This window comes from Camelus ferus, chromosome 7 (assembly GCF_009834535.1).
Source record: "Camelus ferus isolate YT-003-E chromosome 7, BCGSAC_Cfer_1.0, whole genome shotgun sequence".
Taxonomy (NCBI): domain Eukaryota; kingdom Metazoa; phylum Chordata; class Mammalia; order Artiodactyla; family Camelidae; genus Camelus; species Camelus ferus.
This window is the reverse complement of record NC_045702.1, coordinates 48551817-49033740: the sequence shown is the minus strand read 5'-3', so window position 1 is coordinate 49033740 and position 481924 is coordinate 48551817. Positions and strand designations below refer to the sequence as shown.

The following is a 481924-nucleotide window of genomic DNA, read 5'->3' as shown; positions in this document are numbered from 1 at the left end:
AAGCCAACTTAGATAAAATAGAAATCAACCCAGCAGGGCCATATATCACAAATTTGTAAACTGTGCTCACCCTTTAGCAATTTATTACCCTTGCCTAAGTACTGTTACACTATTCTGAAACCATTTAATCATCATTTCTCCTGTTTTCCCTTTTGCTGCTATTCAGGTTCATCTCCATTCTGATTTGTAATTAAATAAGTTGCTTCTTGGCCTGAATAATTACTCAACTCTGCAACCTGAGACTGAATTTCTTTCAAGAGGAATCAGATTTATCTCACCTAATGAGTCATTAAGTTTCCCTTCTGTTGCCAAATACACATTATCTTTTATTTGATATGATACGCTGAATCCAGAAACTTCCTTGAATGCCAAAATGTCATTTCCCTGTCTCCACACTCTTTCTCCAGGGATTTACACATTTCTGTTCTACTCACCTCAGCCCTGATCCACATGCCTGCTATTTCCATCCCAGACATCTCTGTGAGCTGTCAATCACACTGCACTTGGCTGGAAGGCTTGGGGCTTTGAATCTGTACAGCCAAATATCCAGACTAGGTTAATACTCCACCCAGCACTTTTGGATTTTGATTTCAGCATTAAGTTTTCACACAGACTTCCAGAAATTAAAAGTGGCTTCACCAAATCCCCATGCCACCTGTCTCCTTCCAGTTAATTATATTTTGCATTTTCCCAGCTACGACGTAGCTGCCACCCTGCGAGGAGATAGCCGAGACCCTCGAGGATGCACTGAGTTTCAAAACAAATGCGTCTGCCTAACTGCTCATCAGGGACCTCATTTAAAAATAAAAAAAAAAAATTTTTACAGTTTTGTGTTTCCTCCCAAGCCACCCCAGTAAGAGCTTTTCTTTTGAATTTCAGTGGTGAGGAATGATGACAGGTTGGCATGATGCAGCTTTTACCAGTTGAATAGAAAGAAACTTAAAGACTTTGGAGAAAATATCTAGGAACAGCCAGAGATGACATCCATTGAGAACTCTGAGTAGTTCAGCTGAGTGACTGTAAACCACTACAGGTAGCCTATTTACTTCTCACAAGTGACATAATCCTTACTTCTTCTCAACATTTGAAATGACAAGTGTTTGGAATTAGCAAATTACTATGTTGAATTACCTCACATCTATTGATGCTTAATTATTAGTATATATAAATACCAGGCCAAAGGGTTGAAAATATCATTTCATCAAAGACAACTTGTTGCTTATGCCTCATGAATTAAAAAAAAATTCATTTCATTTACTGAATCCATCCCTCTAAAATGGAAGATTTAGTATTAATTAAAACTATGTTCTGCACCTAGAGGGTAGTTTTACTACCACTTTTAAAAACCAGGAGTTTAAGTCATCACAGATACCAAATGGGGACAGCCTTGTAACATCCTCCCCATGCAAGATGAGAAGTCAGAGTTACAGCACAGTAACTCCCAGTGGCACAAATTCGACACAGGTGTTTCAACTGCACATGGACTGAAATACATCTGCATGTTTCTCTGTGGACATGGGAAGGTAAGGCTGCTGGCCGTCTTATGATGACACCCATGGGGTTTCTGAGTCTTAATGGAGTTGTCATAGTGGCTTGGTTTTTGGCTCTCAGCTTTCTGTGTCCAAGATGTCAATATACCATTTCTCTGGTGAGGTCTTGGGGAATTTGTGAGTTTGATTATACATGTATCAGAAATGAACTTATAAAGCAAATTTCAGGCACATGTTTTTATTTTGGTGCATGTTTTTCCAGTAATCAGAAAGATCGTTTCTACTATACAGGATATCCCAGTCCCAGTATGAAGGCACTTAGAAATGAAGTTAGCAAGCAGAGGTTGTGTGGGGAGTGTGAGGTCACGCAGAAGGCCTGGAGTGGGACTGACGAGTTCTTCATTAGGTCATTTGAACACCATTGCTCCACAGATTGCTCCTTTCTGAGAACCAGAATATGTTACTTGAATCTTTTATACACAATCAACCTCTCTCACACGCTCTCTTGTTCTTTCTCTCTCTTCTTCTCTTCCTTTCTAAAACTGTTCTGATAACCACTAAAATATTTCTTTTTCTGGCAAGCTCTCTTTTTCCCATATTCCATTATAACTGCCTTTCGTTTTCATCGCCATAGGACTTTTCTTCATTTCAACATACTTTCATACTATGTTACAATTCACAAGGGCATGAGTTTTTCTTAAAATTGCCCAGCAGTTACTATTCTCCATTTTAAAAAGGATTAATCCTCTCAAGAAACCATTTCCAAATACTTTTTCTTTTTGCCTTGAATAATTTTGTAGAAGGAATCTACAGTGTACACAGTCTATTTAGCTTCTCTCACAATTGCTGACATTTCCCTTGGGGTTCATTTCTTTTAGACTTTAATCCTTACACATCCCCTAAACATCTCCCTGCAAATGGCTCTTTGACAAGAGTCATTGAAATTAGAAGAGCCATCTGCAGGGAAAATAAACTAGCTTTGGCTCCCTTAGCCATAACCAACAGTTATATCGAAGGAGGAATAGATGAGAGGGGCAATGTTGTGTGCAGTTTAGAAACCTAGCTTTTTTTTGTCAGAGATTTGGATTTGAACCACAGCTCTGCTGTTACTTCAGCTATAGAATCATTGGCCAGTTCCCTCTCTTAGTGTTAGTTTCTGATTTATAAAATGTAGACAGTAAAACTCTCTTCCCCTCCTATTCCCTCCTACACCACCACTGGGGTTGTTAGCAGGCTTCTGTGAGAAAACATATATGAAATGCTGAGCACAATGACTGACAGGAGTGGGTCATCGCAGTAGATGTTGGCCAATGTGCTAAGATCTGAAACAGGGTAAGGATGCTGGGAAGGACTGTCTGCTGCCACCTCAGCATTTATATCTACAGCTTCTAAGGTCTGGGAAATTGTATTCCTCAAATTCCCCTTCCCTATTTCATTATGGGTAGAATTTCCCTTTGAGAGGAAGTTGTATGAGGTTTGGGCAGCAGATGAGAAGTGAAATCCGTTATCCTCTGGATGTGGTGGCAGCCAGATTTGTAGGCAGGCATGAGAGTCACAGCAGGTTTTCAGCGAGGGCATGAGAACCACCCACGGCATTGCTACACGTGGCAGGCAGAACTTGCCTGACTTTCCAGCTGCGGTGCCCACAATTTTCCACGGCAACTCTCTGATCTTTCCTCCCCAGCTCTTCCAACATCCGTGTAAAGCTGAATTTCTGGGTGAAATTTAGAGATGATTTTGGGGATAGTTAGAGTGGCTTTGTTTTCCTGATCGATCCCAGGCAGATAGAGTTGGCTATGGTCAGCTTCAGAAAGCTGCCTGAGAGTAGAAGTCACCCAGAACAGGGCAACTTTGGAGATTATTTAGAGGGCTTATTTAGAGATTATTTGAACAGTATTATTCTCCCCCACTAGATTGTGGCACCAGTGCAGTGCTGGGCACATTGTAGGAACTCAGTAGACGTTCGCGTGTGGCTACTTCCGTTTGTCCCACCGCCCATTCCCTTTCTCAAATGTGTTCTCTCTTCCTCTCCCACTGTGCCGACTATACCGCAGGGTTGAGCAAGAGCCACGATCCCCTCAGCCCCTCCTCTTCTGATCATGTGTCATTGTTCCTCGTCTCGTCTGGCTAGTCAAAACCTCTCTAAAGAGTTTTTTGAGTGGAAACAAATAGAAGGGCCTCTTCCTGCACCGTAACAGCCTGGAAGCTAGCTGTAGCCATTGTTTTAACGATGTGGAGAAAATTTGTCTGGAAAAAATGAAGTGAACATGAAAATGGTAGGCCTGTGAGATGATGAGAGAATCCTGTCACTATTCAGATCTTCAAGCTGCAGTCGTCCACAGTGAGTGACATACTCCTCACCATTACAGTTTGGTCGTGAAGGACAGTATATGACCTTTCTTGCCTAGTCAAGTTTGAGTTGAGTTTCTGTTATTACACCAACAGAATGATACCTGATTTATTTGCTTGTATCCCAGTGATTTTATTATGCCCTGACTCCTACCTTCACCTTTGGCTATGCCCTTACCGTCCACTTTTGGGAGGAAAGAAATGATAGAGGCAAAAGTTAAAGAGTTGAGTTAAAAGAGAAAATACGGTCACCTCTACAAGGGAAGCCAGGAAGAGTGTGTCTGATTGGTCTTCAATGGCTTAAATGTGAGAGAACAAAATTAATACTAGTTTTTAAAAAGTTTTTAAATGAATGCATCTTGCTCTGGGCAAAAGAACCAAGAGCTAGTGTGAGGGCAGCCATTCAGTTTCCCATTGTGTTAGTTACCTTATCCTCAAGACATGCTAACTTATAACTCTGTTGGGTCACACACTTGCCTTGTTATATCACAGTTGATCTACCTACTAATCATTCTGCTTCATTAATCTGTTGGGAAGCAGAGATCGTATTTTATCCATATTCACATGCCCAGGATCTGACATATTGCATATCCCACAGTAGGTGATCAATAATTTTATGCTGAATGAATGAAATGTGTTTAAATAAAGTATATAACAAAGCAGTATCTGTGTTTGACCCACACCTTTTAAAAAAACATTAAGGGTCACATTCATTTAAAGGAATACTGGACACATTATAGTTTAATGAAAAGGAACTTGGACAGCTTCTTGACAGTTTGATTATATAAGGGAAAAATATACATACACGTGTATGATGTATGTGTGCGTATGAGGTAATTCTCTGATGTCTTTTTCCTATGTCTATCCCTCCCTTTCTTCTTTCTGAATGCAGGTCATATGGTGTAGGAGCTGTGGATAGTAAGATGTATAAGCTCTCAGTCCTTCCTTAAGACCAATGATTAAGTCTAGTGGTACAGAGTAGAGACAGACACACTGACATTTATCTATCTATCTATCTATCTATCTATCTAACATACTTAGAGTTATTAGAAATAAATATTGTTTTATTACCAAATTAACAGTAAAAGATAAGTAGCAATAGTGAGTTTGTGTCTTGGAGTAAAAATTGACTAAGTTTTCAGTCCTCAAAATATTGAAAGAGGCTGTAAAAAGTTAACCACTTAAACAAAAGTGGAACAAGTATATTGAAAAGAGTTCCCAGGGTGACTGCTTGGGGATAAGAATAATAGTGATAACAGTAATGTCTAATATTCATAGTATTTACCAAGTGCCATGAGTTCTGCTAATTACGTATGTTGGCTATCGTAGTCTATGCCTACAACAGTCATATGAGATAGAAATAAATTATTACAAACTTTGCAGATGAAGAAAACTATGCTTAAAGGTGTTAAGAAGTTTCCCAACGGCATGTAACTAACGTGATGCAGCCAACATTCAGACCGAAAGGTGTCTGTCTGCAGAGCCAGAGTTCTTCCATAAAATAGAGAGGCAATGTTTAAAACCCACACTTGACAAAGAGGAAAATCATGCAGTTACCATTGATGAAAATATTGATAGAAAAACCATACTGTTACCATGGAGTATGGACCATAAGGAGCTTTGTGGAACAGGGACTAGCAGAAGCCTTGTGATGGAAACTGTGCATTTAAGGGAATTGAGATGGAGTTCAAATATATTTGAGATGACCTTAGCAGGTAGGGGCAGAGATGCATAGTATCAGATGTAGAAAAAAGACTTCAATATTTAACTGAAATATAGCATAAATATACTACTATAGAATGGATGATAATCTTCAACAGGTCAGATCTCAGGGTTTCCAAAGGCTAAACAGAAGAATATTCTTTAATCTATTTTAAAATGTATGCTCTACAAATATCTAGGATCCCAAGGCAATAATTTAGAAATATACAGACTCGCGCCAATGATACTCCTAGGTAGAGAGGTTCCATTTAAGCTACAAGGCCTGAGATTTTGGGAGAAAGTTCATGGAGGGAAATTGGATCTCTCTTATCAAAGAGTGCAATGCTGGAAAGGACCAAATAAAAGCAGTTGTTTACTTCTTGTAGCAGTTGAAATATCTGTCTGAATTTGTCCAGAATATTTAGCTGGAGTTTTGAGTCAACATGTGCTCCTGGGAACCTTCACTCCACCACTTTTTTCTTCCTTCTTGGCTTATGTGTGCTTCGTCACTGTGGCTTTAGTCTCAGTCTGTTATATAGGAGATCAGATGTTAGGGAAGGAGTACCAGAGGAAGAGTCCTGACTGCCAGGCAAGAATATAGATTCTTTGATTTGGCTTCAGTTCATCAAACCTCAATTGAATTTACTCTAAATCAAAGGAGGTAGGGGACTCCATGAACCCATTCAGTTTTAAGATTCCACTACTCTTTACTGGTCCTCATCCCTTAAATTGTAAAATCCTTTTCCTAAGGCACTCATCTCCCAAATCATCCTGAATTTTTACCTCTTTTTCTTGTACACATTAGCATATGGACTTGTGGTCTCTGCCAAATAGGTTTTTTTCAAGTTTGGAACAGTTATTTATTTGAACATATATACGTCAGCTTGGCTCTGATTTTTTTTAAGTGCTATGAACATTATATACTGCCTCAAATACATATTAAAGGTTCGACATATAGTTGTTTAATTGATTAGAAACTGCCAAGCCACTTCACTGTCTCTTACAACGAAAACCAAAAGTAAATCTGCCTCTCAGAACAGCTTTTATCATTAGAAATTAATTCATATAGTTTTATTTTACAGAGGCGTAAACTCAAATAAGGGACAATTAAGATTCTTATCTCATGTGTTCTGATTTTAAATCTATATTTCTTCCATCTGTATCACATAACTGTTTACTAAAAATGTATGTTTGAAATGAACAGTCCAGCAAGCCGATTTTCCTTCTGAGTGCCTCTCTATTTATTCATCTATCGTGAGTTTTGTACCTACTGTGTATCAGGCCCTATGCTTGGCAAAGGCAATAGAAAGAAAGAGTCCAGTGGTTGCTGTAAGTTGGCTTAGGAGGTGGTGACAGGGTGCACAAGGCAACAACATGGCAGTAACGATAGCATGAGAAGTAGAAGGATGAGCCAGGGTACAGTGTAGGAAATACAATGTAGAGACACCTGATCCAGACGCACGGGGACAGGAAAGGTTTTTCTGGAGGTAGTGATAGCTAAGCAAAATCTAAAAGGGTGATAGAGATCAGCCAGGCATAGGAGGAAGAATGAACATTTTAGGCAAATGAAGCAGCACACACAGAAGCAAAAAGAGATGCAGGTGCCTCATACCTTCAGATAGTAGCAAATGGTCAGGTTCGCCAGGGCCCAGGGACAAAAAGAAAACTCTACATAAAAATTCTTCTTTTGTAAAATAATTAGATAGACAGACTTTAAAGGGACTTGCAATTAATCACAAAGTTAAAATGTTTTTTTTTTTTTTTGAAGGGAGGTATGACAATAATAAAAGGCCTGAAAGAACAGGCAGGATCAATCCCAGAAGGAAGGAAAATGAGGCAGAGAAGCATGAAAACAGCTTGACCTTTGGTTGCTAAGAAGCAGAAGGCCTCTGGTCCCCTCAGCACAAATCAAGTCAGCCAAGGTGAAAGTCACCTGAAGAAACAGACATAAGTCACTGTGTGCGTTTATTTTCCCTACCACAGTCCAGAAGGAGGACCAAATCAAGTCAGAATCCCAGAATCCGTGGCTTTGCCTGCATAAGTAATAGCAGGTCGTTTTCAGTGGGCCAAGTCCAGCACTGTATTTATTCAGCATTGAAACGTAGTGAGGAAATATAGTGAGGGAACAGAGAATTGGTAGACTTCCAGAATTATGAAATAAAACATTTGGCCACAAAATTAACCAAATGAACAAATGTCTTCTGAGGTTTGTTGTAGTAGCTGCATTTTGCATCAAGCCTACTTTGGGATATATATATATAGCATTTTCATCTTATCCTACATCAATTTGCCTCAACCAATGAACATCATTAATGTCAGAATACATGATATTGTGTATTATGAAATCCCCAGTCTTTCCCCTGAAACCCAACAAAAATCGATACCTGGATCACTGTTAAAGAGATTTGCTCTCAACACTGGCCATCTCTCCAGGGAAGTAAGTCTCTTAATTTTTTTTTTTAAATCCCCGTAGCCAGTATTAACACACACCTTGAAGTTCTTATTCACCTAAATTCTATCAGTTTGCTTCGTCGGCTGAGGTTAAAATTGGCTACCCAACTAGACGTAATTAGGTTATATTTTCTTAGCTCTGGATTTTATTTGTATTTAATCAATGTCTGATAAAATGGGATGTGCCCACCTACTCTTATCAAGATCTCTAAATTAGGAAGGAATGCAGTAAGTGACTTTCAGTATTATTTTTATTCCATTGTGAATTTCAAAGAATGATTCTAAAACACAATTTTGAATAAAAGCTATAAATTATCATTTTGTAATAAGAACTATAAATTACCATTTTGCAATAGCAAAAGCAATTTCTTGTTTTAGTGTATTTCTACTATACTCTATTTCTGTGTTTAGGATCAGAAGACCTGTTTTTTCCCCTAGATCTGGAGCTAACCATACTTTTTATATTGAACAAGCCAGACCTTCCTGTTTTTCAAATTCTTCCTGTGTGAAATAAGGTGTATAGACTAGATGGCTTCTGTGATTCCTTCCTATGATTTGCTAAATGTTTAAGACAAATGTAGTTGATTCAAGCCATCTATTAAAAGAGAAATCTAGAGACAAAACATATCTTACCATGAAGTCACAGCATCAAATCATTTTTGAATAGGCGTCATAGTTGTTGTGATAATGATAGCCACAACTATCATGATATAGCATTTATCTAATGTCTGCATGCTCACACCACCCTGCTAGACACTAAAATATATCAAATAAACTAAACAGATACAGTCCTGGCTAGACTCCTAAGAGCACAGTAGATAAAAAGAGAAGATGGTTTCCCACATGAAAGTGCTCCCTCCAAGGAACTATTCTTCAGGCTTTTCCTTCAACATGATTCATGATGTGTAGTATTCTGTTTACTTCCAGGTTAAGAAAGAATAACCAAGAACAGAACTGACAAATTAAGTCAGTCAGTGCCACCTGCAGTTGGAACACTGACATAAATCCTACCACTTTTTACAGGAAAAATTAATTGAAAAATTTTGGAAGAAAATCATGGAGGCCATCAAATATTGGGTACCTGCTAGGTATAGTTTTTGGAGGGAGGAGGTGGGGAGTATAAGATGAAAATCAGTACCTTATGCCCCAGGTAGGAAGTGCACTTATGCCCTAGGTAAGAAGATAAGATGTATGATTTCAAATTAAAATTGACTCCAGAACTTAGTCATCATTTTCTTATAATAGTTGAAGCTTATACACATAGAAATATGTATCAGTGAACACAAGACCCAATGATTGGAATAACAGAAAATAGTCTACAAGCTGACCGTAGAATGACTGCTATGATCTTTGTAAAACTCATGTGCCTTGAATGAGGCAGGAACATAGGATATCTCTCCATTTATTTGTTTCCTCTTCAAGTTCTTTTAGTAATGTCTTCTAGTTTTTAGTGCACAAAACTTTAATCTCTTTAGTTAAATTTGTTTCCAAGTGTTTTATTATTTTTAACGTTTTTGTAAATGAGACTGTTTTCTTAATTTCCTTTTCAGACAGTTCACTAGTAGTATACAGAAATGCAGCTGAGTTTTTTTTTGTATTGATTTTGTATCCTGCAACATAAGTGAATTTGCTTATTAGCTCTAAAAGATTTTTGGTGAAGTCTTTAGAATTTTCTATATATATAATATCATGTCACCTGCAAACAGAGACAGTTTTACTTTTTCCTTTCTGATTTGGATGCCTTTTCTTTCTTTTTCTTACCTAATTGCTCTAGCAAGAACTTTCAGTACTATCTTGAATAAAAGTAGTAAGAGTGGGCACCCTTGTCTTGTTCCTGATTGTAGAGGAAAAGCTTTCAGCATTTAACCATTGAGTATGTTAGCTGTGGGTTTGTCACATATGACCTTTATTATGCCATCCATGGCATAATATATGATAAATTTCTTCTATACCCAGTTTGTTGAGAGTTTTTATTATAAATGGATGTTGAATTTTGTCAGAGGCTATTTCGGTACCTATTTAGATAATCATATGGTTTTTATCTTTCATTTTGTTAATGTTGTATACCACATTTATTGATTTGATTAATGTTGAACCATTCTTTAAGCCCAAGAATAAATCTCACTTGCTTATGATGTAGGACTCTTTTAATTCACTGTTGAATTTCATTTGCTAATATTTTCTTGTGGATTGTTGCATCTATGTTCATGAGGAATATTCACCTTCAACTTTCTTTTTTCTTGTAATGTCCTTGTCTGGCTTTGGTATCAGGGTAATGCTACTCCCACAGAGTGAGTTTGGAAGTGTTCCCTCCTCTTCAATTTTTTGGAAGAGTTTTAGAAACTTTTTGGTTTGGTATTAATTCTTTTTTAATTGTTTGGTTGAATTTGTCAGTGAAACCACCTGGGTCTGGACTTTTCTTTGTTAGGAGGTTTCTTGATTATTGATTAAATCTCTTAGTAATAATGGCCTGTTCAGATTTTCTCTTTTTTCATTATTCAGTCTTGGTTGATTGTATGTTTATAGCAATTTATCCCTTTCTCCTAGGTTATTCAATTTGTTGGAGTTATAGTTAGTAGCCTTTTATAATCTCTTTGTATTGAGATCAGTTGTAATGTCTCCTCTTTATTTATAATTTTGTTTTGGTAGTCTCTCCTTTTTCTTGTTCAGTCTAGCTAAAAGTTTGTCAATTTTGTTTATCTTTTCCAAAACAGCAACACTAGTTTCACTGATATTTTTCTGTTGTCTTTATAAGTCTCTAGTTCATTTATTTCAATTCTAAGCTTTATTATATCCTTCCTTCTGCTAGTTTTGAGTTTTGTTTTTTTCTCTAATTCCTTGAGATTTAAAGTTAGGTTGTTTATTTGAGATCTTTCTTTTTTCTTACTATAGACATTTATTGTTGTAAACTGCCCATTTAAAACTGCTTTTGCTGTATCCCATAAGGTTTGGTATGTTGTTTTTTAAATTTTGTTTGTCTCAAGATAGTTTCTAATTTCCCTTTTGATATCATCTTTGACCCAGTGGTTGTTCAGTAGTGTGTTTGATTTCCATGTATTTGTGACTTTTTCAGTTTTCCTCCTATTATTGATTTCCAGTTTCATACATTGTGATCAGAAAATATGCTTGATATGATTTCAGTCTTCTGAAACTTGTTAAGACATGCTTTGTGGCCTAACATATGATCTATCCTAGAGAATGTTCTGTGGGCACTTGAGAAGAACATGTATTCTGCTGTGGTTGGATGGCATGTTCAATATGTGTCTTTTAGGTCCGTTTGGTCTACACTGTTATTCATGTTTGCTGTTCTGTATTAGTTTTCTCTCTGATGAAGTGTTAGAAAAACTGGATATCCATATGCAAAGGAATGAAAGTGGACCCTTACTTGACACCATACACACAGAAAAAAACTCAAAATAGATTAAGGACTTAAATGTAAGACCTGAAACCATAAAACTCCTAGGGGAAAAAAAGGAACAAATCTGCTTAGCATTTGTTAATTTGGCAATAATTTCTTGAATATGAGACTAAAAGCACAAGAAACAAAGGCAAAAATAGACAAGTGGGACTATATCAAATTAAGAAGCTCTTCACAGCAAAGGAAGCAATCAAGAAAATGAAAAGGCAACCTATGGAATGGAAGAAAATAATTGCAAATCACATATCTGATGAGGTAAATATTCAAAATATATACTGAGCTCATACAAGTCAACAGCAAAGAAAAGAAAAAAAAAGAAAAATTTTAATGGACAAAAGACCTGAATAGACATTTTTCCAAAGAAAACATGCAAATGGTCAACAGATACATGAAAAGATGCTCAACATCACTAATCAATAAGAGCCACAATGAGACATTTCCTCAAATCAGTTATGATGGCTATTAGCTAAAGAAGGAAGGAAGGAAAGAAGGAAAGAAAAGAAAAAGAAGATTAATAGTGGTGAGGACATAGAGAAAAGTGAATCCTTACACACTGCTGGTGGGCATGTAAATTGTTGTAGCCACTATGGAGTTTCCTCAAAAATTAAAAATAGAACCACCATAAGATCTAGCAATCCCAATTCTAGATATATCTCCCAAAGAATTGAAATCAGGTTCTCAAAGTGATAACTGCACTCCCATGTTTATTGCAGTATTATTCATAATAGCCAAGACATGAAGGCAATGTAAATGTCCATCAACAAAAGAAAGGCAAAGAAATTGCAGTATATACTTACAGTGGAATATTATGCTGCCTTTAAAAAGGAAGGAAATTCTGCCATTTGTGACAACATGGATGAACCTAGAGGACACTATGCTGAATGAAATAAGCCAGAGACAGAAAGACAAATGCTACCTGTTACCACTCATATGAGGAATCCAAAATAGTCAAACTTATAGAAACAGAGTTGAATGATGGATGCCAAGGGCTGGGGAGATGGGGAAACAGGGAGATATTAGTCAAAGGGTACACGATTTTAGTTATGCAATTGAACAAGTCCTGGAGTTCCATTGTACAGCATATTGCCTGTATTACATGCTTAAAAATTCACCACATGGGCATATCTAATATTGTTTTTGCCACAGAAAAATCTACATACTGCATTATTCTATAGAGACAGTATATAAAGACAGAGAATAGATCAGTAGTTGTAAAAAACTGGTTGTGGAGAGGGCTCTCTACAAAGGGCACAAGTGAATATTTAGGGTGGGAGGAGTGGGGGAGGGTATAGCTCAAAGTGGTAGAGTGCATGCTTAGCATGCATGAAGCCCTGGGTTCAATCCCCAGCACCCCCTCTAAGAATACGTAAACCGAATTACCTGCCCCCACCCCCCCCCCAAAAAAAAGAAAAAAAGGAGTAGGGTGGGAGGAGGGAACTGTTTTATATCTTGATTGTGGTGGTAGTTAGCATTATGGCATACATTTGTCAAAATGCATAGAACTGTACACCAAAGTGGTGAATTTTATTGTATATAAATTGTATGTCAACAAACCTGATTTAAATTTATATATATATACATATATATATACATATACACTTAAATATATATATATATAAATTATGAGAGAGTCAGAATGATTTTCTAGGGAAAAAATCTATGAAACACAAAGTAGGCAGTATTGGAGGAGATGAGAAACAAGACATAAGACATACAGAAGACAAATAGTAAAATGGCAGAAGTTATCCTTCCATTATGAGTAATTTCTTTAAATGTAAGTCAATTAAACTCATCAGTTAAAGGACAAAAATTTACAGAATGGAAAACAAACCAAAACATGATCCAATGTTATGCTGCTTACAAGAGACGCAGGATAGATCCAAAGACACAAATAGATTGAAGGTGAAATGATGGAAAAAGATATTCCAGGGAAATAGTCACCAAAAGAGAAGCAGTACAGCTGTAGTAATACCAGACAAAATAGATTTAAAGTCAAACACTTTTATAAGAGACAAAGGAGGAAATTATATGTTAATAAAAGGGTTAATTTATCAAAAAGATATACAATTATAAACAAAAATATGCATTAAACAACAGAGCCCCAAAATATATTAAGCCAGCATTGACAGAATTGAATAAAAAAATAGGCAATTCAGCAATTATAGTGGGAGACTTCAAAAGTCCAATTTCAATAATAAGTGGAACATTTAGAAAGAAAAGCAATATAGAAATAGAAGGTTTGAACAATCCTGTAAATAAACTAGGCCTAACAGTTATGTATGACCTAATAGTCATATGCAGAACACTTCAAACAACAAAAGTAGAGTGCACATGGAACATTCTCCAGTTTAGAAGATATGTTATGCCATAAAACAATTCTCTATATATTTAAAAAGATTGGAATCATGTTAAGCATCTTTCCAACTACAATGGAATGAAGCTAGAAATGAATAAGTGAAGGAAAACTGGAACATTTGCAAATACATGGTAATTAAACAATCAGTAGGTCAAGGAAGAAATCATTAGGGAAATTATAAAATACTTGGATATGAATGAAAATGAAAGCACAAATTACCAGACATGGGATGTAGCAAAAATAATGATCAAAGGGAAATTTGTAGCTATAGATGCTTACATTAAAGAGGAAGAAAGATTTAAATGCTGTTGAAAGGAACAAATTTGTATCAACACAAATCACAAAAACCAACACAAGAAGAAATAGAAAATCTTAACAGACCTATAACAAGCAAAGAGATTGAATAAGTAAGTAATTGAAAACCTTCCAGCAAAAATTAATAATCAAATGACCTCACTGCTGAATTCTACCAAACATTTAGAGAAGAATTAACACCCTATCCTACTCAAGCTCTTCCAAAAAATGGAAAAGAAACACTTCCTATCACATTATGTAAGGCCAGCATTATTCTGATATCAAAGCCAAAGACACAAACAAAAAAAAAAAACAAAAACAAAAAAAACCCAAACAAACAAAAAGAAAAGATCAATATCTCTTGTTAAAATAAATGCAAAAATCCTCAACAAAATACTAGCAAAACAAATCCAAGAGCACATTAAAATGTTTATACACCGTGATCAAGTGCGAGTTATCTCAGGAATGAAATAATGGTTCAATTAAAAAAATCAATCAGCAACATTGTAAACTGACTATACCTCAATAAAAAAATCAATCAATCAAAATACCACAGTAATAGAATAAAGAACAACAACAAAATAATCATCTCAGTAGATACAGGAAAGAAAATTGACAAAATCCAACAACTACATTTTGTGATAGAAATGCTTAGCAAACTAGGAATAGGAAGTTCCTCAGTGTAATAAAGGGCATTTAAGAAAAACCCACAGCAAGAGGACCACCACACTTAATGGTGAAGGAGTAAGTACTTTTCCTTTAGGATCAAGAATAAGACCATGATGCCTGTTTCGCCAATGCTATTCAATATTTTATTGGAAGTCCTAGCAAGAGTAACTAAGAAAAAGAAATATAAAGTTTCCAAATGAAAAGGAAGAAATAAAACTATTTCTGTTGGCAGGTAACATTCAATATACAACAAGCAAAAACCCTACTGGAGCAAATAAATTCAGCGAAGTTGCAGATTACAAAATGAACATGCAAAAATCAATTATGTTTCTTACACCAGCAATAAATAATCTGCAATGAAATAAAGTAAACAATTCTGTTTACAATAGCATCCAAAAGAATGAAATACCTGGGAATAGAGTTCACCAAGGAGGTGAAAGACGTACTGAAAACTATAAAATATTGCTGAAAGAAATTAAAGGAGACCTAAATAAATGGAAAGGCTTTCCATAGTCATGGGTTGGAAGACTTAATATTGTTAAGATGGCAATATTCCCCAAAGTGATGTAAGATTTAGTGCAATCCTTATAAAAATTCCACTTGCAGAAATGGAAAAGCTGACCCTAAGATTCACGTTAAATTTCACGAGGACCCAAAGAGCCAAAACAACATCGAAAGAGATAAACAAAGTTGGAGAATTCACATTTCCCGATCTCAAAACTTAGTACAAACTTAGCGTATTTTAAAAAGTGTGATACTGGCATAAAGATACAAATAGAAAAATGGAATAGAATTGAGAACCCATAAATAAGCCCAAATATCAGTGGACAATTAATTTTTGACAAAAATGCCAAGATCATTCAATGGGGAAAGAACAGTTCTTTAACATACAGTGCTGGGGCAACTGAGTACCCATATACAAAAGAATTAAATTGGACTCCTTCCTCACTTTATATTGCAAAAATTAACTCAAAATGGATTAACAACCTAAATATAAGAGCTAAAACTATAAAACTGTTAGAAGAAAGTATAGGGTTAATTCTTGATGATCTCAGAATTGGCAGTGTATTCTTAGATTAGACACCAAAAGAAAAGGAAATAATAGAATAGATAAACTGGACTTCACAGACATTAAAAACTTTTGTGCATCAAAGAGTATGATCAGAAAAGTGAAAAGACAAGCCTACAGAATGGGAGAAAATATTTGCAAATCATATATCTGCTAAGGGTTTAATATCCAGAATTTATGAAGAACCTCTAAAACATAAAGACAGTCATTAATAAATGAACAAATGACTTGAATAGACATTTCTACAAGGAAGATATACAAATAGCCAATAGTGCATGAAAGAAATATTCAATATCACTAATCATAAGGAAAATGCAAATCAAAGCCACAATCAGATACCACTTCACAACTACTAAGGTGGCTATTATTAAAAACAAAAAACAAAAACAATGGAAGATAAGAGTTGACAAGGATGAGGATTGGAACCTTCCTCCATTGCTAGGGGAAATGAAAAATGCTGCACAGAACATTTTGGTAGTTCCTCAAAAAACAAAACATTAGCACTACCATATGACCCAGCAATTCGACTTCTAGGTATCTACCTAAAAGAATTGCAAACGGGGCTCAGATTCTTGTATGCCAATGTCCACTGCAGCATTTTTTGCAGTGGCCAAAAGGTGTAAACAACACAAGTGCCCATCAGTGGAGGAATGAATAAATAAAATGTGGTATATAAGTACAAGGGAATATTATTCATCTGTAGAAAAAAACGATATTCTGATACATGGTGCCACATACATGAACCTTGAAAATATTATGCATAAGTAAAAGGAGCCAGACACAAAAGGTCACATATTGTGTGATGCCTTCTATATGAAATCTCCATAATAGGCAAATCCATAAACATAGAAAGCAGATCAGTGGTTTTCTAGGGACAATAGGAGCAGAGAATAGGAGTGATTACTTAATGGGTACAGGTATCTTCTGTGGTGATAAAATTTTTGAAACTTAGAGAGATGGTAGTTGTACGACATTGTGAATTCATTAAATGCCACTGAATTGTACCCTTTAAAATGAGTAATTATGTTCTATGAATTACACCTCAATAAAAATTGCATTGACTAAACATAGAAATGTTGGGCTTCTTAGCACTCTGCAATTATAAAAAGAAATACTAAACAACTCTTCAGCTCTGAAATAACTGCTTTAAATGTCACCTTTCTCTTTCCAAATTGGAATTTGTCTTCCATTACTATCTTAATCTTGACTCCATATACACGCTGAGGTTGAAGTGAGAAGCTGGGGAAAGTGTCCTTTTTCTTTTACATTTGCTCTATTCAAAGCTCTAAAGTTGAAATAGTTTGAAAAGGTAGGTATGCCTGAGCAGGGGTTCTGATGCATTTTGGTGTAAGTCACAAGTAACACCTTCACATTTCAGCAATCTGATGGAGCTCTGAAATGTGAGCCACTGGATATTATTTCAGCCAGCTTTCTTTATTTTCATGCATAAGTGTCACTTGTGTTTGTATTGTATCTGTGCTCCTGCCCTCAGTCTCAGTAACAAACAAGGGGGATCAGGCAGAGAGATGTCACAGAGATGCAATTTCATGACTGCACGATCCATAGAAATTGCCCAAGTACCCCTGGCTTCCAGGTAGAGCCTCTGTGCTTGCTCTGAGTTAAAAGCAGCATTGAGTAATTGAAAGGAGACCGCTTTGACTGTAGTCAGTTAGGAATTATTTAAAGTCAATAAATTAACTTTGTTTTAGAAAGCCAAGTCACTGGCATAAAGATTCTAAAGCAATTTAGTAGGACAGCAGTATTTTCAAAATAGTGCAGTGTAATTCAATAAATTTTTTTCAACGCAAGCTGAACATTCTCACAATTAATACGTATATACAAAATATAAGTCAATCAACAATCAATCATCAGAACAATAGACTATGCCATGATTCCTGCCTTTGAAGAAAAAACGTGCACAATTACATAAAAATTAAATGTCATAAAATCTCCACAGGGTTGGAATACATTTCTTTGCTTTCTACTGTTGGGGGCCACTGAATGTTTAATATTTGTTCTTAATTATACCTGACTAGTAATTCAAATGAGTCCTGTAGTGTTCACCATTCACTAAAACCCTATTTCACTGTTTATCTACCTAACAGAATGAATCCAGTAGGAATGCATGGTGTAAAAAGGTCCCATATATAAAGCAATACTCCACCCTGTGGTAGAGTATGAAAAATGCATAGACACTTTTTCAACAACAAAGAAATGGTTATAAATTCACTGACTCTAGGCCTTTTTCTTCTTGGTTTTTTCTCTTTTAGAAAATACTAAAAGATGTATAGGTTTTTAAATAATGATTACTCAAAAAATGATCACTCAAAAGTGAAATTTCCATTTAATTTTGAGAAAACAGACCTTAGAGAAAAATAAAACACTATGTGATATTATTGATTAATTTTAATATGCATATATTGATAAAAATATATTTAAATTTAAAATAAATTAGTTTTCTCTAATGATGAAACAAGGCAGAGACTTTTCAAAGTCTAAGAAAAGTCAAAATTAAAAACTATAATTAATACCTATATGTATGTATTCTATACATTTATAACATTAATGAGTTTCTAAATCTTGTTATACCATAAGGAAAAGCATACTTAATAACAAAGTATCATTTATGGTGGAAAAAAAACCAATGTTTAAAGTACACTGCAAAAAATATTATCCTGAAATCTTTAAAGCCATTACAGTTTCTTTTTGGTATACATTTTTCTTTATTGAAATATAGTCAGTTTACAATACTGTGTCAATTTCTGGTGTACAGCATAATGCTTCAGTCATACATGAACACACACATACTCGTTTTCATATTCTTTTTCACCATAGTTCCCTGTGCTATACAGTTTTTTAATAGAACTATAAGTTACCAAATTTTATATATTTTATATACAAATACAAACAACATATTAATTAATTCTATCACTGATAGAGAATTTGGATGTGTTAAAATAGTATGTGCATTATCTTTCTTATTTAAAATAGTGTGTGCAAAAATAGAAAGAGAATAATACTTATAAGAATGATATATTGAATTGTAATATTTCCAACCATAGAAATTTTATGACCCTAGTATTTTTAAATTAAATATTATGAAATTGATTTTCCTGATGCACAGTTTTTAATTTTAATACATAGAGAGATTTATATAAGTAACTCCACCATCAGAACAATTTAAACCCCCCCCCAAATTTTTTTCTTGCTGTCTATTTTTATTCAAACTGTGTCCTCATGGCTCAACTTTGGCAACCACTAATCTTGTCTTTGTCTCTATAGTTTGACCTTTTCCAGAATGTCATATAAATGAAATCACACAGTATGTTTGAGACTGCTTTCTTTCACTCAAGACACTTCCATTGACATTCATCTGTATTGTTGCATATTCTAATGACTCATTTCTTTTTATGCCTGAATAGTATTCCATTGTATGAATGTGTTATAGTTGGTTTGATTCACATATTTATCAGGGTACCGTTTGGACTATTCAGTTTCCGATGATTATGGTAGAGCTGCTGGAAACATTCATGTATTATTTTTTACATAAGTTTTAATACCTCTAGGATACATAACTAGGAATGGGATTACTGAGTCATATTGTAAGTACATTTTTGAGTTTATAGGAAACTGATAATCTGTTTCCCAGAGTAGCTGAATGTTTTCGACTTCTACCAGGATCTGTGAGATATTTAGTTGTTGTATATCCTTGGGAGCACTTGGTATCATCAGTTTGTTTCATGTTGGTTGTTTGTTTAGCTTTTCTAATCGGTATGTTCTGGTAGCTCATTGAGCTTTTCACTGGCATTTCTCTAGTGAGAATAACAAGGTGGATTATCTTTTCACGTGCCTATTTGCTAGTTCTATAACTCCTTTGATGAAATATCTGTTCAAAACTTTTGCCCCACGCCTTTAATTAAAATTTTGATTTTTTTTTTTTTTTTTTTTACTATTAAGTTTGAGAGTTCCTTCTATATTCAGGATATAAATCTTTTGGTGGATATGTGATTTGAAAATACAACTGAACCTCATTATTTGCAGATTTCATACCTGCACACTTGCCTACTCATTAAAACTTACTTGTAAATCTCAAATCAGCACATGCCTTCTTCCTACGGTCATTTACAGACACACAGAATGGTAAAAAAATTGAATTAACTGACATGCACATTCCCAGCTGAGATCAAACAAAGCAACACTCTGCCTTCTTACTTTGGCTCTTATACTATAAAAAGTGCCTTTTTCTCGGTCTACTAAGTGCTACATTTTTCTCATTTTTGTCCGGTTTTTGGTAATTTCACTGTTTAAAATGGCCCCCAAGTATAGTGCTGAAGTGCCCCCAAAATAAATGCACACCTACAATTTGTGTCAAAGATGCAAATCAATTCAGAGGGGAAATGGTAGATTTTTTTTCAACAAATGGTGCTGAAATAATTGGATGCCCATAAGCAAAAAATATATACCTAGACACATACTTTACACCTTCATTAAAATTAACTCAAAATGGATCATCGATAGAAAGGTGAAACACAAAAGTACAAAACCTATAGAAGAAAACACAGAAGAAAATATTTGAGCTTCAGTTTGGTGATGAGATTTCAAAAGCATGATCATGAAAGAGAAAACGTTGGGCTTTATTAAAGCTAAAATTTTCTGCCCTGTGATAAGACATTTAAAACAGTGAAAATATAAGCCACAGATGGGGAGAAAGTATTTGCAGAACACATGAATAATTGATGACAAATTGAAATTGTAATGGAGTAATCATAGTTCAACAGTGGTAAGTCATGTTGATACGGGGATGAGAACCGCACTTTATATCTTTACTCATCTTCGAGAAGCCCATAACCCTGATCTAACTGTGAAAAAATCCCAACTGAGGGATAGTCCATAAAATATGTAACCAGTACTCCTCAAAACTGTCAAGATCATCAAAAATAAGGAAAGTTTGCAAAACACTGTCACATCCAAGAGGAGCCAAGGGGACATGATCACTATCCTGAGTGGGATCCTGGAACGGAAAAAGGATGTTACATAAAAACTAAGAATATCTGAATAAAGTGTGGACTTCAGTTAATAATAATGTGTTAATATTTGTTCATTAATTGTGACAAATGTACTATACGGTATTAATAGGAGAAACTGGACATGGGTATATCTCTACTGTCTTCACAACTTTTTTGTAAATTTAAATCTATTCTAAAATAAAATGTTTATTAAATGTAAAAAATCAACTGCCCATATTTGTATGGTTCATTTTCTGGACTCTTATTTCCCATTGATATTGAGTCTTTCTCTTCAATACCACATAGTCTGATTACTAAAGTAATATTTGTATTAAATATTTAATTGTTAAGTGTTCTCAAATAATATTTTTCTTTTCTACTTTTTCTATTTTATTTCCTTTATCTTACCATATAAATTTTACAATTAGTTTGCCTATAGTTTCAAAAATATCCTGCTAGGATATTGATTGGATTTGCATTAAACTGTAAGTCAATTTAGAGAATTCTGAATTAAAAAATTTTTTTCATTATTAGTATGTAGAAAAAGGATTGGACTTTTTGTATTGGCCTTATATCTTAAACATAGTAAATTCAAATATTGGTCATACTGCCTTTTTGGTAGCTATCTATTGATTTTCTGTGTAGACAAACATGGCATTTTCCAGTATGGACTGCTCTGTTTTTTCTGTTCTGATTTGTATGCCTGTTCTTTCTCTTCCTTGTATTGTTATTGCACTGTCTTGGATTTCCAGTACTACGTTGATTAGGAGGGGTCAGAGTGAACATCTTTTCTTTTTCCCCAAGCTTCGGAGAAAAGCATTCTGTCTTTCATCGTTATGTAAGATGTTAGCCAGGGGTGTTTTGTAGATTCAGTTTATCTCTCTTGCTAGTTTGCTGAGAGATTTTTTTTTTAATCATGAATACATGTTGAATTTTGTCAAATGATTTTTTTATATCAACTGATACAGTTGTGTGACTAATCTTAGCCGTTAATATGATAGATTACATTGTTTGCTTTTTGAATATTGAAATCACCTTGCATTCCTGGTATTAACCCTGTTTTATCTTGAATTTAGACTTTTTATATATTGCTTGAGTCAATTTATTCATATTTTGTTGAGGATTTTGTGCCTATGTTCATGAAAAATATTGATACATAGTTTCATTTTCTTGTACTCTCTCTAGTTTTGGTATTAAAGTTAGCTTCATAAGATGGATTGGAAGATGCTCTCTCCTTTTCTATTTTCTGGAATAAATTATGTTAAATAGTGTTATTTCTTCTTTAAATGTTCGGTAGCATTTGTTAGGTTCAAACAGGAAGTTCCTGCCTGCCTTCGGTGGGCCGTAATTTCAATGTCAGTTCAGTTTCAAAGTGCTACCCAATAGCCAGCGTGAGACCTGAGTTCTCTAAACCCATAGTTCAGTTCTGGAAGCCTTTAGTATGCTGTTTAGGGTTGGATCCGTGCATTTATAGCTAGAGGGTAAGCAAAAAAGCTCGTACAAAACTTTCTCGAGCTCCCTTCTCTCTGTTTGCTCGCAACTGTGTCTGACTCTCTGAGGCCCCTCTTTACGAAAGGCTGTGGCTTTAGTTTCCTTGCTCTGCCACGCATTCCTGAAACTGTGTGTGCCTCCAGAGCCAAGTGGTGAGAGGGTACAGAGAGAAAATAAAGCAATGGGCATCCTCCCCGTGCTCTTGAGACCACGATTCCTCTGGTCAAAGGAAAAAAATTCCTCTCCGTTTGAGTTTGCCCTCATCCAGCCATTGATGCTGTTGCTGCCGCCGTCACCACCGGCTGGCTTGGAAATCAGAGCTAGAGGGAATTAAAAAAAAAAAAAACAAAAAACATTTACTCTACTGTCTCACAGGGCCCTCTTTTCCTACTCTTTGGATGGACTAGAAATAGAAATTTTCTCCTGGAACTCTTTCTTTCGGCATCCAGTGGACAGTTGTTGATTTCAGGATTCCTTTAAGTGCCAATCAGGAGAAATCGCAGGAAAAAGAAATGGGAAACTCACTACTGGTTCCATGGTACATTACTTTCTGTTTTCCTTCCCCAATCCACCAGCTACCATTCCTCTCTGAAGTCCTCAGATAGTTGCCCTAAGCATTCTTCCCAGGGTGTTTAAGTGAATTCAGACAGGGTGAATATTGCTTATTTGATCTTGACCAGAACCACCTCTAAAAATTTTTAAATACAATTATTTTTTATGTGGCAGCGTTTTGGTTAAGATATTCCTAAAGATTGGGAATGTATTTCAAGAGCTAGAATTTTTTTTATGGCTAATAATTCTATGGAGAGAAGAGAATAAAATAGATAAGGTACAAGCGATCATTTCTCAGCAAAATTACATGAAACTTCCACATGTATTAAGGACTTTGTAATGAAACATTAATAAGCAAAGCATTGATAAGTTCATTGAGGTATGATTTGTATGTGGATAGACTAATCCAAACAAAATAATATCAGATAGATGAATAAATGAAGAACTGATTTGTACTTCAAGTCTCCAAGTGAGAAGAGAGGAGGGTAGAGAGCACTCATCAAATATATTAGCATCTGTGTTCATTAGTTTTCTCCTTTTATAAATATTTATTTTAATTTTTAATTTTTTTAGATGATTTTGTTTTCCTAGAGAAGTCTTAGGTTCACAGCAAAATTAAGGGGAAGTGAAAGTCCACTTTTGAGTAACATTATACTGTTCAATGGGTAGATGAGTACCTTGTAATAACAAAATAAGTCTAATTTCTATTTCCTGTTCCTTGTATCATTATTTTCATTCATTTTATTATATAGAAGCATACATGTGTATGTGTACTATAATAACAAATTAATAATAGTACCAATATATTTGCTTAGGTATGCTCATATATTATATATATAATACTTGAACATGTATGTAGCTTTTAAGTATTTTATATGTAAATATATAAGCATACCTAATCAAATACACTGTTGCCATTATTATTTTGAACAAATTGTTATCTGTTAGATCAAATAAGAATAAGTAAAATAAAAGTTCATTTTACTTTCACTTATTCCTTCTTCAATGCTCTTCCTTTCTTTATATGTATCTGAGTGTCTGATCTATATTATTTTCCTTTTGCTGAAGAACTTCTAACATTTCTAGTAAGGCTAGTCTACTGGCAATACATTTTCTCAATTTTCGTCTGAGAAAGTTATGTCTTCTTTACTTTTGAAGGATAATTCAACAGGGTACAGAATTCTCTCGACACTTCAGTTATTTCACTCCACGTTCTTACTTGCATGTTCTCTGAGGAGGAATTGAATGTAATTCTTATACTTGTTCCTCTATAGGTAAAGTGTTTTTTCCCTCTAGATTCTTTCAGGATTTTTAAATTTTTCTTTGACTTTTTATAATTTTACAATGACATGCCTGGATGTTTTGTGGCACTTATCCTGCTTTGTGTTCTCTGAGTTTCCTAGATCTGTGGCTTGGTGTCTAGTATTAATGTGGGCAAATTCTCATTAATTATTGTTTCAAATATTTTGTTCCTTTCTTTTCTTCTTCTGATATTACCATGATGTGTATGTTATACCTTTTGTAGCTGTTCCACAGTCCTTAGATATTTTGTTCTAGTTTTTCAGTCTTTGCTCTCTTTGCTTTTCAATTTTGGAGGTTTCTATTGAGATATCCAAGTTCAGAGATTCTTTCGTCAACCATGCCTAATCCCTGATAAGCCTATCAAGAGGCATTCTTTGTTTTTGTTACAGTATTTTTGATCTCCAGCATTTTTTTCTTTTTGATACTTTCTTTGGATTTCTGTCTCTCTGCTCACATTATCCATTGGTTCTTGCATGTTATCTATTTACTAAAACGCTTAGCATATTAATATAATTGTTTTAAATTCCCAGTCGGATAATTCTAACATCCTCACTATGTCTAGTTCTGATGCTTGCTCTGTCCCTTCAAGTTGTTTTATTATTATTATTTTGCCTTTTAATGTGCTTTGTAACTTTTTTCTTTTTTTTGCACTGTAATCCTAGATTTATTCAACACAATCCTTTTACTCTACAAAGTACAAACACAACATTATCTAAAATGTTACAAAGTTACAAAACTCAAAACAGATAATTTATAGTACTGACTGTACAATAAAAGCCAAGAAAAGCAATGTACACATTGCCAAGGTAACCTGCAAGACCACCGTGAATACCAGTGTAACGGGGGTTCTGTGATGACACTGGAGATCTGGCTTTCAAGTTGCTCACCAGTTTCAGCGAGAAGGGGAGACGTCGGGTGTGTGTGTGTGCGCGCGCGCTCGCACGCATATGAGCACATGTAAAAAGAACCATTTTAGACAAATAGCGAAGTTTTTGATACTCAAGGTCAGAAAAGGACTCAAGCAGGGGAGCAGGGCCAGGCTAACAGGAACACAGCTGCGTAAAAGTAGAGCCTTTCCAGGGGCAGCGAGCCTGAAGGCCAGCAAGTTAGGACATCACCAGGCCACCAGGTTGTCCCCGGGACGTGTGGAATGAAAAACATGCTCCCGGGCTGGGGCTGTACCACCTGAAGCCCCTTGCTCATCCCTGCTGGCTCTGCCACCGAACTGACAACGTGGGAGCTTTCTAGCCAGAAAACTGGAGGGCATTTTTATCGGCACAATCCCAAACCAACAACAATCCTGCAGCTGGAACTCTGCTCCCAGAGGAAACGTCTCAGTGGCTGCTTTCGCCTTTCGCCTGCCCCTGAGTGAGGGATTCCTTTCCTACTGATAATCTTCCAGCTAGAAGAGTTACAAAACTGAGTTGGATGAGATAAGCCACAGGGGTAGAGCTTCCGTGGCCCTTCTTATGGGGAGGAGTTGGAGCTGGAGCGAATCCTGGGGCTGCAGCCTGGGAAGCGGGATCGCCGGCTCACGGGGGGCCTGCGCCGAGGGGAACGTGATCTTCTCCGCCTCCGTGGGGGTGACCGGCGCCTCAAGGGAGGTGGTAGCAGCATTCTCCTGGGATGGCTGAATCGCCTGGAGGGTGGCCGAGGCCAGGGGGCCAGCACAGCAGTGGCAGTGATCGCCTGGCCATCGATTTTTCCTCCGCCCATGCGCTTCAGCGCCTTATGGGCCTCGTCTAGATTCTCAAACTCCGCATACGCACAGCCTTTAGATAGGTGGGGGTGCATCCTTTCTACAGGCATGTAAGTCAGTTTAATTTTCCCATAGGTGGAGAATATCTCCATGATGTGATCCTTGGTTACATTGCTGGCGAGCCTCCCAGTGTGCACTTTGGTGGGTTTACAGGAAGTGCTCCGCCTTTTCCTTTCCTTTTCACGTCTTTTAGGTGGTTTGGATTTGGAGCAGGACCACCGCCTATAGTCGTGTCTGCACCGAGAAGGACTCGGAGAGCTGGAGGAGCTGCTGGAGCTAGCAGGATATACTGGAATTTTCCCAGCGGCTTGATGCCGAAGATGAGCTACAGCTGCTGCTTGAGCGTGTGCTGGTAACTTTTTCTGGATATCTGCACGTGATGTACCAGGTGCAAACAACTACTGTAAATAGGCCTTTGGTCATGTGATGATAAGATACATGTGGAGGGGGAGTATTATAGAGTTCTGTGATGAGGTCTCAGTTTTGGTGAGTCTGTGCCTCTGTGAACCTTTCAAGTTTCTCTTCTCTGTCCTCTCTGTCTCTGTGTCTCTGTCTCTCTCTCTCTCTCTCTTGGCTGGGGTTGGGTTTTCCCCTTCTCTCACATGGAAGGCTACAGCTGACTACTGTTGGTTATTTTCTTTCCCCTGAGTCAGGCTCTGATTATGCCCTGCAGGTTGGGTTGGGCTCCACTTAACTAGTTTCCCCTGAGCGCAGGTTTTATTAAGAAGAGCTGAGGACTCTAGTCTGTTTCAAGATGGCTCCTTTTCCCTCTCCCGGGTTAGAAGCATGAAGGGATTTCTCTCCAGTATTTGCTGCGGAAAGCTGGTCAAGCTTCTGAAGGTAAGTCTTACAATATTTTGGGGACCCCCTATGACTGAATACCCCTGGAGTTTTTAACTTTCAGACTCACACTAAGCCTCCAGTAATTTGTCAGTTATGGTTTGGGTTTTCCTGCTCTGGCCCTGGTTCCCCCGGAGGGGTTTGCATTTGTGAATTCAAGCTCTGGGAAGTTCTGTATTCCACTGTCTGTCTCCCCAGTCTTGGGGGCAATAGTTTGCCCTGTGTCCTACCCTCCCTTATACAGCCAAGAAAAGTCATTGATTTTTTTCAGTGTTTTCAGTTTTTTGTCTTTTTTTTTTTTTTTTTTTTTTTTAGCTAAAGAATGCCACAGTTTATTGAAGACTACAAATATTTTGTTCCAGGTTGAAACTGCATGCCTTCCAGTAATCAAAAGCAACAGCAGGTGTGTGCGTTGATGCTTCAGAGGTGCTGCAGTGCTTGAATTCGAAATGGGTAAGACAGGGTCAGACACATGGGGGAGAGGGAAATGGGAGAAGGGCAAGTTCAAAAGCCCAGAAGGTATCCACCAACTTATTTCCCCAAGCCACACAGGCCATGGCCACAGCTCAGAAGACTCTCCTCCATGGTCTGGTTTCTGAAACAAGACTTAAATGTAAATTTATACTCACACACAAAACACTGCCCTCAGCCTTGGGCCAAATTAGCTCTGTGCCATTCAGAAGTGCTTGTAAGCGGGTGGATATTTTCTTCCAGTGTTGTATCCGTGAGACACATATCCACTTGGCTGTTGGAAAGGGGTGGCGGATGCATTCACACTAACATTCACACCAAGCTGCTTGGAAGAGGTAGGAGCCACAGGGAACGCAGGAGGCCCATACTGGAAGGTGCAGGGGAGGCCTGGAACCCCTTTGTAGGATGGCAGGCTGGTGTAACTGTAGCCAGGAGGCAGTGCTGTGTTCAGGAATGTATGCTGTGTGGTGTCGTGAGTCTGCGTCTGGTTCTGTTGGGGTTGGGCCAAGGTTGTGGCCGCGCCCAGGCAGGAGACTTTTTAATTACTGTTAGCATGAAGTGGCGACTTCCAAACTCCTCATATGTGGGAGCAGGAATTGCAGTTCCTCTGATGTGTTTATTGATTTTTAAGATTCTTTTGAGTACTTAAGTTTCTCATAATTTAAGTGCGTTTATGAGAGGCAGTAAATTAATGGGAAGAGTGATATGAAAAAAAATAATTACATTGTAGGTTTAGTAACTATAGGGGATTTCAAGGGGTCATCTGCTATAGGAAGGAGAATTTCCAATATGCCAAAGATTCAAACAAGGAAAAATGAAGAAAAATATGGGAGGGGTGGAGAAGGCGATATGACAAAAGAGTATCAGTGGAAGGATATGAGAAAGTGAGAGGAGTTAAGAGACAAAAGAACAATGAGAAATGTGTTACTATTATATTCTGGGAATTGTGAAATTGGAATGCTTGTTTACATTCTCTACCTAAGGAAAAAGTTATTAAAACAGAATGGAATGCATTCTCTCAGGTGCAGATATGAGACACAAAAAATCCTTATTAATGGTCTCGCATCCTCACTTACTGACGTTGTTGGGAGGGCTCAAGAAAACACTTCTACTTCCTTGGCCTTATTCTATTCCCAGAAAACCTGAGCCATTAGGACTTGTTTCCTGGTCACCACCAAGAAAAATTATATGATGTTTATTAAGTTTGTTTCACATATTAAAAATAGTAAAAATGCAATTGACTTTGCATAAATAAAATCACTTATTTTGGAAGATAATTAATAATCTAGTTAATTGTATCATTATGGTTTGACCTAATGTTTCATCAGTTTTTTGTCCAGTTTTATACAATTATAATCAGTTTCTGCTTTAATTTTTACATGTTCAAGTTAATTTAGTGATTAATTTACCATACACTTAACTGTAATTACTATTTTTGAGTTATTAAATTATGTTAATCTTACATAAACCTCTCTGGTTCTTAATTATTTCTATTCTTCTCAAAATAGCCTTCAGTTTGTTAGCTATATCCAAATTTTTGATATGCAGCTTATCATGTGTCTGGCTTTTCTTTGATCCCATACTGGGGCATCATATTTTTTTTTATTTAAGTATAGTAGGTTTACAGTGGTTCGGGTGTACAGCAAAGTGATTCAGTTATATATACATATATATATTCTATTTTAGATTCTTTTCCATTATAGGTTATTACAAGGTACTGAATATAGTTCCCTGTGCTATACAGTAGGACTTTATGGTTTATGAGTTTTATATATGGTTGTTCGTATCTGTTAATCTCAAACTCTTTAATTTAATCCCTACCCGCTTCCCTGTTTGGTAACCATAAGTTTGTTTTCTGTGTCTGTGAATCTATTTCTGTTTTGTAAATAAACTTCTTTGTATAATTTTTTTAGATTCCATATATAAATGATATCATATGATATTTGTCTATCTCTGCCTGACTTACTTTACTTAGTATGACAATCTCCAGGTCCATTCATGTTGCTGTAAATGGCAGTATTTCATTCTTTTTTATGGCTGAGTAATATTTCTCTGTGTTTGTGTGTGTGTGTATGTGTGTGTGTGTGTATTACCACAATCTTTATCCATTCTTCTGTCATGGACATTTAGGTTGCTACCATGTCCTGACGATAGTAAATAGTGTTGCTTAGAACACTGGGGTGTATGTATCTTTTTTTTTTCTGTTGAGTTATAGTCAGTTTACAGTGTGTCAATTTCTGGTGTACAGCACAATTTTTCAGTTCTACATGAATATATATATATTCATTTTCATATTCTTTTTCACCATGAGCTACCACAAGATCTTGTATATATTTCCCTGTGCTATAAAGTATAAACTTGTTTATCTGTTCTATATATACCTGTCAGTATCTGTAAATCTTGAACTCTTAGGCTGTCCCTTCCCACCCTCCTCCTCCCTGGCAACCACCAGTTTGTATTCTATGTCTGTGAGTCTGTTTCTGTTTTATATTTAAATTCATTTGTCTTCATCATTTTTTTTTTTTTTTAGATTCCACATATTAGTGATATCATATGGTATTTTTCTTTCTCTTTCTGGCTTATTTCACTTAGAATGACATTCTCCAGGGACATCCATGTTGCTGCAAATGGCATTATGTTGTCATTTTTGTGGCTGAATAGTATTCCATTGTATAAATATACCACACCTTCTTTATGTAGTCATCTGTCAATGGACATTGTTTCCATGTCTTGGCTATTGTAAATAGTGCTGCTGTGAACATTCGGGTGGTGCACGTGTCTTTTTGAATTAAGTTTCCCTCTGGATATATGCCCAGGAGTGGGATTGCTGGGTCATATGGTAAGTCAATGTTTAGTCTTTTGAGGAATCTCAATACTGTTTTCCACAATGGCTGCACCAAACTGCATTCCCACCAGTAGTGTAGGAGGGTTCCATTTTCTCCACAGCCTCTCCAGCATTTATCATTTATGGACTTTTGAATGATGGCCATTCTGACTGGTGTGAGGTGATACCTCATTGTAATTTTGATTTGCATTTCTCTGATAATTAGTGATACTGAGCATTTTTTCATGTGGCTATTGGTCATTTGTATGTCTTCATTGAAGAATTGCTTGTTTAGGTCTTCTGCCCGTTTTTGGATAGGATTGTTTTTTTCTTATTAAGTCATATAAGCTGTTTATATATTCTGGAGATCAAGCCTTTGTCAGTTTCATCTTTTGCAAATATTTTTCCCCATTCTGTAGGTTATCATTTTGTTTTGCTTATGGTTTCCTTTGCTGTGCAAAAGCTTGTAAGTTTAATTAGGTCCTATTTGTTTATTTTTGTTTTTATTTCTATTGCTTGGGTAGACTGCCCTAGGAGAACATTGCTGAGATGTATGTGAGATAATATTTTGCCTATGTTTTCTTCTAGGAGGTTCATTGTGTCTTGTCTTGTTTAAGTCTTGAATCTATTTTGAGTTTTTTTGTGTATGTTGTGAGGGAGTATTCTAGCTTCATTGATTTATATGCTGCTGTCCAGTTTTCCCAACACCATTTGCTAAGAGAGTGTATGTATCTTTTTGAATTAGAGTTTTCTTCTTTTCTAGATACATGCTCAGGAGTGGGATTGCTGGATCATACAGCAACTCTATTTTCAGTTTTTTAAGGAATCTCCATACTATTCTCCATAGTGGCTACACCGATTTACATTCCCACAAACAATGTAGGAGGGTTCCCTTTGCTCCACACCCTCTCCAGCGTTTATTCTTTGTAGACATTTTGATCATAACCATTCTGACTGGTGTGAGGTGATACCTAATTGTAGTTTTGATTTGCATTTCTCTAATTATTAACGACTTTGGACATCTTTTCATGTGGCTGTTGGCCATCTGTATGTCTTATTTGGAGAAATGTGTATTTAGGTCTTCTGCCCAATTTTTGACTGGGTTTTTGTTTTTTTTTGTATTGAGCTATATGAGCTGCTACTATATTTTGGAAACTAATCCCATGTTGGTTGCATTATTTGAAAATATTTTCTCCCATCCCATAGGTAGTTTTTTCATTTTGTTTATGGAATCCTTTGCTGTGTAAAAGCTTTTAAGTTTAATTAGGTCCTATTTGTTTACTTTTGCTTTTGTTTCTATTACTTTAGGAGATGGATCCAAAAAATACAGCTATGATTTATGTCAGAGTGTTCTGTCTGTTTTCCTCTAGGAGTTTTATAGTATCTGGACTTACATTTAGGTCTTTAATCCACTTTAAGTTTATTTTTTTGTATGACTTTAGAGAATGTTCCAGTTTCACTCTTTTACAGGTAGCTGTCCAGTGTCCCCAGCACCTCTTATTGAGGAGACTGTCTTTTCTCCATTGTATGTCCTTGTCTCCTTTATTATAGGTTAATCGACCGTAAGTGTGGGTTTACTTCTGGGCTTTCTATCCTCTTCCATTGATATGTGTGTCTGTTTTGTGCCAGTGCTGTACTGTTTTAATTAATGCAGCTTTGTAGTAAAGTTTGAAGTCAGGGAGCGTTATTCCTCCAACTCTGTTCTTCTGTTTCAAGATTGTTTTGGCTATTTGGGATCTTTTGTATTTCCATACAAATTTTTAGAATTTCTGGTTCTAGTTGTGTGAAAAATGACATTAGTAATTTGATAGGGACTGCGTTGAATCTGTAGACTGCCTTGGGTATTATGGCCATTTTAACAATATTGGTTCTTCCAGTCCAAGAACGTGATATATCTTTCTATCTGTTTGCATTGTCTTCAGTTTCTTTCATCAGTGTTAGAGCGTTTTAGGAGTACAGTTCTTTTGCCTCCTTTGGTAGGCTTATTCCTGTGAATTTTGTTCTTTCTGATGAGATAGTAAATGGCATTGTTTCCTTAATTTCTCTTTCTAATGTTTCACTGTTAGTGCATAAAGAAGCAACATATTTCTGTATATTAATTTTTTCCTGCATTTTTACTGAATTCATTGATGAGTTCTCGTTTTCTGGTGGCATCTTTAGGATTTTCTATGTATAGTATCATGTCATCTGCAAACTTCTTTGTTTCCAATTTGGATTGCTTTTACTTCTTTTTCTTATCTGATGGTTGTGGCTAGGACTTCCAGAACTAGAGTAGACATCCTTGTCTTGTTCCTGATCTTAGAGACAGTGCTTTCTGCTTTTCACCATTGAGTATGATGTTAGCTGTGGGCTTGTCACATATAGTCATTATTATGTTGAGATCGTTCCCTTTATGCACTTTCTGGAGATTTTTTTTTTTTTTTTTACCATAAATGGATGTTGAATTTTATCAAAAGCTTCTCCTGCATCTAATGAGATGATCATATGGTTTTAAATCTTCAATTTATTAATGTGTTGTATCATACTGATTGATTTGTGGATATTGAAAAATCCTAGCACCCCGGGGATAAATACAAGTTGATCATAGTGTATGATCCTTTTAATGTATTGTTGGATTCAGTTTACTAGTATTTTGTTGAGAATTTTTGCATGAATGTTCATCAGGGATATTGGCCTGTAATTTTCTTTGTGTGTGTGTGATATCTTTGTCTGCTTTTTGTATCAGGGTGATGGAGGCCTCATAAAACGAGTTCAGAAATGTTCCTTCTTATATAGAAGGATAGATGTTAACTCTTTAAATATTTGGTAGAATTTGCCTGTGAAGCCATCTGGTCCTAGGCTTTTGTTTGTTGGGATTTAAGGTCTTTTTCATATTGACTTTTAAGATTGGAGAATATATATATATATGTGTGTGTGTGTGTGTGTGTGTGTGTGTGTGTGTGTGTGTGTGTGTATATATATATATAAAAATATATAAATACACACTATGGCCCACTGGCTCCTCAGATTATCCATCCCCACATTCAGCTGACTGAATCCATCCAGTTGTAAATCCATTGTCATAACCCGTGTCTCTGAGCTATAGGCAGAACCTGTGGATATGGAGGGAAGACTGCAGCAGGCCGTTTTATACAAGGGACTTGAACATCCTTGGATTTTGGTATCTGTGGGATAGCTTGGAACTAATCACCTGGGGATTCCAGGGGACACTGCAATTAACAAAATGCAGTTCAAAATACCTTCCTCTCCCATATTCATCATATCATAGATTTGCAACCTGAACAACAAAAAGTTAGGATTGAAATTTAATAATGTTACAGATAGTAAAAAGTGAGGGTGAATATTAGTATAAACCTTGATCCATCTTACAAAATAACTCATTCTTCACTTCAGAAAACATGCAATATTTCTACGTTATTTAGTAATCCACCAGTTGACTGACGATTAAAAACACTGCTAATCCTCTCCTTCCTCCCATGTGCACATGTTTTGGTTTTTGGTTTTGGTCTCTAAAAGACTAACATAAATCGTGCTGTTTGGTGAAGAGTTTAAGTTCTTTGAGAAATTTGTTAAATGTTATCTAAAAATCATATGACTTTTGGACTTAACCTACACATCTTGCCCATTTTGTGAGAGAGGTGACATCAGCCTTCTAAAGCTGGGTCACCACTGTAAGAGAATGTTAACAGCCTGCATTTTTTGGCCATCATAGTGAACAAAGTTTGAATTAAAGTCACACAAACCAGAAAGTGGACCATTCCTTTTCAAAAGATTTTCTTTATTCCAAAAGTACTCAAAAAAAGAAGGAACAATGTGGATACCACCTGTTAATCTCATTTGTAGTCCTCTTTGTATTTAACATAAACCTGCAAAGAGTAAGCTTTTAATACACTATTTTTAAAGTTTTAAAAATAAAATACAGTACAAAGCTTTTCCTCTCATCAGTGTTCTTCATATACTTTGGTCTCTCTATCATAAAATGGGGAAGAAAGGAAAAAAGGAGGTAGTTAGAAGGAAAGTTGTTACATTTTCAAGTGACTAAAGTAATGAAACCCATTCACATCCAGATGAAGGTAGTTACAATTCTAGCTACTTCCTGTAAGCAGTGAGTGTACTACTACACTCCCAAGTGTGACTCTGCAGGGCCCCAACGCAGCAAGGGAGCTCCAAACTCAACTTTATTCAAATGAGGAAGGAGAAGAGAGATGCCTTCCTTATTTCAGTTCTGTGTATCTATCAGAAATCTGAGCAGCTTTCTATCATATTTAAGTATTTTAAAGGCCTAGTGAAACAGCGCAACAAGTTACTTTATTGACTTAAACTCAATCCTGACAACAACCAGTCCCTAACAATGGTAAAGGGCTCTATGGTTGCAAGAAACAGAACCCCCTCAAAAGAGTTCAAATTAAAAGCATGTTTATCATAAAGAGAATACTCTCATGGAAGGCCAACAGCGGGAACTACAGCCAGGCCTTACTTGCAGTAGAAATCTGGCTGGCAGCCAGCCTCTTAAACTCTGTTCTTCTGGGGACATTCTATTTATCATCTTCTCACAGAAACCTGGCTCTATTTGAGAGGTCCTGATTTTTGTTGGTCAGTAATTTTAGCTTGCACCAGAATCTCGCTGGTTATTTTCCTGACAATGTCTCTACTCTCCATGAATTTATAGCTCAAATTTCCCTCTAATATGCTGACTCAGTCTGTTTCTCTATCCAAAGTTCATCAGAAAGAGGACATGATTATTTCAGCTTGGATCACTATCCACACCTAATTAATGAACAAGGCTAGAAAACTGTAGTTATATGATCCAAAGGCTGCCCTTAGTATAAGGGACTATGGGCCAGACTTGATTGGATCAAAGGGGATGTACATGGAAAGAGAGAACTTCATTTCTAAGTGCATTTCTCTTAACATTTATTTTAACAATATTAAATACTTCCTTATGCTATTAACTCATACAATTCCATTGCAATACTCCCTATCAGACTCGGTATTTTTACAGATTTTTATATGTCCAAACATATAAAGAAAGCATACCTGAATCAATAATTTAAACTTACTGAAAGATAAAATAACCAAAATTTGACATCTGGAGGCTACCACATCATCTGTTAAACAGGAGTGATGCTATTTGATCTAATTCTGATATACAAATTGAAAACCCATGAATGTATTTGTTTTTTTGGTAATTTGAAACCAAAACAGATAAGGCATACTTCATGTGACACATAACGTTTTAAATAGTTTTTCCCAATTACAGGTCTTCAGTTATCTTTGATAGAATTGATGTTTGAATAATTATTACACAGACACCATTCATTCCTTCAAAGTAGTATCTTTAGATTATTGGCCAAGGTTAAATGATATCAAAGATAGAAAGATTTGAAATGAAAAATTATCTTTCTCTGAACTCATCACGTCTCATTTTCCACCTTGTTCACTCTGCGATAGCCACATGGGTATCTTTGGTTTGGAAATCCTCCCATCTTTGGGCCTTTTCACTGACTATGCCCTAACTCTGAAATTCTCTATCCAGAATCCATCTCTATCAGTATTTGATCTAATTTCACCTTTACTGAGGCCTGCATTTACTGTGCTATTTACAGTTGTCATTGTAATCCTTACCACACTGACATGTCCTCTGCTTTATTTTTCACCATGATACTTATCGTTGTCTGACATACTTCCTACTTACCTGTCAGTGGAGGACAACTAAAATACACCCTCCATTGGCAGGTAATTTTGTTTTGTTCTCTGATATAATTCCATTGCCTAAATCAGACTCTGTCACATAGTAGGCATACACTAAATATTGGTTGTATGAATGAATGGCTTGGAGGAAAAAAAAAAAAAAAAGAAACCTGTCTGAATATAACAAAGCAAATGGCCTTTTAAGATGAGAGTATATTCATATTCAGCCTCACTAGATAACTCGGGGCTACCAGAGACCAAGTCTAGACCTTAAGGTACAGCATCACATGATACCAAATAGGACATGTAGGCTGAAACCAAAATTAACAGAAAATAATTTTTAGTAAAAAAAAAACCCCACATATTTTACATGATATGTGCAATGTAAAACTTCAATTTTATTGAGGTTCTAAATATCCTTCCAAGAAAAATTGATAGAAGCTCCTAAGTTGTGATATATAGAACCGTGCTGATCTCTATTTGAGATTAGAGTTGTCACTTTTATGACTTGAGTTGTTTTGGCCTATAAACTCTTATTTGGGAAAAAATCCGAAGTCTACTTTAGAATGTAGGTGGAGGAGTCTAAGTTTACTTACTACTCCAATCTTCTGTCTCCTCTTTAAATCATATGTGATATTCTTACAGCCAGTAGAATAGACTGAGAAAGAAATACATGCATGGAAAATACAGTTTAAAAATTTGTCTTGCTACATAAAAAAGGTGCTCCAAAAATAAAGTTGGTTATGTCTTTCTTTGTCTTTCTTTTCCTTTCTTTTCCTCCTCCTCCTCCCCCCCCTCCCCCTCACTTTAGTTATGTCTAGTCCAAGTCTGCTTCTTAAGTGTTCTTTGGACATTTTGGTGACCGAGTTGAAGTTTTGATCATTTGCTTTTTAAGTGTGTTAGCAGCACAGGTTTTCCATGTTTTGAAATAAATCAGACTCAAATGCAGAGACAGTTAACAAAGGATCCTGAATCTAGGCTGTGTGCACATATTATTTCTCTTTTCCTGTCAAATGTGGATTGGTAATACACACAGAATCTGCAACATTTGGCTGGATGAAAACAATACCTCTCTTGGATTTCCTTTAATCTGCTGATATACCCAGAGAGGCACTTTGGCAGCCCTCTTTGTTTTTCATTTGTTTTCCTTGCACAGACCAACAGTGTGCCAGCATCACAAACCACAGCCTCCAGGGTAATGAAGGCAGATTCAAACAATTGAAGGGGAAGACAAGAATAAACTGTGCTCCCCCAGGGCTAGCTCTAACTAATGAGTGATTTAAAAAAATAAATGGCTTCTTTCCCATTTTTTAAAATTTACGATTTTTGAAAGGGGGAAATGGATGACCCATGTATTTCATACAATAAATACAAACTTCCAGCACTAGAACTTAATAAATTTATAAATGCCTCTCCTGATCCTCCCACAACTTACGACCCCTTGTGATGACACAGGCATATTACCTCTGGGTTATAAAAACAATGTACATCTTCTCAAAGCTACACGTTCCCAGAACTGATTCAGTTAGCAATAGCCTGAGCCTGCACTTTGCCGGTAGGCTCAGATGCTAATGATACATGGATTAGGATGATTCTCCATGACTATAATGTTGCTGCTTCTGTCTTATGTCTTTTTCACTGAATAGAAGATGCAACTCAGTTAAGGACTCTATGGGGAAAGAAAAAAAATTTTTACCATTTCAAAATGCTTATTAAGGTGAAAATATGTTTATTGGATACCAGGTGTGGAAGTCACCCATTGGAGTATCTGCCAGATAACAATGACCCCCCTTTTTGGGGGGACTTGCTCTTACAAGGCTTCATAAATCCCTGTAAGTGCTCACAAGTCTGGGAGCTAGGCAGCCATGCTAGTACTACCTGGAATGGACATCATCCGCAAACTGGGCCAGATTCTTTCTCCTAAAATTTTGCCATTTGGACTGAGAGCCAAGGAATTACCTCTCCGTGTAGCTGGGACTGCAAAATGCAGGGAGTACCTCTGACCAAGAAAAACTCTTGGTACATTCCAGTAACTTCATCTAATCTTTCTTGAAGTCTAGCTACATTCTTACTCTGGAATTTCAGTGGCGCCCCTCAATTTTTATAGGAGCTCTAATTCATCCTTACTTAAAAAAAAAACAAAAACCCTTAAGTAAATTTGATAGACGTCATTTGCTTGGGGAAAAAAACTTCCAAATTATAATATGGGATTATGGGGAGAGAAGTCAATATATTGTTTTTAAAATTCTTATTTGCTCCAACAAAGCCTGTCAAGGTGGAAAATGTTAGTTTAATGGGACAAGGCAGTGTGGCTCTAAGAAACAAAGCAAAACAGAAAGGTGGTTATTATTGGCATATAGCTCTGGAGAGTAAAACCTGAAATACATAACATTCAAGTAGACTTAATAAGTGCTGTTCTCTCCTAAGGGTGGCTTACTCAGACCCTTTTCCTGCCTTCAAAAGGGGAACAGAACAGAGATTCTGCTCAGTGGAACTCCTACACTGAAATGTACTTGGCTCCATGGCCATCCTCTGTAGTTCCGTAATAACCCAGCCTTGAAGTGCTTAGCGAATGCCGAGAGAGGAGTTGAAGTGTAAGTTTTTCATTCATTCAACAAATATGTATTGGGTGCCTACTGGGTAAACAGCAAAATACTAGTGCTTGGAATTCAAAGGCAATCCAGAACAGCCATGTTTCTGCTGTCTTGGAGGGATGTAAGTAAGCTCCCTGCTCTTATGGAAAAGGAGAAGTACAGAAAAGAGAGGGAGGAGATTACCTGGTTTATAGAAATCCCTGAAGACAGTTCTGGCTTCACGTTGACTGTAGTTCAAAGAATGTTACCAGTTTCCTCCATCTCTCTGGCTCTATGGTCTTATGTTTTCCTGATTCTCAGTAGACTCATTCTACGTGATAATCAAAATTGTCACCATCATCTTTAGATCCTAACAGCAAGTGATCTACGTTAGTCAGGTCCTCCAAGAAAAAGACGCCTAAACATGATTAACTCTGCAAGGATTTTATTAGGAAAAATGCCTGTGAGAGAAAATGGGGAGGGAACTGGGGGAGACAGGGTAAGCTGTCGGATCACAATGTAACTCTGAGCCAAAAGGGAATAGAGGAAAGGAACGTTAGGCAGAAGTGTTCCAGGTTGCTGTGTAATCTAAAGAGGGTTCAGGGAAAGGCCACCAGGTTGTTTTCAAGTCAAAGTTGGTTGTTGAATCAGTGTCTCCCAGGAATGAGTCTGCCTTCCTATTCACGCTGCTTGCCATCATTGGCTGAAAGCAGCAGTAGAGAGGATGGTCTTGATGCACATGTGATGGATTTGGATTTCAGAGTGAAGCAGTGAGGGCACCTAGCATTAAACACCCTATTTTGAAGGACTGTGAGGCATATTCCCATGGAGGTTGAATGGTCCTGGAGATAAGAACACAACCCCCTCTCCTACAGGATAAAAATTAGGACTCCCAAAGCTCCCCTGCCATTTGTGTAATCACTTGGTGGTTTCAGAGCCCATGATTCATGGGATGGGCTCAGATGGGGCCCCAAAACTCAGTCCCATGATTTCACAATGCTTTGTGAATTCATGGAGAAGTGGACAGGTGGTTTCTAAAAAGAATGTTAGACAAATTAGCAGATACCCACTAATACGTGTGAGTGCATATATGTATAAATGTGTGTGTGTAATGCACCAAGGTGTTAGTATTTGGATTATGTGTTAGTTTTAAATAATAACAATAAATAAAAAGCAACTTGAAGATGTTGTCTAAAGATAAATCCATTAGATAAAAAGCATTAGTGAATAATTTGGTATTAAAGTTGTAATAATGGATTCTACAATATTAGTGTATTATATATATATTTGGATAAATTGTATCAATCTGCAGTGATATTTATATATATATAAAAATTAGAGGATATTAATTCACCTTAATTTTTGGGATGAACTGATAGCACAGGACAATTTTCCACAAGTCTCTTGCATTTCTGCACATCTTGTAAACCAGAGGCACTTACAGCTTTTGCTCCAGACTAACTTTTCAAGGATGTTTATATAGCTAAAGTCTTGGAAAATAAAAACAGTAACTCCTTCCACAGCAGAGGCCGGTTTGTTTACTGTCCAGTAAGTGAATATAATATCTCCTACTGAGACAAAGTTTGGGCAGCTTTGCTTGCAACCATTATAAAAGATTAGTCACTAAGCATAGGGTTTTTAGCTTGACACAAGCTTTCATCACACACAGCATCTATTTGGGGCCCTCAGCATTGTCCCCACTGGTTTTACAGGGCAAAGGGAACTGACAAATAAGAAGTTCATGCTTCCTGGTGTGCGATGAGCCATAAAAGTCCTGTGTCTCTGACCTAGGCATCTGACGTCTTATGCCAGCATCCATGATACTGTGGCAGACTAACTTGTTAGCTTGCAAATAGGTTAAAAGCTCAGACTCTTTATGGTTCTTAACAGATGCAAGTAAGTAAGTAAGAGTCCAAGTATGTAACATACTATTTAAAATAGCATTATCGATGACATTTGGGATTTTATAACCAAAAGGATCCTATAGATCATCTAGCTCCCAACTCAGTGTTCTCATTTTAGAGGTAAAGGACCACATCCTAAAGAAGAAAGTAAAATTATTCAAAGGAACAAATTGATAAGAATCAGGAAGATTCACTGTCAAGTTTGATTTACACAACTCCCATGAGGTTAAATTACTGCAACGTAACATGCAAAAGTTATTTAAAAGTAATGAATAAAAAATGGGTATGAATATCTTAGAATACTAGGCATTGTACTATTTTTATAGTACATTCATTTGGGAGGGTTAGTATTCTTTCAGGATTCCTTGCACATATGTATGAATACTCACTTAAATAAAATACATTTTTATGATGCCTTTAAGAATCTTCCTTAACTGGTGATCTGGCCTACAGACAGCCAAATCGGAAAGAAATTAGACTGTAACAAAATGTGGTGTGATGAGAATTAACAGGAACTTTGTTCATGTACTAGACATACTGTGTTTATTTTATTGAAGTATAGTCAGTTCCTACGTGTCAATTTCTGGTGTACAGCCTAATGTCCTAGTCATGCATATATATACATATATTCATTTTCATATTCTTTTTCATTAAAGGTTATTACAAGATATTGAATATGGTTCATTGTGCTATTCAGAAGAAATTTGTTTTTTATTTTTATATATAGTGGCTATCATTTGCATATCTCAAACTCCCAAATATATCCCTTCCCACCACTTTCCCCTGGTAACCTGCAACATTGTTTACTATGTCTGCAAGTCTGTTTCTGTTTTGTAGAAGAGTTCATTAGTGTCCTCTTTTTCCTTTTTCTTTCTTTTTTTTTTTTGAGATTCCACATATAAGTGATACATGGTATTTTTCTTTCTCTTTCTGGATCACTTCACTTAGAATGATGATCTCCAGGTCCATCCAAGTAGCTACAAATGGCATTATTTTATTATTTTTATGGCTGAGTAGTATTCCATTGTATAAATATACAACAGCTTCTTTATCCAGTCAGCTGTCAATGGACATTTAGGTTGCTTCCATGTTTTGGCTATTGTATATAGTGCTGCTATGAACATTGGGGTGCATATATCTTTTTGAATTAAGGTTCCCTCTGGATATATGCTCAGGAGTGGGATTGCTGGAACATATGGTAAGTGTATTTTTAGTTTTTTGAGAAATCTCAATACTGTTTTCCATAATGGCTACATCAAACTACATTCCCACCAGCAGTGTAGGAGGGTTACCTTTTCTCTACACCTTCTCCAGCATTTATCATTTGTGGACTTTTGAATGATGGCCATTCTGACTGGTGTGAGGTGATATACCTCAGTGTAGTTTTGATTTGCATTTCTTTGATAATTAGTGATACTGAGCATTTTTTTCATGGGCCTATTGGCCATTTGTATGTCTTCATTGGAAAATTGCTTATTTAGGTCTTCTGCCCATTTTTGGATTAGGTTGTTTATTTTTTGTTGTTAAGTTGTATGAGCTGTTTATATATTCTGGAAATTACGCCCTTGTCAGTTTCATCATTTGCAAATATTTTCTCCCATTCTGTAGGTTGTCTTTTTGTTTTGCTTATGGTTTCCTTTGTTGTGCAAAAGCTTGTAAGTTTAATGAGGTCCCATTTGTTTATTTTTGTTTTTATTTCTATTGCTTGGGTAGACTGCTCTAGGAGAACATTGCTGAGATTTATGTCATAATGTTTTGCCTGTGTTTTCTTCTAGGTTTATAATGTCTTACATTTTTTAGAGTTTATTTTTGTGTATGGTGTCAAGGAGTGTTCTAGCTTCATTGATTTATATGCTGCTGTCCAGTTTTCCCCACACCACTTGCTGAAGACACTTTTTCTCCATTGTATATTCTTGCCTCCTTGGTCGACGATTAATTGACTGTGGGTCTGTGGGTTTATTTCTGGGCTCTCTATTCTGGTGCACTGATCCATGTCTATTTTTGTGCCAATACAACATTGTTTTTATTACTGTATCTCTGTAGTATCATCTGAAGTCTGAGAGGGTTAATCCTCCAGCTTCATTCTTTTTCTTCAGAATTGCTTTGGCAATTATGGGTCTTTTGTGATTCCATATAAATTTTAGGATTATTTGTTCTAGTTATGTGAAAAACGTCACAGGTAATTTGATAGGGATTACATTAAATTTATAGATTGCCTTGGGCAGTATGGCCATTTTAACAATAGTGATTCTTCCAATCCAAGAGCATGGAATAGCTTTCCATTTCTGTAAGTCATCTTTAATTTCCTTAATGTTTTGTATTACTTTATGTATAAGTATTTCACCTCCTTGGTCAGATTTATTCCTAAGTATGTTATTGTTTGGGATGTGATTTTGAAAGGGATTGTTTCTTTACTCTTTTCCTCCAATTTCACTGTTAGTGTAAAGAAATGCAACTGATTTCTGCATGTTAGTCTTGTATCCTGCTACCAAGCCAAATTCTTTTATAAGCTCTAGTATTTTTTGTGTGGAGCCTTTACGGTTTTCTACATGTAGTATCATGTCATCTGCATATAGTGACAATTTTACCTCTTCTAATTTGGATTGCTTTTATTTCTTGCCTGATTGCTGTGGCTAGGACCTCCAAAACTATGTTGAATAGAAGTGGTGAGAGTGGGCATCCTTGTTCCAAATTTCAGTGGGAAGGCAATCATTTTCTCACTGTTAAGTATTACGCTGGCTGTAGGTTTGTCATAAATAGCTTTTATTATGTTGCAATGTGTTACCTCTATACTAACTTTGGTAAGAATTTTTTTTTTTAATCATAAATGGATGTTGAATGTAATCAAATGTTTTTTCTGTATCTATTGAGATGATCATGTGGTGTTTGTTCTTTGTTTTGTTGGTATGGTGTATCACTTTAATTTATTTGCAATACGTTGAACCATTTTTGTGACCCTGGGATGAATCCAGTTTGATTGCAATGTATGATCATTTTTGTGTTGTAGCATTTGGTTTGCTAACATTTTGCTGAGAATTTATGCATCTGTATTCATCAAAGGTAATGGCCTGTAATTTTCCTTTTCTGGTAGTGTCTTTGTGTGGTTTTAGTATAAGGGTGATTGTGGCTTCATATAATGACTTTGGGAATGTTCCCTCCCCTTCAGTCTTTTGGAAGAGTTGGAGAAGGATCGGCTTAAGTTCTTTATGTGTTTGGTAAACTTCCTTAGTGAAGCCATTTGATCCTGGAATTTTATTTGCAGGGAGTTTATTATTATTACAGATTCTATTTCACACCTAGTGATAGATCTATTCAAATTCTTTCTTCTTGAGTTTTGAGGGGCTGTATGTTTCTAGAAACTTGTCCATTTTTCTAGGTTGTCCAATTTGTTGGCATGTTAATTGTTCATAGTTTTCTCTAATGGTTTTCTGTGTTTCTAGATTATTGGTTATTTCTACTCTTTCATTTTTTATTTTATTTGGGCCCTCTTTTCTTCTTGGTGAGCCTGGCCACAGGTTTGCCAAATGTGTTTACCCTTTCAAAAACCAGCTCTTGGTTTTGATTTCTTTTCTACAGTTTTTTAAATCTCTATGCATGTCCTGTCTGATCTTTATTATTTCCTTCCTTCTGCAGATGTTATATGTTTCATTGGTTCTTTTTTTAGTTCTTATAAATGGTAGGTTGGGTTGTTAGAGATTTTTCTTACTTTTGGAGGAAGCCTGTTTGTTACTGTGAACTTCCCTCTGGACTGTTTTTGAGCATCCCATAGATTTTGTGTGGTTGTATTTTCATTGTCATTTGTCTCATGGTATGTGTATATATATATATGTATGTATGTATGTATTTTTTTTTAATTGAAGTGTAGTCAGTTTACAGTGTATCGATTTCTGGTGTACAGCACAGTGCTTCAGTCATATAGGACATACATATATTCTTTTTCACCATAAGTTACTACAAGATATTGACTATAGTTCCTTGTGCTATACAGTATAAAATTGTTGTTTATCTATTTTTATATATTAGTTAATATCTGCAAATCTCAAACTCCCAATTTATCCCTTCCCACACCCTTCCTCCCCTGGTACCCATAAGTTTGTTTTCTATGTAACTCTATTTCTGTTTTGTAAATAAGTTTTTTTTTTTTTGATTCCACATGTAAGTGATATCATATGGTATTTTTCTTTCTCTTTCTGGTTTACTTCACTTAGAATAACAATCTCTAGGTCTATCCATGTTGTCGCAAATGGCATTATTTTACTCTTTTTTATGGCTGAGTAGTATTCCATTGTGTAAATATACAACAGCTTCTTTATCTAGTCATCTATTGATGGACATTTAAGTTGTTTCCATGTCTTGGCTATTGTAAATAGTGCTGCTGTGAACATTGGGGGGCGGGTGCACGTGTCTTTTTGAATTAAGTTTCCCTCTGGATATATGCTCAGGAGTGGGATTGCTGGGTCATATTGTAAGTCTATTTTTAGTCTTTTGAGGAATCTCCACACTGTTTCCCACAATGGCTGCAACCAAACTGCATTCCCACCAACAGTGTAGGAGTGTTCCCTTTCTCCACAGCCTCTCCAGCATTTATCATTTATGGACTTTTGAATGATGGCCATTCTGACTGGTGTGAGGTGATACCTCATTGTAATTTTGATTTGCATTTCTCTGATAATTAGTGTGATACTGAGCATTTTTTTCATGGGTCTATTGGCCATTTGTATGTCTTCATTGGAAAATTGCTTATTTAGGTCTTCTTCCCATTTTTGGATTGGGTTTTTTGTTAAGTTGTATGAGATGTTTATATATTTTGGAAATTATGCCCTTGTCAGTCTCATCTTTTGCAAACATTTTTTCCCATTCCGTAGGTTGTCTTTTTGTTTTGCTTATGGTTTCCTTTGCTGTGCAAAAGCTTACAAGTTTAACTAGGTCCCATGTGTTTATTTTTGCTTTTATTTCTATTGCTTGGGTAGACTGCTGTAGGAGAACATTGCTGAGATTTATGTCAGATAATGTTTTGCCTATGTTTTCTTCTTAGAGGTTTATAGTGTCTTGTCGATGAAGTCTTTAAGCCATTTTGAGTTTATTTTTGTGTATGGTGTCAGGGAGTGTTCTAACTTCATTGATTTACATGCAGCTGTCTAATTTTCCCAACACCATTTGCTCAAGACACTGTGTCTCAAGCTATTTTTTAATTTCCTCTTTGAGTTCATCAACCCACTGGTTTTTTTCATAGCATGTTTTTTAGTCTCCATATAATCTTCTTTTCTCATTTCCAGTTGATTTTAATTTCACACTATTGTGGTCAGAAAAGATGCTTGAAATAATTTCTATCTTTGTTGAGGCTTGTTTTTTGCTCTCTTCTGTGGTATATCTCAAAGAATGTTCCATGTACACGTGAAAAGAATGTGTATTCTGGTTTTGTTGATTGATTGATTGATTGATTGATTGATTGATGGATGGATGTAATGTCCTGAAAATACCAAGTCTAACTTTTGTGTCATTTACAATCTGTTGCATTATTGATTTTCTGTCTAGAAGATCTGTCCATTGATGTGACTGGGGTATTAAAGTCTCCTACTACTATTGTATTCCTATCAATTTCTCCCTTTATGTCTGTTGCTATTTGTATTATATATTTAGGTGTTCCTATAGTGGGTGCATATATGTTGACTATATCCTCTTCTTGTATTGATCCTTTCTTTATATAGTGTCCTTCTTTATCTTTATTTAAAGAAATAAGACCTTTGCTTAAAGTCTATTATGTATGATATGAGAATTGCTACCCCTGCTTTCTTGTCATTTCTGTATGCATGAAATATCTTTTTCCATCCCCTTTCAGTCTATGTGTGTCCTTCACACTAAAGTGGGTCTCTTCTAGGCAGCAATATTGTAGGCACTTGTTTTGTTATCCCCTCTGCTACTGTTTTGGATTGGAGCATTTAGTCTATTAGACATTTAAGGTAATGATTGGCAGATGTATATTTATTGCCATTTTTTAATTGAAAATTTACAGTCAGTCAGTTACAATATGTCAATTCCTGGTGTTCAGCATAATGTCCTAGATATGCATATATATATATACATATTTTCATATTCTTTTTCATTAAAAGTTATTACAGGGAGTTAATTGAAGGTAGCTAGAGTTTTTAGGTTGCAGTACCAGAAAGGAGAGAGCTGCACCAAAAGATATACATGAGGGCCCCTTTGAGTATTCAGATGAGTACTGAGCAACACTCATGGATACAAAACTACCTGAGATCAGAGAATGAATGAACTGAAAGGTTAAGGGTGGTCAGAGGGAGCAGTATCTAGAGCTCACACAAGGCCACACATAGTGCCTGTGCACTGACTGGAAAGTGGGTCATTGAATTACTTAGATTATTTAGTAGTGTCTTAACTGAGTAATGAGGAATTAGGTCTAGACTAAATGAGTAAAAAGTAGACTGTGATAAGTGAAAGATTATACTATATACTGTAAATGCTAAAGCAGTGCTAAAATAAAACAGATCTAGTTAAGAAGCCAACACAGGAGATAATGCAGAATCATAAAAATGTTCAATTAATGCAAAAGAGCACAGAAAAAGTGGGACTATGTAACAAAGAACAAGATGATAGCTTTAAACCTAATCATATCAATGATCACATTAACTGTCTAAATACCTCAATTTAAAAACAGAAATTGTCCAACTTTATACTGCCTATGAGAAACCCACATTAAATATAATGATACAAGTAGATTAAAAATAAAAGCATGGAAAAAAGATATACAATGCTAACACTAATTAAAAGAAAACTAGAGTGACAATATTAATATCAGATAAAGTAGATTTCAAAGCAAAGAATATTACAAGGGATAAAAAGTCATTTTATAATGGAAAAAATGTCAATTTATCAAAAGTAAACTAATCCTACATTTTTATGCTCGTAATAAAATTTCAAAATACATTAACAAGGAGAAGCAGATAAATTCACATTTTTAGTTGCAGATTTCAAGACCCATCTCTCAATATTTGATGGAAGAGAAGTAATTATTAAGGATACAGAATGTGAGAAAACCACATCAAACCACTTAATTTATTTGACATTGATAGAAAACCAACTATACAACAACAGTAGAATAGACATCCTTTTTAACTGCATATGGCTACCAAGACAGGCAATATTCTGGGCCATAAAACAAGTGCTAACACATTTCAGAGGATTCATTTACCTCAACAGAATTAACTTAGAAATCAACAAGAAAGATATCTGAAAAGTGCCCAATTTTTGGAAATAAAATAGTACTTCTAAGTAACCCATGAGCCAAAGAAAAAAAATCAAAAGAAAAATTAGGAAGTATGTTAAAGTGAATTAAAATGAAAATGCAACGTATGGAAATTAGTAGGATGCCACTCTGTAGTACTACTTGAAGGGAAAGTTATAGTACTAAATGCCTATAGAAGTAAAAAAAGATCTTTACTTTAAATCTAGAGTAATACAAATTGGCATGAAGATAGATTTAAAATGTCAGTGGAACAGAGTCCAGAATTGGACCCACACATATTTAGACACCTGATTTTCAGTAAAGATGAAAGGAGAAAGAAGAGTATATTCAACAAATGGTACTAGAACAATCAGATACCCAAATACTTGAACACACAGACAAGAACTTCAGTACATATCCAAACCATAATTCAGAAATTAACTCCAAATGGATTATAGAGCTAAATGCAAAACCTGAGGTTGTAAAACTAAGTTAATATAGGAGAAAATCCTTGAGCTCTTGAGTCAGACAAAGATTTCTTAGGTGTGATACTAAAAGCAGTTCATAATGGAAAAAAGTGATAAGGTGAACTTCATCAAAATTAATAACTTCTGATTTTTAAAAAATTCTTAAGAGATTAAAATGGCAAGCCACAAGCTGGAAAAAAAAAGTGAAAATATTTATATCCTGAATATGTAAAGAGCTCTCAAAACTCAATGATAGGAAAGCAAACAACTCAATAGAAATGGGCAGAAGATGTGGACAGATACTTTAGCAAAGAATATATCCGGATGGTAAATATGCACATGAAAAGATGTTCAGCATCATTAGTCATTAGGGAAGTACAAATTAAACCACAATGAGATATCATTGAATACCTATTAGAAAGGCAAACATTTAAGAAGACTTATACCGAATATTGCAGAGAATCTTGCTGGCAGGAATGTAAAATGGTACAATTACTTTGGAAAATTCTTAGAAGTTTCTTAAGCTAAACATTACCTACCGTATTATCCAGCCATTCCACCCTAGGTGTGTACTCAGAGAAAATGAAATATATGTCCATATAAAGACTTGTACCAAAATCTTCATAGCAGCTTTACTTGTAATAGCCAAAATCTGGAAGCGGCTTAGATGCCCATCAGCAGATGAATAGATGAATTGTTGTCTGTCTATACAGTAGAGTATTATTTAGCAATAAAAAGGAACTATCTAGTGATACTTGCAGCAAGCTAAATCTCAAAATAATTATGCTGGGTGAAAAAAGCCAGACAAAAAGTGTGCACTCTGAAACAGAGGCTAGGAATGTGCAGGCTTACCTTATAAGATGGAGGGTTCTCCACATGCTGCAAGGATAATTGGATACTGGATAGGTAAGAGGAAGAACAGTCAACATCCAGAGTCAGGGATGCCCTTAGACTTACTCTCAATGTCCCAGTGTCCTTAGCTAAGAAGGGGGTATTTAAGATTTCTGTGACAATCAAATGAGATCATATATGTGGAAACACTTTACAATTTTCAGTATAACGTAAATGTTATCTTTTAAAAACCCATAAAACTTTGGAACTGAACCTTTTTGGGCGCCAACTAAAGGCTTTTTAAAGGAATAAGTAAGAGTTAAATGGCTGAGGGAGAAGGCTCAGTGAACAAGCAGTAGGAGACTCTAGAAGAGGCAGGGCTAGATAGCAGGTTGTGAAGCAACCCGCAGAGGGCCCAAAAGAGGGGAAGGACAGGGAAAGCTGACTCCCTGAAGGACATCCTTCTAAAGGTATTTCTGTTGCTTTAAAATAGGATCAAGATGGGTGTCTTAGCAAAAGCATTACAGTTAATACATTCATTCACTTTGAAATCTGGTACATACCTATTATAAATTAAGTAAAATTTTAAAAAGTTTTTACAAGATATTGAATATAGTTAGTTGAACAGAAATTTTTTTTTTTTTATATATAGTGGTTAGTATTTGCAAATCTCAAACTCCCAAATTTATCCCTTCCCACTCCCTTTCCCCCAGTAACCATAAGATTAAACCTTACCAGTTGACTTTGTTTCTTCTTCGTTCCTTTCCTTTTCCTTTTGTGGTTCGATGGTTTTGTTTTGTGTGGTGCTGGAATTCTTTTTCTTTTTTGTGAATCTATTTAATGTTTTTTGTGGTTACCCTGTTTTTCAAGTATGTTCACCCATTACTCTATCTAAAAAAAAAGAAAATTCTACATTTTAAAGTTCCCCTCCCCCACACTTTGATTTGATGTCTTCTCTTACATCTTCATGTTTAAGCTTTTGTTGTTCATTGTAGTTATCATTGCTTTCAAAAAATTTTTTTGATTTTCCTTTTTTAATCTATGTACTGTCTTATTTAAGTGATTTACTTTCCAACTTGTCATTTCCTCTTTCCTATAGATTTCTTGCTTCTTTTCTTTTTGGAGAAAACCTTTCATTATTTCTTTTAGGATGGGTTTACTATTGCTGTATTCTTTTCTTTGCTTGTCTGAGAAATTCTTTCTCTCTCCTATTGTTCATGATAATCTTGCTGGGTAGAGTATCCTATGTGGCCAGTTTTTCCCTTCTAGGATGTTGAATCACCTTGCCCCCTCTCCTGGCCTGCAATAGTTCTGTAGAGCAGCTGATAGCCTTATGGGGGTTCCCTTGTGACTTAAGTCTTTTTTTTTTCTTGCTGCCTTTAGTATCCTGTTTAACTTTTGCTATTTTAATTAATGTCTTAGTGTAGGTCTATTTGGGTTTATCTTGTTTGAGACCCTCTATACATCCTGTGTGTGTATATATATATATATATATATATGATTCCTTTTTTATGTGTAAGGTTGGCTTGGTTTATGTTGGTCCATGGGCTTCATATATTGCTTTTTAAAAAATCTGTCCCCTGTTCTGTTTTATTTCCATTATTCCATCTTCTAAATCATTTATTCATTCTTTCACATTATTTAGATTGCTATTTATTACCTTTAGCTTGGCTGTGGTCTCAGTAAATGGGTGTTCTCTATCTAAATTGCTTCTCTTTATAGGTTCTAGTTCTTATTACAGTGATCTGCATTTCTATTGATAGACTTTTTAACTTTCTTCAGTATCTTCATGACCTGCTTTTTGAACTTGGGATCTGGTAGACTGCAGAGGTCCGTTTTCACTGTTCTTCCCAAGGGTTTCACTTGTTCTTGTATTTGGGAGTGGTGTCTCTGTGTCTTCATTTTACTTAACTTTCTCCTAAATTCTTAGGGTCAGAGAAATTTATCTACTGTGGTCTTGAAGAGCTGTTTTTATGTGGAAGTGTCCCTGTGTAGGCTCCAAGTCCAATATTTTTGGTGCAAGGTCTGTTTTTAGTATGGATGCCTGCCTCATCTCTCCTGAGTGTGTGCTGGCTATTATTCCCTTGATGGGAGTGTGAGTGGTGTTGTGGTGACCAGATTCTGCACTGGATGTTGAGTGGGTCCTCTTCTTTTCTCTCTGGTTGTCACTGTTGGGGGCAGGGTCTGTTCCCCAGTTGCTGGAATACAAGCCCCAAAGTCCATTGGTGAGCTCTATTGTGAGGTTGTCAGGACTGGGGTAGTTCTGCCTGGAGAGGAGCTGCTGAGTGTTCCTCTGCAGGAGCTGTGCATCGGGAAGTCCACTCTGTGATGTCACCTGTCATGCGTGTTCAAAGTACCCTGTTGTTGACCCTGCCCTTGCCCCCATTTTAGCTGTAGGAATGCAGGCAGTCAGCCCAGATGTCCATCAGGTGCTATGTTCACAAAGCTCCCAGCATAGGCCCACAAGCACAGAGCCATCAAAGTCAAGCACCAGGACCCACCAGTCACACACGTGGGAGCTATGGAAGCAACCCAGACCCTGGCCGCATCTCTTGTGCAGGCACCCACAATGTCCACAGCTGCCAGTGCTGGACCTGCCCCAGCCTCGGGAGCACTAATAATCTGCTTAGATGTCCTACGGGTGCTGAGCTTACAAAGATGCTGCCAAAGTCACACAATTTGCAGGAACATGGCTCAGATTTCAGTTCAACTTCCAAAGTAATATGCACCCTGAGATCAGCTCCGACTTCAGCCCTGCCTCCCAAGGTGTGTAAGAGACTGGGGCTTGCATGCTCCCAGTGCTTGCACCGGCAGAGCAGAGTGTCTGCTATAAGCATGACAAGAATGAGGCTGCTGTGGCGGGTCCCACACTTCCCTTTCTGCCTGTGTTACACAAATGGGGCTTCAACAGCAGATCCAAGCACCATCCTGCGCACAACCCCAGCTGCAGCCAGGACCACTCCAGCCCCTTCAGGCTACCTCCACACAGCCAACAGGAGCCCTCTCCCCAGGTCTGTCCGCTAAAGCCTAAGCTTCGCCACCCAGCCCCTGCACTCACCAGCAAGGTGGCCAGGACTCTCTGAGCTGGTCTCTTTTACCTGCCACAAGCCAGTTGCTGCATTCTCCTCTGAGGCTTTGAAGCTCCCTTTCTGTCCTGGATCATCTCCCAGCCAGTGAATGGGGTTGCCAGCACGAGGGAACCTTTCTTTGACAGCTCCTTCCCAGGGGCTCAGGTCCAGTCTCGATTCCTTTATTTTTCTTTTGTCCTGTCTAGTTATGAGGTGTTCTTTCTTGCAGCTTTCGTTATATGAGATCTTCTGCCAGTGTTCAGTATTCTGTGAGAATTGTTCCACATGCTAATGTATTTCTGATGTGTTTGTCGGAGGAGGTGAGCATCTTTTTTAGTAAGAAGAGCCAGTGACACTGAGTTGAACATTAAGTGAATTTTTCATGAATTACCCAGGAGGAATGCCCAAAGGAGTCAGAAGGTATGCAGAGTTATTCATTATTTTTCAATTTTTTGTCACGGTACAGTATTTTAAAACAGTGATTTGTATATTTTTAAAAAGAAATATTCTTTTTGAATGACTAAGGAATAGTTTTTAAATATGACCAAAGTCTTCTCAGTTTCCCAAAGTGGAAATCTGAGCTTACTTTTGAAGACCACAATGCACAAAACAGCTAAAAACTAACAACAATTAAAAGTTAGCAATAAACATCAACAATGAAACATCTTAGAAATTTTAGCACTACTAATCTAAATAAATCTTAGATCAAAGAATTCAGAGATATCTAGACGTCAGAAACAATGAGAACATTACATATGTATCCTTTAGGATACATACAAGACTGGGATCAGAGGAAGATTTTAGGGTCAAATTCTTCAATTAAACAATGAGAGCTTTAAAAATTAAATGAGAACTAAGATCTTGGTTTAAGCCAAGGAGAGAAAAAGTAAACCAAAATACAAGTGAAGAAAAAGTAAAACAAAATTTAGTGAAGAGTAGGAATTAAGGAACAAAACAAAAATTGGCAAACCTGATAAATAAAACCAGTGGTGATTTGAAGAGGCCAATAAAATAGACAAAACTCTGGCATATCTGGCCATGTAGGTTAGTATATAAAATCACTTTTTTGTCAGTCATTACTATTTAGGGAATGTAGTATCTTAACAGACAAAATTTAGTGCTACTGAAGAATGTAACAGACTTGAATAAATGAAGACCTAACATGTTTATTGACTAGGAAAACTAAGTGCTTTACAGAACTCACTGTCCTTTAATTTCTTAGTCTAGAGCAATTTCTTCAAAATCTCCCAAAGCTTCTTTTTCTAGCTTCACAAAACTGACCTTTAAGTTTATCCAGAAGACTATATGCAAGATGAGTCAATCACGTTGTTAGTGTACAATAAGGATGATTTTAACCAGATATCAAAATTTACTACAAAGCTATGTGTATTAGTGTGTGATAACTGGTTAAATAGCCATAGAAAACTTAGTGGCTTCAAACATCTATTCAGTAGTTTACAGCTCTGTTGGTCAGAAGTCTGCCAGATCTGTGTGGGTTTTGTGCTCAGGATTTTCCAAGCATGAAATTAAGGTGTAAGCTGGCTGAATCTAGACTATCCAGGGGAAAATTTGCCTCCAAGGCCATAGGCAGAACTGAGTTTCTTGTGTATGCAGGACTGAGGTCCCTGTTTCCCTGCTGGTTGCTGGCCAGGGGTCACTCTCGGCTGCTCCTTTGCCACATCACCCTTCATCTTCAGTAAAGGAGACTCTCCCTCCAGTCAGATCCTTCTCATACTTCAAATATCTTACTGCTTTTGCCACGAGCTAAAGAAGACTAAAGGGCATTTAAAGCTCTTTAAAGGGTTCATATGGTTAAGTTTAGCGCCACCTCTTTCTAAAAACCTGCTGTGCCATCTAATATAATAATCATGGAGGTAAAATCTGTCCTCTTCAGTTAAGAGAATTAGGGTGGGAAATCTCAGGGGCCATCTAAGAATTCTGCCTACCACATTAGGGTAATAACAGTGTGGTCCTGTACCAGAATACATAAGCATACCACAAGAGAAACAGGACCATTTCTAGTATTGCAGTGTAGTGTAGGCTAAGATAGGTCTTTACATCTTCACATCCAGAAAATATGGATTAATTAATAACTTGGGGACATATGAATATCAATTTAGGGAAAAAAATTTCTAAAGTCACATATCAATTCCAGGTAAATTAAAATTTTATATGTAAAGAAAAGTAATAATCTTATTTTCTTCCAGTAGTTTTATCTTATAATCTTGGGACAGAAGTGCCTTTATAAGAACACTTAAAAGAGATAACTGATAACAAAAATAAACATTTCTGAACAGCAGATGATAAAATATAAATGACAAATTAAAAAAACTGAACATGAATAGAAAAAAAGCATTATCATCCTTAATACGTAGAAAGCTCCATGAAAAAAAGAGTAACAAAAAAAATTCCCTAAGAATGATCAAAGGACATGAAGAGAAATTAAAACAAATGCATAGACAATAAACATACAAAACTGGTTCACACTAGTAACCAAATAAATTACAGTGTAATAGCATTTTCACCTATCAGTCAAACATTAAAGTAATTGGTAATTCTCCATGTTGCAAAGTTGTCAACCATACGCTGCTGATAGGATTGTAAACTAGTACCACTTTCCTGGAAGATAATCAGACAATCTATATCAAAAAGCAAAATTATTTATTCCCTTTTATACAGCAGTTGCATTTCTAGGACTGTATCAGTCAAATAATGAGGTATGTACATGTATGCTCAATGTGTATGTTTAATAAGAAGGAAAATATATAAACAACCTAAGCATTCACGATTAGGAAATAAAACAAATTATACACTAAAATTCTGCAGACATCAAAAATATGTACACTTCTATATATTAATATGGAAGTAATCTATACCAAATGAAAGTAGGTCCAAAGAGTGAATAGTTTGATTCCCTTTATGTTTCAAAATGTTTTAAAATCCCTTTAAAAACAACAGTAACTACACACAGAATTGACAGTAGTTATTTCTGGAATGTAGAATCACCCCTGGGGGTGGGTTTCAAGGAGAAGGGATGAGGAAGTTAGATCAGTGGGAGGGTAGGGAGATACTCTTGAACTTTTACAATAATGAATATGTATTAATTTTGTAACACAAAATGTCTTTTTTAGGAGAGAAATGTCCAAAGATGATCCTCGTGCTGAATGTATAAAAAAGTAAGTAACTCAATTTCTACCATTTCCATCTAAGCTATCAGTGACATCATGATGGAATAAAAGTATTGAAAACCACATCATGTATAGACAAAGCACTTAATGCATTTATGAGATGTGTGAAAGAGTTAAGTATCATATCAGAGGCAAAGTGATACCATTTAAAGTGTGCTTTTCATTTCATCAATTTATAAGTAACTGTTGATGCTGTACAAAGGGCCCATTGCTAAATAGTGTACATTAAGGCAGAATCTCAGCCATCAAGGTAACATCATTTGGTCAAGATAAAGTTGATCAAGAGACAAGCTGCTTAAACAGGTCAACAGCTGGAAATAGTAATGCAGAGTGCTGTAAGAAAAAATCGACTAAAAACAATTATGATTACAAACCATACATAGCCCACGTTAGCCTGGAAAACCTTATGTAGAAGGTAGAGTGAGGTTTTCTGCATTAGATACTTCTCAGGCCTCTGCTAGCTCTCCCCCTGGAATGCCACGCCTCCTGCCCTTCTCCATACATCAGAATGCTGCTGGTCCAACAACCAGCTCAAGCATTACTCCCTGCCTCAGCGTGCAGAACTGGCATTACTCAACTGTTTCCACACTTGGTTCACACCTTTCATACTTACCACTGAGTTACACTCTGCTGTGTATCTCACAGACAAAACTTTAACTGCTTTGAAAACAAAAAACATTCCAAACATCAGTTTATTTCCAATGATTAATGAGGTGCTTTGCAAAGTTGATGAATAATATGAACTGAAGAGAAGGGGTTTAGGCTAGAGGATTTTAATGAGCAAATTCTGAGATAGTAAAGGAAAAACCTAGATTAGCACAGCATGTGAGAAATGTGTTGAAAAATATATGGAAGATACATCATTAGAAGTTTCTGTACTAGGTAAAAACAAGTCACTGTATTCTAGGCAAGGCAAAAGACCAGATCTGCCTTTTCAAAGCTACTGACATTATGAAAAACCATGAATAAATCTAGTTTCAAGTTCAGCATGCTTCTTTCTTCAAAGATGCAAATTATTTTAAAATACAGTATGACTGACAGAAGCAGCAACTGAAGCAAAATACAAGTAACATGTGGGAATTTGCTTATTTTGCTGAACTGCAATGTATTTTTCCAAGAAGAGCATTAATTTGAAAGCTTCCTCGGTATTTACCAGGAGAGATTTAGAACTGTTTCACGAAAATTAATTTTTCATAAGTCAGATGTGATTATAATTATTCAAATTTTAAATTTTTATAAAACATTTTCTGGTTATGGCACTATCTTAAACTCTGAGAATATAATATAGCTTGTTCTAAAATCTTTTTCAAGTCATCCTTCCTTTAAACCAGTGCTGTCCAAAAGACAATGTGGGCCTCATACGAAACTTGAAGGGAAAAAAAAAAAAAACAGGAAAAAAAAAAGCTGAATTAATTTTTAACATTTTATTTACCCCACTATGCCAAAAATATTCTCTCACCAATATACAAAAATTGAGATATTTTTACATTCATTCTTTGTACATCTTCAGTCTGATATGTATTTTATACTGATACCATATCTCAATTTGGACTTAGCCACATTTCAAGGGCTACATAGACAAATGAAACTAAATTATATGTAAAGACCAACTGGCCTGCACATGTCTACTGTCTTGTATATCTGCTTGTAAACAGACACTGTGACTGACAGCCACTCTCCAAATTCTATATTCTGTCATCATAGATGTGCATCAAGATATACTACTAGAAGAATTTAAGACCAGTACTATGTCTGATACTAGATAAATGGCAATAAAAATGGATGCCACATGGAATATTCATTCATCTGTTTACAGATTCTAACACAACTAACAGTAAGTAGATAATTTTTTTCTTTATAGCACTTACTGTAATTACTAATTTTTTTACTTATATTCTGTTTGTGCAATCTGTTTCTCCAATGACATTCCATTAGGGAAGGAACGACCTGTACCTTGTTTTCCATTATACCCTGGACCTTAGTAGAATGTGTTTACACATAGTAGTTAATCGAATACCTGTTAAATGGATGAACACGACCTCGCATTGAATATCAGCCTGAGCCAGCTTGTCATTTCATTGTTTTCCAATAGTTAAGATATATTCCACATTTTCTTACTGAAAGCAGTGAACAGCTGTTTCCTCTTAACAGTTTCTAGTAGCTTAACTCAATTATTAAAAATTGGGAAATTCTCCACTAGTAAGTATCATACTTTTCCTGTCTTCGTCAGACTCTCCTCCTCCAACACAACAAAAGCAGAGTGGATGAGGCACAAATGAACAAGTGTAAGAGAACAGCCTCTCCATCAACCTCCTAGAGAAAAAGGAAAACACATGCACCTAGAAGGAAAAAATAGTGAATATTGTTTCCTACCACAGTCAGTAGTGGCAAGGTTCTTATAAGCTCTGGAAACTTCAGAAACCCTCTGGCAAACCATTCTAAGTTCCACAAGAGAACTACTGTAGCAGCCATGAAAAAAGAAATCCTAAAACTGGTAAACGCCTTGAATTTTAAAGTAAAATAAAACAGGCATGTAATACCACAACTAAATGCTAAACCTGTTTAAAAACACAAAAACCCAGGTTCAAAATACGTATGATCAAGTCCTGCTAGCCTTGAGCCTGACTTAGAAATCATTTTACTTAAAATGTATACACTGGAAGAATGAAAGAGCTCTTGCCCTTTTATTCTGTATACAATAAAATGGTACTTTTAATACTGGTATTTCCCAAATGATCAGTTTTATAATTTTAGCACCAAAAACTCAACTCCTAATCAAATGTTTCCTGTTTTGCAAACTACTGGAATATAAAACATTTCATATAATTTAAACATTTAGTCATCTATTGTATGTAAATCACTCTTTTAAAAACCAAATCATATTTAAAATGCACTAGAGAAAATTACTTTTCCCTTTTCTTCTTAGGTACATGTTCCAAAAGTGGTGTAAATTCAGCCTCCTCACTGTGCTTTCTTTTCTTTTTTTTCTTTTTACGGTCGCTTTGGTAACCACTGGAGTCACTGCCTTGGAAAAGAGGGTCCTGGTCCTGATCTTCCTGGTGCTTTTTCTTTTTCTTTTTCTTCTTTGGCTTTTCCTCCAGGAGGCCATTCACATTGTTATTCATCTGCATGTCTGTCTCCTTCATGGTAACATCTGCAAAATCTGCTAGCTCTGTGGTACCACCTTCCACTTCATATGGTTCTGGGTCTTTCTTCTTTTTCTTTTTCTTCTTTGGAGGTTTTTCAACAGCTTCTTCAGTGCCAGTTCCTGTTACTTCTTCAGAAACTGCACAGCGCTTGGTTTGTAAACTATGAATTAACAATTTAAACAATTTGCAGAACATTAAGCAAAAATTAAAAAAAATAAGATCATGAATATTCCAATGTGCTAGTAATTTTCTAAATAATGACAGTGGTACAAGATAATATAACTCATAAGCTTCAAATATTCTACCCTATTAGCCCTCAGCACACTGAAATGTCTTGGAAATGTTGAACTTTTTGTTTCCCAAGTACTTCTCCCTCTGTTACACACAAAAATGACATAAATTTTGTCAAAGTATGGCTTCTAAATTTTAGTTTAATGTTCAGTGTTTTCTGAACCAAAGATCACCACACCCAGGCTTATTAGTCAAACCACTAACATTCGATAGAGAAAAATATACTTCTGGTTATTATCAAAGTAATGGCGTTCCTTGTCTACTATCTTAATTCTTGTTTTAAGTAACAGTACATTGTTCTTAACCAATGCTGAAGCAGTATTAGTTCAAAGTTAATTATTTTGTATCACTAAAATAAAAACAAGGATCAATGTAGGAGCCCTCTCTCTATAGAAGCGCAGTCCGATACAGTAGTACTAGCCATGTGTAACTATTTAAATTTAAGTAATTTCAGTAAGATAACTTTAAAAATTCAGTTCATTTTAATTGCACCATAGTGAGGCTACTATATTTCACAAATATGGCACATTTCTATCATCACAGAAAGTTCTACTGGACAGTTGCTCTAGAACTTTAACCCATACTCTTGTTACTTAACAAGGCAGAATCTGGAAAAAGTTTTTAACACAGGAAGTACTCCAAGAGTTTTTTTCCTACCCTGCCATTAAACTTGGCTCCCATGAATCTAGGCTTAAGATCAGAAATTCTTAGAAGAATTTCAGACCAGAAAAATACAGAAATTAAATGATCTGCCTGGTCCAGTGACAGTGACCAAATTGTTTTTGTTTCAACTGTATAAAAATAAAAGCAGACTAATAGTTATGCAAAATGACTCAGCTGTTAGTTTCAAGCTCAGGGATCAACTTTCTAAAAAATAAACAATACTCAGAAGAAGAAAGTTATTAAAATACACAGCAGTTAGCTAAATGTAGAGCTTTAGAGTATTTAATGCACTGTCATTATTACACTTAGGCGATTCCTACTTACACTGACTTTATAGTTTGAAGTACAAATGGACTAATAAAATTATTTCTAAAAGAGGGACTTATGTTCCCTAAATTCAGAATTAAGTAAAAATGATTATCAAAATGGTAGTAATGTGTTTAGGAACTGACCAAGTGATACTTAGTTTTCCCCGAATGCAGAATACTCCAGCAGCGTCTGAATCTAAACGAAATACTTCGAATTCAAGTTCATCACCCACGTTTATCTCCAGAGTCTGCCACTGCTCAGGTGCCATCTGCTCAGGTTTAGGGATGGAGGCATTGAAGCACCCATGTACCAAACAGCCAATGTGGCTGGAAGATACTTTATTAACTGTACCCTGAGAAGAAGGAAAAAAGAATGTTTCATCAAGAAGAGATCCAGAGTTAAAAGGTGAATCAAACTCAAAGAGAAAATATCAAAATAATGAAATAATTTACTTTAGAAAAAGTTTATCTCAAAACCTACCATTAAAACATCACTTTAAGAATACTAAGATTTTAAAAACCTCAAACTTTATTAAATAAGAATTGCATATCAATTGCCTAACTGGATAAACAACTACCTTATTCCCTCTCCCTAGCTAAAAAAAGAAAACCCAAAACCCCTACCTTAGCAGCCACTGGAGGATTCCCTGGGAAGGGGGTTACTCTATAACCATATTGAAACCAAGGAGCAAATACTCTGATATGACCTACATGTGAAGAGACCTCAAGGTAAGAAGCATACGCTTTTTGTAACTAGGATCCACTTTTTTTTTTCCTATAAAGTCTGAATTTCAACACTTAAAGAGCATTCTTTAATAATTAAACTTAGCATAATGGAAGCAGTCCTATTAAAGGACAGCTTACCTTTATATGTAAATCTTGAGCATGGTTATTTTGACTAAACTACAACATTATTAGAAGCTTTAAAACTAAAGTGTAAGTATGTGTTACATGGTGTTAAGTTTAAAATGAAAATTTCCAAGAACCTTAGTTTTCCATTCTTCCCCTTCAATGAAAATCTGAAAAATTTTTTTAAATCACATATTTTGAATTATAGAACTATAAATAATACTAGCATGTATACAATGCTGTTTAATGTCAGCAACTCCTACATGTGACAGACTAAAACTTCTTTGTCATTATCAGGAATCTGGAGTCTCCAACGTTATCTGCTGGATGGTCTGAACAACCTGGTATATCTATACAATGGAATATTATTCACCAATAAAAATAAACAAGCTACCAAGCCATGAAAAGATATGGAAGAACCTTAAAAACATATTGCTAAGGGAAAGAAAACAATCTGAAAAGGTTACATACTGTATGATTTCAATATATGACATTCTGGAAAAGATAAAACTATGGAGACAAAAAACAAAAACACAGTAGTTGCCATGGTTTCCAGGGAAGGGAGGAAGTGATGAATAGGTAGAACACAGGATTTTTAGAGCAGTGACCAATTTTTCCATAGGATACTGTAATGTTGGATACATGTCTTTATACGTTAAAACCCACAGACTGTGCAAAGAGTAAACTCTAAACTATAAACAATGTATCAATATTGGCTCAACTGTAACAAATGTACATTTGTATGTATGTGTCAATAACTGGAAAAACAGTATATGTGTGTTATTTTTTGTGGGGAAGTGAAGAAGTATATAAAAACACTACTTTCCACTTAATTTTTCTATATGTCTAAAATTGTCACAAAGATAAACTTCAGCAATTAAAAACATAGTGGGAAAAGTCTTTTCAAAGTATGGGTTTACAACAATGAATATGGACAAGAAAATGGATCTCAAGGGCCTACCTCACACAAAAAACTAAGATTGATCACAGACCTAAACAGAAAGGTAGAACTACAAAAATTCTAGAATTTTAAAAAAGAGTATCTTAAAAACTGAGGGGTACACAAGTTTCTTAGGATCCAGTAAGCAATAACTACAGAAGTACAATATGACACACTGGACTGCATCAAAATTAAAAGCTGCTGTTTATCCAATGATACCATTAAAAGATACAGACTGGGAAAAAAATATTGACAATACATTTAACTGAAAAGGATTTGTATTGTAACTGTAAAAAGAATTACTATACTTCAATAACAACACACCCAGTTAAAAGGGGACAAACTACTTGAACAGGCCCTTCTGACTGAAACACAGGAAAAAGGACTAATGAGAAAAATACAAATTAGAACCATAATGAAAAACAACTATATGCCCATCAGTAAAATCAAAAGACTGGTACACCAGATGTTGGCAAAGATGCAGAGCAACTTGTTAAGTGTTAAAAAGAGAAATTAGCTAACAGTTTTCCACAAAGTTAAACACACATTTACCTTGTGACCTAGCAATACTGCTTCTAGTTTTCACTTAGGAGAAATGAAAATATATGTTCACAAGAGCTTTATTCATAATAGTTCCTGATAAGAAACAACCAAAATGTCCACTGATGAAGATGGATAATCAAACCGTAATATATTCATAGAAATGAATACGACCAACAATTAAAAGGCAAAAATTACCAATATACATAATACCATGTATGGAACTCAAAAATACGCTAAGTAAAAGGGGCCAGATTTTAACAGTGTATAATGAAAAACTGCACTACCACAGAATTACAGAACGAGCAAATTTAATTTATGATATTGAAATCGTAATAATGGTTGTACCTAGCATAGAGAGAGGATTGACCAGGAAAAGACATGAGGATCACTTCTAAGACAGAATGGTGTATGTATATGCACTTGCCAAAATTCACTGAACTGCATACCATAATCTCTGCATTTTGCTGCATGTAGATTAAATCTCATTTTATTGTATGAAGATTGTATCGTGTTAATTAAATACAAATTAAAAAAAATTGCTCAAATGTATTTGAAGACTGGATCTTATTAAAGGAGTAGAGTAAAAGGAATAATTTAAGTTTTCATTTCACACTTCCTAAACAATTTGAATGTTATTTCTGTGCACGTTTATGATGAAAGTGATGAAAAGGAAAAGCCTACAACCAAGAACTCTATTCAGCAAGGCTCTTACTCATATTTGACGTAGAAATCAAAAGCTTTACAGACAAGCAAACGCTAAAATAATTTAATTAGCAACACCCAATCAGCTTTACAACAAATGTTAAAGGAAGTTCTCTGGTGAAAAAGAAAAGGCCACAACTAGAGCAAGAAAATTATGAAATGAGAGGGAGAGATCAAGACAGTAGGACACAGCTCATCTCATGCCACAGATACATCAAAAATATATCTACATGTGGAAAAACTCACAGAATACCACCTACTGATGTTAGCAGAAGAACTCATACAACCAAAGCTACAAGAAAGATCACCATGTAACCAGGTTGGACAAAAGGAAAAAACAAACAAGAAAAGGAATTGGAACTAGACCTGTGTGCCTTGGAGGAAGCTGTGAAAGAGGAAATTTCCTCACCCTGGGAGCTCCCTTCAAGGCTGGAAGATCAGCCAGGACAGAAAGGGAGCTTCAGAGCCTCAAAGAATGTAGCAACTAGCTTGCAGCAGGCAGAACAGAGAATGACCAGCAAAGAGTCCTGGCCACCTCCTTACACTCCCCAGCCTGAGTCACGCATCTGCTGGTGTGTGCAGGGGCTGGGTGCTGGAACTTGGGCTTCAGAGGACAGCCCTGGTGAGAAGACTGTTGTTGGTGGCATGTGACAGCCTGAATGGGCTGCAGTGTGGTCTGAGCCACAACCGGGACTTTTTGAACACAACAACAGAGAGAGATCTGGGCTGACTGCCAGCATTCCCACAGCAGAGGTAGGGCCGAGGTCAAGGCCAACAACAGTGTACTTTGTGAATGCACAAAACAGGTGTCAGGCAACACCAGAGTGCACTTTCTGGTGCAGAGTCCCTGTACTCACTGCACTGTGCACTCAATGCACAGGAATACTCACTGGCTCCATTCCTGGAGGAAGTGCTCCCTTCAACCTCACACTGGCAGCTCAGAAACAGACTTGGAGGCTTCTACTCCAACAACTGGGGAGGAGACCCTGCCCCCCAGCTGGGCTGTGACAACCACAGAGCAGAGGAGACCCCTCTCAACACCTGGTACAGGCTCTGGTCACTGCAATACCAATCACACGCCCATCTAGGAGATAACTCCCAGCACACTGAAGAAAGATGTGGCAAGATCCGTAATAAAAACAGCCTTTGCACAAAAATGTTAGACTCACACAGGCTACACAGGGACACTCCTACATAAAAAAGCCCTTCAAGACCAGAATAGATGTTTCTCCTGAATCCATAGAGTCCAAGAAATAAAGTAAAACGAAGAAGCAGAGGAACCACTCCCAATTAAAAGAACGAGAAATCTCGGAAAGAACAATTAATAAAACATCTCTCCATTCTACTAGTTCCCAAATTCAAAAGACGCAAGGAAAATATTAAAGAAATTAAGAAAAACTATTGGTAGAAATGAAAATCACTGTAATAAGAACTAGAAACTACAGGGAGTAGGGGAAAAGAGAAGATGGCGGAGTAAAAGGACGCTTGTAGCTCACCCTCTCCCACAAATGCACCAATACTCACATCCACAGACCCACTCAGCCAACCAGAGCACCTGCAAACTCCGACAGAACATCGCCCTCTTCAAAAGATAAAGATGCCAAAAATCTGGTAGGAGAAAAGGAAAAAACAAAGAACAAAAGGCAAAGCAGAGCGGACGGGTCCCGCGGGGAGGGAGCGGCAAAAGAGGACTGGCGCTCGCTTGCTGGGTCTCCCCTTTCCAACTGAGAGGCCAGCGGGATGGAGGGGGAGCCTCTGAGGCTCGGATCTGTACAGAGCAGCCCTTGACCAGAACTAAGTTAAACGGGCACAGAGGGTACCCGCAACACCCAGCCCGAGATGAGGGCCGGCAGCTGGGGGCAGGGCCAGGCTGCCCAAGCCGGGTGGAGGACGGGGGCGGCTGCACTGAGGCAGCCCCGGGGGACTGCAGGGGGCTGTGTGCCGTGGCTGTGGGTGCACAGGGCAGAACAACCTGGGCCCTCCATAAAACACGGTTGATGTGCCCTGGGGGGAAGGGTGCACACCCCCATCTCTGAAAACCGTCGGGAAGTTCTGGGGGAAGAGAGGCGGGGCTCAGGCACAGCTGCCATCGTCCTCCGGTGCTTAGCACCCAGGCGGGGGCGGGGGCGAAACCTGCATCCGCACCTAAGGACTTAGCAGCCTCAAAGTCCAGACGGAGACTTGTCTACAGCCCGAGGCAGACAGGATCCTTCCATCCTGGTCCCTCAGAGAACTTGCTCCGCCAAGACAAACAAGGAGCAGGGACAAGGCTGTTCTCTCCCTTCATCGAGCCCACCTGCGAAGTGCCAACCCGAGGCAGAGTGCCCAGCGGCACAGAGCAGCAGAGCGACCGGCGCTGGAGACGGAGGGCGGCCCCCCGCCTTTCAGGCAGGAACACAACCCCTGACCACAGTGCTGGGATGGGGTGCGACCCAGCCTCCCACGTGGCCAGTTTGCAACATATGATTGCGGCATTGCGAGTGGCAGTGACCCGCCTGCCCACAGCAAAGGAGAGCTGCACCTGACCCAGTGTTGGGAGGGGGCGCGATCTGCTTGCCGACAGGCTCTGGAGCAGCACAGAGGAGGGCGCCAGTGGAGGGCCTCTGGAAACAGCAAGCTGAGCTTCCAAAACAGGACGAAGACAGAAAGACTGCACATTAAAAGCACACAGTCTCCAGGAGAACACCGACCCCAACCCTTTTTCTTTTTTTAAATGTTTTTACCTGTTCTATTTTCTATTACCCTCTTAATTTTTACTTCTTCATTTTTATTTCTCTTGGGTTTTGATGTCCTGTTATTGATTATACACAGGTTTCAAATACATCTTTTCTCCTTTTTTAAAAGGTTTTAAAAGGACGTCTCAACCCGATTGCTATTCTGCTTCAACTTGCTCTTCTATTATTCATTATACACTGTTTTCAAACCTTTTTTTCTCCCTTCTTTTAAAATTCTTTCTCTTTTCTTTTTTTTTCCTAAATCTTATTCCTACATAGGCATTAGATAGATAAACTCCTTAAGGACCACAATAGACAACTGATACTCCATAAACCACAGTGCCAGAGAGGTATGAGCAAGATGAATAAGCAGAGAAACCACTCCCAATTAAAAGAACAAGAGAAATCCCTTGAAAGAACGATCAATGAAATAGACATCGATAGCCTACTCAAGATCAAGATTTCAAAAAAGGAGTGATCAAAGTGCTGAAGGAACTAAAAGAGATAGTTTAGAGATATAAAATATGTCAAAGATGAAACTGAAGCTATAAAGAAGAGACAAGTAGAATGGGTAAATTCATTGACTGAGATGAGGGATGATCTAAAAGCTGTGCAAAGCTGACTAGATAATGCAGGGAACGAATCAGTGACCTAGAAGACAGGACAATAGAAAGCACCCAATCAGAAGAGCTACAAGATAAACAAAAACAAATAAAAATAGCATAAGGGAACTATGGGATAATATAAAGTGTGCCAATCTTCGCATAATAGGGGTCCCAGAAGGAGAAGAAAGATCAAAGGGGATTGAAAAGGTTTTTGAAGAAATCATGACTGAAAACTTCCCAAACTTAAAGAAGGAATCAGATATCCAAGTACAGGAAGCTCAGAGGGTCCCAAACAGGAAGAACCCAAACAGACCCACACCAAGACACATCATAATCAAGATGGCCAGAGTCAAGGATAAAGAAATGATTCTAAAGGCAGCAAGAAAAAAGCAAAGAGTAAGTTACAAGGGAACCCCCATAAGGCTCTCAGCTGATTTCTCTACATAAACACTACAGGCCAGAAGGGAGTGGCAAGGTATATTCAAAGTCCTGAATGAAAAAAAGATGCAGCCTAGGAAACTTTATCCAGCAAGGCTATCCTTTAGGATAGAAGGAGAGAGAAAGAGCTTCACAGACAAGAAAAAGCTGCTAAAAGAAATATTGAAAGGTCTACTCTAAATACAAAAGCAGCAGGATGCTACAGAAATGAGAAACTCACAACTGGAAAGGTGATAACTCATGAATTACAAATAAAATAAACACAAAATTATAAAAGACATACAAATCACTGAGAGTGGGAGAGGGAGGCAGGGAAATTAGAATATATTTTTTTCTTTCTTTTTTAAATTTTTTTAATGGTAGGATGGGTTTGAAATCATGTTACTATCAGTTTAATAAAAACAGTTATAGTAATGGGCTAATAGATTTATAAAAAAGGGTAACCACAAGCCAAAAACTTAACAGGGAGTCACAAAAATTAAATAAAATCCATGATACTACAAAGGAAAATTACCAAACCACAAAAGGAAGAAGAAAGGAACAAAGAGGAAATACCAATTCAACTGCAAAGATAAGTTCAAAATGGCAATAAACACACATCTATCATTAATTACTGTAAATGTTAATGGACTAAATGCTCCAGTCAAAAGACACAGAGTGGCAGACTGGATAATAAAGCAAGAACCTTCAATATGCTGCATACAAGAGACCCACTTTAGGGAGAAGGACACATATAGACTGAGAGTGAAAGGATGGAAAAGGATATTCCATGCAAATGGAAAAGCCAAAAAAGCAGGTGTTGCAGTACTGATTTCAGACAAAATAGACTTTAAAACAAAGGCCATGAAGAAGGACATTTTATAATGACTAAAGGAGTGATACAAGATGAGGATCTTACACTTGTTAATATATATGCACCCAATATAGGAGCACCTAAGTACATAGAACAATTACTAACAGAAATAAAGGGGGATATTGATGGGAATACAATCATAGCTGGAGATTTTACCACCACATAAACATCACTAGACAGATCTTCCAGACAGAAAATAAATAAGGCAACAGATAAATTAAATACAATAGAAAAATTAGATTTGGTGGATATTTTCAGTGCATTACACCCCCCAAAAATAGGATATACATTCTTTTCAAGTGCACATGGAACAGTTTCCAGGATTGATCATGTACTTGGGCACAAAAGAAACCTCAACAATTTTAAGAAGACAAATTATCTCAAGCATCTTTACTGACCACAATGCCATGAAACTAGAAATCAACAACAGAGAAACAAAGGAGAAAAAAAGGAAAGCATGGAGATTAAACAATATGTTATTGAAAAAACAATGGATCAATGAGGAAATCAAAGCTGAAATTAAAAAATACCTTGAGACAAATAACAATGAAAGAAGCACAACCATTCAAAATCTATGGGACACAGCAAAGGCAGTGCTAAGAGGGAAGTTTACAGCGATTCAGGCCTTCCTCAAAAAAGAATCTCAAATAAACAATTTAACCCATCAGCTGAATGAATTAGAAAAAGAAGAACAGAAAGCCCCAAAAGGCAGCAGAAGAAAGGAAATTATAAAGATTAGGGAGGAAATAAATACAATAGAGGTTAACAAGACAATAGAAAAAAATCAGCCAAACCAAAAGCTGGTTTTTTGAAAAAGTAAGTAAAATCGACAAACCTCTGGCCAAACTCACAAAGAAGAAAGAAGAGAAAGCACAAATTAGCAAAATAAGAAAGGAAAATGGAGAAATTACAACAAATAAAATAGAAATACAGAATATCATACAAGAATATTACGAAAAACTATATGGAACCAAACTGGATAACCTAGAGGAGTTGGACAAGTTTCTGGAAACATACTGTCCACCAAGACTGAATCAAGAAGAAACTGACCACTTGAACTAACCGATCACTAGAAAAGAAATTGAATTAGCAATAAAAAATCTCCCTACAAATAAAAGTCCAGGACCAGATAGCTTCAATGGGGAATTCTACCAAACATACAGAGAAGAACTCATACCAGTCCTCCTCAAACTCTTCCAGACTATTGAAAAGGAGGGAATACTCCCAAACTCATTCTATGAAGCCACCATCACCCTGATACCAAAACCAGGCAAAGACACTACCAAAGAAGATAATTATAGGCCAATATCACTGATGAACATAGACGCCAAAATCCTCACCAAAATTTTAGCAAATAGAATCCAACAACACATAAAAAAGATTATACATCATGACCAAGTGGGGTTCATCCCAGGAACACAAAGGTGGTTCAACATACGCAAAATCAATGTAATACATCACATCAACAAGAGGAAGGACAAAAACCACATGATCATCTCAATCGATGCAGAAAAAGCATTTGATAAAATTCAACACCCATTTATGATAAAAACTCTCACCAAAGTGGGTATGGGGGAACATATCTCAACATCATAAAAGCTATATATGACAAACCTACAGCCAGCATAGTACTCAATAGTGAAAAACTCAAAAGCTTCCCACTAAAATCTGGGAGAAGACAAGGATGCCCACTATCAACACTCCTATTCAACATAGTCCTGGAAGTCCTAGCCACAGCGATAAGGTAAGAGAGAGAAATAAAAGGGATCCAAATTGGAAAACAAGAGGTAAAAGTGTCACTATATGCCGACGACATGTTACTATATATAGAAAACCCTAAAAGGTCCACACAAAAACTACTAGAGCTGATCGAAGAATTCAGCAAGGTATCAGGTTACAAGATTAACGTTCAAAAATCAGTTGCATTTCTTTACACTAACGATGAATCAACAGAAAAAGAAAGTAAAGAAAGAATCCCCTTTAAAATAACACCCAAAGTAATAAAATATCTGGGAATAAATATAACCAAGGACGTGAAAGAATTATACACAGATAACTATAAACCATTGGTGAAGGAAATTAAAGAAGACTTAAAAAAATGGAAAGATATCCCATGCTCTTGGATTGGAAGAATCAATATTAAAATGGTCACACCGCCCAAGGCAATCTACAGATTTAATGCAATCCCTATCAAATTACCCAGGACATATTTCACAGAACTAGAACAAATCATAATAAAATTTATATGGAACCATCAAAGACCTAGAATTGCCAAAGCATTACTGAAGAGAAAGAAAGAGGCTGGAGGAATAACTCTCCAAGACTTCAGACAATACTATAGAGCTACAGTCATCAAGATAGCATGGCATTGGTACAAAAACAGACATATAGACCAATGGAACAGAATAGAGAGCCCAGAAATGAACCCACAAACTTTTGGTCAACTAATCTTCGACAAAGAAGGCAAGAATATACAATGGAATAAAGACAGTCTTTTCAGCAAATGGTGTTGGGAAAACTGGACAGCAGCATGTAAAACAATGAAGCTAGAACACTCCCTTATACCATACACAAAAATCAACTCAAAGTTGATCAAAGACTTAAACATAAGACAAGATACAATAAACCTCCTGGAGGAAAGTATAGGCAAAACATTATCTGACATACATCTGAAACATTTTCTCCTAGAAGAAATAAAAGCAAGAATAAATAAATGGGACCTAATGAAACTTACAAGCTTCTACACAGCAAAGGAAACCATAAGTAAAACAAAAAGGCAACCTACGGAATGGGAAAAAATTTTTGCAAATGAAACCAACAAAGGCTTGATCCCCAGAATATATAAGCAGCTCATATGACTCAATAAGAAGAAAATAAACAGCCCAATCCAAAAATGGGCAGAAGACAAAAACAAGCAATTTTCCAAGGAAGACATACAAATGATCAAAAGGCACATGAAAAAATGCTCAATATCACTAATTATCAGAGAAATGCAAATCAAAACTACAATGAGGTATCACCTCACACCAGTCAGAATGGTCATCACTCAAAAGTCCGCAAATGACAAATGCTGGAGAGGCTGTGGAGAAAAGGGAACCCTCCTACACTGCTGGTGGGAATGCAGTTTGGTACAGCCACTGTGGAAAACAGTATGGAGATTCCTCAAGAGACTAGAATAGACTTACCATATGACCCAGGAATCCCACTCCTGGGCTTATATCCAGAAGGAACCCTACTTCAGGATGACACCTGCACCCCAATGTTCATAGCAGCATTATTTACAATAGCCAAGACATGGAAACAGCCTAAATGTCCATCAACAGATGACTGGATAAAGAAGATGTGGTATATTCATACAATGGAATACTGCTCAGCCATATAAACCAACAACATAACGCCATTTGCAGCAACATGGATGCTCCTGGAGAATGTCATTCTAATTCAAGTAAGCCGGAAAGAGAAAGAAAAATACCATATGAGATCGCTCATATGTGAAATCTTAAAAAAAAAAAAAAAACCAAAAAACGAAAAACAAAAAAACCCAAAGCATAAATACAGAACAGAAATAGACTCATAGACAGAGAACACAGACTTGTAGTTGCCGGGGGGGCGGAGGGTGGGAAGGGATAGACTGGGATTTCAAAATTGTAGAATAGATAAACAAGATTATACTGTATAGCACAGGGAAATATACACAAAACGTTATGGTAGATCACAGAGAAAAAAATGTGACAATGAGTGTGTATATGTCCATGTATGACTGAAAAATTGTGCTGAACACTGGAATTTGACACAACACTGTAAAATGATTATAAATCAATAAAAAATGTTTAAAAAAAAAGCAGAAAAAAAAAAAAGAAAACACAGGCAAAACATTATGACATAAATCTCAGCAATGTTCACCAAGGCAGTCTACCCAGGCAACAGAATTAAAAGGAAAAATAAACAAGTGGGACCTCATTAAACTTATAAGCTTTTGCACAGCAAAGGAAACAGTAAGCAATACAAAAAGACAACCTACAGAATAGGAGAAAATATTTGCAAAAGATCAGACTGACAAGGGCTTAATTTCCAAAATATATAAACAGTTCATACAAATTAATAGCAAAAAACCAAACAACCCAATCCAAAAATGGGTAGAAGACCTACGTAATTCTCCAGTGAAGACATACAAATGGCCAATAGGCACATGAAAAAAATGCTCTATATTGCTAATTATAAAAGAAATCCAAGTCAAAACTACAATGAGGTATCACCTCACACCATTTAGAATGGCCATGACTCAAAAGTCCAAAAACAAAAATGCTGGAGAGGCTGTGGAGAAAAGGGAGCCCTCCTACACTGTTGGTGGGAATGTAGTTTGGTGGAGCTGTTATGGAAAACAGTATGGAGATTCCTCAGAAGACTAAAAGTAGACTTACCATACGATCCAGCAATCCCACTCCAGGATATATATCCAGATGGAGCCTTAATTTAAAAAGACACATGCACCCCAGTGTTCAGAGCAGCACTATGTACAATAGCCAAGACATGGAAACAAACTAAATATCTATTGACAGATGAAGGGATAAAGAAGCTGTGGTATATTTACACAATAGAATACTATTTAGCCATAAAAAATAAAATGCCATTTGTAGCAACATAGATGGACATGGAGATCTTTATTCTAAGTGAAGTAATCCAGAAAGAGAAAGAAAAATACTGTATGATACCATTTATATGTGGAATCTAAAAAAAAAAAAAAAAAAAAAAAAAAAGACAAACAAACTTATTTACAAAACAGAAACAGACTCACAGACATAGAAAACAAACTTATGGTTATCAGGGAGGGAAGGGGATGGGAAAGGATAAATTGGGAGTTTGAGATTTGCAGATACTAATATATATAAAATAGATAAACAAGTTTATACTGTATAGCACAGGGAACTATATTCAGTATCTTGTAGTAATTTATGGTGAAAAAAATATGAAAACAAATAAATGTATGTTCATCTATGACTGAAGCATTATTCTATACACCAGAAACTGACACAACATTGTAAACTGGATATACTTCAATAAAAATATATATATACCAAAAAAATACCAATAAAAGAAAGCAATATACAAGACCTATGGGATAAAATAAACTGAGCCAACCCATAACAGGGATCTCAGAAGGAGAATAAGGAAAGATGGGGATCAAAAATATATTTGAAGAAATTATGGCAGAAAACTTCTGAAACCTAAAGGACTCAGATATCCATGAAGAAGAAGCATAGTGTGTTTCAAACAAGACGAACCCAAAAGACCCACACCAAGACAAATTGTAACTAAAACGGCAAAAGTTAAAGATTAAAAAAGTAGATACTAAAGGCAGCAAGATAAAAAGAGTCAGAGGGAACCCTAATAAGGCTATCAGCTAATGTATCTACAGATATGTTGCAGCCAAGCAGGGACTGGAAAGATATATTCAAAGTTCTGAAAGGGAAAATCTGGCAACCTAAGATACTCTACTCAGCAAGATTATCATGAACAATGGAAGGAAAGATAAGAAATTTATCAGAGAAAGGACAATTGGAAAGTTTATCACTTAAAAAAAAGCCAATGCATAGATTAAAAAAGTCAAAATCAAAAAAATTTTGTGAAAGGAACAATAACTACAATGAATAGCAAAAGCATAAACATGAGAATGTAAGAGGACATCAAAATATAAAATATAGAGGGGAGTAAAAAAATGTAGATTATTTTGAGCTTGTCTGACTACCACTCTAAAGCAAGTAGGTATAGTAATGGTGAACATACTTGAAAACCAGTGTAACTGCAAATCAAATCCATACAATAGATGCATAAAAACAAAAAAGAGAACTCCAGCACAATATAAAAGAAAGCCAACAAACCACAAAAGGAAAAAGAGAAAGAAAAAGAAAACAACAAAGAAGAAACAGAAAGTCAACTGGTAACAAAGTTTAAAATGGTAATAAATACACATTTGTCAATAATTACCTTAAATGTCAATGGACTAAACGCTCCAATCAAAAGATGTACAGTAGCAGAGTGAATGATAAAACAAGTGCCAACAATATTGTTGCCTACAAGAGACCCAGTTGTGAAAGACACAGACGGAAAGTGACATTCAAACAGAAATGTCAAGAAAGCAGGGGTAGCAATACTCATATCAGACATAACAGATTTTAAAACAAAAGATATAAAGACAGATAAAGAAGGACATTATATAATGATAAAAAGATTAATACAAGAAAGAGTATAGTGTACTCAATATAGAAGCATGTAAATTCATATAACAAATACTGACATAAAGGAAGAAATTGATAGGAATACTAGGAGACTTTAACATTTTACATCAATGGACAGATCTTCCAAACAGTAAATCAATAAGGCATCAGAGATTCTAAATGATACCAGTTAGATTTGATATTTTGAGGATGTTACATTCATAAAAACCAGTATATACAGTCTTTTAAGTGTACATGGTACATTCTCTAGGATAGACCACCACAGTAGGACAAAAAACAAGCCTCAACTAATTGAAGAGAGCAGAAATTATTTCAACCATCTTTTCTGACTACAATGATATGAAATGAGAAGTCAACTAGAAATGAGAGAAAAGATGACTATACGAAGACTTAAAAAAAACATGCTACTAAAAAAACCCAATGGGTTAACTATGAACTCAAAGAGGAAATTAAAAAATACCTTTAGACAGACAAATGACAATGAAAACACAATCACACAACATCTAAGGGGATGCAGCAACAGCAGCCCAAAGAGGGAAGTTCAGAGTGATATAGGCCTTCTAAAAACAAAACAAAACAAAACAAAACTCAAATGAACAAACCTACCACCTAAAAGAATTATAAAAGGAACAAACAAAATCTATACGTCAACAGAAGGGAGAAAATAACATACTAGAGAGGAAGTAAATAAAAAAGAGATTTAAAAAATAGGAAAAAATCAATCAAAAATCAATTAAAAAAAAAAAAAAGAGCTTATTCTCTGAAGGAGTAAGCATACCTGACAAACCTGTGGCCAGGCTCACCAAGAAGAAAACAGAGAAGATGTAAATAAACAAAATGAAAACTCAAAGAGGAGAAATGACAACTGATACCACAAAAAATACAAAAAACCATAAAAGAATACTATGAACAATTATATACCAACAAATTGGACAATTTAGAAGAAATGGACAAGTTTCTAGAAATATATAGCCCTCCAAAACTCAGGAAGAATATATAATTTGAACACACCAGGAGAAGTGAAATTGAGCCTGTAATAATGAAATCCCTGTAAATGAAAGTCTAGTACTGAATGGCTGCACTAGGAAATTCTACCAAACATACAAAGAATAACTTATACCAATCCTTCTCAAACTCTTCAGAAAGGAACAAGAGAAGGGAACACTTTCAAACTCATTCTATAAAGCTACCATCATCTGATGCTAAAACCAGACAAACACACTACTGAAAAGGAAAATTACAGGCACTATCTTTGATGAATACAAATGCATAAACTCTCAACAAAATATTAGCAAACCAAATATACAACAAATAAAAATGATCATATGCCGTGATCAAATTGGATTCATCCCAGGGTGACAAAGATGGTTCATCATATACTAGTCAATCAATGTGATATACCACATCAACAAAAGAAAAGACAAACACTATATGATCATCTCAATAGATGCAGGAAAAGCAGTTGATAAAATTCAACATCCAATTACGATTAAAAACTCCTACCAAAGTGGGTACAGTGGGACTGTATCTCAACATAATAAAATCTATTTATGACAAACCCACAGCCATCATAATACTCAATGGTGAAAAGCTGAAAGCCTTCCCACTAAAACCTGGAACAAGACAAAGAATATCCACCTTCACCACTTCCATTCAACATAGTTTTGAAAATCCTAGCCACAGCAATCTGACAAGAAAAAGAAATAAGAGGTATCCAAGTTGGAAGGGAAGGGGTAAAACTATCACTATATGTAGATGATATGACACTATTTATAGAAAATCCTAAAAACTCCACAAAAAAACTACCAGAACCGATAAATGAATTCAGTAAGGTAGTGGGATACAAGATTAACCTACAGAATCTTGCATTTCTTTACAACAAAAAATGAATGTCAGAAAAGTAAAAAAAAAAAAAAAAATTATATAAATAAAATAAAATATTGAGGAATATACCTGAAGAAGGAGGTAAAAGACTTATATAGTGGGAAATAAAAACACTAAAAGGAAACTGAAGATTATTTAAAGAAATGAAAAGACATTCCATGGTACAGCACTATGGAGAGCAGTATGGAGGTTCTGTAAAAAACTGGCTATCCTATGCAAAGTAATCTACAGACTTAATGTGATACTTCTCTAAAACACATGACAATTTTCAAAGAAGTAGAAAAATAATCCTAAAATTAATATGAACTCATAAAAGACTCAGGACTGTCAAAACAATCTTGAGAAAGAAGAATGGAGCTGGAGGAATCACACTCCCTGACTTCAGGCTAAACTATAAAGCTACAGTATTCAAAACACTATGGTACTGCCACAAAAACACACAGATCAACGGAACAGGAAGGAAAGTCCAGAAAGAAATGAAGCACTTACGGTCATTTAATCTATGACAAAGGAGGCAAGAATATACAATGGAGAAAAGACAGTCTCTTCAGCAAGTGGTGTTGAGAAAGCTGGACAGCTGCATGTAAATTAATGACATTAGAATACTCCCACAATACAAAAATAAAAATAGCTTAAAGACTTAAATATAAAACATGATAGTATAAAACTCTTAGAAGAGAACATAAGCAAAACATTCTCTGACATAGACCACAGCAATGTTTTCCTAGGTCAGTCTCCCATGGCAACAGAAATAAAAATAAAAAAATAAATGGGACCTAATCAAACCTGTAAGATTTTGCACAGCCAAAGAAACCATAAACAAAACCAAGACAACCTACAGAATGGGAGAAAATAATGTGCAAACAATGTGACCAACAGAGTATTAATTCCCAAGACATACAAACAGCTCATACAGCTTAACATCAAAACCCCCCCAAAAAAACAAGTTGGGGAGGAGGGTATGGCTCAGTGGTAGAGTGTGTGCTTGGCATGCACAAGGTCCTGGGTTCAATTCTCAGTACTTCCACTAAAAATAATAACTAGGCCTAATTACCTGCCCCCTCCAAATAAAAATAAATTTTAAAAAATTAAAGAAAAAAAAACCATCAAAAAATGGGTAGAAGAACTAAATAGGCATTTCTCTAAAGAAAACATCCAGACAGCCAACAGGTACATGAAAAGATGCTCAGTATCACTAATTATCAGAGAAATGCAAATCAAAACTACAATGAGGTATTACCTCACACCAGTCAGAATGGCTATCATGAAAATATCTACATATAGTAAATGCTGGAGAATGTGTGGAGAAAAAGGGAACTCTCCTACACTGTTGGTGGGAATATAAATTGGTGCAGCCACTATGGAGAGCAGTATGGAGGTTCTGTAAAAACTAAAAACAGATTTACCATATGATCCAGCAACACCATTCTTGGGCAAATATCCAAAAAAGACAGAAACTAATTCAAAAAGATATATGCAGCCCTATGTTCACAGTGGCACCACTTACAATAGCTGAAACATAGAAGCAACATAAATGTCCATCAAAAGATGAATGGATAAGGAAGATGTGGCATACACATACAATGGAATATTACTCAGACACAAGCAAGAATGAAATAATGATGTTTTCAGCAACATGGATGGACCTATTGATTATAGTAACTGAAGTAAGTCGGACAGAGAACAATTATCATATTGCTTATATGGAATCTAAAAAAATGGTACAAGTCAACTTTTTACAAAACAGACGTAGGAAAGAAATTTATGATTACTAAAAAGGAAGGGGGAGGGAGGAATAAATTATGAGTTTGGGATTAACAGCTACATACTACAATATATAAAACAGACAAACAAGGACCTACTGTATAGCATAGGGAACTATATTCAATATCTTGTAATAACATAATGAAAAAGAATCTGAAAAAGAACACACATATACATGTATATATACATATATAAAAAACTAAATCACTTTGATGGACACCAGAAACTAATACAACATTGTAAAACAAACATAAAAAGAAAGGAAATTTCAAAATATCAAATCACACCAGTAAGGGCAAACTTACAGAAAAGGCAGGAAATCATTCACATACAAAACCAGTAGGGAGGTTAAAAGACAAAAGCAGTACAATCACTTGTATCCACAATGAGCAGTTCAGGGATATACAAAACAATTAAATGTAAATTATGATATCAAAGACAGTAATTGTGAGAGAATACAAATGCGGGATATTTAAAGTGCATCTGAAAGTATGAGATCAGCAATTTAAAACAATCACATTCGTATATAGACTGCTAAAGAAAAACCTCATGTTAACTGCAGACCAAAAATCTAAACTAGGTATTCACAGAAAAAAAAAAGGGGGGGGGGGCGCGGGATCCAAACATAGCACTAAAGATATCATCAAATCACAGGAGGAGAGAACAAAAAAAATTTATAAAAACAAATCCAAAACTATTTATAAAATGGCAATAACAACACACACAATTATGTTACATGTAAATAGACTAAATGCTCCAACCAAAAAACAGACTGGCTGAATGGATACAAAAACAAGACCCATATATATGCTACAAGAGACTCACTTCATATCTAGTCTCACATATAGAATTTAAGTGAGGGAATGGAAAAAGGTATTCCATGGAATTAGAAATTAAAAGCCAGCGAATAGTTGTATCATGCTAAGTAGACTTTAAAATAAAGACTGTTACAAGAGACAAAGACAGAAACTACATTTAACAATCAAGGGATCCATCCAAGAAGAAGACATAACAATTCTAAATATAGGTGCACCCAATATAGGAGCACCTCAATATATAAAACAAATATTAACAGACATAAAAGGAAAAATTGACAGTAACACAGTAACAATAGGGTAGTATAACAACCCACTTACATCAATGGATAGATGATCCAGACAGAAAAATAACAAGGAAATACAGGACTTAAATAACACATTAGACCAAATGGACTTAATTGATATTTAATTGATTAATTGATTACATCGGAAAGCAGCAGAATACACATTCTTTTCAAGTGCACATGGAACATGATCCAAGATAGAGCACATGCTGGGTCAAAAAGCAAACCTCAGTAAGTTTAAGAAAATTGAAATTAAATCAAGCATTTTTTCCAACCACATTATGAGACTAGAAATCCAACTACAAGAAAAAAACACAAACACGTAGAGGCTAAATGGCATGCTACTAAACAACTAATGAATCACAGAAAAAATTAAAGACAAAAATCAAAAAATACCTAGTCAAATGAAAACGAAAACAGAACGATCCAAAACCTACAGAACTCAGTAAAAGCAAGTCTAAGAGGTAATGTACAGTAACACAAGCTTACCTTGGGAAACAAGAAAAATCTCAAATAAAAAAACCTAATCTTACACCTACAGCCACTAAAGAAATAAGAACAAACAAAACCCACAGTTAGTAGAAGGAAAGAAAAAAATCAACATCAGAGCAGAAATAAATGAAATAGAGACTAAAAAGGAAACAATAAAAAAGATCAATGAAAATAAAAGCTGGCTCTTTGAAAAGGTAAACAAAACTAATAAACCTTTAGCCAGACTCATTAAGAAAAAAAGGTAGAGGGCCCAAGTCAATAAAATCAGAAATGAAAAAGTAGTTACAACCAACACCACAGAAATATCACGGATTATAAGAAATCACTATGAGTGATTACACATCAGTAAAATGGACAACCTAGAAGAAATGGACAAATTCTTAGAAAGGCACAATCTCCCAAGATTGAACCAGGAAGAAACAGAAAACATGAATAGATCAATTACCACTACTGAAATTGAATCAGTAATTTTTAAAAAATCCCAACAAAAGTCTAGGACCAGATGACTTCAGAGGCGAATTCTACCAAACATTTGGAGAAGAGTTAACATCTACCCTGAAACTATACCAAAAAATTACACTTCTAAACTCACTGCATGAGGCCACCATCACCTGGATACCAAAACCAAAGATATCACAAAAAGAGAAAATTATAGGCCAGTATCACTGGTGAACACAGATGCAAAAATTCTCAACAAAATACTAGCAAACCGAATCCAACAATACATTAAAAGGATCATATACCATAATCAAGTGGGATTTATCCTTGACGTACAAGGATATTTCAATATCCACAAATCAATCTACGTAATACACCACATCAACAAATTGAAGAATAAAAACCATCTGATCATTTCAGTAGATGCAGGAAAAGTTTTTGATAAAATTCAATATCCATTTATGGTAAAAACTTTCCAGAAACTGGGCACAGAGGGAACATACCCAACATGATAATAGCCTTAATATGACAAACTCACAGCTAACATCATACCCAAATGGTGAAAACTGAAAGAATTCTAAGATCAGGAACAAGACAAGAATGTCCCCTCTCACCGCTTTATTCAACACAGTTTTGGAAGTCCTAGCCACAGCAATCAAAGAAAAAAAATTTTTTAATCCAAACTGAAAAGGAAGTAAAACTGTCACTCTTTGCAGATGACATGTTACTATACATAGAAAATCCTAAAGTTGTCACCAGAAAGTCACTAGAACTCATCAATAAATTTGGTAAAGATTCAGGATATAAAATTAATATACAAACGTGTTGCATTTTTATACACTAACAACGAAATATCAGAAAGAAATTAATGAAACAATCCCGTTTACCACTGCATCAAAAAGAATAGCTACAGTAATCAAAACAGTATGGTACTGGCACAAAAACAAACACACAGATCAATGGAAGAGAATAAAAAGCACCAAAATAAACCCACACGCCTGTGGTCAATTAGTCTACAGAAAAGGAGGTAAGAATATACAATGGAGAAAAGACAGTCTCTTCAGTAAGTGGTGCTGGGAAAACTGGACAGCAAAATATAAATGAAATTAGAACATTCTCTAAAACCATATACAATAAACTCCAAATGGATTACAGACCTAAATGTAAGACTGGATACTGTAAAACTAGAGGAAAACATAGGCAGAACACTTTTTGACATAATCCCAGCAATAGATTTTGGATCTGTCTCCCAGGGTAACAGAAACAAAAGCAAAAATAAACAAATGGGACCTAACTAAACATAAAAGCTTTTGCACAGCAAAAGAAACCATAAACGAAACCAAAAGACAACCTATGGAATGGGAGAAAATAATTGCAAATAATGCAACCGATGAGGGCTTAACTTCCAAAATATACCAACAGCTCACACAGCCCAACATTAAAAAAAAAAAAAAAAAAGATTAAAAAATGGGCAAAAGACCTACATAGACATTTCTCTAACGAAGACATATAGGTGACCAACAGCCACAGGAAAAGATGCTCAACACTGCTAATTATCAGAAAAATGCAAATCAAAACTACAATGAAGTATCATCTCACACTGGTCAAAATAGCCATCATCAAAATGTCTACAAATAATAAATGCTGGAGAGGGTGTAGAGAAAAGGGAACCCTCCTACTCTGTTGGTAGGAATGTAAATTGGTGCAGCCACTATGGAAAACAGTATGGAGGCTCCTTAAAAACTAAAACCAGACTTAGCACAAGATCCAGCAATCCCACCCTTGGGCAAATATGTGGAAAAGACAAAAACTCTAATTAGAAAAGATACATTTAGCCCAATGTTCACAGCAGCACTATTTACAACAGCCAAGACATGGAAGCAACATAAATGTCCACTGACAGACAAAGAGAGAAGGAAGTCTTTGTGTGTGTTGTTTGGTGTATTCCACTCACACAATGGAATATTATTCAGCCATTAAAAAGAAGTAATGCCATTTTCAGCAAAATGGAGGGACCTAGAGATCATCATAATAAGAGAAGTTAGAGAAAGACAAATATCATATTGCTTATATGAGGAATCTTAAAAAAAAATACAAATGAATTTACAAACTTCTGGTTACCAAAGAGGAAGGCGAGGAGGGATTAATTAGGAGTTTGGGATTAACAGCTACCTACTACTATATACAAAACAGATCAACAACAAGGACGTACTGTATAGCACAGGTAACTATATTCAATATCTTATAATAACACATAGTGGAAAAGAATCTGAAAAACAACACATATATACATGTACATATACATATATATAAAACTAAATCACTGTTGTACTCCAGAAAATGACTATACTTCAATTAAAAAACAAAACAAAACTTACCCAGACTGAACTGATAGAAAATAATTTTCATTTTTTTCTTTAAAAATGATTTTCTGTTACCTACAATAATAATCCATGTGAATCCCAGGGTGTATAGTTCTTAAAAATTTCCAAATTACATAATTAAATAACTCTACAAAGAAAGCTAGGGAAGAAAGATACATACCATAAGCTTTTGCCCTGGTTCAGGGCAGAAAATAACAAAATCTGCTTCAATGTTAAGATGAATGTGTCCTTGATCATCATAAATATCTCCTAGTTCACCCACTACTTTGATATTATCATAAGCAATGGGTACACCTAAAAGGCTGTAAAATTAAAAAGGGAGAGAGAGAGAGAGAAGAAAATGGTATTTTTTTAATCCTCTTTTAAACTAGGCCTTTATCATACTGATTAGATATTCGGAGTCAAAAGTATACATCTCCTGACATAATCACCCACAGCAAAAACATAATAGTAATTTCATCAAAGGGTTACAACATAATGACTAACTTAAAAATAATTATTCAAGATAGGTATCCAGAAACAAAATGTCCAATTATGCAACAGCAGTAAGTTGATCCTTCTTCCTTAATTGCTACTCATTTGAATTCTAGTCACACTAGAGTTAAAGAAAAAATGAGACTGGCAAAAAAAAAAAAAAAAAAAGTCTATTTCTGTATTATTGACTCAAGCCAATTTTGGTATTATCCACCATTATCAAATTTCTATACTAGATGGTATATAGCAAGAAAAGTATTTGGGTCAAAGCTGAAGAAGCCCCTGAATATTAAAGCCAGTGACTTAATGAAGGAAAGTCTCCAAACTGCAACTGTCTTATAAAAAAATATTAAGAAATACAACTATACCATTTCTTTAGAACTGACTCTGACACTTTAGATAACATATGTTGACTGTCAGGATTAAGAGGCAACTATTTCCAAATGTCGTTTCCAAATTCTTAAAAAATTACAACTGCTAAGGATACTGAGCTGGTGGCTTCCCTGCCATAGCCACTTGTTCCAGAAAACGTCCCGACTCCCCCAGGCAAGGCTGAAATCACTCCTCCTCTACTCCTATAGGATTCCATGCAAAGTATTATCACTGCTCTTATTTATCTGATCTCTGTTTAAGTTTGGATTCCAGACAGGACTCTTAAGTCCCTTCAGAGCAGAGAACATTTTTGTTGAACTCTATTAACTTCTAAAATGAGTCACACAGAATTAGAGAGAATTTATCCCTAGTAGCAGTTGTTTAAGTAAAACAGACAGGAGCCACTGGAAAGGAACTTTATTAACTACCAAATTAGGAAAACTTATTCCAGAAAGCACTCTTTTGAACTGCTAATTTTTGCATGTGGTTTTCCTCAACAGGAACCATACCATCGCTAAGACAGTATTAGGGGCCCAGAAAACAGAGCAAGGTGGGATGGAAAAAAAAAAAAGTAACCACAATAATAAAAACAAAATTAAGTAGCTCACGGTGAAAAAGAATGTGAAAATGAATATATGCATATTCATATATGACTGAAACATTGTGCTCTACACCGGAAATTGACTCAACATGGTAAACTGACTATAACTCAATAAAATAAAATTTTAAAAAAAGGAAAAGAAAATCAAGACTTTGTTTCCCCTAATCAAAAATTAGAGAATGAGTCTCAAGTAGGGGGAATGTTGTCCCCTAGGAGGCATTTGGGAGTTTGCAGAACTAATCATAGTTGTCTCATGGGCAAAGTCCAGGGATGGGAGATATTCTGCCATGAAAAATGTTCCTAGCTCTACATGATTTAAATGAGAGGACAAACTTCATTTCATAAATATTTATAAACAATGGGTCACAGTATCTAACTTAAATATGTATGTACACATTTATATATAAAGTCATCTTTGCATGCTTTCAATGTAAATTAAAATTTCCAGGAATATTGCTAATATGTAAATTCAAGAGTAGACTGTTTTGTGTGGAACTACACTGAGAACTGCTCATTATTTTAGAATAGCATTTCACCACTGAAGACACTGTGTCATGTGAGTTGTCAACTCAAAACTTCTGCATCAATCTACATTTGCAACGGATACATTCACAATGATTCTAGGTATAGGTGCAAGAGGCATCTACTACTTCATTCTTCCCAGTTAGTCATGCATTGAGCATTATCACACTGAAACATATTTTACTATATTGTATTAGAGCACTATATGAATTTTCTTCAATTGTGTAGATAGGTTGTTATCTTTACATTTCATTTCAGTATAGTAAAGAGTGTTTTCAATGATAGTAAAGGCAGTACTGCAAAATATTTCTTATAATAGGAAGCCCTGGGTTCTGTAGGGTTCAAATTTGCTGACTAGGGAATGTGACCATAGAGCCTAACCCCAAAAGGATTTGTGTAAACCTAGCAAAATTGGGAAAGCAACTCACAGCATATAACTTACTAAAAATCATCAGGTAGACAACGACAGACACAACACTGTAACTCTTCCTCTTTTATTTTTCTGAAACCATCCTAAATAGGTTTCAGGGCAAGGTGGTAGCCTCACTTGAGATATTTAGAGAACAATTAAATTCAGAGACGCTTAGATTGCACACTTAATACTTTTCTAGAACTACTAGGAGGGAATATAATTGCCACCTTCAAATAACTCAAGAGCTGTCATTTACAAAAGAGCTAAGATTTTTTTGTTCCTTAATAACTTCTCAGAGATATAACTTACGTGACTTTAGAAAACTGCTTACTTTCTTTAAGCAGACTTTCCAAAACTGAAACGGGATGATCTTTTAAAAAATTCTGTCACTGAGGGAAAAGGTGGGCAATCCGTCAGACAGAGGATGCTGTTGAGATAACCTAGTAACTAATATGAGAGCCACTCTCAATTCTTCTCTTTTCCTCACTTCTTAAACAAAGAGAAGTATGTCCTTCTGATTCTACAGGATGGCCCCCAAATCTGGAAACATAAAACTATATATGAAAAATGGTTGATCAGTATTATAATTCTTGGTATGTTCAGTGTTTTATCCCTGACTAGTAATGCATAGTTCAAAGTATAGTGTTTGATATGCACAGAATAAACTGGAGTTTTTAGCACACCTCAGAAGTAATGGGAGGTAGGGTGGGGAGTCCATATCTGCTCAGGGTACTATCTGGGCCACATGGCCACAATGTCCATTTCAGTTATAGAAATGATCATCATCCAATCAGCTCCTCATCTCTGGTGGAATGGCTCCTATTCCCCTAGTCTGTGAAATGGATGTATTAATCAGTTACAGGATCAAACATGTGCCTCTGTTTCCAGATTTTATGACCACCTTGCATATCCTTAAATCTCCCAAATCTATCCTCTCTAATCATTTTTCTCTTGAACAGTTATAACAATCTCTTAATTGTTCTCCATATTTATTTGTCTCACCCTCCTTAAACCATCATCTAGTGCTAACAAGTGCTGTTTCTTAAACTGCAAATGTGATTATGTCCCAGACATCACAGTACCACCGTCTCAAAAGTGTGCCAAGTTTCAGAGAGCACTGAGAGGATGAAGTGCGAGCCCTGCTTCCTGCTTAAGTACACAAAACAAACAAAAACCCAAAACACCTGGCAAAGACAGGAAGGGAAGAGCAAAATGGCCATCCTCTCTGAATTGTCCTCCAGCCCGTCTTTAATCCACTGCCCTTCTCTCCAGCTGCACCCAATGTCTTTCCCCTATGTAAACCTTACTCTGATTATATAGTACTTACAATTTATCTGGTCAAAGTATCCTGACTACAAGGAGAGAGAAAGCTCTCAAATAACCTTTGAGCTAAAAAAGGGAGAGCAAATGAAGAAGACGACCTGTTAATCTTCCCCACCTGAACGTTCTGGCCCTCACTCCCTTCTGGCAGACTCCTTAAAATGAGACCACTGAGTCCAGTGACTTGAAGGCTTTCACCGGAGGCCCTGGCTCCACACAGCTGAGAGCTGTTCCAGGGTCGCTGCCCAAGGCCCTGTGGGAACAGAGGGTGACTTCCCACTCATGCTTGTAGCCAGACTCGTTGCTAGACCAGAGACCACTGCTAGTGCTGAGACGCCTTCTTCCCAAACTTCTCCTGGGAGTGGGTCGTTACCACCCTCCCCTTCTCTCTACTTTGACTAACCTGTGTTGTGTGTTATGTGCAATAATCGCAGTGATTCATTATCGGGGAAAAAAGAAGTTTTGAAAAACAGTATTGAAAACTTTGGATATTTGGTTCAAGAAAAGTGACAAAGAAAATTCCTGCAATTTCCATGGATTCATTAAATTCCTGAGGGGCAATAACGAACCCCCAGAGAATCCCTTTACCCTAGTTTTAGAACCCCTGCTTTCCAGCCAAGTAGTCTAGAGGACTATTAAAGCATATCTGCCCCCTCCCCCTGGTCCTCCACCCATGTAATTCTGAGAGTTTAAGTTATTTTCGAATATCTTAAATATCTTTAAATGCATCAGGTTTTTTTTTCACGTTCAAAAGCAACAGGGAGGCTCTCAAAAATAAAAAACAAAGTATTTATCTCATCCCTGATCAGGTCCAAGAGAAAAGAACCCAGGGAAAGTACCAGAGACAAAACATTCAACAAAAACCGCCCTTCGTGGTTTACAAATAAACGACTGTACTAAAGCTTCGAGTATAATTTTCTATAGGGTGAAAGAATCTTCTGAAGTACTGCATTCCAAACTTTCACTGTCAAATGAGAAAACATAAAGAGGCCTAACCGGTCTCCAGCCCCTGGTCTATTCTTACCCTTAAACCCCGGTTCTGGAGCGCGCTTTACTCCTTACACCGACACAGTTCGAGCCGTCTTAACGTTTTCTTTCTTGCTTACGAAAGGGACCCCGTACAAATCTTGACCAGGGAGGAACTGGCCCCTCAAGGTGGTAGCGACTCCAGAATGCCTCCGGGCTAAGCTCGCGGCCGGTGCACGTTTCTCACTAGCCCCTTTTCTGCTGCGCCATTAGTACGTACACCTGGGGCCCTTCTCATGCCCCAACGAAGGAGCGGTAAGCAACGTTATGGTGTTCTCCGCTCGGCGAAAGAAAAGCCTAAGAGACTCATACCTCTCGGAATAGCGCAGCAGTTCCGCATCCAGTTGTTCTCGGATACCGGTGCGTTTCCTGTTAAGGTAGCGCGGGGACAGTGCGATGTGTCTTCGGTGCGGCCCCGCCACCAGGCAAGAGTAGCGGCTGTTCAAGAGCGCACAAGCGGTAGCGTAGGTCGGCAGTTCTAGGCAAGGCAAGACGCCGGCCGGCCCCACCACCGGCCCTTCTGAGGCCGCCTTCGGCCGCGGAGCCTCTGAGCAACCCGCAGCCATGCGGCTTGTCAGGCTTCCTACGGCGCGCGCTAATGACGCATTCAACAACCGCCTATCTCCGGACGCCCGATTTCTACGTCATCCACCCGCTACCACGCCCCTAGGAAATTGCCTCTCCTTGCGCTGCAGTACGCAGTTCTGACCAGCAGGGGGAAACCGCTTTTTCACACTTAGATGATTGAGGAGCTAGGAGCCCGTGGGTAAGCACTGAGCATGCTCGAAGGCCAAATGTACCCCTCGTCTCTTAAGGGCGCACAGACCTATATTTTCGCTAATGTCCTCAGTGGATTTAATAGGGGTTTACACTTTGATCATATCCAGTAGTAAGGTGGGTTTGGTAGGTTTTACAAGCTTGGACGGTACAATAATAAATCTTTAAATGTTTACGGAATATATTTTCTGCAGGAATACATTCCCAATCTTAAAAAGTAGCCCAGGTATCTCAAATGCAACTCCTCTGAAAACAAACCCATCATCTCTCTCCAGTCCAGCTTCTCTCCTTATTCTGTAATCACTAATTCAGGAACTCATACCGCCGCTTTTCAAATGACTTAGTCCAGCTGTCATCCCAGGTGCCGCTCATGTACCCCCAAACATCAAATCAGCTCCAAAGCCTGTGGGGCCCCAAGCCGAAACGTCAGTCTATTCGGACACTTCTTTCCGTGTTCGATTCCAAAACTATAGAACTGCCTGTGGAAGTTTAGCTTTATGGTCAGAAGGACCCTGGAGCCTCCAGATCCCTGAAAGACAGATATGACCATAACTTGCCGCTTTAAACCTCCATACAGGCGACCCGTTTTCCTCAGGATAATAACTCCTTAATACGGCTCTTAAATTACCAGGCCACTTTATGATTTGCGCCCAGCGTTTTCATTCACCAGGCCCCACTTAACTATCTGCGAGCCCCACCTATGCTCAGTGAGCCACTTTCAGCCCACTCTTTCCCCTCCGCCTCCCCCTCTCTTTCCCGCTCTCTTCTTCTCTCTCCAGTCTTACACTGTTGCTTCTGCCTGGGAATAGGGTAGCTTTTCTCAAATAAGAAACTTCTCAGGTGTCAAATTTTAACTTAGATTTTGCATTCTCTTTCTCTGCAAAGTTTACCACCATCCTATTCTCTTTCCCACGAAGTGATTAAGTAGTTCCCCCCTTTGTAAATTACCACCATCAAGCTCTTGTTTTATGTTAATTTTATGTTAATTGCCTGTTTGTTCCCCTGTTCCTTACCTAGACCCCTATCTCACTAAGGCTGGGACCATGTTATCAGTCTTGTTCACCACTGCAACCCCCATATGACTGGAACAAATGATAAAATAAAATTTGTATTTTATAGCAGGACAAGAAAATTTTAAACATAAGAATTTTCTCCGCTAGTTTGGGCCTCCTCCCTCGCCTTTAGTGTGTATTGTGCATCTGCAGTAACCAGACCTCCGCAGGAGATAACCTTCTTAATCCTCTAAGGGGTCATGATGACCCACCATGCACTTTGTAGATGCATATCTGGATTGTGTAAACTATCAATCCATCATCTGATGTATAACCCTTTGTCTCAAAAATGTATATAATTCTGCTTTGCTGTCTAACAGGCAGAACAGTCCTCGGAGCTTTCTAAAAGACTGTCCCAGGTTATAATTGTCAGATTGGATCAAATATGATTTTCCATTTCTTTCTTGGATCGACTACTGATTAATTTTTTCATGGACACCATGCATCTTAAATGAATGAATGAAATAACAGATTTATCACTCACAGGCTAAGTGAAGAAATAGGATCTAAATATATAACACATATTAGACTGCATAAGTGCCAAGAGAAATGTCTATCAATTAGTAGTGTGAGTACCTACACACTCCCACCTTTCCTAGGTACTACAGAAGCCTCTAACCTCTCCATACCTGTTTCCACTTGTAAAAATAATACTTCTCCTGCCTACTATAGAGATGATAGAAGTTTCAAATAAGTAAAAAGCGTTTTCTTTAGTATTCTTTAATTGAATTCTAATTTAGCCTGAGATGAGAATGGTATGAAACAGCTTTCAAAGCCCAATGATAAACACGTGAAGTCCATAAAAGGGAACTATAACAGCCTTTACCTCGATGTTGCTGCAAAGTCCTCCAGCAGCCCTGTGCTGGACCCCTTTGTTCAGTGTTCTTATGCTTAGCCAAACATTAAAATCCCCTGAGGAGCTTTAGTATCACCTGATGCCTAGAAGGCACTCCAGACCAATTAAATAAAAAAACCTCTCCTTGAAGTCAAGATGCATCTAGATTGTCTGCAGCTGATTTGAATGAAAACAATTTCTCCAAAAGCAATTTAGTTTAAAAAAAAAAAAAAAAACGCTGGATATCAGGACAATTCAGTCAAAACAACTCACCTGAAATCAATTACCCCAGTAATGATTTTTGACAAAGTTAAAATATGGAGTAGTTTTGTAACCCTTTGTATGTACAGAGGTCAGTTAAAGATTTGCTTGTTTGATTTTGAAATTTGTTTTCTACTCTTTAGTCTTTTAAATCCTGGTTTGATGGTTAGCCACTATCCACACTCTGCATGATTTGAAATAGTGAAACAGTGATTCAGCCTGCATGTAAATGTTCACCACCATGAGGTGACTTTACCAAATTAGCCTGTTCCACCTACTAGCTCAGGGAAGAAGAAAACAAGGTACAATGTGATTCCTCCCACCCATCTCCCATCCTACACACGTACAAAGTTTATTTTATCAAGAACCTATAGTCAGTCTGCACCATCTTCTTTTTCTCTAAAATTTGATCAAACTGCAACAGAAAGTCAGGCATCGATGGTCCCAGTCTCACGAAAAGCCCTGTCAAGCCAATGGCAAGTCTGTGGTAAGAAAATCCCCTTTCTACAAGAAGAGAAGGTTAGAAATGACTTTGACCTCAAGTCCACTGACCCCAAAGGAATAAATGTTCCTGCAACTTGCTATATATATATATATTTTTTTTTTAAACCTCTGATTCCTCTCTCCAACACGCGCGCACGCACACACACACACAGCATGTTATGTGTGTTTCTATTTCTTGCAATCAGAGAATCCCTAGAGCAATGTAAATGTGCAATAATTTGGTGGTTTTGCCTAAATAAATTACAAAGTAATTTGTGCCACATGCTTTGATTTTTACAGGAAATATGCACACTTATATGATTAGAAAAGACTACGGATATAAAAATACCATGTGTTAATATTAGTTATCTCTTGAGGGTGGGTTGGTTTATGGCTTTGTTTTCCCTCAAGCAAATTTTTCATATATTATTGCTATGGACATACATTGCTTCATACTAAAAAAAAAAATCAGCAAAAGGATTCCTGTTGTTGAAGATTTTGGTTATTACAAGAAATTCTCTATTTTTAGACAGTTTAATGTAGTGCAAGGTGAAGAGCCTGGGTGCTAAAGCCACAAGCTTCTTTCCTTTTTTTTTTTTTAAAGCTGAAATTCTTAGAGCTGACTTTTATGAAGAAATTGAATTAGTCAGGAAGTGTGAACTGTGTGCAGATTTACACAAAAATTTCATGTAAAGGGTATTTCAGGCAAAAATGCTGTTTCATCAATTGGTTTTTGCTGTATAACAAACCATTCCCAAATTTAGTGGTGTTAAATAACAATCACAAATTTAACTCAAAACTCCATGAATACAAATTTGGGCTGGCCTCCCTCATGCATCTGTGGGCAGATGTGGCTCTAGACGTCTCTTACTCCAGCAGGTTAGAGTTGGCCTGCTTTCCTGGCAGCTGTGCACATTTCAGATAGAGAGTGAGAGAGAGAAACATACAGGATCTCTTGCCTAGGCTCTGGAACTCACACAATGTCAATCCAGTGCATGCATCTCAAGTATTTTGTCTTCGCCTAAGACAGGATGAGGGGTTACTTTTATCATCTACCAGATGGACACTGGAAATTCCTAAAAATGCCCATCCTGGACAAAAAGTTATAATAGGACTGATAGGAAGGGTTTCATCACCTTTCTGGGTTGATTTTACCAAACTGGTAGGATGAATGATGATTTTATCAACATCACAACCACCACCACGATCATTATCTTCAGCTAAGGTTTATTACAAACCTGGCAGGCACTGTGCTAAGTGTTTTATACAAACCATCAGCACAAAATCTTCATGCACTGTTGGGCTGTACCTCACAGGCCTATAAGGCCTGTACTTCCCCAGCTTCAAGACTGAAGAAAGAACCTGGAGTCAGCCACAGAGACATCCATGGTTTAATAAATGAGGGTATCTTACATATCAGAAGCAAGGTCCTGGAGAAGTACCCCACTGTGTGCAGCAAACGGCTGGCTGGCTGGCAGGACAAGGCGGCAGTCCTCGCTCCTGGGGGGTGAGGAGAAGTTAGCAGTTATAGGGGGAGTTGACATCAGGTTGGCTCATTGGTTACCAGGGAAATCAGCAGAGAGGCATGCCCCTCACAGCCCCTTTCATAAGCTTTCCTAGTGGAGATGTTCTGATCTAAAGCTAGAACAGTCATTAGCTGGGGCGGGGGCAAGTATGTAGGGAGGTCAGTTGTGTGAGTAGGTGTAGGAGAAGCAGGCACTAGTCCAGCAGGGGATGTACAGTGAGCAGGAGAACAGCCATCCTGGGTGGCCTGATATTTCACTTCCTGTAATTTTTATATATATTTCAGATAAGGAAACCAGATTCTAAAGAAGATCAAAAAATGTAGGCCCCACGTTGGTGGCAATTTTATCTGTATTGTTAACAGCTACAAGCTGACTGCCTACAACATATTTCTTGAGCAAAGGACTGACTTTCCTGAGGAGAAACAGCTGTTAATCAATTGAGGGTGGAACCCAGTCATGACTTATTTCACAGCTCATGCTGTGAATTACTAAAAATCTTCACTTTTCCTGGATACATGACTAACGCTGATAAAGGAAGAAATTGTAAGAGTCAGAGAAATGGGTGGCTTATTTTACTGAGCCTCTGCCTAAAAAAATATTAAAGTTGGAATCCGACCAAACTGGTAAATACTACTGTTTTAACAGGCTTGGGAAGATGTCAAAGGGACACTGGTTTTGGCCAAACTATAAGTATCGGCAGTCTCGCAGAAAGTAATTCAGATGACGTGACATGGCTTGTAGGAGCCAGATGCTACAGTCAGGCTGTCTGGGTATCATCTTTACTCTGTCACCTTGGACAACTTGCCTGGCCCCTTTAAACTTCAACTTCCTATTGAAAGCAAAAGATAACAAACAAAAAACTGCAACTTCCTAATTTGTAGGGTAAAGGTATGGTGATATGGACAGCCGTGAGGATGAAAGATGATAATGACAGTGCAATACTAGGCACAGTGACTCATCTATATGAAGTGCTGAAGAATAGATCTTTGTTTGAACCCATTTCAGTTTAATATGTTTAATTCAGTCTGATCAAGGCTATAAAGCTGAACATGGGAGCAGGAGTTTGTGATCTTTTTGAATGAAAAGCAAGGTAAAGCCCTGTACATAAGAGGAAACTTTGGAAAAGAGTATGACTGAAAACTGGGAAATGCCTTGGCCCCATCCTGGGAATGATTTTGTTGTTGCTGTTGTGTTTTGGGTTATTAGCATGATTAATTTCAGCTCCTCTTCAACGTACTGGCATTTTAAAGCAGTCTATTTACATAAACATGTGATTCAGCTTAAAACAATTAAAGATCTCAATACAGTAGCCTCTGAAAATGTTTTATTGATAAAATTCACTCTAGATACATAGTGACACAAATTTGCAATTTCTTTTGTCAGTAGGAAAAATTAAAATAGCGTCAGTACAAACTAGTTATTTGAAATAAATGTACTCACGTTGGGAAACAGTTCTAATTTAGTAGTTCAGTAAATTGTGAAATACAGCACTTTTAGGGAAAATCCATGTATGAAATTTACCTAATGGGTTTTGGAAATGAAACAGAAACCAAAAATCTGAACACTACACCAACCATGCAGACTACTTGTAATTCACAAATATGTCAGCAGATGGCAAACATGAACTTTAAATTGTAAACTTTTGCTTTAGCCCAAAGTACTGTAAGAATGGCAAAAATCAAGGCAACTGTTTATTGACAGTTGTTTTTACCTACGATCCTTTAAAAAAAAGGACTAAAGGACTTAGGATTAAGTTTTGACTCTGAAGGCCCTTCCTACCGGCTTACTAGATTGTTTAACTAATAGACATAAACCTTGTTTGCAATGAAGAAAAAGAAATAATAGAGCTCATTATATTACATTTCATTGAATAAAATAGATTTTTACATTTTGCAAGCTATAGCTGTTACTGAAAATACACAGAAATGCAATGACTCAAATGTATCTGTCTGTAAGTTAAGACTTGATTAATTTAATAAAGTTATATTTTATTGCTGGTCCTCAGTAAGGTCCCTGGACCAGCAAAAACTATTTCTAAATTGGTTAGAAATGCAAATTCTCAGGCCCCACCCAGGGTTCCTAAATCAAAACTCTGGGGATGGAGCCCAGCAATACCTTTTACCAGGCTCTCCAAGTGATTAGTATTACCTGCTGAAGTTTGAGAACCAGTGCCTCCAAAGAGGTTTGAAATACAGAAGAGAGGCTCTTAACTGATAGTTTTTAACTTAGGTATAATTGATATAAATACAGTGATAATCAATAATATATTTTATATGATTTAGCATTCAAACACAGTAAAGTTTGTAAAGTAAGTAACATAAAATAGTACATGACTTACACAGACTCAGACGAGTAGAATGCCATTACTTAATTTCCATGCATTTCTCATACCGAAAGAAGAATTTCAATTTATGTTCCCCTCTGCATTACACTGAAAGGGATAACATTCTGGTAAATTTTGTGTTAGAACCTAAATAATGAAACAAATTCAAACTAAGTCAAAATAGGATTATTTCCAAGGAGTAGAGAACAATCTTCATGAAGGAAAACAATTTTCTACAAAATGTGTGTTATTCTTATTTCTATTAACACATACTTATGTTCTCTTTTCTGAGGCACAGACAAATCCTTTGCAATCCGTGTCACTGAAATCAATGGCCCAGCCATGTTAAATTTACAACAAATACACTTGTGCACACTTTTCATTTGTAAATAAGAGAAGGCATACAAAATTGTTTATCTATGTGATAATTTCATCCAAAACATGACTATGCCTCAATTATCTTGCTACTTGAATTGCTTAATTCAAACTTTCTCAAAGAACACAACCTACTTGTTCCCATGAAGAGGCAGTGTTTACTCAACTTTTTCAGTCTAGAGGCAATCTTTTTTCTCATCCATAATATATAAATACAGTTTTCACAGTTTTAATAAATAGATTATTTGTAAATCACATTAGGTGCTTATGAGGGTAAGAAAAAGAACAATAAATTTAAGTACTCATCATATTTTCACCCTCTAGATATGCAGTTATTTGTGTCTGACTTTTGCGGTAACCAGATATAATAATGTTGAAACACCCTGATCTTTATGCTTGGATTTTATCTCCTGGCTGTAGTTTAGATGTTCTGAATATTACTGAAGAAAGTGTATTAGAATTCTCTCTCTCTCAAAATACAAACACATTTATACAAACACATACATGTATATATATGTTAGCACACACTTTTATATATATACATTTGTTTAAACCTAAACTTTAAAATATAGACTTAGATAAAATCATAAAATCATACCAATATTTAACTTTAGCCACCTGAGGTTGCAAGTATCTAGGTATCTATCAGTCATTACCAGGAAGGCACCTACAGAGCTCTTTTGGATGAAAGATTCTACTTAAAAAGGATCATCTTAATAAATTGAATTCAGGATGTGTGTTTGTGTCTGTGGGTGTACACTTGTAGGTGTGCACTGGTTTGGTTGGGAAGAGGTAAAGAAGGTCTCAGAAGGAGTGGGCTACTTTCTGAGGATTTGATGTCATCTTTACATAGCTTCCTGTCCTTTGATGAAAACTAGGGCTAGCATTTCTCCTAAGGCCCTGTTTCCTTCTCAGTTAGACATTACTGCAGCAAAATTTCAACACCCCTCTTGCAAGGTTTTCAAATCCAAGGAATCTGGCCAATGAAATTAACCATGGTGCTTTGCAAGGGTATCTGTGGAAATTCTCGTTTACTTCCATCTGTCTTTAGCTTGCTGCAGAACAAAAAGAGAACACTTTCCTTTTTTATGTTTTTGAATATTACTTTAAAGCTGTAGTTTAATCAACCACCTGCTGGCTGCAGAGTTTTGTGTAGGTGTATACTCGCAGATCTTTGACATTAAATATATTCCAAAGAACGTGGTATGGAAAGTTTGAGGGTGGAAAGTAGCTAAAAATGAAATTTAGAGATGGTGCATTTTGATACAGAATTTACTCTCAAGTCATTACACAAAATCCATATTAATAGATCATATTCTCCACTTCCTCTTCTGGCTACAGGGTGCCATCAATACTTTAAGGCTTTGGAAATTATTACAGTAAAGGAATTTATCTTTATCTAGTGGCAAAGTGGACATTCTCGGTTGTGAAAGAAAGCAACAGTGGGCAGAATTCGTGCAGGAAGACACTACATAAAAGCCGCATTTGTCGGTAAAATAAAACTCTGAAACTCCAAAATTCACATGGAAATGGGTATTTCTGGGTGAGGAGGACCAAAGTGTCTCACTTTCTCTTGATGTTTCTTGTTGTGGTTCCTGCTGTCATGCACCATACCTGCTTTAGGATGATACTTACGGATAGTGCTAGCTCTGCTTGAAAAAACCTCTTCCTCTGATGGTGATTTTTTTTTTTTTTTTTTTTTTTTTTGGTGCAGGTGAGTAGGCTAAAGATTTAAAAGAAAAGGCAGATACTACAAGAAATTAACATATCTAAAATATAAAGGCAGAATTTTGTTCATTATGAAATTAGTGTTCTTTGTAGCTTACTGATCTAACTCCCTTATGAAACCCAGGGGGGAAGTCATCTTGCTTTGGTTTCTCACTGACAGCTCCCTCACTACCTCCAATGACCTCCTAGATTTTTCAACTTCTTTACATTCAAGGTATAGAGAGCTCAAGTTCTCCCTTTAATTATCTGAGATCCTTCCTTTGAATTCCCATTTTCAATTTGAGCACATGCCTGTTTGCCGGGTAACTAACACCACTGAAGTCCTGTTAGTTTAGAGTGAGGTGTGTAGCTGCGATGGTCAAAGCTTGACAGCTAGAGAGATAAAGCCTCAGGTCCAAGAACAGGGGCCAGAAACTGAAATCAAGGCAGTGCCACACATCAGATATTTGGATCTGAAATCAGAAGCAGCAGAACAAGTCAAGTGGAGTGGTTTGTATGGGATGGAGTGGTGGTTTGTTTTTTGGACCTAAGTGTATATAAATTGCATGCTTTGGTTGAATGACTTTGAGATTCATGGATACAGAAACCAGAAATGACCTTACCTTTTAGGTGAAATATTGATGTCTTCCCACCTTTTCCATATTTCAAGTAAAATAAATGCTATTGATATGACAGAGGAATATTCACATTTATAGACAATGTACGTTATAAGAGTGCTTAATAAATGGCTGTCTTTTTACCTGCTGCACTGCCATCTTTTTTGCTGATGGATAGTAAAATAGGCTAATGTTACCTCTCTATCATGACCTGAAAACATGATATTCTTTCCAGAAATGTGTTTTATTATAGAGGATACAGAGCCTTCATTTTATTTTATTTGTTTTTCTCAGATATTGATGTGAAAGTATCAATATACTTGGAAGACAGAAAAGGCAGTGACGTCCAAATCTCAGAAGACTGTGTGGATAGTCATGGGGGCGGCGGGCGTCTAGACAGCTTAGAGGCCTTAGAGCCCGTTTATATGAAAGAGGTTGAGTGTTACCTCTTTCTTTGGCTGATTTACAATGAGGGGCAGGGCGAGGGACAGTGTTGGCTGGTGCAGCCACCCACAGAGTAACCTGTGGCTTTTCTTTCCCGGGGAAGTGAACTTGGAGGGCCTGGAGGGATTTCTTCTAGCCCTTCTTCCAGATGCTGTGGAATGTTTGAGGTCCATGGTCTTAGTGAGTAGTTAGGGACCAATATCCAGATTGACTAATAAGAAGGTGCAATCATGAGTCCTGATCCCTTGTGGTCAATAAAAGATTTGATGCAAATTTGACAAGATTTTAGGTTTTCCCGTGAAGCATCTAGTCTCTCTGGCAATCCTCAGTAACAACACATTTTGACTTTGAGGGCAGGGCTTGCCATGCGCTGTGAGGCTACAGAAGCAGAACCTTTGGATGTTAAGGCAGGAAAGATGTTGAAATCAGTAGTCTAGCTGATGGGAAGGAAAGTGAAGATGGACCCGAGTTCTGAAAGATTCCCAAGTAAATGAAAGTGATCTGACCGCAGTTAATCGATGTAGGTAATACTGAACTGTTAACATAGTGAAATAAATTTTTTTAGATCTAGAGTTTGACTTTTTACAGTATATTTCTTGGGAAATACTTTCCTAGTAAAAGACTTTGTATTCAGTAAAAAGAGTTTTTGTTTTTTTTTAAATTCTTCTGTATAAGTTTACTAGGCATACACATTTCCAGCAATTTCTGAATTGGTTTCCTCTGCTATGAGTAACTGACAACCTGTGATTTATGGACTTGGAATAATTGAATTTCTTGGCTGTCATATCCTTTGAGTAAGAAATATTACATATGTTTCCAGAAAAATGATTTAAGGGAGAAAAGAGTGAAGTGATGCCAAGTTCTGAAACTTTATTTGGAAACTCTGTTTTAACCAAATGGTACTTAAGATACTCTCTCTGAGTTTCTGAAATGTGTTTGCTAAATAATCTTTGAAAATGTAGTTCTAAACGTGCCACTTTTGTGCTAAGTGAACGAAATGAAAAAAGTGGAGGGCAGCATGTTGTTGTTCTCACCTTCCCAAGCCCAAGAAATGCAGAATTTTTCATTGACGCAGGGCGATGGGCTGAGTACATTTCTTTAAAAATAGGCGTTATGCAACATCTCACTTTACCTGTCAAACATAAAATATTTAGTGATTTAGTGGAATCTTTGCAAGAACAGATTTTTTTTTTAAACATGAAATCTCTAAAGCAACTTCTCAACTTTATTATGTGTTTGGCCTACACTGTATTTTTGCTAGTTTTTGCTAGCTTCGTTCAGTCCTTAGATTTAACTGGTTCATCAACTACAAATTCCACAAGTGTTTACCAACTCTTTTCCCAAATTCTATCATAATGAAAATTGGTTGACTGTGAAAGAACCTTTATAATAAGTACTGTGGGTGAGGGACGGTTCCCCTCAATGTACTTTTGACTAGCATCGTCCAGTAGGCTTTCTGAGATGTTGTCCATATGGCTGTTCAGAACTTGAAATGTGGCTAGTTCAACTGAGAAACTGAATATATTTGATTTTAATTGATTTATATTTAAATTTAAACAATCACATGTGGACAGGATTGTAGCTACTATATCAAATACTACAGCAGAACTTAGAACAGTGAGTTTATGACCCTGAGCAATTCAAGTCTCGACCTGTGAGTTGCACTAGCATTGGTCACTCTGGATCATGTTCAAGGGTTTTCCTCGGTGGTTCTAAATTAGGGGGCAATAGTTCCCTACCAAAGAGACAGGTGAAAGTTTGTTAGGATACTTTCAGTTGTTATAACAAAAGTGTCCTCCTGGCATTTAGTGGGTGGGGACCAGAGATGCTTAATGGCCTGAAATGCATAGTGCAGTCTGCACAGTGAAGTACTGTCCCCCTCAAATGCCAGTAACAACCAATCTGACAAATCTAAATAGGTCAGCAGAGTTCTCCAAATATTTCATTTAAAGGTTTCATTTGTGAGATTTGCAATCTCAGTGCTATCTCTAGTTGATTCTCTCTCCTATGATCTGTATCTTATTACCTCCTGCCTCCTCAGGGACCTCACTTTTTCATCATGCTTGTTTTGTCCTGTATCTTCAACCACTTCCTGTCTACATTTGAACATACTTTAATCTTTTCTATCTCAAATAATACCCTTTCTTAATTCTATATCCTCTAGCTGGGACTATCTCTGCTTCCTCATTTACAGCATCCTGTTCCCTCTAATCTCAGAACAGCACATTTATTCATCTAGCTATCGGGGGAAACTATTTTTTGTATCATGATGGAAAGAAAGCTCACACCAGTTAGTTTCAAAACACACCATTTTATTACCCAGACATAGCAATAGACTCATTGTACCATGTTCCACTTCTAAACAGTTGTATATATGTGTATGTATGTGTACAGAGACACACACATATATGTAGAAAATTTTTTAAGCAGAGTCCACTTTTATTCTTTTATACTTAAAATTACTGCCCCTTTTTGTAGCTAGTCTCGACAGCACACTGCCACATTAGTTTCACATATTTTTTCTAATTTAGTATCACATTACTTTTTCCCAAGGGTAGGCTCATACTAAAACTGTAAGATAGTCACTTGAAATATTCTAGTTCACATTTCAATTATTATGAAAATCAGATTTTCAAGTACTTGTAAAGTCTTTCTAACTTCCTTCACTTATCTCAAAAAGAATCACACTTCCCAAATAAATCACTCTAAATAAGTGAGTCCTGAAAAGATTGGGTTGAAATAATTACATTAAATATGTAGCTATACTTGGCTAAATACACTGTAGACTACTTGGATAATTATGATGATGACACCGCTTCTTAACTTTATGTCAAAGCAGTGATAGACCTACTTTTGTCCTTTAATGGCTGATTCCGTGTATTATTTCAAAAGGCATTAAAACATCTTACTGGTGTATTATAACTCTGTATTGTACAAATATGTCGACAAAGAAATGCCACCTAAAATTAGAGTCAGCGGTTAGTCCTTCAGTATAAAACTACATCCTTGCATAAATTCAATAGAACCATTTAACCACAAAATACATTCACTCTATAGTTTAGATTTTCAGTGACAAAGAGCATGGCTGATTATGGCATCAAATGAATAGTGATGATGTTGGTTCATTATTTGAGGCTGCATTTATGGGCAACTTCTATAATTTACTGGCTAATGAAGTCATTCATATGAGTTGGGAGACTTCAAAAACTATACCAAACAACATGGTCCAGTCATTTCTTTTAAACATATATAGCCAGATTTTGTTTATAAGCTGATTTAAATAGGGTAGGTGATGATCAAGTTATTCTAAAACTAAAAGACCTTTAGATTTCCATTAGTTGGAATTATTTGTACTTTGTTAGTACAATTAAAACCTATATATTGCTTCTAAATGATAACATGTTCTCATACTAGATATTAAAGGTGTTAATTTATCTATAATTCAGTAAGCAAATCATAAAAAATGACTTGAAAACTGCTTTGAGGAAAAATAAAAGTATACCATAAATACAGTGAGTTATATATTTTAAAACATTAGATTTCTTTATCTGTTGCCATAAGTTACATTCTCAGAAATATTTTCCAAGACCATGCTATTTTCTCACCTATATACATTGTCACAGGTTGCCATTCTAACATTCCGTTATGGAAGACAAGGATTGAATCTAGCTATATAAATTTAAGCCTATCTTTTTGTTTCCTTCTACAGAGAACTCTTTCAGATTCTTTGGATATATGCATTCTTAAAAATGGTCTGTCTGTATTTTTCCATGTGAATTGTAAAACAAAACAAAAAACCTAAATTAAATTCTAACAAAGCTAGTTGTAACTTCATCTTTTGGGCATACATCATCTGTACTTTTATATAATTTAATTTGGCTTATAGTGTTTGAAATATAAATATCATGAATAATCACAAGTCATTATGTCTATATTTATAATGTGGAAGTATTTGAATTAAAGTGGTTATGTTTATAAATCAATATTAATAATTGTTCTTACATAAATATCATAATAGTAATATAGCCAAATAATTAAGTAATCTATCTTGATACTACACTATTCAGATCACATAACTCCATAAATACCAGCCACAATGATATTTACACACAGCAGACATAATAAAAGCAATAAAAATGAAAAAATTTAGTAGAAATTAAATGTGACTTTGTAGGCACAGAAAAGCCTTGAATAATTGCTGTCTCATTTCAGTGGGAATAAAATCTTGATAATACCCCCACAGCATCACAATTTCTTTTCTACTACTTATTTACATTCATGAATGCTATAAATTTGTGCTATATATATTTTTTATATTTACAGTATATATACATACACATATACTTTATTTTATTCTTAGATTCATTCATGAACTTGCCCACCAACCTGCACAGTAAAATCAAACATATTTATTCTCCTTACGTGATATTCATTTACAACTTTTCGCTCTTGTGCAAAAATATCATACAGATTAATATTGTCTCTCTCTAAAAAAACCTCTTTTTTATGCTTTAGGTTTTTTGGTAATTTACAAATAAATTATGAAATATAGTTCATTCCCAAATTGAAAATAATTACAATGTTTTTACAACAAGGCATTGATGAAGTTTTGAATTGTGGCATTCTTTGAAGCCACCGTCTTTCAGAACGAAGACATCAATAAATTATTATGTCTTGATACTTGCACTTTTTAATTACTTATATGAAACATGTCATTACAAATCTAACACTCATGCTAGTCAAATAGTGTTTGTGTAGAATACGAACCTTTTTGTTTTATCCATTCCTTTTTTTCCCCTGAAAAGTCTTTTTTAGCACAATTTAGAAAGCCGGTTGATATTACATACTAGAGCATTTCTGGAAAGTTTCTCACCCAGTTAAAAAAGCTGAAGAAAATAGTGAGGCAAAATTGAGGAAGAATAATTTTAGTGAGTGCTTGGGAGGGATAACAGCAAATGCAAGAACTGTTTTAATTTTATCTCCTAGTCCTTTGGTATTCCCTTGCCTCATGAAAATCCTAAAAAATAATCAATTCTTTAAAACATTGATTAGACTCTTCCATTAAATACCAGTTGTGGTCCTCCATTGCTCATGTTGTCTGTCATTTCCTGTTAGGAAAATAACATGAATTAATTAAGATTCACTTTCAGAGTAAGACATTAATTTGGTTAATGAGTTTGCAAAACAGAAACTTCAAGCCATTGAAAACCTTGCTGAGTTTTGGGGGAGGACAAGGATTAAAACTGTTGCTGCATTTGAGGAAGTGAAGTTTCATGGCATCTTGGAGCACATGAAAATGCTAAAGTGACAGCCTGTCAGATCAAAGTCTTCTATCCATAACAACAGTTTAACCTCTACCCAGTCTCCAGAGTCTCCCCTTCTGTTCCTCAACTCTGTTTTGGAAAGAACTCACTCACCTAGGAAGAAAATGATTAAATGCCCAAGTTTTTCCAATGTACAGGCTTCTCTGCTGAGCATGTCAACAAAGTGCCAACAAATTCTAGGGGTTACCTTTATCCTACAGAAAAATGTGTGGCTTTTTTGCGAAGAACTGAAAAAGGCCCCCAAGGGGATCACTGCTTATCTGTAAGTGAGGATCAATAATCATTCATAGTGGGACAGATTGTTTTTCATGACACTAATGCTCATACAGTAAAAAAACAAACGGTAAAAGCTCTTAACATGTTTTTTAAGGGATCAATTACTAAGTAGTTAATAAGGAAAACTACATGGGAAGGCACAAAAATTTAGCTATAAAGGCTGAACTAACATAAAAAGTTTCATTTGCAATTTTAGAAAATATGTTAATTTAAGAAGAATTTAGATGCTTTGATTCATATGTTTTGTTAAACATTAAACTCTTCCCTATACAATAAAAGGTAATGAGAAGGTGTGAGTCCCATTCAGATTTATAATGTTTAGTTCACCACCATATTAATATTTAGGCTAAACTATCTAAAAATAGATGACAACATCTTTCCACAGATGAACAAGCCTATTTGCAAAAGTGCCATAAAGAAGACTCAAGTGGAAATTATTTTCTCAATGATCTCAAGCCTATCAGATATATCTAATTTCTGGTTGGGTGAATTAAAAATAAAAAGTAATGTGCTTGCTTTTGTAAATTTAGAAATTCTTCCAAATATCTATTTTAAAAATGAAATGACATCCATGTCTCATTTTTAGTCTCTTCTCTTTGAAAATTCAGTACGGGAGATGAAATAGAATAAAGACACTTGCTTCTTGTATTAAGTGGATTTCAAACTTGTTTTGGAAGATCAGTGAAGGACTGGAAGGTAAGAATTGGTCTGGTTTTGGAACTTTGCTTTTGAAAACTTTGTTGTCTTTTAGAAAATGAGATAGAGTTTTGTCCAAAAAAATTCTGAGAAAGAAGGCAATATGCAAAGAAGACCTTTCCTCCTTTCACATCAAGACCTCTCTCTCTGTGCGAAGTACCTGGCCTCTTCCAGGCCCTGGGGGGTTGTCTTGTATGTGGATATCCATTATACCTATCCTGGCAAGGTGCTGAGGAATTACCTAAAGCTGAGAACTCAAACCATTTGGGGGAAAGGCTGTGACAGAATGTGGAGAAGTTCTTTTGGAATCAACAGCCTGTCTCTATGGTCTGGTGATGGTTCAGTCTAATTGAGAGGCTAGCTCTGCTAGAGATATGCTGCTGAAAGTAGGTCTGAAAATACACTGGGGTTATTTGGCTGAAGTTAAGTTTATTGATAAGATACTTGATTTGAGGCTTCATTTCAGAACTCATTATGGGTGGCAAGAAAAACAGAAATGATCCCTCCAATATGATCTTTGACAAAATTCACTCATCTATCTTTTTCTATTCCTTCTATTAAGACAAAAACACAATTTTCTAATGAATTTACAAAAGAAAGATTCCCAGGTGACCTTTCTTCTCCTAAAATAACTTTGCATTCAAAAGTATCTTAAGAAACATAAAAAAATAATCCAAGGTATAATCTTATATTGTGGGATTAAGAAAAAATCCAGTTTTTAAAAATCTTACAAAAAGAAAGAATTTTTGTAACTATATTCACTCTAGTATGGACATAACAAAAGTACTGACAGGAAAAAAGAGTGAAAATTTGTTTTAAAATGGACGAGTATCTTCAGTTAATTTGCAAATAGGCATGTCCAATTTAACAAGAAGATTATACTCTAAATTTGGGCAGGACTCGATGTGATTGTTTGCCAATGGATATGCTTTCTGCAGTTGGGCCATCGTGTCTACATCACTTCCTATATTTCTAATTGTATTGTTTAACCAAAGCAAGAATGGTGACTATTTTCAGAAATCCATAACAAGGGAAATAAATTTGAAGTGTAGCACACCAGGTAAGTTTACAAGGAGAAAGCTTTTATACCGAATTTTTACTGTAGTAGTGTCAAACTTAGGTTATCCTGCTCATGCAACTTTGGCATGAGAGCGTTTGCCTTTATCAGACACATCTATTACTAAACACAGAACTCTGGTCTGTGAATGATGGTATCAAGTCAGATTCATGATAAAGCAGAGAATAAAGGAGTCACAAATCATCCAAGCAGAAGTGTGTTTGGATGCTTATGGGCAGGCTGAATATTTTAAATACTCAACCAACTTTCAAGCTGCAGGACTCTGCCATGTAGGTTTATGTCAGGTCCTCAGAGTAGTTGTCATGAAAGCAATACTTTGAGGAACAACATCACAGCATCAGTCCAGATGCTGACATCATGGCTTCCTAGAAGAGGCAGTGCTTCCTGCAGTGACATTACAACATGGTAACTCCCTAGAAGTCAGCGTACCTTGTAGGTAACTCTGGTGTCGGGGGCACCACCGGGCAGCTGGGCAAGTCGGTTATTTCAATAGCCCTCAATCTCTAATATAAATATAACAATCATACAATAAATATTGCACAAACATATACATAAAAAACTAAAGCACACTAGTACAAAACTAGAGCACAATGAGCCACTATCCAAATATATAATGATAACTTATTTTTAACAATCCTTTTTCTTTAAGTTACCAGTCCTATTTGTACTATTAACTCTTTTTTGGAAGGACACAGGTAGTTCAGCTTAAAATCACTTTCTTGAAACAATTTAAGAGCACCTACTCTCCTTATTTGAATGTATAGATTGTATATGAAATGGAAACACATAAAACTACAAAATGAATATTTTTTTCTTCAAAAGCACATTCTAAAGAAATATGCGGTAGCAACTCTTACTACTCTTTCTTCTATTCTGTTGTTATGCAGTTTTTTTCCATGATATCAAGTAAAATATGATGTAGCCATTATCTTAGTGAGTTTATTTTACAGATGTTTTATCTTTTCCTTAACAGACCCAGTAGCAGGAACTGAATTAAGAAATATGTACAAAATGTAGAAGAAACACAGACAGCTCACTATATCACTGTCATTTTATGCAATAAATGTAACTTCCTCTTTGAATGGATTTCATGAAACAGTTATGCAAGGAACGTTGTTTAAAATACAGGCAAAGCTACCCAAATATGCATGAAGTTTAGATAAGAACTAAATGAAGCTTTACATGGATTGTAATATCTGCACTGATAGGCAAAGCTTTTTGTCGTCTTATTAAAAGGCCTCTTTATGCTTGAAAATCTAATTTACATAATCAAATGCATCTACTTACAAGCACAAGGGGTGAGCTAGAAAGGAGAATTCATCGGATTGCTAAAACTGGCATTATTGACTTGAGAGTGTATTTGGTTTATGTTTTTCCACAGTACAACACATAAAAATCCGTATTTATAAGGCATTCAATATTTTATGAGATTCTATTTTAGGAACTGTGCTTTTACATAGATAGAGAGGCTACAAAATTACGTGGAAAATAGGTGTTCCTAGAATTACCAAGAAAAAAAATAATAAAAAATTCCTATTCTTAGTACAATAGGGCCAAACTCTTATAAAATACAATCCCTCAAATTCTCATCTAAGGCTACAAGTTGATTCACCTATTTTGACTGCAGTCTTCATCGCATGATAGCAGTGAAAGGAAAAGGTACAAAACTCACTTTCTCAGCCATTTCATGAGAGTGATGCAGAGAATGCTCCCTTTCTGAGAACATTCTCCTCTGTTCATAGCTGGCTAGTCGACACGTGAGCCATGAAGAGAGGGTGCAGCCCCCGATCCCAATGCACGCAAGAGACATGGAGGCGAGATGCAGAGGATACAGGGAAGAGGTCTTCTTTGTCACAGCCCGAAGGAACTGAACGTTCAGGATGCCCCCGATGAGTCCACAGATGCAGCAGGCGGAAAAGAGGATCATCTGACATGAAAAGAAAGGGGGAGTTAAAGTTGAAAAAGCAAGGCTGACCAAAACACAGCACCCTGCTCTGCTATACATGTCAAGGATAGCTGAGCTACCATAAACAGAAGGTGCTTTGGGTGCTTCTTAGAGGACAGGGGCTATTTTTTTTTTTACCAAGTTTCTATGCAATCTGGCTTAATAGAGAGGGCACAGACCACAGTGTTTCAGGAATTAATAGCTGACTCTATAATGGCCAGGAATATATCTCATGAAAACTCTGAAGTAAGCAAAATTTATCTTCTAGGTAGATTCAGATTTAATTTATTTAATATTTATTTAATTTATTTAATATCTATTGTGTGTTATTATGCTAGGAACTTGATCATACAGCAATCATCTCAATTAACCCTCCAAGTAATCCTCTGAGAGGTAATACACATTTTGGAAAATGAATGGTGAGCAGTTAACACTCAAATTTAGGGACTGAATCCAGATTTTCTGACTCGGAATCCAGTTTCACTGTTAATCCCCACAAATGATCTAAATACCATCTTGTTGAATTGTCACTAGTTCCACTGAGCTGCAAAACTTTGTAGTTCTCTAGCTGTGTGGGCTTAGGGAATTTGGTTAGCTCCTTTTTTTCGTTTAGAAGAATTTTATTGTTTTAGTATCTATTTTCCCAACAGGTAGTGTAGGGACTCTCTATGAACTTAGAGGTGATTTATTTTACAAATGATTTGTTACTCTGTGGCACCACACAACAGATATTCCCCAAATACTGCTTGGTTGATTGTTCTGGAGAAACACAGGGTGTGGCTTTGCTTTTGATTCTACTGTTGGCTTGATGTGGGTCTCTTTTAATACAGCTACGGGTTTTTATTCAACCCAAATATCATAAGATCCCTGGCAGAACCGAGCATAATGCCTTCCGTGTAGTAAATGTTCTGTGAATATTTAATACATTTAATTGAATGCTTCAATAGATTTAATAATTAAAATTTTTTTATTTTAACTTTTTTTGGGTGGGGGCTGATTAGGTTTATTTATTTATTTATTCATTTAATGGAGGTACTGGGGATTGAATCCAGACCTTGTGCATGCTAAGCATGCACTCTTCCCCTGAGCTATACACTACCCCAAGATTAATCATTTATTTTATATTTGTATCTTGTCTAAAGTCTCCTATGGGCTTTCATGATACGTTATAGTGTGATACTAATGTAATTATTTCCATTTTTCTTTGGAGCACAGTCTCTACTTTAGTCACCTCCCTCATCCCTTAATATAGCTTGTTCACTCCCACCTCATGACATGCTTCATTTCCTGGAAATTATTTTCTTCCTTCTTGAATCCCTAGATAGAAGACCCAAATCTAGCCCTAACTTCCTCAGAAAGCCTTCCTGGACTTTACTGGGCAAACAGTTTCATAACTTACTTTAGCATTCAGTTTTACATCATTAGGTACTACTTGCTGTTGACAGTTAGCTGAGGTAGCAAACACACATTGAGCACCCAGCATCTGTTAGACCGTGAGTGAGGCAGCAGTTGGCATTACAAAAGAGAAGAGCTCATAGTCATTCCCCTTGGGTATACATCACGGTCCTGTGTGAGAGAAAATCCAACATTCTAACGTGGTATGGCAAATATTCAGAAAGAATGATAAAAGTTTTCCCTCAGAGTAGGGAGGAGGGGAATTTAGTCCAACCAGAGGTTTCAGACAAGGCTTTCTTGACAATGTGTCATCTAAGCTAAGTGTATGTAGTTCCCAGAAAAGGGTAAGGCCATGGATGCATGAAACAGCAGGGTGAGCAGAAAGAAGTACAAGTAGTTCATTTTGTTTCTTTAACAATTCAGCATTCCTTATTGTGTCTGTCATAGAGTACTTATCACCAAGACTGAAACCCAGGGATGCATAAGTATAATCTTTTAATAGTTGATTAAACATAACACTGAATGTCGATTACCAAATAACTGAATCATCTCAAGTGGGAAATTGTAGCTCCTCATTTCAAACAGAATCAACCAGTTACATCTCTTTTTAAAGTACATTCAAATGGTATGTTGTTTCTTGAGAATATATTTTGCTGTTTACACTTTCTCAGAAAATATGGAAAGATATTATATTCTAGCCTCAAATAACTCTGAATTACTGTTAATTAATAAAGTAAATAACAAAGTTAATTGACTATTAGAGGAAAACACTACCTCTCCTGATGCTATTGCCATTAATTCCTTAAAGGCACGACACTTTATTCACAGAACATTCTCACCCAGGAATTAACATGTTAAAATCTGTACCCAAGTTTATAATCATACACTATTTTTAAATCTCACCAGACTAGAGATTCTAGACTTTAGAGATACTTGGAGTGGAGAAATTTTCACACAATTTGATTAAAGGGTAGAGAATCTTTGACAGTTAATGTCATCTGTGGGAACCTCAGATGTTACAGGAGGATAACCAGATGACAGTTTCTAAAAAGTTTAGATCTTATAATTTTTTTCTTTTATAACTTATAAGGAAATTAGAAAGACAGGAAAGACACCAGTGACCTTTTAAAAATCCCTTCCCTCCCCTTCTATGAACTGAACATTTGTGTCCCTCCAGAATTCATACATTAAAGCCAAATCCCTAATACTACAGTATTTGGAGGCAGGGCTTTGGGGAGACAATTAGATCATGATGTTAGAGCCCTTGTGAATGGGACCAGTGCCTTTATTAAAGAGATTCTAGAGAGACCTTTACTCTCATTTGCCACAAGAGGACATAGCCAGAAATTTGCAACCCAGGAGAGAGTCTGATCAGAACCCAGTTATGCTGGCACCCTAACCCTAACCCTAACTTCCAGTCTCCAGAACTGTGAGAAGTAAATTTCTGTTGTTTATAAGCCACCCAGTCTACAGAACGTGTTACAGCAGCCTGAACCGACTTGGACGTCTCTCCTCCCCTGCCCTCCCCTCTCCCTCCTTCCTTTCTCTCTCCCTTTTCATCACATCCCCTCCCTCCTTCCCTCTTTCTTTCCTTTCTTCCTTTCTTTCCTTTACTTTCATCCACCTTCCAAGAAATTGTTACTATACAGTCATAAAGAGTCATCAAAGAGGAAAAGTATAGAAAGAATGAAAACCATGCTAAAGAGAGATGGGAGAATTACAGATGCAAATTATAAGCCTCCAGACAATTTTTTATCCAAAAGTTTCTCTTAATGTAATTTTTAAAAATTACATCTTACCTATCTAAAGCAGTGGGGGCTTCATCCTTTTTGTCACAATAGGTATTCTCACAAAGAAGGTTGTGATTAGAAAAGGAACTGAACAAAATGACTGCAATACTCCCCCTTCCCTGGTCTCCTTAGATAACTGGCCTCCCCTTGGAAAACTCTTTTTAGTCTCAAAAAGATCACTTTCTAATGTCCATAGATAATATGAATTTTGCCAACATATACAGGTCTATGATCTTTCTTATTGTACTCAATAAAATAAACATGCTTTTTCCTACTTTCTAACTCCCAAAAACTGTCATGAAAGGCAGTGGGGAATCCATACTTCAGCATACAGAAATTCTCCTCCAGCCAATAGTAGAGTTAACTGGGAGCAAGGTCCATACCCCCTGAAACCTATGTTAGCACCATAAGACATCTGAGAATGATTTGCACTTTTACATTTTTACATTTGCATTCACAGTCACAAAATAAAATTAAATTAAAAAAACTTTAGTAATTAACTGCAACTACAACACAGCTGTTTTGCTGTTTTGCAAAATTAACTTCACAGTCCAAGCCAGTAGGCCCGGTTCCATATCTAAACTGTTAAATTTCCCATGAACTCAAGCTTGTGAGTGTCTGGGAGTCGATAAACTGGATAAGTGGAGACAGGCATCCACAGCAGTCATTGAGGGTTGCAGATTTATGTATTTAAAGGGTATATCAAAGCTTTTCTTTCTTTTTCTTTAGTCATAGTCTGTAATAATCTTGATGGCTTTCTTTGAAAATAAAAAGCCAGGATTTATGTGTCAGTTTTCTTTTTATCCTAAATTAGTAACATTCAGCCTATGAAGTTGGCTAGTCATCATTTCCATTTCTGAGTTCTTACATTTCCAATACTTCAACGCACAATACAAGCAAGGCAAAAACTTACGACGAGTCCAGATTTTTTTTTGGCGCACAGTATTCCACATATGCCGCAAAGAAGAAACTGAAAAGGAAAAGAATAATAATTATTTCATATCCAAAGATAAGAGAACACTTAGTTTTTAGCTCATAGTTCACTCATGACACTTGCTCCAGTGAAGCCTGAAAATTTTACATTCCCATCAAAAGCCAGAAAGGAAAATACGTCATTCTAAAATCGTAAGGGATAAAAATGTAAAATCTAATGAACATTTTTTGCAAGGTTGATATAAGGTGATTGTGGAATTTAAGCAAAACTTGAATCTGTTTACCACCAGGCAAAATGATCAAAGAGATGAATTTAGAGCTTCATTCCTCCTATTTATTTCACTGTCTTCTTGTCCCTTCCTCCTTTCTCAGGGAAAAAAGTGGTATGGTACATTCATTCATACCAAGAATTAGAACTCAGTGGGCTCTGCTATGGTAGGGAGTATAGCACAGTTGAAAAGGGAAGGCATCAGACAAGGAGATGTTTTTCTATAGAGATATTCTTTGTGTATTTCAAATTATGTCAGGTAAGATAGATGCCCCCTCATTCTACCAGAAATACTATCTTTGTGTATACGCCCGAAGAATACAAGGGGATGAAGCTTTTGATGGCATGTAATTTTTTTTGTAAATAAGCACATTGGTGACATATTGTTTTGCAAAAGCAGCTATATCAGTTCGTCTACCAGTGACACACTATTACACATTTTGGTTATCAGAAAGTGGTAAGTTGTTTAATTTGGAAAGAAATATTTAGGCCATTTGTGCATATTTTTGCTGGAAGTAAACGATATAAATAAAATAATGCATTCACTAATAAATAATAAGATTTTCAGAATAGCAATGAAAACCTTGAATATGGTTAAGGTTGTTTTTGTACGATTTTTCTCTTAAATTTTGCTATCTCAAGTCAGAACTAGCAATACAAGTGGTTTTAACTGAGTATTTTGTGCATGGAAAGATTTTAAAATACACACATCAAAATATTCCTAGGATTATCTGAAATAAACAACATGCTTATGGGATGCACCAACAAAATGTGATTTAAAATAATGGGTAAGAAAAGTCTCATTTTTCAGGGAACTTTCCGTTTAAGGGAACAAAATGGTTACAAAGCAGGCAATGACAGACCAGGGAACACAAGAATATATAAAAATTTGGTACATAATATAAATGACTTTTCAAATTGATGGGGGAAAGATCAGGATCATTTGTTCAATACATGGAATTAGGACAATTTGCTAATCTTCCCTAACATCATATACCAAATACCTATGGAACAGTTTGAATAGTTAAATGTATTTTTAAAATGTAGTAGGAGATGAGAAAGTTAAATATTTATATGATTTTAGAGAAGCAGGATTTTCTAAACAATATCAGCAAAGTCATAGACCAAAACGGAAAATAGTTACTAATACATAAAATTACAGTTCTGATAATAAACAATGTAACTCTCAAAGGCAAAAATAAATTGGGATTATATTCAGAAAACATATGACGGAGAGTTGATATACTATATAAATAGATCTAACAAAATAATTTTAATACCGTAAAACCATGAGAAGATAGGAACTCAGAACTTTATAAAACTTGAATACTTGCATGATTTTTTATAAGCCTTAAAAAGCTACTTCTGAGCGACCATTTCTCACACCTTTCTGTGTCCTAGGTCTACATGATCCTGTCCTCATATAGACTCTTTCTTACTGATCTCATCTCAGACCTCTCAAGGTTATGCTCAAGTCATTCCATTTTGGACCAATTCTGTGCCTGGTCGGTGCTTCCAAGCTTCAAATCAAAGCTTCAGTATGTCTTTCTCCTGCTTCCCTGACTAACCCATTATTCATCCTGAAAGTGCACTCACCTAGAACTCATTCTTGAAATAATTTGAAAGCAGTGCAGTTTTGTTGGACCTTTGAAATCTATAAACATTGTCATTATTTATTCACAGCAAAACCCAAGAGCACCTCAGGACCATAAGCAGAGCTTTCCAACACAGCTCTGCATCCACTCAGGTGGAACAACTAAGTGGCAATAAAATTCCTTCTTTCTAGTGTATCAGTAAGAAAAGGAGGTAAGTTTTCTAGAAGTTTGCAGGGACAATGGAAAGCTGAGGGTGAGGCACTGACACTGAAAAGAAGTTAAGGTAACCATAGCCCCTCCATTAATGGAATTTGAAGACTTGGTGCACCAAAGGTAATTACTATAGCAATAAAATCAATTCCTCACCAGAATGACTCCACCTTACACAGTAGCAGCTTAAAAGAAGATATTAAGATAAAATACTAACTATATTCAATATCTTGTAGTAGTAACATGGTGAAAAAACACAAAAACGAATAAATGTATGTTCATGTATGACTGAAGCATTATGCTGTACACCAGAAACTGACGCAACATTGTAAACTGCCTATACTTCAATTAAAAATATATATAAAAAGAAATAAAATAAAATAAAGAGATTTTGAAAAAATAACTTTTGAATTTGTGCTGCATATACAGCCAAACTCTCATTTACACGAGGGATCGTAAGAAAGATATGCTCATCTGGGAAAAAGAACTGTGATAGGCTGAATTATGGCTCCCAAGATATACACATTCCCCAGAATCCATGAATGTTACCTTATATGGAAAAAAAGCCTGTGCAGACGTGATTAAGTTAAGAATCTCAAGATGCAGAGATTATCATAAATTATCCAGTCAGGCGCGAAATGTAATCCCAAAGTCCCTTAAGAGGAACAGAAGGAGGTCAAAAGACCTCCTTGAATGAAGACACCGGGATAGAGAGAAAGAGATCTGAAGAAGCTGATGGCTTTGAAGATGGGGGGAGAGAGGCATGATGCGAAGGATGTAGGTGCCTGTGTGAACTAGAAATGGCAAGGAAATGGGATTCTTTGGAGCCTCCAGAAGGAATACAGTCCTGCACACCCATTTTAGACTTCTGGCCTCTAGAATTGTGAGAGAATACATTTCTGTTGATTTAAGCCACTAAGTTTGCAGTGATTTGTTCTAGCAGCAATAGGTAAGTAATACAGAGTCTAAACATTTTTTCACATGACAGTCTCTTAAAGAACTGGAAGCTATTAAAAAAAAAAAAAACTAGAAGCTGTTCTTCAGGAAAACAAACAGGGGAAGACATGAGTTAAGAAAGAAGTATAGTAGCAAAAGCACAAAATAAAGTGAAACAGTAAATATTTTAAATTGACAAGTATTGATTGGAAAAATTAGTATCTGTTTAGAATGAATATCCCAGGTGATGCTGGCATGAGAGATGGTGGGTTGGGGGTCAAGAAAATGTAAGTAAAATGATTCTTGTAAGTAAATGTAAGTAAAATGTAAGTAAAAAGATTCTTGTATCATTTAGCAGAATAATAGAGGAGCTGACTAGTGCTAGATATTGACAGAAAAGTAGAAGTTTAAATCAGTGCACTAAAATATAAAAGACCAGAAAAATAAAAATTAAGAGAAAAAATACATAGACAATACAGACTGAACCAACAGATGTCAAGAAAGTTTAAAAAATGAAAGGAAATAAAGTGAGAGTGAAACTATAAAATGAATTGGTATAAATAATTTCAATAATGTAAGCAATCAGAATATATGTGAATGTATTCAATTTCCCTAATAAGAGGGAAAATAGAGAGAGGGAGAGACACTCTGCTAGGAAAAGAAAAGAGATTTGTTCAAACTTTCCTAAAATGAATGAAAACCTCTTTCCTTACTCGTTTTCTCTTTGTCTTTCTCTTTCTCTCTCTCGCTGTTTCCCCCTTTATGTCAATCTCTCTCTCTCTGTGTGTCAGCACTGACCTAGATGCTATGACTTCCTTATTACTATTTCTTTCTGTCCAAGAAAGCTTATTTTGGGCAAGGACTACGAGTAAAAAAGGCTATTGTAGAATTTCTGTCTAAATTACATAATGGAAAATTTGGGAGCCTTGGCTGTAATGGAAACAGATAAAAGCAATGGTTCTATCAGCTGGATAGGAGAACAGCAAATGTTGGGCAGATGGGATTACGAAAGATAGTGGGCCAATCTTATTTTAAGACAGCTTATTAAATTTTTTCTCACATAGTATTTAACCACCTTAGGTGAAATAATTTTCACTGGAATTCACTAGCCATTACAGAAGACATACATATTCAAAAATAGAAATGGTACTTTTCTTCAAGATAGTGAGATGAACCACAAATTGAGCTTGATGCTTTGCTAACATTTAATGATTTATACAATTTCATTAAAACTAGTCAATTTCTCTAAAACATACAGAAGAACTATCAGGAAAACATATAGAAAAATATTAAATATTAAGAAACTGATTCAAAAGAAAACTATCTCTGATTAAAAGAGCATATTTCTCCTTGTACCTGGATAAAAGTTTGATGACTTGCTTTGCTATCATCAGTTATTGAATATTTTTACTCTACTTCAATCACCTGTTAAGAAATAATAACTGGAGTCTCTAAAAGGGTTATTTTGTAGTTTAGCTCCCAAAATGCTAGTATGCCAAAGTAGTTCATATTCTTCCTGATGTTGTGCTGATATGATTTTGACTTTCTTCTATGATACCTGGCTAGACTCTTGAGGACGTCCTCTCTGTCATGGACTTCTTTTCATTTGGGATCCCATTTCTCTAATAATTCCAGTATCAATCATCTGAGTAAAACTAGGGGAAGTTTATCAAGTTGGAAAGCCTGCCCGAAAGCAGTGATTCTCAAAACTGGCTGTTTATTAGCTTCTAAAATTCCTGATACCTTGACCAATGAAGAATCAGACCCTCTAGGCTGGGACTTAGGCATCAGGATTTTAAGCTCCCCAGGTGATTGCAGGGTGCTCTCATTGTCTGAAATTGCACACAAGGTGTCCACCAGTGCTTTGCCAGCAGGCCTGCTCATCTTAGAGCTCTCCTGAAGCACAGATGTTCCCCTTAATTACTCTCAGTGAGATATGAACAAATATGAAGCCAAATAAAGTGTTCTTCAAGGGAGAAACTCAAAGTCTTTGTTTATAAAATAAGGTAAAGGTCTCAGAGCTGTTTGGTCTCTAATGGTTCTTAGAAATAGAGATCATTACTTCATAATTTTTAAACATATTCTACCCAGTGCCTTTCATCATTGCTAATAGATTTTTCTCTTAAACTCCTAATCTTTTCTAAATTTTCTGTGATTTGTTTTAGTTAACTAGATCTAGAATTGGGCTAGATACACTATTATCTGGAAGAATTGGACTAATTTTGTATTGGCATATAGGCGTAAGAAAGACATCAATACAAATAAACATCATTGTAAAACCATATTGGAAGGAAATAGATTGAAATCAAAACAAGATCAACAATTAAAAAACAAACAACTGAATTAAAACTTGGGCCAAAGATCTGAACAGACATCTGACCAAAGAAGATCTAAGGATGGCAAGTATGAAAAGTTATTCAACATCATTTATCATTAAACAGTTATGAATTTAAACAACAATGAAATACCACCACACAGATATTAGAATAGCTAAAATTAGAAAGAAAAAAAAACTGGAGATATCAACTGCTGGTAGTGTGGAACAACAGGCATTTTCATTCATTCCTTATAGAAGTGGAGCTACTTTTTTTTTTTTTGGCTCATTCTCTAGGTTGGGAAAAAAATAAGTTTATTTCATTTTTTTCAAATATTTATGAGAACTTGCCTGCCCTCCTGCAGGATTCTGTGCAGGTTTATACTAACGCATTACAAGTGGAAACATGGTAGCCAATTAGTTCTTTTTTTTTTTTTTTTTAACATTTTTTATTGACTTATAATCATTTTACAATGTTGTGACAAACTCCCGTGTAGAGCACAATTTTTCAGTTATACATGAACATATATATATATTCATTGTCACATTTTTTTCTCTGTGAGCTACCATGAGATCTTGTGTATATTTCCCTGTGCTATACAGTATAATCTTATTCATCTATTCTACAATTTTGAAGTCCCGTCTATCCCTTCCCACCCTCTGCCCCCTTGGCAACCACAAGTTTGTATTCTATGTCTATGAGTCTTAATACAGCTACTTTTTTAATTTTTAAAATTATTTTGCCCATTACTGATGAACGCAGAAAAAAGGAAAAATCTATATGAAAACACCAACATTTACTGATTTGTACTACTACAACTACTATTATTAATATAACTATTGCTAAAATTATTGTACTTTTATCATGTCAGTCACTCTAATTGATTTACAGAGATTATATCATTTGATAAAAAAATCCCACTGTATTACTATATTTTTCTGATCTTATAGATGAGATAAATGAGGCTCAGAGAAGTGAAATGACCCATCCAATGTGATACAGCTACTTTGGAAGACAGTGTGGCAGTTTCTTACAAAGCTAAACATAGTCTTCCCATGTGATCCAAAAATTTTGCTTTTAGGTATGTACTAAACTAATCTGCAATATTATAACAGTGTTGTTCATCATTCACAAAAACTGGAAGCAACCAAGATGTCCTTCAGTAGGTGAGTGGATAAACTGTGGTACACTCATACAATGAAATACTATTCAGTGATAAAAATAAATGAGATAAAATGATACTCAAAGACATAATGAAATTAAAGTGTATATTGCTAAATGAAAAAAGCCAGTCTAAAAAGGGTATATACCATATGATTCTAATCATATAACACACTGAAAAAAGTAAACAATAGAGACAGTGAAAAGCTCAGTAGTTTCCAGGGTTTGGGGGAAGGTAGCCAAAGTTGTATAGTTGAATACGAGAAATTTATAAGGCAGTGAAACTATTCTGCATTACACTGTGGTTACATGATGCTCCAGATTTGTCAAAACCCACAGAACTTTACAGCACAAAGAATAAACATTAATGTATGCAAATTTAAAAAATCATTTAGAGAGTTATAGAATCACAGGATGGAATGCAGAATGTGACAAAGCAACCCTCCTATATAACAAATGCATGCAATGGCTTCACTGAAGGAGGCAGGGGAGATGATGCTGGCCTTGTAACTTTGGAAATGAGTGGAGTCTGTAAAACTAAAGGCTAAAGAAACCATATATAAGCACCATACTCTATCTGGCAAAGTTGTTCCCTACAGGGTTACTGGTTAACAATTCTGACCCTACTATACAGGTATTCTGAAACTGATCAATTAAATGGGGACGGATGGTGGGAGACTGGTTTCTTAGTGTTAGAGTGAGAGTTTATTGATAAGCACAAGGAACATCATAGATTGACCCATATGGTAATGGATTAGAGTTGTAGACAGCAGTATGAACTAACCTTTAGCTTCATATTTATAAACATAGTTACATATGGAACTATCTATAGGTCTGTGCATAAACACATTAGTACATGCATGTTTTCTTGCTCCGTCCTCTGAGAGGGCCTAGATGCTATGATACTAGTTGCAAAGAGCATAACCTATTGCTCAGATCTTGGTTTCTAATACTGTTAACCAGTAAAAGGAATCATTAATCCTCAAAGAAATGGCTGTTCCTCGGACTGTGGCAAGAAATATTTTATACAGGCTAGGAGCATACTATAGTGCCAGACAATATGGGGGTGCTCAAAAAACAAGCAAAAAACCCACACTGATTGAGGTTTGTCAGAGAGACTCAGAAGCCAACTGAAAGGGCTCCCAATGATTAAAGCTGCAACAATTCGAGCAACGAAATAAAGATGCATTGGATTGTGACCCAATGTCCATAATAAATATTCATGTGACCATACTGATATAGATGAATGATTGGATAAATTAATAAATAGACATAAATAACTATGGAGAAGAAACAAACCTATGCAGAAAAATTCCAAATAATTTATGTAGTTACTGCACTCTCAGAGACATGGTTCACACCCTAAGTGTGGTCCACACATAAAGACTTCCTTCCAAAGAGTACAGTACAGAAAGGGGGAAAAAGAGTAACTTAGAGGAGACCTAGCAAACACTACCTCAGCCACGTGTCCAAGGTAAACACCAAGAGCAATGTCATGTTGATAACATGTATCCCTGAAATGATGTGATGAAAATGGCAAGAATGCTCACTAGCACCACTTTTGTTGAATATTGAAATGGAGCTACAACACAAGTAGATAACCCAATTAAATAACAGAAAGAAATTAAAGGGATTAAAATTGGAAAAGAGGTAAAACTATCATTGTTTGCAGACACACGATTAACACACGAAATTCTCAAGAGAATCAACTCTTAACATTCACTGCAAAAAATAAGGCGATTTAGTAAGGAAGCAAGACACAAGTTAACATACGGAAACTAATGATATTCATGTATACAAATAACATCCTATCGGGAGCTATAAGGGAAGAAACCCCATTTTTAATAAGAAATAATAAAATTCCTAAAAATAAATTTAAAATACAGTGTTAACCAATAAAGATAAAACCTAACATTAATAAATAACACAATAGTTTTATGAATGGAAAAATAAAACATTATCTTGGATATAAAGCTTTAGTATAAGTATGCTAATACTTTATAATCTAATTTGTTAATTTAACATAATTCAATAAAAATGCCAAAAGAATCAAGTTTTTAATTGGAAAGGTGATCCTAAAATTAATATGAAAAAATAAATATCAAAATCTTCTCAGAAAAACTCTGATAAATATGAGCAATAATGGTAAATGTTAACATCAGATACCAAAAAATATTATAAATTCTCAATAATTAAAACAGAATGACATTGGCACATGAATAGAAAAATTGAACAGAAGAGTAGAATTATAAAATCTAGAAATATACTGAATGTATACAAAACATAATAAAATGGCATCCCTAAACATTTATGAAAAAAAGACTATTTCATATGTGGTGTTTGGACATCTGTGTACCCATCTGGGAAAAAAATGAAACTAGATCTATACTTTATACTATATAACACAGTAATACTCTAATGTACTTAATGATTTATTAATGATTAATGTACTAAATTTAGAAATAAATAATAAAAATGCTAGAAGAAAGTGCAATTCTTTTATTATTTTGGAGTGGCAAAGACCTTTTAATTATGATTAAACTCCATGAAATAAAAGATGGATTAATTCAAAAATTAGAGGAAGAATATACAAAAATTCCGGCATGGCAAAAATTATCATAAGCAAGTTCAAAATGACAAATGGGGAAAACATTTGCAATTTATTAACAAAAGACTAATCTCCCTAAAGTAAAATGAACTCCTGGAAATCAACAAGGAAAAGACTAACAATCTGACAGAAAAATAGGCAAAGCATATGAACAGATACTTCCCTGAAATACAAATGACTAAATATGAAAATGCTCAACTTCATCTATAGTGAGAGCAATGCAATTTCAAATGAACTCAGATACATTATTTTTCGTCTATCAGATTGGCAGGAGTCCTAAAATTTGATAATCTTGGCAAAGATAAAGGGAATCAAATCGTTATACATTGCTTGTAGGAAGATACAAGCAATGTTATACACTGCTCAGGAGAAGCCTCTACTGAGAGGAATTTGGCAACAATTACCAAAATTTCATATATGCACATATATGTATATCTCCTTTGCCTCAAATCCTGCATTTGAGAATTCATCTAACAGATATAGCTGCAAGTGTGCAAAATGATCTATGTGTCAAATTAGTATTTTAGTATTGTTAGTAATAATATAAAAGGAATAATCTCAAATATCAGTTAGTAGAGAATTGATTAAATTCATTGGATTTCTCTTCATCTATTAAAGACCTAAGAGAATGTTCTCCATACACTGATATGGAAAGTTCTCCAACATATATAGTTAAATGAAAAAAGCAAGGTACAGCATGGTATATGTAATAAACCACTTTTTGTGTAAAAAGACAAGAAATACATAATAATCTATACACATATTTGCCCTTACATGAATAAGGTAATTCTAGAAAAACATGGAAGAGACAAGGAACTGTGATTATGTGGGTGGAAGGAGTGATGACAATTGGATAAAGGAGACTAGGCTTTTCATCGAATACTTTTGGTTATTTAGTTTTAAACCATGTGCAGGTGTTACCTATTCAAAAAGTTAAAAGAGCGGCCTCCTATTTGCTCAAAGCAAAATTATCATTGAGGTGTTAGGAAACAATAGCCCATCGAGATTCAGCTTTACTAGTGAATGACTAGTAAAGGGGATAAGCAGGCAAGATACATAGATATACAGATTGGTGAATGACTGGAAGTTCCATGCTCCTTGTGGGTATTATAAAAAAAAAAAAAGCTAATAAAACTCCCCAACCTAATTGTTTTCAGAATGTGTATTTGGAAAGGAGGATGGCAGCCCATATTTTGGAGTCAAGGAGCTGTGTAGGTATCTCTTCAAACACAACACTAAGGCCATCATCTTGTCTGCTTTTACACAAGGCTTGATTTGCCTGTTTAATAGAATTGAATCTGGAACCTGCTATGGTCAGAGCTTTCAGGCACAAAGCCAAAAGTGCCACAGAGTAATTTACAAGAATTGAGTTCAGTCCTTTTGAAATAAATGGAGTCTATCATGGAGAATTGTGATTGAAGGCTGAATGTGGTTTTATTCTCAGTTAAATATAATGAATCATAAACCACTATGTATCAGATGTAGCTTCACCTTCAATGACTACCATATTTCATCTTTATTTAGGAGAGATTTTTGTAGTTCCACGCATTTATAATAGTAGCTGAAATAAAGCTCTTGTTTTGCAAAGCATTTTGATAGTCTTTCAATGCTCTAGAAAAAAAATGGATTGAAAAAGGGAATTTTGCTCTGTGATGGGCAAGTCAAAGAAGAAAAGAAAATATGGAGCAAAAGAATAATTTTGAACCTCGTGTTATACAAAAAAGGAATCGAATATGTTATTTGATTTGACATTACTGATACTGTTAGGGTGAGAATCATCTATTTTTATATTCAACTTTGCCATAGATCCTCAGACAAAGCTGTTCTGTTGAAATAAAGTTTTTAGATGACCTAATGGAATTTCAAACTGAATGAATGAATTAGTAGATGGGTGGATGAATGTATCTACAGTATGCAGGGGAAGGGCAGAAATTAATCAAGTTTTGCCAATTCCAAGACACATAACTGGGTGTAATTAGTCTTTTCACTGAATAAAATCCAATTAACTTCTTTTTTGTTTTTATGAAATACTCAAAATTGATCAGATTAGCTTAATTCTCTTCTGAATGGTAGTACTGGAACCTAATTTGTTTGGCGTTGACCTTTTAAGTGTCACAATTATAGCTTTGTGGGTTTCAAAAGTTTCTCTCTCAAACCGCAGATAATCTTGAGTTGTCAGCATAAGTAGACCTTTCTAAAAAAGAAAAAAAAAAATCACTGAAAAAGATGGCACCTTGGCACTGAGTGAAAATTGCCAGATTATTTTTAAAGATGAGAAGTGGCTTCCCAAACTAGAAAAGGCTGTATTCTTTAAAAAAAATAATTTTTTACTGCAGTATAATTGACATATAATTTTATAATTGACATATAACTTTATCTGAGTTTGTGTTCTTAGGTATGTGAGATAGAAAATAACTTGGGGAAGTAACCTATGAGTATATACCACAGCTGTTGGTTCAGAACACCAGGCTTGACTTCAGAACAGACCCAGAATAGCTTTTTCCCTTTGGTGACATTAGAAGTTGGACAATATCTTAGCACTCTCATCTGAATCCTATTACCTACTATCTGCTGGTCTGTTCTATAGTAGATTGTTTTGAGTGGTAATAGTTCAGTCTCCCCTTTACTCACTCTTTAACCTTAATACACACTATCTCAGTGCCATTCAGAAATTTGCTCCTGGAAGAAATCTAGACACTTTTCATTCAGTCAAGATCAAACGATGTAAAAACAATCAAAGGATATCACAAAAAGCTTCATGACATTTAATTATTAAAATACAATTTTTTTAAACATTGAGTCAATTACTTTGTTACTTTGTGGTTCTTTTAAGCCATCAGGTACTATACCTAACAAGCTGAGTCTGTCTGAAAGCAGAGATTCTAAAGCAAGAAGAGTATTTTCTGGTTATAAACAATGGGCTGTCCCAGAAGGGCTATGAGTAAAAGGTAGGTGACTACTGTCTTTATTGTATTCCTTCTGGGGAAGAAGATAATACCATGGTACACAGAATAGGAACTCTAAAAACAACTTCATCTAACCTCAGGGCTTATGTCACAATTAAAATAATCCTGAATTTATGCACCTCACTTAAAATCCTTTGTAAATTCTCACTCAAAGTGAACGGAGCTCTTCCTGTTTGAGGACATATGTTTCACATAATAATCCCATGTGAATATGTATCCATTTAGTTTCAAGTAACAAGATTTCCCCTCACACTCTTGGGATTTAGGCAGTGTGTAAAAGCTGCTCATGCCCTTTTTCATCTCCAAAGATAGTCTTCTGGAATATGCTTTTGGCTGTCTTAACAACTGGACCCACTTTAGCCCAAATGACCTGAGTTACAAAGTACTGACAAAAATTTTTCAAGGAATGACATGGTAGGTCACTTTATCAGAATGACATGAGGAAACTTATAAATGCAGTCACGGGCCCCACTGAATCAAATTTTGGTGGGATGGGTTCAAAATCTGCATCCTGGATACATTCCAAGATAAATGTTATGCTTCCTCTCGTTTGAGAACCTTAGCTGTAGAATCAAAGGAATGATTTAATTATCTAGTTTGGCTTAGATGAGCTGGTCCTCCCAGGAACTGGCCAGACGTGCAAGCTAACATAGGAGTAGTAGCCCAAAGGGAGCAGGAGAGGCTGTCCAGTACCAGACTCTGAAGACTCCCTGTGCTTATATGACGAACCAAGCTACTTCTCCTTCCTAAGTGTTTAGATTCTCACAGAGAACACTTCTCTCTCCATTCTCAGGTGTTAAGCCAGTTGTCAGGAGCACTCTAGCAGATGTAAGAGTGTTTTGTTCAGATATACCTCCATCAACCACGGGGGAAAGGAAGTTGGTGTTGCTTTCTCTGGATCCTACTGTAGACATTTCATGTCTTTGCATGGCAAGTTTTAAGTGATTTGTCTTTGACAGATTCCTTTCTTCCATCAAAGAACTGTTGGTATATTTGGACTTTTAAGGTCTTTTAAGCTTTATTTTTTTCCCTTTGTTTCCCATGATGATGAATCACTTCTGATGATCAGGACACCCAGACTGAAGCAAAGGCAGGACTATCAGTATTCCACAGAGAGCCTCTAAGGAATGAGAGAATTGCTTTTTTTAAAAGGGCATTAACAAAAGGAAAGTTTTCTTGCCCAGCTTCCTCTGTTCATCTCTTTCTCTGTCTCCCTCTCTCTTTTAAGAGAGTCTGGAGAAGTTGAGTAGTCTTGCGAAATAAACAGAGAATTTTACTTCCACTCTGTGGTTCAGCACTGTGTTTATATTACTTAGCCAGGCTTTCTCTGTTTGCTACAGTTCTTATAATGATAATTTTGGGTCAAGTAGGAAATCACAGTTTTCTTTCTGAATATATTTATGCCAGAGCTTGTCAATGTACACAATCAGCCTACGAAAAACCACAAGATTGTTAAGAGTCAACTAGAGTAAGGTGTTTCCATAAACCATGGGTAACCAATAAGTTGCATAGCACTAATTATAACTCACCTGAAATTTCTGAGGGTGAAGTGTCCTCCCCTCTCTCCACATAACTATTTAGTTAACTTCAAACTTGTTTTAAACAACAATCATGTATTACATCTTTCCTTTACTGGTTCAATTTGATTGCCAGAGAGCCCTAAAACCTTCACAAGTTACATAGGAAGACTTGTACGTCAATTTGCAAAAGAGGTTATTAGAAAACTTATAAAATTAAAAATTGATTATAAATTTCTCATTGCCTTAAAATTTCAAATAAGACACTAAAAGAACATGAATCAGGCTGTTAAAACTAGCAGATTTGGGGAAATGAGTCTGGAGAGTAAGATGTCTGAAGACGATTTTGGAAGGAATCATTGTAATTGAAGTGTAATAGTGGTGGAAAAGATTTATAAACTTAAGCTAATAAAGAACCCAGGGAAGTTGCTGAATTTCTGAATTTTTTCAGAATAGTGCTGAATGGTGGTTTCTGAGTGTCATTGATTTATGCTATAAATGTGATGTCTTTCAGCTTTCTCTGGATAAAGAGGACCACCATAAAATAATTTTGAATCCTTCTTCTAGCCTTCCACTGATTCATTTCTTTATTACTCAGCAATTTTATTTTGCGAGTAGTTGCATAGACACTTCTATGTCTTTGTAGTATTATGATACTACATGAATAAAAAATAACATACTCTCAGCAGAGCCAGATAATAGGGGTTGGCTCAAAGAAGCAGGAAATTTAAGCCTGACAGGTTTTCTATTTCCTGGAGTTTTAAGGTGTGCTTTTACTGAAAACTCCACAAAGATTACAGGAAGAAATAATAATGTAGCAAAAAGAAATAATTCAGAGCATAAAAAAAGCACTTGGCTTGTGGGCTTTGGAGAAAATCTTAAACGCTGCACTCTCCATTAATATCCTTCAGCACAAAGACTATTTGCCTTACTGGAAGAAAGTTTACAAGATGTTTTAGCAGATGAACATTTACCCTCATTATCCAGTCCCTTTATTTTGATTCCTGTTAAAGAACCCCAAATGGAAACACTTTGTCAAGTATCCTGTTGGTATAAATTCTCAAATTTCCATAGTTTACTTTGTCAAAAGTTTGCAACACTTACTATTTGGGTTCTCTCTCCCAGTATTTCTGGGAAGGCTGAAAAAATTCTTTAATATTTCCATTTTGTGGATACAGGGATTAAGATGCCAAAAAAAATCACACAGCAAGTCAGTGGCAGAAGTTCAATGAAAACTGAAAATTGGGGTTCCCAAATTATTGCTTCTCATGCGCTAAACTCATTTCACAATAACTCTAAGTATATTAGAAACACCTTGTCAAAAAAGATTCTTTTTAATAGACAAGTCATAAAATGTCTCCAATGGAAAGCTTTTTTGGGAAATCTCCCTGGTATGCAAGTATGCCTATCACCTTAGTTTTAACCTTCCCCTTGAAATTTCTCCTCTTTTTCCTCACAGTCACTTTCATACTTAGTTTCAAGTTCCTGGCTGTATCTCTAGCCTAGTTGTAAATAAAATCTAACATAAAATAAATTCATTTCTATTTATTCACTCAACACAACTAAAATAAACTGGTATTTTCAATGGCATTTGAGAAGAAAAAAAGGGGTACAAGGGCAAAATTAACAAAGAAATTGTAAGATGCTTGGAAGTGGTACCCTTCCTGGTGCATAACGCATATATATGTTCAGACTGTGTTCCATCCCATACTCTGTTTGAAGGACCTCATACTGATGATTCCAAGAGGATATCAAATCTTAGGAGATAAAGCGCAAGGGCCTCAGGCCACTTCTTTGGTCATCTGCTCCCAACTGAAGTCATCTTTTGGAGTACTCTGTGAGTTGATTTAATAAAAGTGGTGACGTTTGCATTTCATTCTGCTTTCTATTCAGATTTTTTTAAATCAAATAACTCAGAGGACCTTTATTTTTATTTATCTTACAGCGATGAGACCATAAAAACACCTGTCCATGACAATGCATGATTGCTGAACAATAAGCTACACAGAACAGGTATATTTTGTGCAGCAGGATATGCAAATTCATAGGATAAAGTTAGTATTATCCAAAATTCTGTCCTTCAGCCTATCTGGGAAATGCGGTAGGCTAAAATACTGCCTATCATTTCTTGATTTAAATGCTAGAATGAAGAATAAAGGATCGGAGTTACATGAATGGAGATTTCCACTCATTACCAGGAAAACTTTTCTAATAAACAAATCTGTCCACAAAGTAGCTTGGGTTTCCTCATAACATGCATGAGGTCCCTTTGGAAATGTTTGGGGAGTGACTGAAAGACCACCTCTTGTGGTGCAGAGGACAGGTGGGTACAGTTCTGACAAGGTCTTGAAATAGAGTCCTATGAAGTAAACTGACAGTTTAGTTGAGAGTAATATATCGCGTCTAGATGATCAATTTTCAGAGAATTGGAGTTTAGTGACAGACATGTGGCACCATGCTATCTATCTCTGATGAAAAAGAAGACATTTTCAGGCTCCTCAGTGTCCTGAGCTATTTATTGTCACGACCATATATCAGTGAAGACAATGTATAAATGTATAAACCTACTGATGAATTGAGGCTGCTGAATACAGAATGCCAGAAACAGTTTACAGTAACTGCAGAAACAGCCATGTTATTTTTACCGTTCTTTTTATTTAAGGTTAATAATAGATGACTCTATGGTTCCTAGCTTCTAAAACTGTAATTGGCATCCGTATATACATTTTATATTCTAGGCTACTTTCCCCAAATTAATTAATTCATATTTTTATAGCACCGTGTGAGTTAGGGGAGCTCAAAGGGGACTTGATGGCCTTGCCCAGAACCTCAGCAGGAAGGAACCACTGCCAGACCTACATTTAGAAGAGGGTTTCTTCATCCCTGTCTTCTCACCCTAGTTCTCTCTGGAGCCAGAGAGATCATAGAATATCCCTATCACGGTTGGCAAAGTTTGCTGTGAATTTTACCTTCTTAGCTTATAACTCTTCAGCATTGGGTTGAATCATATTCATATTAATTGTAAGGACAATAAGCAATTACTTAGGTTTGGGGAAGGGAAACGCAGTATAATAGTTATAGTAATAAAAAGAACAGGCTAATGTTTATTGAGCACTTGCTGAATACCAGGCTCTGGGCTAAACATTTTACGTACATCATCTAATTGAATTCTCTCATATTTGGCCAAGAAAACTGATCCTACGACCAATTTTATCACATCTTGAAGCTGGTAAGTGGCAGAACTAGTATTTAAATACCATCCTTTCTAACTCTGGAGGCTGAACTATATTGGGGTTTTCCAATCATGATTTTACCCCAGCTCTCTCAGCATACATCACAGTTATTTTTTCTTTTGTCTTTCTGTTTTAGAGAAAGCTTCTGGGACAGAAATCAAAATAAGCCTTAAGTGTTCTCTTTTAACAGGAGAACATTTCGGTAGCGAGGTAGTAGAAATCAAAGACAGCTGGGTGTTCCATGAAAAGCAGATCCTGAGTGGTTATGATGCAAAAGGAAAGGATGAAACAAATTCAGGTCCACAGGTAGTTACTAAATCATGGTAAGAGAGCTTTCCCTGCTACAGGCTATTGAATTCTAGTCTCTGAAGAAATATTTTATTACCACTTGGTGGCAGTAGCTACCAATTAATTCATAGGATTACTTTACAGCTGAAATACTGGTTTTTATTTCTAGCTGGGCATGATTTTTTAAAAATATTTCACCCTTTAACTAATTAACATTTTCATATAGTTCATTTACTTCTATAAATTCTTGTCCCATGTATATTTATAATAATGATGATGATGTCTTGGATGCATGCCTGCCTCTCCTAAGTTAAAGTCCTTTGATTTGCCTTTAGAATAAAGACTATACATAATTACAACAAAGAAGATTCCTCCATTCAACCTTATAGCTTTCAAAGTGTTCACTGGCTGTCCAAAACAGAGTGAGGACAGAACTAGGTAAAAATGGATAGTAGGGCTTATCAAACCTGAGTGAAAGGAAACTTACAATCATTGACTTAATAACTTATTAACACTGATTTACAATAATCAAGAAACTTTAAGCATATTGTTTCAAAATCAGTCCATTTTATAGAAGAAACTGAGGTTCAGAAAAATAATAGTGATCTTGTCCAAGATATACCTGGATAGTATATACAGTTAATGAATGGCAAAATCAGGATTCAAATTCAGAACTGTCTCTACAGCACACACACTCTTCAGTGTCTCATGCTAACACTGATAATGGTATTACCATGTCTAAGTAAAAAAGCAGTTATAAAAGACATCTAATTTTTAAGCTTAAAAGGGAATATCAAAATTCTAAGGATGCTCAGCTCTCTGATGTAGGGGCAAAAAGAAATAAATTTATTGGATAAAGAATATATTTTGAAGTCACGTAGAAAGTTGGAGCGGTCTACTAAAATGAACTAAGACTTATCTGGTTTAGGAGGTATAGGTAACATTAATCTTAAATAACTGTATGAAACTATATGAAAGCAGAAGACTGGACTAAAGAACTAAAATATAGTTTTTAAAATTGTGTTTACTTAGAATATCTTAGGCCATGATGAAATCCTTATAGCACTAATCTGACAAAATGGTGGAATACAAAACTTTATGCACTTTTTTATATTGCAAAAATTATTTTCATACAAAGCTAAGGCAATATATCACGATATAAACAGTGATTATCTCTGCATGGTGGGATCATTGGTGATTTCAGTGTCTTTTTTGTTTTTTTATTTTCCCAATTCTCTATGGTAAACTGCAAAATAATAGGACATTTCATTTAGTATTTCCAGAACTTTGTTCTGATCACACTGTATAAGCCAGTGATCAGAGGAGTTAATGAATATGAAAAAGATGGAAAATAAGACAGCAGAGGCAACCCTCCTTAAAAACAGAGAAGGATCTACTTATAAAGTGTAATGTGGAAAGGGCTAATCAAAATATTCCCTTCCTTGGCTCTAAATTCCCACCATGTGAATAATATGTTTGAATTAAGTCACAAAAACCCAAAGGCATCCATTTAAATTCTAATTTATAACTTGGGTGGGTTTTTACATGCAAAATTAGTATCCATATGGGGAAAACATTTTCTTGCTTTATGTCTATATAGAACCCTTGGTAATAATCCAGCAGAACAGAGCAAAATGTCCCGGAGAGTTTGGTTTTAGGTGAATGGAAAGGTCAAGGCCTTTTGAAGGTTAACCTTTTGTTCCCTAACAGCTCCTCCAGATTCCTCTCTTTCGTTTATCCTTCTGCTCTCAAATAAACAATGTTCACAAATCATTCTCCTACTTGCTGGGGCTAAGCTCAGCCTGTTGCAGTGAACACTAGGATATTAGTGAATCAGTCATAACACGTCCAACATTACTTTAGTATTTGCATTCCCTGCTTGACAAGTCTTTACAGTTTAGGATCAACCTGCTCCATCAAGAGAGCCAGCCTTTTTAATCTTTAAGTAACTGTTTGTCAGAGAGTTCTTTCTTTCACTAGCCTGAAAGCTTTATGCCTGCAGCATCTACTCATTGTCTACAAGTTAGGATAAGGATACCATTAACCCTGTGTTTTCTCTAGGGCAAACATGCCCTGGTTTCTTATTTCATGGTGGCTCTCTCCTTAATGTTCTATTGTCTTTCTTGACTGGTGACGGAATTGCCTGAAAAGCAAATCAATACATTGGCAGACCTTCTTTTACCAGGGAGAAGATTTCTTTCTAGCAGATTTCCAGATCATCAATGTCCTTAATCTTTATTATGTCTGGTCCACAACATTTACCTTCCCTACAAGTATTTGTATCTCAGAAGAATGAACACAGATCAGTCTTAAACTGGAGGAAATTTGCTGTTGGGTGAGATACTTTCACACAATGGCTCTCTGGTGTTCTTTGTCTATTCCAAGCCATTCTCTACTCTCAAACAGGACAACAGAGATTAAAATACTTGGGGCCTACAATGTTTAGAAATCTAGAAACAAACACCATCCATTATCCAATTCTTTTTCTTTTACAGATAGTTCTATTCTTTACAGAACTCAATAAAACCATGCCATTCCCTCAGAAATAAAGTGAGGCTTGCACAATTTATAACCAAAATACAGCTTTACAATCTCAGAGGGAGAAGCAATCGTGTATCATCTTCTTTTTAAATATTTGTTTTAGAGGTCACAATTTCCCCATGCTCATTTCCTTGAATAGTGTTTTGTTTCCACTGGTGTCTGTGAGCAATAACTATAATACCTGGGACAAATTGAGGGGAATGGTGAAAAATGCAATGCCCTTTTAAGTTTTACCCTGATTTTTGGAGGGAAAAAATGAGAGATTCTAATTAGAGGAAAAGGACATCATGGTTATTTTGTTTTTTAGGGCAGTACTGGAAGAAGCAGGTTGGCATGGTTTTTCTGCTAAATGACATGAACAAGAAACACAAATACTGGGAGAGAAAATAATCTCTTTCCCCTGACAAGACAGATAGCATGATGGTTGTGCATCAGCTAGCAGAATGGATTACACGTGGGAGAAAGGTATCTGCAGTGCCTTTTCATGTTGAGCTGCTGGGTACTCTGAAACATTAGAGGAGCCATAGTTAAGCTCCAGAACATTTTTCACTCTAGGATAAGATTAATTGATCTGTGCTGTTCACTAAGATCTGGGATATAGAACTAGTGCTTCTTTTAACAGCCAGGACTTGAAAAAATGGATGGAGTATAGCATAAAGGTTAAAAGCACAGATGTTTGAGTCAGGAAACATGGGTTTTAATTCTGGCTATGCCACATATTAGTGGGACTTATCACAACTTCTTAAACTCTCTGAATCTCAATTTCCCCATCTGTAAAATGGATATACTACTACAATTATCCTAATACTTATCTTACAGTGCTATTAAAATGATGAATGAGATTACCCTTATGATGTGCTTGGTGTAATTTCTAATACTCAATAAATCATGAACAACTGGAGCTATTAATAATAATTGTTAAAATTGTATAATATTTTCGAGTCACTGATGAGTTTAGACCAGTATCTGAATTCCTGACAGGAATTATGAAAAATATTTTATACATTTATTCTTTTTTTTTTGGTCTCATTCACAGACTCTTGTCTAATGCCAAAACTGTGTATATATTGGCTCACGTTTCTCTTCTTCATGGATGTGGTTACCCCACATCAAATCAGTATGTACTCAGGGATCTGGCACTATTATCCTCTCTTACTTCTAGCCCAGATATGCTGAGCTACAATTAACAAGACTTCAAAGCTCATAAATGGACTACCTTCTAGAAATTCATTATCAAATGTATTAATTTCTATTCAACGCAATGGAAGTCTTCTAAGTGTTGCCAGTAATATTCATCTCTGAATGTGATGTTTCAAAGCAAAAATGTCATGTTTAAAGTAGGTCCATGTTTCAAGAGACCAGAGAATAACACAGGATGTTGGTCAGCACAAAAGCTTCATCTATTTTTAGCTCAGCCTACAATCACTCCGCAATTCAGTGTGCTCACAGCCAGATGTATGGAAGTCAACAAAAGAGATCCAGCAGGGATACTCACCAAATGAGTTTTAAATCTGCTTTCATTCATCATTTTCCTATTTCTACCACTCTTACTACTGTTCTCTCAAAACTCAGAGGCACTTTGGATTTTTTCCCCCTTTCCGTATCACTCCCATCAGATCAATTACTATGTGCTATTAATTCTATATACACAATGAACCTCTTATATTATTCAGGCACTCACTAGCCCTCACCTGGATTAGCTAAGAGCTTTCTAGAGAGTCTCTCTGTCTTCTGTTTCTCTAGTATCATCTGAAATTCTTTCCAAGCATGATTTTTAGTACCTTACACAATTTTTTCCAATGGCTCAGCAAACTTCTTGGCCTGTCATCAGGGCTGAGGGTTCCAACCTAATTTGTGAACTGGTCCCTGCTGGTATCTTACAGCCAAGGTGGACTTAATAATCCCTGTACACTCTCAGTTTATCATCTTTGCCTATATTCACTTCTCTGCTTACAAAAATTTATACTTATTCTTACCTATTCTCTAGGGTCCATCTCAAATTTTCTGACCAGATGTGATCCCATCTTTTTTCTGAATTCTCATAGTACCTTATGTGCCTCTTTTTATGGTCCTTATTACATTTCCCTTTTATTATAGTTATTCATATGCTTATTATCTATATCACTAGACAGTAACCTCTTTAAGAAAGAGACTATTTTAAATTCTGGTTTATAACCACCTCCAGCACCTTACTCCCACCCAGAACACTTAGCATGGTGCCTGGTTTGTAATTCACACTTACTAAATTTTTGGAATGGAAGAGTAATGTCCTTGGTCACAGAACTTAACAATCAGCAAGTTCTCAGTTATTTGTTGCATAAATAAATAATACATATAGTTTTTATTCTCACACTTCACTAAAACGGCTCAAAGATTATCAGTGACACCCTATTGACCATTCCTTTGTTTCTGAAATAGGCTCCTCACTGGAATCCATAGCACTGAAATCTCCTTGCTGCCCTCCTACTTTTCTGCCCATCACTCCTCAGTCTCTACTGTTGGATTCTCTTTTCCCTCCTCATGCTAATGCAGCTATTCCTGAAGTTTCTGTTCTCCTCTCACTCTATGCTCTTTGTGGCTTTAACTATTACTTCTCTGCCTAGGTCTCGTGATGATATAATCTGAGCACTGCTGGGGTCACAATGTGAAAAGTAAGAATGAGGCCAACCAGAAGAATCAGGCACTCCCTTGCCTCACAAAATCCTTTACACTCAGAATGTCCTAATCATCTTCCCCTGAAAATACTGTGAGCATATTCTCCTGAAAATACTGTCATCTTCTCCTTGAAAATATTTTTCTCCTTCAAAATTTCTCACTTCCAGAAATAGCACAGTGACCACTCAGCTCTCTTTCTTGACATCTGAGATGACCTATTGACACCTCCTTCATATCCTCATGTCCCACAGTCAGTGAACCACACAGTATTCTTCTTGTCTCCAGAATATCTGCTTCTGTTCATTTCTATAGCTTCCACTCTATTCCAAACAGCTAACAACCCTCAAAAGTGTTACTGCAAAAGCTTTCAAATTGCTCTTTCTTTCTTTGTTTTGCCTTCATCAAATTGCCTTCATCAAATCTACTCTTGTCTGAACTTGTTACTTCCACATTTCACATCTTTTAATGTTAATGTCTTTAAGAAAAAAAAAAACAAAATCTTTACATATTTAACAAAGAGTTTCATGATCTGCCTTCTTCTACAGCCTCAGACTTCACTGATCTCTCTCTCAGCTTCTTGGAATTCATCAAATTCCTTCCCAGTCAACAAAAGGACTTGGAGTATACTGTTTCGTTAGCCTGAAATAATCCTATGCTTTGACTGGCTAAATACTATTCCTGATTTGAATATTACCTAAATATGACTGCCTAAATATTACTTCTTTCCACTCTAGGTTCTGATGGCACCCTGACTTTTTCCTTTATAGCATTGTAATTAATTGTTTCTATATTTACTTGTTTAATGTTTGTCTCCCTACCATAGACTGTAAGTGTCTTAAAGGCAGGGACCTTATCTTCTTGTTTTTTATTCTATTCCCAGTACATAACACAAAGTCTGTTATAAATTGATGCATGAATATTTCATGAATAAATGAATTAGCAAAGCACAACTTGTCTAAACTGAATTTGTTTTCTTGCCCTCCACATATGCTTCCATTTTTGTTTTCTTGATCTCAGTATACACTCTCATTCTCTTTATCTCAGGCAGAAAGTCAGCCTTAATTTCCAATCTCTTCAACTCTCATTTTTCACAACCTGTTTCCCACCAAGTCTTGTTGAATCTGCCTCCATAAAGTTGCTCATATGTGCTCTTTTAATTTCCATTCCCCCTGGAGTTATCTTCATTCTAATTCTAAAGTTTTAATATGAAATATATACACAATCCCACTGGCTCTAGTTCTTCACACTGCCTCCTAGGTGATTTTTTTCTAAAATACATTGACACTTGTAACTTCTAGCCTCAAAACTTTCAAAATATTTTTAATACATGTCCATTACTGGAAAAGTATACATTAAAATCCTATAGTATAGTACTCAAGTTCCTAACAGGACAAGCCTACCTCCTCCGATGCTCTTCCTTCTGTGCAGTCTGTGCTCTGAGAGCAGCATCCTCTCCCTTTCCCAAGCTCTCCATGGATCGTGTCTCTGCCAACCTGAAATGCCTTTCTCTCCTCACCACCCATCAAGCCTCCCTATTTTTTTTTCAGACTTGCCACCAAAACACATCCTCCATGAAGTGATCTGTCTCCCCACTTCACTCTCCTTTGTGCATTCACAGGATTTTTGTACACTGCATTCAGTATTTAATTATATTTATCTGATTTAGTAGGAGGCAATAGAATGCTCTAAAGTCAAATTGGTTGGGTTTGAATCATAGCTCCATCATTTTCCAGCTGTGAGACTGAGAAAATTACTTAAACATTTTGCCACAGTTTTCCCTTTAATTAGATGCACAAGATACTTCATAGAATTGCTATAAATATTAGATAAACTAGGAGGTGTCAAGCATTTAGAGGAATTCAAGTGTTCAATATCTCTTATTGTTTACACACATTTTCCTTCACCAGCTATAAAGTCCTTGGATCCAGAGTCCAAATAATTATCTACCTTCAAATTCTCAGCAAAGCACTTCATTTAAAGTAAGACCAGTTATTACTTGTAAAATTGATTTATTGGGAACCTCTAGGGTTGACCTGTGAATATCCTGAAGCTTATATTACCATCACTATCTCAATAAGATCAGTCCTATTAAAAATATTTAGGAAAGCAAGGAAAGAGGAGGGAAAATCGCCAAAATTTCAAAATGGGGAAATTATGTGAAAAATTGTCGATAATGTTATAATTGTAACTCTAAATAGAAGAATACAGAAAGGAATCTTGCACAAACAGGCTGAAAGTTTGCAACAAATAATGTGCAGGATTTGATATGTGTTGTTACCCGAGTGCAGCTTCTGATGGAATTGTTCTCTCTGGTCACGGGCTCAAGAAGCTGCCATGGTGCACTACTGAGGGAAAAGTGCACTTTAGAACAGAAGCCCTGGGCTCTCTTTCAGTCTACCTTTGTCATTTAACTACATTAGGAAAATCAATTGAATTCTCTGGGCTTCATCTTTAAAAGGAGGGTGTTAGATTGGATGGGACTTGTGATTTCCTCCTTGCTGTGTAAGTCTCTCATCATTAATCTAAAAGACCCTATTTTCCCCCATTTTCAGTAGACATTTCTCCAGAATTGATCATATATACCAGATATTTCTCCAGTTTCTACCATGACATACATCACAGCTCTATGACACTGAATGTATCATTTACAATGAAACGATATTCTCCATTCCTTTTATAAGAATGAGGAGACTAATATTAACATTACATGATTATGGAATTAACAGAGATAACCCATAGGATAGTGCTTATTCTTGGCTATCAGATATGGCAGGTACCAATAAATGTTTATTTTCTCCCTTTATTTGGAAAAGTATTTTTAAAACATCTAGATCTAGTGTAACTATTAAGTTTGTGAGGCCATTTTCAACCCTTCTGTGTACTCCTAGTCAGAACCTAACAAAATATATTCATGTCTCTTATAACACTGATGCACTGATCATATTTCATGGTAATTATTCACTATATATCTGTCATTCTAAAAGTTCCTGGACTCCTTCTCATCACATATTATATATTTAATCTCTAAAACTTTAGCCCTAACACAGGACCTCACTTACTACAAAAAGTTCAATGAATATTTGCTGATGAATGGATAAATGAATGAATTTCAGGTTAGTAAAAGAAGTGAGAAAAAGCCTCTCCTCTTCCAAAACACTTTTGATACCTGCCAAATAACATTTGAAATCCCTTTATCAAAAAGTCACACAGATTGATTTCACCATTTTAAAAGCTGTGGTTGAAAGGTTTGTGTCATGGGAGCAGGTAACTGAGGTGTCCATTTAGGGAAATGTTGTACTGTAACCCTTGGCTGTTGTGTTTCTAGCAGCCAGCTAAGCCAACTCAGCCTTCTCAGTTCACTAGTAACTCAAATTGTCTTAAAGTCTTTCTTCATCTACAGTTCATGTCTTAGGTAAATAAAGCATGAAGATTTTCTTGACCAGCTAGTTACTTTTTTTGATGAGAAAAAAATGTATCTAGATGAGAGCTGTCTAATAGAAATCTTATATAAGCCACAAATGCAAATCACATATGTAACTTTGCATTTTCTAGGAGTCACATGAAAAAAGAAAAAGGTAAAGATTTTAATAATATCTTTTCTGACTCAATTTATTCAAGGTATTGTCATTTTTCTATAAAATCAACATCAAAAAACCTTGAGATATTTTATATTCTTTTTTCATACTTAGTCCTTGGAATCCAGTGTGTATTTTATACTTGTAACAGATCTTAACTCAGACTACCCACATTTAAAGTGCTCAATAACCACATGTGGCTAGTGGCTACTCTACTGTGACTATGCTATGACTATGCAAATCTAGAGAACACCTAATTCTAGTTATGGTCACAAGCCAAAGAAAAACAAGCGCCCCCTACTCACAACAAATATCACCCAAGAGATACAATGATTTCCTAAGTTAGTTAATTTCATTTACGAGAGAGCTCTAGAGGCAGCTTGCTGTCCGTTGGTCCAGGTTTCCTGGTAACCCATTGCATGATGTCTGCCAAACCTGCAGCTTTTAATGCTGCAGATACTTCTAACTTGATATGTCATAAACTTCTCAAATAGCCCTCTAAGAGACTATCCTGAAGGTCTGAGGGCCGAAGATGTTTGAGCTGAAAAGACATTAGCAAAAATCACGAGTTGAAGTTACACCTCTTTCTCCAAAAGAACTGTTCCTCTGAGAAAATCCTCTAAGTACAACTAATTTGGGAATAAATGTAGTGAAAATTGCTAATCTTCCATAATGATATTTTAATTTCGTAACATCACACTAGAAAACTCAGCTCACCCTAATGCTAGTAAGTACACTCTGCTATATTCATGGCCAAGGATACTTTTATGGAAAAGAGCACTTTTGTTAATGTGGCCCTTTTAAGGGAATTTATCATTATAAAATATTTTGACAAGTTTTACAACAGTGTTGGATAAAGACATACTATACATGTACACATATTTTTTTTCCTAGCCATTTTAGGCAAATTGTGTATTAAATCTGACTGTTAATTTCTAGATGTGTGAATTAAAAAAGAAAACCCTTAGACAGAAAATATTCAGAACTACAGGCCTTTGACATTCCCTGTCCAAGCTCTTCAATTGTGTAAAGCTTGATAAATGAGATTCGGAGCCTGTTTTTAAAGCCTTCTTGAAGGCAATTTGCTTACTTACCTAAATTGATCACTAGCTTTTGCGGGTTTGGAAATATTAGCTAACTTCTAAAACTTAGCTTCAGTTTCCCAGTTGCTTTGGAAAAGCACCATGGAGAATATGTCACAATTTCTGTGGAAAGCTGTTTCTTTGAAACTCCCAAATGAGAGGAAACCCCTGAAATCTGTTAAAATAATTATTGTATCTCCATGATAGTTTAGCAGTGCCAATAATTTGAGATCATTCCTGTTCAGTTTGGGGCAGTAGCCAAAGAACTGCATTACCCTTTTGGCTGAATATTTACTTTAAGGATACTTAATGTTTTGAGGCATCTGTGGAAATAGTCTTGATCAAGAATTAGATGACTTGGACTCTTGTCCAGGTTCTATACTTAGCCACTGGTGCCAGTTCTCTGGGCTTTAGTTTACTTATCAGTAAAATGATGAATTTGGAATAAATTATTTTTATGTCTCTAATCCTGTCCATATTGTGTGACTTAATTATAATTCTCAATGGAGAGGGAGAGAAGACATTTTAATCATGTTCTCAGTGTCAAAGCAGACTTTTGACTCTTCTTTACCCTTAGCTATTGACAGATCTCGAATTAGAAAACACAGAAGCCATCAGAGAATCCTCCTTCCATTTGCCATTAGGTGTGACAAATTCTGCATCTTCACTCATCTTCATCTCGCTTTTTTATAGGAAACAAAGATACAACTTATCAACACAAAACCTCCGCTTTAGCTCTAAATTCAATCACCTTCCACCTCCTCAAAGACTTTCTCCCCTTTTACTCTCTCATTCTACTCCATTATTCACATCAGTATGCTTAAGTCTTCCAAAATCTCCCTTAAAAACGAAAGCCTTCCTTGACTCCAAATCTTTCTTACATTGTTTGCTCTATCTCTCCACTCCACCTTCCCTTTACTGCTGAGCTTCTACACTTAAGATTTCCATGTTCTTACTTCCCATTCTCTCTCAACTTTGGACTGGCTTATCCATCCACTGTTTTACTTCAGCCACTACTGCTAAGGTAAGTAATGATTTCCACATTTCAGCCTCATCTTACAAGGAACCTTTCTCCTTTGGGCTTCCCTGATACCACACTTTCCTGGTCTTCAGCATATTCTTCTGGTCACAACTTCTTAGTCTCTTTTTTCTACTTCTGAATATTATGGTAAATTCTGAGTATCCAAGCTTCTGAATATGATAATAACTAAACTCATTGTTTTTGGTTGTCTCAGCAAGTCACGTGGTTTTAAATACATTTAAATGTAGTTAATGTATTTACAGTCTACTCTTATTTTTGAATTTCTAACGCTGAAATTTTGACCCATCTAATAGCCCACAGCATCTCTCCATTTGGTGCCTCTAACATAACAGACCACAAATAAATCCTTGACTTCTTCCCCTCTACACAGTTACCTGCTAACACACGCACACGCACACACACACACACACACACAGAATTTTTCCTTTTCTAATTTTCTAGTCTCAAAAGAGTGAATAGGATCCTATCAGTTGCTCAGTCCCAAAGTCTGAGACTCCTTCTTAATACTTTACAATGGCATCTAATCAAATACAAAGTCTTGTCAACCCTGCATCTCAAATATCTGTGTTGCTTCTATTTTTATTTTATTCTTTAACTTTCTTCCATGTAACCATTATATCATACATCCCAGTAGCCTCCTAACTAGACTTGTGACTTAACTCGTGACAAGTTAAGAACTTGTCTGACTCCAAACTATTTTTTAAAAGGCAGCCCCAAGTGAGCTTTTTAAAATGCAAATATAATCTTGTCACTTTTTCCGCTTAAAATCTTTCAGTGGCGCCTATTATAATTAGGAGAAAATAAAAACACTGTAGCACGTGTATAACAGCCTTAAGTGACTTCCCCGTCCCCTCCCTGTTTGCCTCTTGCCCCGACCCAGTGCCTTCTATCTCCTCCTGCTCACTGGCCATACTCCAGTCACCCTGGCCTTCTTTCAGTTTCTCAAACACACCTAACGTTTTCTATCTCAGAGTTTTTACACATGCTGTGCCTTCTGGTTGGAATAATAATACTCTTTCCTCTCTCCATCTGGGTAATGCCTTGTCATCCTTCAGAAAGTATTGCTTCCTTAGAGATGCATTTCCTGATTGTCCCATTATTGACAGCTACTATAGTCTTCATAAGCCTGTATTTCTCCTATTTAATACGTACAACTTTTAATTGTTAACTTGTGCATTATTTGTTCCTTGTCTATATTCTTTTTAAAATTAAGCTTCAGAAAGATCAGGGGTCATGATCATTTGATTCACTGTTAAATCCTCACACCTAACTCAGCGTAGAACATCATAGCTGTCGAATCAATAGTTGTTAACTAAATCTGATAGGAAAGAGAATTAAGGGAATAAGCATCTGGCTCATGAGAATGGGAATAGGAGCTTGACACTCCTGATTTGCCACAGCTCCTCCCCAACACCAAGCTGTCGTTCCTCTTCTTGACTCATCCCAACCTAGTGGAGACCATGTAGCTTAGGCCCATCAAGTGCCTTTACCATTGACTTTAAAATTGATTTGGCCCCTTTTTCATAAGCCTAACCCCTGGAAATCCCAGGCCCTGGCTATGCTATATGACAACCCACATTCCTGGGCACTTCTCCTCAATGGCCTCTGCTATCCCCTCTCCCAAATCTTCTGCATCTTTAGCAAAGTGTTCGTTTTTAAAATAAGTCACTTTTCCACTCTCCTATTTATATTTCTTTCTTTTCTTAGTCCATGGAAAACCCTGCTAATTATGCAGTGTTCTTTTATTCCCTTAAGCTAGAACTAATTTCTTATTTTTCCACGCTAAAACAGAACTCTGAAATAAAGCAAGGCATTTCGTATACATTGATCCATATACCATATTTCTTCCCCTCCAGGAAATTTTGAAATTAAAAAAAATTTTTTTAAGTTCAACTGGGAAAAGATAAATGCACATCCTTATCAATAGAGCCATGACTACTCACAAATACAATATTCTTCACAGGAAAATAAAATACCAAGAGGATAAAATGTACAGGAGATATGTTGATGTGGTAAGCAAGGAGTCCTGCAGTAGCACCAGGCCATCTTAGTGTCTTAGCAGTGTGGGTAAGAGGCAACCATAGCAAATAAAGAAATTAAGCCAAAAGCACTCAAGGGAGAAATGGAAAGGAAAATTCCACAGTGATAAATGGGTATGCACAGTAGGTGGTGAAAGAAACCTTTGCAGAAACTGTAAAGTAAGTGAACAAAACTAATAATACACAAGAATAGATTTCAGAAGAAAGCATCAAACACTGTGTGTAGCTGATTGGCAGGTCAAGCTCTTCTAAACGAATCCAACTCAAAAATCTTAGAAACTTCCCACTGGCCTGGGACTCACATCCTTCAGGGTGGAACTCTTTCTTTCTTCTGAAAGAATCAGCCTTGATTCTCAGAATGCCATTCATTCCTTCACACCACCCCCTCAGTGTTCATGTAATGCAATCTTTCTTGTATTTAATACATTATGCATTGGGTCCTGTTACAGTTTTGCTTTGTGAAAGTTTTCCTTTTTTTAAAAATAATCTGTTGAGTATTTTGAGGATGGTAAGTAAATAAGGCTTTTTGATGTTAGGGCTATTTCTGCTTCAAAAGTAGCAAAGAAAATTTTAACTAAGTTTGTGAATTTTAGCAAGAGGAACTTTGAATTTGCAGAATATTTAAGTGTCAATTGTCCAATAAATCTTAGGTATAGTTATTATTCATGTTAGTCCTTAAGACAAAACAAAATAAAATTATCTCATAGATAGCTCTAACAAAATCAAAGGAGTTTATCTCCTGAGTCCAAATTTTTGTTATTTTAGCCAAGTACAATAAATAACTGTTAAAATTCAAACTTACATAAAAATATAAGATGATAAATAGATCTACAGGAAAGTAAAGGAAGATGCAATCAATATTGAACATCCAGATATAGATAATGTTGTCAGTAATAGTCTACTTATTAATGTAGCTTAAATTTTACGTTATATAGGAACTCTGTATATTTCATAATAACAATTTAATAAGTGTTTTTATATAACTTAAGGTAGTTTTACATTAATGTGTGTTATCCCAATTTGCATGATTTTCACTTATATTTTTATATTTAAGATTCCTTCATGTCATACATGAGTAAAATTAACTTAGATGCTGTGATATATTTGGGCAACATTCAAATATCAAGCCTACAACTTGATACATGTGGAAGATATAACAGAGTTCAAAATGTAGAAGATGGATTTGGTGAAGAAGAAAGAAAAAAAAAAGATACTTCCTTGGGTACATGCCAGCTTTGAGTTTATGATTTGTGACCTGTCTTCTCAGAGCTGAAAATAGCCAGGGACTCCAGAGGACTAGAGGGTAGAAGTTACGCTCTCTCTTCCCAAGAGTTGTCAACATCACAGACTGATGTCCATCCAATATGCCTGGCAGTTTCCGAAAGCCAGACAGTTATGGAAATAAGGGACAGCTGATAGAGGGTCACAACATTGTGAACTTGTCCCCAGATCAGGGCACAAGCAGCCTAAATGCAGCTTATATTGCGTATCAATGACAATGATCAACTTCTTCCTAGGAATTGTTTATCCCTCCATCTCTACTACACATGCATACACAAACACACACACATACATTTTTTTCTTCAGGTGATTTAGGTTTTTATCCTACTCTTGTAACTGACTGCACTTTCTGATCTTGTACCACTGAATCCTAAATCCTTTAGGTTCTCATCCCTTAAGTGAAGAACCTGTGTGCCAAGATGCGTGGTATAATGAAAGCAGTTGGAATTCTTAGGCAATGTAGTATATTATAAACATAAGCTGCCATTGCTATTATTATTAATGCTGTTATTATCATTATTATTTTAATTCCTCAGAGTAAACCATGTAGGAAATTAATTGGCAAGAAACAAGTAGAGAAAAAACCAAGAATTCCAACAACTCAGGCAAAAATAATGAGAAAATCAAGCACACATCTGTATTTGGTAGAATAAAAAAAATTATATCTCTTTATCCCAATATTGACCTAGAAAATATTCCTGGGACCCTGGGACATGTATACTAAATTACAACTATTAATGCTCAGAATTGGTTATGAAAAGTACATGAGAGGACACATGACCTAAATGTTACCAAGTCTTGAGTCCAAAGTCAATTTCATCAATGGTCTTACGATAAGCTCCCTTTCAGAAATGTATAAAAATAAAATGTTTATAATACATGATAAAAATCACATACAGAAAATGGATTTTCCAGAAATACAGCAAAATGCAGACATTGTTATGAGCGAGCCATATATTGAACACATATTAATCAAGCCCTTCGTATAAGTACTACATTTAATTATTAGAAAACTCCATAAGATAGGTAGTAGGATTGCTATTTTACAGATGAGTTAGCTGAATGCTCATTGACATAGCTCAGACTTAAACTAGAAAATGCTAGAGCTAGAATTTGAACCCAAGTATCTTAATACCTCTGAAACCTATTTTCATTTCTTGGTGTCATGCCAATGCCTCCAATTAAATAAATAAGCTCTTATTTTTATATGTCAGGCAGCTATGAGAATAACTGAACAAAAGGAGCTTATAGTTCTATAAATCCACCATCAATAATGGGAAAGCCATTTGAATTTAGGTTTGTAATGATAATTTGTACTTCACTCAAGTCTCAAGATTTCTCTCAAGTCTTTTTGATCTCACATACACAACCTGTTACCAAGGGCTGGTGTTTTGCCTTGAAGTTGAGCAGCAATGCCTGTACAATTGCCTTGGCCTTATGATCATCAAGTTCTACCCAGGAGAGCTCACCAAGCTTAGCTGAGAATCAAGAGCAGACTAGCCTTGCCATTCTTTCAGGACCCTTCTGAAGCTGGTCCCATATTTAGATGAAGTAGATCTTTACTTACTGGTTTTTATGTGAACATGTGTTTGTTCTAATAAGTTCAGTCTCCTCAAACCTCCACACATTCTCCATTTTATTGTCCCTACAGGACTTTACACATGTTAACAACTGTGCATAAGAACATCACCTTCTTTCCTCTGCCTACTGGAAAGCTGCCCTATCTCCAAAGCCTGGATAAAGTTCTCCCCCCATGAGGAAGAACACCCTTGATCCTTCATTGATATCTCTTATTTTGAACATATTTAAACAAATACATTGTTTTGTGTCTTCCTGATTTTCCCTCATATTATTCCATGATTATTTGAGATGTGTAACTCAGTTCTATTTTTTAAGGGTAGGAACAATTTAATCTAGTATCTCACACTCTTCTAAGAACATGGGGGTTGTGCTGTTGCTCAGTTAACTGTACCAGTCTCTTCTAAAAAATAGATACAGACCTGGCCTTTATGCCATCTTGACTGACTCATAGATTTGGGGGTGGGTGGGAGCAAATAATGAGGTCAGGTCTCAGCCAAGGACTTTTTTTCATGAAAATTCCCCATGTTCCACATAATGCAATAGAAAAAGTACAGACTTTGAAATAAGATTGCCCTGGCTTTAAATACTAACTCAGCCAATTAAAATAATGGTGGCTTCTAGGTAAGTTCTTTTTCCTAAATAAATTTTATAAAACACTACATTGTTTACAAAGTTGTTAAGATTAGAAATAGAATGTATATGACGCATCTGGGCCATAGTTAACTATTAATAATTATGTCTAGTATTATTTCTGCAGGATAAATAGCTGAAGGGACCCTGTCCCCCAAGGTAATTCACTTAACCACTAATATTTTCTTTTTCCCTTAATTAAAGGTGTTGGAGAAATGTTGAGAACCGGGGCACCACTAATGGGCTATAGGTCGCAGGGGTTCACGCAGCTGCACGAGGCAGAAGAGAGGAGCAGCTAATGCTCACTGAGCGCTTGCTCTGTGCCAGGCTCTGTACTGACAGCTTTACAAGCGTTGTCTTAGCTCCATAGCAACTTCACGGCAACCCATGAAATAGGTATTGCTATTCTCCTTGACTTGGTGAAGAAACAAGTTATCCAGAGCCACAGTTATATTGAGTGAGATGTATGAATCCCATCTGCCATTCAATATGAGTAGAGTATATATAGATGAGATCTGCATTCATGAGAAGGATTGCATGGCTTTATATTCACAGAGGAAAGTAGTCACACAGTTTCCTTTCTTTCTCTCTTTCTTCTAGAAAGATGCTCAAGGAGAGTCTTTATACAGTATCTTCTAACTATTCTGTTATCTGTGTGTTTCAACACGTCATTGAAACAAACATCCCTCAGCAGAATAACCACCTTGTAATTTGACTAAATTATTAGGACACTAAAGTTAAATATTTTGAACAACTCTGGGCTTAGTTATTTAGGTACAGAAATGACATTTGAATGAACAGGATTATATATTGATATATATAGCGCAATAAGATGAAATTTTGTTCACTTCATAAGTGAATGACCCAACATGATTTGAACAGAAAATTGTTGAGGTTTTCCCCTTTTGGTGGGAAATATATACTAGTTTTTACTGAATCTTTAAAGACAATCATTTCAGTTTGGATGGCTGAGTTATACCTCTCATCTACCAATAAAACTAGTATCTGAGGGCTAAGTGAATATACAGAAAAGTTAAATTGCTTGGCCATATTCGAAGCACATATTAGATGATCTGGCTAATAACTGAGTCAACACAAAGAGCCATCTTGAACATTTTAGGCAAAAACAACCAAATGCAAGGATTTGACTTTGTTTTAGATCATGTTTGTATCAAGAAAATTGTAAACAATTAGGTGACTAATGCCATTATTATCACTTATTCCCTAAAGTGAATATTTCTATGGCAAATTCTTCAAGATCAGTTATATCCTTGAATAAGGGTGAAATGATAAAATTCTGAAGCAGGATTTGCCATGTTTGTCATGGGCTCTCGACAGAAATTCCAACACATGTCACTCATATGTGGATGAAATATAGACTAAAACAAAAAGAATATCGTCAGATAATGGTAAAAGTCATCATTTTTCTTCCATTATACCATTATCAATCAACACCAGAAACAGGCATTTTATTTATGCTTCTTTTGACACAGAGTATGTTTCCTTGAATAGTAACTACACCTCCCAATAGTTTAGCTTGTCTAACTTATCTAATTCCCAGATATCTCAATGCCCTGATCCCAGAGGATAACAAGTAACACTTGAGAATAACAGTGTGACTCAGATAAGGAAAATATCCTTTACCTGGACTCTAGAGAGAGTCCACAGAGGGGCTTCCTTATATTCAGAAACTTGACCAAAATTAGTCTGTATGTTCAAACAGTACTATTTATTCCTGGAAAAATATCTGTGAGATTGCACACTAAATTTATAACAGTAGCCAATTCTGATGAGGTGGTAGGGAAGGTAACCTTGTTTTCGGTCCTGTTTTTAACACTTTGAAACAAGAATTACTTATGAATTACTTACATAATAAAAATTACTTAGAATAACATTCTCCAGTAACATCCATGTTGCTGCAAATGGCGTTATGTTGTCTGTTTTATGGCTGTATAGTATTCCATTGTATAAATATACCACATCTTCTTTATCCAGTCATCTGTTGATGGACATTTAGGCTGTTTCCATGTCTTGGCTATTGTAAATAATGCTGCTATGAACATTGGGGTGCAGGTGTCATTTTGAAGTAAGGTCCCTTCTGGATATAGGCCCAGGAGTGGGATTCCTGGGTCATATGGTAAGTCTATTCCTAGTCTTTTGAGGAATCTCCATACTGTTTTACACAGTGGCTGAACCAAAATGCAATCCCACCAGCAGTGTAGGAGGGTTCCCTTTTGTCCACAGCCTCTCCAGCATTTGTCGTTTGTGGACAACATAATGCAATTTACAGCAACATGGATATTACTGGAGAATGTTATTCTAAGTGAAGTAAGCCAGAAAGAGAAAGAAAAATACCATATGAGATTGCTCATATATGGAATCTAAAAAACAAACAAACAAAAAAACCCCCAAAATACAAAACAGAAACAGACTCATAGACATAGAATACAAACTTGTGGTTGCCAGGGGGATGGGGGTTGGGAAGGGACTGGGATTTCAAAATGTAGAATAGATAAACAAGATTGTACTGTGTAACACAGGGAAGTATATACAGGATCTTGTGGTGGCTCACAGCGAAAGAGAATGTGACAATGAATGTATGTACATGTACAACTGAAAAATTGTGCTCTACACTGGAATTTGACACAACATTGTAAAATGACTATAACTCAATAAAAAAGGAAGCAGGGGGTGGGAAGGGATAGACAGGATTTCAAAATTGTAGAATAGATAAACAAGATTATACTGTATAGCACAGGGAAATTATACATAAGATCTTATGGTAGCTCACAGAGGAAAAAATGTGACAATGAATATATATGTTCATGTATAACTGAAAAATTGTGCTCTATACTGGAATTTGACACAACATTGTAAAGTGATTATAAATCAATAAAAATGTTAAAAAAATAAATAAATAAAAATTAATTTAAAAATTGGATATAAATGTACATTTGTAATATTTTTCTGAGGATAGGGGCAGTGTTTTCATCTCAAAATAAATTATATGAGTCCCTTATGTTACATATTTTGACTTAGGAGAAAAATGATATATTATCTGGTCAGACACACACTAGCTTCAAATTTTGTACATTTGAAGTAACTGTTTGAAGGGTTTCTTTCCATTTATTGTTTTGTTTTTCCTTAAATGAACTGAACAGAATTAAATATTGGAAGTAATACTTTGGAGCAACTAACATTTATATTCAGCACCTCATTTGTGTTGCTATGGTTGGATCAGAATGTACAGTAGGTGAATGTGAACACAATCTTACAACTGGCTAAGTTGTTGCCATGGTGAATTCAGGAGTCCACATACTAAGTATATGACTTGATTATGCTGTAAATCTCACTCACCTAAAGTATCAGATTTATTAAGCAAACAAAGTTACAGTATACAGGTCAAGTATGCTCCAGAAAAATAAGCAATTAAAAAGCACACAAACTCTATATGATTTCAATAAAAAATCTGAATATTTTAAAAGACTATGTTTATACGTGGGGTAAAGGAGCCTAAGAAAAGTTCTTTTAATACATTAGTTAATAGACTGGATTGATATCAGCTATAGATAGGTGGAATTTAGCATGATATATATATATATGTATATAATACAACTTTAGTATCAGATGTTTTTCTGGACACTACAATCTGAATCTTTAGATTTTTAAGTGCCAACTTAGAGCAGTAAAATAAAATTCTCTTGGATCTGTGTACCACTAAATACAATACATTCCCATTACAGATGATGCACTAGAGACTGAGAAAGGGGACTATCACACAGCAGCTGGGAAACACAGCCCTGTCTACTTAACTCCCTGTCAATGTATCTTACACATCAATTATATTTCACTTGCCTATGTCTTTTCCAAAGTGGTTTACTCAATGGTTCATTGATTGTTAATAATGAAGTAATGTCTTCTTTCATGCTTTCATGAGGTGACTGTGTCAACTCTAACAAAGAATCAGGAAGAAGCCAAAATCTTATAAAGCATTTACACCTTTCTTTCTCTATGAAATTAGTTAAATATTTTTTTCCTTCTAATTGCCCACATCTTTTAGACTAATCCCAGGAAGCAACTTTTGCCCAATTATGAAATAGTGACCGGAAATAATCCATGTAAGCATTCATCTCATGGATTTTAAGCCCTTTTTCTTGGTACTGTTTTACTTTTAAGCCACCTTTTAAAAATTGGTCCAATAATGTTCCTAATAATACAAAAATATCCAATAATAATTTAAGTTCAAATAATCAAAATAGTTGCCTATTTTTTTTTAGTGCATTTGACCTAGATAAAAAGCTTATGATGTCAAAGTCCATACATAAGAAGTAATTCCTTCATAGTACAGTTTTTATTTCTATTGGTTTCTAAAATTTAATTCAGAAATATTGCAATAATGGTATTTACGTGTTGAAAAAAACTTCATGGCACCAATCAAAATACACTCTGATTATAGACTATTGACCTGACAGGTTAAGTATTATAAAATCTCATCTAGTATCTATAAATAACACAGATTTTTAATTCATAAAATACCAAAGAGATTAGTAGTTTTCAATCTAGTTTTCCTCTGCATCTCCCTGGAGTCTCTTTGGGAATTAAGAATTGGTATTATTATTATTATTATTATTATTATTATTATTATTATTATTATTATTATTATTATTATTACTATTACTATTATTAAAACTATGAGGAAATAAATCTATCGCCTTACACTGGCACACAGCCTCCCATGGTCTGGTCCCAACCATCTTTTCCATTCTTATCTCCCCCTCGCACAACTAAGATCCAGAAAAATACAAGAGCTTACTCTTCCTGAAACACAACCCATCCTGTCCCAGTTTTCTTGTCTTTCTTTTTGCTGCCTGAAAGTCTCTCCTTTTTCACACCCTTCACTGTCAGTTTGTGTGCACCCAGTATGAGGTGTTTGCATTTATTCAGTGCTTACTACATACCATGTATTTTACTAAGAGCATAATTTGATTTGTGCCTTCTAACAACCCAATTTTACAGAGTATGAGGACACTTTGGCTAGCCATCTAGATAGTAAATGGCAGAACTGGGTTTTGCAAACAGGCAGACTCGGAATTTATACTGTGATACATGAACACTGTGATATATTAATTCCAAGTTCCAATAAAATATAAAGGTCAAGAGAAAAATAACAGTTCTCCTATGGATCCTTTATTGACCGCCCCAAACTCTTTCCCTTTATGTACCCCTGTAACCCTCTGAAGTCAATTTCTCACCACTGATAAAGTTAGTGATGTACCCATCTTGTTTCCTCTGCTAGGCATTGATTCATCTTAATAGTCCTTGTTAAATACTAAAATGTCTTGCATATGGTAACTCTGTATAAAAAGTGGCTATATGAATTAATCACTGCCAGAATTGAGAAATAATTCTGACTGTATCACAAGTGACCTCTAAAAAATTATTTTAAAATTCAATTTAGGAAGGCTATAATTTGACAAACATTGATCAAACTTGGATATTTATTTCTTCACAAATTTGATTTTTTTAAATTGAGTTTATAAAAGTGACCAACTCTTTGGGCACTCTAGTTTCAAATCCATTCATTCAATCATACTGATTTATTTTACTGAATCAGACAATAGAAATTGAAACTATTATTTGGGAATCTTAGGTGAATTTTGGTTACTCAAAAGAACCAGTTAAAAATGGAAATAATTATTTATAATAATAACTGCAAAACTATTTTATTTACTTTTCACTGAGCTGATTCAAAATTTTCACTTTCTGTACATACATATATGTTGACTCATTTAGATAACAGTAAATAGTCTGGAAAGAGAGAAAAAAGATCATTCAATTATTTTTCTTACATGATGCCAAGCAAATGTAACCACTTTTTTATTCTTGAAGATAAAGTGGATTCTTTGATACTATTTAGAGACAACCTAAGTTTAGTTACCCAATTTCTTGAATTTGATTTGAGGGAAAGTGATTTGAAGAGTATTTGAGGCTTGTTCCTTATAAGCCACTAAAAGATCACATTTTATTCCCTTTGCTTTAAATATTGGCATTATATTTCATTTTAGAAGTTAGAAGATAGAAGTTTTAAAGCCTGACTATTTCTGTTTAAATAATAATAATAACACTAACTACAACTCTCAGAAGAATCACTACTACACATAAGATGTAAAATTTAGGTTTAAGATTTGCCTTTTGGCCATTCATACTTAAATTTAAAATATACATTGTTAAAAATTACATAATAAAGAAAAAGGTAATTATTTGGAGGTTGATGGTAACATTGAATTCAGAACAAGGATTCTTAGAAGAATTCAATGTTAGAGTTAAACACCGTTTTTCTCTTTTCTTTTAACTTCTGCAATTTAAAAACAGTCACCTCACTTTGAAAAGTTAAAATATAGAAACTAATTTTCTAAAGTACAGTTATACCAGTTTTAAAAATGCTAGAACTTCTCTCAAAAATGAATTATTTCAGAATTATCCTTCAATTCATAAGTGGTAACTTTTTCCTCAGTGACCTGAAGCACAAGTAAGCCATGAGTATTAATTATACTCACTTATTATCAGTGATAGAATAACTTCCTATTAAATTTGCCTAGAAAGTAGAATCAAGCTAGAGACCCAGAAGAATATGGATATTATAGCTATACAACTTAAAAGAGAAGAAAAATCTGATTTTCACAATTAGGCTTACACTAGCAATAGTGCTGAGTTATTTTATTGATCCTTGGTGGAAGGAATGAGTCTCTAAGGTTTTCCTGGAGATTCACTCAAAGTAAATAAACAAGAAACTTGCTAGGTCTGCCCTCTGATCTAGAGAAAATTATGACATTTTCTCTGAACATTATGTACTCTTTAAGCTGAGTTACTGTTCAAATAGAATGTTGTTACATATCATACCATTTGTTGTTTAACTTATTGCCTAGAACTTACAAATGAGTTTTCAGATATGAAGTATCAGAAAGCTAGCGGAAAATGAAGAGCAGCATTTTCTGGGAAAAAAAAATGCTCTTTTCACACTCATACCACATTTCTCCTTTTGTCATATTGGTGTTGCCTGTAGTATACCTTGGGCACTGTTGCCCAGAAATAAATGCATAACTCTATCCTCGCTCGTTTCTGGTATAAGAAAATGATGTAACACTTTCATTTTGATTTTCCTTGTAAAAGAAGGCTAAGTGAGCCTGCCCTTGACATGTGTGACCCTCGTAATCAGCATCACTGGGCAGCCTTTTGCAGTTTCAGCTGGTGGAGACTGCCCCTCCCTTCCAACTTTAAACAAAGCCATTTGATTTGGTATTAAGCCAAGGTAAGGAAAAACAAAACACTAATAAATAAAGGACAACGTAAAAAAGGCATAGCCTGTAAACATGAACCTACATGTAAGCCAGTGGCTATTTATAATTTTCTTCCCCAAGGAGGGGGTGACTAACGCACGCACACTGCCCATCACCGTAAAGAGGTAAAGAGAGAGTGAAATGGCTCAACGTACACACACCCCGCTCCATACCGGGGACGAGTCTCCAAGCTGCGGCTTGTGCTCTCGGAGGGCCAGGCTGAAGCTCACTGCCCCCACGGCCACGCTGGATACCCCCAGCCCTATCTCCAGCACAGAGAGCACCAAGAGGCTCCCAATAATCTGGCCGCTGGTGCACATCCTTCCTCGGTCATCATTCCTTCCAGATCAGAGACGGAAAACAACCATCCACCTTCTTTCTTCCACTACTTTCCTTACCCCTTCTGCCCCCTACCAGACCCCAAAACTTTTCTTTCTTCACCAGCAAAGCATTATCCACAAGGACTGGATTTCCAGCACCGGAGACCCTCTTCCTTGACCCAGCCAGAGGCAAGGAGCCGCTCCACACCCTGGCACGTTCAGACAGTGATCGTAGAAGGATTTTCCTGGGTTCGGTGGTCGAAGTCCAGGAGAGGAGAGTACACCGGTAGAAAGGGCTTTCAATAAGGAGCCGGAAACCTGGAGGAACCAGGGAGCTCGAAGCGACGCTTGGGAGGCGCTGTCCAGAGTTCTGCCGCGTCCCAAGTCTCCGCAGGGAAACCCGCTCCCTCCTTATCCTCCCAGACCCTTTCAGGCTCCCTTTTCCTTTGCCAAGTAGATGAGCTTTGCTTCCCCGAAATCCAAAGCGGAACGGCTCAGAGCTTCTCTCTCCCTCTCTTCTCCTTTCCTTTGTTTTCGTGGTAACACAAAGTGCTTCTACGAGTCCCTTGGTCCCCAGGCTGAGCGGGTGGATGATATTCAGCACCACGCTCCTCGCAGTTGCTGTGTCGCCAGAAAAAGCGACCTTGTCTGATGGCCTTTTTCCGTCTGGGTTTCTTCTCCCTCGTCGTCGTCCTCTTCCTCCCCCTCTCTGTTGATCTGATTCTCTCTCATTGCAGTGACCTCATTGGGATTTAAGAGATTGATGGAGGAGGGCAAATCTTGATCTATTTGTAGGTCCAGAGCCAATATTCTTGGCTGGCCCTTAATCAGCCCCTCCTCGGGACCCTTACCACAGAGATCCAACCGATCCCTACCCCTGCATCTCCCCCACTTGCTCGCTTCTGGGCTTCTGTCCAGATGGGAGGGGAGGGGATGCCTACGTCAACACGGGGCTCATTCTGTGTAAAACTTTCTTCTACGTGTACGTGAGGTGATTTGGGGGCGCAGTAGGTAAAGAAAGGCAGAGAAGAGAGAGCACGGGGGTGAAGAAAGGACATACTCATAAATTCACTAGGTCTCCGAAGGACCCTTACCAAGGAACCCCTCTCTCAAGAAGAGCTACACTCAAGCCTGCTTTAAGGAGTTAAAGCAATTCACTCCCCACTGTCACGACCTGTCAACTTCTGCGTCCAAAGGAGAGGAAGACGCAACTGGCTAGGGCCGCACTTCTGTAGGAAAGTGGCTATGGTCCTCCCCTGCTGGCAGACCCTCGCTCTCCCTTAACAGCGTAGTCACACATTCTGGGTAGCATCACTAGACCACACCCCTGGGACTGCATGTTCTCACTCAAATTCAAGAGATGTGTACATTTAAGTACTACATTGGAAAGGGCATTATTAAAAACAAAAATCTGGCTAATTGCACAATTGTTTATGACAGTCTGCCTTCGTCAGAATCATTAAGGCAAGGGCCAACTGTGGCTCAGGTATTTTTGTACTATATTTTGATGCACATGTGACTCTAGAAGTCTGCGGATCACTGAGTCTGGACCCCATTTTCATGTCTCTAATTTTACTTCATGAAAAATTCCAACATATTCCATCAGAAAGATGCAAGGAGTTGGGGGATGAGACTGTCTGCGGGTCATCTTTCTCAAAAACTGGTTTCTGAAGAACTTGAGGATAGTTTGAAGGAAAAATAGAAGAAAGGAGGATTGAGTTAGAACATATGATGCAAGACAAGGGCATCTTGACTTCTGAATACATGCAGACTACAGCAGTGCAGTTACCTCTGATTAGAAGTTTCTTTTTTTTAAAGCCCCAGTGAAGTTGAGTGATATAAAATATATATCATAAATGCCAGTTTCAGTTTCCTTAAATTTGATTCAAGGATTGTTTCATAGTTTAAAATTCAGTTGTACACTATAACTTACTTCCCTTATGATATATTTATATTCCAAATTAAAAAAATTGAGTCTTCTTCCCTTAAAAATATAAAAGCAAGGAAATAAGAATGATAAATTATTAGATTCTTAAAAATAAAAAAGCAAGGAAAGAAGAATTATACATTATTAGATTCTTAGTAAGTCTTAAAGAATCTTCAGTTATTGTGATATTTGGAGAGCTCAAATATTTATTTTGAATATTTAGTGAATTCACTTTCCACTTCTTGAAAACTCAGTCCACCAAACAGCTAATCTTTAGAATCTTTCAAATAGTTTTTGGCTTTAACTAAGGATAGTTTATTTTATTTAAACCTTGTAACCATTTAAATGATCCAATTTACATATAGAAATAATAAAATATCTATGTTGCCTTTTTATTTGTCTTTAGTCACTAAAGCTTTCCTTTTTTTACTTTTAAAAAAATTCTTCCCCATTGAAAAGAGAAAGCTATAGTAACTGTAAAATAGCTTGGATGATGCAGCCATATGAAAAGGAGAATAACTTACAGGAAGGGAAATTAATTTTTAGAGAACACAGAGGTAGTATTAACAATAAATGAATTTCACAGAGAGAAATAAATGTGTAAATCATTGATTATGACTGAATTTCCAGCTCTGAATATGATGGCTAAAAATGTATTTTCTTAAATACCTCAAAGCCTAATCATATCCTGAATACAACCAATCCTCATTTTTGAAAATCAAGTGTACATATAAGAAATTAAATCCATCTCATTTATAAATGACTACAAATAAGTCACACTAAAACAGGAATATTTATAGGAATAAGATAAAAACAATCATTATCCACAGAAAAAAATTACTGTTTTGTATTTTAAAACATGATGATCAATGTTGTTAGAACTTTCAAAGGAATCTTACGTTACTTGTTCTGGGATATGAAGTATATTTTGCATGCCCCTTTAAATGATGAAAACTCCCCACTCCTATGTAAATTCAGGACCACTAAACTGTACTCTTAATTGTGGAAATCATAGCAAAAAAAGGGTTCAAATTGGCATCCTCTATCTCTCAAAATTATTTATTAGAGAAAGAATTATAGGATAAAATAATAAATCAAGAGAAAAATATACAATGTACATTGCTATCCAAATATCAGTGGTTCTACAATGAGAGAGTTTAATTTTTTTTATGCCATAGTACACCAGAAAAGCTATTCATGAGATCCACTGATATAGGGTTCAATACTTGTACTTCTTTAATAGAGCAACAATATAAAAAAAATCTCAAGTTTGCCACCTGCTGGCTTATATAGGACACAGTGAATATGAATGTATAGATAATCTCAAAATAATTCTTACTTAACTTACTTGCTAATCAGAAAAAATCTTTCATAATTGCTTTCTTTAAAGACCTAAGTTCTGCCAATAAGTATCTAAAAGTATCTGAGATCTTCATGCACCCATTTACCTAAGCAGACATTTTTTCTTGAAGTATAGTTAATGTATAATATTATATTTGTTTCAGGTGTACAACAAAGTGATTCAACATTTATATACAGTAAGAACTGATCACCACAATAAGTCTATTAATCATGTCACCATATAAAGTTATTACAATATTATTGACTACATTTCCTGTGCCATACATAGAAATTTTAATACAAGGATAAAGAAAAATGCAGGAGTTGGTAAACAAATACCACAACTCAATATAATCAAGTAAATTGATAAAATAATAAATTTAGTTACTAATATAAGGTCAGTAAATGAAAAGGTCAAAATTTTAAACTGATTAATTTTGAGATTTGATTTAAAGTGTTTGTTTAAGCTATTAGACGCTAAATTTATACAGTGACCTTAGGCACTGGACTGAACGACCAATGCAGTATAGAAGATTAAGGAAAAGAAAAATCACTACAAACCATTTAGAAGTTTTTAAGTACTACAAGTCCACTTAATATTTTAGTAATCTTGTCAGTGTGCTTAGAAATAATTTACCTAAGATTTATCTAGGATTTTCTGCTAAAAAAGAAAAAAAAAAAAAAAGGAAACAACTTTCTAAAGACTTTTTTCCTTATTTAAAGCTGAATAAGAAGAGATAATTAAACCCAAGTTTATCTTTTCCCTTTTTTCCTTATCCCTTCTAGTGATAATATAGCTTAGAAGTCATTATTTAATAGCAACATTAGTGTTTATTAATTTGAGGAAGTATAGTACTTAGCACTGTATTTATCACAATTTTCCATTTATGTTTGAAACATCTTTTGCTTATTAATAACTTTTAAACATGTAAAAATTCCAAATGATGTATTTTATACTGATTTCTACTTTTTAAAAAAGGGTGTGAGCATCTCCACCTAGCCATTATGGAGTAATTAGGACTGGATTTACTCTCCTACTATATACAAGATATTCAGATAAACAGCATTCAGATAGTGTATGACAGTGCAGAAGTGTAATCCCTGGGAGAAGAGAAACAAGCAAGGTTTTCTGTCTTGGTCTTTTGACTATAAGCAACTAACAAACTATGTTACAAGAAGAGAGGTACCATGCAGAGCATGGTGGTCTTACAGAATTCAAGATACAAACAGCAGAGTTCTTAGAGGCTAGGGTAGTCAATATTTTCAGGATAGAGTACTAGGGAGGAGGGTGTTTAATGTTGAAAAGATCCATAAATCTCCATAGGACTCCCTTGAGTCTGTTGTTAAATCTAAGCCACAAAATCATGGGGTACAACTCCACAAGGCTAGAAATGGAATGACCAGAGAACTAAAATTTGAAGCTTACAAGATGTCTGGGAAACTTTTCAGGTTCATAATAGCCAACAACAGTTCTTGTTGAACACTCAGCCTTCAGTAGAGATCACAGGTGGAGTTTGCATAAGTAGTGGGGCTAAAGTATGCATGGGGTAAAGATAACTCTTATATCTGACCTAAAAATGCTTTAAAACAGGCTTCTAAAGTATCAATCTGTTTGATAAGTAACTCAACAAAGTCTAATACATCTTAAAGAAGATGACAAAAACCATCACTAAACAATGCAAAGCTCAAATCCACATTATCTAATTAATACCTGAAATGTGAAGAACCAGGAAAATGTGATCCATAACCAGGATATTAGAGATTATGGAATTAGCTAACACTTGAAGACCTCTATTATAAATATTAGAAATATGTTCAAAGATGAAGAAAAAAATACATTAATGTAATAAAGATATGAATTTTTAATGAAGAACAAACTATCATTTCTATAGGTGAAAAATTATATGTATGAAGTGAAAAATAGTAATCTGAGATTATTAGCAGATTAGACACCAAAGAAGAAAAAATCAGAACTGTGTTTATCACAATTTTCCATTTATGTCTGAAATATCTTTTGCTTATTAATAAATTAATAAATAAAATTACACAAAGAAAAATCACAATACAAAATAAATCACAGGGAAAAAAAGACTGAAAAAAATTAAGAGACTCTGTGACCTGTAGAACAATTCAAGAAGTGATTTTATGGACATAATAAAAGTACTAGAAGAATAGGTAGGTAAAAATATTTTAAGTAAAAATGGTCAATTATTTTCCAAATTTGGTGAAAACTACAAATCCCCATATCCAAGAGGCTTAATAAACTGCAAGTAGAATAAACACGACAAGGGATACCACAATCAAATTGCTGGAAACAAGTGATAAGGCTAAAAAGTTAAAAGCAGCCAGAGGGAAAAGGATGCATTATATAGAGAGGAAAAGAGGAAAGAATTTCAGATTTTTCGTCTTAAGTTATTTAATACAGAGGACCAGTGAACGACAATTTTAAGTATTGAAACTTAAAAACAAACAGAAAAACCTATTAATCTAGAATTATATTTCCAGCAAAAACACCTTAAAAAATGAAAGGTAAACAGATCTGTCAGACCAACAAAAGTTGAGACAGTTTACTTAGTACAGACATGAGATGTTCACTGTAAGAAATAGTCAAAGAAATACTCTTCAAACAGAATTAAAATATACCAGAAGGAAACTTGGGTCTACACGAAGAAATGTTGAGCATCATAATGGTACATATCTGGGTAGCTGTAAATAATATTTTTTTCTCAGTTTTAGTCTCAAACAGATTAAAATATATGCACTGAAACCAGAGTTGCCATGAAAGAAAGAGTTTGCAGTTCCAGCATAGCCAATAAAATTAACAGCTAAAATGAAGGAAATAATGTTTACTGAAGAAAAATAACAAAATCCAGAATCTTTACAAGTTAATAGTCTAAATATCCTAGATATAATAATTATCCAACATATGACAAGTCAAAAATTTTTTTAAATTCTCAAGAGAGAAAAACTCAACCAAATCTGACTAGAAAGTAAGCCAGATGTTGGAACTAACAGATGAAGATTTTCAGATAGTACTTACAACTGATCTAAAAGATAACTTTTTTTTTCAACCAATGAATATTTCAGTAGAGAAACAGGACACTTTAGCAAAGATAAAATCTATTAAAAAATGAAAATTCCAGAAGTGAAAAATACGATTTTTGAAATAAAAAATGGAAGTACTTAGCTAAATGACAGAGAGAAGTTAATTTGGATATATAAATAAAATTAATAATTATAATAAAAATATAAATATTTAAAAATGAATGGAGGTACAGGAACCTGTTAAAAGATATCAAATGGCCAAATATAGGTATTACTGGAATAGAAGGGGAAAGAGAATTGTACAGAAAATATTTGAGAATAAAATGAGTAAAATTTTAAAAAATTCTGAAAAAGAGAAATTCACATATTTGAGATGCTAAATAACACAAGGCAGAGAAAACATAAAGAAGTTAACAAAAAAGTACAACAAAGCCAAGTCAAATTGTTGAAATCCAAGGATAAAGAGCATCTCTTAAAAGCAACAAGAGAAAAATGGTATATGTGTAAGAATCAATGACTTCTCATCAGAAACCATGAAAACCAGAAGACAGTGGAACTTTTAAAAAATTACTTATTTTCAGTGTTTAAAGAAAAAAATTCAACCCAGAATTCTCTACAGAGCTAAAATGTCCTTTAAAAATAAAAACAAAACAAAAATATTTTCAGATAAATGACTAAAAATTCTTGTCATTCAGACCTGAACTACAAGAAATCACAAGCTCTTCAAACTGAGGAAAATGGTCCTAGGTCCTCAGATCCTAAGATAGGAACAAAGAACGTCATAAATAGTCAATATCTGGTTTATTATTTTTTTACTTTTTCCTCTCAATACCTTAATAAACCATATAACTGCTTAAAGCAAAATCACAACACTATCTTGTGGGGTTTATAATGTATATTTATTACACATAACAAATTATAATGAAAAGGATGGGAAATATGATTCTACATGTTTACAAGATTTTCATATTTAAAGGAAGTACTATATAATTGACTATAATGTATTATAGTCATTATGAAAAGTTAAGAATGTATTATAATTCCTAATTAACCAAAAGAAAATGCAAAGTATATAATTAAGCACAGATACATAACGAAGAAGTCAAACAGGAAACAAATGGAATTCTAAAAAATATTTTCAAATCCTAATATAAGGCAGGAAAGGAGAAAGACAAGGAAAAAATACAAGTAGAAATCAAAAAATAAAATGGCACACCAGTATCTGATGAAATTAATAATTAAATGTACTAAACATTAATGAAATAAAAATTACAACTAAAAGGCAGAGATTGTCCAAAAGAATAGAAGAAAAACAAAAGACTCAGCCATATGTTGTATACAAGATACACACGTAGAAGGAAAAAGAATTCAGATATATGGAAGGTGAATGGAAGGAAAAAGATATTCCATGAAAACAGTGGTTATATTATTAAAAGCTAAAATATACTCCAAAACAAAATTATTACCAGAGATAGGAATGGACATAATAAAAGGATAAAAGCATTAAGTCGACAAATATATGGCAGTAGTTAGCTTCTGACAATGTCTCACGATGATTTCTGCCTACTGGTACACAAATCCTTGTATAATACCCTCTCCTTGAATGTGGACTAGATTTAGTGAATTTTAACTAATAGAATTTGGTAAAAGTGATGTCACCTCTGTGAGTAGGTTATGAAAGGCTCTGACTACCATCTTATGGTCATCTTTATTGCCTTCTCTGATCATGTGTTTTTAAGAAAGTGTATTGATATGTTGGGAGGTCCATAAGACAAGGAATTGAGGGAAGCCTCAGAGCAATAGTCAATGAAGAATCAACACCCTCAGATCCTTGACCACATAAGCCTTGAGATGACTGCGTACCTAGCCCACACCTTGACTGCATGAGAAGACCCACCTAAGATGCACTCACATTCCCAATTTCCAGAAATTGTGAGATAATAAATGTTGTTTCAAGCCATTAAGTTTTGGCATACTTTTATTTTTTTTGTTTGCAAAGCAATAGATTAATTAATACAAAGACACAACCATCATAAATAAAAATTTTAGTAACAGAATGTCAAAATATGAGGCAAAATTGATAGACTTTAGAAGAGAAATGGAAAATTTCACCATATATGGAGACTTATAATACCCAATTGATAGAACAAGTAGAGAAAAAAAATCAGCAAATACATAGAAAAAATAAAACTATCAACCAACTTTCCTAAACTATAACCCAGAGATAATAATATCTGCTGAGACTTGCTTTCTACCGTAAAAAGAACCAGCTGCTTGGCTATTGAGGTTCAGTTAAATGCAGAGTTCTGCCCAAATTTTTTGCTGCCATAGAGTTTTCATACCAATTATTATTTCTGATGTTCTCTTAAATACTTTAAAAATGAGTGCTAAGGTATCTCATAATCATTTTGTTATACATTTATTACCTGAGCAACCATTTACATAATTATTTCAGAGACAAATAAATTGATAAGACGCTATTAGGTTACATTAACAGATATGAAAAGTAGGTTAACATAGAATGGTAGAGTTTATTGGGCCATAAATGCTCTCTTGTTAGATTTCATCCTATATTTAAATCCCTTCTATCACATTCTTGATCTCTTATTCAACTCTTCTAGTGGCTAGGAATATAGTGAATTTTTTTAAAGTGAATATTAGACCAACATCTACATTTTTTGTAAATTCCATCCATTACACTCAGTTCTATCCTCTGGAACAACAGAAAGCAAGTAAAAAATATTTTTGTTATCACAGTTGTACAAATAGTTTATAATTTTCATGCCTTGTGTCGAGTTCAACATTTACAGGAGAAATTTCTAAGTCCATTAAAGATCGTATCAAATGGTCCAAAACATTGACACTAGTGAGTCTTAATTTGTCCCTGTTTCTCTGAAGTAAAAACACAACTGTGTGAAGTATAACAAGTGTGTTCTGATAAGGACCTAGTAAGAAGGATAATTATCTCTCTAATCCTATATTTTGGTAAATGTGGCCTATGTTGATTATGGCCATTTTTGGCCACATTCTGAACTACTGATTCATACGGAGTTTTCAATCAATGAAAAACCCAGAGTATTTTTCCTGTGGACTATCCTATTTCCCCAATCGTGTACTTGTACAGTTGAATTTTTTTTAACCTAAAGGCAGGTCGATTTATTTATCACTATCTAATTTCATCTTGTTACCTTTGGCCCTTCATTCTTTCCTGTTGAGATCTCATCCCATGCATTAGCTATTCTTTCCAGAATTATGTCATATTCCCTCAAGCAGTGGGCCTATCCTGGCCTCATTCTTCTTGTTCTGAACATTTCTAACAATTTCACCTTTATTGTCTTTGGCATTTTTTACGAGCCTCTGCTCATTTGTGCCTCTTGCTTTTCTGCCTCTATATTTCTAGATTCTTGTCACTCAAAGGTTTATAATCATGCACATGCCCCACCTTTTAGCTTTTCGTATTTCCCTCAAAATTCATACTTATCTAAGTAGTCCCTGGGCAGGCATAAGACTTAATAGTTATCAACTTTTTATTTTCCATCAAATGAAGAATTTGTAGTTATAATCAGAATTTTGGTTTTAAGAGAATCCTGTCCAGTTCAGCTATCTTACAACTAGAGTATCTGCCAGGGTCTCATCTCAACGTATTCTAGAGATTGGGGTGTATATTTCACTATGTCAATGCTTGTTTCCCGTATGTTGAGCTGACATTAACTTGTAAACTAACTGAACAAATACTTAATAAATATCTGCTTAACAAATATGAGAAAAATTAGAAGAAAAAAGAATTGATGAAAATTGAGAGATAAGATATTATTTTTCCAAACTATCCATTTCAACTTCTTCAACTATTTACATTTAATTACAAAACAAATCACATCAGCATGGTGACACCCTCTCCTTGCTTCCTTCACTGATTAATTTAATATCAAATTAAAATAATTACTTGAAAAAAAAGTAAAACATTTATGATAAAGTTCTAGTTCACATATAAATAGCTATTTCAAACCAAAAAGAAAACAACATGATTGAAATAGTGTGTGATCAGGTAAATGAAATATTAAATACTCAATACCTAACATATTAAATACCCAAACAAAAGATTAAAAATAGCTAGTTAACATGTTAAAAAATGTTCATATGCAGTAGTAAATTAAATATGTAACTGGTCATTCATTCTCCTATTGGACTGGCAAAAACTTATTTTTAAATTATAATTAATGTTATTGTGGTAAATTTAAATGGTTATTCTCATAAATGAGTATGATATTTTAAAAATATTTAGCAATATATATCAAAAGTATTAAAAATGCTTATACACTTTGAGTAATTTAACCTTTCCATTTTTATTCTAATAAAATACTTGTGGATGAGCAAAAGGATTTACATATAAAAGGGTTAACAATAGTATTATTTTACAGAAAAACTTAAAATCAGCTTAATTTTCCAATTAAAGGCTAATAATAAAATAAAGAATTATAAAGTTATAAAATAGAATAATTTATTGTGATTAAAATTATATTTTAAAATCATATAGTATCTAGCTATAAATACCATTTGAAACTATACTTTAAAAATTGTATCAGTAAAAAAAAATCCTAATTTTCTTTAAAAGTATGAATATAAAGAACACTGTAAAGAATTACAAATTTTATTAGTACACTAATGTTTTAGATGTTTATTATTTTCTCCTTTATGCTTTCTGTACTTTTCAATTTGGGAACAAAAAACCTGTATTAATTTTTAATTAGAAAAAGTCATATGATAAGAAAAAGGAACTAAAATGCACAGCAGTCTGTGGTCACTTGACACGTGAATTTCAATACGTTCAGAGAACATCATTATATGAAAATTTAACTTAGAAATTTAAGTCAACAGTGATAATGTTTGGAAATTAAAGGTATGTTATGCTAAATATTCCCAGCTTAAGAAGCCAGGGGAATAAATCACAAGTTTTAAAAAGATTTTATTATCAGAAATCTTTAAGCTTTAACAAATACATTTCTCTACCTTTAAGGAATGATGAGGGAATATGGAAAATTCAATAGTATGAAAGGGTTTATTCCTCCAGTGACAGGCCATAACTGTAACAGATCATATGCCACAGCTATTGAATAAGCATTAAGTTTCTGAGAGTTCAGAGGAAACCCTTCCTACTCAGCCAACACTATATTCTTTCTGCAAGTATATCCATTGTTGGGAATAAATAGGAAGCATCAAAAGTTTTTTCATTTTTCAGGCCATTTAGACACCAGTAAAATTATTATTTTATTTCACTTCCTGTATCTTCAATTAGAAAAATCTTGAGAACTAAAAGAAGCTTTGACATTTCCTTGATAACTTAGGAATGAATGGTTTAGTTTGGAACTCTGTACATAGCCAATAGTAACTAAAAACCTTAGATTTAATGATTGGCTGGACCATCACATTGGCATTGTTTGTAATAGCAGAAGATTTAAAGAAGTAGTTCAAACTTTATTTTCAGTGGCTTGAGTTAGGAAGAGACATATTATAAAATACTTTAAAAGTTTGATTAAATCAATTTATTAGGAATCATTCTGATTAGTTTACCCTCACCCACATACCAGATCTTGACTTGGGGTTCTCTGTATGGGCTCAGACTCTGTGAACACTTTCTGAGCCAAAGAACAGGATAATACTGATTCATGCGGTAATGTTGAAGATGAATAATAGCTAATATTTATGGAGTGCTTACTATTTACCAGGCACTATTTTAGCAACTGAGGGTACTCCATAAATAAGACAGAATATCTGCCTTAAAACAGTTTACATTCTGTGGGGATTCACACAACAAATAAGTCAACAAATAATTATATGACATAATTTCAGATAGTGAAGCAAATTAAGTCAAGGTATGGGAATCATGTGATAGATGGGTAGTTTAGATAGTGTCCAGTATGTGACACGTGATCAGAGAGACCTGAATAAGGTGAGCATGTGAACTCAAAGAGGAACTGGAGAAAAAGCATAGCAGACAAAGGGCAGAAAGGAGCACTGAGTGTTTTTAGAACAGCTGAAACCTCATACGTTAGGGGGATAGTAGTTGGAAATGAATTTGAAGAGGTAGCCAGGGACTAGATTATTTCTGCCTACTTGACCCTGGTAATATTTTGTATTTAATTCTAAGCGGATAGATTGAGGGTTTTGAGAAAAGAAGTGACATGATTCATTTGTATCAAATAAAATCAATTTAATAAAATCAAGTTTCTAATACAATCCCCTGAAGGGTGGGGTCAGGATGGAAGCAATAGGAGTCTATTGAAATAATAAATGAAAGCATGGACTAGAGATCTAGTGTTAGGTGGTGAGAAGTACATTTCCACAATATCATGCAAGGGAGATATCTGAATTTACAAAAAAAAAAAAGTATAACCTTCAACTGCAATCTTATTTTATTGTGCTGGACTGAGAAACTGAAACCAAGCCAAGGTATCAAAGAAGAGACAATTAGGAAGAGTGACTCCTGTGAAATCGCCTAAGGCAGAGGTTGGTATTGGTAACTCACCACTTTTTAGCATGGTAAATGTGGTACACATGTGCCTGGGGACTATCTGTTGTCTCAGTCTTTAGAGTGCTTGGTAGGGTGGGGTGTTGGGTGGATGGAGCCCTTCCTTCTTACCCTCATCACCTTCCCCATACCCACTGCTGGATATTTCTCACTGCTGGATGAGTCTGCAGTTGCTGCAGGCAGCAGAGTGTTCAGTATCCCCTAGTACTTGCTGGTATGGTGTGTGATACTGAGCATTGCCAAGGAGTTGCTCTATCTTCTGGACATCTATTTCAGCAGCCAGGTGCTAACATATTCCATGAATAAAGTGGCTCATGGAGGAACCCTTACCCCAGGTGCCTAAGGATCAATGCAGCAGTACAAGGTGACGGAGTCAGGGAAAGGGAATGGTGGCCGGGTGGAAGCTTCTGAAGGGTGCAGCTTTAGGTTGTAGTGTCTTCCTGTTTATTAGAAAATTCCTTTTCTGACTCTTGTGCCCTTTCAGCATCTTATAAGCCAGTTGCAAGCAGTTTTATATTTATAGATGGTTATTAGGAAACACTTGATTTAAAAAATCTACTTGAATTTGAAGAGCATTCATATTATTACAAGAAATCTCAAAAGTACGTTTGTAAAAGAAAAGAAATTGCAGCTAGAATTTTTACATTTCAAATGTTATCATTTATGATGAGTTATAGTAATGATTTACAATTATTATCTATTTTATTTTGTATCTAGTAGTTGGTACCTCTTAATTCCCTTCCCCTATTTTTCCCTTCCTGCTGTCCCTCTCCACTCTGGCAACTACTAGTATGTTCTCTATATCTGTGAGTTTGCTTCTGTTTTGTTATATTCATTCATTTGTTTTATTTTTTGGATTTAACATGTAAGTGAAAATATACAGTATTTGTCTTCTCTGCCTGACTTGTTTTACTAAGCATAATACCCTCCAGGTCCATGCATGTTGTTGTAAGTGGCAAAATTTCATTATACTTTGTGGCTAATATTCCATTATGTGTTTGTATATGTATGTGTGTATATATATTATTATATATATACACACATACATATATGTATATCTCACATTTTCGTTATCCATTCATTTATTGATGAACACTTAGGTTGCTTCCATACCTTGGCTATTGTAAATAATGCTGCAATGAACACTGGGGTACATATATTTTTTCAATATATGATACAAGGATGTAATAGATAGCACAAGGAATATAGCCAATATTTTATAGTAAGTTTATACAGGATATAATCTGTAAAAATATCAAATCATCTGAAACTAACATAATATTGTAAGTCAACTATATTTCAATCAAAAGGAAAAATACCATACATCACTCATATATGTAATCTAAAAAAAAAGAAAAAAGAAGATGCTAATGAACTTATCAAAACAGAAACAGATTCACAGACATAGTAAACAAACATGGTTACTGGGGGAAAGGGGTGGGAAGGGATAAATCAAGAGTTCAAGATTTGCAAATATTAACTACTATATATAAAATAGATAAAAAAACAAATGTCTTCTGTATAGCAGAGGGAACTATATTCAATATCTTGTAGTAACCTACAACAAAAAATAATATGAAAATGAATATATGTATGTATATGTATAACTGAAACTTATACTGTACACCAGAAATTGACACATTGTAAACCGACTATACTTCAATAAAAATGCATTAGAAGCACATAAAAAAAAAATAAATTACCAACTACTGATCCAATACAGCTTTTTATCAAGAATTTGAATTTTAGCAAAGTTTTGATCAGGAATTATGTATCCATTTCATAGAAAAAAAGCTTGATATAATTTTATTTTTCCTAAACAATTTTTAGATTATATCTAAAAATTTTATAAAAATTCAAAATGTAAATTTTCTCTAATATTTTAAATGGTTTTAATCATAATTATGTTGTATAAAGGAAATGTAATGATTTTTTAGATCAAATCCCATATAGATGTCCCACAAATTCCCTCCATTTTTCTCCAATGGGCCATACATCTCCCATAATTTTCTCTATGTGCCTGACTTGAAGATGGTCTTGAAGCTCAGGAAATACTGTACCTCAGGAAAGAACAGTGAAGAGCATGGAGCCAGTTCAGATGTTCATGTCTAAAAAGACTGAGAAGCTATCTTGTCCTATTGCTTCTTAGTTATCTTCAAGAAAGAACAAGAGATAATTTCTTTCCTCTTTCAAAAGAGCAAATTGATCCTGAGACTACCTTTGCTCAACAGAGAGCCAAAAGGTTTTGTTTTGGGGAGGGGGAAGAATTGGAGGGCTTTTGGAAGATAGGTTGGAGAAGACTGGATTTGCCAGGATTAGAAACAGTGGAGGACCATGTGGATTTAGACCACCCTTTCCCAGTCAAGATTCTACAAGAAAACTAAGCTTAACAGTAAATAAATATTTTGTCTATTCTTCTAGGGATGATTTATGGGTAGTATCATTCCAGGAGCAAGGGAGAAAAGTTAATTCACTATACACAATGAAATATTTAAGGCTTTGGACTTAACTTTTACAGAACCCTTGGTTGAGAATTCTTGATTTGGACAATGACTTTATCAGGGTGGACCATGATGAATCAAGGACAAAATAATTTTTCAACTGTTTGGATTGTGTATGATCTCTTGAACTCTTACATAACAATTCTTGGGCAAAACAAAAATGTCTCCCTGCCCCTCCATCATATGACTTTTATTAGAATCTCTGGAAGTGATGATTTAAGTCAAAGTATTTGAATTAAAACACAATGTAATTTTTTTTATGTATAAACTTTGAGTAGAATGTATATCCTATTTCATGAATGAACAATTTATAAAACATAAGACAGCAAAAGAGTGAACAAATGCTTCTTTCATGAGAATGTTAATTATCCCATAAGATATTAATTAGTCTTAGATTTTTACCATCATACTTTGAATTATAAGTGTGACATTCACTTACAGAAGGGGATTGAGAAAAACTTGACAAAACAGGTTTCCCCCATGAGCTATCCCAGCAAAATAGTAACTTGTCCATTTCACCAAGTATGGTTTTGCTTATTCTTCTATATTGTCAATGGTATTTACAAAAAGATTTGGTAAGTAGAGCTTGGTAGAATCAGAAATTCTTATTGTACTTTTATTTCTACATAGGAAGTTTGATACTGCACTACTCTTTGACTTTCAAAGGGATTTAAAGGACCAAGTAAGACTAAATAACTTATTTCCAAATACATAAGGATTGAACTTATTCCATGGCACTTAAATACCCTAACAGAATCTAGGATTCAATATGGTGCTGAAAATTGGATTTGCATGGCCTAATAATTTGCCCATTTTTTATTCAAATATTGAGCCTAATTTAGGTTTATGTATTTTCCTCTATGTTCAGTCATTTCATCATTTATCCAAAAAACATATACTGCCTGCCTACAAAGTACTGGTTTTTGAGCTAAGAATAGAACTTAAAAACGTGTATTTTTTTTAAATCAAAACTTTAAAAATATAATTGGTTTAATGACATAGCAGAGACACATTAACATATTCTATAATATAGAACTTTCGGCTTTCTTATCTAAAGGCAAAAAATATACGTATTGAAAATTAGGCATTTCTTAGAATATTTTAAAATGAGACCAATTTTAGTATTTTAGATGCTAAACCAAACTAACATCTCTTCAGCAAAGTATTACCCCTTGTAACTTCCATGGCTGCTTAGCCTGCTTCTGCATGCAGTGTCTTGGGAAATGGGGCTCACGTTGCCTCTCTTAAATGAGTATTTCATAATTTAACTGTTACTCTGAGGAGACTTTTCTTTCTGATGTTTAACCCAAATTGCTCTTTAAAAAAATTACATCCTACTTCTCACAGATACACCTTCTTACACTTAACTGTAATCATTTACCTTTATCTTATTTTAGAATGTATACATTTCCCATATTTATGAGCTATTATGTTTATTCTCACTGACAAAGCAAAACTGTATGCATTTTTAACCCATCATCTTTCTTTTTTCTTTTTCTTACAGGCATGGAACATCATAGTTCCTAGGCTTCTTACCACTTGGTCTACTGCTGGAGGCTGCTGAGTTACCAAAAAAAATAAAAAAATAGTTTTCCAGGTGCAATTTTAACATAGCCATGTTGAAAGTGATAATAATCCTCTCAGCATGACACACTGCCCAAAACAGATTGGCATCCTTTGACACCATGAGAAAGCAAATTTTATTTTATCTTATTTTATGTCCACTTGGCAGACATGCCATGTGGCACAAGCTCATAAAAACAGAACTGCCTTGATGATTGAGCTTGAGATAATCATTCTCTGGATGAAGAATATGGAAAGTAATTGAAAGTGAGTAACAAACCATGCATTTCACCACATCACTGACACTGACAATTCAGCAGTCTGAAACCTATTACATAGGTAGGCATGGTTAATACTGGTTGTGTTTTTTTGTGTGTGATGTTTTCATATACTTTAATTTGATTTAATCCCCACAATAACATTGTGATATACTGTAAATGGGTAAACTCCGTTTCAGAAGTCAAGTAGCTCAGGCTCTTATAGCTAGTTACTGATAGCTTCCGTAAATGCAATGACCTTTACATGGTATCATGGTGTCCTGTATGTTTTTAACTTTTTTTTGGTAGTGTAATATATAAACAGAAAAGTGCACGTAAGTGTACCGATTGATGCGGTTTTGCAAACTGAACACATATGTAACCAGCACCAGACCAAGAGCCTCAGAAGCTACCCCCTGCCCATTTCTAGTAACTATTCACCCCACCATACTCCAAAAGTAACCAGAATCTGGACCTCCAACAACACACATTTTTGCCTACTTTTGTACTTTATATAGCAGTGGAATCATCAAAATCTCTTTTATATTTGGCTTCTTTAACATTATATTCATGAAATTCATTCATATTGTTATGTGTAGCTCTGTCTCATTATTCTAATTGCTGTATGCTATTCCATAAGTTGTAAATACAGCACTTTCACTTAGCAATATGCATTCCAATGCATCCATGTCTTTTCATGACTTGACAGCTCATTTCTTTTACCAATGAATATTCCATTGTATGGATGTACCAATTTGTTTATCCATTTACCTATTGGAAGTTGCATCTATCTTTAGGCAATCATAAACAGCACTGTTATAAACATTTATGTGAAGGCTTTTGTGTGGAAAGATTTAAATCACTTGAATCTTCAAATCAGATGAATTTTTCAGTACATGGTCATGGAATATCTTTTCACTTATTTTTATCTGTGATTTTTAAAATCATGGTTGTATAGTTTTCTGCAGCCCTGGTCACAGGTAGATCAGCAGTGACTTCAGGAAAAATGTCTTTTTCTCCATATTTGAGTTCTGTGTTCTTTTGCACTGTTTTTTTTTCTCAGACTGGCTCTCTCCAAGCAATGGCCTCAGAAAATCCACTTATTTTTAAGAAGTTTAGCAGCATCAGGAGAAAGAGATGCCTTTTTCAATCAGTGAAAGTTTAGGGCGAGACTTCTGAGTCCACGTTGTATCCTGTGCCAATTCTGGACAAATCATAGTTACTCTGATTAGCCAATGAAGCTAGAGGACAGGGTCAGTCTCATGACCACATAGACTGAGAGTGTAGAAGACTGATTCTCCAAAGGAAAACTGGTTACCAGAAATGACATAGGGCATTACTGATGCTGGCCAGACAAGACTGTACCACAGTGGGGAAGTTCAACATCTAGTCAAAATCTAAACATGTATGTAGTTTTGTTTTGTTTTATTTCACTTTCATAGTAAAGAGATTTGGGTTCTACTCATATAAAGAATAAGTAAGTGGTTAAAAAGAGGGAAAATGTCACTATGGGGGTTAATCTATGTATATGACAATAAACAACTGGTTTGGCAGATTTCTATTCTTAATTGATCCAATTATCATTGTAAAATATGGCCTTAGATTTCTACCTGCTCATGATTAATTTGTGATTCACAACCCTGCCTTTTCTAACAATTTGCTTTTAGAAATTTCCCCAAAGAAATGAAAGCTTAACAAATGAATATTAGCTAATTTGAAGACTCTGAAGCTCAGATGAAGGAAACACAGCTAATTTGTATAACAAGGCTCTGATTTATTCAACTTTAAAAGACTATACAAAACTTGGGCTCTTGAATTTTTCAGAATATGGCTTAGACATGGATTTGGTAGTAAATATTCATACCTACATTCATTATGTTTAATTATTATTCCAGTAGAGTAGATGAGGTCTTTAGTTTCATTTTAATTGATATATAATTGACATATTATATTAGTTTTACATGTATATGATTTGATATGTATATATTGCAAAATGATTACCACAATAAATTTAGTTAACATTTATCACTACACACAGTTAGACATTATTTTGTCTTGTGATGAGAACTTTTAAGATCTACACTATTAGCAACTTTTAAATATACTATACAGTATTGTTAACTGACAGTCACCATGCTTTACATTACATCCCCAGGACTTACTTATCTTATATGTGAAAATTTGTACCTTTGACAACCTTTACCCATTTTTTTCCTACTGTTCTTCCACAGCCTCTGTCTCTGGCCACCACTAATCTGTTCTCTGTACCTATGAGTTTGTTTGTTTTCTTCAGATTCCACATGTGAGATCGTACAGTATTTGTCTTTCTACGTCTGACACATTTTACTATGCATATTTTTAAAAACAAGTCTTGCTTCAGCTGTTCTTTCTTTGGAGGAAGCACAGACAAGCACTGCTCTCTCTTTAATAAGCAACCATAAGTAAAGTTCCCCAGTGTAGTTGATGAAAGAGTAGTCAACTAATATCTAATCAAAGTAGTGTTACTACATATCAAGAGAGCAGATCTGAATAAATCAGAAATACTCTATCAAATGAATGAGCAAGTTCATTTTAGAAATATCAATACAAATGTTTTCTGTGTGTGGCAGGCTCCCATGAACACAGTCAATAAAAGAGGAGGCACACGTTTAAAAATAGCTCACGTAAAATGTGAATTAGTCAAGAGAAGAAATATCATATTATTTGTTGAGCTGAAATCTGCACAGTAAACATTTCATCACTCATTTCATTCCCTTCACTCTCACTGAGCTTCTCCAGTATCCTTAGGAGGGAGAACACACTGAACATGCTATTTTTGTAACAGTCAGAAAGCAATAAGCTGGTTACAGAACAGTTTACAAGTCTGCAGTGATAGGAAATGGAACACATCTATGTTATTTTTTCTCTTGGTATTATTTCAACTCTTTGTCCATACTGATGTCTCATATTTAAAAACACAATAGTATATCCTGTCAGATAATTATTTTATCTTACTAAATATTCTTCCCTGAAGTCAGGGTTGAGCCTTGTGCTTGGGCAAATAACAGTCCTACCCTGTTGTGATCATGAACAAAGTAGCTTCTTTCCATTGTCTGGGAAGCCATGTTTCTAGGAGGCTATTTATTGGGAGTCTACAAAGGTCATGGCCTTGCTCTCAGCTAGCTGATGACTATGATCCCTTTTAGGAATAAATCCAGGACCCATCATTGGGAAGAGGGTCCATTAAAAAAGTAACCCAATTTGGGAAGTGTTTACCTATTGAGAGGGAGTATTTCACTCTCTCCCAAACCAGGTGGTGATTCAAAGCATATTTTGGCTCACTGTCCTGGATTCTTCCTTGTGAAACATTGTGCCATTAAACCCTTGCTTTATTCCATTTATGGATGCTTAAAAATACAGCGGAAGGGATTATTAATAACTTAAAATTTACTTTTAAATATCTAAAGTAGAAAGTTTGCATATGTGTTTCTCTAGGGAGATTATTTATTATAGCTGGTCGTTTTTTTCACTTCAGCATTCACTCCATCTCATACTTTTAATTCAATGAACATTTATTAATTATGGACTAGGCAGAAGATACTCTGCTGAGATGAATGGCACATGGTTCCTTCACTTACAATCCAGAGGGAAAAAAGGCATACACACAAAATGTAGAACAGAGTGCTGCACAATTTTTATATATATGTCCAGTTTGAGCCTCATAAAAATCACTGTCATCCACCTTGATTCTTCCATTTTCCTCCACGAGGGCAGGACTCAAACCTATCTTTGTCCTTTGTTTTTCTCAGTGTATAGGGAACATAGCAGCCACTCAGTACAGGCACACTGAATAACTGAATGAATGAATGTGTAAATAAATGATACATAATAAATAAGTAAACAACTAATAAATCAATCAAGAATAAAAAGGACAAGTCTTATCTGAGGGTAGTGGTGGTGACAGATAAAGGAATCCCATATGGTTCCTAGGTTTCTAATTTTGGTAATTAAATTGGTATTAAGGACAGGATTTGTTGAGAGGAGGTGATATACAGCTTTGGAAATGTGGGATGGGAGGGGGTAATGCTGCTGAGACATTCAGAATGTGATACACAGTAAAGAAAAATACATGGGTGGATCTCAGAAGAAGAGTGCATTAAATCAGGAGATATCACATGAAGTTATTGGTGCGAACAAGAGTATGAAACAAAGATGGCTGAGAACAGATCCTTTGGGAATGATCCTTTAAGGGCTAGGTATTACAAGAAGAAAAGGCCTTTCAATAGAATTCTACTGCAGGTTTAATTTTATAAGACAAAAGGTCCTGAACCATTGTCTAAAGACATTTTGGATCATTTTTTCCCTTGAGGTTTCAGATATCTAAGCATGATGAAAATCAACCACAAATGCAAAGTTTAGAAAAGAGCAGAAAAAAACTTAAAATAAGGTTAATGAAAAGAATTATGAAGGAAAATATATGCTCATCTGTTTATTTTGGAACAGAGATTTTTTTTTTTTTTTGCCTTTGGACCATTTCTTGAGATCACTCCATTAAAGAAGTAGAGGCTAGAGAGACAGAAAAAAGAGACCAATGCATGGGCCATGAGGAGTGAAGAACAGTATCTGGGATTGTGCCTGTGTCAGCAGCTATGAGTCCCTAAACATACATTAATTTCATCCTTTTAAATGTCTGAAGAGTACATATTACAATTGCTGTTTCCACAGAAGATGGACTATGAGAGGTAAGGGTTACCTGAAGACGTGTTGCTCAAAGCAGGAAACACGAAGTGTAGATCTCTCTCGAGTCCCTCCACTACTCCTTGAATGAATACTTCAAGAATCAAAATTTGTCATGACAATTCAGTACAATTGTATGCAGTTAATCAGGAATGTGTTTAGATGGCAATACAGTTTATTAATTCCAGTGGGATATTGACAAGGGATATATTTCAGCTGGTCTGTATCAGAGCTGCCATTCTGTTTGTTTATGTTAGCTCCTAATTGCTTGGTGGTCTGTTCTGATTGGTTGCTGCCATGTCGTATCAGTTAAGTAGTTTGAATATTTCCTCCAGGGATGATGAATACCAGGTAAGAAACTAAGTCTGTAGCAATTGATCTTGATAAATGTAGAAAAGAGCCATGTTATATGTAGAGAAGAAATAGAGAAATTTTTTTTCCTAAGACCTCTGTTATGGCAATTCAAATGACAGAATCAATTGGAAGATGAAATCTAGACTAATACAATTTATAGATGTATTATGCAAGAAAGACTAGAGACTGAATTTACTGCATTTTCAATCACTGTCATAGTGGATACATTATGGTTATTTTGAAGTCAAAACATCCTGTGTTCAAATCTTATCTCTCTTAACATGTTAGTTATTAGACAGTGAAATAGTGATTTTATCTTTCAGATCCTCAGTTTCATTGTATGTAAAATTAGTACAACAAGTCTATATTTGTAGGCTTGTTATGAGACATAAATAAAATGATATATTGTAGTGTGCTTGTCATAGCATCTGGGATATTACAGAGACTCAATGAATCACACTTTTTATATTATTAATAGTTGAAATTTGTTTTGAAAGACAGAAATTTAGGCAAGGGCATATAAACAGTTTCCTCTTACAGGAGAAGAAATGTCAAATAACTGAAGGTGATACATTTATCTTTTAGTAAACTAAGATAAATAGGAAATGAGACCAAAGGGTTGTGCAGATATTCCATGCCCTTTCTAATGCTGGTGTGAGAAGCATTCATCTTTGGCATTCCTCTGAAGAGGACTGTTACATGTTTAAAAGAGAACTGGCCCTTATATTGATCTGAACTATTGTACTCTCATCTACTTGATTGAGCTCAATCAAGTTCATTACATGATTCATATTTTAGCCGTTGTTTCTGAATTAAAGAGCCACACTTACAATGCTATTCAAGGTCTTCTAAAGACTGGAGTCAATATGTATTTCCAATCACTGTCTACTAATGCATTTCAGTCATTCTATGCTCTAAAGCAACAGAAGTGTTTGCTCTTTTCTATCCACATCCCACACTTTCCTACTTCGATTCCTTTTCCTTTGCTCAAGTTGTTTCTTTTCCCTAGTATAACTTTTTCATAATCTCTCTCTGTATCTAACCCATACTTAAAGGCCCTGCTTATGAGCCCTGATCTGAAAAGACTTCCTGCAAGCAGAAGTAATCCTCCCTGCCCTAAATTAATCTAATACTTTACCTTTATCCATCTGATGATATTTGCCATTTTCTTTATTAGATTATATTTAGGTATTTTTAGCTTCTCTGTGAGACATGATTAGCACCTAGAGGGGAAGAATTCTAGCTGATTCACTTTTGCATTCCTACAATGTCTAACATAGTGCCTGGATGCAATACAGTAAATATACAAACAAAAAAAGTGGAAGAAATAATTTATCTAGGTTTCATTTATATGCTGTATCCATTACCATTTTAACTTTGTTTCTAGGATTTTGAGGTCACCTATTTCCCACAGGATATGCAATAAATGTGGAGTCTGTCTTTTTGGAGAGTATATGCAATTTCTATGCCATAGAGGCATATTGACTTTTCAACTATCACCTGAGCTAAATCGATATTGAGGGATTTTCAAGTCCTTGATTACTTTGGCTGAAATTTAGTTTTTCTTTAGTAATAGAAGGAGTAACACCTTTTCCAGTATTGTTAGTAATAACCTACAATTTTGAAAATTCTGTTTTCTTTTAAAACATGTTAGTACTTCCTATATTGTTTTTTTCTTCTTCACAAATTTTAAGTATCTTTTGACAAAAATCCAATGTTTAAATATGCTATGGATAAAATTAAAAAACAATCCTTATGTGTTTCAAATGGACTAGTGGTTTATTATCTCTCTAATGCAATACAATTACACTTTGACACTTGATGTGTCAATCTGAAAATCTATGAAGAACACAAAAATAGAATACTCATACGAGTGCCTACTCTGTTACACAGCGTGACATATTTTGATTTATTTAATAATCTCATGTCTTATTTAAGACAGAATTACATTTGTTATTATTCATATGTTTAGTGTATAAACTTTGCATTATTAAAAAATGAGAAGAGGCAGCTTTCATAAACTGTAAAGTGATACTTAAAATGAACTATTCCACTACACACCTATTGGAATGGCCAAAATTCAGTACACTGACATACAAAATGCTGGCTAGAATGTGGAGCAACAGGAAGTCTCATTCCATTGCTGGTGGGCTGCAAATTGGTACAAACACTGTGGAAGGCACTTTGGCAGTTTCTTACAAAACTAAACACACTCTTGCTATACCTATGACCCAGCAATTGTGGTCCTTGATATTTACCCAAAGGAGATGAAAACATATGTCCACAGAAAAGCCTGCATACAAATGTTTATAGCAGCTTTATTCATAATTGGCAAAACTTGGAAACCAGCCAAGATGTCCTCCAGTGGGTGAATGGATTCATAAACTGTAGTACATGCAGATAACGGAATGTTATTCAGCACTAAAAAGAAATGGGCAATCAACCCATGGATGGACCTTGAAGGCATTTTTGTAAGTGAAGTAAGTCTGATAGAGAGACAAATACTATATGATCTCACTCACTTATGTGTGGAATCTCAAAAAAAAAAAAGCCAAACTCATAGAAACAGACAGGGAGAAGGGTGGTTACCAGAGACTGAGGGTGGAGGACATGGGGAGATGTTGACCAAAGAGCACAAACTTCCAGTTACAAGATGAGTAAGTTCTGGGGATCCAGTGTATAGCATGGTGACTATGGTTAACAATACTGCATTATATACTTGGAAGTTGCTTAAAGAGTTGACCTTAAATATTCTCACCACATACACACAAAAATATGAATGACTATGCACTGTGATAGATGTATTAACTCATCCACTGTGTAATAATTTTGCAATATATACATATATCAAATTTATCATGTTGTACACCTTAAACAATGTTAAATGTCAATTATATCTCAATAAATCTGGAAATTTTAAAAATATACAAATAAAGAACAAACTAGGAAGCAACGATACTCAAGACCAGAGAAGTAAGCAGAGGTGAGATCATGAAGGCCCTTAGAACTCAGGAATCTATGCAAAGGTGGTTCAAATGGCTCATGAACAAGGGTGACAGGATGAGATTTCCATTTGGAGAGTTTGCTGGCAATGTAGTATAATTTTCAGAGATTATATCAGATGGGAACTTATTATATATTTATATATACATATAATTATATATTAGGGAGCTCATTAAGGAGGATACTATGGAAACCCTGAGGAGAAAGACTAGTTTCCTAGGACTAGGAAGGTATCTTTAAGAATGAAAGGGGAATGGATTCTTATGTTTAGGTGTTAGAATCAATATATTTTAGCATTTGTTGATGTGTGAAGTGAAGGAGACAAAAGCATTAAATATAACGGCTATGTCAGAGCCTTGATCACTACAGATTGGAGTACTGGATGGGCTGGTTTGGGACATGTAGAGTTTGAGTTGCTACAGGACACTCAAATAAGCAGATAGATGGACAGTCAGGTAGACAGAACTACATTTGGGGTGGGAAATTTGATTTGGGAGTCACAGAGATAGCAGCTGAAGACTTAGAAGTGGATAAAACACCCAATAAGAGAAGAGGGTCCTGGATAGAAAGAACCTAGACAATCCCCAATATGTAACACCTTGGCATAGGAAGCAATGAAGACAATGAAGATTAAGCAGCAGTAACTAGAAATTCAAGGAAAGGAAAAACAGGAGGATATGGAAATCTATAAAGCAAGACAAAATGATCTTCAAGAAAGATGGAGTGGGCACCAGTTAATTATTGAGAGGTTACATAAAATATAATCTGCAAGATATGAATTATATTTGGTGTCTTATTTATTAAAATATACCACCAGTAAGAACATAGGTGATTATAATAATGGTAAATTATTATAATTGAATGGTAAATTATTATAATTAATTATTTTTACTATTTAATTCTGACCAGAGATATTTTATTTTCAACTAAGTTCTTATAATTTCAATTTTATAAACATTTTTGTCCATTTAACCTCTTAAAGTAGAATGAACACCCTTTATAATTGAACTAAGATGAATAATCATGCATACTTCAAAATCCAAAAAAATTATTCAGTTAATCATCTGATAATAATCTGAAGATGTCTATGGTGACACAAATTTTTAAATATCAAATAGCTATTGTTCTAGAATTTAAATTTAGTTAGCTGATGTTCTTAGAATGTGTTATATTGTTTGCACAGTGATTTATTTTAAAATGCTTCAGAATAAAAAGTGTGCTATATGTGTTTGATTTACTTTAAACCTGGGGAGTGGTTTTTAGAGTCTTAAGTTCCTAATTAAGAGTCAGTGCTCTGAAAATGGCTCTATATCACTATAAATATCATTATTAAAATTGTTATGAGGAGTATGTTAATTAGCAGAAAGGATGCCAGAAATAATTCAAGATGTATTGTTAGGCGTAAAACTCTACGACATATAAAAGCTTTATTTCTAAACTAAGGAATAGAATAAGCTAATATTACCTTTTTAAATATATAAAAGTTGATATTCTATAACACATCTAGAGATAAACGAACACACTTATTTCCTGTGTAAACAAAAAGCACAAATATTTTTAGAGATAACTGACAATATTCTTCAGCAGGATGAATTAAAAATCAATTTAAGATTATGACTTTGTTGAATTCAGTGGTGCTATAATTTAAATAATAAATTAAATGATAAATTACATGTCCCAAAATGTACATTAAGAAGTATAAACTTTTTCCAATTTGAATGCAACACTATTTATGTTTTAGACAGTGCACTACACTTTTTAATCTTGAAGATCAATGAGTATCTCTGATAAAATCCTGGAGTTAAAAAACCTCATTCCCTCCCTCTCCCTGATCCTTTACTCTCATGCTAAGGAACCCAAAGATGTTTAGCCTTTATTAATAAGCAAGAGAAGTCCAGGTTAAATAAATAACTCTCATAACTCTAATTTATCTGTGACTTCCAGCAGAATTTCATGTTAGCCACCTGAGAGACTTCTGGAGAAAGCTATTCTACATTCAGGGTTTTATGATCCTCAGTGTCAAAGTTTTTCTACATCTAATGCAAATACTTAACTGACAAAATCATTAGACCGACTTCCTCTCTTTCTACCACCAGGCAGCATGCAATACTGAGGAAGATGCTGTATACTTAGCGATTATTACTGAGCTGCTCCCTTGCTGGTTATTCAATGGATGGTGGTCATTGCTCACAGTAGCCTAACCCTAGTATTAGCTTGGAAACTCCAAGTAAAGGGGGGAGGAACTCCGGAGTGGGGAAGGTAATCCATCATTTCTATGGAGCTAAGGAAGAAGGCCCGATAGAGGGTAGCTAGCAAAAATCATAGAAGACAGTAGTCCATGTAGGGATGACAAGCTAGGTCCAGAAGTCTTCTGGCAGAGAGGAAAGAGGCAACCAGCGGGCTAGCCAGAAATAGCAGAGATCATGTACTTATTGGAGTGGTGTCATTCCCCAAAACTGCTGGGGAATTTTTTTGGAAATATTTTTTGGAAAAGTCTTCAGAGCCTTCAGCATGCTCATCTGTTTTCCTTAATGGAAGCAGATTTCCATCCATTAATGGCATATTTATTAAAGTTCCCCATAAACTACCTCAGAATCATCTAAAATACTAGGTGAATAGGAATTTCTCAGGTTAGGGAGTAGGAGTTTGCATTTCGTAGGTTTTTCAAGTTCTGAATAAACCACTATATTAAATAAAAGATGTTGGGTAAACATAGAGGATGCTGTGGGGCTAAATAAATGTCTGAAAATGGGTCAAAATGTCCAAATATGGGTCATAGGTACATATATATGACTATAAAGGAAAGAGATGGATTTTCTTGTCTTGCTTACCAATTACATTAGATTTTCCCAGATGAAAATTTCCAAATGTTTTTAGCAACATTGTTGATGGTAACAGTGAGGTCATAGCACTCTGAAAACTCTAAAGGTCCTTGAAAATACGTAAAGTATGATATATCTATTTTTTTAAAGTGCTATTTAAAAATAATCGTACCTTGCAGTAAATTTTTTAAAGCTTTTTAAGCCCTTGGCTGCATATTATTATAATATAAAAATATCCTGTTTTTCCCCCAGGAGTTTTTGACGTATCCCCTTGTGAAGGGCATAGAGCATGTTTTGTTGAGTATTACTATCTGTTTGTATTTAAAAGAGCAAGACTTATTTTTTCCAAATTTATAATAGTGTGATTTGGATGTACTTTATTGAACAGGCTATACTTGCTTCCTTTCAAAATTCTGATAATTCCCTGGAGAGTGTTATTTCTCTCCAGATCAGAAACACTCTCATACAATGTGGGAGGGAAACTGGAAAGTAAACACTGAGTTATACACATTTCTTTTTTTTTTCCCTCAGGCAAGTGTTGTCAGTAAACTTAGAACACCCATCAAGGACAACATTCCTGCCCAGCGTATGGGAGGTGCTGTTTAGCTAGAATTTTCCATGCTTACTGTGATCAAATCGATAATTATTTAATTTTCACTGTATTAAAGACTTCATTTATTAAAGACAGCAGTAGAACCTATCTTCTCTTACTGAATTAAAAGTGTTGTCAGTTAAGCAGTAGCAACAGGCAGTGTTCTTTTGTTTTTCCTGATGAGAAAAGATAAGTGGTATACACTTTGAGAACAAACTTTTCAAAATTTACCTTTTCAGCAATGTTGTCCCAGATGTTTGCTAAATCTTGACTATCCCAGTTCAGCTCAGGTTCCATCTTGGTATAAATAACAAAATGAAATTTTATGACATCCAGGTGCGGAGATGGTTGCTACTCTCCAGGGAGTTGGAGATCTGATTGGTAAGTCTGAAAATTAGTTTCTGAGTTCTACATATTTGCACTCTCTTTTTTCCGTTCAGCACAATAGTTTTCTTGTGCTAAGGAATCTTTGTTAACATGTAATTTAAGAGCTGATGAATGACATTCATTGAATGGGCAAGATTAAATTGAAATCTTAATGGGACAACAGGCAGATCTCAGACATAAAGTTTCCCAGAGACTCTAAGTTGGCTCATTTGGAGTTGAATGCTTGTGCTTGAACACGTGGGGAAAATTCACACCATGAGCATGCCGACTATGGGATCACGTGTGTCTCATCAAGATCTGGGTAACTCAGCCGCATTGGGAGGCATATTAATAAGGATTTTAGGTTGTCAAGTTTTTGGTATTCTAGCTGTTTATATTGACTGATTTTCAATATTTTTTTACACACACTTCATAATACTGTGTTCCCTGCAGCAGTTTCTAGTTAAAGCATTAATTTCTTGCACATTATTTTTTGTTTGTTTTGGTGGGCTTAATAAGATTATATTGTTAGAAAGCATCTAAATAATGAATGAAGTTCTTTTTACAGAATAAAAAGCCTCTTCCTCACTCCACCTCCCCAAAAGAGAAATATAAGCCACAAATGAAGGTGTCATTACTGTCCATGAGGCTTAGCTATAAATCAGAGAACCTGTTTCTAAATAATGGTGGTGACTAGTGTCATATATCTGGTTTGCATTTCATAGGGAAAAGGCAGGGAATAGGAAATGAATATAAGCTACCTGGATTCTTTTTTCTTATCTTTAATTGAAGTATAGTTGATTTAAAATGTGTTAGTTTCTGGTGTACAGCAAAGTAATTCAATTTTATGTATATATATACATATACACATATATATTTTTTCATATTCTTTTCCATTATGGTTTATTATAGGATATTGCATATAGTTCCCTGTGCTATACCGCAGGACCTTGTTCTTTATCTACTTTATATATAGTAGTTTGTATCTGCTAATCCCAAACTCCTAATTTATCCCTCCCATACTCCCTTTCCCCTCTGGTAACCATAAGTTTGTTTTCTATGTCTGAATCTGCTTCTGTTTTGTACATAAATTCATTTGTGTCATTTTTTTAGATTTCACATATATAAGTGATATCAGATGGTATTTGTCTTTATCTGTCTGATTTACTTCACTTAATATAATCTCTAGGTCTATCCGTGTTGCTACAAATGGCATTATTTCGTTCTATTTTATGGCTGAGTAGTTATCCCTTGTATGTATATAAATTGTATTTTCTTTATCCACTCATCTGTCAGTGGACATTTAGGTTGCCTCCATGTCTTGGCTATAAACGTTAGGCTGCATGTATCTCTTTGAATTAGAGTTTTCTCTGGATATATGCCCAGGAGTGGGATCATATGGCAACTCTATTTTTAGTTTTTTAAGTAACCTCCATTCTATTTTCCATAATGGCTGCACCAATTTACATTCCTACTACATTGTAGGAGAGTTCCTTTTTCTTTCTTTTTTTTTTTTTACATGTATGCATAAACTTATAATCTATTTTTTTTTGATTTATAATCATTTTACAATGAGAGTTCCTTTTTCTTCATACCCTTTTCCAGCATTTACTGTTTGTAGACATTTTGATGATGGCCATTCTGACTGGTGTGAGGTGATAACTCATGGTAGCTTTAATTTACATTCCTTTAATAATTAGTTATGTTGAGCATCTTTTCATGTGTCTGTTGTCCATCTGTATGTCTTCTTTGGAGAAATATCTATTTAGGTATTAATCTTATGTATATATGTATTTATGTTATTAAGCTGTATGAACTGTTTGTATATTTTAGAAATTAATTCCTTGCCAGTCACATTGTTTGCAAATATTTTTCCCATTCCATAGGTTGTCTTTGTTTTGCTTATGGTTTCCTTTTCTGTGCAAAAGCATATAAGATTGATTAGGTCCCATTTGTTTATTTTTGCTTTTATTTCTATTGCCTTGGGAGACTGACCTAAGGAAGCACTGCCACGATTTATGTCAGAGAATGTTTTGCCTATGTTCTTCTAGGAGTATTATGGTGTCCTGTCTTATATTTAAGTCTTTAAGCCATTTTGAGTTTATTGTTGTATATGGTGTGAGGAAGTGTTCTCACTTCATTGATTTACATGCAGCTGCCCAGCTGTCCAGCTTTCCAAATACCACTTGCTGAAGAGACTCTCTTTTCTCCGATGTATATTCTTGGCTCCTTTGTTGAAGATTAATTGACCATAGGTGTGTGGGTTTATTTTTGGGCTCTCTATCCTATTCCATTGATCCTTAGTATGTTTTGCTTTTTGTTCGTTTTGTTTTGCTTTGTTTTTGTTTTTTTGCCAATAGCAAGCAGTTTTGACTAATTTAGCTTTGTAGTATTGTCTGAAGTCTGGGAAGGTTATGCCTCCAGCTTTCTTCTTTTCCCTTAGGATTGCTTTGGCTATTCTAGATCTTTTGTGGTTCCATATAAATTTTAGAATTATTTGTTCTAGTTTTGTGAAAAATGTCCTGGGTAATTTGATAGCAATCACATTAAATCTGTAGATTTCTTTGGATAGTATGACCATTTTAACAGTATTAATTCTTTCAATTCAAGACTATGGGATATCTTTCCATTTCTTTGAATCATCTTCCATTCCCTTTATCAACGTTTTATGGTTCTCAGTGTATAAGACTTTTACCTCCTTGGTCAGGTTTATTCCTAAGTATTTTATTTTGATGCAGTTTTGAAGGGGATTATTTTTTACTTCCTCTTTCTAACATTTCATTGTTAGTGTAAATAGATGCAAAAGATTTCTGTGTGTTAATCTTGTATCCTGCTACCTTGCTGAATTCATTTATCAGCTCTTGTAGTTTTTCTGTGGAGTCTCTGGTGTTCTCTCCATATAATATCCTGTCATCTGCATATAATGACCAATTTACCTCTTCCCTTCTAACCTGAATCCCTTTTCTTTCTTTTTCTTGTCTGATTGCTATAGCTAGGACTTCCAATAGTATGTTGAACAGAAGTGGTGAGAGTGGGCAAACTTGTTCCAGATTTTAGTGGGAATATTTTCAACTTTTCACCATTGAGTATTATGTTGGTTCTGGGTTTGTCATAAATAGCTTTATTATGTTGAAATATGTTCCCTCTATAGCCACTTTGATAAGAGTTTTTATCATGAATGAAAGCTGAATTTTATCGAATGCTTTTTCTACATCTATTGAGATCATGTTGTTTTTCTCCTTTCTTTTGCTTTTGTAGTGTATCACACTGATTGATTTATGACCCTAGGATGAGTTCAACTTGATTGTGGTGTATGATCATTTTCATGTGTTGTAGGATTTGGTTGGTTCATATTTTGTTGAGAATTTATACATCTAGAGTCATGAAAATACTGGCCTGTAATATTCTTTTTTGGTAGTGTCTTTGTCTGGTTATATTATCAGGGTGATGGTGGCTTCATAGAATGACTTTGGGAATCCTCCCACCTCTTCAAACTTTGGGAAGAGTTTGAGAAGGATTGGTATAAATTATTTTTCGTATGTTTAGTAGAATTCCCCAGTAAAGCCATCTGGTCATAGACTTCTGTTTGCAGGGAGTTTTTTGTTTTTGTTTTTGCTTTTAACAGATTCTATTTCATGTTTAGTGATCAGTCTGTTCAAATTATCTATTTCTTCTTGATCAGTTTTGGAGGGTTGTATGTTTCTAGAAACTCTACTATTTCTTCTAGGTTGTCCAATTTGTTGGCATATAATTGTCCATAGTATTCCCTTATTTTTTGTATTTCTGTGGTATTGGTTGTTATTTCTCCTCTTTCATTGTTTATTTTATTTGTGTTCTCTCTGTTTTCTCTTTGGTGATCCTAGCCAGAGGTTTGCTGATTTTGTTTATGAGCTACCTAGTTTTTAGCTGTATTGCAGATTCCCTGACACCTTAGTAGCAAAGTTCTTGTTTTCTCAGATGGGGCAGTAAGGGTATGGAAATTATCACCTCCTGAGTTCTATAGGGTAAGTCTGGATAGATACTGAGTGAAGACACTTTGCATTCCATTCTGTTTCTGATCGTCTAGATGTAAAAGCTCTAAGGGGATGAGGGGGAAGAATGACTGTCTTGTTTAGGGTGGTAAGAGAGCTAGACACCATCCCTCCAGGGAAATGCACAACCCTACACCCTGAGACTATTATATATCTAATGATTTGCCTGTGTGAGTGTGTGTGAGTCATGGCTCTTATTCTTTATGCAGGCAAGGAATGGATATAGTAACATAGGCTTTCTGTCTTTTTGGAGATGTACTTGTTCATACTAGTTTTTAGGCTCCCTATATTATTTTTATCTCCTTTATTTCTTAAGAATAGGAAAAATTAAAATTTATTTAAGGCTTAGAGTGAGATTCTAAGGCTGTATGTTTTTCCCACTGAAGTACTTAAGATGATGTATTTCTGACCCATTACCATAATTTTCAGTATTATAACATCAAAATGACTTCTCTATGTATTCTCTATTATCTGAACAGACCACAATTCTGAATCAGCAAAAAAGGGTACTTTCCTCCTCCTCAAGGGCCAATGGATAATAAAGTTCTTCTCCTACTGTGACATCTGACATTGCCTTACTGAAATTACTCTCCTCTATGCACTTTGTGGGATAATAACATTGTAGAAATGTTTAACAAACTTCACCAGTGGATTGACCAGCTACATCATTTGGGCCTTAACCAGAACTCTCATACTTGGGAGAAAATAGCTCCACAAAGTTATTATCAATAGGTCCACTGAGATCTCAGTGCTGTTGCTTCTTGGCCTGGAAACTAGGAAGTTAACCACTTTAAAAAATAAGTTATAAAAAAAGGACAGGAAACTATATGTGTATTTTGATATCAAAATATTTGCATATCACATATCTTAGAAAGGACTTGTATCTAAAATGCCAAAGAAACTCTTAAAACTCAACAATAAGGAAATGAAAACTGAATTAAAGATATAAACAAAGATCTCACCAAAATAGATAGATGGCAAATAAGTATATGAAAAAATATTCAGTATAATTTGTTTTTAAGGATATGTAAGTTAAAACAACAATGAGATGCCACCACACACCTACTGGAATGGTTAAATACATAAAAACTTATACCAACTGAAGTGAGGATGTGGAGAGCTCATTCACTGCTGTGGGAATGCAAAAATTGTATATCCACTTCAGAAGACAGTCTCTAAGGAAGTTAACATAGTCTTAGCATGCAATCCAGCAACTGTGCTCCCAAGTATTTACTCAAATAAGCTAAAAACTTGTGCCCACACAAAAACCTACATATGAATGTTTAGAGCAGTTTTACTCATAATTACTAAAACCTGGGAACAACCAAGATCTCTTCAATAGGTGAATGGATAAACAAATGTGTACATCCATACAATAGAATATAAATATAAAAACAAATAAGCTATTGTACTAGTAGTTAGAGTTCTCCATAAAAATAGGATATCAACAGGATTGATCAATCTACCAATCAATCGATCGATCTATCCATCCATTCATCCATCTATCTATCTATTCAGAAGAACATACAACAGAAGGTAGAATTGGTTCACACAATTGAGGAGGCTGAGAAGTTCCTAGATCTGCAGTTGGAAGCTCAGGAAAACAAAAGTTTAGGTCAAGTTTAAATCCTGAAACTAGGAGAACAAATGGTTAACTTCTAGTCTGAAAGCTGTCAGGCTTAAGACCCAAGAAGAGCCCATGCATTAAAGGGATGTGGTTCCTGCTGACTGCATTCTGGATTCCAGCAGGAAGCCTGCTCGTAAGCTGCAGGGTAAATATATTTTGTATGATACCATAGTGATGGCTACATGACACTGTGCATTTGTCAAAACTCATAGAACTTTAAAGCAAAAAAAGTGGACTTTGGTGTAAAAATTTTATTTTAAATAAAAATCATTTAGGATTCATTCTAGGATGGAATGCATATTGTGATTTTTTAAATCTAATTATACACAATATGTGACATAACCTCACCCAAGGGGAAAAGATGCTGACCTAAGTAACTCTGGAAATGAGTGAAGACTGTAAGACTTCATCTTATACTATCTATATAAATTGTAAACAAGCACTGTTCTCTAGTAGATAAAGTTGTTATCCAATGCGGGGCACAAATAACAAGGGTTAACAAATAAGAAACAGTTCAGAAACAATCCATTCCCAAGTATAACAGTCTCCCTTATACTTGCTCTTCTTTTTGTTGTTGTTGTTTTTGTTTCCCCATAGTGTGCTTACAATGAGTAGGTTACCTCTTTATTTGTTAGGTTAATTGTCTATTATCTCTCATTATTCAAATTTGAGTTCTACAGAGTCAGGCATCTTGGGTCTAGATCATAGTAGGTTCTCAATAATTTTTTTAAATTGAAGTATAGTCAATAATATTTTTAAAAGTATAGTATAATGTGTGAATTTCTGGTATACAGCATAATAGTTCAGTCATATATATATATATATGTATGTATGTATATATACATACACATATATTTGTTATCATATTCTTTTCCATTATAGGTTACTACAAGATATTGACTATAGTTCCTTGTGCCATGCAATATAAACTTGTTGTCTATCTATTTTATATACAGTAGTTAATGTTGGCAAATCTAGAACTCCCAATTTATCCCTTCCCACCCCTTTCCCCTGCTGGTAATCATAAGTTTGTTTTCTATGTCTGTGAATCTGTTTCTTTTTTGTAAATAAGTTCATTGTCTTTTTTTTTTTTTTTTTTTACATTTCACATATTAAGTGATACCATATTTTGATGAATCATTTTGAGATAAACTGAACATGCGTTGTTAATATGAATACAATGTTCATTGGAGACACTCCAGCAAGATGGTTAATGTGGAGACTGCAGAGTTAGCTCACATAGAAGCAGATCCTGTCTCCAATACATACTTGCTCTACAACCCTGGGAAACTTACTTAAAATTTAGCTAGGGAAACTGCCATGGCATATGGCTAGAAAGCAGGTTCAAATATCCTGAAATATCAAATAATCCTCCTACCCATTTACTTAAATTTCATTTTCTTTGGGAAGTAAGACTGGCATTTTTTTTCTCTACCAGTAATTTTAGTATTATTGAAGTCAATATTGAGGCACAGAGGAAAAAAATAAACTATCATAAATTTAAAAAATGTATCTCTACAGACTTTAAAAAATCTATATTATTTTCAATGAAAAATACATGGACAGCCTGAAGACTCTGAAGGTGAAAAAATATATATTTTAGCTGACTTTACCTACATCAGAGTTCAGTCACAGCATTGTTTTTGCAAGAGCAGTGTAACGAGCAGATCAGTCAGCAAGGTTATTTGTTGAGTAAGCTTCCAAATTCAATTTTTTGGTTCTTTGATTTACCATATAGAGAGAACACAAATAGTATTGTGGAAGTAATGGCTTGTTCTCAAAATTGGGCCACTTTGGTAGTCATTATCATAGATTAGAATTGATTATCGTAGATTAGAATGGGGAGAGTCAAATAGCCAATTCTAATGAGTAAAGTATTAGCAGAAAATGATTGCTATTCTACTAACCACTAAATTCTGAAGATTGAATGCTAAAGATTTTACCTAATGTACTTAAGTTAACTTATTTACCTGAAAACTATTTTTTAATGTGTCTGAGAAAGGGACTGTAACTATTTCAAAACAGTATGATTTATTTTAAGTATCTTCTAAACATCTAAGACATTTAATCATATTAAGCACTAAGAGCTGCTAAATTTGCTGAATTTAAAAACAAAATAGAAATGATTTTTCTCTATTAGCTGGGCCTGAATGATAAGATAACCACAACCAAACAAATCTTCTAATACTATGTACACCATATATAAGAAAGAGCTTGTATCAATTTAGATCTTCCCAATGAAAATTCTACTAATTGATACCATAGCCCAAAAGAACGCATAAATGTGACCCTGACTGTAGGGCTTGATAGGGTATAGAGAGGGAGATGTGGGAAAGAGAAAGCCTTGAGTTTTTACAGAACATTTGACATATAATTTAAAACCAGTAAAAAAACAATATTGGATATTAAATCTGAAGGTCTATAGTCTTTGTGCTAGTAACACAGTTCTAGATACATATTTTATTGAAGAACTAGAAAATTGGTAAAGTTTTACATGCAAATATACTTAGAATGGTATTATTTATGTTAGTGAGAAAACCAAAACCACTTATGTTCAAAATTAAGAAAATGGTAAAAAAAAAAAAAAGGTGTATCCATAGGTATTATTAAGATATAAATGATTTTACATTGAAAAATATTTGTATTAATAAGCCAAGTAAAAATAAGACTTTATATTTTAGGATTGCAATAATATAAAGAAATATATATTTTTAATGACATTTGATAGAAAGAGAAGAATTACAGTAAAATATTAATTTATAATCAAACCATTCTGTTTCCTTGCCAAAGTGAGTCAGTGTTGCTGGCTATCTCTTGCAGTAGCAAATGGTCTTTACAACATTATGCTACCACCTGTTTTTCTTCTAACTTTCCAAGACCCTTGCTCTCTGACTAGCACAACCATAGTAGCTTAGTACAAAATAACCCCAAAGGTCATTTAATGTAGATAATAATCCTGAATGATTTTGCCTTCCATTAGTATGACCCAAATGCTACCATCTCTTGGGGGTTTGTTAACAGTATCCCAGAAAGAAGCCAAACTACAATCCAGATTCCTCAGATACTTAATGAGTGGCCTATATAAATATTCCCCAGAGGCTGAGACAGGCATTGCAGGTACAGAGGTACAAAAATGAGTAATACATTCTATCTGTCCTTAGGTTGTCCACAGTCTTCTAAATGAAATAGGGATGTAAGTAAATAATACAGTGTGATATACAAGAGTAGAACTGTGCCCAGTGAATTTTGCAGAGTGAAGACTGTGTTTAACAAGTCAGAGAGTCATGAGATCTTCAAAGAGAAATTCAAACATGTTTTTAATTGATGAATAAGAGTTTTATGCTAACAGCTTGGGAATAGGCATCCCAGGGAATAAACAACATTGACAAGGCATCGAAGGGGTATTCAGGGAACTACCAGTGTTTTGGTATTTCTAGTGCCAAAGACAGGAGACAAGGCCAATACTCAAGACCTGAGGTTTTTTGGGACACCAAAAAAAATTACCTGGTTGGAAATTAGTCACTGAAGTTATCTGAATCTGAGGGGGAGAAGAGAGGATTATGATCAGCTCAAGATTTCAGAGAGAACACCCTGGCAGCAGTAGGGATGATCAGCCCTAGGGAAGTGAGCCTGAAAGCATATGAGTTAGAGGCAGCTGCAATGGAATGGTGTCAGATGACAAGCATTTGAACAAAAGCAATGAAACTGGGGATGTAGAGAAAGCAGAAAATTTGAAATCAATTTAAATTAAACTGACAGAACTTGGTGATTAATTGGTTGTCGAGGTGGATTACAAAGGAGAGAGAAATTCTAGAAGGACTCTTGGAAACTTTGTGTACTCCATTAGTAAGGAATTGCCTTCTACTGCTAGTAACAGACACCAGAAATAACAGGGGTGAGAATAAGTAGCAATTTCTCTCTGTGACGAGCCAAGTGTGAAGGAAGCATTCTTGGCCCCGGGGAGAGCAGTGTGGTATTAACAGAGACCCAGGCTCCTTCAACCTGCTGCTCCGCTGTCTGTTTTTCTTCTTTATTAGAATTTGCATCATCCAAGATGGTTGCTGGAGCTCAACTATCATTTCCACATACCAGGCAGAGAACAGAAAGCTAAGGAGCCTAAAGCAGCACACCGGAGCCTTTTCTCTCACTTTTAAAAGGCCCACAGAATTCCCAGTAACATTTTGTCTTTGGCCAGAACTCAGTAACATGATCACACTTAGGGGCAACAGTGACTGGGAAGTGTTGTACTTTATCTGAACACTTAGCCACTCTGAATATATTTAATGTTGGGTTACCAAACAAGAAGGAGAAATGAGTATTAGAAGGACAATTACTTTCTTTCAAGTATCTTGTAATCAACAAGGAAAAGCATACTGAATATTAGGTGTGGGAATGAGTAGGGGAGAAAAGGAGTTAGTGTGTTAACTTTTGGGTATATTAAATATGGTACACTATTAGTCTTGGGGAATATACAATTGATATTGGTCAAGTATACAAATGTCTAATGGACAATTTAACTCTTGGTTTAAAAGGATAGCCATCTGAAAATACTGCAGATCAGCCAAACATTCCTTTTCTCATCAATATTAAGGCTAAAAACAAACATAAATTGCAATAATAGAGTCAGATATAATAATCACATTCAAGTACATTTCTATACCTCCCTTGGAGGGTGGATTTTATTGGATTTGAAGTATTATAAGGAATATGTAGAATATTCTCAGACACACACCAGTCTGAGGTCAGTAATATCATTGGCTCCTACGAAGGTATCATGACCATGAACTTGGGTGAAACAGGACACCTCTGCTTCTGCTCTCTCTCTGTTTTTAGGTTGAATTATTCTTCTAGATTAATGAGAAACAGACATCCTCTCAACATTTTTTTATTTAAATGAATGTTTTAAAAGCACCTATTACCAAGCTCTAGGCACTGAAGAAAAGGAAAACCAAAAAAAGATCTACATTACTTGACGAATATGACTCAATGCATGCCCTTTTATCAGTCAGCATGGAAATGAAAATAAGTAGCCTATTTCCTTGACATCCACATTCTTGTCAGAAACTTTCCACATCTATGACATGTAACAACAAAGGAGAGTTACATCTTGGGCATGTGTGGGAATTTTTATGATTTTTTTTTAATATCCCACTGTTTCAAAGAGTCAAAACACTCTTTTTTCTAAGTTGCATATTGGAGATAGATGAATATATATTGTATATTTATATTTATATCTTATGAAAGACCAAGCCTATAATTACAGAAATGATTTTCTGGCGGAAACTCTGAAGATATGAGGTTATAAACAGATTTGGTTGACTGTGTTCCTTTTGGAAAATTAAGCTTTGTTTTATTTGAAAATTTTACAACAAAAATGCTTTCCATGTTAATTTTTTGATAAGCTTCTTCAATAGACTAAATACAGTTTTGTGCTCTTTATAATGACCTAATTTTCAAGTACATTTCTTACACTTTGCTTATTTTCTACAAACAAGACTGATGTAACCAGTTTCTGGTATCAAAGTTCAAAACTTGTTTAGGCTGGTTCCTACATTAAAATCAGTTAGTCTTTTAAAGAGGCTTGGATTCATCTGAATAAGCTGAATTACTACAGAATCCAAATTCCATCTTATTGGCTTATCACATTTTGAAACTGCAAGGAATTTTAACTTAAAATTATTTAATTTCTCTGGAGATGATTCCTCTCTGTGCTAAGATTGAAACTCAACAGAACTGTATTATTGACACTAAGACTAGTGCTAATTTTCAGACATCATTTAACTGGTCCCTGTGAATGAATTAATACTAAGGATATGTGTGTATGTGTCTAAATTCTATAACTTGGGAATTCAAAATATAATGATGTTTTTTCCAGTTGTACAAGATAAATGTATTTGTTTGCTTACTTTCTATTCTGTTTACTGTTGACTTTAATAATATTGAACAATCTGGCTATCCTTTAAAGCATCAATGTAATCTTCTCATATGGGTAACTAGGTTTCACCAATCTTTTTAGTAATATAATCTTTTTGGTAACATCATACTCGAAGCTTTAATGCTGCAGTATTTAAGGAATTAAATAGAATCTCTCTGTAAAATCCCTGATATAATTTGCAGCAGTAGTATGCTCTAATCACTGTATAATTTCCCTCCTAAGTAAATTCTTTCTAATCCTCAGGACCACATTTCTAAATCCTTAGGACTATGCCTTTTGGAAAGGGATACTTTATTACTTATTAAATGGCTTTTCAAGAGCTTTTCCTCAAATAGATGATCAAACTAGATAAAACAGAAAAGGTTAAGGGAAAAAATTGTATTGTACTCATCAGCTATGAGCCCATGTATTTATCCTTTACATAATTTTGGTTAAAAATATTTTCATATTCTCAAATGCATAGTTATCTTCATGTAATTTAACAAAAATAAGCCTAAATGATAATAAAATAAGTCTCAAAGGCCAGCTCCATTTTAAACCTCAATTGAGTAGAGTGCTTAGTTTTGTTTAATTCCAGGCTATCCTTTGGTTTCAAACTGCAATTAAAATGATCTATCACATGCTTTATTGCTTTCTTGTCATAGTAAGAAAAATGAAATATTAAACATAATTAACTTTTATTAACTAATTAAGGACTTCTTAGTGTCACTATGCTATGGTCTTATGTAGTCACTCTCATGTGTAAGTGAAGGGCACAGATAAACTTTCATTACATCTATAAATGATTGTGTTTTTTCTTTTAATAAATAGTTGTGTAACTTGTTCCTTTTACGTATGTCCTTTTGACCTAAAATTAGAGCTGAAAAACATTTCAATAAAGTTCCTTGGTCACTGAATTTGAGTACAGTGGCATATATAACTCCAAAAGAAATAACAACATATAGTGTATATACCTACAGTTCTAAAATAATTACATACTTAGATTGAAGGGGAAATGTCTATTTATCTTCTGCTGAGTTTTATCTTAATGACTTTTCCTTTCGACTACTAGGGTAGAATATTAATGATATTTGCTTATCTATTATTTTTGCATTAGTTTTTCCTCTATTAAGATTCATCACTCATTAGGTAATTTTACCAATAGTACCCATATTTCAAGCTTGTTCTGAAGTTATCAGAAATATAACAGCTAGATATTTGATTTTGAATGTCCAAAATACTACCTTGTCATAAGAAAAAGACTCAAGGAGAAATCAGCTGATTACATATTATAACATGTTATACTGCAGAAGAGGGAACATCCAAATCCATAAACGCAAGACTTTTACACAATAGATAACTCCTGGAAGGACTAATTTGCTAAAAGAGAAAGCAACCCAAGAAAAGCTGTCAGCTGAGTACAGCACTTGAATTTCATTGCAGCATTTCTTTTGCACTGTATCTGCTGCTATAATTGGAAGTGAGAACTATCAGGGTTCAGAATTTTCCTCCTGACATCCGCGTTTTTGACATCCATGTTCATTCTACCTGAACTGTGTGCTTTGGTTTCTGTCATTGCAATCCTCGCCAATAGCTTTCAAACAGTTCATTTTTCATTGAGCCTTAAATATGATGTTTTAAAATATTTGGAACAATTATAGCATCATGTTTTGCTCTAACCTTCATTTAGAACATAGAGTATCATTTTTGTAGTCATTTAGGGTAAATGATTCCAGGAGTTTTTTTAAACATATTTTTAGAGACTCCCAGTTCTTTTCGATCAATTGCTCCTCCAATTATGCAGCATCCTCGTGACAAGATCATCACGAGGGAAAACAATTTGATCCTATTAGAATCCCCAGATTCAAACTAGGAAACTCTGTGTTGAGTAACTAAAAGATTATGTGTCAGGCTATTTTTCATGCATAGGAATTGAACCCTTTTACAAATGAAACCATAGACACAAGAAGATGAAATCAGATTCCTTTCTGAGTTGAGTCTTACAATAATCAAGCAGTTTTTGTATTACTAAATACATGCCTGAAGAAAAACAACAATACCGTGAAAGAATTCTGTGCGTTAGGCGTAGAGTGAGGTGGTGCAGAAGTATTCTGAGAATCAACCAAAAGAACAAATCTGAGGTTTCATAGTATTAAGACATTTCAAGCTTTTCTCCCAGGGCAGAGAAAGGAAAAAAAGTAGTCATCACATGACAAATGTTTGAAATTGGAGTTGATGATAAAGTCAAGAATTTTGAGTGCTCTCTAGCATGTTTTTTAACTTAGGATTTTAATTTCATTTAGCATTGAATTTTCCTCCTTCCTAAGTTCCTTTATTATATAAACGTGAAATAAAAGACTAACTGTCACATTTGAAAATGTAGAAGACTATGAATTAAAACTCTGAAGGCCTGAAATAATGAATACAAAGTACTGATGATAAGGATGCTTACTACTAAAATATAATTGGAATGAATTAGCAAACAACTAAATGCAAGTACTAAATATAAATCCTTCGTAAGTTTTTTTTTTTTTTTGCAAAGGACTGATCTAATTTGCCATTATGTTGCTGAGATGAATATTTGCTGTGAATAGCCCTACATTTGTTTAATGACATTTCTTCACTGGAAGCTAGTAAACATTTTAGAATGTTTCTGCTATTTCAGTTATACCTCATAGGGTAGCTGGAGCGGAATTACAGATGTTTTATTTATGGCTTTCTGCAGGAATCCTTCCCCTGGGATCTGAAGAATTGATATAATCCTAGATCATCTCAAATTCTCAAACATAGCACTATGTTGTAGGCCAAGGGTGGAGGCTACATTAGGACCAGATAACTGGAGAAATATACACTACTGACCTTATTTAATGGAACCTGGTTGGATTGTAGTGTGATAGGAAGAGGCAACATGGAAATGACACTGGAAAGTATTTTGTAATATCAAGGCTTTAAAAACATCTTTGCTTTTTTTTGCTTTTCCCTCACCGGGCGGAAATTACCATGTGGTCAATGAAAACCCTGTCTACCTGTCTCTCTCGGGTTCATAATTATCTTGGAACACCAAGCAGTCATTACATGGAGAGGACACTGTGGACACCAAGACAGGTAGGAGAAAGCAGTGAGAGACAGAAACTGTGAGCAACAATTGCAGGACTTGCAGGACGTGGTGGAGACAATCTTGACCACACCCATGACTGTGGGGATCGCCCCAGTCCTGGAAGAGGAATGCCCATCTGCCTCAGGGACATTACCTGCACAGTCAGGCAAACCAATCAAGGAAGGTGAGGCTCTTCAATCTCTCATCACAAATGTCTTCCCCTGCTTCTCAGCTGTTCCTGCCAGATACTCCCTATCTACACCTTCCAAGTAATACAAAACACCAAATAAAACTAGAGGAAGGATAAACTTTCCTCTTTCCCTTTTGATAAGGAACTATTCTTTAATAGAAACCCACATAACATCTAACAGGTAATTACATGACAGTAATAAAACTGCAGGCTTTTCTTTATGAGTATTAAGAAAGCAATGGGTAAAAAAGACCAAATCTATCATTTTAAACTGACCTGATCCAGTTGGCTGGTCAATGATTGGTAGCCTCTGGAGATCAGAGTGGAGTGTAAACTGCATGGCATCTGGCTATCAGGTTGTCTGTTAAAATGAAAATAAGTTTAGATCAAATATGCCAAACGAATCACATTTATTAATAGGAGGATACAAAACATCATACAACATGTTCTTGCAAACTTGGGGATGCATTTTCTGTCCTCAGGCAAACTGACAAGAAAACAAACACACCTGACAGCAGAATCAGCCTAGTTTGTAGTTGAATCTAACTATATTGTCCTCTTTGTAACATAAACCTTGGACCATGCAGAGTTCTAGGTATCACGTTTTACTCCAAAAATGTTCATCACCTGGGCAAACTGGATATTTACATACTGTTCATGCCAGAGCTATGTGGCTATTCCGATGACCTATATATCCTGAGTGTCACTAAAATTCATCAAACTAATTTCCAACAATCTTTGTTTTGATTTTCCCTCTGGTATACATTTAGATAGTTATTTAAAACCCCTTGCTGGTGAAGCCATGTGCTTAGTTGCTTCAAACCCTAACTACTTGTGCCTCCAGCGATGTACTCCACTTTTTTGCCATAGCACTTTGAAATAAATTATCAATATAATATTTATGCAAAGATTACATAGTATAAAAGAAGGGAAATATATTCTGAATAATCAAATGAAGTAAATCCAAAGACAGGAGGAAATTAATAATAAACATTCTGTAATATCAGGGAGATTGAAGGTTAAATTAAATCTATCAAAGAGAATCATCTGACATCAAGAAATAGTGACTCAGTTGAAAAACAGAATTATCAAATTTAACTGTGTCAGGGAGATCTTGAAGAACTGATAAGATACTATGGAAAATGAAGCCAATGAATTAGAAGGGCAGTTGTAGGAATTCTCCCAGAACACAACAGAAAAGAAAAGGTAAATAAAAAGAAAAGAAAAAAAAGACCAGAAATCCAATATATATGTAATATGAAATACAGAATATAAGAATAGTTTCTTATACTTAGGGAATTAGGGAATCCAAAATTGCCAACTGAATTACTTATTCAACAGTTAATCATGCTTATACCTAGACTAAAGTAGTTTAATTTTAATGCAGATTTGAATAATGGTTGTCACTCTAGATCCATACTGCCCAATATGGTGACCACACATTACAACTGGCTATTGAATACTTGAAATATGCCTAGTCCAAATTGAACGTGCTGTAAATGTAAAATCCACACTTATTTTAAACACTGACAATGAAAATATGAAATATTTTTTCGCATTTATTACATGTTAAAATTATTAAGTTTGATATGCTGAGTTAAATAAAATATTACTAAAATTTATTCATCTGTTTTTCACTTTTTCAATGTATCTATTAGAATATGTATCTATTAGATAGTGCTGCTCTACACAATTCTAACCTTGGAAACATTTAGCTACTTTATTTAGAATTACTTTCAAAACCTTGGGGCACATTCCTAGAAAACTTTTGAAGCAAATCTCACATGAATGTGGACTGGATCTTGGAAAACAGTCAAAAGTCATTTGAACAAAGCCTGTTAAGTGAAGTGGTGATAAACTTGAAAAACACCCTAGGGGTTAAAAACAAAGTTCTACAACTAAATACTGGACCTTCTAGTCTGGGGAGACTCATTAATTGGGTTGTACTATATCTCTTCAGAATTCAATTTCCTTTTCTATAAAATGAGAATTTCCTACTAGCATATTTCGAAGTCTCCTTCAGCAATCTTAGTAATTTTGTAAATAATTTCACATTAGACTTAATGGTATAAGACTGTGGAATTGGTTTTGGAATCTGCTGAAATATCTAAACAATTTTTTGAGCTATGTTCAAATCTATTGATAGAAATACTGAGAATAGACTTTAACCATCATGATAACAAGCCCAGTAAGGAAAACATTTTGTACTATTTCTTTCCTCTTTTGTGTTTGATTTCACTGGGCCCTTTCTTTGTAAATGAGATAAATGACTATGTAAAGGTTAACTCAGAATCAAACACTAAACTTAAATTCACCCCTATAATGATCCTTCAGATTTCACAAAATAGTTCTTACAATTTCCCTTTATGTTTTTAAACAATTTTGATTAATAAAAGGTATTTGCATTTTTGATTTATTGAGCCTGTATAGTTATACTTCTATTTGTCTTACATTTCGATAATTGTTTCTTTGATGACTTTAAGCATTTAGATAAGAACTGAAAGTAATAAAATCACTTCAAATGGTATTCAGAGAGAAGTCTTTCAAAGCTAGATGAATGGATTTTAAAGGTAATAATTCTTTGGCCTTTTCCTTGTGGTTCTGGCAGAGTTTGTAATAGGAAAATAAATAAAATTCTTTCATTGCAAATATATCTGTTATGTCTCTGAGGAGGAATGTACTTTTTAATGAATTGCTGAACGTGCATATGCTGTTTTAGTCAAATAACCTAAGGGTAAAAATACATATTCGGTCATAACCTCAAATATTCAAGTTTTCTCCTCCATTTTCAGTGAAGTCTACTATAATCACAGTTTCCCAAGGACTCTAGTGAAAACTCTGTATTCTTTAGACACTCTGTGTGTGGTTTATGTGTTTTGGGCTGGTGCAAGGTATTTTCATATGACCTCCAATGGATAATATGAAGACAGTCAACACGGAATAAAAATAATCAAAGCCATTTGTTAAACATTAAATATTAATTCTGAATATCACAATAGGCATTTTACCTGTGACCTCACATTCACAAATCTTGAAGAACAATTTCAGTTCTATCTCTGTGTGGTGATTAAGCAACTTGGGAAAATAATTCTTATTTCACAGTAGGGGCTCACAAAATATTTTTTGAGTGAATAAACCATTGAATTATGTTGTCATAACATAAATAACTGATGTTTAGTTAAGTGTTTGTTCTGTGCCAGACAGTGTATAAGAACACGATGTAATTTAATACTTATAATGACTCTGAAAGTTACATATTACCCCAATATGGTAGATGAGGAAAAGTAGCTCAGAGAGGTTGGGCAATTGACTATGGCCACACAGCTGGTAAATTAAGGTGCTGGGATCTGGGTCTAGGTCTAAAGAACTACAAAGATGGTCCTGACACTATCATCTGAACACCATTGTGTTTTGAACGTGTAGTTTTTGGTCAAGACATATCCAGGTATGGTCCGGCTGGCTGTAAATCACACTACAAGCATGAAGGGTTGAGAATGAGATGTGATCACCAAAATGGGGCAGGCAGTGAAGAACGGACCCAGAGCAAGTTCAGTACACCAGAGACCCTTTTTTATCCAATGTTAATGATCATAAAAAGGTGACACTGATTTCACAGTTTACACAATTAAACACGCACAGAAAATATACTGTATTACTTTTCATCATTGCTCTAACAAAAGACCATAAACTTGGTGGTTTATAACAACACAGTTCTTTGGATTAGAAGTCCTAAAATCTAAGTGTCAGCTGCATTTCTTTCTTGAGGCTGGAAGTATCGACTCCCCCGTTTCTAGAGACTTCCCTCCCTTCCTTGGCTTGTGGCCCTTTCTCCATCTTAAAAGCCAGCAGCATTCGGTTGAAACCTTTTCATATTTACCGTTCTGAACTTGTGTCCATGGTCACATATCTTTCTCTAATTTCTTAGCCTCTTTTCTCCACTTTTAAAGCCCCTTGTGATTATACATGGATTGGGCTCATCTGCATAATCCACTATAATTTCCCCATCTGGGGATCCTAATGATAATCACATCTCCAAAATCCCTTTTGACACATAAGGTAACATATTCACAGGTTCCAGGGACATTTTTGGAGGGGATCATTATTTTAGCTAACATATATACTAGATCAGTGTCCTCCACTGTCAGTATTCAGTATCACTAGCAGTACCAGTTTTCAATATCACTATTCCTTATCCTTCACTATTTGTCTCATGTGGCTTGAATTTATAAACTGTTGAAACTTGGTTGCCTGAAAAACAGATTGAGATTCTGATATTTTGGGGGAAGCATTCCTAGGCTCAACACCAGTCGGTGAGAGAAGAACACAGGATAGAAGTTGAACTGTGATGCAATTACAACCAAGGTCTTGGACACTCCCATAGGGTGCTATGGAGCTGGGGTGGCCCTTCAGAGCTGTCTCATCCTGTGACAGAGAGCTTGGGCCTTGATGCCCTTGCATCAACTGGTCATCAGATAGAGGCCACCTCTCCAACCCTCCCCAGAGTGGATGTGGCCTTGGATGAGGCAGTTTCATCAGAAAGACTCAGCTGAGAGCCCTGAGTGACCGAGATTCTCAGCACCTGAGGGAATGAGTGTCTCCATCTTGAAAAGTTGCTGCATGGTATCCATAACCCAAACTAACAAATTCAGGAGCAATGTGTTGTATCATGCTTATGCCACTATGCTTCATTGTAGGAAAATCCAGAGGGAAACACTTTGAGTTAAATATATTCACCAAAGAGCAATAGAACACAGTACCCATAAATTAAGTTGAACCTAGTTTCTTATTCTCCCTTGGCATAATCTATTTCGACAGGCACACCATTTATTATTTTTCCCTTTTTTTCCTAGCTGCAAAGTGCCACATGAAATAAAATGATGCCTCTTACTAGTGCTAATATGTTTAATTAAAGTATTTAATGATAGGCACTTTTTCAAAACAATAAGAACAGCAAATATCACTATCAATGCTGCAATGACTCACCTGTATTTCAATCATGAAAATGTGTTATTCTCTTCCTTGAAGGATGGTTATTTGGATAATAAAGGGGAAAATATTCTTAATGCTATAATACCTTGGATTCCTTATTTAATTCCATCAAATGTCCCCCTTTCTATAATTTTCTTTCATACAACTGACAGGAAAATTATCCCATCTTTCTTTGCTGAGCTGTATCTGTGTGAAGAGCTCCAGGAAAGAGCAGGAATAGAATAGGAACAAAGAGGGTCACTGAGTTGACATTCATTGTGACTTATTACCAAAAAAGGGGGAAATATGCTAAATATTGTTATCATTTGGGAATCTGAGAAAAAAATTAGTTTGAGGGCTCAGTGTCTCAGAAGCATATCAGTAGTTCTATGTCTGCAGGGCAGTTTTAGGTCATTTTGCTATTTTCCATGCAAAGGAGGTAATCAGGTAGAAAATGCACTAAGTAAACTCTATGTCAGAAACACACACACACACACACACACACACACACACACACACATACACACACAAAGACTTCTCAGGCTTAACTTTCACAAAGAAGTCAGATATTCTTGATATCCTGGGTAATCAACGATTCACTGACAAAAACACCCTTTTTGTGTGGGTGATGAGAAGATACAAATCATTTTAAATTCCTTTACTATTCGTAAATAAAAGGGAAAAATATATTTATTGATTTACTTGTATTCTCTCATAGATAAGTATTATGCTAAAAAGCATAGCAATTTGACATCACAGCATACAACAGTGTTATTAGTTTCCTAGCGCTGTCATAACAAAGTATTTCAGAACCAGATGGCTTAAAATCACAGAAATTTGTCTCATAGTTCTGAAAGCAAGAAGTCTAAAACCAAGGTGTCATCAGGGTAGTTTCCATATGAGAGCTCTGAGAGAGAATTCATCCCATGCCTCTCTCTCAGCTTCTGGGGACAACCAGCAATCCTTGGCATTCCTTGGTTGGTGGATGCATTACTACCATCTCTACCTCAGACTTCACATGGTGTGGTCCCTGTTTCTGTGTCCAAATTGCCCCCTTCTTAGAAGGGCACCAGTCGTGTGAATTAAGGTACACCCAAATAACCTCAGCTTAACTTGATTACCTCTGCAAGGATCCTATTTCCATATACAGTCACACCCACAGGTACCAGTAGTTAGGCCAGGAACATATCTTTTAGGGCAACACAGTTCAATCCATAACAGAAGAGAAGACTTGGCCAGGGGAGTGAACCACAGAGAGAAGAGATTTTCAGATCCAATGAGGGAAAGAGAATGCTCTAGTGACTGCCTTGCTCCTTAATCATAGTGTGGTTTGCAGACCAGTAGCATAGGGGACACCTGAGGACTTATTAGAAACGCAGAATCTCAAGCCTTATACCAGAACTACCAAATCAGAATTTAATTTTAATAAAATGCTTCATTCATTCAAATGCACCCATTCGGTTTGTGAAACATGCTTTAAGGTTCACAAACTAGAACTTTACTAGATACATAATGCTATTAACTAATGTCACTAGCATGCCATTTATGATTTTTCATCTGTATTTTTAGCTGCAAAATGACACTTGAGATAGAATAATCTTTTACCAGTGCTAGTATGTTCAAGTAGATAAAATATTTAATTATAGGTAGACAATTTACCAAAATGCCACAACAAACATCACTTTCTATCCTGCATAAAAATGTATAGTGGCTCACAATAGAAGTTATTTCACTAGCACAAAGTTCTGAGATGTTTCTGATCAGAGCAATTTTCCTCTAAGTGATGATTCAAAGATTCAGAAGCCTTCCATCTGGGGCTCTACCATCTTCATCATGTGGTTTTCACATCCATCCTGATCATCTTCTGTGAGCCAATGGACAGGGAAAGAGAAAGGGTGACTGCGAGGGAGGTTTTATGGTTTAGAGAGGCACTCATCACCTCAATTCCCTTTCCACTGGTCAAAATTCTGACTGATGGCCATGTCTTCCTGTGAGCAAGACCAGGAGATGTTGTCTAGCTGTATGCTTAGGAAGAAAAGGAAATAGGTTTGTTGTCCAACAAACCAACTCTACCTCAGGTATTTACATATGAGCTAACAGATTATCTCAGAGACCAATTTGTAAGATTGTGTCACGAATTCATCCTTAACATTGTAATGGGTCATTCACAAAGGGAGATGTAAGGAATTGAATGGCTATCTTAAAATCCAAACTACTACAGACTCCAAATTACTACAGGTAATGTGAGAATTCATTAAAAGGAGGAAATTAAAGAGATGAAAATTAATTGCCAAAGCCTGACTTTTCATACATTTTTTTCTACTGGTTTTATTGAGATAGAATTGACATACAGCACTATATAAGTTTAAGGTGTTGAACAATAATTTATAAAATGCATGCATAATTTGAACAAACAAGAATGTCAAAATACAGTGTAGTCATCCCTTGGTGTCTGTGGGGAATTGGTTTCAGGACTTCCCCTCGGATGCTGATATCCAAAAATGTTCAAGTCCCTTATATAAAATGATGTAGTATTTGCATATAACCCACACACATCTGTATATTTTGAATCATCTCTAGATTACTTACAATACACAATGCAGTGAAAATTCTAGGTAAATAAGTTGCCAATGCACCGCAAATTCAAATTTTGCTCTTTGGAACTTTCTAGAATCTTTTTTTGAGTATTTTCCTTCCACAGTTGGTTGATTCCGTGGATGTGTAATCTGTAGATCTGAAGAGGCAACTGCACCTGCTTTGGGAGGTTAGAGGAAAAGCGTTTTCTGAACCTCTCCATTGTGAACTGTGATGCTTACGCCACAGACCTGTTTTATTCTCTGTACTTCCCACGTATGCTATGGGCATGACCCAAAGGCGCTGCACTCATGCCTCAGCATGACTTTGTGTACTTGGAGGTAACAGCCAAAACTAGACTCTGCTAAGTGGGGTTAAATTCTCTGCCTCTTGTTGGAATAGGGTGCTCCTTTTGGATTAGAATTCGAGTAAGTTTGAGGAAGTATAGTTCCTAAATTAAGATGGGAAAAGTAAAGCTGCAATTTACTACAACCTCAAAAATTAAACTAGTCTGCATAACTTTTTCTACTCATTGGCAAAGGATCCATATTTCTCCTAACATTACCCTTTGAAATATATTAAGTGCCAGCCATGTACTGGCTTCAATACAAGGGGCCTTACACTATCCCCAGTACTCACAAAACAGGGGTTTTCATACTCATTTTAAGAATGAAGATGATGAATATCAGAGAGGTTAATTAATATCTTCTTTGTCACACATAGAGCGGTATTTTATGTCAGCTCTTTGGGACCCCCAAATTTGTGATCCCTCCATTAACTTTGCTTCATGATATCCTGCAATATCAGGAAAACCCTGTAAGATAGTTGGTATTACTAAGAACAAAATTTTATGGGAGCTTTGCTTATGACAAGGAATTTTGATACTTGTTTCTGGAAATTATTTTAGGAGTATCAAAAATTAATTTCTTCTCATTGTCAGAGATTATATAAATATTCTATTTCACATGTATCTTTTATCCAGATAAAATCTCCTTGAAAATATAATGTTCTATTATCTTGTTTCATTGATTCCAAGATATACTCTCCCTCCCTTCTTTTTAACATCTCTGAAATCTATGAAACAGTTTATGTTATCTTAAAATTGCGGTCATGCATTTTTCACAAAACAAGAACAAATAATTCTAAAATTTATATGGAACCACAAAATACCCAGAATTGCCAAGGCAATCCTGAGGAAAAAGAACAAAGCTGGAGGCATAACTTTCCCAGACTTCAGACAATACTACAGAGTTACATTAGTCAAAACAGCATGGTATTGGCACAAAAACAGACATAGATCACTGGAACAGAATAGAGAGCCCAGAAATAAACCCACACACCTATGGTCAATTAATCTACAACAAAGGAGGCAAAAATATACAATGGAGAAAAGACAGTCTCTTCAACAACTGGTGTGAAAAGCTGGACAGCTACATGTAAATCAATGAAGTTAGAACACTCCCTCACATTATTTACAAAAATAAACTCAAAATGATTTAAAGACTTAAATATAAGACATGACACCATAAAACTGCTAGAAGAAGACACAGGCAAAACATTCTCTGACATAAATCATGGCAATGTTTCCTTAAATCAGTCTCCTAAGGCAGAATAAATAAAAGCAAAAATAAACGGGACCTAATCAAATGTATAAGCTTTTACACAGCAAAGGAAGACATCAATAAAACAAAACACAACCTACTGAATGGGAGAGAATATTTGCAAACAATGTGACCAACAAGGGATTAATTTCCAAAATATAAAAACAGCTTATACAACTCAATATCAAAAAAAACAAACAACCAAATGAAGAAAGGGGCAGAAGACCTAAAGAGACATTTCTCCAAATAAGGCATCCAGATGGCCAACAGGCACATGAAAAGATGTTCAATATCGCTCACTATTAGAGAAATGCAAATCAAAACTGCAATGAGATATCGCCTCACACCACTCAGAATGGCTACCATGAAAATGTCTACAAATAGTAAATGCTGGAGGTGGTGTGGAGAAAAAGGAACCCTCTTACACTGTTAGTGGGAATGTAAATTGGTGCAACCACTGTGGAGAACAGTATGGAGGTTCCTTGAAAAACTAAAAACAGAGGTACAATATGATTCAGCAATCCTATTCCTGGGCATATATCTGAAAAGATGAAAACTGTAATTAGAAAAGATAGATGCACTCCAATATTCACAGCAGCACTATTTACAGTAGCCAAGACATGAAAACAATCCAATGTCCATCAACAGAAGACTGGCTTAAGAAAACCCAGTGTGTATATACAATGGAATATGACTCAGCTATAAAAAAGAATGAAATGTGCCATCTGCAGACTAGGAATGTCATACTAAGTGAAGTCAGACAAAGAAAGACAAATACTATATACTTGTTGAATCTGAAAAACAATACAAATGAATCTATATATGAAGCAGAAACATTCACAAACATAGAAAACAAACTGGGGGCTACCAAATGGGAAAGGGGGGATAGACAAATTAGGAATATGGAAGTAACAAATCTAACCTAATATACATAAAATGGATAGAAAAAAAGAGATTCACTGTATAGCAAAGGGAGCTATATTCAATATCTTATAATAATCTGCAATGGAAAATAATCTGAAAAAATACTATATATCTGTATCTATATATAACTGAATCACTTTGCTGTACACCTGAAATGAACAGGCTATTGTAAATCAACTATACTTCAATAAAAATAAAGTTGCTATCACTGCACATACATGAATTTGGTCAAGCTGATCATATTGATGACATTTTAAAATCATTAACACTGTCAGCACTACACATATTGAACTTAATTGACATTTTAAATGTAATTTAAAAAGATTATATAAACTTTTTTCATTGAAACAACAAGTTATTGTACACTCATTCAATCACAGAAGCAGAACAAGAGGGTATTTGTATCAATGAAGCAAATATGAACTATAAAAATAATTCCATAATTTTTTGAAAAGACTAAGTACTTCATAGGGCCTAATACAGCAAGATACCCACAACATGTTGGGAAAAAATTTGTTAACATGTTGTGGCAAGACAGAAGTGCTACCGTTAAAACTGGTACAATGCGTGATGTTTGGCTTAGAAAAATTCCATTATTTTAAGAGATGCTGCATCACCATTGGTCTTCATTTCAGAGAAGATGATAGTGGGAGAAAAATCTGGACATTAATGATTTGGAGTTATAAAGTTAATGCTATCTTAACCTTAACATTAGATTACTCTGTTTTCAGATCAGTTATAAAAGAAAGAAATCTAGAACATCTTCTCAATAGTCCTTAAAATATTTTTTTTTCTTTCTAGCTGCTTTCCAGAGTCTTTGCCTTTATAGCCATAGGAGTTTAGGCGCCTGGGGATATAGGTTTAACTAATTCACCCATAATTGTTTTCTGTTAAGAATATTGAACAGCAAAGGGAAATAAAAGTGTTAATGTGTTCAAAGGACCTTGATTTAACTACAGCTTACAAATGCGTACAGCATCTCTAGAGGATTTAATGTATTTGTGGAGCAAAGCTTTTTCATTAATTTTTAATTTCCAAAAATTGAAATTAGGGGCTTCATTACAGGTTTACATATGTTACATACTTTGGCATATTTACAAGACAGTAACTCATCAGAACTTTATTTTAAGGCATAATTTGCTGGTAAAAATATGAATTAGGTAAAATGTTATACGTTTCTAACATTCCTATCACCTTTTTGAATGTTCAAATCCAGGCAAAACACTGCAACTATTTATGCCTTCCCCTTATCTTCCCCAATGTGTCAACTAAAGACTAAAATGTTCTCCTTAAAAAGAATTTTTTATTAGATAATCTTAAAGACAGAAAATCCTTAACACTCAGTTGAGAGTCTAGAAGTGGATCAACCAGAATTTCACTCCTGGATGTAGCATTTAATTAGTTGTATGGTCTTGGATATGTTATTTAACTCTCTAAGTGCCTCAACATCTTTGCCTGTAAAATGGAAATAACTACTATCTTGCAGAACGATAAAATACATGTATTTTATATATCTTATATAGCTTGATATAGCCCCTAACTTTCAATAAACTGTAGCTATTTTTATTACTGTTTAAATTACAATACAAAAATTTTATGCCCTAAAATACATACAATTTTATTTATCAATTTTTCAATAAAATGTAAGCTCTGTAAAGGGAGAGACTATATCAACTTTTTCTCTCATATTTATGTCCTCAACATTTGGCACATGGTATACATGATTAACCTTTTTATAATAAATGGATAATTGCGTATTTAGACACAATGAAATGGGTATTTAATGGAAGTTTAACAGGTAACAAGAGCTATTTCTTACACCACAGTCAGCACATAAATGAATATCTTCAGATTTTCTTTGGTTTTCCTATTTATAGAGATCTGTGCCCCAGAAAGTTCTCATGATTTAATTCAGAGACTAAGTGAGCGATCTTCAGTGTTGGAAGATATAGTGTGAACATTAAATAGAAGCATGATCCTGGGACAGTCACATCCTCTGTGATTCTGTCTTTAAAATGACAGATTTGAACTAAATCACTGGTTTTAAAATATTTTCTTAGCAGAAGAAACTTTCTCAAAAATAGTCTATTATGGAACTCCACTAGAATAAAACATAAAACAAGAACTGGTGCATGAAATGGGTCTATATGTCTGTGTGTATATGGGAGTGGGGTTTGCCCCCAAGAAAGGCAGAAAATGGTCTATCAAGCATTATTTGAATCACACCTCCTGCCTCCTACTCCCACCCACCTGGACCATGCACACAAACCTGTTAGCCTCTGAGACAACCCAGAATAAATGCTAGAGACATACTGATCAAATTTTGGAAATGGGTAAGATGAACACTGGGTTCATTTACTCCTTTTTAAATGTTCTATGATATTGTGATTTTGAGGTTCAGAAGACCCTAGCTTCTTGCCTTCATTCATCACTGTTTAAAAACTGAGACCAAAAAATGGTAAAGAATAGGATTAAAGACTCCCTCTTAGTTTCAGGGAATTGCGGTAAGAGGTACCCCAGGAAAGACTGAAACAAGACAAGGAGGAAGGGGCTGGAACTGGAACCCCTGAGCTAACAGTTCTGTGCTCTTAACCAACTCAAGCTCAGACTGAGTCAGACTGTGTGTATCTAGTCCATGTTATCAGATTTACAGCATTCTTTTATGTAACCAATCAATATAGTTAGAACAGATGTCTTTCAAACTCATGGTGTGACTGAATTGACCAGCTGTTTGTCTGAATTGACTGTGCTGCTTCTAGTATAAGGTGGACACAGCCTCAGAGTTAGTGAAAGGTTGACAAGACTTTGATTTTTCCTTGTTTAGAGATAGAAAAAGCAAAAGAACTAGGAGGCATGGGAAATGCTAGGGAATGGTGGGTAGAAGAAGAATCAGCAGGGGAGCAATCAGTAGCCTACATAGGAATCCCAGTTACAATACTTGATTTCAAGGGAACTCCTCTCTACTTTAAAAGTTATTTTAAAATGAAGAAATGTTGAACAGAGATGATATGAAGCAGATGGAAGAAGCTAATTTAAGACTGAAAAATGATAACTTCAGCAATTAATACAGAAAACATCACTAAGAGTAAGATAATCTTGCTTGTCACTATGTAAAATTAATTTTGATTCTGTAAAGTTTCATGTATACATCAGTACTAACTTTTAACATAAGGCAAAAAGAAAGCTGAGTTGTTGGAAAATGTGCTAATATCACACACACACACACACACACACACACACACACACACACACACGTATAAACATGCAGTCTGTTCCAAAGCCAAAGAAAATTTCTTTGTGGCATTCTTTTAGCACTATGTGACCATTTATATTCAAGCATCAGCCCTGGTAACTTTGGAAGTAGTTGTTTCTACTTGGTTGGAAATTCTGCTTTGTTTCATTGTAAGCATGGAACAAAATCATCTTATTTGTTTTTCTAAAAAGGCAAGCTTCTTTTTAGCATACTAAAAAATGTAGATTCAAGCACGGGGAATTTTATTCAAAAAATATTAGTGAATATTCATGCATGGGTTGAAGAATATAAAATACGAAATATCAACTTTCCTGAAAGTCATGGGATAAAAATTTCTGTGGAAGACAATCATTACTTAAACAACAACAACAACAACAACAACAAACTTCATTAAAAACCCCAACACCACAGAAGTATTTCATGTTATTGGTAAATTAAGTCCTTTTAGGTAAACATAAAGAAGGAAGTGGCATGCTATTGTGATTATCATCAGCTATGATGTATTTATAAAGTGATAGTGACAGTAAGAATAAAAAAGAAATATTAAAACACATTCCAAAATATCCTTCTCCACTTTATTTTTCTCCATAGCACTTATCTCCTCTACGTTATCATTTCTAAGAGCATTTACACTTTTTTGTTTTTCTCTCTTCTCACTATTAAGTAGGTCTCCTATTATATAATTATGTTGTTTTGTTCTGTGCTGTATCCCCAACAATTTTTTAAACAGTTGGCACATAGTAGGTGACAAATTTGGGTAGAATGGATGAACTGATATGTGGTAATATGTGCCAAGAGATACCAAGTCAGTTTCCCTGATACAGTATAAAGAGAAAAGCCTTTTGAAGTTAAGGCAAAAAGATCAAGTTAACTACAGTGGGGGATAGAGTTAACCTGGTTTCAAATTCAAAGAACTTTCAATCCTGGAAGGCAATGGAGAGATGCCATTGGAGAGAAAAATGAGTTCAGACTGTGGTAAAGGTAAGTAGCTTGTATCAGGCTAACTATCCCACAAATAATTATTATAACAAAATAATATAGTTGAAGTTGAAGGCACTTTAGAATGACCCAAAGTGGTAGATTTCAACCCTTGCAAGAATAAATGGCCACTGAGTCAGATCCACATATATTTGACTTTTCCCTGAAGGCACTTTCCAGTTCATACAGCACAGGGGAGCTATAATCCAAGCAGAAATCTGCTGTTTTATCTGATTGAGGTGTTGGGAGAACAGAGTTGGGACTACCTGACGAGCTAAAATTGAAGAGGAAAATCTCCAGAAGGAAGGCACCAGAGGGAAAGAGTCCCTAACTCAGCATAAACATTTCCCTCAAATCCTTGGCTGATCTTTGAATGCACAAGGAAAATTCCCAGAAGTCTAGTGAAAACAACAGCTGGAAACTTGGAAAAGCTGAATAGACATCTTAGTTCCTGTCAACTACAGAAGACATAGAATATATCACCTGAGTGTTGTTTTATATACTCATGATTTCCACAGAAATTACAGAAAGCCATAATTGTCACATGAAATACTGTAAAAAAGACTAAAAATTTATCTATAGACAAAACTTTTTAGTCAAGAGTTTTTTGAGTAAAAACAAAACCAAAAAAGACCCATGTTTTAAAAACATAAGCCTAAAATGCTACATATCCAAGGTAATTCACCAGTAATATTTATTATTTTCTAACACAAAAGTCCAATAGTTAATAAAAATATTACTAGATTTGCAAAGAAATAGTAACATATTACCAAAAGTTAAAAGAAAGGCAACGAATAGAAAGAGACATTGAGATGATTGGCAAACAGGGTGAAGTGAGCTAAAACTAAAAGAAAACACTAATGGACAGGAAGGAATGAAGTGAGCATAAAATAATAAATGTGTTAAGTATAAAACACAATGCTTTCTCTCATTAACTTTTAAAAAGTAAAATTATTGAAAGCAAAAATATTTATAGCATATTTGAAATACATAACAAGTCAAATTTTCAATTAAATGCCCAAAATAACATTTTGTGTTGTACAATACCAAATCCAATTGGGCTGTGACCAGTTAAAATAATACTTTATAATCCTTAGAGAAACCATTAAGCCTACAAGAATATTTGTCTCAAAAGTCAGTATAGGAATTAAAATAAAATTCCAAAACTTATTTGATTAAAAAAAGGAGGAAAGAAAGAACAGCAGGATAAAAATATTTCAGAAACAAAATATCAAAAAATTGAATCCAGCAATATGTAAAGAAGATAATACACTATAAAACAAATGAGTTATATTGTAGCAATGCAAGTTTGACTTCACACTGGAAAATCAATCACTGTAATTTACCATATTAACAGAATAAAGAGAAAAACTATAATCCTTTCAATGAATACAAAGAAACTATGTAAAAAATTTCACTACTAATTCTTACTAAAAACTCAGCAACCTAGCAATAGGAAGGAACTTCCTTATTCCTATGAGATGCATCTATAAAAAAAAAACTGTAGCTAATATCATATTTCATGCTGAAGTATTGAATGCTTTCCTGGTAAACTTGGGAACAAGAAAACATTATCCATTTTGTTTGATCTCTTTTGGTTAACACAGTTCTGATGGTTCTAGTTGTACAATTTAAAAAAACAATAAAGAGGGGAAGCAGACAAAATAAAATAAAATAAAATTCATAAAAATTGGATAGGAAAGAATAAAGCTGTATTTACATATGGCATAATTGTTAATTTAAAAATTCTAAGAAAGCTATTACTAGAATTAAAAAGTAAATTTAAGAACACTACCACTAAAGGGTCAAGACAAAAAATTTAATAGTATGAGTGGTTACAATTATCAAATAATTTAAAAAATCAAATTAAAAAAGTCCATTTATAATAGCATCAAAATTTTTACTGAACCACATTACTATATATAAAATAGATAAACAGCAAGGACCTACTGTATAGCACAGGGAACTATATTCAATTTCTTGTAATAACATATAATGGAAAAAAACCTGAAAAGAAAAAATATGTGTGTATGTATATGTATAACTGAATCACTTTGCTGTACACCTGAAACTAACATTGTAAATCAACTACACTTCAATACAATTTTTTAAAAAAAGATGCATAATGTCTCATTAAATTTTAAAAAATATTTACAGTTGAAGTGATACTATTTTGGACATACTGGGCTAAACAAAATATGTTATTAAAATAATTTACTGAACCAAATTTGAGTCTGCTCACCTGTGTACAATTGTCTTGCAATAACTTTAATCAAGTATAATCTGTAAAATACTGAATCACTATGCTGTACTCCCAAAACTAATATAATATTTAAATCACTATACTCCAAAAAAAAAAAAAAAAAGAATAAAAAGAAGGGTTCAGTAACATCAGAGAGTAGAAACAACAGTAAGAGTAGGAGTGCTTGCAACAGTCATAAAAGTACTATAGGTAGTGAAAGCAACATGGACCTTAAGACAGAAAACATTTCTAGGGGAAGGGGGACAGTAATTAATATTACAGTTTTCCATATGTCTTTATAAACTTAAGACAAAAGTAACATGGTTTTAATTTGGGTCAGATTGTTATCTTCTATTCTGACTCAACTGATGTTGGAAATACTTTTAGCTATGATCTCCCCTGAAAGTAAGTATTCTTTTGCTCTAACCAAGGTTTCGCCTTTCTTGGAGGGTGGGGTTCTTGTTTTTGGGTTACCTCAGAGATTTGTATCATAGAGAGTGGTTACAAAATATCCATTTGCATAATTTTTACTTTTATTCTGTTATTTATCTCACTAACTTGATTAATAGATTATTAAATGTCCAGTATTTTCTGCATCTTTAGCCTTTATCTGCATTTTAGGATCCCATTCCATCTCTCAATGATTCTTCTTTCATTGTAAAATTTGAGAGGTGAAATTTCCATATTATCTTATTTTGGTTACTCCACTCCTCTTGGCATTAAAGTGGCATTCTTAATCTGTCTCCATAAATTGTGGGTAAGCCATCTCTATTTCTGAAGTATCTACAATAGTTTCCCCACAATTTAGATATAGGCACAATGTAATCAATCTGAATTTCTTTAATTGGCTTATAATTGCTGTAAGAAGCACCTGCTTCTATTTTGTGTTTTAGAATTTCAGCCTTATTGCCAAAATGTTTCTGTTTTATTATATATTCTTAGTCTGATTACCTATCAGCATTCTGTTGTTTTTCACCCATGATGAAGGAATCAGCTTAGCCTTTTGTGCCTTCTGCTGTAAGCCAAGCTCCTCTATCCAAAAGCTAGATTCTTTGCCTTGGTCATTTGTGAATTCAGATCAGGGTGAAGCCTTCATATCAAATCAAAATTCAGCAAAGTCCATCTCAACAGTAGCAATTTCATGATGCAAGGGTGAGACATTTGAAGGGCTGGATTTGTTCCATTCTAGGATGTCCCTTTTACACTTTAATATGGACATTCTGCTGAGCCACTTCTTTTACTTGTTACCTTGCTAATTTGGCCTACCGTGTGAGTGGCACTTGAGTTCTAAAATACAACCGAGGTGGAGCCAGTTAACAACTTGGTGCTTATTGAGGCACTATAAATGGCCTCTCCCAATTTTTCTAACAAAGAAAAAGTACCAAGATATTAACTCAGGCACCTTTTTGATTCAAAAACTCAATTGGCTGATATGGTTCAAGCCTAAATCCTAATGCTCTCAACTGTGAAGACCAGGGTCCATTCTTATTCAAGGTTACTTCCTCTAATTTAAAGTCAGAGTACTTTGGTGTAGGGATCAGAGGCATAGAAAAATTGTAACATACACTTGACTCTCTGTAATATTCTTTTATCCCTTTTTATGCATTTAAAATGTTGGAATTTTCTTGTTATCTTGTATAAGGATTTCCAAGTAAGAATTAATTTTTATAACAACAGATAGCACAATTTCATCTTCCTTTTATCTTTTAGAATGGCACTTCCATTATTTTCTGCATAACAAAAGAGGATATTTTTCCTTTATTGAATAATCAAATTATTCTTAAGAAATATATTAAAATTTCTGCCTATTGTACTTTTTCTTGTGCTAATGACCACTCCTCACTTTGCAAATACTATGTTTCCCATATAATATTAGTTAACAAATATATACTTGACAAAATATTAGCTTATCAAATCGAACAGTATGTGAAAGAGATTATAAACCCAAACAGTGTTCATCCCAGGAGAGCGAGGTTGGCTTACCATTTGAAAATCAAAAATTTAATTCACAAAATTAACAGGAAAAAGGATAAATCCCATATGATAATTCTAACTGGATGCTTAAAAATGCTTAGCAATATATGATAAACTAAGAATAATAGAGAATATCTTCAATCTAATAAGTTGCCTCTAACAAAAAACCTGAAGCTAATATTAAACTTACCCATGAAAGACTGAATTATTCACCACTAGGATCCCCTAACTAAGATCAAGAAAAAGACAATAATGTTTACTTTTACAACTTCTATTCAGTATTGTAAGAGATTTTAGCCACTGTAATAAGTCAAAAAAAAAAAAAAAAGAAGTAAAACACATAAAAGTCAGGAAGAAAAAAGTAAAACTCTATGTATTTATTAAGTTACTATACAGTAAAATGGACATATATTTGTGTATAGTTCTATAAATTTTAACACAAAAGTCAACTCTTTCTGAGAGTCCTACTTGCAATGAATCAATCAAATCAGCTTTTACCTCTCATACTACCCTGACCTTGGACACTATACCCTACTCCTTGACCAACTCCCATAGGAGCTGAGATTACAGCTGCTAATTTCACTGTTGGCAATACGGATGGATGATTAGTATAAAAAAATGGGAAAAAGAGGGAAAGAGTGACACTAAAAGCCTCAGAAAATGTTCTTACCTATCTTGCATGTAGGAGACAACTGTGCAACCACTTTGGTTAATTCATAATATATAGGATATACTGGTTATGTGAAACACATTTTCTTGAATGATCAACAAAATTGCATAGAAAATTTTACACTGTATTTGGATAATATCTTATATGCCAATAGTAAATAAAATCATGTGTTTAATCTATGTAGGAGACACTTGTCTTTGGGAAACACTATCATTTTTATGATCTGAATTAGCAAATGGCTTTCAGATTGCAGGGACACAGTTGGTTGCTGATTGCCCTGGGGGTAACTCCATCTAATCAACTTCTTTCCTAGTCTGATTTTATAGTAAAGGGATAAAATTGTGGATTTAAACTTGCCCTGAGCATTTGATGATATGCTCCTCAATATTCTTATTTTATGTACAATTGGATTACATTCATCCCTTTGATGGTTGTGGGGTACACACTCCCATGTCCAAGCATTTTTATAAAACTGGATTGAGCTACCATGAGATGTAGCACTTAGTAGGACTGTATATTAAACTAAGCAAGAGACTTTAACCTATGGCTATGAGACATAATCATAGCTAGCAGCCAACAGATGAAAGCACAAAGAAAAGAAAATCTGACATCTAACCTAATTTTTCCACCTCAGAATTTAATGTTGGAAAACAAGTTACCCCTCCCCAGGTTTATGAGAGACTGGGACCCAAGCCTTGAGGCTATGGCCATGACATAATGGAAATCTTGCTTTCAGTCTTATTTTGCCACTCAGAACTTATGAATGGAGAAAAACAGACCTTCCTCCAGCATGACAGAAATAATGAGGTCTGATTCTGTAGATAGCAACTCTATGGCACAGGGGACCAGCAGCTTCTGTTTCTGATCCACCACTTCCACATTTTACCAGGATTGCCTGTATTACCTGCTTAATTTGTACCTGTTTCCATGGAGCTTTTTGTCTTGTACCTTTCTGAGATACAGATACTGTAGATAGCAGTCTTCAAACTACAGACACATGTTCCTGCATTGTAAGTATCACCTGGGAAATTGTTAGAAGTTCAAACCTAATGAATACTGAGAATTTCCATGATGTTAGTATGATGTGCAGTTCCCCAAACACATTTAGCCACATAGGCATCTCTTTAGGCCTATGTTCTGTGAAATACTCTTAATAAAACAGACCTTTAGAGAATGCTGTTTGAACTGGGATGCAGTTCAAAATTATGTCTAATGATATTTCCTTTCCTTTAGTCAAACAAAAGGCATCCAATTGAAGAGCACGTTAAGAAATCAGGCTGTTTCTTCCGGAAATAAATACATTTATATTGAATGGATGAATAAATTCTTTCAGGTAACTAATGTAGAAATCTAGTTTTTCAAAAAATTTTATCTTCTGGTTAGTTTTAAATTTCTGAAATATGCCAGCATATGTTAACTTGTCCTCTTTTATTATATTCCTCATTTTGTAAGGTATTTAGCAAATATGGCTATAATCAAGACAAATTAGATTTTTAATTAAAGAAGTAAGGATAGAATAGTTAACTGAAATCCCCAGTTAATCCAAAGCTTTATTTTAACCAGTAGATTCAACTAAGCTTATAGCTGCATTGTATTCATGGTTAAATCATTAAGAATCTAGAAAATGAAAAGCAGATCTACTGTTACTGTGCATGTTCCCACAGTTTCAATGCCTATGAGACCCAATCTGCTGGAGTTTGTCAGTGTTCCAGGTTTTAAATAAGAAGATGTCTGCATACTTGCTCTAATGGTATTCCAGGAAGCTCTTAAATTGATTTTAACTGCTATGTCACATAAAAGTCACTTAATCTGAGCTGAGAACTGAATGAGTTTCTATCCAAAATCAGTTCTAAAACTAATGTGTTTTTGTACTGTCAGTGATGGCCCTTTTTCCATATTTCATGAGCTATGAAAATTCACAGTTCTATTTCCATGTAAAACTGGTTTACCAGTTGAATAATTAGAACCAACTGGAGATGGTAATTCAAATGAGAAATGCATTTAAATGTCAGTCATCTATCCAGGGAGGAAAAATGAAGACAACTGATCATTTCACTTTTCAAGTAAAATATTGGTAATTAATAGTCATCATCACCACAAATTATAGGTATTAATTATTTGACTATTCCAAAAATCAAGCTCAGCAGGTTAAATTATTAGTTAATTTAGAGAAGCATCCTTTCTCAGAATTTATCTGTTGATTGGAAAAACCTAAAAGATCATTAACAGGAGTTTAGTTAAGTAAAAATTAGCACATGTTTACAATGAAATACCATTGTGGAAACAGATCACTCTATGCTCATGTTATTAAATTTAACCTTGTTAACTCAATGTTAACTCGAGCCACAGGCTTCAAACTTCAGATTTGTGACAAAGCACATTAAAGGAATGGAAAATTACAGACACAAAGGTTTCAGGAGTGTTTCTCAGAACTTTTCTTTGAAAGCACAAAGCATGTAGATATTAAAACAAAAGAACTTTTAGAAGCATTGATTTCAGTGAGTAGGTATCGTTTTAGTGATAGTAGGACACGCTTTAGTTAGGTGAGCACTTGGTTGAAGAACCCCTGCCTCCTGGTCTCAGCAGTGCCATGATTTTGGACAAGTCTCTGAATTTCTTTGAGTACATTTTCCACATTAGTAAAATCATGCAGCTGGATCAGATAATCTTTCAGAATCTACTGCTATAAAAAATTCTGTAACCTCTCATTCATTGCCACTTACATCGTTTTCATTAATGTCTTTGGGAGATCATGTATTTAAGCCAATAAAAAGTCACAAAGAATTCCTTCAGAATCAAATACTAAACTATAGCCATATGTTCTTACTCCCAAATCCTCTGAGTGATGAAGAGGCTCCATGTTTATTGGGGAGACTGTATTGCTCATAGCGGGTCACTCCTGTGCACAGGCCCGATAGCAGATCTTAAGTATTCTTAAATGTCAAGCCTAGAATTATCAACTTATAACAGGAAGGATAGGAGATGTGGTAAGAATAGTAGATTTATAAAGGAGAGTTTTGGTCTAGAAAATACTTCAGGCTGGCTCAAGCTCCCTCTCTATTCTTTTTATGTAATACATTGTCTTTCTTTTGAAAATGTGTTTATAAAATTTGACCCAAGTTTCGCAAGCAGTTGATAAATATTAGATAAATAAATGTTAAACCAATGGGTGGCAAAATTTTTAAATTAAAAATGCCAGATAACTGGTGAAATTTATACAAGTGCCAGAAAATTATGTAAAATCTTCCACATAATTTTTAAGGGATATAATCTTGTGACATCACATGGAGAAGAGGTTCCTGGCAGAGGTAGGTAGATTTATAATGATCATTGGTGATTTAAACAGTGTTAATTAGATCAAATTACTGACAGATTATTCTCTTCTGGAGACCTATGGAAGCAGGATTTCTAAGTCAGAATTTATTAGAAGTGTAATAAAAAAAGAAACCTCTCAGGATCAGGAGCTCTTCCTGAATAATAGCAACAAAGGCACTAAATTCTTTATATAAATGTATTAAGGGGATTCTAACAAGCGTCATGCAGTTATGTTGCTACTGATTTCCTACAGAATCTCATTCACTTTAAAAGGAAGAGCAACAACAAAAAATATCATTGTTTTGCAATGCTACCTAATCCCTACACAAAAGTTGCCAGAAAAATAATACTGGACATAAGGAAGCTTTTCAGAAGAGTCCAGGTATGAAAACTATATTAAATCATTTTTCTAGCTTCTTTATGTTTTTATGAGTATATCTTTCTCCCAAGTAGCTCAAGTCCATATCATTGATTTATTCATCCAACTACTGTGATCACTCAGAGATGGACCTAAGTACCTGCATACACACTGCATGAACTAAAGAGATACAGGTGGGGCTGACAAATGGTCTCATTAAGCTACACATTGTAGCCATGCTCCAAGAGAGGCTATGGAGAATATCAGTCTATATTCCACTGGAAGTCCGTTACATTGGTAGATTCTAGGATTGGGAGATTTAGCCAATAAAAATTCAAGCTAGTCAGTTAAATTTGAACTTCAGGTTAACAAGAAATAATGTTTCAGAAAAGATGTGTTCTACATATTGCATGGAACTGAAACAATTTTTGTTGTTTATTTGAATTTCAAAGTTAACTAAGCGTCTTGTATTTTACCTAGCAATGCTAGCACTCGTCCCTAGTGAAACACGTCTCTTCATATCCACACACTTGTAGAGCCCTCATCCCTTACGTCTAGGCTGGGCCTGTGGCTTGCTACAGCTAAAAGAATGGGTAGAAGTCATAATTGCCACATAATTGCCTAAGTCTTGGAGAGACCTGGCAGCTTCTGCTTTTGTGGACTTCAAGTAAGATGTCCACCTACCCTGATGAGACTACATGGAAGTTTGCTCAGCTGACACCACGAATTGAAGCCCTAGACATGTGGCCCTGGTGGAAGTGCTCCAGTCAGCCCTATAGCATTTGAACCATCCTAGGAGAGGCACCAAATATGTGAGCTAAGAAGCCATCGTGGGTGTCAGGGCCTCGCAGATCACGTGGGGCAGACTTATCCTGCCTGCAGCGCCTGCAGTGCCCTGTGTGAGTCCTGACCCACTTTCATGAGAAAGAATAAAAAGCTTGCTGTTTTAAGTGTTAAGTTTTGGATTAGCTGTTATGTAGCAGTCGATGACCAAGACAGATAAGCCCCAGCCCTGACCCTACTAGTGACCACTTAAATTCCTCTAGGGAAGTTGTCTGACCTCTCCAGACCTTTTGAAAGTCAGAGGAGAACATCTGCCTACTTCATAGAATATCAAGAGAGTTTAAAAAAAACTCCCTTGTCTAATGTGTTTGAGAATATAAAAAGCTGTACAAATGTTAAATAGATATATGTGAGGGCTTTGTAAAACCAAGGCAAATATTTAAAGTAAGCAAATTCAATGTCAAAGGAATAAGTCTGATCATCAGGGGTGGAATACTCAGAGGAATTTTCTTAAAAAAAAATCCATTGCTTGCTTCTTTTTAAATTAGCTTTCTAGAGCTTGAATTTGAATAGGAGTCTGTAGTCTCTAATATTAACCTTGCTACAAACAATTTCTAATAGAAGATTTTAACTTTTGTCTCAAACACAAGAGTGAAAACTATCGAAGCGACAAGTCACAGAGCACTTTTTCACATCAAGAAGAGGGAAAGAATTCTCCATAGATGTTACAAGAGAAACAAAGTTGTTCACTGCAATCTTGATGAAAAGTTGTACAGATCACCCTGAAAACTGATTATTTTAATTAAAACTACACTTAAGCTGGATGAACCCAAAGATATCCATGATATCAATTAGGATGGTATTTGGCAGCTACCACCATAAGAAAATCCCTGAGTTGCAGGGAGTACATGGCAGTTCCACAAAGTGTTCTATCTGGCTTTTCACACAGTTGCATGCATTACCTCATGACTAATAATACCTGCTTGAAATCCAGTCATCACATCCACACTCCAGCCAGTAGGAAGAAGGAAGAGACAGAGAAAGGCATGCCCCATCTTTTTAAGGAAATATCCTAGATTTTTCACAAGGAACTTTTGCTTGATTTCTTTTGGCCAGAACTTAATCACATGATCATATGGTTAGGAAAAATAGTCTCTATTTTGAATGGCCAGATTCCTGTTTTAAATGGAGATGCCTATTTCCAAGGAAGAAAAGGAGAATGCCTATTGGGCACAATTAGCATTCTGTGCTGCATATGGCTTGTTTTGTTTTGGTTTTTTTACATTTCTTTTTTAAATTGAAGTAGAGTTAATGTACAATATTATGTACATTACAAATGTACAATATAGTAAGTCACAATTTCTAAGGGTTATACTCGTTTATAATTATTATAGAATATTGGCTATATTCCCTGTTATACAGTATATCCTTGTAGTTTATTTTATATACAATAGTTTGTATCTCTTAATCTCCTACCCCTATATTGCCAGTCCTCCTTCCTCTCTTCCCACTGGTTTATTATCTATATCTGTCCATCTCCTTGCCTCATTCAAACCTGGCTCATCCTCCACTCCAGGGCCCTTTCAGAGATCACTTATTTCTTACTGAGCCCAGTTACAGCAAATGTTCCAGCTCACTTTTTTTTTTTTTAATTTAAGTACAGTCAGTTATAATATGTAAAATTTGGGTATACAGTGCAATGTCCCAGTTATCCATATACATACATATATTTGTTTTCATATTCTTTTTCATTAAAGGTTATTGTAAGATATTGAATATAGTTCTCTGTACTATACAGAAGAAATCTGTTTTTTTAAATATATTTTTACATATAGTGGCTAACATTTGTCAAATCTCAAACTCCCAAATTTATCCCTTCCAACCCCCATTCCCCCAGTAACCATAAGATTATATACTATGTCTGCAAGTCTGTTTCCATTTTGTAGATGAGTTCATTAGTGTCCTCTTTTTTTCATTTTTTAGATACCACATATGATATCATATGGTATTTTTCTTTCTCTTTCTGGCTTACTTCACTCATATGATATCTCTCTAGATCCATCCATGTTGCTGCAAATGGCATTATTTTATTATTTTTATGGCTGAGTAGTATGCTGTTGCATAAATATACCAAAACTTCTTTATCCAGTCATCTGTCAATGGACATTTAGGTTGTTTCCATGTCTTGACTATCATATATGGTGCTGCTATGATCATTGGGGTGCATGCATCTTTTCGAATAAGAGTTCCCTCTGGATATATACCCAGGAGTGGAATTGTTGGATCATGTGGTAAGTCTATTTTTAGTTTTTTGAGGAATCTCCATACTGTTTTCCACAATGGCTACACCAAACTACATTTCCACCAACAGTGTATGAGGGTTCCCTTTTCTCCACACCCTCTCCGGCATTTATAATTTGTCGACTATCAAATGATGGCCATTCTGACTGGTGTGAGGTGATACCTCATTGAGCATTTTCAGCTCAATAATCTTTCTCCTTCATGCTAAACCCTTCCTCTTTGAGAAAGTAATCCCCTAAGCAAGTATCACTCTCTCTCTCTCTACTTTTCCTTACTATTACCATCTATCAATATCTCATGCTCCCTAATCCCTTAGAACTTTGGTATCTGCCTTATACTCTTTCTCTCTATTCTTTTGTAGGTTGTTTTGGGCAACCTCAGCATCCATGCACTTGACCGCAAAGCTTCTTAACCTCCTGGATTCCAATTATGTTTACCTTTACTGAATTTTAGCCACACTCATAATAGCAACATCTTCAACCTTAATATCATTATGAACAGAGAAATTTCTAATGTTTTATACTTTAGTGCCTAATATTTACTATCTGTCTTATAGCTTTTCAACTTTAACCAAGCCTTCAATTTCTTCTCTCTTCCTTCATTTGTTATTATTATTCACTTACATTTCAAACCTAATGTCTTTGGGGTGTAGGTACCACTTCAATCATAACCAATACTTTCAATCTTCCATTCCCAATATCAGCTGGGCATCCAGGGCAATGAATAGATCAATAGACACACATATAGGAAGGCAGATAGATTCTTTTCTTATTGTCCATAATGGTTATGAAACACATTAACTCCAATTAGATACTCAGTTCTTTTCCTGTCTCATTAGCTTATCAGGTGATCTTATTTTTTCTCCCCTAAAATTTGAGATGGTTATGTCTGAATACTTAACTTCTTGTCAAATACAAATTTACTCAATCTGCCCTCATTCCTACTTGCTTTTCCTTCTCTCAGAAAGGAGTCTCCTTTCTCCATTTCAAGTCTAGGTTCTCCCCTTGTCCTCTCTATGCCATCCTTCTACATCTTCAGGGTACTTAGCTCTGTTAGTATCCTCTCTATTCTCCCGTATATCCTCCCACATTTTAAGATGCACACCCCTCATGCTTACCCTTCCTTCCAATGTCTGCTGTCTTATTTCCCTTCTGTTCACAGCCAGGATACTAGAGACAGCATAGTTCATATTCACAGCTTCAGCATTGATCAGTCCTCTGAAACTGAGCTGCAATCCCATAGGCCCTTACTTTTCTTCTGTCATTGTCCTTCTCTTCCAAGACATCACACCACTTACCTCTTGATTGCTAAATTCAGCAAAGTTTAGTTCTGGTTAGCTTTCTCTGTAGTGTTGTATACAATTCACCACACTTGGCTACAAGAAACTTCCTTCCTCTGTTAGGGATTCCTTTCCACCTCTCTGGCACCCCCTTCTAAGTCTCCAAAAAGAGCACTAAGGTGGGTTAACTTTCTGCATTTCTGTTTTTTGCTCTCTTCAATCCACAAAATCTCCCTTGGTATCTCATCTATTCTCATCACTTCAATTGATACTGATATGCTCATAGATCTCAAATTTCTATTTCCAGACTGACAACAGAAATGGAAATAAAAGACACTACCATGTTTGTTGTTTTCGCCCAAGTAGTTTATAAACTTCCAGTGCAGGAGCTATGCAGTGCTTGATACAATGCTTTGCATACTGAAGCCAATTAGACAATGGTTTAACTGGTAGAAAACTGTATTTTAATTCTCTTGTGCTTAGAATTGTAGAGAAGTAGCAATGGTATTTCTATAAAAGTACTATTTTTAAAATTGAGATAGCCAGATTTGGAATTTGTTTCTCTTCTACAACTATAAAACAATTCCAAAAGTATAGTCTACAGTGCCCTTGAAACCATAAACTATCATTTAATACTTTTACTTAAAAGATAATAAGTCAAATGCAAATGCTTAGAGATGAATAGATTCATGCTAAAATATTTGCATTTTTGAACTGTGCCTTATTTCTGCAAAAGATGAACTGGAATCTGTACTTCTCACATTGCATCATCTCATAATGGAACTTACTCCAGTTACTAGAGGAATGTGCTTGAACTCCATTCTGCTTAATGAGCTATCTCTCAGTTATACTTACTGAGACTAATCACACATATGATTCCTCAACGTTTCTATTACTAGGCTGTGATGAACATGGGCTTTCTCCAAGGCCATTACTGAATTCATTTCTCCTCTCCTCTCCTGGGCATTATCCATGTATGCAACTTCATAACCTATAGTGGACTTGATCGCTTTCCTACCTTCCTGCATCTGAAAAATGTTCCTGCTAACAACATGATTCAAGAGTGTGTGGTCCCATTTTCAGACCCTGCGACTGTGGCCACAGTTGACTGATCCAGGTATGGTTACCTGTCAGCTAGATCCTTTCCTTGATATTTTCAAACTTAGGAGCACATAAAATGAGTTTAGTTCTTCTCAATGGAGAATATATGAATCTGGAGTTGTTGGTGGCTTTCCCAGCTATGTGAGAAAACTTGAAGAAAGTAAAAGCAACCCACAAAGAGAAGCAGAAATTAAGGGCTGCAGAGAGAATCCTCCCAGATTCTAGATGCTAGTTCTGAATGACCTTGAGGTTAGCTCTAGCCAGCAATTCCTACAGTTAGGTTGCAAGAAGCAATACATTTTCCTATTTCTCTGTTTTAGTTTGAATTAATTTTCTGTCAGTTGCAACAAGAGGCCTGACTAAAAGTATATTCTGTGAGCTTAAAGTTGGATTTGTTCATTTATTTTTATGTACTTTTTATGTTTCTCATAAGCAGAAATAAGTATTCTACTTAATTAGCTAAGAGTATTAAAATTGGGGCATACAAACTGATTATTTTTTTTCTGCAGAAGAGGATGGAATTGTTCTCCTAGGAAATCCTTGTATCTCCTTGCTTCCTCACCGCTCCCTGAAATTCCAAAATTAAAGTTTGTTCCTTCAGCTTGTGTGTCTATAATGAGGAACCACTTAGAAGTAAATGGTTTAAGGCAACATTTTGCCAGGTGGGATGTTTGCCTGGGATGCCCATTCTGGATACCAGAACTCTGATAGCATTGTTTAACTAGGACATGTTCAACTGAAAAACAATGACAAAAATAAAAAACAAACAAACAAAAATATAAGACTGTCAATAACAGTACCTGAAGGTTTATACAACTTGGGATTTTGTAAGAGTAACAGGTTCATTTAGTTCTGTTCATCCCTCTAAATCTAGTAAATTTAGAATTGCATAGCTTACCACACCATAAACATAACATTATATACAAAACAACAAAAACGGATATTTAGAAGTGCTTTGATGCAAATGTTTCAATCTTTTTGTCCAAGAATTGTTTTAAAAAATGTAACAAGGTAGAATAAGGGCATATTCATAGGTGGCTCAGTCCAAAGTTTCCATCTCTTTTGCTCCCCATTTTGATGCCCCTTGGGTTCTGATTTGTGGTAGTTTTCAGTGGAAGGTTTGCATGTTAAAAATTGCAGGGTGTTATCATTCTTGGCTGGTCCTATAGCTCTACCCCAAGTGCAGAGAAGTTACCAAATGATGGCTGAGGAGGCCATGGTCCACTAATGCTGCTCTTTTATTCTTCAGGAAGGAAGAATTTCTAGGGAAAGGTTTCTTGTTCCATCACTCAATCCCATGTCCTTTTTAGTATTCTAAGCTGTCTCTTTTTTTTCTGCCACATATCAAAATGGTAGGTAAAATTTTACCTCTTCAAATGCTAGCAACTTTTAAACCAACTTTGAGCTCAGAAGGAGTAACCTCTGCCCACAAACAGGTATAAGTCACTTCCCGGGCAAGTTGTTGAAGTGCAGATGCTTAGAATGTGCCTCTCTTATTTCACAATTACCAAATATGAGGGAAGCAGATTAGACACTCAAAGACCACTAAACTGGAAATTTTTGAAATCTAGGGAGAAATAAGGACTAGCATTATCAGTCATTCAGTTCTTGGCAGAAGAGTTCTATATTTTCAGGGGGAAATAGGTTTTATGAAAAGGAGAACGGAGCAACTATTAAGACATTAGCCTTCCAGGGCAATAGGTAAGGGTTCTAAAAAAACACCACAAGAAGTGGGAAGAGAAGAGTGAGGGTTTTCCCCTTCACAGTTTTTTCTATGACAGTCCAAAATAATACAATTCAAGAAAAGTAACTAATGTGTTTACTGGGCCACACCCTTTTTGCCTTTTTACTGAATCCATATAATTCTGCTAAACTGAATGCAGGATTTGCTGACCAGTCTAACAAATATAAAACTGATGCTCTTGGGTTTATAATAACTATAAGAAGGAAATATGGAAATATGATTATATATGTGGATCCTATGAATGTACCTGTGAATCATTTTAAGCAAGGCCATGTCTTCAAGTACCTTGAAATTCCCTGATTCCCTTACCTACGCAGATTCTAATACTTGCTTCCTCTGTATTAGAAAGTGCTTCACAAACTATGGAGCTTTAAAACATACAGATTCCCAGACTCTAGCACTAGAATCCAGGGATCAGCATATTTTATTTATTTTAAAGATTACTTAACATAATAAGAAAAATTTTAAAAAGATGTCCCAAATTCCATCACTAATTCAAATCAGTGTTTTTATATTCCATGTTAATTTAAATTTTTTCTACATGCATATTTTATTTTAACATATATTGTAGAAATGGTAGAAATGTTAAATGCCATATTTTTCCACATTTGAATTTAAAATTATACCATGCATATTTTTCTAATGTGCTTTTTTTTTTGTTACCCTCACTCTGTTTCCTATTCTTATTATTCCCTGTGGAAATAAATATTAATTGCCTTATGTCAATCATCCGCACCTTTCCCCATGCTTGTCCAAATGTATACTGCAGTGTGCTTTTATTTCTTAACAATATATAATAGACTGTGCCCGAATTCAACAGATATAGGTGTAAGTTTATTATTTCACATAATGGCATAATATTCCATATTTTGAAGTACTGAATTTTTTCAGTTATTTCTCTATTGATGGATATTCAGAGTACTTTAGGTTTTTTCCCTCTAAATATAAACAATGTTGCAATAAACTCCTCTGCTCTTATATATAAATATCTTATGTACTGGTACTTATATTTCCATGAAATATATATCCAGACATTAAGAATTTTTATTTATGCTTAGGCAGCTCATGATCAATTAACTGTCTGAAATGAACTCCAATATTTCTATGGATCTTACAATCATTTTGCTCTACCCATCATGCTTCTAAAGCTAAGAGAAAGCCCCTCAGTGGAAAACTTGTGTGGCAGCCCTATGCTGGCTATAAGAGAGATAAGTCTGCTCTGGACACCATAGGTTCCAAACTCTACACTGACCATCCACTGGATAAGACATTGACATAGCTGCTTAAAGGGTTCTTCATGGCCCATAACAATGATCTCTAAATGAAAAAGTCACTTTCCTGGGAGTAAAATGAATTGCTATTTTAAAATTTTTTGTCCCAAAACTTGCCTCTTGCATATCTTCATTTAGTACCTCTGTTCCAAGGCAGTGGGACTCCCAGGAAGCTCTGGGTCTGTCTTCTAAACCAGCTGACAGATGATTGTAAGTCCATGGCATATTCAGATGGGAACATACAAAGGTTACTATGGAAACTCTCAATGGTTCTACATTGCAGTATTTTGGAACTGAGTCCTAGAAGGTGGTCTGGCAAAAGTCTCAGAGGGAATTGGGCAACAGTGATTATCCCATTAAGCTAAAGTTCAGCAGAGTTATATTTTTTAAAGAAAAGAAAAGAAAAGAAACAGCACATGGATATCTAAGAGTTTGCTTTATAGATCTGATCAGCTATGGGATTTTCTTAGATACACATCTTTTGTAGATGTAATACTGGAGGCTACCACTACATAGCAATTTTCTGGTTCCTGTAAAATAGCTGAATGTGCTATGTAAGTTATAAGAGCAGATTTTTCGTGGTCAGTGTACTCTAAAAATATAATATTATATGATGTGAATACATAATCTTGGATACCAGTAGCTTAGCAAGTCAAAGTTTTCTTATCTCCTTCTTTAAGGATCTATTTAATATAATTGTTTATAGTTTTTAATACTAGCACACCTACCATATTCTCCCTCATAATTTCTACACTGAAGCTGGCTCATTTAAAAAATACTAGATATTATAATCTCTTGTGTATTCTCTTTGTGCCATATGAAAATCTTGAATAACCTCCTCATTTTCTCTCTCTCTTTCTAGTTATCAAGTCCATGATTGTGGATAAGCTTTCCTCAATTATATTTTTAAAAGAAAAAAACATAAATGACTACTCTTTTGTGACTTGTAATAATTCAGAAACCAACTCCTTGTTTCTTTTCTAGAATATTATCTGAATTTGAGAAATAAGTAAATACTATAAAAGCACAATTTTTTCACAAATAAAAATGAGTTGTTAGTTATCAGGACCTTTAAAACATTCTCTTCTCCACTGAGAGCATATTAAGAAAAGCAGGATACATATTTTCTTTTGTTCATGGCATTGACCATTTTGCTAGATTTCCCACAACATAGCTTCAGTAATTATTTTGGTTTAAAATCCCACAATGAAATTAACACCAATAACAGAGCTTGGCACTACAGAGAACACAGTAACAACTATGACTGTTATTGATGATGATTATATACAGTGTTTTATGTCCATGTGGTTTCCTAGTCATAACATCTTGTTTAGCATTCACACTGCATAGAACCCAGGAAAAAAAATCTATGAAGACATTTTGGGTAATTTATGAAGTACACGCATTTAAATAACAATGTATTTAAATTTCTAGAAGTGAGCCAAATTGTAACTCTGTTATTTTTACTCAGAAAACAGTTTCAGCATTTAAATTCACTCAAAAAAAAAAAAAATTGTTTGGGTACCGTGTGTGATTTTTCTTTTGTTTTTGCCAAGCACAAACTAGGAACTATAAACAGTCTGCCTATCCATAATGTTTTGCCTTAAATTTGTGTTTTTCCATCAAGGAAACCTTTTGGGCAATTAGGAATTGAGTTAACATATGTGACAAAAGAAATTAGGGACTGCTTGCCAAGCCTGAACTCTATATATATATATGACAGAGACTGAAATAGGATGTAATATCATGCCAAAGCACTTGGAGAGTTATCTAGAGAAATCAGCCTTATATAGCCCATAAGAATTTCACTTGAAAAAAATAAAACAAAACTGTACTGGATTTATTTGCTATACTATTAATTCTTTTTTGTAATATATTCATGATGGCAAAAGCATGTGTTGAAGGTTAAGTCATGACATTCCCAGCTTACGTATATGGAGATCCTAAAGGATAAAGTTTTACAACTAGCAGACTCAAAAGTCAATTAATTTGTGACAAAGGAGCCAAGTATATACAATGAGGAAAGGACAGTCTCTTCAATAAATAATTCTGGGGAAACTGGACAGTCACATGCAAAGAATGAAGCTGTACCCTATGTTATACCATACACAAAAATTAACTCAAAGTAGATTAAAAACTTGAATATAAGACTTGAAACCTTAAAACTCCTAGAAGAAAACATACGGAAAATCTCCTTGACATTGGCCTTGACAATGATTTTTTGGATTTGACACCAAAAACAAAGGCAACAAAAGCAAAAATAAACAAGTGGGACAACATTAAACTAAAAAGCTTCAGTACAGTAAAGGAATCATCAACAAAATTAAAAGGCAAGCTATGGAATGGGAGAAAATATGTCCAAATTATATACCTGATTTTGCATCTATGTATGTCCACAAAATATACAAAGAACTCATATAACTTAATAGGAAAAGCAAACTGACAAAACTAGGTAAGCTGATTAAATAATCAGCAGAGGAACTGAAAAGTATTTTCCCAAAGAAGTCATACAAGTGACCAACAGGTGCATGAAAAGGTGTTTAACATCACTAATCATCAGACAAATGCAAATTCAAACCATGGTGAGATACCACCTCACACCTGTTAGAATGGCTGTCATCAAAAAGACAAGAGATAAACATTGGCAAGGATGTCGACAAAAGGAAACCCTTGTGCCTTGCTGGTAGGAATGTAAACTGATACAGCCACTATAGAAGACAGTATGACTGCCACTCAAAATATTGAAAATAGAACTGCCATATGATCCAGTAATCCCACTTCGTCATTTATATATGAAGGAAATGAAAACAGGATATGGAAGGGATGTCTGGACTCCCAAATTTTTTGCAGCATTATTCACAATAGCCAAGACATGGAAACAGCCTAAGTGTCTATCAACAGAAGTGGATAAAGAAGATGTGATGCGTATATACAATGGAATATTATTCAGCCATGGGAAAGGAGGAAACCCTGACATTTGCAACAACGTAGATGAAACAGGGCATTATGCTAAGTGACATAGCCAGACAGAGACAAATGCTGCATGGCATCACTTACATGTGAAATCCAAAAAACCAAACAACAGAAACAGTCAAACTCATAGAAACAGAGGAGAAAAGAAGTTGCCAGGGGCTGGAAGGTAGGAGAAATAATGAGAGATTGGTAAAAAAAATGTACAGACTTTCACCTATAAAATGAATGTCTGAGGACCTAGAAAAAAGTCTGTTGTCCTTCCAGCTCCTTCTTATACTCATATCCATCTGGCCCTGTTTTCATAGGTATTTCAGGCAGTTGTAAAAAAAAAAAAAAAAAAAAAAATAAGCTGAATCTTAATTACAGTTGGGAAACCAGGAGGGGGAGCTCTCATGCCCTACCATAATAGCCAACTGCAACAGAAAGAAAGATTCCTTTTCTGCCAGCAACTCCACCAATGAAAAGCCAAGGACTCTTTGTTTAAAACCCCTTTGCCCCCTTACCCTGCCGCAACTTCTTCTTCCCCTCTATACAAGACTTCCTCTCTTGCCTGGGAGGACTTGCACCAGGCTCATTATGGTTATAGATCCCAGACTGCAATTCTTTGCTGATCACAAACTATTTTTTTTCCTGTAGAAACAACTGGAAATCTATTTGTTTTAGGTCAACAGCACTTATTCTGTCTCAGTGAAGTACAGCTGATCATCAATATCCTGCCTTTGTACAAGCTGTTCCCTGTCCTAGAATGCCATTCCTTATTTTTCTGTAGAGGGCTCCTACTCAGATTTTAAACATGCAGTTCAACTATTACTTCCTCCAGAGTAGAATGAGTAATTCCTATTTCTGGAGTCCTCCCAGTACTCTGCCCATACTTCTTGTATTTAAATGAAATCATTAAACATTTGTGTTCCTACTGGGTGAATGAAAATACATGCTCAAATGGAGACAGGGGATCTGTCTGTCTTGCCATAAATAAGGGCATTATACTAGCTCTATGCCTCAGTAACTTACAGCACATCACCATTCCTTATTCATGTCTACTTCCCCTGTCTCTAACACTGCACATAGAAGGTACAAGGTAAAAGTTAATTCAATGACATATGCAAGAAATATATATAAGAATGTAAGGCAACCATTCTAGATTTTTAATGAAAAAAATCCTACCAATTTTTTCCTAATGAAAAAAATCCTACCAAATATTACTGGGCACTATAAATTTAGAAATCGTTAGAAATTCAAATTAAATAGTCAAATGGTTATTTGTAATATTTAATTATTTCATAGAGTTACATACATATTTAAAACATATTAATTATACAGAATAACACGACTATAATTCCTTATCTATCCAAGTTTTATAAGGATATGAGAACTAAGACTTTTATAACTCATTTGATATGAACATTCATACATTTATTTCCTAAACATTGATTATTGGATTATAGAGTGTTTCCCTAGACCTGCTGCAGGTAATACACAATATACAGTGTAAATACTTTCTAAAGTCTGAATTCCAAAATATTAATTGTCTCAAAGATTTGGAATAAGGAATTAGAAACATGGTAGTTTTAAAAATATCAATTTTCTACACTTTACATTCATATGTCAATTTTATTTCAAACTTTCTTTTGTATCTTCAAATTTAGAATATTAGTAATCAGTGAAGCCATTTCTGAATTCATCTAACAGCTTTCTAAAGAGCCTGTCATGCTCATTCTATCTAAATTGTTTGAAATTCAGAAGCTTTTAAATTCATACCTGATGCTCTCACTGGATGTTTTCTATTCCAAGTACCAAACTACACCACCACCACCACCATCATCTTTGTTTATTTCGTCTGTTTATAGCTAAAAGTTGTGTTCAAAATATTTTTCAACTGGCATCGCATGTTCCCTAAGTACAGAAATCACCACAGTGCTGAAGCAGAGTTCTGGAGTCCTCCCTGTGCCAAGCACTATCCTGTCCTTTGTTTCTGGGTCATGTGGTGGTCCAAGAGGTCCTAGGGTAGGAACTAGGGCAGGACTGGGACTCTGAGCAACAGAGATTTATGAACCAGAAATTATTTTCATAGTTTGGCCACTGCCTCAGCTGTAGTGGTTATCTGTAGGTGAAACATCAGCTGGCCTCATAGCTACATCTTCAATGCTCTCCATAACCAATGTATCTCTTTTCTTGCTTTTGAAAATGATCTTAAAAAGGCTAGTTTACAGGAATATTCAATGTATGCAATTGTGAGGTCATCCTTCAGGAATAATTATTCAATCTTTGTTTAAACCCCCTTCACCACACCTTTTTCTTTTAAGATTAAAAAAAAAACTGGTTTTGTAAAGCAAATTCTATGACAGCAAAGTTAGCATTGAATCCAATTAGACTCAGGATTCAGCTTAGCATTGTGTCCAGATGGAACTTTGCTGTTCAAACCAAATTCAGTGAAAGGACAATTAATAATGTGCAAGACTTCAAAATGACTTAGATGTAAAGTAATTCTAATTCCAGAGGCATATTTTTGAAAATATACGAAAAACATGTTTTATATTAAGGCATATACTATATCTCCATCTCTATCTATCTATCTATCTATCTATCTATCTATCTATCTATCTATCTATCTATCTATCTATGACTTCTTATGCTAAAGCATGTTAAAACGAATTCTATATCAAAATTTCCCCCAAAGGGTAAAAATATGAAATCTTCTTTTCTACTGTCTTTAGAGACCCCACTAGTGTGAACTTAAGATCTGATCCTATGCTATTAGGTTTCCTCTTTTGAATTTTCTTCTAAGTCTTGCAACCTGTTCTAAGTTGATTATACCCCAAATATCTTGACTTCTGTTACATATAATGTATAGGAAAAGTGGGTCTTTTTCTTTTTTGAAAGTTGGGTAACGGACCATTTTACAGGTACCAAGAATATCCCCCTTTTTTATGCCCCTTAATGCATTAAGGAAACTGGGAACTTATTAACTGAGAGTGACAGGAAGTACAAATCATTGGTCATTGGCTACAAAATGTGGCCTTGGCTATAATAACAGGAGGAAAGATTTGGTACCAGATTATTTGTTGTCTGACTGTCAATAATTAGATTTGGCTTTTATTCCAAGCTTACATGAGTCTGATGACAAATCATAGAATGCTTTTGTAATCATAGAAACTGTGTTTTGGGAAAGCAAGTCGGGGACAAAGTGGAAACCGGTGCTGACACATTATATGACCTCTACTTTGTTCTGTAATTTAGGATTGCAGAGTTTTACAAAAATACAGGCTTGTAGTTAATGATTGTCAGCTGGTTTTCCCCAATCCTCGATTTTCTGAGTCTCCCTCAAGCAAAGAATGGCTTGATGTAAATTTGACAAGCTTCTGACTCAATGATATGGTCTTAAATAGGGGAAAAACAATCTTTTGGTTTCATTTCAAAGTAACTCATTGATTCCAGTTTGGGGACATTATTCTTTACTTTTTAAAAAATCCTCTTTTGTTATAATCATCTCCTAATTACAATAAACCTCTTTTTCTCAAGAGACTAAAAATCACATAGACCTTGCTATGTCTTCCACCAAGTGGGTGCTAACTGAGTCACTGTGTCGGAATACATCGTTGGGGGCATGTGTGGACTATAAAAGCTAAGGCTACAATGCACAATTTACAATGTCCTTCAGTTACCCTTCTTTGGAACAGGAAAGATTTACTCCGAAACAGCAAATAGCGTTAGGATTAGTCACACAGCAGTAGAACAGCTGGTCTTATTCCCTCTCAAAGTCTGTCCTTTCCCAGAAGGGGACAGTAAAAAAAAAAAAAAAAAAGACCTGGTTTGAATTTTCAAATGGGATAAAACATGAGGAGGGATTTGGTCAAAATACAGCTGTGGCTTTAACACTTTATATTAAGTAAGATGCCTGAACATTTTTGGATCAGAATGGTTTCAAAGAAGAGTCTCTTCACCTCAATGGCTTTAAATCCTGCCCTATGCCCTCACAGACCATATGAGATTGGCTAAGACTTTAGAAAACTATTTAAAGATCCCTAGAGGCATGGAAAGAGATCATTTAAGCCAATGGACATTCTTTTTTTTTTTTTTTTTAACTGATAAGGAAGCTGAAGCCCAGAAAAAATGAATGGATTCTCAAAGCAAATCATGAGCAATTCCTGAATCAAGACCAAGGCTTTGACTTTTAGTTCTGCTCTTTTTCCTTTGCTCCTGATGACCTCTCAAGCCTGGGAATCCTGAGAAGGAGGAATAGGCTACCTTAATAGCCCCATGGGAGGAAGAGGGGGTGGATGATTAGTTTGGCGTACTGACCTTTCACTCATCCCCAGTCCAAAACACACCACTGCTATGGTAACCAGGGACTGAGCCACTAATTTGCCCACTTAATTCACTAAAACATAGATTCCATTTTAGACAAACAGTGGAAATAAGGAGGAAAAGATAAAGAGGAGAAAATCAGGGATGTCCGATTCAGGGACTCCTGAGTAGTAGCTGAGTGACTGGACATACGGAAGTGTTTGGTTAATTTGTATAGGGACGAGGACACTTCATAATATGTAAAGTATTGCTTCTTGGTCCTTAATTTATATTCAAAGGGCTTCATAATTAAGATTTTACAAAATAAATTTACTATCTCATTGTACGCTGAAATGTTTATATGTCAGTGATGGGATTACTTAGGCTCTCATGGGATCTTCAAAGCCCTCTGAACTTAAAAATTTTTTTCAGTGAAATATGGTTTGAGGAATATACAAAACACGAAAAAAACTGAAATAAAAAAGTATGTCTGAGCATTCACCAGCTAAGTGAAGAAATAAAACTTTCCTATAAACTGAGACATTCCCATGAGTTCTTCCTTCATCCTATATGTCTTCCTCTCTCCCCACCAACCAGTGACTCTCCAGAAGTTTGTACTAATCACTACCTTACTGTTTTGAAAAAATACATAGTTTCATTACCGATGTATGTTTCCTGAAACAATACACTGCTTTAATTTGACTGCTTGTTAACTTTACATAAATGGAATCAGACATTATTCCACTGAGACTTACTTCTTTGGCACAACATTAGTTTTTTGAGTTCCATACATTTTGAGGAATGAAATTAAAGTTTATTTCACCAATATATAGTATTTCATGATATCAATATACCATAATTTACCTAATAATAATAATTACAGCGGTTGCACTGACTTAGACTTTTATTAGCCAATATATGTGAACTCTTATTACTTGGCGAATAGTGATGAACCAAAATTATTCCTTTTACTGTCATCAGATTTATCATCTTTTTCACTTATATTAAGTTAAACCTAAAATTATAGTTTTTGTTTTTAAGAACCAGATTTTCATCTTTCTTGTCCAAAAACTATTGAATATCCACAATTTCATGTAGTTCAACATAACAATTTGCAGATTTTTGCATCTTGTTTAAGATCACCTTTACATTTGACTTTATAATGACATATTTCCTCTAAAAAATTTAATAATTTTCCTCCTCACATTTAGTTCTTTAAAATAATTATAGTAATATTTTTGCGAGTTGAGGGTCCAATTGTATTTCTCTACAAGTGGTTAGCAAGTTGTCCAAGAAACATTTATTTCTCTTTGTTGGGAGATAGTTCTCTATGGGTCTCTTGGGTTTTTGCACATCTTCTAAAAGCTTTTGATGCACATTGTCTTTTCAAGGATGTTTTTATAGGGAACAGCCTTAGAAAATGGAAATAATATCTTTTCTCAGTTTGCACACTCACACATACACACATATGCACATTAAAAACATTTGAGGAGAGCTGACAACTTTACTGCTGAGCTGTCAATACGTGGGCACTGTACTTCTCTCCATTTATTCTTATCTTCTTTAATATGTTCAATAAAGTTCTATACTTTTCTCCCTCAAGGTCTCACTCACAAATTGCACTTTATATTTTTGAGGCTTTTTTGGTAAGTTGTATCTTTTAAAATATTTTAAATAGTATTTAATAAAATATTTTATAACTTGAGGTACAAAATTAATTTTTATATTGATATTTATCTAGAAAAGTTGCTAAACAAAATAAATCTATTTAAAATATAATTATGTCATTATGATAATTTGGTCTCTTTCCATAGTTTAGACTTTTTGTTTCTTTTTGTTCTTTTACTCTGTTAGCTACAATCTCCAGCAAAATGTTGAACAGAAGTGAAGATAAATAATATCTTAACTTGTTCTTTAAAGAAAATGATTTGTAATTTTACTATTTGCTGTGTTGTTTATCATAGAGTTTTTACAAATACATTTTATAAAGCTTTTTAAAAAGAAGTACTGATGTTGAATTATAGCAAGTGTTTTTTCAGCATTATCAAGATGATCATATGATTTTTTCTCTTTAGTCTATTAATGTTTTGTCTTAATTATTTCAGTGTTAACCTCGAATTTCTGTGATAACTCAACTTGATCTATTATTTTCTTTGGTTTATATGCTTTTTCTTAACTTTAAAATAGATATTGAGCTCTCTATGAAATGTTATTAAAAGTATTTACATTTCTACATTTTTGATGAAGAAATGTTTTTATTGTATTTATAATTCTGGCACATATTATTTTCATTATCACTTAATTTAGAATATTTTAAAACTTCAGACATTATTTCATTTTTGATCCATGGGTTACTTATAACCAACCATCTTTCTTAAATTCCAACTATAAAAGTTGTTCACCTCTCTGAGATTTCCTAGCTTAATTTCACTAGAGTAGAGAAAATGTTTTTTATGACATTAATCCTTTAAAATTGTTGAAATTTGCTTCATACCCTAAAATATGTTCAGTTTTTTGTGAAAATTTTGTGGGAGTTTTTGAAGTGTGTATATCCTTCAGTTATTTGCTGTTGGCTATGTCTAAGTAAGTAAATCACATTGTAATATTGCTCAGATTTTCTATATCTTTCTGAATACTTTGTCTTTATTTATTTATTACTTAAAAGGGTATATGGAGACTATTCTTTTATGAGGTATGTCTAGTTATCCTTTTATTCCTGATAATTTTTGCTTTATGTATTATAAAAATATATTTCTAACTGTTGACAGATTTAGAATTATTATATTATCCTGTTGAATGAAACTTTTCTTCTTCATGAAATGACCTTATTTATCTCTAATAATCCTTTGTATATTGAACAATATTTTGCCTAATATTAGTATAACTATACCAACTTACTATTTTTTATCCTTTTGCTTTCAAAATTTCTATAACCTCATATTTTTATGTGTCTCTTATAAACTGCATATAGTTAATTATTTTAAGTCAGTACTGTTTTGTAATTATGATTATATTTGGATTTATTACCACAGTATTCTTTTATTTTTATTTTAAGAAATGGACAAAAACACAAATTGGGGAAATTTTAATACATCCCTTTTGGATGAAGAAAAACCACCTGAAATCTTTCAGGCCCAGGAAGGTTTGAGTAGGGTTTCTGGATGACAGAAGCCTGGTTACCTGAATGTCTGTGTGGAGCCAAGCACTGCCACCAAAACCCCACATTAGACTAAAATGAAGAAGAAATAAAAACGTCCATGTTAAGCCATTAGGATTGGAGGGGGGAGCATTCTTTGTTACAGCAGTTAGTCTGTCCCTACTAATATAACTTTCTACCAAAGCCTATGGAATATAGCAAAAATTTTCTTTGAAGAAATACATATTGCTTCAAATATATTCTAATTTTAAAAGACCCAAATAAAAGAATTCTGTTCTCATCTTAAAAGGTCAGAAAAACTACTATATAAACCCCAAACATCAGAAAGTCCTGAGTTCTAATCATGTATTTGTGAAGCTGAGTAAGTTTCACAATTTGTCTGAGACTTTGTTTCTTATCCAAACAACATGTCTAATAATGAGTCTATAATAGAGTTTTGAGTGGATTAAATTTGGCTGCTGGCTTATAGAGGGTGCTCAAAAAGAGGATACATTAACTAAGGTAACTAATGACAGTAAGTATTAACTGTAATATTCTACTTACCATTATTTTTACTAAGAATATATCCATTACTATGCCAGTTCAATGGTCCCTGTTTTTCATGGAGTTACTAACCTAAAATGAAATATTTCATATGGGCACATTTGTTTTTAAAATGCATAGGGCATTGAATAATTAGCCCAGGTCAAATACAGAAAAACTTCAAGGTTCATTTAATATTGAAAAAATAAAACAATGTAACAAAAACCTGTTTCTGACATATGAGAGAGAGAGAGACAATGAACACTGATTAACAGGTCTTGCTGGCAACACATTCTGGGCCAGATGGCATTGTCAGCAGAAGGTTTTTGAGAAGACTTGTTGCTAAGTATTGCCAACAAGTTGGTCCCTTATGAGCACCTACATTCACAAAAGGTTTCTGTCACAAGGTCTGTGCTGAGCTGCCAGGAAAAATTCTTAGAAACTGTTTTTAGTACCTTAAATACCCTCCTATATACTATTGCTCATGATAAATCTCTATTTGTGAGCATATGTGTTCTACTATTTCTGTTAAATAATGACTTTTGTTTTCTATCAGCCTTTTTATTTATAGATTTGGTGGGGGGGGGGTCATTAGGTTTACTTATTTATTTAAATGGAGGTACTGGGGATTGAACCCAGGACCTCGCACATGCTAAGCACACACTCTACCACTGAGCTATACCCTTCCCCCTGTTTTCTATGAGCTTGATTGATATTTTTCTTTATGGAACCAGCTTTTCAGCATTTCCTAGACTCTTTTCAAAATATAAATGTATTCCTACCAGGAAGCTGAAGAGACAGAGATAGTTTGTTACTGTTACATCTGTGACTATTAGCTTTACAGAGTTGCAGTTAGAACACCTACTTATTGGCAATAGCTAAAATTTTATTTTAAATGTTTATATAAATATACACGTACAATCGCCTTTAAATTTTACTAGTAAGTACCTGATTATCAGTTTGTACTGACCGCTTCTGTCACTTCCCCTCCATTTGTTTGCCTGAACTAGCATAAGCGTAGATATCAGTAATTTCAAATAAAGTTTGGTTGGGTCAAAAGCTTCAGCCCTCCTGGTAATACAATGTTTTGTTTTTTTTTTTTACACAATAGTGTTTTTCCTTCTCATAATCATCTTTCCTATGATCCCCTGACAAGCACTAAGTCTAATGTTGACACATTTAACTCAATTTGCAAACTGATTCTTTTTTTTAACTTCCAGTTTCACTGAGATATAACTGACATACAGCCTGTTATAAGCTTAAGATGCATAGTGATTTGGCACATACATTATGAAATGATTACGCTAAGTTTAGTGAACATCCATATCTCATATACATACAAAATTAAATAGAAAAAAAAGGTTTTTTCCTTGTAGCAAATACTTTTAGGAGCCACTTTTTTTCTTTTGAAGTACAGTCAATTACAATGTGTCAATTCTGGTGTAGAGCACAATGCTCCAGTCATGCATATACATGCATATATTCGTTTTCATACAGGAGTCACTTTTATATGTAATATCCAGTAGTATTAATTATCTTATCATGCTGTACCCTACATCCTTAGTACTTATTTATCTTATAATAGGAAGTTTGTACCTTTGGACTGCCTTCATCCACTACCTGCCCCCCAACCCTAGTCTCTGGTAACCACAAATCTGATCTTTTTTATGAGTTTGTTTGTTTTTGAAGTATAATTGACCTACAACACTATGTTAATTCCTGTTATACAAAATAGTGATTTGGTATTTCTATACATTTCAAAATGATCACCACAATAAGTCTAGTTACCATAGGTCATCATACAAAAATATTACATAATTATTGACTATATTCCCCACACTGTACATTTCATACCAGTGCCTCATTTACTTTGTAACTGGAAGGTGTACCTCTTACTCTCCTTCACCTATTTTTCTCCTCTCTTCACCCCACTCCCTTCTGGCAACCACCTGTTTGTTCTTTATATTTATGTTTCTGTTTCTGTTTTCCTCTGTTCATATTTTGGTCTTTAAATTCCACATATAAGGAAATTATACAGTATCTGTCTTCCTCGGTCTGACTTACTTCACTTAGCATGATACTCCCTAGTCCATCCATGTTGTAGAAAATGGCAGGATTTCATATTTATGGCTGAATAATATTCCATTATACACATGTATATATGAATATACCACATCTTCTTTATCCTTTATCCACCTATGTTGGGCACTTAGTGTGCTTCCCTTTCTTGGTTACTGTAAGTAACGCTGCAGTAAACATAAGGGTGCATATCTTTTCAAACTGATGTTTTCATTTTTCTTCAGATAAATATCCATGAGTGGAATTGCTGGATTCTTTGGTAGTTCTATTTTAGTTTTTGTTACTTCACATCCTCGCCAACAATTTTTATTTATTGTCTTTTTGATAATAGCTGCTCTGACAAGTATGAGGTGGTATCTCATTGCAGTTTTAATTTGCATTTCTCTGATGATTAACAATGTTGCACATCTTTTCATGTGCCCGTTGGCCATCTGTATGTCTTCTTTGGGAAAAAGGCTATTTACATCCTCTGCCCATTTTTTAATCTGATTGTTTGTTTGATATTCAGTTGTATGAGTTCTTCGTATATTTTAGATATTAGCCCTTTATCAGGTATATCACTTGCAAATATCTTCTCCCATTGAGTATATGGCCTTTTTGTTTTGTTGATAGTTTTCTTCTTCACTGTGCAAAATCTTTCTAGTTTGATATTGTCCCATTTGTTTATTTTTGCTTTGTTTCCTTTCCCTGAGAAGACATTTTCAAAAAAATACTCCTAAGAGTGATGTCAAAGAGTGTACTGCCTATGTTTTCTCCTGGACGTTTTATGGTTTCAGGTCTTATATTTACATCTTTAATCCATTTTGAATTTATTTTTGTATCTTTTTTTTGTATTTTTATTTTTGTATTTATTTTTGAGAAAGTAGTCCATGATTCTTTTCCTTATAGTGGTCCAGCTTTCCCAGCACCTTTTATTGAATAGGTTCTTTTCCCCATTCTATATTCTTGCCTCCTTTGTTACAGATTAAATAACCATATAAGTGTGGCTTCATTTCTGGGCTCTCCATTCTGTTTCATTGATCTATGTGTCTATTTTTGTGCCAATACTGTGTTATTTTAATTGCTGTAGCTTTGTAGAATAGTTTTAAATAGAGAGTCATAGCTGTCCAGTTTTCCCAATGCCATTTGCTGAAGAGATTGTCTTTAATGCATTGTATATTCTTGCTTCCTCACACTATACACAAAAATAAACTCAAAATGGCTTCAAGACTTAAACATAGAAACTATAAACCTCTTAGAAGAAAACATAGGCAAAACATTATAAATCTTAGCAATTTTCTCCTAGGGCAGTCTATCCAGGCAATAGAAATAAAAGCAAAAATAAACAAATGGGGCCTAATTAAACTTATAAGCTTTTGCACAGCAAAGGAAACCATAAGCAAAAAGACAACCTATGGAATGGGAGAAAATATTTGCAAAAGATGAGACTGACAAAGGCTTAATTACTAGAATATATAAACAGCTCATACAACTTAATAATAAAAAAACAACAACCCAATCCAAAAATGAGCAGAAGACCTAAACAAGCAATTCTCCAGTGAAGACATACAAATGGCCAATAGGCACATGAAAAATACTCAGTATTGCTAATTATCAGAGAAATGTAAATCAAAACTGCGGTAAGTTATCACCTCACACCAGTCAGAATGGCCATCATTAAAAAGTCCACAAATGATAAATGCTGGAGAGGGTGTGGAAAACGGGAAACCTCCTACACTGTTGGTGGAAATGTAGTTTGGTACAGCCATTATGGAAAACAGGATGGAGAGATTCCTTAAAAAAACTAAAAATAGACTTATCATATGATCCAGCAATCCAACTCCTGGGCATATACCCAGAGAAAACTTTAATTTGAAAAGATATATGTACCTCAATGTTCATAGCAGCACTATTTACAATAGCCAAGACATGGGAACAACCTAAATGTCCATTGGTAGATGACTGGATAAAGAAGTTGTGTTATATTTATATAATGGAATACTACTCAGCCATAAAAAATAATAAAATAATGCCATTTGCAAAATATGGATGGAGCTGGAGATTGCCGTTCTAAGCAAAGCCAGAAAAGGAAAAATACCATATGATAACATTTATATGTGGAATCTAAAAAAAAAAAAGACAAACGAACTTATTTACAAAACAGAAACAGAATCACAAACATAGAAAACAAACTTATGGTTACTAGAGGGGGAAAAGAGGGAGGGATAAATTGAGAGTTCAAGATTTGCAGATATTAACTACTATATATAAAATAGATAAACAACAAGTTTATACTGTATAGCACAGGGAACTAACTATATTCAATATCTCCTAGTAACCCATGATGAAAAAGAATATGAAAACGAATATATGTATGTATATGTGTGACTGAACTATTATGCTGTGCACCAAAAATTGACATAACATTGTAAACTGACTATACTTCAATTAAAAAAAGAGTCATGGCTGTCACACCTTTGCAAATGTGCATGCTCTTATTCTGCATCAGTTCATAAATGGATTTATTAAGTGTGAGGTATTGTTTCAAAATACATGGGAGACACAAAGAACCATATAATGGCTCTTGCCCTCTTGCTCACAAGACCTCAATTTCGTTGAGACGAGAGACACGTATACCTAGCTCATCCTTGTGTATTTTCACATTTTATTTCTTCTTCCTGTGATGCTCTCCTTATCCCTCCACCTGCCCTCATCTTAGCTGACTCCTTTCCTTTCAGATTCTAATTTAAACCTTCACTTATTCCAGGAGGTCTTTATGATCCCATAGACCACCTTGGAATGCCTGATCTGCCAGCCAGTCAACAGCAACCTGCGTTTTTCCTTTTGCCATCACCCTTTACTTCAATTAGCTGCATTTTGGTCTGCCTTCTCCACTAGACATTGTGAGGGCAGGGGCCTCATTTGTTTGATTCACTACTACAGCTTCTAAATTTAGGAGAAACCTGATAAATATGTGTTGACTAAATGAATACGAATGATACATCATAATCTTTTGAGGAAAGGTAAAAAACAAAAAAACACCATTGGCATTTCCAGAAGGAAAGAGATGACTTTAGGTAATCAGGGAAGAAGACTTCATCCAATAGAGCAGGGTCTGGGGTTTTTATTAGTACTAAAAACTAAAAATGAAAGTAGAATCTGTCAGTGGTGATTAAAAAACAAACAAACAAACAAACAAACAAAAACTATGATTAAAAGTGTGGATTAACGCTTAAGGAAAAGTAAAAAGCACCATTCACCTCTGGCCTTGGTTCATTTCTAGACTTAAACTATATTCTGACATACTATATTCTGCACACAGCCAACAGCTCTAATTGATGGGCCATGTGTGTGCAGCATCAATGATTTGGCATTTCTAGATAAGTAGGAAAAAAGCTTTCTAAAAAGGTGAATGGTAATGGTAGAAACAACTTTCAGTTTTACTACTTTCAAGTGGCTTGATTACAGAAGCAGTGGGTATAAAAATATCAAAAGATTTGGGGGGAAAAAAGCATTCCTGCAGTTTTTAGATGGGTAAAAGATACAAATTTGATTATGGGAACTATTTTTTAACGGGAGTTTTGATCAAATTTATAAAGTTTTCTTCTTAAGAAATGTTATAGTACTAAGAATTTTTAATATCTAAAAGAATAATCTTGGGTATCTAAATCTAATATTACTTCATTACATTTTGGCTTCTCCATTCAGTAGATCATACTCTTCCCTGATAAGTACATTCCATGGGAATTTGTATTACTTTCCTTTATCAGAGAACAAGAGAAGACTTGATTGTGCTAAACAGATGGCAGTGCCCATTACAAAATAAGCTAGAACCAGAACACTTTCATGCAGTTTTATATCTTTAGAGTTATATTACCAGTGATGACTGAAATGTAATTTTAGGAGTTCCTCCTTTTATTCTGTAAGATATATACAAAATTTCTTACTGGTTTTTTGAATTGCTGTTTAATTTTTGCTTTGCTGTTGTCTACTAGACAGCAGAGAAAGAATTATTGTTTTCTAATATGATTACAGCATTGCTTAGTACTTGAATCTCAAAATGATTAAAATTGAGACTGTCATAAAACTGAACAAAAGCAAACAAATAAAGGGGTAATTTCTCATAAATAATGACATTTTCTAGTGATGATCTCCATCTAATAAACATAGCTCTTCAAATTTCCATCTGTCACCACTCATGGTTAACATAACTGTTTTGGCTAGGGTCTAGGTAAAAAGATTCTAGAGTCTGATAATAATTCACTTCATCATGGAGTTATTCACTGATAATGTATTTACTAAACCAACACTGAGACAGATACAAGAATCAGCTGGAATTTTAAAATAACAGTTCTTTAATTCTGTATTTCTACTACTTTCAAAAGTTAACGAAGGCCTCTGGTTAACAAAAATTGAGATCTTTGGCACTTGAAGCATACTATCAGTCAAAGTGTCCGTTTGAAATCTCTCTTTACACTGTCAGATATTTTATTAAAACCAAAGAGACATTAACCTATTTCTCTCCTTTTATTAGTTGGTAAACATCTCACAAGAGTACACTTCATTCTTTAGTCCCACACAATATGACTTTTGTTCCTTCTACTCTTCCAAATAGTTTTTATTAAAATCATTAATAACCAAATCCAAAGATAATTTCTCATCCTATTTTCTTTTATTGTCCAGTGGCAAGAAACTTCCTCTCATTTAATTCTGTGACCTGAATCATCATTTATAGTTCAATAGCTCTCACTACTCTGTCTCCAGACCAGATTTATTTTTCCCCTTGAGGTTCTAGCTCATATTCCAAACGCCTTTTGGATGCCTCCATTTGGATGCCTTATAGAAACTTAGCCCCTAAAGTCCAAAACCAAATACATTCTACAACTTAGTTCCTTTATTTTTAAAATTTGGATAGTAAAATGTCCTAATTCACAGAGCGTGGTGAAAATTAAATAACTTAGCCCCATGCCTAGCACAGAAAAAGCAGTCAGTAATATTAACTATCACTATTATTATTGATATCTACACTATTATTTCTAGTTGCTTATTTGATTCCAATCTAATATATCATCTCTTTTTTTTCTAATTCAGTATCCTATGAACACAACCATCATTACTTTCTACCCTTTACTTTCCTTTGAATATTATTATAGTTGTTTTTCTAGCATCTTAAAGTAAATAACTTTTGATTCTATCTATTTTTGTTGAAGTATAGTTAATTTACAGTGTTGTATTAGTTTCAGGTCTATAGCAAACTAAATCAGTTTATATATATATATATATATATAATTTTGGATTCTTTTCCATTATTGGTTATTATAAGGTATTGAATATAGTTCCTTGTGCTATACAGTAGGTTCTTGTTGTTTATATATTTTAAATATAGTAGTGTGTATCTGTTAATTCCAAACTCCTAATTTATCCCTCTCCCCTTCCCACCCACTTTTCCCTTTGGTAATCATAAGTTTGGTTTCTGTGTCTGTAAGTCTATTTCTATTTTGCAAGTAAGTTCATTTGTATCATTTTTCAAAAGATTCTACATATGAATGATATCATATGATATTTGTCTTTCTCTGTCTGACTGACTTCACTTAATATGATACTCTCTAGATCCATCCATGTTGCTGCAAATGGCAGCACTTACGTCACTTTTTTATGGCTGAGTAATATATGAGTGTGTGTGTATGTGTATATATATATCTCTCACATCTTTATCCATTCATCTGTCAATGGACATTGAGGTTACTTCCATGTCTTAGCTATTGTATATAATGCTGCCATGAACAGTGGGGTACATGTATCTTTTCAAGTTAGAGTTTTGTCTGGATATATGCCCAGGAGTGGGATTTCTGGATCATATAATAACTCTATTTTTAGGTTTTTAAGGAAACTCCATACTGTTCTCCATAGTGGCTGCACCAATTTACATTCCCACCAACAGTGTAGGAGGATTCCTTTTTCTCCACACCCTATCCAGCATTTATTATTTGCAGACTTTTTAGTGATGTCCATTCTGACTGGTGAGAGGAGATACCCCACTGTAATTTTGATTTGCATTTCTCTAATAATGAGCCATACTGAGCATCTTTTCACGTGCCTGTTGGCCATCTGTATGTTTTCTTTGGAGAAATGTCTACTTAGGTCTTGTCCATTTTTTGATTGGGTTGTTTGTTTGTTTGTTTTTGACATTATGTTGTATGAGCTGCTTATATAGTTTGGAAATTAATCTCTTGTTGGTCACATCATTTGCAAATATTTTCTCCCATTCCATAGGTTGCCTTTACATTCTGATTATGGTTTCCTTTGGCATGCAAAAACTTATAAGTTTAATTAAGTCCTATTTTGAAATTTTTGTTTCATTTCCATTATTCAAGGAAAGGATCCAAAAAAATATTGCTGTGATTTCTGTCAGAGTGCTCTGCCTAAGGAGTTTTGTAGTATCTAGTCTTATACTTTGGTCTTCAATCTGTTTTGAGTTTATGTGTATGGCATTAGAGAATGCTCTAATTTCATTCTTTTACATTTCATTGTTCAGTTTTCCCTACACCACTTGTTGAAGAGACTATCTTTTCTCCATTGTATTTTCTTGCCTTCTTTGTTGCAGATTAAGACCATAAGGACATGAATTTATTTCTAGACTTTCTATCCTGCTCCATTGATCTATGTGTCTGTTTTTTGTGCCAGTAGTATGCTATTTTTTATTACTGTAGCTTTGTAGTATAGTCTGAAGTCAGGCAGCATGATTCCTCCAGCTCCATTCTTCTTTATCAAGACTGTTTTGGCTATTTGGAGTCTCTTGTATTTCCATACAAATTAAAAAAATTTTGTTCTAGTTCTTTGAAAAATTGCCTCTGGTAGTTTGATAGGGATTGCACTGAATCCGTAGATTGCTTGGATAGTACTATCATTTTAACAAGACTGATTCTTCCAATCCAAGAACATGGTATATCTTTCCATCTGTTAGTGTTGTCTTCAGTTTCTTCCACCAGTGTCTTACAGTTTTTGGAATACAGATCTTTTGTCTCCTTAGGATCATACACCATGTTCAAGTGGAATTTATCCCAGAGATGCAAGGATTTTTTAATATTTGCAAATCAATCAATGTGATATACTACATTAACAAATTGAAGAATAAAAACCATATGATCATCTCAATAGATGCAGAAAAAGTTTTTTGATAAAATTCAGTATCCACTTATGATATAAACTCTTCAGAAAGTGGGCACAGAGGGAACATACTTCAACACAATGAAGGCCATATATAAAAAAACCCCACACTTAAAGTCATACTCAATGGTGAAAAGCTGAAAGTATTCCCTCTAAGATCAGGAACAAGACAATGATGCCCACTCTCACAACTTATATTCAACACAGTTTTGGAAATCCTAGCCACAGCAATCAGAGAAGAAAAAGAAATAAAAGGAATCCAAATTGGAAAGGAAGAAGTAAAACTGTCACTTGCCAATTACATGCTACTGTACATAGAAAACCCTAGAGATGCTACCAGTAAACTTCTAGAGCTTATCAATGAATTTGGTAAAGTTGCTGGATACAAAATTAATATAGCGGAATCTGTTGCATTTAGAGGAATATAGAGGAATTCCTGTTGTAGGAAATATCAGAAAGAGAAATTAAGAAAACAATCCCATTTACCATCACATCAAAAAGAATAAAATACCTAGTAATAAACCTTCTTCATCTCTTAAATATCCCATTTTTTTTTTCAGTTCATTACAGTTCAGTACAGTTCAGTTCACTCTCCCTGCTCTCAATCCTTCAGCCTAAGCAATGTCCAACCAAGTCATATTCTTAGTTATATTCTTAGCCAATATGAAATAGTCAATCTTAAAACAGCATCTCTTCTAACAAAGCATTCCCTCCCAAACCACCAATGGTAGTGGATTATCTTAAGAGTGCTTTTATACAATTAGACCATGACTCAAAACTCAAGAAGATGCAGTATCTATACAAACTTTGCAATCTCTTTGAAAAATTAGCCAAATCACATCCTATTTGAAAGTTTAACATCCTTTAACTCTCTGTGTAGCCTTGTATTTTATATTTCCTCAATCTTCCTCTCTTATTTCATTATTTCTTACTATATGAATAAAATATAATTTTATTAAATGCCGAATGGTCACTATGATGGAAATATGTCAAAATTATTTTTAGGGTGCACCAAATCAACCAAGTAAGTTTAGGCAAGTGTTACCAGAAAATGTATGAAATGACTAAGAAAAGTGAATGTAAAAAAGAAAAATCATTCATTTTCAGGGTCTCTAGTGGTATAGATACCCTGTTTACAAGGTAGCTGTTTTGACCACGAGGAACAGATTATACTCATGCATTGTCTTTGTCCCTTAAAAAAACGAGTTCTATTTTTAATGAAATCCTCAAGGTATTTCCTGTTTCCAAACAAGAAAATGAACAGACCAGCAGATGGCTTGTTTCTTTTATTTTGTTTTTTGATTCCCAATTTTACAATAGTTCTCTTTAAGTCTACATAATTGTGAGTTATTACTTTTCAAAACTGTTTAGTAATTGCTTACAACTGGGTCACACCACCTCATTCCATGGGATCCAATAATATTCAGGTAACCAAGCAGGGGTCTTAAGCAACCCAGGGACAGAGATGCTATGAAATGTGTTTTCAAATATATGGGCTTGTTACCTCCAGAGAAGTAGAGAAGGAGTCCAGAGGGACGGAGAGTTTAGTAATTTAAAACAACTAACACCCCATAGCTATCCTTAGAACAGTCATATACTTTTGGACAAATGCCAGAATGTTCTCTGAAGTGCTTTTTAATAAAGCCCCCAAACTCCTAGTTCCTAATAAACTCTGTTCACTAGTTATCATAGATAGACTATTTCCCCCAAACAGTGCTGTTTCCTGCAAATCACTTAAGCATATGCTGATTTATGGCTCTGCTACAAGCAAAATAAAACCCTTATTCCTTTAGTTCAAAACTCCAATATAAAATTACGTTTTAAAAACAGTATGTTCACATTATACTCTTGTCTAGTCATAGATATATAGTTAGTTTCCCAGGCCATTGGCAAAGTTCATGGCTCTGTAGTTATTATAGATTGTGGAATATGCAAGAGGGACCAAAAACATATGGGAACATTCTTTCAAAAGGGAAAGAGTTGAATGTGATGGTTCATACATTCTCTTAGGTAAATCATTGAGACTGGTTAATTGTCTTCCTTTTCAAAAAATCAGGCATGAAGATAACATTGAAATTCTGGCCAAATCAGCTACTGCTGGAATTTATAGAACAGATTTGGAATTACCAACTTAAACTTCATAGTTGACTGAGAATCCAGCTGTGGCAGCTCCGTCAGAGGAGGTAATGGAAGGTTAGACATATGACATCATCTGACACAACGCTACAAGGGGTCTAGAGAGTGGGGGAGGGGTGAGGAAACTTCAACAGAGAATAGTTCCTTTGTAGACAGTGATAGGCAGAGAGGGGTGATATTTTTTTTCTTTTTACATGGGAAATACACTCTTCACTGACATGAAAGGAAAACAATTTTAGTGTCAATTGTAAAAATAAGTGCCTTAGTCTCCAATTTGTGAGGTTTGGGGCAGCCAGCAGAGGACCACAACCCCCATGTCCCAAAGGTGTGAAAAGCTGTCTGCTTTGTACAGAGAGCCAAATGGCCAATTCAAGTGAATGTAGAAAGGCATGATGCCAAATAAAAACACATTTTCTGTGGTGGCTATTTTTAACTATGTACAATATCTTTTGACCTATTTCCCCTTGCTTGGCTATCTTCAATATTCACATTCCTAAGGATGACTCATCTGAATACTATGCAGATATTTTCTTCATTTCCAAGTTGGGTAAAAGAAAGTGGGGTAATGGCTGTGAAATAAAGGCTTAGCCACTTGGCAAGCTCAGACATGGCTTGTGGAGTTCACTTTTCCTGCTTCCCTAGTGATGTCTCTACAGTCTCTTGACTGGAGAAGTCCAGTCCTACTTCACATGTGCAGTGATGCCAGGTGGCACTTCTCAAACATCATTCACAGGGAGAGAGACATTTAAACAGAAGTCATCTTCTCCTCCTACTTTTTTATAAAATCACAAATGCGTTCTAGGAATGTTTGATTTGGTTTCTGCATTCCCCAAATGTTGAAAGGAATCTTGATTCTGAGTGTGCACATATATAAACACACACACAAGCACACATGCATCATGCAAAGGGGTCTAGTGGAGGTGCTTTAAAGGTTGGGGTGAGGATTTGGCAACTCCCTCAGGAGGCAAATACAGTATGTCTGCTTAGAAAGTCACCACAGAACCACATGTTGGAATGTGCCCCATGGTACATTCCTCTACCAAGCATTCCTGATTTTCTATCCCATGACCAGGAGAGGAAATAGGAGTGTTCCTCCATGTATATGGGCTGAAGGAGTTAATAGGACAGGACAGAAGGGTTTTCAGTTATTCAAAATCCAGCATTGAATATGGAGCTCACAGTTTGGGAGAGCTATGTGAGCATCCAAAATAATTTTCTCCTTGAGGCAGTCCACAAACCCCATTTGACCTTGGTATGTGAGTTGCTAAGTTGAACTTTGCCAGACCAGTTTGGTGCTGCCAAGGCAGTAAAAGAGAAACTCCCCAGTTCACCTTCTAGAAAATTCCAGCACTCTGTCACTGTGTGAGAAAAGATGGGAGTAAGCTCATGGTCACTTTAAAATGCATACGGATAGGGCTGTATGTTTGATAGCAAGAAGCCTTCATCTATCTTTAACTTGATATGAGCTTCCCTGGAATAAGGAACATTGCTACCACTCGTTATATTTGCAGAAAGAAATTTTTTATCTTTCCAAAGCACTATAATATTGGTTATCTTATTTAGACTTTGCACACCTTTGAGACAATTAGTACAGAAATCAGTACTTCCATTTTGAAAATAAGTAAATTAAGGTCCAAAGAATTTACTTAACTAATATAAGGTGATACAGAAAAAACAAGGTAATGGCCAAGCTGAATCTAGAACGGAGGTCACCAGCAATTAGATCGTTTTTCTCCCAAGAGGGTTGTATGGTCTGCCTTTGATATTGCAAGCAGATTTGTTAGAGACACAAATCAGGAAAGCCCACTCTGGGGCTTGGCCCTGCAATTAAGGATTGGTTAAAGTTGTTCAGCCTGGGGCAGCAACATCAGTAGGTAAGTCCAAAATTGAGTCTAAGAGAATGCTGAGGTCAAACAATTAAACGGTGAAGCCATGGGTTTCAGGTCAAAGAGAATAACATGGAATTGAGAACAGAGAAAGCTTAAAAGGTCATGATCCAGATAAATACAGGAAGAGAGTAGGCTGTGATGTCTTAGACTGTCTTTTTCCTCATTGGTTCTCAAACTGGGGTAACTTTGACCCCAGGGGGACATCTGGCAATATCTGAAGACATTTGCAGTAATCATACTGGGAATGAGAGAGAGGCTGCTATTGGCATCTATTAGGGAGAGGCTAATGATACTGCTGGACGTCCTACCGGGCACAGACAGCCTTCCACCACAAAAAGTATCCAGACCAAATTGTCAGTAGTGCTGAGGTGGAGAAACCCTGCTTTACTTAGGGTAGTCATCTGGCGGATCAGCTTGATTTAAAGGGAGACAGTTAGGATGCTTGACATTTATTCCACCAATCTGGGGAAGCCTCTGATTTGTTTCCTCAGAGGGCAGATCAAGCTGTAGGAGGCTGATGGAGAAGAGGACTCAAGGAGAAGCATGTATCATTTCTTCTCTCTACCCTGTGTTCACGTTGTATGAAAATAAGTTACATAGACATTGGTTTCTCCTTTCTCACTATACGTATTTTTTAGCACTGTTTTTTAATTTACTTCTTATCAGGAGAAGGAGTGGAACAATCTGTGATATAATTATTAGCCCATTTCATTTTAAGGGTTGTATATTTTAAATTATATTGTGTCAAATTTCAAAAACAGTGTATGATGGTAAGGGAGATGTTAAATAAATATTCACTTTTGTATATCCTGTTTTGGTTGTTCAGTAAATGCATGCATATACACAGATTCAAATCAGCGCTGACTGTAGAGAAAGAAAGCAATGTATAATTAAGTGGGAATCTACAAAAACCCATGGCTTTGCTGACTGGCTCGACTGAAAGCAATTGTGCCCCGTGTTTTCTTGCCTAATCCCCATTTGCAAGGAGCTCTCTGCCAGCAGCATCTTTCTCCTGCTGGGGAATTGGCCTTCTGCTTTGCACACATTTAAAAAGAGATATTTTCTATTTTCTCCTTTTGCATTGCTAGCGTGAGCTAAGCACACACAAGCTGCAAAAAATAAGACAATGGAACCAGGAAATTTAGGTTCATTTAATATTTACTGGAAAAGACACAGCACAAGGTGGTTTAAGGAAAGCTATCACTTGCCTCCTATGATCTAGACCTGTGCCTTCTAATTTGGTAGTCAAATGTGGCTGTTTAAATTTAAATTTAAAAATTCATTAAAAATTCAACTCCTCAGTTGCATTAGCCACATTTCAAGTTCTAAAGTAGTGGCTAGTGGCTACTATAATGGGTAGTGAAGATACAGAACATTTCCATTGTCACAGGAAGTTTCATTAGACAACGCTCTTCCAGGTAGGTGGATTCAACAGCTGATAACAATGAGGACACTTCTAAAGGCCAGAGAACAATTTCCTCAGCTTGAAAAGCACCTCTTGAAGGCTCGACCTAGTAGACAATAACTGTAGAGGTCTCACTTCATTTTTTTTGCATTTAATTCATTCAACAATTTCTTATTCAATATCTACTTATAGGCAAGGCAAAATTCTTGGCATTGGGTACAGAAATGAACAAAACTGATAATGTTCTTGGCTTCAAAGAGGTTAAATTCTAGTATGAAAGCCCAATAATATACAAATAAATAATATACCTACCTATATACATATACAAACATACATAAAATATACCAGGAAATGACCACTGTTAAGAAGAAATATAAGGGAATGTGAGGGGAGAAAGTGATGGGGCAGAGATGTTATTTCAAATAGAGTTGTCAAAGAAGACTCTTCTGAGGAGGTGATACTTGAGTAGATACCTAAAGACAGTGAGGAATGAACGACCCACAATAATATCTGAGGCAATGCACTCTAGACACAGGAAATAGAAAAAGCAGAGGCTCTCGGGTGGGAACCTTCTTGACAGGTTCAAGAAAGCCCAAGGAGGCCTGCATGGCTGGAGTAGAATGAAAAAGAGGAAGAGCAATAAGACATGAGGTTGGTTTTGGGTAATGTCCAGTGCGTGTGTGTATTAAAAGCATGTTAAATTTGAATTTTGTTGTAAGAAATATTGGAAAGTTTTTTAGAGTTTGAGTAGTAAAATGATATAACCCAGTTTACATTATTTAAAATTTCCTCTGCCTGCTGTAAGTGGGCAACAATGGAAGTGGTGTGACCAGTTAACAAGCCATTGCTGTAAACTGGGTAGGAAATGATAGTGGTTCAGATTAGAGTATTAGCAATGGAGGAGATGAGAAGTTATTCAGTTGAAAAAATACACTGACACTAAAGAACTAGCAAGGATTAACTGATTATTTGAATGTATGCTTTAAAATAAAAGGAGGGGGGTCAAGAGTGATTCTAAGATCTTGTGTCAATAACTAAGTAAATGGCAGTGTGGCATTTATTAGACTAGGGAGTCTGAAAGATTAGCAGATTTGGGATGGTGGTAATCAAGAGTTCACTGTGGGACAGATTTAATAAGAGATACTTGTTGAACATCAAGAAGAAATTTTCAGTAAGTAATTTAATGTAAAAAAGCCTGAAGATCATAAAAGAGGTTGGATCTTAAGAGAAACTGGAAGGTTAGCAACACACATATGGTATTAAAACTGAATAGCTAATGGAGATCACAAAGGGGTTAAGTATGGACAGGAAAGAGATACCCAAGGACTGAATCTTGGGACATTTCAATTTATAGAAGTTGGGAAGGGAAGCAGACGCAAGTACAGAAGACTAAGAAGTAACCGTTAATGTAGGAGAAAATTGGCAGTCTCAGAGGCCAAGTGAAGAATTTATGTTAAAAAGGAGAATGGTCAATTGTATTAAATAATTATAATAAGCTGATTGAGATGAGAACTGAAATTTTTCCATTTGTAAAATGAATACAGTTTTCCTCATTAATATTTGCTCTTTACAGGGATAATTTTTTATTATTAAATCCTGTTTTAAAAAATAATTCCACAAGAGGCTATCTACAGAACTTTGTATGGAAGACCCGCAGCATACTAAGACAGATGATTTTCAAGGGTAGAGGCAGCTTCCTAATAGCACTTCCTGAGCTTCTCAGCATATCCTTCTCTATCCGCTCTGCTGTTGCCCTTAGATCTATACATTTGTTAGAAACATTCTAAAGACACTAACTATGGAACTTCATTAATTCCACACATGAACATACTCTTATTTAGGATTGAATCACGTCCTCATTGTTAAACAAACAAACAAACAAACGAAAAACAGATCACAAATGTGACTACAGATCAATATAGGCACCACATGGTCCTGATTCACTTCAAGTAAGTATCGCGATACCAAAATAAACCTTAAATAGAAATCTCCTTGCTGACTTTATTAGAAACTGATTGGATTGATAATACACCCCATCAGGGCCTGTTATAATTAAGAATGAGGGAAGAGGTAAAAGGGGTTACAGTGTATTTCTTCTCTGCTCACCAAGAACAGTGATTGTGCAAACATCTATGGTATTCAGCTTTATATTGGTTATAGAAATATTTATACCCTGTAGATTGCCCGGCTATACAGAAAATCTGTCACCATCTCCCAGGGGTGGTGAAACGATATTGTCAGGACTAAAAATACAAATCTAGTGAGCAAAAGGATATAAAGTCCACAGCAGCTATTCCTCCTATACTAAACTAATTTCCAATAGAACATAAGCAATAAAAAAGCCAAAGGTGAGATAACCTTAGTGAATACAACCAGAGTGAAATCACATTACCACAGCTCGCAAAAGTGTCAGGAGTAACACAAGGGCAGAGAAAGGGAGTGCCAGGGGTCTCTTGGTTGATAAATTTCAATTAAATGAGCTTCTCTTATACCTGGTTAGGATAAATAGCTTGGCTTTGATTTAAGTCAGGAACAGAACCATGAGTTCTTGGTTTGCTTTAGTTTTGAAATTGATATTGCCCACCACCTAAATTTGGATCTCTGTGATTGTTAATCATATGTTCCGACAGGCCCCCCAGCACAAGCAGTTAAAATTTAACGGGTAAGCACTGCTAAATGTTCTGCGGCCCTTCCATCCAGCTGAGGTAAGAATTCACCATCTGCTTTCAAACCATACCGAGCAGACAAAACCTAGTGTAGTTAGCTTACATAATTATTGAAAAGAGAAAAGAAGCCTTAGGCCTGTAAATATCAAAGCAGCTGATTTCTCAGCATTGGTGAGTGCAGAGTCAGCAGTGCTGGAATGGAAGTTTGAAGGTGAATAACCACACAGTTCTGGAGCCAAGAGTCTGGGCAGGAGACAATGATTTTAAAAAAAATTGTATCTATCATTTGTTAAAAACCAACCTCTCAAGGGAATAATGGTTTCCTTCCTAAATTAGCTTTGCTTACATCTCCAAGGTACAAAGGACAGTGACAATGGATTGATGATTCTGAAATGCCACTTAAGTTTTTGGAGCAGAAAATAGGGTGGTGAGAAAGAATTCAATGACTGTTGCCCGTGGTTTCCCCCAAGTTAAACAAAGAAATCAAGTCATAAACACAATGTCCAAACACTTTGAATATTTATGGCTTCATTTGACAATTCTCCTTTTTGTTCAAAAATTAAGTTATTCACTAGATTTCTCCACCTGTGGTTTAGATTGCCCCTTCCTTATTAATTGGTTATTGATGTCCCTTGCAGCAGGAATATTGTTTTGCTTGTTCACAGAGTCCACAAATATATACCTATATTTGCCAGACACTTCACTAAGCACTAAAAACAAAAACTGAATCGGTACTTAGTAATTCTTTTTCCACCCCACATAACAGAAGTGCAATTCTTACAATAATTAATTACTGCTGATGTCTATAAATGTCCAAGTTGAGGGAATCTGGCAACTTATTAACTATTGAAGCTTCTGTTCTACATAATGTTTTCTTTAAGGAAAATGTTTATGAGAATCAGAGTGCTTCTTCTGAGAGCAATAGACAGACTCTAGCAGAATTAAGATAAAATGGAAAGTACTAGAAAGATGTGGCTGGATATGGGGAACTTCACAGGAGAGAAGAGACTGGAGAACTAGACTTGGAGCAAGCCAAAATCAAGCAGCTCTAAAAGGTCTCAGTAGCTCTGCAGTCTTATCCAGGCAATGCCACTGTCCTTACACCAGAAGTCAATTTCTGCCATTCTAGAGCTGTGGGGGACACAGTTGATTCATTAATTTTTATTTTCAAACTACTTATTGGCATAGTTTAATCTTTTTAAGACCTGTAATATTTCTGGGTATCTCTTTTTAAGTCAACTTTTTGAATATATAATTTACATACAATAAAATTTATCAATCTTTAAGGGTATATTCAATTGATACTTAACAAATTTATATACGTCTGTAACCTCAACTTAATCAGGGTACACAATTTTTCCATCACTACCAGGGTTACCCTGTGCCCTTGTCTAAACACAGCCTCCAACCTCTAGCCCTAAACAACCAAAGATGCTCTTTCCCAACTGTAGATTAGATTTGTTTGAGGAAGCCCTGAAAGACCCTTCTTCTTATTTGTTTCTCTCCCTGCAATGATGCGTAACCAGATTATAACAAATCAGACTGCGTCAGCACTTTGAACCTTCAGCAAACTGGCGTAAAGAGCGTGGTGCTGCCTGGGGCATGAGTAATTACTCATTGACATTCCACCCTGCTAAGTGGCTAGAACAACTTTACTGTTAGGATTAATCCTAATAGTGATACCCTGGAAGCACTGGAAGTACGGGAAAGTGCTAAGAAAGAACCAACTTAAACAAGTAAAGGTTGAAGATAAATATGAGCACTTGGATACATTACAGGAAGGTACCTTCAAGAGAAAATTTGCTTTGTATGGCTTGATTGAATCAGAACTTCTAGAAACACAGACCATAGAAGATTCAAGGAAGGTAGCTATCCCTATAAATCTATTGGGAAAAAGTCACAATACAAAAACCGTTTCAGAATCTGTTACATTAAGTGAGCTAATTTTATGGACATGTTTGAAAATTAAATATTCAATTGCTCTAGTGCTTTAGAGAAGACCTCTAGAACAATAGAGCAATTGGAATATCCATCTCTCTATATGTAGATAGATAGTGATAATATAGGGAACAAAAATGTATGAGAAACGCCCCTTAAGCAAACATATATATTAGAGTAAGAGAGAGAGAAATTCCTAAGCAAAGACAGACGGAAGGATGAGAGGGATGACAGATAAACTCGAGACAAGCTGACTTGCCATTAAAGCTCTTCATTTGATAGAACTCTTGGGACACTGTCTTTAAAAATATTAGTATTTTAGTATTAAAATTTTTTTAAGAATTCTTGTTATTTTTAAAACAAATACGAGGTTAAACATTGGTCCTATTTATTTTCTTTATCTACCCATTTCACAAGTCCTTACGCTTCTGCTTTTCAGGAAGGAGGAGCACCCTAAGTCTAGAGCAGGGTTCCTTAGATTGGGTTTTTGGAGAAGTCTCAGGGAGGCCATGCATCACCCAGTATTTTACGCAAAATGTTACTTGAATTTAATTTTATTTTACTTCAGTTTGTTTGGGGAGACTGTCAGTCACTGTGTTTCAATATTTTAAGAGGTTTCAAGTGAGATGATAAAAAGGAAGGATTATTCCTTTGCCATACGTGCCCTATTGCTTCTACCCACGTAGAGTTTCAGTTTGTGAAGTCCTAACTCCACCACAGAATGGAGATCTGGGCTTGCCTTTTGTAGGAGATGTCAGTGGTATGGTAAGAGGTCTGAAGTTCAATGTCATTTTAAGGATTTTGTTCCCATAGGCTTTGTATCTACAGGAAGCAGGTGTTTTTCTTCTCTGTTTTCACCAGCACCCTGTGGCTTTTTCAGGCTGAGTTTATGAAAAGTTACCTTGGTGTGCAGGGGTGAGTGTACTGGTACAAAAGAATTCCTTCTGACTCCAGGGTTAGCTTGAGTCTGCCTAAGGATCCTTTCTCCCTCTCTATCTGCTGAGACGCTGACTTACTCACTTATATTGGGACTGGGAAATCACCAGCAATTTGGTTCATATAAAATCATTTCAATGCTTGCTGAGGATAAAAAGGCACAGTAAATCCACAACTGACAGATAAATCCACAATTTGTCTAAGAATTTATTCCATGATTTTCTGAAGCAAGACTGAAGATTACCCTTCACGAGCTGGACTTGTTCTGTCCAATTTTATTTCTTCAGTAACCCTAACCTGTCAGCAGTGTATGGTCATAATTGTATTTTCTAGTCCTACTATTGTATCCCCAGGCCTGCAACATGAGAGGTGCTCAGGATAGATCTGTGGTGATTCTATTGGTGTTTTTGCTGCCATTTCAGTAACCTTCTTATTCACCTGACTTAATGCAGCAATTGCGTAAAAGCTGTGCATGAGATTACTTTGGCTGGCTCCATGAAATAAACAGATGTTTCTGCCAGACAATTCATTCTACATTGCCATGAAACCAACAGGGAAAGAAAAATGATATGTTTCATTAAATCATGGCAGCCTGATCCTGTGTTCATTAATTTATATTTTTCCAAAAATATCTGTTGGCCAATATGTAGGCATGGTCATAATAAATGTTAATAGCCTCTAGCAGTTTATCTTTCCCATCACAGTCATCCCTTTGCACTCATTCCAATTTCAATCAAGATACACAGATGAAGAGTTTATTGGGATGAGACAGGCTGGGGATTTATAGTCAATATACCTCCTACCAATTACAAGGAAAATACCCAAATAACTCTCTCATCCACACTGATTAAAATCTAGGCATACTGGGCCTAAAAGTAAAAATTGTTTATAAAATAAAAACACAATTATACTTCAAGATCAATCAAATTAGCATCTTGCACTTTTATTCAAAAAGTAATGCTGGTGAATAAATTTCTCTCCTTTGTCCTATTGATCAGTGGTGCCCTAGGAATCAGACGTTTCACTGACAATTTTATGGCAGAAGGTACCTAAAAATCATATAAGAAAAAATAGATATGTTTCTTAACGGTTGAGTATAGCCTTAGAGTTTAACATTTATTTACAAACAGTTGGTAAGAATGTAGATGAATGCCTTTAAAACTGATTTAAGCTGAGCTTTAGAAGTTCAGAAAACACACATTAGTAAGTCTTTGAATAAATTAAAGGAAAATAGATAGGTCTATAGTAGTGAAAACACTCTAACCTTCCTCTAGTGCCAGCATCCTGATTTTTTTTCTAAAAACCGTTCCTCCATCTCCTAATTAATGTGGTGTGACTGAAGCAAATGATCTACCCTGGCCAATCAGAGTAACACACCCTTCTGGTTAGAGTGGTGAGTTCATGCTTGGTTATTACCCAATCATAATTCAATGAGACTCAATTTTAGGACTCTTTTGAACCTCCTTGTTGAGGGAAGTGGAGCTGCTGAGAACAGATAACAATCTTGCGGTAGCTGCCGGCTATACTGCAATAATGTAGGGACAATATGAAAATGGATTAAAACAAAGAGTAGGGCAGAGAGTGGGAAACTAGTAATTAGGATATTTTTATTAAATCCCAGTCATGTTCTAAATTAATATTCTAAGGCTTAACAAAAAATTCTTTTGTTTTTAAAGTTTAAAAAATTTACAATTGATACATACATATATTCTCCTAAAATATTCAAAAAACACAGATAAAGTAGAATCACTAGAGATGTTCTTATCTGTCTTTCTTTCCAAATTCAAGGCTGCCAAATAGTCAAAGAAGACAGCTGGGAGTCTAAAATATGACTGACCATTGTCTTTGAATTAACAATTTAGCAAACAGAAACAGACTCACAGCCAGAAAACAAACTTATGGCTACCAAAGGAGGCAGGGGGTGGAAGAAATAAATTAGGAGTTTGAGATTTGCAGATACTGACTGATATATATAAAATAGATAAACAAGTTTATACTGTATAGCACAGGGAACTGTATTCGATATCTTGTAGTAGCTTACGGTGAAAAAGAATATGAAAACAAATATATGTATATTCATGTATGATTGAAGCATTGTGCTGTACACTAGAAGTTGACAGAGTATGATAAACTGACCATACTTCAATAAAAAAAGACAAAATCAAAAAATAATAGAATTTATTTCTAATTGTTAAAAAAAGCAATTTAGCAAAGGTCAGTGGTGACTGTGGGATAAACAGTATTAGTATTAAAAGGGATCAAAGTAGAAGGGGTCAATGTTTGATTGGAATGGATGTAATAACAATTCAGAAGAGAGAAATTGAGACAGAGATTAAGTGGTTTTCTTTGTTATTGTTGTTTTGTTTTTGTTTTTGTTTGAGGTTTGCAGCAAAGGAAGCAAACAAATTGGATGATGGTTGACAGGAGAAACTGAGATTATGGCAATTACTCTCGAAAGGATTCCAACCATGTATGACCGAAATTATACCATTTATCTGGCTATAATTTATTGCCCAAGAATTAGACATGATACAAACTGATGAATAGCAAATAATAATCTGGCAAAAAGGCACTGACTTATAGAGGTGATGATAAATAACTGGACCAATCTGACAGTCTTTCTAGAAGGACTTGAATCAGAAATATTGAATCAGAAAGAACTGACATGCTGGTGAAAAGAGAAGAGGCTCAAGAAAACATCAAATCAAGCAGAATCAGATAATATAACTTAGTGACTTTAATAGCTCACCATGACTACAAGGAAAAACAAAATGTTCTGACACCAAGTAAACTCTGATCTATCTTAGTCACTTCAACAATGGTGGATTCTGAAGGCCCAACTTCAAATTCTTCTTTCTTTTTAAATGAAGAATTTACTTTTTAAAAGGCAATGCATTCACATGGCACAAAATTCCAAAGGTAAAAAAGGGTTTATAGTAAAAAAAAGTCTCTTTCCCACACTAGTCCCTGAGTATTCAGTTTTTACCCAGAGGCGATAACTGTTAAGCAGTTGTCTACGTATAGCTCTAGAGTAGTTCTGTGTGTAAAATATGTGTGAATACATGTATATGTGAGTGTGTGTGTATGTGCATACACACACTTTTGCCAGTAAATCATGGAAATTAATTTATGTTAGCCCATAAAGAACTTCCTCATTCCTTCCCATGGCGGCAGATACAAAAAACCTAGTGTATTTAAACAGTCCATCCTGATGCACACTGCAGTATTTCCCATCTTTGGCCTTTACATACAAAACTGCAATAAACAATCCTGTACCCAAGTCATTTTGCATACACAAAGTTTATATGCTTAATATTTTTCAGAAGTGCAATTCTGGGTCAAAGGACACATATGTTTGTAATTCTGATAGACATTGCCTAATGGCTTTCCACAGAGGATGGAACAATTTACATTTCCATGAGAATTCATATTTCCCCACATACTGGAAAAAACAATTCATGATCAAATATGTTTTACAATATTTTCTAAAGAGTAAAGTAGTTCTTCAATACAGTTTTAAATTATAATTCTCTTACTGTGAGTAAGGCTGGGCAAGTTTTTGCATGCTTAAGAGCCACTTCCATTTTATTTCCTATAAAATATGTGTTTCTTCCTCCACTGGATTGGTGGTCTTTTTCTCATCAATTATGGGAACGCATTTTTTTAAATCAAGAATTTAATCCTTTATCTAATATTAGTTGTAAATACTTTTTACCACTTTTCCATGTACTTTTATTTCTCTATGGTACATTTTTCTGTGAATAAAGATTTGTTGAGTGTATGTGAGTGTTTGGTGGTTGAATCTGTCAAAGTGTTTCTTTTTTATGGCTTCTGGGATACATGTCATACTTAGAAAGGCTTTCCTCATTCAAAATTATAAAGCAATTCTTTCATGGTTTCTTCAAACATTTTTATGATATTATTATTATTATTATTATTATTATTATTATTATTATTATTATTATTATTATTTTACTCTAGTTGATTTACAATATGAGATTAGTTTCAGCTGTACAACATAGTGATTCAATATTTTTATGGATTATACTGCATTTAAAGTTATTTAAAACTTGACTATATTCCCTGTGCTATAAATACACCCTTGTATCTTATTTTATTACAGACCTAGTAGTTTGTACTTTTTAATAACCCCACCTTTTCCCTCCCTTTCTTTTTTCCCTAATAAATGCCCAGTTTTTCCAATACTTATTAAATTTAATCTTTTTACTCAGATTTGAAGTATTACCTTTAACATATACTGAATTCTAATATCTTCAGAACTGTCTCTGGAGTTTCTACTTATTTCCACTAATCAGTTCATTCACAAGCAATAAACTTAGTTGGTATAACTAATTACTATACACTAATTAATGAACTTTGTAGTATATTATAAATATGCAACTTTATAATATAATGTATAGTGCTTTCATTACTTTTTGTATGGCTTTTATTTTTTAACATATGAAATTTAGAATTTCAGCTGCACAGCATTAATTAGTTCTATTTCTTAAGCAAAGGCTAAAAGTTTGGTTATGATAAATCTGTGAGGGAAAACTTCCTCAAATATGTATGCCTTAACCTCTCTCTTTCTGAGAAATGATAAGCTCTCTTTTTTTCCTGGCTCCAAAGAGGTGACAACTCCTCAAAAGAAATGATGAGAGAACACAAGGGTAGTGGGCATTTGGTGTCAAGAGGACGTGTGCTCAAATTCTACCATTACATGTTACTAGCAAACTAAGTAACAAGCTCTCTAAGGACATTTACTCTTGCACAAATTAGGGTGGTTGTGAGCATCAAATGGTAGGGCGTGTGTGAAGGTTAATTTTAACCTGAAAACCACTGTACATTCTAGTCAGTTTTATGAGCAATGACCAAAAGGAATTAGAAAGATATAGTGCACAATACATAGTAAGACCATCTCCTCACAAGGGGTGTTGTTGAGGGCTCTCAGAAACTGTTCTGTTTCCTTCCCCAGCCTTGCCTTCTGTTCGATTGGTGCTTTAAGTAGTCATACTAACGACCTTAATCCCTCAGAGCCTTCCAGTTGACTCACACCCCACTGCATTTGTTCCTGGTGCTCTAACTGCCCCTCTCCTCTCACTCCCTCACTACATGTACTTCTACGGATCTAATGAACAAATTTGATCATGGCCTCCTCTTCTCTGGGTCTGTGCCGATATATCCCCTTTTCTTACCCCTCCTTGCCTACCTGAGGATCAGAATGAAGTCCACCTCACACTGGCTCTCTGGTAACACTCACTGCAATTATCTGTGTACATCATTTTGCCTCCATTGGATTGGGAGCTCACTGAGATTAGGTACTTTGATTTACTTATTATTAACCCCTAGTACCTCACAAAATATAACATACAACAGATGCTCAATAAATGGCTTACTAAACGAATACAACAATATTGAGAATGCAATAAGATATCTGTACAATCAAATGCACATACAAAGGAACAACAAACGTGTGTGGAATGTAACAGGCATAAACCTCACTTCTATTTCCCTGTTGACTCTTCCCTCTCCAGCCCCAGGAAAATGATATCAAGTGTGCACAAGCTCTTTGACTGTTGATAGACTCTATATATAGGGGAAAATTTTTTAAAAAATAGGGAATGCAAAGAGTAATGCTGTTTCAGTAGAGTTTACCTTTGGGAGAACTTTATTCCTCAATTTAGCCATTTTGTGTATACTCACATCTGGTTAGTGCTTATAGAAAAAGAATTCCATACTTTTTTTCCATTTGTAATTTATTTTCATTTTTACTTTTTTTTGTGTGTGGGGGGGGAGATAATTAGGTTTATTTATTTATTTTAATGGAGGTACTGGGGATTGAACCCAGGACCTTGTTCTTGCTAAGCATGCACTTTACCACTGAGCTATACTCCCCCCTTCCATTTGTAATTTAAAAATACCCTTAAAAAGTTTTCCAGACTTTTGTTTCCCATGTTACATACCTTTGCTTTCCAGTGCCATGGGAAATGTATGTGTGTGAGAGACAGAGAGAGAAACAAAGAGAGAGAGAGAAACCTATTACCAGATCCTTTAGATCCCATCTTCAGTGTAATTAAACTTCAGCAAATTGGAAAAGCCAGTGTGTTTTGTTTTCATAGATACATCCTTGAGAAAACAAATCAGACTAAAGAAAGAAGGTGGGTTGATGAAAGAGGTATGGAAAGATAGTAGCCCAAAGTGCCAAGAATATGTAAACAGAGTCATTTTCTGGTATTTCTTAATTTTCTTGTGACTTCTAAATAAATACACCTACATATTGATGCAGACCCTGAATATAGGGACAAAAATACTTCTAAAACATGTTTATCTGTTGTAAACATGCAGCCTCTGTCCCCTTTGTGATGCTTAGTAAAAAATGTCATTTAACATTGTATAATTTCCTTAAAGTGCACATACAGCAAGCAACAAAGACAGTCTGAATTATAGAACCATTAAAGCACTTGGTCATCAAAACTAGTAATCCTGAGAATGGGGCACATTGCTCTCTGCTAGCCTAGGTTCACCATGATTCAGATGAGATAATACTACTTAAAGAGAAATGTGACTCAGGGTCATAAAACTCAAGTCTATTCTTGGGCTAAACACCAAAGGCTACGCCATTCACCATGTGAGAACCAGGTACATTTATTCTCTTATACCAGTGATTCTCAACCAGGAGCCATTTCCCTGCCTCCTGGCCCAGCCTGGGGGACATTTGGCAGGGTCTGGAGACATATTTGCTTGTCACAACTGAAAAGGTGGTGTTACTGGCATCTACAGGGTGGAGTCTGGAGATGTTGCTAGACATTGTACCATCACAGGTCAGCCCACACAGCAAGAAAAGACCCACTCCAAAATGTCAATAATCCCATGGTTAAGAAACTTTGCTTTACAGGAACACTCAGCTGGTTGCAATCTGTGATATTGGGCAATACTGTTATTAACTTACAAGGTATTTTTGCTGCCCTGATTTTAACTGGAAAAAATCGTATTTTTAGTTGGGTTACTACCATGTGGAAATATTAATTATTTGGTGACATAATAAAATGACATTATAAATAATATTTGTGAGTAGTGAATCACTAACAGTTCAGGAAGTTACCAGAATCCCTGTGGCTATTACTATTTCATGCCCCAGTTTGCTAATGCTACAATATAACTTCTGGTGAAATTCTAATTACGAAGCCACTTTACAATAAAATTGGATCTGAAGCACTTCATTTTTAGTATTTTCCCATGTTAAGCTCATTTTTTATATAAATTATTAATTGTAAATTAACTGAGTTGTGATTAATTAGGCCCTCCCTTTGTTGGAAACAATTTAAGATTTATAGACTTTCATTATTTTTATTATAAAATATCATTTAAGCTGCTCAGCATTTAAAGTGAACATAAACCCAAAGAGTTCCTTTCTTAGAAAACCAAAGTGTATCCTTTTTAGTTTTAAGGCCTCTCCTCATAGGAATGTCACCTTCTTAATTACCTGCTAAAGAGAACAGTAGTTCCACATTGCTAACTTCTATCTGAAAAGAACAGTAATAGTCATGGGATTTGGATATTATGACGGTTCCTTGGTGGTCACCAGGTTTTTGTTTTGTTTGCTTAAATAACAAACATTTATTTCTCAGTTTTGGAGGCTAGGTAGTCCAAGATCAAATTACCAGCAAATTCTGAGTCACAGATGGCCATCTCCTTGCTGTGTCTTCACATGGTGGAAAGCATCAGGTTATTTTCATGTGTGAAACCTCAGTGAACCAATCATACCAGTAAGGGGCCCTTGTTATCTTTTAGGCATCATTTTGCACCTAGAGGATCTCATTCTGTCCATCCTATTCCTAACCTTCCACAGGATTCTAGTGGGATACCCCACGGTCATGCCCCTGACCCTTCTCTTCCCCCTCCATTTCCAAACTTAGAAACACTAAATCCCCAGCAATCCCACTCCTGGGCATATATCTACAGGGAACCTTAATTCAAAAAGATACATGCACCCAATGTTCATAGCAGCACTATTTACAATAGCCAAGCCATGGAAACAACCTAAATGTCCATTGGTAGATGACTGGATAAAGAAGTTGTGGTATACTTATACAATGGAATTTTACTCAGCCATAAAAATAATAAAATAATGCCATTTTTAGCAACATAGATAGACCTGGAGAATGTCATTCTCAGCAAAGTAAGCCAGAAAAAGAAAAATACAATATGATATCATTTATATGTGGAATTCAAAAAAAAAAAAGACAAATGAACTTATTTACAAAACAGAAACAGACTCCCAGACATAGAAAACAAACTTATGGTTACCAGGGGAAACAGGGTGGGAATGGATAAATTGGGAGTTGAAGATTTGCAGATACTAACTAATCTATATAAAATAGATAAAGAATACATTCATACTGTGTATCACAGGGAATTACATTCAATATCTTTTAGAAACTTATGGTGAAATAGAATATGAAAACAAATATATGTATGTTTATATATGACTAAACTATTATGCTATACACCAGAAATTGGCACATTGTAAACTGACTATACTTCAATTAAAGAAAAAATATATATATATACACACACATTCACAAACAAACAAAAAAAAGAAAATACTGGATCTCATTCCCTAGGACCCTTCCCTCAGATTCTCTCCCATGAAATTTCCTGCACTTAGGAGTTACTATCTCCTACTCTCAAGAGAACATACACTGTAGAAGCACCTTTAGGAAGGTGTAATATTAACCCAAAGAAATTTGTGACCCTCACATTTGTAATTTCCAACTCTAGTATTTGACTGGCTTTGAGAAAGACAGAGGGAGTTTAAGAAATTCATGATTTATAATATCATCTAGGCACCTGCCAGTTTTTACTATAATTGTGTCTGATGTGGAATGTGTCTACCTGATGAGACTGCCCTTTAAAACAAATCTTTTGAGACTTCTGACATTCAAATAACTCAGTTTTTATTAAACCTCTCTCAGTAAAATTGATGTTCATATTTATACTGTATTTTCAGGCTTAAAAATATGAGATCCTGTAAAATCCCATGTTTCTCAATATTTTTGCTTTATAAAAAACTTTACAAACTATTGCTGGTCTCACCAATAAACAAACTGCTATAGACTGAAATATGTCCCCCCAACAAATTCATGTGTTGAAACTCTAACCCCTTATATGATGGTATTTGGAGATGGGGTTCTATGGAAGATAATTAAGTTTATATGAGGTCATGAGGGTGCGGCCTTCATGATGGGATTAGTGCTCTTACAAAAAGAGACATCAAAGAGTCTCTCTCTCTCTCTCCCTCTGTCTCCTTGTCAACCCCGCCTTCCCCTCTGCCATGCTGGGACGCAGTGAGAAGTCAGCCACTGGCATGCCAGGAAGAGAGCCCTCACTGAAGAACTAAGTCAGCCTGTAACTCCATCTTGGGCTTCCCAGCTTCCCAAACTGTAGGAAATAAATTCCTATTGTTTAAGCCACCTAGTCTATGGTATTTTGTTATGGCAGCCCTGAGCTGACTAACACACAAACAAATAAATAGAGAAAGAAAGACTGAATTAACTGGCCTCCTTTATTGTCACTATAGGTATTAGAAAGTAGCACTATTTTCTTCTTGAAAAGTTTTCTTGTACAAATGATATCATAATGACACTGTCAGAAATTAAATTATAAAAATTAGCCATAAGAGCACAACCGCAAGTAGTGAGCTATTTTCTTTTAGAGCATTCTTTACTAAATTAGGTTCTTCATGAATTAGTCTAAAGTCTTTCCCCAAAGGGACTGAAAATGTTAGTTATGAGAAGAGTTCTTGTAACTGTTTGGGCAACACTACTTGCATTACCTCTCTGGCTACAGTTTACACGTCTGTGAAATGGAGGCTCTTACTTTGATATATCACAAAGAGTTGTAGTAAGGAATCTGGTACACATCGCCACGACCATGAGCAACACCAGGATGCTGCCGTAAGCTGTATGTAAGCCTTGAGATGTGTACATATGTTTACTTTATTTATTTTAATGGTTTACATTCAGAGCAGGGTAAAAAATCACCAAAGGAATCCTGTTAACTAAGATGAAAGTGATAGAAAGAAAAAAAAAATTACAGCAACAAAAACAGTAATGGCTAGTATGTAGTAGGCCCTTGCGATATTCTATGATTGTTTCAATTGCTTTGCAGGTAATAACTCATTCAATCACAAAAACAACACTGCATACTATTTGTGTATATTATTTTGATCTCCTACTTTAAAAATAAATCAAATGAGAAATCAAGAGCTTAAATAACTTTCCCAGGCTCTTGAAGAGATAATAACAGAGAGATTTGAACCCAACCCGAGTCTGGCTCCTGACTCTTCATTCTTCAACATGAGATACAGCCTTTTAACTAAATCCTTACCAGCTGTAGCAAAGGAGGAACTATGCCCTCACTGCAGCATAGAGGCTAAAGAAAATAGAAACTCCCAAGGTAAGGAAGAGTCTTGTGGCCTACTTTCGAGTTACTGTAAGGTCAGCAATTTTAAGAAATCCTGAGCCTGACACACCCATGCCACAGTAACAATGTATATGCAGTCATAAAGTAGCATTATATCCAAGGAATAAAAATTTGTTGAGCTGAATAAGAAGTCACTGAAAAGTTTGACTCGAGACATGGTTCAGAATCTTTCAGCACATTATTCTCAATTCTCCCAACAATTAAAATTACCTCAGTTGTCTACACAAACTCTAGGATGTGGAAATTTTTATTTCCAGCTGTGCAAGAATTACCCTTGAATCCAGTGTGCCAGGCAAAGTCATGCTGTGTATAGAATAGCCACAAATCATTAGGCAACCAAATTATTACTGTGTAACAAGGCCAAGAGTTAAAGCATCACATAAACTTGGAGGCATTTTGCAGCCAATCTAAACAGCTAATCAAATGAGATCATAGGCTCTCTGGAAAGCAAGGCTGGTTAATCCTGGCTGGTTCTCAGCAGTTGACTTCCTTGTAAAGTTTGGGGAAAGGCACTTAGGGTTTTCCCTAGGGATTGAGGTCAATTACTAGGTATCCCCATTTCAGATTTATGGTGCTATACTGCAGGATTAGGCCAATGTTCTTTTAAAGCCATAAAGATCATTTCCCTGATGGCTTAGGTTCTCTACTTCCTAATTCTTCCAAATCTACTTTAAAATGCTAAATATAATTTTCATCTAAGTACCAATATAAGCTTTAGATATATTATTGAGAAAGTGAAAATGTAAAATTAAAAGGATGTACACAAGAGGAAACATCCAAACAAAAGAAGAGAAAAAAGAGATAATGAGAATGAGCAGAAGAGAAAATACACACAAGGGAGAAATTACCGCCACTGGATATGGAAAAAGTACAAACAGCTTTCGATTCATTCTTACATATGTCATGAATCTGATGAAGATAGTTTCAAATGCTTAGTCAATCCGAGGTTGAAGGATCTGGGTCTCTACAGGAACAGAAGAAGCTTCCTGCCATGGGAGTGTACATTCTAAGCAAGAGTTTCAGTGACAGCCTTCTTTTCCTATTCAGAATATAATTTGTGTTCTTAGTCTCCATTATTGCACCCTGGAGAGCTATGAGTAACAAGCCTGCAACCTTAGCTTCTTGTTTCTTCCTGTCTTTTGAATTCAGATGTGTATTCTTTCCAAATGTTTGTCTTTTTTTTTCCTTCCCTGTAGTTTATCAGGCTATTTCCTTTCCCACATCATTCACGTAAACACTAAGGGCAGTGTACGTATTATGTCTAATACATGGTGCTTCAGAAACTCAAAAGGTTACCTTGTCATTGGTGTTGGCCCAACCACCCAACTCTCACCAGTGATGTTTACTCCCTCATTGGAAACACATTGACTGCCTTCATCCTTTGTTCTCATCAGCCTCTGAAGGCCAATAAACAAATCAATACCATCCACTAACTAAAGACAAATGAGGCCTCCTAGACTGCAAACTCTTTCTTTTGTCTAAGTAGACTTCTAATATATCTTGCTTTTTCATTATGAGACTATTGTTGCTAGTTTTTCAGCTTTATCTGGCTAGTGAGATTGGCTTGACACATTATTTTATAGGTGTATTAAGGTTCTCAGACAGTCAGTTATCTTTTCAAGCTTGGGAAGGTTTAGTAACTAAGAGATAATGAAGACAGCATCTGCTCTTTTACAATGTTTCTCAAAATAGCATCTGTGCACCACTTGCATCAGAATCACTTTTGTGCTTATTAAAATAATTCTTTATCAAAAGAAGAATTTTTTAGTAAATTGTGGTACATTCATACAGTGGAAATCTACTCAGCAATGAAAAGAAACAAACTGATATACTTTACAATACAGGTAAATCTCACAAATGTACGGAGAGAAATTGATGCCAAAAAAGTGCATACTATGTGATACATTTATATGGATTTGTAGACTAGGAAAAGCTAATTTATGGTTATAGAAATCAGATCAGTGGTTGCTTCTGGGAAGGAAGTACTGACTGGAAAGAGACATGGGAAGATTTCTTGGGTGATAGAGATGCTTTATATCTTGATATGTACCAAAAAAAACAAAAAAACAAAACAATTGAATGGAACAACTAAGAGCTTAGTAGTTCACTGTCTATAAACCATATTTCAATTTTCAAAAATGTATGTTCTTGAGTCTTACCACCCACGCATCTACATTTATCAAAATAAACTTTTAATTTTAGAATTGTTTTAAATTTACAGAAAAACTCTAAACACATAGAGTCCCTGTATACTCTGTACCCAGTCTCCTCCTCCATCATTAACATACTACACATGTACATTTGTCATAACTAGTAAACCAATATCGACACATTATTATTAACTGAACCTCATAATCTATTGGGATCGCTTTAGTTCCCCTCAATGTTATTTTTCTGTTTTAGACTCCCATCTAGGATACCACACTGTATTTAGCCATCAGGTCTCCTTTGACTCCTCTTGGCTGTGACAGTTTCTCAGATTTTCCTTATTTTTGATGACCTTGATCATTTTGAAAAGCACTGGTGAAGTATTTTGTAACATATCCTTCAACTGGGGTTTGTATAACATTTTTCTCACAATTATAGTGTGGCTATGGCCTTGGGGGAGGAAGACCACTGAGGAGAAGTGCCATTCTCATCACATCACAGATAGCAATGGTACATAAGATTACCAAGACATAACTTATGGTATTAAAACTGATCACCTGACTGAGTGTCTGTGTTTTAAAGCAAGCTCCTTGAATGTTTCTTATATCCACTAATTTTCAAAGTACCATAATAAATTTTAATATTTCACAGAACACTGAATAAATCCATGTAATGAACTGTAAAACAAATCCCTACTGAAAATCGTCCATTGCCCATCAGAAGAGATACCTGTCAGTATCTCTTTCACATGTCTTATATCTCTGACCCTGTATAATATAGGGTATTCTCCTTACTTCTCACTGCTTTTTGCATAGGATGATCCCTCACTCCGTCCTAAAAGTCCTATTTCTATGAATGTTATGCTATCCAGCATGTGTACCTCTCGGTAATCCTCTTTGACTCAGTCATCTACAGGCCTTTGAATTGCTCTCCATAATTCCCTGGAGATTTTAGTTCCCAGTCATCTACTCTCTATGACTATTCCTCTCATATTTCTTAGTGATTCCAATATCCACAAATTGATTACTCCCAACACATGGCCTCACTATTTCAATGATACTGCTTCTATCCCACCTTGGCTATGGTCATACTTAAATGTCATCTTCAACAATAATTTTCTCTAAAACTTCCACCACCTTCTCTCCCTACCTTACTTTCAACTAATGAGTGTGCTTCTGATTTCATTGAGAAAGTGGAAGCAATTAAAGGATTCCTAGTTGCCCCTACCACCGTATCTACCAACACTGATACCAATAATAAGCTGCCTAAAGGACAAGGAACAAATTACCTTTTTTTCTATCTAAGGCCAATCCATCCACTTAACTACTGGAACCTATCCACTTCAGTCTACTCAAGCTCAATGCTCTTGCTGTGTGGCTTATTTTCTCTCTTGTATCATCGTTTTTCTCTATAATGTTTTATTTCTATTAGTACGCAAATACATACCATCTTAAAGAAACCTCTCCTTGATTCTATATCCCTTCAAAGTTTCTGCCCCACTTCTCTGCTCTCTTTTTAAGCAACAGGTCTCAGAAAGTTTCTGAGGTCACAGTTTCTCCTTCCTCTCCTTCCATGCCCTCTTATTCCCACTTCATTCAGGCTGGTATACTTGTCACTCCACTGAGGCTGCTCTTGTCAAGGGCACCAAAAACCTCTGTATTATAAAATCAAGTAGTCATTTACCAGTTATCCAACTGGATCAATCAGAATCATTTGATATAGCTGATTACCGTACTTGACCTTCAGAGTACCAAACTCGCTGTTCCTTCTCAGCCTCCTTTAGTAATTCCTTTCCATATGCAATATCTCTAAACATTAGAATGTTTCCAAATTCAGTCCTCTAACCCAGGTGGCCTCTGTCTCACAGATTTATATACTATTGTTACCCTGAAAGTTCCTAAATTTATATTCCTGACCTGAACTTCTCCCTAGAACTCAGACTTATATGTCTTCATATCTTAATATCTTGATTTAGATATCTAATAGACATATATAAAAGAAAAATCACATTAGACCAGTTAAACAGGCAAGGAAGATTTCATTCAAGACTACTGCAGGAGGGGAGAGAGACTGAACTCAACTCTTGAAACAAAAGGAAGGCAAGTTGTTAAGCACTGAGGTGAGGTTGGTCAATGTGACTAGACCATCAATTTGGGGACTCAGTGACTACTGCAGTTATACTTCTACCCTCCCACAGAAACTGTGAGATATGGGTACTCACTTTCTTAATGATTACATTTCAGAAAGATTTCTCCCAAGTCCTTGTGAAAGCTATTTCTGGGTTGTAGAAAGTTTACATCTTAAAGGGGCAGGGGAAGTTTTCTCTTGTGTGTTTCTAAAATAAATGCTCTTTAGAAAGGGATGTTGGGGCTACAGTCAGAAGAAATCAGTCTAAGGGTTAGCCAATCTGAGGGGAATTTTAAGGCTGTCTTGGTCACATCTTAAACTCAACATGACCAAAAATGAATTATTGATTTTTCTCCATTCTCTAACCTACTCACGCCCCAGTATTCTCCAGCCCAGTGACAATTTATTTGGGCTGAAAACCTTAACCAGTCAACATTAGCCAGGTTCTGCCCTCTGCTACATCCAACTCCTTTGTATATGTACCCACTTTCCAACCACTTCTCATCATCTTCACCATGCCACTCTAGCCCAAGACACCAAAATTGGTCAATGGGTTATTAAATTACTTTCCAAATAATTTCCCCTAGTGTCACCCTTTCCCTTCCTACAGTCTATTAATTAGGCTGCCAAATTTCCATTTCACCCACAGTAAAATACAAAGTCATCATCTTGGCCTAAAAAGCTCAATATACTATTTCTCCTACTTTCTTCCTTATTTCAACCTCTGCCTCCACCTCCACCTCCACCCCTAAGTATTCTGTACATCAGTCACATTTGCCTCTTCATAGTCACTCATATGTTCCAATTATATTTCTGCCCCAGGGTTTTTGTATTTGCTTTCTTATTTGTCTGAAACACTCTTCTTACAGATATCAACCTGGCTTTTTTCTATCAGGTCTCATCTCTAATGTCAAATGTTATCCTCTATTTGAGTCCCTCCCTAAGCTTTTATTTCAAAGTATAATAACCCTGCTTTATTTTTCTTCATATGCCTTACCACCACCTGACATTATTTTGTTTGCTCATTTATTTATTTTCTGTCACTCCAACTAGAATGAGTATTCTATGAGAGCAGGGACTTTGTTCACTAATGAAATATGCTGGGCACAAAATAAGCAATACATATTTGTGGAATAAATGAATGAATTCCCTGCCCCAGCCCAATGTTCACAAATGGCTATTGACTTCTATGAAAGCTTGTCACTATCTTCAACGAATTCAGTGCCAGGCTCTTCATTTTCCTCTCAACTCTGGCCTCTGTTACTCTTGATGATGTAAACACCAACACATCTGCTTATCTTAGCCACACAGGTTCCATTATCTTCAGTGTCTTAAACTGTTTAATGAAAAACTCCTCCCAGCTCTACCGTCCCTCTCTCTCTCTCTTTTTTAATACAATCACTTGCATTCTCACTTGTCCCCATCCTTTTGATTACCTGCACTTGTCACTACCTTGATTATGATTTCTGGTTACTTCACCTGGTACCCCAGGCTATTATTCCACTTCTCACCCTTCTTTCCCACTCAACCCCTTCTCTCTCAGGACGGGTTCCACAATCAGCCATTTTGATAATGACTGCCTACATTACTGTCCCTGATTTATTCATCTTTTCAGCAAACCTTTATGTTTTCTAACCTTTCCAATCTCTAGCATTGGGAAATCTCTAATATTTCTTTTATCCATTCTAATTCACTGGTTGGTTATGTTTTCTATTCTAATAATTCTGTTGTTTTCCATGATATAGTTAAATTCTCAAGTTGGGTCCTCATTACTACTTGGTACTCCTTTTATTATGTGACATGATTCTTTTGTTCATGTTTCCACTGTCCATGTATTCCACTGTGCACTGCTTAAAATCATTCCTATGTTTCGCTAAACATCAATTTTATTTTCCATTATGTTCAGTAGATAAATTCATATTTTATTTTATTAAATGGTCATTTGATGTGAGATTTTCGAAATTCCTCCTAAACACTGAAAGAATACTTCCCTCTTTTCACCTCTTACTTAACTCCAATATTCATGGAAGAAGCATATTGTCACCTTGCTACACTACATCTCCAAACTCTGTACTTTTTCACATTCTATCCCTCCTTATTTGGGACATTCTCCCACCCTGTCTCTGTTTATAACTGTTTAGAGTCCTCAGAATTTTATGGTAGTCATTTTCACATTTGCCTACCTTGATTAGTTGGAAATTTCTAAGGACAAAGATGAAGTCAAACTATCCCCAGTGTTTTCCACATTGTAGAGCTGTCATTCTACAAATGCTGAATGAGTGAATGAATGAATATTTATTGCTTAAGGTTTTGAAAAGAGACTGTAGCGGGGTGGAAGGGAATAGAATGTTAGATGCTTTTCTCCACTCACCACTCTCCAGAATTATTGTAAGAATAATGGCTCATTATTCCAAACATGTGATGATGGTGGTGGTACACGATTTAGTTAAAATATTTCATATTTTATGGCAATCACTTTAAAACATTCCAACATCTAAGACTGAATGCTGATAAGTCTTAGACCTCACTTCTTTACCCTGAGTTCAGAGCCCAGTTGAATGATTAATGGAATCCTTACTCCACTTGCATTATAGGTTTGAATGCTCTACTGAATCTACATTGAATCCAACCTCATCTATCAGGCATGCTGTCTGGGAGAGTCAGAGAATATCACTTCTAGTAGTTCTAGATTTCTCCATTTGACCTTGCAGAGAGATTGATCTTGAAATTGTACTATGCAAGTAAAGTTTCTATTAACTATTCTTTCTTAGTTACTGTGAAAAGAGCCAATAATATATCATTTTGAAAAGGTAATATTTTTATTGATCTGCTGGATTTACCTTTTTTTTTTTTTAACAAATTGAAACAAAGACCTAAATTTCATAGTTTATTCTAGTGTATTTTATTTTGGCAGTTACTAGAGGGCTCTCTATTGTTGTCAAAACATGTTATGTCTTTTCCTAATTTTTGTACTCTCATAAGTTTCAGATCTGGTAGAAGAGATGGCTAAAAAAATCTCATTATTTTTATTTTTAAAATTTTCTAAAATATTTTTTGAGCTTGGGTCCTTGTTAGGCTGTCTAAACAGCTTCCTCTGCAAGAATAGGCTTTACAGTGCTCTTTTAAAATATTCTTTGGTATAACTAAAGGAGTAAATTAAATTGCTACCAAAATAATACCCACACATTTATACCTTTTTTTCAGAAATAGCCAGGTTGGAGTGGAAAGAGAAGTAGAACAGAGCCGAGAAAGTCTGTTTAATTTTTCATTCTGTCAATAGGATTCCATGGAAGTTATAATAAACAAAGAGCTTCTCCCTAAAGAGTTACTGAAGTATAAAACTAGACCTTGCAAACAAAGTAGTAATGGTAGGTCAAAAAACAGCCCCCTGAAAAAATAATCACATTCTAATTCCTAGAACCTGTGTTACCTTTTGTGAGATGTCTTCACAGATCTGATTAAATTACAGATCTCCAGATTGAGGGATTACCCTGAATTATCTGGGTGGGTCCTAAATTCCCTCTTATGTATCTTTATAAAAGGACACAGAGTAAGATTTCACACATCACACTACACCACACACACACACATGAACACACACACATATGAGAAGTCAATGAAGATGGAAGCAGAGATTGGAGTCATGCAGTCACAAGACAAGAAATGCTGGAAGCCACCAGAAGCTAGAAAAAGCAAGAAGCAGATTCTCACCCTAACAGCCTCCAGAGGGAGCGTGGCTGTGCTAACTTAATTTCAACCCAATACTGATCTCAGATTTGTGGCCTTCAGAACTACGAGAGACTAAATTTCTATAGTTTAAAGCCATCAAGTTGGTGGCATTTGTTACAGAAGCCGTAGGAAACTAATACCTAGTGTGAAGTCTACTTATCTAGAGAAAGAAACCAAAATTCATGGAGGTGACATTGCTCACAAAAAGTTTCATAGTTAGTGGAAAAACTAGGGCTTGAAACCGAGTTTCCAGACTGCCAATTTAGGAACGTTTTATTCATTATACCATCATTTCCTTTTCCTGTTTCCTTTGGATACAAACAGAGGTAGCCATGACCTTTTCCCACTGAAACTCCTGGAATTAATATTCTTCTTATACCCATTTTCCTTCACCAGCTTTCTATTCCCACTTGCATAGTTTTCTGTTGAATAAGATGTAGTATTCGTCTATCCCTTAACGAAGAGCTGGAGATGTTTGATGCCAGTGATCCTATACATTTCCCATTATTTCCTTTTAAAATCAATTTAGGAATAATCAGGAACAGAAAGCATATCCAAGCTACTCTAGGCTGGGAGACTTTTAATTATCAACGTGCCTGGCTCATCTCTTGGGAAGACTAGCTGGGGTGGCTGCCTTGGAACTCTTGATTGAGATCTTACCATGGAGTGCTGAAATTAACTTCTATTTCTGAATATCATTAAGGTTAAAATTTGAAATATCTGTCTTTAATGTTATTCTAGTAGACCCATGGAAGTGGCCGGCAGTGCAGACACCTCTTAAGTGGCTGCAACAGTTGATTTGTCTTGGTCTAGATGTTTTCTAGGATGGCCTGGTCAGCTTCTTACTTCCTCCTCTCAACTTTCCCATATTTTACACTCTGAATTATACTCATGTGGAATTTAGGTGGGATGTGTTGTTAACTTTAGTGTAAACATTTCTTGACAGAAGAGTGACAGAATTCCACTCTTTGTCTTTTCCTTTCCCCTCCTTCTGATGTATAAACATATCTTTAAAATCAAACATATATACTTTAAATATATTAAAAATAATATTGCTACATCCATTCAGTTGTACTAGATGTTCCATAAAATTTAATGATTGGATGAAGAGCCTTAAAATCAGAGTAGCTCTTTAATATTACCCATTAGGTTAAATAAAACCCAAAGAAGTTAAATAATTTGTTCAAAGTCATACTCCTAAATTGTGGCAGAGGCCTTAGTAGAAGTCAGAGTCCCTGAAAGTCAAATTTATCAAACATTTATTAAATGCTTAATCTCTGCCAAGCTTTCACAGGTACCTTCTCAGTTAATTTGCACTGTAACATACAAAGAGGGAATTAAGTGACTTGTTCAATGCGTCGCAAATACGCATACTGGTGTTATGTCTTATTTTTATAACTTTTATTTTCCCTTTATTATAGAAACAATAAATTGCCATTACAGAAAAATTAGAAAATACAGGTAGTCAAAAGTAAAGAGAGTAAAAAGAATGCTGCAATCTTACCATACCAAGTTGATCACAATTTACAATTTTGTATACAGTCATCTCCCCTTATTCAAATACTGTTCGGCTTTGCACCATCTCAGTTACACATGGTCAACCAAGTTCAAAATATTAAATGGAGAATTTTGGAAATAAAAAATTCATAAGTTCTAAATGATGTGTGATGAAATCTCATGCCATCTTACTCCTTCCTGCCTGGGACATGAATCATCCATTTGTCCAGCATAACCACACTGTATATACTACCTCTTACTAGTATAGGAAAAATATAATATATTTGGGTTTGGTACTATCTGCAGTTTCAGACATCCACTAGGGATCTTGGAATGTATCCCCTACTGATAAGGCTTGACTACTGTATATCATTTAGATTTTGTCTGCATATTTAAATATGCGGACACATGTTCCTGTTGAACATGACTTTATATTTTACATATTTGGAAATACACCTTTTTCACTTAACAATAGATAGTGAATATTTTTCTGTCAATGTCTATTTGTTTATTATTATTAAAGGTTAGCAAAACTTTCATTGCATAGATGTGTCATTATTTATTTAACTCTTTTATGACTGAACACTTGGGTTATTTTCTTTAAAAAAAGTTGCTGGTTGTAATAAGCCATACTATGGGAACATTCTTGTGTCTAGGTCTTTGGGCATTTTTCCGTTTCCCCTTCATAGAATAAGTACTTTTAAGTAGAAGGGGATGCACATTAAGATTTTTCTACTATATAAGGCCCCTGGCAATTCATGAGTGTCTTCATTGCCCCAACCTTTCCCAATATAAAATATTAATATTTTTAATCTTTAAAAATTGAACATTAGAAAACTGTCTTTGATTTATTACTAAACCTATATCTTCTGGCTCCAGAGATTCTTCCAGGGCCTTATATTTGCATAATATAATATATAGTGATTTATTATGAATTAGGGCAAAACAAAAAAGAAAGTTTTTCCATGGCTTCAGTGAAACATTTTTTTTTAACCGAAGAAGACTTGTGATTTCTATTGATTAAAAGACCATTTGAAAAATCTGTGATCTGTAAATACTGATTTTTTGAAGCTTGGATAGACCCAGGTCTCTTCAAACATTTTATTTTTAAAAGCAGGGATTTATGTGTGATGGCCTTATCAGTGGAGAACAAAACAGTTCCAGGTAGATAATTTGGCCTTAATGGTATTCTGAGTTTCTACTGGGGTCATACTGACTGGATTAAACTCTTTCTATTTTCTATTTTTACTTTACATTCAGTTAAGAAGAAGGAGGAAAAGCCATTAATCTCATATTAGCTTGAGAGCCACACTTCAATACCACTTTGTCTAAATATAGCTTGCATTCCTTCCTCTTTAAAATGTTTGTTTATAGGGTCAAAAAAGTGGCTATAAAATGCTAATGGTTTCAACTGTGTAATGCAGACACCAAAATAATTAGTTGCTTTCTAATTTGTACTTCATAATAGAGACCAAATGACACATTAAACCTATTTTAAGAAAATTCAAGTATGACAAAATACTATCTCTTTAGCCACCTGCACTTTTCAATTTCTACTTTAGCATAACCTTGTATAAAGCATAATAAGGGGACCCTCTTTAGGCTGTGGTAATTAATTAACTGCACTACTAAAAACATAAGCTATTTCCTTCAGTCAGTATATGAATAATAAAGTGAACAAGTATATCACACAAAATAAAGTTATTTAAATTAGAAGTTTGTACTCTATAAAACTTCCTATTTAAAGCAAAATACATCATTTTATTAATTTTATGGCTCTGTGAAACATTTTATGTCATTGATTTTATTAAAATTATAATGCTTATAAGAGAAAAAAGTAATATTGAAAATAAAAATATCATCCTCCAAAAGAATGACCATTTGGTGAACACTAATCCAGGCCTCTTGCTGTGCATTCAAACAAACTCTAAATATGCTATGAAGCAGAGGTACATGGTAGTGTGAAATGGTAAACTAAGGGGACGCCATGCTTTGAGTTTCTACAAAAGTTGACCTTGAGATAAGAATTCAATGCAGGTTTATTTGAGAATTGATTCCAGGAGTGCAGATGAGGTAGTAGAGAAAATGACTAGGGATGGGAAAAAAACAATAAAGAGTACTTATATGAATGAGCCACTTCTGTGGACAACTGAAATTCATTTCTGTTAGAGACCCTTTAAAGGGTTAAAGGACCCTGTGAAACATGTCTGAGTTTTCCACTAACAGAAAGGGAAAGTGGGGTATTTATCCATCAACAATTGTTTCTCACTGGTTGAGCTTTCCCTTTGGGGACATTTAATTCTAGGCAACTTCTGGATTTTGCCAGTGACATCCAAGCAAGCCCTTGAGCAGAGAAGCAGAAAGGTGCAAGCATTTAGGTGGGAGGAAATCAGTGCTCATAGAAACTGCCCACCATTGGTGCAGGTGAACTCGGAGGAGAATGGGATCACGAGTTACATGCTATAAGGAATTTGATCTAGTCAGGAAGGCCAGGGAAGGATTCAACAGGGGAGAAACATTGAAAGTAATGACAAAGACATTCATTTTTATACTAAAAGCAACAGAAATCATTAAAATGTTTTTAACAGTGAGTTGAAATAAAGAGATATATATCTTGAAAACATTAATCAGGGTGCAGGTTGGAAATTTCAATGCTATAGGAACCGGAGCCAATGATGATACGCCCTGTAAAAGATTACTGCATGTCAAGGCTGAAGGTGACTTGGTTCTTGGACTCACAGTGTCATGTATATACACATGGGTTCTAGCTCCAAACTGCTCAGGTTTGTACCTGCCTTTACCCCTTTCTAACAACTTAAATAAACTCCTTATGTCAAGCTTCCTTATCTGTCAAGTGGAAATAATTATAGACTCTACCTCACAGAGTGTTTGAAAGGATTAACTAGACTACTAAATAAAACATTCTTGAAAGATTGCTGGCATATAGTCAGTGCTCAATTAATATGAGTTATTACTTTTAAGGAAGTAGAGTTTGGGATGAATGGAAAACCAAGATATATTTAGGAAGAGTAAGCAAGAATACCTCCTAGACTGGATTTTAGGCATAAGACTAAAGTTTCAAGAAAGACTTTTGGATTGTGCCTTGCATAATGGGATAGAGAGTGGTATCAGTCACAAGAATACAGGAAGACAATCAGATTTGAGAGGAAAAGATCATGAGTATGTTTGGGACATGTTGGATCTAAAATGAGTTTGAGATATCCAAGAAAAAATACCAAGTAAGCATTTGCAATGAAGAGGCTTGGAGAACAGATGAGAGATCTTGGCTATAAATACAAAACTATGAATTATCTGGATAGAGGTAAGAATTGAAATGAGGGGTGTGGATGGAAAGAGTTTAGAGTACGAACAGAATGTTGCACATAACAAAGAAATGCTAATAGCACACAGGGATAGGTTTAGGCTAAACTGAGAAGTAAGCAAAAATTTTCAACTTTCTACCCTAACCTCTCCATCCTTCTCTTATGTCCTCCCCTCATCTTGACAGCCCGTACACATTATTCAATGAATTCAGATTCTTCCTAGATGCCTTATTAAGCAAGGATTTATTGAACAATATCTATGACTAGAGGCTATTCTGTATTCTAAACACTCAGCAGTGAACAAGACAGACATATTCTCTGGTCTCATGAGACTATATATCATACAGTGAAAAAGCTAAGCAGCTAACGAAAACAGGTGACATGATAGGATAAGACTGAATGATTACTTAGTTTGGGTGGCAAGAGAACGCTTATACTGAGATTTTAAGGATAAAAGGGAGGTTGTTACTAGGTCATCGTGTAGAAGAATATTTCATATAAAGCTTATCACCATACAGAGACAAGCCCATGAGCTCAAGCAACAGAGAGAAGGACTGTGCACCTATAGGGGAAGAGTGGTGAGAGCTACATTTAAAGGAGTAGTTGAAGAGCCAAATATGCAAGGCTTCATAAGCCAGAGGAAGAAGTATGGTAATAAATAGCTACAATGGTAAGTCATTGGAGAGTTTCAAGCAAGGGATTAACAAGATCCAATATGTGTTTTAAACATATCATTCTGGCTGCTCTATGGGCAATGTATTACAGCAAAGATAGAACATAAGCAGAGAGACCAATTAAAATACTAGTGTCATAATCCAGATAGAAGGAATGATAACTTGTAAAATATAGGGAGTATGCAGTGTAAACAGAGAGAACTGAAGAGTTTTCACATAATATGGAGGTAGAGCCTAAAAGATAAACTGAAGAACTAGATGAAGAAAAGAGAGGAATAAAAGGTGATTTTCAGATTTTAGACTTCAGTTAGCATGAGCGATGCCATAGACTGAGATGTGAAATACTGAAGAAAGAGTGGATTTAGGGTTGAAAAATCAAGAGTTCCATGTAAATTTTTTTTTTACAAATAACTAGATACTCGTTCAGAAAATACAAGTATGGTGTTTTTTTAGAAAGTCAGAGATGGATATAGAGGTTTCGGGTCATGGCATAAAGACAACACTGAAAACTATGAGACACGATGGAGTGTATGGGTCCAGAACAGAAAATGATATGGGAACAGAGGAAGAGCTTGGGAAGAAAACTAAAATTGAGCAACTTTTGATATAGGAAATTGGGAGAGTACAGTATTGCAGAAACCACAAGAAGAAAGGTTCTTAAAAATGAATACCTCATTTTCTAGTTACTTAGTGATACAGCTTTCACTGAATTTATCCAACTTATGTAATATTCTCTTAAAGTCTTCCGTTTTGACTAGTCACCTAATCTACAAAGTTAAGCTGTGCAACATGAAGACTGGAACAATAAAATAAGAAAGATGTGAGACTTAACAAATGTTCTTGTTCTTCAACCAAATACCCTTTGTCCTGAAGTCTAGACTGCTTTTAGTATGAAGGATCCTTCACTAAAAATACCTTTAAAGAAAAGAGATTTCAAAAATTCTTCAAGTGTCATTTTAGTTCTTGAATTTAGTACAACCTCAGGGGCTTTCCCTGATATTTCAAGTTTGCTCCAGCAGTTACAATTTTCAAGTTACAGAGATACTCAGCGTTCTCCACAAATTAGTAATATCTTCAAGATTAAGAGGTAAAATTAATGATGAGGTTATAATCCATGCTTGTGGTTACAGAGCATGACTCCTTTCTGAGTCAGAAAATTTCCTCTTTTCATAGACATTAACAAAAAATTCACTGAACCAAATCAATATAAAATATAGAAGAAACAAAAGATGGAATTTATAACCTGCTATTATTCTCTGGAGACTCCCCAAAACTCTCCATATTTCTCCACATTTCAGGCAAAGATGATTAGGTTCCTACAATTTACAAGCTGCACAGTGATTGATATAGTTCATCATCAAATTGCATTTTATTTGAACTCTTGCACCTATAAAGTATTTTTTATTATAATTTGTAACAAACACCACAATAAAAGTTGTGATATGCTGTGCTTGGGAAATGCTCTTTCTTTTGACTGATCCTGGCCATGAATCAAATTGATACGTATATTAGTACTTGAGCAGAAAGCACTGGAATAATAAACTAGTAGGAACTCTTATATGGCAATTTTGATATATCTTGGGAGACTGAGGATGGACTAGCTTGAGAGTGAGAAGCTCCTGGGGCTTAGTCTTAGAAAGGTTCTAAATTTTGCAGGATTTGCCTTCAGGAACCTCATCAGATTGTCATGGTGATGATATAGGAAAGATATCCTCATGGATCTTGTACAGAATGGGGGCTAGTAAAAAGAAAGAAGTCAATCATTGTAGAACTCATTCAAAAACTTCTGAGTAGCAAAAGCCTAGTATACAGGGAAAAATATTTTGCCAGAGCTGATTCCAGCTGGAGAAAGGAAAATTTTCCCACTCTATCCCCTCCAGTCTTCTTGTCTCACCTACTGGAAATACAAAACAAAACATAATCAACAGAGATCAGGGATTCAAGGAAATGGACTGGAAATTTTACAGCTGAGAAAGAGTCAAGAGGCAGAGACAAAAAGCTATAATACTGGAGAAACACTTGTGAAGGTTACATCCCTGAGACACAAGACTACTAAAAGACTGTGATTTAATCATAAGATAATGAAATGCTCTCCTTCTTTGACACCTTACCAACAAATAATAGGGATAAAGTGTAATCACAATGAATTATAGTTGAAAGAGCTGCAAGACACAGACTCTATGAGGAAGAGTAGTATTTAGGGAATCCTAACATCAAGAGGCTAAAAAACAAGGACAATAGAGGAATCTGAAGTTTCTGGAAACTATAGTTACAGAAAACTTTAAACACAGAGTAACATAAACTTTCATATTAAAAGTTTATTTACCAGTTTGTATTATTCAATATGATATGTACTGCTTTCAACCCAAAATTACAAGATACGTTAGAAGGCAAAAGAAAACACAATTTGATGACATAAACCAATCATCAAGCCAGACTCAGATATGACACAGACTTTGGAATTACTAGGAATTTAAAATAACTGTGATCAATATATTAAGAGCTTTCATGTAAATACTAGACAACATGAAAGAATAGATGGGTAATTTTAGCAAAGAGATGAAAACACTAAGAAATCATCAAAATGAAATGTTAGAAATTTTTTTAAAAACTGTAACAAAAATGAACAATGCCTTCAGTGGACTCATTAGTACATTCGACATGTCATCATACATTTGTCCAAACCCACAGAATGTAGGACACCAAGAATAAACTCTAAAGTAACTATGCACTGGATGATTATGATTTGTTCACGTAGGTTCTTCCTTGGTAAAAAATGTACCAACGTGGTGAGTGATATTGATAAGTTGGGGGAGAGGGGATATTTGTGTGTATAGGTAGGGGTATATGAGAAATCCTGTACCTTTCTCCCAATTTTATTTTAAACCTAAAACTGTTCTAAAAAATAGTTCTTCTTTTTTTAAAGAACATTTTAAGAAATCTTTTTAAATTGGTTGTTGAAGCCCAGATATGTCATGCTTAATACATTTACTGACCATCTGTTTAGTAATCCTATCAAGGAAGGAAAGAAACTATACCCATATGACTTGTTCTAAACGAATATATGCTGGTTCTTCAGATCATTTTTTTCTTAGGTGCTCAAAAACTATTCTTTTAAAATGTACTCTAGAATCTTGCTGAAATAAAAGCATTCATCTATAGTTAGTGAGATATGCTGTCTTTTTCCTTCTGAGAGTAAGAACTTTTTCTAGCTAATAGCCATTGTCAAGGAGAAGATGAAGATAATTAAGAAATGTGTAATAAGATTTATTGTGGAAAATAAAAAAATTTAAATATAGTGCGTAGAATTATATTGAAAAGGAAAGATGAAGGTCTATGATTCTGAGGAGGAGGAAGAGAACTTAAGCTTTCATCAGGAGAATGATGAATAGGGAATGATGACAGGAAAAGGACATGGAAAAGTATATAACAATAAGTTTGAGATTTATCCCATAGAAGGAGGACACATATTCTGAAAAAAAAAAAGGAAGAAAAACAGAGCACACTCACTGAATATTAGTGAGATCAAAAAAAAAAAAAAAAAAAGTGAGAGCCTGAAGCACTTGACAACACTCTGAGGTGTTATATAGAAGTTTAAAACATTAAAAAGCTGAATTAGAATGAAAGAAAGATCCAAGTTAAGAGATTTTCACAACTACAGTTCACTACCCACTCTTGACAATTCATGTGTGTCTAGTGAAGCCAGGAATATGGAGGGAGCAAGATGGACAAATAAGATAAGCTAATTATGATCATTTCAACTCCCCTACCCTACCAACTCTACCAAAAGCAACAGTGATGCCTTACATAGCACGTATGAAGGCCATGCTCTTGAGTCTTCATATGGATTAACTTCTTTAATACTCACAACAATTAAGTGCTATTGTTATACTCATTCTGTCAACAGATAAATTGAATTTAAGAGAGATTAAATAATTTACCCCAAGTCACACAGCTGGTATGTGGCAGAAACGGCCTATTAACTTCAATTCTGTTACTTCACAGCCTAATTACTTAACCAGGAAGTTTGTAACCCAGGATCATTCCACTTGATTTTTCATTACTGCTCCTCTTAAAATAGTTAGATACAGCAAAATATAAATTTGGAATAATTTTTTCTGAATATATAGAACCAAAAAGAAAAAGGCTTAAAGGTAATTCAGAGCTGAATTATCTAGAAATGATACTGTCACACTTACCTTCTGTTTAAGAGGATCATGCAGTGCAGTGCCAGGACTTATATGCAAAAGCCAAAAGCGAATTCCTTTATCATTTAGGCACACCAGTATCTCAGGCTCAAGGGGCTCTTCTTCCTATATGTAAAATGATACACATCGTTAGTCTAAGCCTCATCCCAAAGTGTAATAGAACATAGAATATTTTGTTAATGGTAGCTCTATTTCTTTCAGTCCAATTCTAAACTGAGTCAGCAAAATTAATCCAAGTCTGACATTTGTAATGCTATTGTAGTTGTTGTATTCCAGGGGGAATGTGACTACACTGGGAGGTACCCAAATGTGGAGGCCAGAGCAGGGCAGTGCTGTCTGATACTCCCGAATGGGCCAGCAACTCAAGCAGTGAATAGATTGTAAAAAGCAGACTGAAGCAGAGAAAGCTAATTGGGCAAATCCAAGCCAGATTCCTTAAAGGAGATATGAGAAGAGATAGAAGTCCAAAGCAGCAGATGCCAAAGTCAATTCCTTCATGACGTTCTGATATAAAACTGGTTTATTGCAAAATTCTTTAGAAAAGTGACTCAATAAAAGCATTCAGTTTTAGCCAACTGAAATTAAATTATGCATATATTTCACCAGTCAGCTCTTTGGGTTTAACTGATGATGATCAAGCCCTAGTAGATTTGCTTTCATTTTCACATATACTTTAATGTTTGGATGTTAACCTGAGGCTGAGAATCCCTCTCCAGGCTGGACCTACAAAACTGAACTGGATCATTTTCAGCAGCCATTTGTTTTTTCTGGCTAGACTTGTGGTCCAACATGTTTCTTGTTGGTCAGGAAATACCAAAAGCACAGACTTTCTTGAGGAATTTGGCCATTTAACTTCTGATTCTTTGCCAGAATTTAAACATGTTAAAGATAAAAAGGATGCAAAAAATGAAAAAAAAAAAACACAAATTTTTAAAATTAGGAAAGGGACAGTTGGGATTCTTTCGGAGTATCAAATGAAGAATTTTAAAAGACATCAGCAAGAAAGCAATTGTTTTATGAACAATCTGTTTTATAAAACTTATATGCTTTAATTTAGATCATAATTTTATGAGACTGATGACTAAAAACAATATAAAAGCAAATGTTCCCTAAGAGTGAACAGTGAAATATGAAATACATCTCTAGTGTGCCTTTGGATCAATTTTCTGCCTCTTTTTGACAAGCAAGATGGTCATTACAAGAAACTTCAAAATGGAATAAAAGTGACAATTGGGTAAGACAGATTAAATATTACTGCCAAATTGATACTAGATTAGATTAGATGAGAAAAGCCAAAAGTAGAATCTTGAACATTTCCTGAACATGTACCCTATCTATTCCTTTATCTCATCTCTACCTGGAAAAGGTAGAGAATTATAAGGAAAATTGTTTCTAAACTGGTATAAACAGGGAAGATTTCCAGAAAAAATGTGGATGGCAGACAGGTCTGGCAGCACCACAATGATAAGGAACCTGGGAATGCCTGGATAAGGTAATGGGCTCTGGTCTAGACACTGTTAAACTTGATTTGGAAGACTGTATTTGACTTAAGACTTAGTTAAAATCCTGCAGTGGGCGGTTCTGAAAATAAAAATCCAGTTAAACCATCTGGCTCTTCAGTTATGCAAAATATAAACCAATTTGCCTGACTTCCCTCTTTCCATCACTCCCTCTCTGTTGACTTTCATTGCTAGATTCTATTTTTGGCGTTTTTATTATTCAGAAAAACATTTGAGCATGCTGAATACCCCCCTACCAATTGACATTGTTAGCAAAGCTTTTTGAAGCATAAAGCATTGACAGTCAGAGATAAATTATCTTTGGAAAAATAAAAACACAGACATCAGACCAAATGATATTTTATATACTTCATTTTACTATCACATAGTTTTATTTTTTGAAATGAGGTTGAATATAAATGCAAATTACTTAAAGCTCTAGAGGCTGGTTTTTAAGGTTTTGTAAGCTATCAAACCATTATCTAACCTACTCAAATACTAAATATCCAAAAATTGAAAATAACCAACCATGAAGTGACAACAATACCGAGCAATAAAATAATTCAGGTACAAATTCATATTTAATGGATATAAATCTCGCTGGTTTTGGAAGTCTTAGAAAATTAAATAAGCTATTACATACATTATTTTTGGAGTGCAGTTTTTTTCTTTGTGAAGTATGCCTAGAAAAATACACATATCAATATATAATGCAAAAAGAAATGTGTAGTTTATGAAGTCAGGCTTTTTTTCCTTTTTATTTATTTATTTTTTTTATGCGGGGAGGTGAATAGGTTTATTTATTTGTTTGGTTTTTCAGTGAAGGTACTGGGGATTGAACCCAGGACCTCATGCATGCTAAGCATGTGCCCTACCACTTAAGTGATACTCTCCCCCTCTAAAATCAGTCTTTTACTTTTAGATACATTCCTCATACTTTTAGATACATTTCTCATACTTTTAGATACATTCCTCATTTGCACTGGCAAATGTTTCTTGGTTCATAAACATTTAAATGTCTAATATTAGTAATATTCAAAGATTATACACCTATACAATGAGACCCCTTAAAATAATCAACTTGAAAAAAATACTGTGTACACTGTATATATCAGGGCAGCATTTTAATTTATTTAAAAAAACTGGAAACAAGCTAAGCATAAGTAAATGTAGTTATAAATGATATATCCAGAAAATGTTACGAAGATAGAAAAAAGCATTATTTAAATTTATTTTTAAGCATGGCAATTTATTGATGATTATAGTATTAAAAGAAGGACATTTATGAGGTTTCTGAATGGTATGATAGTCTTTTCTGTTCTGTGTGTGTGTGTGTGTGTGCACATGCACATATGTGTAATATGTAGGAGGGAACAGAAGAAACAAGAAATGGTAGAATATTGAAGCTAAGTGATGAGTTCATGAGAGCACATCACATCACACTAATCTTTCTACTTCTGTGCATTTGAAAAGTTTCATAGCATGTTTTTAAGCACACAAGATTTCACACCACTTTTTAATAGTAATATCTTTACAGTTGCCAGGCTAGCTCAGTCGGTAGAGCATGAGAGTCTTAATAGTAATATCTTTGAGTGTTGGAATTGTAACATTTCTTTTTTGGTTATCAGTTAACACACATTCCTCAGTAAATATTTTAAAGATAAAAATAAACAAAATTTAAATCTACAGAAAAACATGCTTTGCTTGCTGTTTCCTCAATTCTGCACTCCATCCAAGTGTTGCTGACAATGGCACCTCCTCTCTCAGACATACTTGCCCTCCAAAGCCAATTTTTACCTCAGGCTAAGTGTGTACAGTAGGTTGCATTTCAGAAAACCTTTGGCTCTGCATCAGTCTCTTTGTTGCTGCTGGAGCCGGAACACCTATTGCCAGTCTCCTGCAGTTCTGATTCTTGCTATTACCCAGAACTGGTACTTAAGTCCCAGCAATTTTCCTCGGCTGAGTTCTTTCTCTTTCTTGCTATTCTGGTTTGCGTTTTGGTGTACATTGGCCTATGCGTCTGCCCACTCATTCTGACCATAGTCAATCCTCATCCTCTCAAATCTGTCCTCACACCTGCCCTCTGGCCTGTGCCCCTTTTTGCCCTAGACTCATGGCATCATTTGTTTTTTCTCCTGTTAATTATCTCTGTACATCTGGCTTGCATGGCATATTGTTCACATCTGTCCTATACTCTGCCCAAACCAACCACCTGTAGGCACTGCACAGCTCTGATGCTGCCTAAGTAGAAATGAAACAAATCTTAGCAGAGAAAATAAAATCAATGTGTATCAGTTATGAGTGAGTCTAGAATTGCTGATATTTTTGTATTGTCAGAGATGACATAAATGACTAGAGGAAAAGTTTGACTGTGGAGCTAGAACACCTGGACTCAAACCCTGCATCTGCAACTCAGTAGCTCAAACCCTAGACAAATCAAGTGCTTCAGTGTTACCATTTGTAAAATGGGAATAATATTGGCTGAGAAGATTAAATGAGTGAATACACATATAGCCTTTAGAACAATGCTTGACATGTAGAAATACTAAATTAGTATTTGTTTTTATTAACCCTAATATTTATTAACTCCTCTGAACATCATAATTACTAAACAAATACTTGTGGGAGAAATTTAAAATGAATATTAAATAACAAAAGAGTAACAAAAGCACAAAAATTATGTCTTGTATGAGTGTGTAGATACACTCCCTCCTTTAGTAAATACTGGTTGAGCTTCTGTGATGAGGTAGCCACTACGCTAGACACTGTGCAAAAGATTGAAAACAAGATAAATGAAGCCTTTGGCCTCATCGCATGTACATTGCAATGGAGTTTAAATTTGAATTGATAAATGTATGTGTCAATGGCTTTGTGGATGTCAAGGGATGTGAATGTGACTTTTGTTCTGAAGCAGCTTTTTCTTTGCCAAATAAGTAAAACCATCACTAGGTATGTTCAACTATTTCACAAAATTTGTCTCTGTTCTTTTTGCCCTTGAAAGGTGATTCATGACTGTAAATATTTATTAATCAAGTTAAGATTGTTTACTCATTTATAAGATTAGATCCATTTTTAATTACATAAGGGGTTGAACAGAATTAAACTTGCTTCACATCAACATAAGCAAAAAAGTAATATTAGACCTGATAAAATATTCATTTTTGTTTTCTTCCTTATTTTTCCACAAGAAAAGATAATTTTGTTATTTTATGTTTTTACAATGCATGTTTGACAAACTTTTAACAATGCATGAAAGAGTAAAGAAGAGAGTCCAACCCACTGAGATAATCACCATGAATACTTGAGATGGCCTTTTTATGAACCGCTTCATGTATTCATATCAATTCATGAATCTTTACATAAGTGGGACCATATTATAAACAATTCTTTAGTCATCACAACCTCTCCTTCTTCTCTCCTTTTCTTCCTCCTTCAATTTTTGCCTCTACAAAAAAATGTTGAAATAACATTGCATATGGACATTGCATACTGGTGCTTTCATTTCTGTAGGTTAAATTCAAAAATTAGGATTTAGAGGTCAAATTGTCCATACAGTTTCAATTTTTATTGATACTGCCCAAATGCCTTCCACAATAGCCATATCAACTTAGAGTCTACCAGCAGGTTGAGAGTTCTCACTGCTCCTGTCTTACCAGCCCTTGCTGTACTCAGGCTTTTACATTTTTTAACAATTCAGTAGGTACAATAAATAGTATCTTGTTTTAATTTGGATTTACATTTCCCTGATTTGTTCTTCTTTAGATTACCTTTTCATATTTAGGGATTCATTGGATATTCTAAACATAAGGGTGTTTGTCTTTCATAAATTCTATAAAATTGCAGTATTTTTCTCTTCTAATGTTGCTTCTTGTCCTCCTTATTCTTTCTGTCTAGAGTACTATTAGAGATAGAACTTTTCACTCAATCCTCTGTCACTTCTCTTTCACATTTTTGGTTTTGTCTTTCTGTGCTATTTCTTCGTAATCTTTTCAGATATCAGTCCACTAATTGTTCACTAATCAGTTCACTAGTTATTACCTAAGCAAGAGTATCACCTCAACTAAGTTTCTAATGTCAATCCTCTATTCCTATTCTGGTAGACTCACCTGATTTTTTTTTCAGCTAGTTGATTTTGATAGACATTTTTTTTTTCATACTACCTTTTTAAAATATTCACTTTCATTCCATCAAACTCATTGGGTGTACTTATTTTATATTATATGCTGTATATTTGATGAATCAAAATTGGCAATCTATGTCCAAGAGATCTTTTTGTATGCAATTGCAGTATTTTGTTATTATTAATATTATAAGAGTAGAACCTCAAGTATTCTAAGTATATAGTCATAATATTAGTGTATGGAGATAATTTTTATTTTTTCCAATATCTATACCAGTTATTTCATGTTTCTTGCCTAACTGTATTTACTAATAGCTCCAAAACAATGTTGAATGTCACTGAAAATTGTAGCATTCTTGTCTTACATCTGATAGTTTTTCTATTTATGTCTACCTCCCCAATTACAAATGCTGAATGCTAACATAAACAGCCAAAGTTCATCAAAAACCCAAAACCCCACAAAATACAAACAAAAATGTACATTTATTATCCAACAATCATTTTCAATGAATTACATATTCAAGGCACTATTTGGACACCTCTAAAGTAAACAAAGAAAACTTAGACAAAAATACATGAAGGATGAAAAAGGTGTAAAGTATTTCTCTTACCCAAACTCCCACAAAAAGGATAAGAAAGACTAAAAGGACGTAGTGCATGACTATAAAGACAATGTGAGAAGGAACTGACTTCCACACAGTTTTGGAAGCTAGGAAGCAGGTAGATGGCTAGTGTGTTCATCTCCTATGACTGCTTTGAACAATTACAACAAGCTTGATGGCTTAAAACAACACACCCTTATTCTTTCACAATTCTGAAGGTCAGAAATCCAAAATGGTTTCACTAGGTGCTGGCAGGACCATGCTCCCTTGGGAGGTTCTGTGGTAAACTCTGTCATTTGTACCATTTCAGGTTCTGGAGCTACATTCCTTGCATTCTTTGGTTCATGGCCCCTCCCTCCCTCTTCAAAGCTAGCAGCAAAGTATCTTCAAATCTCTGTTTCCATCATCACATTACCTTCTTCCTCTTCTGTGGTCAAGTCTCCCTCAGGCTCTCTTACAAGAAAATTTGTGATTACATTTAGGGACCACCTGTATAATTCAGGATAATCTACCCACCTCAAGATCTTTAACTTTATAACATCTGCAATGCCCCCTTTTGCCATGTAAAGTTACATTCCCAGGTTCCATGGATTCGGTCTTAGATATCTTTTGGGGTCATTATCCAACCTGCTATATGTGATAAAGAGCTTAGTGCATCAAAGCTGAAAACTATACTCTCAATTAGGAAAGCAACAGAAGTAGAATATTTTGTCATGGAACCATAGTAAGAAGCAGGAACTGAAGGCATCACCCAGGTACCTTGAGAACTAGGGATATATGGTGGGGTGCAAATCAAGAGAATTGGTTAACCATGGAAGAAATCATTAGATTCCTCAGATCATCTTCCCAAACATTTGCAGTCGGAGCACTGCCCCTTCTCTAATGTGGTGGATTCAAGAACACTGAACATCGTGAAGGGCAATGACACCACATGGAAAATAAGGGTATTCAGTAATTATCATTGAAACCCAGCCACTTATTCCCAGTTTGCTCTAAGAATGCTTATAGATAGGCTGATATATTCCAGGCAGGAGGATGAATGGATATTCTCTGTGTAATGTACTAAAATAGAATAGCAGATACTGACAAACATCAATAAAACAAAATTAAGTACCTCACAGTCAATTCTACCACTTGACAAGACCCATATACCCACAAATACCTTCAATCAATTTTTGATATCTATTTCTAAAATCTGAATGGAAAGTCATGTACAAACAGGCATTTGAAGAAAGCCTCTAACACAAAGAATAAAGACTGAAGTAAACAAAAGGAACAAAAGGATCTCAGCAAAGAAGCAGAAGAGCAGGAGACTTTTTTTAACTGGCACTTTAGAAATTTAGATAGGTGAGGGTTATTATACTCATAAAATGAGAACATGAGGTAGTTTTCTTAAATGTCATGCACAGAGAAAAATAAAAGTATTGGAAAGTAGAATTATGACAGTACAAAAGGAAAGTCCAATAGAAAGGTTAAAACAAAGTTGAAGAAATCTCTCAAAAAGCAGGAAAAAGGAATAGAAAAGACTAGGATATTATTCCAGGACCTAAAATATTGAACATTTAGAATTCCAGAAAGGAAGATGAAGATGAAAAAGAGAAAATTATCAGAGAAACATTTAAAATTTTTTCCAAGATGAAGCATATGAATTTCTACATTAAGAGGGGTCACTAAATGCTAAGCACAAAGGTTACATAAGACCTACACAAAAGCATATCACTGTGAAATTTCAGAACACAAGGGGACAAAGAAAATTCTGGAAGCTTCCCAAAAGAAGTAAAAAGAGACTACATTCAGCAATCAGATTGACATCAGACTTCTCAATAGAGTGCTGGAAGGTAGAACACAGTGTAGGAATACCTTCAAAATTCTCGAAGAACCTGATTTTCAACTAAGCATTGTATATCTAGTCACGCTATTGAATGAAGTAGAGTAGCCCAAGATAAAGACATGCAAATTTTCAGTAATTTTACCACCCATGCATTCTATCTCAGAAAGCTGCAGGAGGATCTAACCAAATAAGCTGAAGAGGTTAACCAAGAAAGAAGAAAACAAGACAAGATCCACAAAAAAGATAAACTGCAAAAAAAAAAAAAAAAAAAAAAAAGATAAGAACCCCTCAAAATATGGTGATAAGATACCAAGGACAGTTTTTCTCAACTGAGGATGATTTTGTCTCCCAGGGGACATATGGCAATGTCTGTAGACAATTTATTACCACAAGTGGGGCAGTGGGGAGAGTGCTACTGTCATCTAGTGGATAGAAGCCAGAGATGCCACTAAACATCCTACAATGTACAGGACAACCCTTACAACAAATAATTATCCAGCCCAAAATATCAATAATGCCAAGGAAGCTGAGCACCCAGTCCTAGGGTAAGAGCTGTGCAGGAGGGTGAAACAGGAACCAGGGCAAGTTAAACAAAGATTTTGAATTCATTCTGTGGTCAATTTAGAACCACTGACATATTAGAGCTAAGCCTCAGAAAGTAACTTTTAACAGACATAAAATTATGACATAATGTAGTTATAGACGCAGGCAGAAAGTACTTGGGTACAAAATTGAGCCATTTTCCTTGACTCTGCCTGATTACCACATCACTAATTTTTTGCCTAATATAAGTGACTCTTCATGATCTTGCCATACTGCAACTTTATGTCCTATCAGTTTCCTCCACTATACAATTTGTGATTTTTTTTTAACACACTTGTCAATTCAATTCTCCATTTGTTGCACATAACTGTTCTTTCCTCTTGAATTTCTCTACCTTGATCTCACAAGGACTTCATCACCAATTTCCAAACTAAGCTCTAAAAGTCAATAAAGTAGAAATCAATTAAAAATGAACAAAATGAACTAAACGTGTAAGTTTTTGCACAGCAAAGGAAGCCATAAGCAAAACAAAATGACAACCTATGGAATGGGAGAAAATATTTGCAAATGACGCAACTGACAAGGGCTTAATTTTCAGAATATATAAAAAGCTCATAGAACTTAATAACAACAAAAAAACAACCCAATCCAAAAATGGGCAGAAGACCTAAACAAGCAATTCTCCAATGAATATATACAAATGGCCAATAGGCACAAGAAACAATACTCAATATCACTAATTATCAGATAAATGCACATCAAAACTACAATGAAGTATCACCTCACACCAGTCAGAACGGCCATCATTCAAAAGTCCACAAATGATAAATGCTGGAGAGGGTGTGGAGAAAACGGAGCCCTCCTACACTGCTGGTGGAAATGTAGTCTGGTGCAGCCATTACGGAAAACAGCATGGAGATTCCTCAAAAGACTAAAAATAGACTTACAATATGATCTAGTAATCCCACTGCTGGGCATATATCCAGAGGGAACTCTAATTCAAAAAGACACCTGCACCCCAATGTTCATAGCAGCACTATTTATAACAGCCAAGACATGGAAACAACCTAAATGTCTGTCGACAGATGACTAGATAAAGAAGTTGTGGTATATTTATACAATGGAATACTACTCAGCCATAAAATAATAATAAAATAATGCCATTTGCAGCAACATGGGTGGAGCTGGAGATTGTCATTCTAAGTGAAGTAAGCCAGAAAGAGAAAGAAAAATACCATATGATATCACTCATATGTAGAATCTAAAAAATAAAGAAAAGAAAAAAGGACACTGTGAACTCATCCACAAAACAGAAACAGACTCACAGACATAGTAAACAATCTTATGGTTACTGAGCAGAAGGAATTAGGAACGGATAAATTTGGCAGTTTGAGATTTGCAAATGTTAGCCACTATATATAAAAATAGATTAAAAAAACAAGTTTCTTCTATATAGCACAGGGAACTATATTCAATATCTCATAGTAATCTATAATGAAAAAGAATATAAAAATGAATATTTGTATGTATATGCATGGCTGGGACATTGTGCTATACACCAGAAGTTGACACGTTATAACTCACTGTATGTCAATTAAATTTTTTTAATTAAAAAAATAAAAATAGGTATAAATAGATAACATTAAAAGCTAAAAATGGAATAAAATGGCTCATAAATATCAGTCCATTCTTACTTAATCTTGAATAATGTATATTCCTCATGTAAACAATTGGTATATGCATTAGTCCAGGTAATGCCAGTTACTGTAATCAACAACCCCCCAAATGGACAATAACTTACGCATAAGACGTTCTTGCTTAGTCACATAATATCCAAATTCCAACTTAGTAGGTGCCTCCCCTCTCAGTAGTGATTTATAGTTCCAGGCATCTTCTATTTCATAGTTCTACCTTCTTGGCTTCTAATTTTAATGTATTCATCAGCATTAAATGGGTGATGGGTAAAAGAATGCACAATTATATACAGGAAGATTTTATGACTTAGGCCTATACAGGGTATACATCACTCATTTTGCATTGGCCAAAACTCAATCACTTAGAGAAAGGGAGGCTGGAAAATATCATCTACCTGCATGCTGAAGAAGAGGAAATGCTGGTGAACAGACAGTCAGTCTCTGCCAGTGTATGGTTCTGAAAATTTTCTAGTAATGTTCAGAAACAAAGAAAAAACAAAGTATAAGAAGATTTGGTTACTTGTAAGGCACATATGGATTCACTGATATCACACAGCTATTGAAATCATAGAGCAGAATGACAGTGAACGGAAAGATTAAGAAAGAAATATTAAAGAGTATTGACAAGGTCCCTGAATTTCACAGTATAAAATTAAAGGAAGAAGATCAGAGAGCAAATCTTATCAATTTCACACAGGAGCCTATTGTAAAGAAATGGTAGAGAGCAGTGAGCTACACATTGCCCTAGGGAGCAAAGAGGATTCTGCTCTTTTCCCTGCGAGTCAGGAGAATTAGAAGAAAGAGCTCTGTTGGTTATTTAAAAAGAAAAGAAAAACTGGGGAGCTAGTTTTGTCAAAGAGGTGATAAAGATATAAAGATGGCTTAGGAAAAATAGAAATGCTGAGGGAAATTTTCTTAATCCAAGCAATCTCATGTGGTGTTGAGTGGGTAAGTCGAACTTATGAAAAATGATTGCAGAGCAGGGGAGGATTGATTGTAGGGGAGGATTCTGGGTGAGACTCTTACTAAGGTGATCATTTGCTTCACAGGGTTGGAAGCAATAACAGAAAAGATGGCCAGAGTAATTAAAATTTATCTTATGGTTTAATCACATGACATTTTTGTGACCTTTGTGCTAGGCATTTTGCTAATTATTGAATGCTTACAATAACATACTGAGATGGGTGCTATTATCTCATTTTTTGCAGAAAGAAAATGAGTTACCATATGTTACATAGGTACATAAGAAGTTAAAATTAAAATCTTGGTCAGATTACCTATGGAGTCCCTTAAACATTTACTTACTGCTGTATTTTTTGTTGTTGCTTATCTGTTGGTCTGGTTTTTTTTAAATTAAGCCTACCAATTAAATTATGGTAAACATTATATTTAAATATTTACATTTAAGTAAATGTGGTTGCAATGTTTACTTAAAATACCATAAAATTTATACACTATGAAATTATTTTTCAGTGTTCATTAAAATGGTGAATATCAATTCAATAGCTTAAAACAAATGTGGGCTTTAGTGGTAAATTTGAAGAAGAAAATAGGAATGATTACATAGAAAATAGATGGTTGCTTGATGTTTTTTTCTGTCTTTAGCATCCTATCTTTCACCTTAAGATTTTTAAGTGAAAATACGTCTTTAAAAATTCTCTCAAATTTAATTGAGAACACAACAGTGGTCACATACTATGTAAACTGTGAGTTTTAAAAACTCCACTAAAAAGAGAAAGTATTACCAACCTTAATGGTGTTGAGTCCTGAGAATGTGTCATTAGGACACATATTTCTTAAAATAGATTTTTATGAAGCAATTAATTTGGGAAGGTGTCACAACTAACATTTAATTGTATTCAATTACATACTTAGGAATTTTAGCTCTTTCCTTCCTTTTAGAATCACGTTAGTAAAATGTCAGTAGAGAAATACATATTGAAAAACTCTACACTCTAATTAAGGAAAACTGGAATTTAAAGTGGGTCTCCCAAGCCTCACATGTTTGAAACGTCCTTCTCCTTGAGAATTACGAAAATAAGGATAGAATTATTTGAAATGCCCAGAATATACTCTTGCCACTCCCATTTCTCAGCTAACAAACTTCCTTCAGACTGAAATTTAAATGTCACTTCAAGTGAAACCTTTCCTGACCCCCCAGATGATGCCAGGTACACACTGCCAGGACTCTGAGAAAGATTCTGAGGAAAGAATATCATGACTGATAATCAGATTACCAAAGTCTTCTGTGAATGTAACTAAAAGAATTGTTTACATGCCATAACTAACACAGATTCTTAGGGCAAAAGTGGCTGATACTTTTCAGTCCATGCCAGGATTTCCTTACTAATTTTTGCTCAGATTATAAATTCTTAGTGTGGGAGGATGGGGAGGAGATACAGGCTTTGAACAGATATTCTCTTATTCCATAGTCACCAAGTTTTCTCTCCTTCAAAACCCAAAACTATTCTGCAAATTCCAGAGATTTCAGGACATCATCCCTATTTAATCAGATAAACACATGTTAGCCCTATGGAACCTGGTTATCTAGCCAGGTTTACAGTGGTCCTTTCCCTGCTTTCTTCTGCAGTAGAAATTTCCAACTCAGTTTCTCCTCTCACTTGACATTTGTCGTATGTTTCTGCTAAATTTCACAGTATGACTATGTATTTGAGTGCTTTTGCTTAATCATAACTTAGATAAAGTCATTTTCACATGAGATCATCAAAAAGTCATCTTAATGTGTGTACCTAATTTATCAGGTATATGGCATCATTAAAGTACAGATTTTTGACTGTGGTTAAGGAGAAACAGCTGAGATCCTATTGTATGATAGTTCTTCCAGTTCTCAGAGTAAATACCCTTAGATTACAAGTTCCTTAATAAAAGGAAGGGCATTTACCTCTTGAGATTGCTGGAGTGTAGCACAGAGACTAGTACAAAACAGACAATCCAAAGGTATTCATGGTATGAATAGGTCAATAGATAAATTTCTTAATTCTTAAGGCATGGTATTCTTTTCCTTGCTGTTGTTAATAATAAATTGCTTTTATTTAATCAGCCAGAAAATACTTTCAAATGAGATTTTCCATTTTGCCTATCCATTCATTTTGTGCAACACTGCGAATAAGATATTGCTTTAATCAATTTCCAGTCCAAAAGTCAATAGTTTAGTAGAAAAGAAGCTGAACATTTCAAAATCTCAGAGAAGGGCTTACTTTTGTTTGAATTAATGCAAAGGCCATGAGAATCTGACATCTTGATCCATCTGGTTAGACATAAATGTCCTTATAATGATACTTTGGAAAGTTACTTTTGAAATCCCATTTGGTTAGACTATGTAATGAGAGTGGCACCAAGGGTTGCAGAGTCTGTATCCCATCCCCATTCCCCAGAGATGGGTCATCTTTTGAAACATCTGAAAACTTAAAAATAGACCTTTATTTAGAAGTCCCATCACCGTATCTTATGTCCTTTACCAAAGATTGGAAGTTGCTGAGGTTGGAAATTTTGTGGAAGTCTTTTCATCTGATTTGTGTGTAATAAATTGAGACTGGAAATGCCTTTGCAGATGTCAAGGAAAACACTACCCACTCAATGGGTTGAATTCAAACCAAATCTCCCTCCCACTGGACAGATATTTACTTCCTTGAAACCCAACATGATTCATTGCTATTTTCAGCTATAAAAGACCAGTGAAGTAACTAAGTATGAAACATTTAATACCTTTGCTATGTCTTTTCAGCACTTGAGCCCATGTTCAAGGAGAAGTCATGGAAGGGACGAAGAAGGGAGGGAGAGATAGACAGAAACTGCTCCCCTTACCACTCCCTAGAGCTGTGCCGTCTCTTCAGTTCAAGTCCTCAGTTTATTTCCTCTGCAAATCAAACTGACGCCGCTGAAGCCTGGTGCATTCATTTGCCTGTTCAATTATTTCTTTGGAACCCAAACTCAAAGATAAGCACTTTTTCGAGAAAACAGCTAAACAAATCCATCGCCTACATTACATCAAACTCCTTCAGACAGAAAATGCAGTCAACAGAGATCATCCTACTAAGTTACAGATGTTGAAAATGTCACTTCTACTGGATATTTCCCTCCGGGAGAGATTTTATTTTTCCAGAGAGGAAAATGCTTTCCCAGATACCTTCCTTGGCCTTAGCAGTCTACAGACATTTTAAATCAAAGGCAATGTCTGTGCTGAAGGGGGCAACAGTGGCCCCCTCTTGTTAAGGGTACATGGAGGTCCATAAGCAGACTTAACAAATGGAAAGTCCAGCTAGACGCCTTGGGCTGGAATGACTTAGTCTCTGCTGTGTCAGCCAAAGATTGTGTTGCTTCACTGAGCTCTATTTTTGGAATCATAGAGCTGATGCTACAAATCATCATGAGGTTATCTTACCAACTGCACTAAAATTTCCATTCTCTCTATCACTCAGAAGCTGAATGCCCTTAAAATGTAGCTGGGATGTTCGTTTGGCAAAGGCCAACAAAACTACAGTTACTAACGATAACTCTTTTGCAAACAAAGGAGTATGTTGACTAGTATCAGGAAACCTGGTCAATTTTTTGGTTGTTTTGTCTTTTGAGTTATGATTAGGGCACAAACCAGAGTTTAAATTCTGCCATCTGATACATAACCTCAGGAGTCCTCTGTTTAACATTTTTGGGCTTCAATGTCTATGATAAAATGGGGATAATACATCACTTCAAGAGGTTATTGCAAAGATGAAATGAGGCAATGCATGCAGTGTATTTGCAGGGTATCTGACTACATAAAGCTCTAAAAAAAAACAAAAAACACTAGGTCTCATCTCTTCCTCCTTTGTTGAGAAATTGTGGCTCATATTCAAAAGAGCTCCTTACTAGACAGGAGCTTTGTGAAGTCACTGATCATTTTTAATGGCACTGCATAGTTTGTCTCTAGTGTTTTCTTCTCAGTTTTCCTATTGTGCAGTTCTGGTAGATCGAAATAACAGGATGCTTAGACTATCATTCTTCTTTTGACATTTTGATACAGTCCTGAACAAATGACTGAAGTAATGGGAGGATCATGAAGAATAATGTGTGAGTTTATTGATTTCAAGAAACCTTCATTTCTAAATTAACCATTAAAACACTAGACTAAAAACTGGGCAGTTCATCTAGTACGCTATGTGCAGTTTTAGGATTTACAAGTCATTTCACAGAGAGCTGTTTTCTCATTCGATTCTTATAACAATACTAGGAGGTTATGCAGGGATTTTTTTTCCTCCTAAATTAAGTAAACTGAGGATCTATGTGATACAGTCACTTGTTTAAGAACAAACACTAAATTATAAAGACAACACTTAGAAACTCAAGTCTCCTAAATTGAAAAAAGAATTTTTTGTGTGTTCTTTTGCAGATACACCAAAATCTGTCTTTCTGTCTACTTAGGTCACCTTGAACAGGCCACATAATCTTTCTGTATCTCAAGGGGATAATTATAACTGACTGTTTCACTATAGTATTAGGAGGATAAGTGAAGATAATATATACAAAAAATTTGAAAAAGATAAAATTACTGTCAGTATTCAGGAAGGAATTGTCAACATATCTCTCTATGACCTCTTTATAACACTCTGGAAGTTGATATATATTTTGTGTATCATTATCATATGTATACATGTGACAAAGAAGAATAGATTAGCTCTGTTCTGAAACAAAATTACAAATGGCAGGAGAGTGTACAGCTATGTATTCTCCCTCATGAATCATACTTGTGATAATGAAGGAAATAATAGATATCCTAGAGAAACACTCATATTTCACATCCCTAGACTGTGAAACTATACCAGACATCTATCACTGCTTAACAACTGTGTGAGTCAGGGCTTCCAGAGAAATAGAACCAAGAGGAGATATACAGCTAGATGTAAGAGGAGAGATTATTAGTGGTCAATAATTTATCCCAAATCTGTGAAACCTCTATTTTCCTTTCTCCCTCTCTCTTCTATCCACCCCTGTGAACTGTACATTTACTGGATTTCTCGCACTGTCACATTATTCTTCCAATTAGTTCAAAGTAGTGTTAATCAAGACATGTCTTAACAATTTCCATTTCCTAGAGTAAAAGAAAATAGAGATATATACATATTTAAAGGCATGTAAAAATTTGGCTTTTTTATCAGTTTTTGAGATGTGGGGTGAGGGGATTGAGGGCGAGCAGTGGAAAGAATATCTACAAACATCCTCAGAGAGTATGCACCTCAAAGGACTGTATTTAAACTTATGTTCCGTATTTTACTAGGAGGGCTACACTGGAAATTTAACTTATCATTTATTAATTATAATTTTCTTATATGGGCAATATTAAAGTTGCTAATTAGTCATGTTTTATGAGTTATAATACCAATTTATATGTATATACATGTATATTTATGTTAATTTATGTATATATACTAAAATATTATGTGTGTATATATATATAAACACATGTTACACTTATACTATTAAAGCACATACAGTTTTTAGAATACAGTATATCAGGCACTTTTGAAATATGTTAAAATGTATTTCACTTAATCTGAATTAACCTATTGTTTTCCCGAATACAAGAGCCTTTGAAAAATTTAAGTGAATAATTTAAAAGTTCCCAAAATTTAAAATTGCAAAAGAGTGTCTTGACTGCTCTACTGGGAGAGTTAGTGAATAAAGGAAGCAATGATAATGGTATATGACAATTTTCATGTAATTTCCTCACATAGCCTTCTTTTTCCCCTGAGGCAGGCGAAGAGCTTGTGATCTAACATATCATTCTAAATCTAATTATTTTTAAAAGCAGTCAACAGCTTCCATTTAGATTTGCTTTAACTCTGCTTCCCTAATGAGCATTAGACGCATGCCAAGTTTAAAGTTTTTTTTTTAAATCTTCTTAAAAAACATTTTACCATAGCTCATAGAGTGAGAAAATTTAGGAAAGTGTGATTAATTTTACTCTTTATAACTGAAAAATACCAATATCCATTTGTTTAAGACTCAAGAATCTCTTACCTCAAACTAAGCTTAGACAATTTGATTTCTAAAGAAATTTGGGGGAAAAATAATTACAGGAGAGCGATGATTATTCTAGTCAGGTAGAAAATAAGAATGAGCATTTGTTCAACACTTTTTGTGGCGGCAAATTTCTGAAAGGTTAGTATCACTCTGAACTGTTGAAATTATCTTACATTAATTATGAGAATTAAAAAAAAAAAAAAAACGCTCTTGGTAACAAAGAAATATCCTGGACAGTGTAGACCTCCCATGGGAGTTAGAGAAGCCAGAGCTGGCGAGAGGTCCTAGTCACTCCCAAGTGTGGAATCTCTGATAAGTAATCCCCAGCCCTAATGCATCACTCCCAGGAGGATTCTGAAGCATCAAACAGAAATACACAGAAGGGAGTTGAGTGCAGTGGTTCAAGAGGAGGTGATATGGTAAATTCTATGTAAGGAAAAGAATGTTGCAAACAGACTGGGTGAAGAAGGTATTAAGAGACTTCCTTAAGTACTTAAGAAAAGTTACCATAACTAGAGGGTGGAGAGCATCTCACAAGCAGAGGATAATGAGACTGCTAACGGGCCCCAAGTGAAAGAATTTCCACCCTATGAACTACTTAGGGCCCTCTTGTCAAGTTCTGGAAAAAAACTGTTCCTGCACAATCATTTAGGACATGCAAATTAACACCATCATTCTTGACACTGGAAAATGTTGCCTTTCTATTTTTGAATAGATTTTTATCTGTTTGCCTAAGTTTAAGCTTTATAGCAAGCATTCAGGTGAGTGAGGATCTGGGTTGTATAGATTAATCAGAGTACTTTTAATAATTTATTATTTTTCAGTACCTTAGTGAAACATGAGGGTAAATGTTCAAGGAACTTAATGAAAAACGGTTTTCAGGGTGTTTTATTAAAAGACTCTAACAAACAGAAAAGTGAGACTTGAAAAGTGATCTGGCTGCCCTGTTGGAGAAATCACTATTTGAAGGTTGTCCAAAATGAGGAACCCCAAAAAAGATGTGTGTTGGGCTGAATTAATGTGAATCAAATGGTAAAAAAAAATAGACAAGAATAAGAAGGAAGGCTGAATAAGCACGGAGATTAATGTGCAGATGGCGGATCAATTTCCTGAGACCTTAAGGACAAAAGAAAAGGAAATAACATTTACTGATCTTATTCTATGTGCCAGACATTCTATTAGGTATTTAACATATGTTCTCATTTAATCATTCTTTTGATAAATGTTTCTTTTGAATGCTATATGTGTGCTTTTTGAAAACAGACCTTACTTTTTAGAAGAATTTAAGGTTTTCAGAAAAATTGAGAAGGAAATACATACTTTCCATACACCCTATACCCAGTTTCCCTTATTAATACCTTATATCACTATGATATATTTGTTACAGATAAATGTGATTTCAAAAATCCTTTAAACCCTAAAATCATTTGTCCACACATTGCTACAAATGAGAAACTGAGGCTTAGAGGAATTGTTCCCCAAAATATGTGGCTGTTTTCTCCATATTGCCATATGGCCAATTCCATATGGCAGCAGACCTTCTAATGCTTCAATAAAGTCTAAATTGCACATCTAGTCAATGACCTGACTAACAAAATGTCTGTCTTGTGCACCTGTACCTCTTATATCTTCTATATGTATTGTGTTTAGCTCTCCCTTAAGAACTTCCATATGTGATGTCATTTCATTTTCCAACAGGATTTATGGATAAATAGAAAGAAAATTAACAGCAGAGCCAAAAGTTTGGTCACTTGGGACTTTGCCACAGTTTGTGCCTAGCCCAGTGCTCACATGATGCGGCTTAGTCTTAGGCAGACATTTTGTGTGAATACTGAACCAGGAACCGCACCGATACGAAAAGCCTGAAAAAGGCAAACTGGTTTTTCTTTTCTCATCCGTGGAACCTACTCTTTGTCACATCTAGCAATCACACTACAGAAGTGTACCTTCTGCTTATGTGCCCCGTATCAATTCACTATGACTTTTTCTTAAAAAATTCAAACCAACTCCTGTTGTTCATTAGAGTAGTTCCTGAAGCTTTGTCTTTATGTCTACTCATTGTCCATTATGTGTTTCATATATAATAGGGAGTGAGCCCTCATTCTTCTTTTCTTCAAACTACTCACTTTTATGACATCCTCACATTAGTGGCATTTACCACTTTTACCATGGTAGCCCTGACTACATGGCACATGTAATAACCTCTTATTAAAACGTGTACTGGGAATAAGATCTTACTTTCTAAAATGCTTGTTACCAGAATGCCTGAAATGATACTTCCATATCTCCCTTTTCTGATGACGCTGCCTCATTTCTACTCTAGTAGTTTTCGTCCTAATCCAAATCTGTTCAATATACCTTTTATCAGTTTTACATCTTACCTGAAAAATGAATCTTCAGAAAACTTACCTTTTTTATTTCATTTTATTTTTATCAAATAGCACATGAATGTAATTCAGAAATTTAAATAGACAAGTGGGCTTATGTTTAAAAATAGCAATGCCCCCTCCCAACTTCTAACCAAATCCCTCACTGTAGAGGCAGCAACATTCAAATGTCTTAGCTGTTTTTTTCAAATATCTTACGATTTTCAAATTTATGCTCATATACTGTGCTTTAATTTTCTAGTTTTAAATATTATGTATTGACTATCTAAATAGAATATAATCTTATGCTCCTCTCCACTACAGAAAATAAGTATTTAGCCCCAATAGACTTCCCCTGGCAGCATTCACCAGTTTTAATATTATTGTAACTCTACAGATAATGTTCACAGGTGAGCTATATGCTGGACAATGATTCTATTTAAATCTTTAACATGTTTTAATTTTTCTGAAATTAGTGTTATTTACTGCTTTTGTTGTGCCTCCTAGAGGAAAAACAGGGGAATTGTCAGACTAACAGAAGGCTAGAGAATTCTCTGGCAGCACATATACACCAGGAAAAACAGTGAAGTAATGTCTTTATACCCAGGGAAGATGATCCCACATAGAAGGGAAATGTAAGAAAGAATGAAGAGTGTCAGAAATGATAAAATATATGTAAATATAAATACATACTGACTGTTCAAAACACTTTTAATAATAGTAATAATAATTGTGCCTTGTGGGGTTTATAAGCTATATAGAAGAAAATACATGGATGGAAAGTATAAAAAAGGTGAAGTAGGAGGTCCATGGAGTTAAACTCTAGGATCCTCAAACGTGCCCTAAAAGCACTAATTTAAATCTTTAACATGTTTTAATTTTTCTGAAATTAGTGTTATTTACTGCTTTTGTTGTGCCTCCTAGAGGAAAAACAGGGGAATTGTCAGACTAACAGAAGGCTAATAGGTTCAATTTAGTAAATTGTATGTGCATCTAGGGTAACCACTAAAAGAATAATACAACGTATATGAATAAAAAGGTAATCAAGGAAATAAAATAATCATGCTTTATTAATAAAAAGAAGGCAGGCAAGGAGAAATAAGGGGACAAATAATAGAGTAGATTATTTGAGCACAAAAAGCAAAGTGGTTTATTTAAACCTAATTATATCAATGATAATATTAAATATACATTTACTAAATAATTCAATTAAAAGATAAAAATTATCAGACTGGATTAAAAACAAAGCATAACAAAATCCAATTCTATTTACTGGAGACACACTTTATCAGTGTGTCAATACAATGATACTGTATTAGTTTTCTCTTGCTACCCTACCAAATTACTACAAATTTAGTGGCATAAAACAACACCAATTTAGAATTTTCAAGCTCAGAAGTCCAAAAAGGGTTTCCAAGGCTAATATAAAGGTGTCAGAAGGGCTATATTCCTTCTGGAGGTTCTAGGGGACAATTCATTTCCTTGCCTTTTCCAGATCCTAAAGGCTGCCCAGATTCCTTGGCTGATGGCCCCTTCCATCTTCAAAACCAGCAGCATTAAACAAACAAACAAAAAACCAGCAGCATAGCACCCTCAAGTCTCTTTCTGATCTGATTCTCCTGTCTCCCTCTTTTACTTACAAGAAACTGTGTGATTATACTGGGCACATCCAAGTAATCTTCCTGTATCAAGATCCTTAATTAATCACATCTGACAAGTCCCTTTTGCCATGTGAAAAAGAAAAACATACCCATAGGTTCCCAGGTTAGTTGGAGGGTAGCTCCCCTGGAAAGCCACTTAAATCAACAGAAGACTACATGAATGAGAAACATACTTTGTTATGATAACTGACTGAAGTTTCAAGGTTGTTTACCAGAGCATACTCCAGTTCTCCTAATTTATCTAGTTAAGGAAAACAGTGATATAAGACTAGACATCCCATTACTTGTTAGTATACCCTAGATTTCTTACCTATGTGCATCAGAAAAAATAGGCAGCAAAAAATCAGATCCACATGATTAAAGTTAAAAGCATACACTCAAAACTACATTTACCATATTTAATGATATAAAGAAAAGCATTTATATCATTAAATGTGGTGAACATAGCTGACTTGAAAATATCTTCTGGGAACAAAAAATTATAAAAAGTGACATTGCAGAGTTAAAAAGCTATCTAGCAGATATGTTTAGAAATAAATATACAATAACTAAAATAAAGACAGATGGAGATATTTAGCAGCAGTTTAAACACAAGAGAGACTTATGAACTGGCAGATAAAAAAGAATGACACATGATGATTCATAAAAACAGGAGGACGAGGAGAGGAGTGCGTAAAGTTATAGAGGAAGTCCACAGACAGAAATATTATAATGAAATTTCAAAACACCAAGAGAAAGAGAAAATATTAAAGACACTTAGAAACAGACACATTACCTTCAAAATAATGCCATATCTGATCTCTTATAAATGCAATGAAGGCCAGAAGTCAATGAAATTATATCTTCAATAGCTTGAAAGAAAACAACATTCAGCCCAGAATTCTATTCCCAACTAAATTTTCTTTCAAGAATATGGTAAAATTAAGTCATTTCCAGATGAAAAACATCAGAGTGCTTACCAGCAGCCTTTATTAATGAAAATTCTAAAGAATATGCTGTAAGTAGAAAGTGATTCCAAATAAAAGTTCTCAACAGCAAAAAGCAACTTTAAGAGCAGAAAAAGTGGCTTAAAAAGTGGGCAAAAGTAAGCAAATACTGATATTAAACAAAAATAATGTGTAGTTAAGTATCAAAACTTTTATAAGTATTTAAATCATACAGAACACACACATTCTCTTGCCACAATGGAATAAATTCATTTTCAAGTCATTAAAATTAAATTGGAAATTTAAAAAATATACTTCTAAATAACACATTGGACACAGACAAAATTGAATTGGAAATTAGAGGGTAGATTTCACAAACTGAGTAATAATGCAAATATCATGCAATATAATGAAATTGTTAAAGGAGATTAAAGTAACACTTAGAGGAAAAGTCAAAGCCTTAAGTGCATATTTTTAAAAATAAGAAAGATTGAAATTAAAAGACTAAGCATTCATTGAAAGATGTTAGAAGAATGAACCCAAATGACAGCAGAAACTGTAACAGTAATAGCAGAAAGTAATGAAATAAGTGAAAAAAAAATACAGAATGTAGAGAAACAACAAAGCCAAAAGTTGGCCCTGTGAAAAGACTAATAAAATTGGCAAATCTGAAGTAACAGTAAGTTGAGAAAAAAAGAATATCACAAATAGTCAATATCAGGGTGGGGTAAATATTAGATAAGAGGTTATTAGTAAAAACATTTGTACTATTCAAATTTCTAGAAAAAAGGGGAAACAGTAAATCTGAATATTCCCACCACTATTAAAGGAAAAAACTGGTTTGGCATCTTCTCCCACAAAGAAAACTCTGGAACCAGATATGGTTTCATGAAAAAGTTCCAACAAAAATTCACAGAAGAAATCATTGCAATCCTACATAAACCCTTACAGAGAAGAAAAAAAAAATAACACATTCTAATTTATTTTACAGGCTAGCATAACCTTGATACTAAAAAGTAGCTTAAAAAAAATTAGAGGCCAACTTCACTTTTTTTGAAGTATAATTGATTTATGATATTGTGTTAATTTCATGTGTACAGCAAAATGATTCAATCATATATATTTTTTTCAGATTATTTTCCATTACAGGTTATTGTAAGATATTGAATATAGTTCCCTGGGCTATACAGTACATCCTTGTTGCTTATCTATTTTACATGTATTAGTTTGTATCTGTTAACACCAAACTCCTAATTTATCCTTCCCCCATTCCCTTTCCCCTTTGATAATCATAAGTTTGTTTTCTGTGTCTGAGTCTATTTCTGTTTTGTACATAGATTCATTTGTATTATTTTTCAGATTCCACATGTAAGTGATATTATGCAATATTTGTCTTTCTCTGTCTGATTTACTTCACTAAGTATAATATTCTCTAGGTCCATCCATGTTGCTGCAAATCACAATTATTTCATTCCTTTTTATGGCTGATAAAACTCATAAGCCAAGGATTCAGTAATATAGAAAGCATAAGATGCCATAAAACATTTTTGTTTATCCCAGAGAAGTATAAGTTTAGCATTTAAAACATTAGCTTGGTATTAGAAAGTGATAGAAGGTATTCTGCCGCAAAAAAAGGTTAAAGGGAAAAATAATCATAGGTTCGTTTCAATAGATGTTGAATGAGCTTTGATAAGATTAACTTTCAAATTCACAAAGCTTAGAAATTAGAGGGGGAAGAAAGAAAATTTCATTTATGTGATAAAGGATGCCTGCAATACAATTTAGAGCATACATCACACTTGATGTTGAAACAATGAAGGCCTGTCATTTAAGATAGGGACCAAGATAAGAACGCCCACTATCTCCTGGACAATACTGTGCTGGAGGTGCTATGCAGAGGAAGTGGTAAATAAAAAACACAATGAAAAATATAAGAATTGAAAATGAAATAAAACTTCCATTATTTGTGGGTTACATGATTGTGTACAAAGAAAATCCAAAAGAATCTACAGATATATGATTAGGCTTAATAAAAATTTAGCCAAGATTGCTGGATTCAAAACTTAATAAACAAACAAAAACAAATTAGTATGTGAATATCTACCAGGAATAAACACTTAGAAAATGAAAATTTGAAAATGTAACATTTGTAATAGTATCAAAATTATCCTAAGAAATTAGGCAAGATCTATACAGAGAAAAATTATAAAACTTTAAGAGAAATTAAAGAAAACCTAAATAAATAGAAAATCCATAAATTGATGGATTAAAAAATACTTTATTGTAAAATCAGTAGTTCTCTCAGGTTGATATATGTAGTTATATATATATATATATATATATATATATATACACACACACAATCCCTATCAAAATTCCAGCAGGAATTTTTATAGAACTTAACAAACTAAGTATAAAAATTATAATGAAATGCAAAGGGCCAATTGTAGCCATGACCCTCTTGAAGAAGAATCAGGTGAGAAGACAAACTTTAGTAGGTAATTTTTTAAAGCTATTCAAAAATGAATTCATCATGTTATTGTTGCATGTAGATGAATGACCTAAGAGAAAATAAAACTAATTAAAACAGTTTAATTTAATTTAAAAAGGCTAGAAAAATAGTGGGGAGCATATAGCTCAAGTGGTAGAGTACATGTTTAGCATGCAGGAGGTCCTCAGTTCAATCCCCAGTAATTCCTTTAAAAACAAATACAAAAAAATTAGAGCCACTGCTTATATATGGGCATTGACTTATGAAAATAACATGGGGAACACAAGCTTTTCAAAAAATGATGTCGGGATATAAATATTAAAAATATATATATATATAGTTTGGCCCCTATCACACATGATGCACAAAGTAAATTCCACGTGGAACAAAGACTTAAATATGAAAGTTAAGCTTTATAGCTTTAGAAAGAACATATACAAATCTTTTCTAGATCTTATTTAGAGGAAGATTTCTTGAAGAAGGCATAAAAAATGTTAATATGAAGGGGGAAAATGAACACATTAGGTAATAATGAAATTAAGAATTTCTATTCCAAAACAAAAATAGAAAAAAGAAAAAAAGAATTTCTATTCCTTAAAAAACGCCCTGAGAATTAGATGGTAAGTCATAAAAAAGGAGATGATCTGCAACACACATCAGACAAGAGTTAGTATCAAAAAGCCTGTATGTAAAAACATCTACAAATCAATTTGAAAGGAATATAATTCAATTTTTAAAATGAGAGCAAGATTTGAACAGGTACTTCAATGTTGAATTAATGTGTTATTGCCCAGGACAGTCCTAATGTATGTCACTTATCATGGTTTAATAGTTAATAATGCACTCCTTTACTCTCAAGAGCATCCTAATATGTTTAATAAATTCTATGTTAACCATATCCTTCAATCTTTCTGTTTTCAAATATATCCTTTACCCCTAACTTCCGAGCTATCTAAGCCCTCTAATTCGAGAGCCTCACTGTAGTTAATGCAGAACAAATTTTCTTGTTTCTACTGGGCTTCTCTGTCTGTGGGTTTCAGCTTTCTGTTTTTGAGTTTCCCATTTCAATGTTACCCGTTTCCTTTTCTCTTTGTCCTTGTGGGTTTATAATACATTATTTCTTTATAATCATCTCAAAGAAGATGGAGAAGTATCCAAAATAAGTGATTATACCAAAGTGCCATACTTTCCCCAGAGTATTTATTTACTGTTCTGTTTATCATGTAAATGCCTAGTTGAAATCACAACCACTTTAGAAATCCTTCACAATGAAACAGAAGATAGTATTATCTTCTGGAAAAACAAGCCCTTGTTCTTCATCTTGACAAAGTGTTCTTCACTTTCCCTTTTGCATATTTGATCCCATATATCTGATGGTCTTACTTCTTTATTGCTTTTGCAAGAAAATTTTTCATAATCATATTGATACACTATGTCTATGTGTGCCATTTATACTCTGAATGGGAATTAATGACCATAAAACAGGAACCTGTAATACATTAGCAAAATTGTTAGAGTTTGTGTTTATGAGCCTTGTGTATAAACTGAATTCTTCTTAGTTTATTAGTCTCCATAGTTAGAGATATGTTGGAGAGTCACAAAAATGTGCTGCTGGCATAGTTATTTCCCCTGATTTTTATTCACAATACCATTAAAGACAGGAACCTAGTTAATTTCTTGAAAGCTACTTCTTTCAAGTCAGTCTGGATTCCAGGGACACAAAATAATAACGTGTTAAAATTATTTTGATTGTTAACTGACAGGGGACAGGAGCCATGTTTTAATCATTTTTGGATCTCTGACACCAAAGGAGGGCTCCATAAATGTTTATACTTCAATGGATATTTAAAGTGACTGTTTCATGCTCTCATTGAGCCGAAATGGCAGATGCATTTTAATTGAGGGTGGGGTAATGATGCTGTTCTGCTTCCTCCCTCCAAAGTTTTATACCTCAGTAATAGAGGCAAACACATAGGGTGACTTGCCTGAAGAGAAATGTAGTGATGTCAGCATTTCATTTAGGTTTGAGCCTGTACATCTGTCCTAAGAAAAACTTTTGTGAACTGAGAAGCTTCTTCAGAAGATGAGACTTTCAAAATAGATCCTTTTTCTTGAGAAAAGGGGTAGAAAAATAAAACATTTTCAATTGCTGGATACCTCATTTCTATTTTTACGAGCATAATAAAGGATAACAGGGAGGGAAACAGATAATTGCTTTCTATACACTGACATGTTCTGAGGTTCAAGCACAGTTCTAAGCCTTAAACTGCAGTACCTGGGATCACAGGACAAAAACGTATCTGTGTCATAATTTCACAGCAATGTGTATCTGTGAGAAACATTTCTCACAGAGTCTCTGTGAGGCAGGCCAGAAGTAGAATGAGCAATCTGCTGGAACTGAGAACAAGGCAATTTAAATAACATGACTGAAATTGCTTTGCCCATGGTGTGGCTGAAATTAGAATGTAGAGCTCCTGATTCAAGGTTGAACTACCCCCGCCGGGCCTGGGAGAAATCCAAGTGCTGTGACAGAAAATAGCTCTTGCCAACTTCACAGTACCTCCGCCTGCTGCGTGTGCAAAGAACCCAGCCCTTCACTGTGCTTCCCCATCAGGGAGCATGACTTGAAAAATATAACCTCTACTTTTCCAAGGGATAATTTCTAGCCCTACAGAGTGAACAAATGACAGTGACCTATAAGGACCTCAGTGGTATGGGGCTCGAGGCAGAAGATGCAAACACTGGGAGAGTGCCTGTCCGAATGGAAGTGATGAAAGATGTCAGGAAGGCTAGTCTAGCCAAATGCCCTGAGTCTTATACTAACCACATGCACTTAAAATAAAATAGTAATAATTCGTATTTTGATTGAAAGTTTACAAATTAGTTTTTACATACATCTATTTATTTGATGTAATCTTGAAAGCATTCCTATGTGGTAAATATTGCCATTTCTCATTCTAATGAATAAATGGACTCAGGGAAGCTAACAACTTGCTCATGCCATCCAGCCATTGACTAGTGAAGAAAGTAAGAGCAATAGTCTTAATAAAGATCTTAAACATGTATCTTTCCTTTCCTTTTTAAAGCAATAGGGAAGGGCAAATCAGGGCATACTGACAGTAGCTGTGGTTTAGAGCAATGTGGGGAACTTCAAGCAAAACCCAATAGCCTGCCTCAGTGTATTTTCAAAGCTAAGAGGAAATTGTGCTTAATATCAAGACACTGGGAGAATATTTGCAAATGATATGATGGATAAGGGGTTAAATCCAAAATATATAAATAGCTTATAAAACTCAAAATCTGGAAAACCAAACAGCTTGATTTTAAAAATGGGCAGATCTGAACAGACATTTTTCCAAAGAAGATATACAGATGGCCAACAAGTACATGAAAAGATGCTCAACATCGTTAATCATCAGACAAATGCAGATTAAAACCACAAAGAGACATCACCTCACATCTGTCAGAATGGCTATGATCAAAAAGAACACAAATAAAAAATATTATTGAAGATGTGGAGAAAAAGGAACCCTCGTATCCTGTTGGTGGGAATGTAAATTGGTGGAGCCACTGTGGAAAACAGTACGAAGGTTTCTCAGAAAACTAAAAATAGAATTAACATATGACCCAGTAATTCCACTCCTGGTTATATATTAAAAAAACACTAATTCAAAAAGATACATGCACCTCCATATTCATAGCAGCAATATTTACAATTTCCAAGATATGGAAGCAATCTAAGTGCCCATCAAGAGAAGAATGGATAAAGAAGATGTGATACACACACACACACACACACACACACTGGAATACTACCCAGCCACAAAAAAAATAATTAAATTTTCCCATTTGCAACAACATGGATGGACTTAGAGGGTATTATGTTTAGTGAAATAAATCAAACAGAGAAAGACCAATACTGTATGATATCACTTATATGTAGAATCTGAAAAATGAAACAAGCTAGTGAATATAACAAAAAAGAAACAGATTCACAAATACAGAGATCAAACTAGTGGTTACCAGGAGGGAAAGAGACAAGAGGAGGGGCTGGAGGTAGGGGATTAAGGGTAGGGGATTAAGAGGTCCAAACTACTATGTATACAATCAATAAGCTACAAAGATATATTGCACAACACAGGGAATATAACCAATATTGTATAATAACTATGAATGGAGTATAACTTTAAAAGTCATGAACCACTATGTTGCATTCCTGTAACATATAATATTGAACATCAACTATATCTCAATAAAAAAAATAAAGATATCAAGACAGGTTGAGTATGACCATTAAAAAAATCTAACAGAAAATACAATCCTTACTTTGAACCACTCATAGTCAAATGAGAGAGTATAGAGAACCTAGGATCATGTTTACCAGCCTAGACAGAAGCTAGATGATCCTCGTGTGTATACATTTGGAAGCATCTTCATTACCAGTTGCTCCAATGGCTTCACATGAAGAAGTTCTATCTAAAACTTGCTTAGTAGTAATTACTTCGTCTTTGAGATTTGGCTCTACTTAATTGTGTGATATGTTCTTTAAATGTAGAAAATGAAGACTTAAAGAAAACTTGTGAGAGCATGTGAGAGAAAAGTGTTGCTGCAGATGCATCACAACCATCCCGTTAAACACTGAAGGCTCCTATGTAGACAAAGAAAAGTATGCCAGCAGATGAAGCAACAGAAATAAATCATATAGGTGGATCTTCGATGAATATTTAGTGATAAATAAATGAATATTTACATCAGAGAGGCATCATACTTATGAACTGAACTTTTAGGATTATACACTGAAATAATATCTAGCATTTTTGCTGAAAAAAATCTGTTGAATGTATCTGGACCATATAAACCTTTAAGTACTAAAGGATATTAGCATTTCTATCTCATATTTTCAAATTTTGTAAATGTCTGCTCTTCCTGACCCTTGTTACACATTATATTTTTTCCTAGTGTTTGCTCTCTCTAAATAATGCTAATAGCTACTGTATTTCAAGCTCTGGGTATTTTGCTGGATAGTTTTAGACAATTCTCTCATTTAATCATCACACTAATCCAGCAAGTTATTACTGTCCTTTTACAGACAAAAACTCTGAATTTCAAAAAGGTTAAGTAACTTGCTCCATATAACATGGTAGTAAAATCAGATCTTGGATTTTAACCCAGAATTAAAATCCTTGAAGGTGAAGCAGAACATTTTGTGTCCCTTCCACATCAGTGGTCCCTATATCAGTATGTGCGTTGGAATCACCTGAAAAACTTAAAAATATAGTTTCCCACTTTGTACCTTCCTGAGATTCTGATTCAGTTGGTCTAGGATGGAATATCAGTCTAGATTTCTAACAAATCCCTTGGCATGATTCTTACACAGCCAGGTGAAATATGTGCTATTAATGGTCACCAAATCAATGTTTTCCATGTAAATAGGGAATAAATATGTATTTTTAAAATTTTGAAGTAAACTCCAGATATTAAGCTGATACTTCTTTGAATTTTATAGGATTTAAAGATTCTTTTGATAGTGGGACACAATACACTGATACATGGATAGATGAAAGGCAGATCTCTTAGTTACTTACAGTCCAGAAGAAAGATAGCGCCACACAAAGGCTTGCAGGGAAACGGTAACAGCAGACTGGAGCTGTAGAGGCAGCTTACGTATGGCAAGTGGGGTGTCAATGCTAGGTTTCCAGGGCTCCCTGTGGATGGGCTAATTTGAATAACTTTGCAGGCCCTGGGCGTAGGGGCTTCCCTAGTTGTGTGGTACGTGGCCATGGAGCATTAGAAAGAGTGCCTAATAACCTGGTGCACAAGAGCCAGATGGGGGAAGTAGCTGAGGTGTTGGCTTAACCAGCTGCTCAAAAACAGGAACTGACCTGCCTCAAGCCAGGGCCTCAAAACTGGGTCAGGACAGAACAATTTAAAAATCACAAAACAACAATATAATACACTTTGCTTCTTAAGATTATTCAAGATTGGTTCAAATCTCTAGTTTATAATTTATACCTAATTAAATTCTCACCAATATGCCTCTAGTTTCTGAACAGAAGAGGGAGGAAGAGATTTATGCCTTTTAGCCATTTCTGCCTCCCACTTCTAACCCTACTGAATCTGATTCTCTATGCTAAGTTTTGAATTTGTTACTGACCATCTTGGAGTTAACCCAGCACTTTACCTAGTTTTTCCCATTAAAAAATCATAAACCCATTCAGACACACAGACACAACATACAGAAGCATTGTATGCCTTACAAAAGGCATTGTAGGTGTAGCATAATTTGATGAAGGCTTGGAGTTTAACAATAATTATTAGACACGGCTGCTTCCAAACTTCTTGGGCAACTTCACAATGTTGCCCAGGCACTGGCTCTTTTTCATAAATTCCTGTTCCCTGTGTCTATGCATTTCTAATGCAGTGGAACTCAGCTATCTCTTTTCTTACCTGGGCTTCCTCCTAACCCACTTCTCATGGTCTCATATTTCCACCCCATGTAACTTATCTGGGTATTTTCCTAAAGAGAGAAAGTTTCCACTGGTGCCAGCTATTAATATTATTATTTATTTTCACTCTGTTACTGAAGATATTTTCCTTCTCAGGGGAAATCTTCATTTCACTGAAAGAGGTCACGTAATGTCCTTTACTTAAATTAGCCCCCTAAGTAGGTTTTGATTATATTGTTTTCCATTAATTGTAAAGTAATTACCTCGATTTCTACTCAGCCTCTGGGAATAAAATAGGCTGGCCTGAGCATGACTACTGTCTTGTCTACTTTCACCAGTAAATTCCTTGTACACTGGAGAACATAATGGCTTAAAATTGATTTCACTGAATTCTATTTCGCTATTTCAGGGCCAGAAGTAGATAATGACTCAAAAAATCAATGTAATTAGAAGTTCTAATTAGTAGGAAATAAATGGTAAATTGAGGGTAGACAGCAAATAATAATAAGCAACACACAATGTTGATCATTCTGTAGAGGTGAGAAAAACAGACACCCTTCTTTAAGCTTCTCTTCTGAGCCTCACAGTTTGGGATGTGTCAGGGCTCAGTTCTCAGCTCTTCTCTACTGTCTCTATATTCACTCCCTAGATGACCTATCCAGGCCTATACGCTGATGCTTCCCAGAGAAATCTCAGCTTCATTTCTCTCCTGAACTCCGCCCACTTCATGTTTCCCCTTGGGTACCTAATAAGCACTTGTGGCCAAGGCAGAACTCTTCATTTTCCTTTCTAGCTCCCCAATTTTTCCCAGATCTGTGTTGCTGCCATTCACTAGATGAATCCAATTCTTTGCTTTTGCTTGTATTCTTCCAACACATCAGCAAATTGTATGAGCTCTGCCTTCAAAATACATCCTGAGTTCTATCATGTCTCACTATGTCGGCTACTGGTACAGACTGTCATCATCTCTTATCTCAACTATTGTAACAGATTTCTCATGGTCTACTTGCTTTCCCCATTCTTGCCCCTCTATAACTTGCCACTCAGCTATCAAAGAAAACATTTTAAAAAGATACATCAGATCAAAATATCTCCCTATTAAAAATCCTCTAATACCTTCTTTTTCACATTTTGAAAAATGTACAAATATTTTGTCATGGCTTTTAGATTTACATAATTTAGTCCTTGATTCCCTCTTTGACCTCATATTTGACCTCTCATCCTGTTTTCCTTAGCTCCACCCTCACTAAACTTCATTTTATTTCTTTTTTTTTAACATTTTTTATTGATTTATAATCATTTTACAATGTTGTGTCAAATTCCAGTGTTCAGCACAATTTTTCAGTTATTCATGGACATATACACACTCATTGTCATATTTTTTTCTCTGTGAGTTATCATAACATTTTGTGTATATTTCCCTGTGCTATACAGTGTAATCTATTCTACAATTTTGAAATCCCAGTCTATCCCTTCCCACTCTCCACCCCCCCATTTTATTTCTTGAATACTCTAACTGTTCTTACTTGAGACTTTCATTCTTGAACCCTAGACCTACCGTGAACTTCCCAAATCATTTCTTTTTATCAAAACAGGCATCAGCACTTGAATTCATCCTTCCTTTTTCCTTCCTTCTTTGTGTCCTCTTTCTTCCTTTCTTCTTTCCCTCTTTCTCTCCCCACACACCTTCGCCCCTCTTCACTTCTCCCATGTAATTTATTGTATTTCTTCCACTAAACTGCACACATCATGAAGGTATAGAATTTGTGTATCTTCTTACATTATAAACCCAATGTCTAGAAAAATGCCTAGCACATTTCAAATGCTAAATAAATCATCTTTAAATGATGTATAAATCTATTTTCCAAATCTGAAATAGTAAAAAAAAAATTAGAGACATCAAGAAATAATGGTCTGGACAATTAATTCCTGAAACAACAATTCTATGTTGACAGCTACTGTAATGTAGCCACGACAAGCAATATTTATTGAGTATTTAGTATCTTTCCAGACATTGAGCTAAGAACTTAATTTCATTTAGGACATCATTTCATTTATTTATCATGACAACCCTCTGAAGGAGTGCTGTTAGTTTTCCTGCATTACAAATGCACACCCTGAGGTTCAGAGGGTAAGTGGTGCATTTTCCCATGGTCACACAACTATTAAATGATAGAGTTGGGTCTGGAATTGATTCATACTCCACAGTTCATGCGTGCAATAATTGTATTATACAGAAATACCATATGATCTAGCAATTCCACTCCTGGGCATTTTTCTGGAGGGAACTCTAATTCAAAAAAAATATATGCACCCCAATGTTCATAGCAGCACTATTTACAATAGCCAAGCCATGGAAACAACCTAAATGTCCACTGACAGATGACTGGATAAAGAAGTTGTGGTATATTTATACAACGGAATACTACCCAGCCATAAAAATAATAAAAAAAAAATGCCGTTTGCAGCAACATGGATGGATGTGGAGAATGTCATTCGAAGTTAAGTAAGAAATAGAAAGAAAAATACCATATGATATTACTTACATGTGGAATCTTAAAAAAAAAAAAAGACAAAGGAACTTATTTATTACAAAACAGAAACAGACTCACAGACATAGAAAACAAACTTATGGACAAACTTATGGTTATGGGGGTGGAGAGGAAGTGGGAAGGGACAAATTGGGAGTTTGAGATTTGCAGATACTAACTAATATACATAAAATAACAACAAGTTTATACTGTATAGCACAGGGAACTATACTCAATATCTTATAGTAACTTACGGTGAAAAAGAGTATGAAAACAATATGTGTTTGTTCATGTATGACTGAAGCACTGTGATGTACACCAGAAATTGACACAACGTTGTAAACTGACTATACTTCAATTAAAATATATTTAAAAATTTAAAAATAATAAAAAAAAGTAATACAATGTAAGTTTTTTTTAAAGACAGTTTGCCTGAAGTCTTGTCTATATTACTTGAAGGTACTAATAACTCAATAATTCTATGAAAGAATCTAATAAATCTGTGAAAGAATGCATGAATGCACTGTAAACAGCATAAAGAAAGATAGTGGGAGTGGAGAGTATTGGATTAGGGATCTAGTTTTACGTAAGCTGCTCTCTAGTTTTCTAAACTGGATCTTATATAAAAGAGGAAATTAAGACTAAAATTAAAGCATTAAAACTAAATAGTTCTTGAAGAAAATTCAGTTTGTGGGCATGTTTTCTTTTTTTGGTCTTTTTTGATAGAGATTTGGGGAATTTAGTTCACGCCCCTGACTATCCCAGAGTTCCTATTGTCCTTTATCCAACTCACTAAACTCTTTACTATTTCTTATCCTGGTCCTTGGGGGATTATTTGATCTTTTGACATCTAAGCTAGAATTCATGGTATTGCATCCATTTTAAGTCAAAGAATATTATCCATGAGGAGCTACTCATGGGATAAATATGAAAATATTTTTAACAGTTCCATCATGGCTTTTACTTGTGAATCCAAGCATAAGTCAAGACATTGAGTTGACGCTGCTCATATCTTACATAGCTGTAAAAGGACAAAAGCATACTAAGTGTACACGTACAATAAATCTCTTTAGATGTTTATTTTCAAACATCGTTTTATCTGTGGCTTGACTAATACATGGAAGATATATAATTTGTTCCAATGCTGTCATTTTAACATCAACTCTATTGTAAAGAATCATGACAAGAAATGAACATTTCACATAAACAGCCAAGAGAAAATGTCTGTGGCAGCAAAACATCCAGATGTAAAGTGGAAAATTCAGTCATATGACAGTTTCCTTACAGAGTGCCAAACATCTGGAGGTTTGGAGAAAACTTCACACACACAATTACCTAAATATTTCATTCCTTATCTGGATGTTTATTTTCATGTAGCTGCAATCTAATTTGGCATATTGTCAGTAAATAACTGGCAGGGTGAGGGGTCTGTTGAATTCTAAGGAAAAAAGTTGGTTTTCTTTTTCCCCAAAGAACTATTTAAGATATTATTTCTAATTTTTTAAAAAAGAGTTTTGGTCTGCTCAAAGACATTTTTTAAAATATAGTGAGAAGGTTGCTTCTCACTATATTAAAAGAGAACTGAATAGCTGTAACTGTGTAATAAATCTTTTATTCTTGTTAAATTTGCATAAATTTATCATTAATCTAGTTATAATGGTGTATGCAAAATAGGTACACTAAAATCCCAGGAGGAAATAAATGTAACCGTTTTATTAGAATGTTTAGCATTTGAGATGGTTTTCTTTTTTATTTTCTCAATTTTCTATTGTAGATTAATATTATTTCTTAAAAGTTAACTTAGTCCTTCAGATGATGCAAACATTTATGAATTTATTTTTCAGAAAAAAGCCCTCATCTTTTCAGAATGACATTACAGCTTGGATATATGATCAATATGGTTCCTATGAAGAGTACCCATGCCCCCAGGAATCTAATTCAGTGGGAGCAGCTGATATTCAAAGTGCACTGACTGATACTTTACCAGGTAAACAGTGTAATGCAGTTTTTCTCACTACTGAATGGAGGCAAGCATCTTCAGATCACCATACTTTCAAAATACTACATGGACAAGTTATTCAGGAATTTTATATTAAAAGACATTCTTAAGAAAGCTAAATAATTGTCATGAATAGCTCCAGTGGTGTAATCATTTAGCTTATGATACTTAAAAGAATTTCCATGAGACCATTCTTGACTGTTTACTTCTCTCATGAAAATTAATTGTGGTTTAAAATGTATTGGGAAATAAAGAAACAAACAAACAAACAAAAATTAGAAACCTGAAAAAGTCCTGCCAGAAATTCAGATACCTAAACAATTAAATCAAATTAACAAACATTATTGACAGAATTTGTCTATCTTGTTTTATTCATTTCTTTTTAAGCCAAAAGCTATTAGCCATTCACTATAACAAATAATTTTTTTTAGCAAAATAATGCCTTGTTTTGGGTAGTGGCCAAGATGCCACCAAGAAACTACTAACACTAATTCATTAATTTGGTAAAGGTTCAAGATACAAAATTAATATACAGAAATCTGTTAAGTTTCTATATACTAGCAACAAACTATCAGAAAGAGAAACTAAGAAAACAATTTCATTCATAATTGCATATAAAGAATAAAATACCTAGGAATAAATCCAAGCAGGTAAACCACCTGTACTCAGAAAACTATAAAAACCTGATGAAAGAAATGTACGATGACACCAACAGGTGAAAGATACACCATGTTTATCAATTGGAAGTATTAATATTGTTAAAATGACCATATTAACTGAGGCAATCTACAGATTCAATGAAATTCCTATCAAAATACCAATGCCATTTTTCACAAAACTAGAACAAATAAAACTAAAATTTGTGTGGAAACACAAAAGACCCTGATTAGCCAAACAATCTTATGAAAGAAGAAGAAAATTGGAGGTGTCAATTTCCCTGACTTCATACTATACAACAAAGCTACAGTAATCAAAACAGTATGTTACTGGCACAAAGACAGACACATAGATCAGTGGAACACAATAGACAGCCCAGAAAGATATCCACACTTGTATGGGCAATTAATCTAAGATAACGGAGGCAAGAATATACAATGGAGAAAAAACAGTCTCTTCAGTAAGTGGTGCTGGGAAAACAGGACAGCTACACATAAAAGAATGATTTGGAACATTTTCCAGCACTATATACAAAAATAAACTCAAGATGGATTAAAGACCTAAATGAAAGACCAAAACCTATAAAACTCCTAGAAGAAAACATAGGCAGAACACTCTTTGACATAAATCATAACAATATTTTTTGGATTTGCTTCCTAAAGCAATGGAAACCATCAACAAAAAGAAAAAAACTACTGAATAGGAGAAAATACTTGTAAATGATATAATCAACAAGGGGTTAATATCCAACATATATAAACAGCTCATACAACTCAACATCAAAACAACAAAAAACCCAATTACAAAATGGGCAGTAGTGTATATACACTTTTCCAGAGAAGACATACAGATGGCCAACAGGCGTGTGAAAAGGTGCTCAACATTATTAATAATCAGACAAATGCAAATTAAAACCACAATGAGATATCATCTCACATTTGTCAGAATGGCTATCATCAAAAAGATTTCAAACAAATAATGTTGGTGAGGATGTGGAGAAAATAGAACCCTTGTACTCTGTTGGTGGGAATGCAAATTGGTGCAATCACTGTGGAAAACAATATGAAGGTTCTACAATAAGCTAAAAATAGAACCACTATATAACCCAGCAATTCCACTCCTATGCATATATCCAAAAATAAAATAAAAACACTAAAATGAAAAGATACATTTACCCAATGTTCATAACAACAATATTTACAATTTCCAAGTTATGGAAGCAATCTGAGTGTCCATCAACAGAAGAATGGATAAAGAAGATGTGATATAAACACACACACAATGGAATACTACCCAGCCACAAAAAGGAATGAAAATTTTCCATTTATAACAACATAATGAACCTGGAGGGTATATGTCTAGAGTAATAAGTCAGACAAAGACCAAAACTGTATCATATCACTTATATGTGGAATATAAAATATAAAATAAGCTAGTGAATATAACAAAAAAGAAACAGACTCACAGATCTAGAGAACAAACTAGTGGTTACCATAGAAGAAAGGGAAGGGGGAGAGGCAACATAGGAGGAGGGGTTTAAGAGGTACAAACTAGTATGTATGAAATAAATAAGCTTCACGGATATGTAGTACAACACCAGGAATATAGCCAATATTTTCTAACAACTATGAATTAAATAGAACCTTTAAAAATTATGAATCTGTTATATACCAGAAACATGTAATACTGTACATCAACCATATCTCAATAAAAAAAGAAATGGTTAACTAGTATTTAATTATAACCCAATATGGAAAGAAAATATACAAGAGTTCATACTGATATAAATGATCAAGTAAGAAAATAAATAGGGGCATATAGACAAATCTCCCATACAGAAGAATTCCAAATAATTTGTGTACATACTGCCCCCTCAAGGAGATGGAATATAACTCCCTACTTTTAAACATAGGCTGTGTTAGTGACTTCCATGTGCAGTCTAGAAAAAGGGGAAAAGAATAACTTTATAGTGGAGAAGGCTGACAAACACAGCTTCAGCCAGGTGACAGGTCATGTTGATAACATTCACTCTTGAAATGATGCAATGAGAATGGCACTTTACCCCTGGGGTCTTTCTCCCCAAAACCTCTAACCTCAATCTCATCATAAGAAGAACACCAAACAACCCCAATTAAGGAACATTTTATATAAAACATTGCCAATGCTCCTCAAAACAGAACCCTCGTACACTGTTGGTGGGAATGTATTTTGGTACAGCCATTATGGAAAACAGTAATGGAGACTCCTCAAAAGACTCAAAATAGACTTACCATATGATCCAGCAATCCCAATCCTGGGCATATATCTAGAAGGAACGTTAATTCAAAAAGATACATGCACCCCAATGTTCATAGTAGCACTATTTGTAAGAGCCAAGACATGGAAACATCCTAAATCATCAACAGATGATTAAAGAAGTTGTGGTATATTTATACAATACTACTCAGCCATAAAAATAATAAAATAATGCCATTTGCAACAACATGGTTGGTCCTGCAGATTGTCATTCTAACTGAAGCAAGCCAGAAAGAGAAAGAATACCATATGATACAACTTATATGTGGAATCTTTAAAAAAAAAAAAAGACAAAGGAACTTATTAACAAAACAGAAACAGACTCAGATGTAGAAAACAAACTTATGGTTACCAGGAGGGGAAGGGAGAAATTGGAAGTTCGAGATTTACAGATACTAATATATAGAAAATAGATAAACAAGTTCATACTGTATAGCACAGGGAGTTATATTCGATTTCTTATAGTAACTTATGGTGAAAAAGAATATGAAAACAAATATATGTATGTTCATGTATGACTGAAGCATTATGCTGTACACCAGAAATTGATAAAACATTGTAAACTGACAATACTTCAATAAAAAATATATATATACAAAAGAACCCCAAAAACCTCCACCATAACAAAAAGGCAAGTATTGAAACCTTCACAGCCAAGAAGAGGAACCTAAGGAAACATAACAACTCAGTGTCACATTCTGTCTATACTGAATGGGATCCTAGGACAGGAAAAGAATGCTAGATAAAAACTAAAGAAATTGAGATGAAGTGTGGACTTATTATACATTATTAATAATGTGTCAATACTGGTTTATTAGTTGTGACAAATATATCTTACTAACGTAAGATTTTAACAAAAGGGGAAACCGGTACTGAGTTTCTTAAAACCCTTTGTATTATCTGGATAACTTTATTTTTCAACACAAAGCAATTTATTTTTATTGAAGTGCAGTCAGTCACAATGTGTCAATTTCTGGTAGACAGCACAATGTCCCAGTCATACATATACATACATATATTCATTTTCATATTCTTTTTCATTAAAGGTTATTACAAGATATTGAAGATAGCTCCCTGTGCCATACAGAAGAAACTTGTTTTTTTAAAAATCTATTTTTATATATAATGGCTAACATTTGCAAATCTTGAACTCTTAAATTATCTTGGTAACTTTTCTACAAATCTAAAAGTATTATAATATTAAAAAAATTTTTTTAAATGTCCTGTTTAAGAGGGAGTTGCATATTTTCATAGTCTGGGAAGAGATGTCACTTAATAAACTGCTGAATGAGTTGTAGTTTGATGGTCCTGTGATAATAACAATACACCCAGCGGTAAATCAATGAGAAAACACCAGGATCATCAGAATGGCCTCCTGTAAATGAATCCTAAATCTGCCAGCATAATCAGCACATTCACTGCATGCAGCAAATTAAACAACCATATAACAAGGGAAGGTATAGGAAATGTGATTAGATTTGGCTTGTATATTGGTCTACTGGAGCTGCCATAACATAATACCATAGACTGGGTAGCTTAAAGAACAGAAACTTGTTTTTTCACAATCCTGGAACCTGGAAGTCTGAGAGCAGAATACCAGTATGATCCAGTTTGTTGAGAATTCTCTTCTTGACTTGTAGATGGCCACCTTCTAACTGTGAGCTCACATGGCCCTTCCTCAGTGTGTGTATCTAGAGAGAGAGAGAGCAAGAGGATCTCTCTCTTTCTTTTCCTATAAGGGCATCAGTCCTACTGGATAAGGGCCCCACCATTATGACCTCATTTAACTTTAATCACCTCCAAAAGACCATTTCTTCAAATATAGTCACGCTGGGGCTTAAAACTTCAATATATGAGCATGGACACAGTTTAGTCCTAGAAGGCTTTCTGATGTCTGTATGTCGGTGTGGGTATATGTGTATGTTGGTGGAAGGAGATCTGAGAAAGCACTTAATACTGCTAATATATTTATAGCAGGACTTTCCAGAATGGATGAAAATGTTAAAATTTTACTAAGATGTTTACAATGCCAACTGGAAATGCTGACCGTCAATTAGTAGACTTAGTGTAACACTATAACTCATGTTATCAATAGCATGGCTTGAGCCATTTGTGTGTGGTCAATAGTAAGCTCAGGTCCAAAGCCAAAGCATGGCCTTTTTCTTGAAGCTTTCTTTCTTTTTATAGGAATTCGCTTCACCTCTGAGCTTAAGTTTCCTTACAAACATTTAAGAATATTTAAAACATTTCCTTCACTTTTCTTTCATAACCTTCAATGGGAGAGAATAAATGGGTAAAAATATGAATAATTGAATACAACAATGATTCACAGATTGTCTCAAAGACAGTGGGCTTTTTTGTATCTTTCCATTGCAACATATATTTTTAAAATATTATATTACAAATGACAGCCCAGAAACTGGTAATGAGTTGTCTAATATTTCAGAAAATATGCTTTGTCAAGTAGGCAATGCTAATTTATGTTATACTAGCAATAAACATAGGAACCTGAAATTTAAAAATACCATTTACAGTAGCATCAAAAAATAAAATACTTAGGAATGCATTTGATAACTAAAAAAGTTGCTCTAATAAATAAAATATTTTAATAAGTGGAGAAACATACTTAGAAAATGGATCAGAAGACTCTATATTTTAAGGTGTGTATTCTCCCCAGAATTGATCTATAGATTCAGTACCATCCTAATCAAAATCCCAGAAGTCACTTCTTAAAAGAAGTTGATCAACTGAACTAAAATTTGAAAGTAAATGCAAAGTTCCTTAAACAGTCAAACCAACTTTGTAAAAGAATAGAGTTAAACTGTGTGCTCAGACTATCTGGGCTTGAATCCTGCCTCTGCTACTTGTTTTCCTATGTAAACTTGAATGCTGAACTTAACTCTCAAGGAAGTACATGACCTGATTTCAAGAATTATTGGAAAGCTAGAGTAATTAAGATACTGTGTTTTAGTGTAAAGATAGAGAAATAGATAATGGAACAGACTAGAAAGTTCAGAAATAAACCAACATACATATGGTCATTTGAATTTGGACAAAAAGACTAGGGCAATTCAATGGGAGAAAGAATTCTTTTCCACAAATGGTGGTAGTGTGACTGGATAGCTTCACACCAAAAAAACCCTAAAAAACAACAAAAACAAACAAACAAAAAAAACTTGACCCTACCTCACCATAAACAAAAAAAATCAAAACTGTATCATAGATTCCAAATGAGACTACAAGAAATTAAAAACATCTGCTCTTCAAAAGAGTCTGTTACAGAAATGAAAGGGCAAGCCATAGATTGGAAGAACATATTTCTAAAACTGCTTTCCAACTAAGAGCTTATGTCCACAATAATTTTCAAGCCCCAATAATAAGAAAATGAACAACCCAATTAAAAAAGGGAGGGGTATTTGAACAGGCATTTCACCAAAGAAGATGTACAGATGGCAAATAAGCACATAAAAGGCTGCTGTTAAGAAAACGAAAATTAAAAGCTCAATACAGTATCACTGCACACTCCCTAGAATGGCTAAAATGAAAAACTAAACTATATCCAGGGTTGGTAAGGATATGGGACAACTGGAACTCTATATACTACTGGTGGGAAAGTTTATCAGTACATCTATTTTTTTACCTCATTATTTTCCTTTATTTTTTAAATTGAATTACCATCAATTTACAATGTGTTAAATTCTGATGTACAGCTAGTGATTTATTTATTCACTTTTGAAAACAGGCAGTTTCTGAAAAATTTAAACACATGCTGACCATATGACCCAGTTACAGCACTCCTAGGTATTTACAAGAGGAAATGAAAATCTATGTGCAAAAAATTGTACACAGGTACTCAGAGAAGCTTTATTTGTAATGCCTCAAAACAGTATAAATACCCATCAACAGGTGAATAGATAAGCAAATTGTGATATACCCATACAATGAAATACTACTGAGGAACAAAAGGGAACCGATGACTAATGCACAAAACCAACTGAAAAGAATCTCCAAACAGTAATGATGAGTGAAATTAGCCAGGTCCCCCTCACAAAGAGAAGATACATATGTATGACTTCATTTATGTAAAATTATAGAAGATGCAAACGAAATCTAGAGTGACAGAAAGCAGGCCAGTGGTTGCTTGAGGATGGAGAATTCTGAAAGTCAAAAGGAAAACTGGGAAGATAGTTGGTATAGTCTTTATCTTGATTGTGTGTGATATATATGTCAAAACTCATAAAAATGCACTTTAAATATGTGCAGTTTAATAGATATAAATTATACCTCAATGAAGATTTAGGCAAGAAAAAAAAAAAGGGGGAGAAAAACAAACCTATGTAGATAGAAGTCAGAGTAGTGATTACCTTGGTGAAAGAGAGCAGTGTCTGGAATTGGGGGAGGTTTCTTGGCTTCCAGGAATGCTCTGTGTTTTGATCTGGATGCTGATGGCACACGTGTTCACTTTATGAAATTAATTTAGCTGGGACATATGATATGCGTACTTTTCTAAATGTATGTTTTTCTTCTTTAAACATTTTATGTTAATGTAAATATATAAAGAAACTTTTCTGTGTAGACAAGACCAACATAAAACATAGCAAGTAACTTTTTAAAAAAGGCAAGATGAATTACAATTGGGAACAGAGGTAGAGAAATAAAAAGCCCAGTCAGCTAACATTTAAATCATGCTTTACTGAAACATACCACAGAAACTTGTCTCAAATTTGACTTTATGAAAAAAATTTTATCTTATTTTATCACTGAGTCTTTTTCAAAAACACCATTGTTTTCTTATATTCCTTCCCCCAAGACATTATTTTTCAAAGGGGATTTTTCAGGAATCTTTTTAGCAGCACATTAAAGAACTATATGGTGAAAGGTGTTTCAAGGGCAAAAACATTTTGAAAATTGTGTTATACAAACTTATAATATTTTTCTCCATGCAATATTCATATTTAAGCTTTTACCATGTTAAAATGTGCCATGAATCCCATACAAGGCATATGCCATGTTTCTCAAACTTACATATTCATAGGCCCTGCTCTTCAAATGGCATTCTAAAGGACAAATATTTCAATGAATATATATTGCATTTCTAGAAATGCAATACCAACTGTAGTTTTTTATTATTTTAATTAAAATATGTGTTGTCAAATTGGAACATCTGTGTTTGAATCCTGCCTCTGCTACTTTTTTTCCACTGTGAACTTGAATGCTGAAAAGTACACATACATGTGTCAGCCTAATTAATTTCAGAAAGTGAACACATGTGTGCCATCAGCATAAAGATCAAAACACACAGCATTCCTAGAAGCCCAGAGACCTCTCCCACTCTCGGTGACTACTCACACTCACCAAGGGTATCTTTCACAAGGAGATGATAAAAATATGGTTATTGTGGATATAAAATGACTAAACACACATATATATATAAGAATCCTGCTTCACAGGAAGTTTTCGAAAGTGTTAACTATTAATATGATTATGAAAAGTTGCCGAAGTAAGAATTACAAAGTAGAGATCATATTCCATTATTGGACTTGACTGGACCTTAGGGTCCATCTTACTGGTCATCAATCTGCCAAAAATCTGATGACAGAATTACATGGGATCTAAATGTTCTCACATAACAACAACAAAATGGATAATATGTGAGGTGAAGGATGTGTTAAGTAGTCTTACTTGTCAATTATCTCAATAAAGCTGGGGAAAGAAGAAAAATTACTATCTTAAACACTCATCAGAGAGACAGAATGACTTAATAAAGTGTCTAGTCTTAAACTTCTAAAAATCAAAATAATTACATGAGATGCTATATTTGTAACTACAGGTAGTACATACTGTAAGATTATTAGTGCCTTCAGGGCAGAGGGATACATCTGTCCATTATCATCCTCTTTGAGGGTTAGAGTTGAGCTTGATTAGTCTAAGCATCTTAGAAATTCTGAGATGTTCCGCAGTCCTAATAACATGAGGGAATCCAGGTAATTATGGAGAGGATTTTGAGCCAAAAATGTCAATTTCCTGGATCAACATGATGAAGTTGTGCCACAAAAGGAGGTAGAAGACTGTTTTTAACAGGATTTTATGTGGATGATGTAGATGAAGTCTTTAAATTAGGATTCTTTCACTAGATCTTCACATTAGAAGACAATTAAACCAAACAACATGAGGAGACCTGGGACATTAAAATCACATTAGCAAAACTGAAGATTGAAATCACATGCTTCTCTAGATGTTCCTTTAATGCTGATTTTCCTGAGGCTGATTCAATAAGAGGATAAAGGTGATATGTTTAGAGTCTACACTACATACTTGTATGTAATAAGTGTTAATGAATATGTTCTTTTGAACATGTGGTGTGACCAGAAAGTATAGTGACAGTTCTAGAACTGATACTCCCATTTTCCCACTCCTGTTATGGAAAGAGAAGAAAACAAGAAATGGCAGATGCATAAAACAGAGAGAAAGGAGGAATTTTCAATTAGGCAAAGCAGAGTGTATTCACAAAAAGAAATGTGCTTTATATCTCAAAGGACTCAAGCACAAGACAGGATAAGATAGTATTCATCTTCCAGGACTTCTCGAAGGGTTAATTTGAGTGGGGAAAGTGCTCTGAAACCAAGGACATGAAAACCGCTTAGATGCACTCTTACCATGGCTGCCTGCTGCATTGTGCAGCTGCTATTTTTAGCCCACGTTCATGCTGCTCTGGGTCAGGATGAGGACATCTGTGGTGAGAGGAATGAACTGCTTGCAGCAAGACAAGTTTTGATGAATAATTACTTGTGTTATAACGTGCAGTCAGGGCCAGCTCCATTCCACAGACTGAAAACTAAGACTTCCAGGAAGTAATCACGGGCAGGTCCTCAGTGGCTGCTTACAGTTTCCAGCACTAATAACACTTGGCAGTGCTGCCAGGATGATCAAAGACTAATTGATTCATTGTGAACTCTACTAGAGGTTAGCACCAAGGCTGATGTCATACAATGCAGTTACATTTTCAAAGCAGTTTATAATCATTAATATTTTTTTTGTCCCAATGTTCTGGGGTAGTAAGTAAAAAATACTTTTCCTTGTAATTCTAATGCTTTCTTTTCAACTTTGTATTTCTAAACCCTAGATTTTCTATTAAGTGCAGAGGCTCTTTCACAAATTTCATGTTTCAAGAGCTGGAGTAAATACAAATTCTTCTGTTTTTATAAGAAGGTACCAGGTTTCTTTCTTTCTCTTCTTTCCTAGAGCCCAGTGGTGCCAACACCTGATCAGCCCTAACCATAAGTTACTCTGAATCTGGATCCAGTTTTAGGGAAGTCAAAGTCACAACTTCTCTTCCTTTTAAAAATATAGTTCATTAATTGAAGACATTAAATGAGAACCTACTACATACCAGAAATATTACATGGTATTTGTTAACTTTTTTCATTATAGAAGTATTACCTGTTTCTTGCAGAAAAATTAGAAAGAATAGAACCACTAAACATCTAGATATCCTTTTATTTTTCCTATATCCTTCATTTTTTCAGTGCATATATTTTCATATTATACTTCATCTTTTGAACCTGATTTCTCATTAGATATTTTGTGAGCTTTTCTACATATGTTCAAATGTTCTCAGAAAACATGATTTTAATGTCTCTTAATTATTTTAATACAGATATGTTGTGATTTACTCAACTAACCTCTTACTGTTGAACATTTAGATTTTTTAAATTTATCTTTCTAATCTTTTTGTAGGGTGCATAATGTTGTAATGTAGATCTCTATAGTAATACCTTTGCATATACCTTTATCCTTTCCTTAGTATACATTTTAAAGAATGAAATTATTGTGCTAAAAATATAGACATATCTATTTGTGACACATATTCTTAAATTTCTGATAAAATCATTTCCCATTTTTATTTAAATCTAATTCTATTCCCTTCATATATGATTCAAATAAATTCAGTTCATTATTTGTCATTAGCTTTACTTACGGTGAGAGGGGTTGATATAATGAGGCTTTAAATATTTTATATAGTAAATTCTATAAATCTTTTTCATAGTAATTTATTTTTGTGTTTTCATACTTCTATTCTCTTTTCTAATTCTCTACCTTGGGCCTAAAAGTGGAGTGACACACAACCAAAACTTAAAACGTGTTCCGTTGATTTTGAAACCAGACATGAGCAGAGACTATTAGTGAAAACTTTAAGTACAATAAATAAATTATTATTAAAGACTGAAAAAGAGGATGGCAGTTATTTTGGCTGGAAAATTAATGTCACTTGCAATAATAAAGAAGATAGAAAGAAGCTGATAATATTGGCTAAGAAGTTTCCCAATCATTGTTGAAAGGTCTTCTTCCAGAAAACTATGATAAAATAGGGAGGAGCAAAATAAGTTTAAAAAGTAAAAGACAGCAGTCAGGGAGGGGGATCATCCAATTTTCAAGTAGAGTTGAGAGAAAATATGAAGTCCAGGACTTGCTGGGTTCATAAATAGAACTGTTTCTCTTCAGACAGCAAAAGACTCTCAAATGTGCAGCCATTATGGAAAACAATATGGAAATTCCTCAAAAAACCAAAAATAGACTTACCATATGATCTAGCAATCCCATTTCTGGGCATATATCCAGAGGGAACTCCAATTCAAAAAGATACATGCACCCCAATGTTCATAGCAGCACCTATATACAGTAGCCAAGACATGGAAACAACCTAAATGTCCATTGACAGATAACTAGATAAAGATATATACACACATACACACACACACACATACATACATATAATGGAATACTACTCAGACATAAAAAAGAATAAAATAATGCCATTTGCAGCAACATGGATGGACCTAGAGATTGTCATTTTAAGTGAAGTAAGCCAGAAAGAGAAAGAAAAATACCATATGATATTACTCACATGTGGAATCTACAAAAAAAAAAACAAAAAAACAGGTCACTAATGAACTCATCTACAAAACAGAAACAGACTCACAGACATAGTAAACAATCTTATGGTTACAAGGGAAAGAGGGTGGGATGCGATAAATTTGGGAGTTTGAGATTTGCAAATGTTAGCCACTAAACATGAAAATAGATTAAAACAAATTTCTTCTGTATAGCACAGGGAACTATATTCAATATCTTGTAATAACCTTTAATGAAAATGAATATAGGTATGTATATGCATGACTAGGACATTGTGCTGTACACCAGAAATTGACACATTGTAACTGACTGTACTTCAATAAAAAAAATGCCTCATTTCTTACTCTTCAAAATAAGTCTGGATCAAGAATACTTTTGAATACAATGAACTTTTTTAAAAAACTTACTTTGTCAAATAAACCTTGTTTTTTTTTTTAAAAAAAACATGAATCTAAGAACTCACAAATTACATACTAAGTAAATCCGACTTGCTTTGTACTTTGGAAGTAGTATAAAAGTAACTAAACTTGTTGGTATTAATAGATACTCTCTTGTAAGCTACAGAAAACAGGTATCTCGCTCTGCCTTTAAATAAATAATAAAGGCTTTTGTTAAGGTATTTAAACATGTAATTCCATTGAATTTTTAAAAACCCCCATTAGGTTAAACTTTGTTCAGATTATATCCCTGAATAAAAGTCCTCATAGTAGCTAAGACAAGAAAATTACAATGGTTAAAGTGTTATTAAAAAACAAAACTGTAAGGAATATTTTGTCTTTGGACACTGCAAGTTAAATATACAATTAGAAAAAGGATATGCACAGAAACTTCTGATATAAATTATTTTAATCTTTACAACTGTGCAAGGAAAAGATACAAATAGGGAAAGTTGAGAACAGGGCAAATTGAAAAACCGTTGTTTTAACAAACTTGCTTGGGTGTACAACTTTCATAGTCTAATTGTGTGTAGCTCTGAGATACTGGGTGGCAAATATTAACTCAATGAAATAAAAGATTGGAATAGTGAACAAGCTCTGTCAAGTGTTGCCCTTTGAAAGGATGGGTTTAACCTTGAAGGTATTATCCAAATGAAATAAGCCAGATGGGGAAAAATAAACTCTGGAATATGTGGAATCTAAAAAAACAAAACAAATGAACAAACAAAATAAAACAAAAACAAACTCTAGATACAGAGAACAGATTAGTGGTTACCAGCAGGGAAGGGGATTGGGGTGGTGAGCAAAATGGGAGAAGGAGGTCAACCATATGGTAACAGGTGGTAGCCAAATCTGTGGTGGTAATCACTCTGCAGTGTATACAGATGTCAAATTATAATCCTATACACCTAAAACTTTTATAACAAAAAATAAAATAAAATGCAATATTAAAAAAGAATGGCTTTACTGTTATTTTATATAATATACAACATACACTGCAGTAATGGCTTTCAGTAACAGAGGAATATTTTCTCCTCCACAAAAGCAGCACAACACAGAAGGTGAAGTAGAATGAGGTTACAGTGGCAACACATAGGTAGAGGCAGTAACCGCCTACTTTTCCCCTGTGCATTCGTATTAAATATTAATTGGAATTGCATCTATATTTTATTCAGGTTTATGAAACCCTATAGGGACAGAATAATCCCTTTGAGTTCAGAGACTGAACCATATTAAAATAGAAGTGTTCTCACCAAGGATCTTTTAAAAGATGTACTACAGTAGCTCTGACTTAAGCTTTGAGTCAGATCAGGTTATTGCACCCTCCACGGATCAGCTGGGTAACTAGAAGATTACCTAACTGCAGAGCTTTGGCTGAAACGTGAGGATTATTGTCCAGTGTATCTGTGTTGAGATAATCTGTGTACAGGGCCTTGAAAATGTGTTGTGCATGATACTGCAAAGTAAACAGTAATTATTATGATAGGGAAAGTTATTATTTTATTACTATCATATCTCAGGATATTAAGGCAAATACTAAACTGATTTAAATATTTATGTGGCTCAAATAGTCCAATAAAACTCTTGCTTTGAAATATGGATAAAAGAAAGGAACATGTACAGGAAAAAAGATAACTTGGATTTTAAAATTAGAAAATCTATAAAAAGATTTTATGGATTTGATACTCTGAAGCCATTCATGGTAATGAAAAGAATTTTCCAATGGTACTACCACTTATTAGAAGTTGAAAATTAAGAGAAATAAAGCATGCTGTAGTTAAGATGTAGATGTTTAAATTCTGATTCTAGGTTCATCCATCTTTTTCCTAGCAACGACCTGGAATCACTAGTCAGATTTCGTAAGTATGTTTTGGATTTCTCTTGCTTTAGATTACAAGGCCAAGGTATTATCAGTGGAGCTTAAGTCCTAACTCTGCTCAACTGCTAAACAATTCTGGCATTGAGAAGGGTATTTAATCTCTATTTCATTTCCTCATTTCCACCAAAAATGAGTAAAATAAAAAACTACTTGCATTAGTGGTTGTGGGGATTAAGTGAAATAATGTTTGTAAAGTGCCCAACTCATAGTGCATCAGGGAAATGTTATTTTTCCTTTCCTTCTACTTAATCAGGGGAAGAACACTTACGAATTCAAGAGACCAGGAATGCCTGACTTTTGAAGTCTGAGGAAAAAGTATCTTTTTACTAATATGGTCCTATATGATTGATAGAAGGGATAGTAAAGAAACAGTATTCAAATGATTAAATGAATTTATTTCTTGAGTAGGACTTTGGATGGGAATGGGAATAAGACTGCAAATGAATTTATATAACTTAAAAAATTATTTAGTATCTGACAGTCACAGTAAAACTTAGGAAAGACAACCTGTTTTTCCTTTCAAGAATTTCAGCAATCTAATGAGGGACAAGTAAGCGAAGTTTATAAAAAAGACAATCTACTCTTTCTTCAATTATAAATGATGATTTCTGTTTTTAAGAACCACCCATGGCTTTAGGAAAATCCTTTGTTCTTGGTGCTGTATTAGATGGAGCTACTAACAGCAGGATGGGGTATCTCTTCCTTAGCCTTCATTTCTACTACAGACTTTCAATGCCAAGAAGTGTTAATTTTGGTTTACCCTTTATTTGCAAGGGAATATTAGCATACCTAGGACTAGACCATCTAACAAAGGCAATCTGACATTAGTCTAAGGACCTGAGGATTAATGTATATTTTCCAGTGCTTTAGGGTGTGGAAGAGCCCTCTGGAATACTCTTATCTGATATGTGGAAATCACAAAGCTGTTTCTGACTTTTGGCAACATAGTATTGTTCTAAGTTGGCAGGGAATGAATCCCCTCTTGCTAATAATACTAGAAATGGTGGACAATATATATCAACAATGAAAAAATTAAATGAATATCTGAACTGGAAAAAGAGAAAAAATATATGCCTGTGTACCAGGTATATGTTGGGAACTCAAGTAAAAGAAGTAGATAGAATTTGGCATTGCAATGTTCTTCCAATGTATTCAATGGAATGGACACAGGTTATAGAAGCTGGGACCAGGACTGTAATTCCATTGAGGTTGAAATGAGGCTCATGGCACACTCAGTGCTAGAAAACTTATACTGCCTTTTCCAGGAAAAACTCTACCCATTGGCTCCCAAAAGCCATGAGATGTTTTTCTTCCACTCAGAGCTATAGTGGAAGGGATAAAGTCATCTATGATAAATCAAGACCCCAAGCTTATATCATATGCATGGGTGGGACTACTTACACAAATGATACATAAAACCCAAATTGAGAAATTAGTATAAAAACAAACTCTGGACTAGTAAGCCCTTATGCCCCTTTTGTCCTGGCAAAAAATGCTATGTAGACACAATTCCACCGCCTAAGGCACATGAAACAAAAGTAGGAAAAAATACCCTCTACTGAGGAAGAGTTCACAATAACAAAAGAAGGAGGAAGAGGAGGCAGTAGAGAAAGAGGAGGTCATAATAAGGGTGAGATGGAAGCATGAGAGAACTGAACTGGAGATCATAGAAGAATCTCAAAGAAACTATAAACCAGTATTTTAAATGAGTTAGAGAGTAAAAGATAAAGTGCAAACCATAATGAATAAAATGATACAACAAGGGGGGAAGGAATAAGCAGATTTACAGAAATCAAACTGAACTTCCAAAAAAGTAACTTACTAGATCCAGCTAAATAAAAATTTATAAATTGAAAGATAAAGTGGTTAAAATTACAGAAATCAGGTCAAAGATTCAAGATGTTTAAGAGCATGAAGAACAGAATGAGAATGAATATATGTACATGCAGCAGGAATATTAGAAAGAGAAGATAGCAAGAATTTTTGTTCTCTCTTCAAAAGCAATATTTAAAGATATAATGACTTTCCAGAATTGAAAAAAATAAAAAAGTTTTTATAGCCTAGACAGGATAATCTGAGCATAGTAAATAAAAACAGATCTATATCTATGCCCATCATTATTAAATTTGGTATATCAAATACAAAGCTAAAAAAAATCTCAAAACCAGTCATTACAAAGAAAGATTTGATTTGACAGCAGATTTTTCATCAGCAGCTGGCTCTTTCCCCAGTTTTCTCTAGCTCGTTAAGTGGTAGCACAATTCCCTAAGATGTTTAGGCCCCAAACCTGACTCATGCTTGAGTCCTCTATTCACCTCATACTCATATCCAATCATCACAGTAAGTCTGCTTATCTATAACTTCTAAATATCTCTTGAATCTGAACACTTCTGGGCACATTCAGCATCCTCTCCCTAACCCAAGACCTTGTCATACTTCGTCTGGAGGATTGATCTGATCCTACTGATCTCACAGTTCCCGGCGCCTGTAATTAAATTATACCACATACCTGTTCAAACGATCCAATAGCTTCCATCTCATTTAGAGTAAAATTCAAATTCTCTTCTACAATATACAAGATGCTACATGACTTTGCACCTTTACCTCTGACTCCTCCTCATCTCCCTCTTGGTTAATCACTTCTAGCCATATATTCCAAGCTCATTCTCACCCTCAGGGCCATTGTTTTGGTTGTTCTCCCTGCCTGGAATGACAATCACCCCCATCATAACATAGCTTGTTCTTTCATTGTATTTATATTTATTCTAAAAAATCTCTTTGGAAAAGACTGAACTGACCACTTTTCATAACACTTCTTTACCGGTGCTTTTAGCATTTAACATGATGTGACAATATTTTATAGGTTTATTAGCTTGTTTGTCTATCCCTAAACTCGAAGGAAGATTCCATGAATACTTGTATGACACTATATTTCCCAGTAACCACAATAGTGCCTGGCTTATAGTAGTTCTTCAATATAATATTTCTTAAATAAAATCTTTACTTCCAACAAAGAGAAATATTACCCATTATTTTCAAACACACATGGAATATTTATAAAAATTTGCCTGTTACTGAGGAACAAAGGAAATTTAACCAATTCTCAACAATATATCTCATGCTTATCATGAAGAATCAATGCACATGCTCACTTAAACTTTTAAATGGCAAAAGCAACAAAATTTCCCATATAAAACTGATGTCTTCTCTCTGTCCAAACATAATCTATTATAACTCTAACTGCCAAAATAACCTGGAAGACTCAGTATGTCACTCATTCAGGAAAGAATTATTCAGTATCTACTACTTGCCTAGAGAGAGTTTTTTGTTTTTTGGTTTTGGTTTTTGTTTTTTGTTTTTCTAAGGATTTGTCTAAAGTGACTGAAATTAAGCAAGGGAAATTATATACAAATATTTCACATAAGATCAAATTTAATGTTGTAAAGTTTATAAAGTCAGAGGACTAGTTCGGGTGAAGAAGTGGCCCTTAATTTGGTACTTAGTCAACAGATAAAATCGAACAGATACAGATGGGGAAGGAGAAGAGAGAAATTCCAGAGAGATTGGTCAGTGCAAATCAGGGAATCATACATTTTTAGAGAAATTGCAAGTCATCCAACTTGGTGGAAATACAGACTGCAAGTGGTAAAGCTATACTGAAGGTATATTCTGAGAACTCCAGATGATAAGCTAATGAATACAGACCTTGATGGACAGGTGATAAGGAACTACTTTAAGGAGAAAATGAAACAAATCTAAATTGTACTTTAGAAAATTTTATCTGGCTGAAGATATTTCTGTGCTCAGAACAGGGCCCCATAGAGTTCATAGATCACAGATAAGCAAGTTTTTCTTGAGGAGGAGAGTGATCACTGCAATGTAATGGGATGCTACAGGACATCAGCTTTATTTATATAGTATGAGTGAGGGTGTTGGCCACTGTAGAAGTGGGCACAGGTGATGTCATTTATTGGTTGTGGACAAAGAAAGTGGTCACTGAAGCATTCTCTAACTTGGAAAAATAAAGTGAAATTACAGAGAGGGAGGGAGAGGGAGAGAGAGAGAGGGGATAATGGGGGAGGGGAAGGGGAAGAATTGTGTCTTATATAAGTCTTTTGTCTAAAACACATTCCTAGATTCTAATAAAAATAATTCATGTTATGCATTCCTGCCTATATCTCTGTGGCAAAGAGAAAGAAAGTTCAGAGTCCCTTGTGATTGCACTTACTTCCAAACCATTAGAAATGCTGGAGTGTGGGAACTCTAAGCTTAAGAGTAAATAGCTCCTGGCTTCCATCACTGAGAAGAAAGAAATCTCTGTTTTCAGCCCTGAATGGAAGTTCACTAAGTGAGATGAATAATGCTCTGCAATTACTGAGCCATGCAGGATATGCTGAGTAATATTAACTCCCTAATTAGTTTTAAATATCAAGCTTATCCTAGCTGACATCTAAGCTTTAATATTACCTGATTCAAGCCAAATATGTGGTTTTGAATTTGCTTTGCAAATAGTATGTTCTTCAGGGTTGCTTATGCAGCAATATTCTGATCTCAGTTGCTACATAATCTGTCTTAAGAATTCTGACCAGATAATTCTATTTAGCCACAGAGGTAGAATACAAATCTCTGACCACATCTATTGAGACACTGATTCCAGAATATTCTATTTATTTGACTTATAAATTTCTAAATATCATTTCTGGGTTATGGTAGCAGATCAAATAAATATGTGTAATTTAGCTTCCTCCAGAAAACACACAGGCTCATTTAAGATTTTGCAAAGGAAAGTTTTTGAAAAATAAAAATGCACAAGGATGAGGTAAAAATAGCAGATGAGTCTGTGCTGACAATGGCCACTGTGTGTTACAGAGGCTGGGATGAAGGCCAGTGGGATACAAAATCCAGCTCTTCACTCAACCCTCACCAAGGGAGATTTGTGTCCTTTTGGAGGAAACAGTTTTTCCTAATTCGTAAGAATAACTGGCTTAGCACACCTAACAAGGTAAAAATTAATGTTGGCAGTAAGGACAACAAAGAACGAACACAATTTTTATTTCAAGAAGCACGGTGACAGCAGCACCCAGTGTGAAAGTGGGTAATGACTCGAGGGACTACAGTGAACACTGTTCGAGAAGTTGGGTCCCTCTCTTACACGGTAACTGAGGGGTCTGGCCTCCATATCCAGCAGAAGTCTTGGAGGCTTAGTCCCTGGCCCAGAGGAAAAAGAAGGTCTTTGTATTGGGAGCCCCAGGAAGATTTGGAGGATATATTTCTAAAACAGGAGGATTAAGTGACCACTGGCATTCCAAACACTGAAAGCAGAAACACCCCAGCCCTTCCCTTTCAGTTGACTGCCAGAATTTTGAACTCGGAGAACTCTGACCAATCTTACTGTCCCAAGATGTTGACTCTCGAGTTTCCTCAGAAACAAACCACTTATAAGCTGAAAGGGCAACTTAAGTCATACAGGAATTCCAGTCAATTTTTTTTTTTTGTCTTCCATTCTTATCCAGGAGCACAATGCCAAGTCTTGACGGACCTTTGAGAAAAGAGATGTCTTTAAAGTGAAACATGGTGATACAAGCAATCAGAAAGGGGACAAAAACAAAGTGGAAGAAACAGAGACTATGCTGGGGCCAGGACACACTGATATTATTCATATATGCAGAGATATGAGAAGATACTGCTTAAATCGTTTCAGGTTGCTTTAATGAAATAGAAATTTTTAAATTTAGGAATTTAAAAATACAATTGTCAAAATGAAAAATTCAATAGAAGGTGGATAGTTAAAAGATAAAATTAGGAAATCTTTCCAGAAAGTGTAGCAAAAAGATAAAGAAATAGTAATAAGATAAGAAGGGGGCAGGGCACAGCCATTCAAGGAATGCTACAGCAATTAACATCAAAATGGTGAAAGATTCAACCCCCAGTAGGCCTTGAGGCTCAAGATGACGGGAGATTTGACTTCTAGCAGATTTTGAGCTTCATTATATGCCCATTGTAATGTATTAACATAGTGAATAACATGCCCACAGGCCCATGACAATCCCACGGCTAGCCACAAAAGGTCAAAGAGTGGGAAATGGCCAACTTCCTGGGAATCCCAGCCCCTTCCCCAGACTAGTTAGACCAGTCCTTCCACTTATTAACATATGGAGCCACTGAGCCCATAAAAACTGGCAACACAGTGTCTCTCAAGGGCTGCCCCCTCTCCTTCTTGAGACAGCCCACACTCTGTCTATGGAGTGTATACCTTTTAATCTGAACACCCAACCCCCACACTTCGTGGCCTTTCTCTTGCCTTTCAGTGTATCTCTCTGCATAAATCTACCTTTACTCAACTGTGGCTCGCTTTTGAATTCTTTCCTGCATGAAGCCAAGGACCCACACTTGGCGGGGCACGTCCCAGGGGCTCAACCGAAGCCTGGGACACGGCCCTCCTCAAGCCCCACATCCATTTTTCCTGCATCAGTAATAGCAAGTAAGAAAAAAAAAAAGAAAATAGGAGACCAGACCAGCCAGTCTAACTTCCAACAGCCTTTTTACATCCTCTTTTCCTATTGCTATATCTCTTTTATAGAAGAGAAACATATATTCTTTTTTGAAAAATCCTTAAAAGACATATGTTGTTTTGGACAGCAATAATCAACATTTGGAAGACCATAATTCCAATGGGTTATTTATTAAGGCCAATATTATTCTTCTACATACACTCTAATTATTACACACATACGACATCCATTAAAGAAACAAAATCACTCATACTGCAGTCACCTAATTACATACATGAACTTCCTTCCTTTGTAAGTCGATTTTCTGCTTCCAGAGAGCAGAGGCCATAATTCCCTGATTCACCACTGTGTCCCCACATATAAACTTGTATCTACTGGTATACAGTAAACACCTACTAAAATTTTACTGAGTAAACGTTGAGTAAATTTCCATAAAGTTTTATCTAGTAAAGGGGTATGTTTTTCTCTAAGATATACAGAATAGCAGCTTAACAGCTAGTTAACTTTAGCAGCTGCAGTTAATTAAATAATTATTGTTTCCCTCACTTAATGTCTCTGGTGAGGTCATGGCAATGTAGTCACAAAAATAAACACCAATCAGCTTTGCAGAATTTCATTCTACTAATTCTGCAACTGTCGAGTTGCTCTATGATGAATGCATTCAGTGTTAAAGAATGTGGAAACAGTACACTGGCTAGTCTCCAGTGTGATAACTGTTCCTGGCATTGATGCAGCCTGGAAGTTCCTTGGATTACTTAGTTACTTATGTACTAAAATAATAGAGGAAAGCCTGAGGTCTGCAACAAGTTCTTATGTTGACACTAGGAATAAAGTATTATTGAAATATGCTATCCCCAGAAAGGGCAGCAATTCATCCTTAATGGAACCACCAAATGTTCTGGATATAGCTTTTCCTTCCCTGCTTCTAGTGGTTCTAATGGCATCAAACTGGGAAGCCCACAGAATGCTTGATTCACTAGTATGGGTTTCCATATAACACTGCCTCAGACCAAGGGACTATGGTAAAGAAGTTACAAAACCAGACAAGTGACCAAAGATTCTACCAGTGTTTCACCCCAGCAGTTTCTAAATAATCAATTGCAAGCAGGTGTAATTTGATGGCATCTCACCTCAGCTGTACCACAAGTTGCTCACTTTTCACCACCTTTCTTCTCTGCCACCACCACACGGGATATAGGCAAGAACTCGCTGAGCCATTCTGACATATACGTGTATCAGGAAAGACAAGGAAATGTATACCCCACGAGGGAACACTTGACTGATAGTGGGTGAGAGCTAGTGGATAAATAGTCCTTTTCCCTAAGGCAGACAATTTTGAGGTGCATTATACACAGGACCTTAAAAGGTCCAGTAGTGTGATGAATTTTCTACACTTGTCTACAGTTGTAATCAGCTCAATGGAATGGCTCTTGGAATGGCTCTTCCTCCTTTCCTGTTTCACCTTTTCCATTCATCCCCTTGGATTCCTTGGAATCTTTGAGCAAGACAAATAGCCTTCATGCAAGCCTTTTTCCCTTGCTATGCTTTTTGGGGGAACATAAGTTAAGACATTAGGACTCCCTGATATATATAACAATTTACCATAAATCTAAACCATTCCAGAAAACTATAGCTCTTTTAAAAGGAAAAATATATTCTCTTCAGAAGTAAGTTCAAAATGAAGGGAGAATATATTACCTTGTTTTCTATCAATGGTCCTACAGATCATTTTTCAGAAGAAAAATAAATTGTTAACATTTTGCAGGTAAATTATTAACTGATGGTGAGGTCAAGAGTATTTCTTGGGATGATTTGACCTATTAATTATGCACATTTCTAAACATTTTAAACTGATTTTTATTTCCAAACCAATTCTAACTTTTTCCAGTAGTATTATAAATGCCAAATTCCAGGGAAACAATATTTTTGACATAAATACATAAAATTTAACAAATCAACTAATATAAGCTAAACAAATAATAATAAATATGTTGCAATTAAGAATGCTACAAATTAAATTTTTTCTCATATGCACTATTCATCTAATGGGATGGTGTCTCTGTTTTTCTAGAAGTCTATGAAATTTTAAACTTGTAATTTATATCATAGATGCCGAGTCTCTGTTTATGACTGGAAAATAAATGGAAATAATTTTGCCATTCTTAAATATTCTACAACAAAATAAGAGAATTATGACCTTAAGTAATAAGCTCCCATAAGATTTTTTTCTGTCTAAATTGCATACGGAATAAACATTAAAAAGATTGTTTCTTTATATGTGGTATAAAAAGGAAAAATGTGTTTTCAATCATAAAATATTAAAATGATAAATGGTGAAAGAAATATAATCACATCACACATGTTCAATTTGATTTTTCCACATGATGCAATTGTCACTTGCTACCAAAAACAATATAAGTAGATTTAACCTGAATATGATTGTGGTAGGCAGAATTCTGAGAGGGCACCCAAGATTGCTACCCGCTAGTGTACACTCCCAGTAAAACACACCCCAGTCCCTTGAGGGTGGGAGGCACTGAATGTAATGGAATTCACTCCCATGTTTGACAAGATATACAACAAATGAACCATACTATATCATAAGGGTGAAGAGTATTTTTCAGATCAGGTAAGGTTCCAAAGTAGTTACTCTGAGGTAATCAAAGGGAGACAACCCTGGGTGGGCCTGACCTAAGCAGGTAAGACTTTAATAGAGACTCTGCCCTTTGTGAAGGAAGAAATTCAAAGGATGAGAAACAGTTTCTCGCTGGCCTTAAAGAAACCAACTTCCATTTTGCGAGAGGATAGGACCACATGGCAAGGACACGAGGACAGTCTGTAGTTGCTAAGAGAAGTTCCCTGGCAAGTTCCCTAGCAAGGAAGAGAGGATTTCAACATATACCTGCAAGGAAACAAAGTCTGCTGATAATATGATTGAGCTTGAAAAAGGACTCCAAACTTCAGTTAAGAAGGCAGCCTGGCTGAGACTTTGAATGCAATTATGTGAGACTAGAGGAGAGAACTCAGCTACTTTGTAACCAGACTTCTGATGTTCTGAGAGAAAAATATGGATGTTATTTTAAGCTACTAAATTTCTGATAATTTGTTACACAGCAATAGAAAACGAATACACTGATAAAGTACAATGCAATATGTTCTTTTATTTCCAGTTAAATTTCAGTAATGTAGGCTCTAAAAATAATAAAACACTACTGTCTTGAATCTGAAAGAAGTTAAACATTTTCATCGTCTCTGTATTCTCTTTAAATAATCTAAAACAGATTGATGTGAATTATTTTATGAAAGTGGGAGGCAAAATGAAAAATGTTGCAATGTCTGTTTGAAAATTTGCTTGAAATCAAATATGTGAAATGATGTGGAATTATGAGTTTATTTTCCCTATTTCAGGAATAACTTTTCTTGTGGATGATTTTGATTTTAAAAATGCTACAGTGGTGTTAGCCTTGGGTGTTAGGCATTCAATACTGATTATTGCAAAGGAAAAATTGAGAATGTTAAGCAAATGAATGCAGTCAGTTAAAAAATAATTCTAAATACAACCAGGAAAAATAAGGAAGTAACATTTTTGAGCACTTGTCAAATGCTTGCTACTGTGCCACTTGCTTTTACAAATGTTATGTCATCTATGGCTTACAAAAACTCTAAAAAAATGATATTTTAGAGATTCAAGACCTTGAAATACAAAGATTTAAGTAATTTATGCAATGACATACAGCTACTAAGTGGCAAAGCTAAAATTTTAATCCTGCTATTCTGAATGGAAAGGTTCCTATTACACTTGGTTTAAATTCAAGTTCTTTGTTTTTTATTCATCCACAAGGTTTAAATTATCACATACTATGGACTACAACATCCAGATATATAGTAATTTTATGGGGAAACTGGAGAGCAAAGGCAATATTTTGAAAGATATAGAAACATAGAACATCAGGGAAAAGAGATGTTTATCGACTTACAACCCCTCATAGAATACAGATTCCCTTTTCAGATAGTTCTGAAATGTATGAGGGGGCCCAATGCTCTGACTTATTAATAAGTGCCTGAGAAAGTCTCAAAATTTGTTGAAATTTGAAGATAATCTCAGAATTTGAGAAATACTCTAGAATAATCAGACACATCCCATCTGTGAATCTTCATTGCACAAAAGTTAGTGTAAAGCACATTTTATGTGGTTGGTTGCTCTGTCTCAAAGTGGACACTGTGAGCTGAGATCCCCCACCTTCTTCCTAAGCAGGTGACATCTCTCTTGACTCCTGTGTTACTGACTATACTTGATGATCTACACCCCACCCCTGCCCAAAGACCTCATTAAATTATCATGGCAAAAGGACACTTCTGAGAGTGAAGTAGGATCTTATTTGTAATTTTACTGGGATTCTCTCAGGCAAACTGGAACAAAAGATAACTCCTCTTTCTATTCATTTTATTCTCCTACTCTCATTGAACATGTTCCCCATTACCATTAAGCACTACTGCTCCGTGCTTATTTTCCTAGCTTATCATTTTCTTTAATGCTTTTCATGTCCTCTATTCAGCCTACACCCCCATGACCAACTAAATCAACCATACTTTCATCAACATTCTATGATCTTTCAATTTCTCTACCTACCCTTTGTCAATCCCCAACCTTGAGATAATCCATAATTTGTTTTGTTTTGTATTATGTTCAAAATTCTTAGTCCAAAGTTATCAGTTACTAATGAACAGAAGATAGTGTAAACTGAGAAAGTTCTAAGGTTCATCCCATTCATTTTCACCCTAGTCTTTTTCCCCTTCAAAATCAGTTTAGTATCCCATTGATGTTATTTCAGATGGCCCCCATTCTACTCACATCCAGAAATCCACTTTTTTTTGTCTTCCTACTCAGCAGATGATCTTTCTACCCGCTTGTAGGAAAAGATGGGTAACAGGTGATTCCCATAACTACTCTTCCAGAATTTTTAGAAGTACAGTACTGCATTGATTTTTTTTTAAGGTTATTCATATGGTTATAAGACATGGTACTTGTAGCAAAAGGAAAATTATAAAGATATAACAAAAGAAAAAAATAAAACCTTCCTCTGATTCCATATTTCCTACTCCATTTTCTTAAAGTCATCAATGTTCATATTTGTCAAACTTCTATGACTCCTTTCACATCTTGCTTCTTGCAAAAAAAATACTATATACATTGGGGATTTATTTTTATTGTAACTAAATAGAATCACATTAAAACAGCACTCTGAACCAATTTTCACTTAAGACCTCTTTTTCTCAAAAACATATGAATATTATTGGGCTACACGCCATAGGGCTACAACCCCGGTACTTGCCCAGCTTCCAGACCAAAGAAACAACCAGAAGTCAGCAACAGAGATATCAACAGTTAAAAAATGGGATATCTTACACGTCTGAAGCAAGGTCCTGGAGCGACACACCTCACTGTGTACAGAATATGGCGGGAAGGACACGGGGGGCACTTTCTGCTTCCAGGGAGAGGTGGGGGTGTGTGTGGGGAGGTTAGTATTTATAGGAAAAATTGATATCAGGTTGGCTCATCAGTTACCAGGGAAACTAATAGAGGGGCACGCCCCTCGCTGTCCCTTTGATAAGCTCTCAGGTGGAGCTGTTCTGCTCTAAAGGTTAGAACAATCATAGCGGGGGCAAGTACGTAGGGAGACCAGTCATGTGAGTAGATGTAGGTGTAGCAGGCACTGGTTGAGCAGGAACTGTACAGAGAGCAAGAGAACAGCCATCCTGGGTGGCCTGATCATACAAATACACACACACTAACACACACCTAAGTGGTTTATAGAGGCAATGGTATAAGATTCTGAGAGATTTCAGAGAAATACTTTAGTCTTTCAATTTTTTCTTAAATGGTCCTTCCATCTTTCACTTTTCTCATTCCTCTCCCTGCATCATTCCCTCACCCTCGTCTGATTCATAGTAACCCAGCTAAACAACCTAGCAAGTTTATTCTCAAATGTTATCATCAGCACTTAAATATATGTCTATAAAAATGAAATGAATATACAAGTGTATATTAAAAGTTGTTAAAGTTTCCTCTGAGATTCCATAAAACAATAGATACAAAATTTCAAGATTAAGGACACGCCTTCTGAGGAAATTTCAAAATGATAAGAATTAGTAATATGAACCTGAAAATTCACCACAAAGCGGCTAAAAAACAAAAACAAAAACAAAAACAAAAATGAAGTGTGTGGAAATTGGGAGAGGGTTTTTAAAAAAATTTCTTCCCCCAAAGAATGGGGTGAGATGACAGAAGAGAATTTCGTAACCTCGAGTCTGACGAGAGAGGCTAAAACTGTACCACATAGGGAGCAAAATGTGGTATCCGAAGTTAGGGAGTGAAGGAACTGGTGTGACTTATGTCAAAGAAATCTAAAAGTAGCCCAGGGCAGCAAACAGGGCTGCCTCTGAGAAGACATGCGGTCTCCTGCGAGGGTCTATAGGCATAGGGCACATGGGAGAGCTACCACGATGGTAGACATGGAGTTATTCTGGCATCTGTCCAAGAGTACATCTTGAAAAGGCAGTTTTCCCAACAGTGTCCAAAAAACCAGTACACAAAACCTGAAGCTAGGAAAAATACCTCTCCCTTGAAAAATAAGTTGTAGTCTGAGGAGCCCACAGAGGAGCCCCTGAAGATCCCACAAAAGTGCCTAAGAAAGAACCAGATTCACCCATCTACAGGCTGAGAGAGCACAAAGCTGCAACTAGACAGCACCTGCCAAGTAAGCACTTTCTTTTTCCCTTCCCTTCACCACCCGCCTTGGTGTTCCAGCCCTGGACAGGTAAGAACAGCTAGCTAATGGGATAAAGCAAGCCAGCAAACAAGTAGCAACCGGCCACAAATGAAGGCTCTGTCTACAGCTCATTGCTGCTGAGGAAAGTATTTATTATAAATTCAACTCCCTTCTAACTCCTGTGAGCCCAGGATTGGCCTCTCTCCAGCCCCTGCCCAGGAGCACCAGCATTAGCTACCTTAGGGGAGCAGGCCGGTGGCCAGGCCCCATCCGCTTTGCCCCTCCTCAGAGTATTTTTTGAAGAAGAAGTTAAATTGCACAGATGGGTATCTGGAGGGCTGGTGGGAAGGAGGGGTGAAAACAGGGAGAAGGTGCAGAAGATTTACCCTCTGTCACTTGTCTGCCTGGCTAGCACCTCATATCTCAGCAGAGAAGCCAGAGATAAGCCAGACAGCCTTATAAAGCCAATTTTGGTTTCTACTCCCGCCTCAAAAAAAAAAAAAAAACCCTTTTGTTTTCTAGAATTAAACGATTATTGTTGAATTGTTCCTAACACAAATCCAACATTATCAGAATATGGATTTAGAGGGAAATAAAGATCATTATGTCATACAATTATTAAACATGTTCCTTTATCTTCAATTTGTTCTTCCTGAGCTTTTTTAGGGGGTTGCCTGATGCAGCAAAGCCAGGGGTCTGAGGTAGTCAATGGGACGGACTATAAGTTTCTCTTTCTGGATTTCAGGTGCATTCATTAAATAATGGCATCCTGGTACCAAAAACATAACTAGATTTTATTTTAGAAAATGACTAATCTGATCCCAAAAGAACACATTCCAACATAAATTAAATAGTCATTTTCCAGACTATCCCAAAAATTTGCATTAAAGTGATCATGTAGGCAGGTATGATTTTTCATGCAGGGGCAGGGGATGGAATTCTTAGAATTAATTAAATTTTAAAATAAAATTGAGTTCTGGTTATATCCCATGAATCATTCTTATTCATGGTACTCAGATACAAATATATTTAATTCATTTATTTAATGAATATTTATTGAGTCCTATTTAGTACCATGCACTGTTTTGGCTACTAGGATAAATAAATTAGTGAAACCAAATAAAGATCCCTGGCCTTGAGAAATGCAAATTCCAATGGGAGGAGGCACATAATAAACATAACAAAAGTGTAAATTATGTATTTTATATGGTGATATTTTACATGGTGATAAGTGCTATGAAAATAACGTAGGGTAAGGGGGATTGGGAGTGTTGCGAAGTAAAGGGTAGGGATCATTTTTAAATAGGGTCTTCAGGGTAGGCCTTATTTAAATGTTATATATATATAACACACACACATACACACACACATACACGTATATATATATAAATTTCTTCTGTATATCACAGGGAACTATATTCAATATCTTGTAATAACCTTTAATGAAAAAGAATATGAAATGAATATATGTATGTATAAGCATGACTGGGACATTGTGCTGTACACTAGAAATTGACACATTATAATTGACTATACTTCAATTAAAAAATAAGAAGGTATTTGAGCAAAGTCTAAAAATTAATAATGGAGATAGCCTTGTAAATATCTGAGGTAAGAGTGGTCCTAGAAGAGGGAATAGCTAGGCAAAAGACCCTAAGAAAACATAAATAAAACAAATTTGAGAAATTATCAGGAGCCAGTGTCAACTGAGGAAACTGAGCAAGGGGAAGAGAAAAAAGAAATAAGGTTAAATGGGTTACTTGGCAAGAGCAACTGAAAGGATGAGTTGACATTAAATGAGATGGGGAAGGCTGCACAAAGAGACAAGAATATCACTAGTTTTGTACATAGTGATCTGTGATGTGTATTACACATCCAAGTGGGGATGTTATGTGGGCATTTGAATATCAAGTCCAGATTTGGCCAGAGATAGAAATCTGGGAATCAGTAGTGACTAGTTGGAATGAGATCACCAAGACTGGGTATATAGGTGGAGAAGAGATGAAAGAATTGAACTGGGGGCAATTCAGGATAACGTTGTTGGGGAAAAGACAAGGAACCAGCAAATGAGCCTGTTATAGAGTGGGAGAGGAGGAGGAAAGTAAGGGAGGAGGAAAACCAGATTAGTATGGTATTCTGGAAGGCAAGCGAAGAAAGACTATCAAGTGAAGAGGGGGATTACGTAAGTTAAGTGTGGCTGAAAGAGGAAGTGAAATGTAGACTGAGAATTGAATGTTGGATTTAGTGACATGGAGATGTGACCAAAAATCCTGGTGCCCTGGTGGAGCGCAGAAAATTTGATTAAGTTAAAGAAAGTTTAGAATAGAAAGAATTTCAGCATGTATAAACAGGGCTACAACTCACAATGGAAGTGAAATGAAGATATTTTTAAATATGGAAAGAAATGGCCTGTTTGGAGGCTATGTGAATGATCCAGTAGACAGTGAAATAGTAATAGTACAGGAGAGAAAGGAGAATTTCTGGAGATATATCACTGAATATACTAGAGGGGATGTGTCCTAGTGGACGAGTAGAGAGCGCACACTGAGATATAGCATCTACAGCAAGAGGCAAGAAGGGAAATTATGGGACTGTAGATGCCCTTTTACTTAGGTTTTGGTCTTTTGGACAAAGTGTTCTTTATGTCCAATGTTATGGGTTATATGTTATTTTTCCATGCTATTCATAATTGCCTTCCATTGTTAATGCTTATTTTAAAATACCCTATAAATATATATGAAAACAAGATACCAACTACTTCCTCCACTGAAATTCTCTTATGTGATGTCCCACCCTTAAAAGAAGAAAACTTTAGAATACTGTTTTCCTTTTCCCAACCTCCTTCCGTACCCCTCCTTTTTTCTTTGACCCCTAGGGGAAACTTCTGGAATCCTTGTTCTTCTCTTTTCTCATCATGAGTCTAATCCAACTTTTAAATTTTACTGAACAAACTTGAGACTTCCAATTCCAAACTATTATTAGAATCTCCCCACACAATTTGCCCCTTCAAGGACCTTTATTAAGGTCTCCTGTTGTAAACTAGCAGGCTTTCAATCACTACCATCGTCCATTCAGATGTAACCAGGTATTTGTATGGCTCCTTGCTTATCACTGTTCCTACACTCTTTCTTCGTCTTGACTATATTCATTTATCGGCTCTTTGGGTAGATAGCTTTTCTATTTCCTGAGATTAGGTAAATAGTGATACATTTTCTAAAAAGATGTATATCTGTAAATAATCATTCCTTCACCTTGGCACACAGATAGGAAACGACTGGCTGGGCATAGGATTTTTAGATTGCATTCCTTTTTTCTCTCAGTAGTCTATAGATCAGATGGCAATGCTAGCTATTTATTAGAAACACCTGGGGAGCTAAAAAAACAAAACAAAACGAAAAAACATTCCTTGCTCCACTCCCAGAGATTCTGATTTAATTCATCTGGGATGGAGCCTGGTGTCAGCATTTTTTGAAGCTCCCCAGCTGATTCTAAAGTGCAGCCAGTGTTGCGAGCTTGCGGATGCTATTTTACTGTGATTCTTTTCTGCCGTTGACATTATTGTACTGTGGTCTAGCGTGGAAGATGAGAAGCCCAATTCCAATCTTATACACCTGTCTCTGGAATTTACTTGTTCTTTCCATATGAAAGTCTTAATATGCTCTCTTCATGCCTGAAATTTGAGGATTTTTACCTTGCTTAGGTATAAGTTTTTTCTTAAAAATCTTGACTAGACCTTGGAGTGTCCTTTTCATTGGGCTTTCTTTAACTCAAGGAAGTTTTTTCTCTACTATTTAATTAATGTCTCAACATAATTTCCTTTTTTTTTTTCTTCTGGAATTCCTGTTTTTTGACAGTTTCCTTAATGTCATTTGCCTTCCCTTGTGCTTTTTATTCCAGTGCATGTTACCCTTCACCTTTTCTTCTAAGCTACTAATTCAGAAGTCGATAGAAAACATCATCCCTTTCTACAATGATATGCTGAACCTCTAAATTTGAAGATGGTGTTACTGAAGTTCCATAAAGTGGCTTTGGATTGTACTTAAATTTTCTTAAATGCTTTTTATTGTTTATATATCAGAACGTCCAGCAGGTGTGCCATATCAGTAGCCTGATTTGACGGCTGGTCAGTTTTTTTTCTGTCTCTTTTTGATGGGACCCTGTAGGTGAGTTGGAATTTTCTGGGTTCTGCTCATTGCAACTAAAATCCAGCTGCTGCGGAACACTACATGGCAGTAGTCCCATAGGAGGTAGCCTCTGTCCATGTGGACTAGCCATGTTGCAGCTGCCAGGTTGTCCTCCTTCATGGCAGGAAGTCTTATTTTTTCCTGGTGTCCACAGGCCTCTCATCTTCAGGAATAGAAAATTCAACCTATTATTCCAGCTACTCCTCCACTCATGAAAAGCCAAAGAAACCAAGCACACTCAGGTGGGCTCATCTTGGCCTCTTTATCCTCACACTCACACAAACTCCCTTACCAAAACAGGATCACTTTAAGCTAAGTAAAGCCTTCAGATAGTTCATCATGGGTTCTCTAACTCTGATTTCTGCCTTTTTTCCCAAGCTCCATCTGTCTGCTGCTTCTTCAGTCTCCATCTGTCTGCTGGTTGCTGTAGCAGCTTGGCATGAAAAGGCTAGATGAAAAATGGGAAAAATGGGGCACAAGAGGATGGCTGTGTCCTAGGTCCAAGGTAAGTCCCGTGGTAAGGGGCTCCTTGGCTTCATGCAGGAAAGAATTCAAGAGAGTCTCAGTTTGTCTTTTTGAGCAAAGATAGATTTATTCAGAAATACATACTCCATAGACAGAGTGCAGGCTGTCTCAAAAGGCAAGAGAAAGGCATAGAAGATACACATTCCATAGGCAGAATGCGGGCCATCTTACTCAGAAGGGAGAGTGGTGGCCTAAGCATGGGGTTGGCTAATGAAAATGAGATTGGCCACGAGGTGCAGGGGTTAATTTTTATGACTTTGGTAACTTCATGTGCTAACAAGTGGGAGGATTATTCCAACTACTTTGGGAAAGGGGCTGGGATTCCCAAGAATTAGGCCACAACGCACTTTTTGACCTTTTATGGTCAGCCTTGAAATTGTCATGGCGCCTGTAGGAGTAACATTTAGCATGCTATTGTATTACAATGAGCGTATGTTGAAGCTCAAGGTCTACTAGGGGTTGAATCTTCTGCCATTGTGCTAATTGCTGTGTCATTCTTTTAATGGTTGTGCCTTACCCTCTTCCCTCCTGTCTCGGGTTGGAGTTAGAAGAACCAAGATCCTTGAAGTCAGTATACTACCAAAAAAGCCCTGCTCTTCAGGTTCTAAATGTCTAAGAAATTGGTATTTGTTTGACCTCACCCCAGAATATTCTGCCCCATGGTTCTCACTTAAGGGGCTGTTGACTGACATAGGACCAGTCTACCAGTTCTTGTAATGGCCACAGTAAGTAGGGGACCTTCTAAGAAATAATTTGCGATAGCTTGCAAACCACAAATTCATTTATAAACATCATCAGATATAATTAGTCTGTGGTATCACCTGTGCACTGATATTGTTTTCAAAGCTCCCTACATGGTTCTGATACATAGCCAGGGTTGAGAACCACTGACATAAATAAAAAAAAAATGGCCCATATTATTAGATCTTTTACAACTACAGTTTATAGCAGTGTTTATCATAAAGTGTGGTTAGAGAACTGTAAATCAGAATACCTGGGGTGCTATTTAAAATGCAAATCCCTTGGCCTTACATAAATCTAATGAATTCTTCAGCAGAGACCTTAAATTTGTAATTTTTTACCAAACCATTGAGATGAATCTTAGCAATATCAAATTTTTTAAGACCCACAAAAAGGAAGTGGTTGAATTCCCTGTGAGGACATAGACCAAGAACACAGGAGGTATTTTTTAGTTATAAGTGAAGAGTTCCTACTCTGGTTTAAATTTTCCTCAAGGCCAGGTAGTCCAGATCACCCTGTAATACTTCACTGACATGGTCTAGAGAAGTAAGATATTGCCACTTAATAGTTAAACTGGAAACTCAGTTTAAGGATAGTCTATTTCTGCAGAGCAGTGGAAACTGTGGCCCCTCTCTCTTATTCCTCACTTACTAATTTGTATTTTGGGAAGGAAGGGACAGGATGGAAGACTCACGGAAAGAGAAGAAGAAGGTGATGTGCTCCATTGTGTTTTTAAACAAGGTCTTGCCTGCCAACTGCTCATTTGTGCATTAGACAGCATAAGATATGCTACACACAGGTAAGAAACTAACCTCAAAATCTCAGGGGCTTAACAAAACTGGCATTTCTGGCTTATGGTGTATACATCCAACACGGGTAGGAGAATGGTTGTTCTCTACATATTTATCAGGAACCCAGAAATGACAGAAACTCTGCCATCTTCCCACACAACCATACCAACACAAGTTTTCAGCATTTGCTAGAGAAGGGGAAATAGTGTGGGCAATTTACATCTGATCTACCTATCTCTTGCCCTGAAGTTATGTATGTTACTTCCTCTCAAAGTGCACTGGCCAAAATTAACCACATGGCCCCAACCTAATTGTGTGGGAAGTCGGATATTTTCTCACGAGTGCAGGAAGGAAATAATTTGATTTGACAAGCTCTAGTGATCTCTGCCACACAAATATTTATTATGCACATACTATGTGCCAAATGCTGGGCCAGAAAATAGGAATTCACTGTCAGATAAAACAGTTATCTTCCTGCTTTCATGGAACTCCGGAGACAATGAGGAGGAAATAAAGATATTTCACTTATGTAATAATGAGAGCCAGAGTTGTCAATAAGACTCACATGAAATACAAATGTTACCCAGTATTGAGCTTTACAAATGATTAGAAAGGAATATCAACAAAATATGCCACAGCAATAGCTGGCAGACCTAAACCCATCAGATGCAGCCTCCTGTTTTCTGCACTGTGCTGAGTTTTGGTTCTAGAGTGAAGAGTGCTTACTTTGCATGGCTTGAATTAGCAAAAAGAAGCTTCTCAGTGTTTGTGGTCTCACAGTCTATACATCTCATTATCTCACAGTCCAGTTCTAGCCATGTGATTAACTTGCACACTTCAGCACAGCTGTAGTTCATAAATCCAGAAATTACAGATACATTTACCACAAACAGGTCAGAAAGATCAGGTACATTTGGTTAAAAGCATTCCTAGATCAATAATCAGGAGCTAGTAAATTTTATCAGTTAATATTTGCAAGAAGGTGTGGTTGGGGTTAAAAGGAAAAACTGTCTCAGGCATTTCCAACGTGGAAAAAATGTGTTACAGACCCACTGTTAACCTTTTCTTTTTCAGCACCTGATCAAACAATTAATCAAATAAAAGTAAACCTACCACAGTGGTTAGCACCCCAAAGGAAAGTGCAGGCTGCTATGAAGTGGGAAATGACACATCAGAGAAGTCAGAGGTTTATATGAAAAAGTGGTGTTTGAACTGAGAATTGAAGAAAGAGAAAAGGGTTAACCAGGTGATGGAGAGAGAGAATTCTCCAGCAGAGGGAACAGCATGTGGGTTGGGAAGAAGCAGGCCTATTTGAGTAACTGAAAGAAGTCAGTGAGACTGACTATGAGGAGCAAGATAGAAAACAGGAGGAAAATGTTTCCAGAGAGATCTGAAGGGGCCAAACCTTGGCAGGGCAAGATGGATAAAGGATCATTATCTGAAAAGTAAAGAGAAACACTGCAGTAGTTTTAAAGGGGGTACACAGAGAACAACAGTGCATTAGAGATGAGGAGAGAGTGGAATTAAGGGGTGGGTTAGGTAACTACTGCAGACATCTTTGCAGAGAGGTAATGGTACGAACTAAGATTGTGTCATGTAAATAAAGGAAAGTGGCTTGATTCAAGAGATGATCAGAAGGAAAAGTGACCTGAATTGGTGATGGATTGTATGTGAGGAGTGAGGAATGGAGAGGTATCAGTGATGTCTTCATGGATAGCTCAGTGACTTGCATAACCAGATGATACCATTCCCCAGAAAAGGAAACACTAGATGCAGAACAGTTCTGGGCCACTGTGGAAGAGCACCGAGAAGAAAAGGAGCAGATTCTTGGCCTAGTTGTGGGTTGGGGTTGTTAAGAAGGCCCCTTATGGAAAGCAGACTATGAACTGCATTTTAAATGAAGAGTACGTGAAAGGAAATTGAAGAGCAGTTTTGAGAACAGCATCCATGTGCCCAAATGTGAGTGAGAGAAATTTAACAAAAGGGAAACTGAAACATCACTCTTGCATCTTTCATACCGTCTCTCTTCAAGCAGTTGAGTGCTACTGGGAGGAAGGAAGCAAAGACAAAGGGAAAGGAAGAGGGAGAGGATGGAAATTTTTGCTAAAATTTATGTTATGAGACAGTCAACATTGAAAGGGGTTGCTTTGTTTTATTTAATTAGATGGTTTGTTTAAAAATCAAACACAAAGAAAGGAATGGCTAAGAGAATAAGAAAAAGAAGGAAGATTTTATCAAGAACTCATCAAAGCTTTGCTATACTTCAAAGTTCTAGTTCCTTAGATGCCATCTAATACCTGTGTGACTTGGGCAGGTTGCTTATTTAATATGTGCCTTTATTTATTTATCCTTAAAAGAGAAGTAATAATAGCTGCCCTTCCCACATTAAATAATACAGTGTATGAAGGTAATCTGAAAATAGTAAAGCAGTTTTAAATTTATATATAGTTATATATACCATATAATTATATTATAATACTATATTATTACTATTAAATATCATTATTAAATCTCAATGTTCTGAGCCAAGGCCCCAAAGAAGCTAAGGGAATAAATAGTGATGAACATCCAGAATCTACAGAGAAGGGTATGTTCACAGTGGACAGAAGGACAAGTAAGGTGAAGTCAAGACTGACTGTTTATGTTTTGGGAGGCTTTACTGGAAGTGCATGTGCAGAAAACCTCAACTTTCAAGCAAACAACAATAATCATAAAATTGTCTTGCCAAGAAAATCTTAGAGAGGAGGGGACTTCCAAGTTTTTCTTTCTTTCCCAATTGTAGTTTTTTTTTAAAGGTATAAGATCTGGGATGGCATTTAATTTCCTGTAAATTGTGCAGAGCAAGTGTGTGGTGAACTTTTCTTCCCCTCAGATTTTAATCTACCAGATATTTCCATAGAATCTGCAGTAATAAAGACCTCCACAGCTGCCCGTGAGAGCCATGGAAGATGTTAGAGAAAGAAAGGTGTGTGTCATGAATGTGTAATGTGTAAGTCTTCAAGAGAGGGTGGGGGAAGGGAACTTATGCATGTTCATTCTCTCATTTCTCAGGTGCATTATTTCTCAGTTTTTAAGAGTTCTGAAATTGGGATGCATTTTTGAACTATTTGTACATTTAGTGAAGTATTTATTACACAAATACACCCCCACCAATAAAACCTGTTGTTAAATTCTTACTACATCTGGCACTGAAGACATATTTTAGCAAGGAAATACAATATATTAACTTAGAGCGATTATAATTTTTTAACAGTCTTGCCACTGAAAAACAAAACAACAAATAATTCTTTTGGAGGGCATTCATTCATTCAAGCAACTGTAGTAAATGCTTACTATGTGCTGGCCCTACATCAGAAAAACAAGTCCATAGGTTCTGAGAGGAGGAGGTGAGGAAGCCGTCTTATACAGAAAGGCCATTACACTCAGATAGCCCTGGATTGCCTCTGCCACATTCCTCTGCCAAGGAACTTCCCCAGGAGGCACCTCTTCCCATTCTCTTTTATTTTCTACTCCAGGTCATTAATTCTCCACACCAGGCTCATTTTTAAACAAGCTACAGACGATCATAGAATCTCTTGAGGATCCTCCTGACCCGACCCACTCTTGCCTAAGTTGGGGTGGAGGTCAGTGCTTCTGATCCTCCACTTAGGAATCATGCCCATTAGAGGGTATCCTCCTGAAAGAATAACAATCTGCTTTCCATAAGATTCCAAAACACCAAATAGTCATCAATTTACTCTAGCGAGGTTAAGATTATGAATTCAAACATGGATTCCATAAAAATTACCTCAGATATAAAGAATAAAGTTAGGTTTCCTCATCATGGCATTTAGGACTAAAAATTAGCATGAAACAACATTCTGAATTCTTCCTTCCACTTACCCACTATATAAATCTATCCACTGTAGTCAAATTGGTTTAATATCTGGTTATTTGTTTATTACTGCCTAAGGCCTTTAATCATTGTATCCTAATATTGTTTTTAAATGAGGAATAAAGTAAATACAAGTTCAGTGCAGAAACTACTCAATTTTTACCTAAAATTTGTAAGTGCACATCCTCACCACCCATAGCAAGGTACAAGATATTTTCAACACCCTATAAGGCTACCTCCTCTTTCCAGTTATCACCATCCTCAGAATTATTTTTTAATGTGTGTTACCATAGGTTAGTTTTCCATATTATAGTTCGACTTAATTATCTAACAAGAATGAGACAATGAAAGGGAAGGGCCACATGGAGAGGAAAGCATATTACTTCTTTCTAACTGGTTCCCTCCTTCACCTGCCAATCCACCACATACCAAGACTCATGGGTTGAGCCTGGGTTACCACTTAGCTACTGTGATGTCCCAAATTAATAAATATTGAATTCACAGTTTTACTGTTACCTTCATGTCTTCAATTATTTTCCCAGTAATGTCTGTGAAATAGTCTGGCCAACATGTGACCCAGGACAGAAAATAAAATTCATACTGACTTAGAAGTAACTTATAAAATGATTGATTTCACATGAAGATACAAAGATATAAAATAATTTTCTATTTTAATAGTATATACTGTGTGCTTTTAAATGATGATACAAAACAAGCCTCTAGAATGCTGTTCTGATTTGTGTAACTTTGATAGAGAAGTTCCGGAATGGCACTGCAATATGATCCCCACACAAAACAGGCTTCCACTAAGCCACTGATCAAGAGACTGAGAATCTAATTATTCAGTGAGCTATAAATCTCCCTAACCATACTATCACTGAGCTCATGTTTCTTTTATTATATTTAAGAATATGACCTAACAGTTCATTAAAATCAGATGCATCTATGACATCCTCTGATGAACCTATATAGTAATCCACACACACACAAAAAGAGATATAAGTTTGAAAGAATGTTTTTACTAATTTCCTACCAAACTTACCTTTTGTCTTTTGATAATACACCTATTCATTAGGATACAGCTATGTGTAGGCAACCACACTAAACAAGAAATAGAAAACAGCTCCATTTTAAAGTCAATTACAATCCCTGGGAGGGAAGATAAAAATACGAAAATGACTACCACCTAGAATCATTTCAAGATGAAGACATTTCTCGGTGAAGAGAAACTGCAAGTGGAGAGAGTGAAAGTTTAGGAGAATTAGGCTGATGGCCCTCAACAAGAAAAATAGGATGTAAGGTTCATAAGATCAGAGTATGAGAGGCAGAAGTGAGTCATTTTGGCAAAGGTACCAGGGACCTTTACGTATCCCTCAAAACCAAATATCTAGAACTAAAAAGCGTCCAAATTCATAAAGCTCCTTCTACATCTACTATCAAATCTATTATTGCTGAAGATCAGAAAAAACAAAAAAGAGGTGATAACCAAATAAATGCTATCAGAGCCCTGTGTGGAAATACAGGGAGTCTGATCTCTAGGGTCAACATACATAGTAGAAAATACTATTTTAAATGTTACAAGCCCTTTTTCCCCTTGACCAGGAAAGAATGTTAGAAATAATACAAGTCTTTTTCTCCCTTTGGTTGATAGGAAGAAACTTAGAAGTCATCCAATCTCAGTTAATACCAAGTCAATCCCTATTAATAGAAAAATTCAACTCAGCATTGCATATTCATTGGCCTGAAAAATGATGCCCAGAACTATTTGGCTGGAATTCGAGTTCAGCTTCTTAGCTTATCTCTAGGTTGAGCAACTGTTGGTCTTGTCATGTCAAGCAAAATTATAATGAAAGCACTGTCAAGGTTAATCCACACCTACCCTGATGTTTTAATTGCACACTTGAAATCTATTTATTAAAGTATTTGTCAAAGAAATCTGCATTCACATCTAGCTCCTATACATCTCATTTCATCTATTGCATGATAGAACACTTTGTATTTGCTCAAGCATTTTGGCTATACAGATGGTTCTTAGTTCATAATGGAAGGGGGGAAAAGGATTAGTCGGTTTGTTTCAACTTATCTTTTTATATATTTTGTGGGTATATAATGTTTCTAAATGGTTCAAAGAAATGGTATTTTTATTCTTCTTCCCTTCTCAACTGTTCATTTTATTTTTGAGCCAGTCATCTTAGTCTTACTCAGTGGAATAGAACTCTCTTGCCTCCCATATTTGAGTCAATCCAGCATTGTTTCTTGAAGAAATGTTTATGTTTGCACATAACCCCTGAGCCTACTTTGTTCGGAAGGTTGCTGATCTTCCTTCCATATGAAAACTGATAGCCCTTTATTTTACAAAGCACTCCATTTGAATTTAGAGCCACCCTTATTGTTAGAATTTTTCCTTTATTAAGCCCCAATCCAGGAAACAAACCATTGGTCCTAAACTGACATCTGAACCTGAACAGAATTAGCCTAATGCCCTTTCTATATACAAATACATAATTATTTAAGAAACCTAAATGAGATGCTTGTTATTGCTGTTGTTGTTTGTTCAGTTTTGATAATGAAAATGTCCAGGGAAAATCGTGTTTTTTTGTCTTCTAGTTTTCCACTGAATGATAATGATAATATTTTTTCACTCAAATTTCCCATTTGAACATCTTTCTTTCTACCTCTAGTCTTTACAAATAAATACAAGAAAGAATGATTACATTTTAGAAGTCAATTTAGTTCATCAATTCTCTAGCAATGAAAGTAGTTCACATATTAGAAAATTGGAAATGTCTGATTATCCAGGAAGAAAAGATACAGGATTCTACAGGACTTTTGAGCATTTTGTAAAAATTAAGGAAAAAGAAGTTTTCCTTAAACATCTAACTTAAATTTCCCTTCCTCTGTGACTTTCCCCTCCCTCAGCTTTTTTCAACCGAGTCGTCATCTAGTTCCTTTTAATGCTTTGCTTGTCTGATGATCACAACCCAAATTTATATTTTGGTTCAATGTGTACAAATCTGTCTCCCAGCTAGATGGTGGGCTACTGAGGACAAGAAAGTTAACCATTTATTATATCCCTCGGGGCTGGAACATTGTGAGAGATCCATAGTTATTAATGACTTGAATTAGGAGTTGAATTAACTCCGTTTCCCAAAGACAAGCGGAATAGGTTCTATTGATTTGTTCCAAGGTCACAAATGTTGATGGTTTAGAATGAAGCTGATTCAGCTTTCTTTGCCTCATCTAGACAAGCTGATTCAATACACACTATTCATGCATTTCATGAAACTAAGTTCCTAAGAATATCTATTAACGTTCATACTCACAATATGTATAGTATTTGTATTTTACAGCTTATAATATGGAGCATACTACGTTTGAATAAGGGGATGCTTTGTATTAAAACTTTCTCAGAAGCACACCATGGATGGCCAAACACTATCTCTGTGGGTCACTTTCAGCAGAATTCTAGACACACCTAATCATTCACACAATTTTTAGATTCATACAATTTTTACTCATACTTGTTAATTACTTGGATATTTTCTCAGGATTTTTCCTAGTTAGGCAAAGAGACCACTATAAGCTTACTGAAATAAAGCAAGCTGATTCTATTGTACTAGAATAGTTTAATAATAAATCAAATGTGAAAAATATGAAAATGTGAAAAATGTCATGAGTATTTTGACAGGGTTTGCCTTGGATTGGCAGATTGCTTTGGGTAATACAGCCATTTTGCTTGGGTTTTTTCTTTTGTGTATATATATGTATATATATATTTATTGAAGTATAGTCAGTTTACAATGTTGTGTCAATTTCTGGTGTACAGCATAATGCTTCAGTCATACATGAACATACATATATTTGTTTTCATATTCTTTTCACCATAAGCTACTACAAGATATTGAATATAGTTCCTTGTGCTATACAGTATGACCTTGTTATTTATCTATTTTATATATACTAGTCAGTATCTGCAAATCTTGATCTCCTAATTTATCTGTTCCTACCACCTCTCCCCCGGTAACCGTAAGTTTTCTTTCTATGTCTGTGAGTCTGTTTCTGCTTTGTAAATAAGTTTGTTTGTCATTTTTTGTTTTTGTTTTTGGTTTTTAGATTCCACATAAAAGTGATATCATATGGTATTTTTCCTTCTCTTTTTGGGTTACTTCACTTCGAATGACAATCTCCAGGTCCATCCATGTTGCTGCAAATGGCATTATTTTGTTCTTTTTTTTATGGTGGAGTAGTATTCCTTTGTATAAATATACCACAACTTCTTTATCTAGTCATCTGTCAATGGCCATTTAGGTTGCTTCAATGTCTTGGCTGTTATAAATAGTGCTGCTATGGGGTGTACGTATCCTTTTGAATTAAGGTTCCCTCCAGATATATGCCCAGGAGTGGGATTACTGGATCATATGTTAAGTCTATTTTTAGTCTTTTGAGCAACCTCCATACTGTTTTCCATAATAGTTGCACCAAACTACATTCCCACCAACAGTGTAGGAGGGTTCCCTTTTCTACAGGAGGTGTATGGCCATTTTGGTAATGTTGATTCTTCCAATTCAAGAACACAAGATGTCTTTCCATGTTTTTGTATTTTCAATTTCCTTCATCAATGTTTTACAGTTTTTAGAGTATAGGTAACTTCCTCGGTTAAGTTTATTTCTAGGTATTTTGTTGTTTTTGATGCAATGGAAATGTTTATGCCAGTTATAAAATTCTGGATTTTGAAGTGAAAAAAAAACGTGAATGAAGGGCCACAAATGGCAAAGTATACTTTTTTCTGGGTGAGTTGTATTCCATTACATATTTATGCTACCTCTTCTTTACCCATTTATCTATTGATGTGCACTTAGGATGCGCCCATATCTTGGCAATTATAAATAATGCTTCTGTTAATGTATCTTTTTGAATTAATGTTTTTGTTTTTCTCAGATATATGCCCAGGAGTGGAATTGCTGGGCCATATGGTGGTTCTATTTTTAGGTTTTTGAGAAACCTCCGTATTGTTTTCCATACTGGCTGCACCAAATTAACATTTCTACTAACAGTGTACAAAGGTTCCCTTTCCTCCACATCCTTGCCAATATTTGTTATTTGTGTTCTTTTTGATGATGGCCATTCTGACAGATGTGAGATGATATCTCCTTGTGATTTTGAGTTGCTTTTCCCTAATATTAGTGATGCTGAGCAACTTTTAATGTTCCTATTGGCCATCTGTATTTCCTCTTTTGGAAAATGTCTGTTCAGTTCTTCTGCTCATTTTTAAAATGGGTTGTTTGTTTGCTTGTTTGCTTTGTAATAGAAGTATAGTTGATTTAAAGTGTTGTATTAGTTTCTGGTGTACAGCATGGATGGACTTGGAGGACATTATGCTAAGTGAAATAAGTCAAACAGAGAACGACAAATACTGTAAGATAACACTTACAAAATGGAATCTAAAAAAATACAGCAAGCTAGTAAATATAACAGAAAAGAAACAGACTCACAGCTGTAGAGAAGGAACTAGTGGTTACCAGTGGGGAGAGGGAAGGGGGAGGGGCAAGATGGAGGTGGAGGATTAAGAGGTACAAACTATCAGGTATGAAATAAGCTACATGTATATATTATACAACATGAAATATAGCAAATATTTTATAATAACTATAAATGGAGTATAACCTAAAAAAATTTGTGAATCACTATGTTATATACTTGTAACATACAATATTATATGTTATATATAATATAATAATATTATAACTGATGCAGAGTATTACTGTATATCAACTATACTTCAATTAAAAATATGACATTGTAAATTAAATACATAAATAAATTTAAAAATGGTAAAAAAAATCAAAAGGACAGTTCTCATTCTAGGTTGAAAATGAGCAGGCTAATTAAAAAAATACATCCAAAGAGCAAAAATAGATATTTCTGTGTCAGATTACTGATACCAAGCTCACAAAATCTGAACCTAGATCATTGCCACAAGACACTGGTACCACTGGGTGATCAAACATACTGCATTGGACTAGATTTAATGGCATCCAGCAAAATCCTGAAGTCATTTAAAGAAACACAGAAGCAAAAAATATGAGGCACAGAAATGTAAGTCCTGGGTGTTTTGTCTATGCCTTTAAATCCCTCTGGGGAGTTGATTAGCAGATGCCCATATTCCCTGCTTTCTGAACAGAAGTGATAACATGCCTACCTCAGGATGTCCATATAGCTGCCAAGCAGAATTAAGGAAACAACCTAGGAATAGATTTCAGTGCTGTTCAACTGCTTCTATCTTGTTTTCCCTCATGATTTCTACTGACTTAAGGACTGAGCCCAAAAAGGCATTTGTTTTAAGGGACATTAAATACTGAATTCTGAAATGTTTGAAGCAGGATGCTTTGAAACTGTGTCCAACTAAGTGGCCTTCTGTATCTTCTATGCTTGTTTCCTAATCAGCAAAATTAAAGGATAGAATTCAATGATTTCATCTAGTTCCTTAAATAATATTAACAGGTTAGAATCAATTTAATATATTTAGCTCCTCCTACACTTTTTCAATAATTTTTCCATCCTGAAAATAAAAGGTCACAACTACCAATAAAGTAGTAATCATCCTTATCTCCACCGTCAACATCAGCAGCAGCAGCATGTTATTATTGTCATTATTATGATGTTCATGACAACGTTTCCCAGAGTTCCACTCTCAGTTTCTTAGGGCAGGCTATTGGTATACTTGGGGGTTACTGTCTTTGACCAGTGCAAAGGAAAAAACTCATTTCTGTGACCAAATCATTACATAATTTTAAGAACTATTTTTATGTCTATCTTTGCTGTATACTTCTTAAGCAAGCCACCTGTCCTTCTTGACATCTCTTTCATTATTTAAAACTTCAGATAATGATTACTACATATGTATTATAATAATGGTAATGATGAGGAAAATTTTAACAATTGGTAATTGGCATTTCATGATAGTTAACTCAACTTTCTACATACATCTGCATTTTTTCTCATTTAGAATGCTTTGCATAAGGGAGGGCTTTCTAGACCTGTCTCCAGGCTTCACTGCTATATGCCAGATGCCAAAAATACATACTCCAGGGTACTCTGGAATTATTTAGAATATCAATGATTCTTTTCTCTGTATTCCTTAGAGGAGGTAGTCTATCATTGTCACATTTGAGTTTTAACTCAAGTTTGCATAGATTTTAAAAAATATTTTAGATATGCATAATGAGAACTCATAAAGAAGGGTTAAACACAACCTCATTCCACTATTCCAGCTATTGAATTAAATCCTGCCAGGTAATGCAATGCCTAGTAGGAATGTGATTTCCTTAGTCATTTATAGCAACATTTTCAGATGGCACAAAAGTAATCCTTCTAAAATGTATGATGCTGCCTTCTCTAAAATACTTCAGTGGCATCTTACACTTCACTGTTGAAATTAAAACTCCTTATCATGAAATATAAGAACCTTTGCTATTTTGTGCCTTCTGATTGCTCTATTCCTTGTCCTTTATTGCCACATCCTACATTCCTTCTCTTTGTCTTATAGTTGAGGCTACAGCCTTGCTAAACTACTTCCAGTTTTCAAAACGTGCCGTGCTCCCAATACCCATTCTTACCTCTAATCATATTGCTTGGATGGCCTGCATAACTCACCTGAACCTCTTCACTCCCCTAACCGAATCAAAGGTTTCACATTTGGAAATGTCAAACATCCAGAATACTGACTAGAATCTTGGATGAAATTTTTAAATAGGTCCCCAAATAAGCTAAAGTCAATGTTACAAAGACCAAAGAGAGACCTAACTTGGAGCCTGTTAACTCTAAGTTCTGACAAGGAATATTATCTGGTTTCTATGATTGTAACAGATTAGAAATAGCAACTTTGAAAAAAGAATCAAGCTGACAGGTAAGCCCTGGTTACCAGCAAGAGTTGGAATACAAAAAGCTGGGCAACAGAAGGGAAGAGACCAGAAAAGTTTTAAAACTTTTATAAAAGGTTACAATATAGAGCAACCTACACCATTCAGAAATAGTTAAATTATGTTTAGAGTTTACTTAGTATACATTGGTTATAAATTTTATAAAATATTTTAGAAAAAATGTGATGTTTAAAAATCATGAAAGAAATGGTATATAAAGAATAGTACTTTATTACTTAAATAAATTAAACTTATGTGGAATAATTGCATAATTCTAGATAAGTGTATTACTTTACTTAGAAGTCTTTACATTAAAAAAAAAAAAGTTGCTCTATATTAGTGGAAGATTCCAAATCACTAATGACCATATATTTCTTTCTTAATTGTATTAAAATTTGATAATACCTTTTCAAAGGAAAATAAATATTTATGACATTTATAAACTTTTCCTCAGCTATACCAATTCATGATATTTGTATTTAAAGAGAGTCATGAGGGCAGGTATCTATATATGATAGCAGTTATGGTAACTTAAGGCCATATTTTAAAATCTTAGCATAGATGTTTTATGACATAAATACATATAAGGCTACTGAAGCAAGAAAATAAGGAAAACAGAAACTTCCTAGGTGCTCTGGTAAACTGGAATCCATGCAGTTGTAAGAATGAATGATAACTGACTTGATTGAAGGAAATGATAGCTCAGAACAGTCCCCATCATAGTCCCCACACAAGATTTAAGAAAAGGCAGTTTGTTTTCATTAATGCACATTTCCATTAAAAAAAAAAATCCACAGGATGTCTTGCATTGTGTCAAAAGAAAGGGAGAAAATGTTCTCACTGATGAAAGTCACTTTCTCTCTTAGCATTAACTGGTTATTTCTTTATGAGATGAATGATATCACTACTCATTTCCTTCTGAGCCATAACTAGAAAAGTCCTTTCCTGTCACTGCCTATTACCTAGTAGGTGTGAAAAGTAAGTTTCCTCTAAATATTCTGATTCACACTCTCCTTTTTGAGTTTTTCCATTGTGACATTCTTACATTTCTGTGATGTAAGGTTCTTTTTTCTTTTTTTTTAGCATTCGCCTCCCCAAAACACCATTTTGTCTATCTTTTATATACATAATGAAATATACACATTGAAAGATAGTGAAAGTATATACTCACTGTAGTAACTTACTATTTCTCTTCCTTTTAGAATCTTTTAGAAAAAATTAATTGGACATTAGCATAGCAAACATATCTGGTACATGTCTGGAGAATTTATAATAAATTTAGAAAATAATCCTCTTTTAAAAGGTCCTCAAATCAATAACTTAATATCATCTCTGCCTTTTGTACTAATCCCTACAGCAATCTTATGTTGAAAAAGAGGTGGGAGCCTCACTGCACATGAGAAACACTGAAGTAAGCATAGCTGAGGCAAGGCTGTTCAAAATTGGTGCCTGAAATCTGGCTGGGGAGTCCCCTTTGTGAAACTATCTTGTTCATAATCATCTGGATGACATTTGGGAGCAAAAGCATCCTTGCACAAATTTCAACCTTTCTTAAGAACACTCTCCAAATGTGGTTCTGCTTGAGTGAGAATCCAAAGACTCAAGTTTGAATCCAAGGCCTACGACTTAACTTTACAAGCTGTAACCACAGCTATTTACTTAACTTCTCTGTTTCAGTGTCCTCATCAGTAAAGTACATATAGGACCTGCACTTCATAGTTAGGTGCCATGCACATTAAGGAACTTAGTAGCAATGCCTGGCATACAGCTGACGTATGATAAACTTCAGTTATTTCTATCATTAAGGTAAGTGGTTATGTGGAAAAGAAGTCATTGGTAAAATTGAAAATCCCTTTCAGAATCTATTGCATTACCTTTAGCTGACAATTTTAGAGAGTACACAATTATCTCTTTACTCTCCTTAGCCATATATGGCTTTATAGGATTTATCATTTCATGAAGAGGTCTGGATACTTTGTGTTTTTTTTTTTAAGCCAAGGACAACAGAAGAAAATACTTGAGTTCCAGAAATGCCATCAGTAATGAAAGGCTATCAGATGCTTGGGGCCACTCCCCAGCCATCACTTTTCTGAGACTAACACCACACTAAGAATACAGAGAGAACCAGGATGTAAAAACAGAAGTCAATTATCAGTTCTCTATAGCTTCCTTTCAATCAAAATAGTACAGTTAGTTTGTTCTCCCTTGTAAAAGGCCACACAGAAGAGGAGATAGAAGAGTTTCAAAGATTTGATTAGTTTTGTGAGCCCGCCGAAGTAAATAAAATGATTGGTATGGGACTAAAAGGAAATACTAACTCAATTTGGATTCTGAATCAGGTTTCTGAGATTACCTGATTCAGCTCAATGAAAACCCTCTTCATTCAAAATCATTTTACACCAAATAACATAAGAAATAACTATGAAACAAAGCAAAAAAAACCTTGGATATTGGGAGGATATGTTCAAAGGTATTAGCAAAGGGAAGCTGTGATTCTCACACAAACAAAATGTTAATAAATGTGGACAACAGCATGGGTTGGGGAAACAAACACCATACCTCTTTAAATCGTCTGGCTGTTATAAGAGAACTGTGTGTCACTTTGTTCTGCTCAGAATAGTCTTCTCTCTCTTGACCAGCTAAAGTCGTGGGCTTTTATTTCAACTATTTGATCTCTGAATTTCCTCTTTACATTTTCTAGAGAATAAAAGTAAAATATTAAATATCACTATTTTGAAATGCTGTGGTTTATTTTATCAAAAGAGAGTAAAGGGCAAGGTGGTGGGAGCTAATATAGATATTATTTCTATGTGCCATTTTTGTATAATTTTGCTAAGTATTTTACATAAATTATTTTATTAATCCTTACAATAATCCATTAAGGTAGATCTATTTTTTCCTATTTTACAAATAAGAAAATAGTCTCAGAAAAGTTAAGTAATTTGCCAAAATAAACTCAGCAGCTTATAGGAGGCAGAGGCCAACCCAGATCCAGCTGCCTATGGACCTTTGCTGATTATAGTTCACTGTATTGTACAGTCAGGCAGAGAGACTCTGAATAAACTCTTTCAGAGTCTCATGCATACAAGAACCTAATGGTAAGCTCTGCAAGAGATGCTGCCTTCCTTCTAGAGGGGAAGGTATTGACCATTCTACACAATAATGGTGGACAGTAAGCCTCTGCTCCAGGCTTACTTCCTCCTTTTGTGAGGGCTGTGCTATTCTCTGGTTCAACCCAAGAAACATAAGACCATTGCCTTATTGAGAAGGAGATCCGTAATGAATACGCAGAAAGATTCCTGGCAAGAGGATTAAAAAGTAAATAGCATGTTTGGAAAGAGTATTTGAACTTCAGAACAGAATGGAATTCATACTCTTAAGTGGAAGAATGTAAATTCTGGCACATAAACCTCTTGCTTAAGAGAGAAGTTATCAATCTATGCCCGAAGCTGTAAATAATTAAGCCAAACTCTTCCCAGAAAACAGAGCTCTCCTTGCTGGTGTTGAAAGCACTCAGGACTTTGTTATTCTGTTAATTAGGACTGACAATGGCTGAGAAGAGACTAAGATAACAGTGAACACTGGGACTTAGCTAGGTTCCCAAGTTATTCATTGAATCGTTTTTATTCTAGCTCAAGCTCCAGCACTGGTGTGTCTCATCTCCCATCTCCTCCTCTAGGTTGGTTATGAACCTCACCACCTAGCTCTTCATCACACAGAGCCTATGTGACCTAGTAATTATCTCATGTACTTTATTTTTATATCTCAACTGCATTGTTAACTCCTCAAGGCCCAGGACCAAAGCACGTTTGTCCTTTCAACCCTAGAATGCAATGAAATAGTGTGAAAAATACTTTACATGCAATAAACCAAAATAAAGCATCTGGTATCATAAGCTTTCACAAGCCTCACATGGTTCTGGGCATATAGAATCACAGCATTTTATTACAGCAATAAAGAGCTGAGCCAACTCACATTTGCAGAGCACTGTCCTAAGGGCTATGCTTGTATTATTTTATTCAGTCCTCACAAGCACCCTGTAAAGAAGGGATGAGAGTCTGCCCCAGTCTGACCTCAGAACCTATTTCCTTAACATTCTGCTACTTTGCCTCCTACTGAAAAGACCCCGAGTTAGAATTTCAAGTCTTCAGTTTATAGATGAAGAAGTAAAGAACCAGAGAAGGTAACAATCTTGCTTATGGTTTAACTACTATTATGTAGTAAAACTCAGCTAGAACCTAGTTTTCTGGTCCTAAGCTCAGACTTCTCTCAATACAACATACCTCCTTATGTGGGAGGCAATCCGTAGACTATGTAATTTGCATGCAACTGTAATGTTTTCGAGGAAAACTATAGTAATCTTGAAGTTTCTCAGTTCCTGGCATACTCAGTTCATGGCTTATGAGTTATCTTTTATAGAATAGTAATACATAATAACTAATTGCTTTAAAGGTAGCATCCTTCCCACTTAATGTTGAATGAAAGCATATTTTTCAACTACTAAGTGGAGAAGTTAGCTAAGAGTGGTGAATGATTTGAGACTCTGCTTAAATGAAGAATTTTAAGTAAGATTCTGCTTGATGAGGAATTCTGCTAGCATTTTTCCAAGCAGAAAAACAGGAGTTTAGGCTCTTTCTGTTTATTTGTTTTAATTTTAATTTACTTATTAAGTATTTCAAACATAAAGTACAGAATTATTATTTATACAAGCATCCACATGCAAAAATAACTAAAGACATGTTAATATTTTGCAAAATATGGTTCAAAGCTCTACTTAGAAAAAATAAAAATGTAATATAAACATCCAGTGCCCTACTATTAATCTTTCTTCCTCTAAATGTGATCACTCTTCTGAAATTGCCATGCATTTCCCTATGTGTGTCTTTTACACTTTTACTATATGTATGTATGCATGTAATCATAGACAATATGTAATAATTTTATATATGTACAAGTGTATATGAAGGGCTACAGATTAGATAACTCCTTTCTCACCTGGCTTTCTTGACTCAACATTATGTTTTTGTTTTAGCCTTTAGTTAGAAATTGTTGTCTTAAGGTATGTAAATTATATCCTGAGATGTTAAGACATATGAGAAGTGCAAGCATAAGATATAATTATGAAGGAAAGACACATATATAAATAGCAGATCCCATAAGGCAGAGGCTATTGTATATCTTAAATCATGTATTTTGTAGTCTTTAATGCAAGTGGTATACTACTAGAATAAAGATGAGAAATGAACATAATAAAATTGGAATAGAGATATAACAAAAACAATACACAGAGAACCAAGCTGTAAAACACCATAAGAGAGTCTAGGATAAGGCGGAACCACTAAGAAGTGTAGAAAATTCCAAGTGCTCTCAGATCTCAGTCCTGTTCAGCCCTTAAGCTTATTGCTTATTCACTGCCCGTGCCTCTCCAATGCTCCTGTCCCCTCCTGCCTTCATCTCTTGTGCTTACAAAGGCTCTTTATCTTCTCTTGGCACAGTACTGAGATTTATCCCTGGCAGGAGTTGCCAGTGGAACCTCCTTCTCTTACTCTCCCTTGAAACCTTGACACCCAACAAAACCTCCTAACGAGTCCCCACCTGCCCCAAGAGCTCTCTTGCAAACATCTTCCCTTTGATGACAAATTATTTTGCACTTCTTACTTGTTGCATTATTCATGCTTTTTGTCTGAGAAAACTCCTCAAGACACTTTTATTCTTCAGGAATGGCCTGCTTTTCTGGGTGGTGAGCTTTTCATCTGGCTGTTGAAATAAAATCTGATGATCATATAATGGCTAAATCTGATGATCATATAATGGCTTTCTTTCAATTTTAAGTTTTCTGATAAATGTACTGGGCTTCCAAAGGGTTATGATATATTTTCTGGGTCAAGTGGCTCTGATAATTATACCCAATATGAATGTAACTGATATTCATACGAATAGCTTTACCAGTGAATTTATCCAACTATGTTGGAAATCCTGGTATTGATCCAGGGAACACCAGACAAGAAGCATAGAGAGAGAAATTTCAATCCATAATTACTACCAAAAGGAAGACGTAATGACAATAACAAGGCTTCAAAGTTGGTATTCTATTAGACTGTTTTTTCATAAAGCACTATAAATAATAAAAAGTATGTTTGTGTATGGAAACTAAAATTATTTATATAAATAGCCTATTAAAAACTGAATCAGAAATCTATTGCATTACAAATTTCCAATTAAAAATTGCTATAGTATGTGGATTGATTGGAATGGGCCATCCTATAATACAATTCTATATAATATATAACTTTAGATAATCCTTTCCCAGATACGCTTTGATAGTCTACAATTTTGTTAGTGTGTTTTAGGGAAACATATTACATCGACCTTCCTGTTTCCAGAGATTCTGTACAATTACCTTATCCAATGTTCAGAAAGTATTTTTTTATATCCCAGTAATTAAAATGTTTATTTTTCTTCTAACGAGATGAAAATTGTTGAAGTCACACCTTCACATTTAATTATAACTGGGTCTTTCTCAAGGTCTTTTCCTGTACAAGGTACTTTGTCACAGAATTAGTTCTACTTGTACACTGTTTAGTCAGGGTTGTAGTTTTTCTAAGACATTTTTAAACACTGGAATGTTTTGGAAATACAATCTCCCTTATTAATGTAAGAGCCCTGCCCGTAAACTTCAGTTAATTCTGTTGAGTCAGGACTTACTGATAGATTCCTAAATTTACCCAGAGCTTTAAATGTTGTGTTCCAAGTGCCCTTTGCCCCCAAGGAATCAAGGAGTGCATTAATGTAGTTGTCAGTGTAATACTTAATAAGGAATCTTGTGTAAGATTTTAGAAACTTTCCATTTGAAGGTGTTTTTTGCTTCTAAATAATACAGACACTATCAGTACACAAATAGGGCTGAGAAGGCAGAAAAGCTGGTCGATTTTACTTATCCTGCATTCCCAGCACATAGAAAAATGGAATTTAAGAAGTAGATGGTCCACTTCTTAAAAGACTTCAAGTCCACTGTTTTTACTATGTTCAACAGTTGAAATTAACTGTCAAATGAACTTTGAACCTAGCTAAATGTAAATACAAAAAAGAACAATTTATGTTAACAACTTAACGCAAGCATGCTTATTATGCCAGAAACCACAAGAGAAGCAACAAGAATGAATTGCAGCAATGGTGACAATAGGTCTCACTACTTTTCATGTTTAATATGTCCTATAAATCCTTTAAGACAGTGAATATTTGTTCAAGAACTTTCTACATGTAAATTCAACTGTTGACCTATTATTCTTTTCTGCTACATCTATAATTATTTATTTATGTCTACTCCTCCAATACATAGAAAATGATACCACAATGGAGAGATTTTCTTTATTTGTGTCTCATGACCTGCAAAGTACTTTAGAAATGACAGGCAAACAATGAACATTATTTTTTCAGAAGATACTTCACACATTGTTCTAAGAATAATAGGCCTACTTCTATTATTTTTGACAATGAGAAAAAATAGAACATGAGGAAAAAGAGGAGGAGGAAGAGGAAGGTGAGGACAAAGAGAAAGAGAAAGAAAAAAATAAGCGGAGACTGACATTGATAGGATTGTTGTAATTAAAACAACCAATTCCCTAAATTTTTTGGATCATTGCTCACACATGTGGTGCTTGACTTTCCACGAATTAGTGTTCCTTAAATGCTAAATGATAGTTTGGTTGATGACTGTATCCATATTGTCAATGTCATGTTCTAGGTAATCTTAGAAGGATTTCCAAAAACCCTTTGCAAAGATCACAAAGTTAAGACACTTTAAAGCTTTTCACACCTTCTGCATGCTTTGAATTTAATGTGCAGAGGAGATCAATCAAGATGGCAGAATAGGAGGATGTGGAACTCACCTCACCCCATGAACACACCTATAACACATCTACATGTGGAACAATCCTCACTGAAAACTAACTAGAAGAGGGCAGAAAGACTTCTGCACAACCAACGCTGTAAGAAAGATACACACAGAACTGGATAGGAAGGGGAAAGAAGTGATCAGATTAGGTCCTGTGCATCTGGAAGGAGACTCAGATGAAAAGGGAGATTACACGGGCAGAGATTCACCCTGAGGAGTGAGTGGTGTGAGCCACTTATTGGGCACACCATCGCTAGTGTTCTACACAGGAAAGACAACTCCCCTAGGCTGGTTAGAGGGCTGCTGGAACTAACTGGGGGGGCTATGGGAAGGCTGGACTTCACTCATGAGGAGCAGTGCACAGTGGCTTGCTCCTGAGGCAAGGCAGAGAGGGTAGATGAAAGAAAGCTCCAGCGGCTGTCTGGTTTACAGTGACTGCTCCAGTGTGTGCCCCAGCCTGAGCAGAATGAATGCTCCAGCCACTCTTTCTCTACATTGCAGCTCTGCCTGGATGTAGGGCTGCCACAACCAGAGAGAGAGAGCTCAGCTGTGGGATATAGAGGCAACTCGGACCCAGGACAGCCTCTGGGTGGGGCAGGGGTGGAAATTGTTGGCATGTACTTAGGCAGTGCCTCAGAAGCATCCTGGAATTCTGATGGCAGCCAGTCCACCACAACCTGCACTCTGATAAACACCGAGAATCCATGTGGGCCTCACCTGCACTGGGTAAAGCTCCACAACAGGGTGGGGGCAGTGGAGGCTGGAGGGAGTGATAAGCTGTGAGGAACAAAGGAGACTCAGGCATGCGGCTGCATCTTAACAGGGTGGGGGCAACAACTGCTGATGCCTACACAGGCAGCACATTGGAGGCAGCTCTACTAAAAAAAATGCTAAAGGATCTCCTCTAAGTGGAAAAGAAGTGAGAATCTATAAGCAAGGGAAGAACCCACTAGGAAAGGCAACTATAGAGTAAGAGCTGAGGATCAACCACTTAAATAAGCTAGTATGAAGATTAAAAGACAAAAAAATTGTAAAAGCAACTATAAATACAATAAACAGTTAAGGGATAAACATGATGATGTACAATATGACATGAAAAACACAAAATGTGGGAGAGGAAAGTAAAAAATATAGATCTCTTAGAATGTGTTGAAATTAAATGACCACCAGTATAAAAGAAATATAGTTACAGGTCAACATATATGAATCTCATGCTAACCACTAATCAAAAACCTACAACATATACACAAAAAGTAAAAAGAAAGGAACACAAGTATACTACTAAAGAAAATCATCAAACTACAAAGGAAGAAACAAAAAGAAAAAATAAACAGAGATGAGCTAAAAAAAAATCCAACCAGAAAACATGTAATAAAATGGCAGTAAATACATATCTATCAATAATTAATATAAATGTAAATGGACTAACTGCTCCAATCAAAAGACATAGGGTGGCTTACTGGATAAAAACAGAAGACCCATCTCTATGCTGTCTATGAGAGACTCACTTCAGAGCTAAAGACACATTCAGACTGAAAGTGAGGTGATGAAAAAAAAATTTCATACAAACAGAAAAGATAAGAAAGCAGGGGTAATGATACTCATCTCATACAAAATAGACCTTAAAACAAAGGCTATAACAAAAGACAAAGAAGGACATTATATAATGATAATAGGATCAATACAAAAAGAGGATATTACACACATTAATGTGTATGCACTCAATACAGGAGCAACTAAATATATACAGCAAGTATTAACAGACATAAAGGGAGAAGCTGAAAATAATACAATAATAGTAAAGAATTTTAATACACCACTTACATCAATGGACAGATCATCCAGACAGAAAATCAACAGGTAACAGTGGTCTCAATGACACAATAGACTAGTTGGACTTAACAGATATCTATTGGATGTTCCATCCAAAAACAGCAGAATACACATTCTTTTCAAATGGACATGGAACATTCTCCAGGATAGATCACATGTTAGGCCATAAAACAAGTCTCAACAAAAATGGACAGACATTATAATAGACATTTTTTCCCAATCACAGCAGTATGAAACTAGAAATAAACTACAGAAAGAAAAATGGGAAGAGCACAAATACGTGGCTACTAAACAACACGCTACCAAAAAAAAAAAAAAAGTCAATGAAGAAATCAAAGTAAAATCAGAAAATATATCAAGACAAGTAATAATGAAAACACAACTGCATCAAAGGCAGTCCTAAGAGGGAAGTTTATAATGATACAGGCCTTCCTCAAGAAACAAGAAATCTCAAACAGACAACTTAGCCTACCACCTAAAGTAATTAGAAAAAGAAGAACAAAGCCCAAAATCAGCAAAAGAAAGGAAAAAAAAAATAAGAATCAGAGTGGAAATAAATTAAGCAGAGACAAAAAAATATAAATGAAACCAAGAGTTTTGTTTTAAAGAAAAAGAAGCTAATATACCTTTAACCAGGCTCATCAAGAAGAAAAAGGGAGTGGACTCAAATAAATGATAGGAACTGAAAAAGGAGAAGTCACAACTAGTACCACAGAGATACAAAGGATCATGAGAAAATACTACAAGTAGTTATATGCCAAAAAATTGGGCAACTTAGAAGAAATGGACAATCTTCTAGAAACATAAATTTTCCAAGACTGAATTAGGAAGAGGCAGACTATATGGATAGACTGATCACTAGCAGTGAAGTTAAATTTGTAATTAGAAAACTGCAAGGAAATGAAAGTCTAGGACCAGATGGCTTCACAGGGAAATTCTATCAAACATATAAAGACCTATTACCTATCCTTCTTAAACTGTTTCAAAAAATTGAAGAGGACAGAATACTCCTAAATTCATTCTGAGGCCACCATTACTCTGATACCAAAACCAGAGAAAGACCACACACACATACACACAAAAATTACATCTTTGATGAATTTAGATGCAAAAATCCTTAACAAAATGTTAGTAAACTGAATCCAACAATACACAAAAAGTTCATATAGCATGATTAAGTAGAATATATTCCAGGGATGCAAGAATTCAATATTCATAAATCAATCAATGTAATACAACACATTAACAAAAGTAAGGATAAAAATTACAACATCTCTTTAGTCACAGAAAAAGCATCTGACAAAATTCAACATCCATGAAAGATGCTCAATATTGCTAATTATTAAAGAAATGCAAATCAAAACAATGCGATATCACCTCACACCTGTCAGAGGGGCTATTATCAAAAAGTCTACAAACATCAAATGTTGGTGAGGATGTGGAAAAAAGGTACACTATTGGTGGAAATGTGAATAAAATACTGGTGAATGTAACCACTATGGAAAACAGTACGGAGGTTCTTCAAAAATTTAAAAATAGAACTACCATATGACCCAGTAATTCCACTCCTGTGTATATATCCAAGAAAAGCCCAAAAACACTAATTCAAAAAGATCATCATACTAAGCGAAATAAGCCAGAAAGAGAAAAATACCATATGATATTATCTATATGTAGAATCTTAAAAAAATTACAAAATGGACTTATTTACAGAGCAGAAACAGACTCACAGACATAGAAAACAAACTTATGGTTACCAGGAGGTATGGGGGGAGTTGAAAGGATAAATTGGGATTTCAAGATTTGCAAATACTAACTACTATATATAAAGTAGGAAAGAGAAAAAAAAAACAAGCTTCTTCTGTATAGCACAGGGAACTATATTCACTATCTTGTAGTAACCTATAATGAAAAAAGAATATGAAAAGGAATATATCTATGCACATGTATGACTGAAACATTATGCTGTGTACCAGAAATTAACACAAAGTTGTAAACTGATTTTACCTTAATAAAAAAAGAAGAAAAAAGATACATGCACCCAAATGTTCATAGCAGCACTATTTAAAATAGCCATAATATGGAAGCAACCCAAGTGTCTATCAACAGACAAATGGATAAAGTAGATGTGGTATGTATATACAGTGGAATATTACTCTGCCATAAAAAGAATGAAAATCTTTTTGCAACAATGTGGATGGACCTAGAGAATGCTATGCTTAGTGAAGTATGTCAGAGAAAGACAAATACCCCATATTATCACTTATATATGGAATCTAAGAAATAAAATAAACGAATGTATATAGCAAAACAGAAGCAGACTCAGAAATACAAAACAACTAGTGGATGCTAGTGGGGAGAGGGATGGGAGAGGGACAAGATAAGGGCATGAGATTAACAGACACAAAGTACCATGTATGAAATAGATAAACAAGGATATATTGTACAGCACATGGAATTATAGCCATTATTTTGTAGCAACTTCAAATGGAATATAATCTATAGAAATACTGAATCACTATGCTGTCACCTGAAACAAGTATAATATTGTAAATCAACTATAGTTCAATTAAAATATTAATTAATTAATTAAATGTGAAGATAAATATGCCTAATACTGGTCTTCATAAATCAAAAGAACCACTTTGACAAATACCCTTTCCATAAACTGCCCAGTAAAGTCACAACCAATTTTGACTTCTGTATTTTTAGTGAATTAAGTTAATAATTCAATGTTTTGTAGTCAGAGAAACTGGTAATTGAGTAAACGTACAAAAATCATTTCAAAGATTATCCACATCACAGTGGCATGGGTTTTATCAGGTCTGGTCCTCAGCCAAAATTTTAATTAGCAAGATTTGCTCTCATTATCTCTCCCTATCAACTTTGCAACTTGTATTTACTTTAAGTCTTACCCTTTTCTCAAAACAGTCTGTCCCCAAGTCAGTGACACATTCTTGGTACTTTCCATGTCTCCCTTCACCTCTAAAAATATCCCATATCCTTCACTAACACAGGTTTAAATATTGTGATTATTTGAGCTATGATGCAAAATGCCTGATAGTGATTGAAAGTGTTATCCTTCCCAGTGCTACTTTTAGTTTTAGCAATGTCTTTCAGAGTTTTGTACCTGGGGTGACCAACTGTTTCAGTTTGCCAGGACTTTCCTCGTTTTAGCAATGAAAATGCCAAGTCTCAGGAAACCTCTCAGTCCCATGCTTGTTTACCCTAAGCACCCTGAAAGGACTGTAAAAAATGACAACTGGAGAAGACTTTTCGGCCTTCTCTCCCAAATTTCAGTTCCCAATTGGATATTTTTCTGCTCTTCTCTCAAATCTCTGTTTAGGATGATCTATTTGACCCCCTCAGGAGTTCAGCATATCCTCTTTCCTCCCCACCCACCAGTCTCAAGACAAATTTCCCAGATTTGCTCAGTGTGCTTTCTGGGTGATCGAAGCCTTCCATTATTTTAGCTTGCTCAATAAAAGATATTTGCCTTCCCAGGCACCGCAGGATTCACCAAAAAACAAACAAAGAAACAAACCAAACAAAAAAGCAGTCCAGATTCATGGCATGATCCCCACCCACAACACTCTGTTCTTAAACTATCTTCACATTCCCCACCTATAGAAAGAGCATTCTTTATCTGCAGCACTCAGATCCTATAGTAACAAAGAAAACCCAAGGGAAATCATCTATGAGTATGTTTATCTATACCAATATTTTCCATTAGTTCTAATAAGCAGAATTTGACAGTATATCTTGCCTGAAGTAAAAGAACAATATAGTGAAAAGGTTCCAGCTGTCTAGGTCTGCCATCTCACTATAATTCTGCTCATTCTGTGACTCTGAATATCCATCATTTCTTAGGCATCTACGATTTGCCTGCGATAGAGAAGCGAGAAAGCAAAAACTTTAAAAGATTCATTGCAGTATTGTTTAAAATGCACTCAAACAAAATAGTTGATTTCAGTAAATTTTTTAAAAAAATGACCAAATAATTTTTATGGGCTGGATTGTGTCCCCCAAAATTCATATGCTGAAGTCCTAACATTCAGTGCTTAAGAATGTAGTTAGATTTGGTGATAGGGTCTTTCAAAAGGTAATTACGTCAAAATGAAGTCACTTGTGTTGGCCCTAATCCAATATGACTAGTGTCTGTAAATGAAGAGATTAGGACACAGACGCATGCACTGAGGTAAAACCATGAGAAGACAGAGGGGGAAGATAACCATCCACAAGTTGGGAGACAGGTCTAGAACAGACCCTTTCCTCAGGGCCCTCAGAAAATAGCCAGCCCTGCCAGAATTTTGGTCTTGGACTTCTAGTCTCCAGAATTGGGAGAAAATAAATTTTTGTTGTTTAAGCCACCCAGTCTGGTATTTTGTTATGGTGGCCCTAGCAAACTAATAAAATTTTCTAGTACATAAACACAGAATATACTAAGTGGTCAAAATGAGCTCTCATTAAAGATAGATTCAGAACCTTGCTCAAGGCAAGAACCCAGGCATGTGGATTAATTACTTGCATGGGTTTGCAGCTCTCACATCAGAACTTGGACTCTTATCCCTAGGCACATAGTAATCTTCCCAGCAAGCAAAATGGAAATAAACAGAAAGATTCTCTAAGTGTAAAAGGAGGACTTGAGATTTTTTTTCTTCCAACCTATCAGTGCAACCTCTTGAAAATAGCTTTAGGAATATAACATCAAGTGCTCTCTCCTTATCTTTTCAGGAATAACCTTGATTACTAATCTCTGATTTCACCACAACCCACAGCATTCCACTTCACCCTGAAAAAACACAACAATGTGATATTCCCTCCTGAAGAGCATTTCCCCATGTAGACTAAATCATGAATATAATCGAACCCATATTAAACAGGAACTATGTATTAAGAAAGAAAAATGTTTACAGGTTCTTAAAAATGGACAGGATAAATTGTATAATATACGAATTACATCTTCATAAAGCAGTTTTATATATAAAACAAGTAAGGAAACACACCACTTTTGTTAGTGCATTCTTTTTATATCATTTTGTCCTATTTTTCACTGATGTCTTAGAGTCATCTAATTTACTTTGTTCACATTCCTGTTCCATTTTCCCCTTGGGAAGCATTTAGACATTATTACTCATTCAAAAGTGGAGATAAAGGTCTCCAGTGAAAAGCTAGACGACTGAGAAAGATAGAAATACCCCTGACCTTGGATTTGCTTTCAAAATTTGATTCAGAGAGTGTTCAAAGAATTTTGCCATTCTCTTTTTCATGGGCAGGTGATGCCTGCCACTTGGTCTTAACTACAATTTTCTCACTCAGTCATTCTGGGGACTCCTCCCCTCTCCCTCTCTCCCAGTCAACTTCTTCCTTGCAGCAAGTGAGGTGCATTGACTAGGCTGTGGGTTCTGCTTGAGAGTGAGAAGTTAGGAGTACTAGGAGATCTGCCCCTGGACCTCCTAGGTCAAGTGAACCCATAGTTTTGATGGTGTTTTAGATGGTTCTGTCATGTCATCAGCAATTTATAAAGTTGTACAGTTGTATGTGGAAGGCAGTTTGTTGGAGAGGTTTCATTTACTTACCGTTTGATTTAGTGCAGAAGTTTATAGAAGCAGGCCCATTGCCCAGTTTCCTGAGAAGAACTCAGATGACTAGCTTGAGGAAATTCCACTTGAGGAAAAAAGGTTTCCCCAAACAGGAAATAGTGCTGAAGTTATCTCACATCACATTTTTAGTGGAAAACTGCTGTTGAACTTCCCAACATCTACCTCCTCCCAATTCTAGGAACAGATCTCAGTTTCACCTGGTGACCAATGACTCCCCAACACACCCAGTAGTCTAAATAGGGTATCAAGGAAGGACCAAGTGACCCAGGTCTGACCAGTCAAAGGACGGCTGGTTACAACCCTTAGTGATTGGCTGATGGATGAGCACAAAACCTAAATTGGTCCAATCAGAGGAACTCTTCTGGGGTTATCGGGAAATGCTCTATTGCACTAAGTATCAATCAGGGTTTGTTCAGAAAAGTAGAACCATCAGCAATGACATACAATAAGGATTTATTGCACTAATTTGACCTGATATGTTTGTAAGAGCTGATCAAATTCTTGGTCTGGCACTTTCTTCTGTCTCTGGTGCTGAGCCTAGCTATAGGTCAGGCTGAGGGAAAAAGATGAACATCTGACTGAGGAAGAGCAGGGACAACTAGAATCTCTGTTTGTCAGTTACTAGCACCATTGTTGGTATCTCCTTGATTCCAAAGCTGCAACCTTGCTGCTGTGGATAACCTGCAGGTCAAGTGATGTTCCTGCTGCAGACTCACACTCACACTTGGCAGGGATTTGGAGGAGAAGGAAGGGAACCCAGGGAAACTGGAGCTGCAGGCCAGGCAGCTGCCCCTCCCCCCCACCACCACCAAGCTGAGTTGGGGGCTGAGGTGGGGCCTAATCTATATCTGTCTTTCAAGAGTCACAATGGCTACTGCTCCACAGTGACCTTCCAAATCTCCTGTAGCTGACCCTAACCAGAAATATTCAGTGATGAGAACTCTGGAAACAAAGTTTAGTTTTGACAAGTTGACACACTCAAAGCCTCCACAGCTTGAAACTGAAACACTAGGAAATGTGAGTCTAGAGCTGCTGCAGCCCTCTTGCCCCACAAAGGGAGAGCACAGAGCTGTTGGGCTGCTTTATGGAGCCCAAGGATGAAACCAATATAACCAAAGTCAGAAGGGTGAAAAACAAACAAGCAATTTGATCACGCCTTCAAGCTCTGAATTCCGGAATGCCTAAAACTACCCCTGGAGTTTTCAGTTGTGAGAGACAATAAATTCTTTGTACTTAAGCCAGTTTGAAATAGGTTTTCTGACACCAGCTCCCAAAAGACTGCTAAATGACAATCTTAACATACGGCCGCTGTGTTTGCTCTAGCTGAAGTTTCTTAATAGTTTTAAAGAGGAGTCTCAGGTAGCATTAAATCCATCCTGGAGAAAACCAAGCAAAAGTTAATTTGCATCTTATTATTGATCAGATAAGGAGAAAGAATGAAAGATATTTTATATTTTTAAAAAGACCAGCACAAAGATAAAGTTTCCACTGTCCCTGAATAGTCTTCTTTCTTTCATTAGACCGTAATCAAACTTCTTCCAATCTTCCTTTCATATTTTCTTTGCTTTCCACCATGACGTAAGGGGACTGGATGAGCATTGAGTATATATTTTCTTGAATAAAAAAGTGTATTTTTGCCCCATAAAATGGATTTTTCTACTACACTAAGGAGTGTAGTAGCTAATTTTATTATGTCATTTAACCTAGTAAGTGTAAGGTCAACATTATACCAAATTAGGCAATCCTAAATTCTGCTTAAAAGGCTGAGCTTGGTAGAACCAGTTTAAGTAAAACCAGTAATTTCATCATGACCAAGTTTAATTTTCAACTACTAATCATATTTATGTAATTTGTCAAGTGTCTCAATACATTCCAAGGGTTTAAGTGTCAACTTATATTAGGAACATTTAAAATCTGCTGCCAGGCACAAAAGGACAGTCTCAAATGTCTCTAAGAACAGAAAAAAGGAAGTCATACATCCTCCTAGTCACTCACAGAAGAACAATTAAAAAGGAGATTATGGCACAGTATGAGATATGATATATCAATGTTAAAACGAGCTTGTTCAGCTCATCAGCTCTTGTCAAAGTCACCATTCCTTTAAATGAGTAACTCCACATTGGGAAGAGATCATCTGGCTACCTTATTTATCACCTATGATCACCTGTGATCACCTTGTAATTCTACAAAGAAAGTGAGACATGTGGATAGTGTATTGATCACATTAGATAGAATTTTTTTTTTCAGTGGGGAAAAATTAATTCAACAAGACGTTGAACAAGTGATGAACCAGTAAAAAGAAGCTTTCTCCAAAGATATTTTATAGAAACAAGTGCATCATTGCATATATTTTGCAAAATCATCTTAACACATTGAATAAATGTCTCAAATTATTACCTATTTTTATTCAAATATGTTTACATTTTAGATGAGATGCAGAGATCTTAATTAGTTTTACAATCAAAATAATTATTTTTCAGGCTTTTATGAATTCATTATGAAACAAAGTTCACTTTATATATAAATGGAGATATTATATTGTCTGATTTAGGGTTTTGTTTTTTTTTTTTTAACAATTTAAAAGTGATTTCCCTGATGACATGACATAAAATTTTGTCTATTTAGAAGTTAAGTTTTTCTGGTTTAATAGAAATCCCTTTATCCCTATAGAGATGAAGGAAGTGAAATGCAGAATCACTGAACCAGCAGCATCTACATCACCTGGGAACTTATCAGAAACGCGAATTCTCAGGCACCACCCTAGACCTGCCAAATCAGAATTCTGGGGTGGGGCCCGTAAGTCTCTGTTCTGACAGACCCTCTAGCTGATTCTACTGCTGCTACAGTTACAGAATCTCTGCAGTAGAGGCTGCTTGGTCTGCAGCCTCTGTAGTGAGACTAGAGCAGGTGTGAAAGAGTGTTTCGGTAGCTCCCAGAAAATCTGCCACTGCTGACCTTGTGACTCAGTCCTCACACCCATGCTCTAGTTTGTTTTGAATAGTTGATGGTTTTTAGCTATTCAAAATAGTACATGTACTGAACTAGTTTCATTAGGTTATGTAAGTAATAAATGAGATAATATCTGTAAAGTGCTTAGTGTGCTTACGTGTGCGTGCTATGTGTGCTATGCCTCACACACAGGGAACATTATTTTAATGTAGATGATGTAGATCCTTTAAAGTAGTAGTCCAAACTTTTAGTCTTAGTTCACATTCTCTTTCCTCATAGCAAAACTAATATGCAAAAAACATAAAATATCCTACTCATTATACATTCGTAGACATTTAAGCCTAAGAGAAATTTAGAGGTTACCCAGTTCAACCCCTTCATTTTACGGACAAGAAAACTGAAGCCCAGGGAGGCTGAGTGACAGATCAAAAGTCTCTTAGGAAGTAACAGGCAAAGCTTAGATGCCACAGGCTCTCAATTCCAGGACTGGTATGTTGCAGAAGATGCCATTCATGCTGTAGTCACTAGTACAATAGCAGTGTTTACGCTGGAATTTTCTCCTTTGGCATTACTAATTACTACCTGGGGCTGATCTCTCCATTCCCATCTCTTATGTATAAACTGACACTATTATTCAGAACAGCAAAGCTACATGAGACTAGATCCATATAAACAGAAAATCAATGCAAAATATATATGCAAAAGCCAAAAATCTCTACAAGTTTTAGTGAAATCTTGATGGCTGAATATTAGATACACATCAGATTCTATATATGTACAAATTCAAGTTTCCTGTGTATACATAGTCACTTTTTATTTTGTGTTGTGGGCTAGTAAGTATGCATGCAAGAAACTAACTTGAAACAATTATTATTCTGAGGAATGTCTTTGGGTTAACCCCATCTAGCATAACAGGAACATGTGATCTTTGGAAATTGACTTACTAAGTCATACAGCAGCGCACAACAGAAACCTTACTCAGAAGATGGAGGAAGAAGAATGTTTATATATAAAAAGAAAAAAAAATCTATTTCAGTTACAGAAGCCTTGAAAAATAATTTTTATTATTCTCCCTTTCCTGTATATTGTCTCAAGTATTCCTTACACATTAAAAATTTACAGAAAATATAATTTACTGTAGCACAGTATGAAAATTAAAGTTTGAAACTTCCAATTATGTACAGCATTGTATGATTTTGAATTTTTTTATTGTATTTTCATATCATATACTCAAAGCTGTTTAGTAGCAGCAAAAATTCTTAGACCAACACTATCCATTATTGCAGTGCACTCTGCTCCTTTCAGAAACCAAGTCATCCCTAAGTTCAAAACTTCTTTTGGTACTTTCTACATTACAGGACATGAAAGTGCACTGCATTCATGATTGGTATGAACAATTAATGACTCACTATTGCTTGCATGGCCTTAATTGGCCTTCATATTAAGGATTTAACAGGAGGAAGTAGAGGATCTGTGGCTTACATAGAAAATTGTTACAATGCAAGCTGAGCACTGAACAAAAATCTCATCCCAATACATCTTTAGGGGAAAAGCCTGAGGAACTGAAAGAACTGTCTATGCTTTTTCCAGTTTCGAAATGTTTAAAGACGTTTGAGATTAATGGCTTTTGATGCTTTTAATGATGTCAAGGATGGGATTTAAGTGCCTTATTAATTCCCTTGATTTGCTGCCAAATGTAAAGCCAATTCGTGACTACTGAGTTTAATCTTTTCTGATTATGAAACCCATTATAGGAAGAAAAACATAAAATTCAGAAAAGTAAAAATGATTTATAAAAATATTAGAATATATTTGTAAGAACAGAATGTTTGGACATGGGTTTAAAGTTCCTCTGAAAGCATTTGTTACAAGATTATAAAATATCTTTGTGTGAATTAATATTGAAATCATTGCTTCATCCTTAAATTATAGAGATCATCCTGTTCATTTTTTGAACTCTTCTTAAACTTCCCAACCACAATCACAACACATGATGTGATAAACCCGAAGTGATTTATTTAATCTTACTACTCTAATCAGCTAACAAAATCTCTGTAGTCTCAGATCTTAGAGCCTGGAAAAACCCAGTTATTAATTCCTTATTATCCCTTCCCGAAATTCTCTGGTTTGCTGACATGCTAATAAGATTCCAAGAATGTTCTAAAGGAAGCAAAATCATCACTAAAAACGACTGTATTCTGAACTTACAAATCGTTTTTTTTCTTCTCCCTGAATTTATTTTCAACTAAAATAAATTCTGTCCTTGAATGTGTGTACATAACTCCTTGGGCCAGCTATGTTCTCGTATCATCAAATATAAATATTAAAAGCCTTAAAAATCTCAAACCCTAATTCAAATTACCTTTGCCAGCATACCAAATACCCCAGAGTAGGTGTATTAAAAGCTCTAAAAAGATTCTGCTTTTACTTTTTAGCCAAATGGACATGTTTTATTCAGGATGCCTAAATAAAATCCTTATTCAGCTCATCCACATTACCTTTGAGGGTGTGTCTTTCCTTCCTTCACTCCTTCATCCTTTCAGGCCCTTCTCCCTGGCTCCCCACAGCTCCTGGGCTCCACTCCTGCCTGAGGGCTTCAGTGCATTGAGGAACTGTCTCTTCCATCCTCCCAGACCAGAAGCAATATCTGATCCTCTTCTAGGCTCATCATTTCTTTCCCAGGGAAAACTTACCTGATCCCCCAATCCATATGACGTCCCCTCCCTCCCCCCTATATCTCTATCTCTTGGCATCCCAGCCTTTCCATGCAGCTGGTGTTGCAGATGCCACTTTAGATTTAACTGTATAATTTTTTTATTGTTATCTCTATCACTTCAGCAGTACTGAAGTCAAGGATCATGTTGTTTTCTCCCCATTATTAACCTCAAGCATCTAGGTGTCTGCCACAGAGTAGGTACACACACTACCTGTCAATTGAACGACAATAAATGAATGACTGTCTGAAACACATAAACACTGGAGGCGCCAGAGGACTGAACATATGAGTCAGCACAGACCATCTCTTTATGAACTCTCTAGCAGTAGCCTTTATACCGACCTAGATTCCTATATAATCTTTGTTTCCTGAGAGCTTTATAAAACTCCCTGGTGCACACACACAAACACAGACACGTGTCTTTACATGAGCACATGAACATGCACACACCAACATCAGTTGGGTGGTTAAGACTGCTGTACTTAACAGTAATGAAGCAGGTTTTCTAAAAAATAACTTTTGTTATTAAAAATCTTGGCAAACTAAAAAACTATGATCCTGAAGAAAACGTCTAAGTTAGACAGGATTAACTGGGTCCCAAGATGCTGGAGGAAGGTGGTGAAAACTCCAGTCTATGGATGCAGACAACAGATTTCTGATAAGTCATGTTTCTTTCTGGCAGTCTTTCAAAGGCAGTTAAGCTTTAATTAAAATGAAATAGCTGCCATTTTCCTATAACTTTTAATACACATTTAAATTTTTTTTTACTATATTCCTATGTGCTATGTTTTTTTTAAAAAATAAAACCAGGTTTTGCACACAGAAAACCTCTTTCACGCTGTCTGCATAGGCCTGAGCATCCTCTCTAGTCCTTAGTTTCTTCACATGAAAAATGGGAATAATGCTAGCACATACCACTGAGAAATAAAAAGGATCAGGTATAGAAAGCCTTCAGGCCTGTGCCTGGCCACAGAGTATGTGTTTGCTTCGCCTCTCTCCCTACTTGTCTCCTGGTAAAATTCCAGTGTTAATATTGAGAAACTCTAGTTTATCTGGGTATCTGTGTGATGTTAGCAGTCATTTGCTTTAACTAAAAGAAATTTAAAGCAGTTTGAAAGGGAGGGAAGGTTTTTCTTTCCTTTCTCAATAACAAAGCAGCTTAATGTTTGCATTTGAAACATACACAAAAATACATATTAGATTATAAAACCCATCCTTGGACTTTGTTAGGCTGTGCTTTCACCAGAAAAGCACACTTTACCAAGCAAAAAATTAGTAATACTTCTATGAGATTCTTTCTCTTTCATACACACACACACAAACACACACACACACACACACACACCCCATTCTCCCCCTACTTCCTCCTCCAAAAAACATACCCTTCACTTCTATACTTCCTCAGAAGTCGAGAATGCAGTTGCTCTCAAAACCTCTAAAGAATTTACTAGGATTAAAGCTCCAGTTAGGTCTCGCCATTGTTTGGTCACAGGGTTTTTCATTCTGTCCAAAGCTGATTGAAGGTCTTGTAACACATCTCTGTAGCTATTTCCATAGTGAGCACTCCAAGTATAGAGAAAATCATAAGCAGGTTTCCACATCATCTAGAAAGAAAAAAAATTAGACTGGAGTGGTGTGGAAATAAAACAAAGAGGAAAAGAGATGTTTTTAAAAAAGGTTTAAAAGCTTCTTAAGACTTAAAAAGAAAACAGAATATCAATTACACATGCACTTATTTAATATCACAAAAAACATGTTTTATTAACTACCACTTCTCTCTTATATACCTGTGTTTCTAAATCTCAAGATTTTAAAACTAATAACCACAAGTAGGGCCTTTTTTTTCCCTTGATAAATCATCTAAACATTGCTCGTTGTCTTCATATGAATATATAAAATTCCTCGGGCAATTTTATGATTGTGACAGATGTTATTGAGATAAACTTTTCACTCTCTGAGAGACCTTTAAAGTTAAAGTAATACTCTTTCATTGTTATATGCATCTGAGGTGATCTTTATGACACTACATATCACAAGAGAGAGCTATACAGTATATCTAATGCTCTAAGTCATTTTATTTGAGCAAGTCTATAAACAAGGAAAAATGCAGCTTTATGATCAAGTCAAAAGGAAAGCAAAAATATAGTTCTCTAATTAAAAAATAATTTAATAATAGATTTTATGACCAAAAAGAAAGATCAATATGCAGTATTTCATTATGTTTTCCCTAAGCAGCTACCCATACCAATGACCTCATTGTTTCCATAGAAATACTGTACGTCAAAGAGGAACTTTACATACAAGCGTGTATGTAATGGTAACCAAGGTAACCAGGCTCAGAGAGAATAGAGACAAAGGCCGACCAAATAAGACAAATTGTAGAAACACACACACACACTGACATGCACCCAGGTTAAAATGAAATTTTCTCTAGGAAAACAACAAAATGAAGCCTGTACTTGTAAATGGAATATCTGGAATATAAACTTTGTTACTTGCTACTTATTTGGTTTCACTAATTCATTTGTGATTTTTATCATTTCCAAAGTGCAGGAACACAGACTGTGAGCTACATATTATGCAGAGTTGCTTTCTTAAAATAGAGCCTGCACTAATACTAATATCACATGAAGTAGGGCCTTGAGATGTAATTTTCACCCTCTGCTGATAGCCCCATATATTTTACAACTGAAGTTAATGAAAGGCCTAAATAAGGAGTTTCATTATGTTTCAATTCAATCTACGTAAGAGGCTAGGCAACAGGCTCAAAGGATAATTTGATATTTTATCCAAATTGGCATTCCTGAGCAGCCATGACCACCCATATTTTTACCTCTCTTGACCAAGCTCGATTCTTCAAGGTATTAAATGGAGATAATGATCAAAGTTAAACCTATAGAGGTGGTCATGATGCAGCAACAGAAATCATCCCAGATTTCTGTATATAAACTTTATCCTCACCAAACTGATTTATAAAGAACAGTATCTTCCGTCACTAATAAACTGTGAATGAGGTGTTCACTCATCTATTTTTCTGAATACTCACATTTAAACCAAACCTCCCAAAGTGCCGGTCCCACTAACAGCCCGCAATGGAAGATGAGTTGAGGCATATTAATAGAGCCTTTTTGCCAGACTTAATCTTGCCTGTCACTGCTCGGATGCAAAGAAGCATGACACAAGTAGATTATTCTGTAGTGGGCATATCCTAGCCCTGTGTAAAAGCTTTTAGACCTGTATTCTATGTTGCATTCATTTTAAATTCCCTGATGCTCAACTAGCTGGTACATTATTTTCCAACTTGTTGTATATTGATTAAAATAATGATGTTTACAGCGAAAGGCTTCTAAGACTTTATTCTAAGCCCCCTTAGTGAATGAGTCTGATAAAAAGATGTATTTGAGGATATTTTATGATTGTCAGCAACTGAGAGCATTTTAGTACCAAGATAATGGCACAGTATCACAGAAAACAGACGTCTCTTAAGAATCACAAATCAGTAACTTTCAGGTTGTGCACTATGGTGCAGATTCAAAGCACATACCTTCACTAGCTATCCTGGGTAGAAAAACTCTGCATCATATATCTTGCTGCAGCACAGTAGATTGCTATGAATAGAAAAGGCCTGAGGCATACTCAATCACAAAGCAGCCCCCTGGTGCTGTCAGAAGCAGGAAATACACCAAGGTGATGTGGGAATTAGAAACTACAGATTCAGAAGAAGTCCAGTGCTACAACTACCCACTAACTTAATCAGAGGGCCATGTAATCCCCTCAAGTTTGGCAGTTTGTACCTATGGCAGAACAGAATGGCCAGCTCTTGAAATTCAGAGAAATGTGGAGAGATGGCTGAGTCCTGGACCCTAACAGGACTTCTTAAAGTGTAAAAAGACTTCCCAGGAGTCCTCTAAATTAGTTAGAAATACAAAGAGGAATATTGCCTTAAACTCACTGGAGATCCCTTGGTTTCTAAACCATAAGCTACGTAGAAATAAGTACCATATCTTTGGGCTAAAAACAATAGGGCAATGGTAAACTTCATGATTTGTACTAAAATATGAGCACATTTTGCATTCCATTGTTGTTCCCCTTTGCAGCAAACTAAACCTGAATATTCCTTCAGTGCATAATTTGATCTGCTATATATAAATAACATTTTTGGTAGCTCTCAATGCAGATGACAGAGAAACACCATACAATGAAAATACTTGAAATACACTGCTGTTCATTAATTACTTCACTTATTAAATCAAAATTATTGAGTAGCTACCACTGTCAGGAATCTTTTTACAAAAAGGAATAAAATGATGAACATGGCTCTTGTTTTTATAAGCTTTATAGCATGGATGGAGATACTTGCACAAACACTGGTTCAATGTATGAATAAACAAGATTTTGCAATTAATAATGATTAAAAAACTCAAAAATTACTTGCATATTCTAATTTGGTGTAAGGAAAAAAATGATAGTTCCATCAACTGAGAAGCAATATGGTGTAACAGAAAGAAAGATGAGTTTTGGTTTCAGTATCCTGGGTTCACATCTAATTCCATTGTCTATCGGATGGGCCAGTGTGAGTAAATTAATCAAATTATCTGAACTTTGAATTCTTTAATCTATAAAATATGGATAATAATCTCCATATGTGTGTCCCAAACACCTTATGAAGTGTTTGGCATTTTGTTTGCATTTAATACTTTTTAATAGAATATGAAGGAAAGTGGGTAATTTTGGGGTGAAAGAAAAATAAGGGGTCTGGTTTTAGCTCTACTGAGTTTGAAGTAAAAGAGGGGCTATCTCTTATCTCCAACAAGAAATTGGAAGAGAGATGATCTCCGGAGAGCAGGCAAGGATTTAGCTTCACTTATGCTAAAATGATGGGGAAAAGCATGAAAGTAGAGGAAAACACCAAGGAAGAAATCTATTCAATGTAATAGTCTACTCAGTCGTTTGTTGTCCTTTGGGGTGTAGATTTATGACATTTGGACTCAAGTCCTTAAATACTTACACTTTTCTTTTTTCAGCATTTCTTACTGTCTAAAGTCATTCTATTTTTCTTGCTCAGCAAGTGAACAAAGACACAAAAGGTAACTTGCATTCATTAATTAACCAAAGACTTTATACAATTATGTCCAAGTATACATACACATTAAGGTCACAAAGGACTCTAAAATTTGTAATAAATTAAAGAGAAAATACAGTCATTTTCTCTGGAAATGTTTGAATGAATAAAATAAGTAGAATAAACAATTTTCTTTCTGGGATGATCTAAGTTAAGTCCTCCAAAAGCTGGAAATGAGTTGTGGACTGCCAAGATCTTTTACAGGTTTATGTTATCTTTTATCTATTCGGTGGTTTAAAAATAGTTCTTCCTTTCTTGCTCAATGTTATGATTTAAGGAAGATACGCAGAAACTCTGCACTAATGCTTTTACAAATCGAAAGGAAAGCATGCTCCTGAGGGTTTGTTTTTGTTGAATTATTCTTAAACACAAAACAAATTCCCTCAGCCTTCTCATCTTTATCACAAATATTTGACACAAAGGCATCATTCTTACCCCTTCACTCTTAGATTTTTGATGTTAACTTCATGGTGTTTATGGATTCATCTTTAAATGGGAAGCATGAGGCTGATAAAAGCAGAGAGTTGTTAATTCCTCATCTACGTGTTTTGATCTCTTTTTATGAAGGGCAGCAGCATCAGTAAGCATTTAATCTACTAAAGTTGAATAGTTTCTGAACTCCCAGCATTTGCATAGAAGGAACATGTCTTTGGTTTATCTTCCAGATATTAGAGAACAAATAAAGAGGAAAAGGAGCGATGAAAAAGTAATAAGTGGGATGCCAAGAGAAATGAAACTGAATAGAGGTAAAAAACAAAGTTTTCCAAATTTAGAGAGCTCATTCCCCAAAGCTGATCAGACTCATTAGATAATGAGCTAGATAATGAAATGCAACATGAACAAAGACAATTCAGATTTGAGCGTAGCATTCTATGTCTTTTTTAAGCTCATAAAATAGGAAGAGTATTAGAATGTAAATGATTTTAACTACCTTTGGATAATTACATTTTGCCACACTAAAGGATTAATAATCCACCTACTTTCCTCATAAAACTATAGGACCAATGTTTTATTTTAAGTACAATTAGCTCAAGAAGTATCAAGGCAAATTGGCCTCATTAATGATTATTATATGTATTCTATGTTCAGTGCATCATTTATGAGATCCAGGTGGGCCTTCCGTCACCTGTAATTGGTAAGCAGATAAATATTGTTGAAGATGAGGTTGCTGTTATCTTCAGAAAAGAGACTAACATATCAGAGGGTCTTTATTGCCTTAGAAGGGAGATGGTGCTTGTTTAAATCTTGACATAAGATTCTCTTGGAAAAGTCTCTTTGAGCATAGCCAGCTCTGTTTGCACTAGGAATAATCACTTGAAACTTCAGGGATTAAGTCTGAGGAAGCCAGAGGAAGATAGAGGACCCATTCCTTGCTACTGCATCAGAACTGTGTAACATCTTAGGAAAAACTGCTGGTCAAGCAATTCTCACAGATTCCCAACTAGGGAAAGAATCCAGGTCACCTGGCTATTAATCTGGGGCAATCTCACTAAAATTTTGCCAAATTTATTTCAGTATTAAGCAGTTTTAATAAATGCTGATTTAAGTCATAACTAGCTGGGCTTTGGTTGCTGAAATTTCTTGTTGTTTGTATTTCTTAATAATAAACCTTGATAAAGAAAAATGTAAATATCTAAATCAAAGATTAGTGTCTCTACATTTTAAAATCTTTACAATATTTAACCTTATATAATTATTATTTCTATTTGATTCTCAGTGTGGTAATGAGACATAATGAAGGAGCACAGGGAAATATATACAAGATCTTGTGGTAGCTCACAGTGAAAAAGAATGTGACAATGAATATATGTATGTTCATATATAACTGAAAAATTGTGCTTTACAATGGAAATTGACACAACATTGTAAACTGACTATAACTCTATTAAAAAAAAAAAGAAATTAAAGAGCATAAGAATACAATGTGTTACCCCATGAATTACAATGTGATGTCTTTCTTTTCTTTATTCCACTTATTAAACAAATAGAGTATCTTTTTGGAATTAAAGATTGTAGCAACAGGCATTATAGTACTGCACAAAATAGACTATGGTAATCTAAATATTACGTCACTTTGAGAGATTTCTAGTACAAACAATGAAGATCTGAGAAATCATTCTATACACTTTACCACGGGTAGGTAGGTAAATTTCCATATAATGCTTCTCCCTTTTTAAAGAAATTGTAAATATATTTTTTACTGCAAAAGAACACCAAACCATAGCTTTAAGTACCAAGGGTAGAACTGAGCCAGGCCAAGATACAGAACCAAACAATGCCATATCCCCATAAGCATAATCCAGGTGTTTCAGTGAGAGTCAGAAAATCAGAAAACCATAAGAGTTCAAGAGCATTCCTTTTACCTTTTGTAAGAGATATTTTCCAAGGAAAATTAAATGCTGCTAAGCCAGTTAAGAAAAAGCTGATCAGCCAAGACTTTGTTCTCTTTTTTTCCATGCATCACCATCCTGCCAGTTTCTCAAAAGAGCCTTAAAATCATTGCTGACATTTCCTTTACTTATATTCTTTCTATAGTTACTCTGCCATATTACTAAAAAATTAATATACTTTATTCCCTTTTCCAGAATTATTCAGTATTGTACATTTGTCAAATTCACCTCTTCCTCTTAGTCAAATAATAGGTAATGTGCATAGAAAGCAATGTCCCAAATATTTCATATATGTTATCTCACTTAATCCTCCAAACATCTGATGAATAAGATGGTATTATTTGCCTCATTTTACAAACAAACAAAGATTCCTAGAAAAGTCAAATATCTTGCCCAAGCTTGGTCTTAGGGCTAAAAGATGATAGAGCTGGGACAGGAATCAAGACCACAAATCTTAACCTCTGCTCTGGTAGTTATTCAAGACAGTCTAAAAATACATATCCAACCATATCTCCCCATAACTATTGAGATGAACTCTCTCCTCAAGCACATATATTCTCCTCAGTGGTCTCTAGAAGTTATTCTTATCCAGAAGCACAGAAATACCCTTCTGGTCCTCTCCAATTATTCAAATGTTACCCATCCTTCAGGACTAGGATGTGCCCTCTAACAGCTCCTGCCATTTTGATCTTTTATTATTTAGTTAACTCTGAAAGGACTTAGCATTAGTAGAGCACAGTGAATAGAACAGTGTGTAAAACAAACCTGGATTTAAATTCTAGTTCAGTCACTTAACAAGCATGTAATTCTGGATAACTTACACCAATGCATTCCCTCTCAGTTTGCATATTTATAAAAAGAGGATGGTTATAATGTCTTCCTTACAAAGTTTTTTGAAATGAATGAGATACTGTAAAGAAAATGATCATAATGATTAGCTAACACTCAGTAAACACACAATAGATTACAATAACTATTATCATTCTCACTGCTAGTTATATTCACTTATTTCAGCATCTAATCATATAGTTCTTTAAAATATAGTAATTCAAAAATTAAGTTTATCCCAATTCCCAAGCCAAGTAAAACTTGGCTTTAGAGAGAAAAAAATCATATCTTTCATCTGTTTGTGTTTTTTCTAGTTCCTAGGGCTCCAGAGCTGAGAACTGATAGTCCCAGAAAATATGTTAATTGCATGGATGAATTAAACAGCAGCAAGGGTATAGTAACAAGTAGGAAGAATGCCATATAGAATTTTCATTTACCTATAAAAATACTAATAAAATTGGCTGTTTGAGGATTACCTACTTTCCCTTTTTCAATCTAGACTTAGAATAAAGTGCTCTGAACACTATAGCTGCCAGTCAGAAAGTGAGGAGGGACAAAGATTGTAGCTAGAAGATAAAGCAGAGAATTAGATCCTCACTGATCAAGTGTAGACAGCAAGAAGACTTATACATTTATCTTGCCAGTTACAGCTGTCTACAGGTGAGTGGTTTCTGAGATGGAAAAAAATATTACAATTAGGAATGTTGACTTCATTTGTGTGGCCCATTCTGATAGGTCAGTAAAGAAATCCTCCTCTACAGGTTTATTGGTGCCTGTGGTTGAGGTGGAGTCCAGTGGGCACTGGTAGAGGGTAACTTAGAAGGAAAAGTGAAACAAGTGGTGAATAAGTGTCCATACTGAGTAAGATGGAAAGAGCATAATCATTATTATTAGGCGGGGGAACAATGAGAGAGAGTTGCTAGGAAATTATTGTCATAAATGGTAACAGTCTCCAGAAGGCTAAGTGAAGAGTACCTAACTGAGGCCTCTAAATATCTTATCCCTGAAATCTCCAGCATTTCCCCTTGCAAAATCCAACTGTTTTTAAAAACGGGTTGTTTTTATAATATTTTATTGATACCTACTTTTTAAATTAAAGTTCAGAAAAACTCCAGTTAATTTTTACTAAATTTCACAGGAAAACCTTGGCAATAATTAAACATCTTTGTATAGGATAGGTTTATTTTAAGAAATACTTTGAAAAATATATTTTGCTTATAATCATATTCCAAGTTTTATAGTTCTGCTTTTATGTAGGAATTGCAATGTTATTAGAAAACTTGAGTAACTTTTCTTAAAATTTAACTTAGGGAGATGGTTAATTTAAAAGTGGCATTCTCAGAAGTCTCCAGAAAGGCTCTTTTTCATCTTATAAAAGAATAAGAAGTGGTGAAAAGTACTCAAGAAAAATCTGACAGACATACTATTAATAATGTCCTTTTTTTTAATTGGCGTGAGGCTTGATGAAGATACTAAGGCAAAATTTGGTAGTATCATAACATGGCTTAAAAAAAGAAAAAAAGAAAAAGTGAAATGAGTTGTTTAAATCCCCAGGCTTAACCATATCTCCCAGCTCTGCCACTCAGCCACTATACTGGATTCAAAGTAGGTGGGCAGAGTGTAATGGTTAAAGTATAAGGACCCCAAATTCAAAGCCTGTGCTCAAACCTGGTTCCATGACTTCTAGCCATGGTGTTTAAGCAAGTTACTTAGCCTCCCCACAGCTTAGATAACATTAGGATCTGCCCCACAAGTTTTTGTTGAAAGGATTAAGTAAGTTAATTTCTGAAATGTTACCAGAACAGAGCCTGGCACAGAATAAGTGCCACATAACTGTTAGATAAAATAAAAATAGAACAAAGGAAAAAGAGAGAAGTTGAAAAGGAAGGAAAGTCAGTGAAAAACACGATTGTAGGCATTGGCACACATAGGAGGAAATTCTCAAAATGTGTGCCCACTAAGGATGTGAGATAAAGGAAATAAAAGCAGCATGGGAACCACGAGAACTCGTTATCTCCCTTCCCCAATTCCAATCCCTCCCTCTGCATACCCTACCGGGAACTAATATAAGTACGTTTTGAAATCAACTGCTTAACTTGTAAAATGACCATATTTAAGAATCATTTCCTTCCTGAGAGAAAAATATTGTACAGCTATTTTTTTTATTCAGGGGGATGGAAGTTAGCATACATTTAGCCATTACTTTAAGTGGCCTAAAAGGTAAAGATTCTCATAGAGTATTTGGAATAGCTTCAGGCCAATATACTAATGCATTATTTTCTAAACATCGAATAACATGGATCAAAGTGATGATTGTTAGTGTTAATCACAATAATTTGAACAACAGCCCCTAGAAAGACACATAGGGGATTTCCTTTCTGCTCCTGATTATTTATCAGTCTCAAGTATAAACTTGGTCATTTGTGATTTGGGCTGTGCAAAAGTAAATAATGGAAAAGAAGCCTCTTGGCCTCTATGAAGATTTTGGGGAGGACAAACTGTAAACAACCACAATTAGAGAGAAGTTGGATACTTACCAAAACTCTTTGATAAACAACTCTCAATAAAACCTTTTTAAAAACAGAGCTTATTAAGGTAAAAAATAAGTCTTGCTTTCAATTAGACAACTTTTTTTGAAAGATTTTTCTTAGAGCCATTTTAGGTACACAGCAAAATTGAGAGGAAGGTAGAGATTCCCCGTATATCCCCTGCCCTGACACATGCATAGCCTTCCCCACTATCAATATCTTTCCTCACAGTGGTATATCTTATACAACTGATTAATCTACACTGATACATGATTATCACTCAAAATCGTTAGTGTACTTTAGGGTTAGCTCTTGGTGTTGTACATGGTGGGTATGGACAAATGTAAAATGACATGTATCCATCATTATGGTATCATACTGAGTATTTTCACTGCCCTAAAAGTCCTCTGTGCTCTACCTGTTTATCCCTCCTTCCCAACCACTGGCAGCCACCTGATCTTTTTACTGTCTTCATAGTTTGACTTTTCCAGAATGTCATATATTTGGAATCATGTAGTACATACACAGCCTTTTCAGATTGGGTTCTCTTGCTTAGTAACATGCATTTAAGGTTTCTCTATGTCTTTCCATGGCTTTGTAGCTCATTTCTTTTTAGTGCTGGGTAATATTTCATTGTCACACAATGTTCCATTGTATCACAACTTATTTATTGATTCCCCTACTGAAGGACATCTTGGTTGCTTCCAAGTTTTGGTAATTATGAATAAAGTTGCTATAAACATTCAAGTGCAGGGGTTTTTTTGTGGACAAAATCTTCAGTTCCTATGGGTAAATACCAATGAGCATGCTTGATGGATCATATACAAAGAGCAGTTTCATTTGCAAAAAAAATCCAAGGTGCTTTCCAAAGTGACTGTATATTCTGACCAGCAATGAATGAGGGTTTCTGTTACTCCATATCCTCAACAGCATTTGGTGTGGTCAGTGTTCCGGATTTGGGCCACTCTATTAGGTGGGCAGTAGTATCTCAATTAGACAATGTTTTAGTCAGTTAAGTGAAATATCACAGCAGCATACCACACATAATCTTGCTCCTTTTGTTTATTTCTTTTAAGTTTCTCATCTTTACTTTTTACTTCATTCAGTAAAATGTGTAGTTTGTCCTGATTTGTAGTGCTGATTTGTAGGTTGTAATGCCCTTCTTAGTGTCTGGAGATAAATGTAGACTATGAGGAAGAAATATGGCCTCAGCCTCTGGCTGCTCCAGGCTAAAGAGTCTTGTTTAGAGAAACAGGTTCCAGGAACCCAGAAGCCAGCCTGCTGAGACTTCCACTGAAGCTGCTGGGATTCAACTGACTTGATTTGACTCTTGGCCCTTCATGGAAAGGTCATCTTGTCCTGCATACTCAGCTGATTAGGTTATTTCAAAGTAAGAAAATTTTCTCAAGTAATTAAGACTCAGGTCTATGCCCGAAAAGGAAGTAGAGAATACACTTTTTACCTCCTCGCACGTCATCATCTAAGCAGAGAGATAATCGCTCCTTAACCGCAATATCCTAAAAATGTTTACACTTGTGTGAAAGATGCAGACTATTTTATATATGCTTATCACTGGAAAATTTTTATTTTAGTCAACGAAAATTGACTCACATTTCTTTATGGTAAATAGAGAAAATAACATATCTAAAAGTATACATTTGTTTTAACATTAATAAAAACAATATTTGCATTTTAAATACTTCCTTTGTGCTACATGCTGTCATTCTGTATTTGATGTCTATAGTTGTTATTGTATGCAAAACTGTGAAGGAGATAATGCTCTCAAATATCTCTAGCTGTTATTACCAGTGGCCCCACACCAACTACCCTCTTAATGCTTTTTGTCACCAAACATTATTTACCACAAATGACTAAGTCTGGGCCTGAGGCTGATGAATACTTATTATTATGTTCTTTTTCCTTGTCCTGGCTGGGTCCCAACTTCTCCCTTCTCTGCCTCAAGTTCTTATAGCCCTGCATATTAACTGCCTCACTAACTTGGTCACTTTATTTGATCAAAAGCCATGTTAATATGCAATCCAATAGGAGAAACGTCAATATATTTCAAAGGTTCTTAACACCTTTAAAGAGTGATGTGTGTATATTTCAGATAATATCAGTGGTTATAGGTGCAGTGCCTCCAGTGAATGTATCTTCTAGGACATTCCCTCAATCTATGTATGCAGTGCACACTTGATTACATTTGATTTACTTGGTCTGCACTTTTTCACTATTAGTTAAACAAACAAAAATCTTACCTCTACAGCAACATCTCCAGCTTTTCCTCTGTGAGGAATTTCATACACCTCCATTTGTCGCTTTGTGAGTTGTACTAACTTTTCAGCTAGTTCCCTCCAGCTTTTTCCAAGCTTGACAGCTGAAGTCAAAACAGCAGCCTCTTGGATGAGACGCGCTACTAACCCTTGGCAATCAATCTTCAGCAAAGCCTGCAGCAACAATTGCAGGTCATAATTAAAAGCAACTTATTTTCTATAAATTAAATTTGTCATCACATATTCTAGAAACTAGCATCCTTTCTTCCACCACACATATATCTGAATTTTCTAAAATTGAGAAAGTTGATTTAAGTTTAAGCAAACCCAACAAGCAAAGTACAGAGGACACAACTAGACGGGAATTAGGGGAGATTTAGGACTAACTAAGTAACTAATTACAGAGCTTCGGGTAAATCACTTAACTAATAAGTTTCTTAATATCTTTAATTGCAAGAGGAGGAAGGTGAACTAGCCACATCCAAAGATAGCCTTAGGTCCTAGTAGTTAATAATTTATCAACCTAGGGATGATTATTCACTCTACAAACAATAATTACTTTCCTTATCAGAGGATTGACTATGAGATTCCTATAGAATGAGCACACAGATGTTGGTAAACATTATTCTATTTTTTAAACCAAAATGTGATTTAAAACTTCCCTGAACCATGCATATTGCATAAAAATGAGACACTACAACAACCTTGATCAAAGCGATTGTTATTTATGACTTAAAAATTAACTCTCTCCCTTCACCATCAAAGTAATTATGCTAAATTTAAATCACAAGGTATCAAATATAAAACACTTAGTCTTCACAATGCAAGATGGAAAAACTTCAGACTCTTTCTCCCTGAATTAGGCACCTGAGCTTTGTCAATCACTATGCATGTTTCAAATGAGTCTGAGTTTCTCTTTTGCCTTGAATATATTTTTAAAGTGTGAGATTAGATCAATCTGTATCTCTTCTCTGTTCAAACGAACATGCTTGGTAGCCCCTCATCATTTAATGGCACTTAAAAGGTTTATCTATCACTATGAACAATAAGTAAAAATGAATGACCAAGTAAGGTAACTATTAAAGTCCACAGAGCGTTCATTCTTATGGAAGCATTAGAAGAACTATCCATGGTCTCTATACACCGACTATATTTATCCATAAATTTATGGTGAGGAGTTATGACCTCAGGAAGAAGCAGTGATGAGCCATCAGGCCCCTGAAGATGCTTTTAATAAACCGTGGAGTGCATTTAACTTATTCTAACTCCTTGTTTTAAGGGGAAGAAATCTGCACTTAGAGTTATAAAACCTGAATTTAAAATCCAGCTCCATAAAGTATAGGACTTTAGATAAATCATAAAATATCTCTATTTAATGACTTCTAAAATGGATATAATGTTAATACTATCCCATCTGAGCCCCTGTAATCATTATGCAAGTTGAATTTGATGCTAAGTATTTAGATGTCAAGTTTCAAGTTAAGGACAGCCAGTCTTAATGTCTAGAGATGACTAAGAGGTTTAGAACCCACTATCTTTATAAGCTCCTTTCCAGCTACCCCAAAGTAGTACACAATTGAAAAAAATGTACACTTACTATGCAAATAGAGTTTCAAGAGATAGCTACAATACCATATGCTTCAATGTCTGCTGGTCAGATAGTCAGACTTAAGCCCCTTCCGTTCAGAAATCCTGAAGCCTCCACTGAATTTTTAGGAACTACTCCTTTGAATAAGCTCTCCATCAGCACTACCTAGTTAGTCACCAAAACAACTCAATTAATTATCATAAGCCAACACAGTGTAGGTAAAACTAGCTTAAACTGTCAGAACACTCAACCAATATAACCTTTTTTGCCACTAAGAGAAATGAGAAAGCAATTTTCCAGTCAAATGTTCATGGGTCCATGCTGAACATGAGGTAATGAGCTATTGCAAAATGCATGTGCAGCTTGAACCAGGTAGATCAGCCAATGACTGTAAATGATCCAGATTAAATGAGAATGCAGCACACCATTATAAAACTCTCCACTTAACAATGGGATATTGGGCTTTAAAAATTCAACCCATCTCAGTATCATTGTAGAATCATAAAAATAATTGAAGGAGTCTATAGTGTGGCTGTGGAACAAAACAGGTTTCAAATCCCATCTCTGATACTAACTGTTAGACCTTGGGCAAGTTGCCCAACCTCCTAAACTCAGTTTCCTCTATTTGTAAGATGAAGATACTAACTAGACTTACCCCATAGAGTTGTTACAATGGCTAAGTGACATAGTGTATCTAGCGTGTTCCACACAGTGCCAAACACACAGAGAACCCTAGAGGAGTCGTAGCTATCATTATTATTATTTATACAGTCACATTTTAGCCATTTATATATATATATATTCTTGGTTTTTTTCTTTTAACTTTTATAAAATACTGAATTTCCACACTTAAGGAAAACATCTTTTTTATAACTCTCTACTGAGCCTTACACTAGAGTGAATGCTATGTTGGAAAAAAAGAGATCCTGAGAGTCCCATTAAAACATGAAGAAAAAGAGAATTAGCAACATCATTTTTGATTTGGATACATTACATCCAAATATTAAATTGCTAAAGTTAAGAACACTGATGATATATGTTCTAAAAACACTAGAAAGTGAACCCATAGCAATGGCTAAATTAACTAGTTTTTTTTTAGTTTCCTCTTATTTGCTTTCATATTATTGGAGCTTCCCTGATATTTTAAGAGCTATTTAAATATTTGAGAGAGGAAAAGAAGAGATTTCTTAATTGTTATATTCTAGCACAAACAAAATATTTAATCTTCCGCTAAAGGATAATCCTTAGGGGTCTAGTTTTTGGGAAAGTCTGAGTGTCAAATCTAAGAGATCAGCTTTATGATCTTCTGCAAAAAACTCTATATTGGCTATACAGTGACTTCAACTTATTTAAGACTGCTGAGAATTTTTAACTACTCTCATATGTTTACTTATAAATATTGCAAGTTAATAAAGCTCTCTATGGTAAATAAATTACTGTGATTAAGCAATACTTACCACAATAAGTTCATAAAGAAACTTCCTGGTATTTCTATCTGCATGACAATCTTCCTTTAACTTCTTTACAACATAAGAAACTTTTTCTGATTCTTTGTCTGCTTGTATTTGATCAAACTCTTCCAGCATCAGATGTGAATAACCCAGGACATTAGCTAAAACTTTCCAATCATAAACTTCTTCTGACACCAAGGTCAATACAACTGAATAGATATAAGTCAGCGTTTTAAAGGGCAGGGCAATTTGTTCAAGAAGATTCCTGGTTGTGAAGACACTATCTGACAGAGACATTACTTGTTCCTTTGCAATCATCTTGATATTTCTGCAATGTATAAGTCCAATCTTACCTCTCAGCACTCCTATATACCATTCTTTCACCTTGGACTGCCCAATGGCTTTTACCTTACCTTCTTCAAGAAGAGCTACTGTGTCACCTTTGAAATATTCGAGTAAGTAGTCAATTTTGGTTTTCCTTAGCACTGTCTTTAGGGTTACCCCATAGTTGGTAAAGTTCAATTGTGTGTCTTGAAACTTGGGATATTTAACATGCACACTTGGTAATAAAGGAGCAGACTTGATTTCTTTCTCCTTCTGCAAATCACTTGGCAGATTTGAGAGCCTTTTTAGGTTTGGGGCTGGATCAGGTGTAGTGATAAAGAACTGTGTAAGTAATCCACCATTGGGAGGCTCCACCTGAACACAGAAAACAAACAAGTGCATTTCTCTGGAGTCAACTAAAGAAAATAAAAATTGTTGATGAACTATTTGACCTGATTGCAACTGCTTTTGTTTAATTTCTTTCCTTTTTCCTTCCACCTTTACTTCAAAATCAGGATCACAAGAAAAGACAGAAATACTTAAATCTTGTGGCTTTTCAAGTAAGAAAGAATGCTTTCCCCACAGCTGAAACACAACTGGAGACATATTTTTTCCACCCTTCTTAATATCAGAGATTGTAAGCTTTCCAGGCATATAACTGTGTCCACAAACTGTGAAAATAGCCGTGAAACTGGGATGGATATATCTGGGCCCATAAATTCCAATTGAGGTGGTTTTGTGGATATAATCCCAAATGGTGGCAGCTGGTGACTGAGTACCTTTAGCTAGTGCAGCAACAACGAGATACATCCTCTGACTCAAGTCTACTAGTTTGACTTGGATGGTGTCTTTATAAATGTAGCAGTTGTTCAATACTTTGAAAGGGCCTTCTTTACTCAGGCTATGTAAACACACTATTTCTGTCATGACTTGGCTGAAAGGATCCTTTTTCACTTCAGCCCCAATTTTCATTTCTAGCGAAATGGCTTCCATTGTGTTAAGGTTACCTAACATGATTTCCAACAGCGGGCTTATAGTGCATGAAAGATTATGATTAAGCATTTGTGGAGGATCTAGAAAAGCCCTTAGAGACAGCTCTTGGAATTCTCCCACAGCTACATGGCCTTGGGGCACATGAACAGTGATATCTGATTCTGGTAATTGAACTGACCCTCCTTGGTGGTTTAATTTGCAAACTATTGTGGTCTCTGCAACTTGTGTTTGGGCCCATCCAGGACTCTGATTGATTGTATTCAAATCCAGGCAGGAGCGGGCCAGCTGGCGTTGACTTAACCAAGCCATTTTATAAGCCTCTCGATCATTTTGAAGCCATTCTAAGTCTTGTTCTAGGATCGGGTCAGAGTTATGTATATTCTGATGAGCATGTGTTGTGTCATCTAAAATGTCCAAAAGTTCGGAGACACTTTTAGATCTTCCAGACTTCCTTGAGGAAGACTGCCTAAGCAATTGATGCACATCAAGTTCATCGCCGGAGGAAACAAAAGAATTTCTAGTTTCTATTTCTCTAAGAAAAAGAAAAGGATCTTCCTTCAAGATGGAAATATTTTCTCTCTTGTGGTGATTTCTTAGCCGAGTTATATCATCCAAAAATGGGTTAGAAGCAGACAGTTCATTCCAGAATGGATTCATAGCATTGGAAGCAATATTCCCATGAAATGTGACATCATCTGGCCAATTGAGAGGCAAACTTGGGTCTGGAAGTTCTTGTTCTTTAGACAAAAACAAAGCAAAACAAAGATGAAGTGACATTCTGAGATACAACCAAGATTACTTTATTACTTTATCTTAAGACATGATTTATAAACAAGTGTTTATCAATTTAGATAATAATCATTTAATACATCTTCTTGAAAATGGCCCAGACTACATATACTTTGCCTTAATTGTTTTATATTTCATTTTCATGAAAGAATACCTCTGAGCAAACAGAATAATTCAGTCAGTTATTCAGATTTTTCTAAACATTAAGTGGTTGGTCTCATTACATCTAGATTGTTCATTTAATGTTTTTCTTTCTGATAATAATCAACATGTGAAAAATATCAAAAACATCTGTGAACAGCTAAAATAATTTTTAAAACATAGCATGCCAAATTAGACAATCATGCATTTCTTAGATCATTTTTTGATGATGTTGTACTGATAAATTTTAATAAATTGAATTTTTTCATGAAAAATGAACGTTTCATGAAAATAAACATAGAAAAAATAGAGCAATTAGGTTCACTACTTGAAGGAATTCACTGAACCTTTTTTGAGTTTAAAATGGTAAAGAACAGTCTTATTGCCACTATGAAATGGAAACACTTTATTACTTTGGAAAGTGAGCATTTTAAGAATTAGCAACACTTTAAAATACTTCTATATCAGCTATAATGAATTTCCATATGTTGCAAAAATATTGAAGTATTTTTATGTTTAGAGCAACTTATATGTGGTCATTTTGCAATATATGTTGTGACAATGATTCTGTGGACTTTGTGAAGCTAGTGCTGCTTAAGAGAAAATGAGTAAAATAGAAAAATAAATTCAAGTAAGCTTTCAGACTTTTTTGTTTGGTATATATAGAACTATATCTTGATTGAAATGAGTCTCAAGTGTCATATATTTAAAATTAGAAGACACATTTTGAAAAAGAAAAGTTGCATTTGTTTTATTTTTACACTTTTCTTCTAATCTAGTTCCATCTAACTCTCTTAGAACTTACTTTTCCTCTGAGAATCAACTCAATTCTTTCATACTCCGTTAGGATTTATTAGCCCATTCTAAACTACAGAGGTCTCTTTAACCCCCAAATTAATTGTATTAATATACCACTCATTTAATAATGAGGTTTTACCTCCTCATAATACTTATAATCAGTTGGTTGAGTATTTTATTTTCTCCAACTTTTTAATGATGATTTAAGTATTTCTATGATACAGTTGGGATTTTACAATTCTTTTAATCTTCTGCAGCACTTTTCAGAAGTAGTCCTCCAACAGTTACTGGTGATAGATGGAAAAATTACAATAGTTATAAATTCCTGTACCTGTAATAGTGCAATTTTTTGAGGATTTTTGGACTTCCATGTCAAACAAATTTCCTTCAGATCTACTTCATGAAATTCTTGGTGCCCCAAAATGGGCTTTTTCACTGGTGAACATTATTCCACCTACAAAGTAAAAATATGTGCATGTGTATATACACATATACATATATATACACAGGTTGGCATAGAAACAAATTCAAAGTAACCCAGACGTTTAAATAGAAAACTGTATGTAAAAATACTCTGCATAGGTCCTCTACTTCTGGTAGGATGCTGGACAAGGACAAGATATCTTGAAAGACGTAGTAGAATTCCACTGGAAAATGCTCAGAACCTGGATTAGTACCAACAAGCAAACCTAGAAATGCAGTAGTGATCCAGTAAAAAAGTAATAATGAAAATCCCAAGGATAACAAAAAAGAATAGTTGGTTGAAACTTCAATAAATAGACATTCCCTGTTTGGTTATTGAAAGACTAAAAACCACAAAACTAGAAATTCTTCCCAAATCTTTCTTTACATTCAATACAGTTCAAGAAAAATCACCTTTATTTATATGTGTATGTTTGTAACTTCTTAGGCTATTTTAAAATTTGTGTGGAAACGCAAAGGGCTGCTATTCAAGACAAGCCAGAAGGAAAACATGATAGAAGTGGCGTGTGCTACCAGATAACAGTATTTATTATAGATAGGTGCTAAGTAAGACAATGTGGATTTGGCACAGAAATATACTAAGGGCACATAATACCCCCAGAAATAGACCCACTCTCTTATGAAAACTTGATATATGACAGAAGTAGCCTTGCACAGCAGTGTGGAAATAGATTATTCAAGAAACAGTGACGGTACAATAGGTTGTCCCTTCTGAAAAAAAGTTACATTGATCATACACAAAAATCTATTCTAAGAGATTTAAAAACTGGAAAGCAAACTTTAAAACTTAAAAATAGAGTCTAAGGAATTATCTTTATGCTTTCTGGAAATAGAAAATTTCTTAAGCAAAGTACAAAAACACAAAATGCAAACTATAAAAAAAAAGAATAAGAAATCTTACATATCAAAGGACATTGTTCACAAAAGTAAATGCACAAGCCAAAAACTGGGAGAATATATTTTCATTACACATGACTAAATAAGAAAATATATCAAAGACTCTCACAAATCAATAGGAAAAATAAAAACATTATAGAAAATTTTGAAAAAAATCTGAATAAGCATTTCTCACAAAAAGTAAACACAAATAAGCCCTAAATATATTAAAATATGCTCAATTTATCATAATCAGCAGAATGCTAAGTGAGACCACATGAGATACAATTACCACTCATCAAATTTCCAAAAGTTTTAAAATCTGGCAACAGTAACTACTGGCAAAGCTGAGGAGCAAAGGGAAATTTTACACACATCCAGTGGAAGTGTCAATAAGTACAACCACTTAGAAATCAATCTGGTATTTCCACGAAAGATGCTTACAGCCTAGCAGACAGCATTGCCAATCCCAAGTATTTGTTCTAGTAAAACCTTGCACATGTGCACTGGACAAGATATGCACGAATGTTCATTATACTATAGTAACAAAAAACTAAAATTAATCAAAACATCCTTTGCCCTATGAATGGATAAATAAATTGTGGTGTTGTAATACCATGGAGTACCATGCAAATATGAAAACATGAATTACAACTAAAAGCATCCATACGTACTAACTGTAGCATAGCATTGCTGAGCCTCAGCCTTCTTTGCATATATGTTTTCTTTAGATCCTATGACAACACTGAAAAATGGGTTATTTTAAATTAGATTTTTTAGAGTATAAAAATGAATCTCAACAGTGGGGACATAACTAACCTATGTCAAATAGCTGGTGAGTGACTGTCCCAGACATAATTACTCATGCATGTTACAGCTTCCTCATATTACCCATAATTCAGGCCGCCATATAATTCACCCCTTCACAGACTCAAGGTTCCCAACAGTAAATTCTGAGATTATACCACCTTCCAGTTCCAATTTTCGGTCATGCTAAACCTTACTTCTTGTTCTCCTTCACACGTTAACTGTACCTCTTTGACCTCTGACATGTCTTTTTGGCTATACACTTCTTTGAAGTTCTTGGCATTTTATTTCCAAAAAGTTTATTTTTTAAAAGAAATTAAAGGCCTTCTCTGGTATATAAATGGGAATTAATTAAAGAGGAGGGGGAGAAGAGGGGAGTAGCAGGGAGGAAGGAAAAGAAAAGAAAAAGAAAGGGAAAGAAAGAAAAGGAAGGAGGGGTCATGTTTTCCAAACATAATGAATAAACAAATGCAAAGATTATCTCATAAAAATTCAAATGGTAAGTGAAGTGAGCCAGAAAGAGAAAGAAAAATACCATATAATATCACTTATATGTGTCACCTTAAAAAAAAAGGACACAAATGAACTTATCTACAAAACAGAAACAGACTCACAAACATAGAGAACAAACTTAAGGTTACCAGTGGGTAAAGGGGGTGGGAAGGGATTAAATCGGGAGTTTGAAATTTGCACCTCTTGGTGAGTGATGGAAATGTTAGCTATCTTGATTGTGGTGGTGGTTTCATAGGTGTATACATCTATCAAAATTCATCGAATTGTACGTTTGAAATATGTGTAGTTTACTGTACAAAAATCATACTACAGTAAAGGTGTTAAAAAACAATGCAATAGCAATTTTTTTCTCAGATAGGTGAAACTATATGGAAAGATTGGGTGAAAAGCAGAAATATGTACTATTCAATTTGCACTGAATCTCAAATTTCTTGGCAAATTCTCAAAATTCTGTGGTTGATTTTACCAAACATAATGTCCAAAACTAAAGCTCTTAGCACACCATAGGTAGCCAAAACTTTAAAATAGGAAAACTAAGTTCACATCCTTCTGCAAAATTAAACAAATCAAATTAAAATGAGAAAAAATATTTAAATTAAAAGGTATTTTTCAAAAAGATAAAGTAAATTTTAAATAGAAAACCAATTTATACAGAAATCTACCTAAACTCTTTAATTTCTTGGTGAGAAGAGAGAAGAAAGGAACAATTTTTACCCAGAATTCTTCTGAGGTAAATAACCCTTGATTTAAAAAATAGTTATAACCCAGTGGAATACAATTAGAAGTTCTCAACCACATAAGAACCAAGAATGATGCCTCGTGCAGCTATGCTCCTACGGGATCATAACATCTCAGAACCAAAGGCAGGAGGTGGTTGTTCACTGCAATTCTTTGTGGAATATCACTCTTGTCCAGTTACCCAAGTAGATTTTCACTGTCATTTAAACTAGTGGTTCTGAAATTCCGCCACATCAGAATCACCTGGAGGTTTGAACAAACACCAAACAAAACAGTTTGCTGGAGCCACCCTAGTGTTTTTGATCCAGAAAGTCTGGGGTTGCACCTGAGGATTTACATTCCTAGGAAAGTGGCCAGGTGATGTGATGCTGTGGTTGTCGGGGCACATTTTGAGAATCACATTCTACAACCACCATGCTTATTTCTTTCCCAGATAGATTTCTCCCTATTCTCTGGCTGTTCCTACTATCCTCCAAGAACTCTTTCTTCTCCCAATCATTTTGTACACACACACACACACACACACCCCTACCTCTCAGAAGGCTTTGTCCTAAATCTGATTTTTTTTCTTTATAAATGCAGGGAGAGGTGGCATAAGAGAAAAGCCCTTGACTGGAAGGACCATGATGCTGGACAGTACATGTTTACACAGGTGCAAATAGCACAACCCACATTTATCATTTCCTTGAGATTTCTTCCAGTTAAACTTTATACTCTATTGCAATTGCTGTCCAAAATGGGAATTTTTTAAACTTTGTCTAAAGAAGCATGAGTCAGTCTTTGTTGGAATGAGTAAGTGGGAAAAGAGCAATCTACTACTCACTCAGCTGGGGACATGTACTTGCCAATATGCCTTTCACAACATAATTATTCTGATTCTGCATGATCCATTATTTTTTTCCTTAAAGAACTGATGAATAAAGTTTTGATATTCATTTATTTTACTGTTTAAACTAGGCCTTAAGTAACCAGGAATAGTTACCAACTGTACAACCTAGAAAAAGATTCCAGATTTTTTTTTTTTGGAGAAGAGTAACCAGGGAAGCAATACCATTTAAAAGAATTACCCCTTTAAAAATGTGTCCATTTGAAGTCATTACCTTTGTGGTAGTCATTATACACTGAAGATTGCTATTTTTAGCCCCCCAGTAGGTTCAGAACATTTTCCAACTAGTCCTTGAATACCTCAGATCTCCTTTATGTTTCTATGACCTGTACAGCATTTAACTCTTGACCTATGTGATACTAAAAATACTTCAATGTAGTCTATAACTCTTATAGGTGACAGCAGATGCTAAAATGTCAGAGGAGCTATTGGACTGGTGGACTTCATCCCGACAAAGACCAAACCTACCAAAATAAGTTTGTGCTCCCTTATAAACACAATTGGTGTAAAAGGCCTGAGTAGAACACAGAAGAATTGTAATCAGCTGATGATGCTCACCTGGTGTGATTTTACTGGACATTTTCATGGTGTGTGTGTGGCCTCATTGGATATTACCCCAGGACACCTTCTGATAGGATATTGGGCACTCTCTGATTGGTAGTGCATATACACTTACCACTAGCTATTAAATAGTTTGAGCATTACCTTTGGTCATTATAACCAAAGATTTAAAAGACCTGACAGGGAAAAAATATCATCAGTCACTTTTCCTAAGAAAAATGATTTTACAAGATTCTCCAGGGAGGGCAGTGGGGATTCTGGTGCATTAAGCAGAATTAGTAATGCACAATAATTTCTGTGCATTACCAGTTGTACTAACTCAAAACATCCTATCAATTCATCATCTTGTTAATATCACCATGTCAAGACGTCCATCAGGTACTTTTTATTTTATCACGCTTCCATCACTGGTTGAGCTGAAGTTTCGGAAAATTACAATAATTGTGCAAGATAACATCATATTAGTGAGCACAAATCAGAAATGGAGAAATAGTAGATTGGAAATGGTTTTATGTTCAGCTGAATGATGTAGCTAAGAACTCTTCAAAGAAACCTTAGTCTCGAAGGGAAAGTGTAACAAGGACTCTAAACAAATACACAAAAGGAATATTTCAGGCTTGAACAATAATAAAAAGTATCCATGATGAGAGCTATTATTTAAGAGTTTGCTACATTCCTGGCACCTTGCATGAATTTTCTCATTTATGACTTGCAACAATTCTAGAAAGTTGGTTCTAAAGGTAAGGAAATCAGGCTTAGGAGTTTATTTGACCAAGATTATAAAGGTACTAAGCAGTAGAGCCATTGTTTGAACTAAGGGATATAAGACTCTAGAGAACAAGCTTTTGAACCCTACACTATGCTTCCTACCCATGGGTCTGAACTTCCCTTCTTTTAAGGGAAGTGAGATTTGAGACTATGCTCAGGCTTGTTGCTGAAGAGTACCATCAAGCCCCAATTTTGACCCCAGGAGATCTTCACCAAGTTCACAGCAAGGCCCACAACATGAGTGTGTGAGCCATGCAATCACACAGGGCCCCATTCTCAGAATGCTATCTTGAAATAATTACTCTGTTTGAACAAGAGGTCTCATGTCTTCACTTTGCACTGGGCAATGCAAATTATGTAGCATTTTTTTGCTCCTGGAGTCGGCAATCCTTAGCCTTCAGGGAGGGTGACTACAAGTTTCTCTCAACCGACTTTCAGTTTCCACACTTCGACTCCTGTGGACTTGTATGTTCTAGCTCTTGATGGGGATCCAGAGCAGCACTTTCTCGTGAAGGCCCAAACAAACTGCTAAGCTAAAGACTGGACTTGCTCCTTCCTGTGAAAATTGAAAGGAGTAGCTAAAACATAGACCTGAACAGAAGATCACTCTACTTCTGCATATTGCAGCTATGACATGGGCTGAAATTTTCCTAAGATCACAGTTGTGTTAATGCTTCCACACAGAAGCATATCGTACTAACCTTCTAAGCCATAGAGCAAGGTTACTACTTTCATTGTGGAAAATATTTAATGAATTTGCTATCAAATACATGCTGTTGCTGTGTAATAGTGCTAGTGATATGTCTCTCAAGTTTAACTTTCAGTAATATATGTTCCTAACAAACCCTGGAAGAGAAATTAGCTACAAAACCTTTTTTTATGCATGTTCACACACACATAAACACACACTCTCCTTTTCTCTTCCTTGGTTTAAAAATAATTTGAGCATGCTTACAAATACTCAGATAACACAATGCACTTGAACAACAAGTGTACATTACTCTTCAGTAAAAAAAAAATGTTAAAAAACAAAACAAGTAAGTGAATAAATTAGGGTGACACTTTCAGAGAGTTGGTAAGTAACCAAACAAGCTCAACTGCTGCAGGAGTTGTTGGATATGACAATGGGGGTATAGCAGTGACATTAAGCCATTTTCTTTGCATCATTCAATGCAAGAGAAGTTTCTTGGTTTGTATTTTTCAAAAAGTACAGAGGTCAAGTACTGATTCAGAAGGGGTGGAACTATAGTTGGATCCACAGAGTGACTAATGAAGTTGAACCTGTAGGACTTGACTTGCACGGACCTTTCCAGGCCCTGAGCCTAATTCTATGTTTGTTTTCTTACACGCTTCGTACCCGACAAAACCCCACCACTTTATAATACTTCACATCATGAGATCTCACTGTTTTTCCCCTATCAACAGTGTTTGTTTGCTTTTTCTTATATGTAAATTCATTTTGGCAAAGTACAAAGAATTCAGGCTTTGGAGTTAGAATTCTCTTGCTTCAAACCCCTGGGAATAAACTTGGGGAAGTTACTAAACATTCTGTGACTCTGTTTATCATCTGTGAAAAATAAAGACGAATAATAAGTATTATTATCATTGCTGTTGTTGTTAATGAACTAACAATTCTTCACAGTGCTGCATTAATATTCAAAGAAAATACTGTATAAAAAGTGGCAAGACTAGGTGGTTCCCTTCCTCCTCCTCTGTTCTCTCCTTCATATTACTACTGTGCATATGGAAATAATTTCTCCAACTGAGCCCATTCCAGAGCTTCTCCCCTCACTCCAATGGCTTGAGACTCTGACCTCACTCCCTAAGGGAAAAAAGGACTGCTGACCAGTTGTGTCTTAGGACCCTATCTCCTATTTTTCATTCTTCATAGAACATTTTAACAGGTATTTGCATCACTCCTGCCAAAAAGACTGCTGGGCTCATGACAACAGAGGCACTGGGGAGCAGTAGGAAAAATGCAGGCCTTGAAATTAGACACATGTGTGTTCAAAGCAAAGCTTATAAATAAACTGGTCTGAGCTTCACTTTCTTAACAATAGAGTATAAAAATATCTAATTTAAACAGTGTTTAATGGTATGGGAATTACATCTCAATAAAGACATTTTTTAATAAAAGTTGTTATAAAGGTTAAACTAAAAACCATAAATCATAATTACCCAATTAACACGAATCACTGCTTAAAATGATTGTTCTTGTCTTATTGTTCACATCTGTGCCAATTTTCTTGGTTTCAGCATGAGTAACAAGTGGCTACTGACAAAGGTACTTATGGAATATTGGAAAAGAGGAAGCACTGTGGAAGTTTAACTGCTGTTTTAGAGTGATTGATTATTCAATTTGATAATGCTCTTTTAACCTCTCTAAAGAGGATAATTGAAAAGTTACTGTATTTTTTTCTTCCTAGATTTTATCAGTCCTTTTGCAAAAAAATCTAATGTTTTTTCAGCCAACGCTTACCTTACTGTTACTAGATCAAGTTAATTATAAGAGTCCCCATATTCTTTGCCAGGAGAAAAACACCCTCTGACAGACATTTTGTGCACACCAGTCCTCCTGGGTTTGAACTTAGAATGCCAGTGTGAATCATTTACATAATGGACAAGTCTACCTTCTTAACTTCCCTCTATACCCACTTTGGTAAGAGTTTTAATCATAAATGGATGTTGAATTTTATCAAATGCTTTTTCTGCATCTATTGAGAAAATCATATGGTTTTTGTCTTTTCTTTTGTTGATGTGGTGTATCACATTAATCGATTTGCATATGTTGAACCATCCCTGTGACCCTGAGATGAATCTGACTTGATCTTAGTGTATGATCTTTTTTATGTGTTGTTGGATTTGGTTTGCTATTTTGTTGAGAATTTTTACATTTATATTCATCAAAATTATTGACCTATAATTTTCTTTTTCGGTAGTGTCTTTGGTTTTTGAATCAGAGTGATGGAGGCTTCATGGAATGAGTTTGGGAGTATTCCCTCCTCTTCAATCTTTTGGGAAAGTTACTTATTTGTTTTTATTTCTCTCTTCTTTCTACCGTATTGATAAGATTTTCAATATTCCCTTTTGTTCCCTATTCCAGGTTCCTAAACATACATCACATTTCTTTTCAACCTCCTGGTGAGACCGTGGAGGGTAAAAAGTATCAGTCCTCCCTAAGAAGCAGAAAAACTGAATCTGAATCACCAAAACATGGTTATTTGTGCAGAGGTCTATAATTTGCTATCATAAGGACTAATATAAGACTGACAAATTGCTCTTTAAAATTCTATCAATATCTCAGCCACTTATCTGTTGTAAGCTTTTATATAAGACTATATTAAAACATTTATTATTCCAAAATATACCTTCTGGTATTCTAATAACCAAAATGAGCACTGCAATGAAATACAACCAAAGAGACATAAAGTAATTGAAAATGACATGTAATCATGGAAGGGAGACCAGAAAACAAGGAAGGTTCTTAGGATTAGGTTCAATGTCCAACCAAGCTTAGGATGAGATAGCATTTATAAAACATATGGAAGAGAACAGAAACTTTCCTTTAAACAGATTTTAATCTATGAAGAAAAACTGAAAAGAAAATCAAGTCTTCTTAGTCAAAGGGAAGATGAAAACAGAAAACAAAGTGAAAAAATTTGCTTTTAATATTTTAAAATCACTGTGAATAAAATTAGATAACAGAAAATAAAGAGACTGAAAACAAGAGAAATTTGGCAGACGCAAGAAAGAGATCATCTAATGTAGGTTAACTTAAATTTGCAGAAATTAATAATAGCTAACAATTACTAGGCATACTCTGTGCCAGGCAATGTTCTAAGTACTTTACATCTGTCATCTCCTCGAACTTGCATAGCAGTGCTGTAGGGTATGTGATATTATTGTCTCCATTTTGCAGTTGTGGAAACTGAGATATCTAGAGATTAATTTACTTACCTAATACACAGCTAGGAAGTAAAAAAGTCAGGAGCCAAAGCCCAAGAATCTTGCTCCAGAGTTCATACTCTCAACGACTACATGCAGAGGACACTGTGAGCAATGTCCCTGAAGACCCTAATGTAGAAAGCCTTTGAGTAGCTCTCCTGAGGGACCAGCTATAAGAATTGCCACCACGTGGACAGAACTCTTGTCATATCCCTAATGGTGTTCTAGTTCAGTGAAGCTCTGCTCATTGATCACTTGCATTGTTGTCCTTCCTAACTTCCTCATGTTGCTTCTTCACAACCCTTTGCAATCTAAGAGCATGTCTGACTCAGGCGGAACTTGTGAACAAGGGGAACTTTTTGAGTTTTCCAGTATAAGTAAGATGAGGCATTTACTAACAACATTCTAAATGATTCCAGAAAACTTCAACAGAAAAAAAAAAATTGATCCACAAATATAAAATATTTATTTGCTCTACTAAATAATTAAAAATCAAAATAAATTATTATCTTAATCAACAAAACAATGAGCCATGTGAGTTTATGGCTGTGATCAGGATGGAGAACCAAAAAAATGTAGCATCCTATTAAAAAGTGGATAAAATAATAAAATAAATGAACAGGAGCCCAAAATAATGAAAATGTACAATCAATCAGTTATATTTAAATCCACCAGGAAAGTTATTAAGATACTATGTGGAAGCTTTGAGAGTATTCACTTGAAGAAAACAAAGATGTCCAAGGACTGGTTTGAAGCATTTGGATGGTTCTGTTTGCAAAAAAGTAAAAATGAACTTATAAAAATTCCTTAGGGAATCTAAATTATAATTTTTTAAATTATTCATAAAGACATTCATCACCACACAATTTTAATGCCAAAGTTAATTAGTATAAATATCCTGTAATGTAGACAAAATTGAATAGATTATGAAACATCACCTCATTAGAATATTAAGCAGTCATTAAAGATAATCTTGATGAAAGTATGTTTATAAGACTATGGGGAAAAGGAAAAATTTAAACGTAGTAGAAACCCATGAAAAATCATTAAGAGAAAAAAGACTGTGATATTCAAAGACTGACACATTCATATATGTGTTTGGTGGTAACACTCTTGATACTGATTTTCCTTTTTCTTTTCTATATTTTTCATTATATTATTGATTATAAAAATATTACTTTACATAGAGAAGGCAATAGTAATTAAATCATAGCTAATTTCTAAAGAGGGATATGTTTAAAATAAAAACAGGATGAAGAGGAAACCAGAATGGGAACAAAGAAAAATTCTTAAAATTGATACGAACATTAATATGAATTAATATTTCATGGAAATCCTTTGAATCCAACAATCCTTTCACCCTACAGGACCAGCTGCAAACTAATCCTACTACTTTTTTACTACCCCTCAACTTCCTCCCCTGCAAATCTCTCTTGCTCTATTCATAGCTTAAATGACAATAATGGTCATTACAATCATATTCCTGCATGCCCCCTTAACTCTCCAAATATTCTGCAAGTTTCTTCTACTAACCAGTGGAACCATAACTTGGTGAAATCCAACACTCCGCCTACTTACAATAATCCAGAAAGCTTCTTGTAGCTTAAGAAAAACACACATATATAACCACAAGTGGTTAGCTCTTAATTTTGCCAGGCAATCTTACTTAATGTGCCTGGCATATGCATATATATATAATCCCCCGTTCTCCTTTCTTGTTGAATCTCCAACATCCTTCTCGACTTTCAGTTTTAGCTGATGATCTTGCTTCTTGTTTTATTGAGGATTAAAAAAAGAATCAATCAGAGAGAATCTCCACCTGTTCCTACCAATGCATTTTTTGAACTACCTGTATTTGGACCCATATACTTGGGTTTCTTTCCTATTACTGTGGATGAATTGGTGGTGCTGGCAGCCAAGTCCCTCTCCTCTGCAGGTATGTGAGTCCCATTCCTACTTACCTACTCAAAGAAATGCATCAAAAACTCTCCATCTTTCTTACATCACAAGTGTGTTCTACTCTATTGCATCTTTCCCATAAGAATAAAAACATGCTGATACTTTTGACATCTTAAAAAAAAAGCCAACCAACCCTATCTTGACCTTATTTCACCCCTTAGATCTCACCCTAATATCCCCCTTCCCTTTACAGCAAAAAATACATTCTCTCCTTACCCATAATTATGTTTTCCTCTCTCTCATCCCCTCCAATGACTTTTACCCATTCCCTGCTCCATCAGAAATGCTCTTATCAAAGCCACCTATGATCTCCCATTGCCAAATTCAATGATAAATTTTCATTTCTTGTCTTACCTGACGCATCGATATCATGTGATGCAGCTCAGCATTCTCTCCTTGAAGTAGATTATATCACTCAGAGCATATCATTCATGTGCTCAAATCCTTGCAATGTCTTCCTTTCTCAACCAAGTAAAAGTCAAAGTCATACAATCTATATGGCTCTAGTCCAAAACATCTGACCCCATTACCTGTCTAAGATCATCTTCTATACTTTCTTCTTCTTCACATGACTAGAGCTACACTAGCCTTACTTGCTGTTCTTCAAACACAGCTTCACGGCCTTTATGCTTGCTGTTTTCTCTACCTGAAAACACTCTCTCCCCAGATATCTATGGTGACTTCCTCAGCATCTTTAGATATTTACTAAAATAACACCTTATAAATGAGAGCTTTCCTGGCCTCTCTATTTAATAATTCTACACACACTCCTTGTTGCATTTCTTTGCCATATTTTTTTTCATACCACTTGTAATTTCTAATATGATATATATATATCATATTAGAAATTATATATATATAAATTTATATATATAAAATATATTTCATATATATATATATAAAATTAATTTTTTTATGTCCTATCTCTCCCACACTAGAATGCAAGCACCATATGGTGAAGATTTATTCCTTTGCCTATTTTGTTCATTGTTGTATCCTTAGATCCTAGAACAGTTTCTAGTATCTAGTACATACTCAACAAAATATGCAGTGAAATGAAATAAATGAATGCATTTTCCCTTGAAAATTGAGAAAGAAATGAGCTGGATTAACAGAACAAAAGTCATATGCAACAAATCAATGGAAGTCTGTGAAGGTTTTCCAGATGGTTTGCAAATCTGGCACATAGGCAGCTTACATGGATGGCTTTCTTGAAAGAAATGCTCACCACAGTGTGAAAGCTCTGGGAAGACAACCAAGAAATTTCATATTTAAGTTCCACCATCAAGTAGTTGCAGACCAAAGTGAGAGAGGCTGCCTGCAAATAGGAGGTGCAGGAAAGAGACAGAAACATAGAGTCTCTCACACACACACACACACACACACACACACACACACACACACACACACACACACAAACACAGACAGAAAGAAAGAGAGAGAGAGTTCCAGGAAAGTTTTCTACCTTCTAACCTATATTATTATCCACGCTATATATGAGGATTAAAGCACCTCATTATAAATGAGAAGACTGGACAATCACAAACATTTTCAGTCTCCTAAATCATCTTCAGATTTGTGTATTTGACAGCTAGTAAATGTCTGGATTCTTTCTAGTCTTTACATCCATCTGTGAAGATTTGAATAGCTATTCTTAACCTAGCCTGATTATCAATTTTAAGCATTTGTTCTCCAAGCTCACAAATACAGTTACACAAAATTATATTCTAAATAAGCCGCAACTGGCTATAACAAACTCTTAGCTTGACTGAGGCTAGTCTTTTGTATTCCAAAGTAACTTAATCATAAAAGAAGGACATCTATGATATGGAATAACTATATAAATATGTGGTACTCTAAAGACAGATAATTATCTAATTTGACATGTGATAGCCACAGGGTCAGGCTTAAGATGGTAAAAAATAAATCAGACTCTTATATATGTTTGTTCAAATATATGTATACTATATCATTTTTGTCTCCTGAATATCAAAGATATTTACAGTCATGCCACATTAAATGGTTAATTGTGAACAGTTTTGCCCTTAGCTTTCTTTGTTCAAAACATTTTAATTCTATTACTTTAATTATTATTTAATGTTTGTATAATATTTAAGGGCACAAATTAATTAATAAATTGTTACTGGATCTTGACATTAAATAAAAACTTTTTTTCTCAATACAAATTTTTCACAACTGACAAATAAATATGAGTTAAGGCATAACAAATAAACATTCCTCACTGTTGATTCTTTTTTTCAGAAAGGAATTGGCAGTGTCTTTTTCCATTCCCACAGCCTGCACAGATAATTCTAAACATGAAAATTCTGGAGCAGTTCATGGCTTCAAAACAACAATAAAGCCAAAATCGGTTAGTTTTTGTCAAACCGATAAAAAAGGAAAGATTTCCATTGCAAGTTTTTTTCTAATAATAACCTACGTTTTCATTTTTGAGAGCCTGCTTGTGAACTGTTAATGACAGAATGATCAGTGATTGTACTCCTGTGACTTCTGCTGTTACAAAATTCAATTTGATACTGACAAGAAAAATGAGTATTACTCCCAATATTTGCTTTCTGTTTTGTGAAAAAGAAAAACAGTATTTCCTTGCAAAACACAAGTGGTACTGTGACACAAAGCCCATAAACAAGGGAAGGTATTAAAAACTTGGAAAACAAAGCAGCAATATTTTATGAATGACTTACTCACCTCTCTGTCACACCAGCTGCCCTAATCTGAACATTCACCCTTAGTAGACTTTTTATCCATATCTGCAAATTACTAGCAGTAACACAGCTCCTACTGTATCACTCAGGGTCCAGTAAGGAAAATAGAAACCATATGAGGTCTTTCAAGCAGAAGGAAGTGGAAGTCTGAAAGAGGAAAAAACAGACTGTGAACTAACCTAGATATTGAAACCTGCAAGAAGCAGCTACTATCCCCAGGGCCAAGGAAACAAAAAAGATAAGATAGTAGATCCCAGGAGCCCACTTGCTAATGCATTTGTGTGATGCCTCTAGAGATCCTGGAAACACCAAGCAGGGGCCCCATGTCAGCACTTGGACCACAGTGAAGACGCTGGAAAGAGGTGGGCTGCTGGAAACATAACTGGACCCTGTGTAAGTGGTGCTGGAACTGCTGAGGAGGTACCACTCACTAGAACTGAGGTTACCAAGGGTCCCTGTTGCAGGTCTTGGTCCTGGTATAGCCAAGGGTGTGCCACAAAGTGGGTGCTGGAACCAAGGAAGTAATCTGTACTATGCTACTGGAACACTGGCCAGAGGATGCTTGGAGATAGTTTTTTGCTACTGCAAATATAGGCCCAGAAGCTGAAAACAGGAATTGAGTCACTTTCCCCCTCTTTCATTTCTCAGTCTCTTGCTAGGACCTCCCATTGGCAAGACATAACTGTAATCTTACTGGCAATAAAAACCTGGAAAGGCAATCTGTGGGGTATCAGAAACATACAATATATAGAAGAGTAGAGAAGGGGAGAAATGAAGGCTAAGAGCAAACAGGCAAATGGCTCAAGTATCCTATCTTCTATGCCATTTTTTCTGTAGTATTTCTTTAACATGACTCTACCTAAATTTGCTAATGACAATTTGGCATCTCATTTCAATAAACTTAATAAATAAATAAATAAATAAGAAATAGACAAGGGTATTATATATATATATATATGATGTAATATATAACTGTGATTTTAAACTAGTGATTTTATTTAAGCCTGCTATTGAAGTAATTCTGATTTGTCAAGTTTATTAAAGGCACATTTACTAGATTTATGCAAGTTACAAAATATCTATCTTTACTTACTGTCATGAAGCCATGTTAATATTCTATTTAAACTTTCATTTAAATGTAAACTTTCTGTTGACATTCCACTTTATGATGTTATTGAGCAGGTAATTTATGCAAGAAGTACATAATCAAGGAAAACTTATTACCTTGTGGTATATTAAAGATGACCTCTAATTCAATTCTTTGCTATCCACTCATTGAGATTCCCCTTGGATCTAGACTGGCTTTAGTGATTTGCTTGACTAATAGAATGTAGGAGGAGCAACGTTCTGAGGTTTCTAAGTCTAGATCATAAAATATCTTGGAGCCTGTGTCCACTTCTCTTTGAAAACTTCCTCTGGGTGAAACCAGCTGCCATGTAAGAAGTCTGACTTCCCTGAAGCCACCATGCTGGAGAGACTACACATTGGTGCTCTGGTCAACAGTCCCAGCTGAGCCCCAACTTTTAGTCATACAAGCAAAACACCAGGAGAGAATGTGAAACCACCCTGAACCCTCCAGTCTGGCCCACCTGCAAGCTGAAAGCCAAGTCCATACTATGATGGGCAGAAAACTGCCCAGCCAATCCTACCTAAATCTCTCAGCTATCAAATTATGAAATACAATAAAACATGTGTTTTGAACCATTAAGTTTGGGGTAGTTTACTATGTAGCAAGAGATGATGAAGTATGGTCTTTCTAAAATATATACATTAAAGCAAAGCATCCATGTTAAGTGTAGCCAGGTTATGCTGGTTAAAGTAATTAAATCACAAAACACTGTATTTATGAAGCTTCAGGGATGAAGTATTTCATACTTGCTGATGAAATTAAAATTATTCCAGTATTTGAGGGAACTGCTTTCTCAATGTGAAGCTATAGCAAGTTGAGCTTCTGGCCCATCACTGTGATGAGTCCCTTAATGGCACTGGGAGGGACCCTAATGTTTTTATGTTTATAATCCTATATTCTTTTTCTCAAAGATTCCCCCTTCCTCAAGTTATATGAATTTCAGGCCCTACAAAATAGAACCTGGCTCTGGAGAATACACATTAACAATCATAAAACTCTTTTAATCCTTCTCAGTAATTTGTATTTTCCCTAAGAAAATAACTCAGAAGGAAGAGGGATAGCTATGTTTATGAAGCTCTCTATCAGAGCATCATATATAATAGAAAAATAAACTGAAAATAACCCAAATGTTTTATAATGGATGAATAATTGAATAAATTATAAGCTATCAACTTAGAGCATGATGTTCTTTTTTAATAAAATAGTTGCAAAGTCTCTAAAAACACAAGAAATTGTTTATAGTATGTCTAAGTGAAAAAGTTAATCTTAAATTTTGTTTGTATAAACTATGATTGTAAGTATAAAATGTATATAGTACAGATAAAAACTGGAAAGAAATTTGGAGAAGTGAAAAAATAGTTACGCTGAGATGATGGTCATAAGATGCAACTTTGTCTTCAATTTTTCTTTTATTGACATTTCTCTTCTAAGTTGCATCCCATTAGAGTCATTCGTAAGTGATGCAAGTACTCTCAGAAATCAGCTTCTGAGGTTTTAAAAGAGATACCTTGTAAAAGCTACAGCTAAACTAAGGGAATTACTGTAATGTCCAAAGCTAGGGAAAGCAGGCCAGGTTGTGGAGGACCACTTCTCACTTCTTTGCAAAATGTGACGTGGAAAAAGAAACATGTCATTAAGAAGGTAAACTCAGACGCTTGGGGAATTTTGACTTCTTTCTATTCCCTTTTCGCCCCATGAATGGCAAAGTAAAACTACGTGGAGCCAGAAATAAAAGAGCCAACACTGTTCTCCATCCTTGTGTCTGCTATCTTTACACAAATAGGGAGTCACCTGCACACACACACACACACACACACACACACACACACCTTTAAGTAGATATTAAAGAAAACATTAGCTATTGTAACATTTTTTGGATGTTGTGGAGTGGTAGAACAAAAATAGCAAGATCTAGAGGCTCATCTGGTTTGTGACCAGCTGGTTATATGACCTGCAGTGATTCCTTGCTTACAGGAATCCATCTGTAAAATGGGGGAACCTTCATGATGTAATCACCAAGATTCCATCTCCTATCACCATCCTCTGACTCAGTTCACAAAAATGAAATTGGGTCCTTTCTAAAGCCAGGGAACTTGTGAAGCCATGCTGCTCTGTAGGGTTTTATCTCTTCTTATATAATAATTTAAGATCATAGAATTTTAGATGATACAATTTTAGGTGATAGAAAAGAATTGAAAAGGAAGCCAAATTCTGACACACAGCTTAGGGGTGACACAGTCAAGGAACCCAGCTTTTATTCTCTTCTCCAAACTTAGAAAACTGTACAACCAAGCAATGGCCTCCTTCTATGTTCTTTCTTTTTAGTTTTTATTAGAGATAAATACAGGGAGAAATATATTAATCTGGCTCCATGGCAGGGGTTTAAAGAGCCTTTAAGAGGTTCACTCCTTTCACTGAGTCGTCAGGTGCTGGCTGAAAACCTGCTCAACCTATGGGCTCCTCTGGCTGAGGTCCAATGGGCAATGATGAAAGCAAGACCATGTCAGGAACTTTATTTCCACACAAAACTTTATTTTTTCTGTATTCACGGACAATAAGGAAAGTCTGTCTTTCAGTTATGTTCTCACAATGTGAATTTAAAATTGCCTACCTTGTAGTTTCCATTAAATTCATGCCAATCCTAGAAAAGAGGGTATGTGAACAATTCACAGGACTCAATTCTTCTGGGCTTATCCCTAAATCAATTCCAAGAAGGCAGGTTTAAAAGTAAAGCATATTCACTATAAAAATAAAGGTAAAGCATATTATTCCAGCCTGTTATTAAAATGGACTTTACAAAGTGATGGCTTGACACTGGTTCTTGGTCTTTATTCCTGGTAAAGATGAGATGTGACCACATACGAAACTTCTCTATATTTTTGTAAAACTGTAATCATGGAACTTGCCCATTACATCATCATTTAGAGCCATGTATGGCAAATTATTCTCAGAGTTTGGGATAGGAAAAGTTTCTTCCTCCTAATATTAATGTTTTCTCTTATTAAAAGACTAGTATCCCCTCATGCTTTGGGTTTTACCTTGGTTATTCGAGTAGCATAGACTGGGTTTTTGTGCATTTAAAGCAGCTTCCCATATCCCTGCTTTTTTGTTTGTTTGTTTAATATAATCTCCTCCCCCAACCCAACATATGTTGTCATTGTTATATGAGGCTTAGCTTCTACTGTTAATGGTTTTCAATTTTATTGTATATGTATTTTTGTGATTAGACACTTCACTTCACATTAGGGAAAGGTTGTACACAAATATACAAAATGTGTGTTGGTATATGTGTGTGTTGTATGCAATACATATTATCATTAATTGTCATACAAAACATATCTTTTGAAATGAAAGCCCTTAGCAATAACTTAACTGAATAGTTTCAAACATAATTCTCACATGCATTGAGAACCTATTTCTTCAAATGAAATATTGGGCAAAACTTAAAGAAAAAAAGTTGGAAAATAAATAGATAAAAGCAAATTTCATCTGGTTGAAAGGCAGGAGGACAATAGCCCACCACTCTCACTTTGCTAGCCACCACTTCCACTGCAATGGGGAGCTCTCGAGTCACTCCACAAAACTCACCGTTTTCCATGATACCTACTTGAAAACTATCTACTAAATTAAGTTATTTCCTTTTATAAATGTGGAAACTGAGGCTTTGAAGTTGTGAGTTATCTAGAAACACTTACCAAGGTGGTGATCAGGTCAGCACCAAGTCTCAGGTTCCCCAATGGCCAGATGTTTATTTTTGTCACAACAGAAAGGTCAACCCCAATATTGGCTTAAAATTAAAACTATGGTCTTTCAAAAGAATTGGGTTATTTGGAATTTTGTTAAAAATTAAAGAGAGTCCAAGATTTTCTTACTCAACAAGGCATCAAACATTATTGTCTCTCTTTTTTCCTCCTCCTAGACCCACCTACGGGAGGATAGGCCCTCACCTCTTTTCAGGTTTGCTTTCAACCGGTTCTGCACCTTGACTATTCCCTATGCAGAACTAATGGATTTAAATTTTTGGCCCTCTGAATAAAGAATCATGTGGCCCTGCATTTTTTGTGTATTAAGTAAGCATAGCTAAGATAAAGAAGATTCTGTGGGATCTTAGTGACAACTTGTGTTTCTTTCTTAAACATTTTTAAATGTTGACTTTACTCTGATTTTTAACATAGTACATATCAAACTCTTTTGTCTCTTAGTAAAACCTGCACATGTCCTTGTGTACCCACTATGAATAAACTGAGGACTGAGTAAACTTGGAAGCATGGCTTATTTTACAAATGTCTCCAGACAAAAACTAAGAAAGGAGAATATAATTGCATGATGCACAAAGATTTCAGACAAACTTTAAATATATCATGTAAAGTTTAAAAAAGCCACATTTGAGTTGTGAAGTTCAAAGTCATTATTCTTCAGACTCAATTCCATATGAAACAGAAAAATTTGAATCAAATTTTGATCATCTAATAGTAGACATAACATCATGGCTTTTAGGGAAAATGCTTCCAAAGCTATCATTTATTGTTTGCTTTCATTTTTATTTCTTACAGTACATAGGTTTATTTTGTCCACTAGAATATATCAGTGATTTCATTTATAGAAATACTTATTTAATAAAAACCATTTCAACATAAACAATTTCAAGAAGAAAAATACCACTCTCTAGTGGTGAAACCCCGAAACACCAGTCATGAGGGCAGACTGCCTTCCAGTTACTGCACTGACTCATCCAGGTAGAGAAGGAAATAAGAGGAAGGTCTGAAGTTTGGATATTAGCAAAAAACCTCAAGAAGACTACATACGTCTGGATGTCCTTGAGAGCAGAGGATACCTGGGACATGGCAGAAAGTGGTGGGAAGAGAAGCAAACCACTGCCAAAAAGATATTGATCAAAGCAATGCCTGATCCTCTTTCATGAGTGCTGGGAAAAACCTGGCACTAATTAAACTAGTGCCTGGGTAAAGTCCCAGGGGCTTTTCTGAACCAGAATTAGGCACTGGATCCAAAGGCAGCATGGGAGATCATGAGGGATTAAGAGCCAAGTGTATCATGCTAGTTCAGGGTATAAACAAAGCAGGACTGCCAGCGACTTAATTTAATGGATGTTAGTCTCCTAGTGGGCAGGAAGGGATGAAAGGGAATCAATTAGCCAATGTAAACATTTAAGTCTTATCCAAACAAGTGAATATTTTGTCCAGGCTCCACCCTTTGATTACTCAATCATGTCTTGATAAGCTCCTGAAGTCTGCCCCTGATCCAAGCCTCCATTCTGGAGTGCTCCATTCAGAGCTCAGCCTCATTTTTAATCTCTCCAGTTCCCTTCTAACAAAGCAAGATTTTTATAAGGGTTACCAATTTATAGATCAAATTACATTTATATTATCCAAATTACTCAATTGGAAGAATAAACTCCGTACAACCAAAGCAGTCTTGATATAGAACAAACCCTTCAAATGAGAGACAAAATAGGACTGAAAAATACTAAAAACAATTGACAAAACAATGAAGAGTTTATGAAAAAGAGAGATCTTTTACTCACTAAGAGAACTCTTAGTAATCCTTTGTCCATAAAAGTATGATGCTGAGACTGCAGAGAGAGGCTCTTTTAAATTATTAAACAGTATAAAATACTTTTTAAAATGCAAAGCCCTGTATAAATACTAGATCTTATGTGAGTTATTATCCTGGTGGCAGTAAAAATGGAGGATGGTAATAATAGTAATTTGAATTTATGGAGGACCTATCATCTTAGACACTTGTGTTTTTGAAAGCCAGTTCATTAATCCTCAGGACTATTTTAGGAGAAAAGTAGCCAATGTTATTAGCTCCTTTGGCAGATAAGAAATTGAGACACAGACAGATTACGTGACTTATACAATGCTTGTGCAAGAAAGCTGGGAGTAGAAGGGAAAATCGTTAGCTATGAAGGTGGGAATGTGATCCACAGATAAAGAGTTGGCAGATTTGACTTTCTCCTGAACAGACACACACACACACACACACACACACACAAAAAGGCACCATCCCAGCCAAAGCTATGCAAAGCAAAAGGGGAGTACACAGACAAGAGACCTGGGAGATATGGTAGAGTATCAGAGGCAGCAGTTCAACCCAGGACACACCAGTGAAGTATACGGGTGAAGGGCTTGGCTTGCCTTGCTTAGCACCATGGACACTCTGGCATCCTCTTGTCCGGAAGCCAACTCCCTGCTCTAGCACCACCCTCCCCCACCACACCTTTCAACAACAGGGAGATCATCACCTAATCATGAGGAAACAATCACTTCAGAACTATGCTCTGAAGTAAGGATTAGAATAAAGGAATAAGTACAATTGCTCAAATTAGACAGGAAGCACATAACACCATCAGAGAACTTAACATGGGAATTAAACACCAAAAGTGAACGAAGAGGAAATCACAGAGGTGAGTCAAGAATCCATAAGGTATCATTGAAAAACAATACTATAGAATTCATTTTCAATCCTTATCATCTCCTTTTAATAAAAAGAATAGACTATTTTAATTTTAAAATAATTACTATTTATCTTTATAGTAAAACAATGTTTAAATTTTAAAATAAAACTAAATGTTCTATAAAATGAATCCATAAGAAAGTTGTGAATTAAATATGTTTTCGTAAAGGAAAAAGGCCTTGAGAAGAGTTTTAAAGCAACTGAGTGAGCAATAGCCTACAATTATTAGCAAAATAAAAAATAAAAGAAAGCAAGTAGCTATACCACTTTGCGTGTGCACACGCGCACACACACACACACACACACTTAAAAGAATACTAGAAATAGAGAGCTACAGATAAACATAAAAAGTCTCGCCCAGTAACAAACACTGCTAAGTTATATTTCAAAATAATAATAATAAATTCTGAAGAAATTCATGACATCCAGGAAAAACTGATCATAACAACAAATCCTGGAAGAGAAACTAAGTTATCCAATTGCAAGAGGCACAAGTGCATAGGTTAATTATGGGAAATTTCAACTTCAGAAAACTGGCCAAACTCAGCTCAAGGCATGAAAGATCAAGCAATGTAATTACATAAGATGGGAGCTGAAGCAACACACTCAACCATCAGTATCTAATTTCCTTTTTGCTTGAACCAGGAGAAATATTTCCATAGTTAAGCTCTTAATATTCATCCTAGACTAAAAACATGGGTGTTGCTCAATATTGGAAGTTTATGAAAGCGAGGCAATATTTTCATGCCTATCCTTTGCTTCCAGGAAGAGTAGCTATTCAGTGAGAACACTGGGTACTACATCCTGACAAGCGTCCATTCTGATAGCTCAGTGTCCATGCTGATCCACTGGTGAATATTTGTCATATCACTCTGTATCCAGGAAAGTGTCAACCTAAGCCTAACCAGGTAGTTGTCATTTCTCTTTTTTAAAGTCTCCAGAGATAATTGGGTATTATTTGGCAGGATGAACTTCTATTTTTATGTTTCTTCATTAAATATATATATATTACAAAGAGAGGGAAGTGGCACTACATCATCTGAATTGATGAATCAATATAAAATGACCTTAATGGGTGCTGGATAGACCCAGAAGAAGGTGGATACAGTCTGCAGTTATAACAAAAGAGAGGGATGAAAGTAAGAGATGGGATCACGAAATACAAGAGGACAGGTGAAATCCTTCACCCTGTCTGCTGCATCATGTAGTGTTTATAAAACGGGTTCTGTAGGCAGAGCTATCTGGGCTCACATGCCAGCTCCACATTGGAGTTTGTATGGAGAAGAAGGGTAAAGAGTGCTTCAGGTAAAAGGAATATGATACACAGGATGTGGAAACATGAGTGAGCATGGTCCATTTAGGAAAGGCAAGTAATTCAGGAAGGCTGGGCTGTGGCAGTAGGGTAGGAAGACAGAGGTAGGAAGACTAGGGAAATGGCAAGAGGAGAAGATGCATAGACCAGGCTGGTACTGAATGGCCTTGAGAGACATCCTGAGGAACTGGAACTTTAGCCTGAAAGAAAGAAGACACAGAGAAGTTTAAAATAAGGGAATGATGTGATCCAATTTATGATTTATATTTTAGAAAGATGGAAAGCAAAAGGTGGAGCAGAACTAGAGACAAGGAGAGGTGGCAGTGGCCTGAACTAGGAAAGCGATCATAAGGATGGAGAGAAGTGGGCAGAGCCCAACTCATTCTTTGTCTTCCATTACTGAGCTCTCTAAGTATACCAAGTCATCTAGTGAGGTTTTGCGCTCAAGACCTCCCTAGATTCTATTTTTGGGTTTCAGTCTCTGAGGAAGATGCACACCTTGGAGGAACCCCCTTAGTCCATACACCAGTTGGACCTCTCTGGCCTCCTATAAAGAAAGGGAGGTCTGTTTATACATCAATTACTACTAATTATCTTTATTTTTTTTCAATTGCTCCGTATTTTATATCTCTGATAAAACAGTTATCTCCCCACACCATTAGATGTTAAGTGTGAAGCATAGTTTTATTTATGAATTTCATATATTTTCATTTGTGAAAGACAATAGAAAGTAAATCTGGTCTCAAAACAATCTCTGCATAACTAAGTCAGTGAGTAGGTTCTTAAAAAATGATACTGAAGTGAAGGGAAAATGTAGATAAGCACAGTTATTTAGCACTTTGTTATTGCTACTAAATATCTTGTAATAACCTTTAATGAAAAAGACTATGAAAATGAATATATGTATATATATGCATCACTGGAACATTGTGCTATATAGCAGAGATTGATACATTGTAATTAATCATACTTCAGTTTTTTTAAAAAGGGGAAAACCCCCAAACCTTCACTTTCATTAAAACAGTATTTTAGTTGAATCCACTTTTGTGAATAAATTTTAGGGATTGTGAAATAGGAGTATTAGAAACTAGAACCAAGACTGTTTTTCTCATCAATCCAGTAATGATATAGAGATAAGCAAAGCTTCCTTTGCTGAGGGATTTCTAGATTTTAGAAGATTCCTCATCATATTCTGAAAGTAGAATGAATCTGTTTTTATATTTCATACTTGCCTTGAGGGTCAACCAATGTGGTTTAGAGGAAAGAACGAGACCTGGAATCAAAGAACTTGATCAAGTTTCTAAACAGCTCTGATCTTTAATTTTCCTATCTATTGAGTGGTAACAGTAATTACACCTTTTTCACCGTGTTTTGTGAGAATCAAATGGTTTAATGTCTATGTTAAGGACCAAAAATTCTATGATTTGGGGAATGTTCTATATCTGTTTTGTCAAATCAGATAGTCAATAGTTACTTAAAATAAGGCTGGTGCAACTGAGAAACTAAATTTTTCATTTTAGCTAATTTTAGTTAATTTAAATTTTAAAAGACACATTATCATACTGGAAATGCAGCCCTAAAGTAGAGTTTTAGTTTCAGTCAATCCTAAAGCAAGTTAACTAACTCTGCTCCGCTCTGAAAATCCATACATTGTCCTTGATTAAGAATGAGAATTTCCCTTACATGTAGGGAAAAGATAAGTATGCAACCATTTTAAACACAATTTGTGAGATAATCAGAATGCAACTGTATTTTTGTCCACGACTTTCTTTTTAAAAATGTACTCACTGAGGGGAGTTTTTCCTAATACCACTGATGAAAATTCCCCAGTTGGCCCTATGTATCTTCTGGTCACTCTTAGATTTAAAGAAAATTCTGTGGTTACTAAAAGTTGCAAAATGCAGTTTTGATTCATAAATTAGAATGTCCCGTCCAATATTTCCATCAGAACACCAATCTCCCAGTGTAACACAGATCTCCCTGCCCTGGTGCCCTTCAAATCTACAGCCTTCTGGGGAGGTGCACATCTTCTCTTTTTCTATCTCACCTCCTCCATCATGCAACTTGCAAGCTCCTGTGACTGGAGCCTCCACAATTGGAGAATGGGGAAGTAAAGGGAGAAATAAAACAGAACATTTTTACTCTACTGAGATGATTGAAAGCTGGCTTTGTCTCTGCAATGTTTATTGCTGATACTGTGGTGGGGGGAGATGTCTGTGTGTGCACGCGCATGTGTATGTGAGTGAACTTTGCGGAATCCTCAGAAACTTACGACTGCACCGTCTATGAGGTGAGCAATGCACCTAATTCTTCTGTCACCTATGCCTCCCTTTGCTCCAGTTTTCTAGCACAAAAACACATCAAGATTTCCAGGAGTGCACAATAAAGCCACTTCCTCAAAGCTTGTGGTAAAAAAAGGACTATTCCTCATTTCTAACCATTCTACACTGAGTTAGCTCTTCACAGATCATTCTAACAAAATCCTCTCAGTGTTTTTCTCCCTTTGTTTTACTTTGTAACCTAGAAGTGGGTGAGAACGTTAAGAACTGGGAAAATATTTCCAATTGGGATTTTAATTAGATAATCTCTTTTTGATATCAGAAATCAATTGTCTTAGAATATGAGCCAAATTTTCCAGTTTAACATCCTTGATCACTGCAGCTGTGTTAACTGTAGCTAAAGATTGTAAATCACATAAAAATTATCAAAGCGAGACCAATAAATAAACTTTGGCTTGTCCATAACCATGGTGATAAAAAATAATGTGGTACCTTCATATGTAATGATATGGGTCAATCACTAAAATATATTAAGTTAAAAAAGGAAGGGCACTAGCACTAGACATTCCATATGTTTAGACTATTTCTTACTGGAAGCATTCAAAAGAAACTGAAAGCTGCCATGCTGTACTTCTGAGGAGAGGACTTGCAGACCAGAAATCTGAAATTTGGTGTTTCAACCTACTTTACATTCTATATTCTTTTGTATTATTTGAATTTTTTATTGTGGTAAAAATTACTTAAAGTTTTTTCTTTAATATCTTTGTAAATGCAGTTGGATACATATTAAGGCTTCTATTCATTGTTTAATTTTTTAAACATTATTTTCAAACCTGTCTATTTGGCACAAAGTCTTCAACATCTTTTTTTCAGCCCTGACATCCTGACACAGTTGTGTCTAACCCAAGTGAAATGCCCTTCCAAAATCATTGACCAGCTCATTTATAAAGTTTGGAAACTTGAATGAAACATCAACAATAGAATAAGTGACTCTATATATTTCAGTAACTAAGTGAGCTATAATAAGCAAGCTTTCCTTTCCCAAAAGAATACAGAAAAATAGGTTGGATTACAGACATAACAAAAAAATACATTCACAAGTTAGTAATCTACATGTAAATACTGAGGAATTAACTTTCATAGTGGGAAAATGATGCCTGATTCTTCATGTTCAAAAACAAGTAATATTTTTAAACTAAATTTTCAGTTTATTAAAATCATCCAAAAAGAGAATGGCCTAGTGAGCACAGACTGTTCACTTTGCTTGAGACTTGCTATTTTTTTCTGTTGGCAAAGATAAAGAGGCTCCTCTTAGCACCTTGTCTGGGGGCCTAGAATTATATTTATACTACAGGTATCAAGGAGAAAGTTTCAGTAAATTTTTTTTAAAGTTTGATATATGAACTACTATGTAAATTAACACAATTTATTTTCTTTTGAACGGCAAAAAATGGGAAGGGAAACCTATCAAAAGTTTTACTCTGATAAATTTTCATGAGGTCAAAACTGGCTAGTTTCTAGTAATGGTAAGTTTTGTCATAAAATATTTCTTGTAAACTTAGTCAAGGAGAGAAATTGAAAGCTATGTTATAGAATTAAACAAGGTTAAGTTTTTAGTTCCATACAAAAGGAATGACCTGGGCTTCCTAAAACTACCCCTTCCTTTACTTTCTTGAATTATCCTAGTGGATTTCCTGCTATTGCTTTGATCATTCCTTCCCTGTTTTCTTCAGTGGCTCCACCTATGCTACCTGTTTATTTAAACATTCTGCATGGTTTTCTTGTTCTTCTTACTCTCAGTGATCTCTTTGAGCTATTCTAGGCTTTCTCATGATTCCAAATTCCATTTTATGGGAAAAGCTCAATGATATTGTCTCTAACTTAGATCTCTGCCCACAGCTATAGAACCGTAACAGCCACCTTCAAAATATCTCCATGCAAATGCTGCTATACTCTTATATATCCCATAATATCTCAAATCAACATATCCAATGTGGAACTCATCTTTCCTTCCTTATCTCCATCAACAAAAATTCTTTTCCTGAACTCTACCTCTGTGGATGGCTTCACAATCTTCTCAGTCATACTGGATTAAAATCTTGGAGTCCTCTTGAATTTCATCCTCTCTGTCACACATCATATCCACCTACTTGGTAAATCCTACTGCTACAGTCTCTTTCTATTGAACACCATAGCAACTGCCCTGGCTGAGCTTTAATACCTCCTTTCTAGAGCCCCAAACCCCTTTCCACTGCACTGGTCTCTCAATTTCCCATCTCTTACCTCCCTAAGCCATTCTACCCACTGCCACGACAGGTTATCTTATTGAAGCACAGGTCTAGTCATGGCATTCTGGTGTCTGTCCTTACCATTCTACTGAAACTGTTCTGGACAAAACTTTCAGTGAAATTTAAAGAACACTTTTTATTCTTATTAGGAATTGCTGTGACATGTTACACTGTTAGCTTCTCCCTTCCTGAAAATTTCTACTTTGCCTTCACTCACTCTACTCTCCATTGGATTTCCTCCTATTTCTCTGGCCTCTCCTTCTCAGTCTCCACTATAGCTGCTTCTTCCTCTGATTAAACGTTAATGTTATTATTATGTCAGAGAGTACCACCATGAGCCTCTTACTCTTCTCATGCTGCAGTCCTTATTACTCCTGGGAGATCCTATCCACAACCATGACTACACCTCTGCCTATTTAGCTATGCCTAGGTATTGCTGACTTCCACATCTATCTATCTATAACCCATTTACACTCCTGATTACCAGACTTATCCAATTGCTTAAGCAATTTCTCCATATGGATGGTCACAGGCATGTCAAAGTCCACTAGTGTCAACCGAACCTGTTTCTCTTATCTTCTTCATCTAAGAGAACCCAGACATTACCATCCATCCAGGTAGTTGCCTATGTCAGAAACTGGGAGGTACTCTATAATCAGTTTTACCCTTCTCCTGCCCCTGAGTCACTGTCCCTAATCTACTTATTTCTGCAAAATTAGTATCTCTAAAATCTCCTACCACATTCTGTCACAAATGTGATTTCATTTGTGTAGGTTCTATTTTTTTTCTTATTTAGATTTCTACAATAGATCCTACCTGGTCTGCTGCCTCCAATCTTTTCTGTTCTCCCTTTACAATGTTTTAAGGATGATATTTCTAAAATGCAAGTTTCATCAATTTAATCTTTTATTAAAAATTCTGTAAGAGCTTTCCTTCTCTTGTATGACACGGTCAAGAATTTCAGTGGGTAAAACGACCTATAATTCAAATTCTAGAAATTTACCTTTGAAAGTAGTCAGATGTCTTAAGATGCTTGTACAATGATGTTCAATTTGGTACTACTATTCACAATAGCAAATATTGAAAGAAACATATTTTCATAAGTGGAGGATTGGTTATATATAGGCATAGAAAGACTAACAGTATATACACACAAATCTTAAAGATGTACATAAGTATGATTGTGGTTCTCAGGTTTCTATAATGAACATGCAACACTTCTGAAATCAGAAAAAAAAATGCTATTGTATAAAAGACTAAACTCAGATGTCAAATTTCCTCAAGCAATTTCCATCAACCCAGAAAACATCTTGAAGTATCTTACACTGTGGCCCCCCTCTTCTCACCACACTTTCAATCCTGGGTTAGACATCTCTGTCTTGTGCAACCCCCTGCCTTATTTCTTTCATTATATTATCAATTTTATATACATATTTGTCACACCACCATCCTATATCCCCAGCACTAGGCAAAGCACAGGTAGAATAAATGTTCATAGAATAAACGAATAATGCCACTCACCTCACAGTGACTCACACTGATTTCTCACTGCCTTCAGAATAAAGTTCACATCCCTTAGACTCATACTTGAATATACTTCATAATTAGAGGCAACCTATCTTTTCAGTCTTATATCCTTCATATTTCATACTATTTCCTTCTTATTTCCTTCTGTTTTCCTTAATATTTCCCCAATTCTCCAAATACTACATCGCCAAGCACACTCATCTTAGGGGAGAGATGGTGTCTTTTTGTTCACTGCTGTGTCCCACAGTTTAGCTCAGTGCTTTACACACAGTAGATGTTCATAAATTGTTTGTTGAGTTAATGATTGTATAAATTAACTTTATCAAAAATATCTTATACTTTCTACTTCCTCATATTTTCTACAAAGCTGCTCCCTTTATATTTTGCCCCTGTAACTTCCTTTCTCTCATCTCCAAGGCTCAGTAAAATTTGATCCCCTATGAGAATCATTTTCCAGTCGTCCTAGTACAAATTCAGCAGTACAAATATAGCACTTATTTGACATTTCTCATCACTTCATTATGCTCTTTTGATGTTATTTAAATGTTAACTAGATTTTAAACTTAAGGAAGTTAAGGACTGTAATACTTAGATGTCTCTTTTCTCAGTCTGTTCCCATCTACCCTTTCTTACTTGTCTTAGCTGGAACAAACTGAATAGATAAGAATTCTACCACTTCTACTTACTATTTACATGATATTTCTGTGAATCAGTTTCTTCATCTCTAAAATTGACATCATATCATTACCTGCTCCTCAGATTAATTACGTAAGATATTTTAATCAAAGAGCTTAGGACAGTACTTGGCACATGGTAAGCATTCAACTGGTGTTAACAGTTGTTATCAATATTATTATTATTAATATGAAAGTTAAGTTTAATGGAAAAGTTAGTAAATCTCTTACACCATAGGTGAGGAACAACAAGGAAGTTGACTTGAGATCAACTATTTTGCACTGTATGTCAGATATTTCAGTGTTCCAAACATATCTGAGCATCCAAGATGCCACAGGCATCTTGTTTTCAGTTACACCTGGAAAGATTATTTACTTAGAATATTTGAGATAAACAAGTGTGTCAAGATTGGAGAGAAAAGAAACTCTCATTCATTTTGTCTAGGAATATAATATGGTATAAATATTTTAGAAAAAAATTTATCAGTATTTCACTGTTGAAGATGCATATGCTTATGGTTCAGCAAATCTATTCCTAGTAATTTTCACCAGAGTAATTCTTAGATTTGTATATGAATGGCATGTATAAGAATATTATTTATAGTGTTACTTACGATAGGAAAATATGCAGTTATGAAAACTAATAAGTTTTGCTATAATAATCCACATGGATTAATCTCAAAAGTACAAAGTAAAAGAAAAGAGCATGTTTCAGATGAACAATATATACTCTAATGTCTATATAAAAATTTTAAATATTAAAACAATGTTATAGATTATTTATGAATATATTCACATAGCAGTGGGTGGCATAAAACATAAAAATAAAAACGGATAAAAGAATAAAAACAGTGGAGAAAAAAATCTACAAACACAGGAAAGAGTAGTGACACTGAGGTGGAAAAGAGAGAAACAGAATCAGGGGGAGTATTTCATTTTTTAAAATTTCTAAATTTTTATTTGTTAAGCTGGAAAGTGAGTGTACAAGTCTTTATAGTATCTGTCTCTCTTTAAATATCTATCTACTATGTATTGTATTTTTTAAGAAAACTTCTAAATTAAATGCTTCCAATGGAAACAGAAGACAGACAAAACTCCCCTTTATCATTCCTGGAGAGTAAACCTGGTGGCTACTCTTCTGGCTAGAGAAGAAGATGGTTTTGTTTATTCTGAGGAAGGATTCTATAGAGAAGTAACATCTCTGAGCAAGGCGGCAGCTACAGTAATCAAGAAAGAACCCCCTAGACAATATAAAATCTGGGAAGTAAACAGTCAATCTGCTCTTTCTTTTCCTTTCCATCTCTAGACACCAGGAGAGTATTTCTTCAACATTCCTCAATGAGGGAGGCAGGAGGAAGAACAGAACTAAGTTTCATTTAGATGAGGGAGGTGCTTGGTCACTGTCTCTATTTCTCTGGTCAATTCAGATGGCTCTCCAGACTTCCAATTCCATGTGATTAACAGTGCAGTTTCCCTTTCTACTGGAAGGGCAACTCACCTCAATTTCAAATTGCCTAAAGTACAAAGGATTATTGCCCCCCACAAGTACTAGTTCCCTCTCTTTTGCCTCAGTGTTACTGTTATTCTTTCAGGCCACCAGGCTTAAAAACTCAAAAGCATCTTGGCTTTCATCATTTGATAATTGTTGTTGCTGTTATTGTTACTGCTATTATTATCATTATTAACCTTCTTTGTTATGGAATGACTTCCTCATCCCTCTCTTCCATTTTCATTCCCAGCAACTGTTATTTATTCGTTAAAACCTCATACCATTAAAACCTATTTCCAAAGTGCACTCTCTGCATCCATGTTCCCTGTGCTCCAACCCACCTATATACCATTCCTTGAATGATCTTCCTAAAGCACAGCTTACAACATATTGTTCCTGGGTCAGGACCCTTGTGGAACTTCACCATCTAGAAGCTGAAGTGCAAATCCCTTCAAAGCTGCCACAATCAAACTTATACCAGCATCATCACACAAAGCCTCCTAGGATACCCTCCGAAGAATGCTCAATATTGTTCCTTCCCAGCTATACATAAAACCAGCCTATTCATTTTCACTTCCTGATTTCTGTACTTGACATTGCCTCTATTTCAGTGTTTCCCAAACTTCAGGAATTCTGGTATATCTTCATGATTTTTCCATTACCAAGTACCATCTGAACTATTTTTACTTAGTATTTTTTTACAGTGGATATATATCCACTCACATTTTAGTTCCGATAAGTCTTTCAAAAGTTTGGCATCTATTGGAATAGGCAATGACTATAAAAATAAATGTTATTCTAAAGGTTATTAAGTTATAACTAAGTATTTTTTGCCTGCTAAAATCAATGAGCCTGTTACTTACTCTGTTGCTATAAAAGAGATTAAACAAGTGTTAAAATAATTTTAAAGTCATTTCAACAATGATAAAATTTTGTCCTTGAAGAGTTGAAAGAAATTTAAACAATACAGTAACTTTCTAACTGTGCAACTCAACGTTACTGATTGTCCCATTCATATACTGCCTAAAAGCATTTCATCCATACAAAGTTTGGGAAATGCTGCTCTGGATGAGATAGTCTCTTTATCTTTTTCTGCTGATTTCAACTCTGTACATCCTTCCAGGCCTGGCTAAAAATAAAGCTCTACTACTTCCCAGACTATATTCTCTTAGTATTCAGTACACCGTGACCTCCTCTGGCTTTCTAGGTATATGTTTCTTCCATGTTTTGGGAAGTCACTCCACTCTGCTTTTAACTGACTCACATACACGTTTTCAATTTTTTCCCCCCTAGACTCCAATGATTACAGTTCAAGTAAAGATTTATCAAGGTTTCTTTAATCCCATGACACTGAGCATCATACATTCCAAGCAGTGGGAATTAATCAACAGTGATGCCAGGAACGGCATGAGTAATTGATAAATTGTCACTTTCTCCCTTTAGCCATTTTTGAGAACATATCTCCTCTGGTAGACCAGGATCCCTTCAAGAGCAATGCTTCAGTCACTCTTTAACCTCAAAGCCCAGCCCAGTGGGAGGACACTGAAGGACTGCTAGAAGTAATTGTTAAATGAATAAATGACACTTCCTAGAGAGAGTAAACTATAGATGGCATTCAGTAACAAAAACAATGCTGCCCTTTTATGCAGTATTCTATATTTATCAAGTGCTTCTGCAGCTTTCCTTCTCTTTTGTTCTCATTCTAGTGCTGCCCTGGACTTGCTGACATATTTCCTGAGAGTTTACATTTAAATGGTATATCACATGCAAAACTTTGCACACTTGTTCACAAATACTAGTTGTTATCAACCTTCAGCTATCATCAAATACCAGAGAGGATATTTAGTTTTAAAAGCAGCTAGGCATATATATGATCTTTCAAGAAGATGTTTTCTGAAAATTTAACAATGGCATGTTTTCAAGTTTGAAATGAATATAATTCCAATTTGTCTTTTTTCCTCAAAATTAAGTAATACATTTTAAGATAGAATGGTATTTAACAGATCCTGTCTCAATAGTTTTTATTGTCTCTAAGATACAAACACATAAAATAATCTGTTTACAAATTAGCTACAGGAAAGGTGAGAACACTGGAATAAATAATACATTTGAGTTGTATCAAAAGTTTTCAAATAATTTGTGACCAATAATTATGACTTCATAATTCCCATATTCTGTGCAATAAATATGAAACATATTAAAAATCACTATTATGAATTAGAGATAATCATATAATTAAATAAAAGAGAGTGTATAAAAGGATCACCGCAAAGGTGGAGGCAACTTTAAGAATATACTAAAAATGCATCATCCTCTCTGCTAATTATGTTATGTAAAAACCGGACACTAACATAGGTGATCCAATATCAATCCTGAAATTAGACCCACTGAAAATGGACTTAGACATCTTTTAAGGAGTCACAGACACCTTAATAAATGGGAAAAATTAATAAAAAAAAATAAACTTTTAAAATTGGGGTAAAAACATGTAATGTACAATTTATCATCTTAACCATTTGTAAGTATACAGTTCAACAGTGTTACGTATATCTACATTGTTGTGCTACCAATCTTTAGAACATCTTCATATTGCAAAACTGAAACTCTTCACCCACTAAACATTTCCTATTTCCCCCTGTTCCCAGCCCCTGGCAACAACCATTCTACTTTCTGTTTCTGTGACTTTGATTACTCTCAATACCTCACATAACTGGAATCCTACAGTAATTTTTGTCTCTTTAATTTGTTTTTGAAGCTTAATTGAAACTTAATTAGGAAGTAGCCAAGTTTATCCTCCAACAGTTATTGACTAAGCATCAATTTAGTGCAGTGCACTGTGCTAATTTCACTCTATTAATCCACTGAGGTAGGTTTTATACCCACTGTACAAATGTGGAAACTGGAGCTTGACAAGGTGAAGCATTTTACCAAAGTTCACACATCTAATAAGCAGCAGGGCTACTGAATCCAACTTTATCTGACTTTAATGACCACAGTCTTTTCAACACACTTGGCTGCCTTTTGAAATATTTAATATATTTGAATATTCAACATATTTGAAGTAAGTCAAAGTGAGATTTTGTTGTTATTGTTTGCATTTGACTTTGAATGTTGTATATCTTACTCCTCTTTTTTAAATTATTTCATTCTATGCCACATCTCAAGGTACTAGTCTATTTAATGTGTTAAAATTTATCCTAAACCCTGTCCCACAAACCCACTATCAATTACCTTCCCTTTTTCCTTTCCAAGGAGGGCTTGGGAAGGAAGTAACACGTAGTTTGTTCGATTGCTCTGGAAATGACACAATTTCCTATATATATATACATAGTGAAAAGAACATTAATTTTTAAAAACAGCACTTACAGTTGTGGAAAGGAACCCCATCCTCTTCAGTTCAGGAACATTATTTAGTAGAGTGAATAGAAATCATTCTACCAAAACTGAAGACTCTCTGCAAACGTGCCTTGCTCTGTATGTGGTGCCTGAATAGTTGCTTACTGAGCCACCTGGGACTAGGAGTCCTCCCGGTGTGGCTCCAGGCTGCCCAACCAGGAACCCTAAAAGGCAGAACTGCAATACCCACAGTTCAAATTCCTCACCTGAAACCAGGAAAGGAGGGTGGATGACTACAGTCTTACCATAGGAAGATTTGAAAAAGCAAAGGAAAAGGTAAACATGTATGTATCAGGTGAGTATATCTAAGAACAATCTGTATATAAGAAAATATTTCTAAAAAAGGAAGCAGAAGTAGTTTCATGTTTGTCAAGGAGTAAGAAGGCGCCCTCACTGTTGGCAAGAACTAAAAAATCTTTATGCAAACAAATCCTCATGCAGTCGTGGAACCTGCCCCACCAGATTCTCTTTCAGTGATTCAGAGCTGTGATGCCTCACTGCCTTGTGGATCAGGTGAGTGAGGACTTCCCAGGTGAGGCCTGAAAGCCTCTAGTTCCTCCTGCATCAGCACTGTGATTGCCACTCAGAGGTGCTACAAACATAATGGAGACAATTTACTCTTCACCTTCCAAACGCCATGGATTTCTTTAAATGTGCTTTAAAATATGCTTTTTAAATGTGAGCAATATGGAACCTTCGTTGTTATTTTTTTTTTTTTCATTTTCCTTTCCATTTCCTGATGTTGTGTTTTCCTTTTGTACATTCCACCATTACTTCTGATTGTTCAAAATTCAAGAACAAGAAAATTGGAAGGAAAAAAAAGGAAAAATAAATTTTAAAACTTGCGTAAAATTAAAGGTGCAATAATTTCTTCACTGCTTTGCAACACTGGAAATAAAAACTGTTAAAAATGAACAAACAAAAACTAAGAAATGTGTTTTCTCCATTTGTTCACACAGTATCTGTCTCTACCTTTTACTTCCAATTAGAAACAGCCCAGCACATGGATAAAGACAAGTACTAGTCTAGACCCAAAAACCTAATGGGAGGATTCAGCTAAAGTAAGCAGATGGCAGAATGGTGATAAAACAGAAATTTCTTTTCCCTTTTCTGCACTTTATCTCTCTCCATTCTACATGCCACCTCCTTAAGGAACACGGGCATGGCACAACCTACTTGATCCACTCAGAGTTCTTCTGAAGCTCCCCCTTGGGCCAACCCACAACAAACTGAGTCATTCTATTTTCCTTTACAAGTCCCCCAATTTTCTGACTAGAACCTAACTTATGTCATTATATGTCATTTATGTTCATTTATATTCCTTATGTCATTTATATTACTTCCAAAACAAATGGCTCTCCATTTCCCCAAGTCCTACAGATTTTTTTCTTCATGCTGTTTCTTCTCCCTGAAATAATCTTTGCCCACCTTTAAATGTTCAGATCTTTCCTTTCTTTCAAAGCTCAGTGAAAAAACATTCTTCTCCAAGAAGCCCTCCCCAGTCTGCCCTAATCTGAATTATTCTCTCTTTCCTAATAAATTCCAAAATACTTTATCTAGTCCTCTCATAATAGATTTTTATACCTTGTTTCATTGTTATGTGTGTGTGTATATGTGTGTGCACACACATGGGGTATTAACTGTAACTGGAAGGTGAGACCTCATTTTATTCCCACCTCCTTAACTTAGTAATTTACATGTAAATGTTTCTGATAAACAATCAATGAGTGAAATAACTGAGATATTAACTCTAAACTGGATGCTAATAGCATCTTTATCTTTCCCAGGAAATATGTGCATTTAAAGAAGTCTCTAAATGCCTAGAAGGAATACTGTTACCAGAATGCCCCAGTGGACTAGACTGGTGTGGCTTCTACAACCTTTATTTGCAGAACAGTAAGGTATTAAGTCCATCCTGTTTAATCCTTGATGGTACATAAAATAAAGGCTTTCCTGGATCAGTAGTAATTGTTTCACCAGCTCTGCCTCATGCTGTGCACTTGGCTTTCTATAGCTTCCCAAGGACTGGCCCTCAGTCCCATGACTACCTCTTGGAGACCTAGCCCTACCTCCCTCTATGATTTTTTAAAATTTATTTATTTTTACTGAAGTATAGTCAATTATAGTGTGTCAATCTCTAGTGTACAGCACAATGTCCCAGTCATGCATATACATACATATATTCATTTTCACATTCTTTTTCATTAAAAGTTATTACAAGATATGGAATACAGCTCCCTCTGTTATAGAGATGAGACTTGTGTTTTTATCTATTTTTAAGTATAGTAGTTAATATTTGCAAATCTCAAACTCCCAAATTTATCCTTTCCCACCCCCTTTCCCCTGGTAACCATAAGATGGTTTACTATGTCTTTGAGTCTGTTTCTGTTTTGTAGATGAGTTCATTAGTGTCATCTTTTTTCTTTTTTTTTAGATTCCACATATGAGTGATATCATATGGTATTTTTCTTTCTCTTTCTGGCTTACTTCAGTTAGAATGACAATCTCCAGGTCCATCCATGTTACTACAAATGGCATTATTTTATTCTTTTTTATCCATCTATGATTTTTGATCATAAGCTCCAGCATTTCTGGCTCCCTACCCCTAAATCTAATCTCCCAGCTCTGAAGTTGAAACTCTGCCCTTTAGACTCCTTTAAGCAATTCTTAATTACTAATGTCTCCCACCCAGGAAGGGAATTCTCTCAGTAGTTGTTAGTTCCTCACACCTCTGCTTCTATGGTATTCTCCCAGTCCTCACACACTTCACTATGTCTTGTACTCTCAGCCACTGTGGAGGAAGTGAGCCTTCTAGATACTGTTGACACACAATGAGATTTCTAAGAACCATCAGTTCAAAGGCAGGCTGGTGAAGGTGATTGTTGTCTGAAAAGTCTTCCCAACTCTATAACATACCATAAGGACTGCTAGTCCCTGAGCCTGCGTGTGAATATAATCTATCTAAATTTGGGCAGGGAGTTTATCTTCAACACACAGCTCAGGGTTGCTTCCTTAAGGAAGTCTTTTCTGATCCCTTTATCCCTTCCTTTTCCCCTTATATGTTTCCTGTACTAACTTACTCAAGTATCTGACTGGGTTGATATTTTGTTCACATTAATCCAAGATATTTTCACTTCTCCCCTGAAATCATGATCACCTGCAGCCAAGATATTTATTATACTTAAAAAATAAGTAGAATATGGACATGTTATTTCCTGACAGAAAGAAAGTATGGAAAGCCAGCCCCTTCCACCCCAGTGTATGGGAATAAGAGAGCCAAAGGTTGAGTGGAACTCTAAGGGGACTTTAGCTGAAATATACTGATAGGTACTGAAAAATAAAATATATCAGGAGTAGGGCCTCGGTGTTTATTTACATAGCCAACACCACTGTATTCTTTGACCACTTGGGAGAGCTAATCAGAGACTAACTATCCCCACATTCTTCATTGTGGGAATGAGAAGGTGCCAAGAAGGCAAATGAACTTGCAGATGCTAGAGGTTGGGACAAAGAAGCTACATTATGATTTTGTGACTCGAAAAAAATGAATCATCCATCAATGGATGACACATTTGTACAACATTCCAAAAAGACCTGTTGGTCAAGCACCAGAGTCAAAGCAAACTTCTCCACAGCAGGTGACTAGCCAGCACACAGATGGCATCACTTGGTTTCAGACCCCCTTTTTTACCCCATACAATAGTGTTACATCTGTCCTCTTACTGCACACTCAGGTACCATCTTAAAGAGAAATTGGAGAAAGAGGAGAAACTGAAAGACTGAGAGTATAAAAGGAGTCACCCAAAAGATTATTTAAGCCAAAAGAGACTGTGATGTGTTGTGAGTTTAAAATCTGCTTCACCCCATCCAACCTCTAATGGTGACAATGAACATAGAAGCTAAAATGCCAATGATTCACTGTCCCGGCCAGATAAGGGAGAAGGCAAAGCACTTAGAGTGGCTAATCAAACGCAGTTATCTGGGACCTGGAATTAGGAACTGGTGACACAAAAAAGCAGAGACAAAGGAGAATCTACTCTCAGAATGAACATAGGCAGCTGTGCAAACAATGTCCTGCTCTGGATATGTCTACTGGGGCCATGGAGAATAGAGCTTAGGACTCTTGTAATGGTCACATAATTGTGACTTCTAGGGCTTAGCAGAAACAACTAATTTATCCAGTAGCATTATTTTGGCCGCTGCTCTGGCCTCACAAGCGATGTGCCTGGCTCTCCAGCCCTCTCAGCAATTGTGGGACTGGAGTTTGGTGTGTTGCTCTTCAATTTAATCAGTCGAAATCATTTGCTATTGCTTAATAACTCTGATGGATATATACATCTAACATACATCACTGTAACAGATATCACCTCCGCCTACCCCACTTTACTCAGACTCCATCTGATCGAGGACTGGATCTTATTTAACCTCTAAATATCTAAAAGCTCCACAGTGCTTGGCAATGGTACACATTTGTTGACCTAAACTGAACTGACCAGTAAAATGAGGAAGCCTTGCTTACAGTTCTTCTAACTTAAAAATTCTCTGACCACATGGAAGCTGTCAGTTGCTCATTAATGCAGAGGTAATTTTTACTCCTAAAGCTACATCTGATTTTGAATTTAGACTTTACTCCCTTTCTGTATCTGCTAGGGAGCAGAGCTAGTGACTTCCTGCACCCAGAAGGGGAAATTAAACACAAAAAGTGCTTTGAATATGCCTGGAGTGTTACTTAATAATTAAAAGGGGTTTTTCTTGGTATCCTTTAATGACCTATATTAAATGTCACTTATGTTTGGTCCCTTTAGTACAAATATACCAGAAAAAGTAATAGGAAACAGCCATATTCCCCACATGCTCAGATTTTTCCCCATATGAAGCTATCTTGGAAAGAGAAAGGCCACATTGGTAAGCTTATAAGAAAGTCCCCCCTGGTGTTTTTCTCTGACCTGTTTCAGTATGTATTGACTCTTAGACCCTTGGGCTGCCTGTGACATCCATTTTCTGGGTCACTTTGTCCCTGAGTCAAGATCACATTGTAACTTTCCAAAAACATTTAACTCTGTGCCATTTAGCAATTAATTTCAGTGAGCATCTCAAATCATAGTAAAATGTTAGGGCCAAAGTTAATTTAGGTCAGATTGATCCTAATTTTCCTAGATTAAGAAAGTGAGCCAAGTTGTTCTTACAATTTCATGTTTTCCTTCATTTACATCTTTCTGGCTCCTTACTCAACCAGAAGATGAATCATCCATAAATTGACCTCCACCAAGCTGTAGTTTAGCACTTAGTTGCTGTTTTCTTTCACTTGTTGCTTTCAGAACAACACACAAAGGAATATAGGCCAACTCTTCACATGATCATAAGATGTTTCCATGCTGCACTTTTGTTATTAATCAACAACAGAGAATGCTCAGCGCAGTTTTTACTGGAACACCTGTGGATTATTTGCCTCATAACAATAACCTAAAGAGTTGTCCATTTGTTGACGTCTCTGTATTCTCACTGGTAAAATTGCCACTTTCATACCAAGATCACCCTGGAAAAATCTTCAGCTGTTTTTACACCAACTTCCCTGGAGCTTCCCTGATTTTCAAAAAAATTTCCAAAGCATGTTTCTGTCACTAAGTCCTTGTAGAATCTTGATTAAAATAGTAATTTTGTGCTTTCCATTGACAGCTGTCTTTGTGTGTGTGTGTGTGTGTGTGTGTGTGTGTGTACAGGCATAAAAGTTACCTCATCTACTTTTGGGGAAAAGAAGAGTTTACTGTGAGTCTCTGGTATACCCGAATGTAAATTAAGAATAAAACATCAACTTCTAATTGTATTCTATAAAGTTCACAATCTATAAACCAAGACAAGGGGATGGCAGATAGTCCTAATTCATCTGCCAATACAGTTTAGATAATATGGTTCACTATAGATATGTTTCTTGAACATTGAAAAGATTTTGCACAGGAAGACACAAAACATTTATTAATATTAATATTCATTCAAATACTTTGTGCTGTGGACACCATTATTGGAATTTTTTCAGGAGTAGTTGAATTTTTCTGTCAATTTGAAGCTCTATAAGAAAGAAGCAGTATATTTTATGTCCTGACTTTAAGTTTGTATATTCCTAATAAATATTAAACCACAGGGAGCTCTATTCTCTAACTTGGGGTTGAGAATGAACTCCACAGAGACACAGATAGGTTTACCCACAAAGTACAAAATCCCAGTGTTCTCTGGCATAGAAGAAAAGGAGAGCCTTAAGTCACTCATCCACTACCCTGTAAGGATTCCCTTTGGGATGTCAGAATCTATATAAGGTTGACTACTTTTATTTCCACACATTCTCCTGGTGCTGACAAGTTCATTCTGAATGTATTTGTTTTCGAATTGCTGCTGTAATAAAGTACACATAAATGTAGTGGCTTAAATTACACAAATTTATCTAACAGGCCTGGCAGTCAGTAGGCTGATATGAGTCTCACTGGGCTAAAACCAAGGTGTCAGTTGGACCTCATGCCTTTCCTGACACTCTGGGGGATAGTCCATTTCCTTGCCTTTTTCAGCTTCTAGAGGCCAACTACATTCCTTAGCTCAGATCTCTTTCCTCCATCTTCAAAGTCAACAGTAGATGGAGTCTTCTCAAGTCACACCTTTCTGATCCTGTCATCACATTTCACTCCCTTCCGCCCATTGCCCATCTATTTGTCTGTCTGTCTCTCAATACCTGGCAAAGCTTCTCCACAAATGACTATTGATTACATTGGAACCACCTGGGTAACCTAGGATACTCCTCCCCTTCTCAAAGTACAGACCCCTAATCACAACTGCAAAGCCATTTTTACCATGCCAGGTAACATATACACAGGTTCCAGGGATTAGAGTGTGAACATCTTGGAGAGCCATTATTCTGGTTACCACATCATGTTATCACCTCAAGAAGTTCTCTACATAGTATTCTAGGCATAGAGTTGGGTCCTATACAAGTTTCTCATTGGAGCTGAGAGAAAATCTTTGTATTTGCACACAGAACCAGTGTTAGGAGAACAGGCATTAAAAAAGGCCCTGAGTACTCCACATATCACCTGCTTCTGTACTGTAACCCATTATTTCATTATGAGAGGCCCAAGATTCAGTTTTAAAAGTGGTTTCCTCTTAAGAGCAATAAAATTATGTTAATTAAATATGTCCATGTTAAAATGGAAATACACCATAGAGGGGTTCTCACTGCAAGGATTCATCAACCAACATTTTAGTAGGGCTTAGTTTATGAATGAGCAGAGTCAGGGAAGGATAAGAGCAGCACTAAACTGAGTAGGAGTTGGCCTGTGTCAGAGAGACTATATGAAGAGCTCTCATACCCATATGAAAAAGAGCACTTCTCCCTTCTCATGAAAGAATGTAGCCACAGATATAATTTCCCCTTCCTTGTAATATATGACTCTACTGCCCTGACTGACCACAGATGATTGATCACAGATGAATGGATAAAAATTGATTTCCAAACCAAAGGTGGTCATATGCAACCTAGGCCAGGGTTTTTCAAACTTACGTTTGACCTGTTTGTGAGTCATGAATCAATTCATTAACATTTTTAAGTGAAATAGAGTAAGTGGAAATGGAACAGAACAGAATGGATGGAATGAAATGGAATGAACAGAATAAGACAGACTAGACTACATTAGAATGGATCAGAGTACATTGAACTGAAAAGGGTTAGTTCTGTTTCATGAAGTATTCATTTCAGTGTGTGTGTGAACGTGTGTGCTTGTGTGTCCATGTGTATGTTTGAGTGTTGGGTCAAATATAAAATGTTTTCCTTTCTGATCGCTTAGCAAAATAGTTGTCTTATGAGGTATTCAGGCATGAGAACTATCAGGTGTTTTTTTTTTAATATTGGGTAGTAACTAACTAACTAACTAACTGATCATATCATCTCTTTTATGCCATGCAAATAAAAAACTTCAAATAGAGCTACAGGCTCTGGTGTGTTGCAAAACCAAGATAAACACCTTGACAAGACGGAAAATAGAAACCACAAATTAGTCAAAAGCTTGAGTAATATGCAGAGACTGTGGGAGTAGAGAGCAGCAGGGTGGAGGGCTGGTGATTGACAGTTACAGTAGAAACAGCCTGAGAAAAAAGCAAAGTAAGACAAAGGCCAGTCACAGGAATGGCAGAATCACAGAGTTCCACAGTATTAGACACTCATTTATAAAGGCAAGGCAAGGTGAGCTGTTAGTCATTCTCACATTCAACAAGTACTTACTGAGTGCCTACTATGTACCATGGACTGTTCTAAGACCTGGGGATACTGTGAATAAAACGGACAAAAATCCACACCGTCACAAAACCTACATTCTAGTGGCTATGTACTAAGTTACATCCTAAACTATGAGTTCTTTCTGATTATACATATGTCACAATGCCTTCCTATGTTTCTTTACTTTATTTTCTTTCCTTTCAACACACCCTCTTCATTGTATTTCTTACAACATGAAAGAGCCTAATTACTGTGGTCTGAATTAAAAGTTAATTACTTACAGTTTTGCCTACAACTGGTTCTAAATGTGCAGAAGCCTCATTCCTGAGGCATGAAGTAAGAACTATCTTTTCTTGCAGATGGTACTGAAATCAAAAAAGAATGAGGTAAATTAGATATTAAAGGTTTCATTATTGCTTTTGTTTACTCATTGCAGACTGATTGATTGATTCATGCACTCATTTAATATTGTTCCAATAAGTGATTTTCTTTATAACAAGCCAACAATTACTTGTTAGTCAAAATTTGTCTAACTCTGCTAGTAGTTCTCAAGGCATATACCTCCTCCCTTTTCAAGAAACATTCAATCATCTCTTATTTTCTTTTGTATTTTCTTTCATATTCTACCTTTCTCTTATCAGAATCCTTCCTATGCACATATCTATCAGCCTCCTTCATTTTATAAAAACAGCAAACTTTTACATCCCACTCAAGCAGCCATGATAATCTTTCCTCCCCATCACTGATAAGCTTTTGACAGACTCTATATATACTTGCTGTCAGTTTCCTTATCTTCTCAGTCCTCAACCCTTTCTAAGCTGACTTCTGCCTCCATTAAGCAACCCTTACGGTCTATCTGTCTAAATTCAATGGATTTTTTTTTTTCATTCTTCAAGTTTCTTGATCTCTCAGTAGATTTTAATGCTTCTATCAGTAAAAATAGTCTAGATGATGTTACAGTGAAAAACAATTCTAAACCTTCAGGCTCCCTGTAACAAAGGTCTCTTTCTTGCTCACTCTGTCTGCCCATTAAGGCAGGAGGGCTTTGCTCAGCTGAGTCACTCAGGGGCTTAGACTTTCAGGGCAGCCTCTAATTTGAATATTGCCTGTTGTCCTGGTAGAGGGGGACCTCTGGTGAACTACATACAGGTAATTATAGACTGTGCCCAGAATCAACACACATTTTTTTACTCATAACTCTTCAGTCAAAACTAAATGCACAGCCACACCCATCCACGATGATCTACGAAGCAGAGCCATCTACCATGTGCCTGTAGACAGAAAGCTGGAAAAATCTGATGAGTTGGATGCAATTCCTACAGTGAGGTTCACTGATCTCTCCTTGGAACTTACTCTCCCTTGGCATGTGAGAGACCACACTCTTTGATGCTTTTCCTTTCTCTCTCTAGCTGATCTTTTTCTCTTTGCAGACTCATTCTCCTCCACTCCGCTTGTCCTAGCATATCATCTCTTCCCCTGGGCAACCTCATCTTTGCCACTGCTTCTATTACCTTCTGTACATTAATGGTTTTAAATTTATATCAGAGATTTCCTCTGAGCCCTAAACCCAGATATCCAGCTCTCCGTTCTTCTTCATTTCTGTTCATCTAATCCAAAACAAAATCATAAATTTACCCCCAAATGGTTTTTTTTTTGCTTGTGTTTCCTACCTCAGGAAGTGGCCCCATGAGCCACCCAATTTTGAAAGCCAAAATCCCAGGACAGATCCCTTGCTTCTCTCACTCTATATCTAATTCATCACCAGCCCTTGTCAGGTGTTCCTTCCAAATATAATTTATCCTGTATCCCTCTTTCCATGTTCACTGTCACTACCCTACTCCAAACTACTCACACCCCTTGCCTACAATATAGCAATAGCCTAATTGGCCTCTTTTTATCCATGTTTGATATTCTTGAATCCCTTCTTTATATTGAAAATGGAATAGTTTTTCCAAAATGTAAATACAATGCCCTCATCTTACTAGATAGCTTTCCCTTCCTCTCAGGGCAAAGCTGAAATCTCTATTTGGTCAGTAAGGCCCTCCATGGTCTCTTGAGTCCCTTCCTATCTGTCCACTCTCACACTGTTTTACTCTTAATAATTTTTTCTGCACCAGAGGAGACTTCTTTTAATTCCTAGAATTTTCAATGTTTTCTTCCACCCAAAAGTCTGCACATTTCCTCTAACTGGAGTACTGTCCTCCTTCTTTCCCTTTAAGTCTTGCCTATCTACAGAAAAGCCTTCCTTTGAGCATCTATATAAAACTTTAAATTCCATGATAATTCTTGTGAATAATTCATGTTCATTGTTCAGGTAAGCTCCATGAGGCCAGGGCCTGTGTTTGTGTTTCTTCATCATTATTTTCCTAACCCCTGGAGTGGTGTCTGGGATATATAGGAGATGTTTGCTAAACATAGTTTGAATGTATGACTGAATGGCAAATTTTATATTCCTTTTGTGTAATAGGTTTTAGTGGAAACAAAATTTATCTTTGTTTAAAGTTGCTTCAAAAAAGAGAGAGTGAGTGAGGTCCTTATCACTAGGGAAATTTATAAAGAAATACTTTTTTAGGACTGGATGGGGCTTTTGCTAAAATGTACTTGTTTATGGGATTATTAGTGATAACCTCATTAACAAAAGAGGCACATTTGCTCATCTTTTCCCAATTATATCTCATGGACATTCTCCTAACATAATACTTAGGGTAGAGACCAGATACATAGCCAGATGGCCACTGCTGAAAAAGAACAACTAACTGGAACACTATTACAGTGATTTCCCCTCTTTTCATTTCAAAAGAAATTTACAAATTTCCAAAGCCAGAGTTTAAAGTCATGGATGCCATATTAAATAAATACAGGTCTACAGATTTCACTGAGTTTCTGGGAAATGAATTAACCAGTCCCTGCCCATTAAGTTATTAAAGGAAAATTCTGCCCTAAATTCCAAGCTGATAATTATAGGTAGTTATCCTAAGGTCTAATGCTGTCAGTAAGAAGGAAATAATTCAATTTGGACAAATATTAACTCTTTAAAGTTGCTAAGTCTCCTCTGGTGGAATTTTAAATGCTATTTAACAAATATGTTTCTTCTCACCTGAAGGGTATAGTTTGTATTTGAAATAGAATAATCAATTTTTCAATAATGGACTAGGCACCAGAAATTTTGTATTTTTAAAATTCAAATCTATGTTTAAAGTACATGTGTAATCAATAAGGAATTTGAAAATGAACATGACTAAAAAAATCAGTATATGTAAGAAAGACAGAATATCAAATATGTTTGAGATTAAAATAAGAGGGATATTATTTACATTAATTACTTTGTGTAATTAAATTATTCTGAATTCTCCTTAGCACTTAGAGCATTAATTTCTTGGAGACACCTAATTAGTGAATTTTGTTGCTATTATAAGAACACTATTTCCTTCTATTATCTAATCCATAAAATAAGTATTATATAAATTTATAAAATAGATTTGCTCCTATTCCACTTGCTTTTACAGAAGAATAATAGTTTATTAATTTTCTAGGACAGGCCTGCTGCACAAGATTTTAATGATGGCCATGTCACTCATGAGCATCATGGAAGGTATTAGAAAGACACTAGAATAGAGTCTAAAAAGAGATTCTTACCATGAAAGAGTTAGTCAGAATTTTTCAAGTTTAAGACTACTGTTATTTTGCAAATTCATACATTATTTATACGTATAACACACAACAATGTATCAGGCACTGCAACAAACTGAGACTCAAAGGATTTAAGTGAATCTTCTTAGTGGATGAACCAGGCTAAATCCTGGGTCTCTAGGCTCTTTATTCAGTGTTCTTTCCTCTTCACCATGATGACATTTAAGATAATCTTTCTGGAATTATCAATGTTTCAACACTCTGGAAACTGTAATATTGTATATTTTGAAATAAATGGTTTTTTTTGTATAAGTGGTTGAAAGTAACCATTTAGTAAAAGGGAAAGAATGATTTTGAAAAAAGTATTTGAGGATCAAAAACACTTTAGGGAAATGCTTTAGGATTCCAAAGAAGAAATTAAAAAGAGAAATGTCCCTTTCGTATTCACTGATGAGTAGGTGAAAGTAAAAATTCTGAAATGTGAAAGAGTTCTGGGACTCATTTAGATATATATGCTCGTATTTCCAAAAGGTAAACCACATAATATAGAAGAACTTTTCTGGCCAATTTAATAGCCTTAGGAGGATAGTTTGTGGTGTCACCACAGAATTTCCTTGTATATTCATGCTGCTGATATTGATTTGCCTATTGGTCTCTCTCCTGGCCAACTTTTCCAACATCAACGAGAATGTGGGTGTAGCAAAGAAATACTAGATTTGAAAGTGATTGAAAGTGATTTCCAAAGAATCTTTCTACGCATTATCTCTTTTTAGGAGGTATAGGGGTGGCACTGGGGTAGTCCACAGATCACTGCTTGAATACACTAAGAGTCTTGCTATTTCTTAACAATTATAAACTATAAAGAATATAACTATTATCTCACACAAAAGTCAGAAACATCTATGCTAATTCTGTCATGGGATTGTTCCAGGAGAATGAAAATGCAAACCTTCCCTGATTAAAGAATGATCCATTGGATGATGAGATCCTTCTCATCACTTCTCTATAATCACTCTCCAGTTTTCCTTTCCCAACTAAGCACTGATCCCAGGGCTTTCAGATTGCCCTAAAAAGGAAACTCTTCTTATGTAAATCTAGAGAAGTTAACATCATTAGTAGCTAGTGGTTTCTATTAACATCATATTAATGCCCCTAAATGTTAAGGAGACTTTGTTCGGCTGGTCTAAAAGCTTAACCACTATTTCCAACATTGTTTCTTAGAGAAGCTGCATCCCATTCCAAAAAAATCGACTCACACATAGTTCATGTGGATTTTTTTAAGTATACATGGTTTAAGCCCTAGAATGATATGAATAATAACAGTAAAGTATGAGAGTGGTTGGAAGGACTAGACAGCATTTCCAACCATTCTTCAAATGCTTGTGGAATTTTTGTAATTTTGCTCTAGTAGATAAAACACTAACATAGGAATCTAAAAAACTGGATTCATGTCCCAGCTCTTTCACTTACTAAGCTGTATGACTTTAATCCAAGACACTTAACCTAAGTTACATTTTCTCAGCTGGAAAAGGGTGTAATTTCAGTCCCATAACAACTCAGGGTTGTGAGGCAGCATAGAGCAATTGTGTGACTTGGACTTTGAAGTGAGACAAATGTGGGTTTGGATTTTATCTCTACCACTTACCATGTTAGAGAACTTCTCTGAGACTCAGTTTCTTACCTTTCAGGAATTGGGGGAGGATTTAAAATAACATGTGCCTCATCAATTCTGGGCCAATCAATAATCACAATGATCATAAGAGATATGGAAGTTGCCTGAAAACTGTAGAGTGTAGCCTAATATAAAGTATTATATTATTAAATATATGAATATGTATAGCCATTATGCAATTTCAATCACAACTTGAAATCATAATGTATACTGCACTTGATGCTTATTTATTATCTGTCTTCCTGACTACAATGATTGAATACAGGCCACGTGAAGTCAGTGGCTTTGTTTAACTTGATTATGACTTTATTCCCAGTCCTTACAACAGTATCTGGCACATAGGAGGCACTTGGTAATATACTAACACTCACATAGCACCCATGTACCAGGCATCTCATCTCCATAACAATCCTGTGATCTAGATACTACTACCAGCCATAATTTACAGATAAGGAAACTGTGGCCTTGATCACTCTCACAACCGGTAAAGGGCAGAGGCAGGATTTGAACCCAGTCTAGCTCCAGAGTCCATTCTCTTAAATGCTACATTTTACTAGAGATAATATTTGTTGAATAAATGAGTGAACCCCTACCTTCTTCTACAATTGCTTGTTAATAACAAACCATAAAAACATTAAGAATACAATGTTAGTTAAACCTGTTTTATGAAGAAAGATGGCCATTTCCTTTTGTCTTCAGACAAAGTGACCAGACCTTGGAGCAATAATGGGGATATTGGCCCATTTTCTGAACATACCTAAGGCCAGACTACACAGGGCAGTTAGGGACAAAGCAGTGGCTCACTAAGTCTTAGTGGGCTTTGGGAAAATGATTTGCAGCATTTTCTCCTCCAATTCAATCTGCAGAGTATATTTATACTCCAGGTAAGCTGGGGTGATAAACTTTGTTCACTGGAGAAGTCTGGCAGTTGGGGCTCTCTCCCAAGGACTAGAACCCAAGGAAGCTGCTGGAACTATTGCCAAATCTAGGAAGTAAAAAATCACAATTCCTAGGTTGTATTTTGGCTTCTTATTCCGGGTGTTCACTAACATTTGGATTTTTCATTTTCTCTACCCGGATAGCCTTGATAGTCTTTGCTCTCAAAATCAGTTCACGTCCAGAAGAGCTGTGAACCAGCTGTGTAGCTTTATAGAATACCGACCTTCTCAGCCTCAATTTCCTTAATGATACTTGTCTTTTCTAATTTACAGGTCTGTTTTGTGTCAGTATGAAATAATGCATCAAGAACTATAAATTGCTATGCAAATGTTAAGGAATGTTTTTTCTGTTCTGGCATCATGGTTAAAGGCAGGGCCCTGGCACAGCATGACCTGGTTTGAATCCTTCTTCATGACCGATGTGATCTCTGACCCTCCTGTGCCCTCATCTCAAAAGTGATGGCAATAATACCTACATCATTCAGATTTTGCAAGTGTTAGCTTTAACACATGTAAAGTTCCTTAACAATGTCTGGCATGCGAAGACAATGTCATAATAAATGTTAGTTATTATTATTTCTAAAAATTGGCACACTTTACTGAGATATAAATATATGTGAGCTTTTCTTACCTCCTTAAAAATCTTTTCATTCTGGTCTATTTCACCTTCCTTCAGCACCTGAATATGAATGTTTTTACACTTAAAAATAACTCTTAATAGTCCCAATTATGAATATTCATGAAGGACCCTAAAGGGTCTCAAAAACATAACTCATCATTTTTCAGAGGCCTGTGTCTGACTCTTGTGCTCTGTAAAGACTCAGATGCTAAGGTAAGAGTGAACCTAATGGTCTAGTGAAGTTACATCTCAATCCAGTTCTTTGATTTCTGCCACTCTTCACATAACTTATTCAGGCTTATTAAAGCTTTCCATTGCAGTTTAATGCATTTGGTGTGTAGGTGGGTGGGTGGGGGAATGATAGAGACTTGGATTACATGCTAAATTGTTATTTACAAGTTTGATTTTTCTAAAAAACCTTGGTATCTGTTACTAGTGACAGCAGTCAACTTGATCTGTAGAGTAATAACATACTTTAGGTCTGGATTTGTATTCCCAACTATTTCTAGGAATTTTTACCTAGATTCATTGGGAAATGTAACTACATTATTATAAAATTAGCTTCTTCCTCCAAAATGTGTCTTCCTTTCTGTCCTCCCTCTTCATAAATGACATCATCATTCACTCCGCTGTGTGGCTACTATCTGAACATCCACATTGACTCCTCTCTCACTCCACATGCAAAGTTTTCCAAGCCCTCTTGATTCCATTCCCAAAATATATCTAAAGTGAAGGTATTAATCATTCACTTTCCAGTCCCTCCCTTTCTTAGATTAGATTCTTATGGCCACATGGGAACTGTTGCTGGTAGTCACCTAAGCAGGCTACCTGTCTTGAATATCTCACATTCTGGTTATATCACCTCCCTACTCAAAACCTTTGAAAGCTCCCTTCTTCCTAGAGTATATACCAAAGCTCCTTCTTAGCATGGCATCCAGGGAGCTTCACAATCCAAAATGACATATATTTCCAGTGCATCTGTACCATCCCCTTAATGTACGCTCCACTATAGTCATATTGGGACCCCTCATTCTTTGCGTGCAAGTTTTCCTTTGTTCATATATCTTTGCCTTCACTTAATTTGTTCTTTCTGCCTTTCTTGCCCATCTTTGTTTATCCTTCAAAAACTCTATTCATCATTCAAAAACATCTCCTTCTCAGGGAAGTCTGCCTGACATTTCCTTCCTTTCTTTTTGAGGAATACATTCCTCCAGCTTCTGTGTTTCCATGGCAATAGAAGAGCCATTACTACATTGTTTTAAACTTGCTGTTAAAATGTTTATGTTTATTAAGCTAAATTATCAGCTTATTACAAAAAAGTGTTGTTTCTTTCCTCTAGTCCCTAAATCCCTTGAAAACAGTACTTGAGGCAAAGCTAACCTACTAATATTTTATTGGGAAATATAATCCCAAGGAAGCAAGAATAGAAGAGAAAGTGAAGTGATGTAGGAAAGGAGTGAAGCGAATACCAGGTGATTTGTTGCTGAACTGACCACGTAGAACCACTGTTATCTCAGACCAAGCCGTCTAGAAAAGAAAGGTGAGCAATTTATCTATTTTATCTATTTATTCTTCCCTTCTTCTCTCTTTGATTAGTGAAGAGTCATCCCACAGGGCATTAACTCTCATATCTCCAAAATGTGTTGCCTAGTCCCTTAGGGAAGCTGCTAGACAAACCTGTGCCTCCATGGGTCCAATCAGACTGGATCTAAGTATAGGGAATGAACCATAATAGTTCCTTCAGTACAGTTCTCATCTCTGCTCAAGAAAGGCAGAGATAACTCATGTTGGTCAGAAATGACTGTAATGGCCTGATGACTATAGGAAAAGTTTAAGCCATAAGAAGACAGGTGATGCCAAGCAAATCTAGGTGGTGGGGACACATAAACTGGGTCCAGTGCACTTCTCTTTGTGTCCTGGTGCATGGCATGGTTAATGTTAAATAAGTGTTTCCTGCCTGGGGAATAGCATGGTCATCATCTTCACCATTATCAAAAGTAACCTGAGGAAAAGCCAGCTTACTTACATTTAACATGGTACATTCAGAATGAAGTAACATGTATTGGTTACCACTAAGTACTAAATATTACTAGAGCCCTTCACCTTCTTAATATGAATCTTTTATTCTGATCCTGATTTTATAGATGAAGAAACTGAGTTAGTGAATTTCTCATCCAAGGTCACACAGCTAGTAAGTCATAGAGTCAAGATACTATCCCAGGTAGCCTAACTCCAAAGTCTCAGCCCCCCAAGTGCTATTCAGTTTTCCTCAAATATCCCCTCATATCCAAGTGCAACTCTGTTCTGAAGAAGAAAGGCAAAACTAAAGTCAAAGATGAGCATAGCTCACATCTTTGTTTATTCAAAAATACACAATCACTCTAGCAACTTCCTCTACAATACCTGCAACAATGCAGAACTTCACAACCACCCTCAAATCCACTGTGGTGCATATAAGCTGTGACATTTACAGTCAAAAGAATTCACCACTATAGAGTTCAACTGTTTTTCATTCCCAGATTAAGAGAGGACAAGCAATTGATCAAAGCTCCTGTTTCAGAAATCAAATCATTCTAAGTGAAGTAAGCCAGAAAAAGAAAGAAAAATACCTTATGATATCATTTACATGTGGAATCTAAAAAAAATAAGACAAATAAACTTATATACAAAACAGAAACAGATTCACAGACATAGAATATAGACTTGCGGTTGCCAGAGGGGAGGAGGGTGGGAAGGGATAAAGTGGGAGTTCGAGATTTGCAGATATTGAATGGTATATATAAAACAGATAAACAAGTTTATACTGTACAGCACAGGGAAATATATTCAATATCTTGTAGTAGCTAACAGTGGAAAAGAATATGCAAATGAATATATGTATATTCATATATGACTGAAGAATTGTGCTGTACACCAGAAACTGACACAGCATTGTAAACTGACTATAACTCAATAAACTAAAAAAAAAAAGTTTTGAAGTGTTGAAGCAAGATTGACTTGCTGTTGAATTCACAACTGGCTGTTTACCTTTTCCTGGGAAGGAGGGTCGAGTGCCCTCTGCTTGTGCGTAGGTTCTGACATGTAATTGAATTTCTATAGTGATCAGGTTATCACCTAACTGCCTTTCCTAACAGGGCAGCCACTGTGATGTCCCCACATAAGCCTCCGAACCATCTGCAGGGGAGAAAAGCATGAAGTTGATTTCAATGCTCATTAAGGAATTAGCCAAAGAATCTCACTGCTGTCACATTCTAGTATAGCTCTCCAAGGGAAGCATATTTAATCTCAAAAACATTATCTGGAAGAAGCCACTTGGTGTATCTGAATTACAAATTCAGCATCATGTCCACCATTGTTTGATTTACAAAATTTACCTCTCTTAGCAGTCTTGGTGAATTCTAAATCTCCATCCCTTAAATTATGTAGCAAAAATATTGCCAAGCCACTATCCAAGTTCTAATCTTGACCTTTCCACTAGTACAGATGTTTCAGTGTATGCAAGAAACACAAAGTGTTGTAGCTGGATTCAGAAATAAAATATGTTTTAACATATAGTTGCTTGTTTACCAGAAAAAACAAGATAGTAACAGGATGGATACAAATCCCAGTGACTGCATAAATTTAAGATCTCAACACTGCATTTGACAGATAGCTATATTTATCAATGATAAATTGAAAAGGCACAGAATTTTCATATAATGTTTAATGTTTCAGCCATATTCTATGTGTCCTTCTGGCCTATTAGTTGAATGTTGAATCAGATAAATGTGATTTATAATCCAGGCTTCAGCACTGACTGGTAGCTGAAAGCAACTTCCCAATCTAAGCCTCCTTTGACCCATCTGTTAAACTGAAGTAATAAAATTCCCTACTTTGTAGGGCCTCTGTGAAGGTTAAATGACTAATACTTATAAAGCACTTAGGTATGTCTCACTCAAAGCTATTTCACAATTTTCACACTTATAGATATCGGAGATTCCTTGAAAATACACACTGACTTTAATTTTTATACCTACTATTTATATTTTTTCCTCTCTCAATAATATTTAAGAACTTAAGGACAAGGAACTGAATGTCAACTGAATGAACATAAAGAAAGAATGTTTAAAGACAACACTAGCATCTTATTGAAAATAAAACTTTTAAAATCAACACAGAAAGGATCATTGAAGTTCTGAAAATTCAAAGGATCTCTGAACTAGAAAGCTATAAGCCTTCAGTCTTAGAAAATCCTAAAGATTTGATGAGGAGAAGAATGACAAAGAAGAGCCCATTAAGAAGAAAAATAAGGAAGTCACAGAGTTTTTAAAAAGAATTAGAACACAGTGGCATGGTGATTTGAACAAAGGAGATATTTTCAGAAGAAAGTTTCTTCGTCTATTTAAAGAGATATTCATTGAATGTGTAATAGAAAAACAAGGTGATAAAGCATGTTCACTGCTTTTAAGTGAATCTCAATACCATAACAAGGTTATTCTAATGGGAATTCATGCAAGAAACGAGGGGCAAGAAGAGAGAGCACCTCCATTGACTTGGCAAGGAGATGGTAGTCAAAGCAGCCACAACAAAGGAGGTAAGAGGTAGACCGACCTAGAAAGATAAGCAGTAATTGGTCGGGCAGAATGAAGGACAGGGCATTCCAAGCAGACAGATCTGTGTGCACAAAGCCCCACGGAGGCTTGAAATAACCTGGCATCCTTGAGGAATTGCAAGTTTGAGGTCAAGTTGAAGCACACCATGTGAATCAAAGAATGAGCAGTAGTTCTTCCTTCGAGACCTTTGTCCCCTCTCTGAGTTCTTTTCAGAAAGTTCATTTACCTATATTTCAGTTGTGTGTTTTAGGTAGTCAAGTCTCAGCTTAAATGTCACCTCTCTAGGAAACTTTCTCAGATCATATGGCTTAATTTAGCCACCCTGTCATTCTCAAGCAAATGACCCAATTTTCATTCTGTGATCAGCATTTACTAATATTTTAAAATTTCCCATATGGCTTATCTGTTTTTTTTTATAGACTATTTGTTCATAATAGTTTCATGAAAAAAAGCACCCTATCTTGTTCATCATACTGTTGCCACTGCCTAGAATTCTGCCTACCACAAAATAGACACTCAATAAGTATTTAGTTAATGAGTGAAGTAGGCTGGACTGGACGTGTAAGCAAGGGACAGAGCATGGAGGAATATGTGAGCCATCATAAGGATTATTTGTGTTCAATAGGTGGAGAGGACCCACTCATGTTTAATAAATAGGAAAAAATATAATTAATTTCTTACTAGAAGTTCATTCTCATGATTATGTAGGGGATGCATTTCAGAGAAATGAGACTAGTGTGAAATCTACTGATAGCTACAGTCATGAAGGCAAAGATGTGACTGATTGAAAACAATTTTTAATTGGAAGAACCTAAGGGTGAGGAGGAGACCTGAGAGGGAGAGAAGAATCTAGGTTGACTCTCAGGTTTATGACATGTACACAATACAAGTGCTTGATAATCAAGTTTTCTAAGTTTTAAGAGTCAATAGTGCTAAATGAAGGAGAAAGTGTGCAAAGAAAATGAAAGGGAGGGAAAGTTGTGGCAATGTAGAAGTCACTGGTGACATTCCAGAGCACAGATGGGCTCGGGTATAGGTCTCATGTGCTACCAACAGTAAATGAATAGTGATGGTTGTTGGTGGCTGCTTCTCTTTTCACCTCTGGCTTCACCCTGTACTACCAGGGGATTCTCACAGCCTTGTGTGAACACATAGCACATAGGAGCAAGCTTTGTCTACATCCCTCATAGGAATCTTTCCCTGGTCACCTGTCATGTCAACAAGTACAGACACCAGCAACAGCAAGATGCACTTCAGAAGACAGTCTAAGAAGCACATAAGCACCTTTCTTTCCACACAAGCCTTAGAAGCCGGCTTGGGGTCAACTGGACAGTGAATTCCAGAGTCCTGGGTTCTTGGATAAGAGGGTGTCATGGGCTCTACCTGGTCCATCCCTATGGCCTTGGAGATTCTCTGACCGGTAGGGAGAAGCACAGCTGGAAGAGGACCAGAACATGGGGTCCAGGGCAGAGGCCACTTCTACCTGCGTCTAAAGGCAGTATGGATTGCAGGAGGATCTCCAGAACCTATATTTTATCATGTTGAAACACCACAAAAATAAAACTTAGAAATCTCCCTCCCTACTCAGCACTCATTGTGGGCACCAGTCACCTTGGCCAGGAGGAATGTGGTCAACTGTTTAATGTAACCTAGTTGTATGGTGCATCCTGAGGGAGGGGCGTGAAACCTATTGTCTGAGAAGGGAGGAGTGGTGGATGTTAGGTGAAATAAGATGAAAGGATGCTTAGGGGCAATGACTTATGTATGTACTATAGATGGACATAAAGCCCGATTCCAGGGTGTTATGGAGGGGAAAGCAGAAAGGAATTGGAACATATAAAGCAAGTCTGGCCATGAAAAAAGGAAAAATATAACTACAGCGAAGAAACAAGGGTGAAGTCTGATGATAGCTTTTCCAGATAGAGAAAACCTGTGCAAGTTTGAATGTAAGGAAGAGAGCTTCAAACTTTAATGTACATATAAGGCTTGCTGTTAAATGTAGGTTCTAATTCAGCAGGTCTAGGGATGGAGCTTGAAATTCTGCATTTCAAACAAGGTCCCAGGTGATGCCACAGGTTCATGGACTCCACCTTGAGAAGCAAAAATACGGAAAGTTAAGTACCAGAAAAAGAGAGATTGAAGGTGCAGCAAAAAAGGGAGAAATGAAAACTAGAGATTCCCAGGCAGTGCTCCTCTTTGGCCCCCTATTAAAAGCCATTTCCCCATCAGAGAGCCACAAGACAGTATTGTGGAATGATCTGGGGACATTCCAACAATCAAGAAATAAATGAAGAGTGTTATGACCAGAGGCTCATCTAGTGTAAGCATGAAGCAGGAAAGTTGAACCTGTTACCCTCTTGTCCTTTCTATGCCCATGTTCAATGAAAACATGGCTTTCATGTGTGTGTACAGATGCACGTGCATGTGTATGTGTGTGTGTACACACAGTGTGTGTGTATGTTGGATTCTTTTGATAACTTAGCAGCCAACCACAAAGTTTCAGTCACATAGTTAATGCTTCCCTCCTGACTCAATTTTTCATAAGTCATATAAATAATGAAACTGAGTGAATTAGGGCTTCACAATATCTTCTTTCTACAACCCAGAGGTCTGAAAACCATATAAATTTGCCAAGTAATGAGGTGTCAGCACCTTAGGGTGACAATACTAAAAAGTACCATATTAAAATAAGGAAATAATCATTAGTGAAAATTTATTTCCTCAACTTTTGACCTCATACAAAAAATTGTCATTTTTCCCATAGATATTGACCTCAGCAATGACTAAACATTAAGTAGGGTGTTGTCATGACAAACATTTTCAAGAAAGCCTTTTAATTAAAGTTTTAAAATGCTTTTTTATAACAAATATACCATCTTCAGTGTCTCAATTTAATGTTGGAAAATAGCATATTTTTGCAAGTATAGAATGTGTATCCTAAGATTTCATCTTGATATATTATTCTATGGAGAGTTATTAATTCTCTGGAAATATAACTTGTCCCTTATATCTTGAAGACCTGCTAAAATTTGAGTGGAATTTTTCCTCTGGCCTCCACATGGCTCTTCTGTCCACTTAATGCTCATCTCATTGTCTTGGAAACAGGGATGTGTAACAGAAATCATAAGAATAAGTCTCAGAAAACCTGGTTTTCTTGGCTCTGCAAATAGCAAGTTTTTTTAAAAAATCTATATTAAGTCACTAAATCCCCCTCCTCCTATTTTTCCTACTTCTCATATTAAGTCTTTCATTTCCTCTGTCTGGACTTCTTTTTGACTGGCTTTTTCCATAATTGTCTCCACCTCATCCCAATTTATATGTCACCTTTTCAGACAGATTTTCTTAATCTCCCTTCCATGAAGTGGGACATTCCATTATTCTCTTTCACAGCATTCTGCTTAATCCCTTCATAACAGTAATCATAATCTGTCCATTTTTGCTTACTTGGTTATTTTCTTTTTCCTCTTTAGAATACCTAGTGCATAAGCTCAGGGAGATATTCTCCCTTCTTTTGGGTTGTCAGAACTAAGCAGTACATTGCATACAATTTACCTTCATAATATGAATTAAATGATAATAGGAAAAAGAAAAGAAAGGAAAAGAAAAAAGAAAAGAAAAGAGAAGAAAAGAAGAGAAGCCCGGTGCTGTCTGCCCAGAGGAAGCAATAAAGGTCTAGCACTCAGAAAAAAAAAATGATTATATGGAGGAAAGAAAGAGCATTCCATAAGCTCTTTTAAAGTAGGAATTCTCTCTTTAATTTCTATACATCTCAACCTTCTAGCTCCATACTTGACACAGAGTAGGTGCTCCATTAATACTAGTTGAATGAATGAATGAATACATGCTCATAGAAGTGTCTACAAATGTGAATAACTTCACTCTTAGCAAACACAAGAGACAGAAGAAGCAGCAGGGACCAGAAAGTCACGTTATAAAGCCCATATAGCCACCAACCACAAGTACCCTTTTGATTTGGGTTGATATTTACAAGACTTTTCCCTGGTCTTTCCGAACATACCCTGCAAATACCTCAGTAAGAGTACTAGTCTAAAAAACTCCTGCAATGAGAAAATTATCTAATTTTCTCCAAGGTTTCTGTATGTATCAACATGTGCTATTATGCTCAACAACTTCCCTGTTGTGCTCAAGGGGATCACCCTCAGGAAGAGTAGACAGATACTTAGAAAAACCATGATCTTTCACCACACTGGATTCTGATTATGACCAATGACCACCCTCAGACATTTTGTGCCTCATGCCATTCAGTTCATTTTTTTTCTACATTTCACTTAGAACCTGATCCACGTGTTTATCTGTCAGAATAAAAGACTCACACAGGTGGCTTGTGTTTAAGAGTTGAGGCCTTAAATCCAATTGCTAGGGTCCCTGTCTGACTCCCCTGATAACATGTGTGAACTTGAGCAAGATGTTTAACCTCGTTTGGACTCCTACCCATAACATGAACATAATAATGTTTAAATCATGGGATTTTTCTTTTCCATAATGAAATAATTAATGTACAGTACTTTGTATATGCACTGTATCTGGAAGTTATTAGTGACTAGTACTTTCTAGTGCCTGGAACACAGTAACGGCTTGATAATAGCTGTATATTATCTATTATCTTTATCAACTTAATATTTGTTTTTAAATTGTAGAGGAAAACTTTTAGGTATATGAAAAAAGTAGAGAAAGGAAGAAAAATTTGTCATTTGCCTCATGACATTCAAGAGCTATAAATACCATCGTGACTCTTTCCTGATAAAATAGAATGAGAGGGAGCCTAAGACCTTTCTTTTCTATGATACACTGGAATTCTCCATGAATGGGAAAAGCTTCTTCACATAAGTACTGGGGACAACCCAGTGTATCTTCTGTTTTGCGAAGTCATTCTGTTGTATTTTTTCTATGTCTCTTGGTCTTTCAAAATTTGCATCAACATTTGGATGTGTTAACATTGTTAGATGACAATGTTGCTGAAATAAGTTGAAGTAAGAGACAATTGCAACACAATGAAAAGATTAGTCTGTTTTTAAAAATAGCATTTTAACAATTCATCTGAAAAGACACTGTTGTGCAAATCTAATACACTGTGTTTGTTTATGAGTGTGTGAATATACTAAATAAAGTTCAAAGGCCAAGATGGATAAAAGCGTACTTTCTGTTAATATTGCTTGCAGAATGTCTCAATTCCAACTTCACTTGAAAAATTAATACAGGCAAACAATGCATTCAGGAAGTTACCATTCAAAATACTGCATGTCCATACCCTGCTTTGAATATCTATTATTATATTATAGATTTGTCAGTTTATTTATTGTCTATCTCCCATACTAAAATGTTAGCCTTATGAAGGCAGGGAATTTGTCTATCTCATTCATAGCTGTATCTCTAGCACAGAGTAGTTGTCCAGTAAATATCTGTGGAATAAATTAATAGCCCTTAAAAATCTGTAAAATATTGAGGCAATATATTTAAATGCATAGCACAGCCTCTAGACTGGTTGAACTCAGTATAAGCAACAGTGTGGTATGTATAAATATTAGCCTGGAGATCTAGATTTTAGACTTGGTTCTGCCACCAAATGTGAAAATTCAGGCCAAGAGAGTATGGCTTTCACACACGCCAATGACACAGATGAGAAGGGAAGCCTCTTCTCTGCTGTGCTTGGTTCAGTTCACTAAAAATCATACCTTGTTAATTGCCTATTCACAAACTCAGATTGTTTGTTCTGAGGGGCAGGAATATGGGGTCATGGGAAGGTGATGGATAGTAAGGGGAGAGATTCAGGGTATTTAGACAAATCTTTACACCCAGGAAGTTATTTGGTGACTAGCACAGAGAACAGGATAAGCACTGAGGTGAGGTAATTTTGTTATTCTATTACTACTGACAAAAAATGAGTTTCCTCTTTTGATTCTCTGTTCTGCAAAATAAAATGTAAGAACTCAAAGCAAAATCTAATTGAAATTGTAGAACATAATGAATTTGTTTATAGTAAAAGTATTTCAAAGATTCAGTTATTAATTTATAACCTTAAGTATTGCTAATTTAGGCTTTTATTAAAGGTTATGGAAGCCTAAGAGTAAGCACATTAAATACAGACCTAATTCCTGCCATTCTTGATTTCATTGGTTCAGATTTCAATTTGTTTTAATAACAGAATTCCTTTACTTGAAAGCTCAATGAAAAGCACAAGCCGACCTTTTCTTATTCTTTGTTTGCCTAAGAAAAGTTTGTATATCTTACTTCCATGATAGATTGCAGCATTTTAGTAAGTTTGTGAATAAGCACTAATGAAGCATACTTAGCTGTATCTGAGTATTTGGCAGTCTCACCTTATTTAATATGATCTGGAGAGAAATAATGGAAACAAGGGTAACAGACACATGTTTTATAATTTACCCAGTATTCTACTGTTGAAATGCCGATTACAATGTATTTTAATGTTTTGAAATAAAACTATAATATGAAACTCCCAATTCAATAAAAAAAGTATCAAACTTCACATTAGTTCCAGGCCTGAACATACGCTATTCTATAGCTGACTTCCCTTACAGGAGTAGCTTATTTGGGCACCAAATCTCTTTCCATGATATGTAAAAACTGGATTACAGTGTACTATATCAGCATAAAATAATGTGAGATTTCTGAAATCCTTAGTAATCACAAAACATATAATAATTAAAAAGAATAGAAAATTAGAAAGAAGCTTCTGTGCTGGAGTCAAATAAGGCAGAAAAAGGAATTGTTCATTTCATACTCCCTTTTATACAGTAAGAAAAGCACATACATGTGTGTTATACTGATGGCCAAAACAACTTTTTAAACTGTGATTTCTAGTTAGTAGACCTATAGGTCTACATTTACATAATGTTTACATTATGAAAACAATTCTAACAGGTTTCAGAGCCTTGGAAAAGAACTAGAAAGGAGCTATGGATAGTGAAAAGTGAATCATAGTTACATTTAGATAGAAAGTGCCACTGAGAAAAATAGCAACGAGGTCAGGCCTGAAGTGTTATCATTTTTTAATAGTATCTTTTATCCCATTTTCCTAGTTAATATTATTCACTGTTGGCCTTGAACATCTGTGTCTGACCCAACATTGCATAAAAAAGAGTATAAATGGACACTGAAGCATTGAGTTCTGTATCAGACTCTGCCAATTTCTTGTGAGGAATCCAGGACAGATTACTTCATTTCCCTTGAGATCTGTTTTCCACATTAGCAAAAATAGAGGTAATATCTCTTGCTCCAAGGTTTGTTAGGAGGATTAAAGGAAAAACATCTGGCATCATCCTCGTACATAATTGACATTCAATAAATACTAGTTTTCCTTTTCCCCTCCTAAAAATACAAAGCATTCTAAGGAAAGCCAAGTGTTTTCCATGCTTACTGAATAAAAATTTGAACTTTCAAGCAATAAATAACTTGAGTTTGGCAGCCATGAGTGATTTTTAATCAGAGACTTTTAAAAAATAATCAACTCAGGACTTTTTATGGAAATAAAATAATAAGCACTTTTTAATTCCTAGTTTATTGACCTACAGCCACATAAACCACCCCACCAAAATGGATAAAAAACAGCCACAAACACCACTCCATCAAAGTGGATAAAAATAATTTTTTTCATACACATAAATAACATATGAAATCCTGAAATCCAAAGGAATCCTCACAGTTACTTTAATGTAAGGAAGGCATCATAGGATTTTTAGACATAAAATGAATACTGGTTTTAGTTTTGTATCATATGAGTATAGTCTTCTGAAGTGTTACTAACTTCAATATGGCAGACACACTTAAAAGTAAAAGCAAGAGGGAGATCAAGATGGCAGAGTAAGAGGATATAGAGCTCGCCTGCCCCCACACAAACACATCAGAAATATATCCACTTGTGGAAAAATCTTCACTTAAGACTAACTGGAAAGTAGCAGAAGAACTCCTGTACAATCAAGGCTGTAAGACAGATACACATGTAACTGGTAGGAAGAAAAGAAAAGTGATAGGGACAGGATCTGGGCCCCTGGGAGAGAACCCAGAAGAAAGGGAGATTACATGAGTGGACACCTACCCTGAAGACTGAGAAGGCTGAGCCACATTCTGAACATCCAAGTCCTGGAGTCCTACATGGAGGAGACCATCCTTTTTGGCTGGCTAGAGAACTGCTGGGTGAGACAGAAAGGCTGGAGAAGCCTGAACTCTGCTCAAGAGGAGTGCATGAGGCAGGATAGAGAGAGGTCCGTTCTAGAGGCTGCTGGGTCAGCAGCAACCATCTTGCCACAAGCTTGAACCCAGAAAATCAGTAAGACAGAAAATCAATAAGGCAACAATGGTCTTAAGTGATACAGTAGGCCAGTTAAATGTAATTGATATCTCCAGGACACTATATCCAAAAATTGCAGAAAAAACACTGTTTTCAAGTGTACATGGATTATTCTCCAGGATAGTTTACATGCTAGGTCACAAAACAAGTCTCAACACATTTAAAAGGATAGAAATTATATCAAGACTTTTTTCCTGACCACGACAGTATGAAATTAGACATTTACTACAGAAAGAAAAATGGGAAAAGAACAAACATGCAGAGATTAAACAACATGCCACTAAAAAAAAATGAGTCAATGAAGAAATTAAGAAAATACCTTGAGACACATGAAAATGGGAAAACAACACTCCAAAATCTATGGAATGCAGCAAAAGCATCTCTAAGAAGGAAGTTTGTAGCGATACAGGCCTTAGTCAAAAAATAAGAAAAATCTCAAACAAATAACCTAAACTAACACCTAAAGGAACTAGAAAAAGAAAAAACAAGCGCAAAGTTGGCAGAAGGAAGGAAATTGTAAAGATCAGAGAGGAAATCAATAAAATAGAGATTAAAAAGAACCAGTAAAAAAGATCAGTGAAGCCAAAAGCTATTTTTTTTTTTGAAAATATAAACAAAATTGGTAAACCTTTAGCCTGGCTCACCAAGAATAAAAGAGAAAGGACCCAAACAGTCAAAATAAGAAATGAAAGAGGAGAAATAGCAACTTATTCCACAGAGAAACAAACAAAAAATCATAACAGAATACTCCGAATAGTTATATAAAAACAAATTGGACAACCTAGAGGAAATGGACAAATTTCCAGAAACATACAACCTGTCAAGAATGAATCAAGAAGAAACAAAACTAGAGGGACGAGGCCAAGATGGAGTAGTAGGACGCTTGTGGCTTGCCCTCCCCCACAGATACACCAAGACTCACATCCACGGACCCACTCAGCCAACCAGAGCACCTGCGGAACTCCAACAGAACACTGTCCTCTTCAAAAGACAAAGACACCAAAAATCTGGTAGGAGAAAGGAAAAAAAAAAAAAGGAATACGAGAAGGCAAAACAGTGCAGGACCGGTCCCGCTCGTTCGCTGGGTCTCCCCCTCTCCAAGGGAGAGGCCAGCATGACAGAGGGGGGAGCCTCCGAGGCTCAGATCTGTACAGAGCAGCCCTAGACCTACAGAACTAAGTTAAACGGGCACAGAGGGTCCCTGCAGACACGCAGCCCGATACCCAAGCCAGGAGCTGTGGGCCGGGACAGGCTGCCTGAGCTGGGCGGAGGACGGGGATGGCTGCACTGAGGCAGCCCTGGGTGACTGCACGGTTTTGCACAACATGGATGAGTGGGTGCACAGGGCAGAACAACCTGGGCCCTCCATAAAACAGCACGGCTGATGTGCCCTGGGGGGAAGGGTGCATACCCCCATCTCTGAAAACCCATGGAAGGTTTTCAGCGAGGAGAGGCGGGGCTCAGGCGCTGCCGCCATAACCTCCGGCGCTTGGCACCCAGGTGGGGGCGGGGGCGAAACCTGAATTACTGCTTAGGGGCTCAGCAGCCTCAAAGGCCAGACTGACTTGTCTGAAGCCCAAGTCAGATAGGATCCTTCCGCCCTGGTGCGTTGCAAAATTCGGGCCACCAGGACAAACAAGGAGCTGAGTTTGGACACGGAGCAGGGGTGGGGCTGTTCCAGGGTCTTCCTGGGGCCTGCCTGTGGAGCGCCGACCCAGGGCGGAGCGCGCAGCAGCACAGAGCTGCAGAGCGACCGCCGGGAGACGGCGGGTGGCCCCCTGCCTTTCCGGCAAGACCACTGTGCTGGGAGGGGGCACAGTCTGCTTGCCAACAGGCACTGGGAGCAGCATACACAAGGGCGCCAACGGAGAGCCTCTGGAAACAGCAAGCTGAGTTCGGAAAACAGGGCGAAGACAGAAAGACTTCTCATTAACAGGCACACAGTCAACAGAACAACACCCCCTCCCTTTTTTTTTTCTTTTAATCTGTTTTTACCTGTTGTATTTTCTATTACGTTTTTAATTTTTACTTTTTAAGCAATTATATATCCTCCCAGTTTTAATACCTTTTAAATTTTTCTTTTAAAATAATATTATTTTAAAAAAATTCACGTCATGTCATTTTTCTCTCTCTTGGTTTTGATCTCCTGTTATTGATTATACACAGGTTTCAAATATATTTTTTCCTCTTTTCTCCTTTTTTAAAGGTTTTTGAGACGTCTCAACCCAATTGCTATTCTGCTTCATCTTGCTCTTCAATTATTCATTATACAGTTCTCAAACCTTTTTTCCTCCCCTTTTTCAAAATTCTCTCTTTATATCTTTTTTATCTGTTCTATTTTTATTACCTTTTTAATTTCTACTTTCTAAACAATTGTATATGCTTCTAGTTTTAATTCCTTTTAAATTTTTCTTTTAAAGTAGTTATATTATTATTTTTTTAAAAATCCACCTGAATTCATTTTCATTTCTTTTGGGTTTGATCTCCTGTTATTGATTATAAATAGGTTTCAGATATCATTTTTTGATCTTTTTTCCTTTTTTTTTTAAGGGTTTTAAAAAAGATGTCTCAACTTAAATGCTAGTCTGATTCAAATTGCACTTCTATAATTGATTATACACTGTTTTCAAACCTTTTTTTCTCCCTTCTTTTAAAATTCTCTTTTTTTTTAAGTTTTATTCCTACATAGGCATTAGATAGAAAAATAAACTCTTTTAAGGACCACAATAGATAACTGATACTCCATAAGCCACAGTGCCAGATATGAGCAAGATGAAGAAACAGAGAAACCATTCCCAATTAAAAGAACAAGAGAAATCCCCTGAAAGAACAATCAATGAAATAGACATCGATAGCCTACTAGATCAAGATTTCAAGAAAGGAGTGATCAAAATATTGGAACTAAAAGAGATAGTGTTTAGAGATATAAAATATGTCAAAAATGAAATCGAAGCTATAAAGAAAAGCCAAGTAGAACTGGTAAACTCATTGGCTGAGATGAGAATGGATCTAAAGGCTGTGCAAAGCTGACTAGATAATGCAGAGGAACGAATTAGTGACCTAGAAGACAGGACAATAGAAAGCACCCAATCAGAACAACTGCAAGATAAACAAATAAAAACAAATGAAAGCAACATAAAGGATCTATGGGATAACATAAAGCATGCCAATCTTTGTATAATAGGGGTCCCCCAGAAGGGGAAGAAAGATAAAAGGGATTGAAAAGGTTTTTGAAGAAATCATGACTGAAAACTTCCCAAACTTAAAGAAGGACTCAGATACTCAGGTACAGGAAGTTCAAAGGGTCCCAAACAGGAAGAACTGAAAAAGACCCACACCAAGACATATCATAATCAAGATGGCCAGAGTCAAGGATAAAGAAATGATTCTAAAGGCAGCAAGAGAAAAGCAAAGAGTGAGTTACAAGGGAACCCCCATAAGGCTCTCAGCTGATTTCTCTACACAAACACTGCAGGCCAGAAGGGAGTGGCAAGATATAGTCAAAGTCATGAATGAAAAAAAGATGCAGCCTAGGATACTTTATCCATCAAGGCTATCCTTTAGGATAGAAGGAGAGATAAAGAATTTCACAGACAAGCAAAAACTAAAAGAGTTTAGCAACACTAAACTCATGCTAAAAGAAATATTGAAAGGTCTACTCTAAATAGAAAAGCAGCAGGATGCTACAGAAATGAGGAACTCATAACTGGAAAGGTGATAACTCATGAATTACAAATAAAATAAACACGAAATTGTAAAAGAAGACATCTAAATCATTTAGAGTGGGAGAGGGAAGCAAGAAAATATAGAGTATTTTTTTCTTTCTTTTTTAATTTTTTTGTTTTCAGTCGGATGGGTTAGAGATATAGTAATGGGCTAACGGACTTACAGAAAAGAGTAACCACAAGCCGAAAACTTACAAGGGAGTCACAAAAACTAAATAAAATCCATGATAATACAAAGGAAAATGACCAAACCACAAAAGGAAGGAGAAAGGAACAAAGAGGGTATACCAATTCAACTGCAAAGATAAGTTCAAAATGGCAATAAACACACATCTATCATTAATTACTATAAATGTTAATAGGCTAAATGCTCCAGTCAAAAGACATAGACTGGCAGACTGGATAATAAAGCAAGAACCTTCAATATGCTGCATACAAGAGACCCACTTTAGGGAGAAGGACATATATAGATTGAGAGTGAAAGGATGGAAAAGGATATTCCATGCAAATGGAAAAGCCAAAAAAGCAGGTGTTGCAGTACTGATTTCAGACAAAATAGACTTTAAAACAAAGGCCATAAAGAAAGATAAAGAACATTTTATAATGATTAAAGGAGTGATACAAGATGAGGATCTTACACTCGTTAATATATATGCACCCAATATAGGAGCACCTAAATACATAAAACAATTACTAACAGAGATAAAGGGGGATATTGATGGGAATACAATCATAGTTGGAGATTTTAACACCACATTAACATCACTAGACAGATCTTCCAGACAGAAAATAAATAAGGCAACAGAGAAACTGAATAATACAAAAGAAAAATTAGGTTTGGTGGATATTTTCAGAGCATTACACCCCCCAAAAATAGGATATACATTCTTTTCAAGTACACATGGAACATTTTCTAGGATCGATCATGTACTTGGGCACAAAAGAAACCTCAACAATTTTAAGAAGATAGAAATTATCTCAAGCATCTTTACTGACCACAATGCCATGAAACTAGAAATCAACAACAGAGAAACAAAGGAGAAAAAAAGGAAAGCATGGAGATTAAACAATATGTTATTTAAAAAAAATGGGTCAATGAGGAAATCAAAGCTGAAATTAAAAAATATCTTGAGACAAATGAAAATGAAAGCACAACTACACAAAATTTATGGGACACAGTAAAGGCAGTGCTAAGAGGGAAGTTTATAGAGATGCAGGCCTTCCTCAAAATAGAAGAACAATCTCAAATAAAGAATTTAACCTACCAACTAAAAGAACTAGAAAAAGTAGAACAAAAAACCCCAAAAGGCAGCAGAAGGAAGGAAATTATAAAGATCAGGGAGGAAATAAATAAAATAGAGATTTAAAAAACCACAGAAAAAAATCAATCAAACCAAAAGCTGGTTTTTTGAAAAAGTAAATAAAATCGATAAACCTCTGGCCAAACTCACAAAGAAGAAAAAAGAGAGAGCACAAATTAGCAAAATAAGAAAGGAAAATGGAGAAATTACAACAAATAAAATAGAAATACAGAATATGATACGAGAATATTATGAAAAACTACATGGAGCCAAACTGGATAACCTAGAGGAGATGGACAAGTTTCTGGAAACAAACTGTCCACCAAGACTGAATCAAGAAGAAACTGACCACTTGAACAAACCAATCACTAGAAATGAAATCGAAATAGCAATAAAAAACCTCCCTACAAATAAAAGTCCAGGACTGGATGGCTTCACTGGGGAATTCTACCAAACATACAAAGAAGAACTAATACCAGTCCTTCTCAAACTCTTCCAGAAGACTGAAAAGGAGGGAATACTCCCAAATTCATTCTATGAAGCCACCATCACCCTGATATCAAAACCAGGCAAAGACACTACCAAAAAGGAGAATTATAGGCCAATATCACTGATGAACATAGATGCCAAAATCCTCACCAAAATATTAGCAAATAGAATCCAACAACACATAAAAAAGATTATACATCATGACCAAGTGGGGTTCATCTCAGGAACACAAAGGTGGTTCAACATATGCAAATCAATCAATGTAATACATCACATCAACAAGAGAAAGGACAAAAACCACATGATCATCTCAACAGATGCAGAAAAAGCATTTGATAAAATTCAATACCCATCTATGATAAAAACTCTCACCAAAGTGGGTTTAGAGGGAACATATCTCAACATCATAAAAGCTATATATGACAAAACTACAGCCAGCATAGTACTGAACGGTGAAAAACTTAACAGCTTCCCACTAAAATTTGGGACAAGACAAGGATGCCCACTATCACCACACCTATACAACATAGTCTTGGAAGTCCTAGCCACAACAATCAGATAATAGAGAGAAATAAAAGGGATCCAAATTGGAAAGGAAGACATAAAAGTGTCACTATATGCCAACGGCATGTTACTATATATAGAAAACCCTAAAAGGTCCACACAAAAACTACTACAGCTGATCGAAGAATTCAGCAAGGTAGCAGGTTACAAGATTAACGTTCAAAAATCAGTTGCATTTTGCAAATCAAAACTACAATGAGGTATCACCTCACACCAGTCAGAATGGCCGTCATTCAAAAATCCACAAATGACAAATGCTGGAGAGGCTGTGGAGAAAGGGGAACCCTCCTACACTGCTGGTGGGAATGCAGTTTGGTGCAGCCACTATGGAAAACAGTGTGGAGATTCCTCAAAAGACTAGGAATAGACTTACCATATGACCCAGGAATCCCACTCCTGGGCATGTATCCAGAAAGAACCCTACTTCAAGATGACACCTGCACCCCAATGTTCATAGCAGCACTATTTACAATAGCCAAAACATGGAAACAGCCTAAATGTCCATCAACAGGTGACTGGATAAAGAAGAGGTGGTATATTTATACAATGGAATACTACTCAGCCATAAAACCCGACAACATAATGCCATTTGCAGCAACATGGATGCTCCTGGAGAATGTCATTCTAAGTGAAGTAAGCCAGAAAGAGAAAGAAAAATACCATATGAGATCGCTCATATGTGGAATCTAAAAAACAAAAACAAAAACAAACAAACAAACAAAAACAAAGCATAAATAAAGGACAGAAATAGACTCACAGACAGAGAATACAGACTTGTGGTTACCAAGGGGGTGGAGGGTGGGAAGGGATAGATGGGATTTCAAAGTTGTAGTATAGATAAACAAGATTATACTGTATAGCACAGGGAAATATATACAAGATCTTATGGCAGCTCACGGAGGAAAAAATGTGACAATGAATATATATATACGTTCATGTATAACTGAAAAATTGTGCTCTACACTGGAATTTGATACAACATTGTACAATGATTATAAATCAATAAAAAATGTTAAAAAAAGAATTTATAACAGTGAATTGTTTGGTTTGTACTTATTGATATCATAACTAAAGAAACTATAGTAGAATACTGCAGTAGTATGCAAAAATGGGTAAATGCATTTGTGCTTTTGAGGAGAAGGATTAGATGTTGTAAGTAATACATCCAGACAAAGGAATATTACCTAAAATCATTGTAAAAGGTACCAGATATTGAACTTGATCAAAGCAGTCTCCTAGAAGCTGGGAACACAAAGATGAATATGTCACTTTGCTTTTACACAGTTCACAATATCATGGGAGAAATTAACTCATAAACAAAATGAAATAAATGTATGTATAAAATAGAGGTGTACTTATATTACAAATATATGTATGTATACAAATAGATGCATATAAAAATACTACAGTACTCAGAAGCAGGAATGATCAATGCTGCTGCGGGGACAGAGTGTAGGTAGGAAGGGGGAGCATTGAGATAGGTCTTAGAGACGACAGTTTAATTGGTTCTCAAAGAACAGCCAGATGTTATATTGAGCCAGATGAGCCAGATGAATGACAAAGTGAGGAAGAATATTCAGGCAGCCAGTAGAAGATGTGAAACAGCAGAGAGAGAGGCCCAAAACAAAAGTGTCCAGTTTAGGGAAATGCAGGGAGATCAATGTGGTGGACAGCAGGTTGACAGGGGATGAGACAGTGGGGGAAAGTAAGACAAAGAGGGCCTTGTTTGCCCTATGGAAGAATTTTTTCATATTGCAGGCCAGTGCTTTTCAAATGATAGAATCCCCTCAGAGCCTGCTGGGAAATAAAAGCTTCCTAGCTTATATCTGTTTAGTCTTCCACTTAAAATTTCCTTCATGAAAAACAAGTTTCAAAATCCCTGTTACAGGCAATGAGCCTGTGAAAGGTGTCTTTCATTTTTGTTTTGAGAATAATGAGGACAGAGTTACATTTTAAGAAGTCAATGACAAGGTCTTCACTGGAAGTGAAAGGAGCCTAAGGTCAGATCTTAAGAATAATTAGATTGCCAAGGTGAAAGATCTGGGGAGCCTATTCCAAGATGGCAGCAGGTGGGATGGAAGGCAGGCCACTGGAACAGAAAGTGATGTCTACAACTACTTGGATTGGATTCAAGATTAAGAAGAAGCAAGTCAGGATCAGTCCCAGATTTTAGCTTGTGTTTTATATGTGTATAAACTATTCTTCTTCAGAATAAGGAATAAAAGAGGATGATCAGGCTTGGGTGCAAAAATATGAGTTGAATTTGAAGTACTGTGGTCTACATAAATAAGTATATATATTCAAGGGCTAGGCATAAAAGTATGGGGCAAGTAAGAAAAATTGAGACTGAAGATACAGATTTGAGACCTAGTGGCATAGGAGTATTTGGTAAGTACATGAAAGGGGCAAAAATAAATTTTTTTTAATTTAAAGGATAGGCAGAGGAAGAAAAATATGTGAAACAAACTAAGAAGGGAAGGAGAAACTAGAAGACTGTAGTGTCACACAAAGTAACAGAAGTTTCAAGGAGAGGGTCAACAAGTAAGATCAAGAACAAGTAAGAAAGAGAATGAGGAGAACCTACTGAATTTTTCCATGTGAATCTCCTTGGATACCTCAGCCAAAGCAGATCCACTGGTGGCATGGTAAAAGTGGAAGTAGTAGTAGAGTTGAGAAAGGAATTCACTGAATAGAAACTAAGTACTGGGGTTTCATACAGGGGTTACTTCATGAGTGAAAATACTGACTTCCTGTGCAGAGTTTGTTAGAGGTGTCAAGAAAGCCAACATAGCTGTAGGGAAATATGAGTAAGTATAAAATTTCTACTTACTTATGAGACCAGTACTTTCTTATAGGAAAGAGGTAGTGGTTGTAAGGATTGCAAGATATTTAAAACAGATAAAAAAGCAGTTTTGGAATAAAAACATAAATTGATAGACTTCAAGTGTGATAACTGGTTTATAACTTTGTCTATTCATTCTTGATTTATTTCATTATGTTGCCATGACTGTAAAAAATTAGATCAAACTCATGAGATATCCCAAAGTGAAAATGCCACATAATGGCCATAACTAGGAATGTTGGTAGCAGGAACTAGCATATCTCTGTGTTCTTCTGCCTTAAAATTGGAGGAAACACCAACGCATTCTGAAGGCAATAAAGCAGGACAAAGACCATGTAAACAGCTCTTTCCCAACTTAGAAATAGTTGAAGAACATCATGGTCATTCTAGCATTAAGAATGTAAAATTTTTTTTGTAAAGTTCAAGGGCTAAAGTATTTAGTAAAATTGGTGAGGAAAGCAATGACTTACTTTCTAGAACTATGTTCAGAGAACAAGTGACTTACTTTTCAAGGACTCTTTTTTTTTTTTCTAAGAAGAAAAATGCTTACACATAAAACATGTAGGTTTTTTAATGAAGAATCTAATTTAAGGGAAAGTTGATTATCTTTATTTATGAAACAACATATTTTTAAATATATAGCTTTAAAAAAGTTGAATTCTTCTAACTGTTTTATTTAACAGGCAGCATTGTATCCTACCCCAAATCCACAGTCCTATTACTAGTTTGTTGAGAGTTAACTGATAAGGGCAGAGAAGGTTTATAAGTTCTTTGAGAAAAGATGGCTGTACCTTTAGGGCTACACAGATGTTCAGTAAATTCTTACTGAACTAAGTTAAGTCATATACAAGATAATATTGGTCAAAAGTTCACTTATTCCCATCATGATGTCATCCTGTTTTTAAAAAGTACTCCTCAGCACTTAAAAAAGATTAAAGAACTCAGTAATTATTAATCTTGAAAACAGACTTTTTTGGATCTCCTGGATTGGCTGACAAAGTCATCATTATTTGTACAAAGAGGAATACTTTATTCCAGATAACAAATCAATACCAAGAGAGCCAAGGAGATAGCATTAAAGGGGATAAATGCGTGTGTGTAAGGGACTAGAGATACTTGTGCCTAAAAGGAGACAGGCAGCAGCTACACTACTCCAGGATGTTATGTTACATGAGTATCTGGTCCCAGATCTCCTGATCTTTCAGGATATCTCAGAAATATGTACTTTGAGCCTAAATCTCATTATTAAAAATTTTAAACTGAATTGCTTTTTAAAACATCATGTGACTGACACCCTCTGCTCTAGGTAGATACTTGGCAATTAAGATCTATAGACATCAAATCCATTAAAAGGGGTGAACAATTACAGTGAACAGATTATGAGTTCAGCCTGTGCCATCTGAATTACAAAAAAACTTTCTTACTAATGAGAGTATAAAATACACTCCGTACAGCTGTAGGAATTATTTTCAATTTCTCTTTTCTCCTTTCAGCTGCAGTAGTCTGTAATGCCACCACATTGAACATCGAAATGATTAAGAAGAAAAAATACTTAGAGATTGTTGCATAATTCATCATAGCAGCTGAGACTGAAAGACAGGTTGCCTTGAAGCACAAATACATTACAAACTACAACACATAATCAAAATTTAGTTAAATATACTTAAGTGAAAAGATTAAAATATAATTCCTTTCATTATTAAAAATACCAGAAAAATAGTTCACTCCTGCTGACATAAATGAGAAAATCACTATGTTCTAGATATATTTAATGGAATAACATTGTTTGATTGGGGAGGACATGCTTGTGCAATTCACCCATGACATATTCATTCCACATGGCTGGATCATTGGTATTATTACTGTTCCACCACATGGAAACACATCAGGGCCAATTCCTTGGCCAAAGCACCCTGCAGTAGAAACACCACCTGTGGTGCCAACTTTTGTCACACATCAGTGGAGTTATTTAGAATAATTTGCTTTATCTGTGGATCTTTCTCTAACAAAGACTGTCAGTTCTGTACCATGTAAGACTTTCAAGACTAGATTTTAATAGCTATGTGTTTAGGTGGGAAGGACGGGTAGTATTTCTCAGAACAGCACACAAAAAAGTGCCCCATAGGCAGATGGAGCTGGATTTGAATCCTAAATCTACCACTCATTAGCTATGTAACCTTGGACTAATCACCAGGGCTCTACTGAACAGCTTCGTTGTGCCAGGCAGTATGCTAAGGTCTGGGCATAAAATAGTGAAAAACATACAGCTCATGCCCAGAGGAGCTTAAAGTTTAATAGGAGAATCAGAAAAAAATAGGCAAGTACAACACAGAATCTTAAGGACTAAAGCAAATTGTAAGCAGAATATATTTGGGGAGCTCAGAGAAGTAACATGTATCCCAGTCTTAAGCTGTAAGGTTTCTTGGAGGAAACCATATTTGAGCTGATATCTGGAGGAAGCACAGGAGATATGTAAGTGAAAAGTGAGGCAAACAATATTTTAGAAGGAGGAAAAAACATATGGAAAGCCAAAAATTGAAAGAGAGCCTAGAACTTCTGAAGACCTGTCCACAGTTTGTATGGCTGTACAAGTGTATACAATGCAACATCAGCTGGAGAATCCTCTATGCCATACCCAAAAACAGTTTGAAGGAAGAGTCAAAAATGTAAAAAAGGTTGAAGGAAGAGTAAAAATATAATCTTATTACTATTCATTTCTTCCTCCTCTTTGCAAACGGTTATTTCAATCTACTATGTTTAAGAAACTATAGGTCACCCTAGCATTGACCTGTTCCTGCCTACCACCATTCCAGGGACATATAATAGTCAGGCAGAATGAGAAAGAGAAAATATATAGAATGCTTCAGTGTGGAGGCTGCTAAGGCTGCTCTTTTTATGCTTCAAGAAAAAGTAGTCTTTAAATGTGGCAAAAGAGACCACCCTGGTAAAGGGGTTGTGGGGAGGAGGAAGAATGCAGGTGTAGCAGTACCTGGAGGAATAAGCTCCATCCAGGTGAGATGATAATCCAGATCCTGTTATTCCATCTTGGCCAGAGTG

General features: G+C 35.5%; 4 protein-coding genes, 1 long non-coding RNA gene and 1 other non-coding gene across 12 annotated transcripts; 2 read left to right on the top strand and 4 right to left on the bottom strand.

The window, feature by feature from the left end:
* Window positions 1-24975: 24975 nt before the first annotated feature.
* On the bottom strand, window positions 24976-28458 carry LOC116664933 (RNA-binding protein with serine-rich domain 1-like). The gene is given in 2 exon segments (XM_032483882.1): window positions 24976-26189; window positions 26191-28458. Coding segments are annotated over 2 exon segments (714 nt in total). The 5' UTR covers window positions 26331-28458; the 3' UTR covers window positions 24976-25615.
* A 22443-nt stretch (window positions 28459-50901) lies between these two features.
* TWISTNB (TWIST neighbor) lies at window positions 50902-86705 on the bottom strand. The gene is made up of 4 exons (XM_032483881.1): window positions 86402-86705; window positions 81523-81664; window positions 59563-59771; window positions 50902-58316 (listed from the first exon to the last, which is right to left on the bottom strand). Exons 1-4 carry the CDS (start codon window positions 86653-86655, stop codon window positions 57911-57913), a joined length of 1011 nt encoding a protein of 336 aa, XP_032339772.1. The 5' UTR covers window positions 86656-86705; the 3' UTR covers window positions 50902-57910.
* LOC116664934 lies at window positions 59703-60720 on the top strand. The gene is made up of 3 exons (XR_004321483.1): window positions 59703-59824; window positions 60015-60147; window positions 60565-60720. It is a non-coding gene; the product is annotated as an uncharacterized LOC116664934 (long non-coding RNA).
* TRNAA-GGC lies at window positions 76138-76209 on the top strand. Its single transcript has one exon. It is a non-coding gene; the product is annotated as a tRNA-Ala (tRNA).
* A 10964-nt stretch (window positions 86706-97669) lies between the features above and the next one.
* On the bottom strand, window positions 97670-285741 carry TMEM196 (transmembrane protein 196). Of its 3 annotated transcripts, XM_032483884.1 has the most exons (6): window positions 285628-285741; window positions 195255-195339; window positions 109907-109963; window positions 105536-105790; window positions 104293-104366; window positions 97670-101597 (listed from the first exon to the last, which is right to left on the bottom strand). In XM_032483884.1, exons 1-6 carry the CDS (start codon window positions 285645-285647, stop codon window positions 101591-101593), a joined length of 498 nt encoding a protein of 165 aa, XP_032339775.1. In that variant the 5' UTR covers window positions 285648-285741; the 3' UTR covers window positions 97670-101590. The 3 variants fall into 3 exon arrangements, with proteins under 3 accessions (XP_032339775.1, XP_014410181.1, XP_006179347.1); XM_014554695.2 differs by lacking the exons at window positions 195255-195339; window positions 285628-285741 and adding an exon at window positions 150960-152335; XM_006179285.3 differs by lacking the exons at window positions 104293-104366; window positions 195255-195339; window positions 285628-285741 and adding an exon at window positions 150960-152335.
* On the bottom strand, window positions 285643-442347 carry MACC1 (MET transcriptional regulator MACC1). 5 transcript variants are annotated; one of them, XR_004321481.1, is made up of 7 exons: window positions 441883-442347; window positions 407411-407533; window positions 404041-406088; window positions 400981-401169; window positions 389237-389458; window positions 369419-369556; window positions 285660-285741 (listed from the first exon to the last, which is right to left on the bottom strand). XR_004321481.1 is itself a non-coding variant. In XM_032483879.1 (6 exons), the coding sequence occupies exons 2-5, from the start codon at window positions 407448-407450 to the stop codon at window positions 389246-389248; spliced, it is 2490 nt and encodes an 829-aa protein (XP_032339770.1). In that variant the 5' UTR covers window positions 407451-407533; window positions 441883-442347; the 3' UTR covers window positions 285643-285741; window positions 389237-389245. The 5 variants fall into 5 exon arrangements, 3 of the variants coding, with proteins under 3 accessions (XP_032339770.1, XP_032339769.1, XP_032339771.1); XR_004321482.1 differs by lacking the exon at window positions 285660-285741 and adding an exon at window positions 340624-341082; XM_032483879.1 differs by lacking the exon at window positions 369419-369556 and having other exon boundaries at window positions 285643-285741.
* Between the last annotated feature and the right edge of the window lie 39577 nt (window positions 442348-481924).

Excerpts from the sequence above, each read along its gene's own strand:
- MACC1 (XM_032483879.1), bottom strand. The coding sequence starts at position 407,450 with ATGGAAGTCCAAAAATCCTCAAAAAATTGCACTATTACAG. Across the intron at positions 406,089-407,410 it reads AAAAAATTGCACTATTACAG|AACAAGAACTTCCAGACCCA; the intron begins GTACAGGAATTT and ends TTTTGTCTAAAG. Across the intron at positions 389,459-400,980 it reads CTGGAGATGTTGCTGTAGAG|ATGATGTGGAAACCTGCTTA; the intron begins GTAAGATTTTTG and ends TTTTCTTTCTAG.
- TMEM196 (XM_014554695.2), bottom strand. The coding sequence starts at position 151,106 with ATGTGCACCAGCGGCCAGATTATTGGGAGCCTCTTGGTGCTCTCTGTG. Across the intron at positions 109,964-150,959 it reads AGCTTGGAGACTCGTCCCCG|TTTCTTCTTTGCGGCATATG; the intron begins GTATGGAGCGGG and ends TTTCCTTTTCAG. Across the intron at positions 105,791-109,906 it reads AAAAAAAATCTGGACTCGTC|ATGATCCTCTTTTCCGCCTG; the intron begins GTAAGTTTTTGC and ends TTTTCATGTCAG.
- TWISTNB (XM_032483881.1), bottom strand. The coding sequence starts at position 86,655 with ATGGCTGCGGGTTGCTCAGAGGCTCCGCGGCCGAAGGCGGCCTCAGAA. Across the intron at positions 81,665-86,401 it reads CTGCTGCGCTATTCCGAGAG|CCTTTTAGGTGTACCCATTG; the intron begins GTATGAGTCTCT and ends TTAATTTTACAG. Across the intron at positions 59,772-81,522 it reads AACCAGGGCAAAAGCTTATG|GGTACAGTTAATAAAGTATC; the intron begins GTATGTATCTTT and ends CCTTCTTCTCAG.